This window comes from Drosophila mojavensis, unplaced genomic scaffold (assembly GCF_018153725.1).
Source record: "Drosophila mojavensis isolate 15081-1352.22 unplaced genomic scaffold, ASM1815372v1 contig_49, whole genome shotgun sequence".
NCBI lineage: Eukaryota > Metazoa > Arthropoda > Insecta > Diptera > Drosophilidae > Drosophila > Drosophila mojavensis.
In genome coordinates, this window is record NW_025318872.1 from 1,055,702 (window position 1) to 1,622,922 (window position 567,221).

Sequence of the window (567,221 nt, forward strand, 5' to 3'; positions counted from 1 at the left end):
ACAGCTCAGCCCTTCACAACTTCTCACTGGCTGTGGTTGTTTTTGTTATTGTTTTGGAATTGCCTCGACAACAACAACAACAACTACGAGCAACAATCCCACATGGCCAGTGGGCAAATGCATTAACGAAAGTGCTTGGGCGGCTGCCGGGGGAGCAAAGACGACGTAGAGGCAAAGGTGATGGCTAAGTGCAGCAGCAGCAGCAGCAGCAGCAAGAGTCCTGCCCTGGCCTTCCGTGTGGCATGGAGTTTGCCTGGTGGCCTGGTATCAGCATTAAGAGATCATAATTCATATAGCTCGGCTAATAATTCAGTTAAGTTGAAATGCGCAATACAGACGCAGCAGCAGCTTCTGCACACACATATTCATACATTCACACACACACATACACACTCTAACACACACGGCCATATAATTTGATTACCCACCCCTTAAATGCTATTGTGCTGAGGCTGCATTCTGGAACCAGGTGGAACTAGTGGCAAATTGCTGAAACCAATTAAATTAGTCAATCACAAGCCGTATATGACGTTAATATATAATAAATTAATAAAATTTATATTAAATGAATTCTTTAATAATAAAGAATTATGTTAAAAAATAAAAATAAATAAATAATGCAATGCAAAACAAATCCTAAAAAATAAAAAAATAAAATAATAATAGTATTATATAAAATTATAATATATACTTAAATAATCCTTAGCTAGAGACTAGCTAAAAAAAAGTATTATTATTATAATTTAAATTGAAGCTTAAAAAATTTAAATTTTTAAACTTACAATAACTTTAAAAATTCAAAGTTGATTTATCATTAATTATATATATAAATATTTTTACAAATTGTTAGTTTTATTGTATAAATTGTAAAACAATTGATAAAAAAAAAAAAAAAATGTAATATAATAATAATAATAATAACATTTATTTTATTATTAAGATTATTAAGATATTATAAATTATGCACTTTTTTAAACAAAATAAAATAAAAATGTAAAACAAAACGCTTTTGTATGCTGAAATTTATGAAAAATAAATTGTCCCATCTAAATAAATAAACATACAAATTAGAATCAAATTAAGTTTGTATAAAAATGTTGCTTTCTTCAAATTAATTCTTAATTGCTATTAGCTTTATACACATCAGCAAATATTTATGTTAATAGCAAAAAAATAAAAATAAACCTAATTTAATTTACTTTCTTCTAATTCATTGCTAACTAAATTTTAATTTTATTTAGTCTTTTTTTTTTTTTTAATGAACTAGTCTCAAAGCTAGTTCCAAAGAGACAGCAGAAAAAATAGAGAATAGAAAATAGTTCATTTTGGCAGGTGTCTGGCCATAGAGCTGGAGCCTGCTGTTAGTCCAGGGGGCTTAACTTCATTACCCTGCTCTCTCGCCAGAGTCGCCTCTGCCGGGTGTGCACTGTACCCTGTTGTGGCTTTGCCTGTGCTGCAGCAGTTTTAAAGGATTTTCAATGTTCTTGCAAATTAGTTTAATCCACTGTGCGTGTATGAGAGAGTATACATACATATATACATACATATGTATGTATGTATGTGTGTGTGAGTGAAAAAGTTTATTGTTTTCAGTAGCAAAAGTTGCTGCAGCTTCGGTTGATGCTGATGCTGATGCTGATGCTAATGTTGTTGTTGTTATTGTTGTTGTCTGTTGTCGGTTGCTGTTGTCTGTTGCTGTTGTTTGTTGTTTGCTGTGGCTTGAGAGCATTTGGCCAGGCTTAAGCCCATTTATGTGTGTGCATTTTAGTAGATTGCCAACATAAAAGGCACACCCACTTCTATGCAAAAAAGTTGAATTTTGAATATGTGAAGCATTTTTTGCAATTAGCTGGCATAATGAACGCTTAAAACTTGTGCGGCAAATGGCAGGAAATTTGATGGGAAATTGTCGAGGGGTCGTAAATATGCCAATACGCTCGCCTCAATGAATCAATGAATGTGTCAATGATTAGCATAGTGGACGCACACACAGGGCGCACATATACAATGACCAATGATAGCGCAAATGTAAATATTGCACTTAGGCAGACGACCTGCTGCTGCTGCTGCTGCTGCTGCATGGGCTCCCCAATGGGCCAGCAATAACAGGCTAATGCAACTGCAATGTGTGGCCAACAATGGGGCGGAGGTTAAGCTGAAGTCCTGTTGTGCTATAATCAGGCGAATGGCTGCCAATGGACGCACACACACAGAGATAGAGAGAGAGAGAGAGAGAGAGAGAGTGAGAGGGAGAGCTGACCCATTGCAGTTAATTTATTGTGACCAATATAACGCCCCAGTATCCGTGCAAGGAGCACAGAGACAATGATGCTGCTGCTGCTGCTGCCGCTGCTCCTCGGGGCTCCGCTCGGCGCATGTAAATTGAAAATTATGGCAATGCGCAACAAGATTAGCCCAGACAGAGTACAAATCCCCATCCTGCCGAAATTCCCAGCATCTGTGCACACATATCCAAAATGAATTTATTGACGCTTGCCCTCGCGAAGCACTCGCTGCGTAAACTGAATGAACGAGTGACCGCACCCCACACACCCAAAGTTATGACTTAATGTATTCAGTTATGGACAGAACAAGATATGGCACACACATAACTCTGGGTACGAGCGGGGTGCTACGAGTGACATATGAACATATGTACATATGCATGTGCATACACCAAAGTTCTTAACTAGATGAGCGCACATAAGCACACTGCCTCATAAACATATGCAAGAGCTTGATAAAATGTGAGTGAATTAATTGAATTTAAGTCACTTGAAATTTATGTGCAAGTTTTTAAATTTAAATTAAGAATATTAGAATGCAGACCTTAATTACAATACTTCTATATATAGAATAATATTTATTTAAGCTGTTAAAATAAATGTAACCAAAGAAAAAAATACTGTTAAAATAAATTTTAATTTTAAATTTCAATGTCAATTCCATACAGCCCCAGAATCCAAAGAGCATTTTGTGGGAGAATATATAAATTAGAACTTATGAAGTAGAGTTTAGAACTCATAACATTTAGCACAATTTTAGATCATAAGAGCAGTTTGAAAATGTTCTACTACTCAAAAACTAAGCATATTAAATACATATGAGAGTTTTATACCTCATGAATAAAAAACTTGCTTTGCTGTTTATAATCTCTACTTAAAATAGAGCAGCAAATAGAAGAAGACGTAGAAGCAGAAGCAGAAGCTGAAGTTGAATTTGAAGTTGAAGTCACACTTAACGTCCAAGGACAGTGAGGACTTGACTGAGCAGATGCATAGATACCTGATATGTCAGCCCCGTGTATACATATATACATAGACATATATATGTATATCTGGGCAATGTCTGTTTGTCTATCTGTCAGTTGCAGCACTCGAACACTCGAAACTTTTACCAACAGTTGCCACTCTAGAAAATTTCTCTGCGCCGTTTTGACACAGAATCCGACACTCAAATGAGGATGAGCAGAGAGCGGACAAGGATGTGGACAAGTGCTTGGTGTTCATTGGCGCAGCGCACTCATACAGAGTGAGTGAGACAGCTGCACAGAGAGGGAGAGCGGAACTCAGTGCTGAGGCAGCCAAATGCAGCCAACTTTTCAGCTTGCCTTATTATGCAAATGCCTCGACTGAACAGCCAGCTCTATCTATCTATCTATGCACTATCTATCTATATATATATCAATGCTATATACACATACACATACATATATATAGCTGCATGCGAACGTCATCGATTTATAAGTTATGCAAGCGCCGAACCCGAACCCACAATCACGCTCTAAGAATCTGTCTGTTGACTACTTTGTAAGCAATGGTTTACTGTTGTAGTTGCTGTTGTGGGTTCCAGGCATCCCCTTGGCACACCTACCGCCCTCAGCTCATCGCCCACCGCAATCAGCAATTTTTTTTTTATATTTCTTCTTCCTCGTTTTAGTTTTTTTTTTTTTCTTTTTTTTTCCAGCGAAAATCAATCTCTTGGCCCCGGCTCGCTCAGCTTCCAATTAGAATGCAGGTTTGTGCTGTGTTGCGTTGCTGTTTTTGTTGCCCCTTGCAGCTGCTGCTGATTGGTTGCACGCAAACAAAAAGAGCCAAAACTATAACAAACGAAATGCATATAACAAAAACAATAATAAAACGGCAAAAAGAATAACAACATTGTTGTACAATAGCCGTACATATACATACATACATATATATGTACATTTCTTTTTGCAATGCGATTTTTAATCAAAGTTTTTGCTATCGCGCCAGCCGCAGTTAGATAAAAAACTAACAACAAATTTAAAAGAAAACGAAAGGAAATTAACAATAGAAGCGTATTTGACTTTGGCATAGTCTGTCTATATGAAATTAATAAATATGTATTTTGAATTTTTTTATTATTTATTTTTATAAAAGTTTATGATTCAAATATTTTTAATTTCTTAAATAAGTTATGTATTTTTTTTTAAGTATTTCACATTTTTTAATAAAATAAAAATATTATACTAAAAGATATTTTTAACAAAATAAAATAAAAACATATGACATTTGTATAAAATTTGTGATAAAAATTCTAATATCAAATTAATATAAATCGTAATAAAAAGAATTACAAAGACAATCCTAAATTCTATTATATACTTCAATTTTAGAATTAATTTCGAGTGTTTTAATAAAAAATTTTTGTATGCCACTTTTTTCTTATTATATATTTCTATTTTTTCTTAATTGTATATTTATTTTAATTTTATTATTTTAATTTTTTTTGCATCATATTTATATATTTTTTATTTAAAGAGTCAAAAAGAACAAATATAAGAATTGTACTTTTCATACTTATTTTAACTATAAAAATATAACAAAAATTAATGTGAAATGATATGTTCCTAAAAATAAAATAACAATCATATTTTAAGTACTCTGTAGGCTTTAAAATATTTTTATTTATTAATTTTCTTTATTTTGTTCTTTTTTTTTATTAAAAATAAAGTGTCCCATATAAATAAATAAATAAATAAATTATACGTATGTATACTTACATAATTTTAGCATTAAATACTTCATTCATTATCTCCGCATTTCGGTCATCTGTCTCTCACTCTCTCCCTCTCTCTGTAACTTATTTTAGGCAGCATGGCAACGCTGCCCAGCTGTCTGGCAACTCTTACTCTTCCAAACCAGCGCTGAAGATCGTTGCGAAAGCTCTCCACATACAATATTGATTGCAGCAGCTCACAACTCACTCGCAAAGCTGCCAACGCTTGAAAGCTCTCGGCGAAAGCTCAAGCGCGTGTGCTTGATCATTTGATCGACTTCCAAACGACACATTGGAACTTTTCGAACTTCGAGCGACAACTTTGCTCGCGCAGCTGCTCAGTCGGTTTTAGTTCTGTTGGAGTGAAGCAGCAACGTTCGCAAGTTGAACGTCGATACAGAAAAGTAAGCACAAAGCAAACAAGTAAAGAAAAAAATTGAGAGAAAAAGAAAACAGAAAAACTAATTTAAATTCAGTTCAGTACTTCTGAGCAGTTATTGAATCATTGAAATCAGGCTGTACAATAACATTTAACTCAACTAATTATGGAAGGCGGCAAAAAAAAGTGATAAAAAATTGAGAGATACCAACATGCAATTAGCATGCGTATTAGATAATAAATGCAGCCATGCAGCCCAATCAGAAAACACTCAAAACAAAACTGCATAAAAAACAATGCAACACCTAAAGTGCGCACAAAATAATTGAATGCAAAATATTTCTATTTGCGGAGTGGAAAAATATTTGTCAAGTCAGCTGACCTTACGCCCGTGCTAGAACGGCCCCGGGGGTCTTGTGATCTAAGCGGCTTCCGATTGGAGTTGTGCTGCAGCCGCGGCGTTGCTATTCCTTCTTCGCAAAGAACGCAGGCAACTCCTATAAAAAGAAAACGAACAGAAGCAGACGGCAAAATTCAATATGGTGGCTCGACTGTAGCGCACTTGTAGAGCTCGGTCTGCATTTTTCCAGTTGTGCTGTCAGCTGACAGCATGACAGTAGTCTTGTGATCAACGTCAAAAGGCAATTGTCAAAAATTCGAACTCGAATGCGAGAGTCGACGCTGCGAGCGCGAGTGCTGTCGCTTGCGCTCGCTCTCTTCCACTCTCTCTCCCTCTCTCAGTGTAACTTCAACTCTAACTCTAACTGGTAGATAACACATCTGACCCGCATACAGTTTTTTCTCGAGTATCGTAATCGCAGCTGAGAAATACAGCCACAGCTGTATTGTTAATTTTTCGAATTAACTTTTAATTGGTTTGTCGTCTCAGCAGTTACTCGCGCTGTTCGAAAGTTACAAAGTTATCAATATCGTGGAAGTCGTTTTTCGAACTGCTGCAAAGCTTTGTCACGTGAAATGAAAGCTCTGCAAACTTTTATTCATTAGGCATTTTTTCATTATTAAACGTTGTGCTTAAAAGACCTTTAAAAAAAGATAACCATTTTTTAATCGAAAAATCCCATAAAAATATAAAAGTAAAATATTTATAGAGTATCTTAATAATGTATTTTGAGTTGGCATTAACCATATTAGTTGTGCGCCTCACATGCGCTCTATGTGTCAGCTGACAGTGATAAGAAAATTTTCAACTCCCCTTATCTTATATCTTATGCAGAAAAATAATAGTAATTCTTTTTTATTAAATTTTTTAATTTTCCTCTCCGTTTTAGTTGTAGAGTCGAAAATAAACCAAAATGTCCAACTTGAAGCGTTTCGATGACGAGGAGCAAGAGTCCAAATATGGACGCGTCTTCGCTGTCTCTGGACCTGGTAAGCATTTAAATACAAATTCTTAAAAAAAAAATTTAATCAAATTATTTAATATCTTTTTTCTCCTCCGACCTTCAGTCGTCACAGCGGAGTGCATGTCTGGCTCTGCTATGTACGAGCTGGTGCGTGTAGGCTACTATGAGCTGGTGGGTGAGATCATTCGTCTGGAGGGTGACATGGCCACCATTCAGGTGTACGAAGAAACATCCGGCGTTACAGTCGGTGATCCCGTGCTCCGCACTGGCAAACCTCTTTCCGTTGAATTGGGTCCCGGTATTATGGGCAGCATTTTTGACGGTATCCAACGTCCACTGAAGGACATCAACGAGCTCACCGAATCCATCTATATACCCAAGGGTGTGAACGTGCCTAGCTTGTCCCGCGTGGCTAGCTGGGAATTCAACCCCTTGAACGTGAAGGTCGGCTCCCACATCACCGGAGGTGATCTCTATGGTCTGGTTCACGAGAACACACTGGTCAAGCACAAGATGATTGTCAACCCACGCGCCAAGGGTACCGTGCGCTACATTGCGCCATCCGGCAACTACAAAGTCGATGATGTTGTTCTGGAAACCGAATTCGATGGTGAAATCACCAAGCACACTATGTTGCAAGTGTGGCCCGTGCGTCAGCCCCGTCCCGTCACCGAGAAGCTGCCCGCCAACCATCCCCTGTTGACCGGCCAGCGTGTGCTCGACTCGCTCTTCCCCTGCGTCCAAGGCGGTACCACAGCCATTCCCGGTGCTTTCGGTTGCGGCAAGACTGTGATCTCACAGGTAAATGAAAAGATTGCCAAAGCGTTGTAATCATTGCTCACTCACTCTTATACACTTTACAGGCTCTGTCCAAGTACTCCAACTCCGATGTCATCATCTACGTCGGTTGCGGTGAGCGTGGTAACGAGATGTCTGAGGTATTGCGTGATTTCCCCGAGCTGTCTGTTGAAATCGACGGTGTCACCGAGTCCATCATGAAGCGTACCGCTCTTGTGGCCAACACCTCCAACATGCCTGTCGCTGCTCGTGAAGCTTCTATCTATACTGGTATCACTCTATCCGAATACTTCCGTGATATGGGTTACAACGTGTCCATGATGGCTGACTCCACCTCTCGTTGGGCTGAGGCTCTGCGTGAGATCTCTGGTCGTCTGGCTGAAATGCCTGCCGATTCCGGTTACCCCGCATATTTGGGTGCCCGTCTCGCCTCCTTCTACGAACGTGCCGGTCGTGTCAAGTGCTTGGGTAATCCCGAACGTGAGGGCTCCGTGTCCATTGTCGGCGCTGTCTCGCCACCTGGTGGTGATTTCTCCGATCCCGTTACCTCCGCCACTCTGGGTATCGTACAGGTGTTCTGGGGTCTCGACAAGAAGCTGGCCCAGCGCAAACATTTCCCCTCCATCAACTGGCTCATTTCGTACTCGAAATACATGCGTGCCCTGGATGACTTCTATGACAAGAACTTCCCCGAGTTCGTGCCACTACGTACCAAGGTCAAGGAGATTCTGCAGGAGGAGGAGGATCTCTCTGAAATCGTGCAGCTGGTCGGCAAAGCATCGCTGGCCGAGACCGACAAGATCACCCTGGAAGTGGCCAAGCTGCTGAAGGACGATTTCTTGCAACAGAACTCCTACTCGTCATACGATCGCTTCTGCCCCTTCTACAAGACCGTTGGCATGCTGAAGAACATCATCGACTTCTACGATATGGCTCGTCACTCTGTGGAGTCGACAGCCCAGTCTGAGAACAAGATCACCTGGAACGTTATTCGCGAGGCTATGGGCAACATTATGTACCAATTGTCATCGATGAAATTCAAGGTTCGTACAATTAGAGTTCGATATGCTCGACCCTAAAGTAATATGCGAATCAATTCTTTGCTTTTCAGGATCCCGTCAAGGATGGTGAGGCCAAGATCAAGGCTGACTTCGATCAGCTGCATGAGGACTTGCAGCAGGCCTTCAGGAATCTGGAGGATTAAAGCGCGTTGTCCGTACTTTTACAAATCTAATCTAATATTGTTATGTTAGTTAACTTTTAAAAAAACAATTTGCGTACAGTCCGTACCGAAGTACCGTCAAAAAACAACTATTCCGTGCAACAACAAAAGATTCCAAACGTCCAAAAAAAAAAAAAAACAACTATTGTTAACATTCCTTTTTGTTAAAAAAAAAAACCCAAGAACAACAACAAAACAAATATAGCCAGCAAGATGAAAACATTCCGGCCTGCGGTTGCTTCTTCTTACCCCGCCTCTCGGCCCTCAACAACAACAGCAACAACAACTAACTAACGTCCTTCTATGTACTTCCATTACCAATACATGTAAACACGCATACACACAAGTCCATACACACACACACACGCGCACACACGTACACACGCAGATACAAATGCATGCATAGTATTATTGTTTAATGAATGGAAATTCTTTTGTTTATTTGTGAAAAAGTCATGTTTTCTCTTTGTTTGTTTGTTAAACTTATGTAAATATTAAAAGTATGAAAAATTAAATGTACGAATAAAGTGCAAACAACAAATACATTTAATGTAATTGAAAGCAGACCTATCTCTCTCTCACTCTTAATCTGCCTCTCTGTTTCACTGTTGCTTTCTCTCACTCTCGCTCGACTCGCAGATTGCGTAACGATGTCGACCAAAACAGCTGTGTGTTTGGCATTCAGTGAATAGTTAATATTGAGTATTAGCCAAATAAGACTCAGCTTAAGTTGAGTAGCATATTATACCCTGTAGACATTTATGTGGGGTATATAGGTTATAGGCGAAGGTTTGTAACTGATTAGGGTTTATTGACCTAACTCAACTTGTTTCTTGTTTATTATTATCATTAATGTGGAACTCATGCCATTAAAATTGGGTATCTAAACAAACATGAACAAATATCTCAAACATTCCAAGGTACAAAGTTTTTTATACGGTTAGGTATTATATGAATATAAATGAAGTACCAGTTAATATGCAAATTGATGGGTATTTCATGAGTCTAATTTAGGCATAGATTAAATAGTCCATATTATATTTCCTGAGATCGAAGAAACCCAGCATAAAATTTTCAGTGTAGGAATTTCGTATAACATTTCCCATTTAATATTTGCAATCCGTAAATTTTTCTCATTTATTATTACTATTAAATTTGTTCAGTGATTTAAAAAGAAATATATATATAAATAATTTAAGAAATGTATTAGTAAGGCAGCTTGGAACTTCATATTAATTGTGCCCTGATCTATGTTTCTTTGTATAGATATTCACAAATGAACTAAACATTTTCGTATTCCCAAATTAGAATATTATTAAAATAACTTTTTGAAATGCTAATTTAGTTCATGAGATTAGCATAGAGAGAAAATATTTTAAAATGCATTCACTAGAGAATAGAACTAAAATTTTTTATTTTAAATTAAGCAAAAAGTTGCAATCAATTATTATTATTTTTTGTTGTTGCTGAATTAAACCCAGCAGTCAAATATTTTTGGTGTTTTAAATTCAAAAATTGTTCAGTATTTACTCATTCCTTTATCAATTATATGCAGAAAAAGTATAAGTTCTGGTAATTCCAGTTTGTCGCATAAAATTCTCAGTTCGATTTCGTTTGATTTAGTCAATTTCTGAATACTCTACCAAAATGAGTCTTCGTAAATGTCAGTGCAAAAAGATATTCCCCATTGTTAAAACACTAGAGGAGGCGACGAATACCTCGTTCATCAGTGAACGGACTTCTTCGCCGATTGTTGCAGTCCAAGAGGACGCATCGGAACAAGAATTGAAGTCCTATCGCACGGCAGACTCTGATGACGATGCAACACCAGCGACTAGGCATGATGAGCATGTGTCGCGAAAAGGATGCGTATTTGGGGTCTCTGGTCCGGTGGTCAACGCCGAACAGATGTCCGGCTCGGCCATGTACGAGCTGGTCCGCGTGGGCCACTATCGCCTGGTGGGCGAGATCATCCGACTGGAGGGCGAAATGGCCACCATACAGGTGTACGAGGATACCTCGGGCGTCAGCGTCGGCGATCCCGTCTATCAGACCGGCAAGCCGCTCTCTGTCGAACTAGGCCCCGGCATAATGGGCGCCATTTTCGATGGCATTCAGCGACCGTTGCGCGATATTAGCGAATTGATGAAATCCATTTATGTGCCAAAAGGTGTCGATGTCAACTGCCTCTCGCGCTCCGCTGAATTCGAGTTCATTCCGTCGAAAAATATACGCATAGGCGAGCCGATCGTTAGCGGCGACATCTACGGCACCGTCCAGGAGAACAGCATGGTGGAGCATCGCCTAATGATCTCGCCACGCAAACTGGGCAACGTCACCTATATCGCTCCCGCTGGCAACTATAATATCGAGGAGACGGTCATCGAGACGGAGTTCGATGGCCAGAAGACCCAGCACTCGATGCTCCAAGTGTGGCCAGTACGCATCAGTCGGCCGGTTATCGAGAAGCTGCCGGGCAACCATCCCCTGCTAACCGGCCAACGTGTCCTCGACGCGTTCTTTCCCTGCGTCCAAGGCGGCACCACAGCCATTCCGGGCGCCTTTGGCTGCGGCAAGACTGTCATCTCACAGGTAGGTGAAGAGATTATCCAGCTAATGGACTCATTGCTCTCATACTATATTCAACGACAGGCACTGTCCAAGTACTCCAACTCCGATGTCATCATTTACGTCGGCTGCGGCGAACGAGGCAATGAAATGTCCGAGGTGTTGCGAGACTTTCCTGAGCTCAAGGTCGAGGTGAATGGTGTCAACGAATCCATAATGAAGCGCACTGCCCTGGTGGCCAACACCTCCAACATGCCCGTGGCTGCCCGGGAAGCGTCCATTTATACTGGCATCACTATATCCGAGTACTTCCGTGATATGGGCTACAATGTGGCCATGATGGCCGACTCCACGTCCCGTTGGGCCGAGGCTCTGCGTGAGATCTCAGGTCGTCTGGCTGAGATGCCTGCCGATGCGGGCTACCCAGCGTATCTGGGCGCACGTTTGGCCTCCTTCTATGAGCGAGCGGGCCGCGCTACGTGCATGGGCAGTCCGGAGCGTGAGGGTTCCGTGTCCATTGTCGGCGCTGTCTCGCCACCTGGTGGTGATTTCTCTGATCCCGTTACCTCCGCCACTCTGGGTATCGTACAGGTGTTCTGGGGTCTCGACAAGAAGCTGGCCCAGCGCAAACATTTCCCCTCCGTCAACTGGCTGCAGTCGTATTCGAAATACACGCGAGCGCTCGACCAGTACTATGAGGAGCAGAGTCCCGAGTTTGTGGAGTTGCGTGATACGGCCAAGCAAATACTGCAGGAGGAGGACGACCTGTCCGAAATAGTGCAGCTGGTGGGCAAAACCTCGCTGAACGAGTCCGACAAGATTACGCTGGAGGTGGCCAAGATGCTGAAGGATGACTTTCTGCAGCAGAACTCGTACAGCCCGTACGACTGCTACTGTCCCTTCTACAAGACCGTGGGCATGCTCAAGAATATGATCACCTTCTACAATCAGGCCATCCAGGCGGTGAAGAATACGGCTACAGAGGAAATACATGTCACCTGGGGTCACATACGGGAGCAGTGCAGCGACTTGCTCTACGAATTGGGCACCATGAAGTTCATAGATCCCAAGGAAGGCCAGCAAGCCGTCGAGGAGCAGTTGGGGAAGATCTATGAGAATACTATCAAGAGTTTGCAAGATTTGGAAAACAATGTAGGATCGCTCGCCTAGTATGAATTCCCAAAATTGAATTGAAATTTGAGGAAAAAATTGAAAGTTTTATAAGGTTATGAAATTTATTATGTATATACATATTTTATGAATTATTGTTTTCTAGAAAGTTTCAAAAGATTTCCGTATATGATTTACTATAAAAAAAATTAAAAAAAAAAAAAAACAATTTTTTATTTATATACAAAAATAAGTATATATTAGAAATATTGTAATACAATCTATTAAAAATGCTTACATAGATATAAACTTTACATATTTTTCACAAAACTTCACCTTCACCAACAAGTTTATACATTATCCATATGTTTTTTTTTTTTTTTCATATTTCTTCAAAATTAAAATTTTTTTAAAAAGCATCTTTTAATATTTATAGAGTACAGTTAACATTCAGACAGCTAATGCTTTATATAATTTTCACTTGTCGCTCCGCAAATCATTCGCCAAACTCCACTTTAGCTAATTTCAGCTTAAACCACACTTTAGCTTTTTGCATCCTGTTATTGCTCTTAGTTTTATTGTTCGCTTTTCTGCTTCCCTCTTCTTATTTTTGGCGCATAAAAGTCTGCTTCAGAGTCGGAATCAGAGTTAATCCTTTTACCCGTTTGCCATGTTCCTGTTTGGCGTTTTTGCTGGCAATGCTCGATAATTTGCACAACGGCATCCAAATGTCGACAAAATTCGTTGATTTATACGAAAAGTTTATTAATGCGCTGCAAGAACGAACGGTGGCGGCTATGCGCGCCATGCCACGCCTACCGCCCAACGCCTCCCTCTATCAGTCACCCAAAAGTCAGCACACAAAAATTGCAAAGAGAGATCGATTTCGATTCAATTAGTGAAAATTAAATGTAAGTATATATATGTATATATGTGTGCACCCACACATATGCGACTGCATGTGTGTGTGTGCGCTTGCACGTTTGACTTTTCCGATAAGACCCCTCTGGTGCTGGGGGGAGGCGTGGGTATTGGGCGCTGGGCGGTTAGGCGTGGCAGGCATTGCGATGATTACATTTCCGCATTCGGCACCGCAGCCAAGTAACCAAGTCAGCCATAAAATGAGCGCAGCAGAGAGCTAAAGAAGATGAAGAGAGAGAGAAAGAGAAAGAGAGAGAGAGACAGAGAGAGAGAGAGAGAAAAAAAAACGTCGAAGCAAGCCAAAAATCAGTTCAATTGCAAATTGAAAATCCCCTTACAACTTCCGTTTCCGCTAGGCGAGCACTGAGAGCAGGCGAACGACAGAGTGAGAGAGAGAGAGAGAGAGCATGCTAGCATGCATGTGTGGGTGTTTGTGTCTGTGTGTGAGACGAGCCGCTCGGCTGCCATGACAAACGTGGCGTATGAGCAATGCTCACTAATTGGCCGCCGTTCGTTGCCACAGTCTGTGGCAATCTAGTCCGCCTTCTGCCAACCAACGAGTGATTCCGCTGCTTCTCTTCGCCTGCTCCATCTTCTTCTTCTTCTACACCGTCGTCGTCGTCGTCGTCATCGTCGTTGCCATTTCGAGTTTAAGCTGTACGCTTGAGTTGAGCCTTAATGGACGCAGCTGCAGCATAGAGCTGGACGCGTGTACTATTTGGACTCCCGACACGAATCACGCACGACCTTAAACGATATATTTGAAAATGTGGAATCAAGTTTATTTGTTGACCAAACTCCGTAAAGGAGAATAATGATAATTAGTATTTTTATTTATAATTATTTGTAATTTTTATTATATTAGAAGCAAATTTGTATTGTTTAATTTTTTGTGATTTTTTATTGTTTTTAAAAATTTACTATTAATAAAGATAACAAAAAATTAAATTAGATTTATTTTTACATTATTATATATAAAAGCGAAAATATTTTGTAATAAGTATTATTTAACTTTTTTTAATTTTTGTTTTCCTTGAAAATGTATTCCTATTAACTATTATTAATAATAATTATTAATTTTTTTATTTTGATAATATTTTATTAAATGCAAAAGAATTACTCGTAAAAGAAAAATATGTATTATATTGTATAAATATTTTAGTTAGCGAAAACATTTTTTGTATTTATCGCAAACAAATTCAACACGCGCTCAACTCCAGCTGGGGAGCTGCGTCAGTCGGCTGCTGGAACGTTATTGCATAATTTGAAGGGGTTAAGCCATTGAGCTTTAATGCAAAATTTCAATTGAACGTCAAACAGTCAATTCGCTTTAGCGCCAATAATCGTAAAAGGATAATGGCGCTAAAAGCGCATAAAAAGGCGCCGAGCCAGCTTCAGACATCGTCGTCCCAAGGACCTGATGCGCACCCTAGTGCTGCTTGCATTTGTGTTTCTATGTGTGTGTGCGTGTGTGTGTGTAAATGGCTGTGTGTGTGTGTGCACTCAATTAAGGGATTTTTCGGGCAGAGGCTAACGGCCGTTGATGCTAGCTGTTAGATAAACCCAAAGCTGTGCACGCCCCCGACTATTTCCTTACACACACACACACACACACACATACACACACATAGCCATTTGTACAAACCTAAGCGAATGGCAAAGCAAAAAATAAGGAAAAAAGTAAAGAAATTTCATCATAATACGAAAAAGTAAACAAACCAAATCAAAAACAAGTTGTATGCTTTAGTCTAGCTGATGTCTGCTGAGTGGATCCACATGATATGTGATTTTAATTTTAAATGTATTGACTAAGCAATTAGAGCGGAGAGCTGCGTCAAGAAGGAGAAGGAGTAGAGTAGAAAGTGAATAGAAAATGCTTGATAGCAGTGAGCTAACATAATACTGTTGACGTTATGTAAGTTAACATAATAATGTTAACTGCCATATATTTTACTGATAATAAATATCTCTTCGCCTGATTCCTATAAGCCCAGTAATTGTCTTTAATATTTGCCCTCTAAAATTCTCATGTGCTAGCAGTAAAAACGAAAAGAAAAATTTAAAATATTTAAAATTATTATACAACATTGTTTACTCTATGTTCTAATAAATATATAAAATAAAGTGCGATCCAAATACAATCAAAGCGCTTTCATAAATACACGAGCAAAGTACTCTACTCTTTTCCTATGTAAACTTCGGCTTTTTATATACCCCGACATATACATACACACATGCATATGAACATGCAAATAAAAAATATAATCTAGATAGAAAACGATAATAACTATTACCGTTATTCATAGTTTACGCATGATATAAATGAAATGTTTTTTACTGCCTGCCCGAACGATTCGCTCTTTGGCTTCAGCTTGCCATTGATGTTGTTGTTGTTGTTGTTGTTGTTGTCAAATGGCCGAAAAGGAGAATATCATAAGCAGATGCCAAGTCCTTTAACCGGGGTGTTAGCGTCTTTAGCGACTGGATTTTTGGTGACGGCAACTTAATTTGCAACTTATACGCAAAATCCTTTTGATTCTGTTATTTTTTGAAACTGGCGAGAGTCCCATGTGTTGTTTGTTGTTGTTGCTGTTGTGCCTGCTGCCTTTGCATTTGTTATGCTTGATGACGATATGTCCTTTTGCGCAGATTTACAACGCCTGCAGTTATTTGCCAAAGTTAAGCGAACCTTTTTGTTTTTTTTTTCTTGTTTTTTTTTTGTGTTTCTTTTTCTTTTCGGTGTTCTTCCTCGTTTTGTTTTGGGCTTTGCTTTTGCCGCTTAGTTCTGCATGCCAAAAGGGTCCTGTCGCTCATTGTCCTTTTTAGCCGTTGCCGTTGGTGCTGCTGCTGCTGCGACTGTTGTTGTTGTTGTTGTTTGATATGCTTCTGATTAAGGGAATTTAAATTAAGCCTATGCAAATGCGCTGCTGGCGGTTTTTCAGCTGCTGTCCTTTGGTATTGTTGTTGCAGCGCGTGTATCCTATTTCGAGTACTTGCCACACACACACACACACAATTCCCTATACTCCACTCGCCCCCTCTTCTTCTACCCTGCTGTTGCAGTGCCCAAAAACTTGCCACGCCCCCTCCATATATGCCATGCAAAAGTTTAACCATAAAAATTTTGCCAACTGGCAGCCCGTAGCAGCCGTAGACAATTGGCCTATCGGTCCTTCATTCACTGAAGTTCTCGCTGACAAAGTCCTTGCCACGTAGATAATGAAATTGTTGTGCGAAGCGAATAAAAAAAATAAATAAAAAAATAAAAAAGTAAAGCCGCAACAACAACAGCCACGTAGCGGAAGAGCGAAAACTTTCGCTCTGTTCATCAGGCAAGGCAAACATTTTAAATACAAAAGGATATGCGTGGGCAGACGGCATATCCTCCATCCAGCGTTGCCACGGCTCGCTCGCTCGATCCTTGGTCTACGCCAGCCGCAGTGACATTGACGAAACGCTTGAAATTTACTGCGTTCCATTTTCACTTTACCCAGGACAAAGAGAGACTCCTGGCCCGTGTTTCGCGATTTTTCTTAAATTTTTAACATCCTTAAGGAGAGTATAATGACTTTTTTATGAAGTTTGCGGCGGTGTGGCGGAAGTAATTTTAATCTCTGATCAATTTAAGTGTACTTAAATGATTTACACTGAAAATATATAGTTATATTATGTGATATTACATTGAATATAAAAAGTCCTTATCAAAATTAGCTGAAAATATGCGCAGAAGGCAAAAAGTTTCATTGTACAATTTTCTGGTTCTTTTATGATATGAAGAGTTTTCAATATTTTACTTTTAAGTAATCTCCATATGACTATTTCAGACTGGGTATTGCAGGTACGTAAATGAATGTATATTAACATTAATCTACTATGGTTATGTTTAGACGCTAGGCAAATAATCATTCGTTTTTAGGAAAATCATCAAACATTTACTAATTTAAGGCTTCTCCCTTATCCCAATTGATCATTTCACTATCATATGACTCTCATATGAACTCATATATATTATTCTATCTCATCTTGCTGACATACTATTAAATATCATATAACTACTATTATCATCACATATTCTCTTTTATGCTCTCTTACACATACTATATTATGTAGTTACTACTTAATCTTAATTTTAAATCTATATTTTAAATTTGATTTTCCTCTAAGCTCTCCGGCTTCTCCACTCAGAATCCTTCTAAAGTGCAGATATCTCACAAAACTCTTTGAAGCTCTATTTTTAGGTATTCCTTAGTGTATTCGAGCTTCATTGTGTCGCTTGTTGTAGTATTTGTACTTTGTGGTTTGCTGCTTCCTCGACTACAGTGTCGCCCAGTCTCCTCTGACATTGTTGTGTTTACTTATCCCCGTCGAAAAATTGCCGAAAACTTGGGGCTCGGATTTTGCTGGGTGGCACTGGCAACTCGAAGCAGCAGCGGCAGCAGCAGCAGCAGCCATTGCATTTAGTCAAAAGTGATTGAAAAGGCATTTTGTTATAATGCCAACTTAATGACAACGAAATTACAGCAAAAGCCACGCCACGCCACGCCAGCCAGCATCAGCAGCACCAACAACAACAACAACAGCTGCCCACGCGACTTGCCAGCTAAATGAGTTTGAAATACTTTGAGACAAGCCAAAGTTGTTTTGAGAACGCACATCAACACAATATATAAGAGAAAATACATACATAAATATCCATACATACACATAGAGAATATATGTATGTACTTGGTGTATATAAACATATGCAAATGCGCAAACGAAAATTTCAATTCATTCTAGCTATTTTTAATTCATAAGTAACCTACTTTAAAATACGCCCACAGGCGACTTAATTGCTAAGAGCAGAGGAGAGCAACTTGTGAGAAGCAGATACAATTCGTTAAAGCAATTAGCAAAAAAAAAAAAAAAATGCTATTTAAATGTCAAAACATTTTGTAAGTCTTTAAAATAAATATAGTTGAATAAAGGGAGAGAAGCATAAAGAGAAAAGTTATTTACATAGATAAAAATCAAATAATAAACAAAAAAAAGTTATAAATATGATATAGTAGGATAAATAAACGACAAATAGACGTAAATGAAAGAATGGAGAAGGTTCCGAACGACAAGTTTATATTACGTAAGAAAGAATCTTATGAGAAGCATGCATAAATTATATATCTATGAGAGAAAGTTATGAGAAGAAAAACTAATGATAATAAGGCACAAAAAAGAGAAAAGAGAAACTTCTGAATGGCATATTCATATTAGATAGTCTTATGATAAGCACAAGAAACTTCTGATAGACATAAGAAAAGACATTTATAAGGACATAGATAAGGCCGACATTTATCAGAAATTTGTTATAGTTGAGAGCAACGTAATCGATGGGCTAGCAGAAGTAAGGGAAGAAAGGAAATTTTCATAGATTGTAAAACAGAGAATCGTAGGATAAGTCTGTGTCCATTGCAAAGAATATCTAAACTCTTACTAAAAAGGAATTAAGGCCCCAAATGCATGATATTAATTTAAGCTAAGAATAAGAAAGAATGTAATAATATAAATTTGTTGTTGATATTTAAATTGTATTTATATATTTTTTCCAAATTTTTTCGCACTTAAGCAATCAATTTAGTTTAAATAATGACTGAATTGCTGTAAAACTTTTATCTAGATTAGGGATGGCAGCTCATTTGCACACACTAAATTCGCCAACGAGCAAAGTTTGAATCGCAAAGAAGAGTTGGGTAGTAAAATAGATGAAAATTGAAATATTAAATTGCATTTAAAATTTAAATAGAAGAAGGAAAGCTAAAAGTGAATACACATAATAAATAAAATGTTATAGAAAATGTTTCAGCTTAAGACTTCAGCTATTCAAATCACATTCGCTTGGTCAGCTAAGCTCACATATACATATATTCATACATACAGCAATGTGTATATAGATATATGCTTGCACATATCTTAAATTTCTAGCAGACACCCAGTTAAATAGATATATCTTAGGCGAAGCACTGCTCGATGGTTGCTTATGCACTCAACTGCCGTGTTATGGAGCCAACTCAACTGTGCGACAGATTTTGCATTTCAAGTCCAATAATACGGCCTATGTGTCCTGCAAAATTGTTTCAATTATTTACATTAAATAAAAATGCAGCAGAGTATTTCGATGCACAGCAGCAACAAGAGCAGGAAGGAACAGGAGAGGCGAGGGGGCGGGTAGAGCAAGTGCGCTCTTTGCACGTAGCCGAAAAGTATGCTATTGAAATATTTATGCATCGCTCGTTCACTCGTTTGCTTTGTTTGCCTCAAACAGTTGCGAGTGTATGCTATGTGTGTGTGTGTGTGTGTTTGAGTGTGTGCGGCTGATTAAGCATTTGACATACATATTTCCTAACAGCGCCTGCGAGTTCAAAGCAAAAACAACTCGTGCCAACACCAGCTCGCTCTCTCTTTCTCTCTCTCTCTCTCTATCTCTGTCTCTGTCTCGCTTTGGCAATGTCTGCTCGTTGTCTGTGTCGCATTTTCCTATTAGCAGCCAGTCGAGCAACAATTCGCAACAAAATATGCAAATGCAGCCAAGCGTATGAGCTATGGCCCAAAACTCTGCTCTCTCTTTCTCTTCATCTATCTGGCTCTCTCTCTCTCTCTCTCTCACACACACACACACACACATACAGAAAGCGTGTATCAGCTCTCTTTCCATTTGCCGCATTGTTTTTCTGTCTGTTTGTTGTTGCCGCCTGAATGATTCGTAGCTGAGCATTTGCCAGCCAAATTTGCAGCACGTGCTTAAAAGTTGTTTTTTTTTCTCTCTCTCTTTGGTTTTTTGAACTAAACTCGTTTCACCCTTATCCTTGGCTTCATCCTTATCTCGCCTGGCTCAGTTCGGGCAACTAACTTTCAGCATCAAACTGACTGTCCAAGTGTGTGCCAAGTTTTTGCACCCATTCCACTCAACTAACAAGAGAAATGTTATGTTGTCTTTTAATTGAATTCTGGAGACCGCATAACTGAAATCGCAAAGCCAGCCAAATCTTGACCAAAACTCAGATCCAGACCGCAGACAATCGCCATTTGCCATTTGCCATTCGACAGCCAATAAAAATGTTGTAAAAATCGCCGAAATGTAATTTGAACGAGTTTCCAACAATTGTTTGCTGACTAGCTGAAACTTAGATACTCTATAATTTTGGTTAAGACGAGAAAAATTCATGATTGAACATGAATTCGTTCTTTTATAACTAGTTTAGGAAATAAGTAATGTTCTATCGTGAACTTAGCTTCATAGAAACTCTAAAAGAAAATTTGTAAATATTAAATAAAAAGTACTAAAAATACTTAACCCTCTTAAACTTGATGAGAAATGATTGGCCCAACTTATTCATCTAGATATTTCCAGCCATGTTCCGCCAGTAGGGGTAATTACATAAACATATTTATGGATAAAATTCATTAAGCTCAACGTATATGAATATTCAATTAATAATTGCAAACTCTGACAAACAGAATCACACATGGATTAAAAGCCAGCGTATAGAAGGAGCCTTAAGCGGATTAGGCTAGATGCGTGCATAGCCTACAGTCCACTGTCCATTGTCCGTTGTGTGTTGCAAGCCGCATGACAAAGTTATCATGCTCTATAGAGAGAGAGAGAGAGAGAGAGAGAGAGAGAGAGAGAGAGGGCAAGTAGTAGTTCGTGAGTGAGCAGCAGCAGATTACAAGCGATTGCCAGCTGACGATAAGAGGGCAGAGGGCTGAAAACAGGTCGCCAGAGCAGGTTGGTGCGCTGAACAAGGAAACCGTAGCCCGCATTCAGCTTCAGCTTCAATAGAAGCACAAGCAACAGCAACAGAAACAGCTCCAGCTCCAGCTAGAGCAACATGCCCCTTGCCCAATTAGTTAGCGCATTAAACTGGGGATCTCTGCAGCGGGCCAAGGAATTTATTGTGTTAGCCGGCCGAGTTGTGTTAGTGTTAGACGCTTATCGCTGCAGCCAGGCACAGGACTCGAGTCGACTCGGCGAGTCCGTAATTGACTTGTTGCCAAGTAATCGTTGCCTGTTAACTGCTGTTGTCAGGGGATTATCTACAGTTCAGTTGAAATCGACTTGCTTCCCTCACAGCATCTGCTGGTCGGGCTATCAGAGCTATCAGTGCGCCGCACACTCTGAAGTCGATGCCGACGTCGGCGGGAGCCGAAAGTCCAAGTTCAATGAAGTGCATGAAAAGTGAAAAACAATAAACATGCTTAGCACACATTTTTCCTCCTGCTGGGCCTTCAATTCAAGAGCTTTGTTTTTGCTATCCCAAGCCAGTTGCTTGTCGCTGCGTCGGCTGCGTCGACTGCGTCTCTTGAGCAGCCGTAGCCGGCTAATTGGTTTTTGCATGGCCCAAGTAACGTTACAGCCAATTCACCTGGCCTGGCCCCCAAGTGCTACCTGCTACCAAATGCAGCTCCCACTCACCCGCCTAGCTTCTCGCCTTCCTCTCCCATACGCTTAGTGCTGTGGCTTTGGCTCGGCGCCCGGAAGCATGCAATAAGCGGTGTCCGCAGCAATCAACGTGCTGTCCACGCCCCCTCGCACACACCCTACCCTCCCTCCCTCTTGCTCTACACTTTGCCCCTCGTGGGCTGCCCATTTTGAAGCATAGCCATAAATGTTACATTTGGCTTTTAGCGAACGTCGGATGCATGTGGATAACTGGGTGGCTGGGTGGTTGGGTGGTTAGCTGGTTGGGTGGCTGGTTGTGTTACCTGTTTTTGGGTTGCCTTGGATGAGGCGAACCGAACAATTTGGTTTGGCTTTTCTAAAAGTCAACGCCGTGGGGATTACGCAGCCGACTTATGGCAAGCCGTGTGCCTCGCCCACCGCACTCACACACATACATACGTGGGCGAGCAAGTGCACGGGTGTTCTTCTATACCCTGTAACCAAAAATAATAATCATTAGGAAAAGTATGGAAAAGCTGTGAAAATGCCAAAGGCATTGCTGGGGAATGGTTTCATGCTGTTGTGGATGGCATAATAAAAGCTTTCAATAAATACATTTTTTATCTATGCTTAGAATTCGGGTATATATTCAACTACTAGTTGAATAAATATCAAGTTTACAGTGTGTTATGTTAATGAGCTCTAACACTTATGTTTATATTATAAATAAAATCAAACATATTTTTAGCTAGTAGGTAAACCATTTAACCAACTCGCTATCAAATTTCTGCTCAATAAAATACTAAAAAATAATCAAACTTATTTAAAATTACTATCTGTTAACGTCTTATATTATACAAATAGTTATTTCAATGTCAAGCTTTCAACTTGCTAAGATAAGAAATCTTTAAATTATTATTCTAATTTGCTAAGACCTACAGAAATATTTCACTTGAAACCCATATGTGTTTACTTTACATTTACATAAGTCCTTAGTCAAACACTTGGTAAAATCAGGTTTACGTAGTCTTAAAGTCGCCTATATTTGATTTCAATTAACAGCCAACTGAATGGGCCTGTACTTTCGCCTTTGTAACTGTTGTGGTGTGGTTAGTTTGTAGTTAAAATACACCTTGACATACACCCGCACACACACACACACACACACACATACAGAGTGTGGCATGCTGACAGGCACTCGCTTTAGCATAGTCAATGCGCTTTTAAGCGCGCTAATTAAAAATGTGGCAACTGCACACGATGTGCCTTTGGTTTGCCTTGCAAGATGAAAGAACGCTGCCAGACTAACCAACACGTCCTCTCACACCGACTCTCCCTCTCACATTCTCTACTACTCTCTCAGCTCTCCTCCCACTCATTGCATGTCATTTATACATAATAGCGTTGCCATCACGTTTTCTATTGCGCTGCGTTGAGGCAGCGTAATTAACGCCATCACTTTTGGCATTGGCTGCAACTTAGACGCAGCTGGCAAGGCCTTAACGGATTCCACTTCTCGCCACTCACTCTAACGCTCACGCTCCCACTCTCTCTCTCTCTGTCTCACACACTCTGTTACTTACGCTTGGTGGCTTTGTCGCTGACTGTGCTTGAGTTGTTGAGCTTTTTTCTTTTTCCTTTTTCCTTTCCTTTTTTTTTTTTTTTTTGTTATTCGTTTTTCTTTTGCGCTTTACTTATATTTAGACTTATACTTGCCTCTGCTTCTTATCTTTTTTGCATTTTCTTTCTTATATTGCATATTTATTAAAATGCAGCTTTAGGAGAAGCTGCTGCGTCAAGAGCTAAAATGTAATAACTCTTGTTGTGGCCACGCCCAATCCGTTGATGCTACGCTTTGTGCTGCTTCCGCCTTCGCCTCTTCGTCTCTTCGCCTCATCTCATCTGCTCGTCTCCTCTCTGGCTTTGCTGGCTGCGCATTTGTTAAGCTGCTTTTGAACGCAGGTGTTGCTATTGTTGGCTTAACGCTTCAGGATGAACGTTCCGGCGCTCGCTATTGTGGCGCTGGTTTTTTCGTAGCTAAGGATTTTCAGCGAACGAGCAAGTCCGAACTGCTTATTAATTCAAAATTGAGCTCAGCTAATAAGCTTAAAGCAAAGCAAGCCGTCCCACTTATACAGCGGCCCAAAACCCAATCCCCCACCTGATGGATGTGCTAATTGTGCGCTAATTCTAATTATCAGCAACACATTCGAGAGGTGAGCTCTGGGCGCTGCTGCCGTTGCTGTTGCTGCTGCTGCTGCAGCGGATGCTAACGAGTGTTTATTAATGGCGCTAATGGCGAGCTGCGCCTTTGATGAACGCCGCTTAAGCACACTCCGATTCTGGTCATGTCCTTTACACTGGCCCGACCCGGCGTCGCTTTCAAAATGCGCGCCACGCAATTAGCGCACAAATATTTCCGCACATTCACAGACACACACACACACACACACACAGACACAGACACACACTTATATTTACGTATATATACATTCGCCCACATTTTCATTTTTTTGCCAAGCGACCATAAAAATGCTCAACCGAATTGTAGTAATTACAACAATTTGCATAGGCGGCAAGTGGGCTGGGCAGGGACAGACGGGGCGTATCGTGCCGTGGCATGGCATGGGAACGGAACGGAACGAACGGAAATCAAAAAGCGCAAAGCACAAAGTGTGCTACGCATTTTGCAATTTATTCATGCAGAGGCGGCCAAAGCGACTGCCATAAGGAGCAAAGCAAGTGCCGCAGCCAAAGATGAAGCAGAAGCAGAAGCAAAAGCGAAGCCAACCCAAATGCCGCTAATTATGTAATATGAAAATGTGACGACAACAGCAACAACAATAGCAGCAACAACAATGGCAGCAACAACAACGGCAGTAGCAAGTAGAAGGACATGAATCCCGGAAAGCGAATAAGGCCGATTTATTTGCATATGGTAAACAGGCGAAGCGGGCGCATAGCTAAGTCGGACCCTTTTTTTCAGAAATATACCCTGTGCCCGCACATCTAAAGAGCTAAGGGTGATTATGGCTTTATATTATCATATAAAAAATATAAGCATGTGTATTTAAAGATGGTTGTAAGCCACTCAAACTTACCATTTATAGGTCAAGATATATAACTTATTTTTGCCTATATATACATACAATATATAGATACTTACATACCCATTATTATAATATTAAACATCTGGTCTTCCAGCAGGGTATTAACTAGTCGCGCATGCTTACCTAATTCTTTTTCGTCGCTTGTTACTTGCTTCGCCCATTCACAAATTCAATTACCACTTTGCATTATTCAAGCGCATTCACATCTGTCCAAAATTATACCGATTATAATCGGAAAATTCAACAAACCAAAAAAAGGAGGGAACGAAATGCTCGTATCTTAATTAGAGCAATATGAAGTTTTCATCTTTTCGAATACCTAATAATTAATATTAATATTTGTTTGAAATAAAAATGGAGCTGGAGTGTTTGAAAAATGAAGTGAGTATACGTAAATTATTCAATAAATATTTATTTGTGCTAGCAAATAGAACTATTTAAATCCATCAGTGAAAAATACTTTCCCAGTGCTATACAAGTCTTATAAGTCCTGTGATTTCTGAGACAATTATAATAAGTAACAGATAATTACAGGCTTAGGATCATCATACCCTTCCAATTATAATATAGTGGATATTATAGAAGAAACTTCAGTTTAGACCAATTCGATAATTATATAGTGAAAATCGTTAACATCCCCTTAAGCTTCTTATCTGCCTTGATAATATATCAATCGGTCTTTTATAATACACTCCGTAAAATAGTGTTTTTTACTACAATTTAATACATGTTTTTAAGCCAAAACAAATAATTCCTTTATAAAAGTAAAAAATATTTAAGATCAATCAAATATGAATAATTGAAATTAATCTTATAATAGGCATGGCATTACTTTTGAAATTATTTCAGCTGCAATTTCAATTGAAACACAGCTTATTGTTGATTAAAATAAATGAAAAGTTTTCAAAAGAATTCGGAAAAGTGATAGGCGAATTATTAAAATCCATGAATGCATTTCGCATATTTATGGTAAGACTTTATTTAAAATAAATACACAATGGCCATATACTGTGTATATATAAATTTATATGAATATATGTTTATTATGTATATATGCATATATAATATTTATACCCGAATTGTGGAACTCGATTTGTGATATATTTTTTTTATTGGTTCACATTTAATGTGGATTTATCAAAACCTTTTGTTTTATTTCATTTTTAATTGTTTTATTTTAAATTTTTGTTTTCTCGTATTTTTGTTGCACACTTGTAAAACTTCATTGAGCGTCCGTGTGTCCTTTTGCCAGGATGTCAGCAAATTAAAATTTTAATATGTATAAAAGATGCCCAGCCGATCCGATAGCCCCGTCAATAATAAAAGGAAAAAACCAATTACAATTTGTTAACAATTTTTCTTTTTCACTATCTCTCTCTGTCTCTCATTCTCTCTTTTGGCTCTTTCTCTCTCAATCAAATTTATTACGTGAGTCCGGGCACATTGTAAAAAATTGAAACGAGATGAAAAGCATATGGAAAAACAAATCTGCAATCGGCGCTTATATTCTTAAAATATTATCATGTCTATAGGCTGAGTGCGAGTGAGAGTATGTGTGTGTGTGTGTGTGTGTGTTTGTGTGTGAGTGTGTCTGTGTGGGACAATTAAAACCATGCCACAATATTGCAATACACACACACACAGACAAGAGCTGGCACACAGCCACACGCACACACACACAGCTATACATGGTTGCCTTGGAGCGGCCTAGTAAATGGTAATCAACGCAAATCCTCCATAGAGCATCGCACACGGATAGGCAATCAGCAGCTGTTGATGGTCCATGGAGAATGCCGTGGCGAATAGTTTCGAGGCCGATATGGCGCACCAGAATATGGCGATGCCGCTCACAATTAGGCCGAGTGTGCCCCTGCAAAGCGCAAAGAGATTTAGATAGAGTGAGTGAGTGAGTGAGTCAGTGAGTGTAAGTGGGTGGGTGAGAGAGTGTATAAAACAGGGCAAGGCAAGAGGAGCTGGAAAATTGAGAGAAATGCAAAGAGAAACATTGGCGGTAAAATCAATAAACAATGCATATGCATGAGCAGCGGGATAGAGTATACGGCTGACTGAGTGTTTGCCATACAAAAAAGGAAAAAGAAAAAAAAAAAAATTATTCACTGCCTACGAGCGTGTGTGTGTGGGTGTGTGTGTGCGAGTGTGCAACTGTGTGTGAGTATTTTGTGAATGAATGAGCAGGGCAAACAAAGACAGCAGGCGCTGTGCAAAGGATGTGCAAACACAGTCCAACTACAAAGTCCTACGTGAAGAAAGAGAGAATGCAAATTTATATACACTTCACATCCGAGTTAAGCCCACAAGAGCTTCGAGCAGGCGACTTAGAGCGTTCATCTAGCCTAATCACAGTTAAAGGAGATCAGATTGAGGCATTAGTAAACATATTTCGTGCAATATTTCCTTAAATTGAATACTCTGATGATGCAAAATGAATGATTAAGGAGTGATTATGGTACAGTTAGCTAACAGAACTTTCATATCATTATTCTGGATACTTTTAAATAATACTTTTTATATAATGGCAGTACTAGAATATTTTGATCTGTGATTGTCATATTAAGTAATACAACATAAATTTGAATAAAATATATACATGCAGAATCATACCATAAAAACAAAATAATAACAAATCCACTTTCTAATTTCCCATTTTCAATGAGTTATAGCTAGCTGATATTTTGATAATTTTATAATATTACGGTTAAGTTAATTTGTAAATTAATAAATAGATGTGTTTGTTTTTTATTTCTAATCATTAAATACAAAGTATTTACCTTCTGTAGTAGACTTGGCTATTGATAACTAATTCCTAATCATAAGAGTATAAACTCTTATCAATTTGATACAGTTCTACGTAGTATTACGTTTCAGAAATAGTAATTACTGAATCTAGAGGTTAACATAACTAATAATGTTTTCGAGCTATTTAAGCATCATCACAGACAGATCAATCCTATATGATATACGAGGTCTGTTCAACAAGTTCAACAAGTTGCTCATTTATTTTTTTTTTTTTTATAAGAGGCAAAACAGTTTACTCAGCATTAACTAAACGCAGCATTTCTAAATTTGTCAGCATATGTGAGAGTCGCCTATGCGTAAATCGCGAAAATTGAAAATACTCGATTCTCGATACTCTTGTTAGCAGTTTTAATGACGTCAGTTGATGATAAAAGTTCACCTTCGAGTCTATGGACTTAAATGGCGGTAATAGAAGCATATTGAGGCAGGAAAACAACCCACGGCCCAAGCTGAACAACAAAAAGTTCATATTCGTTAGCCGAGTCTCAGCAGAGATTGCGGTAAGAGAAGTTTGCTGAAACGTCAAACAGCAAGCAATACTTGTAAAAATCAGCAGTAAATATAATTCCATTCCATGAAGACATCATTGAACAAGTAAGAAAGCTCTAGTCGAGACTACTCGACTACGAGATCCCCTGAACCCTTGGAGTAATAGCTATTTCAATAATTTTTCGCGTCTTTCAGCTTACACAAGAAACACGCACACACACACACACACACGCACGCACACACAGGCATACATACACACACATACATACACACATACACACACACACACACACATACACAAACAATTACATACATATACACACACAAGCATAAACACGCATGGGCGGCAGTGAGCGCTTACTATGAGAACTTAATTGCTTAATAACTTTTTTGTGGACCTACGATCTTCATGAAACTTTCAGATTATGATTATGACATGGATATGCATGTAATTTCCAAAGCACAAGTCTCTAGTATTTGAAATACGCTTTTTACAAAAGTGAGGGTGAGGGGGTAAATTTAAGGGTGGGGGGTAAATTTTAACAAAAACCGAAATTATATAAATTGCATATAAGCATACATTAAAAATTTTGAGACTCTAGCAATAAAGGTGTAGAAGATATAATTTTATAATTGGTTTTCGATAAGGTTTTTTATCGATAAAAAAAGATCGGGATGAGTTATCGATTTTTAATGATAAACTTGATATGCGCGCTGTAATTACGAACATTTTAAAAAAAATTTGAAGTCTCTAGCTCTTATATCTTCTGAAATCGACGCGTTCATACATACGGACAGACGGACAGACGGACAGACAGACGGACAGGGCCAAATCAACTCAGCTCGTCGCCCTGATCAAGAATATATGTATGTATTTGTATTTTAGAGCTAAATGCAGTTTCTAAGAATAAACAGAATTAATTCAGCACTTGATACTTTTCTTTTGGCTTGACATTTAACTAAGTTAAAAATGATTTACCTTTCAACAGCAAAATTCTTTTTTTTTTAGTTTTTTATTTCATTTTTAGCATAATCTGGCCAACAAACTGTACAATCCGCATAACAATCTATAAATAATTGTCATGCGTTCAAAAGGCCGAGTGTGTGTTGAGTGTGTGTGGGCGAGAGTGTGTTTGTGTGTGGGAAAGGTCTGACTGTTCAATTTAATGGATTGCCTTTTTATACCCTGAACCCATTGAAAAGGGGAAATCAGGGTATTACGGTTTTGTGAAAAAGTATGTAACGGGCAGAAGGAGTCATCGATCTTGATCAGGATGACGAGCTGAATCGATATAGCCCTGTCTATCTGTCCGTCCGTATGAGTGCGTCGATCTCAGAAGTTATAAGAGGTAGAGAGCTGAAATTTGGCATGCATACTCGTGAGTACCATACGCAGTACAAGTTTATCATACTTTTTCGATAACTCATCCGATAACTTTTTTATCGAGAATAATCGAAAATTTGATTTTGTTTTTTCAGCCTTTTTTGAACACTTTTAGACCTAGAGACTTCAGATTTACTGTGTATATACAGTTGATCGATACGAAGATTTTGTAATTTACAGATTTTGGATACAACGCCCCCTTCGCCCCCAATTTGTAAGCGCGTTTCATGTGCTAGAGACTTGTGCTTTGGAATGTACACACATATTCACCATATGATTACGCTCTAAAAGTTTCATTATGATTGTATGTCTACAAAAGAAATTATGCGTGTGGATGCATGTGTATGCATGTGTGCATAAAAGAAGTGCAGAATGAGTAGAATATCAGCTTAGAGGGTTCAGGGTATCTCCTAGTCGAGCAGTCTCGACTGGAGCCTTCTTACTTGTTTTCGCTTCATTTTCAGCTTCTTTTTTTTTGTATACTTGGTTTATTTTATTTATTTTTTTTTTTTTTTTTTTTTTTTTTTTTTTTTTTTGCGGTCGCTTTGTCGCCTGGGGTCACCTGGTCCCAAAAAAACTGTCGCAATTCGCTTTCATCTGACCATGTGTATATACATAACCTTAGTCACCTTAAACCCCGACCTATATATTGTTCGGTTTAAGTTCCTCTCTCTATATCTCTCCCTCTCTCTCTCTCTCTCTCTCTCTCTCTTTGTAGTTCTCTCGACAATTCTCGTTGTTGTCGATTGTGCCAAGTGATTTTTGGCTTAGCTTAAATGGATAGCACGCAGGGCCTGGCAGCTAAAACCAATCAAACCAATGCGCTGTAAGAGCAGCTACACTCACACACACACCCACACACCCTTGGCAAACACATCCAACTGCTATCTGTGTAATTTTTGTGCACTTTTGCATCACCAAACAAACTCAATTAAAAAGTCTGTCTAAAAAAATCGTAAAAATATTTACTGTAAACTTGCCGGACGTGGCGCGCGAGTAGAAGTATATGAACATCAACAACCACGCACACACCCACAAGCACACCCGCAACCCCCACACGCACACACACATGCACACAAAGTGCAGGCGTTTAAAACCAACAAATAAAAAATGCAAGCAAACGGCCAACCAAATGGCAATTGGGCAGCTACAGCAAAGAACTCACAAAAAAAGGAGCCAAAAGAGAGAAAAAATTAAAGCCCACTTCGCAAAAGGGAGGGGGCGCGAGGGGCAGCTGGGACTGGAGCTGGCAGACAAAACGCTGCTGGTGTCGAGTAAGCTTGGGCAATAGTTGTTTTTCGTGCGAGCGCCAATTGAAATTATGACGTGCCAGAGTTCTGGCCAAAGGCTCGATAGGATTGTTGGCTGTTGGTTTGGGAGGGGCGGGGCAGGGGTGTAGATAGGTTGGGACGCCGAGGGTTTTGCTGCTGCTACGGGCTTTGGCACAGCACACGCAACATTTGCGTGATGCTCTTCACAGGGGCAAAAAAAAAAAAAAAAAAAAGAGAAAAAGGAAAGCAGAGTACTAGTGCTTGTCTTGAAAATGGCTACTAGCAAATACCCTGTACATAGTAACCTTAGGACTATTGAGAGGTTAAAAAGAGATCGTACTATAGACATTGTATAACAAAATTGTAAAATGTTTATATAATATAATATTATATAATAAAATCAAATTTACTAAAACAAACTGTTCCATCTTAGCCGACAAAATTTCCTGCCCAACTAGTTCCTGAATGCTCATTCAGCTGATCAAAATTATAATAATATCTATTCTATATCTAAATATAAATACAACCCATCTTCTTCATTCTTTACAGGGTATCAAAAGGCAAATTAGCGACTACACATACACCAAGTGCTGAACACATATTTGAAAAGGAAAATACGTGGCCAGCTCTGGATATCCGGACACGGCACATCACCCGCTTACTGTGTCTTTCACGCACACACACACGCACACACCGTCAGCTCTCTTGCTTCTCTTCTACGTTTTTTGTGGCCTTCTCCAGTTGCAAAAGTGGCGCGAAAATTAAACGGCGCAAAGCTGGGCGCTCGTTTTTTTTTTTTTCGGCCCCCAAAGTGCATTAAAAGCGCAAATTAAGTTGCCTAGTTTTTTTTTCTTTTTCATGCAGCTACAGAATTAAAAACCTGTGTTCTACATACACCACGACATGCGGATAATTAAGAAAAGTCAAGGAATGTAACAATGCATGGAACTGAAGGCCATAAAATGTTGAAGTTTATTAACATGTGTAATGCAAAATTATGCATTTGATAGCTAAAATAGAGGGGACAGAGGACGGTGGACGGCGGGCGGTAGCCGGTGGGTAAATGCATAAAAAACTATGATGTAATTACATGTATGTACATAAGTGTGAGTATGCATGTTATACATGTACATATTTGCAGGTGTATGCATGGTGTGTGTGTGCATGCGTGTGTCTGGAGGGATGTGCGTGTATGCATGCAACTTCAGTTAACTATCTACATGCATATGCGTGTACATGTAAGTATATGTGTGAGAGAGTCTGTCTTTGTGTCTGTGAGTATGTATTTATGTATCAATTACATAAATACCTGTGGATGTATGTGTGTGTATATGAGGCATAAAAGCAAGTATGCATACATGTAAGCATGTACGCATGCATGCATGCATGTAAGTCGTTATGTATTTAAGCATGCATGCAGTGTACATACATATGTAACTATGTAATGTTCTCTGACCTTAAATGCAAAACAAACGGACGCGCGTTTACATGCCTTACTCTGCGATTCTCATGCATTCAAAGTAAGGTCAACAGGATTTCAATGCTTTACCTAAAACTACTTTACTTATTCAAAAGTTGTGTGGCAATTAAATTAACTTTATCTCTGCTAGAAACTATTACACTAATTAACTTTTTTTTTTTTTGCTTTCTGTCTCTCTCAGTCCAGTGCAGTTGCTTTAACTAGTTCCACTGCTTTAATTTCCATCCGCTTTCCTATATGTGACTCTTGCTGGACCAATATATGCTAAAAGGAAAAGCTCGTTTCTAATCCTCAGTATTAAATGGCATGATGAACTCTGTTGGATTCAGTGGGGAAACAATCGTTAAAGTAATCGCAATCAAACTAGGAATATTTCAAGTTTCAATAATCAAACAAGGCTAAGTAGTTGAACGTGCTGCAGTCGCAGCTGGGCTGACTTAACCAAAGTTTGTAATTACGGCCGGGAACACAATGCATTGCCAACTTTTCAATTAAAAACATAAATACAAATCGAGAAGGACCATTTGGGGGCGGAGAATGCCCCTCAATATGTCTGAATGGGCCGATGGGTGGTTGGGTGATTGTTTGGGATTGTATGGGCATGGATGGCCGTATGGCTGAAAGCCAGCCAGTTGTGTCAACAATTACTTACTGAATGGTGATTAAAATGTTGATGCCCGACAGCACGACCATGGGCAGCAGACAATAGCCCAGCACGGAGGCAACCGCCCCGAAGGTCACTTGCGACCGTGTGACCATCAGCGAGAGCAGACAGTAGAAGAATATGCAGCCCATGACGCCGATGCCATATATATAGGAGAAGGTGACTTTTCCGCTCTGAAACGAAATGGAAATGGAGGTGGAAAGGGAAACATTGGAACTATGCAATTAGAGAACTTTTGGGATTTACACACCAGCAGCAGAATGCCTCCGAGTGTCAAACAGAATACCAATGGACCAGCCATGTCCGTGTCCTGGAGTATTTGTTGATCTGTGCCGCGTAGCGGATTCAAAACGGCGAGCGTCTAAAATGAAATAAGAAGAGCGGGTTATTGTGTGATTCTAAAGCAATACTATTGAAATTAAAGCAAGTGAAGGATTTCGCAACTGAACAGCGCCGTCATCATTCACCAGCTGCGGCAGGACACGACACAATTCATTTGTTCGCACACACACACACACACAACAGCCATAAAATGGAGCCTAAGTTCCGCTTTGAACAGTTGCTCTGTGTACATGTACATAGGTACGTATGTATTTGTATATGGGTGTGTGCACTCGCACAGTGAAATTTGAAAAATGGAAATTGATGATAAATGATATTGCTGACCAGTCAGCGAACCAGAGCACCGAACGACCCTGTCAACATGTTTGACGCACGAGAATTTAGACCACGAGCCCAGAAATAAATGAAACAACAGCCAACCAAAAACAATCGTTCTCTACTAGAGACAAAAAAAATACACACACACACACACACACAAAGAGGGAGAGACACATGTGACCCCGTGGTAGGTCAGTTGACTTTAACATGAAATCCTTTAACCAATCCTCTTTCCTATCTTTTATTAGCTAATAGCTAATTTATGGGCGATAATTTGGAATTACCAATTTATAAACATACAGATACATACATACATATATTTTTATTTATATATACAAACCAAAAGTTTTTTTGTTTTTTATAATCTAAAATCCTTTGTTCAAAATATGTTGCCTAGTTTATTGGACCATGTGATAGGGCCAACCAGATTTATTAACCAAGAATATAATGAAATTATATTTTAGTTTCACATTAAAATATACCAAGCCACATCTTTCATCCTCTCAAAAAAAAAAAACGAACTTAATTACATTGAATTTTAAAAGTATTAAAAACAAATCTAATTGAATATCCAAGAGTTTGCCTTAAATTCTATTTTAATTTGTCATTTGGCCTCGTTCTGTGCTCATTTGTTGCCGCTATTTAATGCTGCTTTTTTTCATGCAATTTAATTAGTATTTCACTTAATTTTTATGATGGCAACGGACTCATTAACATTTTCATTTTTCAATTAACACAAACGTAATAAATTCCAAAGAAAATTAAAAAAAAAAAAAAAAAAAAAAAAAACTACACGACGCAAATTTTCACAAAAGGCAAAATTGTGGAGAAAAAGTTACATAGAGCAAAACGAAGGAAAAAGTTTAATTAAAAACACAAAAGTTGTTTTATTTATTTAAAACAGACAACAAAACAAAACAAAACGGCAACAGAGCAATGAAAAAATATGTCTTCATTAACGACAAAACAAAAAAAATTACAAAAAAAAAAAAAAAACAAAAACAAACCAACTAGTGCAGGGCAACAACAACACAAACGACCAAAGCGCAGAAAAACGGCATCATGCAAAAGCAGAGTGCAATAAATAAATACAAAAGCGAAATGCAAAAACATTTAAATTTCAATTAAAACTGAGCGCGAGACAGCGCGAAGTTGGTGGCGGCAGAAAAGCTGGGCCTAAAGTGGACACACACACACACTCATACTTTCTTGCTCACTCTCCTCCTTTCTACCAGGCACTCTCTTCAACTGTCTCAAGCGCCATTCCTCTGGCCGCTCTCACTCTCGCTCTGTCTGGCACACACAATTTCAACTGCACAAATTAGAAAACTGAAAACAAAAGCGGAGTGCGTAAAAGCAAAAGGAAGAATAAAGCAGTAGGTGAAGTAATTGCGCATGCAAATAAAATGAGGCAATCTGCAGCAGTACCACCAAAGGAACGACGCTCATTAAATATGCAATTTACCAAGTTTTGGAGTTGTCCTCGAATTGCTCAAAATTTTAAATGCCTAAACTTACCTTTTGAAATATATGATTCGGATTGATGCCCAGTTCTGAAATATAGAATAACTTTAGATCACATTGAACACTATGTGTTGACAGGGCTTACCTTCTAAGAGTGGCGGCTCATCCTCGAACGCGTTGCCCGAACCCACTCCGCCGGCTGCGCTAGTCTGCTTGAAGGATTTATCCTGCGCAAAGCTGGTGTCCGTGTAGGCGGTTGGATCATAAAAGCCGCCAAGACCTTGAGTAGGTGCATTGTTGTAAGCGGCATCATAGTTTGGCGGCACCGTCGGCTGTGTATTGTCGAAAGTCTGGAAATTGCTGTGATAAACCGAAAAATATCATCAGAAACAATTCTTAAGCAAATTTAAATGCGGTGGCGTGTCACATGAAACTTACAGTTCTTGGCCAAATTCTGGCATATCAAAATTGTAGCTGGCATCTGCTGATGGCCCGGAGGCGTAAAAATCATTCGGTCCACCAAACTGTGCCATATTATAAACACTAAACAATATTTAAAGTTATAGTTAATTTAGAAATACAGTGCAACACGTCACTGGGAACGGCTGATTGCCATTCACCGGTAACGTTAACATCTATGTTAACGAAACGAAAATTCTGTTACTGTTAAATGTCGGGCAGTGCTGGAAAGCAATCGAGTGGCGCGAAATTATGAAGATTGAAATACAATAATTGTAAATATTTTATGTAAATAATTTTTAATAAAAAGCCATTGTATAATTTTAACATTCATAATACATTTTTATTTGCATAGCTCCATTTGTAACATGCACGCAATTTATTCCTCAATCGGGGCTACGTAATTATTGCATTTGTAATTTATATTATTTATAATTTTCTAGTATTATAATTTCGTATTGTATTTAACTTGTTGTAACACGCAATGGCAAAAACATTAAATAAATTGTTAGTAGTTTGTAGTTACAGTTACGTAGAGAACACAGTTAGATAACTTTACGAATTTGTTTTTACTAACAATAAATAGCAGTGAATTATAATTATGTAGGTATACATATATCAACATAGATAATTTAATAAATATATATATCATATATTTAAATATATATATATGTATATGTATGTTTATGTTATTTATATGGCTGGTTTAAGTGGACAACATGCTTTCCGTTTTCCTTTTTTTTAGTTATATATTTTATTTTTGCGCTATCGGCTAATTATTGTTCGTCTTTCCTAACTCCTTCCTTCTTGTCATCTTCGTCGTCGTGTACATTGTTCATTGTTTCTTGGGTGTGCGAATCAAGTGAGACTCTACTCTACCTGACGCATTTTTTTCTAAACTGTTTAACTTAATAATTAAATTGAATTCAAATATCTTATTACGCATTATGTATATATGACTAGCTTGATGGGGGAATTCGAATAATAAACCTAAACTTTGGTTGCTTATTTCGTTTGGTTTTTCTTTCGGTATTTTTCCTTTTTGGTATTTTCATTTTCTTCTTTTGTTCTGTCTGCCTTGTTTATTTTGCAAGTACACAGTCGCCTTAAAGCGATTAGTCCTCCAAATTTCTGAAGGCCTGCTGCAGATCCTCATACAGCTGATCGTAGTCTGCCTTAATCTTTTGCTCACCATCCTTCACAGGATCCTTGAGAGAGCGAAGGAGAGAAATTTATTAGTTTAGTCTCCTCGTCTTAATCAATTTCAATTGCTCACCTTGAATTTCATTGAAGACAACTGATACATAATGCCGCCCATTGACTCCCTGATAGTGTTCCATGTAATCTTATTGTCCGACTGGGCGGTCGACTCAACTGCATGACGCGCTGTCTCGTAAAAAGCCAGAATATTCCTCAACATGCCGACAGTTTTATAGAACGGACACACTCGATCGTATGGCGAGTAGGAGTTCTGTTGCAAGAAATCGTCCTTCAGCAGCTTGGCCACCTCCAGAGTAACCTTATCGGTCTCGGCCAGCGATGCTTTGCCCACCAACTGCACGATTTCGGACAGATCTTCCTCCTCTTGCAAAATCTCCTTGACCTTGGTACGCAAGGGCACGAATTCGGGGAAGTTTTTGTCATAGTATTCGTCCAGAGCGCGCATATATTTGGAATAGGAAATGAGCCAGTTGATGGAAGGAAAATGTTTGCGCTGGGCCAGCTTCTTGTCGAGACCCCAGAACACCTGTACAATACCCAAGGTAGCCGAGGTCACGGGATCGGAGAAATCACCACCAGGTGGCGAGACAGCGCCGACAATAGACACGGAGCCCTCACGCTCGGGATTACCCAAGCACTTGACACGTCCAGCGCGTTCATAGAAGGTGGCCAAACGAGCGCCCAAATACGCGGGATAACCCGAATCGGCAGGCATCTCAGCCAGACGTCCAGATATTTCTCGCAAGGCCTCGGCCCAACGGGAGGTGGAGTCGGCCATCATGGCCACATTGTAGCCCATATCACGGAAATATTCGGAAAGCGTGATGCCAGTGTAGATGGAAGCCTCACGAGCAGCCACGGGCATGTTGGAGGTGTTGGCCACAAGAGCTGTGCGTTTCATGATGGACTCTGTGACGCCGTCAATTTCGCAAGTCAGTTCCGGGAAGTCACGCAATACCTCAGACATCTCGTTACCACGCTCACCGCAACCGACGTAGATGATGACATCGGAGTTGGAGTACTTGGACAGAGCCTGTAAAGTGTATAAGAGTGAGTGAGCAATGATTACAACGCTTTGGCAATCTCTTCCCCTACCTGCGAGATGACAGTCTTGCCACAGCCGAAGGCACCAGGAATGGCTGTGGTGCCGCCCTGGACGCAGGGGAACAACGAATCGAGTACACGCTGGCCAGTGAAGAGGGGATGATTGGCCGGCAGCTTCTCGGTGCAGGGGCGCGGCTGGCGCACAGGCCACACCTGCAGCATTGTATGTTTTGTGATCTCGCCATCAAATTCGGTCTCCAGCACAACGTCTTCCAGATTGTAGTTGCCCGCTGGTGCAATATAGCGTACTGTGCCCTTGGCACGCGGCGCCACAAGCATGCGCTGCTTGACCAATGTGTTCTCATGCACTACGCCGTACAAGTCTCCGCCCGTGATGTGGGAGCCAACGCGCACATTTAAGGGATTGAACTCCCACATTTCGCTACGCGACAAGGCGGGCGTATTCACACCCTTGGGTATATATATGGAGCTAGTCATGATACCGATGTCCCGCAGTGGACGCTGAATACCATCAAAGATGCTGCCCATGATGCCAGGGCCCAGTTCCACGGACAAGGGTTTACCCGTTCGCAGCACCGGATCACCGACTGTGACACCTGAGGTTTCCTCGTATACCTGGATGGTGGCCATGTCGCCCTCCAGGCGAATGATTTCGCCCACCAGCTCATAGTAGCCCACACGTACCAGCTCGTACATAGCAGAGCCCGACATACACTCTGCCGTAACGACTAAAAGGGGTGGTTGGGGAGGAGAAAATAATATAGATGTAGATAGGGCGGGTCAGCAGGTGAAGGACAAAGGTGACGTCTTACCCGGACCAGAGACAGCGTACACGCGACCGTATTCGGACTCGCGGTCCTCGTCTTTGAATTTCCTCAGGTTAGACATGTTTGAGGTGAGTTCGGTTCAACTGCAACGGTCGAAATTCGTTTGCTAATCATCAATGCAAAAAAAAAAAACAATAGTAAATGTATTTTTTACTTTATTTTCTTTTTTCATTATAAACAAACACACATTTTGCACGCTTGTTTTTGTGACAGAAATTATGAGGGGAAAAAAACTAGATGGCGCTGCTGTGGGCAGTTGCCAAGCAGCCCCCAGTGAAAGCTTCAAACCCCCGCAGCAGCAGCAGCAGCCAACGATCGATTTTTCCACACAAAATTTCACATTTGCCACCCACAGTTAACATGAACAGTTTTAATTTTGTAATTTAACTGTAGCTATCATCACTTCGTAAAGCCTTGCATATTTCTAGGCACTTTTAACTGTTCATTACTCCCTTTTTTAACGGAAGTTCATAAGTTTTGCTAGTTGGAAAATCGCTTTTACTCACATTTGTTTTAGCTCTTATGAAAATTCTTAGCAGACTGAGTTTCTATTTTAATCTAGATTGGCAGCGCCTCAAGTTTTCCAATAAATTAGGAAAGTTCTGATCGATTATATCATATAAATTTTAATCGATAGTCGACAGTCATGGTCAGCACTAGCACAGAATGCTAGAAGCATTCAAAATTAAAATTTATGCATTTAAAATATATTTATATTACCTTATTTTGTGTATAATCAACTTCAGTATTTGAAGAGCAAAACTATACATATTTAACTAATTCAAATATCTAACAGATAGAGCAAAATAACAATTTTAAAGTAAATTCAATTAAACTAAAGCGTTATTATGTGTAAAATCAAGTTCTTTACGAATTTTAAAATATGATACGTTAAATATACTTATAATATCTTTTCAGTTTAATATTTTTACAAAAGAATCGCGCGCCTTACACATTTTTAATACGTGCAGAAGCACCCTAAATATAAACTGCTATCGAAGCTGCGAACTATCGATATATGGACTATCGGGCATTTTTAGCTAGTTGAACAGTCATTCACATCTCTACTACCTTCTCGGCTGCAAAACAAACTTCTCGCGAAAACAGGGGGTCAAGTGAATTTCAGAACGAGATATATCTCTAAAAGTACATCCATTAAGATTGTCGCACTGCAACGCATAACACAAACATGTGAAAGTGTCGAACGCAAACTACACAATATTGCGTGACGTGCCCAGACAGATTCAGACTCCGGGCAAACAAATTATAACCTCAAAGTCTCGACTGGACGTGGGTGCACCTGCTTATTATTGCAGGCGCTTGGGGAATTCCCCAGACCCTAGAAACTATTGAACGTAAACATGTCAACATCTTCGATTGTGCAGCAGTTCGTCAACGGACTGAAGTCCCGCAACCGCAATGTCCAAAACAAGGCGGCGCAGGATCTGTTCCTGTATGTCAAAACCGAGCTGCGCGAAATGTCGCAGGAGGAGCTGGTGCAGTTCTTCGATGACTTCGACCACCACATTTTCAACATGGTCAATGCAGCGGATATCAATGAAAAGAAGGGTGGTGCCCTGGCCATGAGTGAGTAAATAATTCCTGTGGAATATTATGAGCTATGGCTTCAGCTAACGCACTCGTCTCTTTTTTTCAGAGTGCCTCATAAGTGGTGACGCTTTGATAACACGCAAAGGCATCTCACCTTACCTCAATCGTTTACGCGATCTGCTGCTTATCAACGATGTCTCAGTGATGGAAATTGCGGCTCGCTCTCTGGTAAAGCTGGCCAATATGCCAGGGTCAAAGGGCGCAGAATCATTCGATTTTGATATAAAAAAGGCGTTTGAAATGCTTAGCGGCGATCGGCAGGAGGTACGTAGCGATTAATATCTAAATATATTGCATTAACAATTTAATTGAATGTTCCTTTGTTTTTTTTACAGTATCGCCGTCACGCTGCCGTCTTCATTTTACGTGAACTGGCGATTGCGTTGCCCACGTATTTTTATCAGCAAATTCTAACGTTTTTCGATCACATTTTCAATGCCATCTTTGACCCGAAGCCGGCGATACGTGAATCTGCAGGCGAGGCATTGCGCGCCGCACTCATCGTAACTGTGCAACGTGAGAGCACAAAGCAATCGAGTGAACCGCAATGGTATAAGATCTGCTACGATGAGGCCAGCAGCAGCTTCAACACCGATGTCCTGCCGGGCAAGGAGCAAAAGGGCATGACTCGCGACGATCGCATACACGGCGGTCTCATTGTCTTCAATGAGTTATTTCGCTGCGCTAATGCGAACTGGGAACGTCGATATACAACGCTCAAGAAGCTGTTTCCCAAGTCGCATCACAATAAGTTCCTGGACACCAGCAGCTCCTCATCAGTTGGCAGCCAACTGACCACTATTGTGCCACGCCTCAAGGTGCCTTTCGTCGACAAACTGGGCAGCACCCAGATGCAAATGGATAGCGAGCAGTACAATGGCATTGGCAACAAATTGACCAGTGTAAGAAGAAGAATCCATTTCATATTAATCAAGTTGCAAGAAATCGATTGAAGAGGTGTTTTTTCGTCCCAGTCATTGATGCAGTCGTTCTGAATCTTATTTATATAGAATTAAATTTGTCTCACATCTAGTTAATAATTCCTTTTTCGCTTGCAGCACAATGTGTTGGACTCAGCCTACGCCAGCGAGATACTTAAGAAGCACTTCAAAACCATCTGCGACAATGTGTTGGAGCAACGTTCATCAAAGTCGCTGTATGTGCAACAGGGACTGCTTCAGATCCTGCCACGTTTAGCTGCTTTCAACCGCGAGGTGTTCGTGGCCCAGTACCTGGAGACCTGCATAGCTCACTTGATGGCCATATTGCGTGGCAAGGAAAAGGATCGCAATGTGGCCTACATTACAATTGGCTACATCGCCGTCGCTGTCGAGAACGATATAGAGAAGCATCTGAAGAACATTATGGCTAGCATTAAACAGGCGCTGCCCGCAAAGGATTTGACCAGCAAACGCAAATCGACTGTGGATGCAGCGGTGTTCGCTTGCATCACGCTACTGGCCCATGCGGTGAAATCGCAAATCGCAGACGATGTACGCGAAATCCTCGAGCAAATGTTTCACACGGGTCTCTCGCCAGCGCTGACTGTTTGTCTGCGCGAATTGGCCGAAAATGTGCCGCAACTGAAGGCAGCCATTACGAATGGCCTGATCGTTGTGCTCTTCCAGGTGCTGATGAACAAGTCGGCGACCATACCATATGCCACAATGCCGCCGATTACAATTGACGCCTCGCTGATGCTGCAGACCGTCGATACCGCCACAATTGTGCTGGCGCTCCGTACACTGGGCACCTTTAATTTCGAGGAGCAGAATATGCTGGACTTTGTGCAACGGTGAGTGCATCATTGAATCCTTAATGGCATGTATTAATTCATATCATTCTGTCTTAGATGTGCGGATTACTTTATAGTGCATGAACAGCAGGAAATTCGGCTCGAAGCGGTGCAAACGTGCACGCGCCTGCTCAAGCTCGCCGTACAGTCATCGGAGAGTATGGAGAACTCGAAGACGTTAAGTGACACAGTTTCGCATGTGATTGAACGACTGCTGTCTGTGGCCATCACTGACATGGATTACAATGTACGCATACGCATTCTTCGCTCGCTGGATGAGACTTTCGATGCTAAGCTGGCCCAGCCGGAATCGTTGAATGCGCTGTTCATTACACTGCACGATGAAATCTTTGAGATTCGTGAACTTGCCATGGTCACGATTGGGCGGCTGTCCTCCATGAATCCGGCTTATGTGATGCCCAAACTGCGCACCACCATGATTGAGCTGCTCACGGACTTGAAGTACTCGGGCATGAGTCGCAATAAAGAGCAAAGCGCACGTATGCTGGATCATCTAGTCATTAGCACGCCGCGTCTTATATCATCCTACATGAATCCGATTCTGAAGGCGCTAGTGCCCAAGCTGCATGAGCCAGAATCGAATCCTGGTGTAGTGCTTAATGTACTGCGCACAATCGGAGATCTGGCCGAGGTCAATGGCGGCTCCAATGAAATGGAGCTGTGGGCAGATGATCTGCTTTCCATTCTGCTCGAGATGCTGGGCGATGCGGGCAGTCCGGATAAGCGCGGCGTTGCGCTCTGGACGCTGGGGCAGCTGATAAGCGCCACGGGCCGTGTGGTCACCCCCTATCACAAATATCCGGTGTTGATTGATATCCTGATCAACTTCCTGAAGACCGAACAGCGTCGTTCCATACGTCGCGAAACGATACGTGTGTTGGGCTTGCTTGGTGCCATGGATCCGTACAAGCACAAGATGAACAAGGGCCTGATCGATAGCCAGAAGGATAACGTGCTGATTGCCTACTCGGACGGCAAGACAGACGAGAGCCAGGACATTTCCACGGCCGAGCTGCTTGTAAACATGGGCAATGCTCTTGATGAATATTATCCGGCGGTGGCCATTGCCGCACTAATGCGCATTCTGCGCGATCCCACGCTGAGCACGCGCCACACCAGTGTCGTCCAGGCCGTCACCTTCATCTTTCACACGCTGGGCATCAAGTGTGTGCCATATTTGGCACAGGTGCTGCCCAATCTGCTGGACAATGTGCGCACCGCGGACAACAATCTGCGCGAGTTCCTCTTCCAGCAACTGGCGATTCTGGTGGCCTTTGTCAAGCTGCACATCATTAGCTACATGGACGACATCTTTAAGCTGATCAAGGAATTCTGGACAATCAATACGCCGCTGCACTCCACGCTGATCAACCTAATCGAACAGATTGCCGTTGCGCTGGGCTGCGAGTTCCGTGACTACTTGGCGCAGCTCATACCGCAAATTTTGCGTGTACTGCAGCATGACAACTCCAAGGATCGAATGGTGACGCGGCGACTGCTGCAGGCGCTGCAGAAATTCGGCAGCACGCTGGGCTACTACTTGCCGCTGATTGTGCCGCCGATTGTCAAGTTCTTTGACTCGCCGTATGTGCCTCAGCAGGTGTCCCTGGCAGCGATGGAAACGATCAACAGTTTGGCCAGCCAGCTGGACTTCACGGACTTCTCCTCGCGCATCATACATCCATTGGTGCGTGTGCTGGACACAGAGCCGGAGCTGCGCGATCAGGCAATGACAACGCTGCGCTCCCTGGTCAAGCAGCTGGGCACGAAGTATCTGGTGTTTGTGCCCATGGTGCAGCGCACCATAAGTAAGCATCGCATTGTCGATCAGGAGTACGATAATCTGCTCACCCGCATTAAATCCAATAGCACTTTGGCGGACGCCTCGAGCTTTGGTAGTGATTTTGGCCAGCGCCAGGCGAAGCCCAAATACAACGAGCCCTTTGTGCTGGACAGCAACAGCAGCAGCAAGAATCTGAAGGTCTCGACGAATGCGCTTCGCACCGCTTGGCAGGTGACACGGCGCGTCTCCAAGGACGACTGGATGGAGTGGCTCAAGCGATTGTCCATAGGTCTGCTCAAGGAGTCGCCCTCGCATGCATTACGCGCCTGCTGTGTGCTGGCCCAGGATTATGATACGCTGCTTCGGGATTTGTTTAATGCGGCTTTCATATCCTGCTGGACGGAGCTGTCGCCTGAGCATCGGTACGAGCTAACCCAGTCGCTCATACAGGCGCTGCAGGTCACGGACATGCCGGAGATCACACAGACCATACTCAACCTGGCCGAGTTTATGGAGCACTGTGATCGTGCTCCCATTCCCATAGAGACGCAATTGCTGGGCACCCATGCCATGGCCTGTCGGGCGTACGCAAAGGCCTTGCGTTACAAGGAGGAGGAGTTTGTGCCGCGCCAGGAGCCGCATGTGTTCGAGTCGCTGATCCATATCAACAACAAGTTGCAGCAGCGCGAGGCAGCCGAAGGCCTCCTGACCACCTATCGCAACTCAGGCAACGAGGCCAGCGTCCATGGTCGCTGGTATGAGAAGCTGCACAACTGGGAGCAGGCATTGCATCATTACCAGCTCAATCTGCGAGCGGATACCAACGATCTGGAGGCACGTCTTGGTCACATGCGCTGCCTGGAGGCCCTGGGCGACTGGTCGCAGTTGAGCAATCGCTGCAAAGAGGAATGGCCCAACTTCAGTGCGGAGGCCAAGGCGCGTGCGAGTCCCTTGGCCGCTGTTGCCGCCTGGGGCTTGAAGGATTGGGAGGGCATGCAGGAATATGTGCGCTGCATACCCGTGGACACTCAAGACGGTAGCTTCTATCGCGCTGTGCTTGCGGTGCATCACGATGATTTCGAGACGGCACAGCGTCTGATTGATGAGACGCGTGATCTGCTGGACACCGAACTGACCTCCATGGCTGGGGAGTCCTATGAGCGGGCCTACGGTGCAATGGTCTGTGTGCAAATGCTGGCCGAGCTGGAGGAGGTGATACAATACAAACTGATACCGGAACGACGGGAACCGCTCAAGGCCATGTGGTGGAAGCGTCTGCAGGGCGGGCAGCGTTTGGTTGAGGACTGGCGTCGCATCATCCAGGTGCATTCTCTGGTTGTGAAGCCCCACGAGGATATACACACCTGGCTCAAGTATGCCAGCCTGTGTCGCAAGAGCGGCTCCTTAAATTTGTCGCACAAGACGCTAGTGATGCTGCTGGGCACTGATCCGGCACTCTCGCCCAATGACCCACTGCCGTGCAATCAGCCGCAGGTTACTTATGCCTATACCAAATATCTGGCCGCCGCCTCCTCCAAAGAGTTGGCGTACAAGAAGCTGCTCGATTTCGTCAACACGTACAGCGCCCAGTTGAACTGTGTGCCGCCGGAGGCACAGAAGCCGCAGGACCAACGTCTGATGGCGCGCTGCTATCTGCGCCTCGCCACCTGGCAGAACAAACTGCACGAGAACCGACCCAATCAAGAGGCAGTGCAAGGTGCCTTGGAGTGCTTCGAGAAGGCGACAGACTACGATCCCAATTGGTACAAGGCCTGGCATCTGTGGGCCTACATGAACTTCAAGGTGGTGCAGTCCCAGAAGCAGGCGCTGGAAAATCCACGCCAGCAATCGCCGGCGACCATGGGCCTGGGCTTGGACAGCGAACATCTGATCATTCAGCAGTATGCGGTGCCGGCGGTGCAGGGATTCTTCCGCTCCATCAGCCTCATCCGCGGGAATTCGCTGCAGGACACGCTGCGTCTGCTGACGCTGTGGTTTGATTATGGCAATCATGCTGAGGTCTATGAAGCTCTCTTCTCCGGCATGAAACTGATCGAGATCAATACTTGGCTGCAAGTGATTCCACAGCTAATTGCACGCATCGACACGCATCGCAAGCTGGTGGGTCAGCTTATCCATCAGCTGCTCATGGACATTGGCAAAAATCACCCGCAGGCGCTTGTCTATCCCCTGACCGTGGCTTCCAAGTCCGCCTCGCTGGCGCGCAAAACGGCCGCCTTCAAGATTCTCGACTCGATGCGGAAGCATTCTCCGACGCTCGTCGAGCAGGCGGTCATGTGCAGCGAGGAGCTGATTCGCGTGGCCATCCTCTGGCACGAGCAGTGGCACGAAGGATTGGAGGAAGCCAGTCGCCTGTACTTCGGGGACCGCAATGTGAAGGGCATGTTTGAGATTTTGGAGCCATTGCATGCGATGCTGGATCGCGGGCCCCAAACACTCAAGGAGACCTCCTTCTCGCAGGCCTATGGCCGTGAGCTGACCGAGGCGTATGAGTGGACACAACGCTATAAGACCTCGGCGGTGCTCATGGATTTGGATCGTGCCTGGGATATATATTATCATGTGTTCCAGAAGATTTCACGTCAGCTGCCGCAGCTGACATCGCTCGAACTGCCTTATGTGTCGCCTAAGCTGATGACCTGCAAGAACCTGGAGCTGGCTGTGCCTGGGTCCTATAATCCCGGCCAGGAGCTGATACGCATCAATCACATCAAGACCAATCTGCAGGTGATCACGTCCAAGCAGCGGCCGCGCAAGCTCTGCATACGTGGGTCCAACGGCAAGGACTACATGTATTTGCTGAAGGGTCACGAGGATCTGAGGCAGGACGAGCGTGTGATGCAGCTCTTTTCGCTGGTAAATACGCTCCTACTCGACGATCCCGACACTTTCCGTCGTAATCTGGCCATCCAGCGCTACGCCGTCATCCCGCTGAGCACAAACTCTGGATTGATCGGCTGGGTGCCGCACTGTGATACGCTACATACGCTGATTCGCGACTATCGCGACAAGAAGAAGGTGCCGCTCAACCAGGAGCATCGGACCATGCTGAACTACGCGCCCGATTACGATCATCTGACGCTGATGCAAAAGGTCGAGGTGTTCGAGTATGCCCTGAGTCAGACCCAGGGCGATGATCTCGCCAAGCTGCTGTGGCTGAAGTCGCCGTCGTCGGAGCTGTGGTTCGAGCGGCGCAACAATTACACACGCTCATTAGCCGTCATGTCCATGGTGGGCTATATACTCGGTCTGGGCGATCGTCATCCCTCCAATTTGATGTTGGATCGCATGAGTGGTAAAATATTGCACATTGATTTTGGTGATTGTTTCGAGGTGGCCATGACCCGTGAGAAGTTCCCCGAGAAAATACCCTTCCGATTGACACGGATGCTCATAAAGGCGATGGAAGTGACGGGCATTGAGGGCACCTATCGACGCACCTGCGAGAGTGTCATGTTGGTGCTGCGTCGCAACAAGGACTCGTTGATGGCTGTGCTGGAAGCGTTCGTCTACGATCCGCTACTCAACTGGCGTCTGCTCGATGTGGACAAGAAGGGCAACGACACAACAACCGCCGGCGGTGCCAGCGGCGGCAGTCCCAGTAACTCCATAGAGCAGGAGTCGCTGCTGCAGGGCAACCCAGTGGCCAAATCCAAGACGTACGAGGCACAGCAACTCCACGGTGGATACACTAACGTGGCCGATGTGACCAACAGCAAGGCCAGCATGGTCATACAGCGAGTCCATCGCAAGCTAACCGGCACAGATTTCCAAATGTCCGAAATGACCGAGCAGCAACAGGTGGAGCTGCTCATACAGCAGGCGACGAACAATGAGAACCTCTGTCAGTGCTATATTGGCTGGTGTCCCTTCTGGTAATTGACCATGTGTCCCATCCAATCAATCTCCAGGCCATGCACCCATCTGAGACTGAGCGAATAAAACAAATGTATGCAGTTACGATAATATGAACACAAACCCACACAAACCCACACACACACACTCACACACAGACACACGATTGAACATAAAACTATGTATATGTATAATTTATATTAGAAATACGCTTCATTAAAACTTTATTGTAAATTCCAGTTGCAATTAAATTCCAAATTCTGTTAAGCACGAGCTAAGCTGTGGCACCTAATCAACATTTGGGGTAGTCGCAGCTCGTACCGTACGTAAAAAGAAGAAATAAGAAAACAAAAAACAAGCCCATTTCGGTGTTCGATGAGGAAAAATCCGTCACGTTTGAATTGAAATTACAAAAAAAAAAAATATATATATATATTTATTATAATAACTGAAGTATTTGTGAACGTGAATTTTTACAGAAACAATATTTTTTTCTAAATGAAATTATACAAAAACAATCAATTAAGCAATATATAGTATGTACTTAAATAATTAAAATTATTGCATTTTTCAACATTTACAATAGTTTTGAGAAATCTGAAAATCAACAAAATAATACACCGTTTTTTTTTTCTAGTATGGTGGACTTTGAGAATCTTTAGAAACGACTGCGACTACCCCAAATGGAAACTGAAATATAAGTGGAAATTCTAGCTGCATATACATATAATAATTATAAGATAATATAAATTTTTATAGAGTTATAGGTAGACACTAAAACTGAACATTAAGCTACGTATGATTGTAGATTATCGTTTAAGATCTGGTTGCCTTAGCTATTGTTTCGCTTGCCCCGCTGCTCCTTGCGCCAGGCATCGATGCGCTGCTTCAGTTCAATATTCGGAACCAGCATATCCTCAGTAAGATGCTGTCTATTGAACGGATCCGTGCAACTGTTGAGCAGATGACGTGTGATAATTGCACGATCCATCACAGTGCCAGAGGGCAGCACAACTGGATCCGACATCAATGTGTCCATCAGTGGGTCCTTAAACTCATCGGGCGCATCGGCGCACTCATCTTCAGTCTGTTGGTTGGAAACTGTAAATAGACATGGACCAAGAAAATCCAAATAATAAAACTTAGATAAGGAAAGCGTATTTCACAACACATACCATATATTTCGTGAGCCCGCTGGGTGAGCGCTTTGAACCGTTCTACCTCCACGACGGAACGTATCCCAAGGCGTTTGATGCGTGACGCTGCCTCATTGCAAATTTGCAGATCGAATGAGCGTTCGTCGGCAGCCAATGCCTGCGCGAATCTATCACAGTCCAAGTGGAGATATATATCAAAGATTTGGGCCAACAAACTGCGCGGTTCCCAGCCATATTTGGTTGGGTTCTTCACTTTCAGATCGTTGCACTTGGGCCCAGCCAGTTGTTTCAAGTTAAAGTTTAGCATGGAGCTCAGGCGATCAACAAGCTCGGCGCGCATAAACGGCTCCTTGATATCGCTCTATAAAAATAATCAAAATTAATATCAAATTATTTATAATAGCAACATCCCAAACAACTCACGGTCAAATAATGAAATAGATCAACAGTCTCGCGAGCTAACGTTAAATAGGAACGGCATTGACGCTCATCCGTTGCCAGCTGAGTGAGGCGGCTCTGCTGCTGCTCGGCACTCATTCCGCTCCAGTTCTTCACATCAGACATTAGCTGTTGTGTTAGATGTATGCGCTTAAGATTCTCGAGGCATTCGTCCAGCAAGAATGTCGTATCGTTCATCAGCATGTTTACAAACTTCACAAACTGATTGCCCTGACGCGACTCACAGATGACAGCCTGACGATGTATGGGATTCTCCCACATGGATTTAAATAGATGGCTAATGTGGTATCTGAAAGAATGGAAGAACGACACATTTCCAGTAAAGTTCTTTATAGATCTATTCCAGCTTACCTTATAGTAAACTTATCATAAAACTCAGTGCTTTGGCCAGTGGTCTCCACATCCACATAAAATCGCATTAGCGCGCTGACCAGCGCATTCTGTGCCAGTTCATGGTTCCACATCTGTAAGAAAAGGAGCTTATTATGCATCTCCACTAACTATCTCTCTTATTTACTTACCGCTGTATTAACTGAATTGGCTGGCTTTAGGGAGAACACAAACATCACCTCAACCAGTTTGGCAGTTACATAGGGATTCTTGATGAGATGCGAGGCGCAGACGCAGGTCAGCAGCCATGTGATGATCGAATGATCGATGCCCTGTCTGATGTCCACATTGGCATGCTGCATGGCAAACAATATGAACTCGGCAATGTCATCGATGTACCACTCGGGCAGTGCGGAAAATGCGTCAGTCGGTTTTAGTTGCTGCACCGGCAGCTTCGAGATGAACGGACCCTCGATGGGACGTCCCTCGAATTGATAAAGCATAAACTCGCACACAGTCGAATAGAACTCAGTGCAGCGCTGCAGGAGCGCGGGATCGAGGAGCGTTATCTCACTGCATGTCTTGGAGCTGTACAAGAAAATGAGTTTGAACATTCATTAAAAGAAAATTAAATATGCCTTATATATTATAATATTTGCATTCCATACCGGTTAAGTTTGCGCAGTTGCTTTTCCCAACGCTCCTTGAACTGATTGTTACGATTGGCATAGCGTGAGTTCACCCAGTGGGGCTTGGTGCGATCCAGCTCGTCAATTAGCTTTTGTAGTTCCTTGATGGCGCGCACCTTTTGACGATATCGTTGAATCGCTGGCAGATAGCCGAGATGATGAGATTGCAGCGTAAGAAACCAGCATTGCGTCTGGAAATTCACATTCTCCGCTGGCGTTGAGAAATTCTTTGCCAAAAAGTTCTTATACTCCTCCTCGCTGTAACGGATTTTCGTATCCTGCTCGATGTTGACCAGCGAATTGCTGTAGTAGTGGAAATTCGGATCAATGCGATCCAATTTGATCTTGACCGACAACTGCTGCAGCACGCTCATCAGATTGATGACGAAACCATCGCGAGCGAGCAATTTTTCATCGCTGGCGAATTGCACGCGACGATCGTTGTGACGTAGAATTTGAGAAATGTACTCCAGAGTCTTGGGACGGCTGCTGGCATTGACGCACAGCGAATGGAAAACTGTATGCATGTGAGTGCGCATTGAGTGCAGTTCCTGCATGGAGAGAAATTCAGATAGAGATGAATATTATACGAGAGAAAAAATAAATATTAAGAGACATACCCAGCGTAGGCGTGATATCGAGGTTTCCTCAAGTTTGTTTTTGGTCGTGTATTCAGCAAATTTGACGTTCTCCTCGGCAAAGAGGGAGACGGATAGGAAAGGGCCCAGGAAACTGCACTTGACAATTTCACGTCCCGGTATCTTTGTGCATATGGGCGGTATATAGTTTGGTTGGCGGGCTACCAAATCGGCAATGGGTCGGACATTGCCCACCTTGATGACTACCAACTTGGAAAGCCATTCGATCTGTTGTGTATTGATCTTTGAGCTGCAAATGTTGCGTTGCATGCCACTGAACAGACCGCGCAGCAGTTGACCGAATATTTCATCGAAAATCTCGCGTTGCTGGTACGTTTCGGCCACCAGGTCAATGAGGAAGGATTCGCTTACACGGTCCATGTACATGAGCTCCAGCAAGGTTGATTGGTCCAGCTGATAGTTGAGGTTCTGCTGGATACGATCCGTTAAAACTAGCACCGATACTCGCATAATATTTGTAAATGCCATTGTCAAGGCCTTGTGCGTGCTATCGTCCATTGGTTGACCAACATCGTTGGCGCGGGACCGAGTTAGCTCGGTTTGATAGTTCTGATAGCAACGCAGCAGATGTAGCATGGCATTGTGCTTGGAGGTAGTCACTATATTAAGGGGAGGAGGCACCACACAAGTGACACCAGCATCGCTGGACGTTATCTCAGTCTGGCTGGGCGTCGCACTGGAACTGGCGCCTTGATCCTCTTCGGCGGCGCTGCTGGAGGCCACGGCATTGGCCAGTATTTCCTGGACTTCGGTGTCGTCGCTTTTGATCTTTTTGGCCGAGGAGAACTCCTTATCGTCGCCATTGGCGTCGGTCACACCGGTGGCAAGCGGCGTATCGCTATCCATCTTCATGCTATCATCCACCTCATCGTTGTAGAACTTAAATGCAGTCTCTAGCAGCACACTGGTTATAATCGGCTCAAATTCGAAACGTAGCTCAGGATATAGCTCCAGAAAGCTGGCAGTTTGCACACAAATGATGGAGCCACTGCCATATTCATTCCATGTGGCATTCAATAGCCTCGACAGCATCTGTTCGTTGCGCTCATCAGCGTTCTTAAGTAATGACGAATCATTTTTGGGCACTTTTTTCTGCGGCTTGGGCTCCGAGTTATGTTGCACGGCTTTGGGCACGCAGATGGAATGTGCACTTGTCATCTCAACGTCGTGTATGGGTGTCGATGCTACCGATTTCATTTCCACATCCGTGTCCGGTTTGTTGCCCAAGTCGGACCATGTTATGGAATCTTTGTCGCCCAATGGATTTGTTGTATCCATGCTGCTCGAGCCGGCACACACTTCGCGCACCAAACGCGATTCACTCGGAACGTTTGCTTGAATCCGTGATGGTTTCTCGGCTGCCAATGGCGCGACAACATTAGCAGCACTCAGGATGCTGCTACGCGCCGCCAAAGTGCGCAGCCGTCGAGCACGCATCTGCAAATGGAAAATAGGGCAAACATTAAGCAAACACAAACGACATTATAAGAGATTTATTGGCTTGCCTCTTCGGCGGATAGCTCCGTTACAACGTAATCTGTAGACGAATCATTTTGCGTCACCGGCATCTGCTCGTCAACATTTCCATCGCTGGCGCTGGGTGACTGTGGCGGCTCCTGCTGCTCATCCATTGGTTTCTGTGGTGGCTCCTCTTCCGGCATGTTGCTTGTTCAGTTGAGCACTTTGGCTGTGTGACCTGGCAGTTCCCGTCTGTTTGCTTGTTGCGTAGTTCTTCTGGGTTAACGAACCAAACAATGAAACGAGCCAGAAAGAGAGATAGAGAGTGAATGTGTGAGAGAGAGAGAGAGAGAGAGAGAGAATGATCGTGAGAGAGTGACTGGCGATTGAGTGAACTGCCACGCGCATTTAACAAATAAACAAAAGTCCAGCGGTCAACGTCAAGTTCACGATAAGACAATGATTCGTTGTCGTTCGTCTGCGCAGCATCCAATTGCCAAAGAGAAGAGTTCTTTGTGATATTAAGATTAACTACGCACTAGTCCATTTCTGACCTATGGCAAAAGCCCCAAAGGAAGACAACTATATTGAATATGCAGCGACTATTTATAGAATCACAGAGCTAAGTCGAACGTTATCTGAGTGTCGGGCAGCGCAGCGGCAACAACAACTGCGGCTGCTGCTACTGCAGGTGCAGTGCACGATATCAAAGCAAGTGACAGGCGAATATCGATAACACATTGATGCAGCAGCATATAGATTTTTGCTAATTCCTTTTAATATCCGAATGTAATTGAAATTGGTTAAATGTCAAGCATGTTGCGCAATTATTTTTTAAAAAGCCCAAGCAGCTGAATGTAAGTTTTTTGACAAGGGCTTTCTTGACAAAATGACATGACAAATGTCTATACTATATATGCAATTATTGAAATACCTAATTAAAAAGATACCTTAATACATAATGTTTAGTTATTATTGCGGTGAGCTTGAGGTCTCAATTTGAAAACAAATAAATAAGAGTAGAACAGTTATAAACAGCTAACAAATACCATAACCTAGCATACTGTTTTTTAAATCTCATCGAATGTTTATTAGAACTCCGTAAACAGGATGACTAATAATTCTTAGTGTCAAAAAACAAATTGAAGCATGAACAGTTACTAGTCTCATTAGATGTATTGTACCTTTATCGATAACTATGATGATTTGTATATATGCATGTACACATATCCCACGTATCCCACGCAGCCCACAGATTTCTTGCAGATTGTTTGTTTTCAATTCCTGGTACGATTATTTTATTTTTGGCAGTAAGTGCTATCTGCGCATTTTGTGGCCAGCTCGCTGACCATCAACACAAAAGATATATGTACGCCGAATATACGCACTAGATTCTGCTTACCTGGAATGGCACTTTCACCTGCCGTCACAATGAGATATTCATGAAAATTGCAAAATGCGGGCAAAGTCTATTGCATTTCGTTGGACCACTGGCAACGTTTACCGTTTGTGCCCGTTGCTGATCGCAACGCTGCTTGGCCTTTGAGAGGGGGTGGAGGATGACGGACGGTGACACGCACAAAAGTTTCTCTTTAGTTCTCGCACAATAAGTTTTCGGCCCCGCAATACCAATGCTTATACGTTTCCGTCGAATTTATCCTATTTATGGCTTAACAATCACAATGCTTTATTAGATGCCCGTGTGCTGAGATTTGCACACGTTTGCACACGTTTTTTCTTTAATTAATTCTACTTTTAATTTTTAGACACTGCGTCCGTCAAACTAGAACTAGGATTGTTGATATTGTATCGCCAGTCTAATTATCGATGGCACACAGTAGCTATCGATAGTTAATACGATATTACCTACGTTAACAGCCGAATGGCAACGGCCCAAGACGAGAAATTATTTTCACACAAGTCAAAGCCATATAGCACATGACAAGCCAATGAATAGCAACTTTTGATATTCAATGTAATGTGTCATCAAGCAAATAAAAAAGCTTAAAAACAGCTGTGCTTAAACGAAATCGATAGTGCATGACAGCTTCTATCGATATTCGCACATTCACGATGACAATTAACTCGACAGTTTCGTTCAACAAAAGAAAATCATTTACTCCATATTACAAAAATGTTACAGTTACTTGCGGAACCTAATTCGAATCCTAAAAGCTATATGTTATTATGTTACTAGAAATCCGTATATCGCTGACGCAGGCTTTGGCGCTTGGCAACATGATGCATCTGAAACATTCAAATTATTATTTATATACCTTGTTAAATAATATTTAATTAGGCTAGAGCACTTACTAGTCGTTGTTGCCTTCGTTCACGGTTCTTCTCATAGGCCTTTAATAGATTTGGACACATGCGTCGTATAAAGTCCTCTGATTCCCAAAACAGACCTCCTTGATTCTCATATCGCAACAGATACTCAACCTAAAATTGTATTTAACAATTAAAACCCGTAAATTTATATTGCTTACTAAGGGAACTTGCCTTGCCCGCCTTTGTCTCCTTGCCTAATACTCGCTCTATGCCGTTCTCCGGCTTGCATTTTTTATAGAAATCATCTTCGTTGTTCTTTTCAGCTCTCACCTCGCGCTCCACAAGCTGTGGCATATCCTCAATGTTCAGTAGGCCGTCGCGGAGTCGCTCACCATTTTGTTCGACGCGCCGCACAAACGTCAGCGGATGCTGCTTTAAGTAGTCATCCGCCTCGGCAATTGTCTTGGCCAAATTAAATTCCTCCTCTTCCTCTTCATCGTGATCCGCGTCGTCGCCACACTCATTGTCATCGTCCTCCACATCCATGCCATCACAGCTTAGATTCGCCTTATTGGCGCTGTTTTGCGCCGAGCGTCTTTTCTTTTTGACACGATTGCCGCCATCGTTTGCTTTGACGTCTGGATGGAATCGGACCTTTTTGACACGCTGCTCGCAGCTGTCTGTATTACTATGTTGGTCCACCACATCATCTATCAGCGGACCATCAGCGACGTCGTTCGACGTGTTCGTTGTTGGGGCAGAGGCCTCTGATTCCGCCAGCGTTGTCTCTTTGAGGTTTTGAGAAATGAGTTTTACTTTAGATTCAAATGCAGCACTTGTATTGCTATTGCTGCTGCTACTTTTAAACGTCGTCGAATTTTCACCAATGGTCGATTCAGCGCTGGACACATCAGTCTTTGGTTCGCCAGGTGGCGACTCTCTTAGTGCAGCGGAATCCCTGCTGCAGTTGTCTGTCTCCGCTGCGGGCTCCGTTGTTGTGGGGCTTGTCTCGACCATTACACACTTCCTTTGCATTGATTTGTCCAGGGAGTCACTGCCACCAGAGTCATCGTTGGACTTCGTATCCATGTGTGGCAGGTGTAACGCGTCCTAACAAAATTTTTTATTGCAAACAAATCTGTTGTGGAGCAAATCTGGCATTGCCATTCCGATATATATATATATCGATTAATTGTTTTAGAAAGCAAATAAGTATGTGGCGCTGCCAACTTGCTCAAATTTTTTTGGGATATTATTTAAAAAAAAAAAATCAGTTGATAAACTGATAATGTGACAGAAAGTCTTAGTATATGGGTTTATTTTAGGAAATTGAAAACCTTCCACCGAGTTCTCTACAAATTTTGGAATTTGTAATATATTTTGACAGCTATACTTACATATGTAACTTAAAATTTCGACAGCTCTTAGTTTTTTGCGGAAAATTTATAATTTTAATTTATAAAGTCATCCTCGACTTAGAAAGGGCGGGCCTTCAAACTACATTCATATACCAAGTAAAAATGACATCAACTAAAATTTTTTCTTTGTATTATATATTCTCAAAATAAAGTTATAAACATCAAATTGTGGATATTTTTACTAGAGTAACAGACGACTTGATTTTGAAGAAATGTTCTTTTTTGTTGTTGTTTCTCCATGGCGCTTCAGACCTAATTTCCTTCTAAGCCTGTTGCTAACAAGAGCCGCAACGTGGACCACCGCAGCAACCACGATACGGTGGACAGGGAGGCACGCAGCTGGTGCGACAGCAGGGCGTCGTGGGGCAACCTGTCCAATAGTTAAAACAAAAGTTTGTGCACTGAATGCCAGCGGGTATGCCGCAACAGCCGCCCGGATGCCAGCACATGTTAAAAGCTTACGGAAATAGGTGTGAAAATTTGCCAAAGAATTTCTTATTGATGTTTCCAACTTTGTGATCCGAAGTGTTGCACCAGCGTCAGAGTCGGTAACCAAAATTTGTTATGGATATCTGTTTCAAAATGAAAAAAGAGAATTATATTATGCATTTAAAGAGAAATATGTTAAACTTACTTGAATCTCAACCCAACATTGAACGAGATCCAAAAAGGTGTAAAAATATTTTTGCTGTGCACACAACGGAGTACAAAAGTGGAATGAAAATATTTCACATTTGCTCTGGCACCCAGAATGTGTTCAAAATTTCAAGTAACTATTCAGAGCCAACTTTGATTGGGATGATTTATATACAATGATAATAATAGTATTAGTATATTTAAACTAATTTAAACATGTTGTTTCTATTGATAGCCAGTGCTACCCATTTCTTTGGCTAGCGCAAGCATTTGTTCAGTGCTGCAAAATGGCAATATCACTTATCCGTTAAAGTTAGGCTCTTAAGGACTTTCTAATTGGGGTAAGTAAAAACCGTTTGATGTCTTCGAAAACAAATACGTTTATTATTGAAATACTTTTATATTCATTTAATTATTGTATTTAATTGAAAATATATTTGATCAATGCGCATGTACAGTTACTCTGAATACAGTTAATAAATTTCTATGACAACATTTTGTATGGAAATTGGTAACAGTTCAAAGATTTTCTTGGAAATAAAACTAAATAAAAGCTGTAGAATTTGTTGTAAATGCAACTTGTGTAATATTTTTATTATTTGATTTTTTTATTTATTAACAATTTTTTTTGTACATTTTCTTTGTTTAAATTTATACCATAAATGTGTGTGTGTGTGTGTCTGTGCATAGTAAACAAAAACTAAGTTATTTACATTAAACTAATTATAAGTATTTTATGTTAAAGACTATTTCCATAAAGATATAGATATATGTATATATACATATATGTATGTACATATATTAAAGGCGGTTGCGTTTATTAATTCAATTAAGTTTCTGTATAATCTGCATATTCTGTTTTGTTTTCCTTATATTTTCTTCTTTTCTTTGTTTTGTTTTGTCTAAGTGTTTCAGTTTTTTTTACCTATTTAAATATGGCCCCGCTATTCCACATGTGTTCATTTCCTTAGATATTATGATAACTGCTGCTGTTTTTTTTTTAGTGTATTTTTTGTTGTTGTTCTTTTTTTTTTTTTTTTTTTTCTTGTAGTACAGTTTACACTGCGCGACATAAACAATGCTTGTATATAGTTAAACAAAACCATTTGAAACTTTATATTTTAACTATAAATTGATAACTATAGTACTTATTGCATATGTATATAAATGTATGTGTGTGTTTGCTGCAAAAAATAAATTGTAAATTGCAAATATTGCAAATTATTTAAAGTTTATCAATTTTAATTTTTGTTTCTCATTTCTCTTAGCAGCTGTTGTAAATATTTATATATATATGTATGTATATATAATTTTTATATAGTACCATATTCATTGAATGATATTTTGTATTTTTTAAAATTAAATTTCTCCATTTTTTGTTGTTGTTTTTAATTTACAATATTCAATAATCACAGTTCCCATTCAAAAACAAATTGTTTGCAAGACGAATTTTGAATTTGTTTTTAGTTCTTGTTTTAGTTCTAGAGTTTTGTTTTCTTAATTTTTGATTTTGTCATGAATCAGTTTGGATTTCTTTGAAACGCTTTTGGATCTTGCCTTAGAGCTAGGTTTATTTATATATAATTTTTGATCATATATGAATTGGAAATTTTAATTAAATTTTGAAAAAAATACAATAAATAGCTAATATATTTAGCCACTGGTTAAATTAATATTTCTTTTGTAATTAATTGTTTAATTTTGTTTTTATAAAACAACTTACAGTTATATTTAAAGGTGCAGGAACATGTCCATCTGTGTGTGTGTGTGATTTTCCTTTTTGTTAGTAACAATTAAACAATAATTGGTGCTTAAAACAAAATTCGACAACTAATAACCCAATTAAAAACAAACAAAAACATTAACAAGCCCCAAAAAAATTAATTCCAATAATCAAAATAATAATAGTCATAATAATAATAATAATAATAATAATGATAATAATAATAATAATGATAATAATAATAATAATAATAATAATAATAATAACATAAACATTTATGCAATACATCAAATACAATAATAATAGTTTGGTCCCGGCCACGCCTACTTGCGGTACAGGACTTTGCCCGTCTTGGCATTGACCAGTATCATCTTATCCGCTCCCTCCGCGCACGGCTCTGACGCCGTTGTGGGTGTGGCAGTCGCTGCATTGCCACGTAAGCTGCGTCGCCTAAGGCGATCACTGATATTCTCCACGCGCTGCTTATCCTCCTCCATGGTGGGTGGCTTTACGCTCAGCTCGCCATCATTCTTGTAGAGAATGAGCTTAGTGCTGGGCTTTGTTTCCGGCTCGTGCTGCTGCTGCTCAGGCTGCTCGGCATCTGTCTCCTGCTGCTGCTGCTGCACATTGGCGTTGAGTACATTGTCCTGGTTGTTGTTATGCTCCGTCTGCTCTTTGTTCGCCTCCTGGGACTGTTGGGCGTCCTGCTCCACACTGATCTCCAGCTTGTCGTAGCAGGTGAAAAAGTCCACGGATTTCAGCTTCTCGCTGGCATTGAAATGCACTGCCGTGTGCTCGTCCAGCTCCGCTTCCTCCACGGCATTGTAGTCACAGTGAGCGCACTGCATCGCCTCTGCGCTGGGCTCATTGATGCAGGCATGCTTCTGCAGATGCTGCTGCAGTTCCGCGTGCTGCAGCGTCTCGAAGGGACAGTGCTGGCAGCGCAGCGGCGTCGGCGCCGACTGCGGCATGTCTAGGGAGCCAGCATCGCTGCTGGCATCAGCGGCCAGGTCACTGGTGGCCACCGAAGCGCTCGTCGAGGGCGTCGAGCTGCTGTGCCGCTCCTCATCGGCATCCTCTTCGGCCTCCTTGACCTTGGGTGGCGGCGTCAGTTCACGCACCACTGCACCGCCGCCACCGCCCGACTCCAGTTGCTTCTTTAGCAGCGAGTTTTGACCATCAAAGCTGCTGCCCATGGGGCTGGACGAGCCGAAGGCGCTCTGACGCAACAGCTGGGCGCCCAGGTCGTTGTCCACCACCCAAATGGTCTCGGGTCCGCTGATTTGCAGCAGCTTGGGAGCCGGATAGGCGACATCCTCCTTGCAGTTCCTGTAGAGCTGCTGACACTTCTCCTGGTAGTGCGACATGTGCACCGCCCTATGCAGCTGCAGCAAAGTTTCGGCGCCAGCACGATACTCACAGTACGTGCAGACGTACAACTCATCCGCGTCCTGCTCGCTGGGCGCATGCGCCGCCAAGTGCTGCTCCAGCTCCAGCTTCGCGTTGTGCTCGTCGTTGTGCTTCTGGGCGAAGCGAGCTGGACAGCGTGGACAGTAGCTGATGAGCTTATATTGATATTCCGGCGGCAGCTGCTGCGCCTGCATCTCCCCGGCAGAGCTCTCCTCCAGCTGCATTTGGCTCAGATCGATGGCCAGTGGCGCTGTGGCGGGCAGCTGCTGCACCTGCTTGGCGGCCGCCAGCTGCAGCGCCACACTGAAGTCCAGGCCAGCTCCGGTAGCGGCAGCGGCGGCAACGGCGGCGGCGCCCAGCTGCTGCTGGTGCACGCTGCGCATGTGGCTGCTGAGATGCTGCTTCTTGGCGCAGACGAAGGTGCACAGCTGGCACTCGTACTGCGTGGGCTTGTGCAGCGAGACGTGGTAGTTCATCTGGGACTTGCTCTCCGAGATGTACGGACAGACGGGGCACTTTTGTTGCTTGCTCTTCGTGTTGTTGTTGTTGTTGTTGGGCAACAAATCTTGTGCGCTGTTGATGGCAGCTGCTGAGGGCAGCCGAGTGATCTCGATTTGATCGTTCTGCTGCAACTGGACGAGCTCCTCGGCGCTGCCGGCGCTGGCCATGGCATTGGCCGCCTTATAGGCAGCGGCCCAGCAGGCGGCCGCCACCTCCAGATCCTGCTGCGTGTTGGCTGCATTCACCACGGCTGCGGTGCTGGCGGAGAGGGGCGAGTGGAGCAGCTGCTCCAGCTGCTTGCTGCTCAGCAGGCCGCTGATGCTGTTATTGTTGCTGTTGTTGTTCTGGCTAGGCTTGTTGTTGTTGTTGTTGTTGTTGCTGTTGTAGTTGAGTGCTTGAGACTCGTTGCTGGCGCCGGCGCCCTGCGGACGGTAAATGGGCGCAGCGCCGCCGCCGTTGCTGCTGCGCTCAAGGGTCTCGATCCGAATATCCCCGGAATGCTTTAAGCGACAGTGCCGCTGTAAGTGAGAAGAAGCAGAATGGGCAAAAATTGTACAAATTAGCAAATTGTTGATCTAATAAAATAAGTTGTTGCCAGCGTATTTCTATGTATGTGTGTGAGAGTTTGTGTGTATGTGTGTGTGTGTGTGAGGGTATTTGGCAGTTGAAGCAATAGGTATCACAGCTCCGTGAAACTTTTTTTTAAGCCCCTGACAGCTCCTTCCAGTTGGCATTTAATAATACTGGGAATATTGATAGGAATTTTTAAATTCCCTTCTTTTAAATTTCCAGCTGCTTAGACAGTTCAATTGACGAAATTAATTAGGTAACATTGAGGAAATTAATTTAGAAGTCTTAGAAGTCCGTGCTGAACAGAGAATAATGGGAATATTATTATTAATAAATATCCAACTTTATGTACTGGAGAAACTGGAGAAATTCTTTTGAAAACTTGTTCTTGGAGCAGAATATTTAAAAATACTGCCATTTTTTACAGAGCGTTTAAAATTCTCGAATATATTTTTAATATTGCAAAAAGAGCATAATAACTTAATTGAGGACACTCTGCCGCAGATTATTGGGAATATTCGGACTATTTTGTCAAATTTCCAGATTCGCTGCGGTAACAATAAAATAAAAAAACAAATATATAAAAATTGCTTCACTTCCAATTACCCTCTTTTAAAATATTTCTTTAAATATGTATTTTATATATATAAATATATGTGTGTGTGTATGTGTAATGTATGTATGTGTATTTTGGATGGGGAAACCCAAACGAAACACGCGCACCGTATGATTTCTTAACTAGGCCCCCTGCATTTTGGGGGGGTTAGCTTGTTGCATGATAATTTTATTTTATTTTTTTAGGAGATGGTTTGAATTGAATTGGTAAATGTAATTTACATTAGTTTCGAGAGCAAGCAAAACTATCACCAATGAGTTCTTATAAATAAACGTAAATGTACAGCTAAATCGTATATGAAAACATACAAAAAGTTAACCAAACAAAAATTATGGAAAAATATAGTAGAAGCAAAACCCAGACACCACACATTTAACATTTAGCATTAAAGATTTTTGATTTTTAATTTTTTGTATAAAGGAAAATAAAGACAAAATGAAATTTTGTTTGCATATTTACCAGCGTTACTTAGGGACTACAGACAAAGATGATCTGCTGAGCAGGGGGCGGGGAACAGATGTACAGATGTCGCTAGCTAAATTTTAAATGCGCTGCTTAAGTGACGGACAAGTTTGAACTATTTTTCTAGAATTTCTAACTCTATTTGTATAAGAATGAAAAAAAAGGGCAAAAAAAAAAAAAAAAATAAAATAAAAGAAATACATCTAATTATAAGCTGTAATAATTTTTCTTGTCATATTTTCCATTGCTAAGTCTATATAAACTTTTTAATTTTTCTGGAATATCAGTCAGACCAGTGCTGCCCATTTCTTTGAACGATAAAGTACCTGATACGGGTTTTTATTTAAATAGGCTACTGTCTAGTGTTGAAAAACTTCCGAATACATTCGATTATTTGACGGACAATTCTCTTCCTGTATCTCTCTCTTTCTCTTTCTCTCTCTCTCTCTCTCTTTCTCTTGTTGGCGAATAGCGTTTGATTATTGGGTTTTTGTTCGGTTCGGTTGGGAACTCGTTTCGTTTTGATTGGGACAAAACACAAACTGTAAAATGCATTTAAACAAATACCTGGATCACATGCTTCCAATTCGACACCTGATGGCAGTGGCCACAACGATATGGCGACGGATCGCGTCGATCCGTATCGTTCATCGTTAACAGACTGGGACTACCTGGACTATGGCTATGGAAACGTGTCCCCTGGCCGGTCATGCTCTGTGGCAAGTACGCCGATGCTGAGGATGGCGGCGGCGACGAGTGCGGCGATGACGCAACAGACGCCGGCGATGCTGATGAGGACGATGCCGATGCCGATGCCGATAGCGACGACGAGGACGACGACGACATTGACATGGCTGGGTTGGACTTGAGATTAGTAGCGTGTATGTGGTGGCCATGTTGGCCATGGGTTAGACCCGTTGCCTGTGTTGTGTAGTAACCGTCACCAGCGATGAGTGCTTGGTTATGGGCATGAGGTTGGTCAATGAGATTGGATGTGGTGCTATTATTGTGGTTAGTATTATTCAGCATATGAACCAGGGACTTGGCACCAGTTGGAAATGCAGTTGAAGTAGAAGTAGAAGTAGAAGAAGAAGACATAGGAGTAGGAGTGGTAGTTACTGGCATAGGCGATGCATTGTTCGTGGTGGTTGAGTTGGTTGTGGTGGTGGTGGGTGTATTGGATGATGCAACGTCGCTCGATGATTTCTTGTGGCCAGCCGCATCCAATCGGAATCCGATGCTGCCATTACCCATAACCAGAATTGAGTTACTGTTAGCTGAATTAGGATTAGTGGCCGTAGCAGCTGGCGAAGCACCCGCACCATAGTGTAGACCGTGTCGGGTGCGTGGTGATGTGAGCAGATCCTGCAGCGATCGCGCTGTGCTACTGCTACTGGTGATTGTGGGCGACGTCAGACTGTCGGCACTTGCCTCATTTTGACTCGCTTTCTGCTCACCGTGCTCTAATATGGAGGCGGCATTGGCTTTGGGTGTGCTCGTCTTGCCACTGGCTAGCGCCAGGGCCAGACCACTGAGCGCATTCGCACTGGGCGTGGGCGAATGCTGTGCCTTCTGTATGGCACGCTGCAGCAGTCCAGCTGAAATGAGGGAATGTTGCTGCTGCTGCTGCTGCTGCTGCTGCGACTGCGACTGCGGACCACTGCCGGCTGAGCCGTTGCCCGTCGTGGGCGACGTCTGCGATAGGCGCATGGCGGCAAATACTTTGTTCATGTAGAGCTGCTGATTGGAGCTGACGGACACCTGCAGCGGCGAGGTGCTGCTCACAGCGGCATTGGACTTGGGGTAGCTGGACTCCTGATAGTGGATCTTGACATGGGCCAGCACAGCGTCTCGATTGTGATGTCTGCAATGGAGGGAAGGAGGGAACTTGCATTAGCTTAGGCTCCATTTGAAACCAATCGAGGGTCTCACCTAAAGTTGCACTTGCGACACCTGTAGAAGGTCTTCTTCTCGCTGCCCTCTTGATGCACCTCGGTGATGAGATCATCGGTGGGCTTGCCGAGCGGCGTTTGATGTGTGCGCTTCACTGGCGATATGGTCACCGAGGGCGTTATCATGGTTGAGTGATGTTGCTGCTCCAGCTGCTGCTGCTGTTGCTCGAGCTGCTGCTGCTGATGGTGCTGCTGCGTGGCCATCGCCGCATTCATCATGGTCGCCAGCAGGGGCAGGCGTATTAGATTGTCAGCCAGGGCTGCATCGTCCAGGGCATTCGATTTATTGGCCGTCACCGGCTCCAGTGTGATGTCATGGCCAGTGCCCACGCCCACCTTCTGGTAGTCCTTGAGGAAGGCCAACGAGGCCACCTGGTTGGGCGTCATTTCGCCCGATTTCATCAGCTTGGGATCGCCATCCTCCTCGGTGACCTTCATCAAGGTGATGTACTTGTTGTACTTGGTGTAGTTGCGCCGGCCCGTCTCATCGTTCATCAGCACCTTGGCCGTCTTGTGCGAGGGATCGCGGATGGTCTTCAGCCGAATGTGCTTGGTGATGTCCCAGCGCCAGTTGGAGCGATAGGAGCAGAGCGAGCACTCGAACGGCTTCTTATTCAAGTGCCCAACGATGTGTACATGGAAACGTGACGCCGTCGATGCCCAGAAGCTGCAGTGCGGACACTTGTAGACCTTCTTCAGTGACGAGTTGGCTGCCTCCTCCTCGGGCGTCATCTTTTTGGTTACCTGCAGTGCATGAGAGAGTCAAATTTCATTTTGACGCATTTGTCGTGCGTGGGTTTGCAAAGTCTCTCTCTCTGTATGTGTGTGTGGGTGTTTGGCTGTGTGTGTATGTGTGTTGAGAATGGGAGAGTACTTACCTCGCCATAACCGGGCGCTGTCTCCACACCATAATAGCTGTTCTCCTCGTTGCTGGCCGCCTGGCTGCCCGGCGACTTGGTCAACAGATTGGCCTTGTCCTGCTGCACCACCGCAGCGGCAATTTCCTTGGCCGCCTTGTTCCAAATGCAGACGCGCTGCTGCTGCACAGCCGCCTGCTGCTGCAGGGCATGCGGATCGTTGCGACGCTCGCAGCTCTCGCCGGAATTCGAGTCGTACATCTCGTTCGCACAGCGTATGACCTCGGCGCATTGGGTCATGTGGTGCAGCAGATCGGTGGAGGACTTGCAGCGGTGGCGACAGTGCTGGCAGCGTGTCGAGCCCGAGACGCTCAAGTTGAGCGCCGAATGCGACTGACGATCATCGTCATCTTCATCGATCTCCAAGCGATCATCGGCATCGTCCTCATGCAGCGCCACATCGTCCTCGTCTATGACCACAGCCGAGGACTGGCAGCTCTTGCCGTGTATGATCGATTCGGACAGGCACTTGGCCACATGGCCACACTGACAGATCAGATTATCGTGCTGAGCACCCGTCTTCAGCTTGTCGAAGAAGGAGCCGCCGCCCTTCTTGGCCAGCAGACTGCGCGACGAGCCCATCGAGCCGATGGTCGTGGCGGGCGACAGCTGTGGCACATCCGATTTGTCCAGCATCTCGGAGATTTCCTTCTCGTTGAAGAACTTTGAGGCGATCTCGGTGAGCGAGCTGCGCGAGGCATTCGTATCCTTGGAAAGGTTAAGCACGCTACAAAGTGGGAGAATAGAGCTATTAATGGGTGAATTTAAGTCTAAGGTTATTTGAAAAAGTTTTTGTAGAAGACAAATGATTGAAAATTAAAATCTTGAGTCGAGAGTCTGTATATATCTAAAATATCTTCTATCTATATATTAAATATAATAAGTTGTTGGATGCAAATCCTTGGAAATACTTAAGATCTAGAGTATTTTTTATATCTATCTAGATTCTTTATATCATTTTATATCTGTATAAGATCTAAGTTTATCAGGTAAACTCTTTACTCAGACAGTATAGTTAAAAATCTTTAACCAGGCTAAGATCTAGGGTCTAGATATCTGCTCAGATAGCCTTTCGTCAAGCTATATATATATGTATGTAAATCCGAATCATTTGTGGAACTAGCTCAAGCCAACTCTGAGATCAAATGTGTTTATGTTTAAGTATATGTACTTACTCCTTGGGACTCTTTGTGATGGGTATTAGATTGGGCACCGGCCGCAGGGCACGCGGCGTGGCTGTGCCGACGCTGGACGTGTCCGAGGAGCAGCCACCCTTCTGGGAGAGATCGGTGGGCTCTTCGTCGTCATCGTATTTGCTGCGCTTGCCGTAGTGCTCCTCGCCGCTCAGGGCGCCGCCATCGACATCCTCCAGATCATCGTCCAGATTGTTGTTGTTGTATTGATCCTCCAGCTCGGTGGAGTCGCTGAGGAAATAGTCGCACATCTCGCTGGCGCCCACCTTGTTCTGGCGTCGTGGCCAAATGGAGCCCGCATTGCCCACGGGCGGCACATGGTGATTCATCTCGTGGACGGTCAGCGACTGCTTGATGTCGGCCGTGAAATCGCAGGCGGCGCATTTGAAGGCGCCAGCGCCGCCATGGTTCTTCATGTGCCTGTCCAGGTTCCACTTGTACGGCGTGCGGAAGTCGCACGTGACGCACTTGATCATCGGCATCGAGTGGTATTTGACGTGCTTGCTGAAGCGCGCCTTGATGTGCGTCACATAGCTGCACTTGTCGCAGCGGAAGAACTTGGTCTTGCCATGCTCGGCCAGCTCGTGGGCGCGCAGCTGGGTGCGATAGAGCGTGGTGAATTCGCAGGCGCTGCACTTGAGCAGACGATTCTGTGGCTCCTCGCCGCCGGAGGACAGCGCCGGCGGTGGCGTGGCCGAGCCGCTGGGCGAGGGCGTCGGCGGCTCCGCCGGCGATGACTGACGATCGTAGGATTCGCGCAAGTCCAGGTCGCGCAGCGTCGCCTGCAGCTGCCGCCCATAGTTGGACACCAGCTCCAGCTGCTGCTCGCGCTGCTGCTGCTCCTCGCGCTGTCGCTGCTTGTAGGCCTCGATGTCGCGCTGCAGCTTCTGCTCCTGCAGCTGCAGCTCGCGCTTCACCTGCTCCAGCGTGGGCATGTCCGGCACCGACATGGCTATCGATTGCCCGCCCATCACGCCGACGCTCTCCTCCAGCCGGCGCTTGCGCGCCTCCCGGCTCATGCCGCGCTTGCCGCGCGCCTGCCCATGGCCGCTGGGTATGCCGTCGGTGCAGCCGTGCACCATCTTCATGTGGCGCACCAGCTTCTGGAAGTGGCGGGAGGCATACAGGCAGAGCTTGCACTTGTTTATCACAATCTTCTCGCCGTGCACGTCGCGCAGATGCGTCAGATGGTAGCGCGGATTCTGCGTGAAGTAGGCGCAATGGTTGCAGCTGTAGTTGCGCTTGATCTTGCACTGGGGCAGACCCTCCTCCTTGGCATCCATGGAGAGCACGACGTGCTGCTGCTGTTGCTGTTGTTGCTGCTGTTGCTGCACGCTGTTAACAACAGCTGCCGCTGCAGCTGCTGCCTGTTGCTGCTGCTGCTGCTGCTGTTGCTGCTGCTGTTGCTGTTGTTGCTGCTGCTGCAATAGTTGCTGCAAGCGATATCTGTCCAGCTGCTGCTCCAGCGCAGTCGCCTCTGCGGGCGCTGAGTTCGTCACTGTGTCCAGTGGCGGCGTTGCATTGCTGCTGCTGTGCGAATTGGCGCTGTTGCCGCTGCCCTTGTGGCCCTGCTCCATGTACAACTGATTGCCGCTGACGACGCTGCGCACGATTAGCGTATCGCCAGAGCGCTGCACCATCGACGGCAGATCCATGCTGCTGCACTCTGTCTGAGCGGGTGTGTACTGTTTGTATGTGTGTGTATTATATACGCGTGTGTGTGTGTGTGTTGGTTTTGGATTTGAGGTCCCTTAACTTGGTCAATTAACTAATGTTTAACTGCAAGAAAAGAACAAATGAAAATGTTTATTAGTTTTTACTGCGATTATTGGGGCAGATGTTAGATTAAGTTAAGTTTCTTTCTGTTATTTTCATTTTAAAAATATTCGCCGTGTCATAAAAAACAAGTGCGAATTAAAAGAAAGCAATAAAAAAAAAAAATACATAAATTAAAAATAATATTTTTAGAATTTCATTTAATAGTTATGAAAAGAATATTCATTATATTATAAATTTTAGCAAGATTTATAATAAATAAATTTAATGGAAGATTGTATTTAATTTAAAAATGAATTATACCTAATTGTATAATTAATTTTAATTAATTTAATAGTTGTATAACTATTAATAATTATATAAAATAATTTAATAATTAAAAATAATTAATTTAATTATTAGTTATAATTATATTGTTAGTTTAATTATATTATAATAATAATTTATAATTATATTCATTAATTATCAAATATTAGTTAAGATATTCAACTCGAAAATTATTTGCAATTTTATTTTATTTTATTTTTTTTTAAATAATGTATATGATTAAAATACTATAAATAAAATTCAGATACTATAGAAATACTATTTCTGATGCTTGATTAACTCTCCCATTCAGCATTAACAGCTGTGATTAATGCCCACACAGCCCACGCACAAAGAGCTTACTTATCGTTAAACATTTTGAGCACGCACCTGAAAAGTATGCTATAAAAATGTGAGAACTTATTCCACACAAAATGGCGTCTGTGCCGAGTGCATTTGAAATGTGCCATTAAGACTTAAAGCCGTCTTAAATGCAGATTTTCGGTACACTGCAAACACTCATTAAGGACACGCACACACACATAGAGACTTGTGTGTGCGTAAGTGTGTGTGTGAGCACAGCTCATAAATATTTCAACGCTTAATGTTCCGGCACATTGGAATAACAGAAGCAACAACAGAAACAGCGACCCGCCCGAATGATCATCGTTTGGCGACGCACTGAAGCAGCAGGAGTGGGCTCTGCTGTTTCTCTCCCCCTCTCTCTCTCTCACTCATTCTCTTTCTCTGTCTCTGTGTATGTCGCATGCGCTTCCAGCGAATAAAGGATATTAAAATGAAATGTATGTGTCGCTAGCGGCCTGTGAGGCCAGCGACAACGCGACAATGGGCCGAAAGCCCGAAGCTGAAGCTAAAGCTGAATCTACTGCTGCTGAAGTTGTAACTGAATGGAATGTGGGCACAATAAATTCAGCAAGCGATGTAAATTTGAGAGCCAGCGAAGCGGGCGCCGTAAGAAGGTCCTGTTACAGCCACAAATCTCCAGGGCAAACGTATTGTAGCTGGGTTCGGGGTCCCAAATGTGTTACACAAATCCATTTAAGGGCTAATTGGAGCTGCTTGGCTGCCAGCCGGAAATGCCGATGTCTACATACAGAAAAAAAGACAGCAACAAAACAGAATAAAATTCGGATTGCGCCATTGATGTTGCGGCCTTTTAAAGTTTATGCTGAAGAAGGTCAGCGCGCCGGTTCATTCTGGTTGAGCGCACAGCTAGGCAAAATGTGCTGACAGTCAGCCGGGCAGCAAGCCACAAGCCACAAGCCACTCGCATGTCAAGTGCGCATTATCCTTTTTGAACATCCTTTTGAATAATATTTATATTATTTTCTCTCTTTACTTTTCATGTTCATATGCATATTAAATATGACATTTACTTAGTTAAGCGACTAAGTAAAGTGCTTTTTATTGAATCAATTGTACAGCGAAATGTGTGTTTCGCTTTAGACTCGAAACTCAATTAGTATTTCTCTTGGCTCTGATTATGCTCATGCTCAAGATGAGAAGCTCATTAGTGGGGGGCAGAGTGCCTGCATCAGGGATGACAAAAAAGTCACGACTAAATCATAAATTTTCCCTTTAATGGAATACTGGCTTGTTTTTGTTTTATCTTTTTTTTTTTTTAAATATATTTTATTAAGCCATATGGGGTACTCCAGTAATATAATTAGTTTAAAGTCTTATTTATAATTTATGACTCCTCATTAATAGATAATTAAAAATGATTTAAAATATACAATTACAAAACTAAATTAAATAAAAAAAATAAGTTAAAAAATAAAATTACAAAATTAATTAATTAAAAAGTAATGAAAATAAAAATTAATAAAATTAATAATTTCGAATAAAGAGAGAGATAGAGAGAGAGATAGAGAGAGAAAGAGAGAGCGAAAGAGAGAAGAGAAAGAGGAAGTTGTTTTTAAAAATAAAATTTAAAATATATGTTTTTTTTTTTTTTTTTTTTTTTTTTGTATATTTATTTTAAGCGCTGAATCTGTACAATGCTAGTTTAGTACCTTAACAACACAATTAGATTATTTATACAGAACCAGGAAAGCCAGAGGATGACCCAGAATCGTACCGCCCAATAAGTCTGCTGTCGTCACTTTCCAAAGTATGGGAGAGACTTATTGCCAATCGACTTGGCAATATCATCAGTGAACGTTAAAATATAGGTATATTAAAATGAAGCGACCAGCCAAAAGTCTTTATAAAGATTTTATGAAATATTATAAGCAATAATAAATAATATCATATAATTATATAGTAAATATATCTGAATATAAAATTTGATTGCACATTTCATTAAATGCCCCTTAATAACAAGTAAAATTCACACAAGCTGTGATCACAGTCACAATTTAGTATTAACACAATGCGTGATAAGTGCCCAGCTTGAGGCGGTGAGAGAGGGGGGTGGCGGACGCTGCAGGGGTGTCGTATCCCTTAGCATTGTTGACGCCTTGCGTTAGACTCATTTAAAATATGCTTATTATGAGTAGGCAACGACAAGGCTTCCTGCTTGTTTGCCGTTGTTTATGTTTTGTTTGTTGTTGCTGCTTTTCGTATTTCTTGCCCGAGTAAATACTTAAAACACACATACACACACACCGACACATATGTGCACGTGCACACGTGCTGGTGTAGCCGCCGCAGTTTGTGTGGCGCTTTGAAATTTTAATTTTTTCACGCGACGCCTAAAAGTATGCAAGGAAAAGAGTACGAAGCATTAACACGCACTTGGACGCGGACGTCGCAACGCGTCGCAGCGTCCGCTGCCACAGTGACTGTTTGTTTGTTTGTTTGTTTGTTCCGTGTACCCTTTACATATTAGAAATGTATTAAATGCGAGAGGGTATACTCTGTGTGGGTGTGGGCAACTGTCGTTGAGTCTATTAGAAATGCGTTGTTCGGTTCATTTGTCTGCATAAACGATTTAATGGCCGTGTCAGTGGAAGAGTAATTTGTAGTGTAAGGATCTCAAAAAGTGTGTATAATATAGATAGAGTATATGCATGTTTATATAAGTACGGTATGCTTCCTATATAATCTGTCAATAAATCAATAAATAATTCGCAGCTCAAGTTTCTTGAGCCTGATTCAATGACATTCAACTACTGCAGAAAGTGGATAGACTGGGACTTATAATAGAAAGACTAGAGTAGAGAAAGAAGGAAAATGTTCAGCAGGGTCTCAATATCTGTTTTCATACATCATTTGCTTAACTTTTCACTTTCACAGGGTATTTCATAGTCTGTCACTCATATTCACATTGTTGTCTTGCTGTTGCTTCTGACGAATTTTTTCCTGCCTGCGCAGACTTAATTAATCTTGCCGTGGGCTTAGCACGTCGTCCTGGTTGTCCTGTTCCGTTTCGTGTTACTTTCACATCTTTTTCTCCATCTTTTGCTGTATTTCGTCTTTTTTAACGTTCCATTTATCCCTTTTCCCTTTTTTTTTTTTTTTTTTAGATTTTTATTTTTCTTTCGCCGTGATGCCGTGTTGACTGTTGCCTGCTGGCTTTTAATGAGTGAGAAAACGTTTCGCATCGCTGTTAGTGTTAGCAAAACGCCCGCTTGATTGATGGGCGTAACAGCCTTTCGCTTTGTTAATTAAAATTCAATTTCTGCCCAAGTGCAAAATATATAAATATGAAATTTATGTTAATTTATCTTGACGAACAAAAAAAAAAAAAAAAGGAAAATTTTGGCCTTTAAGCCAAATTGGGCAAGCAGGATGCACACGGACAAACTGCTGTCATGTGTCCTGTGCGCCATTTCCGCGCATCCTCAATTGTTTTTTCCGTCAGTTTGCTCTGCGTGACTCTGTGGCTTTGCATCCGGCTGGCCCGTTGGCCCGTTGGCACCAAATTAAAAATGTGTTGGCTACAAATTAACAGCAATGGCTACAGCAAATGGCAAATGGCAAATGGCAAATGGCAATGGCAGTGGCAGTGGCAACTGCAATAGGAAAACTCTTTTCGATTCAGTTGTCGACCCTCGGCGAAATGAAATGTTTGAGCAGCGCCAATGCTGCTGCTACAAAATGTTTTTATTCATCATCAATTTGTTTGTTGCTCTTTGTGCCGTAAGTAGTTAGTGCAAAAAGTTGTTAAATAACTTTGCCAAACAGCCAACGGCACCAGTCAGCACCAACAGCAAGAGCTGCAACAGCAGCAGCAGTTGTTAATTGGAAAATTTAATGCGCTGCAACAAAGCAAATTGCATTTTATACTTAACTCGCGGAGCTGGATAGCATTTGAAACTTTATTAGGTTTGTTTTATTTCAAATATTTGAAAAGCTTATATATTTTATAGAAAAACCTTTTATGAATAATTAAGTTGACTACTTTAAGAGAGAGCAGAGAATTTAATTTATAAATATGTATATACAGTCGACTCTTATTTCGAACCAGTCCATACATTTTTATGCACTCAGTAATTCGAACTAAAAAATCATTGCTAAGACGCGATAATTCGTACTCATATGGTTAAACACTCGACTATTCGAATTTGTGAAGTTTCTTGGTGTGTTAGTAAGAACTTTGAATTTGAATTTTGGGACTCCCCTGAAACTAACTACATAGGCACATTTTGATACTCGCTTCCGCACGAATCGCTTCGTTAGTATACATATTAAAATTTTGTATTAACTGAGTCCTAAGAAGTATAAACGTTTGACGATTGCTGAAAAGAAGAAACTAATTGGAAAAGTAGAAGGAGGTGAGAAGAAAAGCGAAGTTGCAAAAGACTATGTTCAAGTGGAGATTTCAGGATCCCTAACCGAAGATGAAATTTTATCTGCGACAGATACTAATAAAAAGAGCATCGATGAAGATGAAGTTGATCCATCAGAGCCTTTGGCAACGGTGTCCGTTAAGGTAGCAAGAGCCTCATTGGATAACTTACAAAGCTTTTGTCTACAAAACGAAACTGATGAAACAGCATATCAGGCACTTTTTGTCTTTAAAAAAATTATTGAAAAGTCTGAGCAGAAGCAATGTGCTTCGAAGCAAACCTGTATAAATGAGTTCTTTATAAAGCTTAATTAATTTGAACATATGTACATTACGTTAAATTAAAACCCTTGATAATTCGAAGTTTCATTTATTTTCTCTTAAAATTTCGAACCATTTAATATTTCAAACATTCGATAATTCGATATATTTTAAGAGTCCCTTGAATTTCGAAATAACGACAGTCGACTGTATTTAAATTGAAATAAATTATTCATTTTTTTATAAATATACTAAAAAAAACTTCTGGTTTGCCTTAATATTAGATGAAGCTCGATAACTATTTTGTGAAATTTTATTTTTATTACGATATTTGACTTATTTATATATTAAATATATATTTTTATATGAAATTATTATCTCAAGAGTTTTGTATTATTTATTTATTTTTTTATTGCATGGCAAAGAATGTGTGAAAATAAACAAAAGCTTAAAATTCACTTTGGCTCCATAGGAGCAGCTTGTGCTTTGCTATGCTTGGAGTAGACAAAGGTTTGAATCAAAGGTTGCCCGAGGGTAATCGCCGGTAACTTGGCCCACCCACCAACAATGCCCGTCTGCGGCGTATATTTTATTGAAATTTCATAAATATTTCATATATTTATGCATACATTTTTAGCATTTTTGGTTTCAATAATAAGTTCGTTAAAGCAAAAGCAATAAATTGAAGTTACCGGATCACTTAGTAATCCTGCTTAAATTTAAAGTTTATATATAAATTAAATGATGTATTTATAAACATTATATATTTTGCAAGGATTTATCTTATGCTCGCCTCTTTCGAACAAACTTTAAGAGAAACTTTAATATTATGCCATATGACCAGTCAGTTTAGGTCAGACTACCCACAGTTAAATAAGTGAGATGAAAATGAAAAACTCATAGAGAGATACGCCCTCGCATACGTATACTTAATATGCTTCAGTGCATATTACACTCAAGTGCCTGCTGGCACAATATGCCATAGACGTCGTAGTTGCTGTGGCCCAGTAGCATAAATTTTTGTGACTTTAGCATTTCAGAGGGATGCCTAATTTTGGAAAATTTTATGTTCAGACTGTGGCATAAATTAGTCAAAGATTTACAAAACTAAATCGCTTGGCAGTCCAAACTTTTCGTTTTGCCATAGTCGTAAAACAATACAAATTCATGAAATTTTAGTTGCCCTCTTTTTCACTTTTTCAACTTTTCGACACTTGGGCAAAACTTGAGCGCTGCCAGAGTTTATCAAATTATGTGGACGGCAAAAGTCCGGAGGAGGCGGGCAGCAGGAGGCATAAGGCGGCACTGCGCTCGACTATTGCCTGCACATAAATCGCAACAAATGTCAAAGTTTATTTCCCATTTTTTGGATATTAAATAAAGATTTGTCACGTACCCATCGAAGAGGCAGACGTAAAACTTAAAGTGTGTTTTTTTTTGTTCTCTGTTGCTTTACACTTATCTCCTTTCAGCCATATGATAACTGTATTTTCTTGAACGGCAACACCCTTGACACCAACCTATTTTCAAGAAATTCAGGAATGGTTTTGGCCTACTTTGATTTTCATTCTTTTTCGTAGGCGTTTCTCTCCCCATTCGCAACATACCAGGGAAATTGACATTTTTGCGTTGAGCTGAAAAACATTTTGGCATTTGGTTTCTAATCTACGCCTCGCACCCTCAAACTGAATGGCATCACGTCTATGCTAAATAGATTTTCCCGAGTTGTTCTTGTTGCTGTTGGCATATCTTAAAAGTTGGCCGGAAGTTGTGAACACAACTTCCGCTTCTGAATTTTGCTTGGCCGAAAAAACAAAAGCGAAAAATTACTAAAAATAACGACAGACTTTGTACCCGCACATTGCAATTAGGAGAATACAGTGGCGAAATCTCCGTTACAAGCGTTTTGGCTCCCTTCTGTCCCGCACACGCAGTGCGGGCTGTCAGCATTAACATATGTTGGCATATGTTTGGCCAGGGGCTGCCAACGCAGCTCCATCCACTTGCTGTGCCATGTCCATGAATAACAATTCAAAGCCTGCCAGCCCTCAGATGTATATGTATGTCTCTCTGTGAGTGTATATGTGTGTATGTACGGCCGCCAATGTTGTCGTGGCCATTACTCATACGCCATGTTGGCAGAAGCTACAAAAAAGCGAGACAAGCTCACACACACACACACATACTTAATTACCACACATACACACACGCACACTCTCACATATATGCGAACATGCTGCGAGCATGTCAGCATACGTTGTCTGTTGTCTGGGCAGTTCGACAGTCTAGAAGCTGTTAAAAAACGTTTTGACTAACGGTTAAATCATAATAAAAAAGGGGAGAAGACGTAGCAGAAGTAGAAAACCAACATACAACCGCCAACAACAGCTCGGCAACAACAATGTCTGCACATGTCCGGTGGTAGCAGCAATTGTTGTTGCTGACGGCCACAAGGTGCAGTCAACAACGATAACAACAACAACAACAACAACAGCAGCAGCATTCTGCGCCCGCATGCATATTAACAGACTGCCCATAGGCAGAGCTACTGATGCACCGCTCATGCATTGTCTGCACTCACACACGTAAGTGCATATGGCAGCTAACAAAGCTTGCGGCAGTCACACACACACACACATGCGCGCACTCGTGCTGACTGTCGTTGCTTTTAACATCCACGAGATTTGCTTTGTTTAAATTTAAAAAAAAAAAATGAACTCATGCTAACGCTTGCCTGCTCTAGCCGCTGCTATGCACTCCGTACAGCATTGTCTCTCTTTAACGCACGCTCTCTTTGCTCTCGCTTTCCGTTCAGTTTTGGTTTTCTGTTCTATCGCTAATAGCTTTCGCCAACGAATGCTTACTGCCGTTACACAACGAAACGCTCTTGCGGTCCAACAACAACTGAGCGCAGCTGCCGCAAAGAAGTGGCCGCCATGGTGATTCTGCTATTTGTTTATCGTGCTGCTGTTAGTTGGACATCTTTGCCAGCCGTTGCTGTTGTCTTCAATTGCAGATGGCGTCTGTTATGTTAACAGTGCAGGCTCTCTTAAGAGCGTGAACGACCGACCGCCATGCAACAGTCTGTTGCTGCGGCTGCTGCGATTGGTGCTGCTGTTAACTAGCACTGTTAATTAACATTGGATGCTCAAAACAGCTGTTAAGGTTGTTAATAAACAAATTTATAGACTCTTAACTATTTAAACATTATAGCAATTTAAAACATTTTATAATTAACAATTAATTAATTAATAATAATAAAAAAACCATATATATTAAAATGCTATAAAAATATAAGCAAATTAATCAATTTAACCAGCAATTTGTATTTACTTGAATATGCATATTCAATATTATGCCATTTAGGTCTTTCTACTACTTCTATTTATTTTCAATAATTCTTTACCCATCCGATTGCGTTTCATACTTCAAAATCCCGCAGTCGTTTATGGTACTTAATTTGTTAACCAAGCAGCAAAAAAGAAAATCCACTTGATAAATGTTAAATTCAAGAACCCTTAAAAAACAGCCGCATCGAAGAGTGCGACGCAAGAAAGCGGGTATAAAGTTAAATTCGTGTCCTCTTTCAACGCAATCAACACAAATGCTACTTAAAAATTTATTTGCGACACGCACGAGACCAGCACAGCGTACGGTGTGGGCGGTTTGGGTCCTCAGAGTGTCAGAGATACCCGTATATCCGAGTATAGCCGAGACTGAGGCGTTGCAAAGCACAAACACTTAGCCAGCCTACACACGCACACAAACACATGGGGCACTGTCATAGAGGCACACTCATATAGAGGCAAAAAAAGGACAATCAACATTCAGCTGTGAAATAAGCAAGTGTGTGTGCGTGTGAGTGTATATACATATATACACGCGCATGTGTATCAGTGTGCTCTGATGGAAGGGTTAACTGAATGGCCAGCTGAAAAATGTGTTGCGGTCATGCATTTTTATACGTTTTAGTCTGGAGCATGGAGCTAAACGTGTGCGGGCAAGGATGCCGGGGCCACAGGGTCGGGCCATAGCCCAGGACCACGGACATGCCACAGGAAGCAGGCAGAAGCAGCACAGCAAGTGGCAGACAGAAGCCGACGTTGGCCTCCCATACAGACGCTTGACATGCTTCGACTCGAGAATTTTCACAAAATTGTCACACAGAGATGGCGAGAAAGCTTAGACTGTATGTGTGTGTGTGTGTTTAGCTATATGATATATTTACTTGCCTTGCAGATGTATATATGTATATATGTCTATACAAATCGAAAATCAACACGCAAATAAATGCAGACAATTTAAATGGTGCAAAAACGTGTCATTGATATAGATATGTATATATGTGTACTTATATATATTTACAGTAGTTAGTCTAGTTGGATTTTAATAGCAATTAGGCGGCACACGTGAGAGTCGGCCAGACACGTAGCTTGTACAAATATTTAGCTCTAAAAGCAAGACAAGTTTTTAGCCAAATCTTGGCTGGAACTTTTGGCGTAAATCCCAGCACCAAAAACTTTTCTAATCAGACACTTGCCCATTTGATGGCGCTGAAAACTATGCTACACTCAAGTGTGGTAGCTGTGAGTTTATGTCTGTGTGCTTGTATGTGTGTGTGTGTGTGTGCGTGTGTGTGGTTTTGTGTGGGTGCGGTGTGCATGTCCAACTACTGCCAAAGCTCAACTTGTTTGTTTGCTTGTTGCTGCGTTTGTGTAGCAGTCGCAGCTGCCTTCTCTCTCTCTCTCTCTCTCTCTCTGTCTGTCTCTTTCTCTTTCACTTGCCCTCTCTCCCTCTCTGGGGCAAATAGAGCCGCTCGATTTGGCCACAGAATACTTGCTCGAGTGCAACATGTGAGGCAACTGAGCCGGGCCACTCACACACACACCCACACACTCACACAGCAACAGGAGCTGGCCAATACTGTGTGGGAAATGTTGTTAGCCGGCACATGTAAATGATTGCAGCGTAATGAAGCTGCACAAATGCACACTAACATTTGCTGCACTTGCACCGGATTTGATTACCACAACCCGAACTGGGCTGGCCAGTGGCCATATAGATAGCCGTATTGGTTTCATAGTCAAGTGCCAAGTGGCAATTGCTTCACTGCGCGATGCATAAGATTATTATTAATTTAAAAGCAATTAATTGGGTATAGAGCGTTGCGTGCCTGCAGAGATGCATAAATTTATGATTACAAATATGCATATATGTGTGGGTATGGGTGTGTGTGTGTGTGACCTACTTTATTGATATGTTCAGTGCGTCTGAGTGTGTGTGTGCGTCGCACTTTATTTATGCTAAAACAATTTCAAATCAACATATGCTGCGCTGCCTCCGCTCTTATGCCCCGCAGAATATGCTACGCAAACAGAAACAGCTCGGAAATGTTTGATATATGCTGTTCACATTAAGTTTTAGGCAGAATGTCGACAGAGACTGCGAGAGCGTGAGCGAGAGAGAGAGAGGGAGGTTGATATAAAAATTAAATTAAGTTATGCGAGCTTAATTGAGATGGCAGCGTGGGCGGCGTTGACTTTAGCGATAGATATATGTATTACATATAAATAACATTTTTATGCTTTGCTTTTATTTATATTTTTATTATTTTTTGTTTTGCTTGTAAGCAACAGCATCTAAGCAGAAAGTACTGGAATACCTCTAGAGATGTGATTAAAATATCTTACAAGCGCTACTTAGATCTTATATTAAACAGTGACTCACATTGATATTCTACTGTTTTTCTCAACCGTAAATTCAGGCTGTGAGTCTGGCTTCTCAATTCAATATTCAGTTAACTACTCAAGAGATATGGTTATTTATTTATATATATTTACTTGTTTAGTATTGAATCCATGCCATTTTACTTGACTAGTTTGCTTATTATTATATATTACATATAATACATACAGAGAGTATATCTTTGAAACTTTGCCATCATTACTTAGATTCCCTTACAAACAGTCATCCATCTAAACTGACTGAATCACTTACTGATCCTAATAAACCTAAAGTAAACATTTGCTTTAAGCTTAAACCAACTAAATAGTCAAATCTTTTCAAATACTTCCAGGCTTTAAATGAAAGCTCAGTTGCTAAGGCCTCAATTTTCTTTTGAAATTCACACAACTCTTTATTGTCTTTTATTTTGGATACTTTAAAAGCCCTACAGTAATTTCATAAAAATTATGCGCATAAATTAAATGGATTTGCAGAAATAAATCAAATTTAATAAATGCTCTTTTGTCTTCTGCTGGCGGCAGGAGCAAAACAGCCTTGACTAGATAAATTTGATTAATTTTCTGGCTGTTGTTTCTTCTTCTTCTTCTACTTTATTTCGGCATGCAAGTTGTCAGGTAATCAACGTTTGAAATACGTCGCAGGCAAAGCCACAAAAGCCCTAAAAGACACTTCATCAGGCAAACGAGTGAACAAGTTGCTGCTGCTAGGTAACCCCTAGCTGTACACCTGCACAGCTACACAGGTGCACACCCACACGAGTGTGGCTACAGGTAAATATATATATATTGGTTTCAGCTTTGGTTGCTTCAAACATTTCGAAGGGGCGTCGGCGGCGGCCTTGTAAACACGTTCACAGTTATAAAAGCATATAAAATTTCCTATTTAACTTCCGGCATGTTTCACACAGACACACACACTCATACTCGCACATATGTAGAGTGAAAGAGAGAGAGAAGAAGCGCCTAACACACACTTAGAAAGCCCATGTCATGGGCGGCCGCTGACATGGAAACTCTAAAGAAAACATATCCGTGACAAAGTAAAGTAAACCAGCTGCAGGTGCAAGCAACAACAATAATGCCTCTGGTAGATCTTGCTCCCTCTCTAGCACTCTCTCTCTCTCTCTCTCTCTCTCTCTCTGTCATTTGCTCTCTCAGTTGCCTTGTCTATCTTGCACTTTCGCTCTGCTGCTCGCTGCTTGTCGTCCTTCGGCTGGCTTGATTCCATTTGCGACGCGCACAAAGCTAAAGCAAAGTTGGTAAGTAAGTTGCAAGCAGCGCAAAAATTGAATTCAGCTGCAGGTGGCAGCAGCAGCAGCAGCAGCAGCAGCGACGGCAACAGCAGCCGCACCTTGAGGAGCTGAGCTGGGCTGACAGGATGTGTGACAGTCTATTGAATTGAGTTTGCTGCGTGCCTTGACAGCCACAGGATTTAACGCTCCCCAGTCATATAGTTATATAGTGCTTTAATATTTAATAAGCTGACTCTGGCTACCGTCAGCGACATTCAATTTGGCTAGAAACGGCATACTATATATGTATGTGTACATATATATAAACACGAATGGACGTGTGCTGTGTGTGTCTGTGTCTGTATCAGGCGAGTCCTGCTAAGGCAACGACAGCAGCCGACAACAGCTTCTGCATAGCAAAGAGCCAACTTATATTTTATTTATGCTTCTTATAAACTGCAAATTTATCCAATTAGCAAAAAGAAAAACAAAAATCAAGGTCTACCGAATGGCACAGCTCTCAATCACAGAGAGAAATGCTTTTTGTCTTTCAAATCTGTGCTATTTGTGGCTTTTTCTTGAGGATTTTCAGTGAAGATGTGGCTGCAAAAGGTGAAACGGAAACCAAAATGGAGAATAACACGGAGACTAAGACGGCGACTGAGACGGCGACTGAGGTCATTCCTTGTGGTTTTCCATCAAAACAGTTACTGAAGCGCTGTGACTTCTTAGCTTTGACCTAAAAACTGTGCTCTTTGAAATGCTCAATTATGATGAATAAATACTTAAGCTTTGAAGCAAATTATAATAACACAGACACGCAAAATTACCGTATTTAGCATATGCTCTAGGCTCAGATTTTATTATTCAATTTTAAAATATCTCAAGAGTTTCTTATATTTTACCTAATTTAATTTTTGTTTAATTATGTTGTAGTAGTACTTAGTAAATTTAAATACTCTGCCTTGGCTCATATACATCAAATATACATAGAGCCCTAGAGTAAAATGTATACTGCGTAAATCTGCTCGTCTTGTATATAAAATTTAACCATAATTTAATTTGATTGAAGTGAATTTAAAAGCACAAAAATCCAATTTGTTTATTACTTAAATTTTTTAAAATTATATATATATATTTTTTTTGTACAGTTAGAGCTAAACTTTTACAAATATGTTTAGCTTCGATATAGGCTCAAGTGCTCTACAGCATTTAAGGGTGCAGAAATGAGCGTCTCATAACAACTCAACACCTTAAGCAATGCTCGAATGCAGACAAAAAGAAGAGCGCACAAATATCTTACTTATCTACGAGCCCATCAATATACAGATACATATGTGCATATGTATGTGAAGATATATCACATATATATTCATATATGCTCAGCACATTTTTGCTTTGTGCAATTCATCTTGAACTATTTGGCAAGATTCATTGTCGGAAGATGTCCAATGCCTGAACTCGAACAAGATGTTGCAAGGACTGCTCAGGCCCCAACCACAGGCTCAGCTGTTGTCTGCAGCTAAAGCAACAACAGCAACAAAAACTCGATGCCGACATTTGTCCAGGGCACGTTCGTTGCTCGTTTCTTTTTTTTTTTTTTTTTTTTTTTTTTTTTTTTTTTTTTGCTTTTGTCGGCTGGCTGCCAAAATTGTCGGCACATTAATCATAATTTAATGATTAGCGCAAGTTTTGTTTATTAAATATTCCAGCGGTTGAATCTGGCTGTTGTTGTTGTTGTTGTTGTTATTTACGAGTGCTGATGCCACGCGTCGATAGCTGGCAAACTTCAACGTCATAAATTGCAATTATTTCAGCAACGCAATAAACCAAATATTCAACCAATTTTTTTATGGCCAACGCCTTTGGCCAGACTCCAATTTATGGCGAAAATGCAACAACTGCGAACAGCTGTCAGCAAAAATCTGTCAGACGACAGTCTTCTAAGAAGCTACCAGAAAAAATATAATAGAAAAATATACACACACACATATATATACATATATGTTAAAGAATTTGTAGGGTGGCACGTGCCTGCCACTGATTGTGTGTCCTTTGAGCAGCGACTCCTTTGAATATTTATTTTCCCCGTTGCACAGACAGAGCAATATGAAAAGAAGGAAGCTGCACTTTGAACCAGGGAACCAGAGATATATATTTTATATATATATATATATATATATATATATATATATATATATGAATATACATACAAATACTGTAGTTGCCTGTCATCGGAAGAAATTGAATTTCTGTTATTTTTCTAGAACTGTTTAAGACTTTCTTTAAATTCAATAGTGTTCTAAATATGGTAAAAATTTAACTCTGCTCAAAAGTTGAAAATTCCCTATAAAATAGCAAAATTTAAATAAGAGAAACCATCAGTTACATAGAAGTGATATTCTTTATACAGTTTGCTCTTAGTTTGCATCATCAGAGCTCTGATGAAATACAGATTAACATTTGTTATTATTAAAGAAAAGTCTTACTCTGCATAATTTGAATACGTCATCGCTTGAATGCATCTGAGACTTTCCACAATGAGCCAGTGAATCATCAAGAGGGAATAATTGTTATTTATATAATCCAATTTCGTGTAATAAGTTCAATTATGTGGCAGAAAAAGAGTTAAGTATAACAAACGAAGCTAACTAAGGCTGATTGATAGGAAAGTATTTATAATAATTGATCTTGAGCTGCCATAGAAATGATATATACCACAATTGACCCTATGATTGGAATATATGTATGTATTTAAAACATAAATATAAAAAAAATGTATAGATATTTATTTTAAGTTCGTTTTGAAACAATTAAATACTTTAATAAATATTTTATCATTTAACTATAATTAAATATGCACGCAAATCTAATAAATAACTAAATGAGATTAATTTATCAATTAATTTATTATAATTAAAAATGTGCCTGCTGTGCAGATATATATATTATTTGTATATGTTATATGATTAAGCGCTACCCATAAAACAACTATATATAGAGTAAATGTACTACTATATGCTACATATAGAGCATATAGTATGTACGTATGTGTGTGTGTGTGTGCGATCGTTCGGCACGCAACTTGCCGCTGCAAGCAAAGCGATAAAAATCCACAGAAAGAGAATAACGGAGAGAGAGAGCGAAAGAGTATACAAAAAAGAGAACAAGAGAATTTGCTGGTTGCTCAATAGATGCAAAAGTCACGAATGTCGCATGACATAAAGCAAGCGTGTGTGTGTGTGTGTGTGCTAGTGTTTGTTTGACATTGGCTTGATTTGTCGCAATCCGGGCGCACAGTGTGTATGTATGTGTGTGTGTGACAGCAGCGCGGGGCAGCGGCGTGTGGCAGTTGAGAACGCGCATCATTCGCGATGTTTTGTCAGCGGGCAGTTAGCTAATTGATAATCAAACAGTAAGCCGAGAAGTCGACTGTACTTGAGCGAACAGACGGATAGACGGACGGACGGACGGACGGACGAGCAGACTGGCCAGGTCTAATTAGGCGCGCTTGTAAGGTCAGCGCGCAACGTTGCGTATGCGCAATGTGCAAATAAGGTAAAGTGTGAGCGCAAAATTGCGCATACGCCGCATGGCCAGCGAGTGCGACTGCAACTGCAAGCGACAAATGCAGCTGCGAGGCACAAGTTCAAGTGCATTACGCATACGCACGCACACACAGACACACATTCAACATTAATTGAGGGCAAATGTTGATCAGATCAATGTCATGGCATGGCATGGATACAGTCTATCTATATAAACTACGTATATATACGTATACGTATATAAATATATATATATATATTTATATCTTTGGCTGGCTGCTGCTGTGACCCTGGCAACATTTAACAAATTGCAATTGGTTCAAGATCAGCGACGCAACGTTTTGGCTTTTGGCTTTACGGTTTGCCTGCGATATTTCTCTGTGTCCATTGCTAACCTTGCGACAATTGATTTTTGCTGCTCGGCGAGCGCAGCGCCAAGTATCGAAGTAACACTGTGTACATGTGTGTGTGTGTGTGTGTGTGTGTGGTGTGTGTGAATTGCTGTGCGTCTTAGTCATACGCTGTTCTTGCAAGCCGTTCGGCTTATCAGGGCTGCGTAATCCGCGACTGTTGCCACTGCCCCGCATCTAAGTCATTCGAGTCGCTGCTTGGCATTGTTTTTGGAATTGTGGTTGCACTTGGCTGTTAATGTGCCGCGCAGTCACAGTCAGAGCCACGGCTCGTGGACAAGACAACAACAACAATAGTGAGCTGTCGATGCGCAGCGAGGCTGTCAAGCTGCGCTCTCTCACCCACCCACCCTCTCTATCTCACTCTCTCACTCTCTCTCTCTCTCTCTCTCTCACTCTCTCATTTACTCGATGTTTATAGCCAGCTCTTTCATTCATTGCATTTTCAGGGTCGCCACAGCGGCAATTCGCTGTGTGTTGCATCTAAATCAACAGATGTGTGCTAGACAGCTTGTTCTATACTAGAAAAACCAGACTGCTGTGCGTATAGGGTATACACACATACACATGCATACACATAGCTTATAGAGTATAGCGTATAGTATGCCGTGCACATGGCCAAATGGGGTGCTCTGCTGACTTTGAAAAACGCTTTGAGTGACAGCCGCTTTGTTTGCCTGCTATAAATATATGAATAATAACATTTTTAACTGCCTAAAGTAAGAACTTTAGCTGGAAATATATAAAAAATATATGTGTAAAAAAAATATATATATACATTTTGGTAAAATATATTGCCATGAAAATAACCAAAGGCTATTCACTCAAAAGTTAATTAAACCTATTGATTTAATGTGACAAAAGAAATGAAACAAAACAAGCCTATTAAATGAAGTTTTCATTTATTGAATTTTGTGTGAAGAATTTCTGAGAAAAAATATTTTTTTTTTTACCAATTTTAAATTTTAGCTGTTTTTAAATAAAAAAACTTCTTTATTTTATTTTTTATTTTTTTTTTTTCGCTTTAATATTTTTGCTCTCACTACTTTGATTTAGTTGGACAATTTTACGCTTGAATAATAAATGTAATTTTATAATATTTCATGAACCCGCTGGACTCAATCGAATGATAAATTGCACCGCATGTCAGGAAAAAAAGAGTAAAAATAAAGAATTTCAATTAAATGAAAATTGTTTTCTGATGCAGCTCTCAGTGCTTTTGTATGTTGCACATGCAAATTAATGGCAAAGCATAATAAATGCATATAAATAGCATTGTTTATATATGTATATATATATTATATATATTGCAGCCATCAGTGATAATCAAGTTAAACTTTTAATTCCATTTGCTGGCGCTTGATCAATGACTGAGCCGAGCAGCTCTGCCAACAGAGACATGAGTGCAGATCCATGGGTTATGGGTATATATATATATATATATATATTACAGCTCTCTAAATGGTCCCAATTGTATTCTGTTCAAACATGTTGCCTGGCTATCGAACATGTTGGCTGCCTCAACAGTCAACAGTTGTCCAGCCTGCCGCCAAGAGCTGAGCCAGCCTCAATCTGCATCATGTCCAATGCCAATCAAACATGTGCACGAACTTGACTTTCAATGTAAAGCGAACAAGGCGAAAGCGACGTCGACGTCGACGTCGAAGCCGACTTCGACTTTGCCGCTAGCTGTGATCGCTGCAGCAACCTTGACCCGGTTCTTGAAACTGCAATGGCAACAGCAGCAGCCGCAACAACAGCTGCCGTCACTTGTGCAACATTGAGAGAAGTCGAGAGAGAGAGAGAGAAAGAGCGAGAGAGGGAGGCTGCCAAACGGGTTTAGCGTAGCCGGCGAAGAGCGTGAGGACCGGCAGAGAGCGCGACAGATCGTACGACACGATGCGACGCGACTCGTCGCTGCGCATGCGCAAAATCTACAATTCGCTGTGACGATTCATGACCGCACACCCGACCGCCCTCCTGCCCCGCAGCCCCGCTGCCCCGCTGCCCCGTTGCACTTGCATGGCCAATTGGTCGCTTTAGTGAATTGGCAATTAGCGCAGCGCAGCGCGCAGTCATTTTTTATGCTCATATTTACATTGCACGCACACGCATTATTACTATTTGTTGTTGTTGTTGTTGTTGTTGCTTTTTATTATTATTATTGATGTCTTAATGTGGCTGTGCGACAATGATGGTCATCCAGTGCTGACCAGGCCCGGACGGGCAGCCATGGCTCACGGCATTGAACGTGGCTTGTTTGGCAAAAAGCTGACGCTGACGCTGACGCTGACGGTGACGGTGACGGTGACGGTGACGGTGACGGGGTCTGACGTCAGCGCGCAGTGGCCGCCTGGCCGCCTCGCTGCCTGGCCGCGAAGGTCGAGGTTAATTAAGTTGTCTTTGGCCGTGCATGGCGACCTTGTTGCCTCTCGTCTCGTTTGCTTTGCGCTGCAGTCGCTGCAATCGCTGCTGCTGCTGCTGCTGGAATCTTGACATTTTGGCTCAAGTCGCTCCTGTCTCACACACAGACGCACACACACATACACACTCTCTCTCTGCCTTAATGCTTTATTAATTGTTGCAAATGAATGCAAACTCTGCCGCTGCCAGCAAGACAAGCGCTCGCACTCACAAGTTAATTGGTTTACAATTTTATTAAAATTCAATTACACTGCGGCTCTCGGCTGGGCAAACAGGGGAGGGGCAGGTGTGTGCATAGGTTATACGTAACTGTAGCCATGCAGCCTGCACTCGACCGTGGCACCGTGGTTAAGCTGAAATGCCTGTACGTGGCAACGTTTGCCGTGTGGCGCTGTTACTCCTTACGGCCTCTGCTCCCACTGCTCGCACGGTTTGTCCTTCTCCAGCAGCTCTTCAGTTCGCCAATTCTCAATTCCCAGTTGTCACGTCGCACCGTAGCATATTCCGTATTAAATTGTTGCTGGCAACGTGAGTCAGTTTATTTGCAGCAGTTGTTGTTGCTGCTGCTGCTACTGTTGTTGTTGTTGTTGTCGTTGTTGGTTGCACGAATGACAGCTTTGCAATTTAGTTGCAAATTGGCAGTGAGCGCTGTGCCGTGTGGAAAGGCGACGGACGACAGGCGACAAGTTGCCGAAGGTAGCGCCAAAAGAAAAGAAATCAATGTGCAACAGCGAATGTGCATGAGGGGTTGTCTGCTGCACAAGTGTCTGTGTGTGTGTGTGTGTGTGTGTGTGTGTGTGTGTCTGTGAGTGGGGCATGCAACTAAGTGGAAGCCTGCAGACTTTGAGTCTGTTTGTTGTTTTGAAATGGAACTGGAAAATTGTCGGGCAAACAATATCAAAATTCTCTTGGGCCAAATACGTAAGGACCCAAGCGACTTGAACAAGGTTAAGCTGTTTAGAAAACATATTGATTACAACAACAACAACAACAAGAACAAGAAATAGAAAAAAGTCGGGGCTTAACTGAGCGAAGTATATTTCAGCTTACAGACAACCTTTGTATGTGTGTTGACCAAATTTAAGTTGACTACGATCTTTGAAGAAGTTTTATGCACTTCATTTTCACGGAAAAGCGTGAAATATAGGAGAATTTAGAGTGCAATTAATGGGGCTTTTGTCTTAATCATAGCTCAATTATGCTTCTACAAGGGGAGAGAACTTACTAGGCAAGACTTTGACTAGAATAAAATGTACCTAAAAATAAAAAAAAAAATAAATATATATATATATATATATATATATATATATGTATATTTATTTTATATAATATTATATATATATATTATTATTTTATATATATATATTTATTTTTAGGTACATTTTATTCTAGTCAATATGTATATATATATGCCTGAGTGAGACTGAAATACTAAGACAAAAATATTTTCACATTTAAAATAAAAATTCGCATAGACTTCAAATAGTTTTTCATTTAACTTATCTTTCGCTTGGCGCGCGAACAAAATTATTTCATCAAAGCAAAAGAAGAAGGGCGCCCAAATCGCCACAAAAATATGCCACAAAATGGGCAACAAAATGGGGCAACAAGTGCGAAACCCCAAAGAATAGGCATCAAAGAGCCAGCGCGTAAAAAAGTCAAACAGAAAAAGTAAAAAAGAAAAAAATTAAATAAAAAGAAAATGAAATGAAAACTAAGTGAAGCAGGCAAAAAGAAAAGAAAAGTGAAAGAAAATGCCGAGCTCAGCCGCTGCTATTTGCTTAATTAAATGCGCAATAAGTGGGCGTGGCATGGTAGGCGTAATGAAAATAATACAAAAAAAAAAAAAAAAAGAAAGAAAATTCAACGGTCAAATAGCGTGCGCTAAACAGCAAAAGACGAAGAAAAATAGAATGAAGCGAAGAAAAATTAAAATAAAAGAAAAGTTTTTGCAGCGCGTATTTGATTACAAAGCATTTATAAGCGGCGAGGATAGCGGACGGCGGACAACGGACAGCGGCGAGGATAACAGGCTGGCCGCCGTCGAGCCAACACACTCAGCGCAATGAAATCAAGAAATAATAAAACGCAAAAACTTGCAACACCAACAACAACAATAACAACAACAACAACAACAACATCTGCAGGTAAATCATTAGGGCACCGACTTAGCTATAATTAATGAGCAACTGAAGCAACATCGCTGAGCAAATTAACCTGAACTGCTTAGGGTCGAGCAGTGGGCTCCCTCGGTCTATGGCCGGGGCAGGCTGATTGTCCAACTCCGGGTGGAGTTCAAGTGCAATTAAAGCAGCGCAACATTTTGCTTGTAATCCTCTCGCTATTGCGTATCCCAACCTCAATTCATTTAGGAAACTTCATTTTGTGGCCAGCTGTCATGGGGATCTTACACTGTTGATGTCTTTATGAAGTCTTTAAGTTCGGATTGTGTCAACATGAACGAGCTTAACTTTACAGAAAGTGAAATATACACATTTTGTTCTATACATCTTATTATAATATGTTAAATAGTCTAAGATTAACATTAACATTCACGATTCCAATGACTATTTTTATATACAATTCAAAGCCTGAGATGTCATCTCTTCTTCTTCTTCTGTCATCTCTGTTTCATCTTCTGTCGTCTCGATTTCATCGTCTGTCATCTCTCCATTTACATTTATAATTTCTTACCAAACTGTTTTATGTATTATTAAGAACAGATTTTTTTGGAGCTTCCACAAAAAGACATCGCAAATGCCACCTGGAAAAGTAATCGATAAGCTGCTATCGATTAATTTAACAAACTGTTTGCCCAAACAGACCTTTATAACAGTACCTTAATATACAAGATAGTCCCCCTCTCCCATGCCAGCTCAGTGGCAAATTAAAGCTGTTCTTTGATAATGCTCATTGCAGAATCTGCCTGCCCGATAACTGAACTATTGTGAATGTGTTTATCACGTCAAGGAACCCCCTTTTGTGCTTAAACGTGCTAGGCCCTGACACTGGCTGCTGTCTGGGCTCATATTGTTATATGGTTGCCTATGGGCTCTTTTGTTGTGGTGCCAAAAACTTTTGCCAGTTAATTATTAAGTAGATACACGAATTTATTGCGACTTCAGCCGCAGGCACGCCTCCACGCCCCCACGCCCCCACGCCCCGCTCACCCGGCTGCCCCGTTTGTGTGTGTGCGTTGAGGTGTAAACGTGCGGATTAAGTGTCTTGCTGTCAGACCAAAATGAGAGAGGAAGAGAGAGAGATGTATATCAATGTATTTTGGAGGCTGGATGAAATTTACGCTTCGCTTGGAACTTGGCCAGAAAACTTGGCTAATTTTGTTGCCGTTGCTGTTGCTGCGGCTGCTGCTGCTGCTGTTGTTTGGCTCTAGCGCTCTCAGGTGAGCATTGAAAAATTGATGAGATTTTGTGAGCTTTGGTTTTTTATTTTCATAGGACTTTGCGCCCCAAATACTTGAACTTTAAAGCCAAACGAGTTGAGTGAGCCAAAGCAGACAGATATAAAACATAATTTTCGTCAAGAGTTTGCCAACTGCCAGAGGAAAAAAAGAAAAAACACCAAATGAATAGAAAATACCAAACAGCTGGCGCAACAAAAACTTACAGCCAAGAAGAAGCAGAGGAAGCGGGAGATGAAGAGGCGCATATAAAAAGTGCATACAGCCAGTGCATATGCCAGGCAAAAATAGAAAAGAAGACAAAAATGGATTCTGGGTACACACAAAAAAAGAAAGAGAGAAGGAAAGAAGGAAAGTATTGATGCCGGATATGAAACTATAACGAATCTGTTGGCCATATTGATTGTGGGGCCAGAGGAAGCGCTGCAAAGCGCAGCAAAGTATGCAATAAAAAGTATGCAAAAGAGTGCGAGAGGAAATCAAACTTGTGATTGACTTTGCCAGCTGCTGGCACTTGAGCACATTTGCCAGCTATTGCTATGGACGGAGGACACAGTGAAGGTAAGCCGATTTGTGCCCACACACATAGAGCCTCATACACATGCATTGGTAGCCCTCTCAGTATCATTTGCGATTTTTAATTGAATTTCCTGGCAGGCACACTTTTGTTGTCTAGCAACCACATTGAACGCAATTTAAGCGGCAGTCAAGTGAGGCACAAAAGGGTTAAACACACTCACAAACACACACACACACACACGTATTCGAATGAATATCAATGAACTGTCATAAAACAGGCGCCACCATATGGCATAGGGGCGTGTGGACAACAAGAGGCAACTGCCACTGACAGCAGCCTGACACGTAGGCAAACATTTAAGCGCCCAACGAACAGACAAGCACACAAACAACAAAAACAACAATAGTTCACACTTGGAACAAAGCGCTTGACATATATATACACATATACGTACACACATACACTAATGTGTATACATGCATATGTATGTAAACATTTATTGTATGAAGAGCAACATACAGTCAAAGAATCTCTCGTTAGATATGAAACATAGAAATATGGTTGAAAGTTAATTAAGTGCTGAAAGCGACATGATTTGTTGAACTTTGAAGTACATTTTAAGCAAAATTGTGTAGTCTCAAAATATTATATATTATTATATTATTAAGCAAAACATAAATTATTGATAGATTAGAACTCTTATTTGGTTTCAAATTTGAACCACACAAACATTAATGTTTGAATGTTAATGTAAATTTCAGCTAAACTTCATATTTATATTAAAAAATATATATATAATTGTAAAAATTGTATTTAAATAAAATATGCATTTAACTAATATTTTTAATTCAATAAAGTTTGCATTTAATTAAAATTTCATTTAAATTAATTTGATTATTTAAAGAAAGTATTGCCTATTTCATTTTTTAAATTCTTTTTTTAAATTTTAATGTCATTTAATTCATATTATTTTCGTTTAATATATTTTAATATTATTTTTAATTACTCATTTTCATTATTCTGCCGTCTTTTTTTTTTTTTTTTTTTTCTCTGTGTATGCATACCTATAGTCATATAGACCCTGTTTGAGTCTGGGGTCACTTGGAACTGTCAATGACATGTGATTTGAACTAATGGCAGTTTAGGCGCATGTCTCTGCTCTTAACAAGATCAACAACAGCAGCTAGCTTAACGTTCTTCAAAAAGGTCGCAAATTTAATGAAATTTCCATGTGGAGCGAACTTTATTTCAAACATATATATTTGAATATATACATACATATATATAAGCTTGTATGTCGACTGCCATGGCGTATGATTAATTTAAGAGCTTGGCTTACGCTCGGTTTCCGTGTCTAATAAACTTTATCAAATTATTACACAGACACACATACACTCATACACATACATGTACGTATTTAGCTGCTAAAGCGTTTGCCAAATTGTATTTGCTTTGACAGCGGCAAAACCTTTCAAGCTCTTTTATGTATATGTATGCATATAAATTTTCCTCATTTCCCTGCCTTGGTGTCTGTGTATGTATTTTTGATTAGCTATTTAAGAGTTTGCAACTGCCTGAGTATATACATATGTGTGTGTGAAACATTTACGTGCGTCTTTTGGCTGCCGCAAAAGTTTAAATTGTCTGGGCATATTCCACTTATAACGACTTTAGCTGTTTATTTATTTATTTATTCAATACCTATCTGCACTTACCGAAAACATAAAATGTTCGACTCTGCGCTGGCCTTGAACATGTCAGCTGTAAAGATAGTAAGCAGATATAAATTTTTACTTATTGGAAAGTTTATTGAAAATGCAAAATTCAGTTTATGAAAAATTTTGATATGAATTTATGGCAAATTTTTTATTAACACATTAATTTTGATTAAAGTTTAGAGCGAAAATGGTGAAAGGATATTAATTTAGTTTACGATATTTTTGATCAATATTTATTATTAATTGACAGTTAAAATTGGTAAGGAATAAGTATTAATACTATATTGATTTTTTAGCTCATAGCATATACGAATTTATGATTATCCTTTTATTATGCGAAAGTTTTTCCGGCTGTTTAGATTTTTCGTTTTATTTATTATGTTTATTGAATAATAAAGTCATGAGCCTATGACATAAATTTTCAGTTTGGATTTTAATTTTATTTTATTTATGTTCATTGAATACGAATGTGAAATCTTTTTAGCTTTTATCGACTTTGCTATTTTATACTAGAAAAAAAAAATTTATAGTTCTTAAAGCAGACCTTTTTATTTGTATCGATACTGCTTTAAGTAATATATTTTTTTCAGATATATTATTTCTTCATTTGATTTATATTGATTCTTTATCACAATGTTTATACAGGACAGGCATTCGAAGTGTAATCAACATGAGATCGGTGATGCAGCACTTAATTTTTGCTTGACTGATAGTTCAGATAATACTTTATAAACGTATAAATGAATGTTGTCAGCAATTTAATAAAAAAATAAAATAAAAAATGTAATATATATAAATGAATTGAAAATTACAGCCCGCCACTAACATTTCGAGTGTCCAGCCCTACGTATATATTTACTGGCGTATATCTTTCAGTCCATAACACTAGGATATGCTCGTTTGCATATTCAAGCGTTTTTATATGCATCTTTTGAATAATCAAAAAAAGGGGTGTCAAATCAATGCAAATTGACAAGCACTTAATGCCAATGGCCCAGATATGCATGTTGTCATGTATGTGAATCCTTGCTTATTGCCGCATTAAGTGCTCTGCACAGATACACAAGCACACACAGAGATATACATATTCATTTATATATATATATATATATACAGACACACACACACATTGAGAGAGAGAGAGAGAACTGTATAGACAGTCAATGCAGCGGCGCTCGCTTGACAAACTCTTTTGACCCGAATACAGCGACGGCGCAATCGTTGTATTGATTGATGATGAATAGCATCATCCAGTCGAGTCCATTAAACAGGACACAAACAGACACACACACACACACACACACAAATGTATACACATGTGTGCCTAGTGTTTTATGGCACTTTAAATGTGACTGTGAAAACTAATTGGTTGGGCAAGCGATTTGCATGGGACACAACAATAACAACAAACATCGCAATAATCGTGTTCATGTTGTTTTTTTCCTTTGGCTGGCAATAGATGCGGCAGCACATGCAGCCAAGAGCAGCAAAGTAAAGTGCTTTCGCAGCCAGCAAGTCAAGGCAAACAGCAGTGCCACGCCTTTTGTCTGACTGTAACGATAATGGATCCTGTCTTGGCAGACAATTGTCATGGGCTTTTGTTATTGTACGGCAGAGCAGCGGATGCAGAGCTCTCACAGAACCCAATTAGCTGGCGGCCACAACTCTCTCTCCCTCTCTCTCTCTCTATCTATCTCTCCCTCTCTCTCTCTTTCTCTCTTTCTCTGTGTGTGTGTGCAAATGTCTAAACATGCCGCATTAGGGATAAAGCGAAAGCGACTTGAATTTATCACGCATACGACGCGTTGCCAAAAAGCCGCTTAGATTGCCCAACAAAATGTTAAGCAGCAGCATGCCAAATGGCAGCCGCAAGACACCCACATAAAAGCGGAAACAAGCCTCAAACACAAACAAGCAGCAGTACTGAAAGAGAAAGGAAGAGCGAGACAGAGAGAGAGAGAGATTGAGAGAGAACCACAGCCAAGAACGATAACTAAAAATGTAATTTGGGCATTAAGAACGCGCTTGGCAGGCATAAAATAACCTTGATTAGAAACTCAAATGCGCGCCTGCCAAAATAGCAAGGTGGCTAACAGCGCTGGCGGTGGTGCTGTGGTGCTGTGGTGCCGTGCTGGCAGTGTGTGGTCTGCTCTGCGATGGTATCTCGCCTGTAACACGGCCAGCACGGCCTGCCACGTGGCCAACATATATCAGAGGAACCCGGCTCGAAACGACTTTGGCCCGTGCCATATATCAGTGTGCACCTGTGCCAAAAAAGGTGCCCAAACGGCTAAGGGCAGCCAAGAACGAAGGTTGCGATACAAATAAATAAATATATATATATATATATATACATATATATATTCGTGTGTGTGTGTGTGTACATTAAGGTCTGTTTAGTAATCATAAAACCCAGCAGTCAGCCACACATACACACTCACACACACACACACACACGTTCAGAATACAGTCAAAAATATGCGAAATTTGAATGCGCTTTAACTTTGATGACTTGCTCATAAAAGTTATGAACTTTACTTTACTTTATACAAAATCAAGATATAAAAGTATTCTAATTTTCACTTGAAGAGAGAATGAAAAAAATGATGTACAAAAGTTTTAGCTGCATATGTAAAATATTAATTTAACTTTTCACATTAGCAAAAACAAAATTACAAATATTTTATATATGTGTATATTTATTTCTATATATTTTATTTATCTAAAATACGTCTCTTTATTTTATGCTACGCGCTACAATTCGATAAACTAATCTTCCAGCACCAGCCACTTCTCACGCCCCTTTTAATGGTTAACACTTCTTATATCTCTATTTAACAACTTTCCATATAAAAAAAAAAAAAAAAAAAAAATGCTTGATTGATTGATAAAGAACAAGCTGTCTCTAGCATATGCAACAAGCCAGTCTCAGTTTCAGACTAACAAACATGAATTTCCGCACACAAAATGATTTGAGGCCTTTTACTTAATCGCTTTTAAATCGTTTTTTCAATATGCATGTCAAATCAATTTTTTGGCAAACTTTGTTTACGTTTATAGATTTTTCATTGTTGCACTCAAAGTAATTATCAAATATTACAAAATTAAGTGTGATAAATTGAAGAAATATTTGTATGCAGAATATACAAAATATTAAAAAAAAAAAAAAAAAAATGCTATGTATTATAAAAGTTTTGTAAAAGAACGAGGCCTGGCAAGACAGAAAGAATAGCTTCGCCATTTTTCCAGTGTACAAAAAAAAAAAAAAAAAAAAAAGGGATTTGCAAAGCGAGAAAACTTCCTAAGCGTCGTTTGCTGTAACTGTAACATGTAGTAGTGTATGTGTGTGTGTCTTTGTATCAATTATGTGTATGAGTGTGCGCGTGTGTGTGTAGGGCGTTTAGTTTTTATGTGTGGCAATAGCCAGCAGCAACACAGTTAGAGAGAAGGAGAGGAGAGGAAGGCAGAGAGGTGAGCAACCAGAGGAGTTTGGCAAGAAACGAAACGAAACGAAGCGAAATTCCCGCAGACACCGGACTAATCAACGAAATTGCTGCAGCCTTTTTGGCGCACGGTGTACATATGGCGGCTATAGCCGTAGATTGGGCTGTCCTTTTTGCATATGTTGTTGTTCGACACATTTGCTGTTTTGATTGGAACATCGAAGCGAGTGGGCAGCGGTGGGCGTGCAGCATGTTGGCCAGATGATTGATGGCAGCAACTGAATAGCCTTCGAGAGCTGATAAAACTCTCGCTCTACTCGCTGTGCTTTTTGAATACGCAACAAATGAGGCGTGTTTTTTCATTTTTTTTTCAGAGAAAAATAAGAAAATACTACGGAAAGCAAGCATGGAGCATTGAATGCCTATTCATTGAGAGCAATAAGAATATGGATAACGGGCGAATGAAATGCAAACTTTAAGCTTTAAGCTTGAGTTAAAGCCATGCCTGAACTATTTAAACAGATAATCGTAGTGCAGTAAAAGTTGTATGAAATTCAGTGCCAATTGTTGCTTTTGCCTCAAGGCATGAGACTCATTTATATCTTCTTCTTCCCCTTTTATTTTATTTAGCTGAAATGACACTTCGCGTTGACAAATAACCCCGCCAAGTATTACATTATATCACATCATAATCAAGCCCCAACTTGAGAAGTTCACCCGCACTGTCATTAGAGGGGCGTGTCTGACAATCTGAGTGCGTTTGTTGTGTACGTGTGTGTATGTGTGTGTGTGTGAATGAGTATATGAGTGTGTAAGTGGGCTGAAGCACCCTAGTCCTATATTCAAAACACGCAACACTTGTCATCAGCAGGCGCCGACAATCATTTACGCAGTAACACATACTCACACACTCGCGCATACACTCACACACACACACACACGCACACACACAACAATAAACAGCTGTCTACGAGTTTGCACTGTGCTGTGTCGCCCCCGTGAGAGATTTGTTTGCCGCTTTTATTAACTTATACCACAGTTGTTGTTGTTGTTGTTAACTTGTAATACCCTGTAATCAGCCAGTGAAAGGGTGGGCAGCGTCTGCTTGGGCGAATTGCTGCTGAAGTGGTTATTCCAATATTTGCCTAGAGCATTTCTTCTAAGCCTTATAAAATATATTTTAAATATATTTAAAAATATTTAATTATATTTAAAAATATATTTTTGACCTATTGTTTGCGCTTATTAATATTGTCTATATTACCAAATTAATAGTTTTATTATTTATATATTTTTTCGTATTTCATAAATTTCCTATTTTTTTTTTTTTTTTTTTTTTTTTTGTAAATATTATTTTTATTTAATTTTTTTTTTTCATAATTTTGTATATTTATATTTATATTTCAAATTTCATAGTTCAATTTATTATATTTATATTGACTAATTTTATATTTTATACATTTTATATTTTAATTGTTTACTACTTTATATTTAATTTATTTCGTTTCATGTTTATATATTATTCCTATTTCAAATTTCGTATTTTTATTTCCACTTCCATTTAATATCTTATGTGTAATGTAGATTTTATATATTTTATTTTATTTATATATTAATATTGTTATTTTCTAGGATATCTGTGGGTCGCGCTTTGTCAACTTGAGCATTTTTAATTGTTGTTTCACATTGTTTGTTTGTTGATATTTATTTTGTGAGAGATTTTGATTTTCCGTTGCCGTTGCCTACTTAGCTGGCATTTTGGCACGTCTTTGGCAGACTTTTATTTGCCAGACTTTTTATTGCCCTGCCGTGTCCTTGCGGCATTGCGTGCTCTGGTCTGTGCCGCAGGACAGGTGCTGCAAAACAAACGCAATGGAAGCTGAGGCAGCAAATGATTTCTCAACTGACATTAAATGTGGCGCGCGTGTATGCTGCACTTGACTTAATTGAATCCCTGATTGACTTGTCATTGTTTATTTTTATTTTTATTTTTTTTTTTGGCTGATCTCTGAGCATTTGTCATGGAAATAAACAAATGTCCAAAGCGAAACTCGAATACGGCTATGAAATGTAGAGTCCTCTTTGTTATATGCATGTATGTGTACCATATATATGTGTGAGTGTGTGTGTGTGAGTGCGCATGCAGCATTCACAACATTCATCAATTATCAAGTGAAAAGAGCCCCGAGAATAAAACGAAAAAGCAATAAATCTAAACAAGGCCCCAAGGGACTCTAGCCAGATCTACAAACAAACATGGGACTGAGCGACGTCTAGATGAATAAAGAGAAATGTGCGAGAGAGCGGGATGGAGAGATTGAGAGAAAGAGAACGAGATGAAGCTATAGATTATGCGTATATGCATGAGCATCAGCATCAAGATTCATTTCACATGGATGTTGCATAAGCACAGCTTTGGATGCCGCAGCTATACAAAATCCTTATAAGCGTTGTATGTATGTATGTATGTATGCATATATAGCCGAGGAAGTGGAAAAATAGCTCTTGAACAAGTTCGGGCAACTTGCTAAGGCCAACACAATGAAACTAAGAAATAACTAGACTTTTAACGGGCTGGCAGGCTGGATAAGTAAGTTGGGCTTATAAAATTCTACAAAATAAAGAACGATGGCCTGGCTCCGGGGGAGGGAGGGGCTAGCAGCAGTTTAGATGGAGGCGAATTGCCTGCAACACGTACGTGGCAAATACAAATTTAAGTAAAACAAGCTGGCAACAAAGTTTGCACAGTGAACATTTTTCTTTGCCTTTTAGCCAGGATGCAGGCAACACATGCATGTGTGCGTGCGTGTGTGTGTGTGTGAGTGAGTGACGTCTGTGGCAGAGACAAAGGCAACGCTGTGACTGAACAGACGAGGGGCAAGGAGAAGCCATTGATTTCCCAGAAAATGGAAGAGAATCGAGTGTAAAGCAGACCCAAAGGACTAAGAGGACTAGGGGATATGCAGCAAAGGCAACAACACAAATAAGACTGCAAGGAGGTGGAGGAGGAATCGAAGCTGAAAGGCGTTCAGCTGGCAAACATAAGTCGCACACTCAAATCAATGGCATTGACAGTCGGCTGGCAAAGTATAATGCGGGGAACGGAACAATGGCAGGGAAGGTGGTGGGCGTGGCAGAACAAATGGCATAAAGCTGTGTGAGGACAGGCAAAAACGAAGAGTGGATGAGGATGAGGGTGGATGAAGCTGGCCCCAACCCCTGCCCCTGCCCCAGCCCCATCGCTAGCATGGCAATTGTATTCATTTGACTTGGCAACCAATTGTTGCAAGTGGCAATTGTTGTAATGGAAATTCGCAGCAGGCATCTTCAAATAAAACCAGAGCAAGCGCCATCAAAAATTTAAATGGGCAACATTTTCAATTTTCAATTGGAAAATTGTCTGGCATGCTTGAAACGCAATTAAAATTCGATGTGTAAATATTTTAAATGCATATCTGGACATCAAAGGCTAACTAATAGTCTGGCAGGAGCTGCGGCTAAAATCCATACTCATTTTATATTTATTGCAGAAAATAGACAGCTAACAAAAACTCTTGGCTCGCTTTTTTTTGTGCTTAAATAATAATTTTAGTTGCATGCAATATTAATATTTGAGTTTTGGTTTAGTTTACAAAAAAAAAAAAAAAAAGATATATAAATAAATAAAAATAATTTAAAAAATAAATTAAAGTTTATAGCAAAAGTTTGTAAGTTTTAAAATTTAGAATTTTTATAGGTTTTTGAGCTTGCATATTATTTATATATTTTAAATACTTCTTTTATATTTATTTATCTTTTATTTTTATTTTTTCATTTTTTTCTAGAAAACTTTTTTTTATATTAAAGTTTTTAAATTATGTCGTACAACTTAAATAAGCTAAACTTTACTTTTCAAATTTTCAATTTATGTGTATATTAATTGTTTATTATTTATTATTATAATTTTTAATATTATTTTATTTTGTAATAAACACATTTAGAATTATGATTTTATGAATTTATTTTTAATCAATGCATATTATCAATTATCAATAAGCATATTAAATTTTATTGTTGTTATTTTAAATATATATAAATATATATAATATAAAATTCTAAATTCAATTCATTCAGCTCAAAATTCTAACCAAATTAGACTTGCTTCATGGAAACATTCATAGAAACATATATGTATGTATCACTGTTTAATAGTAACTCATATCATAGGTTTGTTTGAGAATACTCATAAAATTATCAACATCTGTATATACACACGTGTATGTATGTTTATCTAATATCATACAACAGTGAAAACTAACTATAAACAGTTGAGCATGATATCATATGTGCTGTAAAGTACACATCTTATAAGTAGATATTATTGAGCCCACAAAAGATTGCACAGACATACATGCATACATATACAATCTGTGTGTGTGTGCGAGTTTTACATATACTATATACAATTTGTATACACATCCCATTGGTGATTTTTTTTTTTTTTAAATTTCGTAAACAGAAATCGCCGAAAAAAATTGTGACTAATAGAGAAGAAACGTGCAGATAAAAGCAAAAATAACAAATAAAAACGAAAACGAAAATTAAATAAATAAATGTGAAAAAGAGCAACAACAGCAACAAAATAAAAGTTGTGAATGCTTGAGGGAATGAAGGCAAGGCAGACAGGCAGGAGAGCACGAGAGGCAGGAATACAAGGCTCTCCATCTCCCTCTCTCACTCCTGCTCTCTCCGTCTCGTTCTCTCTTAGTGCGTGTGTGTTGCAGGCGGATGAAGACGTGACAGCATAAATGGCGGTCAAACATGTGCCCATTGCCTTATTTGCGTTTGTAATTGCGTGCAGCTGTGTGTGTGTGTGTGTGTGTGTGATAACACAATTTCAAGGATTGCAATTACAACAACAATAACAAATAAGCAAGCAAGCAAGACAGCAACAACAACAACAACAATGAGCAGCGAAAAGAGTAGAAAGATAAAAACTACCTTGGCCCAGAATTGAGGCGCATAAATACAACGCACCTACATTGTCTGTCTGTGTGTGTGTGGGTGTGTCCATCTGTCTGTGCTAGTGTGTGTGTGTGTGTATTGGCAGCAGATATCGAGCGCATTGAGCTCACTGCAATAACAACAAAAACAACAACAACAGCGTCAGCAGCAGCAGCAGCAATGAGAGCCGCAATAACAAGCAACAATAAATGCCGACGACGCTGTCGCTGCAGAGGAGAGAGTGAGAGAGAGAGAGAGAGAGAGAGAGAGATAGAGTAGAGCAAGCAAGGGCGAGGAGAGAGAAGACGTTGTGCGTTGCAAGGGCAAGAGAAAAGCGCCTTCGAGTGCCCACATAGCGAACTCTGGTACAAAAATGCATTTTGCAAACAAATCTTTTTATTTTTTATGTATAAAAATCGCATATACGAAAAATTGAAAAAAAAGTATTAAATTAAATACATAATATAAATTACTAAATATAAATTATTCATTTGCATTATTATGACTTAATTTTAATGCTAAAGAGTTTTGGGTTTATTTAGTGATCATGATTTCAGTGCTTTGTTAATTCAATTATTGTTAATCTAAAAATACATCGATTTTTATTGCCAAACTAAAAATAAGAATTCTTTTTCAGATTCATTTTTAATTAGGATTATAGAGCTGTTGATATAGGAAACGTTAAATATGAATCAAATATGCATACATCAAAAACATTATGTAGAGTTATTTTTCTTTTGTTTTTATTATCGTAGTAATTATAAATACTGTTTTTTGATTATTGTTACTATAAAAAAAAAATTAAATCAAAATAATGATTCATGGCTTAATTTATTGTTGCTAATCATCATTATCATTGATTATTTATCATTATTATAATTATTATTTTAATTTTTGCTGTAAAATGATTTTTGTTATTTTTCATTTATTTTTTATTTATTTATTTAATATATTTTTATTATATATTTATTCTTAAGTTTTAATTTAATTTTAATTTGATTTATTTTGATTATTTACATATGTCTTTATATTGATTAAATTTATATTTCAGTAGTATGAATATTAAAACTGGTTAATTATTATTATTATTTATTTATACTTGAGTATATTTTTTTATAAATCAAAAATAATAAAATATTTATTATTTTTAAATTTATTGGATTTTCTTCTATCTGTGAAATTTTTTATCATTTAAATTTCTGCAGCAATAAATCCATAAATTGCAATAATTCGCATTATTTATTTGTTACTATTTGTATATTATTTATTTCACAATCGAATTAAACTGATTATGTAATCTGGCTGCACTTTGAGCTCGAGTTAAGCCTGAAAAATGTATTGACTAATATTGAATTTCCAGGTACTTCGGAAAGAAGATATATATACATACATATATGTATATATTTCTGGCTTAGTGTTAAATGCACATTTGAAATCAGAGCGCCGCTCTTAGTGAATAGTTTCGCTTAGTTTTAGTCTCCGATTCGCACGTCCCAATGCAGTGTGCAGCGGCTGCGGCTGCGGCTGCGGCTGAGGCGGCGGCAGCGGCCGTAGCAATAGCTAGGGCAGCAGCAAATGGGGGGCAAATGCAGGCGTAAAGTGCATGCTAAAGACGTGACCAAGACAGTAGAAAGCAGAAATGAAGGCGACGGTTAACGAGGCGTATGCGCAATATGCTAGCAATTGGTCAGCAACAGCGTTCATATCTCTCTATGACAGCATAACAGGTACCCGAGCAGAGACAGACAGAGGCGCGGACTTTATATGCAAGACGTGTTCGATGACTCAAACAACCTGTCCGACAAAGCGACAGCCATAGGATTGAAGACTCATCATAGCTGGCTTATCAGCGCACCGAAAAGTTTGCCCTGTAAACATGACCATAACTGGGGAGGCAATGGCAAAAGCCAAGAGAAACTGAAACTGAAACCCCAAATGGCAATTGCCAATTGGCAACTGGAGGGCTTGAGCCACGTCAGAGACCGATAACACACACACACACACACACTTATTGCTTGGGGCCCAATTGGTCGTTGAACACGTTTTTCAATTTGCAGCTAAAATAAGTATGTGTGTGTGTGTGTGTGTGTGTTTGTGTGTTAAAGTAAAACAATGAGAATTTGTTGAAATTGTTGTTGGTGGCGGTATCTTTGGCATATTCTTGACCGCCTTTTGTGCAATAAAGTGGAGCAGCAACAACAACAGCAACAAATGTGTATACAATTAAAATTATTTATTAGTGCGGCTGCTGCTGCTGCTGCTGCTGCTACTCGAGGATCCCATCTTCAAGTACAGCGGCAGCGCAATTGGCCTCAACAGTAGCCAAGACAGAAAACGAATTCAAAGATGGCAACAGCAGCAGAGGCGGCAGCAGCAGCAGCAGCAGCAGCGGCAGCGGCACATTTGGCCATGCCTTTTTGGCCATTTGCCAGCTACTTTTGGTGGCTGCCACCCAACAGCACTAGAAGAACAAGCAGCCGCAGCAGCAACGGCAGCAGCAATGGCAACGGCAACGGCAACGGCAGCGGCAGCTAAAGAATAACAACATCACGTTGTATCCATCTACAACAGCCTCGGCCAAGTTGGCTTTGGACTAAAGCTTATTTATGTGCGTTGGCTGCGAAATATGGCGCACAATTTTTGGTTTTTGCTTATTTACTGCAGTCCACTAAAAGAGCAGCCAAAAAGCTAATTGGGTGGGCGGCACAAGTGCCGGCAGCAGCAACAACAACAGCAACAACAACAACAACAGCAGCAGCAACAAGAACCTCAGTCGAAGCAGCCAAAAGATGCAATATTTTTTTTTGCATATTTAAGATAAAAATATTTATTTATGCTAACAAGCTATATTCATTCTCTCACTCTCTCTTTGACTCCTACACACGCTCTCTCTTTCGTTTCCTCATTCTTTTGTGCCATCAATTTGGGCCACATTAAAGACCACATTATATTGAAGTCCAGTTATATAAGTATGTGACTTAACATATGTTATGGCATTTGCATTGTTGAGCTTAACAACTTCTGTTATATGCAGATGATATATCGATAAATATCGAAAGTCGAAAGCCATGTGAAATATAGCACATATATGTATCGATATATTGCATGCCGATTCTCTCATTTTCTTCAAAAATGAATATCGATAACTTACATGAATGAAGCAGTGAATATTTATAATGCTTCATATAGACTGTGAATATCAATAGGTAAATTGTAAGCAATGCGTGCGATAAATATCGATTGCAAACGACAACACAACAATGACATCTTATTATGAAACATATAATTTTTTCTCGATTGCAAATCTCATGCAAATAAATAACTTTATAGAATTTAAAACACTGACGAAATTTGCAGCTTCTGACGATTCTTCCATCTGATTCTTTCATCCCATCATCTGCAGTCGCATTCCATTTCTTACAACATCTCTGATCTGTGAGTGCAACTGCACTGGCATAATATCTTATTTTCAGCGCCCGACAACCACCTGCAACTGGATTGAGCTGAATATTTACTTAGCCCGATTGACGGCAGACAAAATGGAGAGGGAAACAAATAAAAACCGAACGGGAGTGACAGAAAGAGTGAAAGAGAGAGACAGAGAGGGAGGTAGTCTTCACATTCACATTCCTGTCGCTCAACCTAACTGCCATAATAAAGATTGCAAATGTTTCAGATTTGTAAGAGGTTTTCTTTCTTATTTTCGTCTTGCGCTTATCAAAAGCTCAGCGAAGAGCGCAGCCTGAAAAGGCGAAAGAATGTTGAGCCAAATGTTTGAACACCCAGTAGAGCGCAATGATAAAGGTAAAGTCAGTGAACTCTCCACAAACACAAGCACACACGCACACAGAGAGAGAGAGAGAGAGAGAGAGAGAGAGAGAGAGAGAGAGAGATTTACTGTTTACATGCTTATCAGTAGCTTCAGCTGATAATTGCCAAAATATTTTAGCTAATTTGCTGTGGGAAAATAACTAAATTATATATGTTAAATACTTTTGTACTTTTGCACATGTCTAGGTATGTATGTCTACGCAGGGGAATGCCCCAAATGAATGTGAATAAACTGCCATAAAATTCACTTTGATGTATTACCCTTAAGAGCGAGAGAATTTTCGTACAGCTGTTGATCTGCTTATTAAATGCGTTTGGAGCGCATTTTTCCTACCGAAATTAATTAAGGAATTGTCACATCAATCAGGCGCCCACTTGCCGACTGCCATTGTGCTTGTTTCACTGTTGTTGTTGTTGTTGTTGCTCTTGTTTTCAAATAAACAAATAAAATGCAGAAAATAGATTTACGAGTGTCGCACAATTTATGACAGATGTAAAAATTGTCAGCGCTTTTTATGGCCCACGATTTTGACGCTTGACTGAAGTCTGAAGAGCCGCCCGTCCCGTTGACTGACCACCAGCTGGCCATATCCATGGCCCTGACTGACTGCCTGAATGACAGCCCAGTCAGATGGCGGGAGAGCAAGAGCGAGAGCGCGAGGGAGGGGGAGAGTGAGCTCATCCATTCCCACCCACTGCCGCGCCGTCTATCCATTCTCAAGGCAACAAAGTTTAAAACACTTGCTTCTTGATAATGAGAAAAAGTTCTTTTTATATATTTCTCATTTCGTTCATTTTTCGTTCTTCTTCTTTTTGCTTTGTGCTGCATTCGAGACAAAAGTCTTGATGATGATTACAATGATCCTTGGGCTTGTAATGAGATATGGCCAAAGCACTTTCCTAAGCAGCATTATATTTAAACACACACACAATCACACGCACACTCATGCACGCGCACATGCATGCATATACGTGTTTCTTGCAGCTTTCATTGTTACGTGCACAGGTCTGCCTTTGCCTCGTCTTCCTTTTCTTTTCTTTTATTTTCTTTCATTCAACTTTACAAACTTTTGTTATTCTAAGTTGTTCGGTGGAAAGGCTACTTCTAAGAAATACTTCTAATAATATTAATTAGTCTTGAATGCTTTTTTACAATCAAATTGGTGCGAAAAAACACACACACATATATATATATATATATATATATATATATATATATATACGGCCATGCATATATAAAAATATGCAATTAGTTTATTTGTTTGCTAAAATTCACTCCTTAACGCTGCGTATACATAATATTTCTTTGGATAATCACAATGTGTAAGTTTCCTCCACATATGCCAAAACTAAGCTTGGTTTGTTTCTAAATGATTATTAAGGACAGATTAACTACACTTAATTACTTTTTTGCCAAAATATCATTTTCCTAGAACAAATCTTTGACTAGAAAACAAAAGAAAAGTTAAAAAAAATTTTAACAATTTTTGTACTGCTAAAAAAACTAAAAATAAAAATAAAACAATAAATAAAAATAAAAAAATGAAGTCAATAACAAAGTTTGTTCAGAACAAATAAAATCTAAAGTTTAACTTAACTTTAAAGAAAATTAAATTATATATGAATATATCTATATATATATATTGTATTTATATTAGTTCTAACCTCTAATAAATAAATTTAAAATTTTACTACAATAGATATTTGGAAATTTGTAATAGCATTATTTATTATTAGTTATAATTCTAGAGAACTTCTGAGAAAAAGGCTTTTTAAATAATTGAAAAATCTCTAAATATTGAATACATTTATACTAATAAGAAGAAAAAACAAGCTTGTAATAATATTATGAATTCTAATTAAGAATTTCAAAGAAACATTTGTTTTTAAATAATTAATTGAAAAATTCCGATACATCAAATGAGTTTACAATAAAAAGAATGCAAAAGAATTTAAATAAAGCAGTTTGTGGATAAACTTGTATATTTTCTATTTATTGCAAATGACAATCGAGCAAACAATGCAGAAATTTTGCCATTGATCAAATTGCGTATACGTAATGTATTCCTTTGCTGCCACGCAGAACTTAAAATTTAAATAAATGGCACTGAGAACCATAAATTACGTACGTTCTTAAGCAGCACTAACAAAAGGTTCTTACCCTTCTTGAACTGCTACGGCAAATGTATCCAAAATATTCCGCATTACAACAAAAAGAAATAGAGGAGGAGGAAGAAGAAGAGACACAGAAACAGAAAAGTTTTTCTTTTTATGTTCGTTCGTTCGTCTATGCAAAAGAATCCGAGAAGTTGTCACACGCTGCAGTTTAATGTGAAACTAATGCAGAAAACTGTCAGCAATTGGATATACATATATATGTATATCTCTGTGTGCGTGTGTGCTTGTGTGTGTGTTATCCAAGAGTTGCCGTAAGACGAAAGGTTGCACTAAAGTAGAAGATGCAAATAAAAAGAATGTTTTCGCCTTGCAGCAGACAAATTTTTAGTTTTTTTTTTTTTTTTTTTTTTTTTTTTCAACTCAATTTGCAATTTGAAATTCGCATTTCGTTTGTTTATGTTCCTTTTATTTGTGTTAGTAAAATTTTGTGTATTGTTGATCAATTTGCATTTTGCACTTCACTTGGACACATTCAACAATTTATATTGTTGATTATTTTTAATTTTGGTGTAAAATATTTGATTTATTTACATTTATTTTTTTTTTCTTTTTTGGTCGAGTCTTTTAAAAAATTCTAGCAAAAATGTTTGCTGTGTTATTTTTAGCGTCGGGCAATGAAACTAACAAAAAATTTTCACTCACATGTGGAAAATGCCGCTGCACGCACTTTTCATTTTATTTTCCGATATGTTGTTGTTGTTGTTGCAGTTGTTGTTGTTTGTCACTTTCGAGTTTTTACCCTTTGCATTTGTGGGTATTTTAGTAGGGCGAGCGAGAGAGGCAGAGAGATAGAGCGAGTGCCCAAAGGAAAACTCGACGCGTTGCAATATTATTTCTATTATTTGTTTTTCTTGTATTTTGTTTGCTTTTATTGTGAATTTGTTATTTTTATAATTTTATTTTTCTATTTATTTTTTGTTAGGTCTGTTTTATTTTTAGCGTAAAATTTTCTGCGGTCAGCGATTTAAAAATAACAACAGCAGCTCCGCATGGATTGCACTTTACTTGGACATGGACTTTAAAGCTGATGCTGATGCTGTTGATAATTCTTGAAAACTCGCGCCACAAAATTTTTGAATCGTATTATTTGGATTTCAGGTTTATTTTGGAACTTGTAACTTGGTTCTGATTTAGCATGTGCTTGGTATTCGCATAATTTTATTTGTATTCTTTTATCAGCGTTCACTTTTTTTGTTTCTTGTTTCAGTCTGAAATTGTATTTCAGTTTTCAGTTACAGTTCAACCACATGCGATATCTTTGACGGCGGTTGACTTTAGTATTTGTTTCTCTGGTTTCTTGTCCAATTCACCGCTCCGGCGTTCTGCTCACTTCGATGAACATCTTGTAACTATTTTCAAAAAGCGCACGAACGCAGCTGCAGAGCAACAATGACGCCGACGACGGCGACGACAACGACGACGCTGCGGAGCACACAAAAATCAAACCAGCAGCAGCAGGCAGACAAACGAAACCGAAACCGAAACAGAGACCGAGACCGAGACCACCGCACAACAACAACAACAACGACAATAACAGCGCCAACTCAAGAACACACAACAGCAGCAGAAGCAGCCAACAGCACAACAGCAGCAGCAGCAGTCGTCGTCGCTGTGCTTATGTGTGAATGTGTGTGTGAATGCGAGTGTTCTGTGAGAGCGTCAGAGAGTGTAATTTAAAGTTAAAGAGCCAAAAGCCAAAGAGAGCGCACTGCTGCTGTTGCTGCTTGTGCTTTTGTAAACGCAGGCCACAAGAAAAAAACGAAGCGTAGCATCCGTGTGCTGCGCTGTTGGCTACTGAAGAACTGAAGCACTGGCTGGCCGACCAGTCGAACCAGCCGAGCCACAGCAACAGCAGCCGAAGCCGAAGTCAAATGACGGTTCGTGTGCGACAGCGACGTCGAGACAGCTTCGTGCGCTGCCAAAGAGCGAAATGATGATTACTTAAGCAGTGACTAACTAAACCAGCGTTAACAGTGTGCGAAGCGCACGAGCCAAACGAAGCGGCGTAGCAAAGCCAGAGGCTAAACCGGCGTCACAGTCACTGTTGCCGTCGCCGTCGCTAAAGCCCAGTTTCATATAACAACTAACTACACTGTATGTTTAGCTGATTCGGCTGCTGTGCGTCTGTTAGATAGCGCGGCGCTGTTAACAGCTCCTCTGTTGCTTTGCGCTAACCTTATGTTATGACCATATGAAGCGTTCATGCATTTGATTAGCTACATCGATTTTAATGTCTCATTTAATTAGCTGGAATTGTCACAGCTAATGGGCTGGCAGTTATAATTAGTTGCACTTTGTGACAACTTTATCACTGGCTTTGACGGCCGCAAGCGAATTTGCTCATTAAAGCCAGACGCTAGACGCCAGACGCAAGGGATGAGCGATGAGAGAGCGGCAACTATTGCAGCAGAGGCATAAGCGTACAACAGGAAACCAGCCGAAGCCAGTGACAGGCAACAATGGCAGATGAAGTAGAGTAAGCGCTTATTAAATGCGCTGAATGCAAATAAAACTTTTAAACTAAATAGAAAATGGCGACTGAGGACCATAAGGACGAGCATCTGGGAGCATCGAGAAACAATGGCCGGAAATTCGCGCTGCGGAAGCCAAAAACAACAATAACAGCAGCAGCAGCAGCAGCGCCACTTGGGAGCCCGTCAGTCGGCCACAAAAAGCAGCTGGGTCCCGTCCTTGCCCCACTCAAAGGATTTCGCCTGGCGCGGCACAAAACAAAGCGAGCGTATAATGTTGCGCTATAGAGCAGAATTTGGGGCAAGGGTGGCATAGTGAAAAGGGGCGGACGACAAGGCTGATTGGTTATTTCTCCCCCAGCTTTCAACTGGCTGCAAGTTTTACTCCCCCGCACCCCACAGAGAAAAGTTATGAATTGTTCAAGCTGATTTTCATATAAAATATTTTATATTTTTTCTCGGCTAATGCTGGAAAAGTTGGAGTGCATAAATCAAAAGCTCTGCATGTCCATCTACTTCAGAAACACTTGCCGTCCCTTTCATGCAGTGTCACTTGGCATATTGATTAATGAGCCATGAGCAACTGCACATAGCTTGGCACTTAGCACGTGCTGGCCGGGTCCAAAGTCAGGTACAAGGACATCAGCAACGGCAAAGGCAACGGCAACGCCAACAGCGGCTACAAATGTTATTTATGGGCGCCTCAGAATGCAATTTGTTGTGGTCAACAAATCGCCATACAAATCGCGAACGAGAGATCATTAGAGAATCAGAGACAGACAAAGTGAGAGCCAGAGGGAGCGAGAGAGAGACACGGGAAAGTGACAAAGATGGGCGAGTGGTTTGCCCAAAAAATAAGCAGGACGGTAAGCAAGTTGATTAGTCACGTCCAAGGAATGCCAAAAATAAAAGATGCTCAGCACCCAAAAGGTGAGGTTCCATCCAGAAATCAAATGCGCTAAAAGCGGCCAAGAAATCAGCTTAAGCGAAATGGCGTTAATCCATGAATTATTGCCTAAAAGCATGCCAAAGCGCATTAAGTTTTTGACTCTTCGTTCTTGCCCGAGCAGGTAAACAGGCAAACTGAAGGATGGACGGACAGACGGACGGACGGGCCGACAAACAGAGACAGACAGCCGCAGGACAACAGCGACAACAACACCTACAACAACAACAGGTAGTTGTTGCTAGCTTATTTGAAGCCGCACGAACATTTGATACCCTTGCAAAGGGTTGGGAATTATCTATTAGACTCAAGTAGCTTTAGAAATGGAGAAATGACAGAGAGAAGGAGCGAAAGAGACAGGAGATATATAGATATATATATATAGCAAAAGGAACAGAGAGATAGAGGTATAGAGATAGAGATAGAGATAGAGATAGAGATAGAGATAGAGATAGAGATAGAGATAGAGATAGAGATAGAGATAGAGATAGAGATAGAGATAGAGATAGAGATAGAGATAGAGATAGAGATAGAGATAGAGATAGAGATAGAGATAGAGATAGAGATAGAGATAGAGATAGAGATAGAGATAGAGATAGAGATAGAGATAGAGATAGAGATAGAGATAGAGATAGAGATAGAGATAGAGATAGAGATAGAGATAGAGATAGAGATAGAGATAGAGATAGATAATACATGGCCAATATTAAATTTGATCCATTGTCTTTACAAAAATAATAAAAGAATCAGAGAGATATGTGAGTGAGTACATCATCTCAGCAATATATAATATATAATCATGTAATGCAATTATATGCTGTTTATAATATATATATTAAATACATGCTCTGGGTTTTTTTAACCAACATCCGCTTATCGCAAAGAAATAAACAGTTAGAAAATCCCCCTCGCAATATTGAAAATCCCCACAAATGAAAAACAAATATTAAGACAAAGAGAGAAAGAACATTGCTCTCGCGAGCCAAAGAAATGTATTATAAATTGAAAGTCGTTTAGGCATCGTTAGATTCAATGCGATGCCTCATACATGACTTGGCTGCCTTATCAGCTTGCCCCAAATCAATATACCCTTTGTTAGGGCAACAACAAGCACGCCAAAATAGCGACAAGCAACAACAGCAACAACAGAAACAACAGAAACAACAATAATAAAGTGAAGCAAAGAAAACATTAGTAATGTCCATGAAAGTGCCAATGAATAACATGGAACATACATTTGCTTTGCATTTGTATCTGTATCTCAAACGAACCAAAAAACGGAAAAAACGGACAAAGAAAAAAAAAAACGCAAGCAAGCAAAACAAAATAAGCCCAATTTTGACCGCACCCAAGAGCCGAGAGAGATCCAGCTCTATAAGGCAGATATTTTTGCCTGTCGGTCTTCCACGCTCTGTCTGCCAGTGTGTGTGTGTGTATATGTGTGTGAGTGTCGCGAACTGTTTTTTTTTTTTACTTTTATTTTTTTATGAGTATTGACATTATAATCAACGCCGTTTTCAATTTCAACAAACCTCCTCCGAGCAACAACAACAACAACAAAAAAGGTGCATCCCAAAACAAAAGCCAAAAAAAGTTCTGTTTGCTTTTTTGTTGTTCAATTTTTTTATCTTTCTTTTTTTTTCGTTCGTTGTTCAGGCTACTTTTCAGGTCGTTGGGCAAAAAATATGTAAATTATGGCTGCAAAAAAAAAAAAAAAAAAAAAAAAAAAAAAACTCAACTATGTGTCTCTGTGTGTGTTTGTGTGTTTGGCATGCGTCAGTCACCTGCGGTATTTCATTTTTAGTCGCCCGGTCTCGTTTTTATTGCTTCGATTGGTTCTCTGCGGCTCCGTTTTTACCCATTCAATACGCTGCATAGTTTTTGAACTTGAGCTGCAGCTCCCCAAATTCCCAAAGGATTGTGGCGCCCGTTAAAAGTTATTACACGCTTTAGTTCGCAAATGGTCTGCATATTGGAGCTGCAAAATTGCTTTGGGGCGCTTGCCTTTGAGCCTGTTGCAACTGCCACTTGTGGCATTTACATACTCAACTCAAGTGCATTTTGTAAATGGAAAATTGTAATATTTAAATTATCAAGAATTTGAATAAAATTGATCATGGATTAAGACAACCCTGCCACTTAATAATCGAGGCAATGCTCAAGTATTCTTCCGAATTTATTTTGCTTTCTTGAATTAGTTTAAAAGTCATTTACAAAATTTACAATAATTTAAGAATATGAATATATATGAAATTAAAAATAAAACAGATAAAAAAAAAAACAACAACACATTTTGTATGTATGTATATACATATATCTAATAATATTTTTATATATATATTTTTAATATCTAAAAATATTTCTATATTTATTTTTTAATCCTACAAATATAAAGAAAAATTGTATTGTAATATTTATAATTTAGGTATATACTTTTATTTTCTTTTAATTTATATATATATTTTTTTTAATCAATGCAGCTTAAAAAGGCAAAATAATTTCAATATATTAATTTTTTAATATTTTAATTTTTTAATTTTTTATTTCTTGTTATATAACTCGCCTTCCAGCTCATATATACAGGCCTAACTTCTACATTTTATTAAGCTTTATTCACAAACATTTGTGTCTATATTTGCCATATGTTGAGATTTGATACACATATGATTAAATCTGGCAAACAAAAAGGTATCAATATACCTGATCTGCACTCGCCACACCTTTTGACAATTTCCAATTATTGATAGCAATACCTATATTCTATCATATATGATATCTACTAAGGCACATGATATAGCAGTCAGATGTTTATGAACATGTTTTCCTATTATGTGTAAAGCTTTTGAGTTTTAGAGCAAGGTACAATTTTAATGGAAGAGTGCTAGAGTTTCAGTGTAGGATAAAAAAATATATTTACTAAAATGTCTATATGAACACTCTTGAGCACCCTTACTGAATACTTTATATACTGTAGCTTTTGACTGATGATTGACATTTGAGATTAAATCCGAAATATCTCTTTAAATAGATGCAAGAGTCTGTGACAAGTTTTAAGAGAATTACCAGGCTGCATTGTGTTATCTATCGTTCAGTAATAAAATAGCTATACTGACCATTCTATACTATACTCTTCTATGAAAATCATGAATCAATATTCAAATAGCTTGTACAATGTTTTAAAGTCATTAGCTATTCTTGCCGTCCAAAGCTCAACACGGCGAACCGAAATAGACATTCTATGCAAATAAATGTTGCTGCATTTATTGCACACGCTTGAAGAATTCGTTGGATTGATAGTTCGTCCAGTCTTCGGTTGCCTTAATTGAATACCTATGCCAACTGCTGGCAGTCGACTCGTTTGGCTATACCGAAAGCAAAAACACAAGCCCCGTGCTCGAGTCTCCTCTGTCATTCGACAGCACTCAAATGCAGCTGTGCTGAAATGCAGAGGGAAAGAGTTGGATTACAGCAGCAGTCGTCTACAAATACGTAAACGAATACAATTACCTGTAGATAGCACACACACACACACACACACACATACCAGGTGTCGTATGTATTAGTCTGTGAGTGTGTTTTCTGCTACACTCTAGAAAACCCAACCCAACCCCAAAACACAGCCCCTTCGGTCAACGCTCATCTGTCAGCGGCAACGTTCCATTTCGAGTCAGAAGCGTCCGATTCGGATTCGGATTCCAAATTTGATTCTAAGCTTGAGCCAATGTGTGCATTAAATGTCAATAACCATAACTTAATTCATTTGGATTTGGTTTGTCTTTCACATGGCTGAACGTTCATCGCCCCACTATCGCACCCAAGCTGTTTGCATCGGCCACAAAGGTCAACTCGCTCTCTCTCTGTGTGTGTGTGTGTGTGTACTCATTCGCTTCGGCCCCCCTCTAGCCCTTCTACATCATATAGAGGTATCGTTGGCTGGCTGCTCTCCAGGCACATTGAAATTGAATAAGCACACTGCAGTGGACTAAAATATTGACTCGACTGCAGTTTTGGGGTGAGCCATAAATCACACTGATTGTCAGCACGACTGGGTTGGGGTCTGTATTTGAAGGGTGTGGGGGGAGGGGGCATCAGCCGGAACCCACAATCAGAATACTCGACTCGAGCTATTTGATAACATTTTAGGCTAATTGTGCGTTTGCCAAAAGCCAAGGATTATAAAGCAAATTCGGAACTAATTTGCGCACAATTAAAATGCATTTTGTATTGACAGAATGTTTTCAAAGTTTGAATAAACTGTGGAGAGAATGAGCAGATATGATTAAGTGTACTTAGATGTTGGAATATTAAAGTACATTTGATGTTGAGCTGGCTGAGGTCTGAGATGAGCAGCTCAACTGAATTGAACTGTGCTTTAAATACCCTATGTTAACCTTCTTTTAACCGAGCCCCTCTATGTGATTCTCAAAGAATGTTGAAATCTGCATGATTTATTCCAAGAAGTAAGTCAATTAAAGTCACTTGTTACAAAATCTCTTATTTTAACGGGTGTTTCCTCTCCGGATACTGCTAACTACTGCACTATATGTATGTAATTATGCCCATATAAATATTTCTTGCTGTTCGCTTTCGGTTTTCGGTTCTGCTATGGAATAACTCTAATAGCTGGTTGTCTGAAATTATAAGTTTGGAATCAAAACTAAGTATTCTTAGTTCGATATTTGTTATTTGCATAGTTTTAAAAATTATTCTTTTGATGGGAACCTTTTCAAATAATAACACAATGAACACGGAAGTTATGCAAGAATGAGTTTAGCATAGACTGAAGATATATGCATATGTGTGTGTTTGTGTATGCAAGTAGCTAAAAGTAAGTTGGTTGACTGGTTTATATTAATGTATTTAATGAACTATACACGAGTACAAAAACAAAATAAATAAATAAATAATAAAAACCAATAAAATAAAAAAAATAACAACAATAAAAATAATAATAATAACGATAATGATAATTTGATTAACACTAATTGTTTTTAACAAATATGTCGAAACAAAACTTAAATGTGGATAAAAATAATTTAATTAATTAATTAAATATAAAAAAATGCAAATTAGAGCATGGCTTTCATTTGCTTTTTTTTAACAAAAAAAAAAAAAAAAAAAAAACAAGAAACAAAAAAAATCATTAAAATAATAATAATAACAATAATAATAATAATAATAATAATAATAATAATAATAATAATAATAATAATAATAATAATAATAATAATAATAATAATAATAATAATAATAATAATAATAATAATAATAATAATAATAATAATAATAATAATAATAATAATAATAATAATAATAATAATAATAATAATAATAATAATAATAATAATAATAATAATAATAATAATAATAATAACAATACAAATTGTTAAATGGCTTCACAATTTTTCTTAAATGCAACAACTTGTGGCTGATTGTTTGTTATGTTGTGTTGCTTAACAATAATTGTTTGGCATTTAAGCCATCCACAATTCTCGCTCTCTCTCTCTCTCTCTCTCTCTCTTTTTATACCCTGAACCCATTGAAAATGGGAAATCAGGGTATAATGGTTTTGTGAAAAAGTATGTAACGGGCAGAAGGAGGCGTGGCAGACCCCACAAAGTATATATATTCTTGATCAGCGTGACGAGCTGAGTCGATATAGCCCTGTCCGTCTGTCCGTCCGTCCGTCCGTCCGTCCGTCCGTCCGTCCGTCCGTCCGTCCGTCCGTATGAGTGCGTCGATCTCAGAAGTTATAAGAGCTAGAGAGCTGAAATTTGGCATGCATACTCGTGAGTACCATACGCAGTACGAGTTTGCTTTATTTTTTCGATAAATCGTCCGATAACTTTTTTATCGAGAATAATCGAAAAATTTATTTTGTTTTTAAAGCCTAATCTGAACACTTTTAGACCTGGAGTCTTCAAATTTGCGTTGTATATAAAGTTAATCGATACAAAGATTTTGTAATTTACAGATTTTGGATACCACGCCCCCTTTTCCCCCAATTTGTAAAAAACGCATTTCAAATACTAGAGACTTGTGCTTTGGAATGTACACATATATTCACCATATGATTACACTCTAAAAGTTTCATTAAGATCGTATGTCTACAAAACAAATTATTCAACAAATAAATTCTCATAATATTGCCCACACTGCAGCGCAGTACAAGCGCAGTCGCTGCTTACTGCGCAGTCAGCAGAGCGCAGGCTTGTGCGTGCGTGTAGATGCATGTGTATGTATGTGTGCATAAAAGAAGTGCAGAATGATTAGAATATCAGCTTGGAGGGTTCAGGGTATCTCCTAGTCGAGCAGTCTCGACTGGAGCCTTCTTACTTGTTCTCTCTCCAGCTGTGGCCATCAAAGTACTTATTTAATTAGGCACAATTTGGCTGGAATAGCCATGGGCAGAGCCCATTGTTTCAGGTCTGTCCGCCCACCAATTGTCCAGGTTCCCATTGTTAGAACTGCTTTTGCTGTTGTTGTCGTTGTTGTTGTCGTTGCTATGTTTGTTGTTGCTTTGCCGTCTTCTGCTGTCGTTGCGGTCGCTCGTTCAGCAATTAGTCTGCGCGCATGCGTCGCTGGCTTCATTGTCAACTTCAGCTTTGTCGTCGTCGTCGCTGTGGTTGTTGCTGTTGTTGTTGTCGTTGTCGTTGTCGTTGTCGCTTTCCCATATTCAAAGTATCGGGCGTAGTAAAAAGTTAATTAAATTCAATTAAAATGCGTCGCGAGTCTTCGATAAAATGTTATTCGCGTTTCAAGGTTAATTCGACAGACGCTTTGACGCTTTGAAGAAGTGCCAACTTGTTCAAGGTTTTCTCAATGGAAATTGCGAGCAAGGGGGCGGGGGCGGAGCATGGACATGTCGATTTTTATGCGCTGCAAAGTTCATTTGTTCCGCAACATTAATGCCGCATCTAAGCCTTAGTCGGCCACAAGGTGAAGCACACAGCGAGCCGGACATTGAGCTTTAGGCTCAACCGCAGCAGCAGCAGCTGCCCCATTTTGGTTGCATGTTGCATAAATACGATATTAATACTAGACCCGAAAAATAATAATCATAAAAGCCGCTGGCAATGTAATAAAAATTATGTTGCTGCCACACAAAATGTCCCGTCAGCTGGCACTTCATTCTGTGAGGCGACACCCGCTCTGACTTCTTGCCACGCGAGTGGAGCTCATGCGGCGTCAGCTGCGATGGCTGCCGCTTAATGAGAGAATAAATGAATGGCCAGCACGTTGCACGCTTCCCCATGGCAAGGTGTCTCGTGTGTGTGTGTGTGTGTGTGTGTGTGTGTGTGTGTCTGTGTGTGTGCGGCATGGGGCCATGCGGCCATGAAGCCACTAACAAAGCATTTAATGCTTTTATTTGCGGGTGGCAGGCCTGAAACTGACGACGTGGTTAAGGCTCTTGCCGTCGCCTCGCCCTCCCCCTCGCCATGCCCGTGCAACATGTTGTTGCTCCAATTATGGCTTGACGCAGGCTCACAAAGCTGCTGGCATGTTAATAAAAAAAAATAAAAGAAAACAGAGTGAGAAAGCGAAGCAAAAGAAAACTGAAAACACCAACAACAAAATGGCAAAGAATTTAATTAAATTAAAGTTTCTCTGATTGAAAAGCTTTTACATATTAAATGGCTTCGGATTCTATGGACAGAGTCTGTATAAAGTAATTTGCTGAAGAAAATAATTAAAAATAAATATAAGAAAAATTGACAATGAATAAATGAAGAGAAATATAAATATAAAACTTATATGTATGGAAAATATATGGAAAATGAATATATATATAAAATATTTTGTTTGTTAAAACCAAATAGAGCTGAAAACACATGAATGCAACGCATATATGCAAAATTAGTAGACCTTAGAGAAAGATATAATTTTATAACTAACTTTCGATAACGGTTTTAATCGATGACAGTAAAACAAGAATACGAATCGATTTATTTAAGCAAACTTTATAGCTGCAGTTGGAAATACTAGCTATAGAGATGTAGTTGATATTACTTTACAACTGATTCATAAATACAATACAAGTAGGACTATAAAAAAATCGCAATTCTATAAAATACAAATGAATCTATATTTAACGTTGGGAGACTAGCTCTAAAGATGTGGAAGATATCATTTTATAGGTGACTTTCAATAAAGTTTTTAATTGATTAAAACAAAAATAAAATGGGAGTTGTTATCAATTTTTGAAAACTTACATGATCAACACATGGTAAATACAGACTTACAAACAACAAATTCAAGTCACTAGCTCTTACATCTACCGAGGTCGAGCGTTCAATCTCACGAATAGACATACATAGAGACAAATAAGAGCTAAACCAACTCAACTCGTCACTCTGATCAAGAACATATGCACGTTATGGGGTCTGCCACGCCTCCTTCCGCCTGTTGCATACATTGCGCAAAAACCTTTATGCCCTGCTTTCCCATTTTCAATGGTTTTAATTTCAGTAATCAGAGAGTACATCCCTACGGCATTGAATCATCGAATTATGTTAGAATTTTATTTTTCAAAACTATGGGAATTGACTAATTGAGCTTGCTGAAAAGGAAAGTCAGATAAAAAGAAAATTATATATGTATATACCAATTTGATATACATATGTATATGGTTCTAACTCAGATGTTGAATGACTCACAGCTTGAATATGCTTGAAATTAGAGAATAACTCAATAAATTCTAAATGAGTTTTGCAATGCTTCAGATATATATATATGCATAATATGCTATATAATCTGAATATGTGTACATACATATGTATGTATATATATATATATATATATATATATATATATATATCTTTGTCACATATCAGACGACTTTCAGTTCTTAGCACGCTGATCGCAGGTCGCCTGGCCACACTCAATTGTGTGTTCATTACGAGAGAGTGCATCAGCTTTATTAGTTGGCCTGCTTTCTGTGCGCGGTGGCAGAGGCTGCCACAGAGAGTGGCACGAATGGGAGGCAACAGGCGGGCGCAGCAGCAATGGGCAATCAGAAGATGCCACTCAAGAAACTACAGAAGAACACCAGATGATGATGATGATGATGATGATGATGATGATGATGATGACGATGACGACGATGATGATGATGCCACAGAAATAGAAGTTGCGACTATGGCCAGCGATGTGGGCAGCAGGGATTGAAGCACTTCAAGGCGCTGTCTGACTTGTTGGCTTTGTTTAATGTCTGCCCAACGTTTGTTTAATTTGTCTACTTTGGCTCGTTTTCTTTTTGGGTCATGCAAAAAGGCATTCTTCAGCATACACTCTGCATACTATGTAGATATATATGTATGTATATATAGTCAAGATTTTCTAGACAGTTTCATAAACGGCCGAGGCGCTACAATTTGATACAATATTTGCATTGTGTATCTGTGAGGCTGTTCTACGATAAGAAACGCTACCAGACCAGACCAGGCCAGGCCAGAGCAGAGCAGTGCAGACCTACAGCTTATCAAAGCCTCCGGTGCCGGCTGCAAATCTAAAGCCCGAAAAAGACAGCAACAGACGATGACGATAAAGGGGAAGAGGAAGAAGAAGATGAGAAAAGAAACGTAGATAGCAGCAGCCATTTGGCGCTCTTGCAGGAAGAACTCGCAGGCCCATAGGCAAAAGGGCCGTCTGCTATAAGCCATAAATTTGCTCAAATTTGCCTCAAATATAGCCCAGAACCTTGTCTATCACGAGCACCTGGAGTGCAGATAAGCTAATCAGCTAGTATAGTGGTTGCATATATAGATATATGGTTGTTAAACGAGAAGGTAAAAACTAAATAGTTTATGAAGATAATTTTCAAGATATACGGAAAGAGGGGAGTGGTATAAACTGGAGAATGTATCAATATGAATATTAAATCGAATAAATACAGAAAATAGAGTATAGTATAGTAAAAATATGAAATAACATATAATATTTAAAGTAAGTAACTTACAAATTAAACAAACGGTTTTTTTATTATTGTTAAGCACATACTTAAGATCTAGAAATATTTATTTATTTATTCATAAGAAGCACTGATAAATTGGGCCTACAGCTTAGATTTAAGAATATATCCGAGTTCAGAAAAAATGTAATAATAATGTAATAATAATAAATAAATAATAATGTAAGTATACAAAAATAAAGTAAAAAATCTGGCAGGTCAATCAAGGTCAAAAATAGCTTTCTTCAGTATCTCGAGGCAATAGAAGTTCATATATCTCATTTTCTATTATATATACCTTATAATAGGTGTATGATAAGAGATTCTGGGTTTTAGTTCGTTGCTTGAAGCTGTTGTTTTGCTTTTAGCTGACATGAACTTTTTTGGACTTAAAAAAAGATTGTACTTTCTGGTTATCTACTTTCTATCTCTACCTTATATATATTTTTTTATATTAATGTTCATTTATTTCTTTCATTTAACTTAAATATGTATAAAGTTAACCAAGAGCGCAATCCTAAATTCGACCAATTGCTTGTTATTCCAAGTCACTGCCCACTCAATGATTGGCTCGCTCTTTAGCAACTCATCGAATCAGCATTACAAACTATTATTGTGGGCAATTACAATTATTATTAACATTTGCCAAATGAAGCTTACTTGCCTTAAGAACTGCAGTGCGCAGACATACAGACAGACAGACACACTCAACTAGACTACTGAATAAAAAGGGCTTTATGGCCATTGCTATTGATTCCAGCTGCTGGAGCTGTTGGCGCCCCCAGCAACAGTGGCTGGGAGCAGTTAGTTAGCTGCCTAATGTCGCTTGAGTGCTTATGTTGCGTCTGCCGCATGCTCGTGCTCAGTCGTGGCGATGGTGCAACTTCCTTTTGGCCACACAAATCGCTGGCCATTTACAATGGCGTCCACCACTTGATGGTTACAGTTACACAATTCCTGTGCGCACTGCTTGCCCTGCCTCAGCCAGCAGAGGCAGAGGCAGCGGCAGCAGCAGAGTTACATATGTATGCCAACTAAATAAATAGTAACGAGTACGTTCTCTGTGTAAGTGAGCGAGCTTACATGTGCATGTGTGTGTGTGTGTGTGTAAGCACTCTTTACAGTGGCTGTCGGCGGCTACTTCATGTCGCGCACAATTGCCACTAATTTAACGCTGGTTTTTTCTTGCGCCTCTTTGCGCTGAGCTGCTTTCTTAAATCTCAAAGCTGACACTTTTATGCTGCTACTTACACACACATTACAGTCCACACACACACACACACAGAGATAGAGAGCAACAGAGAGACACTAATGCACACACTTAGATGGGGACTCTTGAGGGCATTACTAATCTGCGTCTTTTATAAAGCCCAAGTCAAAGCGAGGTCAGGCCATCATTGCGACTCGGACGCGGACTCGGACTCTGGAGTCGAACCGGCTTGACACTAAAGTATCTCTAATGAGACTTAAGCACTGTGCACTTCAGACTCTACCCTCTGTAGTTGGACTTCTTTTCATTTCATTTCGTTTGTTTTTTTTTTTTTGCACGATTTATAAATGTGGCCAAATCCAATGCGCCCCCTGGCGGCACGCAGCTCAAATAGAACTGTTCTTGAAAAACAATCATCGAAGCAGCAGCAGCAGCAGCAACAACAACAAACACTCTAAATGTTAAATGCTATCTCAACTATTATGAGAGAAAGAGCAAGTGTCATATATATGTATGTATGTGTGCACGTACAAGTGCTTGCTCTCTCTCTCTCTCCCATTTCCATTCCCATTCACATCCACTGTTTCGTCTATCGCACTCTCTGTTTGCATAATGCATTGTAAAGATCAAAATCAACTTGGGCCAGCCAACGATAAGAATCTCAAGTGCAAAGCAGCCAGCGAAGCGTTCGACAAAAACCAACACAAATGTATCTGTGAAATTGTTATTATTGTAATTTTTTGTTGTTGTTGTATCTGCTGCTTGTGTTGGCTCGTTTACAGCCTTCTTTGCTGCCTCAGTAGTCACTGCTGCCATTTGAATAAGTATTTTTCATTGAATTTCGTTGGCTTGTGGAAATTTTCAGCAGTCGCAAACACACAAACAGCATCGAAGAGTACGAGAGTAGGAGAGCGGGTGGAGAGCGCGTGAGAGCAGCAGTAGTGAGAGCATCAGAGGAAAGACGAACAAGAAGAAGAAGTAGCAGAAAAAAACAAAAGTAATTAAGATGCACGAGGCAAACGGCGGAAGCAAAAAGATGGCGGACTTAAATGTGGGCGGCTTGGTGCCGACTAGCCATTGAGGCGGGGCACTAGTTGTAGCCAGGGAGTGTGGGCGGGGGGCTAGTTGTTGCGGTGCGCAGAGCCATATTGTCTCATACAGTTGTTATTGTCAGATCTACCCCTGGACGCTCGCTGGAAAAGCTCGCCATGTTGTTGCTATTGCTGCTGCTGTTGCTGCCGTTTCACATGAACAATTCGTGGCGATAATTTATAAAATAAATGAAATGCACTTCATGGCGACTTGGCTGGCGACCTCCCCGGCAGATTCAAGTCGCTCCCAAAGCTGTTGCCGTAATTAATCTGTGTGCGCTGTGCGGTTTTGACGTGCTTTGAATAGTCATAGAATCAGCAGCAGCAGCAGCAGCAGCAGAACCATTGAGTGAGTGAGAGAGAAGGAGAGAGGAATATAGCGAACCGCCAACAATAATGGTTGGATGATCATCATCATCATCATCAGCGGCAGCAGCAGCCATGTCTTTGTGTGGGCTGAGAATTCTGTGTGCCCCCCGACACAAAAGGCCAAACACACAAGTGCTGCCCCCCTACTCTCTTATACAAATGATTAGCAATAACTGATGCTACCATCTCTTATACAGATTTGCTTCTTATTCTTCTTCTTTTATTCTTTTCTATTTATTTTTTTTTGACAGACAGCATAGAATGAGTGGCTCGCAGAATGCGCAGCGACAAGTCAAACAAAAGTGAAGAAAATAACATATGAGCCACAACAACAACAGCAACAACAATAACAATAACAATAACAGCAATAAAAGCAAAAGCGAAACGAGCAACTTCAAATGAAATCAAAAGTGCAAATGACAACAAAAGCCAAAGCTGCGCTCAGGTTTGCCGAATACCAAAGCCAAGCTGATGAGAGAGGGGGAGAGAGGCAGAACAAGAAGTTCATGAAGAGGCGAAGACAAGAAGCGGAATAACAAGAACAGCTATGTGAAGCACGAAATGTAAATCATTTGCACAAAAGCACCAACAGCAAAAACCAACGGCGGACAATAATCAATTGAAGTGTCTGTCTCTCTATACGCTATGCACTAACAACTGAATCGGGTAGCTTAGCATGCGCGTGCTGTTCGTAACAGTCGATGGAGAGTTAAATAGGAGAAGAACTGATAAATACGCTGGGAATGTTATATAAGTTATAGTGCTAAAATCTAAAAGTAATGAACATTATTTTTCATAGAAATTGGTATGTTATTATTTATTATTTAAGTGTGGGTGAGAGAGAGAAAGAGATAGAGAGAGAGAGAGTTAAGTCTTCGGTGTGTTAATGAAAAGTAAAACACCTTTTGCATTTTTTTTTTTCGAGCTATTCGTTCGTTGAGGAAGGGAGTATAAAGGAAAGAGTGACTGAGGTGTTTGGTTAGTTACCAGTCAATGAGGGCGGCGCCAGCGGCGTGGCAGAGGCAGCGGCAGCAGCACCGGCAGAGCCAGCGTCAGCAACGTCAACCACATAAAGTGGAAGACAAGTGGCAGCATGGACAAGTGCCATAGAAATTACGTTTGTATATCTTGCTGTGTGTTTGTATATCTATATATGTATGTGTACGTCTTTATATATATGTGAGGGTGTGCGTGAGTATTGCACAAGCAAAAATGAAAGAACGGAACGCAAAATGCAAGAGACCAAAGCAAATCGGCAGCGAAAGAAGCCACCGAAGACGGCAAAGGCATTGGCAGCGCAAAACGAAGACGAGGAAGAAGCAGAAGCAGAAGTATAAGCATGCCAAAGCGCAAAGGCAAAAAACCAAACTCAAGCACGCACTTCAGACGAAGAAGAGTCGGGACGGGCCGATAGACAGATGGACAAACCATTTTGTTGTTGCTGCCGACGCCGTTGCTGTTGTCATTGCTTTTGCTGTTGCTTCTGGCTCTGCTGCTGCTGCTGCTGTTGCTGCTGGCTGTCGTCGGCCATTGGGGGGACGTCAGGTGCGGAAATGCCATAACCATTGAGCTGATGACGTCCATTTTTTTTAGTTGTTGTGCACGTTCCGGCAGCGAGAATAACAACGGCGGCAACTGTCCAAAGTGGAGCGGCCCAAGAAGAAATAGTCGCAGTCCGTACGTCTATCTGTCTATCTGTCTGTCCAGCCGTCCGTCAGTTAGTAGTTGCCGTTGACAGTTCAAGTGTTTACCAGCAGCAGCAGCAGCAGCAGCAGCAACAGCAGCCGCAGCTGCGAGTCAATTTTAATTCAATAATAAACTACGTAATTGGGATTTTAGTTATTCAAAATGTTTGTCTAGCTCATAAGCGCAAGAGCTCAATTAAAATGGAATTTTCAATCAAACTTGAATATAATTATAGTGAATTTGATTAAATTCTATTAATTTAAAGTACTTTAAGAGCAGCAATCAGTTAATGAAGTTAATTTTGATTGGGTTAAGAGTTGTCAATAAGCTAAACTATATTGTATATTTAATCAGTATATCAATAAGTTAAAATTTATTTTATACACATATATGATAAGATAATAGGTATGTATATCTGTAAATAACTTTTTAAAGTTTTTTTATATTCCTTGTTATTTAATTTACTTTCTATTATGTTCTTTTCCTTTTCTATGTATTATTGGGTGAAGCCTTGAGTCCTAAATATTGAGGATATATCAAACTCAAATGCATGCAGCTCAGACTTTATTATTATGATAAACACAAACCACTAAGCAACCTCATACTCTATCTAAATGCTGATTAAGCAACACTTAATGCTTACACAACACTATTCACAACACTAAATATAATTCGCTCACTAATCAACAATTGAAACTCATCTAAATGTTCGACAAATTGAAATGCATTCAAATATCATTTTAATATGCAATTTAATTAAAAGCATAAATATAATAGATTTACAAATCTAGTATATTCGCATCGCATTTACAACCGGCCACGCTAATGAAGTGGCTATAATGGCGTTAATTGTGCGAGGGTATTAAAAAATTGGTTATTAAGCTGCCACTCAGATGGCAAATAAATAGCATTTGAAAAATGAACAATAAAACAATTAGCAATTGTAGTTTTTGAATATCAATAAAACATAACAGCAATTAAAATGTCACTGGCGAAAAATCACTAGACAGGCACACACACACACGCAGAGTGAGAGAGTGGCTGGAGAAAGAGAAAGAGAGATAGAGAGGGAGACACACACAGATACATTTGCTTGCACACTTCAAGATACGCATAGTAGTTGGAGATACTTATGTAGCGCACAGCGCTTGACATTGTAAAATGTGTGTGTGTGTGTGTGTGTGTGTGTGTGTGTGTGTCTGTATGTGTGTGAGAGCTTCTGTGTGCTTGTTTGTTTGCTTGTTTGCATTTGTGGCTGTGTATATGTTTAATTTAATTGCCAATGATACGCGTCATTCAAAGCGCAAAGCGATACATTACGATGCTATCTATGACGGAGTCAAAGACAGGGTATACATACATATATATATATATATGTATATATATATATACTATTTGAAGTACTTTTTGTAATACTCTATGCCTACGTTAAAGATCTTTATCACATAGTTTGGCAATGCTTGAAATAATTTAGTTAAAATACGCTAACTTTTCTCTTCTTTATTTTCATAGCCAATATATATTTATGTAGATAAATCCTGACTTTTAAAATTGTTTTAAGCATCTATATTCTATTTTATGTGCACATATATATGCATTCATTTATTTTATAATATATTTCAAGCTGTGTCAGTGCATTTGCAACTCGTCTTCATTTATTTATTTTCCTTATGCTGATTTCTCTATATAAATTTATATATTTGTTATTTTTAACGCGTTTAGCGCAAACCGATATTTCGATTGGGGGGCACTTTTGATGGACTTTCCTTGAGCGTAGAACAACGCCATGCGCTGCCTGGCTGCCTGGCTGACTGAGAGACAGAGAGGCGAATAGATGGATGGACAGACAGTCGGAATGATTAGCTGACAGAATGACTGAGTGACAGCGTAAGACTAACTACTTCCCCGACTGGCTACTGGCTTTGAGTAGCCGCTAATTGTTAATTTACAATGATTTTGAGCAGAAGATAAATTGTGAAATAATTCAAGAATTTTATAGAAAAATTTAGAGTGATGTATATTATGTGATATATATATGTAGTTATGTCAAATTTATTCACATTTAGATATTTCAAAATATTGCCAATGAATTTTAAGTTTTAGATTAACAGTTTTTAAAGAATTCATGCTAAAGAAATATATGTATATATATATGAATGGATGGTATATCTAATTTATTTATATTAAATATATTTAGGTATGTATATTTCAAAAATAATAATAATAATAAAATAAATGAACAAACGACTGAGAAGCTAAAACTTTTGTATATCACACAGTACAAGAGATTTATGTTCAGAGTATCTTATAGTCGTGCACACCCCTTTAGATCACTTATATCACTTTTATTCACTTCTATTCTCAATACTTTTACCGTTGCGCATTGTTTTTCACCTGGCGAAGTGAACAAATGAATCATTGTCTGCAGCAGAGATTGCGAAATAAGCTTTTAATGTGCGCATCTGTAGAGCCGAGCAACATTTAATTAAAGCTGCCAGCATTGGATTGGGTTTGGGATTGGGATTGGGATGCGGATTGGATAGGTAGGTAGCTAGATGGGTAGATAGATACATAGATAGATTGGTTGGCTGACTGACTGGCTCACTGGCTGGTTGCAGTGAAGCGTTAAGTTTCGCATTGTTGATTGCTGTTTTGTGTGAGCTTCACTTGCCATTAGAAATGTGTCGCCATGGAGAGGAAGCGCTGCGCTGCTCTGCTCAGCTCAGCTCTGCTCTGCTCTGCGGCGCGCTGCTCTGCTCTGTTCTGCTGCTATCGTTGCCAGCCGATCTGGTGTTAAATTTAATTTATGGCAACGCTGCATGCTCTACATATTTTGCCATAGCTTTGGCTACGTGTGTGTGTGTGTGTGTGTGTCGTCAATAGTCGAAGGTGTGCCCCCTGTTGAACGTTTGGGTCAAACTGTTGGCGTAGCTCCCAATCGCTAATTGTCATCGACACGGGCCTTTGTTGTTAACTGGAATATGGGAATGGCACTTGGAATTGTTGACTATATCTATGAGTGAGTCGAACGGGCAGCTGTTGTTGCTGTTGCCGTTGTTGCTGTTGTTGCTGTTGTTGCTGCTGCTATTGCTTCTGATCTCCAGTTGTCTGAGCTGCGTGTTTCATGCTATCTGACCAAAATTATCAGCGGCAACGGCGACGACCTCGTTTTTCACAGCTTCTTCAGCGTATTCAACTAGTCTCATCTTTGCTGCTGCTGCTGCCATTGCTGCCGCTGCTGCTGCCGTTGCTGCTGCTGTGCAGCGCGCATTTATTCAATTTATTTCTATTGCCTGGACGGTCTTCGTCTTTGGGCTTTGGCCAATTGTCATTGTACTAATTCCATTAAATGATGGCAGCGCCGACGCTTGCGTGCTTGTGTAATTGAAGAGAGGAAAGCAGCAACAGCAACAGCAACAGCAACAACAGCAGCAACAGCAGCAACAACAACAACTCGATGGACTGCTCGTTCCATGCTTCATTGAATGTACTACATAAGTACTAAGCACACACATATGTACACACACACACTTGCATACGCTCGCTTGCTTTGCGTGCTCGAGTGTCAGTTTGTCTATTGAGACATTTGACGCCTTCGCTCGCTGTTATCAGAGTATTTGAAATTCTTTGAAATTGCTACGCCTGCTACGCCTGCTGCTGCTGCTGCTGCGCTTTGCTGCCTGCCCAGCGATTGCCATACGCCGCCTAGCCTACACACACATACACGCATATAGAAATATATATGTACATATATATATTTTTCCAGTGCTTATCGTGGCGAGGGCAACTGCGAAGCAGCCGAAACGAGGTCGTCGTCGTCGTCGTCGTCGAATGCAATTTTCTAATAATTTTTTGCCATTGTATATGTGTGTGTGTATGTGTTTGTCTGTGTGCGTGTATATGTGTGTGTGTGGCACTTGTAATCACCATTAAAAACGCTTCAGAGTTCAGCTGCTTGCAGCTTCCTTTGAGTTGCACTGCTGCCCCTTGGCACCATATTCGCATTTGCCACCCTTGGCAGCCCCTTCTTGGCTCGCCTCCTGCCATCGACTTTTAATGTTTAGACACACACACATACATACACGTATATGTATGTATATGTTAAATCTGACCTAATTTGCGTGCACAAAACTGTGCGCTTAAATGAATTCGCATAATTAGATGCAGCAACATCAGCAGCAGCAGCAGCAGCAACAGCAGCAGCAACAGCAGCAGCAACAGCAGCTGCATCGAGCTCTCTTATGTAATTGCAAGTGCGTATGAAGCAGACATGAAAATTGCTCCCAAACTGTTTTCCATATGAAAAGCGTTAGCTAAACCACTTTGTTTCATACTTTTCTCATTATGATTCGAATGTTATTGGCCTTTTCTTATGGGATTATTGAATTTTATTTAGAGAGTCTTTAAAGATCTTGGATTTAAAGATGTTATTTTTCATACAAGTTAATTTCCAGCATATATACTAATATGTTTAAGTGGTAAAGGTCTGAAATATATAAAACAAAATACTTTTGTATACCGACATTTTATTAAAATTAAAAACTTCCATCTAAATACAAATACGGTAGAATCCGATTAGGACGATGCTCGAGGAACCGTCTCTAAACCCGGAAGACGTTATAACCATATAATATTGTCTGGGGACCAGAATTTTCATCGCAATAATCGTATAAACAATATAACTGTTCGATATAACCGAACTCTACTGTTTATTCATATAATATACCATGTATATTAATGCACCTATGCGTTAGTGGATTGGCTTGATCTCAGCATACTAAGATCAATTTGAACCGACTTAGTTTGTATTTCTTAGAGTCGTGATACCCAGAGCCAGGATGCATTTCCCTCACACAAGTTATTTACAATATCGTAGGCACACTTCATTCTCCCCACTAGATGGTTCTCAATCTATCTGCAAATATGGGCAGTTTGTATGGCTTCTCAAATGTCAACCACTACGAATGTCACTTCTCAGCAAAATTACAATACACCACACACAAATACAATTTAAAATATTTGTATGCAAACCAAAGTCAGTTCAGCTGCTGCTCCTCAAATAGCTGCAAATGCCTAACCCAAGTGGGGGTAAGTGATTTGACCAGAGATTAATTCGGGCTAAATTAAAAATTCATGAATTTGGCTTTCAGCTAGCTGAGGCAGAAGGCAGGAAATGTATAAAGGGAGAAGCGGAAAGTAAGCAGGAGAATGAGAGAGATAGAGGGAGAGAGGGAGAATGAGAGAATTAAAGCTTCAGTAAAGGAGATAGGAAAAGAAGGAGAGAGACAGAGAGGACGAGAGAGAGAGAAAGAGGGAAAAGTTACAGAATGAGACAAATCGGGAGATAGAGGCAGGATAGAGGAAACAGAGCAGGAGATTACCGGGATACAGAGAGAGAGAGAGAGACAGAGAGAGAGAGAGAGAGAGAGAGAGAGAGAGAGAGAGAGTAAGATAGAGAGAGAGAGACAGAGGAAAACAGAAATGAAACCATGGGAGAGAAATATATAATGAGGAAGACAGAAACAGAGAGGTAAAGGGCTTGAGAAAGAGTCAGAGTGACACAGTTGAGAATGACAAAGGGATAGCGGAAGAAAAAGAGATGCACAGCAAATGCAAAGAGAGAAACAAAGACAGATATAGAGAAACAGAGTGATATAGAGACTATAATAAAATAAGTGCAAATTTGAGATGGAAATGGAATCGAGTAATCACCCGGCATACTAATATATAATCAATATAGCATACTCGTAAATCTGCTTATGAAACGAGCTTAGGGCGAATGTTTGCCTATAAAGTATAAGCCAAAAACAGCAAATCCTCTCTCTCTCCCTCTCCCTCTGCCAGAGATTGACAACTTAAATCCAAAATAAGTGAATCCACTTACAGCTTAATGCCGTCCCCCACCTGCCGCTAATGCCAGGGCCCGATGTGTGTCCACTTGGAGCACATATCATAAATTCCACAGATGGAATGTAATACGGATAACTCGCATGCGGCATATTTGAGCAGACACCACAAAAATGGATGCCGCCGACTTGGCCGCCACAGAAATTCGAGTGGCAAATGGCTTTCGGCTGACACAAATGTCAACAACAGTGGAGCAAAGCGGCAAAGGGGAGGGAGAGGGGTTGTTCATTGTGGGGCGGTAGGGTTTTGGGTCAGAGTGACCACAAACGCGTTGACCACTTTTGTGCATTTGTGCGGCTCATTGGAGTTGGCCTTATTGGCCAGCAACGCGGCCGGTGGACGGTGGCCATGGCCCCGGCTCGTTAACAGTTCTTAAAAGTAGGGAAAACTTTGTGAAAATTGCCTGTCACGCGTTTTATTTTCACTAAGCACAAAACGACGAGCGGCCAAAGAAGTTTGCCCCCGAGCAACAAGAAAAATTAAGACACTTAACGCTTTTTTCATTACGCTATTGTCAATGGGCGAGCCCCCCTAGGCCACTCTCCCGTCCTCACACTCTACATCTCTCTGCCTCTTCCACTCTCGCGCCACAACTGTGGCAAAGACACGGCTTGTGGCAAGTATAGCTTTGTTTGTCCAGACGCTGGCGACACACGTTTCAACAAATCTTCGCTAGTTGTTGTTGTTGGCATTGTTGTGGTTTTGTGGGTTTTCCAAAAGACTTTTGGCAACTTCGCCCGCACTCAATTGGCCCGGCCTATGTGCGTGGAGATTTGATAAACTGCTTTTCGACTTTATTGCTGTTCTGGCAGAAATCTAAAGAAATGCGTCTTTTTTATTTGCTATTGCCAATTGGGGGTATTCCTTATTCGCATTTTTTATATATATATATATATTTTTATTTTATTTACTTTTATGTGTTTATTATTTGACGCTGGCTTTGCTGCTATCCCAAGCGCAAAATTGAGACATTTTCTGTTGCGAAAAGGTTTTCGATTGGGTGATGTGGGTGAGGGAGGGGGTGTGACTGGGAGGAAGCGGCTGAGGTTAGCCTTGGGGCATTTCTTTCTCGATTTTTATTTATTTATTTTTTTTTATTTCAGTTTAATTTCTTGATGTGAGTTTTTGTGGTTTTATATTTATTTATTTGTGGGTGTGTTTTCTTTTAAGTAAATCATAGTGACCAGCCCTGGGGCTGGGGGAATAGCCAAGCGACGGAAATCATTTTCATGGGAATTACGAGTAGACACGTGGATTACTTCAGCTGCTATAACATAAATATTAGCCCATATATAAAAGAAAATCATGGAAATACTAATGTGAAATGTATTTTGAAGAAATTACGGGAAATTTTTATGGAATCTGATTTAAATGCGATTTTATGCTTGGCTTTGTTCTAGGAATCTTGCTTGCGGTTCGATGTGGCTCAGGGTTATACGTTTGATCCCTGTAGGAGGTGTCTTGAGTTTTCCATTATAAACAATTGATTTTGCTGATTGATGTGTTAATTTAAGCATTAATTACATAAATCATGATTGAGTCAAAACTTTATGAGTTTAACCTGCGATCATTTTGCAATTTATCATGATTAAAAATATTTAAATATTTTCTTAATATTTTTATATACATATTATAGATATATTTAGCAATTAGTTAAACCTGATATTACATATACACATTAAAAAATAAAAAATAAATAAATATTTTTGTTATTTGTTTTATTATTATTGGCACAAATTATGATTGAAAGACTAAAAAAAAAAAAAAAAAAAAATCATCACTTTTTGTTTTTCAATTATTTCGATAACCTAAACTTAATTTAATAACTGAAGAAATATATTGAAATTTTTAACTAGAGCTCTGTGCAACCTTTCAATCATGATTGATGTCAAATCTTCTAGCAACTAGTTTATTTACTATAGTTTTGATTTATTTAAAATATTAGAATATATTTGAATCTTTTGATATTAGCTTTCAAAAAATTGAATTTGAATATAATCAAGACTAACTACCTTTATCAGACTTCATGATATTTATTATTATTATTTTATTTTTTTTAATTAATTATATTGCTTAGTTCAGTTAGCTTAGATTAAAGTTGCATCAGTCAGTGACTCGGACCTGCATTGCTTTAGAACCGCATTAAGGGCACTCCCTCTCCATATCAGCTAAAATATTTATGAATACTTTTGTAATTACTTTAATGACAGGCTCAAATAAGCTCAGGCAAACGCAAAGTCAAATCATTTTGCGGGCTTAGCGCGAATCTGTGGCAGGTACTTGGAGTGTGGCCTCAGTGCACAGCAAATGACTTCATTCACTTATTTTGTATATTTTTGTTTTTTATATTTGTATTTTATTTTTTAGGCTCTTCTGCAAGTACTTGGCTAACTTTCGGTTGCTGTTGCTGTGGCAGTTGCTGTAACAGTTACTGCCAATATTGTTGCTGTTGTTGTTGTTGCTGTTGATGTTTCGGCTTGAGACGCGCCCAGTTGTTAACAATTGGTCTGATGGTCGACGAGGAGGGGGACTGGAGCGGAGTGGCGGCATTTGTTATGCCAACAGCTGCAGTTGCAGCGGGCCACAATAATAAATAAACAGAGCCAGGCCACTTGAAATTGGATCGCCAAAAAAAGAAAAATAAACAAAGAGCAGGCGACGCGTCGCAACGCGACGCCAGCAGCTACAATAAACACACAGTTTTCACTTTTCTGACACTTGACTTGGCTGCCGGCAGGGTCCAGAAGTCAGCTACCGGACCTCAAATGGCAGGCGCAATGACGATGATGATGATGTCACACACACACACACACACACACTGAGACGAACTCAGACAGACTTGGACAATAACTCATAAATGAAAAGTGAAAAGTAGAAAGTTGCGCAAATTCTCTTTGGCCCTACGACATAACGGATTGCGAGGCATCCGAGAGTTCGCCCAATCTCGAGATACACTTAAATATTTGCTCAAGTGTCACGCTTCTTACATCATCATCATCATCATCGTCATCATCATCTCATATTATATTATCAGTCATTATCATTGTCATCGACCGTGGCGCGCGCATCCTGCGTACGTTTTTGAGGACAACTGGGTGAAATCGCAAGTATCTATTGGATGCGCACCGCTCGTTCATTGAATTTACGTGCTGTTCACGCCCAGTCGCCCGTTGCCTGTTGCCAGTTGCCAGTTGCCAGTTGCAGCTCTTAATTTGCGTGCCGCGACAATTACAAGCATCGCCTCAGATGGACCAAGACCGAGGCGATGACGACTGCAGTTGACATTGATAAAATCATTGGGCGCGTGCTGCGGCCCAGACGCTGCCAGACGAGCGGACAGATCGCGCCAGATACTTGTATCTGACAGATACGCAACGGCATGCCACACACACACACACAAACACAAATATACACATGTATGTACATATATGGATGCTTGTACGTGTATAGGGTTGCTATGTTAAGGCATGCCTTTAAACTTTTGACTTTTGCTGTTGCTGTTGCTGTTGCGGCTTCTGCTTTTGCTTTCAATTTCATTTTTATTCCTCTTCGTATACCCTTTACTAATTGGGAGTGGACATGATATAATGATATATCGAACTAATATTTGAGGCAAATTTTTAAACTGTGTAAATATTTCTTGCTGATCATCAGCAGGGCAGTATATATAGATAAAATATGTTCTGTATGTATGCGTAGTTATCTTTACTATCTGCGCGTATCTCTTTATCTTACGCCCTCTCTCTCTCGCCCTCTTTCATTTTATCTCTCCGTCTCTTTATCATTCACTTTCAAAGGCTATCTCTAGTGATCTCTTTGTGTCTTTCTCATTCTCTGTATCTTTTTTCTCTCTTACTCTATCTGTTCAGTCCCCTTTATCACTCTCTTTCTTACTCTTACCGTTTTTTTCATTCTCTGTATCTGTGTACTTCTTACTCCTTCATTCTCATTCTTTATATCTTAGTTTTTGTCATTCTCTGTATCATTCCCTTTATAATTATCTAATTTGCGCTTCCTTTCCTTGCTCAACCTGTCCATCTCATCCTATATCATCATATATTTGCATCCTTTTTTTTTCACATATATATTTGTCTTTTTTTTTTTTTTTTTTTTTTACCTTCTTAATTTCTTTTTGCCTCTTATCTCTTTACTTGATCTCTCTTACCTTCTCTCTTTCTCATTGTCACTCTCTCTTTCTCTCAATCTTACCCTCTTTGTTCCTTATGTATATTTTTAATCTTTTTTCTCTACAGCAGTCTCTCTCTCTCTCTGCTCTCTTCACTCCCACTCAATCATTATCCCTTTTTTCTCCCCATGTACATATCTCTTTCCTCTATAGTATTCTCCTATTCCCATTTTCTCTCTCTCTCTCTCTCGATATTTGCCCATTCTCACTGGCTATATTTTCCTTTGGTTTTATTAGTCTGTATATATATTAGTCTAAGTATATCTACCTCTATCTCTACCCTTTATCTCATAGCTTTAAGTTATTATTATTAACCCTAATGGTGCTACTTCTACTAGGCTCATACAGGTCAAACAAGATTTAATTACATTCACAGCCCACTCCCAGGGTATCCCCTCCGTCGCATCACACTTGAAATCACGCTTGCTGCTTCTCTGTCGTTGCTGTTATCTTCAGTGTCGACCGCCCCGGTAAGTTCTTGGAAAATTGTATCCATGCCTCGCCGCGCCGCCTCACCACCGTCCGTCCGTCTATCTATCAGCGTTTACGTTTGCGTTTGCGACGCCTTGACGGCACAACTTGTGGGCCGATTGCATTTGTTTAGCATAAATTTAGAGCCATTTCAGCTGCTGCTGCTGTTGTTACCGCTGATGTTGTCGCCGTCGCAGTAGATGGCATTCACTTTCAGTTCTTTGTAATTTATGCTGCCAGCTCTCCTGAGGTCAAAACTCAACCAGAACGAACACCGAGCCGAAGAATGCCAAAGCAGGCAAAGCTGCAGTTGAAATAATTGAGACAGCTTTTCAGTCAGAGCGAAAGAGCAACCGCAAGTCGCGGCGCGGCGCGACTTCTCTGGCATGCGCCACCGTCCGGCCAGAAGTGGAGCAAATATTTCGTGAATGCGGAAGATCAAAGTGAGCAAAGGCAAACTGAATATAGCCAAGTCTAATTGCTTGCTGCCCATATAATAGGCCCACTAAAGATGCCAGAGATCAAAATCAATAGGCTGGGGCAACTGCATAATGCTTGTTTGAAAGTTTGTTAAATTGTTGATATGATTCCTGTGATAGCTGAATGATTCTGACTTAAAGTTGACATAATTTCTGTTTACTTAAAATTGTTTACTAAAAATTGTGTGTTTTGCTTTGAGTCCGTTTAAATTTGTAGTTAGTTATTTGGTTACATGTATATATATATATATATATATATATATATATATATATGTTTTTTTTTTTTTTTTTTTTTTTTTTTTTTTATTTGTATAACTTTTAAGCAATTTATTTATATTTTGAGTATGTTTTCTAATTTCAACATTATTAACTTGATTAATACTTTAAAAAAAAACTTAATTTATTTTCCATTGTCTTTTTTTCCCCAATTTTCTTTTATCTTGGATTTATACCATAATAATATTCATATAATATGAGTAGGCAGTAAGAAATAATGGTAGTATATTTCAGCCCTCTTGTGTCTCGATGATTATTATGAAAATTATGCCTATCTTTATATTTAGTTTTAGTTTCAATTGATTTTATACATACATATATGTAAAAATATGCCTAATCTAAAATACAAATCGGTTACAAATCGCCTACAAATTCAACCAAAAGAAGAAAACAAGTAAGAAGGCTCCAGTCGAGACTGCTCGACTGGGAGATACCCTGAACCCTCCAAACTGATATTCTAATCATTCTGGACTTCTTTTATAAGCACGCGCTCTGCTAACTGCGCAGTAAGCAGCGGCTGCGCTTGAGCTGCACTGTAGTGTGGGCAATATTATGAGAATTTATTTGTTGAATAATTTCTAATTTGTAGACATACGATCTTAATGAAACTTTTAGAGCGTAATCATATGGCTAAAATGTGTGTACATTCCAAAGCACAAGTCTCTAGTACTTGAAATACGTTTTTTACAAATTGGGGGCGAAGGGGGCGTGGTATCCAAAATCTGTAAATTACAAAATCCTTGTATCTATTAACTTTATATACAACGCAAATTTAAAGTCTCCAGGTCTAAAAGTGTTCAAATTAGGCTGAAAAAACAATGTCAAATTTTCGATTATTCTCGATAAAAAAGTTATCGGACGAGTTATCGAAAAAATAAAGCAAACTTGTACTGCCTATGGTATACACGAGTATGCATGCCAAATTTCAGCTCTCTAGCTCTTATATCTTCTGAGATCCTTTTGCTCATACGGACGGACAGACGGACAGGGCTATATCGACTCAGCTCGTCGTCCTGATCAAGAATATATATACTTTATGGGGTCTGCGATGATTCCTTCTGCCTGTTACATACTTTTCACAAAACCATTATACCCTGATTTCCCATTTTCAATGGGTTCAGGGTATAAAATAAAAAAACTCTCCGAAGCGTCAGTGCTATTTATAGCTAGTTTCTTCGTTTACAAAGATAAGCAAATATTTCTTATAAATGTTTTAAATAACTTCAATTTCAAATATATTTAACTCCTTGTTGGCACAGTACAACTATAAAATATTTACTTAGACAAGAATTGAAGCTACAAGAAGTGCTCAACAACTAGTCTGCTCCTGCTGCTCCTCCTGCTGCTGTCATTGAGCATTGGGCTGGCTTTATATTTGCACCCGTTGCAGTAGGTCCAACGGCCTACATGAATTTATGGCCAACTTCATGATAAATTTACTATGCCTACTTCCTCAAGGACTATAAACCAAGGACCCCGGGCACAGAAGAGGCTGTGTCTGTTGTACCGGAGCCGGGTTTCAGGGCAGCTGAGGCAGACTTTTCGGGAGTTTTACGTGCTGCGGGTGGCATTTAAATAAACCATGTGCAGAGCTTTAAATTTATGCGCATATCAAGCTGACAAGGTTATGAAAATGCTAAAACAGGCCCAGGACTGTAGTCCTTCCTATTCGTATTTGCTGCTGTTGCTGCTTCTTCTTCTTTTACTTTGGGCCACCTCGCACCAGTTAAGACACAGCTGGCTAGACGTTACGCTTATTTTGTTTCTGCTGAAATTTTCCGACTCTCTCACACTCACACACACAGCTTGTCGTTTGTGAACTAGGCATGTGTTTGTCTTAGGCTCTAAGTTGTATATATTTTGGTAAGCATAATTGAAATGTAAATTTTGTTACGGTTTATGTTGACAAAAGGTGACGTAGCTTGAAATTAATATTTAACCATTTCTGGCTGACAAAGTAAGCAAAGAGAAATTAGATAGACCAAATTGAAGACTTGCAAATATAATTCGTTGTTGTTTTCTGTATGGATTGCCGTCTAGCCGGCAGACAGTTTATTTTCCTAAACAGTCGCATTAGAAATTCTATAAAAATAAATGTTAATTTATTGTGGCTATGATTTGACAAAGATAAAGCACAAACATTTTGCATTTGCCTATTCTAACTGGCAGAATGAAATGGAAAATTGCTGTTGAATTTGTTTCAGCTTTAACTTTGACTTTAAAGAGTTTAAAAATAAAATATAAATACAAATTTCTATAGATTTGTATATGTTTTAAATAATATATACCACACCAGAAAGAAATGGAAATGTGGTATTCATTTCAGCTATATTTTTGACATTAAAGGGTTTAATAATAATAATTTCAAAAAAAAAAAAATTGTATTTGTACGTTTTAAATAATATATACATTATCACACATTTTCGATTTTTAAATATATACATATTTTTTAAATTTAATTTTATTTATTTTACTTAAATCAGAATAGGAATCGCACTTCCATATCAACATGTGGATTGTTATATGGAAAACTAATCAAATAAATTCCAAGACCATCTCAAAGCTGTTGAATATATTTATCTTTATTGAATTAAGATTTTAAATATCTGAAAATACCTTTCCTTAGCCAAAAGAAAAGTCTAGCCAAGGCAAAAACTCTAAGCTCCTTCGTCTTTCCACTCCCTTCGGCAACTTCGCCTGACTTCGCCTCATTGACTTCAACTGGCCAAGGTTCGTATACACCGCTCATATATATTTAGAACAGCTCACACTTAAAGCTGTCCATTATCTCAGCTAATCTAGGGCTTAATTATGCTCTTAAATGTGCCATTTGGTGCGCTGCATGCTAAACAGCTAGAAGGAAAACAAAAACCAAAGCAAAATTAAAAGGTATTCATATTTACAAATGGCAGCAGCTTTATAGCCAACATTTGGCTATACACACACACACACACGCTCCCACACAAACATGTGCGTGTATTTGCAACTGTAACTATGAAACGTGACTTTTGCTGCATTTTTTTGCAACGCTCTGCAGACTGAGACGAAGCGGGGGGCAGAGCGACTGTTGTATAAGAGCTCCCCCTCATTTGGATTTCATAATTCGTAGCTGAAAAAAATAAAAAATAAAATTAAATTAAAAATAAAAGTAAAAGTCTCTTGGCCATTTTGTGGCTAGAAAATGGCCAACTAGTCGCGCATACACTGAACGAAATGAAAAGCTCTCGGCTGCATAAAGCGACGCTTATTAAATTCCGCTCAATTTTAATAAGCAACATTTAAGCAAGAAACACAGTGCGCTTTTCACAATTTTCCTTACATTTTCACACCCACAAAAAAAAAAAAAAGAAAAAGAAAAAAACACAAAGAAGATGAAATAAAATTAAAAACACAAAAAAGCACAAAAAAAAAAACATTTAAAAGGGGTCGCACTTGCGCGAACGGCGGCTTTTTAATGAATTTTTCACGCGCGCCTTTGCAAATGAAACTCATTTCGCATAGGCACGTTTTTCCAGCGACTCGCGCGTTCCGTTGATTCACGGACTCCCCATTTGCAGCTGTGGTTGTTGTTGTTGTTGTCGTTGCTGCTGCTGTTAGGCTGATTTGCGCGCTTGAAAGCGAAAACTAGCGAAACTAAAATGTTATTACGCATACGCTCAGTTAGCCCGCCCTAAGAAATTTGGGTCAATTCAGGCAGCACTTTATGCCCTGGAGAGTATGTGAATTTTCTGATGGGGTTTGTTATTATTAAGTAAAAGATGTGTAGGGACTATATGGAATTTAAATCCTGCAGTTTTTAAAGCACATAAAATATAATATTGCTGTATATATTTATGGTTTTATATAAATTTAAATTTAATATATATCTCTTACATTTTTGAATACTTTCACATGCTTTTACACATCCACACAGTTATACACACTATACACACTAAGCAATAGGATATGATATCGTCCTCTTTGTTGGGTCGTCTAAATTTTTTGGTTCCGTCCCGATCAACTAGACACTATCGTCCGCTTCATTTACCTGTGTGCACTAGGGATTATTCTTTGCACAGTGCGTTTCATGTTCTTTGTGTTAATTTTAATAAATATTATCACGTTTTTTCCTTAGAGCTCTCTCCTCCTAAAATAAAAAGTGTACTATCAGCTTATCTTAGGGAAATCACTCACAATGCCTAGGCATAAGCATTGGCATACGCTTTTGCTGCTAATGTTGTGTTAGTGATTTCTCAATTCTATTCTTATACTCTATTTTTGGCTCTTCCATTACTCTTTTCTTTTTATTATTTCTTATTCTTTTTATTAACTTTTCTTGCAACTTCTCTTATTACCGGCCATTTTCTTTTTCTATACTTTATCTCTTCTTATTTTATTCTTTTTTTTCTTTTTTTTATTATTTTTTTTTTTTTAACTCCTTTTATTTATTTATTTATTTTATTTTATTTTTTTTATTATTATTATTATTTTTTTATTTTTTATTATTATTTTAAGAATTATTTTAAGTATGCTAAATATTGTTTAATAACCTACATTTTAATATTTTATTTTTTTAAGTTTTCTTACTAACACTTTCTTTTCATAGCTTCAATAGTATCACTGACCATATTTGGCTGTGAGACGTGGGCATAGCCGGCCGGACTGGCAAATAAAATACCCCCATCGGGTTGGTGTTACTATTGAAGTTATATCGTGTACTTTGTATAGGCTTTTTTAAATTAAAATTGACTCTCATTTTTGTCAACAGCTTTAAGAAAATAAATAAATAAATATTCATGTCCTGAAAGGTAAGAAGCTTTTATACCCTTTTGGAGTGCATACGAATTTTATTGAGATATGGTTTGCAATTGCTTAGTGGAAAATAAATATTTTTTTTAGTTTATTTTTTATTTGCAATCATATAAATAGATCATATAAAATAGATCAAAATATTTTTAATTAAAAAATTGTTTATAAATATTATATACTTTAACACATTTACATCATATTAATATATAAGAACAAAGCCACGTAAATACAATAATAATAAATATAAACAATTTGTAAATATATCATATAGTCATTGTAGCAAATATAACTGCATATAGAATGTAGAAAGACTTTCTTTGCTTAGGCATCTCAGCTGTCTCAGATATATAGTTAATATAGCTCATATATCTAACATTTACCCTAGGGCATCTAACCATCGTCATCTCAAACACTTTTCCATTTTCTTGCCACTTTGGTGAAAATCTGAAGTGTTGGGCTCTTGCCTTATGCATATCTTACTTTCCTGCACATATGAAAGGTTCAACGACTTGAAGTTTGCAAAATTAAAAAACAAAAATATTAAATTTTATTTAACAAGAGAAGAAGAAGCAGCTGTTGGCTGGTTGTAAAATGTAGCTGACTGTTTTTAATTTTTTTTTTTTTTTTTGGGCAACCTGTTTCTTTTTGCGCCTAGGCCTGAGCTTGTTTGCGAAAATGAGTTCAGCAGCCTGTTCTTCTTTTAATTGTTGTACATTGTTGTTGTTGTTGCCGTTGTTGCTGTTGCTACTGTTGCTTTTTTTTTTTTTTTTTGCTTTGTTGTTTAACAAATAAAACAGAAATGAGCTGGGTTTTGTGGCCTAATTAGTTTCACCTGTGTCAATGTGCAAACAAAGCCACAGACCCAGACTGCGGCCAACAGCATTGTTAATGAAGAAGACAAAGGTATGTATGTATTTGTATCTGCAACTGTTTATGCATTTCTATATCTCACTCGCTCTCTCTTTCTGTCTCTATTCCTCTGTGTATATTAAAAAACGCATAAACAAGGCATATATCATGCAATGTATTTTCTTTACTATATAGAAAACAAAGAGTCGAGTGAAATGTGTATAAATGAAACATTTAGATAACTAGGCAAAAATTGAAGAGTTTCATGTATGTGTGAGTGCGTGTGTGTGAGCTATGTGGAAACGGGAAGTGATTCATGCATATCCAAGACTTTGCCTCACTGTTTTGTGTGTGGGCTGCGCAGTTGCATAGATGATAAGAGAGGGGCAAAGCTGCATAGTCCACTGATGATGAGTTCCACAATGGGAGAAAACACGCGAGGCAGCAAATCAGTTGCAATTTCGCAGAATGCCAAAGTGCACTAGAAGTACAATTAGAAACTTATATAAGTAAAGATAGGCTTAAGGAAGCATTTGATGTGTTTTAAATTAGTATAGATATTTGCATAAAGAAATAAGAGGAATAGAATATATATACGCTCGATCAGTAAGGGAGTGGAGTGTATTGATATGAAAAGGGCTTCATTTTAAAAATATTGAAAATTTTATTTAATTATACATAATTTATCTAAAGTAGATATATTCTGGTTAAGAAAACTGATTTTAATTATAGCGCACTTTGGCTATTTCTATCATCTACCAAAATTTTGCAAACAAAAACTAACAGCCGAAAGTACAATAATAAAATCTGACTAGCAAAAGCTCTACCCTAAGCGCTGCCCAAGCGCAGTCCGAGTGCTACCGCAGCGAAGCCCAGGCGCAGCTTACGCAGTCCATTCACTGCCCAACCACAGCCGAAACGCAGGCTCAGCTCTGCCCAAGTGCAGAGAAGACGCAACGCAGAGAAGACGCAACGCAAACAGAGCCCAAGCTAAGCCCAACCTCTGCCCAAGTGCAGCCCCAGCGCAGCCCAAGCTCTGCTGAAGCTGCCACGGTTAAACGCCGCCGCAGCGTGAGCTGCACTGTAAACAGAACTTCTGTCTACAGATCTGTGTGTGTATTTGTGTGTGTGCATGTTTTATTTGTTTGGTATGTAGAAAAGAAGAGAGGAATTATATAAATATCAGCACTGAGCAAGACGAAGAGTATATTCTAGACGAGCACTTCTAACTAGAGCAGTCTAGACTTAACTAACAAATAGTTAAGGAAAAGACTAATTAAGTGCATGAAGGCAATGAATTGACTTAGTTCTTCTGAATTCAATTCTAAAATATGAAAATATACAGTAGATTCGAGTATTATTCCAAGTAAACCGATTCAAATTGAGCTCTATATCAAATATTTATTAACAAAATGCAAACAACTCTGCACAGCAGCAGAAGCAGAAGCTCAGCTCTAAGCAAATGTGTGCACATTCACGCGCTCAGCTATAATATATGTGTGTATGTCCTTGCATATTGATTTCAAATCCAACATTGTGACTTTGCTTTCTTTGCAGTCCATAAATAATGCGTGTATTGTATCGGTGTGGCTTATCGGGAGCGCGATTTGAAAGGTTAATGCTCATCAAAATGCATTTCGCTGGCTTGCTCAGGATATATTTGCCAAAGCATATATCATGTGGTGCTCCAGACTCCACTGACACCGACCGCCAGCCCCCAATAGTCCCCGCCCGCCCATTGGAGCACATTCATCAATTTTAAAGCCAAGGAAAGAAAGCGCCGTCTGGGCATAAATAAGCAAGCCGCACAGTATCGAGACGAAATTAAATCGCGGCAACGTCGGCTCGTAAATGTAAATTTCGAGTGGGGCACGTAAAGGGAACGTTAAGTATTCGAAGCTCATGACCGAACGATGGTATTGTGTTTTATTGAAAATTCTCACATACTATTTTATTAAGCTTTTGCCATATTTGTTACGTAACAAAGTCAGCTGAAGCATGTGTCTCTGAGCGAGTGTCTGTGTGTTCGTGCACGGGGGTGGACAATGGGGATGGTGCTGCGACTGCGATACCACGACGTAAAATTGTATGCGACAGCGACAAGCAATTCTTATGATTATCATAATTTATATGGCCTTGGGGTACGACAGCTTAGCAGCAACTTTGGAATTCGTATTTGCCTGGGCTGAGCCCAAAAAGAAAATGAACTCATCTGACGCCGAATATGTAATACACTAGTGTTAAGTGGATGTAGTTGTGGGGGTGTGGAATGCAGAAGAAACTGAAGTAATTAATTTTAGCTTATTTATTATCTATTTATCTCTACAGCGCATTTAGCTCAACATCTAAACTGATTAGAATTTTAGCTTTATCTCCAAAGATTCCTATATACAAGACCAAAGCTCAGCAAGTCAACGATTTGATGCTCTCGCTGAAATAGAAGTTGAAGTGGACCTTAGCTGGACTTGGCTTGAGAATGCTTTACTGCATTTTACTGACAAAAGCTTAATCAAATTAATAATATAGTTAAAGCATTTGAATTGCTGCACTAAGTACTATGTAAGCGCATGCTGCTAGCGCACTGCCATCATACTCCCCCTGGAGTATCTATCTATCCAAGTACAGTTGCTATAATAGGTGATATAATAGATGTGACACATTTGCTTGAATGCATCCAAAAGGGCAAATGTATCATTCATTCGGGAAATTAATCTAGTCATGCAGACCTGTAATCGCTATTATAGAACTTATATGTTTATGTTATATATGTATATGATTTTATTTTATTTTTATTTTATTTAATATACAATATATAATTTACATATTATTGTGTATGCTTGTTTTGGCTTTCTATATAAAATATATAAAATTAATCTAATGTTCTCTCTTATTAATAGACGTGCTCCGCTCATCATGAGTGCCGCCTGGGCCTAATATTCGCATATTATGATCTAGAAGAAGCGGTTCGAAAAAGATGCCTCCACTTTAAACAGTTTTCAATAGCTTATCAAGTCCAGATATAAGGAAAGCATGCAATTATCTTTTCAATAAAAACCTAATATTTGTACAATAACAATTAAGAGTTCAGCCATATAAGATATATATAATATGATCTAGTCAATGCTGTTAAGGGCAATGAATTAGCTATCCTTAGCTAAGTTACATAAAGTTTCATTATATGTCAAAGCAAAAGACTTTTCTGAATAAAAACCAAAAAACTAAAAAAAAAAAAATATGAAAATCGAAATAAACTTATAACCCCTGCTCCCACTTCATTCATCAAGAAAAATATCTTTCACATTTAGACTTCATCCAAAATTCATAATACCCCTGGTCCTACGCAGGGTATCATAAAGCGAAACCAAATGAGCTTCAGAACCAGAACGCACCAAACAAAGATACAGATACAAATACAAAGCCAGAATCTAAACTTCTTTGTGCTGTTGCTGCTGCTGCTGCTGCTGGCACTGTCGTTGTTGTTGTTGTTGCTGCTGCTGCTGTTACTGTTTCTATTGCTGGTGACGTCTTCCGTGCCGCTTCGTGCTTTTCAAATGCACAGCGGAGCAGCTGGAGAGCCATCTAACTAATGCTAAATACTTTGACCTTGGTACAGCGCACGCCTCAGGGTCTTGAAAATTATATATACATATATACACGATATGTGTTATGTATGTGTGTGTGTCTGTGTGTGTTTGTGGCTAGCACCTAGAGAGAGAGAGAAGAAAAAAAACCACACACACACAGAGACAGATAGACAGCTGAAAAAGCGTTCAACAAAAACAATTTCCACTCAATGAATAGAAAAATTGCGCACAATTGTTTGGCGTTTGGAGCATTTTGTTGTTGTTGTTGTTATTGTTGTTGTTGCTGCTGCTGTCGTTTTGTGGCCGCTATTTGATGATGTTAACTAAATAATTAGCTGACATAATTTGGCTGGCTAAGAGCGGCAATCGACTTGGAACCCGGCCCGACCATTCGACACGAGTCACTCCCCTCACACAGACCCAACGCGGCCAAAAGTCAGGCCAAAAGTGTCAAATTAAATGCGCATTAGAGCGTCATTTGAAAGACGCCAGGCAGCCAGCGTACTCGAGGCATCAACGAAATGCGGCAACAAAAGCTCTTCTTTTTTTTTTACGTACATATATATATATATTAAACAATTAAATGACCAGCAACATTTAATTGCATAATTAATAAACATTAAAAGCACTTAGGTATGGCAGCAACGTTTTAATACTATACAATTTGCAGTTTGCGTTTTCTTTCTAGTCTCTTTTATTTCTTTTATTTCTCATAGACATACACACATATTTATAATTTTATTTTTTTTATATGAATCTTCATGACAAAAGACACGCATAGCAACATCAAAGACTGAAATATATACATATGTACATATAAGAAATATATTTTGGGGGGCAAGAGATTGCAAAATACTAGAAACAGTTGATGGGCTTATTTGAAAATTTTGTTTGTTATAATAATATAATACATAGAATATTGTTTGTATTACTGTATATTATAATGTTTGAAATGTCTTAGTTTGACAATAAAGTGGGCGGGTATCCACCATATATGTATAGCAAATATTACTATTCTAAATATTTAAAAAAGTTATTATTGCGGTAATTTTTAAGGGAGATCCCCTAGATGACACCTGATACTAGAATAATTATTATTTTATTCACATAAATGTACTTTAAAAACAATAACATACTCGCCAATGTAATTTATAAAAATGTAGTATTTCGATATTTTATGAAAAGCATAATATATATCATAATAGCACAAGAACATTTAAATTATATGTGCATTTAAGTTACATCAATTTTAACATGAAATATGAAATATCTGCTATTATGTGATTCAACGTATTAAAAAGAATATACAGTAAATCAAATATCATCTCTTTTCTCCATTGCTTCATTAAAAGTATTAAATCCAAAGATTACCTGTGGGCAGTCCATCTGTTTCTTAGCTATTTCAATTTCGTATTTTCTCCAACTCTTTTCGCCTGAATTTGTGCTCCGAAAGCCAAAGCTGAAAAAATAACATTTCCAAAGCAAACAGAACAAAAGCATTACTGCGACCTTCACCTACAACCGGCCCCACAGACCGCCGAAGGGGCGGCGGTGTTGGACAGTGGTTCCAGCCCCCCTCGTTCACTCTGCTCTCGGTCTACTTGGTCATGCCGGACAGCGCCTACGCAATTAGCAATGCCCCGAAGCTATAAAAATAGCAACAATTGTCGGCTTGCGTAGCGCAGGTCTATCATAGTCGCATAGAAAGTGAATGTTTTTTATTTTCGAATACCCTGTAGTTAGTGAAATAGAGGGAGAGAGAGAGAGAGAGCATGTTTTTGATAGGTTATTAATGGTGTATTGCATATCATGTTTAATGTTGCCTTCCAATGCTTTGTTTACATGTTCGATAAATATCGATAAATAAATAAATAAATTGAATACATTTATCGATAAACATCAATTTGTGGGCTAGTGAATTTTTCCTAATTTAGATCTAAATATATACTATGTATACATATCATATTATAAATGTGCACATGTACATCATCAGCATCAAAATGGGCTTGAAGTAATCGAATCGATAAATATCGATGCACGTCTACCAGCGTATTTGGGAGCTTATAGGGGTCAAAAATACATCATGGGCTGGATAAAAACTTAAAAATGGTTATTATATACTAGAAGTTATGATATGGTAAGAACTTAAATGAAAATCTGATATCGGTTTATAAATAAGAAAAATAAAAACTATTTATATATATATATATACCTATATATACTATACTATATACTAGAGTACATAGCCGATATCAGCTCCTCATTAATCTTCTAGCCATATTGAAGTGCCCTATGGTCGCATATCAGGTGCCTCAATTAGCTGCTACTTCGCGTTTACAGGGCATCTTCGAGTCGATCACGTCTCAATCTAATCACACTTGCTTTTTTTTCACTTTTTTTCATGCTCGAAATCAAAATCAGTTTCGCTGTCGCTGAAATGAAATCAAAAGTTGACGTTTCATTCTCTGGTTTCGCCCCACCGCATTTTTGACAATTTGTTTACGTTGTTGTTGTTGTTGTTGTTATTTGTGTTGTTGTTGTTGGTTATTCTATGCGTTGTTTACGTTCGCCTGTTTCACACATAAAACGTGCGACTTGAACTTAAAATTAATACGTTCGATAATTTACATATTTCTTTCTATCCACGCCCCTCGCCGCTGCCCCGCTGTCATGCCCTTGCGGCCAGCTTGCAGCTAGTTCTTGGCTTTTGCCTTCGCTGTTATTTATTTATTTATGGCAGGTTTCAATGTAGACTCAAGTTCTAAGAAACGTTTCTTGTTATGGGCTCGCTGACCAAGAACCGGTGACGATTTCCCCCAATGATGCGATGGCTTGAGCGTTTTTTTTTTTTTTTTTTTCTTTTTTGTTTCTAGGAAGCAGCAATGAAATCGAATGTTTGTGTAGTTCCCGGTTATGTGTTTGGCATTACTTATTATTGTTTTCGGGTTCTGTTTTCTGCTTTTTTTAGTCAGCACAGACTCGCTGGACACCTCTCCCTCTCCCTCTCTCATGCTGCTTCTCTTTCTGCCTCTCTGTTGACCTCATGGGGGCAATAAATGGTTTACTAATCGCTACTCAATCGCAAAGAATTTTAATTTTGTTTTCTATTTACATTCAGCGCGCTGGAAATGTCAATATTGGTGAATCATACCTAATTTGTATGTCAGTTGATCAAAGTTAACGATGAAACACGTAGCAGTGCTCTAGACGAGACTGCTCGACTAGAGAGGTTAGCAAATACCCTTAAGATACTCTCGTTACTTCATTGACATGTAAATCGTATCATGTTAATGTGAAGTTGAAGTGCTTTATCAAGGCAATTAAATCCATACTCAATTATGCTCGTTTATCGATTGAAAAAAAAGAGTATATTTCAGATTGTCTTTGCAACTGTCTGGAAGTCCGTCGGTTCGTTTCTATCTGTCTGTTTATCTGCTCTTTCACTTCATATCTGTGTTGCCCCTAGTCGTCTGAAACTAGAAACTTTAAATTTGTAATATTTTCTTGTGTTTACACTTGTCTTATACATTTGGCGATTATATAACATGTACATATGTATTTGTATTGTTATTAAAGCTCAAGACGTGTAATCTATAGTCGAATAAATCATTCAACAAAGTCGATCAGAGCAGGAAAAACACAAATAGCATACATACATATGTATCTACATATATACATCGGAATACAACACACTCACACATAGAGCTACCGTTAAGTTTGATATTTTGATAACTGTCCACCTCTCCCAAAGGTATAAATATAATTGTATGAATAAATACAAATAATGTAATAAAAATAAATTTATGTAAATTAAAATATTTGAACAGTATATTTATAAAAATAAAAATTGATAAACATATTATATATATATATCAAAAAATATAATTTATTTACAATAATATATGTATATAATTTATAAAATATCTACTTCTTTTGTATTTTAATATACATATGCATATTTTCATTTCACATAAATTTGCATGTCTTGGAGCTAAACTCTGACAAAAGAGAGATCCAATATAAAATCGTTTCTATGCCGCATTTGATTGATTTGACCATAATTTATAGCACAATCAAATATATATGTATCACATTTGAGAGTTATTACACACACATATATCATATTTATATATGTACGATATGTACACATATCTATATCTACATATTTAGATAGCATATCGAAAACAATTGTCGCTTGTCAAATTGCTGTTGCTGCTGGCAGCGAGAATTTGACAAACCATTTGATTGGAATCGTTTAAATCGCTTAACATTCAGTGCATCTGCAAGTGCCACGCCCTGTAGTGGCAATCGGGCTATACGATTTTATTTTTGTTTTTTGTTTTTGTTCTTGCTCTTGTTGTTGCTGTTGCTGTTGCTGGATCAATCAAATCGCTTGCAAATCGTTTGCTATATATAAGTACTCGCATTTTTTATTCAAAGCCCATCGGCGAACTGCAGCTTTGTGTCATGTTCAACATCGATAGCGGATGCCGATGCCGATGATGATGATGATGATTATGATGATGATGATGATTGCGATGATGATGGCGATGGCGATGATGATAATTCCGATGATGTTTGCTTGTCTGCTCTTTTTGGCGCTTTAAATTATTAAATTCAGAAGCGCTGACAGTTGACAAAACAAACGGATTGTTGGGCAAAAAAATATATATATAAAAAAAAAAAGAAAAAAATATATATATTTAAAAAAAGGCATACAATATAAATCGATATCAACGTCTGCTCTAAAATAAAATATTGCATTTCTGAAGCCGAATTTTCAGACTTTCAGCAGGTTTTCTGCTGTCAGACCACAAGCCAAACCAATGGCGAGGCCGGCGGTCGGGCAGAGGAGTGCAGCACTTTGGGATGAGGGACCACACGCTCGGCATATGAAATGATTTGTGCCCATTGTTCGATTGGCTGGACGAGTCTGCAATCGAATGTCGATGGCGCGTATTGATAATTGAAATCAGGCATGAAATCGCTGCGGCCACTTGAATTATGGCGTTTGCTGGCGCTTTTGTTCTCGCCAACGTGTGCAGGCGACTGATTGGCTTATGCCGCTCCCAGCCCACCCCGCCAGCGCACCCGCGCCCACAGTGAAGCCACAGGCTACATTCGCTACTGCGGACAGAAGCTGGCGACAGGCAGTGCAGGTGGAATTTGCATAACAATTTAAAATTCTTGTGCAGTAACGAACCAGACTCCGACTGGGACTTTGCCAATTGCCAGCTGAACATTAGCTGGCCAACAGAGCTGGAGCCCTCACCACCCTCTGCTGCCTGCGTCCCGACTGATTGATTGCACACACGCGCTGCGCTTTGATTGCTAACAAATTCTTGGTTTGGCCAACGGGTTAATTAACATTCACCTTTGTCGCTGCCCAAAACAAGAGAAGTGCCTGCAATTAAAATCAGTTGAACGCCTCGCACAAGGATCATAACAATTTATCACCTTGCCCAGCAACTGAGAATCTGCACGGAAACCAGCTGCAGCGAGTGAAGCTCTGCAGCCATAAGTTTTTAATATATATTTTTTGCAAGTAGCTTACACAGTTTTTGCGGAAGCACGAGCCATTCCTCTCAGACGAGCTGTAAAAAACTTGGCAAGCCACAGACCAACAAATAGCGCAACTTGGCCACAAAGTTTCAAAGTGGCAAAATGAAAAATGAACCCAGTCAAGGCAAAGCGGAAATACTCTGCATGAAAAGTTTATTAGAGGGCTTCCTAAACAGGCAAAGATGCAACTGAAGATGGAGATAGAGATAGAGATAGAGATAGAGATAGAGATAGAGATAGAGATAGAGATAGAGATACAGATGCAGATACAGATACAGATACAGATACAGATACAGATACAGATACAGATACAGATACAGATACAGATACAGATACAGATACAGATACAGATACAGATACAGATACAGATACAGATACAGATACAGATACAGATACAGATACAGATACAGATACAGATACAGATACAGATACAGATACAGATACAGATACAGATACAGATACAGATACAGATACAGATACAGATACAGATACAGATACAGATACAGATACAGATACAGATACAGATACAGATACAGATACAGATACAGATACAGATACAGATACAGATACAGATACAGATACAGATACAGATACAGATACAGATACAGATACAGATACAGATACAGATACAGATACAGATACAGATACAGATACAGATACAGATACAGATACAGATACAGATACAGATACAGATACAGATACAGATACAGATACAGATACAGATACAGATACAGATACAGATACAGATACAGATACAGATACAGATACAGATACAGATACAGATACAGATACAGATACAGATACAGATACAGATACAGATACAGATACAGATACAGATACAGATACAGATACAGATACAGATACAGATACAGATACAGATACAGATACAGATACAGATACACATACACATACACATACACATACACATATATTTGGATACTAAGATATCATAGTCATGATATATGAGTCTCTTATATTATTGTATCATTATTTCTAGTATTCTCTTCAGTATACCCTGCAATCATTAAGACAATGTTGGCATGGCAGAGCGTAATGATGGTCTGTTTGGCAACCCTTGTGACCACCAACGAAGCAAACAAAGGCTCCACAAGAAGCAGGAGGTGGTTGGGTGGCCGAGCTGAGGCAGCCAGTGCCGAGCGATGCCTCAGATGTGGCTGGGTCTAGTCGGGCGTGGTCTACTCTGTTGCAATTATTAGTTCTTGTGAAAATGTTGCTTTTTTTCGCTCTCGAGTGTGCCAATTAGTGCGACATATGCCAAGCAGTGGCAGTGGCACAAAGAGGGAGAGTAGGAGGCAGAGAGCGAGAGAGCGCTGCGGACGTTGCGAGAATTTAATAAACAAGCTGTCGATCGTCAATGTGGCCGAGGCTTATGAGACTTTTGACACTTGCTTAAACGCAGCTGCTTCCGCTCACGCCTCGCGCTCGCGCTCTGTCTAAGTCACAATTTGTATTCCATACACACACACACACACAGACACACATAAATAAATATCTAAATGCATATGTGTGGCGTGCATCTAGCTGAGGGGCCATAGCACAAGTGTCCATGTCCGTCTCTGTTTGCATTGCGTTGCCTTGCGCCTCGTCTATTTGTTTAGACATTGCGCTCGCATTGCATACGTGGCGTATGCGTAACCTTGACAGATGTATACACACATTTATATATGTCTACGTGTATATACATACATATATACTTGCTTGTCTTATATTGCCCGCTAACTGGAGAGCAATAGTGCAGAGTGCTGTAACCCCCCCGCCCTCACAGCAAGAGAAACGGCGCGCCGTGACACGCATCTGAGCGTAATTTGCTCGGAAAATATAACAATTACGGATAGTTAAGAGTATAGCGTGCTCGCCATGTGTTCTGACTCTAAAGATTGGCACAGCATTGTAATCAGCACTCACACAAATGCACAATATCACATATATACATATACATATTTATTTATTTATACGTATATAGCGTAAGCTTAGGCTGTTTACCAGTGGCAAGGGCATAGGCATTGCATAAGTCCAAGCACAAGAAGAAGAAGAAGAAGAATCTTATTGTATATTACTTATTAATATTTATGAGGGTACTAGAAAAAGGTTGGGAAAACACTGTATAACTAAATTATGGCTTCACAAATGCAATCTATAATAAAAGTAAAACTAGTTTTAAGAATATCCCTTTGGAAACTTGGCCAAAGCAGATGCAATTCAATATTATAAATATTATTTACCAACAGCGCGTATACATAATATTGTTTATAAGCATTATTGCGTATACGTAATCAAAATGTCATAGATCATAGCATGCTACTCCGCTTTACAATTCCAATTGGAAGTCAGCATTGCGTATACGTATTTATTGTATTTGTTCAATTACGCAGACACAATGCAATACATAGGAGATGAAGGGAAACCTTCAACTGTATCCACTTTTCCGGGTGGCACATTCACATCATATGTATTTATATGTGTGTGTGTTAGTGTTTGTGTGAGTGTATGTCCTTTGCCATGGCAATTCAAACAACAATAATAGCAACAAATTTAATGACAAAACATTTCCAATAGGAAATGCTATAAAAATCTTGGCGCAGCTGCATTAGACAAAATGCCAGCAAATACCAACAAAATTTACTAAATGCACTTGAAATTATTTCAGTTGCAACAATAGCAGCAACAACAACAATTACAATAGCAACTACAGCAGTGCCGCAACTATTTTGACAACAACAACAACAGCAATGAGAACTGTTAGGCCCATTAAAAGCCTCGACAATGAAACATCGAAAACATCGAGAACGTTGGCAATGGCGACAGCGACGCGGGCAGCGGCTGCGGACAGCGACGGCGACAGCGACAGCGCCGGTGATGGCAAATGATCACCGACAATTTTCACTGAGAAACTGCTAGCTGGAAATAACAACAACAACAACAATGGCGTCTAATATGAAAAAAAAAAAGTTTTTGCTTACGTGATCGAGGCCCGGACTATTCTCAGCGCTGTCTGGTAAAGATTTACACGCCTGACCTTGAGGCGAAAATCTCGCTGCAATCTTCAATAATAAAATTAAATATAATTGCGGGGCTGTAAAAGCAGCAACAGCAAAAGCAATAGGAATAGCAATAGCAACAGCAACAGCAAATGCAAACTGCCAATCAAATTGTCAGTCAAGTGGAAAAGAGCAAAAACTGCAGCAACAACTGGCGATGAACGAAGAAATTTTCGTAAAAACTTCTCATTGCTGTGAGAGATGATGCAGAAAACGAACGAGTGTAACAAAAACAAAACAAAAAAACTATAAAGCAACATCAGCAACAACAACTGTTGCTGCCTGCACATTGGCGAGTGCAAAACTTGGCAATAGCAAATACTGCAAAGACCTTGAAATGCTGCTGGGTTGGAAAAAACCAACAAGCGAGAATTGTGAATGCAAAATCACCCTGGAACAGCATCACGCAAACTTGGGATTGAAATTGACGAAACAAAACGAAATGAAAAAATAAATAAAACAGAAGAAATCGACAGCAGCGAACGATCTAAACGATAATTATTACGGCAACAACAACATACTGTTAAATAATAAAAATATAGGAAAAAAAATAAAATTATGTCAAGTTATATCACAGATAAAATAGGAAATCGATATAAGCTGAAAAGACAAATATCGATATCAAGGACTTAATTGCATGCGATGTGAATAAAAAATTGCCCTCTAAAGGAAATTTCCCAAATTAAATTGCCCTACAACCTTAAGGAAAGAGAGAAATAGCCTCTTTAACCTACAAATTAACTATATACTGCAAACAGAAAGGTCATATTTAATAAATAATTAATGAAGCAAAAATAAATTAAAATGTATTCAATATTTAATCAAAGATTTATTGACATAAAATCTAATCCGCTCAACATATTTTGATTTGTAAAATTCATAATTAAATTGGTTTATTTCATTAATGATCACACTAAGTAGGGTATCAGCAGCAGCGCCATTGGCCTACAAGATGCTCTGCAAGTGCAGCGAAACAATTTGCAAATAGGAGAGGGATGCGGGGAGCGCGAACTGTCAATGGCGAACTGCGGACTGTGGAACTGTTGGAACTTGTGGAACTGAGCGGCATTTTGCTGGTTGGCATCGTTTCACAGTGGGCTGGACTTGGTGCAGGGGCAGCAGCAATTCACCAGCAACAAGCACATTTCATTATCATCCTCTTCATTAGAACAGAGCACACACGCACGCATACATATGAAGGTGCGAAGAGAGAGAGAGAGCGACCAAGAGAGAGGAGAGCAAGGCAGAACAGCGCCGCGCCGTTCAGATAAGCCGAGGCTAACGCAGCAACGACGACGACGATGATGGCGTTGGCGACGGCGGCGGCAGCAGCAGCAGCAGCAGCAGCGAAGACGGCTGCTTCTCCATTACAGCGGCGCGTCTCCGTCGCGTCGTCGACGTCTTATGGCGCAGTTAAGATTTATTTTCCATAGTCGCCCGCTCGTCGTCTATTAATGTACAACAGCTTCTAATGTACGAGCATTTATTTCAGTTTCTGTTTCGTTTCGTTTTGTTTCTGTTTTGCAATAACTTATTGTTGCTGTTGTTATTGCCATTGCCTATAGCTGTTGTTGTTGTTGTTGCTGCTGCTGCGGCTGTAGCTGTTTTTGTTGTTTTTGTTCTTGCTGTGCGGAAACTTTTGCTGCCCCCATCGTCGCACTTTTGCCCATTTGACCGCAGCTAAATCATGTGACTTTTTTAGTGGTCTCCGCCAACCGTCATCGTGCAACCGCACCTCACCGCCCATCCCCTTCCACAACCATAACACAATCATCTCACTCTAAAGCCGCGCTACAGACTAAACCTTAGTTTTTTTTTTTTTTTTTTACTTTTTTGTAATTCTTTTTTTTTTTTTTTTTTTCGTTGGGACTTCTAAGTGGATTTCAGTTTTGAGTTATGCGAAATTTGGTTATTTAAGTAAAGTTCGCCAACAATGCATTTCGCTGATGCTGTCCGACTCCGTCCGTTGAGTCGCAGTTTCGAAATTGTTTTCGCCAAATGAGCGGGAAAGGGGATTTTCCTTAGCCATTGTCTAAGCTAAAATTACAATTAGACGAGAGATTTCGTGGGGCTTAGGAAGTGAATTGAGCGATTGAATGATTACTTCCAATTTTTTGTTTGTTTTTGTTTTGCGGCTAAAAAGTGAATGCAATTCACATAGAATTTGATTTTCTTAAGGTATTATTTGTTAATTACACAAGAAATTGTTGTCTGTTATATGGAAAATCTCTCTTCAATGACGACTTGAATTTTATTTGTAACATTAGATTTATTTATTGACTAAAAATATACATTTGACATATTTTGTGAACATTTTTAAATATTTCAAACATGTTTACATTTTTTATTCAATAAATAAATACTTAATATTTATTTCTTAATAATTTATACATATTTTAATAATTTATCGTATTATTAACTAAATAAGAATAACATATATATTTTTTACGTTTTTAAAATAAAAAAAATAATAATAATTATATATTGACAACTTTTATTTTATATATATTTACCTCACATATTCATTTATTTATTATTATTATTATTTTTTTATTTATTTTTTTTTTTTTATTTAAAAAATGAATTCTTTACTTAACTTTATTCTGCAATTTAAACCCAATTATTTGCAGAAGCTCTGCTTTAAGGCAAATCTAAAACTGTTTAACATAATTATCTGTAATTTGCTTTATTTGATCAAATTCATCCAATCAATCGAATTTCAACTAGAGCTCTAATAATTACCAAATCATTGCACAAATTGCTATAGCCAATATCTCAATAGACAGAGTGAGAGAGTGTGACAGAGGGTGAGAGAGGGAGAGAGAGTGAGCTTTGGTCTTACAGCTGAACGAACACAAACATTCAAAGGCACTTATTGAAATATATATGTATATATTTCAATCTTCTGTGCAGGAAGAAGCCGCAACAGTTGCCATGTTGTTAACAAGCCAAGGAGCAGGCGAAGGCGTAGAGATATGGTAATCAATGAAATTTATGAAATACGAGAAGTTGGCATTAGCAACAAAACAAATGGCACAGCAGTGGGCTTACCAATTTTCTTGTGATTCGTCGTTCGCTCTCTTATTAAGCCAAAGCTGGAGGAGATAAGCCCTCATTTGGCCATCTGTGCCAGCTGGCGACACAAAGAAAGTTATTGACCATTGAGTGGACGAGGCAAAGGACAACCGACGGAAGCCCAATGAAATATAATGCCATCGCTTGGCTTTACTCTGTGAACTGGTTGTGGGACCTTCTTGACCTTGGTCAAGCTATTTATGCTGAAAGCAGAATATCCACAAGCCACTTGACAAAACCCACAGTTCGATACTCTTTGGCCAGACTTGCATATCGCAGGCGCGTTTCTTAATTATAATACCCTAACGAGGAGTACTCACATTTTGTGAGAGAGTGTATGTTGGTAAATATAAATTAGTTCGACAAAACTCTATCACTCAGTTAATTATTCAGTCAGTCAATCATGCCAGTAGTCATTACTTGGTCCTTTATTTATGCATTTATTTATTTATTTATTCACTTATTTATTTATGAATTATAAAAAAAAATAAAAAATAATGTATGTGTCCAAGAATTTAAAAAAAAATCATTTTCAATTTCAATTTATTTCATTTAAATATTTTTATTATGATTATTATTATTTATATTACATATTTATTTTATTTTTTTATCTATTGCATTTAATATTTGAATGTATCTCATTTCGCTATGCAACTCCTAGTGTATGCAGATTGCGTTGTTGCAGAAGAAGATACAAAATAAAAATAATAAAATAAAAATAACAAAAAAAAAAAAGAAAATTAAAAAACAAAAACAACTTTCTTTATTATGAATACATATTTCAAGCTTAATCCCAAAGTGGCAAAACGAGAATGTCGCTGGCCAATGTTGCAACAGCCGCCGTAGCCGCAGCAGCAGCAGCAGCAGCAGCAAAGATGTTGAGCGACTTTTGGCAACACCACAGTTGAGGCTCTGAGCCGACACGTTAAGATGCCAACAGCCACAGTAACATCCACATAATGTATGGGAATTGCTCTGGTTTGGCCTGAGCCTTGGCGTCAACTGGTTTGGCATAGGTCCCTCTTTAATCGAGTTCATCATTGTTCATTATTGTCGCCATGGCAGCCACGATTCAAGTGTTTAATTTTATGCCGCCTGCTACTCGACTGTCAGTCCGTCCGTCCTGCTGTCCAGTCCAGTCCATATGCATGATTAAGAAGCGGCCCTCGAAGGTCAACTGGTGCCAAGGAATTGGAATTGGACGCGACTTGCCATCGCCGGCACAATCTTCGGATGGAAATTTTAATAACTGCACAAGGTCAACCAGGAAACAGACGGTTGCGGTTTGGTCAGCTTTTTGGCTTGCCTTTCGTTTCCACTCTTAAGTTGGCATTAAGACCTGGAACTGCAGCTTGGCCAACATCATCAACAAGCGTTGAGGCTAAGAAATTCTAACAAAAAGCTGCCGGACAGCGCGGCGTATGCGCAATATTTGTTTGAAACTTGAAACTGGCGCATGGGAAATTTATTTGGTGTTTGAAGAGCCACAACAACAACAACGACATTGATGATTATTACAAGGCTGGAGCTGAGCTGTGCTGAGCTGGGGCTTCAATTGGCAACCGCATGACAGTTGCTGGCAATTGCATGTCAAGTTTGTTTTTTGCTTCTCTCCCTCTCTCCCTCTCACTCTTTGCTTGCACGCGATGGCGCAAGGGGCGGCAGGTGGTGGCTGGAAGCGAGTTGGTCAAGTGGGCGGCACATTTGTGGGCGCGTCCAACGCACAGTTGACATACAAATTAGCAGGTTGAAGCTTTGATAGATATCGCCGTAGTCGCCGCCGCCGTCCTGCTGGCATTTCAAGTTCAGCTCCGGCTGTTGGCTGTTGGCATTTCCATTGTAACAAAAAAAAAAAAAAAAAAAACGCAAAAAAAAGTGCGCTGCATTGCGAGTAATTGCAGTGCGAGCCGATTTCAAGTGCATACACAAATTACCAATGCAAATACAACAACACAATGCACACAAATCGTAGGCATATTGAGTCAGCCGCACACACTCAATGCCAGCGGATACATTTACAGATGCAGATACAGATACAGATACAGATAGAGATACAAAATGCGCTCGCTCTAAACTTACAAAAATACAAAATTAAAATCGTGCAAATTGTATTTGCTTTAGACAGCTGCTGCTACACATACTAAAAGATATCAGTCAGTCCGTCAGTCAGTGAGTTACCAGTTAATAGATACAGATACACAGTCACAGCTCGAGATACAGATACAAAGTGCTTAGCCGTGATGTGCGGACAGGTTGAAAACATTTTCACACTTTGCCGTTTGTATAATTGATGGCTAATGCTGCTGCTCCGGCTGTTAATGCCGTTGTTGATCAGTTTCTCGATGCTGGATGCTCGATAATAATGGCCAAGAGCTTGGTCCATTGCTTGCGTCAGCTATGGTCTCTATGCTTAGCACATGATTTACGACGCAAACAAAGGAGTTTTGCTTGCACAGCTAGACATTAGTTCTCGAACTATGAAAGGAGCAGAGCTCTTCTCTAGAGTATAATATCGAACATTGAAAGAAAGCTGGCGCAGTGCAGAAGAAATCTTGGCAAATATGAATAAATTCATTTATTTACATGGATTTGCTCAACAAGCGAACATGGCTAAGAGGACTCCATCGAAACAAGCTGGCGCTAATGTTATTGTGCTTATGAACAAATGGTCGTCTTGTATTCTAATGCGCAAACAGCAGCAGCTACAAATGATTGACATAAATTACACAAAATGGACGCCAGTTGATGAGCTCTGAGTGACAAAACTTCGACTGGAAGTTACTCTATTAAGTGAATCAAATATATCTGTTTACTTGTAGCTAGCTATATGCGGGTCTGTGTTGTGATTAGTCAAAAACTGGATGCAGCTATGTTGGATAAAGCAAAAATCAAAGACGACCCAAAACACGTCCAAGCATTAGCTGAGCATTAAAATTGGCTGAACTTGTTGGCATAAGTGAATGACATGAGCAGCAAAATAAGGCCAACAAAATATCATGAAATCAAATATACACAGACGGAAGTAAAAAATGAAAATGTGCAAGATTTGAATAAAACTTCAAAATATATAATATATGTATATAGAAATGCATATATATTTTATATATATAAAACAACTCTTATTTGACTATAACTAGATTTGACCTAACTGGAAAACATTTATTATTAGTTATAGAAAAGAAACTTAACTTTGGCTAACTAGAAAAGATTTATAAAATTTGTATCTCTTTATCTTACTTAAAAGCATATGAAATAAGGATAAATAAAAAACACTTTCAGCCAACTTCAGCTGCTCACAATTTACCACAAATCACATATACCCCATTGGATAGCCGCGCTTACAGGGTATGCGAGACAACAAATGCAAATTGATCATTTGGCTTTCTTGCAAGACAATTTAGCATAAAGTGAGCAATAAGCTATGTCATTAAATCATTGCAGCCATGGGTCGGGCTAATAAAATTCTCAGTTAGCCAACTAGAAAATTGACTGCAAGAGCTGATCTCGTCAACTTTGGCCCAAAAGGTAGATTGATTACTCAACACGGCACGGCACGGCACGCCACTTGGCGGCGCACATGAAACGTGCCTTTAATGGCGATGCAATAATTGCCATAGATATACATTAATATATATGTATATCTATATTTATATAGTCAAATCTGTCGGATAGTTACGGACTAGCTGCAGTTCACACTTCATTTGCGACTTGCATTTGCATTTAAGTGCCTGGCATAGATCGCTGTAATTATCGTCATCGAGCAGAGTTCTAATCAATCGGCGCTGCGGGTTTCAAGTTCATGCTGAGGCTCGTGTACTATGTTGGAGCCACTAAATCTCCCACGTTCCCAATTGGTTTGAGCCAAGTTGGCTAAACGGCTAACCGAGAGCCAAGGCGGCTTCTGTGCACTGGCCCGTTAAATGGGTCATTTGCAGCGGCTCACGAAGACAAAGCTCTGCTCATTGTTGCTGTTGCTGCTGCTGCTGCTGTTGCTGCTGCTGCTGCTGCTGCTGCTGCTGGTAACGCCCCATCAAGAGAGTTAAAACACGTTGACAATGACGACAATTGTAAACAGCAGGCAGCAGACCAAACATCTAGCCAACCATCCGAGTGCCCGTCCGTCCATTCAACCAGCCAGCCAACCAACCAAGCAACCAACCAAACAACCAACCATCTCAACCATCTCAGCCATCCATCCATCCATCCATCCATCAGCGGGCAGACCAAGACCAAGACAGCGCCGCAATTTTAAATGACCAAATTCGTCTTGTGGTTTGTACTTGAAAAACCCAAAACTGGTAAACGAAATGCGATATATACACACGCACACATATTGATATATGTACATGCATACACATATATGTATATAGCACTATACGATAAATACGAGAACTTAACAGCCTGGCCAGCTGTCAAGCAACTGGCAAAATGAAATGAAAATGAAACCAATTTTTATATTTCGTTGTTGTCCGCTCTTGTATTTGGTTTTATTTATTTTATTTCGCGTATGTGTGTGTGTACCGTAAAATGTTAAATTATGTAGCCATAAAATTGGTTTTTGGGTTGGCTATATTAAATTAAGTGCAATAAATAAAAGCGTACAAAATGAATTAATCGAGCAATTGGACCAAGTACGAGCTGCAGCAGCAGCAGCTGTGCGTGCGATTCTTGAAGAATCAAAGTAGAAACTCGTAAAATCTGTATCGATGTCAGTTGACATTTGTGGTGAGAGAGGAATAAGGGAGAGAAGGAGGGTTAATGGGCAGCAGAGAAAGAAGAGTACATAGAGTTGCTCAACATAAATTTGTTAAATTCAGCAAAGAGATGAACAGTCCTTGGATGAAATGTAAATATATTTTGATCAAAGCAATTGCCTTATAATATATTTAGTATTTCAGTCTAAATAAAACTCTACTTAAATGACATTTAATATTATTGTCATTGCAGAAGAGATTTATTCATTCATTGGAATGTTGCAAAATATAAATAAATAGTTAACACATCAACAGCTAAAATAAATATTCTTTATACTTTTATGAACATAGATATTAAATATGCAATGATTACAAATACAAATTTATAAAACATATATTTTATTACAGAAAAGCTTGGTAAAAATATAGCAAACTAATAGCTAAGATTAAATATCATATAAAACTACAAATATTAATATATAGTAATGTATAGTATATCGTTTTGTAGATACATATATGTATTTGTTATGGTATTCCAAAGTGAAATTCAACAAAGAACAATCTGCGATATCCATAATATGCATATTTTATAATGAAAAACTTATCTGTATTAAACAGCGAGCATTTAGAACTCATTAAGTAGAGTAGCATCATATCAAATATTCATATTATATATTAAGCATGCGAGTATGGCAATAATATTAAAGATGTTTAACATATGTCAAATAATAATACAGATTATAGAAATGCTTGCTCAAAATGCAAAACCTAATCAAAATATATTAAGGAAAACAAAAACGTGTTCATGGAAGAGCATAAAATTTCTATAAAAATTAAATTTTATTAATTAAACATGTTTGTGTCATTTCCTATGTATAAGTATTTATTATCACCTCGCACAATCCGATCAACTAGTCTATTAACATTCTTATCACACATATGCACTCCATTATCATAGCCAGGCCTCGCTCTGGCTCCTTCTACTCTCTGCCCAATGTTAAGCTCAGCAGTTTCGCACACATCTGCATTTCTGCACGTCTTGTAATTGCTCACACATTTTCGTTGTTGGTTCTCAATTACTTAATCTCTGCCTCATCGATACGATCGCATCGATGCTCTCCGTGCCACGCCAACTTGGCTCGCCCGCCCATTTACGGCACAGGCAATGCCGACAGACCAAACTGAAAAACAGAACAAGAAAAACAAAAAACAACAACAAAAACTTGACGAAAAAATAGCAACAAGAACAAGAAATTCTTTTGCTGGCCTCGCTGTGTATTTAATTATTTATTTATTTATTTCGTATCGCTCGACTGCCGAAATAAGCACGAGATCAAGGGTAAGCGAGGTTGAGTCGCCAGCGTTGGACGTTCTTCAACCATTTCGGTTTTGGATCTTGCTTGCCCGGTTGTGCGAGAAGCTGGAAAACGTTTCTTAGCACCACGCAGTAGTTGTGAAATACCCGCCATAGCTGCATTGCAAATGGGCATATTGGTGTGCCATTTGAATTCTTGAATTCAGAAACGTGCTTGTTTGATTATAATAAATTGCTTGATTGACTTGATTTATTGCTTGCCCTATAAGGTGTGACAAATGAGATTTATCTGTAGCTAAACTACATATTGGGATTCTTTAGGCTATAATTGTTGACAGCTTATCCATTGTACTAAAGGAAATCTGATCTCATCATCAATCTTTATATGAGATCAGCCTCCTGTCGGAGCAGAGGCTGTCGTTTTAGGCGTTATTTAAATACAATGGAGTAGTAGGTAATCGTTTACAACAATTCTACTTGTCATATTTATTATAATGCCAATATTAATTAATCTTTAATCTTCAATGAAAAATAGCCTATCTTAAGATTAAACTTCACAGAGACTTTTAATCAAAAATTGTTCTATGAGCGAGTATTTCCTTCTCGTGAACACCCAACTAGATTTTTTAAGTAAAATGAATTCAGTTTCTAACATAAACTCTAATTTTCAATGCAAATGAGTTTTTCTGAATTTATTTACCCTTTCTCTTAAATGAGCGAGTAATTTGTAACACTTGGCCTAATCAAATTCATTACGTAATCTTTACAGCCCGCCTGAATAATGAAACTTTTATAAAATAATATTATATTTTAATTGAGGGATAGAGAGTCCAAACCCATTTTCAAGCGGGTATTACACAGTCATTAACAACCGATTTAATTATTAAAGGGAAATAGATCAATTTTCTGAAATAATATTCAATGAGAGTCTCTTAAGCATTCACCCCTATATTACATACATCTCTATGTTACATTCACATGTACATACATATGTAATTTCATAGGCATTAGACAGCCGTTCATACCCGATTAAGACCAGTGTGCTAAGAATATTCACTTTCTAACATAATCTTGTCCTTAATAATGAACAGAAATTAATTTCAAATTATTAATTAATTTTTCAAAGTTCACCGTAAACAGGCATTCGCCAGTCGTTGACACCCGTTCTGAGCATTACTCGTTTCTTGTGAATCTTTGTTTCGTTTAGCGCACAAGTGCAAACGATATATATGTATGTATGCATATATATTTGTATGCAAATTTTCATGCTCGTCTTAGCATCAGAAGTCTGCGGCAAAGAGTTTTCGGCTTTCATGCGAGTGTGTGCGTGAGTGTGTGTGTGTGATTTGATTTGGTTTCTGTGCAGTTGTTGCTAACAGCTACAACAATTGTCGCGCATTAGTCGCGCTAACCTCAAGGTCCAACTTTTTTGCACATTTGTGAAGTGCTGCTAGGGGTGAGCGGCAGGGAGGGGGGGAGCCAAATGGAAACTTCAGCACCTGATGGCAGAGCAGTCGCTGCTGTGGCTGCTGCTGCTGCTGCTGCTGCCAAAGTCATGTCATGTGAAATAATTGCAATTTACGCTTCGCAGCCAACGGGCAGCGCCGCAGCAGCAGTAACAACAACAACAACAACAGCAATTGTCGGCTCGTTCCACGGGGCGAATACAGAACGTAGAATTTTTGTTAGCTGCCTGATGATCTCACATGCACTCGCTGCATGATGAAAAGCAGCCATCCAATGGCTGTGCACAGAGTCGGACACTAAGCCCAGCCGCGGGCACATGTTAGCACGCCTCATCGTCAAATTATCTCTCACACACGCACACACACACGCACAGAGAGAGACTTTGTCTGTGTGTGCTCTGCTCTGCCCTGCTCTGGACCCGAATTGCATAACACGCTGCTTGTAATGAAGCGTCAATCTGCGTCGCAGCCAGGTCCACAAAGAGACCGGAATCGGCTGAGTGGAAGCGCTCGTTGTCTGAATATTTCATGGTCACCCATACCAACAAGCAGCGTGCATGTGTATGTGTGTTTGGTGAAAATATTCGCATTGTAAGCGAACTGAAAAAGCAGCTAGCAAACCAAAGGCAAACAAACATTCCAATAACAACAACAACAACAGCAACAACAACAGCTGTTCAGAGCAACAGCAGCCAAAAGGCATAGCACAAGCGATCTGTAAAAAGTTCCATTTCAATTCGTGGCCATAGCACATACATACATACGCACATACACATGTATATTCTCAGCTAAATGAAACCTTACACAAGAGAACACAAGCAGCGACTACTATTTCGTACTCACAGACGAGTGCAAACATTTGTCGAGGCCGCAAGTGGCAAATGGGAAATTAAGACAAGAATTTACATGATTAGCGTAGGGAAATTTATGTGGACACAATTAACGACCTAAATGTTATAGTAATTTATATTCAATTATTAATTATTAAAATTAATGTAATGTACATTTTTTTGCAGAGTTTTTACCTATTTTGTATATGCTTATAAAATTATTTATATTTAATTATCATAGATTACTTTTTGTTTATTTACTTTTGTTTATTTATTTTTTCTGAACTAGAAATAACTGTACTCTTTACTATATTTATTTGATTATAAATATTTGTATTTTTTGAAGTGATTTATTTTTTATTAAAATTTGTATTTTTTGATTGTTTTAATATTTTAATATTTTTGCATTATTTATTTAATTTTTTTCAGTTAATATGAGTTGTATTTTTGCTTACCCTATTTAAATTTTTTAGTCCTATTTAACTTGTTTATTTGAAATATCGTCTTTATTTCGTATGAGTGTATTTCTATAAATTTCCTTATAATATGAATATGTATATTTTTTTGTTATCATTATTCAAAGAATTTGCTTTTAGATTAATATAAAAATAAATTATTTATTATGTAATATAAAATATATGTGTATATTAGTTTATATTAGAATCGAATACACTTGGCGCTCATTACATTTCTATGAAATCTCTTCGAAAAGTAAAGCAAATTTAAATTTTGTTATTTCCGCGGGTTACGCATATTTGATTTTCGATTTGTCTGTTGCGTTATGCTGGTACTCATGTATTTCAAAAATGCCGACCAGCTCGTTCGCATTGAATATTCAGTGAATTTTGACAGCTGCCTGGCCTGCACGAGTTTTAGCTCGTCCTCGAGTTTTGCTTATTCCAAAAAAGAAAGCAAAGAAGCTGTAACAATTTCTTTGGCAACAGAATAATGGGAAATCTATGAATTTTTCTTGCAATCTTTCAATTCTTATCAAAAAGAAACCTAAATGATAAAGCTAAAGTCTTATAAATGACAAATAAATAAAATATATTGTATATATATACAATTGATATACAAGTCGGCACGAGTTGCAATATATGTAATTATTATTATTTACATATTATTTATTATCATCAATATGTGTTTCAAGAGTTTTGAGCTCACTCAACTAAAAAGCTTGGCTTTTTTTTTTTTTTTTTTTTTGTAAAGTTTGTGCACAAAGTTGAGCGAGGGCTATTTAAATACACAGAAAGACACTCACACATACACACACAAACAGACAAAGGGAGCTATGTATATGCACTGCATAAATACAATTGGCTTTTAGTCAGCATTCGTTTGTGGTTTTTCCACATTTTCCTCACTTGATTGACTCACATATATATATATATATGTGTGTGTGTGCGTGTTTCTGTTTGGCGTGTGTGTGTACGTTTTTGTGTGGCATGTTTGTTCTTTACATGGAACTTTCAAAAAAAAAAAAACTTTCTGTTGCAATTCACGGTAACTTTCAGCCAATTCGAGTTTGGCTTTCCCTACTTTCAGCAATATCAAAGCAATTGGCTAGGGATTGGAAGTATAATTGTTATCTTAATTTATTTAAAATGAGTATGCCTTTTTACTGCATAGCTTTGTGTCTCATTTTAACAAGAAACTTTATAAATATACTATAATATATATCAAAAAATATTTTATACATATTTTAAGCATTTACATATCTAGCTCTAGCTGCTTCTGCTCAGCTCGAGAGTCTCTCGTTAAGGGGAAGTAATTTTATCTAATACAGCTGCCTGTGTGGCTCAACAATTTCATGCAATTGACTTAACTTTAAATTACATTTATTGACAACATTTAAATGGAAAATAATTATTTGCCTTGAATTGTTTCAACATTCTCAGCTGTTGCATATTTTCGAGTCACTCGCTGAGTATGTGTGTGTGCGTGTGTATGTGTTGCATACAAATTAGGTTCAAATGAAGTACAATTGCGAAAAAGCTGTCCGACAATTGCCAGCAGATAACAGTTGGGCACCGAAGATACATTGCAAGCAAACAGAGCTAGAGAGACAGAGAGACAGAGAGAGAGAGAGAGGGAGAGACTGACAGAGCGACTTGTGTTCGAATAGATTTTGTCGAGCTGCTGTGCAAATAGAGCTGCTGATGACTGCCGAATTGTTGGCAAATGAATTTAAGCTGGCGGTTGAAACATGCAATACATTTAATATGAACATATATAGATATATAAATTATATATATGTTTCATGTTAGCCACAGAAACCTTTTTGACAGTTTGTAGCTGGCTGTAAGTGCAATTTCGTATACACTTTGTAAAAGTGTTTGTGTGTGTGTGTGTGAGTGTGAGTGTGACGGATAGAATGTGTATACATTTTGGTTAAATTTGTGCAGTTGTTAGTTGGAATAGAATTTGAGCAACTTTGGCCATACGGTGCGTATGAGTAATTCGAGCATTTGTTTGGTGTGAATTTCTTCTGGTTCTCGAGTTCGCTGGAACTGCAACTGAGTCATTTGGAACAGACTGGCACCAAACTGGCATAGAATATGCAGCTTCCAATTACGAGCAAACGTTTTGCCACGATTAGTCACCTGTTTACGGCTATTACACAGTTCCTGCCAGCAGCCAAACACAGACACACACACACACACGGGGCGTATACTTAGCGAACGCCTGTGCTCTAGCCGTTGGCATTTGTGTGTAGGTGTAGTCGTGAGAACCTAATGGCTCTGGCTCTGCCCAACTCATCAAGCGCAACTGGTAGATACATTTTGAAAAGCAATAATTACATCGAGAGCGGAGAGTGGAGGATGGAGAGAGAGGAAGCTCTCTCAAAATTTATTGAAAACGATGCCAGCGCTACACGTTTACAGCGAGCGACCTTGAACTTGATATTAGATGCGATCGCAATCGCATAATGCATACACATATACATACACATTTATACTACACTAATAAAGGTGGATTGGAACCGGTTTCGGTTGTCTTTGGATCAGGGCAAAGCACTGGGCTAAATGCAATGCGAGCAGTTTAGTCAAGTGCGCTCACACAAACAAATACAGATACACACAGACACACAGACACACACACACACATGTAGCACTTGGCACTCAGCTACACTTTGCTCTTCACACAGAGAGTCATCAAAATTGAATTTAAGTATATTTGAGGGTCTCTGGCCCAAACTACTGCCAGACATCGCCATCGCCATCGCCATCGCCATCTCCATCGCCTTCGCCATTTGCTGAGTCATAGCCCAAATATTTGCTGGTTCTGTGCGTTTAGCCAAAGTAAACAGTTTGCCCAGAAGCTGCTTTCGTTGACGTTTTCTCAACATAAGCCTTATGAGCAGGCTCTTCATATTTATCTCTCCCGGTCTCTCTCTCTATCTGACTGTGTCTGTCTCTTTCTCTCTGTGTGCTTGGAAATACATATGTAAATCAATATGGGTCGACAGCAATAACAAGCCTTGTCAAAAGGGACGCACAAGTTCGACTTGATGAAAGTGACTGCTACTCAAGCTCCTGCTACTGTTGCTCCTGCTCCTGCTGCTGTTGTTGATAACCCAACTCAAGTGCTGGAAAACGTTGGCAGCCCACAAATTGTAGCTCAGTCCACTAGAGTCGAAGCCTATGCCTTTGCGAGAAGCGATAATAAAAATAAACTGTCAGCTGCTCATATTTCCAAGACAACGCTGGATTTGGGTCTCTGGATCTAATAATTGCTTATCAAATTGCATTAGGCAGTGAAAGTCATGAAACGAAGTTAAATTAAATCACATTTTATTTGATGTTTACAAGTTTATATAATTTCTATACTCTAATTTAAATGAAACAGACAGCATTTAGACATTTGCCTAACTCAAGACCTATCGGAAAATGCGTGAAATAATTTGATTAGTTTTTTAATCAATTAAAACTTATAAATCATAGTTGATATAGATAAGGTGAATTGTTAAGCTAAGAGTGTTTTTGATTTATTTCAAGTCTTTATTTCAAGTCTAAGAACCAGTGCCTAAAGACGTAACTAATTGATGAGATGATGATGATTGCTGGAAAAATACAATTTTCTCATATTGACTCGATCTGGGAGAAATGCATACTTGATAATACTGTGGTCTATACTTTATGCTCATATTATGTATATTCAGGCAGATCTATTATTTTAAGAGATGATATTAAATGAATTTTAGCTCGATTAAATAATGAAATAATAATAATTATGATGAAATATTTGATATTTTAATTAAAGCTATTGGAATTTATAATATTCTAGTTAGAACTTTGAAAATATTTGAATTATTTACACACATATACCATAAAGCCGTATGGGATTCAGTTGGTAAACACGTTTCTTTACAGCTTGAAACATCGAACTCTGATATATTGGAGTTACTAACTATCAAAGTAAAGTAGATAAAATATCAAATATTTTATTTAATATCAGTTAGTGATTCATATCAACCATCTGCGAGAGTTGCTCTGATGAAATGCCATAATGAAATGACAAGTTAAAGTCAACAAAAGGAACTATGAATAGATTTTTTAAATAAAGCCAACTCAGTGATAGTCGCTCAAGCACAAACACTCTTTGCACCCTTAATGAAATATCAACTGTATAGTTATATAAAGCAATATAACTATGTATAGCTATGAGAACTCAATGCAGCCGAAAATAGCTCGACTGCTGCCCTTCAGTTTTGTTGAATGTAAAACTTGCCTGAAATGCGTGCAATTCATGCAGTTCTTAATGATATATAAACAGTAAATTCACTATATATATATGAATTTATATACATATACACGTATACATACACACATATGTCTGTATAAATTAACTTGGGGACAGTTGTTGGCGCAGCCTACAATAAATTTGTATTTAATTAAGGCTTATTGCATTATTTGGGGTGGGCGGTTGGCTTGGTCATGTCTCCAGATGGCCAACCGCCTGTTCTGACCGTCTGCGAGGTTATTGTCGCATCAACAGATGCGACTTTCAGCCGTAGAACAATGCGAAAATTAATCATTGGCGACTTAATGCAGATGCTGCATGACAAGAATCGAGATATATATGCACACACATATATAGATATAAACATATAAATCTTTATCTTAATATCAGATACTTTTGCATCTTGTTTATTGTCTGACGCAATGTATGCTGCACATCTCAATGAGCTGCAAAATTATTGCCTATAATGATAATGCTGATATACAGTCGAGTGTGCGAGACAGGCGCAAAGATATAAAATGGAAAACTCAGCGAATGGTCGCCGAGTCTGTGACATTGATGGAAAATGCAGTTCGTATGCCTTGTCACAGATCACAGATTTTCCCCTTTTGTCACTTAGAAAACGTATTTCGCTTTTTCATGTTAGCTTTTTTTTTTTCGCTGTTTTCTGTCGCGTTTATTTGATTTCCGTATCTGTTTCTTTGTGACATATAGCTCAAGTTGAGTGAACCGAAAAGGTGAAATAAATAAAGGTAAATGACAAAGTTTCTTTTTTTTTTTTTTTTTTTTTTTTTGCAGCAGAACGACAAGTTTCATCTTAACAAGCGCTGACAGTTGTCAAGTCGAGTCAAAAGTATTGAGTGCTTAATTAAACGATATTTTATGGGGTTCGACAGAGCTGTTTCAGTTTTGGACTAGAAATATGTAATTGTTCTATTGATAGGGTGATGCTTAATATAGAAGATAGGATTAAGAATTGACAGAATAGCTATTTGTAATAAAGTCTGTTATGACATTCATATAATAAACTCTTACAGATATGGAATAGATCCCATCGTGGGGCTCAGATCATCGTAAATGAAGACCAATCCAATATTGTATGCCACTTCCACAATTTCATACAATCCATGGCATCGCCAATCATCGACTTTCAGCACTTTCATTATTGGACTTATGCCTCTAATAAACAACTACCAGATCTTCTCGTAGTTGTCTACCGTTAGTAATTTCAATGGATCAATAAATAGATTCACTCAACTCTACCCTCCCATATATACATATAGCTGCTGTAAAATGCACACGATTTTTAATAATAGTCGCTGCACAGATATGTCCGCTGCCAATTGCCACAGAGTCTAGTCGGATTTTACGGACTGAGGCCAGAAAGGGAACATTCTCAATGCTGACATCCTCAAATGTATCGAATTGGCCAGTCTCGACTTTAAAGAATAAACCTATATACATTAATAAAAATAGACATAATAACCTAATTTGAAATATGAAAATCAGTGGCGTGGACATAATTTTTATTTATTTATTTATCTATCATTATTATTATTTTTTTTTTTTTAAACAATCAAAAATTAAAAAAACAATTTTTAAATATTAATTTCAAATATATATATATTTTTTTACTGAATAATTTTTACTTACTATATATATTTCCAATTATATAAAAAAATCAAATGATTATGACTCCATAAGCAAAGAGAGACGCCAGACCCAATTCAATACCGATTTTAACAAAAAAAAAAAGTGATTATTTATCAATTTTATGATATGAATTTGATCTACGAGTGCTATAAAGGAACCTACAAAAAAAGTCCCTAGTTACTATAGGTTCACACATACGGACAGACGGAGAGGGTTCAGCTCGTTGCCCTGATCAATGTATATACTTTATGGGGTCTGCCACGCCCTCTTCTCTCTCTTACATACAGTTGACAAATTTGTGATTTCCCATTTTCAATGGGTTCTGGTTATTACATACACAACAATTTTAACAGCGAACTCAAATTTTGCTGGCAGTGGAAACTTCCGTGTAAATAACATAATTAATTAAATTAGAGCAAAACAAAATCAAAACACACAAAAGTTGAACGAGTGACACATATTTCTGAGACGTTCAATTTTCGGTCAGTAAATTGTATAAATATATATGTTCATACACACATACACACATATACATATATATTTATATACGCCTTATTCAAAGTGTTCTAAACGGCGAGCGAAACAAAAATAAACAAATTCCATGACAATGACCTCCTAAACAGATAAATAAAGCTATGAGCAAATAAATGAGCAAACATTTTGAGTTGAGAGCGCAAATAGATAAAAAAATATAAATAAATTTCTATAGGCAGCTATTTAAACTGATATAAATATAAATAATTTTTGACATATATGAGTGTGTGTAAATATAAAAAAAAAAATACTATTTTCATTTTTCATTCACAATGAAATTTATTTGATTATAATTTAAAATATTTGAATTTTCAACTGTGTTCAATCTATTCAGCTGAGCCGGAGTGTGCACACACCTGTTGGCATGTATGTGTGTGTGTGTGTGTGTGTATAATCAAATAGTAGCAAGTTCACTGCACGGAAACAACAAAACAAACGAAAAACACACTCAAAACGTGGCGTGGAGAATAGAAAAGCAAAAGAAATAGAAATATAAAACAAATTAAGTATTTTAATAAAATTAAAGAAAATAAAAAAATGTGAATTGAAAACGTCATCGTTTTTGTGTGTGGGCAGCAGCTGATTAATATTAGATTGACACAAGCGAACTGAGACAGAGAAAGAAAGAGAGAGAGAAAGAGAGAGTGGAATAGCTACTCGAATAGGTTTTCGCTAAATGTGCAGCGTACGAGGCATAGGCCAGGGCAGCTGCCACTTGTTGCATTTCAGCTAAAAAAAGGAAAAAACAAAGGTAATTTGTTTTTTGCTCGATTTCTTGTTTTGAATACGTATCTTTATTCGGGGTTTTTTTACTCGTTTTTATTCTTGAATGTGAAACCTGCTGCCCACGAACCTCGCACAAGCTGCCGAAAATGTTGCGAGCTTGAAATACATTTTATGGACATCATCGTTAAAGTAATCAACAGTAAGAGCAAGAATCATCAGGAGACGGCAGCGAGGCAGCATTTAACACAAGAAGAAGACAAAATGAGAAAGAACTCAGATAAGTGACTGACTATGTAAATACCCTAGAGACAGATATATTTTCGGAATCTCTTTGTATATGAAAATCTACATATCAAATTTATTAGTTCTAGAACAGAAAAGCTTAAAGAATGGCAGTTCCATTTTTAGTTTTAGCTTTTTTTAGGCAACCAGTACCATAAGAGATAAGATGCCCAAATTATTCTCGGTTTTGGCTCATATAAAGAATGGAGAAATCAAACCAAATGAAATTGATAATAACGACTCAGCTCTAAATTCTGACTGTTAGACATATAGCCAACCTTTCTTAATGCCTCCAAGTACATTCATTCTATACATCAACATACCCTTATACAAACTACAGGGTATCTGAAAGAAGTACAAAAAATAAAGAGAGAAAAGAAAAAACGCAGCCAGCAGTCACAAGAGCCGAAAGCGAATAAAAGTTAAAAGACTTTAGCCAAATTCAAGGTCAACTTCGTTTCAATAAATTGCAAATGAAATGATGGCTCTGCCTGCCGGCCGAAGGGGATGCGACAGTCGGCAACTGCATGACGCAAATGATGCCAAAGTCAGACAGGGGCTTACCTGTAACTGAACTCGATGCGGTGTATCTCCAGCTAAAGCAGGAGCTGGAGCAGAAGTAGAAGTAGAAGCTGAAACGGGAGATGCAGCTAAAGTAAAAGTAGAAGTTGAAGCTAAAAATCTGTCACCCCAATTTGACCTTCAGAACATGCAAATTCTCGACGCGTTGATAAAGAATCTGAAATATTTTATGAATGCCTCTAATAAAGATAAATCGATAACAACAGCTCTACAACGACAGAGCAACCCAAGTAACTGTTTGAGTGGAAATTCGACTTCTTGAATTAAATTCAATCCGTGCAAATTTTTTTAAATAAACCAATTTCTATCTGTTCTATCTAACCCTAAACCGTTAGATGATAATTTGCATATATAGAATACCAAAAAAAAATATAAAATACCATAAAAAGGCTTGACAGACTACATGCTGTAGGCTTCTTAATCAGGTTCAACTAGTTGTCCGTCCATTGTCGCTGCTCTGGTATCTTCAAGGACTTGTGACTTGATCTTGTAAGAATATTTCACTGAAGCACTCACAGATCAAGTTTGTTTCATGATGCTGCCCAGAAATTGAGTATAGTACAACCATTTAATCCATGCATATAAATTAACTTTCAAGCTAAACGAATTGACGAATTGACTACACAGCTGACCTACAAACCTTGACTTTGGCATCACGTGTTATTATGCTCTTTTACTTTCCCGTTGAGCGTTGATTCCCCTTTTAGTCAGAGATAATTAATAACTCTACCCCTTGCTTCCCCTTACTCTTAAATCAATTAAGTCCGATATCAAACGTCAGCTATTTAAGTAAGCTTTCGAAGCTAACGTCTATGAATTTGGCATACTGATTCGATAACAAATATTGATTATATATTAAATGTTTGTATAACTATTATAAATATGAAGTACTCGGTATCTACTGATACCCCATTTCCTTTTAGAAAAATACTAGAAAATAAATAAATATAAATATAGAAAAATGCTACAAATCATTAATAATATAATTATTATATTTTTAATATAATTATTATAAATTTCTTTTTAAATTATATTAACTTAAGTGAAATATTGAAAAAAAATTCCGAGCGTATTTTCTATTATTTTGTATTACTAATTATAGCTGGATTATTAAAAGATTATTGCTAATTGGATCGATTGTGTTTTATAGTCATTAAGTAGATCCATAAGACAGACCCACGCGCACAACAATTAAATGAGCTGCAATAATTTGAATAAAATTTTGCTATTTGAAATTTGCATATATAATTTGTTTATGCATTATTTGTTTACTAACCTCTGCCCAACTCTTTAAATTGAGCCAACAATTTAACAAAAACAATAATATGCAAAAGGTAAATGTATGTGTGAGTGTGTATGTGTGCATTAAGCATTTATCGAACTCTGTGCTTAATTTGTTTATTTTACCTGTTAACCAAATTATTTCTGATAAATTGTTTATATGTCGTTGGCTTATACACAATTCGGTGGTACGATCTGGTCTGGTTTCTGGCTATCCTGTTGCTGCTGCTGTTGTTGTTGTTGTTGTTGTTGTTGTATTTGTATATACTTGTATATTCATTCTTTTTTTTTTTAATTTGGTAAATCAGCTTCGTGCTTTACAAGTTCAATCAACTTTGCAGCGCGGCCAAAAACACAACCGCAGCAATTGATTAATTTATAAATTATTTATTGAAAAACTTTCTGTTTATTTGCCTGAAGCATTAGTCAAAGACGCAGCAGACAACAGAAATGCAAATCGAACAAAATTTATTGAGTCGATAAAGAAATATGATGCAAAGAGAATGTAATTTGTTAATGAATTTGGGCAATGTTTCTTATATAGAATGAGATGCTAACGTTCATGAAAGTCGCCGACTGCGGCTCAAATCATTTGCAGTTTAACTGCGTCTTCCAAGACGACGTCGACAGTGTGCATGTTGATAGCAACTGCATCTGTGTGTGTTGTATATTGACTGTAACCATAGAGTATATAAAAAAAAAAATGCAAAAAGCTAAACATTTGCACTTCGTCTACTTGTTAGAAACTAAGCAAGAACGAGACTGGCGAATGAGTTGGGGACAATTCGGGGCGATGGCTGGAGGGGGGGCTGGTGGCTGGGGGCACTGGCAGCTGCATGGTTTATCGCAGCAGCCAAGCTCCTCCAATATGCACTCGAATGCCCTTCATGCCCCGCTGTTGCTGCCCCTCTTCCTGCTGCGCCGCCCTGCTGCTCTTAGCCCGTCGCTCGCTCGCTCGTTCGCTCGCTCGCCGTCTTCTCGCTTGAACTGTGTCAATGGCCTTGAAATTGTTTTTGCGCCATGCGCTGCTTAGTTAATGTTCTTGTTTTGTTGTTTTTTTTTTTTTATACTTGTTGTTGTTGCTTTGACGAGATTAGTGAAAATAGCGCGCACGCTTTGTGAGTCGCCCATAAGGAAATGCAATGCCATGTGACCCAATATAAATATAAATAATAGTAATAATAGAAATAATAATAATAGTGGCGCCGCGGTACCACGGTGCGTATGATTATGATTATGTTACCAAGTACCAAATGGCACCGCTATCTGAAAAGATCGTTTCCCCATTTCAGTTCGAGTGCACATATAGAGCATGTTGAGCGATCATTAGAGGTTCAGGAAGCATCAACAGCTTTTGTGGTTTTTTTTTTTTTACATCAATGTCATCGTGCATCTGTAGCGGGCATAGAAAATCGAAACAACAACAACAACAAAAGCAAACAAAATACACTGCACGACAAGGTCAAAGTCAGCAACAACCGCACGTATAGAGCAAATGCTGAGCACTTTTTTACCCCTTTTTTTTCTTTTTTTATTATTATTATTATTTAGTTTTTGTTCTGCTGCCGTTGTCTGTGTTATTGCAGGCCATGCACAGATGTTGCTAATGATAATGATACTCACTGCGAGATGAGCGTAGTATATAAACTAATATGTAATTTGTCCATTCTCATTCTCTTATTAAATATGTGAAATGGGTTTGTTTTTTGCTGCAACAAAGATGAAAAAAATATGAATATGATAATGGAGTATAGAATTTAAGAGTGGAAGAAGCTATGAAAATACTGAAGTAAAGCTTATGAATAGTTGAAACTATGACCTTAAATAAGTATATATAGTCGATCAATATATATTATATTAAATATAGATTTATATACTCTAGTTCTAGTTGCATTATATAACATAGTAATATGAATAATGTCTAATTATCTCAAAAATCATTAAAAGTTTTTACAGCACATATTTATGGAGAAGAAAGTATTCAAGAATATAAATTAAAATAAATTGAAATTGTAAATATTTATGATGATTTACTTTTATTTTTTTATTTCTTTTTTATATATTTTATATTTTATATATATATTTATTTATTTATTTATATACATATATTTTATTTATTTATTATTATTTTTTTTTTTTTTAGAACTCGAGCGCTGTGGGATGACATAATGCACAGCTCGCGTACAGCCGGGTGGCAATTATTTAGTGCTGTCAGTTGCATCGTCCCGTTTCGTTTCCATGGCTAACTGCAAATCGGGCGCTGCATTTAGCAGTTCAACTTTGTTGCTTAATGAATCTTTAGTTGGCAGCATCAAGTGAAACTGCATTTTCTTGCAATGTCGCGCTGGCACATTAGTTTTTCACAAACTGACGTAAGGCCAACCAGCAGCAGCAACACGTTAACACTGCGTATGAGTAACGTAATTGATGCTGGTAATTAGCAGCAGCCGGGCAGAGGCTGAGATGTCGATGTTAACGTCTCGGCTGGCTATCGCACAAATCTTGAAGGCAGCCACCACTTCGAGGTGTTGACAGGCTGAAGTTCAAGTTTTGCCTTCCATAAATTATAAGACCTTATTACGAGCCCAAAAAAACAACAAATAAAACAAAAACTGAGGCGCATGTAAGTAATATATATACATACATATATATATTTGATTCTGTTTTTTTATTTTTTTTATTTTTATATTTTTTTTGTTCATCAACATTCTCTTGTTCGCTTCTCCACTTGTTTATCGTTGGTTTTTCGCATTCGCTTGTCTCGGATTAATCTCTTAATTTTGTGGTCCGCGTTGTTGCACTTGTTATTGCTGCTCTGTTAGCAAGTACTCGAGGGTTCAAAGGTTTAACCCAGCTGCCTCGAGACTTTTTAGGGCCCCCGAGTGCTGTTCACTGTTTCGGCTGCAGCACTTTCAAAGTTTTTAATGGCGGATTTACATTGACCTTAACGCTTCAGTCAGGTGTCAGTTGGGATAAGTGCGTTTGCAAGCAACAATCAGATTTTGTAGTTCTTAAGTGACTGACAGCAGCTGATTATTGATAATTGTTGGCGATAAGAATCGATATACAATGGGGCTTTTAAAGTGAATGAACTTGCTACATTAAAGTAAATAGAGGTTACATAGTTGCAGTTGTGCTTCTTTACTCATTCATTCACATCTATTCACTTCTTCGAAATTCCCACAGTATTTCTTTGTGGCACAAAGTATTTTTCTGTTTTTAGCTAAATAGACAAATTTGTAGTTGCAAGAGGTAGAGGTAGAGGTAAACCACAAACCCGTTGTGCAACATTTGTGGCAAGCCGGCAATCAGATTTGGTGACGATGTCGATGACGCAGCCAGCCTTGACCCGGTTCTAGATGCTGCTCAATGGCGTTGGCTTAACTTGGCTCTCGTAATGCAGAGCCCGCTGGCTGACTTCTAGCCTCCATTTAAGACGCTCGCTATGGCATTGCCAGCCTCCTCCCAACTCCCCCTCCCTCTCCACCACTCGCTGCCCATTCGGTGTCGCAACTATTTCAAGGCACAGACAGATTTCAATTAGCATTTCCGCACGTTCGCCTATTTAGTGTTTGCCGTTGTGGATTTAACTTTCATTCGCAGAGCCCACTGTTGCTTCCCCCGTTTCCTTACCCAGAGCCTAATTAAAAGCGCATCTCTCTCGCCTCTGTATTGGCAGTCGCTGAGTTAACACTTTAAGCTCCAGCAGAGACGCCGACGTCAAAGCAGTTGCCGACGCTTCTAACTGTTGCGATGTTGCTGTTGCTGTGGCTGTTGCTGCTGCTCCTGCTGCTATTGCTGTTGCTGCAGCCCCGCCCCAGTGGCCCGAAAAAGTTTTCAATTAGGAAATTTTCTCATTTGCATTTCAAATGAATTTTGCGCTACTTGAGCTTCAGCTGTGCGCCGCTTAAGTGCTTCCTATTAACATCTTGGCATGGAAATTATCCTTCCAGCTAAATATGAAAAATCACTCTTCAGATGCTTCATTCGTTTGCTCAACAATTAGTTCGAGGCGATTAATGTCGTTTGAATAGCTTAAAGTATAAGAAACAAATAGTTTACAAAGAGTTGTATAGGCATAAAGAAGAATTATTTATTCAATGTGGATTTCCTTTAACCTTTCATCTATTAAATGTTCAAGCAAGCTAAAGTCACCCAAAATGTATATCTCTATTTCATTTCATACTCACACTTTTTTCATTAAATTAGTTTTTGGGTCCCAGCAGTCGCGACGACTGTCAGAAAATATCTTGAAAATCACCTAAGGGGCTCAAGACGTCTTAGCCTTGCAACGTGATGTGCGTGAAAAAGAAGAATAAATAGCATTGGGCATGCCCCCAGCCTGGACTGAAGAGACGCTGCTAACAGCAAAATATCAGCAAAAGTGGCGCCCCCTAGCGAACAAAAAAAAATAAAAAAATAAACAGTTTGCAAAAATATATGTGTCACATGTGTGAGAGTATTTCCAACTGAAAGATACCTTATAATTGAAGGCAAGAAATTGCAAAAAAAAAAAAAAAAAAAAATAGTAAAGAGATATTTTATGTTTGCTATTATACTATATAGATATAGGAATCTTATCATTTCATCTCTCCATATTCCAAATACATGTGTGAAAGATGCCTTATAGTTAAACCGAAGAAATTGCAAAAAAAATAAAATAAAATAAAATAAATAAATAAAATAAAATAAATAATAATAATAAAAAGATATTTTATGTATGACATTATTCTATTGTATATAGAACTTTTCATTTCAGCCCTCATAATTCAAAGAGACCCATGCACAACCCTTCTGAGTACACTACCATAATTTCTTCCACTTCAAATGGCTCATACCCAATGTCAGGGTATCGAAGTAGCCGAATAACAGTAATACATATAAATTATAGCAAATAAATCAACGATAAATTACAAACACAGCTGGCTACACACACAGTCTGCCATCAGCCCAGCACCTGAGCACAACAACGTCAATAGTTGAGCGCACCAATATTAACAGCTAGCCTGTCACACCTTTAGTTGGTCCAATTCGCAGGACATGTCTATGTATGTGTGTGTGTATTGGTGTTGTTGTTGTGGTGGTGTGCGTGAGTGGCGTACGTGAGCACTCACGCGTATCATTTGACAACGTGTTTATGCTGGAAGCTCAATTTCGCATTGACAGCATCTTCAATGGTGCAAACGAACGAATGGGGAAAAATAGAAAGTGGCAGCAGCTACAAGAAAAGCGCCTAACAAGCACTTTAAGCTGGCGCCCGTGACAAGCTATTCCAAGTGCTTCATTCATGCAGCCCAGCAGACCGTCTCTTTCACATCCCCTCTTTCTCTCCCTCTCTCTCACTCTCTCGTTCTCTCTGTGCCCATCATTGCCTCGTCCATAGACAGTCAGCCATCATCAACAGCAGCATTGATGTTGTCATTATACTCATCGACATCCTTGTCATTACGCGGCACATACGAAAAGAGCACGAAAACACTTGTCATTAACACAATCACACACTCAAATACATACAAGCACAAGCACAAGCACACCCACACATACCTCAGCACGCCTTTAGCGTCCGCCTAAGAAACTTGTGACACTTTTTTTTTGTCTGCTGTTGTTGCCGTTGAATACAACCCTTACAAGGATACTTGAACTATTTGACAGTGCTTGTAGCATATGAAGGGACATTTTTGTTATCCTGGCCTAAGGTGCTTGCTTAAATGCCAATACTGTGTATAATTATATATTTGTATACAACGATATTGTTACTAATCCAAACAAGTTATAAGTATATGTATACCATATTATATTTCCACACGAGTTGATTAATTGCAATGCAATAGATTGACTGAAATAACTGACAGCAAACTGGCTGCGAGTGATTACACTGATTGACTGCTTGACTGATTGATGACTGACTGATCGACTGATTGATGATTGATTATTTGATTAGCTGTTTGTCGGGTTGTTTGACTGCCAATTCGACAGACATTTACAGACTGTTAGCACATTGGCTGATTGACGATGTATTGATTGACTGACTTGATTGACTTACGGATTAAATGATTATTTGGTTGATTGTGATTGAATGCTTGGCTGCCAGGAGGGCTAACCCACTGATGATTGATGAAGTTTAACAGATTGACTGACTGACGACTGCCTGTCTGATTGTCGGAAAGACTGACTGACTGACTGACTGACTGACTAGCTTATTGATTGATTGGCTCACTGAATGTCGAACTGACGGACTAACATTATTTTATGGAAAACTGACTGATTGATCAGATTCCTAAAAACTGACTAATTATTAATTAACTAACTGACTGACTGATTGATTAGCTTATTGATTGGCTAACTTATTGAATTGCTTACTAACAACTGTCTGGCACATTAAATGACTGACTGACTTATTTACTCAACTTGCATGACTTATTGGCTCAAGGCTAATTGATTGACTGACTATCAGTCAGCCTAATTGACCCACTAACCATATTGACAATAACAGACAGATATACTGATTTAGGTACTGATTGACCAGCTGACACTGATTTGACTGACTGCTAAACTAATCGTATTTAGTTTAATTAGTTGCCTTTCTGACTTTTTAAGCTCAACTAATACGTCACAAACTTCTGATACCCCTTTGCAACACTTTTAACTCGAAGTCCATTTTCCTGTGTCTACATTCGCTGGCGGCTATATTTTTTGCTCCTTCTTATCGAGTAATTCACAATTGTACATAGCTGGCCACAATAAATCAAACATTCAACTGTTTTGTCGTCGGGGGCTAGCCAACCACACGAAAATACTAAATCACTTTTGTATGATATCCAAGCTGGTATAGCAACCACAGGAGCACGAAACAGAAGGAAAATAAAAAAAAAATAAAAATAAAAACAATTGTCGAATATATCACAAAGATAAAAATTGCAAAGCCGCACAATGAAACGGGTCAGGATATATGAATGTTGAACCTTTCTATTTCTTTTTTCACATGTCTTCTATTCAACAACAAAATTCTTTATGTTGTTGTTGTTGTCGTGGCTGCTGCCTTTGGCACACTCGTAACGTATACGCTGCGTATTACAGATGCTTGCCACAGCTGGAACATTCGAAAGAACATCAAATATCAAATAATTGTTTGCCATTTAGCAATGTGCATTTTGAATAGTTGCCAAAAAAGACTCAAAAAGAACAACAACAACAAAACACAAACAAAATAGATGCAACGGCCATTTGTTTACACAGACAGACAGACGAAGAAGCAGCAGCAAAAAGATTCCAAAGACATATGTATGCAGATGCTTGTAAACTTATACATTAAAAGTTTGTTTAGAGAAAGACAGTGGGTGTATAAGAACAACTAAATACCCTCTAGGGAATTGCAAATTTGTGATAAACATCTTCTAATATTTATTTTTTTATTATTATTATTTTATTCAGAAAAATAATTTATGAATATTTACTTTTCATTTTGTAAAATTAAATATTTATTATATATATATATTTATTTCTTTTTTTTTTTATTCTAAAAATAATTAAAAAGTAATATTTGATTGTAATATAATTTGACATAAGTGAAAATCAATTTACAATTATTTCAAATAAATGTAAATACTATGAACTATGAATAAACTTACTTTTTATGAAGTTCCTTAATCTGAACAACTCTCATAAATTTAAGAAAGTTGTACGAACTTTAAGTCTATGTAAGCACATAATAAACATTTCCTACTCAAGCAGCTCTACTGAAATCCTCCCCAATAATAAATAGCTCACCCTTGTTTACAGGGTAAAATGGAATTGCAATTGAAATAAATGAATGTTCTAATCGAGGAACAAAAGAGCTCGCCATGTGGCGAACAGAATGCAAACTGCAAATCATTTGTTTTTTTTGGCTTAATAATGGTGGAAAGACCCTTGAAATCTCTGTCACAGCGATTTCAGCACTTAGATTTAGTATGTCCAAAAACAAGATTTATAAATAGGGCAGCTGCTGCTGGCCCCAAGTCAACTTCATGGTCAATAACATCGTCATTGCGATCTGTCAACAATTCATGCAGTTTATAGCAGCCATCATTGAAATGATTGATGCGACAATGTCGTTTATAGCCATATTTTTTTCGGCCAGGTATGTACGGAAATTGCAATTGGACTAACAGCAGCAGCTGTCCATTGGGCAGCCAATTTACACGCAATTTTCACGTGCCAAAAAACACACACTCAGAAGCAAAAGAAGAAGACGAAAAACGCTACGCCAGCCCATTGCAGGCAAATGGTACTCCAGGGAAAATTAAAACTTTCTACGCAATTTGACGCACGCTAATCGGGCCGGCGTCAGCCGAGCTTAAGGTCCAGAACTGTTAACTGCGCAATGCTTTAACAGCGGCTGTTAAGCTGAGAAGAGCAGAGCAGAGCAGAGCCGAGCAGCAAGCGTAGCAAAGAGCGCAGAAAAGTGAAGAGAGTCGTGGCGTGTCGGCTGCTGTTAATCGCGCTCTCTTAATAGCTGTAGACGCTCTGTTAAAGTGCTCGGCTTTGCTTAGCAGCTGTCAGCGAATTAAGCAGCTCTTTTAGCATTGACTAAGGACGGCTGTTAGGCTCGCACGCACAACCCTAAGCACTGCCCTGAGGGGTAAATTGACTCATCTGGCAGTTACATTAAATGTGCGTTGGCCTTTTTTTTTTGTCGGCAGTAAAAACGTGGCCAATGCCAAGGAAAATTTAACAATGCGGCAAAATAAAAATAAAAGCCAAACAAATTGTGCATGAAATGATGCCAGGACGACCATTGCAGCCATCGACTTGCCTTCAGTCAGCCTATGGAAAAATATATTCGAAATTTGCACAAATGAAAATTGTGACAGAAAATTGAATTACCCCAAGCGGAGGCAACAACAACAACAATGACATGGCCGACGGCTACCGCAGTGAAAACAAAACAATAAAAGCGAGAATAAAAGTTGAAAGTGTGCCCCTGAATCGAATATGTTGACAAGGCCGGTAAAGCAAAAACCCAGAAAAATAAAAAAAAATACATACAATAAGCGCCAACAAAGTCAAATGAAAATCATCAGACCCATAGGGCAGTTCCAGCTCCACTTGCTCTGTCTCCGGCCGTTGTGCCTGCCCCTGCTCCATACCCAGCCTCAGCCCCAGTCAGTCGCTTGTTGCCACATTAGCCACGCCACGCTGTGTCCCCTAATGAGCATGCCAGACATATGCCATGGGCCATGTACTACCTACATAATCCACCCCCGCCTCCGACATGGACGCCGACACGCTCTTCTTTTATTCCTCTATCGAGGCAAAGATCTTTGGACGAACATTCTTGAAAACAGAGAGACAGAAAGAAAATAAAATCAGCCCACTTTGGGGGTTGTCTCTGCCCGAGTTGCGACGACCCATGGCATATGCTTCTTCGACAGTTGCTGCTGCGGCTGCTGCTGCTGCTGCTACTATATGAAAGTGTTTTTATTGCTGAATTCCATGAAAGGCACTAGCCATAAGAATGCGACTTTTAGCATTGCGGCAGATGGTCAGCTTAGCTAAAAACTTACTGAAATCAAGAAAAACATTTAATTGGGGCAAACTACTAGTAGAGCAAGGGGTTGAAAACGAAAGAATTAAAAGTTGTTTTGAGATGAAGCAAGAAAATATGAAAAATCAGAAGTGAATATTAAAAAAAATATATATATATATAAAATATGTATATAAATATGTATATGTATGTATAGTAGAAATATAAATTAACATAATACTATTCTAATATTTCAATCTTACAAATATAACTTTAAAAAAATTATAGTGATATATATATGCATATTTTTATTAATATATGCTATAAATTATGTATACATAATATTAAATTTAGTTATTTTTTTTGTTATATTTATTTTAAGCGTTGAATTTGTACAATGCAAGTATAGTACCTTAACAACACAGCTAGATTTTGTTATATAGTGCCTAACCTTCTGATATACTCAGGAGGACTTACAAATATATACTTACAAATATGTAATAGTAAATAAACATTAACGTGAATAGAAAAGCTGGGAGCATGTTGAGCGTGTTTCAATACTTGCTTGACACAGTGTGTGCATATAAATATTGAATGAACTTGAAAGATTACTGGCATGAACAAACTTTATGACTCACTGTAATCCATAACTTAAAAAAAACAATCAACTTGTATAACTTACATATATACAACATTTGATGTCTTCTAACTCAAAAATCTGGTCACGTCGCAACTGTATCACTAGGGAAACTTGAAGTAATCAATTCTCAGTGCACAACTAGTAGTTGCTCTCCGGAAATTTTCAGAGAATCAACGAATCCTGCTTCACAAAGACAATGCCAGCTCTCACGTATCGGCTCACACTCGAGAGTTTTCGAGCACTCAACAGATCGAACTAATGGGTCATCCGCACTACAGTTCCCATTTCTCTTTGTTCCCGAACATCAAGAATAAAATGGGAGCTCAACGGCTTTCAGCGCCTGAAAAGCTTTTAAAGTCGTTGAACAACTCGTTTTAGTGTTAGCCACTTCTGGGTACCAAAAGTGCATTGAAAAGCAGTTAAGGCAAATGCTGAAGTGTTGTGACTTCTAAGCAGAATATTTGGGTTATTTATTTTTAATTATTTATTTTATTTATTTATTTATTTATTATTTATTATTTTTTTTTATTTATTTTTTTTTTTTTTTTTTTTATTTATTTTTTTTTTTTTTTTGAAGACTGTCAGCATAAAAAGAATTTAACAAATTGCTATGAACTATTAACAAAAAATAGATATATACAAAAATATTTATATATTATTTAGATGTACCTAAATATTTTAATATTCATATATATTTATACATATATGTGTAGACATACATAATTTAGTTATGTTTCAGTTTAAATGTTTCTCCCTGACACATTTAAAATAACCATTAAACATTAGACATTCAAATGTATTTGGTACGAAATGTTTTCCGCAGAAACTGTTCCACTTGTTGATGTGAGTGCATATTACGTATACGCATTGCAAATTTTCGCATTTCGCATAATTCGAATTTATATATGCCAAAAAGAAAAAAAAAAAAATATTACAGAGGGAAAAGAAGAACAAATGGTGGGGAAAGAAGTGAAATAGAAGCAAAAACAAACTTTACGCGGAATATTTTTCACTCGCTGGGTTTCCATTTCAAGTATTCCGTCGACGTATTTCAAAAGATGTCTAAACAAAATGCTAAAGAGATTTCTTTTCGCTTTGGCTAGGATGCATGTTGAGACTGCCATACACATACAGATATAAATGCTTTTGTGCTGACGTCAGCGAGGCGCACATGAGCTATGCGAGAACGTCAGTCTGACTGACTGTCCGCCTGTCCGCCTGTCCGCCCGTCTGTCTGTCAGTCGGTTAGTCATTCGGTCGGGGAGTCAGTGAGTCAGCTTTCAGAGCAGAGAGCACGGCGCACATTAACAAAAGTTCGCATTGCATTGTGCTGAGCTACCGGACTGCAACGCGCTAGTTGCGAACTTGACGGCTGCTGTTGCAGTCTTGCTTGATTTGCACCAAATTAAGTTGGCCCCCATCCATCCGGCCAGTAGACCATGTAGACCCAATAACCAGCCGCCCGCCCCAGTTCTGTGCCGTCTGGCTGTCGGACGACCTGCACCACTGGCGGCTGCCCAAAAATGCAATAAAATTAAATGCTTTTATGTAAAAACTTTATGACTTTGTGTTTATGCTCGCTACACGCTCAACGCTCCGACGCTGTCATGGCCAGACACCGCCCTCTGCCACGCCCTGGACCCATAATGTCTTCTTCTTCTTCTTCTACAACTTTGTTGGACTTTAGCTTGGCCTGCTTTAGTTTCTCGCCTCTGACAGCCGCTGCTGCTGCTGTTATTACTGCCGCCTCGCATGTGTTGACAGTAATTAATTTAACTGGCGAAAATGAAATTTATATGGCCAACAGCACATATTGGCCCGCACTTTGTCGCTGCAATTTGTCCAAATGTTGCACAAAGTTCTAAAAATTTCTGCTGCTGCATTAAGTAGCCGTGTCACTAAGTAGGTAAGTAGCTGACAGAGCTGATGAAAATTGATGGAAATTGAGTAAACAACTGAAAGAAAAGGCGAAAATTAAATGAGCTTAAATGACATGTATAGGACAGGCAAGGATACGCTTTTCAAATTATATTAAAAATCATGAGTAATAGATACGATTTTCTTTTCTTTTATCATTCTAATTGCTTAAAGAAGAGGAGTTGATTTATTAGCCCAATATTTTCAAGTATCACAAACAAAAAGTACTTAAAAAGCCCTTTGCCACGAACATAACAATCCAGCTTAACCAACTGCTTAATACTTTTTGGCGGCTTGAAAGCCTCCATGAATTTATGCATATTCTGTAATATTAAATTTTATATAAATTTGTATTATATATATTTTATGTATATAAATATATAATTATTTTCTTATTCATATGACCTATTAATGAACTATATAATTGCTAGTTCAATTAGTTATGGTTGCCAATAGTGCTCGACTTGCAAATCTTATTCATCCCAGCTCTATAATTATGTATTATATTATAGTAATTTAGCTATTTATAAGTAGCCAAACACTCAATTAGCTATATAATTGGCTATATAATTGAAGTCTTATGAAATTAACATTTATATATTATACTTGTTCAAGTTTGCACAGGGAATTTACATATGGAAGGACACTTATGTCGCATGCTCCATTCTGAGTAGAGTATACTATAGATATTTTAGCTCAGTTCTAGCTCTAGAGTGGAGTTATTCCAAGTCCACATTACAGCAAACATTTTGCGTGGACTTTCACCATTTAATTATGAAAATTCAATACATTTTCTGTCTCTCTACTTAAATGACTTGAAATTTTGCAAAACATTCCATTCTTTCCCTTTTCCTTACGGTGTAGAATCTCAAGTATTTAATAGAAAACAACACCTCTGACCACTTGATGGTATGCCATACTTAAGAGCTTCGTCTGTCCACAAATTTGTCAAGTAAAAACAAAAAGAGGGGGAAAAATACGAAAAGCAAATAAACAAACGGCAATTAGCCTATAATATCGCTGAGAAACTTGGCAAAACAGTCGTAAAAGTGCTATGAGAAACAGTCTCGGCCAAATGAAGCTGAAAAGTGCAATAATTTGTGTCTTTTTATCTACAGCAAAGTTGGCGACCAGCATCAACAGGAAAAGTCAACAACAGTAATTATAACTTGTTTTTCGTTTTATAATAGCAAACAAATATTTAATTACCGAGCTGTCACAATCTGCAGCAGAGACAGAGTTTTGCCAATTTCAATTTAATTTCAGTTAACTGAAATTTCCCAGTCAATAAACTAGAGCAGGTCTGTAGCCCATTGAGTACTTGGCTGCAAATCATAGGGCCATCCATTTAACTGAGTGAAAAATGAAAGTGAAACTTTCGAGATTATTGAGCTTGCAGACAATATTGAATATATTAACCTCAAATATTTCGCGTGAGCTAAAAATATTTTTGAAATAAGTGTATAACCGTAGCTTCATCCTTATTAGCTCTATAGGACCTGCACATAATTTGTAATAATATGTAATATTAAAAAAAAAAAAAAAAAAAAAAAAAATGTATAAAATAAATTGTAAAGCACCGACTACATTAAAATAAAAATAAAAAATTTTAATATAGCATTGATTACAAAGACAGCTTCCTTTACCACAACGGCTCTTGAGCTTTTCTCAAAAAAATGCGTACTATAGAATGAATTTTGCCATATATAATCTAGCTGAATCGATACTTAGCGCACACAAATATTCACTTGATGACACGCTCAAAGATATATAAAGCAAAACTGGCAACGTCAGAGCGTGGAGCATGGCGCACATACCCCATGGATATTCGGCTTGTGGCATTAAATCATTTAAAGCAAAAAACACACAGGGCAGAGGACAGAGGACAAAGGACAGAGGCCTAAGGGCAATGAGTGGCGATAGGTTCACACAGCACACAGCGCACATCCGCTGCCATAGAACAGCAACAGAAACAATTACAACAACAATGACAACAACAACGAAAGGTTGTAAACAAAAAGTTTGCGCTTCATAGCACAAATTGAATAAATCATCAAATGTCGAGCGATTTGAAAGACATATATAGGGAAAGGCTACGTGCATAATTGTTGGGCGAAATTGCCTAAAGAAAAAAAGTCCAATAAAAAATGGCTGCAGACGAAAAAGCAAAAAGCAAATATATGTAATTAGCTAAAAATCTAGATACATTTTGTTGCACTAAAAGTACCGTTTAGACAGACTCGAAGACTTTAGCAGTCGGAAAATAGGCTTTTACAAATAATATTTACCTTTATTATTGAATATATGTGTGTATAATACTTTATTTATATTATATAACTAGTCTAGGTAATCATAAATAAAAACCTTTGCAGAAATTTGACACTTAGAATATGGAAGCAAATAAACATTTTTTTCATGAAGTGAGAAGAGTATATTGGGCTTGTGTAATGCCAGCCTTGCTGTCTGTCTATTTGATTATTTGTATGGACGCAAATCGTATCGCCGCTATTGAAACTAGAGAAATTTAATTGGATATTTGGTCTACTAAGGGCAAAATATTATATCAGATATAACAGAAACATTATTATAATAGTTTGTAAAGTCTATAGTGCATTGAAATATATATAGTAAGTTCATGACAAAATCTGTATAGTATAGCTTTTTGTGGTCGAGACAGTAAACATATATAAGCTGTAAGCTTTACAGCTTTGGAGCCTTTGCTTGAGCTCCAGGGCATAGTTCGAATTCCTCTAATTGATTGATAATACAGTATAGATATACTTCATCATACGTCTTGAAAAATTTTTTCTTAAGCAGCTGTAAAATTACAGCTGTAAAATTTGGCTCCCTCTTGAGGTCTACAAAAGCTAATCAAAGCTTTCATGGACCATGGACGAGTATGACGCAATTGGTGACGCCCGACTGCAACAGGCTGATATACAACTACTTTCATGGAATCGTTGCAACACGTCAACTGTTCAGTTCTAACAGAAACTTCACTCAGGCAAGATGTGGGCCTACAAAGTGTACGAAATATTTCTAATTCAGATAATCTATTTCATTTCATTTATATTTCTTACTTCGCTTGCTTAGCTACGTGGTGCTCATGGTGCTCGGTCTAGGGGTCCTAATAGTAGAAGCAGATGAGGACAGAGATATCGTAAATGCCACTCTCTTTGTGGACGAATGTCCGCACATTCAAATGGAAGAGAATGCTCCCAAGTATAGGCTGTTGGGCGTGTGGTACGCCTATGCAACAACTCCGCTGCCCTTTCAGCACTATCAGCGTAGATGTGCCTCGTACAATGTGAGGAACTCAAGTGAGTATATGGAAGCGATGAAGTGTCTGCGATCGGAAAACTTACATATGTTCTTGGTACAGCCTACTTTAAGACCAACATTCTCTATTATGAGAAAAAAAAAGCAGAGTGTGTCGTCACATATTCATGCAAATACAATCAAGCTATCAAGCAGTATGTAAGTAAGTAGTTCGACATCTATCTTTTGCTGAATCGAATAATATTGTATATTTAACTATTTTTAGGGACCCTTCGAATACTGACACGCTCGCGCACCCCTGACAGCGAACTGATTGCAGAGACCAACGAGTATTTGATGAGTCGAGGATTTAATATCAGAATACTGATATGGCTAAGAGCAAACGCGTTTTGCTTTGAATGGTATGAGCTGAAATTTGAAACGGAACGACAGCCGATGAGCTATCAGGCGCCATTCAATATGCTCGGCCCATTGGGACGCTAGAGACTCGAATTGATTGCATAAATGTTCAATTATTGTAACATAATTTGCCGTACATATGTTAGCCATTGAATCACTGATTAAAATGAGGAAATCGTATAATGGCCAAGGCCAAACTTAATTAGGATTGTCGACCACCAAAATCAATTACGTCGACAGTATCGGCCGTTGATCATGTGCTTGACGCACATATGGTTTGGCCAGGAGGCATGGTCCACATCCTGGCATCCAGGCCATGACAGGCCCGCTCCTGCTACTGCTCCGTCTCCTGTGTTCGTGTGTTTGCAGTTACGCAAAAACTTTCCATGAGCCCAAAATTATCTTTAGTTTGTGTGTTTTCTTTTTGTATTTTCCTTTTTTTTTTTTTTTTTTTTTTGTTATTGTGCGGCTTCCTTAGGCCAAATTGCTTGGCCGCACAAATTGGCTTTCGCCTCGGGCGCTGGCAATAAAATCAAGCTCACGCAGGCGTATGCGTAACGCACAATTATCCCTCATTGAGTGGGTGTGTCTGCACTCGAAGGGATAACAGTCAGAGTCCCTTAATAATTGTCATTGTCAAGTGGATTCTGTGGATTCTCTGAAGAAGTCCTCTTGGCTCCTCGTGGTCCCCAATTTCCTATCTGCTCGACTTGTCGGCTCCTCCAACAATAACATAAACTGTCCTTCAGAATCAATTTACTTTCAATTGTTGCCGAATTGTATTGCTAATTGTTGGCATTAAATTGAGCTAACTGAGTACTTTCGAATTTAAGTCACGCTCTCTATCAACAAACGATACTTCAGTCCCCTAATGGTATAATAATATGGGGATTGTCATAGGTGCAAAATAAGAAGAGAATAAATAATATATAAACAGCAATAATATATAAAGCAAGAAAGCTCTAATCGAGACTGCTCGACTACCAGATCCCCTGAACCCTTCGAACAACTGATACTTCAATAATTATTCGCATATGCACACATACACGCACACACACAGGCATACGCACGCACGCATAAACACGCATTGGCTGCAGTGTTGGCTTACTATGGGAATTTAATGACTTAAAATCTTTTCTTATGGATGGACTATATTCATGAAACTTTCAGATTATAAATTTAACATAGATATATATGTATTTGCCAAAGCACAAGTGCCTAGTATTTGAAATACGCCTTTTACAAATGTGTGGGTGAGGGGGTGAATAAGGGGTGGGTGGTAAATTTTGACAAAAACCGAAATTGTATAAAATGTATATAAGTATACATATAAAATTTGTAGACTCTACCTTTAAAGATGTAGGAGATATAAGTTTATTACTGGTTTTCGATAATGTTTTTAATCGATAACGAAATAACGGGGCAAGTTATCGATATTCAAAGCAAAATTCGATATGCGCGTGCTATACACAGACCTAGGAAAAAAATTTCAAGTCTCTAGCTTTTATATCTTCTGAGATCGACGCGTTCAAACATACGGACAGACGGACAGACGAACAAGGTTATATCGACTCAAAACAAAACCATTATACCCTGATTTCCCATTGAAAATAGGTTCAGGGTATAATAAACATCAGCTGCCTAAGTTTTCATAGAAAAATCATTCTCTGACTCTGATGGATAGGAAAATATCTTACTTGGCGAAAAAATGTATAGGAAGGCTTTAAGCTGAAAATAAAAGGTGAATAAAAGGAAGAAGAAGGGAATTTGAAACTCTTTTATCGTGAAATAAAATAGATCTATTTCAGTAAATCAGGTAGTTCAATACACAAAACATCCGCGGATTTTCATATAAAAAATTTATTTTACAAAAGCTATTAAAACTATATTCAGGTGTCAAATTGGCTTTTTCACAGAAATTTCAATATTGTAGATCTACAATTTTTGTAGTTTTGGGCTGAGATATAGATGATGTAATGCAATATGGCTACGCATTGCGGCTTCGGATTCACTCTGATATTTATTTATTTATTTCTATTTTACTGAATTGCATCATATTTTGTTAGCCTGCAAAATTGCTCATATGTTAAATTAACTTTACGCTATTTTTGTATTTAGTATTTACAATATGTTTATTACTATTACTATTATTATAATTTATTTATTTATTTTGTAGAGCTAAATGCCACGTTTAACCACAAATCAATGTAACCAGAACAACATCTGTGTGTGTTTGTGGCTAAGAACGTAATTGGTAAGCATTTTCAGACTCGTACTATATATAATGTTGTTCTCGTTGTAGTTGTTGCTGTTGCTGCTGTTGTTGTTGCTGTTGCTGTTGCTGTTCATGTCATTGTTGCTATTGCTGTTGTTACTCTTTCGGCCTGCCGCCATTCAATTTAATCTGTTTGTTTTACATTGCTTTCGCTGTTGTTGCTGTTGTTGGTGTTGCTGCTAATGTGCTGGGGTCGCCATTGTAACAATTTTATGGTTAGTACGTTTTGCTTCAAACGATTTACTTGTTAACATACGCCACAGAGTTCCGAAAGTGTATCGAATAACAAAATACCCTGACATGTTGAAAGAGCTTTATACATTTATCTATTACACTAAAATATATTATAGTGAATATATGTATAGCTATTAAAGCTTCTCTGAACTGAAAGCCTTGCATTTTTGATTGAATAAATTGCGTTCATTGAATAAGTTATATTATCGGACTTCTTCTAGTGATTGATTTCCATCCACACTATTTTTATGTTATTCTTTTTTTCAGAATTCAAATGAATTCATATGTCAGAATCGGCATTTTTATCTTATCATAAATATTATTATAATAATATTCGTCTTCAAAGAATTGTAACCAGTTTAAATGGGCTCTACATGATCAATATGAATGGTTTCTTTAAGCTATGCTATATATATATATATATATATATATATATATATTTTATTTTTTTTTCTGAAAATGTATATCGACTGTGAAGTTAGTTATTTAGCTGTAGAGACATTCACTTAATATATGTCAAAAGTAAGAAATATGAAGCGGAACAGAAATGGGCCTTGAGAGCTTGCTAAATTGATTCCACAATAAAAAATCTATTACATATAAAAAATACAAATTCAAAAATAAAAGCAATCAATTATCAAAATTTGGAAATATATACATATATTAAGCCAAAGAAAAATTAAATTTGTTTTACATATTTATTCCATTGCTATTCATAAGATAAATAATACGTATACGACCGGTCGAAATGATTTTTCCGATTAGTTTGCAGTTTTTTGGTAATAAAAGCATAAGCAGAGTATAAAGAGCTAAAAACTTCTGCGTGTACGTGTGTGTGTGTTTGTGTTGGCTAATGCTGTTTTTACTTTGTTTCAATTGCAAGATGCTCTCTGTGTTTTCAAGTTCAAATGGTTTTTTAATTTTTTTTATGTAATCACGTAATCGCACTCGTACGGCAATATCCATCAATGTTTTTGGCTACCAACGGGGAAATTGTATTTGTATTTTTTTCTTCTTTTGTCGCATCTTTTTTGTTTATTTATGTACTCATTCATGAAAGTGAAATGAGCATATGGGGTTTTTACAATGTCCGTCTTGCAACCCGTCAAGATTATTCGGATCCGTATCAAATCGGAAAATGCATTTCTACAGTTTCAGAGTAAGAAACACAAAATGAAATACTATTTTACATTTGATTTGCATATATGTATACATATACACCGATTGGGGGTACGGACGATCGGAAAATGAATCTACCAACGTTTGGAGCGTAAATGAGTATTGTGCAGTCGATAACGCCCAACTGCAACGCTCTAACTTGTTCCTCTTTTAATAGAGTTGCAATACGAAAAAGCGCGAGACGCAGTTATTAAGGTAAACATGAAAATATCTTTTATTTGCTCTGGCAACTCTTAATTAGTTCAAGAAGTTCTTTTGGTTCGACTTGGATGGCTGTTTGACTGGTTCCACCAGTTTGCGTACGTTAATGTCTCTGACGCTGTCTCCGTCGACGTAGCTGCTGAATGGCTGACTGAGAGGCTGAGAGGCTGTGAGGCTGACTGGGCTGGCTACTATGTGTCAGAGCTAGAATTTCAATTTCAATTTCGTTTTCGTTTCTTTCACGCCAAAGACACAAGCACGAAACGTACCAAAGAAGACGACAAAGCTGCGCACTCGTGAGGCAACAACAAAACTTACCATTTATTGATGTGATAATCTAAAGATCAAGGTCTTCTTTTTGCCATTTCAATAATCGTTGTCTCTGCGCTCAGTTTTTTATTTCTTTTTATTTTTATTTATTCTTTTTTTTTTCGTTTAGGAATAACGAAACTAGAATTTTAATTTGTTTTGCCAGATTTGATTTTAATGAATGATGCGGCAGCTTTTGCTAGAAAACCTTTGCAGATTAGCAGAAGTACCAAAAAGCTAAAAGCCAAAGACCAACTGAATGGCAAGTTCCCAAACAGGAAATGTTGCATATGTCGAACAAGAGTTTATCTAACACAGAAAAGAAGAGATGAGGAAAAAAAATTTTTTTTTTAAAGAAAAAAAAAACGAAAGTTAAGCACCAAATGTGGAGCAGAAGCTGGTTCTATATTGACACTGGGGATTCGGTTTCGGTATGTATGCCGTCAAAGGGAAAACACAGACGTACCTATGGTAAATCCAAGCATATGCAAGTCTAATGAGCCTGGAGGAAAGTGGAAATGCAATTGAAATGCAGCAAATACCGCCGCCACTCACTGAGGATTTGCTTTGATTGAGGTAAAATCAGCAGAAGTGGCATTAAAGAAGATGAGAGCCTGAGTTTTACATAGCAACTACGTTACACATACATGTGTATGTATGCATAGGTGTATTTATATGCATGTATTCTCACAGGATTCGAAGTTGGCTAGAATTTCCATCAAGGATTTATGCAAATGTATGCCATTACATGCAACTATAATTAGATTTTCAAAGCTTTCCAGCAACTAATTAGAAATAGTTCATGGAGAGGAAAATTATACAGGAATATATATATATTATACAATATATAAATTGAATAACCAGCTAAAAAAATTATTCTAACATAATAAATTTATTATCTGTTAAAATTATAATAAACATTTTCTAAATTTATTGTCAAAAAATAAACAAGAAACCTTATTTTATTAAACTAATTTTTTTTTAAATATAACTTACTTAAATACATATATATTATCATAAAATATTATGATTTAATTAATAATTGATTTTTTTACATAAATATAAAAAATATATATGTATATATAATTGAGTTAAAGTAATTTATTATAATTATATATATGCTAATATTAAGAGCATCACTGCTCAACATATTTTTGATTTATATGAGCACAAAGTTCTACAACTTAAGAGAGTCATCGACAGTCCCACTCAAGCTACAAGACCCAACTGCCACGCAGTCAATTGATTCAAAGCCCAAGTCCAACGACCGAGAAATTTATTTTCTGATTTATCCTAATCTGCAATCCAATATGCAACTTTGATGAAGTCAGTTTGGAAACAAAATCAATGGCTCTGGATTGAGGGATCGAACGAATGCTAGCTAAATAAATGAGGAGGAGAGTGAGCAGAAAGTTCTTTTTGGGGTTCAAATGGGTGGCCATCACACACGCAGAAAAACAAGAAAACAACAGTCAAAGAGCGCAGCAGAGCTAAATTTGGTATGCGTGCGTCTGTGTGTGTTGATAAGCAAAAGTAGCCGAAGAAAAGGGCGTCAAAGTTGACGCTTATCTGCGCCTCATTTGCCAAAACAACAAGAGCCCCATCAATTTCATAGGCTGTGCGAGGGATTGGGCAGCGGTTGACAAACAAGAAGCAGAAGACATCATCAGCTGCAGTAGCAGCAGAGGTAGAGGCAGAGGCAGAGGCAGGAGCAGCGGCACTAGAAGTCGAGCAGTGACAAAAAATCAAAGCGGCCAAAGTTCAGTCAACTTTCAACTTGTAATTTGTCATTGTGCCAGCGCCATGAAAACTGAACGCGACACCCGGCAGCTGTCGCCGGACTAGGCAAAGTGGCCGCCACAACGTCATCATTGGGGCCGGGCAAATAAATATTAAACATCATGTTGTCTGCTGTTGACCATTTAGACATACGGCTGCAACGTTGCGTATACGCAATAAAATTTATGTGCCACACAATGCCGCGCAATGCAAACGCTTTAACTGTCGCATTTTTGTGGAGAGAACGGAATGAGGCTGTGCTGCCGTCCACTCTGCGGGGGCGTCTGATTAATTTACGTATTGTTCCTTGAGTTATATATTTCGCTCGATCTTCTTTTGCCTGATTTATATATTGTACACGTTGCAAATGCGAAATCTGGGTATATTGATTTACTTCAAATGTATGTAACAGGCAGAGGCAGACGCCATAGAGCATATTTATATTTTTAGTCGAGCCGATGATCTGAGTCGAGTTAGCATTGTCCGTCAGTCTATGCATACATCTGTCCGTATGTGCGAAAAAGTCGATCTCAGGACCTATGAAAGCTCGAAACTTAAAAAAAAAGTATTAGTAATTAGCTATTATTATTAGTATCGGATCTGCACAACTTTCAGAGTATCAGCTAGTCAAGCACTCCCCACTAGAGCACTCTTATTTGTTTTTGTTTTTCTTTTTTTTATGCTCATGCACAACGTTCAACGAACGCACAGTCATCGTAGACAAAATTTTCAGCTCAACCATGAATTATGACATTATTAACATAAATGATATATTGCTTAATTTGTTAACGGCTAAAAAGCTGTCCCATTTGTTGAATTATATATTTAAATAGTATCCTAAGGGATCTTAAGCTAATTGGAAACAACTTCGATTTATTACTTTTATTTTTTATTTAGTATTTTAGAATTCAACATTTTTTACACATTTATTGAGAATTATATATTGTCATAGTAAATATCTTCAGGTATCTGTCTCTGATTGGAAAAAATTTCTATTTTAAAAATATATTTTATTATTATTATTATTTTTCTATATTATTTTTATTATATTTATTATTGTCTATTGACCAGTGTTTTATTCCAGATATGTATGTAAATTATATATTTAGGTATATATTAGCAGCAGCTTGGTTATCTAATATAATTTCTACTTACATAACTGTCAGTTGAATGTAACCAAATTGCTCAGTTGATTGCCATTGAATTATTATTATCAGCATCATCATTAGCATTATCATTATGATTGGCGAGTCATGGAATGTAAAAATGTAATTTATAAATACCAAGAACTATGGTTATCGAACCAAGTCTAATAACTGGTTTCGGTCATATAACTAGCTACATGCTTGGCAATAGCAATAAAAAAATAAAAAATAAATAAATTACAATAAATGGCCAAAGCGGAAGCAAATTCTACAAATTTCATTTACAAACAGTCCTTGACTGTGAGCGAACACGAATCATCTAAACTTCTACTGTTAATTCGAACTGCCTGGTGCCAGCTGGAAGCCACTTCGAGCTGACGAAGCAACCACCTGAACAGGTGGATCAGAAATTAGCACTTGCCACAGTGCAGGAAAACCATCTTCGATTCAGCGAGATTCTCCGCGATTCAGCGATTTGATATTAAAATGAAGAGGCGCTCGCATAAATCGCATAAATATGTTAATTTTTCACTCAAGCGACGTTTTGCGCTTTGCGGCCAGGTATTTTATATCATTTTATTTTTATTATCATTTTTTTTTCTATGTCGCATTAACTTAAAATTCAGCTTTGCACAATTAGCATAAGTTAACTGTGTGTGAGTGTGTGTGTGAGTCTTTGTGCTTATGAAATACAAGTTCTAGAGAACAAAAGTAAAAAAAAAAGTAAAAGTAATTCGCAGCTATTGGCAATAAGACTAAAACACATTTTTTATTTCACGAATTGGGTCAATGGAATGATGAATAAAATTACTGAACAGAAAGCGAAAAAGTAAGGAAAAAAAAAATTAAAACAGTAGCTAAATTGAACAAGTTTAAATTACATTTATATGCGTGCAATATCATGAAATTTAATTAGCTATAAAGCAACTGCAAATCATGCGCAAACATTAACCTTCTCAAAGTTTTTGGGGTTGATAAAGCCAACAGTGCGTATGTGTGATGTAAGTGTGCTATGTGGCTGTGTAAAATATATGCTGTGGTGTATTGAAATACATTCACAGACACACACAGAGAGGGAGACACACACATAGAATCTCTTTTCTTTCATGCCAGACAAAGGCAAAGAGCGAAGGCAAAGGCAGCCAGCGCGATAAGCAGGTTCGAAATTCGAATGAAATGAACGCTAAAGACTAAAATTATAAACTCATAGATAGACGAGTGACAAACTCTGAAGCACACAAGAATGTCACAAAGACAGAAGCTCTGTGCGTGTCAGCCGACCCAGAATAATCCAAAAATTTGAATTTGAATAGCGCAAGCACCCCATTGAGTTGGGTTGGAGGCCCGAGACGACAGATGTTGACGGCAATTGATTAAATTTATTTATTAGAACACTGAATGTGCGCTTTATGAGCTGCTCTTAAGCGCCACAATCTCTAGACTATGGAGTCGGCAGTCGGCAGTCGGCAGTCGGCAGTCGGCAGTCGTTAGAACGGCAGTTGTGTGTCCTTTTCAGTGTCCTTGATTGGTGGCAAATTGACTTTGGTCAGCAGTTTGGCCGACTGCCTTTTGTGCGGCAATTGAATTCACAGACTGTTGTTTATCTGCTTAGCGAATCGATACAGATTACCCCAACAGCTGATATATGATATTGGCCTACATATGTATATACACATATATATGTATGTGTCTCTCTATGGGCTTGTGCCAGCTGAACTGAATGTCTCCATGACAGTTTCCCTTAGCGGAAATGCAATTTCATATTCCTATTTTACATTCTATTGAAGTCTCGCCTCCGGCCACGTGCGCTCTTTAGTTTTTATACTTATTTTGTGTCTTTCTGATACCAAAAAAAAAATAATAAAATAAAATTAGCTAAGGTCTCAGAGTTTAAGTTCGTGGCTCGATTCACGTCCCGGTGCTTACACGTCGCAGCTCAACCAAGACACAGCCAAGCCAAACACAAAACACAACAAAAATCGAAATTGATTATTTTATTATACTACGAATACCCTTCTCGACTCGAGTCGTTGTTGTCGTCAATGTTGCTTATCGTCGCAGCATGAGCAGACGCTTTAATTTCATTTCAGTTCTGCATTTCTTTTGTAAATCGTGCTGCCCAGCTTAGATTCGCACATGATTCACACGGCGTGTCGATTGTAAGCAGGGCATAAATATATATATATATATATACATGCATGTTTCACTTGAAAATATACAAAAATAAGCAACATTTGCAGCAGCACTTGAGAACGGAAATCAAATTGAAGCTTTAAATTTTATCAGTTGTAATGTGAAAGTTTATATAAAGTACAAATAATTTGCTATTTAATTAGTGGTTAGAACTGAACAACGCTCTTTTGTTTGCGGCTGCAATTTGTTGGATTTGCTAAAAAAAAAAAAAAAAAAAAAAAACCCTGAAAACTGACATTTGATGCGGCTTGGGAGGGCTTTGTTAGAACTTTGGCTTGGCTGGCAGCTCAAACAATGTCCAGGAAATTCCCATTTATTTATTGTTAGACTGACAATTCAACCATGAACATCTAAAATGATCGACTAGCTGATGACCTGTGTGGCAGTGAACAACAAATAGATTTATGTACTGAGTATTAGCGACAGAGTTAATCACTCTTCATCTATTTATATATACGATTTGTATATTATGATAAGCTATGCTCTAACCGTAGCTGAAATGTTCTGCTTAGCATACAAAAAATCATTTTATTTGAATATGAAGTTTGCTTTGAATTTTTGGGATTTTTAATATTTTTATTTTGTAATTTCTGTTTCACCTCTCAATGGTGCGTCTTTATTTTCATTAATATACAATATATGTATATGATTATTACGTTGCAATTACTTTCAGAATGCAATCTGTATATCGATAAATTTTATTATCGTATTGTCTCATGTATACTACATATATCAGATTTTGAATAGAATAAATAAATAAATAATTTTGTTTAATTAAATTAGTATTTTTTAACAAATTTTTCTGCTACTTTTACTTTTTTTTACTTTTACTGCAAAGGTTATCAAGCTTAAATTATAATGAGTATAATAAAAAAAAATTATAAATAATTTTTATAATACTAATTAACTTTAAAATGCATAAATAATTTTATTTTTCTACATTTAAATTGAAGCTAATGTCTTATGCCTGGGGCCTAGAACATATGACCTATACGACTAATCATACAAACTATGCTTAGTGTTTTATGGTTAGTGTCTATACTCAAAATCATTCCATATTATCTATGATGTCATATCACATCATACAATTCCGACTCTCTATCATCACATAGAGCAGAAATTTATAGCTTTCACTTTCGACCAGCAGCCGTTTATTGCGCCTATTGTAGAGCGAATTCTAATTTACACTTAGTCTAACCTCTGCTCTCAAATAACTCGCAGATTCAGCCATTATATCATATTATATGTATGTACTCAATCCTTAAGCAGCGCTTGACCCAGCCAACCAATGGCCCGGCTCAGCTGCAGCAATGTGCGTAAGTGCATTTCCATATGCTGTGATTTGAGTGCTTGCGTGTACGTGTGCGTGTGTGAGTGTGTGTGAGTGTTGCACCACAGCAACAGCTGCAACTGCCGGCCACACAAAAATGCAATTTAACCAAATGCTTTGGTCCGACAGTGAAAAACACTCACGAAAACGCATCGTCGCGACTTGCTTGAGGGACACTTTAATAAAGCGCAGCCCAAATTGTTACTGTTGTTGTTGTTGTTGTTGTTGGTGCAGTTGCAGCCACCGTGGCGTCAATTATCGCCGCTGTACGCAAAGTGGGCCAGGCAAATAATAAACGCGCCCAGAGCCGCGTCGTCATCAGAGCCACTCCATTGTCAAATGAGCTTAAACAGGCTGCCACGCCTCAATGAAGTGCCTTTACACCTCCAGCCCCACAGTCAGCAGACCTCCCCACCCCCCAGACACTCAGTCACCCAGCCCATCTCCCTCTTCGTCTCATTCATTTATGCAGCAATCTTTGACTGCAGTTTCGTTTTCATCTCTTTAAACGCCCTAACAAAGGGTATTGCAGAAAATAGATTAATAATGCTTACATAAATATTTCAATTGACTTGATTACGTATTTCCATATATACACTTTTAGGCACATCTTGTAGCAGGAGCATGAAGAGTCGCTCAGATCTTGCCGGAACTGCTTCAGCTAAGGGTTAGGGTATTCCCATTTCGATTTGCTGCATCCATGCATTATTTTTCTTGCTCTTTTTGTTCGTTTTCTTCGCCATTTTCACGCCTCACTTAACGACTCGTTCGCTGATTGATGGCGACCTCAACTTCAACTTGGACTCCGACTCCGACTTCGACTTCAGCCGCGACGCTGACTGCGACGCGACACCTGCCCGCCGTCGCCGCCTAATTAAACGAAGGCAACGCGCACGCATGCGTAACTGAATCGGTAAATATCGCCACAAACTGCCCCGCCCCCAGCCCACTTTGGGTAAGTGTGTGCGTGTGTGTAAAATGGGTCAATATGCAATTATTGCATTTTTATTTTTATACATTTTTTGCTTTTGTTTTGTTTTTCTTTTGTTTGCGTCACTGCGTAACTTGCACCAGCGCTGGAGGGGAAAGGGGGGAAAGGGCTCGCACGCCCCATTCGATCTACTCGAGATCTTGATTTGTCAATATTTGCGCATTGCTCGCACAGTTGTGCCCAGTGTGCGAATGCAATTCACGGAACTGTATAGAACTGAAACGAAAGACAATTGCATAATTTCATTCACATTCAACTGGTAGCAATATTTACAATTAATTTTATAAATTAAGTACGAGTGCGCGACTAGATGATACCCTGAACACCCTAAACAATTGAATATTATATTATATATATCTGCATACCTATATAATATATTCGGCTTACTGCGCAATTGACGCAGCGGCTGTGATAGGCTGCTCTTATAAATATGCATTATGCCAGATCCATGGTTCAAAAACTTTTATTTTAGTCCAATTTTCTTGATCAAGAGCATAAAGTTGGTGCCATAAGTGTCATAGCTATACAAAGTGTCAGCAGTGGTCTTTGGGAGAAGCGGAAGAGATATCCAGTATCGCAATCATTCAAATTTAATGAATTCATTACATTAACATTAAAAATCAAAATGCTTTCCAAATTGAAAATTTTCGATTATCATCGAAATTGCAAAACTTATCGAAGCACTGTGTTTTACGAGACGTCTCTTTCCGTCGATACGAACATGGCTTTATCGACTCAGCTCATCAATAAGATATATACTTGATGGCATCCGCCATGCCTACTTCAACTGAAAGACCAATATACTCGAAATCGAACAATTTTCAACGTGTTTAGGGGCTAATAAATAATACACATTTAACTCTAAAGAAATCTCGTTCAAAAAAACTATTTTCTGATGTACTTCCGCATCTACGTAGTTCTTTTACGAACTATACAAATATTCCTCAAGTCAATTTCAGTTAGTAAAAAAATTGTTGGCTCAAGAACTTTGCTCATTTCCGTCAGGTTCATTTGCCAAGTTCAAGGTGACCATTTGCATAAAAGCACTGAGAGAGAGAGAGAGAGTCAGAGGGACATATAAAGAGATGGAAGCAAGGTATTCATAACCATATACGTGTAGATTATTACTCATGCATTAAGCGCTCACCTTTGACAGCGACCCCTCGCCTACCACGAAACATCATCATTCAAATAAGAGCCAAGCCAAGTGGTGTTTGGCGAAGAGTCAGCTCGCATGCTCTCTGAGCTTAACTCAGAGAAATATTCGGCTGCCTGTCGAGTGCAGTCCGAGTGTCTATGGTTCGCCCACGATCTAAGTGTGAAAATGAGAGATAGAAAATAAAAAAGTTAGAGAGAGAGAGAGAGAGCACGCTAGAAGCACGCATTACTTTGCTGATAACATTCACTGAAAAAATTTACAAAGCGAATAAAATATATACAAAATATAAATATGAAATATATGAAATGAAAATACTGATTTGTAAATTTAATTCATATATTCAAATTTCAGTAAAAACTTGGATTAATGAAAGTAGAACATACATACATATATCTCTTTATCTCTTTATCTCTATCTCTATCTCTATCTCTATCTCTATCTCTATCTCTATCTCTATCTCTATCTCTATCTCTATCTCTATCTCTATCTCTATCTCTATCTCTATCTCTATCTCTATCTCTATCTCTATCTCTATCTCTATCTCTATCTCTATCTCTATCTCTATCTCTATCTCTATCTCTATCTCTATCTCTATCTCTATCTCTATCTCTATCTCTATCTCTATCTCTATCTCTATCTCTATCTCTATCTCTATCTCTATCTCTATCTCTATCTCTATCTCTATCTCTATCTCTATCTCTATCTCTATCTCTATCTCTATCTCTATCTCTATCTCTATCTCTATCTCTATCTCTATCTCTATCTCTATCTCCATCTCTATCTCTATCTCTATCTCTATCTCTATCTCTTTCTCTATCTCTATCTCTATCTCTATCTCTATCTCTATCTCTATCTCTATCTCTATCTCTATCACTATCTCTATCTCTTCTCTATCTATTAAATTTGCATAAAATTTTTTAATATAATATAAGAAACGATTCGTGTTGGAAGTCGAAATTGTATTAAAAATCAGCGATGCGCAGACTTTGAGATAAATTGGCAATGCGACACGCGTGCAATAAAATATCAGAACAAATCGATGGGCAAGCTATATAGATGCTGACACAGTTAGTGGCTTGAAAACAAAATATACAAAAATATCAGAAAAATTAATACGCTGCGTTTACATAGGGCCATAATCGAATTGGCGCAAGTGACCTAGTTTCGCCATTTATTCTTTTTCCTAGGCAGCAGTGCGAAGCTGTTGCGCGCGGCAATTTCAGTTGGCTCGCCAAAGATTCTTATGCAACATTTGTGGATCTATTTAGCCTCGACTCGTTGCCCAGCTGCCGGACTGCCGGACTGCCCACTGTCCGTCTCGTGCAATTCTGTTCTGATCTTTACAGTATTCTTGCTAAATTAAGTAATTGGTGCAAGAAGCAACTGGGGCAGACCAGACCCCAGTGCCCATGCCCCAGCCCCTGCGCCTGCCCCTTGCCCTGTATCTGCCTCAAGCAGCCAGTCCCCACACTCAACCGACTCGAGTCTGTCAGTTATGGATTCTTGCAATTTAGATGCGTTTGTCTGCGCATTTGTATATGTATATACATGTATATATACAGACATATATGTACATACAAATATATGTATATATCTATTTGACGTATCTGCATATGTGCATCGGTGCAATTGCGAGGCGGTATCTATAAGAAGCGGGCTCTGTCCATTTAGTTCTTTTATGTATTCTGTTCTGGTTCTGTTTTCCATTTCGAATGAGCTCTGCAGATGCAGTTCACAGCCGTGGGGCAGCCATTGAATGCAGGCCACGCCAAAATGTGAGCCATATAGGAGTCAAAGGGGCTAATGGGAGTGCATAGACATATGTGACTGTGTGCGTGCCTGTGTGTGTGCTTACTTGCGCAACAGCTAAATCAAAGCAATTGTTGTTGCTACCGAACTGCAGCTGGTTGCATTTAGCAAATGCAGTGCCCCCAATTTGCAAATGGCACGGCTTTCAGCTCGACAAAAGCTAGCAAACAGCCGATAAACAGCTAGATAAACAGCTAAAAAGCGCAAGTATTTGAAGTTATTAAAAAAAAAAGATAAGCATAAAAAGAGAGTTGGAAAGGCTCATAAAAAACCAAATGTAAAACAAAAAAAAAAAAAAAAATGAAATTTCAAAGTTAGCATTTTATGATAATTAAATGGCGAGCCGCAAAATCGTATTAAAAAATAATAAATAAAGAAACCGAAGAGTCGTGGCAGCGAAAGACGGCAAAAGCGATAAAATGTAAAACTCTTAAAAGCAGACCGAAACTTAGATACACTAACTCGAAGAGGGCCTGACTTTAGTAGAGGCACAATAATGGATAGGCTAGGTAATGATAAATGGTAATAATAGAAAGATGGTCATGATGGCGTGAAGGAAATGGAGTGAAGGGAATAAGATTGTGAAAAATTAAGAAAACAAAATATAATGATTCAATATCTCTTACCGGAAATTTCTAAGGGAATGAGAGAGAGAGAGATGGCTTAGAGAATATTATGGGATGGTATAAACATGCTGACTATATAATAATATATAATATAATTTTTATGCACATAGTATAAATATAAGAAAATAATGCTCAAAGCATGGGAAAAATAATTGTGATTAGAATTCCATTCCATTTTTTTAAAATCCAATCAAAGTCGGACAGCGTGTTAAGGGATGCTATAATTATCCTGTGTCATCTTTCTACTATATACTATATATATATATATAAGGAAGAGGAGTTTGGTTTAGTGTAAAGAAAATAGAATAAAACAAAATTCCTGATATTTTGAAAAATATTTATGATTAGGTTTTTCTTATCTTACATTTCTAACAACAGACGGAAATATCATAGGAGGACTACAACCGAAACCGAAAGTTGATATATTCATAGTAATGCCATGTTAGTTACATAGTAAGATTCAAGAAATATTGATACACAATTCTGAATAATTTTTTTTTTCTGAAATTTCCACACATATACAGAATGTGCTGAAGGGATTTGCATTATAGAGATGAAACACATTATATAGTCGAAATTATCTATATAATTAAAGTACCCAACCAAAAGGGAATCAAATTCGATGTACAAACAACAGCAGCAAAATTGAAATAAAACTCCAAGGTCATCGGCAAAAGAACTTTTTTTAGCATGTATACGGAGATTTTTGGGCGCTGCACAATGGGAAATTGATTTGCACAGTGGAGGATGTTGTTGTTGTTTTCTTTGGTTCTCTCAGTTTGTTTAACAAAGAATTAGCCGGTTAATCAGCAGCGAATGTAAACTGGAATATATGTTTATATAAATCTGTGCATATATATATATATATATATATATATATAGAATACATATCCAAAAAAGATATTGCCTCTGGGAGTTTATAAACTTTTTTGGAGTCGCAGGTAAAACGGGCAAAGCAAATGACACAGCGTCGCGGTAAGAAGTTGAATTCGAGTGCTAATTAAAGTCACAGATCCAGACAGAAAGAAGCAAAACAAAAAAACAACATCAACAGAATCCAAAAGTAAATAAAAGTGAAAGAATCAGATTCGTTTGAGTAAAATACAGACAAGACTTTTTAAGCAGGCGCTGATGTGCACGGCTTTCTTTGAATTACGCAGCTCAGTCGCAAAATGGCTTTTTATTATATTTTATTGATACCCAGTTGGGTTCCCAGCCGTTGTCCACTCACCTTGACCCCAGACTGAATGCGGCGGCATCAGCGCTCCTTCTGAGAGTGCACAGAGCTGAGACACGAACGATTGTTAAGCATCAGCGAAGACTAATTGAGTTTGGCTAAAATTGGTCAAAATGCGCAGCATCCAATACAATTGAAGCCAGGTCCATGACAGAACAGATCTATCAACGGCAACAGCTCAAGCCGAGACTTTGACAACATGACATCATCATCGTCATCGGCAGCGTCATCAGCTCATTCGACAATTACCTGGTACACAGAACAGCAAATCTCAACCTGTCGCAGTCACAGCGCCAACTGTTGCTATGACAAAGCACTTTGAGCTCCAAATTCAAATGGCCAACAGCCAAGAGCCAAGAGTCACAGCAGCTGCAGCAGTTGTTGCCGTTGAAGTAGCTAACTCTGAAGATGGAAGCGCTCATACAATTTTTGCGACTAATTCCTCGAAATTTATTTATAACCAAAAATATTATTTCTTAAAAAAAAAAAATTATAAATGTACATAGATCTTAAGAATTCACAATTATTTGTTTTTGTCTTCAAATGCAATATTATAAAATATAAAAGTCATTAATTAATTTTGTATTATGCATTATAAATAGGATTGCAAAATGGGAAACTTCATCGGAGGCCAAAGCTGGACTAAACGCGGTTCATGAACTTAGTTTTGAAATTGAAATATATAATGTAATAACTTAGCATGATGTGATTAATAATTTCATATAGCTATAACTATGTAATTTGTTAATGAAAAATATACAAATCTAATTAACGCTCAAAGTTTCAATTTCTAAAAAGTAGGGGAATCACAAAAGAATATCTAGATCTATACCAGTCTTAGATTGATCAATAAAAATTACACTCTCCATAACACTTGGTTTTTATTTCCTCAGTTCTCTGTATATCTTAGCTCTTATTTAATTTTGTTTGTTGGCTTTCCGCTTCTACGCCCCGCCCCATTCGTAGCTCTTTTCTTTTTTTTACAGCTGACTTGCAACAAGGCAGCGATTATGCCGCCGTTCAAGTGGCAATTAGCGTTGACATTCATTAGAAGCAATTAAAGTGAGATCAGATTATGGCAAACGATGACGAGTCGCGCGTGAGCAGGAGCTGTCTGATTGTTGAGACGCCGACCACGCCCCGCACTGCCCACGGGAACTGTGTGTGAATCACCTGCCTGAATGCAACCGAATGGAAGTGGCTAATAAATTAGAATGGCCAAAAGTTAGCTAATTATATGACATCGAGTCGATATAGACGATGCGACAGCCAATTCATGAGCTGATTCATGCCAAAGAAAATGAATCAGGACTGAATGGGCAAATTGGGATAAAGCTTTACCTAATTGAGCTGCCACAGCTGCAAATTTTATATCACAATTTTTGACATGGTCTGAAGCAAAATAGTTTTGTTTGCCAAATTTTTAACTTTAAAAACCAAAAATTTAACATGAAGCAATATTTTCTAAACTGTCAATAATTGCCAATAATTCTATTCAATTTTTCTATTTTATTTTATTTTATTTTTATTTATTTATTTATTTTTTATTTTATTTTATTTTTTTTTTTTTTTTTTATTTATTATTATTATTATTATTTATTTATTTTTTTTTTTTTTTTTTTTTTTTGAGCCAGGCTAGCTATAATACAAAACATACTTAATCTAGTTATTAGAAGTAATCATACAGCAGAAAGGGAGATTTTAAATAATTTGTGGTGTTATTAAAAAATAAAGTGTAATATATATATTTTTTTTAATACTAAGGAAACTAAAAAGTTATTAGGAAAACCTTAAGCCTTATTTAAAACTTCAGGTCTTCAGCTATTGGTGGCCCACGAGATCTCTGCGTTCATGCAAATGAAATGGAGAGATTAGCTTGATCACTATATACTTTAAAGAATTTGCCACACCCCTTTCTGAATATTATATACATGTTTATCAATTCTCCTATTTTGCATGTGTTAAGCTTATAAAATTTACTACCAATTACGAAATCCTCATACGCTTGTCATCATATCATATCAGATCGGTTGCAAAATCTCTTCCTCTTCTAGTTAAGGGCCTAGACTCTTCCTCTATATAACAGATATCCAATGTGTTTTTTTTTTTTTTTTTTCGAGACTCAGCATTCTCATTCTCTCAGCCAGATAGCTTAATTAGCTGTTTGGCTGTCTGGGTGACACCTGAGTTCGATGATTACCTTGAACTTCTCAAGTGATCTTTGCTGAACTTGGAGCTGCTCCCTCGTTCGCTGCGTGTGGGACTTAAAATGCTTTTTCTGTTTTGTTTTTTGTCGTAATTGATGATGGCAATTGAAGCTTTTTTCCTGTGTGCAATTGCATGAAAAGCGAACGCTGTGCAGCGATGCTTGAAAATATGGAGAACAAAAATGGATGAAAACCGATGAAAAAAAAAAAAACTACGTTAACTGCTTTGCTGAATATTCAATATAAATTTGTGCGGAATGTGTGCAATTTTTGGACTTCACACTCGCTATGAAATGATGACGGTTAATTTTTCTTCATTTTTGTTTTTCGTATATTTCATTTATATTAAAAAATTTGTGTATTATTTGCTGGTCAGACCAAAAAGCAACGACGCCATCATCGGAGCAATTACGTTTGTTAAGCCGCGTGCAGGTTATGCAGGTTCAAGGCCAGAAACTCTGCATTAATTATAATTATTTTTGCATTTGTTAAACACAGGCAGCAGCATCAGCAGCAACGATAACAACAACAACAACAAACATTCCCCCAGCCACATTTGCTTGTTAATGGCCAGCGGTAAACGTAATGCAAAAGAAGACAAACAGGTAAATGCAGCCTTTGTTTTATTGCGCACATTTCAAATTCGAATTCGGAAACCCAAAAATATGGTAATTAATTGTGCCACACAATATATACACACATTCGTATATACATATATATTTGTATGTGGCTAATGCAATTGGTCGACTAATTATGATTAAAAGCCCGAACCATAAATTATTATTTAGGCTAATCAAATATGCTCATGGGAAAACCTTTATCAGGCAGCTCTATATAATGAGTGGGGTAGGCAGCAGAACAGGGCAAATTCGTTGATTAATAGAGTCAATGATTGGGATCACTCTGACCCAAAGAGCTGAAATCAGTTTTAAATCATGTAGCATATACACCAAATCTGAGTCTTCATTTCTATTACAATTGACAATTTATTTAAACCTATCAAATCAGTTAAAATTTAGTTCGCTAGCATCAAAAAAATGCTAAATACTGAAACAGAGGGATTCTAGATATGAAAATAAATTTATTTATTTTATTTTCTTTATTTTTATTTTTTTATTTCAAAACATCTACCTCTCTTCTACATCTATTATTTATTGTAAAATTTTTTATTTAATAATTTTATGATATTTACATATTAATAATTATATATTAATATATTTATATTATTGATTAGTATTAGGCAATATCGAGTTGCTTCATAGAATACCTGTATATTGTAAGAATATATTTCAATTAAACAATTTCTTGGTCATCCTCTTGAGGCACCCAAGTTCTTGAACCGGCAAATGCTCAAGGATTGGCCGTGATTATCTGGGGAGTTCCTTTAAATAACGCTTGGAATTTGACTTGCACTCAAAGTAAGTTCTCAACTGACAGTTCCGATAGGGATCAGATTAAATTCAATTAGCTAACCATCGATGCCCAGCAACAGAGACAGAACTAGATGGGGAGAGTGAGGGAGTGAGTGAGAGAGTGAGACAGGCTGAGGCTAAGCTGAGTGCTTACCTGTCCCCAAGTGTTTGGTAGGGCCATCTATTTGCGATTACGCCTAAGAGCTGCCCATTAGGCGAGTTGATAATAAATAAATTTAATCAGTTGACAAGTGCTTTGAAATCCGCTTCTAATTCTGTCAAGAGAGCTTTAAAATTTGCTTTAATATGCGTCTCTGCCGTTGCTTCAGCTTCAGCTTCAGCTTTTGCCTCTGCTTTTGTTTTTCTGTGTTTGCCATCCGCCACGGATTGGGCACAGCCTACGACTTATCTTGGATTCTTGTTCTGGTTTTATTTATTTTTGTTGTCGACTTCAAGATTTCGTTGCTGTCTATCATCTGCTTTTTTTATTGGACTGGCTGTTGCTTCAGTTCATATTTTTGCCTATTTCGACGCTGCCTCTTTTTTATGGGATGTCATTTGGTTGCTTATCGCGCTGCTGTACATTATTATTTTTTTTTTTTTCTGAATTTTCTTTATGCTTCGATTTTCGCTCAGCGGCCAGAGGGGCGTATACGTAATCACTGGCAAACTATAAGTGTCAATTTATTGCCCTTACACTTCATGGTTGATATCATATAATGTGAAGCGTATTGTAGACTCCCCTTAGTGGATATATTCTCGGTGCGTTGGTATTATTAAGCCGCAGTTCTATCATTATTTTGAGTTTGGACACAATTTCACTCCAACAAATATGCTTGTTGATATTTTAATGGCAGAGCTTAACATTATGTAAATTATGCAAATCTTGAAATATAAATTTAATATTGCTTTTTTAATTGTTCCTTTTATTTTTGCATTGTTCAATTAAAATAAATAATAATATTTAAATGCTTGTACAAATAATTGCAGTACGGTATGCATACAGAGCGACATTACAAAGAGCTCAACCCGTAATTGGATTATATTAAATATTTTAAAAAATTGCCATAGGCAATATTTTAACACAATTGCAAGCCCATTCAAAGGGAAATGCATTTTCATTTAATTTAATTTATATGTATATATATTTACGTATGCGTGTTTGATACCCTTTCAATTCAATAGTGTTGTGTTATCGGTTATGTATCAATTTAAATATTTGCTTAAAAATCAAAACTTTTAGAGGCAAATATTGCAGTTGCAAATGTATTGCAAATGATAAAAGCAATATATTATTTGTTAATCAATAACTTTTCTATATATGTAATTATGACACTGTAAGAACTATCAATAAGCATATGTATTGTAAAAGAAATTGTGGAAAACTTTAACCAACTAGTAGTAATTTGCCAAAGGCTGTTCATCGATAGGTGTCAATCGATAAATTTCTTTACAAAAGCAGAACAATGTAAAGATAAAAGTAAACACTCTGTATCTACAAGAAGTGGGTGTTTCTTCAACAATATTCACTTAAAATCAATATATCATAATCGATAATTATGGATGACAATGAACAGTATATGTTCACTCGAACTACAGTTTAAAATCGACTTCATTATCTACAGCAAATTCTGAGCAGAAGCTTAATTTTTAAATGCCCGTCACGTCTTAATTTAATGATCCGAAATAAAGCAAAATAAAAAACATTAAGAACTTTCACTTTTATCAAATGTTAGACACTTAATACTGAATGCCGTGCTTAACTAAAGAACTGGCAATCCAAACCAATTCTATGCTAATTAACGGAATCTAAAATGAGCAAAAAATAAATAAAACGAAACGAATCAAAACCAAACGAAACCTGAGCTGAGCGCCGAGAAATGTAGCGAGATCATCCAAATAGGATGGGCGGCAACAACATAAATTAGCATATTTATGCGATTTATGTCGCCGGAGCATGGTCAAATAGAGTTCTGTAGCGTGTTAATTGCGTTGACTTCTTGATACCACCAGTTTTATTTTTCTTTCCTTTTGTATACCATCCGTAGCATATTGGCTATGCTCCAAGGTCGTCACATAAAGAAATTTATTTCCGCTTCTTAGCACTTGAGAATGTGACGATGATTTAGTTTCATTTTTCGATACCCATCGATCGATCCATTAAAAATGGATATTTATGTTAATCTGATTTCCTGTAAATGTTTGTAGATGTGGGCGTGGCTGGCACAACTACTATGTAATATATATAATATTGATTTGAGAGTAAAATATTTAAGTATTTTGTTATTACGCCCCGGAATCATAGAGCATGAGAAGAGGTTCAGCTGCGTCCTAAACTGCGACCCTAAAAATATATTTATGAATATATTGTTATTAATCAGCAGCTATTCTATCGAATCAATTAGCTCGTCTCTCTTTACTCAGCAATGAAATATTGAAACTAGAAGCATGTATAATCATAGCTTATATAATTATAGTCTTTGAGCACAGCTTAAATGCAGTTTAGGTTTCACGTCTCCAAGGAATCAATTTAAATTAATTAGAGCTGGTCTGGTACGTCTTGAAAGCTAGAGTCATGAAATTTGATATATGGATTCGCTTAATTTATGTACAGATATAAATCGCTTAATTTTTATTTTATTTATTTTTTTTTTTTTATATATATATATTTTAGATAGCTTTCAATATTTGCATAGCGACAAGCAATATATTATGCAGATAGATGGATAGCTAAAATTCTTCTATTTAGTCTGCGTACATTTCTGGGGACTGTTCGGATGAGAGACAAGTTTAACTATTTGGTCAGCTCAACTGTTAGTTGTTTTCAAATACCAGCAACAAATGCAAATAATCTCAGCATGTTTCCAGTTTTATGACGATCCAAAACAAAGCCGAGCTTTTTATAGATGCACCAGCTGTGGGTAATAAAAGTAAATCTAGAAGTAAAATTTTATTGCAATTTTAATTACCGAAGAATATAGAGCATTGTAATCAATATCCATGTAACCAAACGTATTCAACAGCCTATGATTACATAACACATACGACACATTGTCGACAAAAAAAATAAAATAAAAATCAAACAGTGGCGCTAAAAGTCCGTGTACATGCACAGAATATGCAAACAAAATTATAAATAAATTCCATTAAACATATATATAAGCAATGTAAAATGTTTTTTATGTAAATTTGAAGAGTTGTATTAGTGCCCAATAAAAGTTAATGTTATTGTTAAATGGCAGTAATATTTAATTAACAAAGGCGCTTTCAATGTAATCCGCTTGGCAATTTATTAAAGTTTGTTGTCGCCGGTGTGCATACTTTATGGCGGCACTGTTTATTTGAGCCACTCTCATTGGCAGGCCATTAAAATTAAACTGTTCTAAAAACCGCAGCTACTGTTCAGCCAGGGCAACCCCTAAATCACTTGGCTACAACGTCGAACACGCGCTTCCCCGATTCCTTGCTGCCTCGTTCAACAGCCAGCCTGCCAACCCCTCTCTCTCACTCTGCCTCCATTCGGCTCTCTCTCCTGTGCGCCGCCTGGTTATTCAATTTTCCACAGCTGCAGCAATGTGCTCACAAGGCTAATGCCCTTTTATGGCTTTCGAAAGTACCGCATCAGCAAAAACCTTCGCTCCGGCTGCATCCAGCACAGAACGCCATCCACCACGCGAGCCATTAGATACAGCACCAAGCAGCAAGCACCAGGCAGCAGGCAGCAGGCAGCAGGAGCAGCCAGCAGGCATTCCCTAGCGGAGGCTGGCATCTAGCCTTCATATTGGCGCAGACGGCAGCTCATTATGCTTATGCGTTCGTCCACCCCCCACCTCCATCTATTTTTCGGATGGAAGCTGGTGACATGGCACTAAGTATGTATCCCATTTGCAGGTCGTCTGTTTCGCGTCCTTTGTCTACCTACCCCTAACAGAGAATTGCGAACTGCGAGCTAGGGGGATGGCAAGATTGGGGAGATGGAGAGACTGGCGAAATGGGAGATGCAACCTGCGAGCTGCCATAGAAATTAACTTTACTGTTACACAGATCGTTGACCAAGCAACTTTCGATTTTTATGCTTTAAGAATACCTTCAGCATGTGAATATGTGCGAATAAGCAAGACTTAAATAAAGTGTTAAGGCTTATTAATTTGGATGACCAAACAAAATGGACACGATTTCAAGCAACTGTAGTTCAGCAGATGTTTTTTAACTTTGGTGGCGAAATAATATATAAACCTTTAAAGGATATATCAATAATACTTAAAATTTTTTTTAATTAAAATAAATAATAATAAATAAATAAATAATAATAATAACAACAAACGTAATGAAATAATCCGATCTAACAATGAGTATTTATTTGTCTATATATGTATATATAAGTATATTCTTATGTCTCTCTGTATGTCTCCCTGTCTCTCTCACAGTCTGTCTCTCGGTCTGCCTGCCAAAGAAAAGCAAGAAGACCTACAGAAGATCTTTTAAGCTCTCTATGTGTATGCAGTATTCATTTGGTACTTATACTCAATTAAATCGAAACAAGAATGCGTGCAGCAGCAGAGACCCATTGGTCACTTAAAGCTCGGCTGCAACGATCCCTACCTGGCGTGGGGTTCAACATTTGAGAGCGATTCAGGCCTCGAGTTAAACTCGCCCTATATAAAGGGCAGCAGCTGCAGCATTTCTTCAGCCGCCCAAGTCTGGTGGGGGTCAGTCGTGCAGTGGAGTAAAAAGAGGTGAAGTGTGTGATCGGCCAAGCATTATAAACTTGGAGTACATACGTAGAGGAAACACGTAAAGGAAATACGTAAACGAAATACGTAGAGGAAATACGTAAACGAAATACGTAAACGGAATACGTAGAGAAATACTTGGAAGAAATATGTAAAGGAAAACGTAAAGCGTAAGTACGTAAAGGAAATACGTTGAGGAAATATTTGGAGGAAATACTTGGAAGAAATACGTAAAGGAATTACATAAAGGAAATACGTGGAGGAAATATTAGAAGGAAATAATTGGAAGAAATACGTAGAGGAAATACCTAAAGAAAATACCTAACGGAAATACTTGGAAAAAATACGTAGAAGAAATGCATGGTGGAAAGACGTTGGATGAAATACTTAGATTTGCCATAATTAGGATTAATAATAATACGTACAAGAAATACATTGAAGAAATTGTTAGACAAAAGATTTTGAAAGAGATTCTTTGTAGGAAAGGATTTGAAGGAAATACTTAAATTAATTACTTAAAAGATTGGCCCAGATTAAGATTAATAATAATAAGTTTATTACTTAGTAATATTAACAAATAAATACAGTTTTAATAAAAGTCTGTATTCAATGAAAAAATTGAATACTAAATTTGATAAATTTAAAGAGGAATGTAACATAAGCAAAAAGAAACAAAACACAGTTCAGAGCTCAATGTGGGCTGATGACAAAGAAAACTGTCAACATCACGCTGAATTAGCTCCACTTGAATCATCGACAGCTTTTCATAGTTTGTAAAAAGTAAATATAAGTTGTAAGAATATATATTCACATGATTCACTTGACTAAAATTTAAAGTACTATATGTACTATATATGCATATGTTTCTCTTTGAAAATGTTGCTACATGTACTTACAGGTGTATAGCCAACGATGACGAATTCAACAGAAAATCCAGCAAATGTCAAGGAATTTTTCTGTAGAAATAAAAAACTGAATGCTTCATATGTCTGCGCTATACAAAATGCAAATGTGGCTCGAATCGTGTTTTATTCATTTTTCTCTTCATGTTGTTGTTGTTGCTGTTGTTGTTTTTGTTTTACTTTATTTTAGTTTTAATTGCGCGCACGCAATAATTTTCTTTGATGGCACATCAGCGTCAAGGCGAATCACCCAATATGCGCCATCCATCATAAATGCCAGCTCACCCCAAAGTGGCAGCCGATACGGAATCCCACTGAGGAATCTTTGATTATGAGCGCGTGCGCACAATCAGTCAGCAGTGGCACAGTCAGTGTCAGTCAGTGGAAGACTCAGACTCTGTCTCTGCCTCGGACTCTGCCTCTGCCTCTGTCTCTGACTCGGACTCTGATACGATGTCAGTATTTCTGTGGCTCAATTATCATGCATAAAGCGCAGCGTTCATAAAACGATTCTGCGTTTCTTTCTGGCCAAATGGCGTCTTGCGCCTTGTTTTGCATGCGCTGCTCGTTAAGAACGACGCACAGAACAATGCAACAGCAGCAGCAGCAGCAGCAGCAGCAATCGCAGCAACGGCAGCAGCTACCCAACTGGTGTCCAGTAATGGGCTAAGCCCATTTTACCCAAGTCACAGTCATAGCCCATGCCAAAGCTGCTCTGGCATATAATGATGCCTCGCAAGCAAACAAAACAAAATATAGCCAGCGCTGTGGACTGCATATTGATTGGCCAACAACTTCTCCCAATGGCACGTTGCAATCAGCCAAAGAATGCGATAAGACAGCGCGCAAAGTCACAATCTCATCTTCACTGTATTATTATGAAAAAGAAGCTGGTTATACTAATGAAATTAGATTTTAGTTGTGCAAATAAATATACAACTACCTTGTTTTTAAAATACTTTTTAGATATTCTATATTTTTTTAGATATTAAATATTACATTATATTTAATTATGAGTTCCTGGCAAAAGGAAAATTAAAAGAAATTTTTTACTACATTTGAGTATGTTGCACGCCTGTATTATATACTTTCTTTAAACATATCTAAATACTAAATTTTTTAATAACTTTTGTCGCTCAACTCATAATGAATTCTATACACTTCTTTGACTATATAGGTGCAGTACAAATACTCAACTGAAAATGTTTATCCTATGTGTATAAAATTTACACTTTTAATCTGCTCAAACTTTACATTCGTCTATCTAAAACATATGTGATATATATGATATCTATATTTCAGAGAAATCTTGAAACTATCAAAACTAAATTTATTTATTATTTCATTTATAAAAATCAATCTCCTTATTCATAAACTTTCCTATCAATACTTATTTTAAATAAAATTTGATCCATGTATCAATAATGCTTAACTATTTAGTTCTTCTACATATTCTCGATATTTCTTTGTAACTCTTGCAAACTTTTTCGATCTCAGTCCGAATGGTTTGGGGCCAGTTCTTAAGCCAAGGCTGGCATGTACTCATACAGTCGTAACATAACCATTTTAATTTGTTTGTTTTACTAATCAGTGGCACGTACAAGCCCGTTTCGATGCCCTCTATCTATGTGAGTATACGTAAAATTGGGTATATTAGTTTGCATTCAGAAGTGTATTAGAAGCAGAAGAAGAGTTTGTTGATTCTTAAAATCGAAAACATATTTATTCCTCCTAAATTTGAAAAATTTGTACAATAATTTCAGTCTAACTTTGTTAAAAATATTTAAAAAGAATTTAAAAAAAAAAAATCTTATGTGAAAGATTATATGGATTAGATTAAACTAAGCTATACAAATTTTCTTTCTTGCCATACACTTTCCATAGGCTTCAGTATAGCATACGAAAACTTCACCAATTACAGGGTAGCGCCCAGTCGAGTCATGTCTATGGCACTCTTACTTTTTTTGCGTTAAAGTGTCTGTAGCTTGTGGTTCGGTTCTTTTGGGCTGTTTGCTCAAATTGTCGTTGTTGTTGTTGTTGTTGTTGATGCCGTTGATGTGCCGTTTTTGTATTGCCCGCCGTTTGGTTAAACAGCCCACGTTTAAACATGGCTAAGAGCGTGCTAATCAAGTAGCTCAAAAAAAAAAAGACAACAATAAAATGAAAATGAAAAAAAATTACGCGACCGACTGAACAAATGCTGTTGGGCCGTGTTGTTGGCCATTCTGCTTGCCTATCTGCTCGTCCGCTGTTTGGCTGTTTGGCTATTTGGCCAACCTATCTACATTTGGCTGTACGGGTTTTGGACTACTATACAGAGTTACGTTTCGGGGCTGGGCCACCGGTTCGTTTTGATGGCTTCTAGGTGAAGGTCATTGTGTGACTGAAATGTTAATTCCGTCTGTCCACCCGTCCGTTCGTCCGTCTCTCTCTGTCTGTCTGTCTGTCTGTCTGTTTGTCTGTCTATCCGTTTATAGCCAAACACTCTCTACCCAGCTACGGCATGTGGGCAACAAGAGTTTCTTTTTATGACAGTTGATATATTCTGCTTTGAGGGTGCCCAAATGCTTAATGTGGTTAGAACCCATTAAAACAAAACAAAACAAAACAAAAACTTGGCTATTTGAGGCAAGCGTTGGCATCAACTAAACTCAATTGGTGTTTGTTTCACTTGATGTGTGTTTATGTCCATCAACTTTGCTCGTTCGAATTGACTAACTGAATGATTGGCTAATTGACTAAATGCTGAGACTGCTTATCAATACACAGGTGCAAATCTAAATTATTTTTATGAATAGTAGTTACCGTTCTTTTGTGATTTATGTGAACAGCGAACTAATATTTTAAGAAAATTAATCAGTATGCTGACGTGAAGAATGCTTTGGGTTTATTTCAGTTTTTATAAAAGAAAACTTATTTTGATACAGGAAAACGTTGTATATCATTTAAATAAAAAAAAGAAAACCAAATGAGTCTAGCATTTAATATTGTATTATTTTATTTTTATTAATGCCTACATTGTCACTAACCAACTCTGAATCTGTGAAGTAAATAGAGTTTAGGACAAAAGCTGCAATAAAGAAACAAAACAAACAAAAGCAAAAATTATAATAATTATAAATTTGAATATTTATTAATTCAAATGAAGGTGTTAATTTTTAGTGATCAACAAATTAATTATATTCAACATACGCGACATTCTGACGAGGGTGTCTATATGATCCAAATAACCCACCGACTTTACTACTCATGCTAAGCTGTAGTATATAATAATAGGTATTTAAATTTTCATTATTAACACTATACATATTATACTAGCATGTTTAATTATTCGCTTCAATTCAAAATGCTCTGAGAATATATTTAGATATGAATATAAATATTTATTCTTACTCTCTCCTTATTTAAATATATATATTTATTCTTCCTCTTTCTTTATTTAAATGTTTATATATATATATATTTATTTTTTCAAAATACGCAGTTAACAAACAAATAAAAAATTCTACATAAATACAATTTAATATTACGCACCTAACTTGAACAATGTTTCACTCTAAGCTATACTTTAAAAGCATATGCAGTCCACTTTGCCCGTAAAAGTTTTTTTTTAGTTCACAAATAGTTTGAGGAGACAAAATATGTGCAACTCAACTTTCATTTAGAAATTTCGCATACATTTTCTGTGTCACGACCACGTTGCATATTCCAGCATGTTCTTTGTTGTTATTTTTATTTTTATTTTTACTTTGATGCTTTGTACTTTTGAACTTTTTGTGGCAACTAAAAGTGACCAAACAATTTGCATACTGATTGTCATAACATCAAAACTTTGTCAGTTAATAAATAAAGAGACACGCATAGGCTCCGTCCCAGTCTATGTATATGTATTTAAGTTTTCTTTATTTTTTTTTAGGGCGGTAGTTCCCATCGTGTGCTGACAAACGTGTCTATGCTGGCCCCGCAGCTTTGTCAAGGGGCTAACCCTGGCGCTTAAGAGCGACATTGTTGACATTTCGCTGAGCTATCTGGACATTTGGATCGCGATGTCTGCCCGATAGGCCAGGCAATCGGATTTCAAATGAATGTGTGAATGTGTGCGCGGATGTGTGGAGCTGTGGAGCCATGGATGGGTGTCTGCCAGATGCCTTTCAAAATTTATGGCGGCTCGCAAACAAACGCAACAAAAAGGGAGTTCTTGTTCCTGATAGAATGGAAAGGCTTCTTATTTTTTCGAGTTGCTATTGCAACAGCTCAAAGACTGCAAGGGTGATTTATTTCAGCTTATTTCACTTATTACACGAATTACATAAGAAATATAGACCGATGCATATCTGCAAAACAAATTGCAGGCCGTCAACTGAATGAATGAGCAGATGTCTGATTGCCAAAACAAAATTTTTGAGATTGTTAATCATAAAGTAGCTACGAGCTACTGCATACCCCAACTGTTGGACACTCTGCGAAATGCCAAAGAAATTCCACAACAAACATCTTCAAAGTCTGGCAAAATTATGTTTCAAAATATTTTATAAGCAAATATAGTTTAAGTGGTAAATAATGAAACAAAAGGAAGGAAAGGGAAGGGAAGGGGAATTCAATGGAATGGTGACTTTTTAGATACTCTACAAACATTTTATTGATGTACATTAGCTGAAATTAGCTTTTTTAGCAATTTAAAATTTGTTTTAAACTTACATTTTATATGAAGTAATACGACTTAAGTACAAATAAAAAGAACATCAAAAAACTGTTGTAAGCTTCACGTTTAACTAATTATGCAATATAATTAAAGCGCTACTCTATGTGAATAACAAATGGAGACTCTAAATAGCACAGTTAGATCTAAATATGTATACAGAAATATATATGTATATACAAGCTATGTGGCCTATATACATATGTATACTATACGAAGTGATTATGTTTTAGTATATATTTTTACAAACTTAAGCTGAACTTGTTAAATTTTAAATGAAAATAAATAATTCATAGAAAATCAACTGCCCAAGCGAAACTATGTTTAAGCATACGTAAAATTTGTTATAATAAAATAAAAATAAAAATAAAAATAGATAAAGGCAATTAATAAATAAATAAGCACATAAATTTTAAGTAATAAATTACATATTAAAAATAAAATAAAATATATATATGAAATTATTATATAAATAGAAAATTATTTTTATGTAAATAAAAATTAAATTAAGTGAATATACCACATTATTTTATGTATATTAATTTTATGTAAATAAATATGAATATACCACATTATTTTATTTTTATTTAGATATTATATACAAGATAATTTCTAACAATTTTCCACAATTAATTGCAGGTGAATCTTAATATTAAATTACTAAATTTAACTGCACATAACTACATAACTGAACTACCAAGCATATCTTCACTTGTGAGTCTTTGCCATTTAAAGAGTACGATTTCCAATCGATCAGTCTCTTATAGACTCTATAGCTTTCAGCTTAGATACTCTGCCACACAGCATAGCAGCAGCTTCAACGACGACAAAGGCAGCCGCAGGGCAAGCACGCGCCCGCCATATATAAACATACATACATACAAACATATTCATATACTCAATTTATGAGCTGTGCCAAGCCGAAGATCATAAAACATATACAAACACACAGCCATGCATACATGCACACATGCATACATGTATGCATGCGAGGCAAATATAGGAGATATTGAGAACTGGCCCCGTTGTGATTTACCGACTGCGCTTCAAGTAGCCGTGGCAGCTGTCAATCAATCTGGCTGCAATCGGCTTCCATATGAGATGCCTATAAAAATGTCAGTGGATGATGAAGAGTGGGGAAAAAAAGTAAAAGTGGCTTACGGTAAAACGATCTGTCGACAACACGAAGACAAAAGTGAAGAATCGCTATCTCCTCAATCCACCGAGCCACACCCCCAAAAACCCAAAATGCGTGCGCATCCGCAGTTATTAACCGACAAAACAAAAACAAAAGAAAACACAATTGCCGACCTCAAAAACGTTTAGCACTCGAAATATTTGCGATCTGCCTGACCGATATTGGCAATAAGCCAGTGCATACATCACATATGCTCGGCTGCTGCATTTAGTTAATGAGCCCTTAAACTGTGCCGTTGCGTTTTCACTTGGCCAACGATCTCATTAAGCCGCCGTGGAACGTGAGCCCAGCCTTAAAAAGGAAAAAACCTAAAGATATACATATACATATTTATTTTTTATTATTATTATTATACATTGAGCTGGGTGTGGTGGACTCTGCAGAATGGTCAAATGCGATGGTCAACACGTTAATTTCTACCTGGTCACAAAAATGTATTAAAAACACTAAATTTTTTTTTTATTATTTTGCAGACCTTCGAGACGGCCTAACGCTCAAATAAAACCCCCAACAAATTGCCGTTGTTTTACCCACCAATTCTCCGTAGCTTTTTTTTTCTTATTTAAAAAAAAGAAAAAAAAAAAAAACTTTTTCGAGTAACACGAAACGAAACTGTCAATTGATGTATTCGGCGCCAGCTTTTGGGCCAAACCAAGTCGAAGTTTTTTTTTTTTTTATTTTGTTTTTGTTATTTCCTTGGAATTATCTTAATGTGAAATCTTTAACTATGCTTGGGACATGGTCGGCAAGGGACACATACAGTAAGACAGATAGACAGCCAAACATACTAATACATTTTTCTGTGCACACACACACGCACGCATACATGCATATGTTTATTGAGTGTACCTTAAGACGGTTTTAATGGATTTCGCTTGACATGACTCGGGCTGCGCTGCCTTTGACAACGGCCAAAGACTCATTTAATTGCAAAGTTTTGTAACAACCAAATTTTATTATGAAACAAGAGACAAGATTTTGTATATCAGCTCCAGCTGTGCGTGTGTTTGTGTTATATAAGAAAATAGTTACGTCCTTTTGAAATATTTAACTCAAATTCAAAGCTTTCTTATTCAATTTACTATTAAATTTCCACTGAAATTTAAGTTGATTCTTTTTCTAGTGGCTACAAACCTTTGTGGAATTTTAAACATAGCATACAATATTTATGGTAATTGGGGTTGCCGATGTCATACAATGATAAAAAAAAAAAAAAAAAAGAGGAGGAAAAATCCGTACTGCGGACGTGTGCGGAAAAGCGAAAATCTGTTCAACATATAATAAAGGCGAAAAATATACACACACACAATAAAAAAAAAAAAAAAAAACAATCAACCCGAAAATGAAATTTACAAGAGATTATAGTTGGCTAAAAAAAAAAAAGGAATTATTATTCGTTTCGAAAAAGCTTGCATGAACTTTGTTTTAATTATAAATAGGGAAATTTTCTCATTTTTTGCGCTGCATTTAGATTAACTTTTAAATTAAATTTTCCCCTATTCATACAAAAATCCTTTAATGTTATTGCTAAATTTCCCAATGTAACGATTTTAAATGTATTAACTGATGATTAAATAGTTTCTATTAATTTTTAAAATGGAAATTTTCTTCTTTATAATCTTTCTAGTGGTAGCAGTTATTTTTCATATAGTTCTTTCAATAACAATTAAACGCGTAAACATAAGTAAGTAAATAAACAAATAAATTTGTATTTTCTCATATGGTGAAACTTTTAGCTCTGCAGCGCTACCATACTTTTTTAACAATGGTTGTCCGTATTTGTTGAATAAATACATTGCCTTCAGTTAATTGGGTATTTTCCTCTTTGGTGAATTTCTTAGTGTGGTACAAAGATTGATCTCTCCAATTAACATTTACCCATACCTAAAATGTAAATAGTCTTACCTCATTTTTTATGGGAAATTATATCTATGGTAAAGCTGCCACTTGAAGTATTGTCTTTTGACTATTTCCAAAGGGCAAATAATTCATGAGCTCAATTCTCTGTATCTCATTATGTCCCCGTTAAAAATATATAAAAGAAAAGCAAATGCCCTAAATTTAGCTGAAGACGATGCGACTTTCAAAACAGTCGGATAAGGATGTTTACGGACTCATTAGTAGGCAAAATGTGTGCTGCCCGATTCGGTAGTGGGCTAATCCAGGCCCGGTTCAAAATGCCAGGTAGAGAGCGCCTGTTGAAGTGTTTAACTTTTATCTTGGCCACATAAAACAAACTTTACAGCAGTTTTACAGTCGTAAACAGTTTATGAAATTTTAATGCCCCAGCATCAACAGCGCAAATCTGTGTGAATTTCAAGAACTTTAAGGCTATTGATTTTATACTCACTGATTTGGACAGTTTAATGCTCCGCTGTGTAGCGAGCACGTAGTGCACACTTGCTCAACGGACGGAGAGTTGCTCTGGCAGCGGATGGGGAAGAAGTCACATGTCCATGCCACGCAACAATGACTACAAATCCGCTTAGAAGGCTGTGCTCCGTTCCAGCAGCCGGCACGGTGCCCTGGCCGTGTGCCACTTCGTTGGGGTGGCAACTCTGCTCGTTGTCTAAATCTGTCTGCTAAAAATGTCAATAGCGCTTATTAGGCAAAAGTTCAATGCGCTTCAAGCGGGCATTACTCGACGCAACAGTCTAAATGGCAGCTGAGCATCTTCTACAGGCACTTGGCAAAGGTGTCATAAGTGGGCGCCCAAGTGTGTGGAAGCTCTGCCGAAGCGCTTTCAAGTCCGCTTAATGCCAGAGAAGAAGCCAGAAGACCTGCATTGGTAACTAGTCCGCTTAATGCCAGAGAAGAAGCCAGAAGACCTGCATAGGTTACTAAATGAGATGTAAGCATCACAGGTGTTGACCTGCTAAGTATTGAGACAACAGTGCGTTCATTTCGTTCATTCTGCATGTTTATTATTTATTTTAACAAATCAACGTGGGACAAATGCCTCTTAACGAGCTGCATAGACTAACCAGGTGGCAGCACTCCCAAGCCGCCACAGCTGTTGAAAAGAAACGTGCGAGCTGTGTTGGAAAGCGTACCAAAAATTGCATTAAATTTGAGAATATGCTATGTCTTTAATAAGTTTAAATATGGCTTTTTTTTTTCTCATCTTTAAAAACAAATTAATATTAAATGCAAATTCAACATGTCTGATCGCTGAAACTTATGGATTATATGGGGAAATGTTCAATTTCATCGAATTTCCTTTGGGAATTTCCACAACAAAGTTTTATCGCGCGGTATTTGGACTGATATGCATGTTACCTAAGCGAAGTAAGAAAATGAAAGAGATAGCCTTAACAAATAATAATAATTAGCGATTGCCAATTACACTAAATGATATTAATTTTAAAAAAAAATCACCGTAGCTTCGACAAATGTGCTGAGTACTGAAACAAACAATGAAGCACTTAAATTTTGTTAAATAAAGTGTTATCAGGGACATTGCTGCGGTACGTTTTATTTTTTTCGACGTTCAACGCTGCGTATGATTAATCACTTGACTAATGCACACGGTACGGCGCTTAGTGGCAGGGCTGCTGTTTGACATTAAAGCCAAAGTATCAGACGCACTTAATTTAAAATGCATGTTAAAATGTCATTAAATTGAAGCAGGAAGTCAGCTGTTTAGCTACTTACTACACACACATACACACGAGCTGCTTGAAAGCCAGAGAAGAGACTTCATAAAAGGTTTGTTTTATGCCCGAGATTCTCGCATTATTGGCTCGGGCGTTTATTGAACTCTGCCCAGCGAGGCGTAGTCGCTGTCATATTTTAGTATGAATATTACCAAAAAAAAGAAAAATATGAAACAATGCAAATTGTGGCTGATGCGAGTTACAGATAGGCTAATTACGGTGCAGGGTTCACATATGCACAAATCTGACTAATCAGACTCAGCTGACTTTAGCCACTTAAAATCTCTAAATTGAGTTTCGAGCTATTTCAAATATTACTCATGCAACCGCTGGCAGCAAACACTTGCAAATGCTTGCAACAAAGCAACACTGACACACACACACACACACACGCACGCAACATTGAGCGGTTGCAAATTGAAATCCACTGATGATCTACGCATGGCCGTCTGCGGCAGCCTTGACCTGGTTCTTGAAAACTGACAACAAGCAACAACAACGACTCCAGCCACATGCCACACAGCACACAGATTGCAGCCAAGTCTGGCAGAGACAGCGACTAGTTTGTTGCATTCAACTGCTGCAGCTGTTTGGTTAACCACCTAACCGGTTTGCCGTTGCCTGCATACCCTGTACACTTTTCGATTTTCAAACAAGGTAGTGGAGACTAAATGCATTTGCTAGCGACAGTCTAGACTGGAAATGGAGAGTCTATAAAATTAAATTAAAATGGAAATGGGCTTAACACCTTATACATACGTACAATAATACATACACACATACATAGAGGAATCTAAGAGAATCTCCGACTTTTTAGAAGCAGCTGAATTGATGAACGCATCATTTAAAGACCAAAAAAATATATATTGCATAAAATAATGCAAAATAAATTGGCGTTCAAATCAGAGGTAAAAACTTAACCAAAATTCATGAATCATACTGTATAAATGCAGTCTAATTATTACTTTAAATTGTCTATTGTCATATAATATATAAATGGTCAATTGTAAACCTCAAAATTATACAATAAAAAATAAAACTCCATAATTGAAAGCTATTTTATAATATATAACTTGTAAGCAAAATAGTCAATTGATCTAGCCAAAATATTGTTGTTTTTTTTTTTTTTTCAATCTAAAAGTCAATTTTAGCCCAAATTCACTAAACTGTCTCTTATATAATAATGCCTCTTATATATAATGCCTATTATTCATTACAGCGTATAGGCTAGTCGCGCATACTCCCCATGCTCCGCTGCAATCTCACGTATTTCACACTGTTTATGGCAATTCGTTTGATGTCGTTTACTTATGAGACGCCAGCAGCAACAGCATCGATTTGTACATTTTTGGCGGTCAAATTTGTTGGACGTGAGACCACTGGCTAAAATGGGGGCGTGGCATATAGTGATGCAGACAGAGATAATATAGAAGACAAGTAGTCAGTGTAACTGTGCCCGATCAGATAATGATTTATAAAATTAGCAACAATTTTTATTGAACTAAAATAATATGAATTGTAAATGTTCAATAAGATTTATGAAACAAATAGTGTAAACACTATTAAATTATAATGCACTCGAATGATTATTGAACATTACGGCTGAGCCCAATTGATAAACAACAAAATAAATATTTAGCCAAGCAGTGTGTGAATAGATACATAAATTTATATTTATTTATATTCAGCATAATTTGTTTTAGTTTGTTTTTTTTTTTTTTTTTTTTTTTTTTTTTTGTATAACAAATATGCTTAAGTTGTTGCTGTAATGTAATGACTGCACCTACTATATGCCGCCCCAAAATGTCGCCAAGCAAACATATTAGCTTAAAGCTTAACTTATTTGGCCATAATGCGAGCAGCTGGCATGATGTGGTCGCTGTTTCTTTGTCTGCTTATTGTGCTTTGCATACCCTTTATGGAGGTTGTTATGATTATGTCATGGCATATGCAGCTTATCGGAAGTCTTATGCGTTAAGTTTATATATTGGTGCGACAATAGAGGGTTGATTCTGATGGAATCACATCTCACTCACCACGCCCTCGCGAGTTTAGTGTATAGGAATTTAATTGCTGACTCAGAGTTTCAAATTGACTTAAGGTCAGCTATAAAATTTATACATCAAGCAACCATTTTAGATCCCTATTCATTTAAGGAAATGAGACAACCCACCCAAATATTTAAACAAACTTGGAATTCATTATCATTATTATTAGTCCCACTTTTCTTATTTAATTGTTAATTTATTTAAAAATTATACAAATTCATAAATAATGAATAAAATACTAAAAATATTATGATAATTACGAAAAAATTTCTTTAAATGTTTAGAGTAACAGCGCGAATATAGATATAAAATATATTCTACCTTAAGGGATTACGGAAGGGTGTCATCAGTACGTATATAAGTTTCTATATTTAAAAAAATATAAATATAATAAATAAAAAATATTATAATCATAAAAAAAAGTGTAAAAAATGTTTAGAGCAATAGTTTGAATATAGATATAAAAAATATTTTACATTAAGTGAGGCTATACTGATGCGTGTCATCAGTGGTTTATAACTTTCTATATATTTATGAAAAATTCTTAATTTAAATAAAAAAATGTATAAAATTTGTAAGACTCATTTTTTTCTCGTTTGCGAAAATTCCTTTCATAATTAAATTATCAATAAATTACTTTTATTAAAAAAAAAACTGAGAAATTGATTTCAACGCCTGCCAATATAGCTACAAATTCCTAACATGTTGATTAACTTTATCTATTATATTTATATATAAGCACTATAAAACATCATATTTATACTTTCCAATTGATTCAATTGAAAATCCCTAGGTTTATTCATCCCATTCAATCAGCAAAGGGCATTCACTCTTCGACTTGCCGTTGCTCACACACTTTTGCTTGTTTTACTTTTTTTCCGAAGCTTTAAAAATTAAGCAGCACAGGCTGTGTGCAGCCCACACAACCACCCGCCCACCCGACGACCCACCACAGACAGCCGCCCACAATAAAAACAAGGCTCTGTTCCGCCTGCTCTTATGGCATACTTAACGGACGTCAGATTAGCTGCGGCTGCGGCGCAACATGTTGCCGGACTCGCTCTCTCTCTCTCTCTCACACACATACACTGCATCCCCTTCTCTGTGGATGTGTGGGTGTTTGTGTGTGTATATATTTTGGTTAGCTTCTATTTGCGCTGCGGTTATGGCTGAAAAGGGTTTGGACTCGTATTTAATGCCAAACAATTAGAAATGTTCAGCCATGGAACAAGTGTTTCTCATGCTGTTGCTGTTCATAACAGTTTTTCTTTCATTTTTATACCCTGAACCCATTGAAAATGGGAAATCAGGGTATAATGGTTTTGTGAAAAGTATGTAACAGGCAGAAGGAATCATCGCAGACCCCATAAAGTATATATATTCTTGATCAGGACGACGAGCTGAGTCGATATAGCCCTGTCCGTCCGTCCGTCCGTATGAGCAAAAGAATCTCAGAAGATATAAGAGCTAGAGAGCTGAAATTTGGTATGCATACTCGTGTATACCATAGGCAGTACAAGTTTGCTTTATTTTTTCGATAACTCATCCGATAACTTTTTTTTCAGCCTAATTTTAACACTCTTCGACCTGGAGACTTCAAATTTGGGTTGTATATAAAGTTAATGGATACAAAGATTTTGTATATTACAGATTTTGGATACCACGCCCCCTTCTCCCCCAATTTGCATTTCAAGTACTAGAGACTTGTGCTTTGGAATGTACACACATTTTAACCATATGACTACGCTCTAAAAGTTTCATTAAGATCGTATGTCTACAAAAGAAATTATTCAACAAATAAATTCTCATAATATTGCCCACATTGCAGCGCAGCCCAAGCGCAGTCGCTGCTAACTGCGCAGTCAGCAGAGCGCGTGCTTATAAGTGCATGTGTATGTATGTGTGCATAAAAGAAGTCCAGATTAGAATATCAGCTTGGAGGGTTCAGGGTATCTCCTAGTCGAGCAGTCTCGACTGGAGCCTTCTTACTTGTTTATTTATTTTCTTTTTTTTGGGAGGGAGGAAGGGGCGTTCGTTTGCCCACTGTTTTTACCGACATAGAAATGTGATTTAAATTTACATTTCAAATGGAAATTTGCACACTGAGTGCCGAGGTGGGGGAATGGAGGCCCTACGGTTCATTATATACCGACTGCTCTTAATTGACGCCGCAGTTGGTGCTGGGCTCGAGTTTACCTCGTGCTTGTCACCGTTGTCTTGGCGCATTTTTTCTGCTGCCCATTAATTTTACAGTACAAAAGCCTCGGTTAGCCAGGTAACCAAGCGAGCGCGCAAGCGACCAACCGGTTTCAAGAGAGCTCATACATCTAATACCAAGTTCAAGGTCAAGATCGCAGTCGCAATCGCAGTCGCAGTCGCAATCGCAGTAACCGCAGTGTGCATCACCAGCAGCGTGAAAAAAATATATATACAGCATCACTAAGGTGTGACGATGGCGGCGTTGTCTTAAAAGATTTTTCAATCTTTGCTGAGGGCGGAGCCGTCCGAAAGGGACGGTCAGAGCAAGCGGGGGTGGGCGCAGCACGGGAGTTGTTTGTCAGCAGTGCAATGCATTGGCTGTTAATTAAATATATAATATATATTCACATACACGTACATGTATTGTGGGTAAGTCAAACAGCCATAAATACATATGTATATTTACTTTTTTTTTGCAATAGAATGCAATCAAGAGATTTTCCCACGAATTACGCCATTGCCATTGACTTTGAGACGTCAAGTGCATTCGAGCCGGCCGAGAACCGGGCACGATTTCCACTTTGAAGCGCCAAAGAATGCGCTTGAGCAACGCTCGAGAATGCATAGAACAGTGTTACACATAGATAAGTATAATTCCAGCTTGCACAAGGGAAAGTGAGTAGAATCAAAATATTATAATATAATATTATACTATATACATAATATTTTACATTCATTAAGTATAAAACAAAATTCCATTCCAAAGAAAACAACTTCAAATTTATTCCATAAATCGAAATATTAATATTAATATTAATATTGCTTTCATATTGATTTAAAATTACGTATCGAATCTCATTTAAAGGTTCTGAGAACAAGCCCATTTTTTACTAGAGCCCAACACGCCTTAATTTTTCATTTGCTTCGCTAATTAACTATAATTAAGTCAATTTTCTGCTTAAATCAAAACAATTTGTGCTTAAAAATAGATTTAGTTAATTAATTATTTATGATATTTTAATTAGTATAATCAATATGGTCTTAGAGAACTTATTTTGACGCGACTCCGCCTTAAAGCCTCACCCTCCTACATTGAGAACTTCAGAATATTTGGTATCCATATTTTAAGTACTCTAAATTATCATTTAGAAAATTTTATTAAACTTCATATTTATTTCTTATTATTTTAAGCAAATTTTGAAGAAGATTCAATAAAAATAGATGAAGATTGAAATTTACGAGTACTTTCCGTTCAGAACGTATATTCCATAGGATCGATTGTGCCTAATTATGCCGGTTATCCCATTTTCATCGCCTGCCTAATAAACTTAATGTTAAATATGTTTAAATTTAATATTACCTAGTCCTATACACCTAACATACCTATAAATCTAGGTTCCATTAACTTCTAAAAATTGTCCACTTTCGAATTTGTAATGCAGAGCAGGCTTAAAAAAGTGAAATGGAATTTGAAGAGCGGAAGACTGAATGGTCTGTGTGTGTGTGTGTGTGGCGCAAGAGCAGACACAAAAAATATTCAGTCCATACGGATATCCTGAATATCTGTCCATAGCTATGCTACTTGCCACTTTGCTCTGACAGTCATTTCCGTTTTGAGGGTTTTGCTCTGCTCTCAATGAACTTTTAGCCATTTTGTTTGTGTGTGTGCGAGTGCTCGGGCTTGTGGGACCTGTTGCACCGGCTGCGATTTATATCATCGTAAAAGCTGCCATTTGAATTTGGGAATTTAATTTTAATGCCGAGTGTGGTGGGTGGCTCGGCGGATGCTTAATAAAAGGGCTCTGATAACTGAACTGAAACTGACGCAAAGCCGTGCAGTAAACGGCCCAATATATATGTATATGTATTTAATATATATTTGTGTGCCTGTGTGTGTGTGTGAATGCCACAATGCCCAGCCGCATCCACATCGTCAACGATGGCATCGCACACGCGTCGCCCATTAGGCGAGCCTGTCATTTGCTCGTCTAACGGAAGTTGTCTGTGTTAATGGAATTACATGAATTTCAACTCTGAACCGCAGAGCAGGATGGCAAGCGACATTTCCCGTTGAAGTGTTGCCTACTTCGGCTGCTGCTGCTATTGCTGTTGCTGCTGCTGCTGTTGCTGCTACGGCCCATAAACATTGGTGGCGAAAGTTTGCTTTTTTCTTTCCATCAGCACAGCCGGAAATGGAAATAGCGAGGGACGCAAACAAACAAACAAACACTAGCGATTCGCTGAGGTCTTAACATATTAAAGTCTTATGCTTAATACAAACTAAATGCTTTTCAGCTGCCAAACTAAGAGAACGATAGCATGAACTGCAATTCCACTAGATATACAATCGAATTGATTCTATTGCTTGACTTAAATTGAATGATAAGCTCCTCCTCAATTCAATTTCATTTACAGTGCAAACGGCAATGGAAGCTTACGTTTGAATACGTTTTTCACCACTTAACCGTTTGGCGAAAACGCACAGTGCGTGGTGAATTACAACGCAATGCTTGCAAATGCATAACTTTGTGGCAACGCCAACTTTAGGTGGCAGCACTGCCCTATAAGCATGCGTGGCGCTGAAAACAACGCGGTTCTTTTTTAAATATTAACCCAAATATGAAAACAAATTGCTTAAAACGTAAATAGTAAATAAATAAATAACACTAGAAATCTGTATACGTCAATTGCTGCTGTGTGTGCGATAGAGATATCAATTGCCGGACATTGACTGAACGAAGAGTGAGAGGAGGATAACGGCTGCCAGTGTGCTCTGCTTTTCTCTTATTTATTCGCATGTTATTTTTAGGTTAAGCATAGACATAATGAAGGCGTTAATTTAGCTAATGCCAGCGCAGCTTGGCTTTTTATAAGCTGCCAGCATAATATCGACTACATATATATGTATAGATCAAACAAATAAAAACAAATTGGAAAAAAAACATGTGTAAGTAAAAAATAAAAAAATTTCATTTCTGTGACGCTAATTTTAATGGTCTCTAAACTGCCAGCTAAAGTCTTTTATATTACGAAGCAAATGGAATCCACGGTGATACCGTCATGCAACTCAATAATATCGAATGGAAGCGTTTTTAAAGTCATGGCCTATACACGCTGTGGCAGGGAACCGGTCCGCACCACAATTACCGTTAAGGAGTTGATTGGCAAGGGCACCTTCGGCCGCGTCTACAAGGCGCATCTCGACAAATCGGAGCGTCTGGTGGCTCTAAAGCAAGTCGACTTCGATCCCCACCTGATGGAACGAGAGCCGGAAATAATGAATTACCTGGAGGGGCACTGCAATATAGTACGCCTGATCATGTACTGCTATGCCCAGATAAACTGCTCCAAGCAAAACTATCTGCTCATGGCCATGGAGTACATGCCAATGACGCTCGCCGAGCTCATAATCAAGCATCGCCAGCGACCCCTGCAGATGATCTACGTGCGCATTATCTCCTATCAACTGTTCCGGGGCCTCGGTTATTTGCACTCGCACTGCATCTGCCATCGGGACATTAAGCCGGAGAATATGCTGATCGATCCGCTTACAATGAGCCTCAAATTGGCCGACTTTGGCAGCGCCAAGTTCCTGGACATCAACGAGTCGAGTGCCACGTACGTCTGCTCGCGGTTCTATCGGGCGCCCGAACTCTATGCCGGATGCCAGCGTTATAGCACCACGGTGGACGTCTGGAGCGCCGGCTGTGTGCTCGCCGAGCTGCTCAAGAGCTTCGCGCTCTTCGCCAGCAACATGCACGACGAGGCCCAGCTGCTGCACATGATTAGTGTCCTGGGCACCGACGGCTTGGAGCGTGCGCCTCATATCCTGGCAGCCAGTGGCCTGGACACCGCCACTACAATCATCCCGCGACCCAGTTGGCAAATGCTAATTGGCGTCTGGGTGCCACAGGATTTGGCAGCACTACTCGATGCTTGCCTGCAGTATGATCCCACAGCTCGCATCGCCCCGCTGCGAGCCTGTGCCCACGCCAGCTATGACGAGCTGCGCACCATGGATCCCCTCAACACCCACATGCCCAACGGAATGCGGCCGCCATCCCTATTCAACTTCAGCCAGCATGAGCTGCAGGTTGATCCCGGCCTCTGGATGCATCTATTACCTCTCCAACTTGCGGAAGTCATCGAGCAGTAGCGACTCAAGTGCAACACTAGATTTTAAGTTCATGTAGTTTATAGTCGCTCAAGGCTGTATTAGTTATATACATAGCTTTTTAAATACTAAACATGAGGTGAGTATCGAAAAAAGCAGCTCTACCTATGCACCTGATTAAATCTAACATAAATGCGGGTCATTTTAGGAGCAACTCCTGCACTATCCTTAATATCTATTAAACTATTTGTAAAGAACATTAATTTTAAGCTATTTTGCTTAAGTGTCAATTCAAATATTTATATTTATATTTATATTTATGCACATGATTTATGATTTATTTATTATCTTATATTATTCTATGTAATTTATAAAAAAATCAACTTTTCCGATTTATTCAACGCCAATTGTAATACTATTAGTTTCAATTATATATGTTTGTAATATTCTATTCTTACTCTGTACAGAAATCATTTTGCATTACTATCGACCTCGGCAGCCACAGGGGTTTTGCTAGGTCTTTCTCTATAGCGTTCGTCCGACTCTATATTTCCCACGTAGCTTGAGACTGATATGACTCGTTTATAGATGCTATAGCCCTTTGCTGACCGACCTTGTCAGGTCTTACCCTTAGTCTCTTTTGTCTCTTAGTCTTTCAAACACGCATTTCCAGCTATATTTCCTATCTATTTACTTTTATTTCTCCGTATTTTTTCACTTTAGCTAATAGGAATTTTTACTGCAGTTTAGTTTTCTCTTTTCGCAAAACCCTTCAATTTCACATCTGTAGCAATATTTCTTATAGCCCACAGACACACACACATTGTGTCCTGTCTTTTGCTGTCACTTTGAGGCTAATTTTCTTTACTTTTTTTTTTATTTATTTATTTTTTTTGTGCTCACGCACTCTGCTCTTTTGCTTGCCTAGCTTAGCTCTGCCACTGTTTCAGTCTCTTGATTTTGCCTTTTTTCTGTTTTATTTACAGAACTCAGTTGATGCCAGTCCAGATTTAGTAATATATTTACATATATACAGAGTCGTATATGAAATTTGTAGTTGATGTTGGTTAAGCCCATGAATTTGACAGGCTTTCCGATAGCACGCATGGGACTCGAGGAACCGCTTTGAATTTCGAGACCCAGTAGCCTTTGCGTAATAGAAAAAGTCGACCATCCGTTTGACGGTCTGAAAAGTGGTTTAGTTCAATCTGTTCTGTTCAATCAACTTCAAATTTATTCCATAAATCGAAATATTAATATTAATATTAATATTGCTTTCATATTGATTTAAAATTACGTATCGAATCTCATTTAAAGGTTCTGAGAACAAGCCCATTTTTTACTAGAGCCCAACACGCCTTAATTTTTCATTTGCTTCGCTAATTAACTATAATTAAGTCAATTTTCTGCTTAAATCAAAACAATTTGTGCTTAAAAATAGATTTAGTTAATTAATTATTTATGATATTTTAATTAGTATAATCAATATGGTCTTAGAGAACTTATTTTGACGCGACTCCGCCTTAAAGCCTCACCCTCCTACATTGAGAACTTCAGAATATTTGGTATCCATATTTTAAGTACTCTAAATTATCATTTAGAAAATTTTATTAAACTTCATATTTATTTCTTATTATTTTAAGCAAATTTTGAAGAAGATTCAATAAAAATAGATGAAGATTGAAATTTACGAGTACTTTCCGTTCAGAACGTATATTCCATAGGATCGATTGTGCCTAATTATGCCGGTTATCCCATTTTCATCGCCTGCCTAATAAACTTAATGTTAAATATGTTTAAATTTAATATTACCTAGTCCTATACACCTAACATACCTATAAATCTAGGTTCCATTAACTTCTAAAAATTGTCCACTTTCGAATTTGTAATGCAGAGCAGGCTTAAAAAAGTGAAATGGAATTTGAAGAGCGGAAGACTGAATGGTCTGTGTGTGTGTGTGTGTGGCGCAAGAGCAGACACAAAAAATATTCAGTCCATACGGATATCCTGAATATCTGTCCATAGCTATGCTACTTGCCACTTTGCTCTGACAGTCATTTCCGTTTTGAGGGTTTTGCTCTGCTCTCAATGAACTTTTAGCCATTTTGTTTGTGTGTGTGCGAGTGCTCGGGCTTGTGGGACCTGTTGCACCGGCTGCGATTTATATCATCGTAAAAGCTGCCATTTGAATTTGGGAATTTAATTTTAATGCCGAGTGTGGTGGGTGGCTCGGCGGATGCTTAATAAAAGGGCTCTGATAACTGAACTGAAACTGACGCAAAGCCGTGCAGTAAACGGCCCAATATATATGTATATGTATTTAATATATATTTGTGTGCCTGTGTGTGTGTGTGAATGCCACAATGCCCAGCCGCATCCACATCGTCAACGATGGCATCGCACACGCGTCGCCCATTAGGCGAGCCTGTCATTTGCTCGTCTAACGGAAGTTGTCTGTGTTAATGGAATTACATGAATTTCAACTCTGAACCGCAGAGCAGGATGGCAAGCGACATTTCCCGTTGAAGTGTTGCCTACTTCGGCTGCTGCTGCTATTGCTGTTGCTGCTGCTGCTGTTGCTGCTACGGCCCATAAACATTGGTGGCGAAAGTTTGCTTTTTCTTTCCATCAGCACAGCCGGAAATGGAAATAGCGAGGGACGCAAACAAACAAACAAACACTAGCGATTCGCTGAGGTCTTAACATATTAAAGTCTTATGCTTAATACAAACTAAATGCTTTTCAGCTGCCAAACTAAGAGAACGATAGCATGAACTGCAATTCCACTAGATATACAATCGAATTGATTCTATTGCTTGACTTAAATTGAATGATAAGCTCCTCCTCAATTCAATTTCATTTACAGTGCAAACGGCAATGGAAGCTTACGTTTGAATACGTTTTTCACCACTTAACCGTTTGGCGAAAACGCACAGTGCGTGGTGAATTACAACGCAATGCTTGCAAATGCATAACTTTGTGGCAACGCCAACTTTAGGTGGCAGCACTGCCCTATAAGCATGCGTGGCGCTGAAAACAACGCGGTTCTTTTTTTAAATATTAACCCAAATATGAAAACAAATTGCTTAAAACGTAAATAGTAAATAAATAAATAACACTAGAAATCTGTATACGTCAATTGCTGCTGTGTGTGCGATAGAGATATCAATTGCCGGACATTGACTGAACGAAGAGTGAGAGGAGGATAACGGCTGCCAGTGTGCTCTGCTTTTCTCTTATTTATTCGCATGTTATTTTTAGGTTAAGCATAGACATAATGAAGGCGTTAATTTAGCTAATGCCAGCGCAGCTTGGCTTTTTATAAGCTGCCAGCATAATATCGACTACATATATATGTATAGATCAAACAAATAAAAACAAATTGGAAAAAAAACATGTGTAAGTAAAAAATAAAAAAATTTCATTTCTGTGACGCTAATTTTAATGGTCTCTAAACTGCCAGCTAAAGTCTTTTATATTACGAAGCAAATGGAATCCACGGTGATACCGTCATGCAACTCAATAATATCGAATGGAAGCGTTTTTAAAGTCATGGCCTATACACGCTGTGGCAGGGAACCGGTCCGCACCACAATTACCGTTAAGGAGTTGATTGGCAAGGGCACCTTCGGCCGCGTCTACAAGGCGCATCTCGACAAATCGGAGCGTCTGGTGGCTCTAAAGCAAGTCGACTTCGATCCCCACCTGATGGAACGAGAGCCGGAAATAATGAATTACCTGGAGGGGCACTGCAATATAGTACGCCTGATCATGTACTGCTATGCCCAGATAAACTGCTCCAAGCAAAACTATCTGCTCATGGCCATGGAGTACATGCCAATGACGCTCGCCGAGCTCATAATCAAGCATCGCCAGCGACCCCTGCAGATGATCTACGTGCGCATTATCTCCTATCAACTGTTCCGGGGCCTCGGTTATTTGCACTCGCACTGCATCTGCCATCGGGACATTAAGCCGGAGAATATGCTGATCGATCCGCTTACAATGAGCCTCAAATTGGCCGACTTTGGCAGCGCCAAGTTCCTGGACATCAACGAGTCGAGTGCCACGTACGTCTGCTCGCGGTTCTATCGGGCGCCCGAACTCTATGCCGGATGCCAGCGTTATAGCACCACGGTGGACGTCTGGAGCGCCGGCTGTGTGCTCGCCGAGCTGCTCAAGAGCTTCGCGCTCTTCGCCAGCAACATGCACGACGAGGCCCAGCTGCTGCACATGATTAGTGTCCTGGGCACCGACGGCTTGGAGCGTGCGCCTCATATCCTGGCAGCCAGTGGCCTGGACACCGCCACTACAATCATCCCGCGACCCAGTTGGCAAATGCTAATTGGCGTCTGGGTGCCACAGGATTTGGCAGCACTACTCGATGCTTGCCTGCAGTATGATCCCACAGCTCGCATCGCCCCGCTGCGAGCCTGTGCCCACGCCAGCTATGACGAGCTGCGCACCATGGATCCCCTCAACACCCACATGCCCAACGGAATGCGGCCGCCATCCCTATTCAACTTCAGCCAGCATGAGCTGCAGGTTGATCCCGGCCTCTGGATGCATCTATTACCTCTCCAACTTGCGGAAGTCATCGAGCAGTAGCGACTCAAGTGCAACACTAGATTTTAAGTTCATGTAGTTTATAGTCGCTCAAGGCTGTATTAGTTATATACATAGCTTTTTAAATACTAAACATGAGGTGAGTATCGAAAAAAAGCAGCTCTACCTATGCACCTGATTAAATCTAACATAAATGCGGGTCATTTTAGGAGCAACTCCTGCACTATCCTTAATATCTATTAAACTATTTGTAAAGAACATTAATTTTAAGCTATTTTGCTTAAGTGTCAATTCAAATATTTATATTTATATTTATATTTATGCACATGATTTATGATTTATTTATTATCTTATATTATTCTATGTAATTTATAAAAAAATCAACTTTTCCGATTTATTCAACGCCAATTGTAATACTATTAGTTTCAATTATATATGTTTGTAATATTCTATTCTTACTCTGTACAGAAATCATTTTGCATTACTATCGACCTCGGCAGCCACAGGGTTTTGCTAGGTCTTTCTCTATAGCGTTCGTCCGACTCTATATTTCCCACGTAGCTTGAGACTGATATGACTCGTTTATAGATGCTATAGCCCTTTGCTGACCGACCTTGTCAGGTCTTACCCTTAGTCTCTTTTGTCTCTTAGTCTTTCAAACACGCATTTCCAGCTATATTTCCTATCTATTTACTTTTATTTCTCCGTATTTTTTCACTTTAGCTAATAGGAATTTTTACTGCAGTTTAGTTTTCTCTTTTCGCAAAACCCTTCAATTTCACATCTGTAGCAATATTTCTTATAGCCCACAGACACACACACATTGTGTCCTGTCTTTTGCTGTCACTTTGAGGCTAATTTTCTTTACTTTTTTTTTTATTTATTTATTTTTTTTGTGCTCACGCACTCTGCTCTTTTGCTTGCCTAGCTTAGCTCTGCCACTGTTTCAGTCTCTTGATTTTGCCTTTTTTCTGTTTTATTTACAGAACTCAGTTGATGCCAGTCCAGATTTAGTAATATATTTACATATATACAGAGTCGTATATGAAATTTGTAGTTGATGTTGGTTAAGCCCATGAATTTGACAGGCTTTCCGATAGCACGCATGGGACTCGAGGAACCGCTTTGAATTTCGAGACCCAGTAGCCTTTGCGTAATAGAAAAAGTCGACCATCCGTTTGACGGTCTGAAAAGTGGTTTAGTTCAATCTGTTCTGTCGTAGTGTGAACATCGCCAAAAAAAACCAAAAACTTAAAGTCTAAGGAAAAGCAATTGAAGGAAAAACAATAGAAAAATCTTGTGGAAAAATCGTGCAATCTGAAAAGTGAAAAACTGAAGGCAAAACTTAAACATGGAATTGCCGTCGATGGTGGAGCGTTCGGGTGGCCGTTTGGTGGTGCGCAGCCTGGTGAGTGGTGCCACAGTCTTTCAGACAGCAATGGAGGAGAGTGACGCAGCAGCGGCAGAGAGTGCCAATCCGATGGCCACGCATCCCTTGGTCAGCGCCGAGATGCTCGAGCGCCAGCTGCAGTTGCTCAACAATCAGACAGCAACTGCTCAGCCGCAGCCGCCGATGGTGCCGTCGGCCATGTCCAAGGCGGAGCAGGAGGACGGCTGCAAGGAATCGCTGACCATGCTGGAGTCGCGGGCCGAGGAGGAGCTGCCGCAGTGCAAGATCCGGCGAAACTACAGCTGCAATGCGTGCGCCTTCTTCACGCAGAATCCGCGCAGCCATTTGTCGCACCTGCGCGACGTGCACGGCGAGAAGATCGTGATAAACGAGTGCAAGCTCTGTCTGTATGCCTCGCGCCACTTCCAGAAGCTGGTGCGTCACATGAAGATGGTACACGGCTGCTCGGACGATGACAGCAACGGCTTGGCCGGCAGACGCCACTGCAATCGGGAGGCACGCAAGCGTCGCCTGGAGGAGAGCATCGAGGCGCCAACTGGGATGCCAGCCCCATTGCAGCAGAGTGCTCCTGCGCCTATAGTACCACTGCCACTGGCACTGCCACTGCCACTACCACTACCCCTTTCAGTTGCTGGCGACCAGAGTGGAGCAGCGCTGGCGGGGCCGTCGCTCAAGCAGCTGAAGAGCGAGCTGCAACTGCAGGAGCAGCAGCTACTGAGCAATGTGGAGGCGTTCAATCGCCAGCAGCAGCTGCAGCATCTGCAGCAGATGGTCTCGCGCAGCGCCAACATCTTCTCCATGGCCTTTGAGTTCCAGATGTGCATGCTGATGCCGGCATCGGCCATCCTATCGAGCGGTCAACCCGTCGAGGAGCTGGACCGTGAGCCGGAGAACAGCAGCTCGGACTCGGAGGCGTCGCCGCAGGCCGATGAGTGTGTGACACCCGAGGCGCTCGATCTGTCGGCCGGCAGCTCCTCGGTCACCCAGTATCAGTGCCAGAAATGCTCGTATAGCACACCGGTCCGGGCACGCTTCAAGAAGCACGTCAAGTATCACACGATGCCGCTGATCAAGTGCGGCTCGTGTGACTTCCATTCGCCCTACAAATGGAACCTGGACAGGCACACCAAGAACCATGGCGCCAATGGCTACTTCAAGTGCGCCGTTTGCGACTTCAGCACCAACATCAAGCAATCGCTGACCATACATGAGCTCAACCACCATGTGGCTCGACGTTCGGCCTCGCAGCAGCAACAGCAGCAACAGCAGCAGCAGCAGCAGCAGCAGCAGCATCAGCAGCAGCAGCAGCAAGTGCAGCAAGTGCAACATCAGGCAGCAAGAGCAGCTGCACTGGATTCGTCAACTGATCAGGCAGAATCGATGGACCCTGAGGTCTGTCCTAGTCCCATCGTGGAGGCAATTGGGTCTAGTTCTGGCTCGCCGCTGTCCGAGTTGCCGCCCATCAGCTGCTCACACTGCCAGCAGCGCGTGCCCAACGCCATGGAGCTGATCAGCCATCTGCAGCAGTGCGAGCCGGCGCTGCGAAACACCACGCAGCTGGCCTGCGACATGGATCTGACCGGGGAGGAGGACTTTCGCGGGGCTAGCACCGATCTGAGCTATTGTGGTGTCGAGACGGCGCCCGGCTATGGCGAGGTAGGTACTCAGGAGCAGCTTAGAAACGATTCAGCAGTAACTTCTGCCCTTTGCCAGGTCACGGAGCAACTGCAGCCGGAGGATTCGGATGCCCTCAAGAAGGTCTTCAAGTGTCCGCATTGCACATTTTGGGCAGCGACCGCCTCACGCTTCCACGTCCACATCGTGGGCCATCTGAACCGCAAGCCGTTCGAGTGTTCGCTGTGCTCGTACCGCTCCAACTGGCGCTGGGACATCACCAAGCACATTCGGTTGAAGGCCATGCGCGACAAGTCGCACACTCAGGCGCAGGTGCTGATGAACGATGAGACGGGCAGACGCAACTATGCCAAGTACAATCAATATCTGACCCTCATGAAGGTCAGCGCCGAGCAGGCGGCCGATGCCAAGACCATGCGCTGCGGCGAGATGCAGCCCAGCAATCTGGAGCAGCAGCACCAGCAACAGCTGCTCGCCGCTCTGGAGGATAATTTAGAGATTCAGGATGCACACTCAGACTCTTTGGCTGCTCTCGACTTGCGTGTATCCAGCAAATCCCATGCGGAGCCCCCAGCTCAGGCCAATGAACGCTCCATGGAACGCAGCCATTCGACACAGAAGCAAAAGCACAGCAAGACAAGCAGCAAATCCAATAAGCATTCACATAAAGGATAACTCATCATGAGCAATACTATTACACTAATTACACTAATCATATGCTTTTACTATTTATACAAACTGGCATTGCAATTATTTATACAAGAATTATTTGTTATCCGTTATATATATATATACGTAATATATAGCTTTTTATTGCACTTTTTCATATTTGAATAAAAGATTGCTTAAATTATAATCCTTGAAGGTCTTGCAGAAGAGCCATAAGGAATCGAATTTTACTGAAGGGCTTGATTATGCTGAGAGTATTGCATGAGATCATTACAAGTAAAGCTTACAATATTTATCAACAGATTCGATTTGATAAACATTTTTCTCGAATTTGTCTGCGTTTACATTCAATTTTAAAGCTATATTATTAGTTCTTCATATTCAGCTTATAGCACTTTTTCATATTGGAATAAAATATTGCTTAGAATTATATAACTGGGGAACTTCATTCTGGAGTATAAAGCATTGTATGAGATCAATAAGAGAGAGTAGTCTTAGACTGAACTAGAGATTTGTTCGATTTGTTCTACAGTTCGACATTTACATTTAAATTTGATTTGAAAGTCTTTTCTTAATTTATTTCTTCTAAAGGGGGCTATGAGATATAGGTAGTCAAAAGTACATGTTCTTTGAAATTTACATGGCAAATAATTTTGCTTTCGCGTACTTAGTTTTAGTTGCATAATGATTAGGCTTGAGTAAATAGTTTGGGTTCCTAATAACAGCATAATAACAACTACTATCCATACTTTTAGCTAAGCTAAGTCTAAGATTTTTTTTAGATTTAGAGGCTTTCTGACTAATCAAAAATTAGCCAAAATTTTGCATCACGCGCTGATCACAGCAGACATTCCTGTATGAAAAATAATACTATGCATAGTAAAACGATTAGCGGCACCAAAAAGCACAACTCGTCCACGCTAAGCGTGGGCCGCAGGTTCCAAAGATCGATGGCGAGGTAGCGCGCCTGTAACAGCCACGGATACGCCCATGCCCACCACTAAGTTGTCTGGCATTGGACGCCATTGAAATGCGCTTCATCTTCATCATCGGTGTCTGGGAGACGAGGTTGTGGCTTATAGTCTGTCATTTCCACATGCTGCGCTCCGGCCGGCGCTGTAATTTTTACACGCGGCGGCAGCACCGTCTCCAGCGTGGCCAACTGCTCTGGCGAGGCGAATCCATCGGGTGGAAAGTTCACCTTGAACTGTACAAAGAGATCACCATGATCTTCCGGTTTGGTGAACACCGGCATGCCAATCCCTTTCATCATTTTGATATTATTGTGCCGCAGCACTTCGCCCGGCTTCGTGGCCATGCACACTTGCCGTCCATTCAAGTGCTTGAAGCAATACGTATATCCACACAAAGCCTCTGTTAGATTAATCTCTAGATCGCCCATATACAGATTTGCATGGCGACGCCTGAAGAAGGGATGCTCAGCCTGCACGATAACCACAAAGAGGTCCCCATACTCTCCGTTACGCAACTGATGTCCCTCATGGGCAAAGGGCAGCTTCAACATATGTGGCACGCCGCGTTCAACCACGATATCACGATGCATTTGCTGTTCCACAAAGCCGGATCCAGTGCACTGCTTGCAGCGCATCGATTCCTTGATGGTAAAGCCACGACCATCACATGAGGAGCAAGGCTAGCAAATAGTGGACAATTAATTGATGCATTTCAGAGCTTACTTCCCACTTACCACATCGAAACTGGCCATACCCATAAATGTGAAAGCAGGTCTATGGCCCACACCTTCGCAAGTCGCGCAGGTTTCTCGGCCCTGCGGTGGGCCGCCTTCGCCATTGCACTTGTCACATAGCTTCTGTCGCTTATATTGCAACGTTTTTTTACTGCCACCCGTGTAAATCTCCTCCAGCGTCAACTCCAATTTGATCAAAACTTTACCATCGTTTATGCCGCCAAACCATTGTGTGAAAAACTCCGATGTACCCATGCCATTTTCGGCGCCTTCCTGCAGACCCCTGATTCCATAGCGATCGTAAATGCGACGTTTCGCCGGATCGGAAAGTACTTCATAGGCGAATGATATTTCCTTAAATTTATCAGCCGTATTGGGATTCTTGTCCGGATGGAATTCTTTGGCCAATTTGCGATAATTCTATGTTGGGCACGGGGATTGATTAGGTATCAGTAAATTGAATACGAGAAAAACAACCAAGAACCTTTTTAATATCATCTGCGGTCGCATTCTTCGCCACGCCAAGAATATGGTACAAATTCAGGTTGTCCATTGCGATTGCGCGCTAGCCCCTCTATTCAAAAACAATGTCCGTACATGGTAATCAATAGAAAATTTTGATAATTTATAACAATTGTGACACACTGATTTGCATTTCAAATTGTTACGATGTTCATTATGTTGTTGTTTTCATTTGATTTTTGAATTCGCTCTATTCTAAACAGCTGTGTTAACAGCTGCACAATTGGCATGCTATACGGTTCAGCTTACCGAAGTCTTTTGGAATATCAGCCTCTGTACGTTTTTGTTTTATCAATTTCGAATGATGCCCTTTAATTATTCATTTTCTAAAGGTTTTTAGGACAATTGTTCAATGAATGCAATAAATGCATTGTTAAAGGGTAACTGTAGGGATACCGAAGTAGATTTAGTGTTGTAAAGAGCACGATTGTACTACGATTTATATAAACTGGTCACCCTAAAAATGGAAAAAGTACTGCAATCATTTTAAAAATATATCTGTTCTAATAGAAACCACAAAAACATCATTCATTTTATGAATCAATAGGTATTACGTTTTCTTTCTGAGCTATTGTTCATATTTTTTGTGCGAATACCAATTATTTGCAGTGTGACCGTATGCTGTCTGCTAAAAAGCACAAACATGAGTCATCAATGCGCGTCTCCGTAGATAACACGATGGGCGTGGTGAAATTTAATTATTCATTCCAACGCTTGCTTTGGGCACACTAGGTGACTTGTACGTCACATCATCGGAAAATTTTCCAGAAATTACGTACAAATTTTACGAAAAAAATTTCATAAAAATCACTTTTAAATTATTAAAATTTTTTCTTTTAAGTTAAAAATCGGAAATAGAAGTGATTGAACTAAAAAAGTGGGATTTTTCGCCGTAAAACAGCGTTTTTACGCAAGCAAAATGGTTGCAAAGTAGAGACGTAAAAATTTTGTGTGTGTACCAACGAAAGAGAGGAGAAAACGGAACGCGAGAAAGTAAAAAGAAGAAATCGTAACTACTCGCTGGTGGTGTGCGTGAGTGCTTGGTAAGAAGCAGATAAAGCATAACACACGAAAACTGTGTTGCGCCTGGGAAAAATGATGGAAAATTTTGAGGACATGGATGTTCGACTAGGACATATTAATTTTAAAGAGATTGGGGATGTACACGAAGTCCAAGTACATGCCGAGCGCAACGAGCTACAAAGTTTTGAGCACACGCAGGCAAATTTCGATTTTGGCGCTGAAATTGTGACAACAAATGCTAAGCCAGCAACAGCAGCAACAACATTAGTAGCGACAGCAACAGCAACGACGCCAGCAACAAGCGAAACGCAACCAAAAGAAAATAGTGAAATCAAAACAAAAACATTGCCTCAAATGGGAGAACATCAAATTGGCGCCAATCGAAATGCCGAAAATCTAACCAATGCGGAGCAAAACAGCCAGCAACAAACAAACAATTTGGAAAGATCCTTCTCCGAGGCAGATGATGATGATGAAGCAGATGAGGATGAAAATGAAGATTACAAATCAAGGTATAAATAGCGCATCTGAATGGTGCTCATATAAATTAACATCATTAACCAATTACAAATTTATAAATAACAAACTAATCCTTTCTAAATTTAACTTTTTTCAACTTAGGTCTTTAACTTTTTTTTTTTTTTTTTTTTTTTTTTTTTGTACAAACAAATTTAAAATAAAATTTAAATTATTTTAATTACATTAAAAATATCTTTTATTTTTTTATATGAATTGGCAAAAAATTTCGTAAACGAAAACAAAAAAAACAAATTTCTATAAAATATTCATCTATAACTTCTTTAGCTGGGCCAACAGCGATGACGATGATGATGATGACACCTCCAGCTCGGATTGCTCATCAGTGAGCCGCAGCGACTGGAAAATGCGTTGGCTACAGCGCGAATTTTACACTGGTCGCGTACCCCGCCAGGTGATTGCCAGCATAATGCCACACTTCGCCACTGGATTGGCAGCAGACACAGAGGACTCGGTGTTGTGGGACTATCTGGCACATCTGTTGAATGAACCGAAGCGCCGCACTAAGCTGAGCAACGTTAACACCTTTGACGATGTCATTGATTTGGTTCACAAGTCGGAGCGGATTATTGTGCTCACTGGAGCCGGTGTTTCTGTTTCATGCGGCATACCAGATTTTCGCTCTACAAATGGTATCTATGCACGACTGGCGCATGATTTTCCCGACTTACCTGATCCCCAGGCCATGTTCGATATTAACTACTTCAAGCGCGATCCGCGACCCTTCTATAAATTTGCTCGCGAGATTTATCCCGGCGAGTTCAAGCCCTCTCCGTGTCATCGTTTCATCAAGATGCTGGAGACGAAGGGCAAGCTGTTGCGCAATTATACCCAGAATATAGACACATTGGAGCGTGTTGCGGGCATTCAGCGGGTGATTGAATGCCATGGCTCATTTTCGACAGCCTCGTGCACCAAATGCAAATACAAGTGCAATGCGGATGCACTACGTGCCGATATATTTGCCCAGCGCATACCCGTGTGCCCGCAATGCCAGCCGAATGTGGAGCACAGCGTTGATGCTTCCGTAGCTGTAACAGAGGAGCAGCTGAAGCAGCTGGTAGAGAATGGCATCATGAAGCCGGATATAGTCTTCTTTGGCGAAGGTACGTAGTAGATAGTAGATTGTCTTCCAAGTTCCAACCAGCTCAAAAACTAATTTTTGAATAAGGATATGGCGAATCGCCGCCAACTTCACTTTGTAAGGCGAAAAAAGTGCAGGCAACACTATAGTTTGAAATATTCAAATTATTCAACACTATTTCAAACCTTTTAAAGTGCTGAAAGATTATCGTTTTTTTTTTCCTTTATTTTTTAAATTTATAATCGATTATATAGTTATTATATAAACAATTGTTATTCTATTGTATCATAATTATAGGATTACCGGATGAGTACCACACGGTTATGGCCACAGATAAAGACAAGTGCGATTTGCTGATTGTGATCGGCTCGTCGCTCAAGGTACGCCCCGTCGCACACATTCCCAGCAGCATACCAGCTTCGGTGCCGCAAATTCTGATCAATCGCGAGCAGCTGCATCATCTGAAGTTCGATGTGGAACTTCTGGGCGATTCGGATGTTATAATTAATCAGATCTGTCAACGTCTGTCGGGTGCTGGGTCCAGCGATGACGACCATGATTGGAAGCAACTTTGCTGTGACGATCAAGTTTTGCGTGAATCGAGAGAGCTATTGCCACCGACAGAGCATCATTATCATCATCATCATTATCACCATCATCGACTTCGGAGCTCAGAGAGTGAGCAACCGTCGCAACTGGACACGGATACGCAGTCCCTAAAATCAAATGGCTCGGTTGACTATCTGCTCGGGTCATCGGCAGGCACATGCTCCGATAGCGGCTTCGAGTCTTCCACATTTACAGCGGAGCACAGCAAGCGAGATCAGCTGCAGCATCTGATGCTGCAGCAACCGCAACCAGTTGCCAGCAGCAGCCACAGCAATGCAGCCGATGCAGACCGAGAAGCCATTGAACGCATCAAGAGTGACATACTCGTCGAATTGAACGAGACGGCATTAAGTTGTGATCGTTTGGCAGCTCCAGTGGCAAATGGTGCCACCACCGCCGGCTACCGTCATCTGTCCGTTGACTCGTCAAAGGATAGTGGCATTGAGCAATGCGAGGCATCCAATCCCAGCAATATCGAAGTGTCCGCCGGCTATGCCAGCAATTTGGACCCAAACCTTTCTGCGAATATGGTTGTGGAAACTAAGACAGCGGCGCCCAGCCTAACACCGACTCCGCCGCAGCCGAGGCGACAGACCGTAGCCGAACGCCTACAGCCCGGCACCTTCTATTGCCACAGCAATAGCTGCTCGTATGTCTTTCCCGGCGCTCAAGTCTTCTGGAATAGTGACTTTAGCGAGGACGATGAGGATGAGGAGGATGGGGCAAGTGTGCACGAAGCTGATCTCTTTAGCAACGTTGTGGCCAGCGATGAGGAAGCATGCGATCTAAATGCGGTTCCCCTATCACCGCTTCTACCGCCGGCACTGGAGGCACACATTGTCACCGAAATCACCAATGGCAACGCTCTCGACGTCGACGTACTACCCGCTGCTGCCACCAGCACCTCGAGCAGCAGCAGTCCCAGCAATAAGCGGCGAAGTGCAACAGCCATGGAGCAATTGCAGTCGCCAACGTCTGCGGCCAGTCCAGCGATTGAATCTGAAACGCCGCCGCCTATTAAGAAGCGACGACCCAGTGTAGTTACAGCTACAGCAACAGCTGCAGCCACATTAACAACTGTGTAAATGTTTATATACATATATACATATATATATATATAGTTGCCGGCTAAGTTAAGTTTATTATTTATTATAATTTTCACTGCGACTTTTGCAAGTCAATTCAATTTCGACTCAAAAGCCTGAACACTATTCAATGTCTAGAGAAGCTCAACACAAAACAGTAATTGAGGCTTTTGTAAAATGTCTATTTGTCTTCTTCGAACGTAACCAGACGAGAGATCCCGGTTTCATAGCTGGTTTACGTATCCATTTTTGATATTTTTTTTGGAAACTTAGTTTACATATTTATTCATTACGCAGATATATATCGATCTATATATATGTACATGTAAAATCTTAGTATTTTTATCATGTTAAGTTGTTGCTGAGGCCTTTTAGTTAATCCACTGAAAGCTGGAGGATAAAATGCACGCAAATTTTCTAATTTGCAATTTGTTAGCGCATGTTGCCTCGATTATATTCAAAATAGGCTAAGTTCAGAAGTAAGATGAAAAACAACGTTTTTTCTAGCATTTAAGAACCGGACAAAAAAAATCTGTATATAGGTAACTTTGTAAATGTAATTTTTCTATTTCATATGATTAAAAATAATCTGTTTCCTTATTTTTAACTCTCGGTTATGGCAGTTTTATATATATATAAATGTATTGCATTCATATTTACACTTCACACACATAAACACATATTAGCTTGCAGTTTAGTGCGAGTTTGAATGAATGTTTAATCAAAAATTTAGCATAATTTTCAGATATATACATATGCATATATATATATATATATATATATATATATATATATATATATATGTTATAGCCACCAAACGTATGTGTAAATGATTCATTAAGCACTAGTTGTAATATACCAATATATAATGTATTAATATCCAAAAACAAAAAACGTAATAAACCAATTTATTCAGAGTTGTTGAGCAGCTACAAGAGCATCCTATTCATTCAATTGAATATCGGACAATGGGTATATCTTAATACTAAGTGGGAGATTCAACAGTTCTATAAGTGCAGCTGGATAAGCCTTTCATAATCATTAGTTTAAAGGAGTAGGATTCTAGATAAGCATGAAAAAACATCTCTTCACCCACACATACAGATCTATAACTGCATCTGAAGATACCATTCCTGTTCATTAACTTTAAAGAGCAGATAGATCTGTAAGTTTAAATGACTATACTGAACTGTGCAATAGATCTAAAAAGTTAACTGCATCATCAACCATTGAGCCATCAAGATGATGATTCAATTAAACATTCAAATCAAAATCGGAATTCTGGTACTCACATCAATTAAATTTTATGTATCGTTAAATGTTTCCATTGCCCAGCTTGTTAAACGAAAGAATTTAATATATGTAAACAGTATATTATATTATAGAAGTTTGATTCAACACAGAATTCAACGAAATGGGCTTTGATATTAATCCATTTCAATTTCATTTCATTATGAAATGTGTCTAATAAGTGTATCGTATATCCAATACGCACATATTCGCTTGCCCTAGATATGGGCATTGCATTAAATAGTCACTCCCAATGCAATAATAACACGTAAATCGTTTACACTTTGCAATTTTGAATTCGTTTTTTATTAATTACGATTTGTTTTTTAGACATTAGCTGATATCTTAAGCATATCTAGATACATAGTATTCTAATTTAAGGTTACCTTTTGCAGAAGTGCTCAATTAATTCATTTCATGCAATATGCTGGCTACCACAACGCAAAAAAAATATATTTATTATTAATTGGTTTTTCTGTTTTCTTGGGACTTTTTGCTTACGGACTATGAGCCATTAGCTCTGATGTTAACTGGATGCATGTGCTTACGAGATGCTGCCTGATATTTGATATTTGTCTCTTGCTTTACTTTGATACTATGTGTAGGGTTGGGTATATAGCTGCGTGATGTCGGGTTCGTGGGGTTGCAAGGCTAGAACGAAACTCAAGTTCTATTTACATCCTAGTAAACCTAACCGGTATTTGTAAACAATTTAGTATATACCCATATTCAGATTTATATATAATGTGTATGTGTATGTGTGTGTATGTACATATGTTTTATATGTGTTGTACATTAGCTTTCGATTTTCGATTATAAAAATATGCGTTTATGATAAAAATGAATTTCCCCAATTCACTTTGCTATAGAAACTCTGACTGATAATAACATGAGCGTACATTAGAGACAACTACGGGGATGCGTATGTCTTTATATTTATACATATGTGTATGTATGTTTATATCTATATCTAGAGTAGATATAAAATAACGCGCTCTGAGACTTGAGTTAGTTGTATAAACTGTATGTGGATATATAAATCCGTTATAGGCAACGTATGTGTTCGATTTCTAACAAAATACTTCAATTATATATATATATATATATATATATATATATATATATATATATATATATATATATATGTATATATAGGATATACAATATAATATTATATATGTCTATATGTAATATACACGTGTAGATGCGTGCGTTTCATCGTTTCATAAAAATGAAATACAACTACGCTTGGCTTTGTTAAACACTGTTTGGGTTTCGTTTCCGGCATTGAGATAATGTCCTGGCTGATGCCGCACTATAAGAACTGTGACTTGTTCGTCTTGTGCGATCTGGACTTGCTGGGGTTGAGTTTGCACTTTAGTTGCGCAATGAGGTCAGAGATTTTGAGCGCAGGTCCCACTTTCATGCCCAGCAACGGCATTATGTCATCCTTAGTCAGCTGTAGCAATCGCTTGCCATCGATCTTGTTGCGGCTAAACGTGTCGCAGTGTGCGGTGCAGTCGTTCACACGTAGAAACTGTGACACATCATACACGTTCCAGGTGTCCGGCATCAGCTCCAGATGCGCCTCATTCGAATCGACATCGGCCAAACGAGGAATGTACTTGCTGTTCGTAACCGCAGAGTTCTGTTTGACGGCAAAGGATATCAAGAATATTAATTTCATATTGCTTAGAGGGAAGTTAGGTTGGAGGCGTGGCTGGGCTTCGAGCTGGGTGAATTGTTGATGAAGCTATGCAAGTACCAAAATAACAGTGCGTAACATAAGTTATATACAAATTGCATTCAAGTTTTGCTGGATTTTTGATGATTGTTAACATAAATATATATATATACAACTATATATATACATGTATACTTAGGTGAGCTAGCGGGCGGGCGGGCTTTGGTTGTTTAATTGGTTCTAAAAGCTATACGCACTATTATCCTACAGTACTCACCGCAATGTAACTAGTGGCTTTGCGACCCATAATTGGTGGCGCAGGAGATTTAGTAGTAGAAGATTTCTTTACCATTGTTTTGCTGGCATTGCCATTGCCGCCGCTGGCCGTCGGCGTTACCGTGCTGGCTGGAGCTCCGCCAAGTGAAGCAAACTGATCGGAGCTCGTTGTGGTAGACTGTTCAGACATGTGGCTGGTGCTGCAATCGCCATCGGCATCGTCCTCAGCCACCCCATCCTCATCCTCATCCTCCTCGACCTGATTATTCTCATAGAAGGCAGCATTGTGATGCTCCGGCTTCAGTTCCAGCTTAATGCTCAACTTCGGCAAGTGCGGCGTAGTCTTCAAGGCGATCGTGCGCGGCTTGACTGCTGCAAAGATTATATTGAGAGTTAATAGTAATAAGTAAGCTTACATGTGGCTTAAGCGTGAACCCACCTGTCTGCGTGTTATTGTCATGTTGCGCTTGTTTGTTGGAAGCAGCGCCAGTTGGGCCATTGGCTCCCTTTTTAGTCTTACGCTTTCTTTGCACTTTGGGTTTGGGGGCTGGCTTCGGCACTTGCTGGTGGGAGACTCGCGGCGGTCCCTCCAGTTTGTGGCCAACGAGCACACACCAGCCCACAGGATATATATCCGCCGACTCGCAGTCCAACCACTGATCATACTCGTCCGTCCAGCCATCAAAGTGAACCTTGAGGAGCCGACCCACAACACGCGCCACTGTGGCCACACACACCAGACGCGGATCCATCAGATCCGCACATTCCAGACTCATGCCCGCTTCAAAGCCATGATCGGGCACAATGCGATGGAACAGATGCTGGCCGGCCGCAACGGCGCCAGTGTCGCGCAGGTAACCCTCCCAGGTGAAGGTACGCGAATCGTAGCCATTCGGCGGCGTCACAGCTATGTTATTTGAGTCACAAAAGCCAGCCGGGAAAATGCAAGGCGACTTCTCATGGTAGCAAAACCTGCAAATGCACATAAAATGGTTTGTTTTATTTAACTCTGAGCTTCCACTCGAAAATTGGCTCACCAATCAGACCCTGAGGCGTCCGGTTGATATGAATCGATGCGTATCATCATATATCCGAATTTGAGTACAGCCATCACAGTGGCGGGACAAATCGATGATAGATTGAGCGGATCGACAGCCTCCAGCTTCATGCCTTCGATAAAGCCATTGGTTTTTCCATCCAGAAAGTATTCGTCAAATGTGAAATTCATTTTGAATAGCTCAATGGTTGCATCATCCTCGTGCACTTCAATCATGGCCTCACGACCCGCTGAAAAATCTCATATGTCAAGTATGATACCACATTGAACTGTTAATGTGTTTACCCAGCATGCGTTCCAAATAGTCCTGCGGCGCGGCCAAATTGTGGCCAACTGTTGTGGCCCAACCAACTGGATGGATAATGGGCGAATCTTCGTGGCACCAGAAGCCATCGTCCGAGTCGAAGTAGCGCAAGAACAGACGTTTTCCCACAATCTTGGTCACCGTGGCCAAGCGCACCTGTGATATGCGATCCTTGTCTACGCACTCCAGATTCAGGCCGAGTCGGAAACGCGACTGCAAACTGTCGTTGACCTTGTTATAGAAATTGGAGGGCAATGTGCGTGCGCCGGACAAACGCTCCACGAGAAAGTCCTTCCAATCCTTGTACTTGTGCTCGATGGTGCGTGGCGGTATTAAGGGCTTGCCACGCGTCGCACACCATCCCACCGAATGGACTTCGGCATTGCAGAGATTCACCCAAAAGTCGTGCGAGTTGACGTCGAAGCCCTCGTAACTCATTAACGCTTTGTAGCCTTTAATCTCCAGTATGGTGGCCACCCAAAACGAGGTGGGCGTCTGTCCCGGCTGAATGACCTCAATGTTATCGCAATCGGTATTCTCCACCTCCACCTTCATGCCCACGCCCAGATTATCCCACACCTCGTAGCCGGGCGCGTGTGGAAAGCAGGTAACGGGCGCCGCATAGAAGTTCGGTTTGCCCAGCCGCGGCAGCCAGTCGTACGAGTGCATCGGATCGTACATGCGCCGTCGTATGCTGATGATCTTCTCCATTTGTGGGCATGGCGCCGGAAGACGTTCGTACTTGGGTATTTGAGGAAGATCTTCCTGCGGAAAGGCATCTCGAAACAGACGCAGTGCTTTGGGCGTTGGCGCAGCATTCACAAAAGAATTGCTGGCGGCGGCGTTCAGCTCGCTGCCGCTGGCTTCGGCCGGCGGCGCAGCAGCATCGCCAACGGCAGCTCCATTCAGTGCTGCAATTGTCTCCTCCGTGGCCATTTGCACATTATTGGCAGCTGCATCCCCGCCCAGCGACATGGGCTCCCCGAATCCGTTCAGCTGCGTTATCTTCGACTGATCCGTGATACGAAAACGATAGTTGGCATTTTTGATATGTGCCGCTTGCAGCGTTAGCTCAATGTCCGACTGCTGCTGCTGCTGTTGCTGATGATGTTGATCCTGCGCATCCGACGGCGATGCTAGATTTGTTTCCGCTGAGCCCGTTGACTCAGGCATCTCCAGTGCAGCAGCTGGCGAGCTGCTGGCATCCATCTTGCTATTGAGCACCAGCGAATAGAGCTCTCCGCGAGCACAGGCCATGCTGCAGAAACGTCGCGACTTTGTGTAGAACGTGTGCTTCACACCAATGGCACCGCAACGTTCACAGACAGCTGCGAAGCAGAGCATTATCATTGGATAGGATTAATTACAGAGTCGATAAAGTTTCGCAAATAGCTAACTAATTAAAGCAATGCTGATCTTAATTGCACTGAATTAGTTACAGGTCTAATGAAGCTTTTCAATAACATTTCAATAATTATATCTATGCTGCATTACAATTACTATAATTGAAACATTTCTAGCTTAAGAACCTAAGGACCTAAGTAGCTTTGTGCATTAGACAAATGCATAATGAAGCTCCGAGATACTAGATGGATATTGTCCTAGCGAATGCTTATAATACCTAGTTCAGGGTGAGTTCATAGGTGAGTTAGAAATTCATAACTATATGCCTAAGCTAATGTAAATATACAATTGAACCCATGTGAGGGGTATATATGACATAATTGCTGAAACTTGGCTGGGACCCATTATTTTGTTCCAGAAATTCTTGTGTTTCAACTAATTTTATTATATATAATACATAAAATAATACATAATACATAAAATAAAATTCTGTGAGCTGGATGAAATTTATTAATAAAAAAAAAATAAATAAGTAAACATTCGTAAATAAAAACCTAAATCATATATAAAATCTAATTAAAAGAAAAAATCATATAAAATGATGGTAAGTGAAAACATACCCATGCCGTCTTTCTGTATCGGTATGACCGAGGGATCAATATTGCCCTTGTAGGCAATCGGTGTCTTGAGCACGAGTCCAGGCCGGTTCACTGGCTCAATTTTGCGCGTCTTGCGCTGGGCACGCATCGAGGAGCTGGACCCAGAGCCAGACCCACTATTGCCAGCCTTACTGCTGCCGGACGCAATGCCATACGGACGCATTGCTTTTGCCGTGGGTGTGCTTGTTGCCTCCTCACCGGCAACTAGGATGTTGGCAAAGCCATTGCCACTGCCGGATGCTGCTGGCATGCCGGCAAGGGATGTGCCGGCTTGATTTATCATCGCATGCGTGGTACCCAGCAGCTTGTGATGCAGCAGGCCATCGGCTAGCGGCACAAGCATATCATGATTCGGCATGCTGGTCATGCACGACGATGATGACTGTGAGATATCCTTATCCGACGAGGTCATAAAATCGGTGCCATCATACGAATTATTATCCTCGTTCATCATTACAAAATCATCAATGTTTATGATCTCCTGCTTGGGCTCTAGATCGGACATCCCGCCACTGGCAGCGCCATCATCATATCCATCCTCCAATTGGCCATAGACCTGCTGGTCATCATCAACGGCCGCCGAGCTGACGCCCATCAGTGCCACACCGGCATTGTTGCCATCATCGCCATCCATGACTTCGGCATAGTTTTGAAAGACAGTCGCTGCGGCGGATTGCTGCAGCAACTGTTGCTGCAGTCCACCCATATGCGCAAAGCCGTACAGATTATTTGTATTTGTGGCAATTAGCGTTCCTGGCTGTACGCCCAGTGCGGCAGCGGCTGCTGCTGCCTGTCCCGTAAAATCCCCCCCAACAATACTCATCATTGGACTCATATCCTTTTTGTGGTATGGGTGAAGAGTTGGAGGTGTTTATCATGTTGTTGTTGTTGTTTGTGTTTGGGTTTGTGTTGATTTGGTTTTATTTTTTATAGGCAGTTGCATACAGTTGACAGTTGAATGGATACGGATACGGATACAACGTAACCAATACATAAATCATAGAAAAGAAAGTAGAAGGAAATAAGTAAACGAATTCCAATTTTTAACTAAAGCATAAACATATGATATTGCATATAAATATATGATGGGTGTTTCTGTGATACCTGACTTAGGCTAAATCTCATGCCTTTCCACCTGTTGAAGTCTTTAATTTCAAAAAGAATTTCAATATTCAACCTAACGAGCTAGGAAAACGTATGTATGTGCTAGGATTTAAGCTGATCAAAGCTTAATATTTCCGGAAAATTGATATAAACCTAAGCTTGAAATTACAAATTCACATAGTCGGATACAATTAATTAGGGATTACCTATCGATAATATTATGGCTTCAAGATTTTGATTACACAGCATTAAAAAGCAATAAATATGTTGATAGATCGTAAGTCTAAATATTTTATTTTTATTCAGTTAAAATATTTTCGAAACTAAGGGAACATTGGTCCCATTAGGACTTACCAAAGTGGGCTGATGTGTCATATCCTCCATAACGGATAGACCAACAGTTGAGTGACCCAGCAGAGTTGCAGCATCCTCCAATGTAATGCGCTCCGAGTTGTATTGGCTGCTCATCCACATCATCCGCAGCTCAGCCGGATTCATTGTTTATATTTTTGGTTACTGATAGTTGTTGATTTTGTTGTTGTGACTTTAGTATATTAGTTGTTTATTATTCAGACAAACTGTAGCGTCTTTTGTTGTGGCATTTGTGAAGCGGCAATTTCGGCTGCAATGGGAAATACACACTGATCACAATACACACACATACACTTTTAACAGACTCCTGCACTTGCTGACCATATGGACCGTCATCGGCGCCTGTTTTTTCGTTTTCTTCTGTTTCTATTTCTTTTTTTTTTTTTTTTTTTTAGTTCCGTTTCTGTTTGTTTCCCCTCGTTACGCTTTCTACGAAAACGAAATGCAGCTGCAAGCAAAATGCTCTAACGAATACAAATTGCAATAAAATCATCAAATAAATCACTTGTGGACAATTGCAAATGAGTTCGGTTTGCAAAAACCGAATTATTTTAGGCAGCTTTGGTCATTTTTATGCTTTACACTCGCTCGAAAAGTCAATGAAGCGCACCGTGCGACCAGACGACGAACGAACGAACACAAAAGAAAACTAACAAATCGTCCTCACGTATCAAAAAACTAACATTTTTAACATACCCAATATGCAGTTTATTTATGTGAATTCGTATGATCACATTTGTTGCTGTTTACTTAAACGCGTATATTAACTTTGTTGCAATAAACCAATTTTTGGCATTCTTTTACGCGCAAATTTAATGCTAGTTTTGCGATGATTGGTGATGCGCAAACGCAACTTAGCCGATAGTTAGTGGTGTGCTGTTAATTTGTGAATCGCGTGGATCAAGCAGTGCTCTAAAACTGGTACATTTTGTTAATAACTGAAGGCGTCGATAAATGAAATGAATGAATAAGGAAAATATGAAAATTATGTTGTTGGTGTAAACTACTAAATAATTAACTGCACTAACCAGGCAGCTGTAATATTTAAAGAATAAGTGTGGATACCCACACATCGTAAGTGCTTATAAACATAAATCTATCGATATACTAGTATAATTCGAAATTATCAAACACTACTTATAGAGAAAACAATGAAATCGCAAATAAATAAATAGCCAAACAATAACAAACATATATATAACATCTATGTAAACATAAGAAAATGCCCGAAAATGCATTGCCAGAAACGATTCGTGCCACTTTGGGTGGGTGCACTTTTGGTCAACGCAGAGAGGATATTTTTCGACGATTACAACAAACTGCGCAACAAACAAGTGATACTTACAGTGGAAAACGCGAGCTAGCTACGGAAAAGGATGATGTTGTGCTGGAATTGTGTGAGGCATTGGAGGAAACACTTTCGTATGGCCTACGACAAACCTTAAATGTTACACTGACGGCCGCGAGCATCTTTCAAAATATGCATGAGATCGTAACAGGTGGCAGTGGCAGCAGTACCACTAACAACAATGAAACGACGTTCTGGGACTTCTGTGAAACGCAGCTTACGCCACACGAAAAGCAACGTTACGAGGGACTCAAGCAGATCTGGACGAAACATGGACGTGGCCGCGCTTTCATACGCGCTACACTCAATGAAAAGCGTCTGATGAGTCATGTTCTTACTTGGCTCAATGACGAGGCGCAACTGCAGCGTTTCTATACCCCCTGGTCGTTGTTACTTAATGAGGAGGCGGCCAAAAAATTGCCCGAGATTCTAGACAGTCTCAAAGATGTGCTCTTTGCTCTGAACGTTGAAAATCCCGAACTTAATGCACCAAAACGTTTTTCCGTGCAAGCGGTTGGCATCGTCAAGGAGGAGCCAATCATCTATGCACCACAACCCGTGCCTGTGGCGGCACGCAGGAAGGGACGTTCAGCAAATGCTGTAAAGCGGCCAATTGTGTGCGCCAGCTCAACAGAGGACCTACTGGGGACACTTACTCCTCGAGAAATGCTTGAAGTTCAGCAAATAACGTCGAGAGATGCAGTTGAGCAGGAATTGAAGCAGGCAATGGCAATAGAACCCATTTGTACTACGCCCTGTGATCCAATAGAACCAGAATTGGAATTTCTGAAAACTCCTCTGCCCGATGTGCAGCCGATTGGCCAAGATGAGGAGCTTGTACAAGAATCTCAGGAGCTGTTTGAGGACCACAGTGATACTTCCTCGCAGTGGAGCAAATCCTCGTCTTCGGGCAATGGGGCTAACAGTCAGCAGACTATGCAACTGGCGGAGCAGGTAACCCAACTAACCGAACGCTGTGCACTGCTGGAAACACGTGTGGCTGAGCTGAAGTTACAAAATCGGCAACTGGTACGTCGTCTCACCAAACAGTTCAACGAAACGGGCATCGATCCCTCATCGTCGTTCTGCTCCAACTTTCTGATTACCATTCCACATGTGAAACTTGTTAAGACCCCACGCTCGGGGTCGCATTACGTTTACGAGATGCACATTACTATGCGCCAGCGGCTGGAGCACTGGACACTGTTTCGTCGTTATAGTGAATTCAACAAGCTACACAAATCGTTGCTACGCACGCATCCCAACATAATTAGCTCCATCGAGTTTCCGCCCAAAAAACATTTTGGCAACATGAATCTTGTCTTTGTTGAGGAGCGTCGACAACAGTTACAAATCTACATGTTGAATGTTATTGAGGCACTACCACAGGTGGAGGCGTGCAAGTCGAAGGCGGAATTACAAAAAGTGTTCCCATTCTTTCGCGAGCGATAGCATCAGTATCACGGCAACAGACCCGAAAACAACTTTGGACCAACAACAACTTAAAAATATATTAAAGTATTTTCTCTCGTTAAGTTAATTCTGTTATATTTATTGCAATGTTTATTTACATGTATAAAATTGGAGATGAGTTTCTGAACGATTACAAAATGATATTAAATAAAATTTTAAAAGTATATAAAAAAAAAAAAAAAAAACAGTAAATTGTTAATCCTTAAGTTTTTTAAATTAAAGATTTATCAACAAACTGTGGATACCAGTAAATTACTCGTGTATCCGATGACTTATCGATATATGTTTAAGTATTTAGAATTTCAATCGATAGAGTTTAACTAGGGCGATTACCATTTGCAGGCCCGCTTGGCACCAATAGGAACAGCTGTATTTGTTATTATCTGTTGTCATAATATTGCGTGTACATTTGTGCCCACTGTTTGCATCACTTTAGGAGAAAATGATTTTCTGACTGATGATCTTTCGCCTTTCGTGCGTTCAAACTCATACTTTAAGTCTGTGCAATCAATCCTATACATTAAGCTGGTGCCATACAAGTCTGTGCAGTTGATTTGCCTGCAATTCTAATCTAATTAGTGCAAGTGCAGCATTCAACATGTCCACGACCGCAATAGCGATCATCGGCTCAATATCTGTGGGTGCGTACCTCATGACGGTACGCATGATACCCCGTCTCCGTGAAATGTTCATCAAGGCGAATTTGTGCGGCCGAGATCTGTGCAAAAAGGACAAGCCACAGGTGTAAGTAATGCTATTACATCTGTTCATATACTCTTAATAGTACTATTTGATATTTTTCAGTCCAGAGTCCTATGGCGTAATTATTGGCTGCGTTTTCTTGATCTCAATGTTTCTTTTTATACCCATACCATTTGCATTTGACAAAGATGCCGCCACGGATGCAGTTACTGGCGGTAAGCCGGTCACGTTTCCCCACGATAAGGTGATTTGCGATGAGTCAATTCAACGAAGTAAAACAAATTACTTTATTGTTATCTTTCGGAACAGTTTGTGGAATTAATTGCCGCTTTGTTATCAATATGCTGTATGATATTTCTTGGCTTTGCCGACGATGTGCTCGACCTACGTTGGCGGCACAAGCTTCTGCTGCCTACCATAGCGACATTGCCTTTGTTGATGGTCTACTATGTCAACTATAATTCTACGACGGTCATGATGCCCAACTTTGCACGTGGACTCTTTGGTACATCAGTTAATATTGGTAAGCATTTGGTTACCCATATATGTATCTATGCGTGATTTAATAACATTTTCTTTTTATATTACAGGCATTTTTTATTACATATTCATGGGCAGTCTGGCTGTATTCTGTACGAATGCCATTAATATACTTGCTGGCATCAATGGCCTGGAGGTGGGTCAATCCATTATCATTGCCGGTTCAGTATTGGTATTCAATCTAATGGAACTTAGCCTGGGCCATCAGGTGGAATCACATCAATTTTCTCTCTACTTTATGATACCTTTTTTTGCTACATCTTTGGCTTTATGGAAATTCAATAGGTAAGCGGAAAATTGAATGGAAAAGATTATTTTAACCAATTTAAGTATACATTAGAAAATATTTTAAATATTTATTCAATCAAATTTGATTTATTTCATAAATTAGCTGAAATTAAATTTGCTTATAACATTTATCCATATATATATATATATATATATATTTATAAACAAACGAAATTTTCCATATTATGAATCCGCATACTTAAATTACATATTTTTAACTTAATTCACAACAGCAAATTCCATGAAATTTGAGAATCGTTTTTAAATTCTTTTCTAGTTTAGTTTCTTATCACAGATCTGTCTGTCTGTCGGCGCTGTCTGCCTGCTGAGATACTAAATTTTGAATCATTTTTATGAAAAATCAGACGATGTAAATATTGTATATATTTATATAATGATGGCGATATGTTTGATATGAAGAAACAAAATCATATATGTTCGGTTGATGATTGGGAAAGCAGGCACATATATATATATAGCCTATATATATATAGCCGAATAGGATAATGGATGTTTCTTAGTCTTAGTCTTCATCCTCCTGCACATCGTCCAGTGCATTCGTATCATACAAATTGACCAGCAATTGTCCAAATTGACTGCTATAAAGCAGCGCCGTCGGTGGCGCATAATATTTCTCACTCTGTTGCCGCAAACGCAGCAACATGGTGTGGCCATCCAGCAGGATGCCAGTTCCAATCAGCTTCTGTATATAGTCGGCATCGATGCGTGAACTTCTCGTTTCGTTGGGCATTCGTATATTTGGGCTATTCCCAGTTTCTTTGGCTGTCAGCATCTGAACAATCTGTTCAGGCGGCATGCATAGCTCACAGCTCCAGCCGCCAAAATGATTGAGGTCGCCCAGCGTATAGGTCGCCTGTCGCTCCAGCCTTTGCGGATCCATTTGGGCGTTGTGCAGATGCACAAGGGAACTAATAACACCATCTAAGCGTGCCAGCTGCGGATGCTGCCAGTAGAACCCGTAGACGTTGTGCTTCAGCCTAAAACGCAACGGCAGCACATCAGTTGCAAAGTATTTGAGATATTTCACGGCCGCCGGCGCATAAACAGTTTCCCCATTGCCATACAACAGCAAATCCGTGGGCTGCATTTGCAACCCGCAACGCGCCCATAGCTGGTGACGAAAGTAGCTGTAGGCCGCTGCACCGCTGCAGTTTCCAGGGTTCTGTCCCTCTTCACACTGATAAACCAGGTAACTGGGAATGGGTATCGCGTCCAATTGGCGCTCGAGCGTGCGCCGTTTCAGTCTATCCTTGCTGTCCCTGACATAATAATAGATGAGAAATGTATCCACAACCTTGATAAGTGTGCGCAGCTGCAGTTCCAGCAGTTCCATATTTATATGCTCCCAGGCACCTATGTTAAGTATATAGTAAAGGCGTTTCAATGACGTACTGCTCGCCTCATGCAGCTTCAATGGCGCCTCGTTGCCGCCTCGCCTGCTGGCCCGACTGTGCGTCATCAGTGCTCGCCATATAATCTCCGGCTGTCCGCAGTCCCGTCCATGCCAGCCGCTGGCACACAGGCACTGTGGCTGTGCCAGCAAATAATCTACGCTGTTGCGTCCCTGACGGGTTTCGTTTAGCGTGCCCTCACTGTAGCACCATAGAGTTGCAGCTAAGTCCATGTCCATGTCCATGTAAGCCGGCATAGCATAATCTGCAGAGCGGTTCATTCGATCGATTTTCATTTGAAAAAAATCCTGTTGATATCGATTAATGTTCTCGCTCCGCTGACAATGGGATGAGGCTAAAGACTTCTTTGCATGTCTGGCCTGGTGCACGAAATGCACACGCCCCATCTCTAGCTCCAATCTGTTGTTGTTACTAGTGGATTGCAGTTGGAGCTGATTGTGATTGCTCTGCAGCAGCCAAATGCAGGCAATGAAACACACCTGCACCAGCACCACAGACCATAGGACAAGCCTTTTGCTATTCGCCAGACGGCCGCCGGCTGTTAGATTTTGAGCCGCGCTCCTGGTCATTGTGTTTGATTGATACTACACACTGTACATGCTTATTCGATTTGTATTTCTGCTTGCGATTTTTGCGTTTTTGATGAATTTTTTCTTGCTTTTTTCTCGGCTAACACACCCACTTTTCACACATTGCTGCCCACCCGCACAGCTGTCGCTGGCCTTGTTCTTTTTTATTTTTTTTCAGCAATGTCTGTGTCTCTCAGCTGTTCAATATTGAGCACGAATAGAATGGAAATTTATTTCGGATTTTCTTTGTAAGCAACAATCAACAACATTTAATCATACTTTAATTTTAAACACTAGTTAGTTTTGGTATTTAAGTTCATGAGCAATTGGTATTATCTCACAATTATAATTTGTAACATTGTGACGTCACTCTATTACTCGTTATATACATGCTCGCCTTAACGATACATATAACCTTCGTTTACATATGCACTCTTGCTCATAAATAATTGTACCTAAAAGTGGATTGTTTTAGTAAAATTGTACTTTTTCATAATGGTACCAATTTTTTGTACAAAAAGGAACAAATCGAATTAAGATCTGTTTTGTTATTTGTTTAACATTTCAGTGGTTTATATTATTATTATTGCTCTTATATATTCTAGGTGGCCAGTGTGACCTTATGTTATAACTGATCGTTATATTTGAAATGTTTTCCTTTTATTTACTTGCAGATATCCATCACAGGTTTTTGTGGGCGATACTTATTGTTACTTTGCCGGCATGTCCTTCGCTGTGGTTGGCATTTTGGGTCATTTTAGCAAAACGCTCTTGCTCTTTTTTCTGCCTCAGATACTAAATTTCCTGTACTCAACCCCGCAGTTGTTTCACTTTGTACCCTGCCCGCGGCATCGACTGCCCAAATATGATGCCAAAACGGATTTGTTGCACATCAGCACAACGGAATTTCGATTGAACGAATTGGGTAGCCTGGGTCGATTGATGGTTAAAGTTCTGCACACCTTCCGTCTGATCAGCTGGCAGGAGCAGCCGGATGGACGTGTCGTCACCAACAATTTCACGCTCATCAACTTTGTGCTGTTCATCTTTGGACCGGTGCATGAACGGATTGCCACTCAAATGTTGATGTCCTTCCAGTTGTTGTGCACCTTGTTGGCCCTCTTCATACGCTATCCACTGGCCAACTATTTCTACACGCTGGAAACATAGCAAGCGTTCGCCTAGCATACATATGTATGTCGAGATATATATATTTAACTAGTTTATGTAAATATAGAACACAGTTCCCAAAACTAATTTAAGTACGATATATTTATCACATACAAAGCGAAGGAATAAATAAAATAAAATTATATTATGAGCGTTTCAGAGGGGTCTGACGAAACCGAAGTTTCCTTTCCCGATGAAGAAGATGAGGGACCAAATATCGGAGTAGGTCAATTGGGTTCCTTCGGCTCTCCGGCTCTTTTCTATCCCCATTCGTTTTCAGAAATACATAGGCGGACGCAATGCAGCTGGACAGCGTCATGGACGTGGCTGGGCTATTCTACCCAATGGCGATCAATACGATGGCAATTATCGCAAGGGTCGACGTCATGGCATTGGTCTATATGTCTTTAAGAATGGCGCGCGCTACTATGGCCAGTATCGCTGTGGCGTTCGCTGCGGCCGCGGCATATTTATTTATCCAGATGGCTCCGTCTACGAGGGCAACTGGCGCAGGAACCTGAAGCACGGCAAGGGTCGCTATAATTATGCCATTGGGGACACTTACTCGGGCGATTGGTATAAGGGCTATCGCCATGGTGTTGGCATCTACAGCTTTAAGACCGAGAAGGACAACTGCTGCATGACGGTACGCCTTAAGTCCACTTGGAACAGCAATGTCCGCATGGGACCCTTTGAGCTGTATATTGGCAACGATGATAAGTGCACCATTCTACACGGTCTCTGGGACAATCTCTATCCCAATGGACCGGCTGTGTTCAGCTTTGATAATCGTTACATGCTGCTTGGCTATTTCTTGCCGGGCGATTATAAATTCAAAGTTATTCGCTCATCCGGGGATGTAGAGGAGGACGAATACAACCAGGAGGATGAAATTGCAAATGAAGAGGACCAGCCCGAGGAAATAAAGCCTACATTGTGGTTCGCCCAGGAGATCGCTGTCTATGACTATTCTCTACTGCCGCAAGAGCCGGTGCCATTGCCTATCTCAGACTCTGAGCTGTCGGTATGCTCGATCACCTCAGAGGTGAGCACACTCAGCCAGGAGAAGTTCAGCTTTTATGGCGAGGGCGAAGAAGCCGAAGACGAAGGCGAGGAATTCGAAATGGAGTGCTTCCCATGTGAGTGTGACTATGATCTCAGTGAAGTGGAAACTGAGTCCGAACCATGCAAGATCGACGCCAATCCCTGTGCCATCGAAGTGCTCAAACAGCCCGAATGTCCCGAACCCTAGATTGAAACTCTTCCCATATTCTTGTTTGTTGAGCTTTCAAATATACTGAGTATCCGTGTAAACTATTTGAATGGATATAAATTCCATCATCAAATATATACGATCGTTTGGCATTATGCATCCCATAGAAATAGAAGTATGTGTGGGTAATTATTGGTATATAGCATGTCTGAGTTGTGCACATCAAGTTAACAGCTAATATTTTTTATTATAATAGAAATATATTTGTGTATAATTTTGTATGGTTGCTTTATTTACCATTTCAGGAATTCAATAAAATTTGTTTTTTATTTTCTTTAAAAATACGTCTGCATATATTTAAGTAGATTTAATGTGCTGTCTATAAATAAATCGTTTCATATGTTATTGATGAAATCACAAATGGGGGCTTTCCAAGTATTATTGACATTATTGATGATACCTTCGACATGAGACACATTATATATATAACATTTTTTTTCTTTTTTTTCTAATTTTTACTATTATTTAAATCGTATGACTTGTATATATATTTTTTTTTATAGTGGCTTTACTTCATTTCTTTTCAGCATTTGAATTCTTTAAGTTGCACTAATTAATTCTATACTCAATTATTGTTTGATGCCTTCATCATTAAACACATTTGAAACATTAACACTTCAGTTGAATGTACTTGCAGGGTCCAATCATTTTGTTTTTTGCTTTTTAAATTATATATTTTAAAATTAATAAAATCTCTAGTTGGTAGGAGGGGTTGAAGGGGTAGCATTTGCGGTCACATAGGATGATGGACAGCAGCTGTCCGGGCTGCTGTCGGATTCACATTGTTCTGTCGAGTCTGCCACTTTAGAATCCTTCCTTTGTTCGGTGTTCATCGGATGATGATTTGGAAATAGCTCGGCCTCGTCACAGTCCTCCTCGACGATGTTGAGCTGATCCTTTGGCAAGTGCAACATCGTCAATGACGTCTCATCGACTGGATTTAGATGAACCATTTGATGTGGCTCACCGTCTGTGGTGAGTAGCTCGTGCAGTGTGCTACCGTCTCGCTGTTTGGATACCTTATAAATAGCAGGACACGATTTGGAATTCTTAACATCACTCGCATCCTTCAGTTCACCCATCTCCACATTACTAATGCTATTCTCCTCCATCAGCTGCGCATTCTGATTGTTATCCTCAATACTGCAAGCAGCTAAGGCAAGGGCCATGGCAGCTGCCTGACTGCTGCTCGAGCCCTCCGGATAAACATTTAATTGCGATTTGCTAAAGAGCAACAGATGCGGATCCATTTTGAAGTCGTGCAAATCAAGCTTCTTCTGATCCAGATTCTCATCAATATAGTTAATGTGTATTGGTGAGGCTTGCAGATTTAGATCGGAGCTCTGGAATAATTCGTCATCTGGCGGCGTATAGTAGACGGAAGCCTTACTAGCCGAATTGTTAGCGGCTTTCAGTGATTTGATTTTCTGTATGTGCAGTTCCTTCTCCATTTGGCTCTTGAAGTAACAGTCTATGTCTGCAAATATATGTATATATTAATTATATTTTTATGTATTATTGAGTTTCTTGTCATAAATATAAATATAATATTTACCCTCGACAATGTCTTCCTCGCAGCGTCCGCGGCAGTTTTCAAAGTAAAAGCTGGGCAAGTTTTCCAATACCTTGTTCAATGACTGCTGCTGATACTTGTAGCCCTCACGTAGTCGCAGTACCTGATGAGCACTAAACTTACGGATCTTATTGCGCTGGAAGACATAGTTCTCGCGCACCCAACTCAATTGGCCAGTAGAATAGTCGCGCACCTTCTTCACCTGATCGTAATATTGATCTTTTAGTGCGGTCAAATGATTGGAGCCCATGTCACGGAACTCTTTGACGTGCTTGGCCTGTGTTGTATAGCTGCTCTGTATCCATTCCACTTGTAGTGCGCAATTCTCCCGTATGCGATGCACTTGTTGTGCATAATTCTCACGCAAACGCTCCAACTGCTGGCTCTTGTAGTTCTCAATGCTATCTAGCATGGCATAAATTTGTCGTGATCTTGGTGACCTTTTATTGCGATTCGCACAGCAGCTCAAACGTTCACAGAGTCCACAGCGCTGTAGGCAGCTGCGCAAGCCTTGCACCAAAAGTGTTAGCAACAAAAATGCCGTGGCAAGTAAAGTACCCGCCAGAAGGCTTTCAATTTTAACGCGATAAAATACAATAGGATCGATGTAGAGCCTGTGAAGTGACATAAGAATACAATTGGGTAATCGGCTATGATATGACTTGTATATTATATCAATAGACTTATACTACCTAATGCCTGCCGATGAATTCCCCATCACATTAAAGGCGTAGCAGGTGTAGAGGCCACTATCATCACGCGATATATTGTGCACGAGCAGCGAGCCGTTCTCAATGAGCACTACGCGCTGACCCACAATCGTCTTCTGTTGGCTGATGTTCATATGCAGCGATTTGGTGTTGCTGTCATCCGTCAGGGCAAACAGTTCAAACTTACTCGGCTGATGCTCTTTGTCGCTGTTAATGATGGTGGGCCGTTTGTCTGGATCGGCATGATGCCGTAGAATCTTGTGGCGTGGTGTCACCTGTAAACAGCAATCCAAAGTTGGCAATTAACATACGTTTATTATTGTTATTATTCAAGTACGCGTTACCCAAATAATATCTGGAGTAGGACTGCCATAAACCATACACTCTAGCTTGGCTGTGGCATGCAACCTGTACATCTTGGGCTCTGAAGATTGCACCACAACTGGTACGGTACAATTGAGATTGCTTAACACGCGCAGCATGTCGCCGGGATAACCGTATTGGCATTTGAGTGCATCGATCTGGTTATCAATATGCTCATACGAGTCCAGACCGCGACTGGCATTTGGTGTTGCCCGTCGCAGAGAGGTCGTCGCATTTGTTAACCAGTTGGACAGCCAGTACATGCTGCAGTCACATTGATATTCATTGCCCAAGATGTTCAAATAGTGCAGATGGTTTAACTCTTTGAGGCCTTCGGGCAGTGAGCCCAACCGATTGCCACGTACACTCAGCCGCTGCAGACGCGACAAGCTGGCAATCTGTGGGGGCAACTTGGTAAGACTATTATCGGCCAGCAGCAGTTCGCGCAGATTGCGCACGTTGCCAAACAATGTGGCTGGCAGCTGAGTGAGCTGCAGATTTTGTTGCATCGATAGGTAGCGTAGCCGTTGCAGTATTTGCCCATCTACATAGTCCTCGTCGCGCGAAATCCAATTGGGCAGATCTTCGAGCGGCGTCTCATCGATGCGCAGCAGCACCAATTTACGCTGCGCCTGAAAAAGTCCGTCAGGCAATTGCTTGAACTGATTCCGGCTTAAGTCCAGTTGCTGCAATGAGCCGAGTGGCTGGAATATGATGGAGGACAGTACGGTTAGTTCATTGCCAGATATATTAAGAGTCACCAGACGTTCCAGCGACTCGAAAGCCTTGCGATCGATGCTTCCCAGCTCATTTTGTGACAGATCCAGATGGCGCAACTGGCGTAGATTATATAGGCTGTGCTTGCCTATGGACTTCAATTGGTTTTTCTGCAGCAGGAGCTGTCGCAACTGACTATTTAGTGCAAAGAAGTTGTCCGGGAATGAGAGCAAACGATTATTGCTGAGATCCAAGTGGCGCAGTTCACGTGCCGTCTGGAAGAGCTGGAAGGGCAAAACGGTCAACTGGTTGCCCGAGAGATGCAGCGACTCCAGCTGAAGTGCACCCTCGAATGTATTGCGTGGCAGCTCGATCAATCGATTATGGCTTAGATTCAGCAGTCGGAGCTCGCTTAGGTGCTGCACGAACTGCACGGGTAAAGCGTGCAGCCCATTGCGATCCAAGTGCAGCTCCAACAGATGATTCATATGCTGCAGTTCGCTCAGACTGCAGTTGTCGGCCAAGCCATTCCCACTCAGCTTAAGTACTTTAAGACGTCGCATCGCCTGCGGCTGCGCCCAATGGATGCAGCTCAGTAAATTCTCACTAAAGTCCAGTGATTCAACCGATTCGAAGCGTTGCACATACTGCGCAAACAGCCGTTGCAGTGTATCATCGTGTAATGAACTAAACGTCCATTTAAATTTCTGTATACTCTCATATTGTTGCAATTTCATGGGCACTGCGTCAGCATGGCCCGGTACATGCATCAGCGATATCTGCTCATAGTTCGTCTGGCTATTGAGCTGCAGCTGGGCATTGATTTCAGCTACGCTGACATTTTGACAGCGCAGCTTTACGATGCTGTTGACAGGATCACCTTCCTCAGAACTCTCCTGCTCTTGCTCCTCCTGTTGAATATATAATGTCTGGGCACTGTTATCCAACAGCCAGGCATCATCGAGGCTATAGCCATCGTCCACATCCGAGTCCACAGCATGACCGACAAATGGCAAATGAAACTTGTAGCCCAGCAGCGAGAACTCATGCTCCTGCCACGTTCGTATCGGCACCAACTGCTCCGCTCCCTTTACAGCTCTTCCCGGCGACTGCAGCGTAGCGTTCCTCGAACTGTAGACGGTGCTGCAACCAGGCTTATAATTTGGCGCATCAACTGTGACAGCGGCGACGGCGACAGCATTGTAAACAAACAACGCAGCCAATATCAAGGATTTCTTGGATATTGTTTCCATTTTTCCGTGTACAATCTCAAAAACTTATATGGCATTATATGTGTCTCATCGTTCGATCGCATAGTACACCTGTGAATACAAACATCAAATAGATTCATTTGACCGCTATTTATAGCTACATTTAAAATTAGTTTACTTAACAAACCATGTAATTACCGTGAAGGCGTCTCGAATGAGTTACATCTTTTGTACTACATTTTTTAGACTTGCAAGAAAGTCGCAAAGAAAAGTTTTCACATTTTCCTGAAGGGGATTCATGTATTTTCAGAACAAAAAACAATGCACTAACCATTATCTAAGTCATAAAACCTTACTGTTTAAACAGCAATTAAAACTGCCTAAAAGTAAAGTGTTCAGAAGACTCACTGAATCAAAAAGTCTTATCTCCACAATAGCAAAAAACAAACAATAATTTTTTATCGCTCTTTTTTATAGGCTTTTGAATGGGAAAAAGATTTTGAAAATAAATAAATCAATACAAATCGTAAATATATTTCAGAATAAACTTTAGCTGATTGAAAAAATATATTATGTATATTTGTATTAATAGATTTCACATGGCTTTTGTGACAAACGCAATCGAAGGGATTTTCTTTTTTTTATAAATCCAATAGAAATTCTATTCAATATAATATATATTTGAAATATTTACGAATAAACTTTTGCTAATTAGAAATAATATATGTACCTACATACATATGTATATGCATTTACATTAATAGTTTTCCTTTTTCAGTCGCGACAGTCAAAGCATTATCATAGCCGTCTTAAACATGCATAGGGTATACATATGTATATAGAAAAACAGTAACTAAATGCGCAGCGCATGCGAAAAAAAATTGACAAAAAAGATAATAATTAAATTAGCGTAAGCAAAAACAAATTCCAATGGACGTGGCTATGTGCGCTTTCATATGCACAATAGTTAAAAACTTCTTTCTTAATTGCCTATACCTAAGGCCACTGAAATCGTTCCGATCAAACGTCACAGAAAAAAATTACAACACACAGAGTATTGATGAACTTGAGTACCAAGTATCTTTTTAAGTGGCATTTTTTACAACACACAGATATAAATCTTCATTAAAAGGTTGCATTTATTATCTAGTTAGTAGACCTGAGTCTGAGACGAAGTTATATAATAAAGAATTGAGAAAATTCATGTCTACTTATGTGTATGTATGTATGCACCTATGTATGTAAATATGTAAAACGAGCTCAAAGAGTGCAATAAACAACCGTTGAAGAGATAATTCGTATGTGTATATTTATATTGCCCGTTATGTACAAACACATACACTTGCAATTTAGCAATATGAATAGATGCCTTATTTTCTGTCTCTGTGTGTGGGTGCGTGTGTATTTTGTATATAATGACGTCCGAAATGCCGCTAATGAGCAGAGTGTACAAATAAGAAATATGTGTTTGTATTGGCACGCACACCAAGGTGAAGCAAGACACGTTAGTGACGCCAGGTGAAATGGAAAAACCATTCACAAAATTAAGCTTGCGACTTCATTTGTAACAGAAGGTACTTTTACATTTCCATAAAGTTCTGCTTCTGATTACATTATACTGTTTGTTGTTTTGTTTTCTAGTATTGTATCGACCCAGCTGTACAAAACTACAGCAGCTGGAGTCGAGAAGTGTGATTTAGTGTGAATATGTACATGTATATACACACACTTGCGCATGAATGTGCTTCGTTGTTGTTTTTTCTTCTTTTTTCACCCTCTTGTGGCAAAATCAACCGTTTTTGCAATATTTCAAACGCACACATGTATAAAACACATATCTTGAAAAATGTATAAATATTTATGTGCCAATAGATTTATTAACAGCTGCAATAAATGCAGCACACTGTTCATAATCACCAATAAATTACACATTATTAAAACCACTCACTGCTGCTTAACGCATTTTAAAAAAGTTGTATCCCCAATAGTTCCGACGCAGCAATTGATACTTGCTCAAAGAGGATTTTACGATGTATTGGTGCTGCTGTTATGTTATTCAAGTGGTTAGCCTATTCTGTTATTATGTTGGAAAGTTAAAAACTTTTATAATGTGTTATTAATTAATAGTTTTACATCGTTTATGTTTAATTATTTTATTAGAGATTTGTAATTTATCATTATTCTTTATATATTTAGAGCTGCAAATAATTATGTATTTCTTTTTTAGCTGTTAACACACTGTTATACTTAAAAATACTCAATATAGCGATTCTCCATCCCTGCTTAGTAATCGATAAAAAGTAATGCAGATTTATACTGAATTTAAATACCATCAAACAGCATGTATGTCACTGTATTTCTATTTTTGTAAGTATTTTTTATTATATCATGTATTTATATCACTAACCAGTAATTATATTTAATTTACATCCATAAAAATAATCGGTGCCGATAGGTATTTAAGTGTGGCGCCAATGTACGGATTCAAAATATTAAAATTGCTTCGAAAATGAATAGCCGGTTTGGATAGTTTGGTTTACCCTTAACTGAATTCGGCTTCTTGTCTTATAGGTATGGCGTAAATTAGCTCAAAATATATGTGCAGGTCGCAAAATAGCATTGCCATCTATGCAAATATACGCAATCGGTTTGTATAGCTGTATCAACAAACATCTAAATTGAGATGTTTTATTTATTCAACCTATTTAAGTGTTATTTATTTAATATAGTATATATATATATATATTTATTTTTTATTTTATTTTTTTTTATAGCAAAACAGCTTATGCTATATGGTCCAAGCCATTAGGGTTAACAATCTTAAAATTATAGATAATGAATTGTTGTAAATGTAGAAAATATGATGTCAGCTAAGAAAACAAATCCCCCGCTGCCTTAAATACTTTAGGACAATGTTTCGCTGCCAGCTGCATATAAGCTGCCTTTGAATCAATCTTCAAAGGCCATTTCGCGGAGAATCGATTCCATATATGAATTAGACGAGAGTTCTTAATACGTTCGAGCACTTCACTCGCACGTGTTGGGTCGAGAAACAGATCGGATTGCTTCAATGGCACCTTGTAAAATTCGCTTATGCTAAATACTCTGAAGCCCTTACAACGTTTCGGATCCCTAACCATGAGTGTAACATTTCTTGTGCTACAAACCTCTTGCAGAACCCGCAGCAAGAACTTGTGTTCAGTTGAGTCGAATGCATCTTTTACCAAGGACTTGCGGAAATCCTGCAAAAACCACTTGGCAAGCTGATGTCCAAAGCCCTTAGGTTCCAGGCCCAAAATACTATTGCTAATGCTCTGATTTGCCATTGAGCACGCATAGTTCAGGTGCAAATCCTCAAAAGTACGCAGCAGCATCACATCCATATCCAAATAGATACCTCCATAGCGATAGAGCGTTAGAAGACGCAGCAGATCGGACATGTGATGCATCAGAAAACTAAGTTGAATATAAATAAATATAGAAGATTTAGCTAGTTTATATAATATTTTCTAACCTTGAGCGATAAAAATCATTTAACTTGAGCCAGTCCGTAATGGGCGTATCTAGTATATAAGTCCCAATATTTAACTCTCGAAATTTTATATTTTTATAGCTTAATAATGCATCAATAATAGGTGCCGGCTTCTCCAGATATGTGCGACAAGCAAACAGCACAAAAACCTGAAAATTTGGATTATGCAATGCAGCCGATTCAATGGCGCAAGCTTGATGTGCCCTCATTTCTTGAATATTATAAGAAATATCTAAATATTGGCTACTTTCTGAGAAGAAAATGGTCCTTCCGGGCGTTGGCTTTGAGCTGCATAACAAAATATCCTCTATTAGAGCATGAGCTATATTAATAGGTGCGGAATTGTTAATTTTTGAGCTGAGGCTTGATGTTAAATTTGGAAATTTGTTTTGTGATTGTGTTCTGTTAAATGTCGATTCTGGAACCTTTCGCTTATTGAAACTTAAGTTTTGATGAGTTTTATTGAACGAATTTACATGCTTGTTGCCCTGAGTACTGGGTGAAAGCATATCCATTTTCTCAATTTTTACTGTTAAGTTATGTACTGGTGAATTCGTAATATTAGACCTGAGCACCTTTTTGATGTGATCTTTGTTGAAAATACTGAATGATGAAATATTCTTAAAGATATTTTCAATTTTTTCTGTTAGGTTCTGATGTTGTTTCACTGTAGGTGCTGCAATAAGTTTTGCTGATGTGAAAACTTTATGCTTAGTTAAATTTTGGTGATCTCTGTTGAAGTATTTTGCCTGTATATTTTCTTTAGTAGTAGTCGATGATAGCATTTCTTTAAATATCTTATCATCGTGAAATATAAAATTTTGTGTCTGTAACTTTGACTCATTTGAATGAATTTTTTTGGATTCATTTGGTTTCTTCTCATTCTTCGAATTATATAAATGAATAATGTTAGATTCATTTGATTTTTTCTCATTCGTAGTTAAGTTCTGACCTAGGGACTGTAATTTTGAAGAATTCATCACATTCATATTTAGGTTTCGACTTTGGGCTTGCAACTTTAAAGAATTTAAATGAATAATTTTAGATTGATGAAATTTCTTATCATTCATGATATTATGATGATTTGCCACTTGGGGTTTCGCGCTAATATGCTTAGCTAAAACTTTTGGATTTGTGTTACGAAGTTGTGGCTTAACATTCTTTAAGCTAATCATATTGGTTAAATTTGATGATTTATGTGTATTGGATAATAGCACCGCTTGCATTTTTTCAGGTGCCTTTTCCTGTTTTAAGTAATACGTAGATCCGACAAGATTTTGACGATTAGTAGTCACATTTAGATGATTTATCTTCACTTTTGGGGAAGCTTCAGGCATTTTTAGTTTTTTGAGGGTCAAATTTTGGGTTTGTTGTTGTAGATTTGTAATATTGAATGCAGATGCATTTTTATTATGAGCTGATGAGCCATTAAAGCTGTGTGAATGAATATTCTTAGGTGAATTTTTCTTAGCAAAATTTTGCGGTTCGTGATCCGCTTTATTATATCCTTTTAGGGGTTTCGTCTGAGTTCCATTTTGAGGGAGTATCATATTTGCCGTTTTTAATGGAATTGCGCAATGGGAATTGTTAAATTCTGAAACTTTACTCTTATTCACATTCCATTTGTCATTATGCTTGGTAAGCTCAATTTGATTTTCGGTCTCCTTTTTAGAGAACGGGTTGAAGGACACCATAATAAAAACGATGCCAATAATTATAGCTACAAAGAGAAGGCGACGTCCCCAGATCAGGCACGGCGTCACCATCTTTTTTATGAACATTACAATCCTGAGCAAAGGTATAAGTGAGACTAAAAATTGTAAATTAATTGTGAAGGGGATATTAAAATACAATATCAATGATAATGCTCATGTCAGATTATTCAGCTGCATTTATTTAAGCATATATCGACTTCTGTTCTATTTCTAGACGATAAAAATGTGTGTGCAAAAAATTAACGAAACTTTAGACATGCATACAAATATACAATATTTATCTAAATATTTTCATGTTGTTAACATATGTATTGTAGGATTATGAAATTACGAAGTGAATTTTTATTCCCTGAAATCAGGGTATAATGGATTTGTTAAAAGTAGGTAACAGGCAGAAGGAGGCGTGGCAGACCCCATAAAGTATATATATTTTCGATCAGGGCGACGGGCTGAGTCGATTTAGCCCTGCCCGTCTGTCTGTCCATCCGCTCGTCCGGCCGCATGTATGAACGCGTCGATCCCAGAAGATATAAGGGCTAGAGACTTGCAATGTTTTCCTAGGTCCGTGTTTATCACGCGCATATTGAGTTTCTCTCAAAAAGCCGATAACTACTCCCGATATTTTGTTATCGATCGAAACCTTATCGAAAACTAGTTCGCGTATACCTTTAGAGGTAGAGTCCGCAAATTTTAAATATAGACTCATATGTATTTTATAGAATTTCGATTTTTGTTGTAAATTGTAAATTTAATGTCAATATCTAAAATATGTAAAAAACAAGTAAGAACGTTGCAGTCGGGCGTTACCGACTGCGGAATACTCATTCACATCCCAATCAACAATTTAGTAGATAAGTTTCGCTCTAATACTGTAGAATATACAGGTTTTTCCGATTTGCCACACCCCTACTGGGCGTAGGCTCCTCATTTTTGACCAGTTCTTAGAACCAAAAACCGGTAACCTAAATGCAAATTTTGAATTCTTACGCTCAAAAAATGTGAAAATTACAGGGTATTTTTCGATATGCCACGCCCCTAAAGAGGCGTAAAAATTATTTTTTGGGGCATCGATAGAGGAGGCTACCAGTAACTCAACTATCCAAATTTAAAGCTAGTAGCTATTATACTTTAGGAGATATAAACTTTTGCGGTTTGCCACGCCCCCTGTGGGCGGAAATATATCCGACAAAACTTTTTGGTCTTGGGTGATTAGCCCGAGTATATATACAAAATTTGAGGTCTCTGGCATCAATAGTGTCCAAAATATAGCAGAATATAAAAAATCACTATATCTTCAGGTCTGATTTGCCACGCCCCTAATGGGCGTAGGCTTATAATTTTGTCTTCAGACTTTATAGAATCATAGCATTAGCTGACGTGCAAAATTTCAGCATCCTAGGTTTACAACTTTAGGAGATACAGTTTTATCCGGTTTGCCACGCCCCCAATAGGCGGAGATATATCCGCCATAGCTCGTGATCGTGGGTGGTCGATGCGGATCTATATTCCAAATTTCAGCCTTCTAGCTCTTTAACTAACATGATTTCTGGTATATCGGAAAATGCATTTTCCGATTTGCCACGCCCCTAGTAGGCGGATCGGGAAAATTTTAACACTTTATAAATCGGAGATATACACGAGTATGTGTTCCAAATTTCAAGTCTCTAGCTTCAATAGCGCCGAAATAGATTGCGTTCATAGATTGCGTTCATACGGACAGACGGACGGACGGACAGACGGACGGACAGCAAGGCGGACATTGCACAAAACCAATATACTGATTCACTTTCGTGAATGAGTATAAAAAATACAGTAAGTAAGAAATCTCTAGATATCATATTATTCAAAATACGTTTAAAATCAAATACAATTATTAAATATTAGTGATAATAAGTAAATCAGATGAGTTTTCGACAAAATATATAATAAATCAGACTGCGTATGACTTAGAGGAGTATACAGGGAAAATTTCAAATCTCTTGCTATTCTGGTGTTCATGCACATGCATGAACATAGAAATATGACAAATATGAGAACATACCCTCTACGCATTTAACGGCTAGCATACATAAAATAGATAACATGTGCGACATGTATGGACTCTCACGATAGACAGATGAACTGTGACCCTGGCAATCGTAGCAACAAGAATATGTAAGCGACGAGCGCTGAGCCCTACCAACTCAGCGATAAGATAAGAATAACTAATAGATCCACGCTGAGCCTTATAAGCTCAGCGATAAGATAAGAATATGTAATAGACCAACCAACCTTACACACTCAGCAATAGACGCACTAGATTTAAGGGTTGAAAATATGCATGAGTCTCGGTACATAAACCCAGACTCAGAAGAATAAAGATCAATTTAAAACAAGTAAGAAGACTCTAGTCGAGACTGCTCGACTAGGAGATACCCTGAACCCTCTAATCTGATATTCTAATCAGTCTGCACTTCTTTTCGACACACATACATACACACACACGTATTAGAATGCGCTCTGCTAACTGCGCTTGGGCTGCGCTGTAGTGTAGTAACATTATAAGAATTTATTTGTTGAATAATTTAATTTCTAGATGTACAATCTTAATGAAAGTTTCAGGGCGTAATTGTATGGTAAATGTATATACATTCCAAAGCACATGTCTCTAGTACTTGAAATACGCCTTTTACAAAGGTGAGGGTGAGGGGGTGGATATAGGGGTGGGGGGAAAATTACAACAAAAACCGAAATTATATAATATATATATAAGTCTACATTTAAAATTTGCAAGCTCTAGCTCTAAAGGTGTAGGAGATATAATTAAATAACTAGCTTTCGATAAGGTTTTTTATCGATAATAAAATATCGGGAGTAGTTATCGATATATAAAGAAAAACTTGATATGCGCGTGATATACACGGACCTAGGAAAAAAAATTTCAAGTCTCTAGCTCTTATATCTTCTGAAATCGACGCGTTCATACATACGGACGGACGGACGGACGGACGGACGGACGGACAGACAGACGGACAGGGCCAAATCGACTTAGCTCGTCGCCCTGATCAAGAATATATATACTTTGTGGGGTCTGCCACGCCTCCTTCTGCCTGTTACATACTTTTAACAAAACCATTATACCCTGATTTCCCATTTTCAATGGGTTCAGGGTATAAAAAACTAAACACCATCATAGTCAAGTGTATTCGTTCATCTGGTTTAAGATGTAGCTGCGTTCGTACGGGACTGGCGGACTTATGGCCATAAACATATACACGCTCATCAACATGGTTAAGAACATATGTTCTTTATATACATGTACAAGTATATACATACATTTACACAAAAATATTTTATCCAAACTATATTTATAGGCATACAATCGTCTTTTTATGTGTTACTATATGCATCGTAGAATACTGCCCGACTGTCTGGTTTCATGTTTACAAATTCAATATTTGTTCACCTACTCTTGTTCGAAAAGTAAGCAACTGGGTACAACATTAAATTTCGTAGAATAGAATTTCATGCACACTTCTATTTTTTGAATAGATTATATAGGACACGTATTTATTTTAGAAATATATTGTTTGAAACCGACATAAATAAAATACATTAAAAGTAATCACCAGCTACCGCATACGTCCTGGGACAGTACTTTTCCGCATACTTTACATAGGCAATATTGGAGGCAACTTTGATGCGCTCTCTCCTGGACGCAATGTTCCATATGTGTATCATTAATGAATCCTTAGTTCTTGCCATAGTTTCCTCCAGGTACCTGGGCTCAGTGAAATGCTTCCACTCTTGCCAAGGAATTGAATAGAATGCAGTCGTATTAAATAGTCGAAATCCCTTGCAACTCTTACGACCGCCTTCTATGGCTTTCATGAGGCTGGTGCCACAAAATTTCAACAGAACGGCTGTCACAAGAGCTGGTCCATTTTGTGCATAGTCTTTCCCATTGAAATATTTTACATATCGCTCTAAAAATAGTTCAGCAACTTCATGACCTATTCCATCGGCTGCTAAACCGATGACAGCATTGCAGAGGGAATAGTTAGATTCAGCTCCCACATAGTTCAGGGGTAATTTCTCTAAGCTCTTCAGGACAATAATATCCATGTCTAAATAGATGCCTCCAAACCGATAGAGACTTATAAGGCGGAGGAGGTCAGATGTGTGCTCCATCGGAAAGCTGTGTATTATACCAGGAGAATTACGCTACATTCTAAAAGGAAATCAACAAGAATTTAAAAATTACCTAGAGTTAAGCAATTCGCCCCTTTTTACCCAATCTTCAATAGGAGTGTTCATAGCATAGTCCCTTAAATTTAGGTGACGAAAGTTCACGTTCTCATAGCTTTCGATGGCATCGACGAGAAGTTTTTGACGACCGACGAGCGGGCGATAGGTGGGACAGGAAAACACAGTGAAGATTTGGAAGTTGGGATTATTCAGAGCAGCCGATTCTATTGAACAGGCTTGTCGAGCCGTCAGATTCATAATGTTGGATGCCGTATCTGGAGAAGTGCAGCTGGTCTCATGAAAGAAAATACTACGTCCTGGCGGAGGCTGCGAGCTCGAACATAGTATGTCCTCAATAACATACTCAATTGAAACAGATTTAGCTTTTAATGTATTGGGTAGGTCCTTGATAGTGGATAGTACGACTAGGAATATTAGAGTAACAGCCAGAACTGGTGTTACGAGACGTCGTCCCATCATGTAAACATACTTAGACTCTTTTCTTAAACATGATGAACCGATGCTGCTGGGGCTTAACCACACACTAACCAATAACCCCAATAATAAGGTTTATACATCTTGAATTTTCCTAAATTTCGATTGCCGCCATTCAGTGTAGTCAGGTGTTTAATGTTTTTTGTTTGCTTAACACATTCTGGTTTGAAAACTAGAAGAACAAAACACTCCCAAAATGCTTGAAATACATTTTAAGTTCAGTGGGTGTAGCTAGTTAGCTATGAAGATTCAGATAGGTTGATATATAATGTTAATAATTTATCATATTGTTGTTTTTAAAATGTCTTTAAATAGGGATTTCTTATCGCCAAAATACAATTATAAGGAGAAATGCTCAGCTATCGTCATTAATTGCGGAAGATGAACAATATTTATAAACATACAATCGTCACTCTATCTGTTACTCTATGTGCATAGTAGAATATTGCCTGACTGCCTGGGCTTCGTGTTTACAAATTCAATATTTGTTCACCTACTCTTGTTCGAAAAGTAAGCAACTGGGTTCAACATTAAATTTCGTAGAATAGAAATAAAATGCACGCTTCTATTGTTTGAATAGCTTACATATATAGGAAACGTATTTACTTTATTCTAGCAATAAATTATTTGAAACACACTTAAATAAAACACATTAAAAGTAATCACCAGCTGCCGCATACGTCCTGGGACACTTCTTTTCCGCATACTTTACATATGCAGCGTTGGATCCGACTTTGATACGCTCTCCCCTAGAGACCTTGTTCCACATGTGTATCATAAGTGAATCCTTAGTTCTTGCCATAGTTTCCTCCAGGTACCTGGGCTCAGTAAAATGCCTCCACTCTGGCCAAGGAATTGAATAGAATGCAGTCGTATTAAATAGTCGAAATCCCTTGCAACTCTTACGACCGCCTTCTATGGCTTTCATGAGGCTGGTGCCACAATATTTCAACAGAACGGCTGTCACAAGAGTTGGTCCATTTTGTACATAATTTTTTCCATTAAAATATTTTTGATACTGCTGTAAAAATAATTCAGCAACTTCATGACCTATTCCATCGGCTGTCAAACCAATGACACCATTGGCCAAGGTATAATTAGATTGAGCTCCCACATAGTTCAGAGGCAATTTCTCTAATCTCTTCAGGACAATAATATCCATGTCTAAATAGATGCCTCCAAACCGATAGAGACTTATAAGGCGGAGGAGGTCAGATGTGTGCTCCATCGGAAAGCTGTGTATTATACCAGGAGAATTACGCTACATTCTAAAAGGAAATCAACAAGAATTTAAAAATTACCTAGAGTTAAGCAATTCGCCCCTTTTTACCCAATCTTCAATAGGAGTGTTCATAGCATAGTCCCTTAAATTTAGGTGACGAAAGTTCACGTTCTCATAGCTTTCGATGGCATCGACGAGAAGTTTTTGACGACCGACGAGCGGGCGATAGGTGGGACAGGAAAACACAGTGAAGATTTGGAAGTTGGGATTATTCAGAGCAGCCGATTCTATTGAACAGGCTTGTCGAGCCGTCAGATTCATAATGTTGGATGCCGTATCTGGAGAAGTGCAGCTGGTCTCATGAAAGAAAATACTACGTCCTGGCGGAGGCTGCGAGCTCGAACATAGTATGTCCTCAATAACATACTCAATTGAAACAGATTTAGCTTTTAATGTATTGGGTAGGTCCTTGATAGTGGATAGTACGACTAGGAATATTAGAGTAACAGCCAGAACTGGTGTTACGAGACGTCGTCCCATCATGTAAACATACTTAGACTCTTTCTTAAACATGATGAACCGATGCTGCTGGGGCTTAACCACACACTAACCAATAACCCCAATAATAAGGTTTATACATCTTGAATTTTCCTAAATTTCGATTGCCGCCATTCAGTGTAGTCAGGTGTTTAATGTTTTTGTTTGCTTAACACATTCTGGTTTGAAAACTAGAAGAACAAAACACTCCCAAAATGCTTGAAATACATTTTAAGTTCAGTGGGTGTAGCTAGTTAGCTATGAAGATTCAGATAGGTTGATATATAATGTTAATAATTTATCATATTGTTGTTTTTAAAATGTCTTTAAATAGGGATTTCTTATCGCCAAAATACAATTATAAGGAGAAATGCTCAGCTATCGTCATTAATTGCGGAAGATGAACAATATTTATAAACATACAATCGTCACTCTATCTGTTACTCTATGTGCATAGTAGAATATTGCCTGACTGCCTGGGCTTCGTGTTTACAAATTCAATATTTGTTCACCTACTCTTGTTCGAAAAGTAAGCAACTGGGTTCAACATTAAATTTCGTAGAATAGAAATAAAATGCACGCTTCTATTGTTTGAATAGCTTACATATATAGGAAACGTATTTACTTTATTCTAGCAATAAATTATTTGAAACACACTTAAATAAAACACATTAAAAGTAATCACCAGCTGCCGCATACGTCCTGGGACACTTCTTTTCCGCATACTTTACATATGCAGCGTTGGATCCGACTTTGATACGCTCTCCCCTAGAGACCTTGTTCCACATGTGTATCATAAGTGAATCCTTAGTTCTTGCCATAGTTTCCTCCAGGTACCTGGGCTCAGTAAAATGCCTCCACTCTGGCCAAGGAATTGAATAGAATGCAGTCGTATTAAATAGTCGAAATCCCTTGCAACTCTTACGACCGCCTTCTATGGCTTTCATGAGGCTGGTGCCACAATATTTCAACAGAACGGCTGTCACAAGAGTTGGTCCATTTTGTACATAATTTTTTCCATTAAAATATTTTTGATACTGCTGTAAAAATAATTCAGCAACTTCATGACCTATTCCATCGGCTGTCAAACCAATGACACCATTGGCCAAGGTATAATTAGATTGAGCTCCCACATAGTTCAGAGGCAATTTCTCTAATCTCTTCAGGACAATAATATCCATGTCTAAATAGATGCCTCCAAACCGATAGAGACTTATAAGGCGGAGAAGGTCAGATGTGTGCTCCATCGGATAGCTGTGTATTATACCAGGAGAATTACGCTACATTCTAAAAGGAAATCAACAAGAATTTAAAACTTACCTAGAGTTAAGCAATTCGCCCCTTTTTACCCAATCTTCAATAGGAGTGCTCATAGCATAGTCCCTTAGATTTAGGTGACGAAAGTTCACGTTCTCATAGCTTTCGATGGCATCGACGAGAAGTTTTTGACGACCGACGAGCGGGCGATAGGTGGGACAGGAAAACACAGTGAAGATTTGGAAGTTGGGATTATTCAGAGCAGCCGATTCTATTGAACAGGCTTGTCGAGCCGTCAGATTCATAATGTTGGATGCCGAATCTGGAGAAGTGCAGCTGGTCTCATGAAAGAAAATGCTGCGTCCTGGCGGAGGCTGTGCGGTCGAATACAGTATGTCCTCAATAACATTCTCAGTTGAAACCAATTTCGCTTTTAATTCACGTAAGCCGTAAGTTTCATTCCAAGCATTGGATAGGTCCTTGATAGTGGATAGTACGACTAGGAATATTAGAGTAACAACTAGAACTGGTATTACGAAACGTCGTCCCATGATGTAAACGCACTTCGACTTATACCCCAACATGATAAACCAATGCTGCTGGGGCAGAACAACTAACTTTAACCACTAACTGTACAACACAAAAGTCGACCATCCCAATCGAGCGATTACGAAGGTGTCAGGGATTCCAATGCTTCGATCATTCTGCGATGAGTCCAATATCAGCTAGTTTTAATTGTTTAATAATGTTCCATTGCTATTGCTATTGAACTAAGAAAACAAGTAAGAAGGCTCCAGTCGAGAGTGCTCGACTAGGAGATACCCTGAACCCTCTAGGCTGATATTCTACTCATTTTAAACTTCTTTTATGCACACATGCATACACACGCACGAATAATCACGCACTGCGGTGAAGCCCTCACCGTGAGGGTAATAGCATGAGCATTTATTTGCTGAATAATTTCTCTTGTAGTAAGACAATCTTTATGAAACTTTCAGAATGTGATCATATGGTTAGAATGTCTGTACGTTCCAAATCACAAGTCTTTAGTACTTGAAATGCGTTTCATACAAATTGGTGGCTAAAGGAGCGTGGTATCCAAAATCTATAAAAGACAAAATCCTTGTATCCATCAACTGTAATACACAGTAAATCTGAAGTCTCCAGGTCTACAAGTGTTCAAATTAGGCTAAAAAAAAAAAAACAGAAACAAAAGTGGTATACGAGTCTACATGCAAAATTTCAGCTCTCTAGCTCTCGGACGGACAGGGCTATATCGACTCAGCTTGTTGCCCTGATCAAGAATATTTATACTTTATGGGATCTGCGATGATTCCTTCTGCCTGTTACATACTTTTCACAAAACTATTATACCCTGATTTCCCATTTTCAATGGGTTCAGGGTATAACAAAATGAAAGTCAAGATTGTGACTCATTGAATTGAGCAATTTTAAGAACAAGTTAGCCAATTAATTTATTTTCAATTCTTCTTGACGATAAAGTCGTGTAATCACGGTCGAATTTATTACACAGACATGTTCACCAAACACAAAGCAGTTTGAACAATCAAGCGGAACACAAAAAAATCGTGTCGCGATTACAGCTAGAATAAACATGTGACTATATGCGTGTGGGAATAAGTGAAATTCAAGGTGATCTGATCTGATTTGAGCAATGTTATTAATTAATATATATAGTAATATATCCACCAACAATATACACATCAGCACTTGAGGAAATCATAAAAATCACGCTCGCCCCCCATCATCTATAAACAAATCAATGGCTCCCACACGGAGCGACACAACAGATCACATTACACCCTTTTTGTGTACCCACAACCCCGCGGTAAGCATAATCCAAAGAAACCAATCAGGAGCGATTAGTGTTAACATAAACTGATCAAACCAAATACGATAAACCCTCTTAAAACTAAATCTCTTCAAGAATGAGATCCATTTTATTTGCATAAGAGCATAAAAGCTCAACAAGTCCAAAGTCCAATCAACAAAAGCGAAGACAGGCCAATAAAACATCCTCAGTTCAGTCTAGCATCGTAATTGTTCTAAGCGATTTGTATTTCCATAAAAATACATGTTTTTTTTTTAAACAATAGCGTAAAACCTATTATTTTATGTATGTATGTATATGTATGTGTCTATATTGTATGGCATGCCAGCGTAGCACCTCATCTGGTTGTGTACATTGTATGTGTTTATTTTTGATCCATATTGATTGAAGTAATACAAAGTAGTATGTAGCGCCGAATGTGCGGCTAGAGGCTCGTGTTTATATATTTTTATTGGTATTTAATATAATATAATACATATTTTAAATAAATTTATTTTATTTTTATTTATATTGGTAAAGAAAATTGGCATTTTATATATTTATGCATTAATATATATTTTTATTGTTATTTAATATACTCCACTAAAAATGTTTTTGATTGTGAAGGGGATATTAAAATACAATGTCAATGAGAAGCGTCATGTCCGCTTGTTCAGCTGAATTTGCTTAAACATATATCGACTTTTTCTCTGTTCTATTTCTAGACAATAAAAATGTGACGGCAAACAAGTAATAAAGCTCTAGTCGAGACTGCTCGGCTACGAGATCCTCTGAACCCTTCGAGCAACTGATATTTCAATAATTATTCTCACATGCATACACAAAGGCATACGCACACACGGGAACTTAATTGTTTAATAACTTTTCTTGTCGATGGACGATCTTCATGAAACTTTTAGATTAGTATTATAACATGGGTATGCATGCATTTGCCAAAGCACAAGTCTCTAGTAGTTGAAATACGCCATTTACAAAGGTGATGGTGAGGGGGTGGATATAGGGGTGGGGGATAAATTACAACAAAAATGGATATCATATAAAATACATATAAAGTTTGGAAACTGTAGCTGTAAAGGTGTAAGAGATATAATTAAGTGACTAGCTCTCGATAAGGTTTTTATTCGATAATAAAATATCGGGAGTAGTTATCGATATTTAGAAAAAAAAACTGATATGCGCGTGATATACATGGACACCGAGGAAAAACAATTTCAAGTCTCTAGCTCTTATATCTTCTGAGGACGACTTACATACATACGGACGTACGGACAGACAGACGGACAGGGCTAAATCGACTCAGCTCGTCGCCCTGATCAAGAATATATGTATATACTTTTAGCGTCTGCCACGCCTCCTTCTGCCTGTTACTTACGATTAACAAAACCATTATACCCTGATTTCCCATTTTCAATGGGTTCAGTGTATAAAAATGAACGAAATATACAAATATTCACCTAAATATTTTCGTTTTATTAAGGTTTTTGATGATAGGTAAATAAACATATTGCGATTAGTCTTAATCGACTTATGTATGAATACTTCACACAAATGCATTAGGATTGCACCTGATGAAGATACTGAAAAGTTCATATGATATAATGGGTCATTATGTATTACGAATCTTCTAAGAACCATCTGGAGAGTCACTCTGGCTCTTTAAACTGTGGATGATATTATATTTGTTCACCTATTCTTGTGTAGAAAATAATAATAGAAATAAGCAAGTGGATATAAAATTAAATTTCGTGATAGAGCATTTATATTGTTGGCATGCTTGAGCGTTATAGGAAACGTATTTACTTATTGTTTTGGCAATGAACAATTTGAAACACATTAAACGTAATCACCAGCTGCCGCATACGTCCTGGGACAGTGCTTTTCCGCATACTTTACATAGGCAATATTGGAGGCAACTTTGATGCGCTCTCTCCTGGACGCAATGTTCCATATGTGTATCATTAATGAATCCTTAGTTCTTGCCATAGTTTCCTCCAGGTACCTGGGCTCAGTGAAATGCTTCCACTCTTGCCAAGGAATTGAATAGAATGCAGTCGTATTAAATAGTCGAAATCCTTTGCAACTCTTACGACCGCCTTCTATGGCTTTCATGAGGCTGGTGCCACAATATTTCAACAGAACGGCTGTCACAAGAGTTGGTCCATTTTGTACATAATCATTCCCATTGAAATATTTTTGATACTGCTGTAAAAATAATTCAGCAACTTCATGACCTATTCCATCGGCTGTCAAACTAATGACACCATTGGCCAAGGTATAATTAGATTCAGCTCCCACATAGTTCAGGGGCAATTTCTCTAAGCTCTTCAGGACAATAATATCCATGTCTAAATAGATGCCTCCAAACCGATAGAGACTTATAAGGCGGAGAAGGTCAGATGTGTGTTGCATCGGATAGCTGTGTATTTGAGCAGGAGAATTACGCTACACTCTAAAAGGAAATCAACATGAATTTAAAACTTACCTAGAGTTAAGCAATTCGCCCCTTTTTACCCAATCTTCAATAGGAGTGTTCATAGCATAGTCCCTTAAATTTAGGTGACGAAAGTTCACGTTCTCATAGCTTTCGATGGCATCGACGAGAAGTTTTTGACGACCGACGAGAGGGCGATAGGTGGGACAGGAAAACACAGTGAAGATTTGGAAGTTGGGATTATTCAGAGCAGCCGATTCTATTGAACAGGCTTGTCGAGCCGTCAGATTCATAATGTTGGATACCGAACCTGGAGAAGTGCAGCTGGTCTCATGAAAGAAAATACTACGTCCTAGCGGAGGCTTCGAGCTCGAATATAGTATATCCTCAATAACATTCTCAGTTGAAACAGATTTAGCTTTTAATGTATTGGGTAGGTCCTTGATAGTGGATAGTACGACTAGGAATATTAGAGTAACAACTAGAACTGGTATTACGCACTTCGACTTATTCTTCAACATAATGAACCGATGCTGCTGGGGATTAATTATCATCGTGAAATATAAAATTTTGTGTCTGTAACTTTGACTCATTTGAATGAATTTTTTTGGATTCATTTGGTTTCTTCTCATTCTTCGAATTATATAAATGAATAATGTTAGATTCATTTGATTTTTTCTCATTCGTAGTTAAGTTCTGACCTAGGGACTGTAATTTTGAAGAATTCAACCCATTCATATTTAGGTTTTGACTTTGGGCTTGCAACTTTAAAGAATTTAAATGAATAATTTTAGATTGATGAAATTTCTTATCATTCATGATATTATGATGATTTGCCCCTTGGGGTTTCGCGCTAATATGCTTAGCTAAAACTTTTGGATTTGTGTTACGAAGTTGTGGCTTAACATTCTTTAAGCTAATCATATTGGTTAAATTTGATGATTTATGTGTATTGGATAATAGCACCGCTTGCATTTTTTCAGGTGCCTTTTCCTGTTTTAAGTAATACGTAGATCCGACAAGATTTTGACGATTAGTAGTCACATTTAGATGATTTATCTTCACTTTTGGGGAAGCTTCAGGCATTTTTAGTTTTTTGAGGGTCAAATTTTGGGTTTGTTGTTGTAGATTTGTAATATTGAATGCAGATGCATTTTTATTATGAGCTGATGAGCCATTAAAGCTGTGTGAATGAATATTCTTAGGTGAATTTTTCTTAGCAAAATTTTGCGTTACGTGATCCGCTTTATTATATCCTTTTAGGGGTTTCGTCTGAGTTCCATTTTGAGGGAGTATCATATTTGCCGTTTTTAATGGAATTGCGCAATGGGAATTGTTAAATTCTGAAACTTTACTCTTATTCACATTCCATTTGTCATTATGCTTGGTAAGCTCAATTTGATTTTCGGTCTCCTTTTTAGAGAACGGGTTGAAGGACACCATAATAAAAACGATGCCAATAATTATAGCTACAAAGAGAAGGCGACGTCCCCAGATCAGGCACGGCGTCACCATCTTTTTTATGAACATTACAATCCTGAGCAAAGGTATAAGTGAGACTAAAAATTGTAAATTAATTGTGAAGGGGATATTAAAATACAATATCAATGATAATGCTCATGTCAGATTATTCAGCTGCATTTATTTAAGCATATATCGACTTCTGTTCTATTTCTAGACGATAAAAATGTGTGTGCAAAAAATGAACGAAACTTTAGACATGCATACAAATATACAATATTTATCTAAATATTTTCATGTTGTTAACATATGTATTGTAGGATTATGAAATTACGAAGTGAATTTTTATTCCCTGAAATCAGGGTATAATGGATTTGTTAAAAGTAGGTAACAGGCAGAAGGAGGCGTGGCAGACCCCATAAAGTATATATATTTTCGATCAGGGCGACGAGCTGAGTCGATTTAGCCCTGCCCGTCTGTCTGTCCATCCGCTCGTCCGGCCGCATGTATGAACGCGTCGATCCCAGAAGATATAAGGGCTAGAGACTTGCAATGTTTTCCTAGGTCCGTGTTTATCACGCGCATATTGAGTTTCTCTCAAAAAGCCGATAACTACTCCCGATATTTTGTTATCGATGGAAACCTTATCGAAAACTAGTTCGCGTATACCTTTAGAGGTAGAGTCCGTAGACTCATATGTATTTTATAGAATTTCGATTTTTGTTGTAAATTGTAAATTTAATGTCAATATCTAAAATATGTAAAAAAAAAAAATACAGTAAGTAAGTCTCTAGATATCATATTATTCAAAATACGTTTAAAATCATATACAATTATTGAATATTAGTGATAATAAGTAAATCAGATGAGTTTTCTCTAGCTATTCTGGTGTTCATGCACATGCATGAACATAGAAATATGACAAATATGAGAACATACCCTCTACGCATTTAACGGCTAGCATACATAAAATAGATAACATGTGCGACATGTATGGACTCTCACGATAGACAGATGAACTGTGACCCTGGCAATCGCAGCAACAAGAATATGTCAGCGACGAGCGCTGAGCCCTACCAACTCAGCGATAAGATAAGAATAACTAATAGATCCACGCTGAGCCTTATAAGCTCAGCGATAAGATAAGAATATGTAATAGACCAACGAACCTTACACACTCAGCAATAGACGCACTAGATTTAAGGGTTGAAAATATGCATGAGTCTCGGTACATAAACCCAGACTCAGAAGAATAAAGATCAATTTAAAACTAAACACCATCATAGTCAAGTGTATTCGTTCATCTGGTTTAAGATGTAGCTGCGTTCGTAGCTGTTTGAATAGCTTATATAGGACACGTATTTATTTTAGAAATATATTGTTTGAAACCGACATAAATAAAATACATTATAAGTAATCACCAGCTACCGCATACGTCCTGGGACAGTACTTTTCCGCATACTTTACATAGGCAATATTGGAGGCAACTTTGATGCGCTCTCTCCTGGACGCAATGTTCCATATGTGTATCATTAATGAATCCTTAGTTCTTGCCATAGTTTCCTCCAGGTACCTGGGCTCAGTGAAATGCTTCCACTCTTGCCAAGGAATTGAATAGAATGCAGTCGTATTAAATAGTCGAAATCCCTTGCAACTCTTACGACCGCCTTCTATGGCTTTCATGAGGCTGGTGCCACAAAATTTCAACAGAACGGCTGTCACAAGAGCTGGTCCATTTTGTGCATAGTCTTTCCCATTGAAATATTTTACATATCGCTCTAAAAATAGTTCAGCAACTTCATGACCTATTCCATCGGCTGCTAAACCGATGACAGCATTGCAGAGGGAATAGTTAGATTCAGCTCCCACATAGTTCAGGGGTAATTTCTCTAAGCTCTTCAGGACAATAATATCCATGTCTAAATAGATGCCTCCAAACCGATAGAGACTTATAAGGCGGAGGAGGTCAGATGTGTGCTCCATCGGAAAGCTGTGTATTTGAGCAGGAGAATTACGCTACATTCTAAAAGGAAATCAACAAGAATTTAAAACTTACCTAGAGTTAAGCAATTCGCCCCTTTTTACCCAATCTTCAATAGGAGTGCTCATAGCATAGTCCCTTAAATTTAGGTGACGAAAGTTCACGTTCTCATAGCTTTCGATGGCATCGACGAGAAGTTTTTGACGACCGACGAGCGGACGATAGGTGGGACAGGAAAACACAGTAAAAATTTGTAAGTTGGGATTATTCAGAGCAGCCGATTCTATTGAACAGGCTTGTCGAGCCGTCAGATTCATGACATAGTAACGTGAATTTCTATAAGTGCAGCTGGTCTCATGAAAGAAAATGCTGCGTCCTGGCGGAGGCTGTAAGCTTGAGTGTAGAATATCCTCTGTATCACTTTGATTTGAAGCAAATTCTGTTTCGAATGACTCTAAGTCAGAAATTTTGCTTAAACTTGTATAGAGATCCTGCATTGTGGACACTATAACTAACAGCATTAGAATAGCAGCCAGAGCTGGTATTACGAGACGTCGGCTTTTCATTAGTAAAATATAAAATTGTTGCTTTAGAGCTGCGATCATGATGAACCGTGCGGACTGTGCCTAAGCGCTTTACTAATTACCATCTAAGTCAATTGCGAATCATTCCGTCCATACAGCATACTGCAGTTACAACAGTCAGTTTATTCAGCTGCTTCAATTTGTATAGAGTCTTAAGTTATAGCATTCTATGCCGCTTCTCCAATATATTAACATGTGAATTGTTAGTTTGTATTACATATTTGGAGAATTAAAATATGTTTTTATTGTCTAACCGTCAATTATTTAATTGCAAGTGTGTTAAAGTTAAATGAATGCTCTTAGAAATAGCCACCAGCTGCCTCATACGTTCTGGGACAGTTCTTTTCCGAATACTTTACATACGCAGCGTTGGATCCGACTTTGATACGCTCTCCCCTAGAGAGCTTGTTCCACATGTGTATCATTAATGAATCTTTAGTTCTTGCCATAGTTTCCTCCAGGTACCTGGGCTCAGTAAAATGCCTCCACTCTGGCCAAGGAATTGAATAAAATGCAGTCGTATTAAATAGTCGAAATCCCTTGCAACTCTTACGACCGCCTTCTATGGCTTTCATGAGGCTGGTGCCACAATATTTCAACAGAACGGCTGTCACAAGAGTTGGTCCATTTTGTACATAATCATTCCCATTGAAATATTTTTGATACTGCTGTAAAAATAATTCAGCAACTTCATGACCTATTCCATCGGCTGCTAAACCGATGACAGCATTGCAGAGGGAATAGTTAGATTCAGCTCCCACATAGTTCAGGGGCAATTTCTCTAAGCTCTTCAGGACAATAATATCCATGTCTAAATAGATGCCTCCAAACCGATAGAGACTTATAAGGCGGAGAAGGTCAGATGTGTGTTGCATCGGATAGCTGTGTATTTGAGCAGGAGAATTACGCTACACTCTAAAAGGAAATCAACATGAATTTAAAACTTACCTAGAGTTAAGCAATTCGCCCCTTTTTACCCAATCTTCAATAGGAGTGTTCATAGCATAGTCCCTTAAATTTAGGTGACGAAAGTTCACGTTCTCATAGCTTTCGATGGCATCGACGAGAAGTTTTTGACGACCGACGAGAGGGCGATAGGTGGGACAGGAAAACACAGTGAAGATTTGGAAGTTGGGATTATTCAGAGCAGCCGATTCTATTGAACAGGCTTGTCGAGCCGTCAGATTCATAATGTTGGATACCGAACCTGGAGAAGTGCAGCTGGTCTCATGAAAGAAAATACTACGTCCTAGCGGAGGCTTCGAGCTCGAATATAGTATATCCTCAATAACATTCTCAGTTGAAACAGATTTAGCTTTTAATGTATTGGATAGGTCCTTGATAGTGGATAGTACGACTAGGAATATTAGAGTAACAACTAGAACTGGTATTACGAGACGTCGTCCCATGATGTAAACGCACTTCGACTTATTCTTCAACATAATGAACCGATGCTGCTGGGGATTAATCACAAACTAACAATAACACCAATAATAAGGTTTATACATCTTGAATTTTCCTAAATTTCGATTGCCGCCATTCAGTGTAGTCAGGTGTTTAATGTTTTTGTTTGCTTAAGACATTCTGGTTTGAAAACTAGAAGAACAAAACACTCCCAAAATGCTTGAGATACATTTTAAGTTCAGTGGGTGTAGCTATGAAGATTCAGATAGGTAGATATATAATGTTAATTTTGTATCATAACGTTGTTTTAAAAATGTTTACCGCCAAATTACAATAATAGGGAGAAATGGTCAGCTATTGTGATTGATTGCGGAAAATTTAATGAGCTCACAATAGATCCGATCATTTCGCGGTGAGTCCAATATCAGATAGTTTTAATTGTTCAATAATTTTCATATTGCACTATTATTGAATTAAGGAAAACAGATGAGACTCAATTGAGCAATTATAAGAAAAGTTAGCAGTCAATTAATTTTAAATTCTTGTTGCTGCCAAGCCACTGAAATTAATCGATATTTTCAAAGCATCCACGCTATATCATTTGCCCATCTCCAGTGTAACGGCACTTGTCAAAACGTAAGCGCTAAATTAGTTCTGGCGTGCTTTCACATTTATATTTTCACGTGGAATCCTAATATCAAAGTCCCACAATTTAAGGTTGCCAAGATGCGGCGCCGTGACATTTTACGTTTGTGGGCTCAGATAGTACAACACACAGGCATAGAGAAATACACCGCTGAGGAATGGCAGGAACACTATGAGGATTTCTGGAAATGCATGCAAACGAATGAAAATCCGTATATACGTGTTGAAAGTGTAAATAAATGAGCAGCACATATGTTTTAGTATAACGATTCAAATCGAGTTTTACTTTTACCCCATAGATTGACTTAATGTTAAAGGATGATGTATCAATTAAACCAGTGCAACAAATCCAACGGACAAAAAGGAATAATGAAGCGCGGATTGATAATGACGAATTGGAGCCACAGAGTGTGTTACGAAAACGCCTTAAATTAGAGGCGGATAAAATGTTATTGATGCAGAAATCAAATGAATCAAAAGTGGCTCCTGGAATGAAGTGTACGCGAAAGAGAAATATAAATGATAAAATCGAGGATCATATTCCAAATTCACATACCATTATTGCAGACGAGCCAATGACAAGCTCAAAATTACAAGATAAGAAAACAAGGAATAGAGTATCGTTATCTAATAGGGATAATTTGCCAAAAGGTAAAGCAACAGATAGGGCAGAATCTTCAATTAAAAAATTAACGAACAACAATTGCACTCCGAATGTCCAGAGTGACTCACCTGAGAAGTGGAATCTGCCAAAAGAACAGCTATCTGATGAAGAACAAGAAACTTTAAATGAACAGAGGGAACAACTTCAATTAGAGGAGGAGATTAGCCATCTAGAAGCTGAACTGGAGCAGTTATATGAGGCGGACACACAGCCTGAGAAACCGATGATGCAAAACAAAAATTCGAATAAAGAAAAGAAAAATAAAAAACTGGTGGATGAGCTGGAGGATGAGCAAAGGAAGCAAGAAATCGTTAGGATAAAAAAACTAAAAGTACAAGATAAATTAATTGATGAGATGGAGCTGGATAATGAAAAGCAAGTAGATGAACAGGAATTTTTAAATAAGTTGGAGCATGAGATTTGGATTCCGAAAGAAGACCAAGGAAATCTAAAAATAGAGGAGAAAAAAGATAAGAATGTATCAATGCAAGATAATACAAAACAAATAAATGTAGAAAAATGCCAAGAATCAGAGCAGCAAAAGTTACAAACGCCGCAAGAAGTGGAGGAGAGTATTTCGTTTTCAAAATCTGTGAAAGAGAAAGAAAAGCAGAAGGAGCTTACTGAGCCTGAGCCCGATCCAGAGCAGATTATTACAAATATCAAGGTACGTAATACAAGTCACAAACGCATTATTTAAATAAATGCAAAATTTTTTTCATTTTAGGAAAGCAAAAAAAATTTAAAAAATTCTTTAGTAGAGCTTTCCGTGCAGAACTTGTCAAAGAAGGCTGAAGAGCAATTAGACAGTATTAATTTAAGCACCAGCGCAGAACCAGAATTAAATAAGAAGCTAACAGAAACCCGATATGGAATGCGCACACGTTCGCAATATGTAGAGAAACAAGAACCAAACAGAGCAAATCAAGAACAACAGCAAGTGAATCCGAAAAAAAGAAAACCCAGATCATCCCGTAAATCAAATGCTGTAAACTTAATTTGCGTTACCCTAGAGTTCTCGCCACCTAATCAATTTTTTTTGTTACCACAGATTAATGAACAGATGGCGCATATGCCAGAAAAAGCAATCGATATGTCTCCAACCAATCATGCAGCTTGTACTGCGGCTCCTGTAACTGAAAAAGATTCGTCATCAATTGAGCCCGAAAATCTCAGCATAACTCAGTTAAGTAACGATTTAGAAACTCCAAAAAGTGACGATTCCGTAACGTTAAACCAGACGGATTCTTTTGAATTTGGCAAACCAGATTCGACATATTCCAAAGCCAATTGTGAACTAGAAGATAAGCTCATCAAAGAAGTCATGGAACTGGCTGTACCAGGTGGCGGAAGTACGGATATAAGTCAGTTATTGACTGACGTTGGCAAATGCGAAATGTTTCAATCAGGTGTGGAAGAAATCGATCGTTGTTTGGAAGTGTTCATTAATAAGACGCCTAGTGAAATTGATCATCAGATAGCTGATACATCTGAATTTTTCGATAACTTGCCCAGTCTATCAACTTTAGTGGATAAAACGCCTTTGGAAATGGAAGTACTAATGAATGATACGCTCAATTATGATGTTGATGTCGAAGATGATGATGATGATAATGATGCCATATCGGTGACCACATCCTGGGATGGCGATGATCAATTGCCAGTGCCGAATCCCGTGTTGTCTGAGAAGGAATCAACTATTGGAGAGCAGCCTGAGATGATTAAGTCCACTGCAGAGACGGACCCTGCAATACAGAGCAGAGAATCGCTGTCCTACCGCATACTCAAAGGGACAGATACTCAGACAGAGAAGCTGCAACCACATAAAGAACAAGTACAACCGACTCAAACTGTTGTAGACCGGGAAATGATGGAGCTGCAGCAGCTAGCGCCACAACAAAAGAAGCAGACACGGCCACAGCCAAGGAATGAACAAGTTATACAGGCTGAGGCACCATTGGACGTGCAACCGAATCAAAGTGCTGTAGACCGAGACAAGATGGAGCTGCAGCAACCATCGCCAGAACAGAAGCAACTACTGCAGCAACAGCAATGTCAAGAGCGAGGGCAGCAATCGCTTCCACGGTTGCAATTTATTCCATTACATCGTACAATTAGACAGGATTCGTTACCTACAGAAGAAGCCAATAATGTCCCCCTTTTTGGGCCTCTATATCGTGTGCCTTTGGAACCAGCTTCCACCGCTCAATCCGCTATTCCAAATGAGTGCAAATATTTTATATTTGGCATTAAATGCTGGGCTTATTTGGACGGCCGCTGCCAGGACAGCAACTGCAATCACAGGCTGGCGAGCCCGTGGGAAGTGCAGCGGAAGCTGAACCAGATGACGACCGATAAATTGTGTGACACCTACAGCATGGTCTTGCGACATGGCTTGTTGTTCCGAAACTATTTTATTATTTTCGCTGAGATCTATGGCAATCGGGGCATGATGTCGTATTTAATGAAAATGGTTGAGGATTGTGGCTTATATATGGCGTATAGTGCACCCTATATCACGGAGCTCTACTCTATCTTGATGCGTTACAATCTAATGCCACAAATGGCAACCGACCACATTATGAAGCATCTATGGGGTCCAGAAATTGGTCAAATCTATCCGGAATTTGCTATGCAACTTCTCCGAATTCTTGCGTCAGCTGATTGGTTTAACTATGTGCCGCAACTGAAGCATCTCTTCGAGAATCAGAAATTTCCCATACCCGGCGAATTCATGATATGCTTGACTAATGATGCCATTGCCAAAAAGGACAACGCGCTCGTTAGGAAAGTCTGGGAGATGATGCTCTTTTGTCCCATAAACCGAAACGATGCCACATTGACTTCAGTCGTGCAAATTGTGAACGATTGGTGTTTATCAAATCCGTCGACAATGCTGCCGCAGCAACTGCAACAGCAACCAAACCACCCATCACAGGAAAAAGAACAGCCGCAAATCTTAAAGAGACGCTTCAACAATTCCGCTCAAAGAAAGAGAGGGAGGAATAATTCGGCAAATCGATGATTATGTAAGCGTCTAAAAATAATATTAATTTAATAATAATAATCCGCTTCTCTTTTCTTTTTTTTTTTTAAAGGGCTCCTGGATGACTATCGCTTTTAACTGTTGAGCAGCACTAAGTGAACGAAATTTATACTTTTATTTTTATTTTTTATTGATTCTTACACAATTGAAATGTGTATATAATTTTGTTTTATTATTAACTTAGATTTATAAACGGATTTAAATACTTAAAATCTAGTTTTTCTTTTTGCCCCGATTCCAGTTTTTTTTAGCCCCGCCACCGTCACGGCCGCCACCCGCTACTCCCTTGCCCTTTCCCATGGGTTTCATGCGCTTCCGAGCGCCTGTAAACTGCTCGGAGTCATCAATATCACCAAGAGCAGCGCGTTTATTGCCTTTGCTGCCCTTATAGCTCTTGCTATCTTCTAGATCTTTTAGCTCCAGCTTGGCCGTGCGTTGCGCTTCGGCGACGCGTTCTTGCAGCGCCATCACCTCGTCCTCCTCGCATTTGTAGAGCGGCAACTGCTTGCCTAACAATTGCTCAATGCGCTGATACAGCTCAATGTCATACTGAGTGACCATAGTGATGGCTTGACCAGACCGGCCGGCACGTGCAGTGCGCCCAACACGATGTATATAGTCCTTGCTGTGCGTGGGTATATCAAAATTGACAACCACATCGACGTGAGGAATGTCGAGACCACGCGAAGCTACATCTGTTGATATCAATATGGAGCGATTCTTCGCCTTGAATTTGTTCAGAGCAGCTAAACGTTTATTCTGAGACATCTGACCATGTAGCGGAATAGCAGCCAATCCTAGGGCGCGCAGCATTAGCGCGGTCTTAACAGTATTGTTACAGGTGCTACAGAAGATCATGAAGCTGTTGCCTGCCAATTCGTTGAGTATATGCACGAGATACACATCCTTGTATTTAACTGGTATGAAGATGTAGTACTGTTGCAGCTGATCCACTGTTTGGTATTTGTTGGATACTTCCACCTTGACGGGATCTTTAAGAGATGCGCGCTGTAGCTTTTTAACTTTCTTTGTCATAGTGGCGCTAAACAGAAACGTGCGACGCTCGCGCGGTAAAACCTTTAATATCTTGTCTAGCTCCACCTCGAAATCCATATTGAGTATGCGATCCGCCTCGTCCATGACCAAGTACTTAATAGCCTTCAAATTAAATCCCTTCAAGTTCTCCAGATGATCCACCAGACGCCCGGGCGTAGCAATTATTATGTGCGGTTTCTTTGCCAGTTGCAAGCCCTGTGCCACCATATCCATGCCACCAACTACCACACAACATTTGATGCCTATGCCGCTACCTGCGGAGAGAGATAGAGAAGAAATCAATTGAAAATGTTGCTCATTTTGGGTTAGCATACCATAGAGATAACATTTTACTCAGAGGTAGTGACGAATAAAGAAATAATAATTTCATATTTTCGTTTAAGAACAAAAAATCAAAAAGAGTTTTTACATCATTGTGGATATATATATATGAATAATATGTATTTAACTAGACTCACCCAGTGCTTCGAACTGTTCACCTATTTGAAAAGCCAATTCACGCGTGGGCGTCAACACCAGCGCAAAATAACGCTGTGGATTCTCGAGCAATGCATGTAAAATGGGCAAGGCAAATGCTCCCGTTTTGCCTGAGCCGGTTTCCGCCAGGCCAATGATGTCTTTTCCCTGCAGTGCAACAGGTATTGCCTCCTTTTGAATTTTCGAGGGCGCCTTCCATTTCAGCTCTTCGCATGCTTTACATAAAGTCTCGTTAAGTCCCTACACATTACAAACAAAAATTATTGAATGGTGTTTGATATGCTTGCTTATTCTCAAAAATTTACAAGATCTTTCCATGTCTGCAGCTGTTCGCATTTGGGAGCCTCAGTTTCTTCGGATTCATCAGGGTCACTAGTGTCTTGATCTTCAGCATTTTCACCGTCAGCTTCTGCGTCATCTTCAATTTCTTCCTCACCACTTATCTCTTCCTCGGTTGTTTCCACTTGAGCTTGTTCGTCTTCTGAAGTTTCCGACATATTGTTACATATTATTCTACACTTTAGCTCTTGCGGATATTACCAGTCGCCACACGTGCTCGTTGAGAAAAGAACGCTACGGAGTAAAATGTGGAAGGCATATGCTATCGAAATAGTATCGAGTATTATTTAAGTAAGCGGCAACCCTTATTGAATATTCTGCAATATATCATAAAACTCCAAGCTAAATTTTCCTTTCAAATTATCGCCAACGCAACAAATATATAAGCATTCAAACACTCCTTATCAGTATTTATTTAAATTTATATAGAAAAATAAATTGGACACGGTTTACAGCAGCCCTGAACTAGTGAATGAACAAACCAAATCAAAGTTAATTTTTTCGGTTCGTTCACCTGAGGGATAGTTCGTTATGCTTAGTTCGTGAACATTTAATTTGCACGACAAAACGAAGCTAAAAAATAACAGAAACGTAACTAAATTTAGTGTTCAAATGAAAAGTAAGCACTTAATCGAGCACCACACAAGGCACACAATTCCAACAATTAGAATGAAATAGAAATCAATACCAGCAATATATGGAGGTGAATTTTTCGAGCAACTAAAACGCCCACCAAATAACCGAGTGTCAATTCCGATACAACTGAAACATTTACAAACTCTAAGCTGAGGTGTTAGTTTCCTATTTGTTGTAGTTGTTGCCGTTAGATAAGATTATGATGTGTTTCTAATAATCTACAATTACATTTTAGGTAAACCATAAAAATCCATTGTGAAAAATTGTGGGGTGGTGGGAGCAAAACGGATACTCAATAGTAAAAAGAGCGTAAGCCAGCGCAAAGGAGAGTGTGTGTGTGAGTGCACAGTGGAGAGGAGCATGACATGTATTTGATGTGTACTCAGCGGCCGAAGAGAGCGCATTAAACAAGAACAAAACACACGCACGCAACTGCGAGAAAGCTTCTTGTCGTTGTGTTGTCGGTGTGGGAGAGTCAAAGTCGGTTACGAAAAATACGCGGCGTAAAGCGTGTGTGGATAGCATAAAACACACATAGATACAACCATACACACTTAATCATATATACAGAGTGTAGTATATTTTGCGAAGCTCGCACTCCAAGTAGAGGCACACAGAAAACAGGGAAACAAAATGAATCCAGCAGTGGATGCGTGGGTTATTACCCAGCGGGAGAAGCTCAAGTACCAAGAGCAGTTCAAGGCACTACAACCCCAGGGCGGCTTTGTAACCGGAGCCCAAGCAAAAGGATTTTTTTTGCAGTCCCAGCTGCCGCCGCTGATCTTGGGTCAAATATGGTGAGTAGCGGAACTGACTCATTTGTTGTTAATATGTACATATATGCACACATACGGTTATCCACTATGCAATGCTGGCAAAGATAAGATGACAATAACAACAATTTTGCCGATACTTTGTTTTGTTCTTTGTTTTCCCATTTTGTTGATATGAACTAGAGATGTGCTAATGAATTGCTGCAAACTAATTCGTAGGCACGAATCACGAAAAATATAAAACTTTTTATATATGTTTTTTGTAGAGAATTTAAATTTTCTCCTTAAGTAACTCAATTAAATATTATTATTATTAGTTTATTATGAAGTTTTATATATTGGCACTGTTCACTTATAGTTAATCATCAGTCTTCAATATAAAATGGTCAATAACACAGTGAATTTATTAGACGGTTAGAAAACCATAGCAAATTATTAGCAGTTGATCCTTTTTTGAAAACTGATATTAACTGTAAAAATATAACAATTTTTGTATTTCTTTATTTCTTTTTATATTTCATGTTTTATTTACAATAAAAATAAAGAATAACTCGATATGATCTATGATTTATGTACTAAAAATTTCCATACATGCGTACATCTCTAAAATGTTGTTTGTGTTTTGCATGTGTAGGGCACTGGCTGACACGGACTCTGATGGAAAAATGAATATTAATGAGTTCAGCATAGCTTGCAAGCTTATCAATTTGAAGCTACGCGGCTTGGAAGTGCCCAAAACTTTGCCTCCCACACTGCTCAGCTCGCTAACGGATGTTGTAGGCGGTCCGTCGCCTGCCATGACGCCCCGTGGTTCAACCAGCTCCATGAGTCCCGTGGATGCATTGAAAAACATTGCAGCTGTACCGCCGGTCGTGCCCATTGCTGTTGTTCCACCTCCAGTTGTGGCACCACCTGTGGCGATTCCACCACCAGTTGCGGTTCCTGTTGCTGCTGTGCCCGCAGCGATTGTCTCGCCTCCGCAAAGCAATCCACCTAGTCGTCATATGTCCATTTCGGAGCGTGCTCCTTCCATCGAATCGCCGTAAGTAAACCAGAGAAGAAAAGAGAGACACTCTTTTAATATATTATTTCCTCCATCTACAGTCAGGCAGAGTGGGCCGTGCAGGCGGCACAAAAACGCAAATACACGCAGGTGTTTAATGCCAATGATCGCACCCGGTCGGGCTTTTTGACGGGTGCCCAGGCCCGTAGTGTGCTTGTGCAGAGCAAATTGCCGCAGGTAACGCTGGCGCAGATTTGGACACTTGCCGATATAGATGGTGATGGCCGACTCAGTTGCGACGAGTTCATCTTGGCCATGTTTCTGTGCGAAAAGGCTATGGCTGGTGAGAAGATACCCGTTACTTTGCCACTCGATTGGGTGCCGCCCAGCCTGCGTAAGATCAAGTCGCGACCGGGTTCCGTCTCCGGTACTGTGTCTCGCCCAGGCTCGCAGCCGACGTCACGTCACACGTCGGTTTCCTCACAGGGCGCCGTCATGTCGGATGCTGATCCTACTGCCGGCTTGCCGCAAAGTAAGTAGAACATTAGATGTTCATTACCATGATAAAACCATCGATATATTTAGCTTCGTTCGAGGACAAGCGCAAGGAGAACTATGAGAAAGGCAAGGTTGAACTGGACCGCAGGCGTAAGCTAATGGAGGATCAACAACGTAAGGAGCGGGAAGAGCGCGAGCGCAAGGAACGGGAGGAAGCAGAAAAACGCGAAAAGGCGCGTCTTGAAGCTGAACGCAAACAACAGGAGGAACTGGAGCGTCAGCTTCAGCGTCAGCGTGAAATCGAGCAAGAGAAGGAAGAGCAGCGCAAACGTGAGCTGGAAGCCAAAGAGGCGGCCAGAAAGTCGGTGGACAAGCATAAAAATTCTAAGTGAATATTATTAAATAATTACAATTTCTTCTTGATAGGGAGCTGGAGAAGCAACGTCAACAAGAATGGGAACAATCACGCATTGCCGAAATGAATGCGCAAAAGCAGCGGGAGCAGGAGCGTGTACTCAAGCAGAAAGCACACAACACTCAGCTAAACGTGGAGCTCAGCACACTGAACGAAAAGGTACCTAGAGCACACATGCAAATTCAATAATAACTAAATTCGTCTCGCTTACAGATCAAGGATCTATCGCAAAAGATATGCGATACACGCGCTGGAGTTACCAATGTCAAGTCAGTGATTGATGGCATGCGCACTCAGCGCGACACTTCCATGAGCGAAATGGCGCAGTTGAAGGCGCGCATCAAGGAGCAAAACGCAAAGTTGCTGCAGCTAACACAGGAACGAGCGAAATGGGAAGCCAAGAGCAAAGTAAGCGGTGCCATACCCGGCGAGTCAGGACAGCAAGAGCAGCTAAACGCAGCGTTTGCGCACAAGCAGGTGAGGAAATCTGAACAAGATCTCAAATAAAATATACGGAATATTTAATGTTTAATGCTTATGTTCATTGTAGCTGATGATTAAGCAGATCAAAGATAAAGTGGAAAATATTAAAAAAGAAATCGAATCCAAGAAAGAAGATCTCAATTCGAACGATATAACCATGCAGGAGCTGAAGGCCGAGCTTTCTGCACTGATTACCAAATGCGAGGATCTGTACAAGGAGTACGATGTGGAGCGCACGGCGGTGCTCGAATTGAAATATAATCGCAAGAATGAGACAGCCACAATAAGCGCCACATCTGCTTGGGATACTGGCAGCGCTTGGGGCAGCACTGCCACCAGTGTGCCAGCTGCTGTCGATGCCTATAGTGGTTATGGCCTAAACAATGATACAGCCGCTGCTGAAACGGTGGCCGCTGTTGATCTGAGTGGGCCGGCGCCTGAGGGTTTCGTTAAATATCGCGCCGTTTATGAGTTCAATGCGCGCAACGCAGAGGAGATTACGTTTGTGCCAGGCGACATAATCTTGGTGCCTCTGGAGCAGAACGCTGAGCCCGGCTGGTTGGCCGGTGAAATTAATGGTCATACTGGCTGGTTTCCCGAGTCCTACGTGGAGAAGCTGGAGGACGGGTCAACAGCATTGGCAACCGGAGAGGCAGTGGCAGTGCCAAGTGTTGCTGATACTGCTGCGACCCTTACCAATAGCTACTTGGACAATAACGCCTTGGCGGCACAGTCAGCGCTGGCAGCAACTGACGCTGCTGCTGCTGTTACTGATGCTGCTTTAGGCGATGTCGAATACTATATAGCCGCATATCCTTATGAATCCGCCGAGGAAGGTGACCTGAGCTTTAGCGCTGGCGAAATGGTCATGGTCATCAAGAAGGAGGGCGAATGGTGGACGGGTACTATTGGCAATCGGACCGGCATGTTCCCATCGAACTATGTACAAAAGGCCGATGTAGGCACAGCTGCTGTCGCCAATTCAGCTGAAGCTGCAGTTGAACCTGAACCCGTCGAACAGGTGAGTCTATGTCATAATCATTTAAATCACAAAATGCAGTCAAATATAATAATACTGCAACTGCATAAAGTAACGCACGATTCGTGTTTAACCATCATGTGCTCATCTACTAATCCAATGCTTTTCATTTGCTGATCCCCAATATCATCAACACACATCACGATGCTCGCTCGTCCAGGAGGTCACACACAATGGCATTAGTGCTTCATATGCTGCTCAGCCAGAATCAGTAGAAGTAAAGCAGTCACAGACCCAGCCGGCCGAGCTGGAGGAGTCGCACACAAACGAAGATCTCGACACTGAAGTATCGCAGATAAACACGCAATCCAAAACACAGAGCGAACCGGCCGAAAGCTACAGCCGGCCCATGTCACGTACTTCTTCCATGACACCCGTAAATAGCTGACCTACATGCGCCCACACTTCCAGCTCCATAAAACTTAACTAATCCGTACTTCGTAAATTACTTTGCAGGGCATGCGCGCCAAGCGTTCGGAGATAGCACAAGTTATAGCACCATACGAGGCCACCAGCAGCGAGCAACTGTCGCTGACACGTGGCCAGCTGATCATGATACGCAAGAAGACCGACTCCGGCTGGTGGGAGGGTGAGCTGCAGGCCAAGGGCAGAAGGCGTCAAATCGGTTGGTTCCCGGCCACCTATGTCAAGGTGTTGCAGGGCGGACGCAACAGTGGACGCAATACACCCGTCTCTGGCAGCCGCATCGAAATGACCGAACAGATTTTGGGTTGGCTATAAAACTTATCCAACAGTTGAACATGTTTTTAAATATAGTTTTTTCTTCACATTCAGACAAGGTGATTGCTCTATATCCGTACAAAGCACAAAACGATGATGAGCTCTCGTTCGAGAAGGACGACATCATCAGCGTACTGGGACGCGATGAGCCGGAATGGTGGCGCGGCGAGCTGAATGGCCTGTCTGGTTTGTTTCCCAGCAATTATGTGGGACCATTTGTTACGTCCGGTAAGCCAGCGAAAGTGAATGGCACTAAAACCAAGTGAATCTCCACAACAAGCGCCAGCCACAACCATGACGATGCTTTACAAGTAGTCACACCCTCCTCACACACGCGCTCTCTTTTCTCCCACATTCCAGTTTATTTTGTGTATCTAAAGCTAAAAATTCTATTTTAATTTCTGCCTTCATATCGAATAAGTAAAGCCAATTTGTTCTCGCCACGCCTAACATCTCGGAAGCTATTTATCTAATGATTTTTAGCTTTAATTTGTTGCAATATCTACACTCATGTATGATTTACCTATATGTATATTGTTAATTGTTATTATTTAGTTGTTTAGCAATTATTTAATTTTAAGTTAAATGCCCAATCCAAACACGTTTGTATCCTTGTTAGCCAATCTTTAGCTTTAATTGATATTAATTTGCATTTACATGCATGCATATACATATACATATACATATATTTACTATACGTACATTTTGTGTATTTAGTCCATTGATTTTGTATTTATTTTGTATAATTTTTTTGTATTTTTACCTGCTATTATTTACACATTGATACAAATATGTTTATTCTGTATATAAAAAGGAAGTCCAAAATCGAAAATCTAATTGATTTTTATTTGAATCTTTAAACTCTTTGCTGATGCGCGCAGGAAACGTATAACGAGTCATCGGGTTTGGTCTTTAAACGGCGTTAGGAGTACGCCGCACACAACAACAACTACAACAACAATAAAACCAGGTCTTCACGGACCCATATATTAAGTTCATCTAAAAATTAATCAGTATCTAGTCAAAATTTAGCGAGATTTTTTTAGTTTCGTAACTTTGTTCAAACTTTTTAAAGACGTCTTATATTATCACAGACCATCCTAATTGTACCAAGAAATTTAATAAGTATTAAAAAATTATGAAGTTGTTTAAAAGTTAGGACTCTCGCTCTCTCACGTTAAGGCAGTTTATCATCTTCAGCTTTATAGTTTTAAATATATGAGATATTTTATTTGACTTTTTTTAAGATTCAAGGATCTTGTCGTAAAATCAAATGTGCAACTTTAAAGAAAACTCATAAATGTAATCAATCAAATTACCATAAAGAATACAAATCGCAATCGAAATCAAGTTAAATACAAACATATTTAATAGTATATATACACATATAATATGCATATAGAATGAGACAAAAGAAATACATAATTATATCAAGGAAAATATTTCAATTTTGTTGTATTAGATGTGTTTCACTCAATGCATATACTATAAACATTTAAAGTGTTTTTCCCCCAAATCAAATCGAAAAAAATGCAAGATATATATATATATATATATATATATATACTAACTACCTTTGAAACTACACACATATATAAAGATGGTTTTCTGTGTTTTCCAATAATATGCGCATGTGTTTGTATATAACATCTATTTAATGTTAATTGTTAACTAAATACTAAGCTCTCAGAACTATATATACAAACAAATATATATATATATATACATATAAAAAATTGGTATGGAAGAGAAGGCTTAAAAGCACACATACAACAGTATTGGTAATACGTATAACATCTTTAATCGCTTAACTATATATATGATTTTTGTTTTGTTTATAGACCTGATTTAATTGTTTAATACTTTAAGCGCTTACTTTAACTGCCATATTTCAATTAGTTTTGCAAGCAGCATTTAAAGCGGGATTAAAAGTTGATTAGAATACTGTAAAACAAAAAAAAAAAATCAGAAAAAATAAAATAAAAAAATTATTGTATAAAATTTGTGGGTAGAACGTTATACGACTTCAATACAAGTTAGCTATATATAAACATACTATGATCTAGTGCAATATATATACAGCTATATTATGATCTGTTCTGTTATGCTGTGCATCAGTTCTATGCTAGTTATGGTTAAATATATAAATATACTTGAATATTCTAATAATGCTATATCTACAATGAAACCACTCACACTCTCGATTGCCTTTCAAAACGATATTCAGTAATTAACTTGATGAAAACTAATTTAGTAACTTGTTATTGCATACCATAAACTATACATATATGCATCTATATAGGACCTATAACAAAAAAAAAAAGAAAGAAATCCAAATCGATTAACGAAAAAACAAGAAAAGCTTTTCCTAAAACTTGCCTCATTAAATTGTTTTCGTATTCTTTTTTTTTTTTTTTTTTTTTTTTGTTTTGGCAAGTTTTTAGCTTAAACTTTAAAAACATATTTACATATGTGTGTAGCTAATGTTGGATTGATTTTGAAAACAAAAACAAAATATGATATATATATATTGAGTAAATGATATAAATTTCTTTAGCAAAATGTTAAATAGCAAAAAAATAAATAAAAACTATTCATGTTTACCTTAAGTATGGAATGCACACTTCTTATAGAGCCAAACACACAACAAACACTCACACACACTTGCATACATATAATGCTCATATAGGCGTATTTGTTTTTAGTCGTTAAAGCGTTCATGAATTTAACTAAACAGTAAAAAAAATATTATAAAAAAAAAAAAATAATAAAAAAATACAAATGAATAAATGGCAATTATTTAAATATGTACGCATTAGCTAGCACACACAAACACATAAAGATACACTTTAAAAGCGAAATGATGACCATCGATATATATTTACCTACAGACTAACATACACACATACAGACATATGCCTATATATATAATTCAAAAATTGTACGCTATGCACATGGAACTTGAACTTCTTATGTAGAAGTCTTGTTTATCGGTTAGATCTGCAGAGAAACAAACATAAATACATGCATAAATACATACTAAACACAAATATATATACATACATATATATAGAACGAGTTCTTCAAGACATGCTAATATTAAAATGAGAAAATACCAATAAACATATTAAACTATATCAGTTTCAAAAAGGAATAAGATTATGAAATTAAAAAAGCAAAAAAGAAAAAAATTAATACATATTTGGTGAAATAAATGTATAAATGAAATTTCAAACAAAAACTTTGATATTTGTATAGTTCTTTGGCGGCAGATGATGTCAGAGATAAGTTTATATATAAAATATTTCAATTGATATTATATTCATACCACAAAAGTCTCTGAAATAGTTTTAAATTTATTTAGTTATTTTATTTTCAAATACAATTTATAGTATCTTTTGATTTTCAATTCTCTAGATATTCGTCTTATGTACTTACACAGTTTTCAAAACTAAAATTCAAAGCGCGCCAACGGCAAGCTCAACCGCAATCTGTGCCACAACCGTAACCGCAAGTGCCACCGCAGCCTCAACCGCAACGGCAGCCAATCAAACGGCGTTACGTCCTCTGCAGCGCTTCTGGCAACACTGGCGCTGCAAGCCAGAGCCTGAGCGCAGTGATGCCATACCAGACGAACGGTTGCGCGGCAAAATTCAATCGGTCCACATAACGAAGCGCAGAGATGGCCAGCTGATGGGCTGTGCTTACGTCACCTTTGCATGCAATGAGACGCTGGCGCGGGCAATGATGGAGGACCAAAACAATCGTCTGGTGGGTCGTGGTGTCATCATGGACTGGCAGTTGCCCAAGAAACCCAATTGCACGCAGTGGCGCTGCTGGTGCTGAGCCATATTTTTTATTTGCTTTTGAAATGATATGTAAATTGCATATTTTTGATTTTTCATTTGATTTTTATTTTTAGTAAAATTTTCTTATACAATATTTAAAATCAGTTTAACAGTTTACAAGTTTTTTTGTGTATTATTTTTGCTGTATTTAATTTCCATTTTAGGTTTGTGTTTTGCTAAATAATTAGGTGAATTTTACTCTACTTTTTTTTTACCATATTTTATAATATGCACAACTTAAGGACTACAGTATGAAAATTTGCAAACTATTTTTAAATTTCTTTCAATTTATTTGGTTTAGTTTATGCTCTCAAGGAATTTATTTGTTGAGCTGTCGTTAATTATATAAAGTTTGCATTGCATTTACATATTCTGTATATTTATACATAGAAAACGCGCTCATAAGTAACACAGCTCTGATTTTATATCATTCATGTATTTTATTTCATAATTTTTATTTATTTCTTCTTGTTTGTTTTCTTTTAAGTGAACGACAATTCACAAGAAACTCGCACATTTCTTGCAGCTGTTTATTGTCTTTCGATTAAATAATAGAAAATATGTATTTTAGTTAACCAAAGAAAATTTATTTTTTAATAGTATAATTTATATCCAATCTTAACGGAATTTTCGGTAAATTGTATTTTTATTTTATTTATTCAGCTCAAATGTGCATAGTTAGAAGGCAATTTCTTGGATAAACTTAGACAAAGAATCACGTAGGACACAAATCTAGTAAACAATTATCGGTTAAGTGCGTTGCAAGTGAAATTGTACGTTTTGAAATCAGCAAATTGATGATAGAAATGGATTCTGTTCATTGAGGGCTCTTCACTTAATTTTCCATATATTATTGGGTTTTTATCTCGATCATACAGTCATACAGTCAAAATTCACGCATACTTCTTATAAGATAAGATTTACTCTTTGGTCGTCTCGAGCGACCCTCTCGTGCTAAACTTTCACATTATTCATTTTGTGGCTCGTAAATGTTTACAAAAATAATTTATAAATTACACAACTCTTGCTAAATAGCTATGAACTAGTTAGTATTTATGTAACATACTAATTTAGTTTCACTTATGAATACGTTTTTATTTATTTATTTATTTATTGGTATTATTTCGCAACTTGACTGCTTATGGCAAAAACTTTCGGCTTACTTTATACACGCTGATTAACGAATACTTCAGTAATTAATTAGTTAGAAAGTATGACTAAAATTGAACTAAACACTGTAGCTATACCGGTTAGAAACACAGTTCAAATTACGCTCAAATATATTTATTTTGTATATATTTAATATAAATTTATCTAAACTAAAAGCAAAAACAATGTTTCGACTTAATCTGAACTTTGGCTAAATTGTTAATGATAACACAATTGTTTCTGGAACACATTTGCATTAGGCTTTTTTAAATACAATGAAATACAATAGAATATGAATATATATTTAAGTAGATACGTTTCCAATTTTTCAAAGAAGCAATCAAATTTGTGTGCTAGTTTAGGTAGGTCGGTAATATACCCTTGCAGAGAGAATTCTAGATTTGTAAAGCATAGAAGATTTGATCTCTTTATATACTTGATAGCATCCGTATTCTACATTTTAAAGCAACTCACAAAAATTTTTGATATTTTTCTTAAATTTAAATTTGAAATTTAAAATTTTGACCTTGTATATCAATTATACAAATTGTTGCTATAGAATCCCATCTGCAAGGAAATTAATCTGCGGCAAGCCGTCGGTAGCTGTTCTCCCTTGGTATATACAGATTTTTAGTTATTTAGCTATAACATGATGTTTCTTTCATTCTTTTTTACTTTTAAGCCAAAATGTATGCACATATAGAACGAACTATATATAGCTATGTTGGGGTTTTATCGTTGCTGATCTCAGTAGAACATTTCGTATTGGAAGGGACTAAATCTGGACCGGACACGGGCTGTCCAACTAGCTGGAGCAGCTGCATCTGCGCTGCTCGACACTCAAATGATGCTTTCATCGTTGTTGCGAGTCAGGCGAATGCTCGTGGTGGTGGTGCTGGTGGTTGGACCACTGCCAGATGCTCCACCACCACCAGATCCGCCGCGTCTGCCCAGCTCGTGTAGGCGTGGCGTGAGTGGGGCTGTGAATGTGGTGACCACAATATTCTCATCGTCATACAAATCGAAATCCTCGCCTTCGTCATCGTCCTCGTCCTCGGTGTCGCTGTCAGTGTCCTCATAGTCTAGCAACGCGGTGGTCACTTGATTCTTGCAGCCCGGTACGCCCACAGTAGCACCGCTCACGGCACCGGCGCTCATGTGTCGGATCTGGGCACGTGGCGTCGATGCCAAGCGGGGCAGCAAAGGCTCACGGCCCGAATGCATTACTCTCTCGCTCGCCGTGGAGGCGGAGACGGAGGCGCCGGTATTAGTAAGCGGCATCGCGTCCCAATCATCCCCATCCGCGGGTTCGCAGAGCGATTTGGAGTGGCCGTGCTGATAGGTGGATTCCTCGGGTATTGTATCACTGTGATTGTGTTGTTGTTGTTGATGTTGTTGTTGTGTGCGGTTGGGCAATGGATGTGAAGAGAGAGTCGAGAGAAAGTAAATGTCAATTTCGGTTTCAATTTTGATTGAGATGGAGCGATATTTGAGCATGGGTTACAATGAGACTAAAACAACTAATTCATTAACTAGGGGCCTCTACCGATAGATAACTAGGAAACGAATTAAATATTGTATTAATTACTCAATACTTTTAGCAAATAAGTAGTTTACATATAATTTGTTTATATTATTTTAATACTGAAATCACTACAAAGCAAGGAAATTGAATAAGCAGAGAATTAAGTGAGCTCTAGTCGAGAGTATCCGACTAGAAAAAGTCCTGAACCCAATGAATATTATTGTTTTAATTATAATCTAATGTAGACTTGTGCTTATAGCATTATTGCAATAATCGATATTATTACCATCATTATCAGACGGTAGAGCATTCTGCAAGTTCACACACAGTATCTTCGATGATCGAAAACATAATTACTGATTCGGAATTTGTTTGCATCTGGGTTGGCAGCACTACAGAACCTGGGATAACATATTTCTCCTTTCTATTTGTTAAGCACATTAATGTTCAATGGGTTCTGGGTACTCAAAGAAATAATTATATTAGAGAATAGTTTATAGTAAAAAATGAGAAGCGTAGCAAGAAAAAGTAAACTTTAAAGCAAATTTACAGAGTGAGAAGACAAGTTAAAGCTAAAGTATAATATGTTTTTTTATTTTTTTATTATTATTATCATTAATAGATAAATGGAAGCGCATATAATTTTTCAATTTTTCAAACAACTGCCAGCAGTTTGTTGGGCTATTTTCAAAGTAAAAATGATTTATGGTTGAGAATGTTGAATATTAGTATTTAATTGCGGAGATATATCAATGTAACTGATTGAACTGAACTTATGTTCAGGATTCTCTTTCTAATAGACTATATAATTGCATTTATTTATATGCGATAGACTGATGAGAAACTAGAGAGTAATACAAAAACCTCTAAGATCAGCAGAGAAAATAAATTTTTTTTCCTATAAGTCAACCTCATAAAATCTATATTTTTATGTTTTCTTTAGCTTTATAAACGTGATGCTATTGGGCTATTAACTTCTGTATTGTTTATTATTTTTTCATTCAAATCAATCCTACTATATATTGTTCTGTACTAAACTAAATATTTCTTCTATTTTCCAGCCCTTTCATAATGATACAAAATCCATCTATATTTATAAATGATTCTATTTATATATCAATTGATACAAACAAACCCAATCAATCAGTTACAGGAATACCTCTAATAACACATATAACAGTAATACTTGTTGGGGTTAGCACAGTTGTTATCTATTTGGTAATCATATAAAGCAAGCCAAAATACTTACACATATTTATGAATCATATATTTGATATATATAATTAAGAGCCAATAGCCAATAAATACTAGACTTTTACAACAGCTCGACTACTATTTTGGATATTGTGTATATAATTTGTAATTGGAAAATATTGATATATGTGTTGTGTTGTGGTGTTTACTAAGTGTGATAGAAGCATTTGGCTGTGGCATAGACAGCTGCTATACGGACTCAATTGAAACGGCGCTAAAAATACAATTCAAAATTATAAACAAAAAAGTTGAAAGCAATGAAGCAAATTTTCGATAACAGCAGCAAATTGTGCAATTTGTTTTAGTAAAATGTTAACTACATGTTAAATTACAGAGTAAGTGTTAATAATGAATCAGTTAGTCGAAAACAGAAAACTTGTTAATAAATTATATATATATACAAAAATTATAGGAAATTAGGTTAGTTGGGATAGTTACACCAATCTATTTAGTTCCTGCCTAGGCTTACGGACAACTCACACAATTATGGAGCCCAGTTCTGCATAAAATACTTGATGAGTGCGATATGAAGTAATGCCAATTGCCAGAGAGATTGAAAGTTGAAAATCAAATCATATCTAGATATATCAGTTATATATATATGTGTATAGACTACGCGAATTTTGATTTGCACTGACTTAATGAGATATGCGTGGACTGATCTCTATACAAGTTATATATATATATATATAGGACACATATATATATATAAATATAGTTTCGATCATAGGTTTTATTGTGTTAGTTTCTTTTTGTCTGGTTTACGATATAAGATTAGTTGAAATTCGACATTGGCCGGCTTTAGTTGCATTGCATTTTGATTGCCCTTTGGTGGTATTATTTTTGGGCACTCGGATTACTTTGAATAGTACGTAGCGCCGCTGCTCTCCGATGTGGGTGAGCTATAGTTGGTTGTTGAGGAGTTGCTCGGGGAATTGTAATTTCCGGCTGTTTGATTTGCTGAATTGCTACTGCTGACTGTGGCGGTTGTTGTAGTAGTACTTGTTGTTGTTGTTGGAGCTGTTGTTATTAATATTGGTTTGACATTGATAGCTGTTGTTGTTGTTGTTGTGGCTGTTGTTCTTGTAGTAGTTGTTGTTGGTGTGTTTTCTAGTAAGTTATTAGCGCCAGGGCTACAGAGCAAAATTCTACTGGGTCTGCGTCCAGTTGCTATAAGTCTGCGAAATCGTTGCCACGTCGCGCATTTCGCATTTATATATATTTTTCGAAATCAAATTGAGAGCACACAAATATTAAAGTGTTACAAAAGAAATCGTGGATAATTTAATTCGCATAAGAGAGAATATGTGTTTATATTCGAAATATAAAAACGATCAGCGAAATCAAAAGCAAATTGAGCGAACGAACTAATTTTTATGATTATTTTAATTTTCATTATTAACATTTGTAAAGAGCTTGGCTTTTTACTCAAATAAAGTAGCTCATAAATATTCTCTTTTATATATTTACATATATCATTTTACGCCATTTTATGCATGCTTAGCTTACGAAATTTTATAGCATTTGTTAGTAAAAGAAATGAATACTAGTAAAATGCAAAAATATATAAATAAGATACGATATGAGGCAGCATCCCAAAATTTGGTTTCCAATTATTTCTAACAAAATAAAGTCTTAAGTTGAGTCTGCTGTCGTTATATCTCTTTGAGCTCATACGAATTGGGGTGGAAGCTATTGATTGGCATTGAACAAAAAATTATATTCTAAATATTTTGATCCTTGTTTAATGAAGTTTATGGGATATACAATATAAACAGTCCTAGGGAAAACTAAAGAAACAAGAGACAAGCACAGAAACGACCAATAACACCCACATGCATTGCACATTCAAGCTACATAAAGACAAAACAAAACACACACACATACATATATGTGCACAATGTGTGTATGTGTGTGTGCGCGTGTGGACAACAAAGTGTGGTAGTGTGCCGCAGGTGTAACAAAGACTTACCCGCTAAGCTCCAGCATGGAGCCACGTCGCACGTTCCGGCGATGGCTGGCCGTAACCGGAAAGGGTCCGGTATGACCGTCCGGCCCCACCAGGTGAGCGCCCAACGTGCTCGACGAAATGGACTGTGAGCGGTTGTCCAGCCGTGGATTGTGCATGGACGTCGAAGCAGTTGAATTCATGGCGTTGCCTGCATTGGGCACAGCCATTAGATCCTGGCTGGCTGTGGCTGCATCCACCGCACCACTGCTGTTGCTGCCAAGGCCCAGGCTGCCGGCCTTCGAGCTGGAACTTTCGCGACGGAACAGACCTATGACGGACTTGGGCTGTTTAGGCTTGTTTATACCACCTACGTGGGCGTGAGTCGGGAGCGAGCACAGTTGGTTGCGGGCAACATCAAAATGTACACGGTATCGAGAGATAGAGAGAGACAGAGAGTGTGTGTGTGTGTGTGTTTATCGGTGTGTGGGCGTGGGCAACAGTTACCAAAGGATAAACAATGCGGCAAAGAGAAGAAAACACAAAGTTTTGGAAATTAAAGAAAATAAAATCATATAGAAAAACAACTGCATGTGATTTACGATCAATTAGAATTTTTTGGTTTGTTTCGTTTAGTATCGAGCTCAAAGCTGTGGTGCACTTAAGAAACACAAGAGAAAACTATATAGTTTACCAATTATACATATTTAGTTATATACACATGTAACTTCAGTTATTTACATATGTTTATTTTCTTTCATTGAGTTTTTTTAAGCCAATTTACATTTTAAATTTGAATAGCAGAAACAGAAATAGTTGAAGTCGTAACGGAAACGGAACCGGAATTTGTACATTCAGTGTTGGAAAACTGGCCGTTCCCGTCCGTACTTGGAGCTGGACTGGCTGCTATCTCGTCAGCAGCTTGATTAACTTTGTATCTTACCTAGAAAGGTGGCGCTGGGCGAATTGTATGCCAAATATTCCTTGTTTGAGGCCCAGGCGGGAAATTCATTTTGCTGCACTGCGTCCGTGCTTTCATCGCCCTGGCGCTTCCACGGCAGCTGCGACTCTGTGGCTGTGGGCGTGGCTACGCGACGTTCGCCATCTGAGTCGCGTGATAAATTGCGATCCTCTTCAGGTATTGGATGCTCCGCCACTATGGGATAGAAATGTTGATTGTTTTTCAGTAGATTTTCAAACTGGTTTATCTATTCTGTGGCATGCATTGCGCGTTCAACTTGGCTAGTTGGCTTAAGCTCAGTTATCGATATCTACTAAATATCGGGAGAGGAGGATATGAACAAAGTGCACTCAACTAAAATGCAAACAAAATCCGTTAGAATCGGCATACATAAATCAAAGTGAATCGAATCGAGATGGCAAAGCTGTGAAACGTGAACCGATTCGTCAGCTTAAGGGATATCGGAACTGGCGTTAGCTGGTCTGTCCATTTTCATTTCATTTTTCATTTTTATATTTACAAATTCGATAGCAGCTTGAATAGTTCGTATGAATTTTTCTTATAAACTTTTATTGCTTTAAATATAACTCATAATTTACAAATGAGTTTTAAAGAGCTTAATTATAAATTTAACGATATCTTCGATTCGACTCGACTTGATTCGACGCGTCTTTTTGTATAAAAAGAAGATAATAACCAATAACATGAACATATCTGTTGTGTCGACGCGTCTTTGAACTTAAGAGGTTGTATATGGTTCTGGGAAGGCAACAACAAATAACTTTGTCATGCACAAAAATGCCATGCTGCTTTTGCTGTTTGGTTCGCTTCAAAATGCTCGAAATGTTTTAAATGCTTTCAATTTTTGTTTTGTGATTTTAATTTCAATTGATTTGCGTAACATTATGAGTTTCTACAAATAAATACTTAATTTCGGCATTGCTTTTTTCAGATGAACGCCTATGGTAATAATCATTAGTTATGGATTTATGGAACTACAAGAACTACGAGCTTTATTGCAGAGGTGTTTTGGTTCGTTGTTTTCTTTTTTCTCTATCAATCAAGCAATTCAGCGAGAGTTAGGTACATGGATGTATATATATACATATATATATAACAATCAGTCGTTTCACAGACATCGATGACAACTATTGAGGAGAGTTAAGGAACAGAGAAGAATAAGTAAAGAATACATTGGTCCAGTAGTATCATGTTCCCATTCAAATAGACTGCATTTTTGAGCTTATATATTTGTATGTTGCCAATTCAGGAATATATAAGGATTTTGATAAATTATAATAATTATTTAATAGGAACTAAATAAAATGGGCCTCAGTAAAAATCTGTTAACACAACTAAAAAAAAAAATTGAAGATAGAACAAGTAAGAAGGCTCTAGTCGAGACTGCTCGACTAGGAGATACCCTGAACCCTCTAAGCTGATATTCTAATCATTCTGCATTTTTATGCACACATACACACACATGCATCCACACGCACGCATAAGCCTGCGCTCTGCTAACTGCGCAGTAAGCAGCGACTGCGCTTGGGCTGCGCTGCAGTGCACTATGGGGAATTTTGCCGTTTTTCGGGTATTTAGTCATTTTTGCGAAGTATGAAAATTTATAATTTTTTTATGTTAACATCTTAATAAAACTCCAAACTTTAAGGTACTGTACCCAAAATGTTGAATAACAGTCCACTGTTAAGCCTAACAGCTGTTAAAGTCAGCTGTTATCTTCGAAAAGCATTTGCCTTCAGCTTACAATTTGTGTTAGCCGATTTTCAAATCATCGTTATTCAATGACCAGACATTATTTTTGAGAAATTTAAAAAGGATATGAATTTTTAGGGCTTCTACTATGCGTTGGCTTAAAAACCAATTGATGTTTGAACTTATTTTAATCATTTATTGTATAATTAGCAAATGTTGTCAAATTTCATTTCTTGTAAATAAAATTAAACTTTGCAAAGACATATAAAACAGCCACCAGGGCGCACCAGTGTAATTCCAATTGCATGTTATAGAGTAATCAATTGGGATCTTAGTGCCTTTGTCTCAATGTGCACTTTTGCGCACAACCGGCGCAAATCAATTTTTAGCAGGTGACTATGAGCTGACCTGTGTGATATTTGGCTCAATGAAAAAGGCAACTCTAACCAAGAAATAGTAATTGTGATTTTGAAACTAAATAAGACTAATATTGATTCAACTTATAAATGATATTAAAAAAGCAAAAGCCGCTTTTTTTGCCAAAATATAAATTACAAATGGAAGAAATGCAGCAGGAACAAAAACTAGCTGACAACTATGAATGACTGCCTATGACAGCAAATGTTTATAAAAATAATTGTTCATTTGAGGCAGATTATGGAAAGTACTGTTCATCCTGTAGGCTTTTTTTGGTAAGGAAGCGTCTGATTTGCCCAACCAGGTCTATAAATCAGACAAATTTCATCACGAATGAGAGAAGGATAGCAGAATCCATCATTTCGCTGATGGTTTTTAACAGTGGATACATCTGATCAGATTATTTCTTCGGCAAATCTTTAGAAACGAGTTTAAAAGCATAAAGGTCGCTGTCTAATGAAGTTGTACGTCTTGTATTATGTAAAGTTGAAGGCACAATTAAATCAGTTGAAGAACACGAAGTTTTTTTAGCGGATCAATATTTCGGTCTGATCTGGAACTCGAAACTGAAGAAAACTCATTTCGATTTTATGAAAGCTCGATAGTTTTCAATTAAAATTATTATTTTAAAGTATTAACAAGCTAAATTCTTAAAAAAAAAAAAAAATTTTTAATACAAAATTTTAATAAATTTTTTTTGGGTGGGCGGTGACACGCCCATTTTTCTAAAATATATTTCTGATGGTATACATATTAATAATACAAAAACCGGATCAAAAAATCTGGCTTAGTTTTTAAGTTATTAATTAATACCCGATAATTTGGATTTTTCCCCATAGTGCAGTGTGGGCAATATTATGAGAATTTATTTGTTGAAAAATTTCTTTTGTAGACATAAGATCTTAATGAAACTTTCAGAGTGTAATCATATGATGAATATGTGTGTACATTCCAAAGCACAAGTCTCTAGTACTTGAAATGCAAATTTGGGGCGAAGGGGGCGTGGTATCCAAAATCTGTAAATTACAAAATCTTTGTTTCCATTAACTTAATATACAACGCAAATTTGAAGACTCCAGGTCTAAAAATGTTCAAATTAGGCTGAAAAAACAATGCCGATTTTTCGATTATTCGCGATAAAAAAGTTATCGGATGAATTATCGAAAAAATAAAGCAAACTCGTACTGCGTATGGTACACACGAGTATGCATGCCAAATTTCAGCTCTCTAGCTCTTATAACTTCTGAGATCGACGCACTCATACGGACGGACGGACGGACGGACGGACGGACAGACGGACAGGGCTATATCAACTCAGCTCGTCGCGCTGATCAAGAATATATATACTTTATGGGGTCTGCCACGCCTCCTTCTGCCCGTTACATACTTTTTCACAAAACCATTATACCCTGATTTCCCATTTTCAATGGGTTCAGGGTATAAAAATGAAGAAGCAACTAAATTAAACTCGGTATAGCTTAAACAGCAGCTTCAAATGTTTTAGCACAATTTACGTTTGTACATTCAATTTCTAAGAGATTATGAGATAGATAAACGGTTTTATGGCTTTGCTTATTCAAAGAATTTATCTTTGCCCTTGTTCAGTTTTTATGAATGACGAATGACAAAGGAGTGAATGGGAATGAGCGTCTTTGTATCATAGAGAGAAGCGCAGAAAAAAGATAAGTTTCAGTGCCAGTTATTAAGTAAACTCTAACCTCTCTCAGATATTTTAGATATACCGATTGTAAGTACTTTGGTATATAAATATGTTATAATAACTTATTTATTACGCTTCTCTCAACTGTAAATGCTGACGAAATTTTATGTTTCAATCTCTAAATATGCAAATTGAGATAGGTAATATTACTTTATCTTTGATTATTTACAAGAATAGAAATACTGGCAATATTTTGTATTTATATTTTCTCTATTGAATTTAGATGAGGTATTCGTATGTGTCTAGCCTTAGCGGATGATCTACAAATGTATATGTATATCATAAGTGTATGGATAATGGAAGATATGGAATGTTGCTAAATATGAGATTGAATATACATATTTTGTATATCCAAAGGTTCTCTTTCAGATAATTATGGATATTTTTGGTGGTTGTTGTTGTTGGTTGATTCTTGGTGATATTGTTTACCAATGCTCTGGTATGAACGATCCCGTCGCCAGGGCAGGATCAGTTCGGCCGCTGTGGGTCCAACTGGTGGATCGGGCGAGTCTAGTTCTGGCTGAGGACCGTCCTCAAGTTTGGGCGCATAGTGCTGAACGATGCGCGCTTTAGATGCATCAAAACCGGGCAGGTTTTGTATATGCGCTATCAGAGAGTTATTATTGGCGCGATCCGAGTCAGCTAATATACGGATATACGGATATATCGAGCAACATATTGGTATGTCAAATCAAATGAAATTGGATAGGCATAAAATAGGGATAAAAAAAAAATATATATAGAGATATTGTCGTTATAGCTTTTAGTTTATTTATTTTAGGTACTAGCCAAAGATTACGCGTTTAAGGGCGAATTTAGGTGTTGAAAAAAAAAAAAAAAAAAAAAAAATATATATATATACATATATCAAAAAGGTTTGTCAAAAGCTTTGGCTCTAGAGTTGATCTGTTATAATTTAAGTCGGTTCATGTGTCACTAAAGTTTGGGATAGTATAAAAAATTAGATTTTAACAGCGAAACAACATCAGCTACTAGATATAATAAACAACTAGAGCAAATTGTACAAAATGTTCATAGCCTTCCGAAACTATTTTTACTGTACTTTAAGCAGTTGTGTTGGACTGTGTAATATCATATAGTTCAAGTCTGGCGTAAGGCCCATTTCGATATAGAATCAAATGAAATACTTGATGGCATTTTTGTGTAGTCAGTTGTTCAGATTGAAAACGAAAAAACTGAGAAACATTGAAATCATAACTCTTATAAGGCAATGCAATGGCCCGGCCACCAATAACCCTATATTGCATATCGCTTACAAGAATTAGTTGACGATTAATGACATATATATGAAACATATAGAAGCAAATGGAACTTACGTGATGATTTGGCTGTAAATGTTAGACCATCGTCCCAATCGTCGCTGGGTCCAATGACATTGATCTCATTCGGATTCTGTTGGCAATCCTCGGCTGTTTCATTAAGCACATCGTTAATATAGTCTTTAGATGATATAATATCACAAGATTATATATATCATGGATGGAGTTGTTAAATACAAAATGGGTTTGTTTTTAGCGAGTGCGTATGGTCAGTGTTGTTAAATGTGCAAAACAAAGGTTTTTTTTAAACATTTTTTTTTAGTTTCGACCAATTGTTTTTTGTTGGTAGACATCGGGAAGGATAGCGTGTGTCGTAGAAGGAAGACAAAAAAAGAAGATTTTTTGGGTATTTAAAATTAGTAACCAATTGTTCTTTAACGAATTTAAAATAATATATATATTAATAACAAAACGTGATGCATTATGTAAGAAAGGGTTCGTAAAATTGATAGATGAAAAAATGTACTATAAAGTTGAAATATTTTTGCATTATATTTTACGAGCCCTCCGCATGCTTATTAGAAATGCATAAAAAACTTAAATATAATGAGGTGCAGGATATGTATAGTTAGACTTGGATAAATTGTATTTATGTTGATCAAATTATAAAAATCGAAATAAACTCTACTTAAATGTTCAGATTTATCTGGGACACAGCTACAGTCCAGATAATCAACTGATAATTTTCAATTTTGATTATAACTCTCTACAGATGCTACTATAAATTGGAGGAATTAGTTTGTTTTCATTGTTTTTTAAATATTTAATTTCTGTATTCATTTAGCGGCATTTACCTATGTCTAATCTACGATATTTGTTAAGTGAATTGTGAGTATGTCTTTTTCTGTAAGATTTTTTGCGTGAATGGTTTGAACTCGGATGCGTATTCGTACCATTGGAGAGCCGCTTCGCTGTGCCGTTCTGCTGGAAATCAGGGAAGGAGACATGATTCTGTTTAACATTCTCCTTGGTCTCCTGCAGAAATAAGTATATATTAAATTCAAATTTACAACATTAAAACAAAGATCTCTCCTTACCTTATTGCTGGCGCCACGTTTGCTGCGCTTGTGATGTTTGCGATCGTTGAACATGCGACGGAAATTCATTTGCATTTTATAATTGACCTAAAATGATATATGCATAGAAATCATATTCGTTAAATATAGATGTGAGACAGTACTCTATAGGTGCTCTCAGAGATTTGTCAAAGTGTTTTCATGAACTCACCTGTGTGGACAAATCTCTGTCATCTACTGCGTGTCGGCTATAACTAAGACGACGGTGCTGTAAGGAATATGACGAAAGCACATTTAATGCAAGATCAGACATATACGAACATGTAGTGTTCTTAAGTGATATATGTATATATATATAGAATTCGTTAAAAGGATTAACTAGCGTCGGGGCAATGCTCAACATTTATTTCACACAAAGAAAAATTTATTATTTTAATTTGCTGAGAACTAACAAAAACGGCAATTGATTACGGTGTAAAAAGGTCGCATAACATTTGTACAGATTATTTATAGAGATTATATCATCTGAATAATACATTTATATATATTTATATAGTTATCAAGGACGGTGCATTTGGGTTAACTTCGGTTCAGCCGAAACATGAATACTCTTTCCAATAATAAACGCGTACGCAGCATACATATTTTCACATATTTTTTATATAATAAAACAAATAAATATAGAATATATTATATAATATTATATATTCTTATGTCACTCAGCTATGGCGGCAAGTTTGAATATTCCATTTTTTTTATAACTTTCACGCTTGCAATTGTTTTGGCTTTGAGAACCTAACATGGGTGTAAACTTTTTGTCAAAATTAGACCCTAATAATGTCCTATATTTCGCAGGCCTTTAATGCTTTTTTCTGTTTCTAAAAAGAACCATAAAAAGGCCATAACAATTATTATACATCGATTGAAGGGGACAAAAGAGATAAATATTGAACAGACCTCATACATATTCATTTGTTTCAAGCCATAATTTATATTTTGAAAAGAGTATACAGATATATAATATTAGAAGGATATAAATTGCAACACAACAAATATGATTATATGTGAATATTTATATATATATATTACTAAACAGTGAGTGTTATAAGTATCTTGCAAAAGTGGAAGGTTAATCATATTATTTTCGTAAGTGAAAAAGTGATAAAAAAAAATAAAATAAAATACAATAAAAATGTTTGTGCCTTTACACTGAATTGAGTAAGGGGTTCGACTCCGGTGTCCAATTTATTTTAAAAGACTTTCAATTAAATAACAAATTTTGTTAACGAAATTTGAAATACTATGGTAAAAATAATCTAATAAAAAATGTTAAGTATTTGTTCTATTAAAAAAAAATTTTAAATATATATATTTTGTTTAATTTTACACATCTTCTAATTTATCAAAAATCTTTTAAAATTGTTTATAATAAGAAAATATTTAAAGATTTCTATATCTATTTTACTTAGATTCTATCAGAATCACTTTTATATTCTTTTGAGTCTATCTATATCTAACCACCTTTACTTTTAGCACGTTTCATGTACAATGAATGTAAAACTTTTATAAAATAAAAATAACACTAAAAATAAAATATCAAATTTGATTTTAGAGAATTATCAAGTTGGATTTAAGTATACATATATGTACATATGTATATTTATATAAAATGTGACAATTATTTTTGTCATTAAGAGAAAAATTGTTTATAAATACGATTATTTAAGGACTGTTTTTTGCACTTGTTTTCATATAGACACCAATTAAAATACATAAAGATAATTACTAGAAACTGTTGATTAGTTAATTAGTATAATTAATATTATTAATTATATGCATTACAAAAACGTTTTGCGGTCATTAGTACAGACTCACAAAGAGTGTAACATATACAGAAAAAAATTTGTTTTAATTGAAATTGTTATAGAAATTTGTTAAGTAAACGAAACTAAAAATGAAACATAAAACTCTTAAATCAGTTTGAACCAATTTATTCGTACCATTTGTATGGAAGCCTTTCATTGCGAAAATATTTGAATATTTTTGTACAGTTTCGTAAATAATTTTCAAAGCACACAAAAATTTGAAGTAGTTTTTGGATATATATTTTTTGTTTTTTTTGTTTTTGATTTAGTTGAATACGTGACGTTGACGAGAAGTTGAAGTCGAAGTTGAGTTCGTAACAACGGGAAGAAATCAAACAAACGATTAATTACAAATATATCTAAATATATAGATATAATCAGCATATGTAAATAGAGAGTATGTGTGAGAGATAGATAAATATAGATATTTATATATATTAAGAGAGAGAAAGAGAGCGAGAGAGAGAGATAGAGAGAAGCGTGTCTCAAAACCAAATGCCCAAAAAGGAAACTAAGGTGAAAGCATAATATACAAATACGTCTACTAGGCGTCAAGTATTTTTGGTGAGATCGATTAGAATCGTGATATATATATCATATATTGGATTAGCATTTAAGAACTTGGGCTGTGTGTGTGTGTCTATATGTGTATGTGAAAATGCTATAAGGTAGATAGTAGTAGTCGATAAAACTGGTACTGCTATATCATAGAAAACCAAACAAAAATCGATTATTATGCTGAAATGCTGAATGCTGTTCTTTCATTATCGGTATACATACCCTTCGATAGGGCTTTAGTTCTTCGGCGAGCAAGTGATGTATCTTGGCATCAGTCAAATCCTTTTTCGATGGATTATAGTCCAGTTCAGCCATGTCGAGGTTGTGGGAGCACGAGTTATCCAGATTTGTTAAGCTTGGACTGTGCGAATCAAGAGATTAGAAGGCAATAAAATAAAGTTCTTATATGTATGTACATATAACACTACCAAGTATTAACTAAAAATACAGATAAACGAATTTTAGATATGCAAAAGTAATATATAGAGAATAATCGTGTAAGAGTGAGAGAGAGAGAGAGAGAGACAGAAGTATTACTGAGTGTACAAATTAGGAGCCAATCAAATTTTTTGTGCTGTTCATGCTAAGAAAGGACTACAAAAGTTTTGTTGTTTAATTTGTTGCATACATGCATTGTACTGCTATTGTTATCGTTATCGATTATTGTTTATCGATTATCCAAAATTCGTTTACCAGGTGGTGTATATGGTTGGCGGTGCCCACCTGCCACCAATATAATTATTGGTATAATTCCTAAACAGTGCACTCATCGACTCGGTGCCCGTCATCTGGCCAATAGTCGAGGGATTGCGACGCATCACCTCCATGGCATCGCGCATGGTCAGCTTGGAGTATGTCTCAATAATCTTTGGTTCAGCGCCCTGCAGAGTAAAACAGAAAGAGAGATAGAGCGAGAGAGAGTTTAGATAAATCCAGATATAATCTGGTTAGGATTATTTTATTCGATACCTACCTTCAGATCTCTGATCAGCAGTGGGCGTATGAAGCGATTGTCGAAACGCTTGAACTTATCACGCACATTGTAGTTGCCTGTCTTGCCCACAATATCCTCAATGCCAGCCATCAAGTGGTCCATGAACTAAAGAAATAAACAAAATAATTAGTGTAGATTAGCTAGGTTTCATCAGGAGTATAAATATATATCCTTCATAAAAATAACATTTATAACTACCAGCTAAATAATTAACATGCATGTCCCACTTACACGTTCGTGTATGCGTTCGTTCATGGAGGGTTTGCGTTTGTTGGCTCGCTTCACATTTAGTATCTTGACGAGCGGCTTTATGGTGATGCCTTGCAGAAACACCGTAAAGTAGATCACAGCTATGGTTGTGGTCACAAACATATTCTTATGCTTGACCACCTTCTCATCGACGAGCAGCACGAGAGCAAAGGCAACAGCGCCACGTAGACCGCCATACGACATGACGAACTGATCCACCCGCGACAATTTGTGCAGTCGAAAACGATTGGCAATGGCCGACAGTATAATCACACCTGCGCAGGTATAGAATGATTACAGCAATGGACATTTGGAAGGGTAAATGGTTCACCCACCGATAACACGAAAAACGGAGCAGAAGGTAATGGTTAGCACCACAAACCACGTATTCCACACGTGCATATTATTGACTGTCGCCACGCCTAGGAACATAAAGATAATTGTCTCCGCCGAGCTGGATAACATTTTCAGGGCATATTTAACGGTCGTGTGCGATTTCTGAGAGATATTCGATTCCACATAGTTCTTCATTGTAATGCCACAAAAGGTAATGCTGCACAATAGAGCGAGAGAGAGAGAGAAACAGAGAGAAACAGAGAGAGGGAGAAAAAGAGAAATGCAGAAATATTGAATTATATTAATATTTATATTAGTTTTATTTAGATCACACTTACGCCAGAATACCGCTCATATGAAAGATTTCCGCATTTAGATACGCCAGATAGGCCATAACAAATATAAATATGGGCTCTATGACACGCACATGATCCGTAAATCGTGTTACCAGACCGGTTAGGAAGCCCCAAATGATGCCTGAGTAGGGAAAATAAACAAAATACAAATAGAATATGAATTGAATAAGGATATAAAAACATATTTGAATATAAATCTAGATATAACAGACATACAGTATAACTTAAAATGGGATTAAAATCCTAGAAATATCCGCAGGGCTCTAGATGTCTCCTAAGCGCACTCCTATATGTTTATTATATATATACTATACATCAATATATAATATACATCAATCTGAATATGCATTTATAATGAAATACAGCTGTGTGAATATGTCTTCATTCTATGCATACATTTATAGTATATATTCGATACTTTCAACTTATGTATATATTACCTATGGCAGTTCCTCCCAGAGCCACAACGAAAAAGGAGCCAACGCCGCTGGCAATGTCCTGCGCCATTATGTGCGGCAATCCAATTTCGTTATAGACTTCCATCATGTGGTACATGACAACCTGCAAGAGCATATCAAACGAATGTATATAGTATAGCCAGCTAGTAACAATCGGTAGTTGCATATTGAGAGGAACTGCTTCGTGGCTTAAACGATGATTTGATGGGCTTGTAAAAGCTTCAGGCGAATCACCCAATAAAAGCAACTGTACTTACCGTAACGGCATCGTTTAGCAGGGACTCGCCGAAGACAACAATGTAGAGGATCTCGTTGACGTGTATTTCCTCGAAGACGGCAAGGACGGCAACCGGATCCACGGCGGAAATAAGCGACGCAAACAGAAAGACATCCAATAGCTTGGGCGTCTCATCGCCAAAGATGCCCATCACGCCACACGCATAAAGCGAGCCACCTGCAATGCAAGGACGGGCATGAATCTCTGCACTCAGCTATTGCTATTCTCTTCTTTCTTTTATACCCTGAACCCATTGAAAATGGGAAATCAGGGTATAATGCTTTTGTGAAAAAGTATGTAACGAGCAAAAGGAGGCGTGACTGACCCCACAAAGTATTTATATTCTTGATCAGCGTGAGGAGCTGAGTCGATATAGCCCTGTCCGTCTGTCCGTCCGTTCGTCCGTAAGAGTGCGTCGATCTCAGAAGTTATAAGAACTAGAGAGCTGGCATGCATTCTCGTGTGTACCATACGCAGTACAAGTTTATCATATTTTTAAGATAACTCGTCCGATAACTTTTTTATCGAGAATAATCGAAAAATCGACATGGTTTTTTTCAGCCTAATTTAAGCGCTTTTAGACCTAGAGACTTCAGATTTACTGTCTATATACAGTTGATCGATACAAAGATTATGTAATTTACAGATTTTTGATACCACGCCCCCTTCGCCGCCAATCTGTAAAAGTTGCATTTGTAAAATTTGCATTTGAAGTACTAGAGACTTGTGCTTTGGATTAAGAATGTATGTCTACAAAAGAAATTATTCAACAAGTAAATTCTTATAATATTGCCCACACTGCAGCGCAGCCCAAGCGCAATCGCTGCTAACTGCGCAGTCGGCAGAGCGCGTGATTACACGTGTATGTGGATGCGTATGTATGCATGTGTGTTTAAAGAAGTGCAGAATGCGTAGAATATCAGCTTAGAGGGTTCAGGGTATCTCCTAGTCGAGCAGTCTCGACTAGAGCCTTCTTACTTGTTTAATTTATTGCATTGCCAGTTGCAAACGTCAGCACGTGTGCGCACACTTAATTAAACTGAGTTCTTCTAATGCAATTGAAATGGGAATACGCTGTATTAATATTGGGTTATTTGATGAGATAATGCACTGGTTTAATTTAAAGCAATCAATAATTGGAGAGCAGTATTTTGTGAAAGGGCAGGAACAGCTAGTTGCAGTTATTAATAACAAGGAGCAGGAGTAGTAATAGTAGTAATCTGGTTTTAATAAGGCAGTAGGAGGAAAAGTAAAGGATGCGTTGCGGCTCTGCAGAAAAATTAATAGCAGCATATACTTAGAAGTATATATGTATATAGCAGTAGAAATACAGACAGTTGGTGTAGAATAATACTCGAAAAAGACCGTGCAAAACAACCTCTACAAATCAGCAATGAAAATCTTAAATTTGAACTTGAGTTTCAATGTTGGTCATATCTAACATTTGTAACAATATCTAGCAGCTTTGTATATCAGTAGAAACCCTGGTAGCACCAACAGTAAAATACTTGCAAAAGTGCGCGTAATAAAATCTCAACAAGACACCAACAAAAATCTTAAATTTCAACTTACTCCAGGAAACACTACATTTAATATGAGTTTCAGTGTGGGTTTTATCTAACATTTGTCAACATTTACGTGTAACAAAGTCTCTCAGATCTGTAAATATTTGCTTATATTTTATCAAAATCACTTTGTGGGGATGTGAGCCAACCGAGCGTGCCTTCATCATTAAATCTCGTTTCCTCAAAAATTACCCTAGATACAGGCATGTATCTGTATCTGTGTACCTGTATCTGTGTATGTGTCTATCTATGTGTATATACATGCACACATTCACAACAATCACGTGCGGTGCCACATTTGGCATAAATCACGTCTAAACGGTCATCTACAACTGTTCCCACCCCCCCACAACCCCGTGCAGTCACTCTCCGTTCCATGCTCATATTGCCCTGCCCTTGGACAACAATGTTTGTTGCTCGCGTGCCATAAATTTCGATGTGTGTGTAACAAGCGTGTCGCCACTGTAATGTGTTCTAAGTAATGCTCCATATATGTATGTATCCAGTAAATTTGCTGGCTTTGTCGGCGTGTAAAAATTGCAATTGAAATATTGAAAGTTAACGCTACGCTGGCTGCACTGACATCATATTATTAATTTTATATTCTGGTTTTAGAAGCTATATAAATTAATATTGATATTTAATGAGCAAATAAAAATATGAATATCTCTCTATCATCAATAGTTAATATTTACTTGGCAACGCTCATTCACTTTGAATTTCCAAATGTCTTTTACCAAGCGAAAAGCTGAATTGATAATTTGGGAATGATTGGAAAAGTTTTCTGATTTTTAATAGTTCAAAGTTAACCTATGAGAAACTATTTAAATATGCACATATAAAGTCTCTGCTTTGCTGAGAAATGTTATAATAGTTTTATTCTGATCAATATTTTATCTATCCAACATTGTAACTATCCCAAAGTACCCCAAGATTCCTCTACTCAAACTATCTAAGTTTTTCGTTAGGCTCCAGGAGAGGGCAAATGAATTGAGCTTTCGCGCGTAATGGATGAGTGTGATCCACCATCAAGTGGCTGAACAACCACTTCAATTTCAACACACTTAACGGTCGCGTTCCACTCAATTGGCGGCACAGATGCGATAACGATGACGATGACGATGACGCAACTTCAATGGAAATCAATTCATTGGATACGCTTACCAATTGTGGCCACATTGAAGATGGTGCCGACGACGGCCATTAGCAGGATGGTGCCCAGGTTGTCGAAGAACATGCGATTCGGCATAAAGTAGCCCGCATCCAGAATTATCGGCGGCAGCATGTAGAAGAAGAACGTGTTCGGCGTGAGTGGGGAAACGGCAACATCCGTGCAAAAGTAGAGCACAACGCCTATTACCACGCCCACGACAATCAGCAGGCAGGATTCCGGAAATATCAGATGCAACTTGGGTGTCATGTGAAAACCTGAAATGGAAAGAGAGAAAACAAATATAAGTTTAAAATTCCAAAAAAAAAAAAAGAAAACTTGACATGGGCTTTACAATACTCATGAATTTGCATATGTACATATCAGAGTAGTTGGGGCGTTGACGAGGGCGTGGCTTACAAATACATTTGCTGAAGTTACACTGACTATAAAAAACGAGACAATAGCCATTTCCATTTCAACAAAGGCCCATTTAAATGGAAATTTCGCCATCAGACCCCCTTCCATATACCTCGCAAATATACACTTTGTTTATTGTAGATTTCTGTATTTGGGTCAATGGCTATACTGATGACTATACTACTATATAGTACACTCTGCTACATAAAACAAGACAAGAGTTGTAGTTTAGTAAAAAATTATTACAGACATAATTTAAAATCAAATATATTCCATTATATTTTATATATCTCAAATTATTTTCATTCTAATTAATGATTAGATTTGAATATTATTTATTATTATCAAGACGAATGCAGAATATACCCTCTATGAAAGTTTCTATTACTAGTTTTCTTTATTATAGTAAATATATATAGAGTAAATAGACCACTTTTCTGGCTGTCTATGTAGTAAAGTTTCTAATCCATAAATATCGTTCTCTCTATTAAAAATCTATGTAGAACCCGTGGATTGCAATTTCCCCAAGCATTTAATTAACTTTTACATAATTTTGGCGTCATTTTGAAAGTGTTTCTTATAAGCATTTAAGTGGCTCTGGTCACTTGTGGCACTTTCCAATGCGGAGCAGCGGGGAGTTGTCCATAAAAAGAGGCTAACAATGGGTGGGTGGGTGAGGGGTTCGGCTTTGTTGCTGCGTGTGCCTTTCGGGCGCATATTTGATGGCCTTCAGCAAATGGACTTTTGTGCAAAACCGAATAAAATATTAAAAAAAAAAAAAAAAAACAACAAAAAAAACAGTCAAGGTTTGAATCGGCTGCAAGAGCAAGCCAAGCAGATAACAAAGTCAAGAGCGCGATGGGGTCAACGGGCGGGAGGTGCGGTAGGTCGGCATCGAGATTGCAGCCAAAATGGTTTATGCAATCAGTAAATTGTTGCTCCTGGGGCAGATGCTGCGGCTACGGGTTGAGGGTTGGCGCAGGGATTGCATTACATTTTTTTTTTTGGGTTGCTTTTTAGGGGGCAGTGTCAAGGTTTTCGTTATGCTTGTTGCGCACTTGGCTGGCGCTTATGCAATGTCCTTCAGCTGGGACAGGGCTGCATACCCACACATCAATACAGGCACTCACACACACCCACACACACACAGTCTCACACACACCCACGCTTACAATTTGACGTAAATCTGCATGTCAGTGACAGCGGTAGAGCCGACGTTATATAAAACATATTGATTTTGCTGGCCTGGCAACCACTGCCTGCCTACAACCACGCCCCCACACACACAGCAACTAGAGTTACATCTTATATACATATGTATATATGGGTATATTGTAGGTACTAAGCATATATACTTACCGATTTTGGCAATGCTCGCTGACAGTATCCAAATGCCAATTATGAACGGCGTCTTGACCCGTGCAAAATCCACTTGGGAGAGCGGATAGCGTTCCGTGTGATGATGTCCCTCCTCTTCCTCATCGTCGAGCGACACATCGAACAGGTCCTTCTCGCCGTGAGCGTCTGCTTTCAGGTGTGCGGCATTGGGAAGAGGCAGAGGTGGCGGGAGCGCCGTTGACGCAGCCAACGACGACGACGTCGTTGTCGTCTGTGCCAGCTAAACGTGTTGGGGCGAAAGGATATAAGCATAAATGTAATCATTGGCCAGGGCGCCACTGTAATTGAGTCGCTTTTATCAGGTCGAATTCGATACACATGTCGGTAATTGTCCATAAATAAAGTCAAATAATGTCGAAAGGACTTTATCGAACAGCTAGACAGTTAATTGAAGGGTGGTTCATCCAACGGAAAAATTCATGAATGGAATTCTTATAAATCATTTATCATATGTCGCTTGATATTTCAGTTCACGATATATTGTAATAGGTCAGTGCCGTTATTTTCTTTTATTTTTCAGACTCAAATTTATATAAACCACTAAAGTTTCTTATATTCCATTTAATTTTTATAATTTCTGTATCACATTCTAATCCCTCTTATTTCACAACATCAAATACATTTATCTTTGTGTCACTCAACTAACTAACTTAGTGGAACAATCAGCAAAAGTAATCCCTGTCATATTACAAACTACATTTATCTCTTAAGTCTGCGACAGTCATATCTATCATAGACTATATCTTCAGTCGGTTGTCCGTCCATTCAGTCTGTCAGCAATTGACGTCAGCCGACACATTTGTTATTAACTCATGACATAAGGCATTTCCAGCGTTTTGCAATGCTTCAACTTGGCCAATTATCATAATTAAAGCAATTTTTTTTTTTTTTTTTTTTGCGCAGTTGTTGAATAGGGCAAGCCTGAGGACTTTATGCCAAAGAAATCAGCCAATGTAACTAATTAAATTTTTATTATTTAAAAAATTCAGGACAATTTCCGACGGAAATGAGAAACCTTTAACTGGCCTACTCGAAGGGAATCGAAGTTATTTAAGTAGGCCAGTTAAAGGTTTCTCATACTCCATTACATTTAATTGACAGCACTCAGAATCCTATTGAAATCAATTTAAAAGCAGTTGGAATCAAATGGCAGCTCATAAATTATAAATGACTTGATTTCATGCGGTAGGAATGAGGGAAACACCAAAGTTAAAATGAAGCAAGGTAAGTTAAACAGCAGCAATTGAATTGAAGGATATGGATGGGGATAATTGTGATTTGTAGTTAAGCTAAGAATTTTATATACACTAAAATTTATATAAAATATAAAATGATGTCTTCGACAATTATGAATTCCTAATTAAATAAAGAGCGTTTGGCGAGTCTTCGAGATTCTGATAAATGGAGAATAAATATTCTAATCACTATCAAAGTGGAAAAGTACTTGAAAAGCTTATGAGGAATCCTGCAAAGGGTCCTTAATCAGTTAAATGAAAAAATTAACAGATTAAATGGATAGTAATGTTGGCAAGCTGCTAAGCCAACAAAGGCGATAAAGGATACTCTGTTTGATCCCTAATCCTGAGAAATAAATGTGTATTGCTTTGTTTTACAATAAATATTTATTTTATTTGTGCTGTTGAAAAAAGTTTTATTTTTAACCAGAATTTAGGATCATTCAGAGTACTTTTTATTTCCTTTAATTGGAGACAATAATCTCAAGAATAATGACAGATAGTTGAACATAAAAAATTTAAAAAAAGAAAAATATACTATTTTAATTAAAAATTTATTTAAATCGGCAGTGAATCGACCAAACCTCTCTGATAATAATAACAATCCGATATTCTAGGATAACCCCAAATGTATAAAAAAAAGTATTGAAACTTACATTTAACTGTGGGAGGGAATCCGCCGGCTTCATAGTGGAGCTGGAGCTGGAACTGGAACTGGAGCTGCTGGCTGCACTCATATTGGGACGCGCCTCGATGCTGCCCAAGAGCAAACAAATGCCGCATAACAGAAGCAACAGTTGCCGCTGCCAGCTGCTGCTGTCACTGTATTTACACATTTTTGTGGCTGCTGATGGCTGCTCACTCGGTGGTGCGATTGCTGGTGGTGCAGCCAAGTGGTGCACGCTTTGATTTCGAGCCATTCGATTCACTGCCTGGCAAGCTGTTCTCTCGCGCAATTGACTTTTTATAGTACCAAGGCGATAACTGGAATTGGAATCGGCGCTGCGCGTGTGAGTGGGAGTAGGAGTGGGAGGAGCTGCTGTGCTTGTGCAGCTGCTCCAGCAGGCGCGGCGGGCGAGGTTCATTTGTTGCTGCAACGCTGGCGTCGCACTGTCGTAATCCTTTTCCGTCCGGCCACTCATGCTCCGGCCTTTTGTTGTTGATTTATGTTGTTTACGACTTGAACTCGGTATACGGCAGAGTTATTGATTTCTGCGGGCATAATATACACTATGTGTGTATGTGTGTTTACTTGGCGTGTGTGTGGGTGTGTTGTGCTTTCCTATACCGTTTCTTGCCGCCTAGTTGAACTCAATTTGGCGAGTGTCTGTAAGTAGAAGATTAAACAAAATGTCAAACGAGTTTGCTTAAGCGACTCGTGGGTCCTTCTACAAATACATATATATAATATATATGTGTATGTACATATACATTATATATTAAGGACATTATTTTGCTAAACAACGGCAGCCAGAAGTTCCTGGAATCCTTGAATTCATTCACAAATGTAACTTCACTCTATGTACATCTACAAAAATTCCTAACAGCTAAATCACTTCATTTATATTTCAAGCACGTTTCCTACCTAACCTATCCTAATCGACTTGCTTATCTATGGCAATAGCCTATCGACCGACCTGCCGCAATAACCAACTTAAACTGGTTAAATCCCAGTAAATTCACTTAGCATGAAAACTTCCACATTTAAAGCGGATCTTTTCACAGAGAACACCAAAAGGCAAACCAATCAATAAAAAAATGCCAAACAATAAGAAAATGTGCTAAAATCACGCAGAGCCAAAAGTACAACCAATTCATTCTCTCGCTCTTTGTGTACTTAAGCATATATACATATATATATAGATATATGTAGGTATGTATAAGTATATCAGATTTCAATTGTAATCAAATTTACTGTTCGTTTTCAGCTGCAAGAAATGGAAGTGAAAGCCAAGACTGAAATGACTGAGATATCGTATATCCATATATAAAGAAATACAATCTTGGGGATGGCTTATGATTTATCAGATAGAGGCTTAAATATGGATATTCCGTGCTGAGCGAATATTGGGGAAAAGTTCTAAGGAGAGGAAATACTTTTATTAAAGTACTTAAATTTTCTCTAACTTTTAAAATGAAAACTAAAAACTTTCTTTAAAACTGACATGCACTGTTTTTATGCTATTTAAAGAAATATAATTCTCATATATATGTTAAAAATAATATTTTTCTTGAATTTTTGAAAACGTGAATCTTTTTACGTATTACGATCAATGGAAAATTGATGTAAATAAAATTGATATAAAAATTTTCGAACAAATTAGGCAATAAGTATTAAAATATAGTATTGTAAAGAACATATTACAGCCCCAATGAATGATATTTCTGTTAAGTTAGTCCAAAGTTGAGTAACATTTTTTACACACCTCTAAATTTTTGAATTTCCATTGTTAATTGACAATGTGACGTTGGGCGCTAATCGTATCGCAAGTATTCCACTTGAAGATGCTGAAAATCTTATTTGCAGATGTCGAGTAAATATTTGAACTTTTAACTGGATAGATCCAGTGCACTTAGCGCCATGACAGACCATGCTAATTGCCGTTATAATACAAGTAAAAAATTAAACAAATTAAAGTCTTTTCGTTTCTCATAGATGCTGATAGCGAGAGATTTAAATTGGACGCAAAATAGCTGCTGATAGCAGACAATTACCGCTATCAACACGCGCTTCCATTACAGTCGCTTATCCATCAAGTCGCCGCCACAGACAGATAAAGCGCGAAAGATCGTATAACTAGAATACTATGTGCCACAGTAATTGATGCATCGACTGGCTGCAGTCAAGTGCAATGACGAGATGCGCTCATTTGAAGGGCAACATCGAGTGACAAAGCCTCCCGCTGTGGACCCCTTCAGCCCAACATTTATGGAATTTTTATCAATTGAAAGAGGAATTTGTTTGCAAAAATATTACAGTTGTTTACTTTTCTGAGTGTTGCTCGTCAAATATGATTTATTATTGTCGCCACAGTCAAGTGATAAGCTATAGTTTATGGGTATACGGGGGCTAATTATATCTCATAATCTTTGGACCCACATTTAATTGGCTATAAATTCATCTTAAGTATATACAAATATAGACCAAATGAATCTTTTTGATAGCTCTATCTTTTTCCAAAATGTTTATACTCAAGAAAACAAGATGGTTGCAAGCGAATACTTGGTTGGCTTGGGCCTTAAACCTGACGCTCAGGGTATCTTCCAGTCGGAAATTCCTTACTAGAACATTCTTATTGGTGTGCTAATCAAAAAGCATTTCCATAATGTAAAGCTTTAATGTTAATTATATATATCGTATATCGATATGGGTCTGCCTCTATGTTAAGTGTCAATCGATTTCATTTGAAGTCTTTATGTTAATTGCCTATCGTTTAAGTCTGACTTCAGTTGGCGGTGGATTTCTTTGAGTAAAGTAGACTTTCTTCCGGATTGAAAACAAAAAGAAGTAAAGCAAAAAGTGTTGTAACAAATTATTTTATTTTGATTCATATATCATATCAAATATAAAATATAGATTTCTAAAATATTTTCATCTCAAATGAACATTCAAACCAGAATTTGAGTCTGATTCTAGTTGTCAAAGTCTCAATTGGAGTGCTACAACGAGGTCTTTTATATCTCAATTAAGTGAAATGAAAATTTCGCTAACTCGTGGACTGTCTTTGAAACGTAGTAATCAATCCCGAAATACGATATGGAATATGAAATCAATATACGTCAAAAACTTTCCGTTTACATTGAGCAAACCTGCCCCCTCTTCAGATTATAGTTCCTGTTTCCAATTTAAACAATAGTCGCGTGCGTCACAGTGCCATCGGCGTATTCTAAATTGATTTACCCCCCAAGTCAATTCAGAACCAACTGAAAACATTTTCAAGCTCAGTGACTTCTATGCAAACGTTAACCAACCACTTAATCGCCTTAGAGCGGTAATCAAAGGCGCTAAACGGCTTATGGTTAACTTAATAATTCAACAAGAGAATTCAGTATAACATTAATTCATTTCAGATGGAACTAATTGCATTCAATTAAATAGTTTAAGAGCATAAGAGACCAGAGTAAACAATATTGTTAACTAGAATTTCAGCAATTCAAAAAGGACCTTAAATTTATTAAGTGGTCATGAGCGCATAGCAAGGATGTTTGCAAACGGAGGGAATTATGTAACACAGTGGGTAAAGGCCACACAACACACAAAAACTGTGACCTTGACAGCCAAGCGTAAGTGTATCCATGAAATGCCTACAAATTTCAACTAGAAAATTATTGTCAAGCGCTATAAAAATATTGCTTTAAAAAGTTCCAATTTATTTGCTTTAAGCTTAATCGGCTTTAATTATTAAGCACAATAGAAATACATAAATAAGAACGTTTTAGCCGGGCGCAATCGACTGCATAATACTCCAGATCCATTTTCCGATTTGCTACGCTATATATAATTAGCTAAATTTTGTAGTTTCTAGCTGTAAAATCGTACACTATACAATTTTATCCGATTTGCCATGCCTCCTTCACTATATCTCTTTGAACTTTCAGAGAAACGGGCAGCAAGACGGGCATTGCACAAACCCAATATACTCAAAGACTTTTCTGAATGAGTTTCCGAAATAATTTTCATAAAGTTAGCTTTTGGTATATAAATATTGACTGCTGTCGATAATAATTTATGGAATTATGATCTGTGATGTGGCACCTGGGGGCAGTACTTGAGCGCTAAATGGAATTGACGTATCCGTTCAACTGTTGAATATTAACTTTGACTTTTCGTTTTTGCATTCACATTTGTTTTGCTTTTTTTCAGTTTTCATATAAATTGTAAATATTTTTGAACAGAATTTAGGGGTCTGTGGCCGTTGGCCATGCGTCCAGACTGCGTCAAATTCAAGTTCAGGTTTGAAATGGCAAAAAAGAAAACATTTAAAGGTCAGGCGAGAAAGTGGGTTATATATAGTTGCTAGATACTCTGTACTGAGAGAGCGATAAGAGAGTATAATAGAAATTTGTTACTATATGATCAAGTTTTATTTCGATAAATTGAGTAATTGTGTATTGAATCTGAGACGATCTGCTCATCTTTAAGGCTAATTTTTAGACAGTGGAACAGACGTATCTGAAACTGAAAATTATACCTATACATCGAATCTATTCGTATTTCGTATAAATATTTTTTCTTGTGTCTCACTTACAAATTTTAAAATATACAATTTCTTTATCTAATCAATTTGGTAGTTATTGCCTTTCTTAGATACTTAACGGCTCTAGGGTATACAAAAAGCAATTTTAATATTCAAAACGCCATTTGTTTATGGCCAATAGACGGATTTATTTTTTGGACGCCTACCAAGAAAATGTTTGTCTTTGTGGCAGCAAAAAAAATAGATATTCAAAATGCATTTCAGAAATGCATTCGACTGCACATACTATATGCCGCAGCTGTGTGTTACTATATGAACAGATCGATAAATAAATATATGCATATGAATTAAAAGCCAAATTCAAATGAAGCACACTTTGACCTTAGGGCCAGGCCGAATCGATAGCCACACGCGCAGAGACAATTACGATGTGTTGCTCTGGCTGGGCATGCAATAGTTTTCCCCCACATTTATAATAATGGTAATAATAATAATAATAATGTGATTAATTTCCAAGCAAATCATTGTAAAGATGCAAAACTGCAACAAGCATCAGCAAATTCTCAATACATGCAGCCCCATACATATAACCGGTTGCGGGCGGATTATGAACCAGTTCAATGTAGCTCTCCAGCCAAGATGGCAAAGTTCCGCTACGGAACTTGGTCAAAATGAAGCACTGCAGCTGCCAACAAACACAAATTTTTAGTGAAATTCAATTTGAAAAACAATTTCTATATGCCTGGCGTGTTTATGTGCACTGAATTCAACCTAGAAATGCGCGGAAAGTCTAGACTGAGTGCTCGAAATTGCAATAGACATTAATATAATATTTATACATTTTTTAAACATTTTATTTTTATATTAAATAAAATATTTTAATTTAGTTCAAAACGTAACTCATGCAACATTTTCTCTCAGTGTATGTAAATATATTTTATCATTCGAAGGCATTCAGTCAAACTTCCGTTCTCCGCAACATTTGAACAACTGAACTTTCTGGCTTCAAGAAGGGATTCGTTGCCCTGGAGATGGAAAAGGTCATAAAATGACTATTCAAAGCAATTAAATTTTATTTATCCTTGACTAGGTATAAAGTGGCACGCAGCTAAGACAAAGGTTGGTTTATTTTTAATTCTAATAGATAAGAAAAAACAATTCGTTCTACGCTTGAATATATAGATCTATATATTGTAATTTGTATTTCATTTATTTATGTTTATTCTTTATTCTATTTATTTTTCTTATAATTTTTCATATACACACATTCAATTTCGTTTGTTTATCAAAAAATCTATAAACACAGTTATCGATGAGGAATTTTTTTTTAACATATCTTGATTAAATGTTTTATAGAGATGAGAGCAATTTTTTTAATACCCTTCCAGGGAAAGAAATTTGATTATGTATTCAAGTATTCAACTCTTAACCCTTTTGCCTCCTCCCAATTTTCTGAAATTTTTAAATTACTTTCCCTAATGATAATGTTCAACTGCCTTATTGATAAACTCGGTAAGTTAAAATTCCAAATTTTCTCTACCCAAAATTTTGACCTTGACGGCGGTAAAAAAAGGTGTCCAAAAGCATGTCATATAAATGACTCAAAAGACCGCAACAACAACAGCAGCAGGAGCTGCCAAAATGTGTCTCACAAATCACCGCAAAATCATTTAACGGCCCGACGACAGAGCTTCGGGTGTAGTGTAAGGACAATATCCCACAGAGTGACAAGTGAGCTAAGCCCAAGCTGGAAAAGAGAGAAAAGAAAGAAAAAAATTCTTCGACTTCCGAAATTGCCCTTTGGCTATTGAGTTGCCTCGTAATTGGTTTACTGTTAGCAAAACACGCATATTTATGGCCAAAAATTGGGCAAACAGCAAGTGGTCTTATGAGACAATATATTGATTAATACATTAAGCCAAATCGTTTACTTGGATTTGTCTATTTCCCATCTCAAAAATAAGTCAAATATATCTATATTATTCCAACTCAACCAATTTTGTGGACAATTTTCTAGTTTTTGCCAGACTATGATGAGCTCATATATTTATGATATCAAACGTGATTTAATTATGAGCTTTAAAACCAATTTGATAGCAAATTGATATTTATTTTATATCTTTTTTTGTTTTTTGTTCTTTGTTATTTTGTTTTTTTTTTTTTTTTTTTTTTTTTTTGTTTTTGGGAATACCTCAACTAAATTGAACTGCCTTAAGTATAAGTAATATAGGACTTACATATGAATAGATATTATGGGAATTACAATATTGATAGCGGGTACCAATTCATCATAAATCAAATGCTTTGTCCGACATACTTGCGTAATATAATTATGGAAAGTGTTATCGTGGCTTTTGTTATTATTTCTGATTTATTTATTTCTAGAATTTAATGTGGTCAGCATTTTACACTGAAAATGTCGCAAGAAATGTGGGGCTCAACGGGAATTACAATCGATAACAAAATACAGTGCTACACCAATTTCAAAGTAAATAATTTGTTTTTATCGAAAAACAAATTTGATTGAATGACTTTTTAATGATAAAATTAGATTTTGTGCAACGCTTTGTACTTTGACAATTGATTTTTATATCAAATGTACAAACATATGGTCCATAAAATTTGTAATTAGGTGTAAGCGAAAGCTTTAGTCCACTTTAATATTCTGCAGGTATTAATAAAAGACGTGGAAGTTGTGGTCTTCCGACTGTAAAATTCTGTAGAATATAATACCATCTCCAATAGACTTTGCTATATCACCTTCACATTTTATCTGGGAGTGAAATGGAAGAGTATTTAATTTTTATAAATTAGAAAAAAATATTATGCAAAACCCAATACACTCTTCTCTCTCTTCTCTCATGATTTATCCGAATATTTTAATTAAGAACATATTTCTATTGTATGCATTTTTTGACAAATTTGTAGGCTAAAACTGCGCCCTAGCAGGAGTCCACTGTACATGGCAACCCAAACGGAACTCAACAGCTGCAACCCCGACACGATCAGAGACCTTGCAGCAGCTAATATACCTGGAAATAGGCAGGGGAGTTTTTTTTTTCTATTTTGTATTTTGGTATAGGTCGTCTGTGAACTGTTGGCGGCGGCGCTCGGCGGCTCGGCAGCTCGGTTTCTGTTATCAGTGGGAGAACAACAATGTCGCAAAGAAATCAATGCAAATGACCGGAATAAAAATATTTTGGAATGCGAAACACAGTTTCCAGCAAAAAAAAAAAAAAAAATGAGGAACAGTGTAGCGAATTGAGAGAGAGACTGGGAGAACGACAGAGAGTAGAGAGAGAGAAACAGCAACAAGAAAGTGTGGAAAGCATAAAAAAAACAGACTATACAAATATTTAGGTGAACGAATTCATTACAGTTCGAAAAGAAAATTATGAAAAATATCTATAAATATACACAAAGAAATATGTGAGTAAATATATTTCACAAAATGTCACTAACAAATTAAAAAGTGGAAATAAAAATTGATTCTTGAACAACGCACATTTTTACTTTGTTTTTCGAACGAACCATTTTCCATTAGCAACAGACAGCTGCCCCTTGCGTAGGCTCTCGAGATTTTTGTTTGGATTTGTTGGGTTTATAAATAACATTCATTTAGTACACAGCATACAGCATATTTTTCGAAATTATAAGCCAAACTAAACTCGAACATAATCATAAAAGTCAATGTATTCATATGTAGTTGCCCGACGCGAAAATGGCGCAATTTGAGTTCTGGAAGCCTACACGTGCTGTGTGACTCAACCACAGATAACCATGAAACACAAACACTATTTCATTTTTAAGTACATGCATACATAATGTATGTATGTATATTGATATATTTATATTGTTGATAATATTGCTATAATATTGTTTTGTAATTTCTTTGCGTTCGAATTGAAAAAAACAAACTGCAGTCCGCGCTCTGAAGTCAAGAACTGAAACAGAGAAACAAACAGCAGCAGGAAAATTCAAAACACCACAGTGAACGTAAGAGAGAGTGTGAGAGAGGGAGACAGAGGGTGGGCAGAGCGAGAGAGCACGAGAAATCGAGAGAGAACGGAGAGAAAAACGCCGGCTATAGCACAGTGAGGCAACAACGAGTAATAAAATGGCAAAAATTGATCAAATTTATATGAAATAATAATAATAAAAAAGGTTTGTTTAAATATTTTAGTTAAAATAGGTTTTAAAAAAATTAAAATATATAAGAGTAAACTTCTTTATAAGAAACAAATTTAATTTATTATATACATTTATAAATATAAAGCAAATTAAAAATGAATAACTGCATGCAAAACACAAATAAAAAATCGAAATACTTGAAATGTTTACAATTCAGTGAACTCAGTGCAAATTCATTAACGATTTTTTTCCTCAATTATGTCATGTCCGTTTTGATATCTATATATATTGACAATGATTTTAATACCCTGGACTCATTAAAAATATGAGTTCAGGGTGAATTTGTTTTTGTGAGTTATAATAAAGTAGCTGACTGTCTACTTTAGTCAGTCGATAATAATCGATAATGTTATATCATAATCGATCATTTGATGTTTTGAAATTTATCTATAAAATTTAAAAGCTTAGAGTTTGGTTAATATGTTGTTTGCTATGATTAACTGAATAGACAAATTTTCCTTGTTTCTTCTATTTTATTTGGTATTTTTTATTTGCCAATAATTTTCATTGTTAATTGGAACTAGTAATTGAGTGCACAAGCGACCGCAAAAGAAATTACCATAGCCTGCAGTTTAAAATTGATTTTTGCCAAGGGTTTGCTGGGCGCGCAAGGAGAATAAACCCAGCGTAATTCGCTTGTAATTACAATGTACACAGTGCCTGTCAATGTATGCGATTCCATTTGGCTGCCATTGAAAATATGCACATACATATGTACGACTGTTTGTGTATATATATACATATTTCAATATCAGGTTCGTGGCATTTCCATATCGATTCACTGACACGAGCTACAAAAAAGGAACAACAGAAAAAAAAAGCAGAGGATTGCTTGGCCTGTTGTCAGGCAGGCTGAAGGATAACGATGGGTTTGCTGCTGGTGCCTTTAGACTGCACAACAGATATGCAAGATATGTGCAATATGCGCACAAATTATTCTGTGTGTCTGTGTGTGTGCACATTATCCTTGTACTTGAACAGCATGCACTAAGTGTACACATAATTGAAACCAAAGGACATACGCCTCTGCGTCCCCAGACTCAGTCCTGCATGAATTGCATGCCGTAACGAATTTCTCGCTCTGCATTAAGCTATCTATCGATGTGAAATTAATTGTTTATATGTTTATTCACCGATTTGAAGAGGCAATCAAATGAAATTAAAATCCACTTTAAGTTAACTGCTCTTAATTGTCTAATTGTAGTGCTTGACTCAGAATGAAATCATGAAATTTGATTGATAAGAAATTTGAAGAGCAGCACTTCGAACTAAATGCTAAGTAACGCTATCCAGCACTTAGGAACTCAATTAGTTCGATAGAAGATGGTTTCTGTAATCAAAATTGTTTGGTATCTCTCGAACTTTATTTCGTTTACAACACAGTAAGTACTAAGAAAACTAGAATATAAATTTGATTTCCAACCAAACTTCTGTTAAAAGAAAATTATTAAAGAAAATCATCATCATTATAAGAAAAATAATCATTTCAGCACTTCTGTAAAACTTTCTTAATTTCGGATTTCTTGTCAAGTATTTGGGAGCAACCCAAAGCAAGTTTAGTTTTCTTAAATACATTTTCAAATCACAAAAGACAGCCAATAAAGGCAACCGCAGGAGCAAAGCTTTTATCCCACTTTAAGGCATAAAACTTGTTGTCAAAGTTGACCCCTGTTGGGTCAACAAGAAAAATTAAAGTGAAGATGAAGACGTAGACGGCCACAATGAAGCTTGAAGTTCAATAGACTTATACTCCAAGTGTACGAAGTCAAAGCTATTACTTTTTCCTAGATATCGTTACAAATATGACGAAGAAAAAAACATATTAATCCTGCCTCACACTAAGTGGCAATGAGGCGACGCATTATGTAAGCGGCTGCCGTTGCTTCAAGGACATTCGCAGCAAGACCAAGGTCCGCAACAGACAAAAAATAACAGTCGCTCGAAGCAGAGGCCGAAACAAGTGAAATAAAAAATGAGTGACAAAAACTACGGACCTCAAATAAGATAATGATGAAGAAGAAGAAGAAGAGCCGAAGAAATTTATTACACTTTTGCAATGGTCATGTCCGAAGGACGAATAACACGCAGTACTCATCTAGTAAATCAGTGGCATAGAAAGGCAAATACTGGTTCGGGCGTGACAAAGAGACAATAGTTATTGCTTTGGCTATTGGCAAAACTATCAAAGAGGATGACTCGACTACCAGATACTCGGCGTTTGGTACTATTGCAAACATTTTGCTAAATAAAGTTTACATTTATTTTTATTTTTATTTATTTATTTATTTATTTATTTTTTTTTTTAAATATAGTTTTATTGCAGCTTTTGTCTTAAACTCTGTAGCGCATTTATACGGATACCTTAACTAATGAAGTGGCTAAATGCCTTTATTACTACGAACTACGTTTACTAATTTAGGTCACTTCTCGGATCCAGGGGGTGTAATCTTTTCAACCTTCTGTTGATGGTGTTGGTGGATAAATTGGCTGCAAGCTGGTTTGCTCTCTAAAAGGATTCGATGGAAATATGTACTGAGCTTTCCCTACCTATCCCATAGATGTATTTGCAGACATTTGAGCTACTCTTTGTTTGCTTAAAATACCTCTGGCATATACATATGTACAACGAACAAAGCAAACATATGCAAAGTAGATGTGTATATAAGCGTGTATATAAATGCATTCACAAAGCAAGTCGCATTGTCTTTAAAGGCAATACGATAATTAAAACTGATATCGATAGACACATGCCAAGCCTGACTGATCAAAGGAAACAAAACACGAAAGAAATATTTGAAAATATAAGACTTGCAGTTACAAAGAGTGTGCATGAGTGTGTGTGTGTGTCGCATGGCATTGTCCACATGACAAAACAAAGTCATTTACTCAACAGCAATACAACAACAATCCGAGCGACTGTAATGCTGCGACACACACAAATACACAACAAACACACGCACACATACAAAATGTAGCATACTTTTGAGCAGCGCTTACAGCTTCGTCTATATGTCGCCATTGTTGTTATTATGGCTGAGAGCTCGCTTGGCAGCGACAACGAATGTGACGTAAAAATAAAAGTAGGAAAACGACGGCGTTGCCGATGCTGATGCCGTTGTCGATGTGACAACTTGTTTTTGTTTAGCGTAGGTACCGTTAGCGTGGGCGCGCGCCTCACACGTGACATGCGCATTGAACGCTGCCGCCTGCAAAAACAGATGTTTGCGATTTATTGCGTGGGAGAGCCAACAAAAAAAATAAAGCCTTTTAGACCCAAAGCTAGAAAGAGACAGAACGAGAGCAAAGCGTACCAATTGTACCAAATTATTACAAACAAAAAATCACCATTTTCGATTTAACAAAACAAGAACATGTATGCAAACTACAAACAGTTACATACGATATTTAACTTAATTTCAGTTAAAGGATTTCCAATGAAATAATCTTCGTGAGAAGCAGGTACACAGTATTCAGTAGCCGAAAATTGTACCGAATTTCGAACATTTATCCTGGGCAGCCCGGCCATAGACGGCAGCTAAGTACTAGCTTCTTTTTACTGCAAAGGGACGACAAAGGACCTTTTTTCAGTTAGCTCTAAGTGAGCGAAATTAACATGCCAATTGACAAACTCGCATTATTATAATGATATCAGGCTATGTAATCAAAGGATAAGCCATGTGAAAATCATCAGTTTATTATGCAATTATTTTCATATTTAAAAGCGTTTACACAGAGTGTGCTTGCGCATAGTTTAATGTACATATTCAATTATGTAAGCTAAATTCATATATATGTAGAAATTTTCGTAAAATAATAATAATTGAGAAGACTACGTACTTTCTCCGTCTGGTTAAATTGTGCAGCAACAGCGACTTTTAAACAGACACGCCTATCGTTAGGCTGTCATTTTTGTTTGTTGTTTAATTTTCAGAAATTTCTGTAGTCATATTTGTATTGTTCATTCGGTTAAGAGGTTAAAACACTTGTTTGACTTATTGCCCGCACGACGCCAATCGCATAATAATTGATGTAATTGAAATAACACTAACAAACTTTAGCACACGCACACACTTCGCCCGTTAACTGTTACTGTCAATTGGTATTGGTGGGTGGGTGCAGGCGACGGCAGCGCCCGTCCTCCTCCACCTCCTGCTGCTTAAAGCGAACGCTTGAGTACGTTAAAGTTTTGCATTAGATTTGCCGTTTTCATGTAAACAGCAAACAATTTGATGTGATTTTTGTGAAAATTTGTGTATTTATTAAAGTAGTCTTGCCGCCGGGCCATTGCCATTGCCAATTTGTTGAAGCACGCACTGAAGACTAAAATTTTCTCGAGCTTCACCTTCACGTGTGGCCACAGGACATTTCCTAGCGATATATCCTTTGCAACAAAATGTACTAAAAATACTCATAACGGCGTTGGGTGCACTTCAGGGTTGCTGTTGCTTCAACTGGGCGAAGAAAAAGCGATAAAAAAAAAAAAAAAAATACAGATAACAAATACACATATCGTAAAATATGTATGATGTATGTAAAGTATATATGCTTCATTTGCTAAAACAGGTCTAAAAATGTTCAAATAATATTTAATTCAATTTGTAACTGATTATCGATGTGTAATTTCGATATTTATCAAATGATAGTCGAATTATCGATAGCAAACTTGAAATGCGTGGCTAAGATTATTCGAATTTAAAATTTAATTTCCGTTCTTATATGAACGAACTGTATTTAGACTGTGCACACCTTAGGCAAATTTAATAATTGCAACTATAATTATTTTTTATCTATACATTGTTTATTTTGTTTGACTTTTTTTTTAATTAGGTACTACAAAAAATTGTAAAACTTTCACAAAATTGTTTTTTGCTTTACGTTAAAAGAGTAAATAAAATTGTATGGATTTTTTATATTATTGTTAATTAGGTTTTTTATTCTTAAACCAAATGCTCTTCACAATACGGGAATTCGGCCTCATGCGTTCAATAGTTCATTCTCGAGGAACGTGTCGACTTCGAGATACTGTATTGACGATCATCACCTCGTGCACTGCCACCACCTCCACCGGCGCCACGTTCTCGATCGAATTTGTCATGTGAGCGTTCTCGGGATTTTTCCTGCAGATAACAGTAGGAAATGTTGTCGTTAGCCATCGCACTTTGCTTGCTAGCATTGAGGACTTACTCTATGGCGTTCCCGTTCGCGGATGTCGTCATCGCCGTTTTGTGCTAAAAATTATACATTCTTGAATTTCCTGCATACTGATTCACTAAATATGCCTCACCTTCACGCCGACGCTTGTGGTCGCTGGTGCTGGACTCCTCGTTGCGGTCTCGCTTCCGTCCTAGCTTGCGATCCTTGCGCGCATCACGCTCCTCATCAGACAGCTTGTCCTTGTTGCGCTCTTTGGTCTTCAGGCCGCGCGCTTTCTTCACACTATCTACGAGCTCTTCTACCTTCTGTAATGGCATTTGATTAATATGGACTGTAAAATTCGCTGAAAGCTAACAAATGGAAATAAAAAAAAACTAAAAAGTAATTATGTATTATGACCAAGCCCAACATCACATTAAAAGTACTCCCTCTCCCGTTTCCACATTACTCCTGGCCCGCCCCTAAGCTGAGTGTCCGCCCCCACAGCACGCTGATCACTTACCCGTCTGCACACAATCAAGAGCAACGAATAAACAACTAAACTGCAATCGGCTTTGTGCTGAATTGGAGAGTCGGATCAGTGTTGGACAACGCTGAGGGCTCAACCGTCCAGTGGAAAAAGTGTTCCATTATTTTGGTAGTTTGTATTATTGGTATTTTTTTTTTTTTTTTTTAGGTATTTTTTCTGGCGATTTTAAAGACGTCTCTGATGATGATTTGGTCCAATTTCACGGGAAGACATTTGTGATTTCTTTATAGTAGATTTAGTTATTCTCCAATGGCTCCTCTTTAGTGGAATGTTGTCATTGTACGGTTCTTTGGTCACTCAATAGATTTAGGTAAATCCCTCTTTGTAGAATTATCAGGAGGTCCACGTTTTCAAAAGGGTTACATCACAGGTAGATAACAAGGACTGTTTACGAAGTTATGCGAAGTCAGCGTGTTGAGTCCAGGATTCGTCTTATCGTCCATCTTTGTGTTGTTTAGCATAAATCGGCAGTGTTTTTACTGTAGATTCCAGTTTGACGACTTTTCAGTACTTTTTGTTAAATATGTAGCCGATTCATCTCGACGAAAATCAATTTGTTTAAGAAATCAGGAACAGGACTCCGTGTTGCAAATTGAGTTTTAGGTTAAATTATTTTTCTCTGGAGTGTGGATTTTTTGAATGTTTTTTTTTTTTTTTTTTGCCACAGCGTGAGATATTTTATGATTTTTGTGTAGCTCTCGTATAGACCAAGTTTTTGTCTGCTGGTTGTTCTGGTCTCCAGGATTAACAAAGTTCTGCCAGCTTCAGAGTTACTTTATTGTTTTGCAGCTCAAGGGTATCCAATGGTTTTAAATGTGAATGGCTCCGATTGATTGTCTTTGTTTCTAGATTGAATCAACCAGATTGTACTGTTTTTAGGGCGGCTATGTGTGTTGATGTGATCTGCGCTTTAGGCTTCCAGTATATGAGCATCTCATTCGAAATTTTGTCGAAGGACTCGTCTATGGCGTTGTTGGTCCAATGATGATTTAATGTTTGTTGTCTATAGTATACTGACGTACTCCTATTCCCACGTTGTTTTATTTGTTTATTTATTTGTTTTTTTTTTTTTTTTTTTTTTTTTTGTTTTTTTTTTTTTTTTTTTTTTTTTTTTTTTTTTTTTTGTGCGTTTTTGCAGCTTACACCGACTCTGCTTGGCTTCCTGAGTTCGTTTTCATCTTCATCATCTTGACTAGTCCTTCGTTGTTCTTGTTCTGGTCCATTTGTTATTAAAAACTAACTTAGCTTACCCACAAACTACATAACATTTGCATCAATATAAGACTTAAAATCGAGTGTAGAGAATTTAAAAAAAAAAAAAAAAAAATACCTACAAATTGAAATACAAATCCTACTAAAATCTCATTCACTTAACACATAAGCACATACACTCTCTCTAAACAATTGAACTGTGCGCTTAACCTAATATTTACATATACCTTAATACTATACATTTATTGCCCCCATTTGTAAACAACTTTTGTATACTTAGAGAATACACTCGTTTAACTAGGACGTGATCCAAGTGGGTCCAGAGGAGATATTGCTTGAGGTTGTTGAAATTGGTCTGAAGTCGTCTCTACCAGATGGTGGAATATGTGTGTGTTCTAAGGCGCCTCTCATGCTTTCAGTGAGTCAATTTTTTTTTTTTTTTTTGTATTTATTTAAAATTATGCCCTCCGTTGGTTGCGGTTCGGTCGGTCGTTGTCTTAGCGTACTATGTATGCAACCATATGCTACTAACCTTTGAACTGCTTGTAGATGATTCCAATTTACGACGCTTTGAATCTGCTGGCAAAACAGGAAATATATATTTAGCAAATCTCTGTGTAAGGTCTATATTGTAGAACGCATTATATTTTGATTTCATTTACCTTTATCATATTCAATAGTTTCGTGACTACGTCGATGCTGCAGCGAACCGTTGCTCTCATTGGACACCGAACTCAGATCGCGGTCCCTTTGGTAGTCATCATAGTGGCGATGATCCTGGCCGCTGTTGCCGCCGCCCGTCACCAGATCAACTGTTTCGACTCCCTCATGCCGATACTGGCTTCGCTCATCGCGTCGTGATAGCTTCTCTCGTTTCTGTGCCCGCATAGCGGCAAGTTCCAGCTCCTCAAGACGCTGTGTGCGCTCGCGTGCTCGCTGCTGCAGCTCGGCCTCGGTACGCTCCTTATTGCTGTTGCGGTTGCTCTCGCGCTGTGAACTGCGCGTGCTGCTTAAGCTGTGGCGCTCTTCACGTTCCCGATCTCTCTCCCGGCTGCGTCGTTCGTTTTGTCCGCCATTGCTGTTGCTATTGTTACTGTTGCTATTGTTGTTGTTGTGGTTAGTACTGCTGCTATTGGACTGCTGTTGCTCTTCCTTGGCATCCATGTTCCGATGAGATTGGGTTTCCCTGACCGCTGATGTTGACGCATCCCTCTTACTCTCACGCTCGCTATTGGATGGTGCTGAGACGGCCTTTGAGATGGAGACCACAGTAGATGCCGTGCCCTCTGGTTTGCTGGGCTTGGCATCGCCACGCGCTGCTTGAGCTAAATAGGAATGGGAATATATATTGATGGACAATAGGTTCAGCCTTAAGTGAATGCTACTTACCAGTCTTTGCGTCCGCCTCTTTTCCTGATGCCTTTGGATCATAGAAAGACGAACTACTGACCGTTTTTGTTGTTGGTGTGGTCGTCGTTGTGGCAGCAGATGCATTTGCTTTTTCGCCGGGCTGCACCTTGACGGCGCTACCAGGCGGTGCGGGCGCTGCTTCCTTTACCGGCCGCTCGGCGACCTGATGGAAGTCGCTCTCTTTGAACATATGAGGAGACTTTAGTTTTAACTGGCCAATATAGCTGGAGGCGATGGCAAACAAATCCGGTCGCTTGGTTTTCTCCTCCTCGCGCACTTTGTCCACCTTGCGCTCGATGATCTGCGCTAGCTTGGATAGCACCGGATAATGGGGCAAAATGCGCATCAGTATGATAAGCGCATTGCGTATTTGCATGAAGTCCTTAGAATCAAGACAGAACACAATTGCCTTTGTAATCTTGTAGTGCCACTTGTGGCATACATGGCGATAGTTTTCGTAGCCAACATGATCGTTGGCCTCCGAGAACTGATTGCTGACGCGGAATTTGGTTACAAAGCCAGGATAATTTGCACACTCCTTATTGAAAACAGCCTGATCTGCATGCCAACGCATTACCGTCTCCAGCATGGCACACAAAAAGCGACCATAACGCGTCGCCTCACCCTCCGTGCAAGATGTGACAGAGTATGTAATGTCGCAGAAGAGCTAAACAGGAATTACAAAATTAATAACTAAATTAACTAATTGGTAAGAGTACATTCATACCCGATCGTAACAGAGCAACGTGGAGAAATTCGCCGTCTTCAAATTATGTATAGTTTGAACGAACTTGGCACAGTAGAGCGCGTCCAGGGCAGTGAAGGTGCAGCGCGGAAAGAGGCATAGCTGCAGGAACTGTGTAATGGTATCATTTTTCGCTGATTTGGCGGAGCGCAACAGAAACCAGCCATCTTTTTGCTCTTGCAGACGTTGCAGAATTTTATCAACATGCTCATGTTGTTTCTTACGCTCGTCATTTAGCTTCTCCATGAGCGCAATATAGCGCTCCTGCTCCTTCTTGTTCTTGGACTGGTTCTGCAAGAATTAGATAATTAATAATTGTTACTCCAATGCCTACTTAATTGGCTTTTACCGAGTCCTTGCCATCGGCAGCTTGCTGTGCCAACTGCTTTAGCTTGCCAATCTCTCGCTGATAAATCTCATTCGGCACATGCAAATCGTACATACTTAGACTCCAGAAGGTGACCAGAAACTGAGGACTTATGTCCTCCCAGACTTTGGCGCTGTGCAACGGTCGCACCGACTCCACAATAGGATTCATGATCAACTGCGTCGCCTCCAAATACTTTTGCAGCTTTTGGGCTGTCGTCAGTTTTTTGGCATTGGGATCCGCCTTACGCAATTGATCATATTTTTGCTATATAGATATATAAATAAAATTAACTTTCGAATGAACAAAGTTAACCAAATATAAGTTCTACTTACATTAATCTGGTGCGTGAACATAGGGCGTGCCAAGAAGAAGGCCACATCGGTGTTAATGTGGTATTCACGCAACATGGTAATAATTGATGGAAGGCGTTCGACATACTCGTCCACCGAATAAGTGGAGCCCAAGAATGTGCCAAACTGCACCAGGGCATCCTGGCACTGATCATACAAGCTGCCCACAAGCTTCAAGTGACTATGCGCAGCCGTTTCGCGATATATAACGCAATGTTTCTGCTGTGCCATCAGCAGGCAAAGTGTGACGGCGAGATCATTGTTGGCTAACGCCTCCTTCAAGCGATTCGAAGACTTCTTTGTGTTGCGCACCTGGCTAAAGTAGCCCGCCTGAAAAATTATAAATTTATATTCATATCGATCTCAATTATTCATATATTCATAATATTACCTCGCCACGCAGCTGCTCACCGCCACAAAGCGCTTGCAGCTGATCGTTTGTCATCTCTTCGCACGACTCCACACCCGCCATTTTGTGGACAAGTTCGCGCAGAACTAGCAAATCCAGACTCTTCTGCGACTTCAGTTGGTTGGCTACATACTGAAGCAGGCCGCTCATTTCGATGCTGTACTTTTTGTAGATGGTGCCACAGAAGGAAGCAAGGCTCTGCAACCATAATGAGAGCGAGGTGCCGTCGTCCTTAAATCGGCCGCGACCCGTCATGGTAAGCGATTCAATGATGCAATATCCCAGGCAATCAAACGATAAAGCAGTCAAATACTTAAGCATGTCACAGACCGGGCCAATCAAATTGTCATAAATTTGGATTTGAACAAGGATCTGAAATAAAATATGCAATTTGCTTAAAATGAAATCCCCCAGAACTTAAAACAGAAATACTTACATAATCGAACAGCAGACCAGGCGTGCAGTGGCTATATTTGCCAACTAGACGCCCCAAGGGCTTCACATTCTCCTTGCTCACACGTTTCATAAGTGCCTTTATGTCCCGCTGTGCCAGACCGCAGCGACGTATCAGATTAGGGTGCATCTGATAGCTGTCATTCTTCCAGCGAGCGTACATGCTGTAGCGCAAATGATATGGAAAGAATTTAACCACAGCCCAAATCTCTTCGGACATGGAACAATTGCTATCCAAATACAGCAAAGAGGGCAATATGCTGGCATCCAAACAGGTAATGATATCGTAATAATGCTGCTCTTGCTCCGAATTCGGAGGTGGACCATTCAAGTTGTCCACGCCCATGTCCAATAATATTTTGCCCATAATTCGCACCAGTTTGTACATCAACACCGTGTCGCAGTGCATTGCTGGACCCAGAACATTGGCCATGGGCCATGTGTATTTGCGCAAGTCGGAAAAGTCCTGCGCCTGCATCTTAGCCACCAGGGCGGCATCGTCGTACAAGCGATTGCGGCTGGGCTTACGACCGGCAGGAGCTTTGAAGACTTTCTTGTAATAAATCTGCTCAACTGACAGATGCACCAACTCCACGATGGCACGTGCGATTGGATCTTGAACCACAACTGATTGATCTGGCAGTTTCTGTATGATTTTGAGTGCATTGTCCCAGTCGCCAACTTTGAGCAATGCCTCGCACAGTCCAAACTTCTGATTAGCATTGTATTTCTCCTACAAAATTGATGAGATTAGTTACCATAAGACAATATCACTGTCAATGAAACATACCTCATCAAATTTCTTAGTGGTTGGTGGTGGTGGTGGCTCTTTGTCATCCTCCTTCTTGTTAGTGGAGATCACATGAAGTTTACGTACCATTTCCCTGGCGTCGGCAAGCTCCTCCTCCCACTGTGCACGTATGCTTCCATCATTGGGCGTTAACCAGACATACACATCATTCAGTTCAATGACTCCATGCTTGAGCAGCAAAGCACAGACATGGTATAACGAACGGGGCGTGCGTGCCGCCTTAAAGTGGCAGAATTTGTAGCCAAGCACTTCGCAGATAATGGCGCCGGTGGGCATATAGCTGCGTAGCAGAGGTATAAAAAGTTTCCAGCGATCGGGGCGCGTCTCAAAGGATTCAATTATAATATCCAGTACGCGATTGGGATCAAGATTGAAGCAGCCTACAAGCAATGAATGGGTTACTCATAATCTTAAATTATGATAAGATGAGCTCACCAATTAATGATTTTATTATATCCATTATTGTGTCAGGTGTTGTGTGCTCCTCGAAATCCTGATTCATTTCCGTGATAAGCTTGACAAATCCTTCACTCTCCTCGCGAAAAAGATTAAAGCGGCGCTGTTTGTAGCTGCGCGAGTTTAAAGGATAGTTCAATTAATTGAATGTATATTGACCACTGGATACTTCAGCAGATGTATTCATAGATTTTTAGTTAGTTTGGTTTAGTTTTGAGCTGTATACATAAATAGGCGCGCTTACTAGAGCTTAGTCTTGACTTTGATGAATTTAGTGTAGAAACTTTTGTTCTTCACAATGCCCACTTCCTGCAGCGTATCTATTTCCAAGCGTTCTTTAAGCAAACTCTCCGGCAGCACCTTGTCCAGATCCTTAACAATTTGTACAAATCCATGGCGCTCCTCCTGTAAGCCCTCGGTCATCAAGGATGTCTCACTATCCAAAATGTTGACCACGTCCAATATAAGACTGGGAAACTCCTTATGCAGCGCCTAAAAATAAGAAATCAAATTATAAATATTTGGCTTTAGGTGCCCGGCATGCGCAGTACTTACCACAACATCTGTGAGCACATGCAGCACGACATCTTTCTTGAGCTTGTAACGCAATGCTTGCCAGAGCAACTCGTATATGGCGTTTGAGATCCCGCGTTTAAATGTGCCATGCCGATCGAAGACTGGACTTTCTGGGCTATCCTGCAACTGTTGCTTCAAGTACTTTAAACTAGAAAATGGAAAGTGTATACATAGAATATTAATACGCATATAATAGAAATCTTAGAAGAAGCTACATACAATTCGTTTCGGCCAGACTTATCAAAGTGTTTAAAAATATCTGTATTGAGTAGTGTTTCTTTATTCACACTGCCGCCATTTCCATTGGCATCCGTCAGGGTCGCCGCATCGGGCGCCGTTGTTGCTGTGGTCGTCGTCGGCGCTGCATCGCTTTCTTGCGTACCCGTCACGCTGTGACTCTTCGACAGTTTCTTCAAGCGACGCATACAAACTATTTATTTCTACACGCGGGCAACACGTATTTTATTTGCTTTATTTACAAATTTTACGTTATTTATTGAACAATTTGACAAATTTTCACACTTTTCTCCGCCTTTTCGAGTGTGAGAGATGTGTCTGAAAAATTTGTCTATCGATAACTGAATATCGAACTAGGGATACAGTGCACGTTTTTAACAGGGCTACCACTAGAAAGTCGAACGGTTGCTTAAGACTGGTATGCTGTTAATAAAACAATGAAATGTAAGTACTTCAGACGGCGCCAAAAGGTTTTTTTGAAATTTCTGGAGAAAAACATAAGAGATAGCATATTATTGGAATAATGCAATATAGTCAGAACGAAAACTGGAGCAAACTGTACTCAGGCAAAAGGAGAATAAACAATTTTACGACACATGAGTTTATTAAAAATTTGATATTCAGAATTGAAAGTGCTTAAGATGTGATAAATTGTTACATATTTTCTTGCTATCGACGTAGACAATGTTTGTGAGCAATTTTCGCAATACATTATTTGTATATTATTTAGTTACAGGTCCTCTAGAAACGTGGCTTGAAAGTAGCCGGAAATTGATTGAAACGCGGACGCAGTGCAGCATTGGATTTTTCGAACTTCTCGCCCGTGTGACCCAATATGATGCCGTCTGTTGCCTTTCCGCCATCCTTGTAGCTGGGTTGGGTAGAGTTGGCTTCAGCAACGTCGATAATGCGGGGATTCTTGCGATATCTGTACCACCAGTACTCAAAGACAAGCGTAATGCAGGCCATGCCAATGCCCACAAAGATGACAATAAAAACGCCACCAATATTCTGAATGGATATGCCGTCTGATTGATCCTCCGGCTTCTCACAGCTGGCCTGTGCCTCATCGTTCTTCCACCACTTTTCCTTGAGCTTCTCCAGTTGACGCTTGTTCAGCAAAGTTAAAATACTACAAAATATGCATTAGCTTAGACTTCTAAAATCATCAGACCTGACTTACGCATTATTAAATTGATCCTTGAGATGCGAGCCTTGCTGTACCGCAATGGCGTAGGGCTTGCGAGAGAACTCCTCACCAACCACCTGTAGATCACAATTGGTCAGCTGTAGATAGCGTATGTCCGTTGCATCACCCAGAAATGCAAAACCCGTTGCGCTTGAGGAGTTGCGCACACGCGCCACAGCTTCGTCCAGTGTAGCCGGCAGACCCGCCTCCTGCATAGCCTGCCACATCTTCGTATACTTATCGCTGACCGGATAATCCCAAACGGCTAGCTTAGAGCGCTCCAGCGGTGTCAACGAATCATTCAGTGACAAATCCTTCCAAATTTCATAAAACATTTGTTCGATGTTGGCCATGCGTTCGAAGTATGTCATTGCAGCGGAACCATTCAGAGGAGCATAGAGAATCTTGTACTGCTTGGCCAAATCATCCAGGGACTCAACAGGTGTGTCCAAACGGGAAACAGTCAAAAAGGCAGCCAAATTGGCCGTGTAGGAGGCAATAATGATGAAGCTAAATGACAATAGATAGCATTTATAGTTATCCAATTTATCTTCACTCCAAACTTGATACCCACCCAAAGAGCCACCATGTGGCGGCAACTAGACGACCGGATAGGTTCTTGGGCGCCTCACCGCCGCCCTGAGGTGTCAGCGAAGTCATGCAGAACCACAGGCACTCCTTCAAATTGAATTCACGCTTCTCCTCGTCGTCCTTGTATTTCTCGCGATTGTTCTGATAGCTGTACGGACTCCAGCGATCGAAGACCCACATCAGAAAGCTGGTAAAGAAATAGGCAGCCAATATGCACAGCCAGACATTTGTCTCCAGCACAGTTAGAAATTTGAACAGCGAGCTAGGCGAGCTGGGACGCTGCATCATAATGGTGATGCCCACCAGATCGTAATAGGGCACCGTAAAATCAATCACGATCTCACGCTCCGCCATCACCGACATGCTGCCTAGGCCAATGTCCGCCTGTTTGTCGATCAGCTTCTTAACAATGCCATTCCATTCGCCCTTCTCATCCATATTGCCAAATTTACCGTCCTCCACCTCTTGAATCTCATAGTCGAAGTGCACAATGGCAGCGATCTCATTGATTAGATCAATGCAATAGCCCTTATAGCCCTTGGGTGCGGTCTCATCGCGCATTATAAAGGGGGCTTGCTGCGAATATTAGATCAGGTCAATCGATCTTTAGTTAAGACTATTCATTATTAAATAGAAAGTTTTCGTAATTAATAGCTTTAGTCAAATGCTTATTAGTCACTTTCCCAGGTCTTGTCATTTGAACTTTGCGTGCTGTGTCACTCATCAATCAATCAATCAATCAGTCATAAACAATCATATATTGCTAGTCCCGCATATAACTTACCACAACGGTGTAAATGCGATAGACCGTATCTGCGGTCAGATTCTTCATTTGCTCCTCATCCTTGACGACCAGCGGCGAGTCGAGGCCAGCTGTCCAGGTGCCGATTGACTTGCTATTGACAGAGCTGCCACCACGTATCTGGAGCACATTGATATCCATTTCAAACTTCATGTAGCTGAAGCCATTAAATGTCTGGCCCGGTTGCGTGACCAGCTCGAAAGTGCCATAGGATGTGGGTTCGGTAACCTTTGAACGTGCCCAAAAACAAAAATCACACAAATTTTGTAAACAATCATTATTGTCATAATTAGCGTTGGGGAAATAGTAAACACACCTGTATAAAGTATTGCCTAAGATCAATATTACGCTCAGGTGTATTGCCGCCTTGAAAGTCATCGCACTTCAGATACTCCATGTCCTTTGGCCAGGCGCCCGAGTGCAGCATTTCCCTAGCAAGCACAAAGAAAATAAATTTACTTAGGGAATCCCCAACCATCCAGAAGTAATCAACTCTGCTTTGGCCCCAAAAATCTCAACCTTCTCTTCTTCTTCGCCTCATCACTTACTTGATGGCCAAGAAGCTGCGCAAGGCCAAATCAAAGTAGAAGGCCGATGTCAGCTTCGGCTCCTCGTTCAAGTTGAATGTGGAGTAGAGCAGGCCGAGACGATCGCGATATTGCGCATACGCCATGGGTTTCAAGAACATAATCGTTGCATTGTCACGCTTACTCCTCAGCTCACCCTCGTGCTGAGTGATCGCATGCCAGGCAAAGTTGCGTGCAAAATACGCTGGCTTCACAGACTCCAACACCATGCCAATGGACTCCAAATTGCCCAGTACAAAAAAGTTATTAATGTCCAAATTGCGCAGCTTCTCGATCTGTTCCTCGCGCTCCCGTTTCCCATCCTTGGCAATGGCCGTGATGACATGACGCGTCTGGATGTTCTGCAGCAACGATTTGTACTTGTGATCCATGACAAAGGTGTCATCGTAGAGTATAGCAGCTGAGGAGAGAGTGAAGTTAAACTGGAATATTGTGGCTTATGATTCCTATATAAATTCCGAAATTGATATTTCAGGATATGAAGGATCAGTGTTTTATGTAGTAAGAGAACTAGGCAAAACAGATTTGATACATAAGGCATCTATAAGATATAGCTTAAGCAAACGCGTATTTACATTTAGTGTATTCACTAGTCGATCATACCCCACACTTACCATTGGTTATGTTCAGCCGCTTGACAATACTTCTCACTGCTTCTGGCATAATGTCAGCCGGTGGCATTATCTGCAGCAGATACTTTTGCTTCGATTCATCCAGATCCCGCCATTGTCTCAGATCACCCTCCTGTCCATAGGAGGCGCTAATTGTGGGCAGGCCCAGGGCCTGCGTGAAACTCTTGACCGTCTCCGAGGATACGCCCGACTTGGTGGTGTCCAATATAAGATGCGGCGTTTGCTTTCGCTCAATGCTGGCCACATACTTGTTGCAAACTGTGATTTATACGATGATATATATGTATGTTGTATGTAAATACATATATGAATAGGTAGATCGAAGATAGAAACCTACTTGCTTCCAGTAAGATTTTAGCATCCGTTTTATTCGCCTCAATGGACTCAATTTGCACCGATAAACCGTAGCTGGGATTCTTTTTCAAATAGGTAAGCACCACCTCGACGGCCTTGGCCGCTGGCTCATTATCCACTTCGTTTATAAAAACTATTAGAGGACACGACATTAGTTCGCTGTTTGCATAGCCGACCCAACTCTCCCAACTCAACGCCCACTCCCACTACCACTGTCATTCTCAGACCAATTCAGCCAATCGCACACTTTCAGCTTAATTAGTTTACCTAAGAGCCCAGTGCGCTATCTATTCTTATTCCATCTATCGATTTGCCACTTACACACATTGATATTCTGCGTGTTCTGAGCTGCAATTTCCATTTGCAGCAACGTCCACGCTAACCACAGATGTTTTAAAGCCGCTATATGTCTGCCCATAACTATTTTCCGTTAGAGCAGAAGGTCTTAACATTGACCGCACTACACGAACTGCAATTGACAACTGACGACAGGGGCTGCCAGGCCAGGCAGCGATTCGAATGTGTGGACACACACGTGTCTCCTTGGTGATAATCAATTTGGTTGGCTACCCTGCTGACCGCATAATCCATTGTTTGGTGCGCTAATTGGAAACGCCCTCCACCCGATTGGAACCGGATGTGGGTCAGCAGGTGGAGTAATTGTCACAGAGAACCCTTTCACTGACAGTCTAATACGTGGCCTTGAATTTCTGAATGTCTTTGATACAATCTTTTAAAATATACAGATTTAATTTGATGTTGCGAATCAATTAAGAAATCTCAAATATATCCCATAAATAAAAAATTACAAAACAAATTAATGAAACACATTCTCAAGGCAATACATTTCTTTCATCTATATACATAAATTCATATGAAAAACTATATATTATATTAAACACAATTGATTTTAGATTTTGGAATTTACAAAAAATTTTATTACATTTAAATATGAAACGTTTGAATGCCCAGTCAGATAAAAAATACCCTTAACACCCTGCTCAGTCAATCACGCAGCAGCGGATTGGGCGCCCTAGTAGATACGAGTACATACACTATATTAGATACATAGCTCCTAGTTGTGGCAACCCACGACTAGTGTGCATTGTCATTATGCTTAAACTTAAATTTAATTTTAACATACACAGTTCGATTGCAGTACATGAATATACATTTATATACATACATATATGCTAAAGCCTATGCTTAACAAACTATATGTATATATCTCTGTGTTTGTGTGTGTGAGTGTATGTGTGTTCTTCTGTGTGTACATATATGCATAAAAATCTCACAAATTCCAGTCATCTGGACCCGACTCCTCGCGCACAACCACAGGCGTGCGGGGCGCATCGGGAACAGGTATGGGCACGAGGGGCACGTTGCTGTGCATGCCGCCAAAGAATGGAGGCGGCCTATAGCTATTTGGCGTGGCAGCACTCGAGCTATGCGTCGACGAGGCCGAAGAGTCACGCACTCGAGCTGCATCAAAGGCAGGCGGCTGAGCGTAACGATAATGCGGCTGCCCGAGCTGCGGTGTGCGGGAACGCGAATGCGAATGTTCGCGCCGCGTCTCGTGACTCCGCTGCTGCTGTAGCAAATGCTGGTGTTTCTTCTGCTTTAGCAGCAGCTCTTCGCGACGCTGTTGCTCCAGTTGCTTGCGCTGTTGAAGCAACATTCGATTAGTTTTGCTCCACGGATTGCCGCCAAAGCACAGATTTGATATGAAAACCACCGGCGAGAAGAGCCGGAGGGAAATTTCACTGAAAGCAAAAAACATTTCTGTAAGTATTTTATAGATTTCAAGGTAAAGCATGCACTTACGTCGTATCCACAATGGGCTTGGCCTCATTGCCGCTCAGTATGAAGAGCGGAAAGAAGATGGAGAAGATGCAGCTGCTGACAATCACAGAGCTAGACATATTTGTTAGCACCGTCAGCGGTATGCCAAAGCCAAAGAAATATGGCCAATTCTTTTCGATGTAGGTGAGACGCCGGTGCAACTCCCAGCCCATGTTAAACCATTTGTACTCAAAGGAATACAGCGAGTAGAGGAGGCACAAATGCAGAAAGCATAACGAAGAGCCAACATATTTGACTGGCACCAAATTCACCAGCATGCTCTGCACAAGGAACAAGATTTGCACCACCATGCTGAAGAGGAAATCGGCCACCAATTTACTTATGCCGGGTATTAATTGGGGGCGTCCTTTGCGCACGCGATACGCCGCATTCGCAATGTCTGCAAACCATAGAGAACTGACAATCTTCGAAAGCATGAATATCGGCAGCACCCACATCATGCCAAAGATCAGCGACAGGATGGGATGCAGCCAGCTCCAGACAAAAGGTAGCGTATCCGACTGCGCGCCATAGAAGATGGTGAGGCAGAATTTGAGAGTGGGTAGAAGCACATTCTCGAACAGCACAATGCTTAGCCAGGTGAATCCGCCATTAAGCAGACAGCATTTTAATAATTTCTTTGCTATTTTCTTCTCGCTGCAAATAAAACGTAATGCACATAATTAATGCGTAATGGGCAATGTTTCAGTTAGGGGAAGTTGAATAATTGTTGAGCGGGAAGTCCATGCAATGCTGTTGTATGTTAAACAGCTGTTGCATGATAACTTTTTATCGATAACAGCTTTACACATTTATGTAGCAGTATCGGGTGGAGTACCCTTTATTTTTATCTACTTACGCCTGAGGCTCTGGTTCCTCTGCGGGTTTCTTTTTGAATATCTTCTCCAAAGTACGTTCATCGGAATTGGCTTCCGCCCGTTTCTCCAACTCCTGACGTGACAATGCCGCTGCCGAGCTGGGCACTGGCGAAGGCGAACGTCGCGCCTGTTTATATTGTTCCCTGTCCATTCTGCGCAGTTGGCGCATTGTCTCCAGTTCTGCATTCTGCCTGGCCACTTCATTGTCTATATGCAGAACCAGCGTCATACCGCGTATGCTGTCCCACAGGCCATACAAAATGCCCAGCGCGATGTTCTGAGTCGCAAATATGCACACATGCACAGAATAAATAAAATAGAAACATACGTATATATGTAAATTAACAAAGCACTATTCAGAAATATTTAGCAACCCACCTTTATCGCAGCCATTTCCACCTGTCTCTTGTATGTTGGATGTTTTGGTAGCTTTAGCCAACACTAATTGCAATTGTTACGACTGTTGTGAGCATTACAAAAATAGATGCGTGTTTGTATTTACAGTATATGCAGTGTTGTTTGAAACGTTTTGTTTCCGTATGAATTTACGCTGTTGCGATGACATTATTTCATAGTAACACAGTTTGTAGTTTACACGATGAATAAAATAGAGAGTATATATTAACAATTTATATAATATTATGAATAACAAGAAATACTTGTTGTGTGGCTCACGGACTTTAATCTTTGATGCGAATTAAATACATGAACATTGTTTATCTATGCGTATGTATATATATGTATATATATATATCTAAAATTTGTGAATTTGTTGCTTGAATGTACAAACGTCGTGTATTTGCCCAGATCTAAAAACACTGTCCTATCGATATACCTCAAATGGAAACATCGATATGGTAATCGAGCAACTAATTCGAACTAGCTCCCAGGTTACTGTGCCTATGTTAAGTGGGAAATCAAAAACAGACTTGAGTTCAGTTTTTCCGCTTGCGGAAAACAGGTAAGAGGCGCAAGTCTCCGTGCTATCAGATTGGCCTGTTGTTCTCGATGGCACTTGTTGAGTATTTTCCGTACACATTGTGTATAGATACTTTTCCATTAGTGAATCAATTGCGTTTGTTTTGAATTCGAAATAATAACAATAACACAATGTTAATAGTCACAATGTTTGTTATCAGCGGGTGCTTTTGAATCATGTGGGCGCGCGCGCCTAATTATAATTTCAAAACAAACCAAATTAAAGACACTGATTAATTCTTGTCTGACGTGCGTAGTTGGCGTTGATAAAAAGGCTTTGTATCCTATATACACACACACATACATGTACATGTTTACCATATGTGCGCCTTTTACTATGTAAACATAAGTGTACTTATTACCTGGGCGGCCAATAAGCTAATAGCTGCGGTGCTTTTCGAAATTTTAAACCAAAGGTGTTACTTGCTTAATGCTTCACTTAAGCCGCTCACAATGCATGACACTTAATTGATTAGCGACGCCTTTGCACAATTGGGCCCCACAAACTGTGACCAAGATCTCTCCGTCTTGTTTGTCTAACAGTCACCCACCACCCACAGGGTGGCTCGTGTGTGTACATTCGTATAATAAATTGGAAAATTTTCTAAATCGACATTTTTACGCTGTTTTATTGCAGTTTGACGACTGAAGCGCTTAGCAACACAATTCAACCCCCACCCCAAGGGTCCCGCCTGCGCCTTGATAGTTCCTCTGCACCTGCACTGAAATAATCAATAAAGCAACAGCAGCGGCTGCAACAACAACAGATACACGATGTGGGCTAGTGATAAGCAACAACAGTAAAGGGCAGCCCCGCGGCATATACCCAGTCTCATCTCCAGACAACCCACACAGAGCTCTAAACTTCTCACCCCAAGGCATTAGCAAACAACATAAAAAGTAAAACAAAGTATAAACTATAAATCGAAAGCATTTTTGTGAAAATGTCACGGGAGGAACGTTTGCCAATTGTGGATACAGCAAGCAGCAGTGGCGAGGATGAGGCGAAGCCTGTGGTACGTAGGCGCAGCACAAGGGACACCGAATTGGCTCTGCCCAAGGAGCAAGGGTGCTGTGCTCCCACCAGCAAGCCCCATCGTTTCCTAGCATTACTATTCATGTGCCTGCTGGGATTTGGTCTGTTCACCTATATTGCTAATGATTATTAGCAATTATTAATTGCCCTTTATTGCTTACAGGTTCCTATTTTTGCTATGATAATCCTGGTGCACTGCAGGATGTATTTCAGAAGGAACTCGATCTGAATGCCACCGAATTCACTTTGATCTATTCCATCTATTCGTGGCCAAATATTGTGCTGTGCTTTGTAGGCGGCTTTCTGGTCGATCGTGTCTTTGGTATACGTTTGGGCACAATTATTTACATGCTGATTGTGTTGCTGGGTCAACTGATATTTGCCGCTGGCGGCCTGTTTGGTCACTTTTGGCTAATGATTGTGGGTCGCTTTGTGTTTGGCATCGGTGCCGAGTCCCTGGCCGTCGCCCAGAACAGCTATGCCGTGCTGTGGTTCAAGGGCAAGGAGCTGAACATGGTATTTGGCCTGCAGCTGTCAGTGGCTCGATTTGGTAGCACGGTCAACTTTTGGGTAATGCAACCGCTCTACAATTATGTCTCCGGATTCTATGCTGGGTATACGGGGTTGGGTGTTACACTTTTTCTGGCCGGGCTCACCTGTGTGATGTCGCTGCTGTGCACACTTATCTTGGGTATGTTAGGGAAATAAGATATTTATAATACATATTGTATAACGAATTCCTTTACTGCAGGCTGGATGGATAAGCGCGCCGAACGCATATTGAAGCGCAACACCAATCCAGGCGGCGATATAGCCAAGCTCAGCGATATAATGTCATTCCGACTGGACTTCTGGATGGTATCGGTCGTCTGTGTGGCATATTATGTGGCCATCTTCCCGTTCGTTGCACTCGGCCAGGCCTTTTTCGTATCCACCTTCCATCTGACGCCTGAACAGGCAAATACGGTCAATTCGATTGTGTATTTGATCTCAGCCATTGCGTCGCCTTTGTTTGGCTTTATTATAGATCGTGTGGGTCGCAATGTCAGTTGGGTGTTTGTGGCAACAGTTGCAACGATTGTCGCTCATCTGCTACTCACATTCACCCAAATGAATCCGTACATTGGCATGTCTATCATGGGTCTGTCCTATTCAATGCTGGCTGCCAGTCTCTGGCCCATGGTATCGTTGATTGTGCCCGAATATCAGCTGGGCACTGCCTATGGCTTGTAAGTGGAAATATATATCTCCATATCATCCATATTGATCAATATGTATTTAATTACAGTTGTCAATCAGTGCAAAATCTAGGACTAGCCGTGGTCACCATTGTTGCCGGAGTAATCGTGGACAGTAGTGGCGGCAGTCACTTCTGGCTGCAGCTCTTCTTCATACTGTTCCTAATGAGTGAGTGCTATAATCAAATTGATTGTCTGAGTTGATAGCTAAAGCTATACATATTTCCTAGTTTCCCTGTTGGCTACATGCGTTATCTGGACCTACGATCGCAAGCATCAGGGCAATCTGAATATGTCGCCGGCACAGCGTGCCACCTACCATACTTCCATGTACGTGAATATTGAGTCTAGTTGATCGTATTCAATCTATACATGTTGTATTGGTGTATATTGATTATATATGTATTGTGTGTGTGCATTATATAGATTGGACTTGAAACAATCATTTCACTAATCTGTACAATCTTTTTTTCAAATCGTCAACAAAAGCTTAACACAGCGTGGCACTACGGATCGACGGCCTCTATTGGCCAATTAAATACATGTATATATATTTATATATATTCATACAACATATATATAAATATATATATAAAATATAGATAAATATACCAATGTGATGTTGTTCGCTATCTATAATGTATTTAGCTCTATATGTTTGGCACAAATCCTCCAATACTAGTCGCACAAATTACTATTCGATTTACAATTTAAAACAATCCCCCCACTTTCCTAACATATCAAGAAACTATTGTTATAATTGTGATTGCGATTTTGTTGTAATTTACATATGTATAAATGTATTATGTGCCAGTTGCCAAAGATAAATTATAAATAAAAATATACACACATATCTAGCAAATGGAGCATTCCTTTTATTTGTACAGTCCTTAATTGGCTGGACTAAATTCTTTCGATCCCATGAAGTAAGTAAAAATAAATAATTAGAATTACCTTATATAAAAAATATATACAAAAACTTCACTTTGATAATTATTCAATTTATTTGTATTTGCATGTGTGAACGATTTTCATTTGTCGAAAATATATTTATAATAAATTAAATAAATTAGCTAAAACATAAACAGAAATTCCAAAAATTCATTGGCGTGTTAAATTTTAGAAACCAAAAATAAAGACATAAAAGTTTCCATAACGCATTGGACTAGAGAAAATTCAAAATACAATTCATTTAAATGATATTCATTTCGCAAAAGTGACAAAAATACAACAACAAAATTATTTATTTTTGTTTGTTTTGAGAAAATAGGATGATGATTTTATATGAAAAATGTTTGTTTTGAGAAAATAAAAATCATTAGTTTTTGTTTTGTCTCTTCACTAGTTAAATAAAAATGCATTTGCGTTGATTTTGGCCGTTAATGTTCGAACCGCTTCTCGTTATGCGAATTATGATGAAGTTTTCATCGAACGTTCCATCAATAAGCTGCATTTAATTATCATCATAGTAAGTGTATTAAATATTAGTAAATATTTATCGTTTTTCTTTTTTGTCTTAACTTAAGAGCATCGTTAGATTGAAAGTTGCTTTGATTTAACTTTTCCATTTAAGTCGTCGAAAGTAATTTGTTTTCATTTATAAAGCTCCTAATTTAAGTTAGTAATTATATAATTCATAGATATTTGTTTTTGATTTTTTTGTTTGTTTTGTTTTGTTTTTTGGTCGTTTATAATATTAAGAAATGTACGTGACACGCTAAAGCTAAAAGCAGAGTACAAAAACAGAAAGATAGTTTGTGTAGATAAGGGAAGGTCTGATATTTTATGAGGCCAAATTAAGAAAGATGTGGACTCACTCAGACTCAACTATCTACACAGAAACATTTAGCTATTGTCAAATCTCGTTGATTACATTTTATGCGTTTGTTTTTGTTTTTCTTTTTTCTTCTGTGTTATTCATCCACATTTTCCGTATCGTCGGCGGCCACAATATTTCGTTTGGTGGCACTTTGAATGCTAGCCAGATATTTCTCACCATCGAAGCGCTGGCTCTCATCCTGCAGATCCTGTTCAAAATTGAGATGAGTGATTATCAGAGCACAGATTTTAAAATTAGACATATGAAACTGAAGACATTCTGCTCTTACCTTATCAGTTTAGCAAATGTGTGGGTGTGAGTGTGTATGCGTGTGTGTTGGCGTGGCGTGCTTATGTATGTGTGTGTTTGTTATGGCAGGTGGTTGGTTATCAAATATATGTATGTACAAATAGATAAGGCCAAGCGCTGCGACTTTGCAAGTCATTTTTATTTTACATATATGCATGTATGTATATATACATATATACACATATATATAAATATGTGTATAAATTTGAAATGGGTTATGCTTTGAAAAAACGCTTAAATCTAAGTTATGTTACAGTTAAGGCTAAGTTTTGCAATTGCAGTTGTTATTAGTCTTGTTAAACATTAATTACAATGTGTATGTATATATATGTGTGTGTGTGCGCGAGTTGGTGTTAATATGGGATTGTCTCCGGGCGATACTAAGCGTTGACCGGCAACTTTAAATATATATATTGTATATATAACTCTAGCGAACACTAAATCTGTTTCACAGCCAAAACACAGATTCCTTTCAAAGTTACAAAATTAATTGTTTTTTCATTTTTAAATGTTTTTGTTTAAATAAATGTATTCAACAAAATGTGTATAGAGCCTAAGACTAGCAAATTGTTGCGTTGCTCATTAAATATAATAATACTGAGTATATATCATTGTTGTGGTTTGTTATTCGATCGTATTAAGTTCTATCTGTTCTTTTTTTTCGAGTCAAATTTTATAAGCTATTTAGCGTCTGCTGGGGTTACAAAAAAGCTATAATATAAATAGCTATGTCATGAGATTTATTTCTTTGATGCATAGAAGAGCGATTTAGATTAGCGCACGATTGTTGTTCAGCTCCTCGCTGGAGTACACATCACACATGGCTAGTGAGAACTCGTCGTTCTCGCTATAGCGCTGAAATATAGTCTTGATCTGCGAGTTCTGGTGATTTGGTTGCGGCTGTGGCTGGCTGCGACATTTGCCAGCTGTGGCAGCTGCACCCATTGTGTTCGTTATAATTTGCAATTGTTTGTTATATAATTTTCGATCTGATTCTGAGGATGGCTTGCGATTGTTGTGACTACCGTCTCGTTCGTATAATATTTGCTTGCGTTCGCTTGTGCTATCGAGCATTACAGTTAGAAGCTTTGCTTGCGTTTGCTTGTTAATTACAATGTTTTGATTGCTAGCATTTTGGTGAATATTGATGGGGTCACATTCATTAATGGATTCTTGATTGATTGCTGGCACTCCGTTACTGGCTGTTGATACTGTTGTAGTAGTAGTAGTAGTAGTAGTAGTAGTTGTTGTTAATGATGAATTATGTGCAAGAATGATATCAGCACTTGTCGCAGAAGCTTTCAAGTGCATCTCAACTGGTGGAATTACCTTATTGCGAAGTATCGACGGCACAGTTTCCATCATCTTAACCCACTCAATTGGCAAAGCCCAGGCATGGGGACTTTTCGAATAGTACATCAAATGTTCAATATCATACGAGACGCGTGCTGTAAGTAAAAACACATATAAATAATTTTTCTTTCAACAAGTAAGAAAGCTCTAGTCGAAACTGCTCAGATTATGATTATAACATGGATATGCATGCACTTGCCAAAGCACCAGTTTCTAGTATTTGAAATACGTCTTTTACAAATATGTGGGTGAGGGGGTGGATATAGGGGTGGGGGGTAAATTTTGACAAAAACCGAAATTGTATATAATGCATATAAGTACACATTTAATTTGGAGACTCTAGCTTTAAAGATGTAGGAGATAATTTTATAACTGGTTTTCGATAAGGGTTTTTTTTATCGATAACAAAATAACGGGATGAGTTATCGCGCTGTATATACGGACAATTTAAAAAAAAATTTGAAGGCTCCAGCTCTTATACCTTTTGAAATCGACGTGTTCATACATACGGACAGACGGACGGACGGACGGACAGGGCCAAATCGACTCAGCTCGTCGCCCTGATCAAGAATATATATACTTTGTGGGCTTTGCCACGCCTGTTACATACATTTCAACAAAACCATTATACCCCGATTTCCCATTGAAAATGGGTTCAGGGTATAAAAAGAGGTGCACTTAGGTGTTGCTTCTATCGGGGTATGTATCGCCGCTTCTGATTACTTACAAGTATTCGTCTTTAACCGATTGACCCCGTTGTCTTCTTCAACCTTTTCGCGTGCTGCTTTTGTTTCCGGCGTTGACTCCTTGCGTGAGAAATGACTGCGTCGCGAGCGTGCCAAACCATTCTGACTGCTGCCACCATTGGATGCAGCAGAATCTACAAATACCTCATCATCGCCATCACCATTATTGTTGCCCTGCCCAGCTGCATAGTTCAGTCCAATGCCACTATCGGCCAGCGGCAGCGCGTTGCCCAACATAAACTGCGGTGGTCCTGAGCCGGGCAAAGGAGTAGAAGGCGTTGTAACTGGACTGACCATTGAGGTGCCATCGAAAGCTGCGCCAGCCTCCATTGAGGCCAAGAACTCGGAACTGCTAAAGTAATCATCCAAGACGAGTTTGGCCACCTGTTCGATGTCAAAGATTTGTTCATTCCATCCGAGAGTTAACAAAAGGACAGAATACTTACACGCACTAACTCGCAGCAGTCGCCTGTGATCTTGATGAGATGTTGGCCCACATTGACCGTGAATTTGTATTCACCTACGGAAGCATCGTTTGTGGAATATGAATGCATTAGCAGCTGCTGATTGGGACGTATAACTTTACCGGCAGCAGCTGTTGCCGCCGCAGCCGCATTGGCAACCTGCTGCTGATGGTGGTGATGATGTTGTCCCTGATGCTGTTGTTGCTGCTGCTGATGGTGCTGCGACATTTGGTGCGCCGCAGCTGTGGCAGTCATGAAATTCTGTGCCGAATTGAAGCTCAATCGGTTGGCCAGGCTACTGCTACCGCTAGGCGTGCGCGGTTGCACGGCGACGGCATCATCCGAATTGGAAGAGTTCAACGACGAACAGGAGCCGCCTGCACCACCGGCTGATGGTGCTGGCTCTAGGCGTACCGGTGAAGCATTACGACGTATGGTATCCTCCATCAATTGCTTTGCGTAACTGAGATATGAGTAAATGTTGAGGATAAATATTTGTGAAAAATGGCAAAAATGTAAAACAGTTATTTTTGCAACAATTTAGCATTGCCACATTTTTTAATAAGAAAAAACGGTGGCAACGCCATTTGCAAGAGGAACTTTTTGTTGTTTTAAGCGATAATTTTGCCTAGTTCTTTTTATCGGTAACATCTTTTGATCATTCGATTGTTAGTAGCTGAAAGCTTTTCGATGAAATGTTAAATTGAATGAAAACTTACTTAATTTTATCTTCTGCGGGTCCGGTAATCTGCACCAATCGTTCCTTCGCGCCGGGGTTGACTGCATGAGATACATAAATATTAGTAGAAGAAAAGATAATCCTTAATTATACAATGGTAAATTATTTACATGTATGGTATTTAAATAATTAGCAGACTTTAAACTTAAAAATGAAAATAGCCGAAACTTTGAATTTAACCTAAACGTGCGGGCGATTTTGTGTGTGTGCATTAATATTGTTGATGCATGTCGTTTGTGTGAGTGTGCGTGACGGTAATTGCGTGCAAACTGTGCAGATTTTGAAGTAATAATTCAAAATGGAATTTGGTTAACGATTTTGGACTAGACATTATTAAATGCTTATTAAGCTTAGATGAGATTTTTTCGAAAGTTTTACCTCGTTGAAAAGATATTATAGTTTCGCTAAGTTCCTCGATCATGTGTACACGTCGGCCCTTAATGCCCATAACTATTTTGGGACGATTTGCAAACAGCAGATAGTCAAATATTTATATATAAATGTACTCTTTTCAATGATCAGAGCATCAGACGTAACTGATACTTACCCTTGCCCGAATCGGCGTTCCGTATGACCACCTCATCCTTGCAATAGGTTTTTCCTGGTATCTTAGTGGGCTTGGGAAATTTACCCGAATTACGTATGACTGCACCAGGTGGCAACAACAGATGCTGCTGATTGGGTGAGCCGACCGCAGCAATCGCCGCTGCCTGAGCGGCAGCAAGTGTTGCCGCATTGAAGGCCGCAGCAGCAGCCGAGTCGACGCCAACAAGTGCACCCATGCTGCTGCCGCCGCCGCCGGTGCCGCCAAATGTGGGGGAGGTGCTGAGAAAGGCTTGCTGGTTGCCTACGACGCCTGCAGCATCGTGCTGATATGTTTCAGCGGGTAACTGAAATATTGAAATTCAAAAATCTATTATTTAAAAATCGATTTTTTCTATTTTGGGTTTATTGTCCACCTCAATACTGGACACTTGCTGCTTGGACTTGTAGTAGGCAATTGTGTCTTTGTCTTCCCAGCTATTGGCGCGTAATTCAATCAGTTCGAGCAGCTTGAGCCGTGTCATTATGTTCAGACGTTCGTCCAGCGAAGCATTGCGAAACACAACGAATGCACGATCCAGCGTATCCTTGGACACGGCCTCCAGCTGCGGCCCATGGACACGCAAATTATGCAACAGCAATGTTATCGATTCGGTTGTCGCATTGCACGACTGCAGACCTACAGTAACATTGTCAATCAACTGTATCAACTCCTCAATTACAAGGTAGCTGTTCTTCAGTGATGAGCGCGATTGTGTCTTCAGCGGACGCGGCGTCTCAATGTTTTTCACCGCCCTACCCAGCTGTGTGTGCGCCATGTTGCCCCTGTTTTCACTTTTTTCTATCTTAGCCCAGTTTCGATTAGTGGCTATTATTGTTGGCTTAAAAGTTCTGTTTTCTTATCTCCGGGTCGTTGTTTTGTTTTTTTTTTTTTAAGTTCGTTCGTTTGCTTATTGTTGATGTCTGCGTGGGTTGCAAAAATTGTGTGAAAGAAGTCGTAGAAGCGTTTCCGCACCTCCCCCTGCAAAACAAGATGTAGAAACGTGAACCAAGCGTATATATTGATTAACTAAAAGGGAACAGTGGAACTATTATCCACTTTATGTTTAAATTTCATTTTTTTTATATCAAAGTTTTAAATTAAACTTATCAACAAATCGAACTTGCTTTTGTTAATATTGACTGTTACAAAAATTTGCTCCTAGCGGCTTCATTCAGAAACTGCGACGCAAGTGCGCAAATATAATTTATCTACATTCATACATATACATAATGTATGCACTGTGTATATCATTTGCAACTGTGATAAGAAACTTAAGGTTGAAACTGATAAAAAAAATTAGATTTATGATAGTTTTCAGTGCTGCTCACTGTAGCTAGCTATAATCAAGAAGAGTGCTTTAAGCATATATATTTATCGTTAGCAATGAAAGGCGCCACCATGAATCACTTACGAATTATAATTGCGCACACAAATTCCAAAAGCGTTTGCATAAAACGGGCACAATGGCCATTTGTATACTTCAGTATGAGTATGTGCATGTGTGTGCGTTCGGCATTTAAGTTTCATTAACAAAAAATACGCGGAACGCATTTACCGTTGCCGCGGCTAATTGTTCCTAAGTTGCGTTTTTATGCTGCGACGCAGATTCAAAGATTCTGGTTTTAAATAGCATTCAGAAATATTACAAGAGCTAAAAAGAAACTGTCAGTGCGCGCAGCGATCTTGCCCACTTATTGAATCATATGTCGAGAATAGCAACAACAAATATGAATGTAGCAGCGACAGCGCGACGTTGACGCTGGCAGCGCTGCTTGCGTAGCCTGGGGCGTAGGGCAAGGCGTGTGCCTTTTACGCACGATGTTAACAAGAGCACTTTGCATTCTAACTTACACACAATTTGTTTTAGTTAAGTAATTGTGCGTATTTAAAGCACATTTTCCACCGATTTTTGGTCAAAATTAAGTAATAATATGTATGTGCCAACGCTAGTCGCTGGTTGGAAACTACGCGTAGACTGCGCAGCAGTGCTTTACTTGCAGCTGCACCTTTGGGGCACTATGCCGAAGAATGATTGAACAGAAAACTGTCGCGCTAAATAAATACGAGAATTAAACTACTTTTAAGCAGTGTATATCACTCTGGTCTGATCTAATTTAATGAAATAGCTATGTGAAAGCTTACCAAAAAATCTCAGCGACTACTAGATCTGCAAAACAGTCATCGGTACTATCGATAGCGATTGCAAATTTTAGTATTTTCGCTAGGTATCAATGGAGTGGCGATTCATTGTTTAATTAAAATTTTTTATTTATTTTATAAGCATAGACATTTGCTGAAATTTTACCATATTACGTAATTTTGATTGTGCTTTTATGCTTATTTTTATTGTTGAATTGCAAAATTCCTGCAAACTTTTATATAGTTTTTATATAGAATATCGATAGCAAATAATTTTTTTACTATTCTGAAATTAGAACAGTCGATAGTACAATATAGAGCTGCCACTTTGTCGTATTTTATTTTTCAGTAGCCTTATTATAGCAGGGTGGCTCAGAAGCCCTGGCGAATCGTAGAAGTGGAATATCGGTCGTGTTCCACAAATTTTTCTGAAAACTCTCGTTTGCTCTGCTGATTTTCAGTTATTTGTTGTGTAAATATCGACACAAATAATGGCTGAAAACTCAGCCAAAGAGGATGCGACGCCGCCACAAGCGGTGAAAAATGATAGCGTCAAGGACAGTGATGCAAAACCTCTGCGAATGTCTTTTGCCGATTGGAAGAAGAGTAGAGAGCCCAAGGAGCAGCCAGGGGATGCTCAGGCAACTCGCAACAGTCGCAAGACGCATAAGATTGACAACAGACCACAGGGCAATAATCGCATTTACAATAATAATCACAACAACAATATCAATAACATCAACAATTCGTTTCCGCCTCTAAGCCGACCACCGCCTTTACCCTTTCCCTTGATGTCCATGGGTTTTGGTAACTTTGGTCACGGACACGGACCCGGTCCATGCGGGCCACCGCCAATGATGCCTTCCGGATGTAATATGGGCAACATGGGTAATATGGGAAATATGGGTCCAGGACCAGGCCCGCGCAACCATCGACCCTTACAGCCACCACCTTTTTGGGAGGACATGATGTCGCCACAACATCGACCACCACCAATACAACCACCCATGCCCAAGTGTCCCAGCTCATGGAATCTTGTGCCCAGGGATAAACAGCGGCAAAACAAACAAAACCAGAACCAAAACAGTCAGCCCAACAAGAAATACAAAGCCAACACCAACAACAAGAACAGCAACAGCAACAACAATAGCAGCAGCAGTAATAATACCAACAGTACTACAAACAATGCATTGTTAGATGCGGCATTGATGCCACCACCACCACCACCACCACCGGGAGGCAGCTGCAACAGTACTAACAGCTCCTCCAACAACTCCTCAACATCGAATAAAATTGTGAAGAAGAAAAAATGTGGCGGGACTTTTGTGCAAATTGATGGTAAATGGATACAGCGACCTGAGGCGCCTCCACCACTAGAAGAAGCGCCGCCGGGCACCAAAGAAGATCGCCAGCGTCAGTGGCGCGAATACCGACAGGCGATGAAACCATTCAAGAATCGTGAATTCCATAATTGGAAACGTACTGTGCAACGTCTCAGCAAATTGCCGCGCGATCAGCTGGACGAGAGGCAATTGGAACGGTTACAAAAGGCAGAGGAATATATTGGAGCACATAAAGCCATGCTAACCATCAAGCATGCCGAACAGTGGGTGCAGCAATCTAACCGAAAAATAGAAGCGTCCGGAGGCAATGTGCAGGCTCAGGTGTTTGTGCGAAAGCCGGTGAATCCCACATGGCAAAAGAACAATGATCAGAATACACTTCATCGGGGACCGCCGCCCGTACGAAAACAAGTCTTTGGCACTGGGCGTGCTATTAAAGGTGGCATTGGTGGCGATGTGGCAAGCGTGCCAAACAATCCAACGAGGCCCATTGTGGGCCAGTTTCCGGCGCAGTCCGGACCGCCAATTGGCGGCAACAGCGGTTACTTTGGGTACAATAGCCATCCCTATGTACAGGACACGGACAGCAACAATAGCAGTGGCATCGGCAGCGGGGTCAACAGCAGTGCCACTAGCTCCTTTTACGCTAATTACACAAACAGCTTTATCAAAGGTGGCACCCTACTGCCACCCTAGAAGGCTGCAAGAACGCTGTCGTGGAGCGAGAGATACACTTAGGTTATAATATAATTCTATTAATAATTATCATAAGCAATGTCATCACGATGTCATTTAGGAGCCTGTGCTATTCATGTAAAAAGAAATTAATAAATTATTAACTTATACCATGGCTTGCTTGACTCTACAGTTTGAGTCCTAAACAAAAATCAAGTTATCCAACTGTTTGGATACAAAGCCTGTTGGCTTTTTAAAATATTTAAGTATGTTGCAAATAGATTGGACGGATTGAAAAACGCTTCGAATTACATTTATATCATATATGCTGCCATAAATAACCATCGTTATGAAATTGACTTCATTTATACAAATCTTGTTTTTTAACACAATATGTATTATATAGATTATGTTTCAACAAGTACATATAAATGTATATCATTAGATTAGCCTGATTTGCCTTTGCTCGAGCGACTGCGACTGCTCTTGAACTGTGTCTCATCGAGCGGAGGCAGACCTAAGAGTTCTCGTCGCTTGCGTTTGCCACGCCAAATGGCCTCCTTGAATAGATTGCAGTAGAGCTCTACGGCGGCGGGTGAATCATCGTTGCCAGGCACTGGATACGTGATTAGATTGGGATTGCAATTGCTGTCCACGATGCCAATGGTGGGTATGGCCATTTTGGCTGAATCGCGCACAGCCGTATGTTGTGCCATTACATTGTTTTGTGTATTAAGGAAGATACACAGATCCGGCAGCCGAGTAACTGCATCAAACTGAACATTGGCATTTGTAAAGATTCCGCCACGCCAAAACCGCGTGTGCGAGAATTCGCCGGCCTCCATGGCCTTCTTTTCAACTAGATGGGCATTTATCGCATTGCGATTGAAGAACAATATAATACCATCTCGGAAAGCAATGTGGGCCGCGAAATTGAGTGCATCACGCAAATGGGAAGCCGTCTTGTCCAGATCGAAGATCAAGTGACCTAATCGACTGCCATATATATATGGCCGCATGCGATCGTCGAGTGAGCCCTCCTTGTGACCATAGTGCACACGCGCATTGAACAAATCCCGCACAGTAAACAAATTATTCACTTGGAAGTAATCTGGGTGTTTGAGGATGCGTTGTTCAATGACGTCAATGTCCTCTGGTTCGGCAGGTGTCGGCGCCTGGGCAGCCTGTGTGTTTTGTAGGCGTGCCGGCACCGCGTACAGCTGACTAAGGCGTGGCACTATACATACGAAGAATATGTGATTAATATTTATAAATCTTTTAATTTAGAAACTTACAGTTATTAAAAGTCTTCCGAAACATTTTTCACGCACGCCGCAGGCCGCTGTTTTCATAACATGCAACTAGTGTGACCGTAGACGTACAAACATAAAATATCCAAATATAGCAAGTTATCGATAGCAGTCAATGATTGTTGACCATAAAAGTTCCAAGATTGTCATTGCAATGTTTATGTTTAGAGTACTGCAAAACTAAAACGAAAACAATATGGAAATTGAAAAGACGCCCCCCAATGTGGCCACATCCGACACGAATTCCACATGTGAGTACATGGATGCCGAAGGTGAGCCGGAAACGGACGCGGATCTCAGCGCAAGCGATCTCTACCAGGAGGCGGTACACGGTGCCGAGGCCGAACAGCAGGGCCATAGTATTATCTCGGTGCTGCGCGATGAGCTGGTTCCTCAAACACGTAACAATTTGAGCCCAGACTCGGAAACAGCCGCAACAGCGGGACAATCAAAAGACTTGGCCGCCTCCGTAGAGTCGCTAGCGCTGAGCACCTCCACCAGTGCCAAGACCGAGGACAGCGGCAGCACGAACGCCCTTGACGACGACACATACGATTATCAGCACGACAGCGTGTGGCGTGGACAAAAGAAACACATCTTCATACTGAGCGAAGCGGGTAAGCCCATTTACTCACTTCACGGCAACGAGGATAAGCTGGCCACGCTCTTTGGCGTCATTCAAGCACTGGTCAGTTTTGTGCAGCTCGGCCAGGATGCAATTACTTCCATACATGCAGGCAGCATTAAGTTCGCCTTCATGCAGCGCAACTCCCTCATCCTAGTGGCGGCTTCCCGCACGAACATGAGCGTGCAACAGCTGCAGCTGCAACTGAGGTGGGTGTTATGCTATGATATATGGAAATAGTATTCCCTAGTCTATTACAATCGATTCCAGTTACTTGATAATAATTCATAATTCTATATTCTTGCAGCGATGTCTACTATCAAATACTCTCTACGCTTACCTATTCACACATGTCCAAGATCTTTGAGAAGCGGAAAAACTTTGATCTGCGCCGCTTACTTTCCGGCAGCGAGCGATTGATCTTCAATCTGTTGGCCAATGATAGCAGCCATGCCAAGGGTAAATTCTTAATGCAAATTTAAATTCGTTCTATATATAATTGTCATTTATTGCTTACAGTTACGAACAACATTTTTACCTTTTTGACCAATTCGATACGAGTCTTTCCGCTGCCCACAGCGGTGCGTTCCAATATTGTTAGCGCTATACAGAGCAACTGTTCCAAAATCAAGAATCTAGTGTTTGCGGTGCTCATAGCCAACAACAGGTTGATCACATTGGTGCGTTTAAAGAAATACTCTATACATCCGGCGGATCTGCGTATAATATTCAATCTGATCGAGTGCTCCGAGTCGTTTAAGAACTCTGAGAATTGGACGCCCATTTGCCTGCCTAAGTTCGATATGAATGGCTATTTACATGCGCATGTTTCGTATTTGGCTGACGATTGCCCAGCGTGCCTGTTGCTCATGTCCGTGGATCGGGATGCATTTCACACTCTATCAGAGGCCAAGGAACGCATCACAGAGAAGCTACGCCGCAGTCTGTGCCTGCAGGCAATTAACGACGAGCTAAAGCAACCCCACAATGTCAAACTGTATCAGCAGGTGCAAAGCGTACCAGAGCTGCGACATTTTCTTTACAAGCCAAAGGCAACGGCCCAGCTCCTCTGTCCCATGCTCAAGCATCCGTACAAATCGCTGGCCGAATTCGAACGTCTGGAAGCTATTTACTGTGATCTACTGCATCGCATACACAACAGCTCGCGCCCTCTGAAACTTATCTATGAGGTAAAGGAGCGTGAGGTGGTGCTCGCCTGGGTAACGGCCACATATGAACTATATGCTGTCTTCGAGTCTATTGTGGATAAGACAACGGTGATTGACTATGTGGCCAAGTTGATCAAATGGATCGAGAAAGAATACGACGTGTTTTTTATACGTAATCATCCGACATTTTAAAACTATTCTAAAAATATGTGTTAGCTACGATAAATTTCCTGCATTTTGTATAGCTATAATCATCTATGACACATTCAATTGTTTGTATAAATTTCTACATACACGTATATGTGTGTATGTAATGAATGCCTGCTTATAAGGGACGATGTTGTTGTGTTGCCGTTGCAAAGACGTCTATATACATATATACTAACTTTTATACATATATGTATGCCATTTCATAAGCATGTAAATTTGTAATTTAAAGCATTAAGTAAACTTTAAAAATGAGAAACTCTTTTCTTAATTACAAAAGATTCTGAAATCTACTTGGAACATCTCTCCTCCGTTTAGTAAATATTTTAAATATTGGCGCCCATTCAAGTCGCAAACAGTTACGGAACGGTGCTGAGGTGAAACGCCTTGAAGTTGGCTGCACGCAAAACGCGACTCCCTTAATATTGGCTGCGCCATACGTAAAGCTTTTTCATACTCGTCGTCGTTATCCTGCTCACTTAACATAAAAAAGGCTTTCTCAGTTGAGTACAGGATATAAGCGTGTGCGGTACGAAGACGCGCCAGGAAATTAAAGTGCGGTAAAGGCATTACAAAAAATATAAGAAAAATCCACCAACACACAAATACATACAAATGCAAGTTAAGCATGAAAAAAATGTGGACTAGTGCTATGCGCCTAGATAAGCGAAAAGCAAATGAAATTGCAATAAATATAATACGTGCAATAAGCAATCGTGATGAAATTATGTAGTATATATCTACTACTTTTTATGTTCTGCTCCCGCTGCCACGACTGCTGCTGCTGCTACTGCTGCGTCCCTTTTTAACATGCGCTACGCATTTTTTTGGGTGTTAAATGTTCGTGTATCTGTCGGTTTTTGCGCGCTAAGCTACGGCGGGCAGCGACGGCGACGGCGACGGCAACAGCAGCAGCGGCAGCGGCATTAATACACGTCGCCTGCTTCAACCCACACCCTCTCCCACGCACACACACACACACACACACAGTGTGGCGCCTACTGTGCACGAAAATAGGCAGAAATCAAGCAGCGAATATACTACTATTTATGTATTTATGTTCATGTCCTTTTGCTCTATGTGTGTGAGCTTGCTGGCGTGTGTTTCTGTGTGTGTATTTTATGCTGTCACTGCTGCCGCGCCGCTTCGTTAGTTTTGCGCGCGTGTTATGTATCTGTGTGCGTGAGAGTATGCATGTGTATTTGTATAAGTGTGTTTGTGTTTGGGGTTAGTGTGCAAATCATTTAATTTATTACTAAATGTATTTTTATACACATTTCTCGTGCACTTTTCCGTCCATGCGTTTCGCTTTCATTCCGTTTGCTCAGCCATTCGTCGCTAATTTGTCTTTCGCTTTTTAAGCCAAATTCGTGCTTTCATGATTATATCAACAGCCAGTCAACAGCAGTAGCAGCAACAACAAGTCTTCCTGCCAGCGAAAGTTTTACCTTTGGGCAAAGAATACGCACACACGCACAGCGCCTAATACACACACACATACATACATATATACAGCAACATGGCCACGGTGTGTCTTTTTGTGTATCCTAGAGTAATTTTTGAAAGCAGGCAGCTAAAGAAGAAGAAGTAGCGGCAGCAGTAGCAAAGCTGGTAAAACGCGCGCGTGTTTTGCTGTCAGTTTTCCTTATAAGCAAAAGCGAAAACAGAAACAGAAGTGTAGGAATATATTTTTGCGGCAAAAGTTTTCTTTTTTGCTCTCTGTTTGGCTTTTATGGCTTCGTGATGTCGTTTTTTTTTTTCTATCTCTTTGCGCGTTTGCAGTAAACTTTTTAAGTGCAGGAATATATTTGAATTTTTTAATAATTGGAAAATTTTGCGCAAACACATGCCCGTAGAGAATAAGTTATTTTAATAAAAAAAGAAAAACACAGCCCGTAAAATACTGCACAACATTTTCGATTGGGAAAAGAGAAGAAAAACATTATTTATTTTACTCGTGGCGCAAAAAAGTAGGCAACAAAAAAATGCGCCGCAAGCTTGCGGAATATAAAATGTGATGCCTACTTTTAGGATGAAATTATATTTGAAAATATCAATTGGACAGTATATTTTGAATGAATACATAAATCTTATAACAAAAAAATGAATTAATATAAATTATGTTATAATTCAAAACAAATATTTAATATTATACAAACTTTTCAACTAACTCAAACAGCAATAATGTTGCATATAATTTAAGTTGAAACTTACAATCAAAACTAAAACGCTATCTAATTGCTGCCAATCAAATTGAAACCTAAGCAAAATTACTAAATAACAAATACAAAATACCAAAAAAAAAAAACACCAATTGCAACAATATACAAAAATAAAACCAACAACTACAGTAACAGCAACAACAACAACTGCGCGTCTATCACCGACTAATACAAACGGCAATTTCGTATTAATTTCATTTGCGCACACATTTTGCCGCGTGCTCTTCAAAATTTACATAGAAACAAACGCCAAAAAAGAAAGTAAATAAGCAACAACAGCTACAACGCGAACGACAGCAACAACAACAACTGTTGAATGGCTACAAGGAGTACAAGAAGAGGTTCCTGGTTAAATGCTGACCCAGCCAGCCTACGACTTTAGGTTAGTATGTTTCTCTCATATCTACTTTTTGCCAAAAAAAAAAAAAAAAAAAAAAAAATCGATGTACTCTAGCATTAATTTGTTTTATATACTAGCTTATATTATCATCAAATTATATACATATATTAATATCATTAAACTAAACTTCATCTGGAATTTTTATTTTATTTTTTAATTTTATAATCTTAAACTAACCCCTAGCTGATAAAATATTGAATCGTGTCTACAGATCAATCAAGTCCACACTAACAATTTTTCCAGCGATTACATTAAATAGCTTGACAATTTAAATGAACGGCAAGGAGACCCTACTTTAGATTCTCTATGCGTCAAAAAGGACATAGAACAATGTGGCTTTCGTCTCTGGATTCGTTTAACATGATGGCGCGTACGGCAGCCTTTGCTGCTCTTTCGTTTATTTTTATTCGCTTCTTTATTTTCTTTTTCTTCAATATATTTTTTCCCTTCAGTTTCTTTGTTGTTTTGTGGATGTGCGCTTCATCCTTTTGCCCGGCTGCTGATCAAATAGGCATCATTTGCCTGCCAGGCAGCACACAAAAAGGTCGACAGCAATTTCAAACGACAGTTGCTTGATGACTGTGTTGACATGATATAGGGTAAGCAGGACGGGAGTGGGAGAGGTAGTGGACGGAAGGCGGAAACAGCATCTCTATAAAGTTATCTATGTGCGTGTGTGTGTGTGAGTATATTAACCCTATTGTTGACGTCAATTAATGAGTCAACATGCGGCAGAAATTTAATTTTTTCTACTCGTGCTTTGTATACTTCTATAAGCGTATGTATGTGTGTGAATGTGTACCTGTGTTGGTGTGTTTTTGTGCCATATTTCATGTGGTCGACAGCGACTTCCGGTCACATTTTCTTGGCCTTTGGCATTGCCTATTTTAGGCGCCATAAGTAATTGAAAAAAACGCACGTAAATTAAGCGTGTGTGCGTGCGTGCGCGTGTACGTGCATGTGTATGGGTGTGCGTGTGTGTGTGTACACAGCGAAAAACAAGCGCACACATTAACAAACATTAATTATATTCATGGGTTAATCATATTTAATAAAATATTATTTGATGCAATTGCTTGAAAATATTATTTTGATCATTTATTAATTATTTATATTTAGCATTAATTATACAATTTTATTTCATTCTTGTCGTGCACACGTACATGCCAGCGTCACGGCTGACTCGTGTCTGAGTCGTGGCTGGCAGCTCGTTTAACCCCACGTGCTGAACGCCATTCGTTCAGCTTATGCCCCACGCATACGCACACATACACTCACTCACACACGCACACACATCCTTAGACACGGGGCAGGCAACATTACGAGCACTGTGCGGAATTTATTGAATTTTTATTGGATTTCTCTGGCACAGCAGCAGCAGCAGCAGCAGCAGCAGCGACAGCGGCAGAGGCAGCAGCATTTCTAGCGCCAAGCTGGCTGCTCTGCTGTCTCGTTAGGCGTGGCATAATTCATTATGTTGACTCACACACTTTCCCATACTTGCATACTTGCCTCCCCCAGCTCAACGCTCGATCTATCGCTCTCGCTCTCTCTTTCTCGCTCACTCTCTGCTGGCTTGGCGTGCTTTGCATATTAATATGCATTCCTGTGGTTTCAATTTATGATTTAAAGGCATCTTTGAACACGCCTGTTGCCTAATCGCTACAACTTTTGCCCCATACGAAATACATTTTAGATTTGTTAACACATTTTCGCAGCATACTTGCGCGCAAATTGCATGTGTGTGTGTGTGACTGTGTGTATTATCCGTAATATATTCAGTTTTCTGCCAAGTTTAAAATTCTAATAGTGAATCAGAAGTACAGCTGGCTGAAGTAGAACATATATTTTATTTTTAGGCAAGCAATTCACCTGGGAAGTTGACTATATGATTCTATTATAAATATAATTTAGGAAAATTTATATGTGTATATCGATATCATATCCTTTATGTATCGATTGCTTATGCTCTAACCCCAATCGAATAGCTTCAAATACATTTTCTCGGCACTTTTCTTTATAAAAATAAAAATTTGTCTAAAATTATTAAATGTAAAATTAACTTTAATATTTTATTTAAACAAATAAATAAATTATATATAATATATTTTAAATATCTTCAACTTCTCCTCCTCCAACATTTAACTTCTCGCTTTACTTTCTCTCTAGCAATCATTCAATTTATTATTTTAATATTCAAATTACACTATGCAACACATTTGTTGTAAGGGAAACCGTTTTTCAAAATGTTATGGATCTGCCTTCTTTATTTATTTCGCAAAAGTTTTACATTAAGTTTTCCATCAAAGTTTTCAATATCATCGTTGCGGTTGCGTAAGGGATGCCATTCTCAGTCTCAGCATGGCTCCTGCTGCTGCCACGCCTCCGTTGCCGTTCCCGCCCAGTTGGCCACCATGCGAAAGCAAGCGTTTAATATTCACACTTGAGCGCACTTTTGACGGGGTAAACGGGATGGCGTGTTTCTTGCTTCAGAGAGAGAAAGAGCGAGCAATAGACAGAGAGAGAGAGAGAGAGAGACGGAACTGTGCAACGGATTGGCCTGAGCAAAATGTGTGAACTGTTTGACGCTTATCTATACTTCTGCTTTTGACCAAATTTTATTGCCTCTTTCCAGGCCAAGCGTTTCGTTCCGTTACTTTTCCATTCTATGACCCGAAAATTGTCTGTCAAGGGCTCGGCCACAGCATGCCAACGTCTGGTCATATATACATACACACATATGTAGAACAGCTGCTATATATTGAATCCAGATCGAGGCTTTGAGACGAGCCTAATTGGCATGGTCAACCCAGGTATATATATATATGTATATACTCACCTTGAACAGTTACTTTGGCTCGCATCTGTCTCTCTCAATGCAATTACTCTTATGCAACATGCTCTATTGGCAATTAGCTAGCCTGGCTGGCATTGAGTATAATCATATTAATCATACGCCATGATGTGCGCACAAGCTGACGCTAATGAAGCAGCCGTGTCAGTCCAGCTGTGCGAGCGTGTGCCCCAATGCAAAGCATTGCAAGCGCTTCAAATGCAATTCGAAATGACGCTTGTTTACATAGCCAGACAAGCGTCGTTGGGCCAATCTTGGCAATCGGGCAATCTGGCCAGTCCACAAGCCAACAATCTGACAATTGGGCTGTCCTGGCTGTCCAGGCTGTACTAGCTGTCTCTGGTTTGCTGCCTTCACGCGGCCACAGTTGCAAGTGTCTTTGCTCTGACTTGTTTCGGACGTTCTTCGGGCTCGTGATTTCAGCTGCCGGCGCTTCAAACTATCATTCAACTTTTATGCGAACATTTACACTGGGATGTGGGCGGGATGTCTGCCTTACAGCCGCCAGCTAGTCGTGTCATGAAACAAGCCAGACCACAGTGCCATAGTCAGAGCCAGAGTCAGTTCTAGTTGGGCCATCAACGGAAGTGCTCGTCGCCATTTTTAGTGCACTTCTTGAAAGTGTGCACATTTCCGTTTGGCATCAATGATTCGCCCACTGCCCGCAGGACTCAACGGCCCACGACACGCCTCGTAATACAGTGCCGGGGCTTCCTCTTTCAATGTCTCTCCCTCTCTCTCTCTTTTCTCTCTCTCTCTCTCTCTCTCTCTCTCTCTGTCCTAACTGCCCTCTCTGTGTTGTGCTTGCCATGCTTTTTTCTGCTTTCCTTATATACCCAGTATATTTTGTTGGGTATGAGGTATTTATATAGAAGTCTAGAGTGGCCAAGCTAGAGCGATACTATTTTCAAGAGCTATATATTTGTTACTTTATACACTTCCGATGACATGCAGATATTAAAAAAAGTATTATTTAATATTTATTTTAATAATAATATTTAATTTTCATTATTAATATAAGATGTGCTATATATACATTTTGAGACACAGACATCAACATCAGATTTCCTATACATTCATCTGAATCTTTTATCTATTCTTAAGATTTCACATTTATTTTAATAAAGCTTAGATCTCGGAATTCTAGAGAAATTCCAGCGAAATTCTTGCTCTTTCTGTTATATCTGCTTCCAGGATATCTGCCTCGTCAGTCATACAAGGCCTATGCCCATGCCCTCCTTTTTTTATGTGCCGCTGGCCGTTGGCTTTTTACTTTTGCTGATTTTAATTTTGGTAAAAGATGTCACATTTGATTTTAAGCAATTGTTTGGTTTTATGCGTTCGCCTTGCTCGCAGTTGTTGTCTTAACTTACTTCGCTTGGCCTTTTATCCCCGAGCTGGAGCTTGTCTTCGTTTTCGTGTTCGTTTGCATTGTCGCCTTTTATTGTCGCCTTTTTATGTGGTGCCTGGGCCAGACCCTAATGGCATTCTATATAGACTCTAGCCGAGATTGGCTGTAATAGTGGCCTCCTGCCTTGGCTTGGCCTGGCCTGTTGCTTGTGAGTAGAAAATTGCGGTTGACAGTGTGATGTAACCGGAAGAACTTTCAACTCGATTACGAATGCGTGTGTGGGAGTGTGTTGTGTGTGTGTATGTGTCTGTGCGTGAAATTGTGTAAAAAGTGTGAAAATGTTGAATCATTTGTTAGATGAGCATATATTAGATACGCAAAGCTATCTGATGTCGGAGAGAAGAAAATTCTATGATATTGAAAAATTATTTGAAGGAATGGCTTTTCAAGTAGAAATTACTACATATGATTAACAATCTGTTGAGCTTGTTCGTATTTATATATATATTCCAAACATTAAATTATCCAAAAGAAACCCAGTTTAACGCCTAATCATATATTTCTCTCTCACACACTTAATTAATTTTCCAATTACACATTGATAAGCGATATTGATAAAATAACAATCTCTAATTTGCCTACATAAGTAAATTATGTTCTCTGTGCGATTTGTACGGCTTACTTGCTTACTTGCTGCAGCAACTTCTCGCCTCGAGTCATTTGTGCTCTTCTTCTTCTCTTTATATTGCAGTGCTGATTGTTTTAGCCTCGCTTTACATTAATTAAGTGCAATTTTCGTTGTGCTCGGCTTCGGGCGGCATTGAACTAAGCCAACTTAATAAGTTATTTCTGCATAGTTAAAGCTGCTCTTAAAATGCTCGACAGAAATTTGTGTCGCACTCTGGACATTGAATGCTGCTCCTGCTCCTGCTCCTGCTGTTGCTTTGTGTTTAAAGCGTACGCAACTAAGGCTCGCTTTAAATGACATCAAATGATTATATAACCAAAATGTAGTCACCCGCCCACACCACATCTCGCTATCTCTTTCCGCCGGCAGTGCAGCCGTCTCTTTCAACGTGTAGCATTGCCGCCTGGCTGCATTTTGTACATGTACTTGGGATGCATGTTATACAGCTACGGCCAGGACGACACACTGCGAGCGCTCATGCTGTGTGACAGCGAAGGCAACATGAATACAACAAAAAAGTAAGAGATGAAATTTATATACAACTAGAAAATGATTTAAACACAATACAAGCAGCAGATTGAATACACTTACGTGTGCAGGTAACATATTCAAATTTGATTGCAATTTTCTAAACAATAAAAAGTATTTGCGAAACGATGGAATTGTGGTAGAAGAGTTGAGAGCGATGAGAGGAAAGAATATAATATATTCAAAATGTATTTTGATGCTCTAAGTTGAGGTAGCCAGCTACAAAGGTTAACTTTAAATCCACTTTAAAAAAAATATATATCTTATTTGCAAATAATAAAAAACTACAAATATTTAAAGCTAAAGTTAGTGAGTGAGCAAGAAATAAAAATATTTATCATAAAAATATTTTATCACTGATTTTAAATTCAAAAAAGTCAATAAAAAATCATCTTAATTTTGGGGAAAAAAAGTTCTACAAATATTTTCAGCTAAAATTTGACAAAATATCTTAATTTGTATTAAGTATTAAAATTAGATAAAAATATTGCATTGCAATATTTAAACCTGGGCAATTGCATTTTCACTTTCCCATATTTAATTTCAATTTAAAAAAAAAAAAATGTACACAACAATGTAAGCCGAAATTTAACAAAAAATTTTAATCTTATATTAAAAATTCATAACGAATAAAACCAATTCCGTTTGCAAGTCTTAAAGGTAGGGCATTAAATCGGGCTGAAAGTGAAATTTCAGCTTTATTTGAAAAGTGAAATATGTCGCAAATTTTGTTGCTGTTGTTGTTTTTTATTTTTATTTTTTGCAGTCAGCAAATGAAATTGGAGCGACATTTTTACGCGCTTTCAAGCGAAATAAACACGAAAATGTTTGTGACTATTTTATGTGATATATATTTATGTGCCTAAGCGCACATATACACATATGTACACATACATACATACATGTATGTGTACATATGTATGTGCGACAGCGCCGTCAACAAAGCCAATAAAATGTTGTAACCTCGAAAAGTTCAATTTTGTTTGTTGTTGTTGATGCTGATGTTGTTGTTATTGTTGTTGTTGTCTACATTAACATTGAGATGTGCTTGACAATTTTTCAGTTCAGTTCAGTTCAGGCGCACAAATTATGCCGTAGCACAACATTGGGCGCGCCCACACAAGCTCCGCTGCTTTTTCAAGGATGTTTATCCCTGGCCGTCCACACCCGCCTCCGCCTTCTGCCCATCGTGCGAGCGGCTGCCTCTAATGCGTGCCGGTGCCGCCTAGCCAGCGACTTTTATCTAAAAGCGCACTTAGCCCAAGTAGGCCAAGTAGATTACAGCCAAAGAGCTGCTCCTGTTTACCCCACACACACACACATACACCCACATATAAATATAAGTATCTATATATATGTACATATACATTTATATATATACTTTGTGTGTACATTGATATGTATTTGTGATGTGTGCGATGAGCATTCATATGGGTAGGGTATATTATTAGAAACCTTAATTGGGTTGAATTATGATTTTATTTAAGTCAGGCACAATTTGTAATTGATCGATAGTTGAAGGAATATTTTAATATTCGGTTTGAAGAGGAAATAAGACAACATATACATATATATAAAAAAAGCGAGATTTAAAAAGAAAGAGAAAAATCGATATATGGAGAGAGAATGAGATATTGATATAGATCCAACAGAGATAAATTGAGCAAGAGTGATAGAGCGAGATTTATAGTTACAGAAGAGATAGAGCTAGAGAGAAATCAAGAGAGGTAAGATACTATCAATATAGATATTATAGACAAAGAGAGAGAAAGGGAAAAAGAGAGATATGGAGAGGTGGAGATAGGCAGAGAGAGTGAGAGATAAATCGAGAGAGAGAGAGATATGGAGAGGGGGAGATAGGCAGAGAGAGTGAGAGAGAAATCGAGAGAGAGAGAGAGATATGTAAAAAGGCCAGAAAGAGAAAGAGAAAGAAGGGAATTAAATAAGAAAAGGGAGAGCCGAATGATGGAATATGAAGAAAGCGAATAATAATATGATTTCTTATATACGCATTCGAACGTAATAATACAGTGGAGCTTAGATTATTTGCATCTTTGTAAATGGTATATTTATCAAAATAAATGTGACTCCTAAGTTTAGCCTTGGATTCGTTATCTTCAATATTTCCCACTAAAGGTCTTGAGCAAGATCAACATTTCTATATAGAAAGATGTAATCCTAATATTCCAAAACATGAATAATACAATGGAAGTCGACCATATTACCTTTTAAAATATAACTCTTATAAAATTTAGTAAATAGAATGTTCTATCGTGTAATAAAATCTAGTAAAATCCCTTACCCCAAAATCAACTTCGAATGCCATGAAAACTAATTGCATATCCTTAATTAAACACATCGACCGAAAGGAACTTTTAATTGTGACCTCTGCAAAATCTCTTCAATTTGTATATTGTTGAATAGATTACCTTTTCCAGGGGCTCTTAAGTGTATTTGAGTTGTTAATCTATAGTCTATTAGACCCTTATTGTTGACAAACATTATAGACAATGCAGCTCGTGCAATGCTCTAATGATATAAACAGCAAACACTTGAGCAAATTGCGCATGTAAACAGCCCAAGGGAGCGCTTCCAAGTGGGTTAGGCAACAACAACAACAACAACAACGACAACAACAAGAAAGGGTATGCCGGGTGCTAGACCCTGAAAAGTGATTAAAAAACAAGAAGAGAAACTTGTTGTAGAAACGACAGCAGCAGCAGCAGCAGCAGCGGAAGCCGAGACAGCAGCGGCGTTGACAGCGTTTCGTCCTTGAGAAAAGGTTTTAAGCATAGCAGAGCCGAAAATGGGATGGGCGGTGCACGGTGCGCGGCCCGAGCCGAAAAAAGCCTTTTTGGCGCAATAACAGTACAAGCGTTACAGTTTTTCATTATAGAAACCGTAATTGGAAAAGTGTTTTGGGGCTGGCACTCGATGCTTTTAGCTCAAATGTCAGACAATGCAGAGAGCTCGAGCCCTGTGAGGGCTGGGGAGGCGGCAGATGCGCGAGTGGGCGAGTGGGGGGCACAGACGTTGGCAGGAGCAGGATGCTAGGCAATGTGTTGTCCGATTTGTTGGCTTTTGTGGGTCGTCGTCAGGGAGCCCTGGTAGGTTTTGCCTGTCGCCGAGGTCTGGGGCCTGAGAGCTTAGCTGGCAAAGGATTGGGTTCTGGTCGGCTGCTTGCTGAAGCGCAGCTGCTTGAGCTTATTTAAGCACAAAGGACGCGCCGCAGGACAAAGGCGAGGAGCAGCAGCCGGGAGCAGCCGGCGCACAATTTGTCCTTAACGTTGCAATCGCTTTGCTAGTTGCTTGTTTGCCATTGTCTAATTGTTAACCATTTTTTCTCTCACTCGCACTCAGTGTGTGTGTGTGTGTTTCTATATATTTTGTTGCATTGTTTGATTGTCACACGCTTCAGCATTGTCCATGTATGTGTGTGTGTGCAATCAGGCCAAATAACATTTGTCTAATGAAAGGCGTCAGGGCTCATGGCAACTCTGCCTTGTTCTATGTCGCTCCCTGTTCCTCTCTCTCTCTCTCTCTCGCTCTCACTCCTGGTCTGCCTAGCCTCGCTGCAAGCTCCTTTCACGCTTGACTATTTTAAGCACATTACATATTATTCATTATTATTATTATTGTTATTATGATTGCCATTGCCGGACAGGCACTCCAATCAGAACCATCCATCAAAATGTTTGCCAGGCCACAAAAACAATTCCATAATAGACTGAGCAAAACCAATTACAAAATGCAACAGCTGTCGACCAGACGACGAATGGGATACCCAAACAAGGGAAGCATTGTATGCACTCATCTATTTGTGAAGCTCTATCCTTATTCTATATCCATATTTAGTTTAACAGAGAATCTTCAATCTAATGGACTATTTAGCCACTTCCTTTTCCGAAACAGCATTGCCACTTGTTTTCTCCTTCAAGTTGTAAGCTCTTGACAGCTTTTAGATCGTTGATATCTATCCTTGTGCTGTCCTCCGCTATTTCATAATGCCTAAGTGCATTGCTCAATGATTGCTGCGTAGTTTCAATCGAGTTTGCGGTTAATTATAACATGGAGCATAATTTGCAAACGACGTAATTTCTCGAGCAACAGCAACGGTTGCAGGTGAATTGGCAAATGTTGCATGCAACAGACTGATGCAAATTGCAAGTTTGAAGCAAGCAGAAAACGATTTGTGATTTACTCGTTCGTCTAGCCACAAAAATTCCAATTACCAGGGGAGAACGTCAAGTTGTTGGGACTCAAAACTGTGCAAGAGACAGGCATACACACATACATCTGCACTATATGATATAACCAACAACAATGTGGTTTCAATGTGTGTGTGTGCTTGTGTGCGAGTGTGGCAAGGCAGCGCAGAAAAGTATGCTACAACAGTTTCGCACGGCACTGTTAATTGGAAACTGTGTGTGCGAAACTGTAAAACCAATACACACACACAAAAACATATACATACACACATATATATTTATGTATAAAGAGAGGGAGAGCGAGAGTGCAGCTCGCATTAGCTGCAGTTGAGCGAGTGTCAAGGTGAGGCCAGGTGCGACGCAGCCAGGCAGAAAACAAGCAACAACTAGCTAGCAAACAGCAACAGCAATAACAGCAGAAACAGCAACAGCAACAGCAGAAACATTAGCAACAACAACAACAGCAACAGCTGGCTAAGCTGCTGCACTATTTTCGTTTTTTTTTTTGGGAGGCTCCATATCTAGATTTGGCATCTGGCCAAATCACATAATCGGCGACTTGTTTATGGCGCATGTGCCAAAAGGGTGTGGGCCCAATATACTCTGAATTGTGTCGAAAACACACGATAAAAACGTGTGCCTATCGAAAGTGTTCGACTAACAAATACCCAATTCATTAATGTCAATGAAGCAAAAAGTTTTTGATTGAGACTCTTCGAGCTACATAAATGTGTGGTTTGGCATGAGCGGGTATATTTCTATAGAAATGATCAAAAGCCGGTATATATCGGTTAGCAACTGTTGTAATTTTTATACGCCTTAAAATTTCATCTTATAGCAAAAAATATATAAATATAAGAAAAGCACAAACTTCGCCTAAGAACCTATTTCAAATCGATATTTATCGATTAGTTTTAGTTGCATGCAATATTAAAATTAAAGGTTAGAGCTCATTTTATTGCCGTTATCAACTGTTGCCTGTTACATTATCAGTATCAAAAGCAATAATACCCTTTATTTGCCATTTGCCCAATGGGCATAGGGTATAATTAATTTCAATTAGCGTCAATTTGTTGAATGTCCCATTTGCTCCACACGGAAATTTGCAAGGCTATTAAAAATAAGTACAAATAAAAATGATTCATAAATTACATTTTATTCGATTTAATTGGAATTGAAATTCTTTAAAAAAAATATGGAGAAAACCAAAAACCGAGTTCAATTTAAATTTTTGTTTTTGGTTATTTAAACGTTGTTGCACTTGCCACAGTGTAAAGATTATAGTAGCCACAGTGGCACTTGAAAAGCGCTTTGCAGCATATGCCACGCGCCCTAGAGGCGGCGCTCAGGGTTGAGTTTCGGGTTTATCCGCAACCAGCTACTGCGTCCACTGGGGAATCCTTATATTCTGCGCGCATTCGTTTGCTTTTGTCTTTTACAGTTTTTACGCTTTGTATTATTATTTTGCTTTTTGTATTCTTTCACCATCTGAGCATGTGCCACTTGTTTGAGGGCGTGGCAGTCCCCAGTGCATAGCACCAACCATAAATGACAATATGAACAATCCGGTTAATTAACCAAAGACTATTTTATATAGAGATTATGGGAGTGCTCGAAATTGATTGTCAAACAGGTCGAGAGAAACTTAGCCAGAAATGGTTTATTAAATATTATTAAGGCAAAATATTAGCTGGCTTCAATTTAACTCTATCCCGCTTTAAATTATGCTATAAGTATGTATATATAAACAGCAAAAATAATTTATAAGTTGACTTTATATACATATAACAATTTATTTTTAATTTATATAAAAAAATTATATTCCATCTTAAATCTATTTTCTGTGAAAGCTCAAAAATCGCAATGTAGAGAGAGAGAGAGCATTAGATAGTTTGTATGCAGAATACTATTCGGAGCTTAACTATGTTTATAGCTGCTTTTATTGCCAGCGGAGCACTTTCAATTAAATTGCAATTTGCGTTGATATAAAATTGCAATTGACGTAATTGGAACTGTGTGTCAGTGTGTATGTGTGTAAGTGTGTTTGTGTGTTTTTAGCGTATACATAGTAGATGCATGTATGAGTGTGTGTGTGTGTTTGTGTGTGTGTCTATTGGGTGATACTTCTGACATTTTTAAATGCACTCAAATGGTGACTGCACATCAAACGGCAATCAGCATAATTTTAACGATGAATGCAGTTAAAGTTAATTGCATGTAAAAAGTGAGCGCGTGGTGACAGACCTCCATAGTTAATTACATCCCTATCTAGACACGTGCATGTGTCGCATATCTATCCATATGGGGGAGGGAGGGAGGCGCGCACAGATAATGTATATATGTATGTTAATAAACAATTACAGCCGAATAGCCGCAATGTGTCAGCCAAAGTTGTTGAGCTGTTAAAGTGGCAATAATTTTTAGGAAACTATTTGATGGAAATATAAATATTAATTACTGAATAATATGCGAAAAATATTTTTAAAATGCGGCTTAGGCTTGGGAAATGTAGAAGGTAACCACACGAACTAGTTTATTTTTATGTTTATTACAAAATGTCAAAAAACAACCACAACAAACTGGTTCATGCTTATGTTTATTGCGATATGACAAGCCACATGAACTAGTTCATTTTTGTTATTGATATAGCGTAGAAAATATGTAGTGGAACAGTTCAGCTGGGTTTTGATATGTGGCTTAATGGTAGAAGGATTTTTTGTGATTTGATAAGTGTTTTAAATTCATCACATATTATAAACATATGAACCGGTTCATTGTTAAGCTCATATTTAGGGCTATAGACTTAAGATAAGATTTTGTAAATATTCTCATGATATTCGTAATACTATTTAATATATATATATATACTAGCAGTCCCAGCAAGCGTTGCATTGCCCTACCCTTATTTCTAGGTAAAAAATGATTAAAAGGTATGTTGTTCAGGTTGGGATACACTCTAATTAATTTATTAATCAGATTTTCATTCAAGCACCTTGCCAAAACATCAGCGGGTATTGTAAAGCGTCATATGAACGGTGCGTTTCAGATATTCTTTGTAGTTACGCAGCACTGCGTCGTGTAAGCACAATATCGCGTGCTTCCAAGCTTTCACCAACAATCAGGATTGCCACTTCATCGATTGTTGGAGCATTAAATGTGCGTTCATGTGTTCCAGCTGGTCTTTTATCTGCTCTGATTACTATTTTATAGTCATCTCTTGGCATGCGCTCTAAAGCGGTCTTGAACAACTTGACCAATGCATGATGTTCATGAAGCATTTGCTGCAAATCTTGGAGAATTGCTCTTTTCATCGCAGTGTTGATTTCTTGGCGCCGATCAAGTTGCTCTTCCATATTGCCCATGAAGTATATTTGCAAGAATTTGTGCTGTTCATCTTCAATAGGTTGCAGTGATCCAATGCGATGGCAAATCTGGCCTTGAATCTTTACATTCAAAGCCATAGTTATAGTTAGATTTACAAACACTTTTTACAGAAATCTAACCAACTACATTATCCCAAATAAGAAAATAAAATTTTTAACGTAAATTACCTTAAATGTCGGATTATATCCGTGTTCTTCAATAATTTCCGCCCCAAATGAAGTCATTTGGAAACAGGCATTGTATTTTTGAGTGTTCGCTAGAAAATGTCGTGATTCTAGTGTTTCGCCATAAAGCAGGGAACGCAATGGCTCTGGTGGCGAGACCACTAATGGCAATGTCACTTTACCACTAAGGCAGCACAAACCGGGCGTTTCACCAGCAAACTTCAATGCGCCACAATGCTGGCAAACAACGTCCATTGGACCAATGCAAACTAAACGATTCAAGCTGTAGTCAATGGTACAATCATATCGAAACGCTGCTCGATTCAAATCAATCCTTGAACCATTTCTTATTGCCGTTTCACGGGCTGCCTCTCTTTGAGAAGCACGAATTAAGGCCCTTCTTTGCTGGGTACTAACGCGGCGCCTTTCTCGTTCTTCGTCAGATAATTGACTCGCGGTATTCCGTAGCCTAATTGCATTATGGGTCCGCTGGGAAAGATTAGATCTTCTAGGACGCGGCATTTTCATTAATAGTAATACTGAATATGCACAATCGCACAAAACCACATAAAATATCGAGAAATCGAGAAATATAAATAAAAATTATTTACAAAAATAATGTCGAGAAATACAAATATAAATTATTTACAAAAATAATGTCTGAGAAAAACAAATTCAACAATACCTACCTGAACTTTCGAGATATTTTGCTTTTGTCCGTATGCGTATTGTTTTTCAAAATTTTTTTTTTTAACAAATGTGCTTTTTTATGAATAGTCAGGTTCGCCTGAGGCTGTGCCGTAGACTGACTGACTACATTTGTTTATTTACTTCTACACTATTGTCAAAACTGTCACTGTTACCAAGCCTACTGGGTATAAAAATTTTTTCAGTATTTTTAAGACCCTATACTAAACTCGTTGCGGAGACAAATCCAACAAATCAAAAACCATGAAAATTGGTTCAGCCCAAATCAAGTTATAAGCAGTCTTCACTTTTACACAACTTTCTTTTATATATATAGATATATATTTTTTTCTTTTTTTTTAGAATTCATTTAAGCCATTGGTTAGTGCTTAAGCTCAATTAAGATTCACGAATTGAAAAAAAAAACTGGTTCATTTGCGCTTATTATTATTGTACATACTCTACTACTATTTTAAAGATATTTAATAAGTGCTCTAGTGATAGATCTCTAAAGTGTGTGAAATGCGCAAGTGGATACAAATGAACCAGTTCATTTGAGACTAAGTTTACTTACAATAAAAAAAAACAAGTAAGAAAGCTCTAGTCGAGACTACTCGACTACAAGATCCCCTGAACCCTTGGAGTAATAGCTATTTCAATAATTTTTCGCGTCTTTCAGCGTGCACACACAGTGTGTGCACACACACACACACACACACACACACACACACACACACACACACACACACACACACATACACAACAATTACATACATATACACACACAAGCAAAAACACGCATGGGCGGCAGTGACCGCTTACTATGAGAACTTAATTGCTTAATAACTTTTTTTGTGGACATACGATCTTCATGAAACGTTCAGATTATGATTATAACATGGATATGCATGTAATTGCCAAAGCACAGTCTCTAGTATTTGAAATACGCTTTTTACAAAAGTGAGGGTGAGGGGGTGAATTTAAGGGTGAGGGGTAAATTTTAACAAAAACCGAAATTGTATAAATTGCATATAAGAATACATTAAAAATTTGAAGACTCTAGCAATAAAGGTGTAGAAGATATAATTTTATAACTGGTTTTCGATATGGGTTTTTATCGATAAAAAAATATCGGGATGAGTTATCGATTTTTAATGATAAACTTGATATGCGCGTTGTAATTACGGATATTATAAAAAATCTGAAATCGACGCGTTCATACATACGGACAGACGGACGGACAGACGGACAGACAGACGGACAGGGCCAAATCAACTCAGCTCGTCGCCCTGATCAAGAATATATATACTTTGTGGGGTCTGCCACGCCTCCTTCTGCCTGTTACATACATTTCAACAAAACCATTATACCCTGATTACCCATTGAAAATGGGTTCAGGGTATAAAAATACGGATATTTTTTTTATGGAAAAAGGTCCTAGTTTCGATCACGTTTACTTTTCGTTTTATAAACTTTGGAGCCAAAATTTATTAAAATATTTATTTTTTTCGGTGTTTGAAATTTCCATAAATATCGCATTCATCTAAGATGCTGCTGGGTGTGAAGTTTGCAAATCTTATCATGCGCGCTGCTTGCTCAAAAGCGCCCAAACCTGAAAGGTGTCCGGAAATCAAGCACACAGGCATTTTTATAAATAATGAATGGAAAAACAGCACTTCGGGTGAAAAGTTTGACACTATAAATCCAGCCACGGAGGATACGATTGCCTCCATTGAAAAAGGCGGCACAGAGGACATAGATCTGGCTGTGAACGCGGCGCAAGAGGCGTTCCAGTTGGGCTCGCCCTGGCGTCGCATGGACGCCTCGGACAGAGGTCGCCTGATGAACCGACTGGCCGATCTCATCGAGCGTGACAGCCTCTATCTGGCGAGCCTGGAGACAATCGATAATGGCAAACCCTTCGCAATATCCTACGCAGTGGATTTGCAACTGACCATTAAGAATCTGCGCTACTTTGCCGGTTGGGCGGACAAGAATCAGGGCAAAACTATTGCCGCAGATGGTGACTTCTTTTGCTATACACGGCACGAGCCGGTCGGCGTGTGTGGCCAGATTATACCCTGGAATTTTCCCATTCTGATGCTCGCCTGGAAGCTGGGGCCCGCTCTGGCGACGGGCAACACCATTATATTGAAACCCGCCGAGCAGACCCCGCTCACGGCTCTGTACGTGGCCCAACTGATAAAGGAGGCAGGCTTTCCGCCAGGCGTGGTCAACATTGTGCCTGGCTACGGGGACATTGGCGCCCATCTGGCCAAACACCCGGGCATTGATAAAGTCGCCTTCACTGGCTCCACGGCGGTGGGCAAACAGATTCAAGCGTCTGCGGGTGCCGGCAACCTGAAGCGAGTGACGCTCGAGCTGGGTGGCAAATCGCCAAACATTGTGCTGGAGGACGCCGACATGGAGCACGCTGTGGAGACGTCCCACTTCGGGCTCTTCTTCAACATGGGCCAGTGCTGCTGTGCCGCCTCGCGCACCTATGTGCAGGATAAGATCTACGACGAGTTCGTGAATCGCAGCGCAAAGCGGGCCAAGAAACGCAAACTGGGTGATCCTTTCGATGAGCAGACAGAACAGGGCCCACAGATCAGCGCAAAGCAGATGGAGAAGATCTTGGAGCTAATCAAATCGGGCGAAAAGGAGGGAGCTAAGATGTTAACGGGAGGAAAGCGAGCCAGTCAACCGGGCTACTTTGTGGAGCCCACAGTGTTCGCCAATGTCAAGGACGACATGACTATTGCCAAAGAGGAGATCTTCGGGCCTGTGCAACAGATCTTGCGCTTTAGCGACCTCGAGGAGGTTATCGAACGGGCCAATGACTCTAGCTACGGCCTGGCCGCATCCATTTTCACCAAAGATCTGGACAAGGCCAACTTTCTGATCAACGCTTTGCGCGCTGGCACCGTTTGGATCAACACGTACAACATTTTGGGTGCTCACACGCCCTTCGGCGGCTATAAAAATTCCGGGAAGGGGCGCGAGAACAGCGAATATGCTTTAACTAATTATACAGAAATCAAGAGCGTTATTGTCAAGGTGACAGAGAAGAACTCCTGAGTATGATGCACAGCTACAAACGATAGCACGTGTCACATTTTAATAGTTAAGCAGATTGCGATATTTATGATTGTGTACGATTTACAGCAATTAAATAAATTATGTGGTTACACAATTAAAACAGTGAATACGTTTTGGATTTGTAAAGGAAATACATTGCAGATACATATATGTATATGTATATATAACTTCCCCGTAAATCTGTGTAATAGAATCATAGACTGACTCAAATATCATCTCTGCTCAAGCTTCCGGGTATCTGCTAGTTGGGCGACATATTGGAGACATATTATTCAGTGGAAGCAATTTATAATAAACTAGTTGTCCCGGCGAACTTCGTACCGCCTAACGGTCTCTATATATATAAAACAAAGTAGAGTTTGTTACAAAACTTATAATTCGAGATCTGCTGCACCAATTTTCATGGTTTTTGATTTGTTGGATTTGTCTCTGCCCCGAATTGGAAACAGGCATTGTATTTTTGAGTGCTCGCTAGAAAAGTAGGGAACGCAATGGCTCTGGTGGCGGGACCACTAATGGCAATGTCACTTTACCACTAAGGCAGCACAAACCGGGCGTTTCACCAGCAAACTTCAATGCGCCACAATGCTGGCAAACAAGGTCCATTGGACCAATGCAAACTAAACGATTCAAGCTATAGTCAATGGTGCAATCATATCGAAACGCTTCTCGATTCAAATCAATCCTTGAACCATTTCTTATTGCCATTTCACGGGCTGCCTCTCTTTGAGAAGCACGAATTAAGGCCCTTCTTTGCTGGGTACTAACGCGGCGCCTTATGATTATAACATGGATATGCATGTAATTGCCAAAGCACAAGTCTCTAGTATTTGAAATACGCTTTTTACAAAAGTGAGGGTGAGGGGGTGAATTTATGGGTGAGGGGTAAATTTTAACAAAAACCGAAATTGTATAAATTGCATATAAGCATACATTAAAAATTTGAAGACTCTAGCAATAAAGATGTAGAAGATATAATTTTATAACTGGTTTTCGATATGGGTTTTTATCGATAAAAAAAGATCGGGATGAGTTATCGATTTTTAATGATAAACTTGATATGCGCGCTGTAATTACGGACATTATAAAAAAATTTGAAGTCTCTAGCTCTTATATCTTCTGAAATCGACGCGTTCATACATACGGACAGACGGACAGACGGACGGACGGACAGACGGACAGACAGACGGACAGGGCCAAATCAACTCAGCTCGTCGCCCTGATCAAGAATATATATACTTTGTGGGGTCTGCCACGCCTCCTTCTGCCTGTTACATACATTTCAACAAAACCATTATACCCTGATTTCCCATTGAAAATGGGTTCAGGGTATAAAAATACGGATATTTCTTTTATGGAAAAAGGTCCTAGTTTCGATCACGTTTACTTTTCGTTTTATAAACTTTGAGCCAAAATATATTAAAATATTTTTTTTTTTTTCGGTGTTTCAAAATTCCAAAAATGTTGCTTTTATCTAAGAGGCTGCTGGGTGTGAAGTTTGCAAATCTTATCATGCGCGCTGCTTGCTCAAAAGCGCCCAAACCTGAAAGGCGTCCGGAAATCAAGCACACAGGCATTTTTATAAATAATGAGTGGAAAAACAGCACTTCGGGTGAAAAGTTTGACACTATAAATCCAGCCACGGAGGATACGATTGCCTCCATTGAAAAAGGCGGCACAGAGGACATAGATCTGGCTGTGAACGCGGCGCAAGAGGCGTTCCTGTTGGGCTCGCCCTGGCGTCGCATGGATGCCTCGGACAGAGGTCGCCTGATGAACCGACTGGCCGATCTCATCGAGCGTGACAGCCTCTATCTGGCGAGCCTGGAGACAATCGATAATGGCAAACCCTTCGCAATATCCTACGCAGTGGATTTGCAACTGACCATTAAGCATCTGCGCTACTTTGCCGGTTGGGCGGACAAGATTCAGGGCAAAACTATTGCCGCAGATGGTGACTTCTTTTGCTATACACGGCACGAGCCGGTCGGCGTGTGTGGCCAGATTATACCCTGGAATTTTCCCATTCTGATGCTCGCCTGGAAGCTGGGGCCCGCTCTGGCGACGGGCAACACCATTATATTGAAACCCGCCGAGCAGACCCCGCTCACGGCTCTGTACGTGGCCCAACTGATAAAGGAGGCAGGCTTTCCCCCAGGCGTGGTCAACATTGTGCCTGGCTACGGGGACATTGGCGCCCATCTGGCCAAACACCCGGGCATTGATAAAGTCGCCTTCACTGGCTCCACGGCGGTGGGCAAACAGATTCAAGCGTCTGCGGGTGCCGGCAACCTGAAGCGAGTGACGCTCGAGCTGGGTGGCAAATCGCCAAACATTGTGCTGGAGGACGCCGACATGGAATACGCTGTGGAGACGTCCCACTTCGGGCTCTTCTTCAACATGGGCCAGTGCTGCTGTGCCGCCTCGCGCACCTTTGTGCAGGATAAGATCTACGACGAGTTCGTGGATCGCAGCGCAGAGCGGGCCAAGAAACGCAAACTGGGTGATCCTTTCGATGAGCAGACAGAACAGGGCCCACAGATCAGCGCAAAGCAGATGGAGAAGATCTTGGAGCTAATCAAATCGGGCGAAAAGGAGGGAGCTAAGATGTTAACGGGAGGAAAGCGAGCCAGTCAACCGGGCTACTTTGTGGAGCCCACAGTGTTCGCCAATGTCAAGGACGACATGACTATTGCCAAAGAGGAGATCTTCGGGCCTGTGCAACAGATCTTGCGCTTTAGCGACCTCGAGGAGGTTATCGAACGGGCCAATGACTCTAGCTACGGCCTGGCCGCATCCATTTTCACCAAAGATCTGGACAAGGCCAACTTTCTGATCAACGCTTTGCGCGCTGGCACCGTTTGGATCAACACGTACAACATTTTGGGTGCTCACACGCCCTTCGGCGGCTATAAAAATTCCGGGAAGGGGCGCGAGAACAGCGAATATGCTTTAACTAATTATACAGAAATCAAGAGCGTTATTGTCAAGGTGACAGAGAAGAACTCCTGAGTATGATGCACAGCCAGAAACGATAGCACGTGTCGTATTTTAATAGTTAAGCAGATTGCGATATTTATTATTGTGTAAGATTTACAGCAATTAAATAAATTATGTGGTTACACAATTAAAACAGTGAATACGTTTTGGATTTGTAAAGGAAATACATTGCAGATACATATATGTATATGTATATATAATTTCCCCGTAGATCAGTGTAATAGAATCATAGACTGACTCAAATATCATCTCTGCTCAAGCTTCCGGGTATCTGCTAGTTGGGCGACTCTGCGTGGGCTTGCTGACTCACAGCCTTCCATGAAGACATATTATTCAGTGGAAGCAATTTATAATAAATTTCCCTTTATTAAAATTTACTGAGCTATGCATATCTATAAAAAAGTTCCTTAGCTATTATTAGCAAAAAACAAAAAATCGAAAAAATAGAAAAAAGTTGATGCTTAAATGTTGTTTAAAGTTTTCCATCTATTTTCATAAACTATGTGCACTTTTTCTTTTTTTTTCCTGAAATTATGTTATGTAATTCAACGCTGCAGAGGAGGACAAAAACTTGGTCCGTCTTTGGGCCACTCGACAGGGCTCGTAGTTTTATTAATTATGAAATTGCTTCCATCCATCTATGTATATATATTTGTATATAGGTATATATGTATGTGTAGGCGAGAAGTTGGCAACTTTTGCTACTTGAAGTTTGCAGCGCTTGAGCCAAAATTTGAATATTTGCCTTTTTTAATGCTCAGCTCGTATTTGGGGTGGATTAGTTAGGTCTAGATGTTTGAGACTGTAAGAGCTATATAATGCTTAAAAAACTAATGATTTTCTTGGTTTCACATATCTATGATTCATGATCTTTGATTCTTCTCATATACGTACTCTGAAAGAAGAGAAAGATAAGAGCAGTAGCAGTAGCATTCTGGTTTCACAAGCTTAAGCTTTAAGAATCTTCAGTCTCTTCTCTAAAATATAATATATCATTAATTTGTACAGAGTTTGATTAATTCCCATTTCCAACACTCTCACTGAAATGCCTGCCGGGTATCTCGTAGTCGGTCATGCTCGTTTCGAGCACTTTTGCTTTATTATCTTTGCTGCATTTTTGACTACAAGAAACAAACTTTTCTCATTTGCAGATGTGCGCGCTGTGCCACACGTGGAATAACAAATTGAAGCTGCCCAGCACGTCACGCCCACAACGATTACAAGTGCTGCAACTAGAAGATAGAGAAGGCGAACCAGAAGAAGAAGGAGAAGTAAGAGGAGTGAAAGAGCAACAGCAGCACAAATTTTTATACAAAATACCCCGAACAACTCTAGTGATATGGAACTGTGCATAGCAACAAAGTCAAAAGCTCAAAGTTCAATGCATGAAATCAACTATCAAAATATTAATAATATTAATAAGAATCATAGTAAACGTGAATGCAGCAAAAGCAACAAAATATGCCACCAAAATCAAATGAATACTCTAACGAATACTCAACTATTCAGCCACAAATGCCACACGAAACACAGAGATCGAGACCACCTGAAAAAGCAACAACAAAACCAACGAGCAACTGCACAAAATAGCAACAAACACAACAGCAACAATAACAACATTTGCTATCTGCCATGCCACAGACTTCATCAACTGCTGCCACTGCTGCTGCTGCTGTTAGCCTTGCTGCCACATGCGACAGCATCGCCCGGCAGCAGTCGACGCGATGCTCTGCTCGCCTACTATAAACGCGCTCAGGTGCGCGAGAGCGTGCCGGAATACCAGCTGCACGAGGTAAATGGCTTTGATTTCGATGAGGTGCTGCCCGTAGGCAGTGTGGTGTCCGCGCTGACTAATGCGGAACGCTTGCGCAAACGCAGCGCCACAACGACTACAACCACAGCCGAAGGCACACCACCAACAACGGCAGCAACAACAACAACAACAACACCAGCTGCGGCACAAACAACAACAAGTTCGGCTACAGCCACTGGCAGTAGCAGCAAAAAATCAGAGAAATGTGAACCAAAAGTCCTAGAGACGCTGCCCGATGAGCCGGTAAGTTTTGAATGAAATTTGATAATACCTTGACTAATACTCCTTAGTGATAAATACAAGTTATTTGTGAACAAGTTATTTGTGTTGGCATCTCAGCAGTTAACATTTCGTTTATTAGATCTAAACAGCTTTGGCATACGTTGCGCGGTTATGCAAGCCTATTCGCAGTCTGTTAACAACTTGAATGTTTTTACATAAATTTAGGCAAGCCTAACTCTTTTCTTAAAAGCTAGTGCTTAAGCCTAGCTTTAGCATTTTTGCCGTAAGTTGTACTGTTATGGAACCCAATTATCAGTCTGTCAACGCCTTGAAGCCATACCTCAAAAATCACTGTTGACCGTTTCTCGACATCTTCTTTTATTCACTCTGGGAATAAAATTAGAGAGCAACCGATTGCTTAGGTTCTTTTACAAACTCATTCGGGAAGGGCTGAAAACGGTTTTCTTTTTATACCCTGAACCCATTGAAAACGGGAAATCAGGGTATAATGGTTTTGTGAAAAGTATGTAACAGGCAGAAGGAATCTTCGCAGACCCCATAAAGTATATATATTCTTGATCAGGACGACGAGCTGAGTCGATATAGCCCTGTCCGTCTGTCCGTCCGTCCGTCCGTATGAGCAAAAGGATCTCAGAAGATATAAGAGCTAGAGAGCTGAAATTTGGCATGCATACTCGTGTATACCATAGGCAGTACAAGTTTATCATATTTTTTCGATAACTCATCCGATAACTTTTTATAAAGAATAATCGAAAAATCGACTTGGTTTTTTCAGCCTAATTTGAGCACTTTTAGACCTGGAGACTTCAAATTTGCGTTGTATATAAAGTTAATGTATACAAAGATTTTGAAATTTACAGATTTTGGATACCACGCCCCCTTCGCCCCCAATTTGTAGAAAACGCATTTCAAGTACTAGAGACTTTGGAATTTACATACATTTTAACCATATGATTACGCTCTGAAAGTTTCATTAAGATTGTATATCTACAAAAGAAATTATTCAACAAATAAATTCTCATAATATAGCCCACATTGCAGCGCAGCCCAAGCGCAGCCGCTGCTAACTGCGTAGTCAGCAGAACGCGTGCTTATAAGTGCATGTGTATGTATGTGTGCATAAAAGAAGTCCAGAATAATTAGAATATCAGCTTGGAGGGTTCAGGGTATTTCCTAGTCGAGCAGTCTCGACTGGAGCCTTCTTACTTGTTTTCATATACTTCGCTGCTGTATTGTGTTCCCTACCCTGAACGAAAATCGTCTCTCCTTCTCCTTCATCATCTGCTGCTAGCTCTAAGCTATGCTTGAAAGTAATTACAAGAAAAAGCTTAACTCTTACTTTAACAGCATAGACATGTGACTGTTATTAACATTTCAGCTGTAAGTTTTGCTGTTAACGCATTGAAAATTTTATAAGACAAGCTTATTACGATTGGATTGGCTTCTTTATTAGAGTGTTGTTAACATTTGTACTCGTTGCAGATCTGCAATGAGAGCTGCTTAACAGACACATGATTCTAAATGTTTTTCTTAGCTTATTAAAGTACGAGTCCAAAAATTAAAAATAATTAATAATTAATAAAAAATATCTGTTAAAAAAAATCAGATACTAATACTGAAAGAAATCAATTTTGCTATCCTATATATGACTTGAAAGAGTTGTTTTACAATATGCTCTTAAGGTCACAATCTCAAACTAGTAGCATATGACCTTCGGGGACATCCTAGAAGAACACCTTAAAGTGCACCATAACTAATTGGGTAATCCATTAACTATCTCAATTTCGTAAGCTATTTCTGTCATCCTCTTGGGTCGTTTGGGGGACAATTGTTTTGGCTATGGGAAAAATTGCAGCTTGCAATCGACCCAAAGCGGGCAATTAGCATGAATATTTAAAACTGCTAGCTTGGCAGTTGATAAAATGCTACTCGGTTGAAAATGTCACAAGCAGAAGCGGCAGCCGCTGAAGCAGCAGCATGGGGGATGGGCGTATTCATTTTTTTCGGTGTCTAATCAATAAAATTGCTGAGGCAGCAACCCCACTTGACACCCTTGGTCTCCCACTGACGTGGCTTCTCGAGCATAAGTTGAATCAGACTTTCGCATTTTCATGCTGACAAAAATCTTTTTGCGCGCACGAAATTCGAACGAAAAACCCAGGCAAAAGCCCGTCCCGCCTCGCCATGTTGTTGACGGTCGTAAAAAATATTTCGCATACGCCATGTCTGACGCACATTCTATCTAGCCACAAGCCGAAGGAGAACAGCGCAGCAGAGGGTGTGGCAGGGTTACAGGTATTACATGGGATTTGCAAGCAGACAGCAGGCAGCGGGCAGCGGGGAGTGGGTGGCAAGCGTCAAGCAGTGGGTGGCAGGCCGTAGGAAAGCAGCTCGTCGACTGCTTGACGGCATGTCACGCGTTTTGCTCTCGCAAGTTAATTAAAAGATACTAAAGAAGTCACAGCCAAGGGCTCTGGGCCGTATCTTAGCCTGTATCTGGTTGCCAGTAACTGGTGTGCGGTCTATCAACGATATTTTAATTGAATTTGCATGACAATTCCAACGAGAACTTGCAATTTGAAGATAGCGACACTCTCAACCACAAGCTCATCCGCCAAACAGCTAGTCAGGGATGAGCTCGTGAGTGTTGTTAGATATGCTAGTTATACAAATGCAAAATGTCATTATCGATAATTTGGTAAATCTATTTAAAGTCTTATCGAGTTGAACAGCTCAATTATTTAGTTACATCGACAGACACTGTTAATCGTGCTTGTCCAACTTGAAATTCTGCCTTAAGTTACTTTTGCAGCTATTTTTAGCCAGCTGCGCGATTCGTATAAATATTCAATGGGACAACGTGTAAACAATGTGCCACGTAACAGCTATTCCACTTCCTGCCTTGTTCGCCCACTCACACAGACACACACTCACACACAGGCAAGCACACTGAGAGCATGAGCGATCGATGAGGCAAAGTGAGTGGCTTACTGGCTGGATGCTGGGACTTGACGCAATTGCCAAGCAGCTGAGAGCCATAATTAAAAGATACAATTTCAATTGCTCTGAACAAAATGGCAAGCAAATTTGTAAACTGCCATTAGGTTGCTCTTGGTGTGTAAGTGTGTGTGTGTGTGTGTGAGTGTATGTGCCTGTATGAGTGTGCGATTTGGATCTATACACTTGAGTGTGTCATACTTAGCCACGTAGGTCGCCCACTTGTGTATGTAAAAACGTTGTACAGCATAATGAATAAAGTGGCGCACATTGTAGCACAGCTAAGCTTGGCGTGGGAATAAAAACAAGATAACTAAAAAAAAAGAGCAGCTTTTGGACACACCGAAGCTAAAATACACTAACAAATGTTAAAGAGCAATAATTACAAAGCATTTTTCGTATAGAAACTTGTTGATATAGCTTTTGATAGATATAACGATTTGTTTTTTTTTTTTTTTTTTTTTGCTTCTCAATTATATGGGAAAGTTTGCTGTGAAATTTTCCGTTTAAACTCGAAACTTGTAAGTTACAAAGTTACATAGCTTATAGCATACTTATAATACTTTTTTTGGTGTATATTGGAACGTATTTGGGAGCCTGTCCCGGCTGGTTGTCTTTTGTTTGGCTCTGCGGCTTTGGTCAACAGCGAACGCGTTGTCCACTGCCTGTCAAGCGTTATTGTTGTTGCTTGTTCTTACTGTTATTGTTATTGTTGCTGCTGTTGCTACTGCTGCTGCTGGTTCTGCTCCTCAGTCAGTGTGTGCTTTTGTTACACTCCAACAACAGGCTCGTAAATTTATTTGTATGCCATGCCGCTGCCTATTTGTTTGCCTTTGTTTCAATAACAACGACAGCAAGCACAGCACAGCGAGAACCACAGTGAAGCAACAAAATAACTAACAGCAACGTCAAAATTGTTTAACTAATTTCACCGCACAGATTTGGCTCAGGCCTTGCATCGAAGTCATACTTTATATAAAAATAGGTTTTCAATAGATTGCCTTCACGATTTATAAGCCCAAGCCTATTTAAACAATTGGTTTTCGCATTTTTATTTAGAAAATAATTGATATATAAATAGCTATAATAAATATGCTGAAAATCTTTATTTATTTGCAAATTGAAGACCTGCTGTTTTTCCTATATGAATAAAATATATAAATATTGCTAATTAAGAGTTTCAACAGTAAATGCAAGTAAATTATACCAATCATATTACCACACAGTGTTAAGTTAACAGCTTTTATGACAGCCGAGGCATAAATATTCAATTGAAAAAGTGTTGCATACGCGATAGGCGCAAACCGGAAATGCTGACTATTTATACTTTATCAATTGTGTTGATAAGATAATAAATTTTAATGTCATGGATTTAAAGCAATATAAAGATAAAAAGTAAAAATAAAAAAATGCTCACAGCTATTATAAATTGTATATACAATAAATTCAATAAATTATCATTATTTTTATATTTTTATTATTCAACACAATCTGTCACATTAAATTTGTAGAATAAGTGAAATAAAATACAAATTCAAACCATTCCACAAACATTAATATGAACTGTAAAGCTATTCTCTGGCATCAGCTAAATATTCATACAAAAAAGGGTTGCATAAGCCGCTTAAGAAGGGCCCAGTCGCCTACAGCTTGACTTGGTGCATGCTTAAATGCTTCGTTTTTGAATTACACTTCTTTAGCACATTCAAAAACTTGAAGCGTGATCCACAATTTGCGTGCGCCGCTTGAATAAGCGAACGTTTTGCTAAATTGCAATGCGGCAGAGACTTGAAAAAACACTCAAGCAGGTCGCCCCACGGGCAGTCAGGCAGTTGCTCTGCATAATGAAGATGTGCGCCGGGTAGTGCATACTTCTAAGCTGCCCAGATGAGATTTGTAAGTGTCAACAGCAGCAAAACACAACACAAAAAAAAAATAACAAAAAATAACAGAAGACGAAGAAAAAAAAAAACAACAACAACAACAACACGAAGAATAAACGCAAAGCAAAGCAAAGCAAAGCAGCTGACATATTTTATTCATTAAGCACAAAGCGAATAACACGATGGCAAAACATGCAAATGACAACAACAGCAACGACCAAATGCCATATGGGCATGTAAATATTTTTATGGTCATAAGTAAGAATTTTGTATAAGCATGCACTGAGAGAAATAGTTGCAGAATTGGGTTTAATGCAATTAAAATTAATAAGATTAAGATTAAAAACATAATATATAAAAAAAAAAAAAAGAACTCAACAGAATTGAAATATATTTGACTAGCACGTGCTACCTCTCTCATTTTGCTCCCTTTATTTATTTATTTCTTTGAGTGTACCAAAACATGTGTATGTGTGTTATTACATATATACATACACATATATGGCAAATGCCGGCATATCCGAGTGCGCGACGAGATGTCGAGGCAGGAGACATTAAAAAGCCAGTAAAACGCGCTTTACGGATTTCATTTCAACTGCTTATGGCTTGTGCAAGTGTGTATGAGTGACTGTATGTGTGTGTGTGTGTGTGTGTGTGTGGCACGACACTTGGCATAGTTGCTGGCTATATTTACATGTGTATAAGCAGTTATGCGTGTGTGTGTGTGTGTGTGCCTGCAAATATATGCATGTTTTATTGCACACTCGCTTCTGTTTTGTGGCTTTTGCTATTTACAAGTGTTTCGCATTTGTTGTTGTTGTCGTTTTTGTTTGTTTCTTTCTTTCTTTGACGGAGACCGCAACACGCCTGAATGGATCGACCCTCTCCATATGAGTGTGTGACTGTGTGTGTGTGTGTGTGTGTTAGTTATTTGTGTACAAATATGTTTGTTTCTTGTTAATAATTCATTTGGCTTTTCATCTGCCACACATAACGTATACGCAATGTGGTCGCTCCAACGCGTCGAGCATTGCTAATGGGAAATATTTGTTTGAAAAGCCAAAGGTGACTCACCCACACACATACACGCACACAACCACAGCCTGCCCTCCACTCAGCTTAATCCCCTTCTTTCTCTACGCTGCTGCTGTTACCTTTTGTTACCAAAAGGCATAATGATGTCATCAGAGTTGTCCTTTCCAGCGACGCATCTGTGCCCACTAGAACAGAGCGCAGCTCTCTCTCTCTCTCTCTTTCTCTCTCTCGCGCGCGCGCGCTTTTTATATATATAGCATTAGTATCATTTTGCTACGCTGCCTTGCCTGGACATTAAATCGTATTATTTGCCAACAACTTTTTGCATGCCAGTACGCAGCAAACCAACCCAAAGGTGTTGAACCGGGCAAAAGCATGCGTCATGTGAATAATTAATAGCCAACACACACCACACATATACAACGAGGAGTCGCTTTCTGCTGGGGTCATCTTATTTACGTATGCTTAATTTTCTTCGCGTTCACACCAATTATATCACCCACTTAAGGTTAGCACGCATTTTCCGACCCCCTTCATTTGATATTCGGGCTAAGGTGTGCTTTAGTCTAGGGCAAACATAGCCTAACAGCCCTTGAGACTCATGTGTGCAGCACAGCTTATCATATAACTAGCTCGGATTACATCTCCTCTTACGCTTAGCTTTGCTTTGCTGTTTACAAATTTTCAATGCTTTCCATTTGGGTTTACTCTGCGGTATACATATAAGTGTATATGAATATATACAAAGTTACGCTCTTAAAATAACTTTGTCTTCTGGGTGTTGTCCACTTTTGTATTCTTCTGTGTGCTGTATTCGTAAACGTTGCATAAGCAGTGCTACTTGAAATAGAGCGATAAGGTTATGGAAAATTTACTGAGAAATTATAAAAGTTGGCCAAGGAATCGAACATCCAAAGCATAAATAATTGATATGATATTGATTTATATAAATATATGTATATATAACTTTCTACTTTCTATTGAATTTTCAGTTTTACACCTTCGCCGAAATAGCCGAGGACGCAGCACGAAAATTCACGGAATTCCTATCGAATAAATTTCCAAATGCCAACATGCCCATCGCCATAGATGAGCAGACGCGAGCGGAGGTTAGCCATCGGGCGAACGCCATTGCCAGCCACGCCCTCAACGAGGATGACAATCTGCTGGCATTTGCCATCGCGGCGCCCAGCATACACACAGTCGTTGTCAAATTCAGGGACAATGTGACGGTCAGTCTCTGAGCCAGCGACAATGAAAGCAAATGGCATTTAGCTTACATAGCGCTTAACTGATTTATGCTCTTTGCTCTTCATTCATTCATTCTTACATTTTATTCGTCTCCCATTTCACTTTCAGATACCACCGAATGAGGTGCATAATAAGGCGTACTTGGGTTCCTATTGGCGAGAATTGGGGTGAGTTGTAGCATAAACGAAAAGTTCTATACAAATTAAAAACTTAAAATTCATAAATAAATTGGTATAATATTTAAATATTATATTTTCAAAAATATACATTACTTAAATATTTATATTATTTTTATTACTGCTTTATATATTTTCAATTTTCTATTTATGTTTGCGTATTTAAGAAATTTGTATTTGTTGACAAATTCTTATTTCGTTTTATTAAATGATTTAAATGTTGTATGTCCCTAATGGATCAAAACAAAGCACATATAATATAATACTATTAACTAACTATAGCCCACGCTTGCGTGCAGTTGACAGTTCACTAATTGCTTTGATCCTATTGAAAATACTTATAGTGCCGCCTGGAATAGCAGCGATGGCACCCAGGAGTGGGGAGCGCCCTTTCGTGACTGCAACCTGTTGACGGGGCGCTGGCTGTGGCCATTTCGCATATCATTCACCGACCACCGAATCAAGTGAGTTGCCAATGATAATTAGATATATACATATGTATGTATGTATAGTTTATGATTGACAGATTGACGATCGATACACGGATATAAATGTTCAAGAGTTAGCAAGGCTTAATAATTATTTGATAAGAAATCAATTTAAATGTTTAATCCATACTTTACTTTAAGATAAATGCCCTGCTTAAATTTTAAAAATTTAACTTAGTTATTTTACATAAAAAGAGTGGACGGATAATTCTTTAATATCTATTAAAACATTAAAAGAATCAAAGCAAAGCTGTTTAAATTAAGCTTTCAATTCATTACATCATATGCTTTAATGAACTTTTTGTTGCTTGCCCGTTCCAGTAGCTGTTAGCATAGATGTTAACCAAAAATGTTAGAAACAAAGCTAACACCGTTTGTTTACATTTACACTTTTGCAGAATTGTTGCTGCTGCATTCGTAGCCGCTGATGAGGACGTTTGCAACGATGGCCTGGAGGAGGTTTTTGGCAGGCGTCACGGGTAATACAAGCCACAACACAATCCTATATATATCTATATCTAAAACTGCTTTACATTCTTCAGCTGCGATCGCAATACCACATTTTGCCTGCTGGTGGAGAATAAGCCGGCGGCCAGCCGTGATGTCTACACGTGTTTGTGCCGCGAATCGTATTACCTGCCCAATTCAACGTTGCAGGGCTTTCGCGGTGATCTGGTGGAGCTGTCCGAGGGCTTCGACAACTACTCGTGCATACCCTGTCCGGGTGGCTGCAGTCACTGTGATCAGCATGGCGTTTGCCTCAACTTTCAGGAGGAGGACACACTCAACTTGGATGCCTGTCTGCGCCTGCTGGTCGCCATTGTGCTGGGCGCCTGCATTCTCTGCTGCGTGGTGCTCAGCGTGATTGTGTTTAGGCAACGCAAGTGCAAGGTGAATGCGGCAAGCAGACATCCCTTAGCGACAACCCAACACTCTTCAACACTCTTCCATTTCAGGCCATTGCATCGGGCATGTGGACTGTGCTGGAGACCATACTGCTGGGCATTGTATTACTTTATGCATCGGTTCGTTAGTTTGTCAACCTGTCAAATTGTCTGTATGGTAATGAAATCTCGTGTTAGGTTGCCGTCCATTTCTTTCCCGCCTCCACGGAGCGCTGCTTGCTGGAGCCCTGGCTGCGCGAGATTGGCTTTATCACGTGCTATGGTGCGATTATCTTGAAACTATATCGCCATCTGGTGGACTTTCGCACACGCAAAGCGCATCGTTGGGTGCTCCGCGATGTGGATTTACTCAAATATCTGGGCACCATGGTCTTTGCCGTTATCTGTTATATGTCCGCGTTCACGGCCTCGTCGCTCGATCTGCTGGAGAGCGCCCAGTTGGAAAGTCTGCGAGAGGTCAGCACCAACACCTGCCATCCTCTCAAATGGGAACTGGTGACGCAGACCAGCGAGATGCTCATCCTCTGCTTTGGCCTACATTTGGCCATTGCCAGTCGCAATGCCAATACACAGTTTCGGGTGAGCAAACGACATTAATTTGATGTCCTTCTAAATGAAGCTTATCTCTATTCAGTTAAAATCGATTAAAAACAAAAAACAAATTTCACATCTTGTTTTTATACCCTGAACCCATTAAGAGATCATTGACATATCTCGAATATACACGAAAGAGTTTAAAAATAAAGTGTACAAGTTCATAGAGATACATTTTTTTTTTTTTTTTATATTGAAAATATATTCAGATAAAAAGTCGATAAATATCGATAATTGAAACCTTTATCATTTAAAGCGAATGTAAGCAATAAAAAAGAATAATAAAATTATTAATATTAGCTCATTAGCTCTACTTTGATCTCTGTTAGAAATTTGAAAATTTATTAATTTGAATTTATATCTAAGGCTCATAGATATAAATTCAAATTAATAAATTTTAAAATTTCTAACAGAGATCAAACTAGAGCTAATGAAAATCGTTATATGTATCTTTAGTATAAGGAAAACAACAAAATTTTGTTTCCTAATTATATTTTATCTATAATAAGATTTAATTTCCTAACAATCTCTCTCTCTCTCTATCTCTCTCTCTGTTTTCGTCTTCACACAAAACAAAATTTTCTTGATAATATTCTTCTTAAATTTGACTTCTTTATTTTTACCACTCTTACATTTTGCAGGAGCGTCAATTTCTGGTGACAACATTAACGCTGGAGTTCCTTGTGTCGTCCAGTTTCTATTTTCTGCGCTTTTTCTATTTGCCGGAAATGAGTCCCAGCGCCATTTTGCTGGCGCTGTTTGTGCGCTCGCAGCTGACGAATAGCTTCGCCTTGGGTTTGATATTTGTGCCAAAATTGTGGTATCAGCACAAGCAGGTAACACAATTTGTTGACAATTTTATTTACGTCGCTTAAGTTTTTCATATGATTTACAATTAACATTTGGTTTAACATTGAGATTTATTTCTTGCTAACAAAAGAAAAAAAAAAAAAAAAAGAATTTAATTGGAAAAAGTGCGTTCAAAGTTTGTTCGAGTTAAATACATATACCATATACAATATTACATATTTATATATATGTATGTATATATACATATATATAACCTAGAAAGTTGAGATATTCCCGCCGTAGGCTCAGTTTGTGATCATTTGTCCGCAGTCGCTTGTCTCGTCTCGTCTTGTATTGGTCCAAATATATCGTAAATCGTAAATCGTACTCGTTCTTGTATTTGGTATTAACATTTGGTTGAGGAAACGATTTTTGTAAAAAAAATTTAAATAAATAAATAAATAAAATAAACATCAAACTGTAATTTGAAAACGCCGAAGAAAGCTTTTTGCTAAATACAAAATTAATTTCATAGAATTAACAAACAAAAAAAAATAAATTATAATTTGTCGAGTTGAATTCATTATGGTTTCTATTCATTTTTTGGAGTTACAAAATACAATTTTAGTATTAAGCTAACATTTTCATGAATTTTAGTCAAGCTATGAAGTTGCTGCAAGTGTCATTTTTGTACCCGAATGTTTACTGTATGTATTTATCGAAGTTCTTGATTTCATCTCGTGTTGCGTTTTATTTCGTTCTAACTGCACCCGAGCTCTTAAGTTCGCACAACTGTATTCGCTTTTCTTTAATTAAGACGTTAACCAACACTATGGCTGCATGCGTGCGATTGTGTGTGAGTGCATGCATTTACTTAACACATTACAGCTAAGACAACCATACAATTTATAATGACAAAAATCGGTTTCCTTTAATACCCAACATGTATACCAAAACTATAGAGTATTCTCTTCTTCTTCCACATTATAATCTATAACTCTGTGTCTCTCACTTGCGCTCTCTCTCTCTCTATCGCTCTGCCTCTCTCTCTGTAATTCTTTGTTAACCCATGCTACTCACCGTCTATCTCTCTAACCTAAAGTAGTTCTCTTAGCCAAAGTCCAAAGTAACGTTTAGTCTCGTCGCTATTTAAGTTTAGATTTTGACCTATGTTTATCTCATTTACAGCACCACAAGAGACATAACCACGCCCACGCCCCAACAGACACACATTTATAAAATCACACTAATAAGCCATACAAAAGCTCAGAGAAAAAAACTACCTCAAAATTTAAAATCTAAAAGTTATAAGCTGAAAAGCAAATCTCTTAACTTAAGTTCAACAAAAAACTCTATTAAACTTTCAATAAGAAAACTATCAAGTTTACAAACTAAATTTCTAAGTATATACTTTTTCAAGTCACTCACACTAAAAATTACAAGATTTTTATATACATTTTCTCTGAGAGTAATCATACAAATTCCATACACAATTACACATTCCACAATTTGACACAAAGCGCACTAAAAATTTCTTCTATACTTTTACCAATTCTCAATATTTATAAATTTTGTTTTTCTATACGTTAACCCTTGATGTTCAGTTAAAATTTCCGTTTCCTTAACCATTTCCGTTTCAACTGTTTCAAACGTTAAGCGTTAGCTTTTCCGTTTTTGTTTCGGTTTCCGTTTTCATTTCCGTTCCGTTCCGTTCCGTTTTCGTACGGTACGCTGAGTGTGTGGTTTGCGGTGTTTGTTGCATCTTCATAGCTTGCAGGTTCGTTCGCTTGCGTATGATCTATCAATGCGTTTACCTGTGGATGCTTTCAAGGGTACGTCACACGATGCCGGCCAGCGTTTGGGCGGCGGCTATGCGGGCCTGTGCCTGGGCGATCCCGACATTGGTGAGCTGACCATATCCGAAATGAGTCCCGAGGATATACGTGCCGAACTCAAAAGGTGAGCGCCATTAACCGTACCGATTACGTTCACGTTTCATTGCCATTCCGTTCCGCTCGACTGTAGACTGTACACACAACTGGAGATACTGAAGAACAAGACACTGCGCCAGGATAATCCGCACATTAGCAAAAGGCGCGGCGGTCGCAAGGCGGGTCACCGCCGCTTCTCATTGCAAGTAAGTGACTGAAGATCAACTGGCCGTCAAGTCAGCGTCTTCACTGTAAAATACATTTACATCAAGGCCCAGTCCAGCCAGTGAAATGAACAAAGCTCTTACTTGCAAAGCAAAGCCAAAAGTTGTCTCGATGTTTTTAAAACGCAAAAACCAAGTTTCCCCAGCCCGAGCCCCCTATCAAAGCCCAAGCTCTCCCACTTTCTATCTATATATCTCTTTTTTTCTCTCTTTATCTTAAACTCCATTTTCACTTGTAAAATATTTCTGTGTCAATATATATGAATATTAATTGAAATATCTATATACATATATCATTGTTCTTGTCATGACTTGTACTATATAATGAAACAAACAAAACAAAAACTCAAACCCACCAACAAAAACCAAAAAATAAACTATATGTAGAAAAAGGGCAGCAAAGATAAGGTAAGCAACGTCAGTCTCTCTCTCTCTCTGTCTGTCTCTCTCACTGTTTAATACACGTAAAGCTAACCTAAAGAAAATTCTATCTAAATCATAACCTAACTATGTGTTGTGCCTAACCTAAAAAAAAAAAAAAAATAATAATAATAATTAATTAAAGTATAAATTGGGCACGTTTGTCTATAGCGCCTAACTCAACGTAACATATCGTTAAGTCTTCAACTACCACTGAGCATGCAGGCCTAATCTACCAAAAACCCACTAAAAAATAAAATAGCTGATTGTACCTTTGTGTCCTCTGAGTCTCTGTCTACAGTGTCCCCTAAACATGCATGCACACCCAATAGCACTTCATACATACTCGTATCTAAACTAAATCTAAAATAAAAGAAATATATTCAACAAAAGAACTAACAAATGCACTCAACAAAATTATATTGCTGAATCGAGAAACTGCCCTATATAATATGTAGAAAAACCTTTCGCAGGCTTTAAGTGCCAAACATCGCAGCAATAAGCATCATCAGGATATTGAGATAACCGAAGCGGAGCCATCACGCACGCCCGAGGACTCAGTTTGCAGTGGTGAGGGGCCGACAGATACCTATGCCGAAATATCGGGCATATCGCATTCAATGCTATCCCATTCAATGGTATCGCATTCCGTTGTCTCGCACTCCAAATAAACCTTGAACGATGCGCCCCAAATACTTGTAAATAACTCAAAGGAAGATAGAAACACAAAAGAAAAACTAGGTATATATTAATGCTATATACACATACATATATAGTATATAGTATATATATATATATATATATATATATATATATATATATATATATATATATATATATGTGAATGTATGTAACTGAGAATTAGGTGCAGCATTATAACAAATAGCGCAACAACACAAACAATAAAAGAAATTACTTTAATTTTTTGCAATGAGAATGAGCAAATGTTAAAAAATATATACTAAAAATATAATATATTAAAGAAAAAAATATACAAACAATAAAAAACATTACTTTATTTTAACAAAGAAAAAGAAGACGAAGAAGAGTGTGCCATGGAGCAGTGTTGAATAACAACAAAATAAAATGTGAAAATGAATTTTTGTACAATTTTGATAAATTTTTAAGAGCTGTTTTTGTGCGTGTGGTTTGTTTGTTTGTTTTTCATTTATTCAAATGTGACAAGAGCAAGACGATGATCAAATTGAAATAGAAGAGTTGAAAACAGAGCCCACCTGTGTAGGTAAACGTTAAACTGTTGCAGCAATATAAGTTTTCTTACACTGCTTGTTTTACTCTCTGTTATTTGAAATAATTTCAACTGAGTTCCTTGAAAGTAACTAAAGAAAATATATGTTTCATAATTTACCTTTCATTTGTCAACCGCAATAAAAATATCTAATGAAAAACTCAAAAGACAATTCCTAATGGTCGTAAATCAGTTGTAAATTTGAGCTTATAGGCAATACTTACTTATACACATACTAGAAATTCCTAAACCTCAACCCCCCCCACACTCCTTCCCCCATTAACTAAACAACTTACACAATCGACGCCTAGACTTTAAAATATGTATGTACTTTATATAATTATATATATATATATAAATATACTGAAAGATATATTGTAAAACCACAGCAACTAATCAGCGTATAGCGAATATTTGTATATACTATACCAATACATGCATATACATATATATGCAGATGCATAATGATTTATGCGCATATCTGAAGTATGCGAAATTGAAAAAAAAAAAAAAAACAAAAACAAAAAACTTATAATAATAACAAAAAAATACTAGATCAAAGCGAGGCACTTGTTAACTTTCTGACAGAGCGAACAAAAAATTGAAAAAAAAATAAATAAATTATTAAATTGTTGTATAATTTTACAGTTTAAAACTATGGGGGGCGGGGCAGGTTTAACGATCGTTCTGAATGTTAATAATAGTCTAGTAGCTAAAAGAAAAATAAAAAATAAAGGAAAACATTTGTCCAAAATGAACATTTTATTTCAACAAATTATTATTATTTTTTGCTAATAAAGTAACGAAATACATTTGAAATGTATTTTGAAATTGTATTACTCCGATAGCCACATAAGACATTTAAATCGAAAATAATTCAGAATAGATAAGTCCAAATAAATGAGAACAAGGAAGATTTCAAAATCCATCAAAAAATATACAGTATACAGTACACAGGCATTTATATGAGGTATATATGTATATATATATATAAGCCTAAAAGATTGGAAAATATTTGGAAGTTAGATAAAAACAAACACAGACACACACTCACAGACAAACATGCATGCAACAAGTTGAGCATTTAAAAAAATAAATAAAAATTTAAAACAACTTTTTGATTGCGTTTGATCAAAGAGCTATGTGTATAAAATATTGATATATTGAACTAAATGGCATATATACATAAATATATAAATTATATAGGAATGTATGTAATTGAAAATAATGTATGTGTGTGTATCAGCATTACAATAAAAAACAAACAAATTTAAGAAATAGTAATAAAAAATAAATATGAAATAATACCAAATAAAAATAGATGGCATACTAAAATTTAGTTGCTCATTGCAAAAGAATATTTCTCAAAAATTCAAAAAGAAAAAAACAAATTTTGCAAGTGTGATAGTGTTCATAATATTCGTTCATTGTAATTAAATGTAATAAAAGAAGCAGAAAAAAAAATCCAATCACGCGATAATTACAAACTGTAATCCTTTGTCTACATGTATTCCCCTTTAAGACAAAAGCAGGGCAAAGAAAAAATGAAATCTAACATTAAAAAAATTGTAACACAAATTATTTTCAAAAATGAATTACAATAGAAAAGAAAAAGAACAAAACCCAAAAGAGCGACAACAAAAAATGATACTAATAAACATAAATAATGATTAAATCAAATATTTGCCGTTATCTGTTATATGTCCGCGTTCACGGCCTCGTCGCTCGATCTGCTGGAGAGCGCCCAGTTGGAAAGTCTGCGAGAGGTCAGCACCAACACCTGCCATCCTCTCAAATGGGAACTGGTGACGCAGACCAGCGAGATGCTCATCCTCTGCTTTGGCCTACATTTGGCCATTGCCAGTCGCAATGCCAATACACAGTTTCGGGTGAGCAAACGACATTAATTTGATGTCCTTCTAAATGAAGCTTATCTCTATTCAGTTAAAATCGATTAAAAACAAAAAACAAATTTCACATCTTGTTTTTATACCCTGAACCCATTAAGAGATCATTGACATATCTCGAATATACACGAAAGAGTTTAAAAATAAAGTGTACAAGTTCATAGAGATACATTTTTTTTTTTTTTTATATTGAAAATATATTCAGATAAAAAGTCGATAAATATCGATAATTGAAACCTTTATCATTTAAAGCGAATGTAAGCAATAAAAAAGAATAATAAAATTATTAATATTAGCTCATTAGCTCTACTTTGATCTCTGTTAGAAATTTGAAAATTTATTAATTTGAATTTATATCTAAGGCTCATAGATATAAATTCAAATTAATAAATTTTAAAATTTCTAACAGAGATCAAACTAGAGCTAATGAAAATCGTTATATGTATCTTTAGTATAAGGAAAACAACAAAATTTTGTTTCCTAATTATATTTTATCTATAATAAGATTTAATTTCCTAACAATCTCTCTCTCTCTCTATCTCTCTCTCTGTTTTCGTCTTCACACAAAACAAAATTTTCTTGATAATATTCTTCTTAAATTTGACTTCTTTATTTTTACCACTCTTACATTTTGCAGGAGCGTCAATTTCTGGTGACAACATTAACGCTGGAGTTCCTTGTGTCGTCCAGTTTCTATTTTCTGCGCTTTTTCTATTTGCCGGAAATGAGTCCCAGCGCCATTTTGCTGGCGCTGTTTGTGCGCTCGCAGCTGACGAATAGCTTCGCCTTGGGTTTGATATTTGTGCCAAAATTGTGGTATCAGCACAAGCAGGTAACACAATTTGTTGACAATTTTATTTACGTCGCTTAAGTTTTTCATATGATTTACAATTAACATTTGGTTTAACATTGAGATTTATTTCTTGCTAACAAAAGAACAAAAAAAAAAAAAAAAAGAATTTAATTGGAAAAAGTGCGTTCAAAGTTTGTTCGAGTTAAATACATATACCATATACAATATTACATATTTATATATATGTATGTATATATACATATATATAACCTAGAAAGTTGAGATATTCCCGCCGTAGGCTCAGTTTGTGATCATTTGTCCGCAGTCGCTTGTCTCGTCTCGTCTTGTATTGGTCCAAATATATCGTAAATCGTAAATCGTACTCGTTCTTGTATTTGGTATTAACATTTGGTTGAGGAAACGATTTTTGTAAAAAAAATTTAAATAAATAAATAAATAAAATAAACATCAAACTGTAATTTGAAAACGCCGAAGAAAGCTTTTTGCTAAATACAAAATTAATTTCATAGAATTAACAAACAAAAAAAAATAAATTATAATTTGTCGAGTTGAATTCATTATGGTTTCTATTCATTTTTTGGAGTTACAAAATACAATTTTAGTATTAAGCTAACATTTTCATGAATTTTAGTCAAGCTATGAAGTTGCTGCAAGTGTCATTTTTGTACCCGAATGTTTACTGTATGTATTTATCGAAGTTCTTGATTTCATCTCGTGTTGCGTTTTATTTCGTTCTAACTGCACCCGAGCTCTTAAGTTCGCACAACTGTATTCGCTTTTCTTTAATTAAGACGTTAACCAACACTATGGCTGCATGCGTGCGATTGTGTGTGAGTGCATGCATTTACTTAACACATTACAGCTAAGACAACCATACAATTTATAATGACAAAAATCGGTTTCCTTTAATACCCAACATGTATACCAAAACTATAGAGTATTCTCTTCTTCTTCCACATTATAATCTATAACTCTGTGTCTCTCACTTGCGCTCTCTCTCTCTCTATCGCTCTGCCTCTCTCTCTGTAATTCTTTGTTAACCCATGCTACTCACCGTCTATCTCTCTAACCTAAAGTAGTTCTCTTAGCCAAAGTCCAAAGTAACGTTTAGTCTCGTCGCTATTTAAGTTTAGATTTTGACCTATGTTTATCTCATTTACAGCACCACAAGAGACATAACCACGCCCACGCCCCAACAGACACACATTTATAAAATCACACTAATAAGCCATACAAAAGCTCAGAGAAAAAAACTACCTCAAAATTTAAAATCTAAAAGTTATAAGCTGAAAAGCAAATCTCTTAACTTAAGTTCAACAAAAAACTCTATTAAACTTTCAATAAGAAAACTATCAAGTTTACAAACTAAATTTCTAAGTATATACTTTTTCAAGTCACTCACACTAAAAATTACAAGATTTTTATATACATTTTCTCTGAGAGTAATCATACAAATTCCATACACAATTACACATTCCACAATTTGACACAAAGCGCACTAAAAATTTCTTCTATACTTTTACCAATTCTCAATATTTATAAATTTTGTTTTTCTATACGTTAACCCTTGATGTTCAGTTAAAATTTCCGTTTCCTTAACCATTTCCGTTTCAACTGTTTCAAACGTTAAGCGTTAGCTTTTCCGTTTTTGTTTCGGTTTCCGTTTTCATTTCCGTTCCGTTCCGTTCCGTTTTCGTACGGTACGCTGAGTGTGTGGTTTGCGGTGTTTGTTGCATCTTCATAGCTTGCAGGTTCGTTCGCTTGCGTATGATCTATCAATGCGTTTACCTGTGGATGCTTTCAAGGGTACGTCACACGATGCCGGCCAGCGTTTGGGCGGCGGCTATGCGGGCCTGTGCCTGGGCGATCCCGACATTGGTGAGCTGACCATATCCGAAATGAGTCCCGAGGATATACGTGCCGAACTCAAAAGGTGAGCGCCATTAACCGTACCGATTACGTTCACGTTTCATTGCCATTCCGTTCCGCTCGACTGTAGACTGTACACACAACTGGAGATACTGAAGAACAAGACACTGCGCCAGGATAATCCGCACATTAGCAAAAGGCGCGGCGGTCGCAAGGCGGGTCACCGCCGCTTCTCATTGCAAGTAAGTGACTGAAGATCAACTGGCCGTCAAGTCAGCGTCTTCACTGTAAAATACATTTACATCAAGGCCCAGTCCAGCCAGTGAAATGAACAAAGCTCTTACTTGCAAAGCAAAGCCAAAAGTTGTCTCGATGTTTTTAAAACGCAAAAACCAAGTTTCCCCAGCCCGAGCCCCCTATCAAAGCCCAAGCTCTCCCACTTTCTATCTATATATCTCTTTTTTCTCTCTTTATCTTAAACTCCATTTTCACTTGTAAAATATTTCTGTGTCAATATATATGAATATTAATTGAAATATCTATATACATATATCATTGTTCTTGTCATGACTTGTACTATATAATGAAACAAACAAAACAAAAACTCAAACCCACCAACAAAAACCAAAAAATAAACTATATGTAGAAAAAGGGCAGCAAAGATAAGGTAAGCAACGTCAGTCTCTCTCTCTCTCTGTCTGTCTCTCTCACTGTTTAATACACGTAAAGCTAACCTAAAGAAAATTCTATCTAAATCATAACCTAACTATGTGTTGTGCCTAACCTAAAAAAAAAAAAAAAATAATAATAATAATTAATTAAAGTATAAATTGGGCACGTTTGTCTATAGCGCCTAACTCAACGTAACATATCGTTAAGTCTTCAACTACCACTGAGCATGCAGGCCTAATCTACCAAAAAACCCACTAAAAAATAAAATAGCTGATTGTACCTTTGTGTCCTCTGAGTCTCTGTCTACAGTGTCCCCTAAACATGCATGCACACCCAATAGCACTTCATACATACTCGTATCTAAACTAAATCTAAAATAAAAGAAATATATTCAACAAAAGAACTAACAAATGCACTCAACAAAATTATATTGCTGAATCGAGAAACTGCCCTATATAATATGTAGAAAAACCTTTCGCAGGCTTTAAGTGCCAAACATCGCAGCAATAAGCATCATCAGGATATTGAGATAACCGAAGCGGAGCCATCACGCACGCCCGAGGACTCAGTTTGCAGTGGTGAGGGGCCGACAGATACCTATGCCGAAATATCGGGCATATCGCATTCAATGCTATCCCATTCAATGGTATCGCATTCCGTTGTCTCGCACTCCAAATAAACCTTGAACGATGCGCCCCAAATACTTGTAAATAACTCAAAGGAAGATAGAAACACAAAAGAAAAACTAGGTATATATTAATGCTATATACACATACATATATAGTATATATATATATATATATATATATATATATATATATATATATATATATATATATATATATATATATATATATATATATGTGAATGTATGTAACTGAGAATTAGGTGCAGCATTATAACAAATAGCGCAACAACACAAACAATAAAAGAAATTACTTTAATTTTTTGCAATGAGAATGAGCAAATGTTAAAAAAATATATACTAAAAATATAATATATTAAAGAAAAAAATATACAAACAATAAAAAACATTACTTTATTTTAACAAAGAAAAAGAAGACGAAGAAGAGTGTGCCATGGAGCAGTGTTGAATAACAACAAAATAAAATGTGAAAATGAATTTTTGTACAATTTTGATAAATTTTTAAGAGCTGTTTTTGTGCGTGTGGTTTGTTTGTTTGTTTTTCATTTATTCAAATGTGACAAGAGCAAGACGATGATCAAATTGAAATAGAAGAGTTGAAAACAGAGCCCACCTGTGTAGGTAAACGTTAAACTGTTGCAGCAATATAAGTTTTCTTACACTGCTTGTTTTACTCTCTGTTATTTGAAATAATTTCAACTGAGTTCCTTGAAAGTAACTAAAGAAAATATATGTTTCATAATTTACCTTTCATTTGTCAACCGCAATAAAAATATCTAATGAAAAACTCAAAAGACAATTCCTAATGGTCGTAAATCAGTTGTAAATTTGAGCTTATAGGCAATACTTACTTATACACATACTAGAAATTCCTAAACCTCAACCCCCCCCCCACACTCCTTCCCCCATTAACTAAACAACTTACACAATCGACGCCTAGACTTTAAAATATGTATGTACTTTATATAATTATATATATATATATAAATATACTGAAAGATATATTGTAAAACCACAGCAACTAATCAGCGTATAGCGAATATTTGTATATACTATACCAATACATGCATATACATATATATGCAGATGCATAATGATTTATGCGCATATCTGAAGTATGCGAAATTGAAAAAAAAAAAAAAAAAACAAAAAACTTATAATAATAACAAAAAAATACTAGATCAAAGCGAGGCACTTGTTAACTTTCTGACAGAGCGAACAAAAAATTGAAAAAAAATAAATAAATTATTAAATTGTTGTATAATTTTACAGTTTAAAACTATGGGGGGCGGGGCAGGTTTAACGATCGTTCTGAATGTTAATAATAGTCTAGTAGCTAAAAGAAAAATAAAAAATAAAGGAAAACATTTGTCCAAAATGAACATTTTATTTCAACAAATTATTATTATTTTTTGCTAATAAAGTAACGAAATACATTTGAAATGTATTTTGAAATTGTATTACTCCGATAGCCACATAAGACATTTAAATCGAAAATAATTCAGAATAGATAAGTCCAAATAAATGAGAACAAGGAAGATTTCAAAATCCATCAAAAAATATACAGTATACAGTACACAGGCATTTATATGAGGTATATATGTATATATATATATAAGCCTAAAAGATTGGAAAATATTTGGAAGTTAGATAAAAACAAACACAGACACACACTCACAGACAAACATGCATGCAACAAGTTGAGCATTTAAAAAAATAAATAAAAATTTAAAACAACTTTTTGATTGCGTTTGATCAAAGAGCTATGTGTATAAAATATTGATATATTGAACTAAATGGCATATATACATAAATATATAAATTATATAGGAATGTATGTAATTGAAAATAATGTATGTGTGTGTATCAGCATTACAATAAAAAAACAAACAAATTTAAGAAATAGTAATAAAAAATAAATATGAAATAATACCAAATAAAAATAGATGGCATACTAAAATTTAGTTGCTCATTGCAAAAGAATATTTCTCAAAAATTCAAAAAGAAAAAAACAAATTTTGCAAGTGTGATAGTGTTCATAATATTCGTTCATTGTAATTAAATGTAATAAAAGAAGCAGAAAAAAAAATCCAATCACGCGATAATTACAAACTGTAATCCTTTGTCTACATGTATTCCCCTTTAAGACAAAAGCAGGGCAAAGAAAAAATGAAATCTAACATTAAAAAAATTGTAACACAAATTATTTTCAAAAATGAATTACAATAGAAAAGAAAAAGAACAAAACCCAAAAGAGCGACAACAAAAAATGATACTAATAAACATAAATAATGATTAAATCAAATATTTAAACTGTGTATTCTATTTAAAAGTAGAAGAGAGAAGTGAAAAGAGTTGCAAAAAGATATTTTAAGGGGAAAGTGGAAATCATTGCAAAAATGTAACTTTCGTGCTCTTCATAGAGAACTTCTCTTTGAGTGTCTTCTTCTAGGAGAGCTATATATACCACATTTATGACATAACTGACAAGATCTAATATATATTTGGGTACTTTTATCAGAAGGTAATTTGCCAGACTACAGTATACATATGGCTAAGAGGTCATAAAGAACTAACCAGGTATACTCTATTATATACACTAGGAGACCTATAGTATTCTAATACTCATATATGATATACAGTAGTAAACATAGCATATACAAAAAGTTATTATACCAGCAAATATATAACATATATAAGATGAATCTGTACAATTAGGTACACACGCAGCTTATACATAGAAACAGGCAGTGATAGTGTTCCTTTTTCTCAACTTTTCGCTTGTACTTTGTACATCTTCTTCGTACAACTTTGAATAGAAAACTTGGATGGCTTCAAAGAGAATTGACAGCTATACTAGAATACTAGAATCTAATCATACTTGCGAAATATCGTCTATTATCTACATACATCATCTCACTTATATCATCGATCCTATCGAAGCTAGTTTCAACGTAAGTATATTCCTATATACAAAACCCAGTCAATATATCCGAAGACAATCTGATACAAACGCTGCTCTTATAATATTTCTACAATTCGGACCTTTATTCGTTTATAGTATACTATATATGTATATAGATCTCTTCAATTAATTTCCTTATTTTTTAAATTTAATTGAAATATTGCTTGAACATGATTTCAAGAGTTTTGTTTTTTGTCATTTGTCTTCTTCAGTTTTTCGTTTTGTTAGATTGCAAATTGCATACAAATTATGAATTAATTTTATTTAAATTTAATTATAACTTTAATTACAATTTTTAAGACTATTTACTCACTTTGCTTGCTTTGTTCGCCATCATTTCGTAGTTAGTTAATTAGTTAGTTTAACTTAGTTAGGATCTAGCAGTTATTATTTGCATTTAGTACGTATCGATTTTTTTTCTTTTCGTTTCTCACTTTAGCTTTTATTATTTCTATTTATTTTTCTTTTGTTTTTTGTTTTCTTTGTTTTTGAGAGAAGCGAGCTTTGCGTTTGGTTTTGTTTTTTTGGTTGCTTTTGATCGTCAACTTGGTTTATTAAAACTTAAATAAAAATTACAATAATTAGTTAATTACTTAGAATTTATTTTGGTTTTACATGCGCTGCGCATTTGTTTTTGTTGCTGTGCCTATATGTGTGTATGTGAGTGTGTGTAGGTAGACTTTTTGTTTGAGTGTATTAATAATAATATATAGTTATAATATTAGATGTACATTATACATTTATATAACACTATATCTGCTTTGTAAAAATTTACAATTGGTTTTGGTTGCGTTTTGTTTTTATGTTTTCCATTTGCTACAGTTTAGTTAAATTAGTAATTAGTTTTTAGTACATACAACTTGCAAGTAAATTGATTGATTAAAAATCTTTTAAATCTTGTTCAAAAAAACTATTAATTATTATCATATATTACAAAAACAATTATTATATATATATTTGTTTATATATGTATATAAGCTTGTTACGTTACGACTGTTTTAGTTGTGTTTTGTTTTTTAAAAGCTTAGTTTATCAAAAATTGTTAATAGATTTATGTGTATATATATTGTTGTTGTTTTTTTTTAAACTAGTTTGGCGCGTAAAGCTGTGTTGCGTTTTGCATAGATTTCATTTTCGTTCTATATAAAATTTGCTCTTAAATACTTTTTGTCTTGCGTTTCGAAATGCGCTTAAAAAAGAACTTAAATAATTTATAACAAACAAATCGGGTTATCATTTAGAATGTACAAAACCAGTTAAGCAGATCAATTGATAAAAAAAAAAAGAAAAGAAAAAAGTAAAAAACAAACAATATTAAATAAATCACTAAGCAATATTAATTATAATTTTAATTACTTTATAAACAATTTTCATAATTTATAATTCGTAAATAATTTTAAAGCCAAACAAACGAGATCCTGCTCGTATGCAAATGAAGCAAAAAGCGTTTCTTTTCATTCCTTTTTATGTAAGGATTTTTTTAGTAAAAATTTTGAAAAATGTATCATATTTTTCAAGTATGAGAATAAATAACTTGAGAGTTTGTTGTTTTTTTTTTTTTTTTTTTTCTTCTTTTTTGATCGAATTTAGTGTGCAAAATGTTTATAAAACAAATTAATTTAAGTTTTGCGCGTAGGTAAAAATATCGTCAACATGAGTTTTAGCTTGAAACAAGTTTAAAAAATATAAGAATAATTGATAGAAAAATATATACTTCTCTTAATAATGTATAAATAATATATATATGCGGGTCTAGGTGTAATTGTAGTTTTAGGTGTAGGTGTAGGTTTGGGGCTGTGTGAGTGCGCAGGTGTGAGTGTGCGCTATAAAAAAAGGATTAACAAGTACGATACAAAATAATATGCATTAAAATCTCAGAGAATAACAAAATTATGACTTATAAGACATGACATGACAAAGTTTATATATATAAATATATATATAATATAAAAATAAAAGGAAAATCAAATATCGTTTTGAATGAACTTAACAATAGAAAACGCCATTGTAGTACAATTTGTTACTATAAGTATTGTTTTTTTTTTTTTTTTTTTTTTCATTTCCGGCTTGATAGTAAAAATTCTAATTTAGAGTCTAGCAGCACTTCGAAGATTTGCCAGTCGTTGGTTGCTTGTGATCCATCCATCCGTACATCCATCTATCCGCCCCATCATTGTTGTCGTCTTTAGAAAGGTCTTTCATTACAGTTGCTCCACTTGCTCCAATTATTAAATCGTCGCAATCCAGTTCGTTTCAGTTTCAGTTTTTTTTATCTTTTTGCTTTTATGTTTTAGGCCACATTCTCATCTTGTGTGGGTTTCTTTGGGTCAACTATGGTCCGGCCACCGCTGGGCCTATCCTAGAGCGGATGCAGCTTTGTCGTGTGCACGGTGAGTGCGCTGCGTTGCGTGAATCGCTTGTCACAGTACGGACAGGTGTACGGCTTTTCGCCGGTGTGTGTGCGTATGTGTTTCGTAAGATAGTCCTTCACACTGAAGGACTTCTCACAGTAGCCACAATGAAACGGTTTTTCACCTGCAATTACGAACAATACACAATTCTATGGATTAGCATTTATCAAACGGCTGCACCGCACACTTTTATGCCTTTCTTTTGTTTTTGGTTTTTTTGATGCCGTGCAGTTCCAACAAAAACTTTCGTTTCGTTTGATAGATTTTGGTACAGAGTAAATATATATAATATATATATTATATAGATATATATACATATATATTGATTTGCACGTAATCATCAAACTAATATATATATATATATATAGTTATGCATGATATATGTTGTGTACATAATATATATATTTTGTTGGATTTGGGTGTTAAAATGCATTTTATAGACATATTATTACGTAATGAGATGAGGCGGGGCGATACGTTGTTTTTGGAATTATTCTGGTATTACTTTTACTCGCTTTTTATCATTTGGTTATTCATTATGTACTTGCAGAAAAACTTAATACTATGTATGTATAAAATGGTATAAAAACTTAAATGATTTCATCTTGACAGATCTATAAACATATAAATAGTCGACTAGATCAAGTCTTACTATAGATTTATATAACTTTTTGTATAAGATATATAGAATATCTCCAACTCTGAAAGCTTTATATTAATTGCATTATCACATTTAATGATCTGTTTAATTTTATACCTTTCATACAAACATAATTTCTAATTCTGCTGCAAGTAGCTAAAGCATCGTATTTTTGTACTTTTATTTATTATTTCAATTTTTGAAATTTTGCATTTGTGCGCTGACTAATCGAAGATTATGGCAAATGCGAACCAGGTTTAATCAAAATTCTTCAAACAATTTATGACAGCACAACTTTAGCACCAACCGATCGCAACTGTACTTTTTGTGGATCATGTGGACTCTGTGTGGTCTACGCTTTGCCATGCTCTTCGGCGTCACTGTGTGTGTGTATGCGTGTGATTGTGTGTGCGTGTCTGCTTGTGTTTGTGAGCGAGAGCGAGAGCGAGAAAGTATCGAGTACTGAGTATATATTGAATATTGAGTATTTGGTATGACAAATGGGTATGAAGGCAATTTGCATAAGAGTTTACTTTTTATTTAAGTATATTTTTTTTTAATTGAAGATTGTTTTTATTTAATTTTTTTTTTTTTTTTTTTTTTTTTTTTTGTATTGGTGTATTTGCACTTTGAACGAGTCGAGTTGAGTTGAGATTGATTGATTGATTGACTGAGTTGATTTGAGAGTCGATTGATTGATTGATTGACTGACTGAATTGATTTGATTTGAAAATATATTGCTTCTCACCCGTGTGAGTCGTTAAATGTTTGTTCAGGTAATCCTTAACAGTGAACGCCCTGCCACAAAAGCCACATCTAAATGGTTTCTCACCTGTATGTATGCGAGTGTGCTGTTTTAGTGTATTCGATTGAGTGAAGGACTTGCCGCAGTAGGAGCACGTGTAGGGGCGTTCTTTGGGCGTGGCGCTGTTTTTTTTTTTTTTTTTTTACAATATTTTTAGAGTATTTGCAGTGCAGGGTAAAAAAAAAAACAGAAAAAAAGAACAAGAGAGAGAAAAAGATGAGAATAATTTGATTAGTAACATTCATTATCTGAGTAATAATTCATTGGACACTTAAACAAAGAGAAAGAGAAAGAGAGAGAGAGAAATATATATATATAGAGAGAAAACACAATAACAACGTTTGGAGCGCATGGGCCACGTCCCATGGCACTTGAAGAACGCGCCCATGCGCTCAGCCTCGGGATTGATCTTAAGGAAAACAAACAAAAATATATATGTATATATATAGTAAATAAATGGCAAATTGGTTAAACAATAATATCAAGCAAGATGCTGCCAACAACCGTTCAACAGTTAAGCCCAAGAGCTGAGCGGAGCTGAGCAAATAATCAAGAATTCGGATCAAGATCTCTGCTCTCGCTCTCGCTCTCAATTTCTTTGACTACTGCGAGAGTCTGCTTGCAGCATATGCATCTTTGTGTTGTTTTCTTTCAATAGATTAGCGTATAAATGTGGAATTTACTCTGCTTCGCCCGTGTGTATTTTGCGGTGCATGTTCAGCGTGCCGGGCGTCTTAAATGTTTTGGGGCAATCGGGACACTTGTGCCGGATCTTATGCGCCAGATCCGCGGGCACCGACTGCGTGCTAACCAGGACGCTGGTGGCGGCGCCAGTTGTGCCCGCCGGCTGGACACCAGGATTCGCTTGTATGGCATAGACAGGCACTGAATTGACCACATCGCCGCTATCGCTCAAACTAAGTGGTTCCTCCTTAATGATGACCTGCAATCAAGTGAAGTAGATGTATTTAAAATGGATATTTTACACTTATATACTAAAGTCAAAAGAGACTAGAAGAAATGGTACAATAAACTAGCTAATATAATAATGATAGCGATGGTATACCATGAGCAAATCGTACCTGCGGATGTGCTACTGTTGCTCCAGTGCCGTTCTTTAGCAGTTTCACTGTCAGAGGCGGCACTTTCTGCGTTGACGGATCGCTCAGGTCCTCCTGATGCTGTTGCTCCTGGAGTTCACGTTGTCGCTGTTGCTCCTGCTGCTGTTGCTGTTGCTGTTGTTCGAGTTGCTGGTGATGGTGATCCTGCTGATGGTGTTGCACTTGCTGCTGTTGTTGTTGTTGTTGCTGCTGTTGTTGTTGCTGTTGTTGTTGCTGCTGCTGTTGTTGTTGCTGCTGGTGCTGCTGCTCTTCGGGCGTCAGTCTCATATCACGTGGCGCTATAGCTGGCATTTCATCCGGCGTCACCGGTGCCTCCTGATGATCCATAAACGCCTGCTGTCCAGTTGCCAACATCGCCGCATTGAACACGTTGCCACAGTGCGCGCATTTATATTCGTTGGGATTCTGCGTCACAGAATTGACACCATAAACGCTACACACAATGCAGCGCGCTAAAAATGCCGTCTGATGCGTCAGCCGATGGTGTTCATCCACCTCCAGCGCGCTAGCAAACTTATCATCACAGTTGGGACACGCATAGCTAAGCGGCTTCAGTTGCTGCTGCTGCTGCTGTTGCTGTTGTTGTTGCTGCTGCTGCTGCTGTTGATGCTGCTGCTGCTGCTGTTCGATGAGAGCGCTCTGGGCATTGAGTGAGATGCCATGGCAGAGCTGCATATGCTCGGCCGCATGCTGGATGCGCTCGAACTGCTGATGGCACATGGGGCAGTAGTGCGGACTAATGACATTCGGATCCATACTCAGATTGGGAAGAAATGTTGTCTTAAGCGTGTCCATGCTGTGGCTGGTGGGGACTACTGCTGATCCTCCTCCTCCTGCTGCTGCTGCGGCTGCTGCTGCGGCGGCGGCTGCGGCTGCTGCAGACGTTATATTGTTGGCTATCACGGCGGCAACTTGATGCGTCGGCTGTCCCTGCTGCGTGTGCGGATGCGGCTGATGGTGTTCCTCGGGGCGTGGCAGACGCAATTCCTGTGGGTTTGTGCTAGACTTTAACATTTCTCTCTTCAAGCTGTGGCAGTCAGGCAGGCAGACAAGCAGTCAGGCAGGCTTAATATATCTTATTGCTGAGTAGTTTTTTTTTACTTTTAGTTTAGTTTAGTAAGCGGCTTAGGTATGCGCGTGTATTTCCTGCGGCACCAGTTCTGTAATGATGCATTTTTCAGGCAAAAACTCAGCATTTCATATTAATTAGTTCGTTAAGCGTAGCCCAACTAAGAAAATTCGCATTCAAATGTTTCTTCTGTGTTACATGTTCACATGCTCAACATGCTAGCAATACCTGAGAAGTAACATCCGAGTAATGATTAATTTCAGGTATAATTCTTTGAAGTCATGACTATACATATAAAACTCTATATAAGAAATCATTTCATTGATTGTTTTGCTTTTAATAGAATTCCAACCGTTCTTTATGATGTATGCGTTTTCAATTACTTCGCAAATAATAACATTTAAAAATTAGATTATTTATGATCTTTTTAAAAAATTAATTTCGAATAAATATATATTAAAGTCGATCATTATTGTAAAATAAATCATCAATAAAACTTATTTTTCTTCAATATATTTTAAACCAAATTTCTAAATTGATCAAAATGAACATAATTTAACATTTTTTAACATAATCTAATCACTTTTAAAGTTTGATAAAAGTTAATCAGTTTTATGTCCAAATCCAAAAATGATCAAATACTGGACGATAGGAATAATTTTCAAGTAAAATTTGAAAAACAACATAACATAACCTAAATTTAGATATTTTTATTTAATATTATGCGAGTTGATTTTCAAAGATTTCAAACATCTTACACGGTCGGGTGTACGACTTTTCAATACATATAGCAATGGCATGCAAAGCTAACTTCCTTTTTCATGCACTTAGCGGCTACGTGCATAAAAAAAAAAGTATTTCGCCAAGCGAGGCGAAGAAAGCTGCGTTACGGCGAGATAACGAAAGCTGTGACTGTAGCTGCGCTCACGCTCACACACACAAGCAAGAAGAATGGAAAAAAAAGCGGGCTGTCCTGTTGCAGCAAGTGAGAAGCAAAAAAGACATAATAATAGTAGAAAATACACGAACACACACTCAGAAGAGAGCAAATAGCAAAAGGCGGCGCAAATTAAGCGTAAATTAGCACAGAAAATCAGAAATTTGACGAGTCTAGTGACGGTGGAGGTGGTGGTGGCGGTGTTGGTGGCAGCGGCAGCGGTAGCGACGACTGTGGTGGCGGCAACGGCGACTCTCGTCTCGCGCGCAAAACGAAACGAAATCGGAAATCAGTTGGCGCTGTCGCTGCTGCGGCTGCTGCTTCTACCGATCTCTGTGTTTCTGTATTTCGCTGCTTCTGGTTCTGTTCCCCCAAGTTTGACCCCCAAGTCTCCCCCCTCGACACACACACACACAGAGAGACACATGTACAGAGTGAAACACACACACACGTTTGGGGACAGGCAATGCGTTCAAATCGAAAATTTTTTCGGTCCGTCACTGTCATATTCTAAATTCGGAATTCTATTTTGATTTTTTTCTTTTTTTGTGCTGCGTTTGCTACGCGTTTTTATTCCAAGCCCTTACCAGCGTTTCCACGTATTGCACTTCTATTTTATTACGGCCGTTTTATGGCAAATTTGCCAATCAATTCAACAACATTTTCTATGTATTTGTACAACAAAAATACATTAACTTTTCACTTTTATTATTATTTTTGGCGAAAAATGTACAAGTACAACAAAAAGTATCGAAGACATCGATACTTTTGCGTATTCCACTTTGTATTGCAATTCCGACATCGATTACATATCGATATTTGTGACTGTGCTGCCAGATGGTTAATATAAACTTCTTAACAACAATAGTCGTGGTGACCACATTTATTTATGACATCAGTTCTGTAATTTTCATAATGATTCTAAATAACATTAACTCATAGTAACCATACACAATACTTTGCACAATAGAGGCATCAGTTTAATTATATGGGAAGAGCATTAGGTTTACAAAACTCTTAGATATGATAAGAACGTTCTCATCTCGAACACCGATGCCAACCTTTTTTGTAAGCGCACCTTATAAATTGCTTCTACCATGCTCCTCGCCTAATATAATCACTCCACAGCATAACAGAGCTCTTGGGAGTATGTAATGTGCTTTTAATTTCACAATATAGAGAAACACAAAAAGTTGGAACCAAAAGTGATTGAAGAGAATTTCAATAGTGTTGTCAATATAATAAAACAAAAAGGCCTAGCAGGCAACTTGGTCAGATTGTAATACAATAACAGTAAACAGGGGACCAAGGATAAAAGTCGAACGAACCTGAGAAAAAGTTTGTCTTTTTCAAAATTCCTGTGAATTGTAAATAATAATATTCGATTTGTATGTTCAATAGAATGTCATCGCCTTGGTCCAAGGTTAGCAATGAGCCCGTGCAGACAATCAGCTTGGCGGACATTATGTCCGAACAGTATGCGCATCGGCTGCACGACCAGGAGCTGAAGCAACAGCAAAAGAGGCAGCAACAAAACGAGACACTTCCCACTGCCACGCCCACAAATGCTGAGAGTTACTCAAATGTAGCCAGCACATCTGCTAAAGCCAGCCAGAAGCCGACGCTCAACAGCGATGCAGGCGAATGGGAGGATTATTCGATGCTGCTCAATGACGAGGGTAAAGAGCAGGCCGAACCGTTGCCGGCGAGCCTTTTGAGCCTGCTGGAAGATGAAGCCGAGTCGGATGCAGTCATAGCTCAGATGTTGCAGTCTCAGTTCGATCACGAGTACAACGAGGAGCTGCGACGCATCGAACGGCAACAGAATAAACAATCCAAGGTCACGGTGACGCTCAATAAATTTCTGCGCAGCGGAGATGCTGAGTTTCTGCACGATACCGAAGCGGGTGCAGACGACGAAGATGATGAGCTGACTTGCCTCAAGCAGGACTGGGATTGCTTTGAGACGAACGAAAAGATGCTAGACGCCATACCAAAGTGTGGCTTCAAACTGGACAAAGAGGGCGAAATGATAACCAAGCACGATCCACAGCTGTGCGGCGTACGAAATGCACAGCGTGTGATGTCCTTTCCGCCAGAGTTTCCCACGGGTGATGGCGCCTGCTTCGACATGAAGCTATCCAATAAAGTAGATACAACTCTCTTTTGTATTTATACACATATTCATTTATTTAACTGTATTTAATCCAACTTCACCAACAGGTCTTCAATCAGCTGAAAGCTTATTCGCGTCGTGGTCGTGCGGATCGCAAGGAAAAGGTAGCCACAGCTGAAATGGGCGTGGATGCAGCCACACGTCTGCTGCTCTACAAGTTAATAAACAATCAGATATTGGAGCAAATCAATGGCATCATATCCACCGGCAAGGAGGCAGTTATTCTGCACGCCAACTCTGATGCCAGCTACACGGGCACAAACGAGCACGGCCATGGCAATGGAGTGCTGATGCCAGCTGAACTGCTGCCCAAGGAATGTGCCATCAAGGTGTTCAAGACCACGCTGAATGAGTTCAAACAGCGGGATCGCTATATCAAGGACGACTATCGCTTCAAGGATCGCTTCAGCAAGCAGAATCATCGCGTCATCATTAACATGTGGGCAGAGAAGGAAATGCACAATCTGATGCGCATGCAGAGCATTGGCCTGAATGTGCCCGATGTGGTGGTGCTGAAGAAACATGTCCTGGTCATGCGGTTCATCGGCGACAATCACAATGCCGCGCCCAAGCTGAAAGATGCGCGCCTGAGCGCCGCTGAGCTAAGCTGTGCCTACGAGGAAATCGTGGCGGCCATGCATAAGCTGTACAATGAAGCGAAGCTGGTGCATGCCGATCTCAGTGAATACAATATACTCTGGTACGAGGGTAAGTGCTGGTTCATCGATGTGGCCCAGAGCGTCGAACCGGAACATCCCAGCGGCTTAGAGTTTCTGATGCGTGACTGCGACAACATTATCAGCTTCTTCGAGCGCCGCGGCCTGCCCAACATCTACACCAAGGAGCAGCTGTTCGAGTTTATTACCGCGCTGAATGCGGAAACACATAATGCGGCCATGCTGGAGCGCATTCATACGCGTGGCGCCTCCATCAATCAGGCAACGGTGCCCAATCAAACAGAATGCCCGGATGAGCTGAAGCCGCTCGAATATCCTTTCGAGCTGGCCTGGGAAAAGTCGCTGCTGGAGCGACAAATGCGACAAGCAGAGGCTGAACGTGGCCAGGAGGCGAAGGAGAAGGTGGGAGAGGACATTGATCAAAGCGAAACGAAGCTAAGCAACGACTCTGACAACGCCAACAACACTGCCAAATGTCCTTAAAATGTTTCATGCGTGTTTGTACTTGATTTGAATTTATAAAATTCATGCAACAATGGAAAATGTATTTACTTTACTGTGCAGCTCGAACTTGAATCTAGATACTGTATTAAGTTTTTATAATTTTCTTAAGCAATAGTTAAATAGATGTTAATTTCGAATTCGAAACCTACAAGGTCATATTAATCGGCAGTTTTACAAGACAAGAGTTTCCCTATATGTTGAGAATAAAAATTGTAAATTGCAAATTGTGTAAGTTTTTGTTTTAAATTATCCTAAGCAATTGTTTAAACTCAAGGTCATAGTATACATAGTTCTACAGGCAACAATATCCCTACATGTTTATATACTATATATAGGGTATATAGGTTTGCTTGATTACTCTGCCTTAATAGCTTTGAACTTGAATGCAAATTGTTGTTAATTAATTAATGCAAAACTGTTGAAACTCTTGGCGGCAAGTGGCACACGCGGCACATCCTCATCCGGGGGTTGTCTAATGGCTGCACGGCCACGCCCCCTCTTGTCGCCACACGCCCATTGGGAGCAATTGAACTCATTTGAGCTGCGCATTTTGCCATTAATTGAGCGATTTCTCTGCCAGGCAAAAATCATTCAATTGATTAAATCATTTCCATGCGCATTTGAATTGCAGTCGATTGGATCAGCAGCAACAGCCGCAACGACAACATTGAACTGTGGTTTGTCGCATACAAAGTGACGATCAGCAGTTGTTATACCCTGTGCGAGTTGGGAAAACAGGGCGTATGGAGCCTATGGTAGGTATGTGAAATAGGACATTTTTGGAAATCTTCTAGGGGCAGACTGTTAGCGGGATAGAAATATTGAAAGACGTTTTTAATACAGGCTCTCGACTACTCTTTGAACTTCTATGAAATCTGACATTTGAGAATTTTAGGTAAAAATCTTAAAAATGATTCTAAATTAAGGCATAATACGAAATGTGACAAATAGTAAAACAATTTTGATCAGATTCTAAAAATATATTGGAAAATGTTTTAAAATATGTGCATAAACTCTAAGGACTAGGAATACAAAACGAAAAAAGGTAATGGTAAAAAAAAAAAAAATCGTTAAGTTTCGACAGTTTTTCCAAATATAATAAAATATTTGCCTTAACTCTGTGGACTAGAACTACAAAATGAAATATTTTAAAATATATTTCACAATATTTTAATTATATATTTTTAATCTCTTTTTCTCTGCTGTGAGTTTTTATACACTTGACTTGAAAATGGACTTTCCACTCTAATATGCCGTACAGCCAATTTTCTAGTGAGCCTACTAGTCATTTCCTCTTTTGTTAATTAAGTTTGCTCCCAGTTCGACGTAAAGCCACGTAGAAATGAGCTGGACTTTAATATAATAAATAGAGCGCTTGGTACGTCAGCAATCACTAGAGTAATACATATGTATGTATAAATATATATAGAGACTATATAGCCATCGAATAAACAAATCTAGAATTTTTACTCAGTGCAATTTGAGTGGAAATGCTTCACATGCGTTTTGCATACACTCTATAAAGACGTAATAAGCTTGACGTTCAGTCAACTGCAAATCGAGCTACATATATATGTGTATATAGTATATAAATTGATTTTCCTGATTTGTTGAAATGCGTTAAATGGTAATCGAAATCGATGTAATATAATAGTTCTTAATCATTATATTTGATTGCACATTCTGTGGGAAGCTCGTGAATCAGATTACTATATTAAATAACCATTGGAAACAATTTAATATTATGGGTTATATGGTTCATAAAATATAAACAAAAATATATTATTTAGTTTATTATTTTCAATGCATATTCTAAGACAATTATATTTAGGTCATTTAAATTAGCTTAAATCCTTTTAAACACTTTTTTATACATATTTGTTAAATTTTTAGAATATCTTTGTACAGATCAATATTTTTTATGTATTGTATTTTAGTTTGAATTTGTAAACATTTTTATTAACGCTTTGGTTGATATTTTAAGCTACGAGAATATCTATTATAATTATCTTTAAATAACATCGATTTCTCAGTTGATCTGATCTAGTGATCGATTTCGAAATTCTTAAATTTCTATTGAAATTCTAAAATCTGTACTATCTTAAGCTTAGATGGCTTTTCGAATCACTTAAATTTGAAGCGTCCGAGATTCTTCACACTTCTACAGTTAACTATTTGATGAACTCTTGTTCAATGTCAGGATTCGACTTCTCTTCCAGAAGGGTATTTAGCCTTCGACTATAGCTCTTCTGTATGTATGACGTTGACGTTCGATCAAGTTCTTTGTTATGACATACATGTATATATGTATGTATTTTGTTAATTTTATTTTGTAACAAGACATCAATCAAAATTGAACTCTCAGCAATCAGCAGACGCTCGAACTGCGAATATTATGGATGGATTTTAAATATGGCTTGTGATTCGAACTTCCCTTTTCTTCTTGTTGTTTCGCTTAATGATCTGTTTCAAATAAGTTATATTGGCTTTAATATATGTATTTATTTTTAATTTTTATTTCCATTTTGACGTTGGCAACAACAACAAGTTGACGTCTTTTGAAATTGTGAAATACATGTATGTGTATGTGCGTACATATATTATTTATATACTAGATAGGCCTCATTAGGGGGCCCGACTGCTGCTGTTGACGCACAACAAAGCAAACAATAAAGAAAGAAATAGAAAAAGTGCAAACAAGTCGCATGTATTTCAGACGTAACAAAAATAGACAGATCAGAACATATGTAAGCTGTGTGTATTTGTCAAATATAAATGATATACTTATGTACGTAAATCTAATATGCAAATAGAATTAGGCAAAAATAGAAAAAAAAATATATATATGTAAAAAAAAACAATACTAAAAAAAAGAAACAAATGAAATATTCTCATTTGTTCTGGAATGAAATATGTACATATACGAGGAATGTTCAAAAAAAAATCTCGTATAAAATTACTCAAATATTATTTTAAAATATATATTTAAAAATTGCACGATAATTATTATAATTAATATAAAATTATAGTTGTGGCTGGACAGTGATAAAAAATCGCTTAATCAAAGAAAAACAATTTAAATGAAAGAATAAATAATAATATTTTTCGTCCATGATGAGGTCAACTCAATGAGACAATCGTTTATGAGGTTTAACACTGACTCTTGCTAAGAACAATCAATTATAAAAAAATAAAAAAATGTATTTTATAACATATTAATATTTCTTTTTCAATTTATTTTGACCTATTCTCTTCCATCCAATATAACAGTAAATTCTCATAAAGTTGCTATAACAGTTAAGGCATGAAATTTGTCTTTTATTAATTAAGCGAAACAAGCTGGTAGCAATAATCATAAGAAAACCATAAAAAGTAGCCGAAAGAAATTAAGGTGTTCAAACGTGTAATCAAGCCACCCTCGCTGTCGCGACCTCTCATTGTCCAATGTCTGCTCACGACTGAACCAACTTTTTTTCCTGAGTGTATACAACATGCTCACGCGCATAGCCAGGAGAAATAATAATAAAGAAACGCATGAGGATAGAGCATAAAATGTCCGCGAAAGCCAGATGTTTAAACGTGTAAGCAAAGCACCCCTTGCACCTTTTGGTGATTCAATGTAAATAGCAAAGACAACTAGCAGACAGATCACCTCTCCTTGTCTCCCTCTCGATTCGCCGGCACTTAGGCTTTATTTCTCTCAGCTTACCTAATTTTTTCTCTTGAGTGTACTCCACAAGAAATCATTTCCCACACACACATGCGCTTGCACAGTTGAGAGCGCACCACAAAGGAGGCTCGTCTCATGTCAGAGCCGCGACTGCGCAGTTTGCACAAAAAAGAGAGAAGACACAAAGTTGAACTTCTGCACGCGTCGCTGCATCTCTTTCTGCCTAGCCAAAAGCTTTGCTGCCGAAAAACAGTTTCAACTTTTTAGCTTCCAGTATGACCACAAAAGAGACAACAAGAAATGTGCCATATATTCACAAACACGCTTACACATTAGCTTGTGATAGCCACTTGACGCAGTGCGCAGCGAAGGAGGCTCGTCGCTTGATGGCGCTGCGCTGCGACTGCTCAGTCAGCTTAATGCTGACCAAACAATGTGAAATCGTGACTGAAGTGGCCTCCTCGAGTGGCGGACGTTGCCGTCAGCGCCGCTGTTGCTGTGGACCGTTGAGCAAGCAGAGATACGCACCCGCAGCATACACGCACACATGTGTATGTGGAGTTTTGCGCGTTTATCGTTAACAATTTATTTGCATTTTTAATTTTCATGTTCTTGTGCATGCATATGCATGCATGCGTGCATGTGCATATGTGTGTGCTTCACAGATTCAGATTCCGCATGTGTCCACTTCGCTTCTATTTTAGGTCTAACTTGTTGCATGGTCAGTTGGCCAGTTGACCACCAGCAGCTGCATCAGCAGCACTCGGCATTGCAACGTTGTAATTCAAGTTAGCTACAAAAATAGAATCTTAATTTATTGTTGCTGCCGCTTGTTGCTGCGCTCCATACATGGACATATCGTTTTCATTTTTCATGCTGGCGTCGCTGTCGTTCTCTATAGTTAAAACCGTCCCCAGTCCCAATGTCCATATCCATCCGAGCGGCTATCAAAAACGCTTACAAGCCCCCCTTTTAAATGAAAGTGAAATGTGTTTGTAGTTGATGCTGTTGTTGTTGGTTTATTTTGTTGCGGCATTCTAGTCTAGTTGGTAGTTAAGTACAGTAGACATTCGTTAATGTGTGCTGCAATTAGCTACTTCCCAATAATACAGAACAAATTAATTACTCTATACGTGGAGTTATCGCAAATTAAATATTAAATTAGCATATACATATGTAGATACATATGTATGTATCTACATGCATATATGTATGTATCATGAAACAGTTTGACACGAAACTGTTTTCACATGGGAAAAAATTATATTTTTGTTCTTTGACATTAAAAAAAGCTACTAAATGTGATATTTAAAACCTTTTAAAAATTACATTATGTATTTCAATTTGTTGTCTTACATGTATATATGTATATACATACATATTTAAAATAAGTCTAGGTTCAATAATAAGGTTGAGTTTAGAGAGTAAGCTTTTTCACACAATTCTTTCGTAACAAATAAAAAGAGCTTCAAAGTAAAGTTTTAAATCTATAATTTTGTAAAATTAAAAAATAAATTAATGCTTTAAAAAATAAAACTTCTCATGTTTCATACGCTTAAAATCAAGTATTGATTATTTTGGTTACAGATGAAAAACTTACAAATTAAGCTAATTTTAAATATGTTAAATATATCAAATCTTAAGAATTGTGTACAACAATGCGAGTGCTGACTGTTTGTCGTTTAGCTCTATATATAGAAACTGTAGTTATGTGCCATAATTGTTTGCGCTGTCTCGAAATGGAGCTGCGACGCCAGCGACAACGGCGACTGCAACTTCAACGGCGACTGCGATAGCAACGCCGACTGTAACTGTAACGGCGACAGCGACACCGACAGAGACAGCGACTGCGACGCTTGTTAATTATGGAGCCGCTGTCTGCTGTTAGTTTTGGTATGCAGCATGATTCATGTAATTTATAAGTCTAACTGAAAAAGATGATGCGCCACCCCTAAAGCTAATTGCTGCTGGAATTTTGTAATTAGCATACATATATGTACATATGTAAATACAGACGTACATGTGTACATACATACATGTGTTAAACTATTCAACAATAATACAATAGTTTAAAAATTTGTAGCATTGACGAATTTGTTGAATTTGGTTCGGCTTGAGTTTCAGGTGAAACTGTTGCAAATAATTTACGGCCGTATGCTAATGAGCAGACATAACAAATTTATTTAACTGAAGTGCTTTATTATAGCGCGAAAAAGTCTGAAAGCAAATCAAATACTAAAGCAATATGTAAATAAAAACGTGTTTTTATAAAAATTAAAAAAAAAATCAAGTAAAAATACCCCCGCAAGTTGAACGTCACGTGAATCGCCGGGGAACGAGACACGGGCACGAGGCGGGGTTGTTGTTGTCTTGGCTGGTGAATCACCAAGGCAGTTGCCCCAAAGCGATTTCATTTCAAAGTGCGAAGTCTCGCAGATAACGCAAACAGCAAATGCCACAATAACAAATGTGACAACAGGTTGGATTTACAGGTCGCAAATTGAATTCTCTTCACGAGAACAGAAACCAGAACATAAAGATGCTATATAGAACTGACTGTTCCCAGAAACTAATAAGTGAAGTTAGTTTAGCATTTGGTAAAGATGATAAATGATAGCATTTAGTTTTGAGAAACATTATATTAGGCTGTCTTGGAATTGATAAGAATAGAGTAGTAAAGATACTAGAGAAAGTCAATTTTCCAGAATAAAAGTCTAGACACTAGTTCTAAAATTTATAAGAACTTTTAATCTGATAAAATGCTTAAACTTATCAAAAAAGTTTGTTTCTTTATTTAAATAGGTATTAAAGAACTCATTCTTAGGAACATATACAGCAATTACGAGACATGCAAAAATCTTAGGAATTGATGATCAAATTAGGTTCCTGCTCTTATGATCTTAATATACTCGGCTACTCTTGCATTAAAAGACACATATTTGATATCAAGCACATGATACCCTCAGAGAGAGTATTAAAAACAACATGCGGGTTTGTGGAAGCCGATGCCCTTGACCATGTTTTGACAGCCAATCAGGGAACTGCGAAAAACAAAATTCGAACCGATCAGGCCAGGCTACCTGGCCAATAGTTTGAGTCTTCTAGTCCTCTTGTTGTTGTTGTTGAGTGCAAGCAGTCACAACTGAGCAGATGTTTTCGAACAGCATTATAGAGGGGTTTAGCCTGGGAATATGATATGGCTTTGAGCTAAACCGAGCTGTACACATTTACCTGGCACGGCCTAGATCTCACGAGCTTGAGGCGGTTTTCTGTTGGTATTCCGAAACTGCGTAATTGAAAACGGAATTCGAAAATAGATTAAGATTGATGATAGTGAGAGATGAGTTATAGTAGATTTTATTTAGTTATATATTGAACGATTTTTGGAATGCAATTTTGTATACCTTATTTGCTTATAGCTTGAAAGATAATTTAAATTTTTAAGAAAAAACCCTAAATAGAACGTCTATCTCTCATCCCATATCATAAACGACTATTTCAAGTATTTTAAAAATTTATCGAAATTCGAGTAAATTGTAGCAGTAAGCCAAACTTAATATGTTAGTTGTACCGGTTTTTTGTTTGTTTTGTGTGTTTTATTTCGGACACTTTCAGTTATTCACACAGTGTTTGTTAGTCCTTTCTTGTTGATAAACCAAAACACGCATACACCCAAATACACATAATATGGTCTATCTATATGGAATATCGGATACCAAGTATCGAAGAGGGAAGCTTAAATGGAATGAGAAACGCCAGGGATTAAGAAAGGAATACAAATATCGAACAAATTCCTTACTTGCGAAACATGTGGACTTCGATCATCATGCCCATCCAATTCAATTTCGCGTTCAAGCCACATCCCTAGTCGAACTAGCCGCCATTGCTGTGGATAAACTGCCCTTGCCATCGGTCTTCAAGTGGACTTACGCTGACGTTAAGAGATGGATTCGTAGATATGGCTATCCCCAGTATATGGTGAGTTAGACGGTCCTGATTTTTTAGAGTACAAGATGTAAAAATAAAGATAAATATAAAATATAAATACTTCAAAATTGTATAAAAATCTAAATCCCTCTGCGAGGGATTATGATATTTCCTATTTCTCTTCTTTCCTTCTTAGAGTTCTCTTACTAGAAGCGCATTACTCTAATTTTGGAAATTAACTTTGATTCTCTTGATAGAATACTTTTGAAGTGAACAAGATCTGGGGCAGGAAGCTGTTGCTGGTGGACGCCGCCGCCTTGTCGGCGATGAATATCAAGGACTTTGAGCACATTAAGCACATTGCGTATGGCATACGAATGCTCTTCCATTTCGAGCTGACCAAATTCTCGAGCAAAGTGTCGCTCCCTGATGAGCGGCCCAACGAGCTGTACCTGCTGTGGCACACGCAAACGGGCATCAACTATGATGAAGTGCGTCGATCGGATTTGTACAGGCGTATGCAGATCATCAGGGAGCGTTTGCCCGATCTGGAGCATTGGGATCTGCTGACGCTGTGGCTAGCACGGGAACGACAGCGGAAATTCAAGGAATTGCAGCCTTCACGCCCAGTGCCGGCAACGAAACCGCCCGCAGTGGAGTGGGCAAGAGAGTTGCACTCCATACATGACGAAATGTGCCTAGATTGCATGCCGCCCTGTGATTGCTGTTGGAATGCAAATGATGTCCGTTTGCCGTGGATTCTGAGCGTTCTACCCCATTCCGTTATGAACTCGTCCCAGCTCAGGTGGTCAGCCACCGAGAAAAGCTGCGTTAAGTGCTTACCGCCCTGCGAGTGCCGCTGGCTGTCCCGTTACTATCTGACCGGCACAGTGATGAGCTGCCTGCAGCGAACCTTCCCCGAAAAGTTCTCACCCATTTTTGATGTTGCTCACAACACGGTAGTGCGCGAAAGTATAATAGATCGCTGGATCCGATTCTCCATATAGTATAGCTCACAAACATACAACGCCCACACATAAAACCCGACTACATTCGATTGTTGTTTTTAATATAGTATGCGGAAGATCTTTCCCTAAAAACGTTTTTTTATTTAATTTTTTTTTTTATTTATTTAGAATCGATTTAAATTGCATCGATTGTATCTGGATAATTGTTGATTACAGCTCGAATTGATATCGCTGATGCTCTACACGTGAGCCCAGCTATGTAGGTTGCAAAGGCATAAACATAGTTGAGCATTCAACGACTGTAATATACCCTGTAACTAGGAATATCTTTTAACAACTTGGTCTTTTACATAATATTCCTTTGGTATATCATTTTTTACTGTAACTCATTTGTCTTTTTATGTATAGGTCTATTTCAGAAACTATAGCTTTTTATATTTTGTTTGAAGATTTTAGAATATGAGTTTTAAAACTTAATAAATAACCCAAAAAGCATCGTGTTTTTCGTTGTTTATTATATTTAAAAGATTTTTGAGTATAAATTTTAATCGCATTCTATACAAAATATGTATAGCTAAATCTTTCTACAAAATCCATTCTACCAATCGTTTAGCAATCTCACAAACCCATCATACCCGTTATTTCCCGCCTCGAATTCAGGGCAACTGAAAAGGTACAGTACAAAAATAACACAAGCAGCACGAAAAATTTGAATTTTGCATCCCACGACGACGACGACAACAACAACGACAGCACATCAGCAGCGGCAGCGACGGCGACGGCGACAACACAAGCAACACCAATACACACATTCATTCGCGATCCATTGTAAAAGCAGAACCATTGAACCGAACGCCAATGCTGTGAGCGTCAACGTCTGCGTCAGCGCCAGCATCGACGTCAACAGCGCTGGCGCGTCGCATGCTCGCAGCAAAGAAAAAGCGGCTGTCGCGCAGGCAACATTTTCAGTTTAGTTCCAACAATCGGAGTGTCAAGCAGCTGTTGGCAGGAGGCGCAGGCAAAGACGAGCGACAAAATCAAAAATACCCAAACATAATTAAGCAGGCAGCAAGGCAAAGAGCCAGAGGCGCAGCAACTCACCGCCGCCAACTGTCTGAAATTGTATATATTTCTTTTGCTTAATTCGCATTTAGAAATATAGTTGAAAACTACAATTTTTGCCTGCGCATGCGCTGCGCTCAATGTGCCTATTTAAATAAAACAAACAGCTGCCGCTGCGAATTTTCAAAATAAAGCATAGACACACTCAAAAACTAAAATTTAAGAAGAGACGCAAAGTGGAGACACAAAAATAAACAGCTAAAACTACTGTTATGTACATTTAAATACTGCAACGCGTGTGTTTGAGTGCGTGCGGGCGTGCATTGGTGTATTAGAACGTATGCACAGCTGTGTATGTACATATGTGTGTGTGACAGTGACATCGAAATACAAAAACAAATCCTTTTTTTTGTAATCATTCACAAACGAAAAACCACAAAGCAAAAACAAAAACAAAATCACAATAGACGCGCGTGCATTAAGTTTGACGCGCGTTTTGTTTTACGCTTTGTTTAATATCTGGAAATTACTAGTAGTAAATACATTGGGCAAACTGCTAATTGGAGCGTGCTGTGCTAATTACATAATTAACTGTAAATAATTTACGTTTTTAGACATCTTTAAGTTCAAGGTGAGTTCCGCAATAAAAAAATGGGCATACAAAATCTCATGGCTTCCAGGAAACAAATTTTGAATAGGAGCATTTGCTCAAAAAACATACAAAACAATGAAATTCTTTGAAATCTAAAGTCAAGTTTAAGCAATTATCTTTTATGAATTGTGCTAAATTTAGTTTGTAAGAGTAGATTATAAACAAAAAATTAAATGAAGTTGTTGCAATAGAACATTATGTGTTATTAAATAATGTTACTACATTTTTAGAAGCAAATTTAACGTTGTTATACTCATTCATTAAATTAAAATGAGTATATTTATTTTGGAAAGTGTCCTTTTGTCGGTATTAGCGCAAACCATTCGGAACTGGCAGCGTTTGGGCTCGAATGAGTATTAAAACTTAAAATAACGCATAGGCATTGAAACGTATATTTTTTATACTCATTCATTTTTAATTATAGAAAACATTTATAAATCAATAAATATATTTTAAAAATATATAAATACATATATATTTTTATATAAAAATATATATAAATTGTTCGGTTTAAACGTGCTGCAAAGTGATGACAATCTTTAAACTTAAAAAATAAAATATTGAAGTTTTTCGAAATAAAAAAAATTTATAGATTGAAGTCATAATTGACATTTTTAATATTTCTATGAAAATTGGATTTTAAAGTTTTAAATTTGGAAAACATTTTGAAATTTTTAAAAAGTCTTCTAAATCACACTAATGACAATATTGTTAAAAGTAATGCATAAAGTACTTTTTAAAACTTTTTCGATAAGATAAAGTTTGCAGAAAACCAATTATAATAAAGAAAATTATCTTGAAAGTGCAATTTGTAGGCTGATTTTATAAAAAAAGAAACAAAATAAATATATTTACTCAAATTCCGATTAGCCTACAATAGCTCTAAATAAAATTGTTTCAAAACCAACATGTATATTACTTATTTATTTATGTGGGACACTTTATTTTTAATCAATTTACTGTATACAAAGTGTTGTGTTTAACATTTTTTAAATTTAAGAGTACAGGACACATTGTCCTTTTCTACTTAAATATAATTATATTTTTATAATATGGAAATTCATTCAAATGTCGTACGATTAAGCAATGAGCAAGTAGGGTATGCCTCAATCGTCTTATATATGTATATACAAAGGCATATGTCGTATATAGCCAATGCCCAACTCATACAATTCGGAAAACACACACACATATACACATATAGCTAATTATATGAGAGACGCCACATTTAATGCGGCAAATAACATGGCAACACGAAGAGGACTCGAGTCGTTATAAAGAGGGACAACAGCACATACAGTTACATTTACATATGGATATATAGTATATATATATATATATATATATATATATATATATATATATATATATATATATATATATATAGGGGTTCCGCATCAACCCTCACACATGGGCAATTTGACTGGGTTTTTTTTTTTTTTTGCCAAATATTTGCACTCTATTCAAATTAACTTAACTTGTGTTCTTATTTTAATAGCTTGTTTTTGCTTTCAGAGTACATATGTTGATTGAATGGGCTAGATTGGTCGGGCAGGGTTGGGCTTATATTGTTGCTAGGGCTCAGAACTTGACACTGATTATTATGCAGTCTGCTGTTAAGCATGTGCAGTCCATTATTTGCATACATGTGCACTGAGCGAAAATAAATGTCAAGAATATTTATTTTCAATATATATTTCTTAAGTTATTCCCCCTAAATATATAAATGTATCTTGCACTTGGTAATGATTCAGCACTATTTGTTGCACCTATAATGTCTGCAGGTGTGATTTATCAATGGCGCCAATAAATCTTATGCAGATAACAATTATATTAATGGCTTTATGGTCTATACGGGTGTACGTTTAGTGCCTGATTTTTATTTTAGGTCGCAATTTTTAAAGTAATAGAAAATCCATTCAAGATAAGCATTCCTCGGAATTAGACTTTAGACCAGAGTTTTGAGTACTAATTTTATGAATGAGCCAAGCGGCCTGGTACTGCTATCTTTGTCCATCATGTGCTTCCATATTATCTACAAATTCGCAGTTGAGGCTGATTCATGGGCACCTACTTTATGCCTCTTTTTATCAACTTGCACTGAAGACGCACATTATCGATAGTAATATCATATCATTCACGAAAAATGCGCACGTTTTCGCTTCTTGCTTTGCATACACGAGACAGTTTGAACAGAGATAAGATAAGATAAGATAAGATATAATATCATATAATTATAGGAAAAAAACCTTTTCATTATTCTAAAGATGATCAGTAATAACACTTACCGACTCGTCTCTATATCACACGCACTTGCATATCACATGATACTCCCCATGCCCATCGATCATCAATATAAACTATCTTTCAATTAAAAATTCATTTTCCTCTTTCGTTCATTACAGTTCACACTATCGCCATGTCGAACACAGAGAAACGAGGTCTGCACCGAGTGCAAAGTAAGTAGAATTAACGACAATTTATTTGACCGTACCGCTGTGACAACAAGTCGAGCCCCTTTTCTGATAAGAGAGAGAAAACAAACTACAGTCAATTGAAACAACAAATAACACGCATTGAAAATTCAGTTATAAACAAATTGATTGAATAGGGGACCGGCCCTCACTCAATATAGGCATACATATATGAGCTATATATCGATTTTTTTTTTTTTTTGCAACTGTTGACAATTCTCGATTGGTGTCAAATGGAGCAAGTTTAATTGAGGTTACAAATCAATTGAGTGTTGCGCTTGAATAGACACAAATTGAACTCTTTTTGAAGGGTATTCGCTTAGTTTAATTTCGATACAGCTTTTGTTCTCAATTTCCGTTTCTAGTTTCGATTTCAAATTAGCTTATTTATGTGCTAAATAATTAAAAATGTTAAATTGTTATAAAGTATAATGTTAAAATTTTATTAATTAATTATTATTAATTTAATTTCCTATTTGTTATAAAGGAAATTAAAATTAACTATAAAATATGTCAAAAAATATTTGTTATTTATTAAATTATTTTGTATAATTTCTATTATATAAAATATATATATTTAAAAAATTGTAAATAATTAATATAATTTTTTTATTGTAAATATAATAAATTTAAAATGTATAAGTATTTGATAAAAGAGAATCATAGCTGTCATTTAAGCGCTGCTCAAACCTGTAAACAATATATTTCAACACGCAGTTTATGCATTATTTTCTTATCATAATTAGTTTAATGTATGAATTTTATAATTCTAAAAAAAAATAATAATTCATGGGCTGTCAAGTTTTGATTATGCGTCCAGTCGCTGCTTGCGTCAATCTTAGACAAATATTAAATATTAGCTTTGCCATCATCAGCTTTATATCACTAGCTTGGGCGTTGTCACAATAAACCTTATAACATCATCAGCTCTGTGTATTCTCGTGTTGTTCTGTTCTGAGCTAGCCCTTATGACGCCATTGTTGTGACATTGCGAGGATTTGTCATAAACAGGCAACAACAACAACAACAATGTTAGCAAATTGTCAGAGGAGTCACGGCTGAGTTGGGCTGGGCCAGTGCAGGCCACTCAAGTTCTACAATAGTGTCAATGCCACAGTGAAGCCGGCAACAATAACAATCAAACTAAGAGTTATACGAAAATGCGACTTTGACACCACTGTGCAGCAGTGTTGTCATTAAAGTTTTTGTTGCTGTTTCTTATTGTTGCTTCAGTTTGTCATCAAATTGCGCGTCGGAAAAAAATGAGAGAAGTAAACAATACCATAATAATAAAACGCTAATAGCCGAATCAGCGTTGGCCATTTGAATTTAGCATTTTAGCACTTTGTGGCGACTCAGCGAGCAGATTGGGGCTGGAGGCTGGAGGGGCATCAAAGACAATGGTCAATGGTTGAGCGAGCGCACATGATATGATGGTTGGATATAGGTCGTACCCATTAGATAAGCGGAATGTGTTAATCAAATATGAAATTTGCTCAATTAGCATGGCTAAAAATAATGCCAAATAGCAGGTGTGAAAACAGGTGATAAAGGGGGACAGGAGGGCGGCTGCACGCCTCAAGTCACACGAGTTGTTGATGGCACAATTAACATATTGTCCTTCAATGAATGATTAATAAAAGCGAATGGCATTTTATTATGCTAATTGCCTTATACTCTTTCTAGTTTTCCATGAATAATCACAAAGAACTAAAAGCAGAATATTAAATACTCTATATAATATTAAGATTGTAGATAAACTGAATGACCGAACTAAGGTTATAGGCTATAGGCTATAGAATCGGATTAAATACTCTCCATAGTATTAATCATAGTTTAAGGATGGATGAATGATTAATTTCTATTTTGTTTAAGGCTTGCCTATAGAGATTGTTGTTTATATGGCTTTATTTTTGGGCATATCTCCTGATATATTTAAAATACTCTCTGGTAGAGTGTGTAAACAAGTTTATGGTAAATGCAGCTTGTTTTTTCATAACATGCAGCTAACGCCCGCCCACGTCAATCAAATTGCGATTCAATCAGAAATGCGCAGCATAAGCACTTGATTATTCCGTGTCCCTGCACTTGAGGAGCCAGCCTGAAGGCAGAAACAAATAAGTAATAATAATAATATGTGTAATGCCCATCATATCATACTAAATATGTACATTAATCATTGCCAATGCATTTTTAATAATCGAAGGTCATTCGACTGAAATAATGTATAAATATATTCAACTAACAAGATATAGATAAAGACTATAGCGAAGCAATAAAAATTATATTTTTAATATTTTTTTTTTAAGATTATCAGATATATAGAATATATAGAAATTATAATATTTATACAATTATTTATAAAAAATAATTATATTAAGAAAAGTATTAAGTCATGAAAATATCTATGTATATACCATAAATATACAAATATGTATAAATAGTTGGATATATTTTTGGAATTTTTAATTAATTTTATATTCATTTTTCAGTTGAATGATATATAGTAAATAAAAATATTTTTGTAAAAAATATATAAAATATATATAAGGCATACACATTTTTTATAAATGTATATAAAATATATATTTTTTATTCTAATTATATTAAATAACAAATTTCATTTATATATTTTAATTATATATTATTTCTTTTTGAATTCCATTTTCATTTTGCTGCTCATTACGTATGAAAATATTATTTAAATTTTATTCAAAATTAGACTTTAGCTATTGGCAAATAATATTTATTTTCAATAAATAATTGAATTGGCTCTAAACAAGTATTGATCCGCTTTCAATGTAAATGAAATGCCACGTTCTGTGCGCCACTAACACAAGTCAACTTTGCGATCCCTGATAAGGTTCGATCTTAGCAACAGTCACAGCGGGTAAAACACACTGAACAGAACGACTCACGTCGAAGCTATGCTTGAAATTACAATTGCTATATTCACATATGTAACTACATATATACCATATATATACATATATATATGTATTTGACATGAATCAAATTTAGCTACGCTCGCGCAATGACTAAGAAATTGAATTGACTCAGAAATTGAAGATCCCTTTACAGTATTATTAATGGCATTATAAATACGTTTCTTTTTATTGTTGCCAGGCAATTGTAATTTTATTTTAAAGTAGCTTTTGTTTTTGCTTCTTTTACGATAATTTATTTTCATATGCCTTAATTAAGTGGATTCGAGCTTTTTGTGTGCTGCATGAGAAATGGGAAACAATTTTTTGTTGCCTTAAATTGTCGTTAATTAGTTTCTTGGAACTTGGAATTTGTTGTTTAGCCAATTGTGCGCGCGTTCGCTATTGTCTCAGCGTTATATAGTAATTACGTTTTCTTGTTTTGCTGAACTTTACAATTGTTTTACAATGCGAATCGATAGCTAGTAAAACCTGTCAACTGGTTGCCTCTGTTTCCAATCGCGACACTACATAATTTCATGCTAGTTATTTCCGCTCCGTGGCACACTTTTGGCGCTATTAAACGTCGCACACGGATCGAATTGATCCGTAAGTTCAAGACTGCCGTCCGGTCACTGATCGTATAATTTAATCAAATCTAATGAGCGAATAAAATAAATATCAAATCAAATGCCGCACATGCAACAGGCATGCCGACTTTGAACCTATTCCGATGTCTCTGCCTCTGTTGTCTGTTGTCTTTCGGTCTACGGCTCTGGCCCTGCTCCGGCGTACACAAGTCTGACTTGTCCGATAAGCCTAGTCTATGTGGGTTTTTGTTTATGTCAATAATTGTAAATAGATTTCATCTGGCAGGCCCCCGTGTCTGGCTCTAGCAAGCAGCATACCCTGTAATGTAGCCAGAGAGATAGAGAGTATGAGAGACAGAGCGAGAGCTTTCGATATTATGAATAAAAAAAAAAAAAACATATTCATTAATATATAAATAATATTTATAATAAATGAGAAAATATAATTAGTGAGTCTAGGGTATTTTTATGTGTTGAGTTTCAATTTAAATTTCATTTATATAAAAAAGTACTTCAATTAAGAACTTTATCAAAACAAAACTTTATCAAAAAAGTTCGACCTCTTTTTTTCCTGACTATATTTTTTTACTTTCATGAATAAAATATTTTCTCCATTTTTGCAGAGCTTAATGGTATAACATATATAATTAATATTTTAATGAAATATAGGGTATCTCAAGGGCAACCATTTTATTAAAAAATTTATAAAAAGTGTAGTTTTAAGACATAGAAAATATTTTCGTAAAGAACTTTATAATGAAGCTTCGATTTTTATTGACTACGGGGTATCATATAGTTCAGATTACTTATAAACTAAGTTGTATTTTATTTATTTTTTAGTACTCAAGTTTACATTACATAAAAGCTTATTAAGTTGATTTCGTTTTGTCTACAGGGTATCTAAAGGTCAATATTTGTCTTTCGCTGTCTCCCTCTCTCTTTCTCTGGTTGATCTCATTTTTCATTCAACAGCATTTCGTACTTGTTACCAAGTGAAGTGCCATAAAATTGGCAATGGCCCACAAATGCCATTCATTAATTAGTTTATATACAGATGTACATACATATAATACGTAGAAAATTCATTCTATATGTATATTTATAAAAACAAATTCTTATTTCGCTGTGGAAAAATCTCAAATTACCAAAATAAATTTCAGCGCTCCTAATCGCAAATTGTGTTTGGACTTAGACATAATAAGATTGCTGTTTTTTTTTTTTCGCTGGCTGTAATAATTGCGTTAGGCTAACGGAGACGAGCCCCCATTTTGTGAGAGCTTGTATAATAAACACAAACAAATGACGAGTTGAAAAATAATATATGTACATATATGTATGTATATAAATAGATGCTGAAAGTTGTTGCTGTTGCTGTAGATGCAAATCGTGAACTAACTCAACAACAGCAAAACAGATAGCAATTTAAGTAATTTGTTTATAAATGTAAATGTTTATGATTCAATTACGTTAAAGCAATTAAAACTTAGCTTAAATTGAGAATATAATTATAATTATATTGAGAATATAAATTTACTTATAAAGCAATTAATTCATGGGCATATTAGAGATTAGCGTAACATATAAAAAATTTCAAATGTATTTAGAAGAGTTTTGTAAATATTATATGAAACATTTAAGGCAGCTTAAGTTTTATGAAACTTGCTAGAAATTTGAGCTATTATCTTTAATGTTTAATTATGCTTTAGTATACAAATATCTAGAAATTCTATGCTCTATATATATCGCTCACATTTTGCGGTTAGAATGGGCGTGGCATTTGCATTTTGTATTTGTTATCTAGTGCGGAAATTGATGAATAAATATACCCTATATCTAATTGCAAAGGTCATTCACTGACAATCGCTGATACTTTATAAAGAGATTATTTACATATTTCCTTATATTGTAGCACATCGAATTTGAACATTATTTACATATTTCCTTATACAACAAATTTTTAAGTTAATTAACATACAGGGACATAATATTCAGCTGATTTGAGCACTGCATTTGATTGTAAAGTGCTCAGGCCTTATCAGCAGCTCGTCTTAATTGCGTTCATAAATCAGATACGATTTGTACATTGTTGCCCTGGCGTGCCATGCCGGCTGTCATCGGCTGAGATTTTCCCTATTGCACTTTGTACTAAAGCGCGACAAGTGCAATATTCAGCCAATATACAACAATATACAACAATATACAAAATAGCAACAACAAGCAGCAATTCCGAATCCAATCTTTCACGAGTAGATTTCCATGTTCGTCATGGAATTTACCCGCAGGAATGAAACTAGGACAATGCTAGAAGGCATTAAGAGGCATCTGTCACCCTGTCTGCACAATTGTTATACAATTAAGCTTGGCATTGTGCATATGTAAATATAAAGCCACAATCAATGCAAGTTGAATTCTTGATAAGAGCTAAAGAAAAGGTCTTTAATTAATATTGAAATTCCTGCTTATATTTAACAATTGTCTGCGAATTGAAATAAATTTAATGCATTCTTAAAGTCAAACTCTTTAAATGGTAAAGCCACTGGGACAGCTAACAATTGGTGTGTGGGCGATACAGTCCGGATCAGACTGATACCCTGTAGACAATAAATATCGAAAGTAAATTGAATATGTAAACATTCCAAAATATATAAGTCGTTGTTAACTCAGAACTTGAAATGATAGAAGATATGCTTTATAAACACTAATAACAAAAATCGATATATATCGATTTTATAATATTTATAGATGTCAGGCGAAAATAAATCTCAGGCAAGAAATAGTTTAAAATCTCACCATGGATATTTAAATTTTAAATTTAGTGAAAAAACAACAAGAAACTTTGTCTATCGATTAAACGACCTATCGATGAAAATAAAGATATAAAGGAAAATCTATACAAATTTGGTATGCCATTAAAGAAAATTGTTTGGGTTCTTCGCGGAAAATCGCCAATAGCGGCAACAATTTCATAGCGACGCTTTAGGCCAATTTGTAATTGGTCTATGAAAATTCGTAAAAAACAATGTGCCAAGCAAGGCCAGTTCCGTGAAATTGTTCATTGGAAATCAGTTAGCAGCGAAACATTGCAAACGGAAGTGTATCTACAGGTTAACCGAGCTGACAAGCTATTAATTGTAGCTGGAAGGCGAGTCAACAACGGCGCCAACAATTGACAGAGACAGAGAGACAAGACGACGGACAGACTCTCAGTTAGACAGACTCAACAGTTAGAAATGGGAGTGGAAACAAAGCCACATTTATAGCAGAGCAAACTGAAATGTTATATATAACGTAGCTATACTGTACTATATAGCTGGAAAAGTGAATTCGTGATTTGGCCGCGCCTTCATAAAATTGGCTATCTATACAAATACTTATCTAGCTATCTATATAGCTATACAGTTATAAATGTATATATATTTATATTGTATGTATGTAGCTTGCCAATATATGTCTATTGGCAAGCTGACAAAAGTATAGCTAAGCGTCTGACGTTTGATTTGAGTTGGAAAAACATAAGATCACATGGGTCTTTGGATTAATGCCACACGTTTTTATATACCACTAAATTATTATAACAGTCAGTCGAGTCCGCATTTCTATGTTTTTTAATAGATATACAAATATATACCGAAAAATTTTATCCTGTATATATAAGTATATGTAATTTTGAAGGTCAAGAAACAACGCACTCAAAATCAAAGCAAAAGAACAATTGTGGCGTATAGAGACACGAATGTATAGCTACAGAGATATAGAAATATGTATGCGGAAAGAGAGAAAGGGATAGGAGTAAAGCACATGCACCCATTGACCGGCATTTTCATTCTTATTCTATTTTCTTGTTTTTGAGCTTTAGGAAGTGAATAATATAGATCTTAAAAATAGACGGACAAATATTTAAAAGCGGAATACATCCAAGAAATTATTGTTGACGTTGCCGATATACCCTTGCGGGGTCATAGGGAATATTAGAAATATTAAAATAAGACAACTACAAAAAAAAAATGCTTATGTATTCATAGCTTTCTATGATATGACACAGTGATACCGATTAGTCTATTCCCAAGCGTATGGTGGAGAAATAGAAGGAGTGCAAAGAGTACTTCATACTAATATCCACATGCCACATAAATACTCATTGGTGTATAATAATGATAATATATATTAAATATAAACTATTTATTATATATTTTATATAAATATAACTCGATTCTCTTTTACACTTTTCATACAAGATTCAGAATACCCTCTCGACGCTTGTTGTTTAAATTTTGCAAACGAATTCAATTTATTCTCAAATACAACATATATTATGAAAAGCCGGAAATGCAAATTGACTGAAAAATTATTGACAAACATTTGTGCGGCCGGTCAAAAACATTGCGATCTTTTAATTAAATTTTGCATTTACGAATGTAAATTTTTTTTTTTTTAATTTTGTTACTCGTTTTGAATGAGTCAAAATTTTAGCTTAAAGCTAAAGATTCACATGCTGCGACTGAAAATTAGCATAAAAATAAATTTTTAGTATCACGTTTGCCCTCAAAACTTCTTCGAACTTTTTGATGTTTTCTTAATGAACTTTGTTTTTAGTGGGCTATTCTTAAACCGTTTCTTATGCTCGAGTCATTTCAGATTAAAAACTTGTTTATTTTTTTTCGCTCAGGTAAATTTTTTAGTCTGCCTTAAAAACGAAAGCTAATAACAAAAAAGAATTTCAATACATTTTATTTTTTTTTTTTTTGTTTGATTTTTAATATCTACTGTTCTCTTTGTCCTTGGCTCAAATTCTTTGATAATTAATAAGAAATTTTTAATTTTTATTTATTTTTTATTTTTATTTTTTATTTTTTGTTTGTTTTATGTTAAAGCCGGTTTTTATTGTTATTGTTTGTAAAAGACAAAGTGGAACCTTTATTTAATTTATTTGCACATGATAAATATTTAGTTCTGACCGGATCTTGTTTTCTGCCGAATACAACAAAAGCATGCAAAACGTTTAAAACGACAATTAATCAAAAATAACAAAATTACTTATGTAAAAGAGTTAAAAACAAAAACTGGCTGAAAGGCAGACAACATCGAGAATTCTTGGAAGGCGTTAAGGCGTTTTTGTGTCCGATGAGGTTAAAAGTGGTTAACACAAGCAAGAATTTATATACTATAAAGACTGAGACTGGAATTTAAAATGTTGAGATTTTTGAAAGGTTTTGATTACATTTTAAGAGAAGAGAAAATATACATATAAACACCTTCCAGATTGTGTAGTTCCTTTGAGAAATCCTCGCACTCGTCCATAGTTCATGGTCTCATTTCATATCTTAGCTATTGTCTTAAAGAGGCTTTAGAGACTCTGATTCTGATACTGTCCTTAGCTTAACTCAATATTTTTTCTTGCAACACTTTAATCAAATTATTTGATTGCTATTCCTATTTCCGGTCTAGACTAATGCAATCTGTATAAGTATATACATATACTCGTCTACCAATATTATTTATAGCCATTGTAAATCCGCGCTCGGATTAAAACGGTATAAATACGTATATATAGACTAATTTTTGCCGTGAATTCGTGTTCTTATCAGAGTCTATTAAAGCGATTCGATGAGGCACGCTCACTTAGCATTGATTTAAAGTGTCATGATTTCTATAGAAGAAATTGCAAATACTATAATTTATATTGTTTTATGTCGTGCCATTCATCCAAAGTTTTCCATGACGTTAAGCCTCCAAATCGAAAGATCATGAGCATGCTAAGCCAATTAAAGCTTAAGATCAGCTTTACGAATTTGAAAATTTTTATTGTTTCTATATTTCTCTACACTTCTCGAGATAATCCAAAATCCAAGTAAATACAAAATTGAAGAGCATTGTGAAGGTCGTTGTGGATGCTCCACTGCGGAAAGAATTCATAAAAACTGGTATAAGAGCATTATCGTTTGACATTTTACAGTTAAGCATATTCAGCTAATTATATTTGTATGTATCTTCTTCTTTTTAATTAAATGAAACAAAAATATCCGGTAGACATCTTACAGACTTTTGAAATATGTTGAACAAGTTTTGTTTTTATATCTCTCGATAAGATACAGGTCTGTGCACATTCAATAAAATTCGTCAGGTGGGCGTGGCCGGGCTAGACAGGTGCTAGACATGTCATGCGATAAGTTAAGCGGTGAGGTGCGGAACCGGCGCATGCTTCCCATTGATAACGTTGACTGTTGAACGTTTTTTTTTTTTTTTCATTATTATTATTGTTTTATTATAAGTAAACAGCTTTCTCGGCCCGTTTTGACTGAGCTCACTGCAGTTTAAAGCGGCTTTTGTTGCCTGACAGCAGCTTTTACAAAAAATAAAGTAAAAAAGAAAAAAATTTATGCACACGCGCAAATGTTGGAAATTAAAGTTGGACGCCTCTGCGACCCGGAGTTCAATGGCACTCCATATGAATGCAGTTTATTATTAATATAGTGTAAGCCAGTTGTAAGGCGAGTGTTGCGTTGCCTCAGAACTATAAGCAACGAGCTAGAATTTAAGGGATTTGAATGCAAAGCGTAAAGCAATAGGGCAATATGATTCTGAAAGAATTTTTATAGATTTTTGTATATTTCGAATGTAAAGTTTGACAAAATCGAGATAATTAGGAAGATTTCACGCATGTGTTATTTTTCATATTTAACACAAATAATCCAGAATGAATATATACCATGGCTTCTGAGATACCGGAATATGTTTTTCCTGATGGATATTGTTAGAGCGAGGATTCTTCAATATTTCATTCTAAACATTCTAAAAGTACTCTCTGCTCTCTAACATATAATATGCATATTTAAACTCATATATATATATATATATTACAGGGTATTCAAACTTCGTTCAATTCAAATTTCATTTATCTTGCACCTTCCGCCTTTTCCTTGCGGCTCAATGCACTTTGGTTATATTTCATTTTGCTCATAACTAACGAGCTGGGGGAAATGTGCGAACCGCTTTGCAATTGACAATGATAATCATGATGTTAAATGAGTTTATCAGCATGTTAAGTGTGTTTGACATCATGATAAAGTGGACGACGGCTGAACCAGCTAAAAGGAAAAATGTGTGTAATAGCCTTAATTTGTTTCTTTTTACGGGCGGAGCACCCAATCGGTACCTGTTGTCTGTCCAAATCAAATTGATGTGCCATTTTGTATGGTTATTAACGTTGTATTGAGGTCAAATACTGACAGTTAGATTGCAAATGAGTTTTATCGCATCATTAATTCAAGTTAATAAATGCGCTTATCTGTAAAGCAACGCCGAAGCCTCGAGACATGTAATGAAAACAATGTATTACATCAGTTTGGTAAACAACGTACGATAGTTCCAGGTTAACTTATCTAAAGGCTTTTAAGAAATGTATAAATATATACAAAATAGTAATAAAATCATTCAGAAACCTGTTCCATTGAATTGTAAACCGGTTCACACCAGCTCTCCTGATGTGCTTGACAGAACGAACTTCCGATCCTCGATTTGTTTTGATAGCTCCCCAGCATTTCTTATCATCTTTTAACAATTTTTTTTCAGAGCTCTAGGAACTTTTCCATACACGCGCTGTCAGGTCAAATATATAACATCTAAATTTGTTGTATATACGCATTATATGTACATATATTTTGATAATATTCTGACCACCCGAAAGTCAGCTGAGATTTATTGTTGAAGAGGCTTTTGCAAATGACCTTCACATTTGGCAGACTTTGAAATTATCTCAAAATTCAAAGTTGTAGAATATTATTTATTCATATATATTTTTTTATTTATTTATTTATATATTTTTTTTTGTATTCGCTTATATTTGTTAATTAAGATTTAATTAACTTAAACTTTTTTTTAAGTTTAATATTTAAATATAATTTTTAGCTTAGCAACAGTGCTGCCCAATTAGTTTTCTGTTTCCAATCATAGTCAAAGTGCTGCCCATTTCCTTCTGGCTTAACAAACTGTGAACTATAGTGCAGTTTTGTTTGAGCCAGTTCCGGAAGTAATAAAGAAATGTTTATTAATTGTAAATTGACATTTTTTAATTAAATATGCTATTTTTTACCATATATTTTTACATCGATCACTAATTTTTTGTTTTTTTTTTAAATATGTTTGCTCTCTTGCAGATATGCTATCATGCCGTCAAGTCCTGAATCTGCTGACAATGCTCGGCTTTATGCTGAACTATGCGCTGCGAGGTAAGTCTCCCATCTACATATATCTATTTCCCATTGCATACTAATTACATGAATCTTTCCCTAACCTTAGTCAACCTAACCATTGCCATAGTGGATATGGTTATGCCAAATATCACATCACACATGGCAGGCAATTCCAGCCTAGCAGATAACACTACTCTGACTGGGAGTATCAGCAGCAGCAGCAGCAGCAGCAGCAGTGGGGGCATCCTCAGCAACGCCACCACCAGCGATGGCGTTGCTGTCATCGAGGAGCGCTTTCCCTGGGACACATACCAAACCAACTTTGTGCTTGGCTGCTTCTTCTGGGGCTATGTCCTCACCGAGCTGCCCGGCGGTCGTCTGGCTGAACTGATTGGCGGTCGTCGCGTTTTTGGCCATTCCATGCTCTGGGCCAGTCTGTTGACCCTGATAACGCCGCTGGCGGCGCATTTGAGCTACGTTATGTTGATTGTGGTACGTGTGGCACTTGGCTTCATGCTGGGCGCCTCCTGGCCGGCCATACATCCTGTGGCCGCTGTCTGGATTCCACCCATGGATCGCTCCAAGTTCATGTCCAACATGATGGGTGAGTAGAGGCAAAAGATTTATCTCGTTTATTTTCTGATGTTCTGTATGTTAAACCTTTTCTTTACCGTTACAGCCTCTTCGCTTGGCGCTGCCATTACGATGCCCATCTGTGGCTATTTGATCTCGGTCTGCGGCTGGGCCAGTGTCTTCTATTTGACGGGCGCTGTGGGTCTGCTGTGGTCTGTGTGCTGGTTCACATTTGTCTATGAGACTCCCGCCACACATCCGCGCATCTCGGCCGAGGAGCGACGCGAAATCGAGGATGCCATCGGCACATCCACATCCAAGAAGCGGCCCAGCTATGTGCCCTGGGGTCAGCTCCTCTGCTCGCCTGCTGTTTGGGCTATTATTATAACCCACGGTCTGTCCGTGTTCGGTTTCTTCACGGTCATCAATCAGCTGCCTACATTTATGTCCAAGATTCTGCACTTTGACATCAAGAAGGTGAGTCCTTAAAGGCTGACTTTATATTGTTTGGATTTGATGCCAATATAATTTTTCTTTGTCTTGCAGAATGGTTTGTTCTCCTCACTGCCCTATCTAGGCAAATATGTGATGGCTGTGGCCTCCTCCTATCTGGCCGACTATCTGCGTCAGAAGGGCACCTTGAGCACGACTGCGACACGCAAGATTTTCACGACTTTCGGTAGGTTTATTATTGCAGCCTTAATGAAACAGTTTTGATAATATTTCCCTTATATACAATATTAAAACATATTTATTTGTATAATACTTTACAGCTCTTGTTACACCTGGTCTGCTGATGACGGCTCAGGTTTTCCTGGGCATGGATGCTGCCTGGTCGGTGGCCATCTTTACACTCGCCCTGTTCGCCCATGGCGCTGTCACCGCTGGCTATTTGGGTAACGGTCTGGACATTGCACCCAACTTTAGTGGCACCATTTTTGGCATGGCCAATTCCTTGTCCTCCTTTGGCGGCTTCTTGTCCACTTGGATGGTCGGCGCGCTGACCTTTGAAAATGTAAGTCAATTATAATAATTTAATATGAATATAATCTAATTATATTAACTTATTTCTTGCCATTCTTAGCCCTCGTTCCATCAATGGCAAATTGTATTCTGGATTTTGGCCGGCACCTACATCTCGGCCGCTGTTGTCTTTGTCATCCTGGGCACTGGTGAGCTGCAGTCCTGGAATAATCCACCAGAGCGCAAAAAGATTGGCGATGTGGCCCAAGAGGAAGGCATGCCGCTCAAAAACGAAAAATAATCAAATGAGATCATTCGAGTTGAGCTAAGAGAAAACCCACCACATCCGCACAAGTTATAGTAGTTTCTACCGCACAAGATTGAGATTTACAGTCACATACAGAATTTCCACTTTAAAAAGATTGTATACTAAAGAAAAATTGGAAGACATTAGTTTGTAGCCAAGCTGTAAAGTTTCTATGCACAGAATTATATACGAAAAATGGCCAGAACAAGTAATATTTACTTAAGACTTAAATGTTTAGAGCTCACATGCATTAATTTGTAGGCGTGGCCTTTTAGCAAATTTTTTATTGCTCTTAAGCCGCAAAATTATTCTAATTACACTTATGTATATATTTAATTGATTGTGTGTATGTTTGTGGCGTGCACAGAAATTCCAAAGTGTACAAAAGTAAAATGGTAGAAAACGAATTGGAATTTCGGTGCACAACATTTTCTATTAAATTATTTAAGTAGACTTTTTGCATACCTATGTACTCGTATTAGCTAATTATATTATATGCACACTTAAGCTAAGTCTATTATTTCATGTATACTTCTATTATTTATGCAATTTATTTATAGACTATTTTCTATATTCATAATAAAGAGTATCACAGTCAAGAAGAGCAGTTTTAATATTTGAATTCCGATTTTCGCGTCTCAGGGAATGACAAAATATCGATATAATGCTTAAAGCTGCACTCAGAAAGAAACTATCGATATCTCTTCGTCAGAAACTTAAAACATTTAATGTTCTTTTAGGTAAATAATGGCAAAATAATGACCGACAGGTTTTTTTTTTAATTTCAATGACTATTTAATTTTTAACTTCTTTAAGTAAAGTACACTCCAAAATAAATCAATCAAAATTTTAATTAATTGTGAACAGCTGTTCAATTCTTATCTATAAAATATGCCGACAGTATACAACTAGCCAAAATTCAGCATTAGAGGTAATCGCTACTGTGTTATCGACCGCAATTGCGTTTTTGGAATTAAAATGTTGTTTAAATTCATCTATAAAAAAAACTGTAAATATTGCAAAGATCGCAAAAGAATATTATGTTAATTTTTTACTGGAGACAAACCATCCAAATGAACTAAATATTTAAAAAAAAGTTTTTTGTTTATATATAGCTAGCTAAATTTTCCATTTTACTTCTTCATTGATATTTCGATTTAAATTTAATTTATATTGTTAAATGCTAAGCGTCAAAAAGCTCAGTGCTATAAGTCCATGATACGTGATCAAGCTCCGTGTATTTTTCACCAGCAGGGTCACTTATGACGTCATAAACTACACTCGCGTTTCTTGTTGCCTCTTCCATTGTCGCTCAGCTGGTTTGACAGCCCCCACTCTCGTGCTCACCCACTCACTCTCCGATACCGCACTCTTGCTTTTCGTTTTGGACAAAACGTTCATATCAGACCACGAACTGAAGTCAATTGAAAAGCAAATCACCAACGCAGCCGATAGCTTCAACATTTACGATGAAGGGATGACGTGCAGCGAAACTAAGCAACTTGGGCAGGTAAGTAAGTAGGTGGGGTACTGTATACAATGTGCCGTTTTATAGTGAAATATAATAGAAAGCCACGCTGTCTGTGCTGTGCTTGTGTGTGTGTACGAGTGTAGATGTGTATGGAGGGTGCGCGTCGCGACTTGACATTGAAAAGTTAATTGCTTTAGATGTCTAGAGAAATGTTTATTGGGTTGCCTTTTTTGCAAGCCACGCACAAACATACAATAGACCGAGAGCGAGAGAGAGAAAACGAAGAGAGCGCACCACCAGCATCCCAGGCCTGAGCGTTGGGGATTTTGTAGTTGGCGTAAAAGCGCTTACAATAGCAACAATTTCGCAAGCACACAGGCTCACATACATATGCATATGTATATATACATACATGCATAAATAAGTAGCCTTGTATGCACGTTGGCACGTTCTCTCATTGCTCAACCTCACATTCTCTCAGTGTCTTTCACTCTCTCTCTCTCTATTGCTTGCGCTTGTTTTGTCAATTCTCCAAAAACGCGTCGCGTGCTCTAACAAACACCTACCACCCCAACCAGCGCGACGCGCCTGTCGCGGCTGGTGCTGCCGCAGCCGTAGCCGCTGCTGCCGTCGCTGTTGAATTGTAGTACACAGCAGCAGCCCCATTCATCGTTCGACACTCGCTGCTGCTGCTGTTTTGTTGTCCAGAGTCCGGATCATAGTTTTTGATTCGCATTTCGCAAGCTTCTTCTCGCAGGAGCATTCCACACACCCACTCAAATCAACCCACCTACCCACGCATCAGGGAAATTAACAACAAGAAGCTCAAATTTCAAATTTCGCATAATTTCGTGGAAAAAGCAACTCAAGTAAGTTGGGAAATTTTGATATATTTGCCAAACGGTTTTCGCGTGCAGCACGCATTGCGGTTCGTGCATGAGTGCTAGAGTGCTTGCATGTGCGTGTGTGTATGTATGTGTGTATGGAAAAAGTGTAAAGAAATCCTTGCGAAGTTGCAAGCCAAATGCTAAATTTAGATCTGAAGCCAACAAGGCTGCACCACGCAGTCGCTGCTACTGCTGCTGGTGCTGGTGTTGCCTGGCGGCCCCCCACAGCCAAAACACCCACACCACAAACCGTATGCATATATTCATACGTCAGACTCCGTCGCTCTCGCTCGCTCACTGCGTGAGGCGCTGTGCATAAGTGCATGCGTGTGCGTGCATGGATGTGTGTGTGTACAGTATGAATGGAACAAAAGTACTTGGCGACGCAACACCAACAACAGCAACATCAATGCGGAATCGATAGTCAGACGACGACGTGGTCGAGCAGTAGGAGGTAAGCGAAGCTCTGCTCCGGATAAAACGACGGCTGCAAAGACGTTTACGTTTAACTGTCGGTCGCTCTCCTCCACTGCACTTGTCAGTGTGCCTCTGAGTGAGCAATTGTGTAAGTGTGTTTGTGTGTCTGTGCTCGTGGGGCACGTAGACATCATCGTAGTATTTTCCGCGTAAATTGCAAGCAAATTGAATGTGATTGAAACGTGTATCGCGTTCAACTAACAACGAAAGCCAATCGAACATGTCATCCATATTTGTGTCCATCTCTCTTTTCATGTCATGTTTCCACATTTTTATCGCAAATAATTTTTTGTTTTTTTTTTATCAACATTTGCACGCTTTGGTATTTTTCCTTGCTGCTAGTGTTTTTTTGTTGCATTGCTCCTCGCTGACTGCCATTACTACTGCTGCCGCGGCTTCCTCTTCTTCTGCCCATAAATACTATGTACTACGAGCATGCTGCTGAACTCGCTGCATTTCCACAACCGAAGCTCCGTCGAAGGCGCACGAAGTGGCACGAGTTGTGCGCGCATGTTTGGCCCCTAGTCTACACCCCGCAGACCTATTCACACACTCGCACACTATACATAGCAACTCAGCCAGTCAACCAGTGCAAAAAGCTTACACACACAGACACAAGTACACAAGCGCACACACACATAGGCGTACAGAAATTGCAAGTGAGAGCGCAGCGACAGCAGCCTCAGTCGGTGGAGCAGAGCTCCAGCGCCAGCGCAGAGATTTTTTGGCCATAATTTTTCAGTTTGAGCACAGCGCTAGCCGGTGACGGGTGATGATAGTAATACGTAGTAATAAGTCGGCGATCCGAAAAGTCTGCCATAGAGAGAATTGCAGCAACTAAAAAAAATGCAACTGCTTGCAAATGTTGTGCAAAGCAAGTGACCAAACAGCTATGTAAAAAAAGTGAATCAATACGTATAAGTGTAAACTAAGTCAGCAGCCATATTATTATTCTACTACTAGCCAGAACTCTGTTCCTGCTTTTTTGTTGTGTTTTTTTTCCTTGACACTGCTGCCGACTACTGTCTGGTCGTGGGATCCTGTTGAAGAACTTTTGCTTCCGCAAATACGAGACCGAAAATCGATAATTTCGTGCTGTATAAGTTACGGCGAAAGGTGCTCGGCTCGGCTTGGTTCGGTTCGGTTCGGCTCAGCTCGGCTCTTGGCACGAATAAACATATGTATATGTAAAGAGGCAATCTTCTTCTTCTTGCTTTTGTTGCCGTTGTTGTTGCTGTGGGTGGTGCAAAAGCAGTGTAGATTACAACAAAACGCCGCGCATGAAACGTGATTGAAATTATTGCACAAAAAGGAAACGGCGCTTACACGCGCCAAACAGGCGCGCGTAGGCGGCAACAGTGAAAGAACGAGAAAGAGACGTCGAGAAAGAACGAGAGTCAGAGAGGTAGAGAGAAAGAGTAAGGGTTAGCGTAAGCGAGTGAGTGAGCGCGCAATCGAGCTGTCGCGTAAATCAGGAAGCAAAGTAAAGAAAAAAATAACAAACAAAAATACATATACTAATGGCGAATAAATAGAAACCGAAAACGAGTGTAAAACGTAACAGCACAAAAAGTACTAGCATGTAGTAATAGTAGTAGGAATTAGAGTGAGAGGACCCCACGGACACCCTGTACACACACATTCAGAAACGTACAAAAGGTGTTGGAAAGGGGGCGTCGCAGTCGCAGTCGCAGCTGACGCCGACGTTATCGTAGTAGTAAGTTTTTCTGTGTTGCGGGTGCAGCGTCGCGTAAACACGAACGTGTGTGTGCGCTCTAGTGCGCGAGTGTGCGAGTGCGTGTGGAATGTGTAATAAATGAAACAAAGCACACAGCAAAAAATCATGATAAAGTTTGTCAGGCACAAAAATCGCGAGAATTCATTAAAGGCATCGAAAAATTTTCTGCGTAAAAAGGTGGGCGCTAAACGCACAAATAAATACATATATACATGTGTATACAAAAATAGTAATGAAAGTACAATGCATAATATTAATTAGTAATTAACTAACAAATAAAATAAGACATGTTTAATAATTTATTTAATGTGCTTACAGCGTGAATCGAATGATTCTGGCACCGAATCTGATGGTGAACTCCTCGATGTGGAAAACAAACGTCACTTAGACGTGGATATGGAAACTAGTAAGTAACTGAATTGAGATAAACGAAATAAATGAGGATAAAAATGCCTTTTCGAAAATTATAACTATAATCTTATTGATATTAATATCAGTATCGACTGGCATTTGATTATGTTTCAAAGACTTCAGAGACAATAAGAACTCGATTTTTTGTTGACACTTGATTACTCATTAAAGAGAGGAAACAATAATCACGTGTAGAAAAATCTTAGCAAACTTACATACATACATACATATGTATATGTTTTCTTGAATATGAATGATAGAAATAATCTATTTTGGCTAATATTAGAATTCTGAATCTACAATTCGTTTTGGAATTGATTGATGTCGAGGATTTTGTAGCCAATTGCTTTTTGTCAAAAAGAACTTCGTGAATAATTGTTAAAGCTATGATTGATATCGATATTTTGTTCCATCTGCATAGACTGTTAAATTGTATCATCATTTGAAATTGTGCTTTGTCAACATTCAACAGGCTTGAGTTCCTGTACGGATGCTAACTCACCTACTACCGATACTGCATGCTCATCCGAGTCGTCTGCGATCGCTGCTGCTGCCATGATGTGTCACCATCAGACATCGTCGTCGTCATCCTGCGCCCATTTCATGTACGATCAGCATAGTTCGGAGGAGGAGCTGGAGGTGATCAATGGGCCGTCAGCGGTAGCCGCTGCCGAGGCAGCTGCAGCGGCAGCGGCGGCGCTAACAGCAACAAATGCCGGCGGCGGTCCAGGGGCATCGTCGTCCAGCGTATCGCGTCTATCAAATCGAGGCTGCAGTTCGTCCCTGGACACGGAGGCGCCATACGATGAGCGAGCCACGACATCCAATTCGAAGCGTTCCAGCTCGACGCTAATGGTTGAGAATCGCAAGCGTTCGCTGGCCCATAGCTCCGACGATGAGGTATGTAAAGAGTAGAGAGAGAGAGAGATAAGTATAAAATGAAGATTAATGAGTGTAAAGTGACGGGTGTTAAATGAAATTAGTGATTCAAAAGTAACAATTTCATTCTTACAGTTGCGCAACTCGCTGGAGCCAATATTGACGCCCGTGAATTTTCGCACATCGCCGCCATTGGAGGCATTTAAGCCAAATCGTAGCCATATGATGTTCCGCTCCACAACGCCACTGATATTATCGGAGGCCAGATGTGGCATCGAAAATATTAAATTATGTGATAATAGTGTAAATGAGGAGAACGGCGACGGTAACAACAGCAACACCAACAACAATAGCAACAGCAGCAAATGCGCCAAATTTGGAGTTGGCTCTGGAGCTGGAGCCGGCAACGAGGGCAACGAGAACGAACCGAGCGCTATAAAGGCGTGCAGCAGCTCATTGAAGATGAGCAACAGTTCGCATCATATTTACCAGCCGCAGCCCAAATATAGTTTCCATTATAATAGCTCGAGAAGCAGTCCGGCCTCCACAACCGGCTTGGATATGGAGGTGCGCTCGGTTAGTCCGCCCGCGAAATTATTTCATTGCGCCATTTCGCCGCATCGTCGTCCCAGCAATAATGTTGCCAGCACCGGCACAGCAGTAGCAACAGTTGGTGCTGCTGGTGGTGGGGATGCTGGCGTTACTGTTGCTGCCGCCACACAGAGACTGCAGCGACCCCATAGGCCGTGTTTAGATTTTGATAAGATGCAGCAGGTGAGTCTCTAATGCAGAGCGCGCTAACAGCGAATTAAAAGGAAAAGGCAAATCAAAGACTTTTTATACAAACAACAACAACCCATTCACAACAACAACAACTGCAAACTGTAAAAACGTACCTATGCAGCCAGTGTTGATTAACGCTCACTGGCCCCACAATTAGGCGCACAGAACCCGATCAAACCGGCCTGCGACACAGGCAGGCAGCCAGCAGACATACAATAAACAAAAGGCAAAACAACAAACAACAACAACAAACAGCAGCAACAACAAACAAATATCATCAAATCAAATTATGTAAAGCTAAAAGTAATTCAAGTTTTAAAACAAACACAAAAAATATGCTAAAAGAAAATTAATAACTAAACAATAGAAGCAGCTATTTTTTCACAATTTTAAAACAACAAATAATAATAAAAAATAAAATAAATAGAGCAGCAGTAAAACAAAATCCTGGTAAAGTTGGCAAAGTTTAGATATATATATATATATATATATATATATATATATATATATATATATATGTGTTTGTAGTTGCTACAGAACTGTAAATATTGTATTTGTGTGCAGCAAATAGAAGGCGAGAAGAGCAAGAAGCAGAAGAGGTGAAGAAATCATTTTGAAATTTGGCTAAAGCTACATTTATTAGCAAGTATTTTAATATTTTTAAATGTGTTTGTCAGTCAGCCAAACTAAAAGAAAACAACAAAAAATAAATATTAAAATAAAAAAAAAAAAAAGAAATTGTGGTGTGATTGTAGAACGAAGACTCAAAACAAAAACAAAAATATTAAAAAACTGAAAAAATTATATTTCTATAAAAATTGTGTAAAATGCAAAGCAAAAAAAAAAAAAAAAAAAAAAAAAAAAGAGAACAACTTAAGAAGCAGTAAGTGTGAGGATAGCGGGCAATGAGAAAATAGCGTAGCAAACACTGGGGACAAACAGAAAACAGCAACAGGCAACAATAGCAAAAGAAAACAACAAAAATGAAAATATTATAAAATAAAAACAAAAACAATAAACATTTTTGTATTCAAAACATTCAAACCACAAACTCAGTTGAGCAGTTAATAAAACGAAATACAGTTGAATGTGTTGAGTGTACAAGATTAAATAGCAAGCTATTTTATAAAAAATAATAAGAGAGAAAAAAAATTAATACACAAAACAAAAGATATATGTAATACCAAAAAGCTGCCAACACAAGAAAAAAAAACAATACGATTTTTGGTTGATTGATTGATTAATTGATTGAGCTAAGCGCAACAAAATAGTCAAAGAAGAAGAACAAGTAATCAATAATTAATAATTGGCGAACAAGAGCAAATAAAACATTAAGTGTATTAGTAAAGCAGCATTAACTTTTCTTTAACAATTTATGTAAGCAAAACAAAAATGGTAAAAAAAAAAAAACGAAAATCCAAGATACCCAAAAAACAAAAAAATAATAAAAAAAAATAAACCCAATATTAAATTTAAAAGCAACATAACAGTAAATTTTTGTGTGCAACCATAGCAAAGATGCAGCAGCTGCAGGACATACATTTTTAAGTACAGCATATAAAATATTGTAAAAACTAAAAGAAAACGAAAATATTCAAAGCAAAAGTAAAACTAATTTAAAATCATATTCAGCAGCGAGCAGCAAGCAAAATATTTCCGTTTCAAATCGAAAAAGTAGTTACAATAATCACATATACCCTACAATTTCCAACTCACACACACACACAGAGAGATAAGAGAGAGGAACAGAGAAACCTACCAGAAACGCATAATCCACACCACCAAACAAACTATAATGAATCCATCAAAGATCGAGCAAGATTAGAGTCAAGTGAGGTACTAGGAAAGCAGTTTTCATCATTTTTTTTTAAATTTACCATTTGTGAAATAAAAGAGAAAAACGAAACCCAAGAAATTATATTATATATAGTACATATATATGTATACATCTATATATATATATATGGAGGATGGAAGATATCATGGACTGAGCGTATGTTAGAAAGAGAGAGTAAAGTGAAGCAACCGATACTAGGTTCTAGTTTTTAAGTTTAAAGTGAAAGGCAAATTGTGAAAGGAAAACAAAAGATACAAGCACACAAATCAAGGAGAACAAGAAGAAGACGAAAACGCAGAAGAGTTGAGTTAGGCAGGTTATGTTGATAATTTTTGAAACACAAATGAAAAACGAGTTAAGTTGTAAACAAAATACAAAGATTTCATTGTGGCCGGTGGGGCACTAAAATGGCCCCACCGCACTTGTGTTGTACATAGTTACATTAATAATTACGATAATTATACATATATATATATATATATGTATATGTATATATACAGACATATATATATATATATAAAGATATATATGTGTGTATAAAATTACTCATTAAACAAGATGAATGGTAAAAACAAAAATCTTAAGAATTAAGTCGATGAACGGTACAAGTGCAAAAAGAGAAGAGAAGGAAGATGAAGAAGAAATTATTGAAAAAGAAAAAAAAAAAAAAAAAAAAAAACGAAGATAATGAAAAATAATAAAGAAATGCTCTGCAATAGTAAGCGAAAATTAAAAAAAAAAATTGTAAAACGAGTTTTTTTCAAGCTTTTTGAGCGGTATTTTTAAACGTAATTAAATTTGTTATCGATTAATCGTATCATTATTTATGCTCACAAAACAATTCCAACTTTTTTGATTTTCCATTTATATAGAAATTTTCTTTTAACATTTTATTTTGGTCTCTCTTTTTCGGTTTTATCATTTATAACCTCTATGAATTAATCTAAGGCTACTTATTAGCTCTACTTCTTTCAATTACATTCATTGTTCTTTTTCCATTTTCTTAACTATATACATTCTACAGAGACGTTGCCGTCTTTGTGTTTGTCATGCTAATACTATTTGCGTAGAAACCTTTTGGCATTGGGCTATAAGCCCAAGATTTCCTGTTCAGCATCGCCGCACAGGGCTTCAGACTTGTTTTTGATGATCGCATCGACATCCTCGTCCTCGATTTGCTTAAGTTTGTTGTTGCGTTTCTTTGTCGCCGACTCCGATGTGGTTTGACCCAACCGTGCAGGATCGTGTATGCGTGTGTGACGCTTCAGATCGCCGGATACGCGAAACTTTTTATCGCAGATGCTGCACGAGTACGGCTTTTCGCCCGTATGCACTTTGGTGTGGGCCAACAAATAGGAGCTGGCCCGAAACGTTTTCGTACAGTATTGGCAAGCATAGTTCCGTTCGCTGGTGTGGATGCGCCGATGCAGCACTAGAGAGTACTTCCGGGAGAAACTCTTGCCGCAGTACTCGCACATGTGCGCCTTCACTTCGCTGTGCCGTGAGATGATGTGGTAATTGAGATCGCCCCACTGCCGGAACTTGAAATCGCATTTCTCACACTTGTACGGCTTGACGCCGGAATCTGAAATATGTTGAAGAATATTAAAAATATAAGACCTATAAGATCTGTTCTGCACAAGACTAACGTGTTCGTTCATGTGCCTTGAGTGCGCTCTGCGTGTAGAAGGATCGCTCGCAGGCGTTGCACGGATAGGCTCGCTCCTTGGTGTGCGTATACTGATGATACTTGAGAGCATTGTATGAATTAAAATCTCGAGCGCAAATATCGCAGTGAAACTTTCGCTTGGTATCGCTTGGCTCATCCACCGGCGGCTTGTCCGATTCCATGAGATAGCTGTCCGCATTGTCGTCGATGATGTCGGTCGCCGCTGGCGATGAATTGGCGCTGCCTGTGGGCGGTGCGCTCTCTACATCCTCCAGCTTCAAGGATTCACTGAGTATTAGAGGCGAACGCTGCAGCTGCTCGGGGGTGGAGCCATCGTTGGGCGTGGGCGTGCGTGCTGGCGGCGATATTGAGGTTGCGGTTGAGTTTGTCATGGCAGCCGCTGCTGCTGCCGCCGCTTCAGCTGCAGCAATTGCCTCAATGTAGCTCTTCTTGTGACCCATCTCCAGTTTGGGCTGTGTGGATTGCTTTAGGAAATTCAGCGTCAGCTGCTCATCCTGCGGATGCTCATCCATGTGATTTGACGGCTTGAGTAGTGTCGTTGCGGGTGGAGAATGCGCTGGTGGAGGTGGCGCCGGCGGCGGTTCGCCCGGTAGCAGCAGACCCGAGAAGGCAATGTCACTGAAATTGTTATTAAACCAGGGCGCATCGCAGGTATCCTCCACGGACACCTTGTCCACCACATTGCGTATGCCCTCCAGCATATCTTCGGTATCGCTGAACTCCACATCATCCACAACGGCCACAGCATTCGTTGCAGTTGCATTCGCAGCTCCAACAGGCGTCAGTTTGCCATCGGCTTTGTGCAGCGACATGGCATCCGCGTGTATGACCATATTGACGCCCACATCGTCCACTACATCGTCGTTCACATGGCTAATGTTGTGGAAGTTCTCAAAGTTCAGCTGCACATCCTGAAACACTTGATCCAGTTTGGCTTGCTCTTGCTGCAGCTACAAAGGAGATTGAGATGTTTATTAGTCTAGATTGTGGCTAATTGGATAAGGTATAAAGTGTTAGATACATTTCAGCTTCTTCACCTTCTTAATCATTCCGGCTGATCAATAGATGCAGACCTTCCAGTCGAGACTTCATCTCGCTTACCTTATCCTGCGCGGACAAGCCGCACATGTCCAGCGGCTCCTTTTGTTGTTGTTGCTGCTGCTGTTGGACCTGCTGCTGCTGCTGCTGCACTTGTTGTTGCTGCTGCACCTGCTGCTGCTGCTGTTGTGGTACATCTAGACGCTGCTGCAGACTGCCCGGATCGTAGTGCTCCTTTAGGTGGGCATAAAATTCGATTTGTGTGTTCACTGCATAGCCGCATATTTCGCAGCTATAGTTGGCCACTGTAGACACGACATGCTGATGCTTGTGCTGCTCCAGCTCAGCCTCCATAAGGCCACAGACAGAACCCTTGAGCTTTCGTGAAATGCGTTTCTTATGGGGCAGCACCTTCCGTGCGTTCGTTACGGATGCATTGTGGGCATAGAGCAGATCGTCGCCATGTAGCGCTGCATTGACATCAATGGGCACTGTTGGCTCAATGGCCAAGGCGGGAAAAGTGTTCTGTGGCACCTGCTGCCCCACCACGTTCTCGTTGCCACCAGCTGTTGCAGTTGCAGCAGCATCAGCACGATCTAAGAAACTGCTGTTGAGCGTGAGAAACTCCACGTCCGTATCTTTGACATAGTTGTTTGGTGTGTGTTCTGGTGAAGCGGGCACCTCGTCTGTCCTCGCTCCATTCGGCTCTTCGACAACATGTTTGTTGACGAACTGGAAGATCGTATTATGAAAATTGAGCTCCGGCGGTGTTAGCGTATGTTTTTCCACATAGCCGCCGCCATTGTTGGTGCTGTGGTGTGCCGTGGTGCTAAGATTGGTGGGTCCTTCTGTTTTCGGAAATACACCCGTGTGGTCCATGAGATCCATCATAAAGTTGTTTTGCATCAGCTCCGTTGCCAGCAGCGTCTGCATGTTGCAATTGTTCGAAACATATGTTAATGCGCTCATTGCTAATTGTGACAGGGGCTTACGTGGTCGATGAACTGTTGTGTGTCCACTTCTTTGCGCTCCATTTTGTACGTTTCACACACAAATGCATTAAAATTAAGAAACAACTTTTGAACTAGGCAAGAAAAATCTAAATTGCAAAAACGGAACAGCTGTTCTACGACTATCGGTTAGAGTTGATCGCGTGTCGCGAGTCGATATGTTATGGGTGTTATCGGAAGGCAGTATCGAAAATATTCAGCTGGATTCAGCAGTATTTTTTGAGCGCATATTAAATGGGACTAAAAACAGTGTTGTTAGGAAATGGGCAGCACTCTTTAGAGGCGCGAAAATTGAATGTAGTCCAATTAAAATAGAAGTACTGAAAATGTTTTTGGGGGTTAACTTAATTATGCAAATTAATAATTTATTGAATTAATCATATATGTATTAATAAAATTCACTATTAAAATAATAAAAGTATTAATGTATTATTGTATTATTAAAGACATCAAAATTTTTTATTGAAAATCTAAAAACATATAAATTTAGCAATTACTATATTCAGTTTATATGGCTGGCTTTCTTGATAAAAGAGAATGACCATGTTTCGTTTTCAAGAAATTTTGCTAGTTTCTCACACCTTATCGAATGGTTCTAATGTAAAAGTCATTTCTCATTCTGCGACGGCATCAACTTAATGCAGATCAAAGCGCATTATGCCGACCCACATATACACAATCTTCACTTGAAATTGTTGCCCGGAATTGCATGTCAAACAGTTTCGATGATGATGGATTTGGATCTGTTATTGTTATGATTCGAATGAATTCGAATGCGTAATTGCCTGGCACAATACCTAAACAAGCGGACCGTGTTTTATTTATTATTATTAAGCGCCCAACTGGATGTGGTAGATCTGTATGAGCAGATCAAAAGATTTACAGCACATTTACAATAAATTGTTTAATAATTGTTTATTAAACATTAATAGACTTAGCCCAAATATTAAACAGCCGCTGCCAATGCATAAAGTCTCAAAAATAAAGTACATAAAATTTTATTCGTTTCCCCAACAGGCGAGCAGACGCTAGTGCTAGAGCTACAGTGAAACCATATGGTGAACAACCACCGGCTGACTCTGAACGACGATGCGCTTAGCCCTCTGATCCATTTACCATAAATATGTTGATATATCACAGCGCAGGATTAGCTTCCTGTTCGCGACCATATGGAGCCGAATCGGGGCAATCGCCGAGCAGCGTACCGAGTCTCTCTATCTGTAGTCTCGGCTCCCGCTTGACACTTCAACATTTCAAATATATGAAGTGTTAATTTGTAAATGAAATTGGAATGTTTATTGTTATGTTTATGCTTTGTCTTCTTGTGTTTTATGTGGATTCCAATTGGTTTTTGTGGTCGGTTAATCCCCACTGAGTGGGCTGCTCTAAGGGAGGGAGAGTGATATCTATAATGAATATACCCTATATATATATCTCTATAGAGCATAGGAATAATTGAAAGTCCTTTCATTTGGATATTAGAGTAATATATATATACCCCGATCCGAAATCAATGTCTCATTCAATTTCCTTACCAAAAATCTCTGCACCTTTCCGTAATGTTTATTTCTGTTACTCTGCCATGCCTAAAACTTTAATCCAATAATTCGCAGATGTTGTTCCTCGTCTTCTTCTCCATTGTTTATTGTTTTTATTAGTTTTCGCCTTTATATTATTTCGATATTTTGTAGCGCATCAATATTATCTTTTCATTAGAGAAATGCAAATAGTAGATTTCCAAAATTTTGGTGAACGCCCACAGCTGCACCGATTCGCTACCTGATCCAGCCACAAGTATGTATAGATATTTATACGTATATATATATATATATATATAGAGTTTTTCATTTCTGTTTATTTTCGCTTGGTTTCGGACATTCGCTTTTTTCTTTTGGATTTTCGGTTTTTGTTTTGCGGCTGCGGCAAAAGGTGTGTTTGCTTGCAGTTGAGTTTGTTTTTGGTTTGACTGAATGCCATTCAATCTAAATAAATAATATGCAGACAAATATTTTCTACAAATATGCAAAGTCAATATTTATTATAGAGCTTCCTTTTACGGACTGAACAAATCCGAGGAAGGTAAATAGCCTGCGTGTATAATTAAAAAAAAAATGAAACAAATTGTTAAAAACCATGTTCAGTTTTTGTTTGTATTTATGTTTTTATTTTTATTTTTTAATTTTTTTTTTTGTGTATTGAAATTGTATTTGAAGATATTTTGTGTGGAAATGTCTGAGCTTTCTCATAGAGATTTGCAAACAAATATGTTGGTCCAGCAATTTGTATTGAGGAAAGGGAAAATCGTGTGTTTACTTAATCTATTATCCAATAGATATGATTAATATTTTATATGGATTTATAAATTTTATTTATATTAAAAGTAAGATTTGATCAGGAACAACTTTCAAGTAAATGTCCGCAATATTTTCATTTCTAGGTCTGTATCTTTATTAATATATTTTTTTAAAGAATATTTATCAGAATTATCTCAAAAATGATTTTAAATATATATCTCTCCTATCCAACTATTTATTAATATTTATTTATATTAAAAAATGATTTTGAATATATTTCCCTGCTATTCAAATACTGATATATTACCTGTTATAAACAGTTGACCCAAATAATTAAAATTTTTGATTTTCGTTGGTTTACTTCAGCTTGCGCTCCAAATTTTCAACTAATGAGCATTTTCTCTTATTATACACAACAAAAAATCTATTCAATTTTTTGTTCGCATGCACCAAATTTGCTGCTACAATTTTTGTCAGCTCGTTAGAAAGTTTGCGCAATACAAAAAACAACTTTGGAAAAAGGGAAATACTTCTTTCTTTCTTTTTTTCCACACTAGACAATACATAATGACATTATTATTATAAGCGTGCTTTTTTGTGGATACAACAAGAGCAGCATACAAGAAAAGAAACAAAAAATATAAAGCGAGCACATGACACAGGGCGGGAGGAGAGGGACTTGGCCTGGGCTGGACTGGAGGACTTGGACCGCCAAAGGAGCGTGGCGCAGGAAGCACGAAAGTGTCGCAAGTGCCTTCTTTTGTTCTTCGTCACGTTCTGCGGTACACTCGCCAGCAAAGTAAAGTAAGCAACGCAATGGCACAAAACCACCTAACAGCAACATATATAGAGAAACAAGTGGGCTGGGGAAGGAGGTGATAGACTATGGCATACCCTGGAGGGTGGGTTGGGAGAGGAAGTTTAAATGGGAATTATGATATATATTTAGATAAAAATTATATACAAAATATCTTTACGGATCTCCAAAAGTCTTTAGAACTTTATAGATTGCAAAAGATATAATATAGATAATGAATAGATCAGGTGAAGAACTGAAAAAAAAAAAATAAAAGAGACTATAGCAGAGCTGGATAGTACCTTGAAGTGGATCGAGAATATATTCCTATGATTGGAAATCTATTTCATTACCTATTAAATACAGCTTATATTAATCTGTGCCTTACAAAAACTTGGTCATATTTCAAATCTCAACTAAATAATAAAAAATTTAATAACAAGTATAAAAGTATTGGCTCATTTATTTTAAAATTATTTATTTATTATTATTTTTAAAATATTTTAAACTAATTAACAGCTACTAAGTCAATAATATACTATCTATATTACCCGCTCTATATACCTACCCCAGCTGCTTGCAGGGTATAACAATCTATCGAAGCGTTGCTTCAAAGAGGAAGCGGAAACAGCCACAATAACAACAACAGCAACAACAACAGGCGTGGGAGGGGGAATATGGAGCATGTCTCTCTCTCTCTCTGTGTGTTCGATCCTTGAAGAGTTTATTCAAAAAATGTGTTTTTGCTGTTGCCCTCACGAGTTGGTTGGTTTGTTGCTTGCGGGCACAAATTACAAAACAAAAGCTGTAAAATGTAACAAAAATGCAAAAACAAACAGCAACAGCAAGTAGATGGGGTGCAAGACGGGGACTGGGAAGAGGGAATGGGGATGGAGTGTGGGGTTAGTCGCTGGGCTGTTGGTGCTGCTGCTGCATAAATATTGTCAACAACAACAAGAGAAGCAGCAGCCACGCCGCTGCCCCAACCGCTGCTCAGCTGCTGCTGCGGCCGTTACTGCTGCTGCTGCTGCTGCTGCCTCGGGCTCTTGCTGCAGCTTTTTGTGGCACACGTTTCAATGCACTAACAGCGAGCATTATGAACTTGCTATGGAGATATGACGTGTCTTACATGATATAAGCCTTGCTTGGCAATTTATATTTATATTTGCTATAAAAACTTTATAAAGTTGAGGAACCAAAATTGCACATTACACATCACAGTTCTAAAATTCTACTCAAATTATACATAGATTTTATTACGTTTATTTTTCAACTTGTTTGCCAATAAAGGCAAATGTGAACAAAATCAAATACGATGAGTCTTTCAACTCTTTAAGTAAAATTAAGCTAAGCTGTGAATCTCTAAGCCAAATTCACACAAATTCAACGAATATATAGTAGAATATTTATTAATTTAATTTAAATTCAGATATTTTAAGATATATTATATATTTATTTGGTAATAGTATTTTTATGGAAATTATTATAAAAGTATTTTTAAGCTAATCAAAACTTTCTTCAGAAAAAAAAAAAATTTAATTCTAAGGCAATTCTTCTCTGTCATTTGAACTATACAAAATTTATTGAAAGAGTATTAAATCATCGTATTTTCTTCAAAACTTATCCTGCCTGTTATTTTTTACGTTTTGTGTTTTGTAATTTTGTGCGCATCTCAGCGAAAAATCTGTTGACGCAATTGTCACGTGCTGTGTTGTTATTTTTTTTTGTTGTTGTTTTTTTTTTTTTTTTTTTATAGTAGTAGTAGTACTACGTTCGTGTCCTGGGCAAAGGATATGCCAGCGGGTAAGGCACGCGCATAGTTTCTCTCATATATGTCCTGCCCACATACCCCTACACACCGCCAACTCTACCGGCAACGTCATGTCTCGTGCCACATTCTCTCAAGTGCATTGCGACAGCCAGCGAAGTGGACCGACTATATTATGTTTAATCAGATCTAAATATGAAGAAGAAGTTGGGGCATAGAAAAGCGCATTGTGCGGAGATTATTGAGTAGGTACTTGAGAAACTGAATATACTTGGGTAGAGTTTTAGAGATCGTAGGCGAAAAAATTAAGAAAAAGACAAGTTTTTGATATTTTTACAGGATTAGATTGAATATTTTATATTTTTTTGTATGTAAGAGAATTTATATATACGAATGAGAGAATGTTCTATTACCATAATTGAAACTTTTATTGATTTTGTAAATTTTGTTGCACAAATATTTTTAAAGATTTGTGATTAAATAATTAATAGAAACTAGAAAAACACTTTTTTCACACATCACAGTTCAACCTTAATATTGACGCATGAAAAGCTATTTTCAAATCTCTTAAATTGGAAATCCAAATAAAATAAAAAAATTTGTTCTTTTCAATCACAGTTGAGCCTTTATATTGATTTGAGTATAAAATATTTTCTATACACACTAATTGCAGTCAAACACTTGGCAAATTCCACGCTCCATAGAGCCCTATATTTTGGGATCATTAAACCCTGGCTGGTCCGCTCAGCCAGCACACGCACACGCCCCGCTCTACCTTTTTGCCAATCCATCGATATGAAAATATTTCAACATTTGTTGACGCACGCAAAACACCCCGAAAACCATCAAAGGCCAAATATGCCTATTTATACAAATACAAATATATATATATATATACATATACATATATATATATTTAGTCTGCTGATTCCAGTTGCCGATTTTGATATAACTGATTTGCTAGCGATAGTTTTCACATGTTTTTGTTCGAGCATTAATTCCGTTTAAATGATTTCCACTTTATTTGCGGCATGGATGCGGTGCACACATTTGAGCATTGCGCGTAATCAAGTGGAAATGAATTTGACCAACACAAGAGGTTTTTTATTTCCTTTCGTATTTACTGTTGATACCCTGTAGAGGTAAGTGGGATTGACTTACGGGCGGGCTTGATAAGCCTGTGAAAGGTTCACAAATTTATAGCACACGAGCTGTTGTAGATGATAATAGAAATGTTGTGCTCTAATATATTTTTACTAGTATTTTATTCTAATTCTTATACATATATCTAAAAAGCTGTATATATATGAGCTTAATTTATATAAGAACTTAACATGAATAAATATTGTGAATGAAAATTTAAATATAAATAAATTAAAATAAAATAAAATATTTTGGTATTTATATATTGTTTTCCACAGCCTTTTAACTCTGGGTTTTCAATTAAATAACTATAGATCTCTGGATCTATACGATTTAATGCACTTAAATTTGGCATGTGAATTATTTTGCGCCATATTAATTTATTATTAAATCAATATTTGATTAAAATTAGAATTTAAGAAGGAAATCCAATTTTCTATACATTTTTTGGCCCAAAATATAAAAATTTTAATAAAATGCTGGATCTTAGGGTATGCCTATAATAGTATCAAAAAATTGTACAATTTTGAGATTATTTGTCTTTCGAGTGCCAAGAGAAGTATATTTGCTATGAAGCATGATATATGGGCTCCCTATATATATATATATATATCTATCCCATAGCTTATATCTATCTATATCCATAACCTCTATATATACATACCTATACTTATCTGTACCTATCTATAGATATATCTATATCTATATATATATATCAAATACAGGATATATGTTAGTCTAACATCATTCGAATTTGATTGATATTTTGTTCAATATTTGCCTGGTTCTTTATGCAGAGTGCGATTATTATTGTGATTATTTGTGGTGCCCCATTAACATGATTTTTTTATGCTGTTGCCAGGGCCACTGAGCTGTGAAAACCAAAAGGAAAAATATATATAAAATATATAAATTGCATTTATATATGTGTGCAGGCAAGCATTTCAGTTGATCAGCCAAAAACTGTGACCAAACAACACGGCAGGATCCGCAGCGTGCAACTTTGGTGCAAGGCCAAATGCTGGCCACAAGAGCGCGGAGCTCGAGCTGCGTTTCAATGCCAAATGGCTAAAGCTGGGCGCTTGGGTGTAAATTGATGTGTGTGCTATACGGTTAACCCACATAGGCCAAAATATGCCATTTACATTGGCCACACCAAGGACACTACTTGACACCGGCCAGCCAAGGCGATGCTCAAGGACGACGCACAGTTTGCAGGCAGCTGAGATTTCTCAATTCATTGGCCTGCGCTGCTGACAGCCCGTCCACAGCGGGCGCAATGTCCTTTCACGACTCATCAGCGTCCTGTTGCGCTAGCACGTTTCAACGTTTCAGTGTGGATCGCACTCCGAGCACTACTACTGTCCATCCGCCTGTCCGGCTGTTGTCCTGGCAGCTGGCCTCCCTCTGGTGCGCTGCTGGTGCAAATCGTTGGCATTTAGCAGAGTCAACCTCTTGCTGCTCCTCCTGCTGTTGTCCTCTCCGCTGTCTTTCAGCCAGCAGCAACAATTGCCAACTCTGATTTCTAATTCAAATAGTTTTTGCTCAAAGGCGAATGCGAATGCGAAGGTGAAAATAACACCTGAGGCTGCAACATACGATGTATCCCTTTTCCTTTTGCAACTCAATTTGAGGCAATCTACGGAGCGTGCAACAAGTTTCTCAACAAGTTTCTCCACAATTTCTCCACATTTCGGCTTTGATCTATTGTCGGCATATGTAATTTGAGTGTTTGGTCGTGTCTCAAGTGTTTCGGGGTTTTGTAATTAACCGACATTCGAACACATCGTCACAACTTCAGGTTGCATTGCTCCTCCACGCCCTCCGCCTCTGCCGCCACTTTAGTTCAGTTTAGTTCAGTTCAGTTCAGTTTTGGGCGCATGTGTTTCGTCTCGTTCGACCGCTGGTGTCGGATTTCCACATTAGCTGCAGGCGGCGCCCACTGCTCCACGTTTAGCACAATCACACACAGTCACACACAGTCACACACACACAATCATAGTCAGTGCCTCCTCTTTCGCGTTAATGAGAAAGTGTCACTGATTTGACGTCTGTCGTCAGCGCCTGCGCCGGCAAAAGACCAAACGATTCGTCAACTCGGCTGTCACACATCGAGGTGTGAATCCAATTCTATAAAAGGATTGCACTTGCCAGCAGGAAGCTGTCTGTTTTTAGAAGTTTCATCGATTGTTGGCAGCGCCAAAGTTCAGCTAGTTGACACAGTTTTTCATGAACTGAGATGAGTGTAAATAAATTAGAGTTTAAATAATAAATTTGAATTTTTTCATTTTCTTATGTGCTTTATAAATATTAACTGAAGCATGTATAGTTGATTGTCTCAGTTTGAATAAGACTTTAGTTAGATTGAGACAAACATTGACGAAAATAAACAGATCCGTTCAGTGCAATAAATACCTAAATTATAAAGGCATAAACACTCAATAATTAGGTCATCTAATGAAAACTATTTTTGGTAACATTCGAGGTCCTACAGAAAATAACAACTAAAATGGTTGTTAGAATTCTAATAAATTTTTTTATTAATATCTCCATGAGTTAATTCTGGCTTTTGAGCAAAACTCATTGAAAACAAAACCAATATACCTTGATTTCCCATTTTCAATGGGTTCAGGGTATAATGAAGATTTTAAACGAAAGCTAGTTTTTGCTAGAAGTAAAACCCGTAAGTCTTCAATTCATATGTGGAATTTAGTTAATGGGATACTTCTGTAATGCAGATAAATCTATTATATACTAACATGTACTGGCACTCTGATGTCGATTTCGATGTTACTGATAATTTGATATAGATGATATGTAGATCAGGCTCATATACCCTGAAATTTGATGGATGATCAAATATGTATGTTTGAAGGCAATCCAAAACTGTAGTCGACTGCTATAAGTAAGAGCTGTCTGTGATATATATGTATATATAGTTCTGTATTTCTGATCCTATCAAATAGTCCTTATGCTACCTCAAAGGAATGTATCTTGATCCATCTATCTTTCTCAGCTTAACTTGAATCAATGTCAAGATCTGCGCCTTGTTTTTTTTTCTGATAAGACTGCTTACTGTATAATTTTGGGTTTCATTTTCCAAACCTTTTTGTTGCAAGTGTAAAAACTCCAACTCCTTGCCATATTGATGACAAAATGTTCACTAACAACTCCACGAATTAGAGCCTCAGCGAACAAGTAATTCTAACACCTTAAGCTTTAGGGAAAACCAAAGAGCTCATAGCATTTTATCTGTGATGTCGCGTGATTTTGTGCTAATCTTGTGATTTGTTGAGAGATTGACAACATTATCAGGCATTAAAGGGAGGGCGGCAAAAGATGACAACGGCCGCACAGTGGGATGAGCTGAACATAAAAGGACAACGAACACGAGGTAGTTGCATTGTTGCCAACGTGCCGAAAGACGAGACAAAGCTGTTAGCGCAATAAAAGCCGAAAATGTCACCTGAAGCAAATGCAGCCGTTCCCAAAATGCAGAACAAAACAAAACAAAAAAAAAACTAGAAGAAAAAGGGAAGAAACTCCCGTGTAAAGGTGCAAAATGTGAACCTCAGTATCGTAGCCACATAGCCGGATCGGTTGACTTTGATGCTTTGTTTTAGGGACACGTTATCACATTGTCAGCGGCGGCAACAAGAAAGCGGCCGCAAGTCCTAGATCTCAATTAAAAGGAGAGAAGACGAGCATCCTTAAAGTCCCCCTCGCCCTCGTCGCAGTCGTCGTCCAATCTGCTGTCTATTGAGACATCAAGCGTGTTGAGCATTGGACGATGACTAAACCAAATGAAAGCCGAATTGTGCACGTTGCGCCGCAGCGGGTGTCCTTGATTTATGCGACGCTGATCCTTGATCCTAGCGCGCTGAGCACACGCAATCAAAGAGAGCGAGAGACAGCTCTAAATAAATATATATATATATATATATATATATATATATATGTATTCGATCAATACAGCGCGTGCAAAATGTTAGCGCACAGCTTCACAGGCTGGAGGCAGGCGGGGCTCTGGCTGGATCGTTAAGCCAACAACAAACGAGCTCCGCCACAATTATAACAAAAAAAAAAAAAAAAAAAACAACAACAAAAACTGAATTTTGGAAGAAGCAGATACAGCATATGAAAAGGGCATCCATAAGCGGATTGTTAGCAACGTTTTCGGATTGTTTTCGTTTTTAATAGTCTTAAAGAATTTTTGTTGTTGGGTATTTTTTGTTGATCTTATTGAAATGAGCAGCGTGGCTTATTGCTGTGTGAGTGTGTGTCTGTGTGTGGACGTGTTAACACAGCAATTAACTTTAACAGTCGATTTATGCATCAACAGGATATGACAGGACGAACAGCTGGCCAGCTGGCTGTGTGTAAAGCCATCAGCAGGTTTTATGAAGATTTACTGAGCCGTAAACCAGGTCAAGGCCGAACTGTGTTCGATAGTGTTTAGCAATACAAATAGAAATATTTGCATAGCGATAATATAAATCAAAAATAGGTTTTGTTTTGCTTTTTTTTTTTGTTATTTATAGAAATAAGCAGAGGAAGTAGCTGTCAAATTAGTTGAATACATTTGACATTATTGATTTATTAGTGGGGATAGATTTATTCGATCTTAGATGAATATGACTCAAGAAAAATTAAAAATATTAAATATATAAATCATATAAAATATATTTATAATATTTAAGGCATATAAAATATTTAAAATGTAGAATATTAAAAATATATGTAAATATATAATTTATAAAATATGTAAAACACTCATAGCTATACAAAATAAAATATAAAAATAAATTGCATAAAGTTTCCTCAAATTGTAATCTATATAAAAGGTCATAAATTTATTTTGGAATTAAAATTTTTATTTTTTGTGAATTTTGTAAAAAATATATGAATCAATTCACTTAAACTCTATGAGAAGTTATTTTGCCTTATTTGTGGTCTGTAGACTTTCAAGAAACGAATTATAAAATTTATGATTAGAAACGAATATTTTCTAAGAAAATTTCCTAGTTTCTGCTTATAAACTGTACTTCAAGTTTTCCAATATACACGCATATATAGACATAATCACATTCCTATCATATGTTACATGTACACGCACACAGGCTAGTTGCATGCTCTACTTAGGGACAGCTGCCTACCATGTCTAACTAGATCCTAACTATGCTCCATAAAACGCTCTCGACTAAACGCTTTATGGCTGCGGCTGCAACAATGCTGGCTAACAACCGCATTAGGGTGGCCCATAAAATGCGACACAGTGCATAATAGATTCGACTTGTAACAATTGCGAACACGAACGCTAACGCTGCTTGCCATAAAACTGACAACACCCACTGTAACTGATCAGTTCCACAAAAAAAAAAAATATATATAGGAATTGAAGTCAGGAAAAACTTATTGATTAAGTTGTAGAGAACTGAAACTGAGGCTGGGACTGGGACTGGAACTGGGACTGAGACGCCGAGTGTAACATATGCTAGACAGGATACATGCCAGGACAACCATAACGATCTGATCGAATTATAAAGGCAACTGGTTGCAGTTAGGGAATATCTATGTGTATATGTATATACATATATGTGCAACTGTCTGACTATCGCAGTTAAATTGATTCGTCACACAGATTTCGATACATTAAATGCAATCATTTGACAACAGGACGAAAATATTTTCATCCATTGTGTCCCAACAATACAACTACAACAACTAACAAATGTCTGCAACTCTGTTCAGTTGGATTTCTTGTTGTTCGGCTGTTCGATTGTTGCGACTCCCCCCAAAGCGTAACAAATTATCCTGATGAGGATACATATGAACATGCTGACTCCTTATCCCAGCCAGACTCTCTCTCTCTTTTTCTGTGTGCGTGTGTGTATGTGTAGGCATTGTCTGTGGGTGACTTCGTGTGCATGGTCTAACGCCTGGGAGCCGGCGATAATTGCTCGTTAGTAGCAAACATTTTCATTCCATTACGATTTGACCTGCCTCAAATAAGATGTCTGCCATCAGAGCAGCTGATGAAAGGATCTACGTCGAGGCGAACGTACGAAATAATATCATTATAGTATATACAGATGTGGTTTGTGGGCATCATTAAGGTGATATATATATGTATTTACCTATAAAAGTCAATTGGATTGAGAATAGCCAGAATAGGTAGGGAACTACATATAATGTATAATATTGAAAAATTTATTAATATTTAATATTGATACATATGATGGATATGATGATATATTTTATCATCTCTACCAATAAATATATATATCTAAAACCGATTATTTAAAAAAGGTTTATCCAGTTTTTTATTATATGTAGAAAATGGTCTTTTATAGAGTTTCAATATTAAAAAAAAAAAAAATACTCTATATATAGTTTCCATATTCACAATTTCTATAAAATACTGGATTATCTGTGAGTGGATTTACCTCATATATCTTGGAACGTATCGTTTAAATATTAATGAAATTTATTTATCAAAAATATTTGTATATTTTATTTATATTTAGGTACTAAAAACATTTAAAAATTTGTAAAAGATATACTTTAAAAGAATTTAGTCTTTCAAAAGATGTATTTATATTTCTGTACTATAAAATATTTTTTAATTTTTGAAAGATAAACTTTGAAAGGATTTACTACTTCAGAAATATATATTAAAGAAATTACACCTTCAAACTGTCCAACCTGCAATAAACAACCTGCAACCTCTATTAACATAAACTAAATAATTATCAAATACATGATATTTCCATCTCTTAATCATATTTACTTAATTTCATATGTTCATATGAGAGTTACAGAGAGGGAGAGAGTTTCTGTAGCGATCTGAACTGCTCAACATATGCAGGTCATATGTACGATCGGAGCCGTACTTTTCAAAGAGATCAAACGAAGCGAGAAACTACCAAAAAACAACAAAAACAATAGTAATATATGAAAACAACAATGAAAACAGTAAAACTCATGTACAAGTGGCCTTTGTTTTGAGCACTTGCTCGACAAATCAAAATTGAGTATGGAAGTACATCTCTATATGCTATAGGGCATATATGTATATGGGCCATAGATATCGTGTCTATATGTGGCATGTTTTTGCTAGAACAATTGAGAAAATAAATCGACCGAAAGTCAAGTAGAGACAATGAAGACGTCAGCGCTGTGGGTTATTAGAGGATGTCTTGGCGGAACGCTTTGATATCTAAGACAACTTGACAAAACAATCAAAGCAACGCCAGCACGCACAGCCAACAACCAACAACAACAAGAGCCAGGGAACAACAACACATGTTTAAATGACTGTCTATTAATTTGCGCCATAGTTGACTACTGTTGTTGTAGTTGTAGTTGTAGTTGATGTTGTTTTTTTTTTTGCCCAAAATATTTTGTACGTGTGCAACAACAATAGATCAGGGTGTACGAAAAACTAAACAAGAGACAGGCACAGAGAGTAGAAAGCCGAACATTATATACTCTAGCAGGCTGAGGTGGAATATAATAAGCAGAGAATATACACAACTATATATATACATATAGATACAAATAACTGCATGTATGTGTATATAAAATATATAAGAGTAGAGATATATTGATATGATATGAAATCGATATAAAGACCTACAAAAAGGTTTATCAATTGATTTGGATTAGATGTTTGGATCCATACAAAAAATTGTTATTAAATAAATAAAAATTGTTATTATATATATAAATATATATATTAAATGTTGATTGCCAAAGAGTCTATGATAACTACATTATATAGTGTAATGTATAGTATACATATCATAGAGAGCATAGGATATGACTTCAAATACAATATTATATAAATATTTATTTAAGACTGTATATATTAATATTATTCAAACAGTTAAGCGTACAGTATATTTATTATATAGTATTATGATCTAACTAAATCAGATATGAAACTGCTATCGGAACTCACTCCAGCTCTAGTTTGACACATTTCATGCCAAATAGTTGAAGTGCCTCCGCAAGTGTATTAAAAAAGGCAAAAAACAAAATAAAACACACACACACTCAGACAAAAAAGTAGGCAGCGCACTTTGACGCAGTAGTCCAATTGCCGTTGATAATGATGCACTCAGGCGGCAAAGTTGAAAGGTTGCCAGTGAAAGAAACCAAAACCAGAAAAAAAAACTAAATAATATAATATAAGTGAGAGAGAGGGAGAGAGAGAGACCCTGCGCCCGTCTCTGCCGGCCCCGCCTGATTCGTAGCCAAAGACTGAGGATAAATGTAGATTTGAACGCCTCGAATTTTCATTTCTCTTTTGTGGCCAAGTGCGGCAGCTCTTTTCATATTTTTATGTGCATCTTCCTTTTTTTTCTTTTTGTGTGCGTGGGCAGAGTTCAACTAATTGAGTTGGAAATTTTTGCAAATGCCATGACCAGCGGTTGGCCGACTGCTTCAAAGGCAACGCCGACTCCAGCGAGCAGCAGCAGCAGCAGCAACTGCAATTGCAACTGCAACGGCAGCTAAGCATGTTGCAAGCATGACTTTTCGACTTTTACCTAGTTGTAGTTGTAGTTGTATGGGTGTGTATGCCTCTCTCTCTGTGTGTGCGTGTGCATCCTGATCCTGGCGCATTTTGACAGCCGCGACAAAACTAATTGATTTCAAAACGGCTCTAAAGCCGACAGATCCTCAAAATGCTCGCCCACACAGGCTCACATCAGCTGCTGCTAAAAAGATGATGTCCGATATGGATTTTAAAAAAATATATATATTTATTTAGTATATTAGTAATAATTTTTAATTATTTTTACAGTTTGTTACTTAAATATGTATATGTATTTGCCTCGTTAATTATAATATATATTATATATTCATGTAAAGATCTTCTTTAATAAATGTACTCCTTCAATCAATTTGATTGACATCTGAAAAAATGTATATATTCAATTTTTAACATTTTATTAAATAATTCATTAAATTCATTTATATTTATTTATAAATTTTTAGTTTTTTTTGTTATATATATATTTTTAAATTTATTTTCAATATAGAAACAATTATTAACAATTATTTTTTATTTAGTAAACTTTTTTTATTTTGATTGTGGTTTAATTATATACAGTTATGCAATATATATGTTACATTTTTTTTTATTATTAAAAAATCTTCGTTTTCTTTCGAATACATAAATTTTAAGCTTAAGATTATATTGGAAATGGGACCTATAATAATAAATTTTAATAAAGTTGATCTTATTAGTACATGCTATTATTTTTTATACTATACAGTATATATATATATATATATATATATATATATATATATAGTATTATGTATAGTATTATGTATGCACATTCTATATAGTATACCAAGTACAGTTAATATCTCTAAATTTTATAAACATATAGTCAACTCTCTAATCATAGTTAACCTTGCACTCAAACCCTAGAATTCCCAGAAAGCCTGTCGAAATGATTAGCTGCTCAGTTAGGAGTACTAAAGTGTTTTATATGCCTCACCATGAAAACGCTTGAAAATCAATTTAATTTCCATAATCAGCAGCTAAGCTATGCCTATTCGAAAAAAGCAAATGCGTGAAAAAGTAGAGGGTTTTGCATGGTTGGTTAGGCTGTGGAATCGACTTTTGGTTGCGCACTGCGGAGTCAGTCGTGTCACAGTTGATGATTGGTGATCAGCGCTTGGACGCTGGAAGACGCTGGAAGGCCATGGTGTGGCCGCCTGTTGGTTGACATTATGGTTTCATTGCCAGACCACACTTAGGCAAGCTTCACGCTCATCCTGCCACGCCTGGCGTATTACAGGAAAACGAAAGAAATAGCAAAGACATTGGCGAAATTCTACGTAGCTGCCGCAAAACAATGTCCATGTAATTTTGAATTAACGCCACAAGATGCGGCCAGGGGGAAAGTTTGCTGGACTCGGACTCGGGCTCGGGCCCCCTTGATTCGCTACGCCCCTGGAGTGCATTGAGGCTCATAATTGATCGTAATGTGCATAGGGCCTGTCAACAGTCCTGGCAACTGCCAACTGACAACTGTCCTGTCAACAGCAGGACACTTTTGGACCGTTGATAAGGCATTCTGAACATTCTGCACAATTCGCTTTTGCATTTGTCGCGCTCCGGCCTCAAACTCGCACTTCGTTTGCATTGTGTCCGAGTTTCGAGTCCGACGACGATTTCATGGCCGTACAATGCACATGATCGATGTGCTAGTGTGTGGGCCGCTTCTCAATTTACCTCTCTCTCTCTCTTGCTCTCTCTCTTTGCCTGCTTTCCAACTCGATTTGATATGCATCGAGTGCGGCCTGTGAACGAGATTTTCACTCAGGCCAAGGATTCGATGTTTGGATGGATCAAACCATTTTGCTCCCGTGCCCCGCAAATCTTTGCTTTATTGATAAATCGCTAGATTTGAATGAATCCTCCTAGTCTTAACTTCTAGGTATATATCTCTTGCTTTATGGCTGGCTTTATGACATGGATTTATAGCACGAGTTTATAGCAGGCAAAGAACAGGTAGGTAGCGCAATAGAAAGAGTTTCCTGTTCAAGTAAAGTTCTATTTCGTTAAAATTAATTTCGAGTATTAATATGAAGAATATGTATATTTTTCATACAATTTTAAAATTATTAAATGATTAAAATTAAAAAAAAAACTTTTTGTATTCAACAATTTGCTCTTAATTTGCTTTCTAAAGTCGAATTTTCCTCTTTTCAAATCTTGTTGATATACAGTTATATAAAATATACTCCATGTATTTTATATAACAATCAAGACCTTTCGTACAGCTTATTTAAATCAAGAGTAAGTTAGTTCATATATTATCTTTCCTTACTCCCATTTCTAATGAGAATATAAAGTAAACTAATCAAATATTTATCTTATAAGATTTATAGAATTTTTTATTGTAGCTAACATCGTATTATAGTTTTCAAAATATATTTCTGAGCTCGAATCCTTTTGCAAATCTTTTACAAAGTCAGTAACTAGAGCTTTGCCTTTAAGTCTGTGCATCTGTCAAATATTTACTTGGATCCATTTGCCATAACCATATCAAATTCAACGCTTTTCCAAACACACACATAGTTCTCGAGAAGCGCGATTTTATAATCTTCTGCGAAAGTAGAACAAATCCTGGCAGACGATGCTTGGCCCATGCTTAACCCTTTACTTGGGCAAGGGGATTACCTGCCACTTGAGCTCCATTGAGCTGTTGCAAATCAGCGCAAATCGGCCAAAATGTTAAGCCAATGTGGGATTGTCAAGTAATCCCGCGGACAAGGACAAAGCGAGAAATATAGAGCGAGTGCGATAGAGCGAAAATCCAGCAACTCAAACTGAACTAATTCTCTCAACTGGATTAAGAGAATATTCCACGAATTTATTTTTTGATTAAAACGCAACTTTGAGGCTTTTTCTGCTGTTGCTGCGGCTGCTGTAGTATTTATTATTTTTATTTTATAGCAATTAACTGTGCTATATGCCAAATCAAAACAAGGGGCTGCAGTTAGAAAGAGAGAGTGAGATGGAGGGAGAGAGCTAGCGATAGCCATACGCCTACAAGAAGAGAGCGGTGTGCAACCCCTGTTTGGATTGGATGTAATGGATATTTTGACGCCGAGCCAAGCAAAGGGCTGCAAATAAACATCCACAAGTTCCAAAACAAACGGCAACAGCAACAAAAACAAACAGCGAAGCAGAGGCATGCGCATGTGTGTGTGCCAGTGTTTGTGTGTGGATGGCAAGTGGAACAAAATGGTCAGCCAAACCGGTTTGAGCGAGAGGCGGAGTCTATGCTCGCCGTCTACCTAACACAGCGCGCTCTCTGAGCGCATGCGTTCGTGTGCGTGTGTGTGTGTGGTTGCGTGCGTGTGGATTTTCGTGAGAGGCGTTCGGTATAAATAGTGGGCTGCGCAGCTGTGAAGAGTCAGTATTGAGCTACGCATCGCAACGTTCACAACGAAACAGTTACTGCAAAACTCGTGTGTTCCGTTTGAGAAAAATATCAAAGCAATTTGAACAGCAAATATTTGTAAAGACTTACAAGAAACAGAAAAGAAATGGTGAAAAGTGTCTGCGAAATGGAATTCAAAAGCAATTTCTCCATCGATGCCATCTTGGCTAAGAAACCCACAGCTCCAGTGATCAAGCACGAGCCCATGCCACATCACCAGCAGACGTATCATCCATATGCCAACTCGGATGGTGAGCTATCAGCATCCGAAGATTTCGACAGCCCCTCTCGCACCAGCACGCCCATGAGCAGCGCTGCCGAATCGCTGTCATCGCAGCATAATGATAAACTGGATGTGGAGGAATTCGATGATGAGGACATCGAGCTGGACGGAGAGGAAAGTGATGGCAGCAGCGAACTGGCCGGCAATCCCAGCAAAAAGCAAAAGACCAGCACTGGCAGCAATGACAACAAGAAGCCGCCCTACAGCTACAATGCGCTCATCATGATGGCCATCCAGGACAGTCCCGAGCAGCGTCTGACCCTCAATGGCATCTATCAGTACCTGATCAATCGCTTCCCCTACTTCAAGGCCAACAAGCGCGGCTGGCAGAACTCCATTCGCCACAATTTGAGCTTGAATAAATGCTTCACCAAGATCCCGCGCAGCTACGATGATCCCGGCAAGGGCAACTACTGGATTCTGGACCCATCTGCCGAGGAGGTGTTCATTGGTGAGACCACGGGCAAGCTGCGCCGCAAGAATCCGGGCGCCAGCCGCACCCGCCTCGCCGCCTACCGCCAGGCCATCTTCTCGCCCATGCTAGCCGGCGGCTATGGTGCACCAGCTGGCTACGGCTATCCGGGCATGCCCTTTGCCGGCGCTGCTGCTGCTGCTGCCGCCGCTGCTTTGTATCAACGCATGAATCCGGCTGCCTATCAGGCGGCTGCTGCTGCTGCGGCAATGGCTGGCTATGGCCAGCCCCAGATGCAATATCAACCGGCTGCTGCACCACCGCCACAGCACAGCGCACCCGCTGCCGCCCATCCGCAGCTGCAGGGCTACCCGGGCGCACACATGAATGCCGAGCTCTTTCAACGCATGCAGTTCTTTGGAAAGTTTCCGGCCAGCTAAGGCGTTCACGGCTGTTTGCCACGCCCAGCGTTTTGGTTTAATGGGACAAGGCTTTGATAAAGCCGCCGTCGCCGCCGTCACCATCGTCGTCGTCGTCGTCATCGTTGTCAACAGCAAGGAGCCGCGCACAAAATCCCCTTTGACGTCTAAATGATGCATTTAGCAAAAAAATCAAATAATTTTTTGTGACCAGCGCCGGCCTGGACAGCCGGTTAGCTATTTGGCTAGCAATTGAGTAGCAGCGCCCCAGGCAGAGAAAACAATTCAGCTACAGCTGCCACGCCGTCTTGGCGGCTTGTGGTTTGACTACATTAGAAATAAGCCCTAAGCAATATATATTCTTAAAACAAATAAAAAAGCATATAAAATTAAAAAAATACTATGAATTTTAATACAATATATTTCAATTTCTTTAAATTTCAGTTTTCCTAGCTACTTTAAGCTGCTTCTAGCTACTTTTAGATCTTTTTAGCTACTGCTATTATGAACTTAATTCATTTTTAGCTACTCCAGTTTAGATCTAGCTTTTATTTGCAGACCTGTAGTGTGCTTAACCATTTCCAAGCTATTTTTAGCTTTTTATCTAACTGTTTTCCCTATATGATTTAGCCGCTTTGCTCATCTATTAGCTGCCTTTAGCTGTCTGATGACTTAATTAGGCGGCAAACATGAGATTTGTTTGAAGCTTCTCGCTGCGAGAGAAAAGGGGCGATCATCTTTGTTGTTGTTGTCGTTGTTGTTGCTGCTGTTGTTATCGATGTTGTCGTTGTTGTTGCTGTGTTGTTGTCTCAATTTCTTGGCTCTTTACATGCCCAGTGACAACTCCAGCTGTGCCCCGCACCGCAGGTAATCCAACTATGAACCTTTGCTCGTAGGACTCCGCGCCGGGGTCCAGTTCCAGCCAGGCCATTGTCTAAGGCAGCACACGTCTATTTGCCTACACACACACATGTCAGTGTATGTGTGTATGTGTGTAAATACAGCAATTTTTCTTAACTTTTGTTATACAATTTTTCAACTAATATGCCTGGGTAAAAGTGAAAGATGAGAACCCTAGCAAAAAGGGCACCGACAATGCCAACCAGGGGCCACTTTTTTCTTATATCTTCGACTGCTTCTCCTTCTTCTTCTTCTTCTTCTGGATCTTCTACAAGGCGAAGGCGTTGTTCAAAATTTCTCAAACTGTTTTTGTTCTCTTACCCAAATGTTGATGTCTTCATTTTCAAATATTCCAAAATTTTTCAAGCGGCAAACGCGCTTTGATCACTTGCCATAGATGCAGCTGTATGTGTGTTTGTGTGTGTGTGTTAAGTGCGCATCTGAGTGAAACATGTGAGAAAAGCGGAGCATCAACATTATCTGAATAAACATCATCATCATCATTATCAGGCTCGGCCAGAGCCATCGATGGCATCAACAAGTTCTTGATCTAACAAGACCTGCTCATATCATAAATACTGCGCTTTTCTTACTCTCTCCCTCTCTCTCTCTCTCTCTCTCTCTGTCTGGCTAGATTTGTTTAGGAAAATGATAATTAATAACATCGTTAGTCAGTTCAGTTGGGGAACATTGTGTGAGTGAGCGACGGCTGCAGTAGCAATTATCATACTCGTATTTTCATCTTATATTTTCCTTCTCTTTTCTTCTCCACTCTCTTCGCTCTTCGCTCTCATTTTATTCCATTTTCAATAATTGTAAATTATTGTCCGGTCTTTGTGTCTGTTTTGGGTTTGTTTGTTGGTAAATCATGTTATTGAAACGATTAGCTGGCAGTTTTATAGGGTGCCAAGCCAAAGACTGGGGGAGTGGGGGAACACTCGTTTGTACCATGCGGGGGCTACAGTGTGAACAGTTGTTGTAAGTCGAAAATTAGCCTGACAGTTGCTGCCATATGAACATTAGGTGAAGGCTTAGCTGAGATGGATATATTCAAATCTATAGATATCAGAATTTTAAGCCCTATGAAGCCCTTGGAATAGGGAATATTTCTTTGTTGATAATACTTTTAGCTGAAACGCCAGCGAATACATACTTAATGAATTTTTCATAAGTCTCAAGAGTCAGTCTGCAATTAGTTCTCTATATAAATTTTCCCTTTTCGATTTACCAATCGCCTAAGAGATGTATATGTCTATATATGATCTTAGGCAAATCAATATTTTTGCTGTCTCTGAAAGGATGAAAGTTACCACGCCCCTGATGGGCACAAATATATAGCTACTATATAAGTTTTTCTTTAAATTAAAAATGTATATTAAATAGAACCGAAAACTCTGTCGGATTTCTAATAATAGCATTATTAGGTGGAAGCAAAATATTTAAAAACTGTATTTCTCTTTAAATAATTTCTACATCCTTACGAATTATATTTTTAAATATTAATCTATCAACTATTTCTTTTCACTATTTTTCCAAATCTCATTTTCTGCTTTAATATCTTGCATAATAAATAATTAAAATTCGAGTTGTTTTTCTCTATCCAAGCCAGCTTTGCGCATTTCGGTTTAGTTTATTTGCTGTTTAACATATTTGGGGCTTATGCACGGCTTAGCGGCATGGAAGAGTTAAATCGGTTTGCGGGCCCACAGATAAAACCCATATGCCATCCAATATTTTGCATATAAAAGCCAAGCTTAGCCAGCGACTTAGCCCATGAAACTTTGTGTACGATTAGAACACACAAAAGAAGAGGAAACCTATATAGCTGGGATAGGTTAGGCTAGGATAGGAGACGGTGTCTGGCATGGTAGAGCACATTGTTTGATTGGGTATATCTGGGCCTGGGCTTAAGTAGCTGCTTGTTATTGAAATAGTTTGGATGAGCGCATTATATACTTAACACATTTCTGCAATTTGCGCTCTATGGCTGCTCGGGATTTGCTGAATTGGATTCGAAATGAATCCACTTACCTAAGCCACAGCCAGGACACGGACTGATTGTCCGACTCAGCCTCAGCCTCTGCCTCGGCCTCGGCCTCGGAGTTCGTCTAAGTCGCTAAAGCAGTTTGCGGACTAAGACGGGGTTGCGGCTTGATTGTGTTGATTGTATTGGCTTGTCTCGGGGCCTGGAATTATTGGTCCATAGCTGCCGGGGATTTTGCTTAACTGTATCACAGACACAACGTCTTAGCAGCGCATTCGCATTGTGAGGTCGCACTGTAGTAGCACGCGTTCAAGCTACGCTTAACCAGTTTCGAGTTGAGTTGAGTTTGAGTTTGAGTTTGAGAATTGGCTTAAGTGCTCGACATGCAATTTACAAAGATAACAAGCAGAAGCAGCCGAAAAACGGATCTGCCTTACTTTATCTTATTACCCGGGTTAAGTGCAGGGATTACGATGTCGAAAGAGCAGCAGCAGCAACATCAGTACAAAAGCCAGTCTCCGGGCTAGTCCAGATGCCCAAGCTGATTACCTTTAGGGTGTCTCCTATTCTTCCAGCAGCGCAGCGTGCAACGAGCTGCGTGTGCCGCTTGTTACACTTTTTGTGCATTTAGTCTGTGCCCCAGGATGAGGCAGACGGTGCAGTAACTCATCTCCTGCTTGGTAATCCAAGCCCAGTTTCATTAATGATTCAAGCCCATCTTTCTCTCCCCATCTCTTTCTATCTCTCTTTGCAAACCTCTCCTTTTTTGTGTGGCATAAATATTTTATATATATTGTATATAGTTCAGCTAGTTGGGCGCTTTGTTTGCCTTGAGGTTTAACCCAACGCGTTTCGGGTTTAGTCGCTTTGTTTCGCTAGGATTGAGCTCTTGAGGTGCTGTAGAGAAAATTGTTAAGAGATTAGATAGATACATCGATAGATAGACCAGAGGCTAAAGAACTTCGCTAAGGATGTGTGTATGGAGAGAGAGAGAGAGAGAAAGAGAGGGAGAGAAGGGTAGGTGTTGGCTTTTTAGAGGGTAGATGTAGGAAATGTAAATTGCAATAATCAGTTATCAAGATTGAAGATATGGAATAGATAGAAAAGTAAGAAGAATATGCAAAGCAAGAATTGAAATGATATATTTTTAGAAATAGGTAGAATATTTACAAATTCAATACAAATATTTCTAGCTTAAAAAGTTATAAAAATTATTTTAGTACTTATAACAAAAGGAAATTTCTCTAAATATTTTGAAAAGTATTGAATGAAATATATATATTATTTTTTAATTAAATAAATATTTAAGAAGAATATATTAATGAATATATAATTCCTATTTATCAAATGCTCAAGAAATACATTTAAAAATAGTTAAAATTAATTAGTAGCAATAAAATGAAATTCTAAAAATGATAGAAAGTAAATGAATTATACATATATTAATTATTTAAAAATTATAAATAATTATTGCAAAAACTCTTTCAAAAGTTTATAAATTATATGCAAATTTAAATGAGCCTCTGTTAGATAACATATTTTTTTGTTGCTTTGCTTAGTTATTAATAAATAAATAAGAAGTCTTGGTCTAATTTAATTCTTTGCATGCTTTTCATATGGCGATCACCTTCCTTGGGGCATCGCGTGCGACATCTGATTGTTGACTGTTGCAGCTGGAGGCATCTGCAAGCGTCTGACATCAGAGTTCATATGGCAAGTTGTCATGCCCATATTGTGTGTTGTCAACCCGACTGAACTCACTTCCGTTCTGGGCTCTAGCATCAGGGGAAGAGTTGGGCACCCAATCAAGTGTGACGAGCGGGCCCAGTCATTGGACTGAGACAGCAACCTCAAGTGCATTCATTATTCATACTCATTCATAATTTCTTTTAATTGTACGCGTATTTCGCTGCTCTTCTTCTTTACTCTTTTTGTTGTTGATCTAAAGTATTTTTTACGCTAACAATTGGCCAGCAGCTGGTGCTGCTACTATTCATTCATATAGTACATTTATTTATTGTGCTGAATTGGTTCCGTTCCGCGCGAGGTTCACAGTGTCAGAGCGTCGGAGCATCAGAGTCAGAGTCCGAGCTCGAGTCCGAGTCCGAGTGCGCATCTGATTCTGATGCATGGCCCCTGATGCTGCCCCCGATGTGCCCCCGATGGCGCGTAAATTAACTTAATTGAAATTCGGGTCAACAGAGAGGCCAAGATAATGAAAGAAAGACTAATTAGAGAGCAACTCTCGTCACTCGCCTAGACTACTATATGCCAATACCCTCCGCAACCCAACCAATCTACCCACATGCTGGCGGTCTGAGTGCCTTTGTGTCTCTGTGTGTGTGTTTGTGAGTGTGTCGTCTACAAATATTTTTCAAATATTTTCATCGCTGGGCAGCAACAATTTCATTCATTATTTGATTAGTGTTTGTGCCATGGGTTAACAATTATTTTATTAATAAATATTTGAATGTGTGCTCTGCCCCCATCTGTGGCCACTCTGACCACCGCACATTGCATTCAATTAAAAACACATTTTGTGGTCACTCGCTGTCACACAGTGCGAGGGAGACAGGGAGGCAGCGAGGGAGGGGGAGGCAGCTTTATATAGGTGACACGCCCGACCAAGACTTGCAAGGCTTCCATCTATATATGTATATACACTCTTGAGCTGCTCTCAGTTCTCAATTGCCGATCGATAAGTGTCGCACACAATTTAAATACGTAACTCAACTACTTAGTGCCAGTTTGTGGGTCGCCAGCAATGAGTCGAAGACATAAATCATTGATTATAAATTGACATCTGACTACCGTTTGCTAGCCTATCGTATATAGCCTTGAGTGCACTAGTGCTATAGATTAAATGTGGCAAATCATAAATATCTCAAATACTTGTCTATTTCAATAAGCCTTTCAATAGTCTTTGCAATCGACTATCCACTTTTCTAGAGAGCTGTAGTTGTATATAAAATGAATTCAAATGTTGTGTATATTTATATTTATTTTAAAAATTTGTTATAAATCTAAAAATTAAAGTTTTCTATAAAACTTTTATATTATATGTATTTTATATCAAGAGACTCAAATTATCAATATATATAAATTATTTATTGTTTTTACTATTATAAATATATTAAATATATATATATATATATATATAATATTATTGTTATTATAATGATAATATATTATTTTTTTGTATATATCCACAATTGGTTTGTTTCTTTCTTCTCTCAAGTAACTTCCTGCTAATTGTCTGTTCACGCTGCTTGTCATCCTTTCAATTGCACTTGGTAACCCCCAACTTCCTTTTGGCAGATCTTAGAGATAGAGAACCCATGTCGGTTGACAGATTTCACACTGATACAGTGGGCGCTCAGCAGGGGCGACCATTGACTGCCAACACATTGGACAAATGAAGCCAGGCCAAAGGCGGCCAGCGCGCTGGACCTCAATTAAATTGATTTGGATCAGCGGCTAGTGGAAACCAAGTGACCGACCAGGCGACCGGCAACTGGCAACAGGCGTCAGCCACCAGCATAATCAATGTTAGCGCTTGATCTAGCGAATACCCTGCACAATGAGTGCGAAGCGGCTATGATCAGCCTTAATGTGAAATGTAATTGTTTGCTAATAAAATTTATGGACTTTCAGCTTCGTTGGTTGCTTTTCATTTCTAAGAAATTGCAGGGTATGTTCTAGTCGCGCGTCTCACCATTTACAGCTTCTTGCTGCTGTCCGATTATGCAGCAATAAATCCGCAAATGAACCCGCAGCAGCAGCAGTCGCTTCTCAGTTTAAGTTGTGGATTCGGTATGGGCAATGGCAATGGCACTGGGAATGGGAATGGGAAAGGGACTGGGCATTGGGTCTGGACAGTGGGAAGAGGGCATCGTAATGGGAATCGTGTGCGTGGCCACTGACTTTTAAGCTGAGCTGCAGCCACCGCAGTCGCAGCACCCTTCTGCTGCTTGTTGCTGTTGTTGCGCTTTATTTGTGCTCGTTGTTGCTGTTAATTGTTACGCAGTTCATTAACGCACACAAACAACAACAACAACCACAGTAGCGGCAGCGGCAGCTCAGTACACACAAATCGTGTTTGCCCCTTTAAGTTGCCACCCTCGCGTGGCACACGCGACCAGTTGCCCTGCCCCCACACCCCTCCGTCGTTTGCCCATTTCAATTTCCCTGCGCCAGCAGCAACATCAGCTAACGATGACATCTAAGCGGTTGCCCGTCGACGCTAACGATGTTCGTCATCTTGTTGTTGTTGTTGTTGTTGTTGTTGTCGGTTGTTGTTGCTGTCGGCTGTTGGTGTTGGCGCTGCGTGAGTTTTGGCAGTGTTTCTTTTCGTTAAATGCGTGTAAATCAGTTTATAACACATTGTCAACAATTATCAAGTGTTAGTCTATAAAAAAAGCAAGAATGAGGGGCTGCTCACACAGCTGTAAGAGACGCGGGCGGAGGCAGAGGCAAAGTTTGCGTTTAGAAAACACAGCAGATTTGGTATTTTGCTTTTTTACATAGCATATTTTGAGTGACTGGGCTATGTGACTAGGAATGTCGTCCTTAGGTCGGTCAAAAATGAAATAGCAGATTGGGTTCAAATATCAGGAGAAATCTTGTAGAGTAGAGAAAACAAGAAATTTTTGTAGATTTAATACAAGTCAAAGGATATTAATATAAAACAATTGAGATAATCAGCGTCTCATATATAATAATATGTATGTCTGTATATATAACTTACGTTTGAGAAGACTAGACATTCAAGGGGAGAACCCAACTTATATGGCTTAGTTCATATTCGAACGAGAAATAGTTTAGACATATTGTTACTAAATTATATCAAATATATTACTTTATTGAACACAAAGTTATTTATAGTCCCGAGAGCCTTACTCAGCGCCCATATTCATTAGTACTCTAATATGGGAGCGCTTAACTTATATAATAATTATAATTACGGTTTAAGACATATTTTACAAATGTTTTAAGGCAACTAGTTTTTAACTACACAGAGAGCAAAATATTTATAAATAAATTAAATTTGTTTATACCTATACATATATACAATTTATAAACAATTTCTTACCATACTAGCTTTTATATCTTAGAGTATTCAACAGGCATGTAGATGAATAACTGAGCAAAACTTAATTTCCTCATTTCATTTCCTAGAGTAATCAATAGTCGATCAGCTATACATTCTTTTTCTTTGCTTACTCTAAGCTCAAATCTCGATGCTGGTGCTGCTGTTGGTGTTAACCACCCGTCGTTAACCATACGCTGTTTCTTGCACCCCCTTTAGCATCCGCCCCTTGGCCCGTGCAGCCCTGCACCCTTGCGCCCTTGGGCTTTCACACTTGTAACACACTCGTTTGGCTGTTTATTTGCACAACGAAGCACACGATAATAACAACAATAACAGAGAAAGAGAGAGGCAAAGTGAGAGCGAGCGAGAGTGAGAGAGAGAGAGAGAGAGAGAGAGAGAGAGAGAGAGATGGCAATGTCCAAAACTGTCCGTTGTCCTGTGAAAGGAACCCGTTGAGCGGAAAAGCTGTTCTGTGCATGATTTTCACAAAATTTGGCCAATTTGCCAGAAAAGCGGGGCAGAGTCCCATAGCAACCCACCGCCCCCATAACCAGGCGCCTAACAAAAAGCCAGGGTATATTGCAGCAGAGTAAGTGTAACAGTTCAACTGGACCAGAGCATCAGAATGCGCCTTAAACGAAATCAGATGTCAGTCGGGGCCAAAACATAAGGGTTTTAGCCGTAACCCTCAGCCCTTAGTCCTTAACTGTTAACCCTTTGCTGGCTTTAATCGAGACAAATCCCGCGCACTGATGTTGGAAAATATTTGCATGGCTAAGCGACGGCGATTAGGCTGAAAAATAGTCCAATGTCCAGCGTCGGCGTGGAAGTCCACGAATATCAGATTAATACGCGCTAAGCTAAGTCCAGCCAAATCCAAGCCCACAAGGACATGCTAAATCCTTTGCTTAACTCTTTCGGCACGGCACGGCACGGCACAGCCACAAGCGAAGCGACTCCTGGGCGTGGCTAAGACCAATTTGCAACTCAAATTTTTGGCTACTGTTCAGGCAACGCTCGGCTGCATGTAAACAGACAATGTAAACAACGGAAGCCGATGTCCTGAGAGCGCTGCTTAACCCGTTAACCCCGACCAATTCGTTCGGTTGCCTGCTGCAATGCTGGCCTGACTGCCCATTACCTGGCCAGTCGATCCGCCCGCTTAGGTAGCCGCCTCTGTTTGCATGCATCGCGTTGATCCGTTGAGCAAACAAGCTAATCCTGCGGTTAAACTGCCATTGAGTTTATCAAAATAAAGCGGGCATCGCCGCTACCCGGAAGGACATCGCGATCCGTGCGGGCGGACCGTGGGCGCGGCAACTTTGACCAGCCTCGTCGCGAACGGGCTGAGAGCTAAAGGGTTGAGTAAAGGGCCAAGTGATGCTCAGGGATTTACTTGCCCCTCTGGACAAATATCAAAGGTGCGCGTCTCTGCGCTAACAAAACGAACAAAACTAAATGCCGTCTATAAATCTGGCTGATTAGTAAAGTACTCTCGCCCCCGTAAATACCCGCTGCCCGATAACTGTTTCTCGAATGCTCTATGACCGGCCTCAGCTCATATGGGTATATTGATTTATTCATGTTTGATTTGCGGCTCTCGACGGTAGCCGCTTTTTAAACAACTCTTTTATTGACTTTGCCACTGTTTTTATCAATGAAGGTTTTTAGGGAACGATGCGGAAGGAAGCAACGTAGGCTTAGGCTCCGGATTTCCGGTCTACCAGTGGGTTTAATGCAATGTCGATCTATGATATCTGAGGATGAGGATCTTGAAAAATATATCTATATAATGTACAGAAAATGGGAAGCTGGCGAATGGGTATAATATGTACTGATAAATATATGTAAACTGTACTCAAATTTAAAAACTCATAGCTTCCACAAGTTACACACAAATTAAAAAAAAATCATTGGAAACCGATATACTCTCATTCGGTACGTGAATCGTGTGCATAACAAAACTGTTATGCAAGTAACCAAAACAATAAACAACAATAAAACACTAATATGTACACACCCAATTGAAAACGCGTACGCAGCTGAAGATCCATTGAAATATGTATATTGAAGCCAGCAATTAAAATGCCGTTGCGAGCGCCATTTTGTTTTGACCTGCGAGCCCCCATTAAGCTAACAAATGTACATATACATATGTACATGGCATGAGAGAGGGAGAGGGCCTACGTGTATGTGTGGTATGTGTGAGCGCATGCATGGTAGGAGAGTGAGTAAAAAGTTTTGCGCGCATGTCTCCACTCTACACGCAAGCCGAACGTCCAATAATTTTTAGCCATGCACATACACATATCCATATTCTCACACACATACATTTATTTTGATATACATAAAGCCGACCACATTCCGTAGTGGGATGCGCAAAAACAACAACAGCAACAGCAAGAGCAAACGCAAGAGCAAGAGCCAGAGTCAGAGCTACAATCCACAAAGTACAACAATTGGCCAACATGGCGTCTGATGTTTTTATTTATGCAATTGTTGTTGGTGTTTCTGTAGTTTCTGTTGCTCCTGCTGCATTTTTTCTATGGGGTTTATTTAGTCGATTTTCGCAGGTAAAACATGTTATACCTTTGTAACTGTCTGTGTCTTGGCTCCAATCAGAGCGCGCTGTCCTCCTTTTGTGTTCCACACACACACATACACAATCAGAGCACAGCTGTGTACACGCCCACTATAAGCGAAAACAATTATTATGATTACAAAATGATTGCGCTCTTCACTTAGAAATAGTAAATTATTTGTTCTTTGTGGCATGCCCCATGCGAATAGCAACAGCTGCTGCCTTCTTGAAGATTCTACGAATTTTATGATTGCTGCAAATTGCTATTCGCTGTTATTATTTTATACGGCTCGATTTAACCGATTTAAAAAATAATTGATTTTTCATTGAGACCTCAATTATTGTGATTTGTTTTTCATATAAATGTAATAATTTAATTTTACTTGTTTGTTATGCAGCTTCAACAATTTAAAATTTGTTCAATAGTGTCATATGCTTCCATTGTTTTATAAACATGCTATAAATTATTCGCAATTTATTTAAAAAAATCGTGCAAATTAAAGGGGGCAATAGCTCAAATACAGAGAAATATTAAACACAAAAACGACAATAGGCACCGTGTTAGTGTGTATGTGTGTGTGAAAGCGAAAAATACATTAAAAGGGACCTTCATGGCAATAACAACAACAACAACAGTTGGCGTAACTGTAACAAAAGCGACAGCTGCTGCAAAAAGAGCACAGCAAACTAGAGACCTGGCGTATCAAAATGCAACCCACAACCCGGGCATTGCGTTCCCCACCCCATGCTAAACGATAAAAACCAAAAACAAAGACCAGTCGGCGGCGTTCGTGTCATGTCAGCACAGCAATTAGCGGCGAATGGTAAAAATCTCTACAAACACACACACATGGACACAGGCGCGCACACGAGCACGTCAAGCGCAGAGCAAGCGCAAGCGAGCGAGCTACTGCTGCACCCTGGGAGAACGATAGAGTGAGAGAGAAAGGGAGCATGCACGACACGAACACAATCCACAGCTGCCATTGGCTGTTGTGGCAGTGGGAATAGCAGCAATAGCCGCCAGGCGCAGCAACTGGATTGAGATTTGGGAATTCTTGTTAGTCTACACAAAACGCCACAGCGCAGCAGACGTGTGAACGAACAGAACGTGCTGAACGGTAAACGGCAAACGGTAAACGGCCCACGGCGAATGGCAAATGTAATCCAATCGTAAACGAATACGCGTGTGGGAGGCATTCAAATATTTATTGCTGTTGTGATATAAATATTATACAAGCCTTAAATTAATAAAATGCTTGGTTAGCAACAAATAGAAAACAAATTTTGAAAAAAAAAACAACAATAAATTATACAACAATCTGTAGTGCAAAATGGTGAAAATCGTTGACGAGCTCAACGCACATCATCATCATCATCCACATAATCACGCGCAGCACACACATCATCCACAGCCAAATACGCATCCGCTTTCGCATTCGCATCCGCATCTTAATACCGTCGGCGCATTGAATCTGAATTTGAATCTGACGCCGGCTACGCTGCTCATGAAAATGGCTCGCACGCCGCATCTGAAGTCCAGTTTCTCCATCAATTCCATATTGCCGGAGACGGTGGAGCAGGATGAGCAGCGCGACGAGGAGGAGGACCAGCAGCGACATCAGGCGGAACAAAAGTTCAACAATAATAACAACAACAACAACAACAACAACAACAATAACAATAGCTCACCTCTGGGTTCAGAACCAGAGAGCGATGTGGAATCGGATCTGGATGTGACCTCCATGTCGCCAGCACCGCCCGTTGATGTAGACGAACCCGATGATGAAGATGCGGATGCAGAGGGCGATGGAGATGCAGAAGGAGATGAGGATGTGGAATGTGATAACGATGGCGATTCAGAGACCAAATCAACAGATGGCAAACCCATCAAGGACAAGAAGGGCAACGAGAAGCCGCCATACAGCTACAATGCGCTCATCATGATGGCCATCCGGCAGAGTCAGGAGAAGCGTCTGACATTGAATGGCATCTACGAGTACATCATGACCAATCATCCGTATTATCGGGACAACAAACAAGGCTGGCAGAACTCCATCAGGCACAATCTCAGCCTGAACAAATGCTTTGTGAAGGTGCCGCGGCATTACGATGATCCCGGCAAGGGTAACTACTGGATGCTCGATCCCTCGGCGGAGGATGTATTCATTGGTGGCTCCACCGGCAAACTGAGACGTCGCACCACCGCCGCCAGTCGCTCCCGCCTGGCCGCCTTCAAGCGCTCGCTGATCGGACCGATGTTTCCCGGTTTGGCGGCGTATCCGCAGTTCGGACAGTTCCTCACCTATCCACAGGCGGCGCCCAGCCTGCTGGCTAGCATGTATCAGCGCTACAATCCCTTCGCGCCAAAGAGTCCAGCCGCGGCGGCGGGTCTGCTGCCACCCGGCCTGGTGGGCCACCCGGGTGGAGCGGCGCCACCGCAACCGCCCCCGCCGCCCTTCGTTAGCCCCGCCAGCAGCCAGGAGCTGTACCAGCGACTGCAGTACCAGCAGCTGCTGCATCAGCATGCCGCCGCCGCCGCTCTGGCGGCACATCAAAGGCAGCTCAGCGCAGCGATGCCCACTGCGCCGGCGCCACAGCCACACATGACACATCTCGGCCAGCCGCCTTCATCGCCCAGCCTGCTGCAGCAGCAGCAACAGCAGCTTCTTCAGCAACAGGCCAACGGCGACGCCAACTCCCGTTCTCCTGGTCCAGCTCCACAGCCGCAGCCGCTGCCGCTGCCGCAACCGCAGCAACCGTTGCTCAAGCCAGTCACAGTTGTCACACGCAATAGCTGAAGCAGCTGCTGGGCCGGCATGTAGTGTATAAGTATTCGTTGTACATAAAAAAAAAAATTAACAAAAATTAGCCGCGACTGAGGCGCTAGACGCTTGTAAATAGAGAGAGAGAGATAGAGAAAGAAGTGTAAGAAAATGGCATAACTTCGGCTAGTCGAAGCTTAAATACCCTTGCAGAGTAAAGATATTTAGCGTATATATAGATATATAGGGAATCAAATTAAATAAAAATATATTTATTTAGCTGAAGGGAATTATGTAACTTTACCTTACAGAGAAAATCATGAAAATTTCTTGAATATGTTTGAGTTTTATACTAAATAAAATCCAAAAAGTATTTTTTGAAACTTAAAAATCCAGATATTTCCTTTTACTTGTATTAATGATCAGCTATTAATACAAAATTGTTTGATATTAAAAGTTTGTCTAAAAAAAATAATAAAGTTGCTCTATTATACAAACATAGGGAAAATTCAAGATTTTTTCAAATTAAACTTACAGATCAACATTTCAAAAGTTTAAATCTGTAAAATAATTTAATTATGGCCAATCATCCTTTTCCGGCTTTATCCATATGATACAAAGTAAAATATTACAAAATAACGATCCACAGAGCCTGGATAATTGTAATATTGTTGAAAAAGGCTTAAAAAACTTTTCTAACTAAAGCTTATGTTGCTTAAAAGCTTTTAAAAATAGTTTGCTGAAATTCTATTTCTTGAGGAACAAATTTTAATATTATTAAATTTTAATATTATTCCAAATTCACCCAACTTAACTTTAAATAATACTTTGTAAATGTTACAATTTTTCAAATTTCTCGCAAGGGTATTTTAACGATATAAAAAGAACAGCAAGTTCTATTTGTTTCGATAGCGATAACGATAACGATACTTAAGCGCAGCAGGCATTTGAAATTAAGCACTAATTAATTTATATTATGATTACAATTATTATTAAAACGATTATTATTATTATTGTGTACTTTAGAAGGCAGACATTAAATAAAATTGAAATTCTATTGAAATAAAAGAAATGCAAAGAAACTGCAAAATCAAATTGAAATTTGAAAATGTCTTTTAATTCGATTCGACTGTACCAAATGGCGATCTAAATTGAACTGCAGTGCGTTAAATTAATCTGTTGTCGCGACAAAAGATGCTGATGGCCAACAGGAAGTCCTTAATAAGTCGCATACACGCACACAAACACACACACGCACACACAGACAGACGAATCGCGTCGCTAACAGGCACTGCTAAGTGTCAAATCAAATAAAATTTTAGCGCATGTCCCACACACGCCAACAAAATGAGGGGCGAGGCGGGGGCAGGGGCGAGGAAAGGAGAGGAGAGCGGCAAGTGGAGCGTGCGGAACTCGGCAGCTGATGAAATTGTTTTTACCGACTTGCTAGTCATTATGTTGTTCTCGCTGTTGTTGTTGTTGTTGTGGTTGCACGTCCAATATGTTGTCGGGTGTATGTTTGTGTGAGCGTGTGTGCATGTGTATGGGAATTGGATTTCGTTAGCACAGAGAAATGCGGGCCGTGCCGCAGACTACGCTCGGCCGTAGGCGTTGGCGTTGATCTGTAAAGATGCAGCCACATGGAATGAAGTGCGCTCAAGACATTCGATAACGCTCAAATAGCTGAACCAGAGTTAAACATGAGAAAGGCCAAACAACTTACGCTAAAAGAGCGTATCTTATAGAGAGTATTTTTTAGAGATATATAACATACGTACATATGTGTTGTACTTTACAGATATACCAAATGCTCGAGTATCTCTATAAGATACTCTCCTTTAGAGTTCATTTATATATATATAGATTTAGACGTAGATAAGTTCACCTAAAAAGCATATTTGTCAACATATTTAATCCCTTATCTTATCCCCCCTTATCTTTCCCCAATCTGAATAACTTCATACTTCCCAGTATACCACACTATACCACGCTCTGCATAGCCCCTACTCTTCTTCTTCTTCTTCTTCCCATGTTGCTCTCATCTCATCTCAACTCTCAATCTCATCCACTTGCTCAAATGCATGAATCACTCGCGCTAAGTTACTCTGCCCTGCGCTCTGTTGCAGGTTAATAAACTGCAGAGACTCAAGATTCAATCTGTGATCTGCAGCTTACTTTAGGGACCGCAGATGATGCTGGCAACGGGGCGTATGTGGAATATCGCATCCATCTAGTTGACAATTGTCGCCTGACATTTCACAGTTGCACATTTCAATTTAACAAAATCTTAGACAACAATTGGCGACAATGCGACGCCAGTAGCGAGCTTAAACATTCTTCGCATACCCTGTAATAGTAGTTATATGAGGGTATATTAGCTAGAATTCTGCTTAAACTTGAGATATTGATATTGGAAAAATCAAAAGGTTTTCTTAACAAATATATGTTAGTAATGCTAATCAAGCTTACTTTAGTTTTAGTTCTTTATCATAAAGTGAGCTATACAAACTTCTAGATTTTAGAGGCTATTACAGCTAGAGTTCGATATATGGAAATATATGGAAAATATTACCAAAATTATATATTTCTTGCAGTGTAAATCTGAAGAAAAATAGATAAAATGATTGATAGACAGTCTCAGAAACTACTTAACTTTGGTCCATGATATTTGGTATATTAAATCTAACTCAAATATTCATATATACATATATTCACTATTCACTATATAGTCAATCAATCAATATCAACTAACTTACAAGGTATTTACAGGTCTTGCATGCTCCACTCAGCTTGCAATTTCGTTGCTGTTTCTCAGCTCAAGTCTCGAAATCAGAATGAGATTATCCAATTCAGTTAGTTAAGGCCCGCGTTTGCATAGAAATATCTCTGTCTATATGCTATATGCACAAATATATCTAATATATGTTCATCTACGATGCGTCTTATCTTGCTGCAGCATCGGGGCTATGCTTCAGTCTGTTGCTACATTTCTCAATTGAGTTTTGCAGCATCTGTTTTGCCTGCTACTCAATTCCATTCAAGTTGCCAATTATGGAACCATTATTCAATCAAAGTAAATTTATTTGTTTGTCTCATTTCCACGTAAAAACTGACGAGGCTCTGGCCGAGGCTACCCGCCTCCCTCGTCTCGCCTTCGCCTCCATTGCACTGCACCACATCTAGCCGAAACATTTCTTTCAATTTATTCGCCTTGCGCGACGGATTACGGTCTGTATAAACATTTCGAGTGAATTATCCTTATATATGATGTCACTTCTAGTTGCCTCAATTGCCAGTTAAGCTGAATGCGTTCACATCGCTGACGAAGATCCGCATGTAAGTTCAAGAAACTTTTCTCCCTCTTTACTCTCTCCCCCTTTCTCTCTCTCTCTCTCTCACTCTTGATGTGTGTGTGCTCAGATCTACATATGTAGTTTTATAGTTGGCGCCAGTTTTTCTGGTTCTTGCTGTTATGATTTATAATCAACTGCTGCCGCTGTAATGAAGATCCATCGTCTGACTGGAAATGGTGTGGAAATGAACTGATTAACTTGCTTTGACTTATGTGGGTTATTCGATCATCAATTTCGCCTTTGCTCGACCATAATTATCTACCGAACTATTTTATGTGTTAAAGCTTTCATCAATTTCTCATATTATGTTGTACCTTGTATCAATAGAGCTCCGAACTGAGATTATTTGATTGATGATTCAGTGGCGCTGACAGCTTGTTAACATTACATTAGAATATGAATTGAGACGGTTTCAGCTGGGCTCTTCCAACTGCCAAATACAATACTTGTTTCTGATAAGGAACACAGCTAATTTGATTCAAATGTCAATATTTTCGTATTTCCCACGCCCATTTATTTGTCGACCCATCTATAAATGTTAAGGTGTCTCGCGACCACCTGGGGTTCTAGCTATAAAACTCTGGTATATGCATAGCATAATCATCTACACTTAAAATATCTTAAAAAAAAAAAAAAAAAAAAACACAAGTAAGAATGCTCCAGTCGAGACTGCTCGACTAGGAGATACCCTGAACCCTCCAAGCTGATATTCTAATCATTCTGGACTTCTTTTAAGTACACGTACATACACATGCACTTACAAGCACGCGCTCTGCTAACTGCGCAGTAAGCAGCGGCTGTGCTTGGGCTGCGCTGCAACGTGGGCAATAATTTGAGAATTTATTTGTTCAATAATTTCTTTTATAGGCATACAATCCTAATGAAACTTTCATAGCGTAACCATATGGTTAAAATGTGTGTACATTCCAAAGTAGAATTCTCTAGTACTTGAAATGCGTTTTTTTACAAATTGGGGGCGAATGGGGCGTGGTATCCAAAACCTGTAAAATACAAAATCTTTGTATCGATTAACTTTATATACAACGCAAATTTGAAGTCTCCAGGTATAAAAGTGTTCAAATTAGGCTGAAAAAACAATGTCGATTTTTCGATTATTCTCGATAAAAAAAGTTATCGGATGAGTTATCGAAAAAATATGATAAATTTGTACTGCCTATGGTATACACGAGTATGCATGCCAGATTTCAGCTCTCTAGCTCTTATATCTTCTGAGATCCTTTTGCTCATACGGACGGAGGGACGGACGGACGGACGGACGGACGGACGGACAGGGCTATATCGACTCAGATCGTCGTCCTGATCAAGAATATATATACTTTATGGGGTCTGCGAGATTCCTTCTGCCTGTTACATATTTTTCACAAAACCATTATACCCTGATTTTCCATTTTCAATGGGTTCAGGGTATAAAAAACACAGACACCCACACCATATATTAATTCAGCAAACAATGGATAAAAGTTATTAAGTCCACTTTATAATTTCATTTTCATTGCATTTTAATTTAAAACAAAAAAGAAAAATAATAAATAAAACTAAGATATTTTTGCCCCTATGTGAATTATAAATATTAAATTAAATAAATAAATATCATCAAATAGGTGTATTTCATTTAGAAGTAAAAAAAAAAAAAAAAAAAAAAAAAAAACATATACCCCAAGGCTCTCATGATATTGCAACTTGTGTGTAAATAGATTGTATCTAGAGCTAAGCTACTGCAATTAGGCGAAAAAAATTGAAAGATAAAAAAAGAGCAAAGTTGATGTGGAATGTTTTTGCTGAAAAAGCTGCACGCTTAACAACCGAGTCACGCCCTCTGCCAGGGGCACACCCACAGCAAATTGTTCGTCATCGTCGTCGTCGTCGGTTGCAAGTTTCTGTTGGGGTTTGGACCTTCGGTTTGAAAACTCGTCATGGAACCACATGAAAAGGCAGCGCTCGTTGCTGTCATGAATTACAATGTTGAAAATCGCTCATTAGGAGCGAAATTTTGTAAACTGAACGCGATAAAGATCGACGGACGGCACCAAACTTGCCCCTTTGCCCCATTCCCCGTCCCCCCTCCCAAGAGATGTAATCAAAATGGCGTCCCGCTCCCTGCTTGAAGGCGGCAGACCAATGGCCAAAGCGCAAGCGGAACAATGAAGTCGCAAGAGCGTGTGGAAATAATTTGGTTACAATTAAGTAACAAAAGAATTTGTTTGGCAACTCTTGTGCGCATTTTGGCCAACAACTGACTGTTGGCCGTAAGGCAGGCGGGGCGGACAGGTGGCAGCTGGTAACAGCAATGACGGCGGCATTACAAAGCACATGCCCCACCATATCCCGTATCCCGTGACCATTGTCGTCTATTGTCGGCTTGTCCATTGTCCATTGTCCAGCTGCCGCGCTCCAGATTAAGTTCGCGGCGTTTATAATTAAGCAGCGGTCAGCGGCTAAAAAATGACTGAAAAACTGTCTGTTTACCATAACAATAAGGGCGCGGCAGGGAAAACACCTTTTCAGTGCAGCTACCTCTGCTCCAGCCCTATACCCCTCCCCTACTCTATTCCATCCGCTGCGGATCAGGTGTTAATGTCTGTGTTTATGGCCTAAGTGAATAGCCAGACAGACAGGCCCGAAAAGCATTGCCGACTTATATGAGGTGCGCAATTATCGTCATTAGTCGACGTCCACGTCTACGTCTACCTAAGCGTATGCCCTAGTCTTGCACCCCTGCCCCGGCCAGCCCCGCATCCCCCTCTGCGTCCACGTCGCTGTTCCATTGTTCGCTTTAGTTGCGGCTTGTTGTGTATCGATGTGCATGCTATAATTTGAAAAAATGATTTCTTCATGCTCAGTCACAGTTACAGTCGCAGTCAGAGTCACAGTCACAGTCAGAGCGTCGCGTCACACTCAACTCATAATACATAATCCTCATTATCGCCATTATATCAATGCTCGCCTCGTCTCGGCTCTGTCTCATCCAATTATTACAGTTTAGCCCTGCCACACAAGTCAAACAAAAGATAACCCCCACAAGCCCCACACCCCTCACGTGAGGCACCCGCTGCCTGTTTTCCGTTTGTCTTCGTGCCGTTTTTGATTCCCTATTTAATGTTGGAGCGGCTTTTAATTATATTATGTAGATCCATGTTTGTGAAATGCAATTACTTAATGCGAGATTTGTCATGCACACAGACAAATTTATAATGATATAAGAGATTATTATGTGTATATCAAGGCCTCAGTTGGCACTGCTTAATTCTTAAGATATTCTTAATTTTATATTAATTATATTTTTTAATAAATATCTGTATTATATATAAATATATGTATTATATACAATTTGGGTATATATAAATAACTTGTAAACTTTTCTTTAGAATATTTATAAACGAAGAATTTTTTTTTGAATCTGAAATGTTTTTGATCTGGAGTGGAATCTTCTAAAACAAAGTTTTTCTTTATGTCACATTAATCATCACTCTCAAATGTCATTCAAAAAATTAAAATTTTATCAAATTTAAATATTTTGCATCGTTTATGCATCATATATAAATTATAATCAAAACTTTGTATATTGTTTAAATATCCATAAATATCATTCAATCAAATTTGGTATAATTTTTGAATTGCAAAAATATATATATATTGAAAGCGTTTATAAAGAGAGCTGCCTGATGGTTTAGTATTATTCAGATGCCACGATTGCACTGTAATCTTTTAATTTGATAGGACTATTAGTTATATAGATTAATAAACGAATTTCCGAAATATAATCAACTCTACCCTGTTCAAATTGTTAGTTTTTTCCTAATTATAAACCTCCCAGTCTTCATCTGATACTAATCTCAGGATTTATACAAATTTGTACGAATTTAATTATTTATTTTAAAATCCCACAATCGATTGTAATAAATACTTTTAGTATGCCTTTAGAAAGGCTCAACATACATTCAGCTCGCTCTTTTAACCATGTGTTAAATATCAGCTAATGCTAAACAACTTCTAAATACTCCAAATTTGATCTTGTGGTCTGATTTGAAGATATGAAATCCCTTTGTTAAAAATGTCTATCCTTTGTTTCCGCACAAAGTGCTATATCATTTATCGTATACATTTCAATGAACTGCTCAGACATAGAGAGAGAGAGAGAGAATGTGGGAGCAGCAGCATCCTTTACCACAAAAAGAAACCCATTAAAGGATAAATCACTCCTCGCTGCCCACAACTGGCCAACAGATTAGGCCCATACCGAACTGAAAATGGCAACAAACAAGAAAATTGCACAAATTTCAACTTTCTTTTCTTTCACTTTTGGCATTGCCCAATATTATCCAAACATGGTAACAACAAAAGGTCAAAGGATCTGCAACTGGATATAGCTGAAAGCGGCTTAAGATTGTCTTACACCAGCAGAGGCAGAGGCAGAGGCAGCTGTAGCCAAAGTCCATTCCGGGTAATATGAGCAATAATATTTTCTTAGTTTCAATTGGCTTAAGATTGTAATATTTTTTCCTTCTCATTCTGATTCTGATTCTCATTGATTCTTGTGGGGTTGAGTTGCAGTCTGGGAATCGTTTTGGTGGCATGCAGCACTTGCAGCTGTTTGGTGGCAACAGATTGTAATTTCCTGGGAAAGCTTTTCGAATTGCAAGCCAAAACACTTGAGCACTTAAAAAGGCGCATGAATATGAGCCAGGCCAAGCCGAGCCACGCCGGGCCACGCCGGGCCACGCCAGTCCAGAGTCCTTGCTCGCAGGACATCCCTTCCACTTCCTCGCTGAGCCCCGGCTCTTGCGGCTTGATGTGTGCGGCAAACAAACTGATTGTTTCAATACGCTGCACGGTCGTTTTGTATTGTTGGGAAACAGTCGAAATGGACTCATTGATTCCAACTGACTGATTTCCATTGCAGTTAAGTGTCCGACGCTGCCAAATGCCGCGCGTCCGTCCGTCGAGCCTCGAACGTCGCTGCCTTGTTGACTTTTCTTCTTTTTTTTTTTTTTTTTTTTTTTTTTGACTGGGCGGCGCTGGCAGCTGAGCCAACGTTGAATCGAGTGCTCTACAATACACTTACACAGGGTATTCGAATTTATTTAGGGAAAAGGTAACGTTTTGTTTGATTGAAATGAAATATACCTCATTTTGGGATGAGTTTTGTTTGAGTTAAAATCTAAGAGATGTGAGTCTGAAACGTAGCTGATTTATGGGTTTTGCAGAAAGCGAAGCTTAACATATATTCTTGACCAATGATTTTTTATGATATCTAGTTCGGAGATTATTTCATCGCGAGTATATGTGTAACTAATTCTTATGAAACTTGAATTTCTTAGTTCAACAATTCCAACAGCCTTTGTTGCTACTTCGTTTTCAACAAGTCTCTTTAGTAGTAGAGAATCTTACATATATATTTCTTATAAATGCATTAATACATTTAGTAAATTATATAAAACTTAAGCTTGGAATTCTTGTAAGTTTTATGCTTGTGAAGAACGTCTATAAAAATAATTTATTTCAGAAATTAGATTTATAGATGTAGCTTTAAAAATTGTAAACATACTTGAATAAATGAGAAATATTTTTGTTAACTTTGAGTTAACAATTTTTATTGGAGTGCTTAAAATTTGTATGAAACTAAGTGGGCTTCATTTAATGAACAACTTTTTTGAAAATCTTATTTAATCTTTTAGTTACTCAAAGTTCAGTCTATTAAAAAGTGTATTCAATTATTCGGCAATTCTCAGGTCAAGCTCAATTTTTTTTACTGCATCAACTTGGGGGTGACTGCTGACTGCTGGCTGTCGTATGGGTTGAAGTTTTCGAGTGGCCCGCTAGCTGCCTGGCGAATGTGCCACACAAGTGGCTCACATCAGCGGGGGCAAGAACAGTGGTCGCCTTCCCAAGAAGTCGCTGTGCCGAACGAAGCAGCTAGCCCAAGTCCAAGTGCAGTCAAAGTTCAAAGATGCTGACGTACCGCTTCCGTTCAATTGACAATTGAACTTCTGGAAGCTGATGGAGCTGATGCTCAAAATGTAGCTGAAGCCCGGCCCCAAGTCGTGTACTTAATTTCCCGTTTAAAACGCCATTCATTCAATTAAGCCAATGAATTTGAGGCACGACTCAAGAGAGCGAGAGCGAGAGAGAGAGAATGGGAGAGAGAGTGAGCGAGGGAGAGGGGGGAGGTGGATGCTCGACAGATCTTCAAGTTGTCGTGCTCTCCACTTTTACTAATCAGACGCGGGTCAAAATATTTACCACTTGACCCTATTGATTTAATTAAATAGTTGCAAGACATTCAACCATTTGTTGTCGCACAATCCCCAAAACTCAATGTGGAATATGCTGTGAGAGATAAATACGAGAATTCTCGTTCTGTTGCGCGCTGTTCACGATCTTTGGCAAGATCTTCGTCATCGGCTGTCAACACAGATTTCGCTTTGCTGCCCAACTAAAGACGTGTTAATTAACGAGAGTTAACTAATTGTTGTTAGCAAAATATTTTCGTAATTTGATACTAAATTAATGCTACGCTCAACTGGCTCGTTCTGCGCTTTTGTGTCGTACCAGTTCACCACACGCACAGTGGCACCAGACTACTGCAAAATATAAGCCGATTTTAATTAAGTAAAACAAAAGATGACTAATGATGGTTTGCTAAGAACTAGTGTTCATTATAGGCCATACTGTTCTTGTTTATATTAGTAATGAAGAAGTTTTAAATTATATTTTGTTCTTTTTTTAAATCAATAGTATGTATTTATGACAATATTTATATGCAAATAAATTATCTTAATATTTATCAAATATCGAAAAATCGATAACGCTTCCTGTGCTAGTGTTATCGATCAAAGATGATATCGAAATTCATATGTTCAATTCAATCTCGCACAGCCTAGCTACTTCCATTGCTTGACGTATGCCTTTCATGATGTCACCATATAATCCACAATGACATCGGGTAAATTACATTAACAGGGAGGCATAGAGATAATTATAAGTAGTAATAAAATGGAATAAAAATGAGAATATAATATGTAACTTGTTGCATTTTCATTGCTCTTGTCCCACTGTGCCTCCAAAGAGCCGCCTCCAATGCCGCCAACAGGTAACGTGGTTGTCAGTTTTGTTGTTGCTGTTGGCGCTGCGCATGTCTTGGACGTGGGGAATTGGATACCTGAGTGCTGGCCAATGGCCACAGAAATGTTTGTGTTCGCAATTCGCGCGCGCCTGCCTCATGGCCTCAACCACGCTGTCCGTCCGTCCGTTTGTTTGTCTGTTTGTCTTTGGGGAAAGCGGCTCCATGAAGTGAGCCACATGCTGAAAGTGGTGAGCAAAGCAATGAGCAGAGCGCAGGAATCGACCGGGCAACGCCTTAAACGTTTTATTGTTTTAGCGGTTCGCGCAACGACGAGCGCCGCCTGCAGCAGGCATTGGTCTCGATCTGGAGAGATCTGCACAGGACATGAGTTTGGGACATGAGTTCCATAAATCAAATGCATTAAATGTTTAAATATTCATGAGCAACGTGTGAACAACGGGCGAGAGGACGGCTCGCAAGGCATCGGCGTAATGTATTAATTTCATTTATTGCCATATTTATTCACATGACAAGCGGAGAGAAAAAAAAAGAGAGAGAGAGAGAGAGAGAGAGTGAGAGGAGGGAGGAGAGAGGAGAGAGGGGCAGGGGCTGAGGAAGCAGCGCGCGCAATTTAACGGCATGGCTGGCAAAAACGGGAGCAGACATTGCGACATATAAATGACAAGGACACACCCATATTTAGCACATTTAAACATTCACGCACAATGGCAACTGTGGCCAGGATATACGGTGGTGCTCGGCCCGGTGCTGTTGGTGCTGATGGTGCTGATGGTGGTGGTGGTTCATCCTGTGGCACCCTAAGTTTCGACAATCACAGCGCGGGTTAAATGAAATGGAGAATGCCATTCCTAATTATGTGTTCCTGCCTGCCCAACTCCCTATCTCACATGCCCTCTCTCGCTCTCCCTCTCACTCTCTCGCTCTCTAAGTCGCTTCTACTCGATCTATCTCTTTCGCGCTGGCACCGTTGTCCTGCACCCTTTTGTTGCCGCTCGGGCTGTCGTCGCAGCCATTGTTGCTGGCAGCCGCAGGATGAAGGAAATTTCTGTTTCAGTTGTTGCCTTCGCGCATCCTGCTGCCGCTGCCGTCGCAGGATTCGTTTTGTCCGCCAGCCGCTTTTATTTATTTGTGTTTATAATACAACAAAATCAGCTACGCTTGCACCCTGCCATTGCCCATTACCAATCCCCGACATGGCCGCTCTCTGCCTCAACATTAAACTGGTTGCCACAGACTCTGCTCCTGCCTCTGCCCCGTCCCCTGTCCCTGGCACTGCCACTGCCACTGCCTGCACCCCAGTCCAGCTCAACTTCCCAACATTCAGCTTTCAGCTTCGTCTCGCTTGTTCGACTGTTGTTGGTTTTGACTGCAATCGTCGACGTGATGTTTACATTTATGGATTATTGTTTCCGTATGTCCTGGGTCCTTGTTTTACGCCGTCGCACCATCGCCTGCCGCCTCATAAGTTCCGCACAATCATGCTCATCAGCATTTTTTGTTTCCTCCTTTCCTCCTCTTGATTTGCGTGCCATGCTTCACTTGAAACCACAGCTGCACAGTGGTCGCAATTGATTAAATTTCTGAGACCATTTCGAGTGCTGTTAAAATTTTTTAAAATCAAAAATCTTAGAGTTAGAGTTTCTAACTTCAACCAGGGTATTTATTTCTGCCCAAAATGCTATGATTTTGGAGTTTACTAAAAAAAATAAAAAATATACATTTAAAAAAATGTTTAATTAAGTATATTTTTTCTGCTTTTATTGGCAACTCAATCTAGTTTTACGTATTATGGAAAAAAAAAAGTTACTCACACTCTTATAGCCTTTTCTGCTATAGCACCTCTCTCAGCGCTTCTCATGTATGTAAATACTAAAGCAGCTTAATTCTCAAATCCCATGAAATCTATATATCATTTCAAGTTTTGTGGAACGCATTCCTCACACTCACATGCGTTCCACACATATTTTATCCCAGTTTTGTACCACTGTGCGCTCTGCAATTGCCAACATCAACGCTTCTTCTTGAGCTGCTCTACCTTTTGGCTTTGCGTTTTCCACTTGAATTGCATTTGATTTGCTTGCGACGGCTGCTTCTAAAGTTTTCTTTGATATTCCACACACACACACACACATATATGTATATATATATATATATACGCACACTTTTGTTTCATTTGTTGGGGTCGCATTGAGATTCAAATAAATAAAATAATATTTGGAATTTCGCACCCTAAATACCGAGGCGAGTGAGGCCTGTTACCCCTACCCCTACCGCTACCCCCGCCCCTCTCCCATGGACGCGTTAAGCGCTGCCAACTGCTTTGCTCCGGCATTAGTTCGGCTTTATAACTGTTAAAGAGACGCTGACGTTGAGGTAGTTGTTAATATTTCTTTATTTTCGTATTTTTTTATGATTGTTGTTGCTGTTGTGATTCGCTACGACATACAACTATGTCCGAGTGTGTGTGTGTGAGTGGATTTCTATATGACATTCAGGGCCCGCTGCGCTGAGGTCTTAATCTAACCAAAAGTGTAAACCAGCCAACCAACCCCGAGGGGGTTTCTGCTTTCGAGGCATATGCAGAGGTCCCAGAGCAGCGCATATGCTACGTTACGCTAAACCTTCTCTCCCCGTCTCTTTCTTTGTCTCTCTCTCTCTATTCATCGTATTACAGGGATTTATATTACGCTCTATTGACTTTTGTCTAGCTGCTGCCAAGTGGCCTTTGGTTAACGAGTGGGCTTAGTTGGGAATTTGGGATCAGGACTGCGATTCGAATTTGCTATTGGCATTACCTTGCATTACTCTCATTCTCTCTCTCTCTCTCTCCCTCTTTGCCTCTCTCTCTTTCTATCCATTTATTGGGGTGTTTGCCATAAATGCAGATTAAGACATTAATTTAATTGCCTGACATTGCGAGGTGCGAATTCTGTTTTGCAAAAGTTGGCAACAAATTTTGGTTGTTGTTGGCTTGTTGTTTGCGCATTTGATTAGCAGCTCCTGTCACACTGTCAGCCCGGAAAATGGCTGTTGATTTATGTACTGTTAGTAAATGTTGATTTTTCCCATGGCCATCAAGCTGCACTACATTAGCTCATCGCAATTACCAACTGGTTTTCGACTGTGAAAGTGGGGAAGTTTGACGAGCTTGGCGATGTGGAGAGAGGAGTGTATGTGATGTAAGAGAAAAGTTCTATAAAATATCGTATTCCTCTCACTCTCTCTCTTTTTGTTTTATTATTCATATACCTTTTTGTTTATGATTCCACTCCAAATGATTCAAGTATTATGTAAAGGAAATATTTTCTGGAAATTGCTTCAATTTTAATGATTGAGCTCACTTTACGATCGTTATCTTATCGATCATTCAGGGATACGCATAATCAATTAATCCGCTTGACGCTCGTTGATGCAAAAAGCGTTGACTCATGCGGCTTTTACGAGCTCTTGAACTGCTGCCTTAGTATCAATCTTCTCTCTCTCTCTCTCTCTCTCTCTCTCTCTCTCGCTCCTCGTTTTTTTACTTTCAACTCTCTGTTTCTCTTAGCTATTTTTCTGTGACTCTCTTATGATACCTCAAAATAAGCTTAAAAAGACATTTGAAAAAGTTTAAGGATTTGCCTCTCTCCTTATACCATTTCTTGAAGCTTTGGCCTACATAAAGATAGCTAATAGGATTTGTTATTATAAGTAAGCTTGTAAAATATCGGTAAAGCCATCTGAACAGCTACAAGTCACACCGAACAATCTCGAATGATCTTGATAGTCTCATGCTAAGACACTCTGAAATGGAATTTATATTTAGATTGCAACTATTTATAGTTAACACCTAATGCAAAGACTTCATCTATTTGACTCTATCTAAACTGCTCTTACATCAATCTATTTTCGAATCAGGCTTTAAAGCTCTCGTCTAACAGCTGAACTGCTACTGATTCTTGAGCTGCCTTTCGGCCACATGTGTGAGTGTGTGTGTGTGTTAAGAGTCAACAAATTGAGACATTTGCTTGGCACTTGGCTTAAATGCCAAAGCGGCTCGTACCTGTTCGCAATATCTCAGCGGCCGGCACTCGGGGATCAGTTAAGTGCCTGGCAACGAAAATATTATCAATAATAATTTTCACATTTTCAACTGCAAATTTCACACAGCGCCTCAGCTCGAGCCGTACGGCTGGCTGTCTGCAGTTGGCTAAGCAGCCGGATTGGCCAACTGGCCAACTGTTGGCCGAGTGGTTTGCAACTGCAACTGCTTCTCGTAAATCGCGCTGTGAAGCCAACAACAGCAACAAAATTAACAACAACAACAATAACAGCACCAGCAGAAGCAACAACAGCAACAACAACACGATACGAACCTCAACTGGCAAATGCTGTGGCTGGCTGGGCAAAAAATGTTAATTAACTTTTCAATCCTTAAATAATGAATGATCAACGCATCCGCGGCGACACGCTGAGTTCCTTTTTATCACTGAGCCTCAGCGAGTGTCTCCGCCCGAGCCTGACCGAGCCAACTAAATGAGCTGCCGCCAACAAGGATGACGTTAATATGGAAACACGATTGCCGTATGCCCTTCATATCAATGCATTTATTTATTTAGAAGTACTCGCATTATTTTCTATAAGAATTTATAAGTATCCAAGTGCTTTAGCTCTTGCATTTTGATTGACATCATTATTTATGATAATTATGTACATGGAATGGGCAAACTGAGATAAAACTTAGTGGATCATTGGATAAAATTATGATTGCGTCAGTTGTTAAATTAGTTCTCTCTCTGTCACTCAAAGTCACACCCTATATATAGTTCATAGATATAGCATGGTCGGCATATTAATTGTCCTATTAAAAATACCGTCAGATTGAGAAATGGGAGCTAAAAAAATACATTTGCTTATCTTTGAATATTCAGTGCTTCTACTTTGCATGTTTCTATAACACACAAAATATGCATAGACATAACGATTTAACGTCTACATAAAGAATCGATAAAGATAAACACCTATGTTATGTTTAGATAAGCTAAAGTTAAATATAAAGATAAATGAGTAAGGAGAAATCTACATTATTTTTAACTCTTAAAAATGCAAAAATTTATGTTAACAATTTTAAAAATATTTTATCAACAAAAATATACAAATATTGAATTGTTCTTGATTTTTTTTTTCAACATGACATATAGAAACAAATATTATATACCACAAAATCAATAAAAAATTTAAAATATTTGTTGCATTTAATTCATTAAAAGTGAAACTTATTAAAAAATTAAATATTAATGTTTCAAATAAAATCAAAAAGTGTTTCAAAAATAAGAACAATATATGTATATAAATAAATAACTATATAAATATTTATTCATTTTTATTTATTTATTTTTTATGTTTTCCCTAAACATAAAATACCAGATCCTCTATAAAAATGCGTTAAAGCTTTGAGCCTGCAAACTTGTAAGATCTGTGCTAAGAGTATTACCAAAGTGTGTGAGTGTATGTGTATGCGTGTGTTGTTGTTATTGTTGTTGCTCTGGTGATCTGCTGATATTGCCTTATATATAATTTATATGCAATACGATAAATTTATGCGCTGTGCGCGCGCATGCGCCTGCAACAGCGACTACCGGGTCAGAGAAGCAGGAGAAGCAGGAGTAAGTGGAGCAGGAAGGGGGCGAGCAGGAGTTTGAATTTGGAGTCCGAGTTGGAGTAGCTGCTGCTGCGGCTGCTGCCGCTGCCGTCTAGTTGCCGGCACGAATCGCATTCAAATGCGAAAGGGAACGTCTCTACTATGGCCAAATGTCAGCGGGTGAGCCGAGTGTTTACACGCAAATTTACACTCTCATTTGTTGCCAGCGAAATTGTGTTGTTGCACATCCGCAAATCGGTGGCTGCCGCTGCCGGTGCTGCTGTTGCAAGTTGCCTCAGCCACCGCTTGTCATAAATAAAGTTTTGTATTATGCGCACTCGCATTTGGCAGCGCATCCCACAACAGCAGCGCTTGCACCACTTGGCACCGCTTGGCACCATCGCACCACAAGTAGTTTCGGCTACATGGCAATTATCGCTCACTGTGCTGAGAAATTGGTTTTTGCCACTTCGCACTTTCATGATTTTCAATCAAGTTCAATTTTAATTGAAAATATTTTCAAACGCTGAGCAAAAAAGAAAAAGAAAAAAATAAAAAAATAATAATAATTCTAAATAAAAAAAGATGAAAAAGAAAACCTAATCATAACTAGAATAAATGATTTGCAACATTGTAAGCTGGCAAGCACTTTGCTGCAGTTAGAGCATGCAGTTAGAGCTACTGTAGCAAGCACTACCTGGAGGAGTGCTTCTAGAAAAAGTTAACTGGCAATAGTAATGAAAGTAGTTATTAAGCTGAAAAGTATTATAATTTTTAATTGCTAACAAATTTATTTTGTATATATAATACTAAGTAATTTTAAAAGGTGAGGCGTAGGAAAGGTGATCAAATATGGAAATCTAGAGATCTTCCTCACTCGAAGTTTAGTTAACATCAGAATATTTTTCTTAAATTAAATAAATATTATTTTATATAAATATTCTATATAAACATATAAACTTACATATATACCTTATATATATTTATTTTGATTATCTAACTGTTTTGCAACAAAAGATCTCATTTTTTGTACGATTTTCTTTAAAAAATGTTGTGAGCTAAAATTTGACTAGAAATTCTTTAATATCGATATTTTATTAGCTTTTCGAGAATTTTTAGCACATCTATTTTGCATATTTATCAGAACACAACAATTTAACAGCAATTTATAGTTTGTTTTCAGCTGATTAACATTTCATTTGCATACGCTCTAAGCAGTTTTTTTTATCGCTCAGCACTAATGCTATCTCAGTCACTCCCTCTAATCTTCGTCTGTCTCCCCGCTCTCTCGCTCTTCCTTGTATTAATTTGCATAGTTTTGCCTACAGCAATTAAATAGCTGACCACATTTACCCGGCACGCCTTGTCATAGAGCATAATGGGCGATATCATGGCTGTTCTACTAAGTATTTCAGTAGTTCCGGAGTTCGCCGACTCACTCACACCCCATCTCCGTCCTCTCTATCTCTCTCTCACTCTCAGCCAAATAATTGCATAGACGATTATAAAGCATAATACGTATTCGGAAACGAAGCCTTGCACCTTTTGCCCGCTCGTGCTACCCTCTTGGGCTGGCATGCTCTTGGCCCGGTTAGTTGCATAACGTGTATGTAAAATGTATCGAGTTACGATCGTAGCCGATAAGCAGTCGAGCAAATACATATATAATATTTATACGCAAACTTGTTCAAACAACAAACGGACAAACAGACAAATGTGAGCTGCGTGCGCTGATAAAAGCAATAAAACAAATACGCACAATTAGAGATGAGCGCGTGACATAGAGCATAGGCCGTGACACGACATATGTATATTAAATGCAGCTAGAGCTGACAAGCTTAAAAACTGTATATTAAAATTGAGAGTTTTACTGAATATTTTTAGTTATTTAAAATTGGTTTTATTTTTCAATAATATTTATATTAATACTTTTATTTTTGTGGCCATCTCTAATGCAATATATCGGTATATTGGTATGGGAAATCGGTAAATTTGTAACGATTTTCTAATATTCAACAAACAACCCTCCCCTTCTTGATTGGCACAAACAAAACTGATGATGATGTAGTTGATGTTGTTGTTGTTGTTGTACCTGAACGATATCTGTTGAAAATCAGCACAACAAACACAGCAGCAGCAGCAGCAGCAGAGGCAGCAACAATGAAACTAGAGAAATGTAACAAAATGCGGATTACTTTTGTCTGATTGCCTAGCAAGCGAATGCCCTATACCATCATCATAATCATCATCGTAATCATCATCATCATCATGATCATCTAACGTGTCCGAGTCGTTGCCGCTGTGTACACATTAATGAGAATATTGTTAAATTAGTAGGCTTTGAAATGTGATATGCCCAACCACAGGCAGAGCTAAGCCCGAGGGTCCTGCGTCGCGTCGCCTGCTTGACTCTTACGAAACGAGCAGCTGTGCTCAAAGGACCGAAAGGCCGAGCGGACAGGGGAAAGTTGTATAAGAAGTATATACATAGATAGACATACATTTCATTCGCATTCGTAATGTTTGTAAATGTCATAAAAATGGGTTATTTCTATAGCTTCCCAATGCGCACACGATGCCTCGTAATCTTTGCTGGAAGCTTCACGAGCTGCTCTTGGCCTAAAGCTCCCTTAATAGGCTTATGATAAACATGACACTTGACTTTTGTGTGCTGCCCAAATTGCCAGTTGACACTCAATTTGACACATGAGACCCGCAAAATGCCTTGACTAAAGCCGCGTCCTGCCACGGAGCACAATAAATTGTGCCGCATGTGGCACAACCTCAAGTGTGCTCCATGGTTACACGGCTCGGCTAATGATGTGTCCCGTTTTGCCTAGCTAGCCGGGCTGGGCTACAAGGCTTTTGCTTTCGATTACGCTTACGGCTACAATTTCCAGCCCAGACATTTGTATGGCCAGGCATTCGTCATTATGGCACCAGCCCAGCCAGTCAACCGACTCAACAGCAGTTACAATTACAATTGCAACAACGTGTTGCAACTGGGGGGGATTTGTGTCGAGTTGTCTTAAAGTTTTGCACGAGAAGTGCCTGGCTGAGCACACTTCAACTAGTGAGAAGTAATAGAGCGGCCAGACAGGTTGACATATGGATGAAAGTGTTTAGGAATTCCAAAATAGATAGAAATGGGAAAAACTGTTAAATGTAATTCTTGAATAATATAATGAACTTATAATATAATGAACTTGAACTTACAAAAAATGTCTCAAAAATGAAAATAAATAAAAAAAAAAATGAAATAAAAGTAGTTAGATGAAAAGAAACCGTAATTTTTTATTTCTAACGAAATTTTATTGCGAATTTCAGAAATGTTTGAAATTAATATACATATAATACATACATAAGAAATATACATGTAAAAAAATTAAAATATTTTAAATATTTGGTAATAAGGAGCTACCCTGACATAATGCAAATACCATAAATTATATTATAATAACTAAACAATCAAATTCGAATACATGTGTGTTTTCCCTTTCGATTTCTTCTTCCCCTTCCTTGCCCTATCATCCTATCCATACCCCTTTTTTTAGTAAACCAAACAAAAAGGGAAGTATATCATTTGAGTATTATTACTAGGCAGCTTCATTGCGTGTATTGTTAAACATTAAGCCCAATGGAGCTGTCGACACCGTCAACCAAATCGCTGGAAAATCGCTCCAAATAGATCCAAATCGAAACACTTTGGGCATTGGGCAACGAACTAAGCGGCACCTCATCAACACATCAGCATTATCATCAGCATCGGCATCGACATTGGCATCGGCCAGGCATCGTCCGGGCCCCCCGCCTCCTTAGCATAATGATAGCAATAATAATAATAAAATGGGGAACCTTTGACTTTCTGTGGCATTTAGGTACAAAAATATTTATGATTATGAGAAATACACGGCAGGCTTATTATAAAATCTACAACAACTTTTCCGAAATCAAAAGAAAAATCTGGCAAAGCCGACGCACAATAACCGATCCGAGTTTATTTAAATATGTGTCCCAGCTCGCTTAAGTAGCCTCCAAACGGTTCGCTCACTCTGTCCGCCGTTTGGCTATATCGACAGGTAGCCCAAATATTTATAGTGTTCAATAATTGAGATACACATTAATGAGTCTGGACCTCGGAGCTGGAGTTGGAGTTGGAGTTGGAGTCACAGTTGGAGTTGGGGTGAGGGTTTGCTTTTTGAGTTTGAGTCAGAATAGTAGTAGCGCCCATTATTTCATATTGAATAGAGCTGACTTCACCCTATGAATGGGCTAGTGTGAAGTTGGGTATTATAGTATTTTCATGCATTTGGTGACGCGCTAAACCATATGATGTAACCAAACTAAATGTAAATATACTGTAGATAAATCATCTGTATCTGTAAATGTCAAATGTTTTTTAAAAACTCTTCTCTGCGATTCTCATTATACACTTGGTTATATATGTACAAGATATTGAACTGAAATATAATGGATCAGAAAGATACAAAATATTGGTAAAATAGATCTCTTCTTTGCGATCCTCATATGTACATAAGCTATGTTTAGAAGTGAACATATCTTAATTATGGCTTATATAATAATAGTTAGTCCACGATAATATTTAAGCTTTAATATTAAGCTTTTTAAGAGAGTGCCAGAGTTACAAGAGATAGACTCTTGTGACTCTGGCACTCTCTTCTGTTCTCTATATCCAATATATAATATCTTCAAAATATTTTTTGGATAGAATAAAATTTCCATTGATAGGGTATATTAACATCGTTGCTCCAGTTATATCCTTGTTTCTCATCTTGTTTTCGGTTCGATTTCGGTTGTCTGTTGTTGTCATTGTCATTGTTAATTTAAATAATAATTTAGTTGTATATATTTTATACGGACTCGACTCTTTTTGGCTGGCATTTCTCACTTTGGACCAAAACGTGGGCAGCTGCTGCGCCGTATCTTTGTATCTTTCGGCCTGTGTATCTGTGTAACTGCAGCGCGGTGCCTTTTGTCGGCTCGTAGACGCTTTGATTGCGCTGCAACTTATTAGTTGTTGTTATTTGTTTGACTAGACAGAGTCATATATATGGCAGCAGTAGTCGTAGTAGTATTAGCAGTATCTCAACGATTCCGTTGGGGAAGCATTATTATAATGTTGTCGAATCGCCCCGGGGCAACAGTTGCTAGTTGCCAGTTGCCAGTTGCCAGTTGGAAGCTGCTGCTGTCTGTGGTGATAATGGGACAAATGTCGAGAGAAGAAATAACCAGGCTTAATCTTCCAGCTATCCCTCTCTCTCTCCCGTACTCTCTGCCTATCTTATTTGTGCCCTTTTCTTTGGCGTTGTCAACATATCTGGCTTATATGTGAGTCAGAATTATGTGACGATCGTTCGCTCTCAGTCGTCGGCCTTTTTGAGGTCCCTGCGAGTGACTGCGGCCTGGCCACATGTTGTTGCAGCTTTAATAAAGACATCAGCTGCGTATAATTATGGATTTGTAGTAGCTGTCCCAGTGCCCAATGCCCAGCTCTCAGTTCTCCATTCTCCATTCGCTGTTCTCAGCTCTCAGTTCCCCATTTACCAGTTGCAGTCTCTGATTCTGGACCCGGCCACAAATGCAATTCGTTCAGCTTCGTTTTTCAGTGCTTCATAAGTCGTAGATTGGCATTATTGTCATGAGTTTGGCTCTGGATGTTGTGTCTGGGCCGCGTTCAGCTACCCCCGGCTACCGGCCCAGTTATCACTTAATTCTATTGCATTCCATTTCCATTTGCAGTTGCCGTCTCTGTCGATTTCTCCTCTCCTCTTCCTCTTCTCTTCTCGCTTTTCACTCTCCGATTGGAAACGATCCGATGCAAATGAGCTCTATTAAGTTTATATCAAAAATACATATAGAGATGCCCACATCTGGCTACTGCGTGACTCTTTCGAGAACCTGACTAAGTGCAGTTAGTCTTTAGCTTTTAAAATCTAATAAAAGTTTTGTTTTCGGTTACTGTTATGGCTGACAAAGAAGATTTTCCAATGCGACTTCTTGTTTACTGCTTGAGTCGCTGCGATAAGAAAGTGAATTTGTGACTAGTTTATGTTAAAAGGCGGATGGGTTTTAATATGTAACTTGGCATGTTGATTGTGGCACAAGTTATAATTAGAGGAAATGTCATAAAATAAAAATCATGGAATTTAAATTTAAAGCACTTGTATGAAGGTTTCATATTTAAGGCGAACTTGAAATATTTTTTAAAACATACAAATGAAAACTGAAAGTGAGAAATATAAATATATAAATTTATTTATATACAAAAATGTATTTGTATTTTATTGAAAGATATCATTATACAATGATTTGAATCGAAAACTGGAACAGCTCAAATATAAATTTGATTTTACAATGATTTAAGTATGAATCTTGAACACGAGCTTGAATTGCTTCACCTAACGGCCTTAGTAATTAGTGCTGCTTAGATTTGGTTCTTATATTCTGTAACTAAAGTATTTTAAATTTTTAATATTTGTGAGCTATTTCATATATTTGTGAGATATAAGTAACTTAGGCATATCTACAATCTAGGGAAACCGCAGCCAAGGTAGGAAGTAATTAGTGGAGGAAGAATACCATTTCCATAGTATTGTGTGCATAAATTCTAAGTAGGCAGCATTCCAATACTTTTTTCACATACTTCACCTGAAATCTAGGCTATTCACAAACATTAATTCATGCATAAACGAACCGAAAAGTAGTCTCAGTCCCCCATTGATCTAAGTGCAGCTTGAAAGCTCGATCGCAGTTCATCAGCTTCACATGAGTCTCTCACATCGTTTGCCAACGTTTGTCGATTGTCGCTGGTCGTTTGCTCGATCTTCCCATGAATTTTGCCATCCAGCTGTTTGGGAACTCGCACTCGGCTCTAATAATCCCCATGGCCGTTGACAAGCTGCCGTTGATATGGCTGTCATAAATACATAGACGATAGACGATGGAAGCTGCGAGGCTCTAATCCGGCATCTAATAGCCGACACATAAGCAGCAAACACCTCTTATCTGTGGCATGCTGAGGTGACACCCCCGTCGCTGGGGACAGCTGGGGGCTGAGGATCGGGGATTGGGGACTGGGGACACAGTTTGTGCAACGATGTTGAAACCGATTCAAATTAACAAATGTGTTTTAATCTCCGACAACAAATTTGAATTGTATTTTGCTGGAATGTGTTCTTTATTTACATATATGCAGACATATATATGTATGTGTATATATTTTAGGTGAAATTCGTTTGTCTCGGAACACCCGCTGCTCGTCAGGTAAGGCTGGGAATCAGGGACCTGGCAGCCGGGACGTGAAAAGAGAGAACTTCCTCCTGTGCGCTGCCCGGTTAAATGCTGACCCGCTATGCCAGTTGTTGTTGTTGTTGCTGTTGTTGTTGCTGTTGCTGTTGCTGTTGTTGCTGTTGCATTGTTGAACAGGTCGATCGATCTATGACAGATGAGATCATGTTGACTTTGCACAAAAGCAGTTCCAACAGTTCCAACAGTTCCAACAGCAGCAATTCAGTCTCTGAGCTGCTGGCTGCTGGCGTTTCGGCGAGTCCTGTTGCTTTCGATGATGTATCGCTTGGTAGCTGGGCCCACTCTCTGGGCACGGTCCTCTGGCATCAGCCATTTGGCCATTTGGCTTCACGCCATGCTGCGCTCCTCGTCAGCCAAACAAACTCACATTCGAAGTGACATTTATGCCATGCTCTACACATTCCGGGCGATATGATTTGACGGACTGCGCAGCTCAAGCCCCGGCCTTTAGCAGGCATGCAAACATTTCACTATCCCTCTACACACACAGACACACACATACGCATGCATACACAATAGCTGTTTATTGTTGTTGATTTGCGCCTTATTGTTGACAGTTTATTTGGCTTATCAATTGCACTGAGCCGTTTTGTTCAGCCTCTTCAGGCAAAATTTGGGCATTAGGCCTACTTTCCATAAATAGCACTGAGCGAAATTTTATGTCTAGTAGAAATTATATTCTGAAATGAATAACATAATAATACGCATGGAAATAATATCAATCGGTTTTATAAAAAATATATTGATTTACAGATAGATATTTTTATAAGGAATTATTCTCGCTACATATTAATTGAAGATTGATGTTATTTGAAAACCTATTGAATTTTCGACTTGTGTAAAAAGAGAGAGCTGAGAAGCAGCATTTGGGCTTTACATCCAACCATCTAAATCTAGTTAATATTCATTTTCATATCCAAAAAATTTTTAAAGAAAAAGTTTTTCTTATTAACTTTTGCCCTACTTAACTGCAAATTCTCTCAGTGCACTACGGAACAATTTGCATGTGCATCTTTTGCAGTTTTACCAATTGCCAATTCACACACCTATACGCACACAAGCACACATGCAATTACATTCACACAAACGCAGCAAATCGAGTTCAAAGTGTGGACATTTCTCGTGCTGTGTTTAGTGGACATTGCCTCTGTCACTCATGGTTGCTTCCGTAGCAGCAGCAACAACAACAACGAGAAACTGGACCTCGCTTTTCTGGGCCTGGTTCATGTGGCATGTCCAGCTGACATTTTTGTTTGTCTCCTTACATATCAGCAGCTCCGCCTGTTTTCTGCGAGCTGCTTCCAGCTACATTTTGGACGGTTTTCTCTTATTTTGTATACCCTATAAGTGATGAAGAATAGGGTTTATTTTTTTTACGTGGGCATGGCAGGATAATAAGAAGAAAGATTTAAAAATATATAATTTATGCCCAATACGTATTTCGTGCATTTGGTTTATGCTTTTACGTAATACACGACACGATTCCTGTGGTACGCTTTAGGCTGCATGATTTACGTATACGTTTTATGTAACACGCCTTACATAACACGCTTTACGTCATGCGCTTTACGTCATACGCTTTACGTAATACGCTTTACGTCATACGCCTTACGTCATGCGCTTTACGTCATACGCTTTACGTCATGCGCTTTACGTCATGCGCTTTACGTCATGCGCTTTACGTCATACGCTTTACGTCATACGCTTTATGTAATACGCTTTACGTCATACGCTCTACGTATTGCGTTATACGTAATACGCTCTACGTATTGCGTTATACGTAATACGCTCTACGTATTGCGTTATACGTAATACGCTCTACGTATTGCGTTATACGTAATACGCTCTACGTATTGCGTTATACGTAATACGCTCTACGTATTGCGTTATACGTAATACGCTCTACGTATTGCGTTATACGTAATACGCTCTACGTATTGCGTTATACGTAATACGCTCTACGTATTGCGTTATACGTAATATGCTCTACATTTTGCGTTATATGTTATATTTATACAGTCTGCTTAGGGTATCACAGCGTCTGGCAATCCTCTCCTCTCGGACGAGCTCAGACTTGTTTCTTCCTTTATTTGCAACTGTGTTCTGAGCAATGGGCAATGGGCATTGGCTGTGCAATTGTGGGCCAGTTTGACGTATGCGCATTTCTTGTGTTCTGTTTGTTTTCCAAATCGTGTTGACAGGCCATAGAAATAGCAGCAGGAACAACAGGAGAAGCAGTTGCATACGCCATTGCAGCAGTTGCTCTTGCAGTTCCAGTTGCAGTTGCAGTTGCAGCAATCAATCAAGCTGGCTGGACGAAAGAAAAAGGCAAACGTTCTCTGTTCCACATAACTGAGATGGGATGGCATGGGATGGGATTATTGTAAAGGCCCCATGGGGAATTCGACAGAGGCGTGCAGTTTTCATCCTCTATTTGTTGTGTGTTTGGTTTCAGTCATCTGGTTTAACCGCATTCGGCGTAATCAATTGTTGCTACCATAATTCCATAGGGGCACGCGTGGCAACAATAGTGATTCTAACGGTTAACAGCTGCCGATGATGCTATTGCTGTTGTTGTTGTTGTTATGGCTTGTGGCTGGTCAAGCGCAGGCCGTGAGTGCCCCCCAGCCCCACTCAAAGGGTCTCCACAGCGCCATGAGTAATTACAATTCAATACTGTAGTATGAAAAAGACAATTCAGCTGCAGCAACAACAAGTTTAACGCACAAAAGTACAACTCATACTCACACTCATACAGTCACAGTCATAGTCATACTCAGACTTTATTCATACACTCATTCGAGTATCATTTGGCGCGCCAAGCCGCTTTGATCACAACAACAATGCTTGCCACAACAAAACAACTTCTTTGGCTTTGTGTTGCCCCTTGGCGGAGCAGTTGAGACAGACAGAGAGAGAGAGAGAGTGCGCGAAAGAATGATAGAGAAAGAGAGCGAAGAGATAGAGAGGTAGGGCGGGGGTCTAAGGGTAGGGCAGCAGTTGAAAAGAAATCCATCTTCGCGAGCGTTTCACACTGATCACACCACAAGCCCAATCACTGCATCGATGTGTGTGTATGTGTGTGTGTTTGTAGCTCCATTTAGTCACACAATGGCCGCCGCCGCCGCCGCCGCTGCTGCTTTGGCCAGCCGCAGTTATACCCTGCAACCGTAAAAGAGCTGGGTATGATATACTCAATAGCTGTGCATAACTAATTATGGACTCACTCCCAAGATATGTTTGAGTGATCTTTCAGATTATATAGTCATAATACATTATCTTAAATATTATGCCTCTAAATATCGTATAAATTGCAAATTCACATAATATTCGTAAACTATGCAAAATATTATTTTATTCACCCTTTTCTATGCTAAGATCAAGCTCAATATTGAAAGGTCTATCTACAGGGTATCGCATACTCAATCAATTTATTCTTTAATGCTCATTTTGTTGTTTTTGGTAGTAGCCCGCGCCGAGTGGTAAAACATTTCGTACTACTTGAATCATGCATTTGTAAACAAATACGGCCAAGCGGGAGAGGCTCTACCCCTCTACCGCTCGTCCCCGCTTCCTCCCCCCAGCTGCCACTGCCACTGCCACTGCCCCGTTCCTTTGGTTTACAACTACAATAAGAGCAGATCACAGCAGAGCTGTATTCGTATTGTGCCGCAAGTGTGTGGCGTTTCAGGCAGCGCAATGATAATGGATGGCACATTCATAGCACATACCATGCATACCCCGCACAGTGGGATGAGTGTGCAAGAACTGTAAATTCAATGTAAACATGTGTAAATTGAAAATAATATTAAATTGCATTGTCTATTTTACACTCATAAAAACCTTTATCAGTGTATATATGAAAAGGTAGACAAATGCAACTAAAATAATTTTTTGTGCTGTTTATAAATAATAAAAAATATATATACATATACATAATTATTAAAATTATACAAGAAATTTTATTACTTTATTTTATTTTTTTTATATTTTATATTTTTTACTATTTTAATTGTATGCAAGTTTCTTACGATCTCCAAAGTTAGAGTTAAGTTTTCACACAAATCAAGACCCTATGATAGACAATTCTTACAATTAATAGAGCATTCCACCCCTTTCCGAATCAACTCAATTTACCTTTTTTATTCACATACATTCTATATTCTATTTGATTTTCAACCACCAAAAATGAGCTTAGATTTTCTTCGTGCTGGTCCCACTGTGCCGCAAGCATAGTTTCCAAGTGCTTTGGCCCAAACAATTCAATAATACAATAACAACAATCATAATAATAACACAAAACACCAACAGCAACGGCGGCCACAATGAGCGAGTATTACAACAACTGAATAACCAAACAACAAACACGAGAGTTAAAAAGCACAACCACATCAATACACCCCCCCACACACACACACTCACACACACACATACCGGGGGGATTGTGGGGCAGGGATAGTAGATATAAACATACATCATAACGCACCGACAGCGACGACTGACGAACGACGCGACGCTCAGCCCGAAACGACCTTATTCCACTCACAATCAGTCAAAATTGAAAATTTATTGAATAACTGAAAATACTAAAAAGCAAAAAACGTTTTAACCGGGTATATACGACTGCAAAATGTCCTGTTTAAAGAGAGTTGATAATGAGCAATTGTGGACTGAGGCTCTACAATAAATTTGTCTGATGCTAAAAAGACTACAAGAGTGGGCGTGGCATGCTCTCTTAACCAGTAATGAGTAAAGCTTAAAAATGCTGCGATCTATAATAATAGAAAATTTTCATAATTCGGCCGTTAAAACTAATTTCTGCTAAGTTCATATTCAAAGACTTTAATCGATACCTTAAACTTGGAGCCCTTATCAGCAAATAATGCAAAATATGTATCTATATGGTATATATTCACAATCTTAAAGAACGAACTTCAAGTCTTTAAATAAGCTCCATATGGACTCTTCTCATTAAAAACAGGGTATATAAAATAAACTCCAAACGCCGTGATCTCGCTCTCTGTGAGCCTGTGTCTGTGTGTGCGTGTGTGTGTGCGCGTATCTCTGTTTGTTAAGATCAACAAAGGATTTCTTACCAAAATAGCTCGTGTCAAAAGACTTTGATCCATTAATCAATATGCCGCAGCCGCCGCGTGCGAAGGTTTTGGCCAGGTTGCCCGGTTGCCAGATCTGCCCCAGCCCCCTCCTCAGTGCCGATAGTGTGTTTGTTGTAAGTTTGTTTGATGATGAGTCCCCGAGACAGACCCCCAGACTATGTGCGGCATTCGCTCGACAGTTCAGATACAAAAGCCCAGCTGTACGCGAGTATTTACCTTCTTTATATTTTGGATACTTTTCTCTCTTTGCTTACTGCCCGGTCAAGATCATGATGAGGCTGTTATTTGCTGTACTCGTATTTTGGCTGCCCAAGTCACGGTAGGTATTCACAATGAGCATGAGTGCGAGTGTGTGTGTTACTTGGTCCCCCATTGGCATCGCCTGACGCCCATTGTTGTCGTAATGCTCGACAAACCATGTGACATGTGTAAGTGATAGCGTTAATGCCGCTCTTAAGTAGTAATTACTACTACAATTGGGCTCTAGAGTTGAGTTTTGAGTTGGGTCTGTCGCTCTCAAAGAAAACTGTAGAAAAGCTGCTATCTAGGTTAATTACAGCCAGGAATTGCATAGCTTAAGTGGATTACAAATATTTTCAAATAAGCAATACAATAGTTGTGGAGAAACTAACTGCTACAAGATTATATACATAATGATACTATATATAGAGAGACAGCTGAATCGAATTACTTTGTACTGTTAACGATCCTTTTCCCTCTTCTTATGCGTCTGGTACTTCACCAAAATATGCGTGAGAGTTTCAGATTTACCAGGCGAGCAGTAGAGTGAAAAATTTTAGTTTATAGTAAAGTAACAGCGCGACGTATTTAATTTTCAGAGTGTTAACATAATCATGTTAATACTACTATGTTAATTCACTATTTTCTACAAATTTTCACCGTACAGCTCATTTCTGACCGTCTGGTACATCATCCAAATATTTGCTCTCAGCGACCGCAACTGCCGATCGTGAGGTTCCAGCTAAATATAAGACTGAGCAAACTATGCTGGCCTCATATCTTATACATGTACATATATATAAAACCATTATGAAGCATTATCATATTTAATTCACCACTTTTCATGTAGTACTCCAACTTCATGTTTTTAATCAAACTCTCAAACAAATTTTTTATTAATGCTCAATGCTCTTCAGATCTAGAAAACTAAAATTCTTAGTAAGGATATTCTATACCGGCGCTTAGTGGGCAATTCGAGCTTAATGTTATGGTTTTTGTTGCCGTTGTTGTTGTTGTTGTGTCTGTTGCTGCTGCTCAGTCAAAATTGAAAACCAAAACAGAGCCACAACAAAGCCCAAAGCCCAAAGACCAAATGCTCAAGTTCGTGTGAAGCAATAATTGCCCCCTAATCTCTGTGAGGCGAGTTTCTACGACGAGTTCCAATGCGCCTTTTGTTTTTATCAGCTAAATTAAGCTTTTTTATTGTTGTTGTTGTTGTTGTAGTTGCTTTTATTGTTGTCATAATTATTGTTTAGTGGCGCAGGATGCGCTTGTGTCCTGGCCGGATGCCCTCGTTCCCCTGCCCTCTGCCCTCTCCCTGCGCTTCGACTTCTTCATCAACTGCTGCCTGCTAAAATACAAATGTTGTACATAAATCGCGCGCACAAACGAATGGCCGTAGCGATTGGGTCTGCGGGATTAAAGAGCAAAAGATATCGAATTACACACCTGACGACGCGGCCGACAACGCAGTCCCGAAATCGGGGCGGGATTGGCTGCAGGGGACAGAAGAGGTGGATAGCAGAGAGCAGACAAAAGCTAAGCCAACGTATTTTATGTTGAACTTTCATTCGGCAGATTTTGCGTTGCGTTGCAGCTCCAGAACGCAGCTCCAACATTTGCCAAGTGTCAAAGTCAGCTGGCTAGCTGGCTTGGCCGGCTGGCTTGGCTGGAGCTAATAACCACAACGATGCACTGCATCCAGCTCGGCATACTTTATGGGCATTAAAAATTCAAGTGGCAGCAATTTTTTTTGCCGTTTGGCTACATCAAAAAAGCGAATGCCGCTGCCGCTGCTGCTGCCGCTGCGGGCAGTGGAGCGGGGCCAACTGGGGGCACCCAATTTAATGTGTCGGCGTGTTTATCGGCTAATGAAGTTGACAACACGCGGATTAGCGCATTTAGTTGCCAACTGCTGCGACTCCAGGCTCCAGTTGCCACGACTACCGAACCTCGACGCTCGACGGACGACGGGCGACTCTGGTCTCTCCTTTCTCAACTCTCGACGCTCCAGTCTTTGGCCAGCTTTTGGCATTAGCACAAACAACATAAGTTAATAACGATAACGATGAATATTATTTTTATGCACAAATTGCGGTACCTGGTCCTGGTCGGAATGGTCGAAACCAGAGCCTCACTGCAATCATCTGCCATCCTGTCGCCCTCTCTCTCTCTCTCTCTCTCTATATATATATATATATATATTATATATATATATTCGACCTCTCTCTTTCTTGTGCCTTCTCTATTTTAGCGGTATTTTAAATAAATAGCTGCTGTGGGAGCTTAGGCCAACTACAAGCAGCATGTGGCTCAGACTTTAGCTCTTAATACCCTATACATTTTTATAAATTAGTAAGGGGTTGATATATATGCAGTCAAGTCGAGAATAAAATTTCCCATATAAATAAATAAAATAAATTTCTATATTATGTATTTATAACATCTATATTATCATCTATAATAGAATCTACATCATATAAATTATCATCTATCATTTATCATCGAGTATCATTAATTCATTGTTTCTTCTATATATATTATCTCCCCACGTTTACCTCATTTATTCATCTATGAATGTTCTCTCTTCTCTTCTCTTCCATATAAGATTAGCTAAAAATGTTTATTCAACTTAAATTCTCTAAACTACAACTAAGTTTCTCTATATTACAGGGTAAGCCATAGTCGATCAGTTGCGTTCCTAGCCTAGCCGGCTTACCTATATTTGCTATTCATGGCAAATGTAAATTGTTGTCGTGTCTTTTATGTTGTTGCCCGGCTCCATTTCGATTGCATCTGGTTTCTGGCCTGTGGTGACATCGCAAGTTATACGATGTGATAAGACAATAAATATTTTTACCATTTACAGTTCAATTATGAATTCGTTTGCCATATAAGCCATATAAATTTGTCATAGCAACGGCTGTTGAACCACGTCGTCTCTGAACAGCGGGGAAGACTGGGGATCGATCGATAACTGAGGCAGCTGAGGCTAGTTTCTGTCTCTCGATACAACCAGTTTGAGAAGCTGTGCAAGGTCTATAGAGTTTAGTCAAAGAATTTCATATAAATAATTATGTTCTAAATATTTAAAACTTTTACAAAAAAAAAAAAAAAAATATACAAAAATTAATACTAATTTGTTAAAATATAACGACAAACTCTTTTTTAGCATTGATTAAAATAGAAGCTTTGTATTATTTTGATCAGAGGTAATAATATTCTTTGTTTATACTGTTTATAAATTACATATTTAAAATGTATAAATACAAATCCTCAAATAAAACGAATCGCAAAAAATTTCAAGATAATTTTATAATAAAATATAATTTAAACATTTGCGTAAGCATTAAGAATGAAAAATATATTAAACATATCAAATATTTTGTATTTTATTTATGTAAATTTATTGCGCTAAGAAAGTTAAGTTAAATAAGTCAATAAATATAAATGTATTCACATTAAAAATATGAACTATGTTAATATTTATGTACATATATAAAAACTAATAAATGAAAATATTTGAGAAAATCAATAAAAAAAAATAAGCCTTAGACTTTCTACGATGTGTTCCTATGATGTAATATCTGTTCCTCCACAATATATGTATATCCAATATATGTTCTTCAATAATACATTGATTACTTCAAAGTCGTAAAAGTTTGCATTCCGATTTATACACAGCGACAGCTGCAAACGACCTCGAATTTTCCACATGTGGAAAAGCTTCGTTTGCTAGCAAATATTTATAATAATTATATACAACAAATTGTGGCGCATCGGGAATATGACAAATGAAATCATTTTGGGAGACATTGGAGGACACCGAAGAGCATGGAAATACGCGCAATTTGTGTACAAACATGCGACAATGAAAGCCAACTTTGTGGAAAACAAATCGTGCATGCAAGACCCGTAATTACTGCCCAGCTCTAATGAAGGATGCGTTAAAGAGGCTACCCGGCAGGTGTGGGGCAGGGCGGCTCGGAGGGGAGGCAGTTGAACGCGTGCTTCATAATTCATGCCTTCGAAGCCTAAAATTAAGTTAAATTGCTCGGGAACCGCACAAGCGGCCAGCCCCACTTGCTGAGGCGGTGCGTACTGTCGGCTGGGTGGTTGGGTGGTTCGGGTTGGGGGTGTTGAGTGCCATGTAATTTGAGCCAAGTTTTAAATTGTTAACTACCTCGACCGAGCTGTGCGTGTGAATGTGTGTGTAATAGAGCGTCACCAGCGAGCGTCAGCAGCTGCTGCGTTCGCAGGTGCACTTCCTATTCATTGCTTACTTACATCATTTGTTTGGCCCAAGCAGAGCCCAAAGCCCAAAGCCCAACCCCAATCACCGAACCCTTAACTAAAATCACAGCCCACTCTCTCAGTGTCACGTGGCGGCAGTTGGCCTGACATCGATTGGCTTTGGGCGCATCATCTGGCTGCAAATTAATTCCATCTTCTATAACTCGGCACAAAACGCTGTCAAAATATTGAATATCTTTATGTATATGTACATATATAGACAGATATATTTATGTATACATATATTTCTGCATATATATTTTTGCTAAATTATCAACGTCAAGCAAACAGTAGAAAAGGTAGAATCTTTTTTTTAGCATAGTGCAGACGATTTAATACCCTTACAAATCCCCAGCTCAAGTTTTGTGCAAATATTAAATAAATATTATTGAATTATTTTTGTATAATTATTAAATTAATTTTATTCAATAAATAATTTAGATTTATTAAAAATTCATTTATTTTAATCTGCATAAAAAGATACTTACAATTTATTTATTTTTTGTTTGCTATTATTATATTATATATTATACAATAATAATATCATATATTCAATTTAACTTATAAAATAATACCTTTATAAAAATAATAAAAAAAAATAACTATAACATTATAAACAAATTAGTTAACAATTAATAATTACATTAAATTTTTTAATAAGTTTTACAAAATTCTTAAATGACTTATTTAACAAAAGAATAAAAGGGATATTCACAATTGATCAGAAAATCTAAAAAAAACAAGCATGAATAGATTAACTAAAATACCCTCCGAAAGAGCATTAGCAAAAATCCGACATAAAATTCGCATTCGCGAAGTCGTGAACAGCCGCAGCATCAACTGGGAGCGTTTAAAATTTCCGCAGAAGCCAAAGGTAGCCCGAGCCGAGACAGCCCCTTTGGTAGCAGAACCCGATCCAAAGCCCAACACAAGCTCAGACTCAGATTCAAATTCAGCTCAACACAAAGAGCGGGTGCGAGGGAGAGAGAGAGAGAGTCCGAGTGAGAGAGCTGAATGCATAACGACTATAAATTTCCAATTTTATTTTAGCTGTTGCCGTCACAGTGAAATGGCAGCGAGAGAGGTAAGGCTTATGGGCATTTTTTTTTTTTTTTTAGATTTTTTTATTTTTTTATTCAAGATGAGACAGCATGAAAACAAAATAAGCTATAAAATTAATCGTCGACTTAGCTGCCGATTAAGTTTATACGACCATCGTAGATAGCATCCATTTTGTGTTGTGTTGTTTTCGCTGCTTTGGCAACTCAACAGCGAACCGAACCATGAATTTTGATGGCCTCCACCATAAATGGGCAGTCGAATGAGTTTTGGGCGTCTATTGAAATGAATTGGAAATCATCAACGAATTTGTCACAATTTGTATTTGATGCTATAGAAATTTGGGCAATTATAAAAATCATATTGTTGGCCGATAGAATTCTTTATAAAAGAGCTAATGATTGGAGCGATTATATGGTGTTAAGTTGAGTTAATGGAAATACAATATAAAATATAGTACTTACTACGTTTGCTTATAATTGGAATTAGGAATTTCAATTTCAGGTTTTACTTTCGAATAATTAAAATTTTTTATCTTGATAATGGCAATACATGAATTCGTCTTCCAATAATATTATTTATTTACCTAGTACTTAGTACTCATCACTTATAAATACATATGTATATACATCGATATCATCCTCACTATAGATCATCTTGAAGGATTCAGTATATCAGGCACTCTCGCTGTTAACATCTGTTTTTCTTTCGCTGAACAATTGAATTAGGTAAGAGATACACCCAGCTTTACACCTTTTGGCACTCATTATTCGAGTGGACATTGTTCGCAAAATGCCGACGTCTTAACCAGCTGAAATGGATCTGATTGAATAGAATAGATGTGGGCTCAGGTGAGGGCATTTGCTGATGTAACACGCATGCGATTAGATCGAAAACCATATGAGGGAAGCACAAATCAGCCATATATGTATACATAATCATCTATATAGATCTGCAGCGAAGGGAGGGGGAACCCTTTGTAATTGAATAAAAAGTGAGGTAGCTCAGTTTCGTCTTATGCACACCTTGAACACTGTAAACTGAGCTCTAATCAATGTGCGAGCATCGAAATCCTTTTCAAGGCGGCTCAGGTTTATCAAAAAGGTGCCGATAATAGGCAAAAGGCTTGCCCGAGAGAGAGGGAGTAGTAGAGTTAGGAGAGGGTAATGTACCCACAGAAAGGACCCAAAGCACACACATGTCATCAGTCATTGAATAGACCCAAATTGGTTGGATCTATGCGAAGTGCATTGTGCAAATTAATTGCATTTTCGAATTCGAAATTCGATATTCTTCAGAGAATACCGCCTACACAATTCCCGATGTGAAACTCTAAACTTGAGCAGCGAAACAGACTTGCGGAACGCCCTCGCCCCATAATGAAGAATGGAATCAATGGAATTAATTTTATTTAATTAACAATTATACGGATTATTAATTATATTGAAATAAAAAGTTAGAGTAATGGTTAAAGTAAATGGAATAAATAGAAAAGTATAAAAAATTTAAATATATTCAGATTTAGAATATAGAATCACTTTATCAAGTTCATTTACATTGTTTGCTCGCATCTCTATCTTCTAGCAAAAGCTGAGAAGAAACTAATTGCTGGCTATGTATGTAAATTTTAGCAAAATATTCAAAATAATTATATATAATGTATAATATACAAATATTTATTATAATATAATTACATTAAAATGAAACCTTTCCCAAGGCTTTCCGTCAGCTCATTGTTAGATTGATTAAAGCTGAATTATTTACCTCTGTTAATTAACAATATTTATTGATCTGTGTTAATTAATAATATTTAATAAACACGTAGCGCGATTATCGCACAAAGAAATGAAGAGTAAAATGAAAATGCGAGTGACTAACTATGAGGTAGGCTGAGCCCACACACAAGCTGGAGCGGAGGCTGATTCGGTGGCGGTGGCTGGGCCCGGGGCACATGTCCATATCTACATCTGCCATCCTGCAGCCACTGCACCGCAATATGTCTGAGAGACAGACGCACGCACGCACACACACACACACACACACACACAGAGGAACACGTTAAACAATTTTAGAGATGAAGATAAGTTCATCATCAGCCAAACGGGCCAGTTGGACGAGCCGTGTCTGGTCTTTGGTCTCGGGTGTTGACGTTTTGTAGGCGGTGCCTCGAGTGCCGTTTAAACGCTCATAATGCCGCCACAACTTATCGACAGATTTATATCGTCTCTATGTGTGTGTGTGTCTTTGTGTGTGTTTGCCGCACAGACAGATTCTTATGGTCTGCTCTGTTGCAGGGCTTTTGAGTTTTGACCGTTTTGCTGCAGGATCGGCGATAAATCACTTTGTACATCAGAATCAATAAAAAATTAAGAAATCATGAAAAACGATTAAATGACTGACCAGCAACTACCCTGCAAGCAACGCGGCATATAGACAATTTGTTTCCTGGAAAATTATTATTTGCAATATTAGGGCAGTAAATTCAATCAGTAATATTCATGTACATACATACATACATACATAGTACATATATAACATATGGACAGGTTGCACCCAGTTTATGGTGATGGTAATCAAATTATAATGCATTGATGAATCCAATTATTTTCATTAAGTTTATAATACATATCAAATTTATTACATACATATATTATCTATTGATGAAATGATGTGCGATTATCTATTATCGAATATAATGATTAGGAACATAAGAGTCGTGCCAGATCGCCATAGACCTATATATGGTAATTTAAGGCTCTATATATGCAACATATGTTATATATGACATCATCGACTACATTTACTATCTTAACTGTAGAGCTATACTGTAAAGCTTTGCTGTAGAGTCTTGATTTACAAAGCGATAAAGCGAATCTCATAATTTTCGCGACTATCGATTATCGATGTAAATTCAATTTGACAACTAAGCGATATAGGGCTCTTAGCTCATCTTTGAGAAAATTAGTCTAAAATTGCATTTCATTTGATTTGTAAAAAGAAAACATAAGAATTTAGTTGCATAAGCCAATATATCCCACCGTCAATAGTTACGTGGTATTAAAAGAAACAAGCGGCAGAAGGTGTTTAAATTGAAATGTTGATGTCTTCATCATGAGCGGCGTTTGATCTGAGAATTCGTTCCACTCATGTAGGTCGATTCCAGCTACTTTTATGTGTTTGTGTCCATTGTGTGTGCATTACAGGTAGGCGCTGACATTAAACCTGACTGATTTACGTGTTTGCAAGTTGCAGCCGAAAGGAATTTATGACCCATTAAATTAACATATACTCAACATAATTATGCTATAATACTTTGCTGTTTATTTAAGTTGTTATACCACTCAAGAGGTTTGTTTAGTAAAATTTCCCCAAGCATGGCATAAAATTTATATTTAAATGGGCGCCAACGTATGTAAAATATTGTTCTACAGCACTGGTTGCTTGGCCACACTTTGCGTTGGGCTACATTGCTTTCAAGCATCACCGTTAGTATTTTATGTATTTTGGTATTATTATAGTTTAGGCTGCTCGGTCACTTCGTTTCAGCTTGTTGTTGTCTTAAGTCGTCCGGCTTTATGTTTGAAAATAAATAAAAATTCGTATTTTCGATCTAGTAATCTAATTAATAAAACGCAAGCATATTTTCGGTTTGCTTGCTCGACTATACTAACAAAATTAATTGTGCGCGTGTAAATGTAAAAGGTGAGTGTGACAAGATATCACAAGATATTCACAAAAACAGCGCCACGCCGGCTGCTCAAAAACCAACAACAACAACAACAGTTAAAAATATAGAAGCAAAAACAACAACAGCAGGAAGAAATTGCGCGCGCTTTGAATTTGCATTTTGAAAGGCGCGCTAGAGTCAATTGTTGCGTTAATTGTGTATTAGTTTCTCTCTTATTATTTGATTTGGCCAGCGCCCAGCGATCTTGATTCCATTGATACGCGTCTAATTAAATAGTCTATAAACGAGACCAGCGAACGCAACCATAGCGGACTATGCGACGCGTCGGGGCGTCTGTCGATTGATCTTGGTGCTGTGCCATATCGAAAATAGCAGCCATTGACAACGTGCCGCGGCAGCAGCAGCATCACACACAATCAGTTAGCTGAAGTAATGGCGCTCATCACATAATGCAAACAGAGATTTGCAAAGTTTCTGCTATTTGGAGATATGTATTTATTTTGGCTTTCCCACTTGCAGTTATCCAAAATTTTCTGTGAAAAACCTATGGCACAGATCACAACTGATAAAAGGTCAACGCCGACGATGCGTCCACATACAACATCAGGTAATGTTGCATCGGCCACTGCCTCTGCCACAAAGGAGAACACGGCCAGACATCATACATCACAGACCCGTGGCAAGGGCATTGAAATTTTAGATTTCCATGAATCCTGGCTAGAAGAGGTCGAACTCTACAAGGACAAGCTGGTGATGTGCAAGCAGCTGTCTCAACACAATCACCAATCATCCGCACATCAATCGTCACACCAATCATCGCATCAATCCCACAACTATAGCCCCTTTAATCCAACCCGACTGTCCCCACACACGCGGAGTGTGGCTGGCCATTCCTCGCCCGTGGCCAGTGCCACCCATGCGGCCGCCGCAGCAGCAGCCGTAACAACCGCCGCTACGGCATCAACTGCCGCTGCCGCTACCAAGTTGATTAAGGGACAAATACAGAAGACGTCGCATCTGGCCCACAGACGATCAAAGTTGTCGGATGCTTCAAATGCAGCCATTGCCAGCTCAGCTCAGCCCGTCAAGTCAATGACGACCCGCATCCTGCCGAAGTTGAACTCTGTGCCAGCTCCTGTTGTTGGTGTCCTTCAATCAGAGCCGTATAAGAAAGTCCAGGTGCGTAGACTAAATCTAAAGCGAAATGTAATTTCCTTTGATATATATGTAATCGCCATTTATATATATATTTATGTATCTGTATTTTGTCTTACTAAATCCAAAAGATCTATGCCATATATTTAACTAGTTACGCTGCAATACTACTGCTTTATAATATAAATAATATCATATTATAATCCCTCCTTTCATGTGTTACTATATCATAAGATATTATAATCGAAACCATCCAAAACCGTCATACTACACTAACAAAGATCTTACCCGAAGGTCATTGCTAAAGCTAACGTTTAATGATCTGTTGTATATCTCTCTAAGTCCGAATGTCTTATAGTTCATACTAAATGAACTGTCAAAGAAAATATTATATTATATACTAATCCTATGTGAGCTTTATGGATCAATATTCTCACCCTTCCATAGATCTACAAAGATCTATATGATCTTAATACCTTTCATAGATCGCCGCAGTTAGACTAACAATTCATCCACTATATCCTTGATTTATATATATACTCGTGAATGCATTCAACTATGTTCGGCTTGCTGAATATATTTTTATCTGTTTTGATCATTCAACATGCTGCCTGCTTACCTTTCCCCCCTTGTCTGTTGCCTGTTTCCTGTGCGTGTGCTCCCCCCGCTGTGCTTTTTCGGCTGCCAAATGCTAACACACAGATGCTCTTGAAGCGTGCTCGAGAGGATGCGCTTGCCAAGAATTCAACGAACAGCAGTGCCAACAACAGCAACAACAGCAAGCGCTCCAATAACACGGGCTGTCCAAGTCCACCTCGGGGAGGAATGGCCCACAGCTCGAGTGCCACGACAATTAAGGCGGCCAGCAAGATTGTTGTGAATACGTTCCATGGCAGCAGCATGCTGAATGGACAGCAGCATGACGAGAAGAGTAAAATACTTACCCAAAACGGCCTGACCAAATCGGCTGCCTCGGCCCTGGAAACGTCGCTCTATGCATCGCTCTATGCTCAGCCATCACAGATGCCATTCCAATGCCTGAACTCACGGATCGCATCCGGTGAGCATTCGAGCAACTACATGGGCGTCTCCTTGAACAAATGCGTTAGCATCAACCATGAAGGACGGCAAAACGATGATGATCCCTGCGGTGGTAAGAGCGACAAATCTATATAGATATATATCCATATTTGAATGGAATATTTTATGATTAACCAATTGTGCTCTTTGCAGCAATTGACGAAATTACTAGCTATGACGATTCGGATTCGGATGAGGACTATGTGGGCACACCGTTTTATCTGGAGGATGATAACGATGAGACTAGCCAAAGCCGTCATATACGACTTAAACTGGAAAAGGGACCATCCAAGACATCGGTGGCAACGACAACCACCACAGACTCCGAAGTATCTGTATACTTCAAGCCGGATTCTATATTATCGCCGAGTCTATTCCCAAATGTGCCTCCCTATTTAAATTTCACATCACATGCCGATAAGGGCCCACCCATGCCGGCTGCACTGCATCGTGTGCTCAAATGGAAACTCAGTCCGGTCATGCCAAAGATTGTGAAGCGCGTGGTACTGAATTCTGGCTTTCGCATTATCAAAAGTAAGTAGATCCGTTAGAGGTACTCTAAATGGCCAGACTTAATGAATAGTACAAAATAGATTACAAAATTTAACATTTATTCATCAAATATAAATATTCTTGAACAGATACCACAGACTGGATGGCCGTGTGGGAGAAGCATATGAAGAGTCCAGGCTTCCGTACGATACGTTCGCATCAGAAATATAACCATATGCCCGGCTCATTTCGTATTGGTCGTAAGGATACAATGTGGCGCAGCATTGCAAACAATATGAAGAAATTCGGTAAAAAGGAATTTGGAATCATGCAAAAGTAAGTAAATTAAATAGAAGACTAAGAAATCCAAGCTAATAAGGCTATGTTCTACCTCGACAGATCGTATATAATGCCTGATGATTTGGAACATCTGCGTCAAGTGTGGCCAAAGAACGCTTCAAAGCTGACCAAATGGATTGTGAAGCCACCGGCGAGTGCGCGCGGCACTGGCATACGCATTGTGAACAAGTGGAGTCAATTCCCCAAGGATCGCCCATTGGTGGTGCAGAAGTATATTGAACGACCGTTGCTAATCAATGACAACAAGTTTGACATGCGACTGTATGTGGTGCTGACCTCCATTAACCCGCTGCGCATCTATATGTTCAAGGATGGCTTAGCGAGATTCGCCTCCGTCAAATACAGCTCGGAGTTGGGCAATCTGGATGAGCGCTGTATGCATCTGACGAACTATAGTATAAATAAGTTTTCACAAAATTATACTAAGAACGAGGATTTCAATGCGTGTCAAGGACACAAATGGACACTGCAATCTCTGTGGTCCTGCCTAGAGAATCGTGGTGTCAATACGAAACGCTTATGGGCAACACTACGTAATCTGGTTATCCGCGGCATAGTCAGCGGCGAATCGGGCTTGAATCGTATGTATCGGCAAAACGTGAATTTCCGTTACAACTGTTATGAGCTGTTCGGATTCGATGTGTTGCTCGATGAAAACTTGGTGCCTTGGTTGCTCGAGATTAACATATCACCATCACTGCACTCGGAGCTGCCGCTCGATTTGCACGTGAAGGGACCGTTAATCCAGGCCGTATTGAATACGGCTCTATATCAAGTGCCGCCCAAGCTGAACGAACGCCAGCAGCAGGAGATACTGGAGGAGCTGCAGATGCAGGGACCGCTGGTCCACGACAAACGAATCTTTACCACCTGCCTAACAGCCGAAGAGGTGCGTAAGCATAACCACTTCACCAGTCGTGCCATTGAGTTTCGTGAGGAATATGTGGATACCATATTGGACAATCTGCTGCCAGATGATGTTCGATGCCTTATTATTGCCGAAGATGAGCTGGCTCGGTGTAAGCCACTGGAGCGCGTCTTTCCAACGCTGGGCACACACGTTTTTCTACCTTATTTTGAAAATGCGCGCTACTATAACCGCTTACTAGATGCTTGGGAGACCAAGTACGCCAAGAATCGTGAACAGGGCATTGCATTATTGTCGCGCTTCTGCAAGGATAAATATCATTTGCAGGTCTCCGAAGCAGCGATGGAGAAGGTAAGTGTTGCGATTGTTATGAAATAATTTAGATTATTATTTTCTATTGCAATGTCTTAGGAACCAAATGTAGCTCTCACTGAGATCGATATGCTGCATGTGAAAAAGGATGAAATTCTGGATAACCCGACCAATTTGCCGCTCATTAAGGCAGCTGAGAGTAGTCATGCAGCTTTGCAAGCAGCCATGGCCTTTAAAGCATCACATCATTGACACCGGAAGGCTGACCATAAGTTCAATCAGCGACTCTGCGCCAAGAATCCATTGTCTATTTGTTAATTCGTATTGGTGCACATGATAACAGTAACTATACTAACTCCAGTCTTTTAAACACACGTTGAATTCTACAAAATCAAAGTAAAATCTTTACCGGTTAATATATTTTCTACACAACACAAAACACAATTGGTTTTTTCTGTACCTAACATTTGAATTTAACTGCAGTTTAACGTATTCTGCTTGCTATCGTTATCGATTATTGAGTTGGTGTATCTAACTTAGAGTTCGTGTATTTAAGCTGTTAAAAATAAAGAAGGCATCGCAATAAATATTAAATTTTATTATAATATTAAATATATAATATGAGTTCACATAAGTATACACATAAATGTATTTTTCTATGTTTCAATGTCTAAGTAAAATAATAAATATACATATTATGATTTGATTCTTAATCTATGCAGCAAATCATTTGCAAAAAAGTTTTTTATTGCAGTATATTTGAAATTTTTCAAAACGAAAAATTCCGATAACGAAATTAAAACTAGATAATTGACCGAATTTTCACACTGATTTGAAGATGCTGTTCCGAGAAAAACTTATCGATATATCGTCTAACATTATAATACACGCACGCGACGGACCCATCGATGCATAGCCAGTCGAGGAAGATGCGACAACCCTAAATTATCGGCAAGGCAAACAATGAATGCACGACGTACGACGACGGTTCGTTGTAGAACGAAAACGCAAAATTGTTATTAAAAATTGAGCAAGCGTTTAGATACGCGAAATCGCCCGGCCACCAATACAAATGCAAGTGCAAGTGAGCGACAAACAACAGCAACAAATTGCTCGTGAGTTTTAGATAGCTTCCTGAGCAGCGTCACGTAGACGGCAAGCTACTTGCAAATCGATATTCACACTAACTCATATACACAACACACACGCACACATATACACAAACCAACACGAACACCCACCAGTACAAACAGTATGGAAAACACATTAGAAGGCGGCGGCGCTGATGGCGAAAATAATATTATGCCGCTACCCGCCATGTGCCAGGACACCGCCCGCGCCACAACAAATGTCGTAGCAGTAGCCGAGACAGCGGTAAGTGTCGAATGTTCTTGTAAACATCGTTGAATACAACGACGTCATATATCGTAATCTGCAGCCCGAAATTTTGCGCCTAATACTTTTCTTATCCATTCCACCTTTACACACACACACACACATACATGTGCATATGCATATATATATATATATATATGCACACACACAGACATTGATAAGCAGCGCAACAGCAGCAGTTGCTGCGGCGTCATCGACAATAGCAAACAACTACAACAAGTCGCAATTGGAGAACGAGGAAGGGGCCACAATGGTGAGCGCCGAGCACCACCACATGAACAACAACAATAATAACAACAACAACAACGAGAGCAGTGCTAAAACTAAACAACAAAAAGAGCAGCTGTCAGGCGATGGCAATGCAAATACCACAACAACAACAGCAACAAAAACTACAACAGAAACAACAGCAGCAGCAGTAGCAACAACAAATGAAATAACAACGAACTGTGTCAAAGTTACGGCAGCAGCGACGCCGGCAGCGACAGCCGCCGAATCGGACAGCAATAAAACGGGTAGGCAGAGCTGCCAAGAGCTTTTCTTTCGCCTCCCTCGCCGCCTTTACTGATGTACTCTTTTTTCTGTCTTTCAGCTGAGCGCAATCACAAGAAGAAGAAAAAAGATAAGGAACGTGAGCGAGATGAAGATAAGCGACACACAACCAGCAGCAACGGCAGTGGCAGCACCTCCAAGGATCGTGAAAGCCAAAGCCTAAAGAGCAGCAGTGGTATCAGCAGCAGCAGCAGCAGCAGCAACAGCAATAGCAAATCCTATTCAAATCGACACAACAGCGACTACAAGTCAAGTTCCAGTTCCTCCTCCTCCACCGCCTCGCGCAGCAAAGACAAGAAGCAACATAGAAGCGATCGGGACAGAGAGCGGGATCGCGAGAGGGAGAAGGTAATTGGAATCAAACTATCTAAAGTTAAGAAATTCGTAAGGGAACTTGAAATAATCAACTATTGTTGGCAAATCCTATTGCTGCATTTATAATGATGTGCAAAAGATAGTTACTCATAATGAACTACAACTGTTTTAGAATACAGTAAATAATAATAACAATTCTTACTAACAGATACCATCGTCATCGTCCAGTTGCTCATCGACCTCGCACTCGGATCGTCGCCGTAGCTCGGACAGCAGTCGCAGCAGCAGCAACAACAGTTCCAGCAAGTTTGTGGTCATTAAAGAGGAAAAGAAGGATAAGGAGAAAGAGCGAGAAGCGGAACAGGAGAAGAAATCTGTTGTGGTACCCAGTATAATAGAGACACAAATCAAAATAGAGGAGCCGCAGAAAGAGTCTGCCGCTTTGACGGTACTTAACCACTGTAAGGCTATCAAAATTGAAAACGAAATCAAAAAGGAATCAGTGGAAACGAAGCCATTGCTAAATGGCGATGTGATCAAACAGTTGAAGACACGCGACGAGGTCACGCGACAGTTGAGCTTCAGCTCCGATGGTAGCAAGCCCAAGGAGAACAATTGCAACAGCAGCTACAGTAATTCAGCGTCATCACTATTAATGCCATCGCCGGCTCCAAAAACTACCAACAGCAGCAACAGTGGCAGCAGTAGCAGCGCCAATCATCATTCCTCCTCGAATTGTAGCGCGCGTAAATCATCCTCCTCGTCGTCCAGTAATTCGACGAGCAGTCATCACAAGACTTCATCTTCCTCGTCCTCCTCCTCGTCATCATCACGGCATTCGTCATCGTTCTCGTCGCGGGACTGCTCCAAATGCTACAAACGCTCCAAGATTCGTCGCAGTAGCGTCGGCGTTCAATGCATTCAGCACCCGCCTGCTGCTGGCCCCTGGCAAACGAATTGCCTGCCCACGCCGACGGGCAACCGCAAAGCGCCCGCCGGTCTTGAAAATCTCAAATACGGTCATTACTTTCAAGTGGAACAGTATCCGAATGGCGGTGCATCGGTGGTGCATCTCTACCAGCACGAAATCGATGCACTGTCGCCGGATGAAATGGAACAGCTGGTGGATGAGTTCTTCAGCGTATGCTTTGCCGAGGACGAGCAGGGCTACGCGTACCATGTGATGGGCATTGTACACGATGCCGCTCGCTATATACCCGATCTACTGGAGCATATGGCCGAGAATTATTCAACGTTAACGGTAAAGGCGGGCGTGCTTGGCCGCAACTCGGACATTGAGACATGTACCATGGCCCAGTACAATGAACAGGTGACGGCGACACTGACCAACAGCTAATGGAATTATTTATTATTAATTTCATTTGATTGCAGGTAGTGCGCAACTATTGCCAGGGCACGTTTCGCTATGGACCACTGCATCAGATCTCATTAGTGGGCAAGGTGCACGAGGAGGTGGGCGGCTACTTCCCGGATCTGCTGGGACGCATCGAACAGAATCCATTTTTGCGCAAGGTAAATACTAAATAAATGCCTAACTGGCGTACATCAACTGATTCATGTACTATATATTTCAGACAATGCCCTGGGGTGTGAATTCTATACTCCAAACGGATCCGCGTCAATCAAACGATGGACCCATTTTATGGATTCGTGCGGGCGAGCAACTTGTGCCCACGGCGGAGCTGAATAGTAAGACCCCCCTCAAGCGACAGCGGTAAGCTTTTACATTTGTTTCTATACATATATTTATTTAATTCACCAATTAACCCCACTAAAATCTAAAAATATTTGGTTCGAAAGCTAAATTGCATTTCTTTATATATTTATATTTAATTTTTTATTTAACTCACCAACTAACCCAACTAAACGCTTAAAAGTGTTTCTAATAAAAACCCATTATTGTTCCCCTTCATTTGTAATAATAAACATATTAATTATACAATAAATACTACTATATTTGATAAAAAAAAATTGCACATATTAGTTTTAATTTTCTTATAGTAAATAAAATAAATACAATTACATTTATTTATATATTAGTATAGTCACATTTGTATATTAATATTTATTACTAAAAACTAATCCCATCTCGGCGATATTTTGTTTAGATTACTCTTATTTTATAATTGATAATTAATATTGCAATTTCTTGCTGCAGCACGCGAATTAATGAGCTGCGCAATTTGCAGTATCTGCCGCGTTTATCTGAGGCACGCGAGACCATGATTGAGGATCGAACTAAGGCGCACGCGGATCATGTCGGCCACGGACACGAGCGCATCACTACCGCCGCAGTTGGTGAGCTATATATAAAGAAAATGTTTTTCTCCAGAACCCTTCCTTTCCCTTCTCTGCTTCAACAATTCGAATTCAATCTGAATTCCCGAATCTATTTCAGGCATTCTCAAGGCTGTGCACTGTGGACAATCTTATAGCCAGAATCGCATCACCAAAGATGTGGTTGCCTTTGCCGCTCAGGACTTTAATACGCTGGTGGAGATGCTACAGCTGGATCTCCACGAGCCACCCATATCGCAGTGCGTGCAATGGATCGAGGATGCCAAACTGAATCAGCTACGTCGAGATGGCATTCGCTATGCGCGCATCCAGCTCTGTGACAATGATATCTACTTTCTGCCACGCAACATTATACACCAGTTCCGCACCGTGACGGCTGTGACAAGCATAGGTAATTCATCCTTAACTATTTAATTAATTCAATTTAATTAATTCGCTCCTCCATCGTAGCTTGGCATCTGCGTTTGCGACAGTATTATCCCGGCCAGGAGGTAATCAATGAGAAGAACAATCCAGTGCTGGCCGAGACGCCGCATTATAAGGAGAAACAAACCATATTGCCCCATCCCGTTGGCCACGATGAGCCTGGCAAGAAGACGCCCTCGAAGCGTACTCACGACGGCAAAGCCAAGCGTAAGGTTATTGACATGGATGGCAGAGATCGCCGTTCCAGCGAAAGCAGCCAAGATGATCATGTTTCGTCGGCGAGTGCCTCGCCCACGCGTCAGACTAACAACAGTAACAATAATAGCAGCAGCAGCACCAACAACAACAACAACAACAGCACACCCAAAAAGAGGGCGAACAAGGATGACTCCAAGATAGATATGCGCAAAATGGTGCTGGAGCACACATATAAGCAGACCAAAGCGGCGGCCACGTCACTCGATAAGGATCGTAAGCCTTGCAGCAAGGATCGGGAGAAGTCTAATCGTGATAAAGACAAAGACAAAGACAAGGATAAAGATAAAGATAAAGAGAAAGCTATGGATAAGGATAAGGACAAGGACAAGAACAAGGACAAGGACAAGGATAAGGATAAGGCGCGTAACAAAAAGGTGGAGCATAAACCAGAGCTGGCATCGCCTTCAGCTACGCCAGCTAAAGTGCCGCGTCTAGAAAACGAGACAGCCGTATCAATATTGGCAAGTGGCACGTCCGTTACTGCTCCCAGTGCAGCTCCCCCAGTTCCTCCAGTTCATGCTCCCCCAGCCCTAACGCCAGCCTTGCTGCCGCCGCTGCCTCCTGTGCCTCCGACGCCGTTCACGCACCGTGAAGCTTATGTAAATAGTTTAAATCAAAAGGAGCCCGAAATCAAAATACAGCTCAAAATGGTATCCGATAAGCCCACTACAACGACAACGGCAAGCGTCAGCAAACCTGAAATCCCCAACTGCATAGCGCCAGCCTCGCCGGCGCCCAACCCGGTCGAAGATGTGGGCAGTGAGCTCATTGTGGAGAGCACGCCTCAACTGGTGGTGGATCACGAGGAGGAGGTAACTGAAATGTGTGAGGAAGTAATTCCATTGGAAACAGCTCCAACAGTGACAACAGCTCCTGCACCTACACCGACACCCACGGCCGCACCTCTGCCGCCGTCCACATTACCAGTTGTGCGTCTAACGCCGCCACCAGTGCCCACGGCCCCAATCGGAGCAGCGTCATCACAAGTTGTTAAGGTGATGCTGCCCGCTGCATCGCTGACGCCGCTAGTGGGTCGCCTATCGGCGGTGGTTTTAACACCACCTCTCCCTCCTACGCCATTGCCACCACCTCCGCCGCCGCCACCACCACCAGCCAAAGGCCAAATCAGTCAGAAGGCAACAACTGCGACCAGCAACAACAGCAACAGCAGCAATAGCACCACCTCCAGCACCACCCCCAGTAGCACCACCACCACCTACAAAACGTTCACCTTGCCCTCGCACAAGATTATATTGGCCGGTAGCAGAGGTTCAGCCAAGACCAAAAGCGTGTCGCCAGTTGATCTGCTTGGCTCCATAATGGCCAGCATGGACAATAAGCCCAGTATCACGAACTCCACAAGCTCAAGCAGCGGCTCCACATCAGCAGCAGTAGCGACTGCATCCACGGCAGGCGCCTCAGCTGCCGCCAGTAGCACGGCAGGCACAGCGAAGCCTTCACTATCTTCCTATGCCAACTCCAATAACAGCTACTGAAAGTGCGTTGCCTGTTGCCCAGAGGCTTCTCCAGGCGATGTGTTCCCCAGCATCGCCAATCTAATTATTGCAGCTATATAACGAAGAAGACAAAATTGTTGGAAATTGTTTTTTTTTTTTTTAATTGTTTGGATAAGGCCACGTTTTTGGCGTCTAACGCAAGCGCGAGCTTTAAAAGTTGGCCCGAATATCGTTTTTTGTATATAGCAAAACTGGGGCTAAGGTTCGTTCGTATAAGCCGAACATCAACTTGCCTGCACATATTATTATATTTGGTAACTGTAGTTAATTAAGCTCATAAAAATGCTAAAAATACTTTTTAGATACGTAGATTTTTAATTTATTTTCGCAGGCACTATAAGGTACACACACATTGGCAACAGTTAGAGAACTTGATATATATAATAGAATAAGCAGATCCACATATATATCTATATATACATATATTTATATACATATATAGATTTGTATATTAGCATAGATTGCGCGCACATTGGCCGTGTATTTTTACAAGTCAATCTAAAGTGCAAAAAGCGCCCAGTTGTTTTAAATTTTGTGTTTTTCCTAACGACATTTTTGAAACGTGTTTTGCAAGCACATTCACACACACACACACATATATATATCGATAATTATGATATATATATATATATATATATATATATATATATATACCACACATATAAATGTAGTTTTTAAAACCAATGCACGTTGAAGAAACAATAAAGATTCGGATCGTACAAAAAATCAACACAAACTGTTTTTATTTTTTGTATAGTATAAAATTTAATAGACAAATTGTGATGATCTATCCGAGAAGCAATAACAGTTATTTATGGGATATACAAATTCTTAAAAACATTTTGTATCATTGATCTATATCCTTTTCACTTACTATTACATATTTTAAGACGAGTATAAGATATCAATGACATTTTAAAAACAATATCAAAATGAAATATAATTGCTACAAATAATACATCAGTATCAAAAATGAATAATATTTATATATGTATATAATCCCTTTTAAAAAAGCCCACCTAAAATTAATTGCAAATATCAATGGAATTCTTAAAGCTTGGAGCGCAGCTCCTGGATGCGACCCTGCGCTGAGCGTTGCAAGTCCAACAACTTCATGGCGAAGCCCATGTTGCCCTGAATCTTGATCTTGCCCTGGAAGAAGGCCTTCTGTGGTGGCAGTTTGCCCAATAACAGCTCGTACACATCATCGTCGCTGATTATAAAGGTAACATCGCATTTTTCTGCAATTATAATTCATTAACTCAATTAGCTATTCGGATTTCTTAGTATGTATTGACTTACGCGTTCCGTTGAAGATAACCTTGCCCTTGCCTTGCTTAGCATCAATTACCCAGAAACCGGTCTGACCTTGGGGTCCATTGTTCACCCTGAAGCCATACACAGCACGCACCTTTTCAATTAGATTGTCTTGGTCTTCTTGCATGGCCTGTTCGAGCAGCTTAAGCAGCGGCGACACTTTGAAGCCCTCCTCGCTGGTTGCGTTCTTTGCGCCAGCTGTCTTGTTCTGCTTCACACCACCGGCACCCGGGAAACCCAAGCGATAAAGGGCCACCACAACGGCACCACCCAGACCCAGATTATGTTGCAGGGCCAACTTGACATTAGGCACCTGCCGCTTCTCGGCCAAACCACGCAGCTGCCAGCACAGCTCGGCGCACTGAGCCAAGCCTGTGGCGCCCAAGGGATGTCCCTTGGAGATGAGTCCTCCACTGGGATTGATCACAAATTTTCCGCCATACGTGTTGTCTCCATTATCGATAAACTCGCCAGCCTTGCCCTCACCACACAGACCCAAGGCCTCATAGGTGATCAGCTCATTGGCCGAGAAGCAATCATGCAGCTCCACAACCTGCACATCCTGTGGCTTGAAACCGCTCTTGGCGAAAAGGCGTTGAGCGGCAAGGCGAGTCATGTCATAGCCGGCAATCTTCATGAGGCTCTTGTCAGCAAAGGTCGACTCGGGATCGCTGGCCATCTCCATGCCCACAATCTCGACAGCTTGCTTTTCCAGACCATGGCGACGCACGAATTGCTCGGAGGCCAGAATTGCAGCACCCGAGCCATCCGAAGTGGGACAGCACTGCAGCTTGGTGAGCACACCTTCCACCACCTGCGGAGACTTCATAATCTGCTCTAGGGTGTATTCGTCGCGGAATTGTGAGTATCTAATCATAAGAAAGATTAGATGAGTATATGCAACACATTAAACTTTAAAACGCCTCATATCAATTGAACAAGGGCACTTACGGATTATTAACCGAGTGCTTGTGATTCTTCCAGGCAATCTTTCCGAAGTGTTCCGGCTTGGTGCCGTACTTCTTCATGTGCTCCTTGCCAGCATTGCCAAAGATCTGGGCAGCCATTGGTCCAGGTCCGATCTCTGTTAGTTCTCCCATTTCGGTAATGTGACGCTCCATGGGATTGGCACGATCAAAGTACTATAAAAAACAATAATGTTATGAAAGATATAAAGGATTAAAACATCACTTTAGCTACCTTTGACGCCAACGAGCCACGCTCCATTTTCTCAAATCCCAGGGCCAGGACACAGTCTGCGTTGCCCGACTCGATGATCTGCTTGCCCAGATACAGGGCACTCGAGCCCGTGGAGCAGTTGTTGTTCACATTGTAGACGGGAATGCCAGTCATGCCCACCTCATAGACCGCACGCTGACCGCAGGTGGAGTCGCCGTAGACATAGCCCACAACAGCCTGTTGCACATCCGTATACTGGAGCTTGGCATCCTGGAGAGCTTTAGTGACAGCCTCTTTGGCAAAGTCCGGGTAGCAAATATCGGTGCGGCGACCAGGTTTCTCGAACTGTTGAAAGAGTCAAAAGCTTTTATTTATAGACGAACAACCTTTAATCCGAATATTTTAGATAGTAATAACAAAACATGGAAATTAGATTGCGCAGCAACAAGATTTCGATTTCTTTAATGATCGAAGTGCACTGTAGTTCAAAGTCCGAGTGCGATAATTACAATTGGGAAAGGGGGAGGAGCATGGAGCAACTGGTTGTGGCAGCTTCTTTGAGATCATCTTTTCTTTGTTGCACCTGTTTTTACATACATATGTAGGTAGTAATACTACATAATGATATTTACCTTGGTCATGCCAACACCAACTACATACACTCGGGTCTGGGTCATTGTGAGTTCAAGTATTATTCTTTAGATGGACTACAAGCTAAACCGCTACGACTCGGCTTTAATCAATTACTAAACATTAGCTGAAGACCACAAAACAAGTTCGCTGGTAAGCTAAACAAAACTATCGATGACAATATCGATATGTTTAGGTATTTACAAAATGTTTGCACTGCTTATCGCAACTTGCGTAACGAAATAAAATATATTAACAAAGTATCGATTTAGAATAAATTAAAGTTCCGATATATAGCTGCAATAATTAAGATTACCTTGCGACCCAGTTAATTTTTTATACATTTAAACTTGAAGATTGGTTAAACTAGTTATTCTGGCGTGAGCAACTTAGCTTCAGCCATAAATTTCGTAAATAATAATTAAATACTAAATTCGAAAGGAATCACATTCCACACTAAATAACTTTAAAATTGAACTTGTTAAAAATTATGGAGCAACTCAATTGAACTGATTCCATGTACACTGAAGTGAATTCGCGCCCAACTGAAAATGTGTCGAACAGTTTCTTCGCGGACGCCTACCACAATAGAAGCGCATCAAAATGACTAAGACAAGAGTTTATGTTATCGGCGTTGGCATGACCAAGGTTCGTATCAGGGAAGTGACCTTTGTCTCCAATTGTAACCGACTTTCGACTGTTAGTTCGAGAAACCAGGTCGCCGCGCTGATGTTTGCTACCCCGACTTTGCCAAGGAAGCAGTTACCAAGGCTCTCCAGGATGCCAACATTAAGTACGAAGAGGTGCAACAGGCTGTTGTGGGCTATGTCTACGGCGACTCCACCTGCGGTCAGCGTGCGGTCTATGAGGTGGGCATGACTGGCATTCCCGTCTACAATGTGAACAACAACTGCTCCACGGGCTCGAGTGCCCTGTATCTGGGCAAGCAGATCATCGAGTCGGGCAACGCGGACTGTGTCCTAGCTCTGGGATTTGAGAAAATGGAGCGTGGCTCGTTGGCGTCAAAGGTAGCTAGAGGAAACTTTCATCCCCATACAATGTCATCCATAACATTATCTTTATTGCTAGTACTTTGATCGTGCCAATCCCATGGAGCGTCACATTACCGAAATGGGAGAACTAACAGAGATCGGACCTGGACCAATGGCTGCCCAGATCTTTGGCAATGCTGGCAAGGAGCACATGAAGAAGTACGGCACCAAGCCGGAACACTTCGGAAAGATTGCCTGGAAGAATCATAAGCATTCGGTTAATAATCCGTAAGTTCTATATGAATTGATTAACGCTCAGTCGAAAGTTCAATGCCATAATAGACGAAGGCGCTTATCTTATCTGGTATCGCTTATCGTGGGGCCATCCTCACACTGAACATTGGCCATCCATTTGATAGACGAGTGGTGCAGTCAGTCTTATCTTAATCTGTCGCCTCTCTCCTCCTGTTGTTGTAGATACTCCCAGTTCCGCGATGAATACAGCCTGGAGCAGATTATGAAGTCGCCTCAGGTGGTTGAGGGTGTGCTCACCAAGCTGCAGTGCTGTCCAACTTCGGATGGCTCGGGTGCTGCAATTCTGGCCTCCGAGCAATTCGTGCGTCGTCATGGTCTGGAAAAGCAAGCCGTCGAGATTGTGGGCATGGAGATGGCCAGCGATCCCGAGTCGACCTTTGCTGACAAGAGCCTCATGAAGATTGCCGGCTATGACATGACTCGCCTTGCCGCTCAACGCCTTTTCGCCAAGAGCGGTTTCAAGCCACAGGATGTGCAGGTCGTGGAGCTGCATGATTGCTTCTCGGCCAATGAGCTGATCACCTATGAGGCCTTGGGTCTGTGTGGTGAGGGCAAGGCTGGCGAGTTTATCGATAATGGAGACAACACGTATGGCGGAAAATTTGTGATCAATCCCAGTGGAGGACTTATCTCCAAGGGACATCCCTTGGGCGCCACAGGCTTGGCTCAGTGCGCCGAGCTGTGCTGGCAGCTGCGTGGTTTGGCCGAGAAGCGGCAGGTGCCTAATGTCAAGTTGGCCCTGCAACATAATCTGGGGCTGGGTGGTGCCGTTGTGGTAACTCTATATCGTCTGGGCTTCCCTGGTGCGTCCAAAGCAAAGTTGTAAATAATGTATTTGTTGCTTATGTAAATATGTATATGAATTTGTATTTTTTATTTTGAAACAACTTTGAGCTTTAAAATATTCGGCTATAATTATTGAATATTTTGAGCTGTTCTTTATTAAATACGTATTTTGTATATAAATTTAAGTTTGAAATCGAAGTTCAAGTAGCTTTGATAATTTAAAAGGTATAGAAAGTGCCAAAGGGAAAAAATACTTAAATATTCATAAGCAAAATACCAAGCGATAATCGTACGCACTCGTAAAACTTTTGAACTGCTTGTCAAGCAGTACTTAATGTAAATAATCGATTAGTATTTGTGAAATTGTTCTATTGAACTATCCACAGATTTGAAATCGCCCGCACTTTTATCGATGAAATGAAGTACAGTTCATGCTGAGATATTAACGGTTTCTTAGTTCGTTGAGCTTCATAGAGTATTAAGTGATTTTTCTTCTTTTAACTAACTGCGCTTAGCTTTCGACAGTTGCCGCTTCCGTCCGCAGCATATACGCCAGATTTTAAGAGCGACGACCAGGAGCAATAACAGAGCAGCCCCAATTGTCACATAGACATCCAGCGAATAGTAGACAAAGCGATTGAGCTTAGCAGCACTGGACCGCAGCAGTGGAGCACCGCGTGTCTCAGCCACATGGTGTACCCACCAGAGAGCGTTATCCATCGCCAATTGCGGACGTTCGTTGTAGGCAGCGGCAACCTTTTTGGCCTGCTGCTTGTAGCTAGGATCCAGGGCCTGGGTGAGTGCGTCAAATACGGTCTGTTCGCTGAACTGCCTGAGGTCCACACGCACAGCCATGCCGCGTTGCACAAGAGCCGCCACATTCAAGTACTGATCACCATAGACTGGCATGCCCACCACAGGCACGCCGCTGGCGACGGCCTCCGTGAGACCCATCAGGCCGCCATGGCTGAAGAATACGCGCAAATTGGGATGCGCTAAGATATCGCGCTGGGGAAGCCACTTCATGATGTGCACGTTGGCTGGTTGATTGGGCAGCGTGTCGTTCTCCCACTTCCAGATAATCTGCTGCGGCAGACGGGCCAAGGCGCGAAGGAGACTCTCACGCTTAGCGCTGGACAGCGAGTTGGCTCTTAGCTGGGAGCCCCAGCTGATGAGTATAACGCCATGCTCAGCGCTGTCCAGCAGCTGCTGCAGTGCAGCGTCCAAGGGCTTCGCTGCTCTTAGATGCAGTCCGCCCACTTCAATGACGTTCGGTGGCAGAGGCTTGGCGCCGCTGAAGGAGAAATGCTGATTGATAAGCATCAGGGAGGTGTTCTTCACCAGCTCGCCAGTGCTCGGGATGCCGGGTCCAAATCTCTCACGCAGCAACGCATCAGCAGCGGGCACATTAAACAAGCTGCAAGCAGAAAGTGAATCTATATCCGTTATCTGATCCATAATCAACTGCTGCTCACCTATAAAGCCAATTGAGCGTGTGCGTGGTCAGCCAGTTGCCAAGGCGACCTGAGAAGGACATATTCTCGGACTGGCCCAGAAACAGAGCCGAGATATAGGATGGTTTTATCGGAGTGCCCATGCGTTCGTAATGCCACGGCATTAGGGCGCAACTGCTCATGGCGATGACGGGCGTCTGCAGCTGATAAGCCACGCCCATCATGCAATCCGTATTAAATTGTTCCATGATGATGACGTCATAATAGCCAGCCGGATGTTGGAGCACCTGGGCTAGTGCCTCGCTATGAAGCGTTGCATTGCACGCATCCCTGCCATAGGCGTACAGAATGAAGAACTCGCCGAAGGGCAATAGAGATGGCATAGGAATATCTTCAAACATCTGCGGAAAGAATTGATGGACTGATTGACTGACTGATGCATTGATTGATTACAGTTAAACAGACTGCAAATTATTAAGGCATGCTGATTGAACATTTGAGTCACTGTCTGGTCAGACTTATTGATTGACTGATTGTCTAATATATTGACTAGTCGGTTAATTGACAAATAGTCTGAATGACTGGTTGATTGATTGGCCAGCTGATTGAGTAACAGATTGATTGAGTTAGTGACGGCTATTAAATGAGACACTGATAAGCTGCCTATCGGTGTTACAATTGGTCTCCTATGAATATAAAATAAATCGAGATATAGACGGCCTTAAGTTAATCGTATAGAACTCGCCTAATAAATCAGTATTATATATGCAAATGTATGCATGTGTATAATATATTCAACAACTCACATCGAAACCTAGCTGATTGCTCAAATTGACGCTGGGCAGGGTATAGTCCGTATAGCCCTTTGGGGGCTGTGCATCGCGAAATGGGCTGACGACATCCACGTTGTGACCGATCTCGGCCAACCGGCGCAAAAGTGGCTGAAAGAACTGAAAATGGCTGATGGCCGGATGGATGAAGAGACCCAAGATGTTGAGAGCGCCCACTGGGCTGCTTCCAGCAATCAGCGAAGACAGCAGCAAACATTTCCAAATAGAATTTGCTTGCATTTTTTTCAACTTCAATTTCGCAATATATATTCTACATAAATAAAAAATTATATGAATTATATATTATATATATAATATATATAAATCTAAGCACGTAAAACGCACGCAGACGTTCGCTAGGGTCGAAAACTATTTAACAACTGAATGCGAATACTCAAAATTATTTTGAGCACACATAAAAATAAAATTTGAGAGGAGAGAAATCTACCAGATGAGAGATAAGAAAAAAAAAAGAAAATAAAATAAAATAAATACAGTGAAGTGAACTCTATAATAATTCTCTTATATAAATAGTTCTCTCATATAAATAGATTTCAACATTTTAACTTAGTAGGATTTCTATAAACCAATATAAGAGAAGGCTAGTTTTTTAATAGATGTATATTTGAAATATACCTTTGCTGACATTTTTACTCCTCAGCAAATGGGGAAACTTAAAACATTGCGTTACATATTATAATATTCCAAAAATTTCCAAAATGTACATACATATATATATGATATTTTGATAATTTATAATATGGTTTTAGACTTTTAATTTACATTCCATATACATATATACAATTTGGGTCAAGATATATAAACTACAAAACGAATAGCTGGAAGCAGGAGTTACTACACTAGTTATAATAGAACCACAACAGACGTTCACATACAAAATATCACATAGACTTAGCCAGGGATCGAATCGATTTAATCCCTTTTGTTCTTTTTATTGGATTGCTTGCCGCAACAGAGTCGTATGAGTGCGATCCAACTGCCAACTACCATGGCCAGAATGAGGCCAACGACAGCATAACAGTCCAGTGAATAGTACACAAAGCGGGACAGTTCAACAGCACTGGATTTCAATAGAGGATCACCGCCAGTGTGAGCCACATGCTCCACCCACCAGATGGCCAGCTGCAGTGCCTGTTGCGGTCTATATTTGAACGAGTGCGAGACGAGCTTGGCAGCATCCACGTGTCTGCAAGCAAGGAAAGCATATATGAATGATAGTCATAGTGATCTCAAGGCATCTCAACTCACTTCTTATCTAGCGCTCGCTTCAATGCACGCATGACCGTATTCTCGCCAATGTCCTCGTAGTGCAGCAGCACGCCCATGTCACGCTGTACCAGGGCAGCCGCATTCAGAAACTGATCTCCGTACATGGGCGTGGCCACGACGGGCACGCCACAGTAGGCCGCCTCGGAGCTGCCCATGAGGCCGGCATGGGTCATGAAGACCTTCACATTGGGATGGCAGAGAATGTCGCGCTGTGGCAGCCATTTCATGATGTGTAGATTGGGCGGCTTATTCTCGAGCGTCTCGTTCTCCCACTTCCAGATGACCTGCTGCTTGAGACGGGCCACGGCACGCACAATGCCATCGCGCTTCTCCGGCGACAATGAATTGGCGCGTATCATGGAGCCCCAACTGATGAGTATCACCCCGTGCTCGGCATTGTCCAGCAGGCGTTGCAGATCAGCGCTCAATGGATTTGCCTTTTGGATGTGAATGCCGCCCAGCTCGATGACGTTGGGCGGCAGCGGCTTTGGACCGCTCAGCGAGTAGTGTGTGTTCACAAACAAAACGGAGGTGTTCTTCGCCAGCTCACCCACCGAGGGCATATTGTGGCCAAACTTGTACTGAACCATTGCATCAGCAGCGGGCACCGATAAGAGCCTAAAAATGTAAAGGAAACAGGCTAATGAGATTTGCTGGCAACACTCACTTATGGGGCCACCTACTTGTACATCCAGTTGAGCGTATGGAAGGTAAACCAGTTGGCCAATCGTTCGCCAAAGTTCATGTCCTGCGATTGACCCAAAAATAAGACCGGAATATGCGATGGGATTATCGGAGCGCCCATGCGCTCGAAATGCCACGGCAGCAGGGAGCAACTGCTTAGGGCAACAACTGGTGCTTGCAGCTGATGTGCCACGCCCATCATGCAATCAGTGTTGAACTGCTCCAAAATAATGACGTCATAGTAGCCAGCCTTGCGCTTCATGACCGTCTGCAAAGCCTCCGATCGTAAGGTCGAATTGCAAGCCTCCTTGCCCCATTCGTAGAGTAGAAAGAACTCGATGAAGTGCTTATAGAAGGGACGCTTGTCGAAGAACTGAAAGAGATCAACAGAGTGAGCGAACGTGAGAGGTAAAAAGACAGTGGGAACGAAAGAGGGAGAGAGATAGAGGAAATGTTTTCAGCTGAAGTTAAGATTTCAGGTTTTTCATGATGAATTTGCAATTAAATCTCAAGAGTAAAATGAAAAAGAAATTATAATAAAAATGTTTTGGGTGTGAATTGGAGATACCCCGTAGACATACATTTTTACAATATATAATCTGTGTATGCTATGGATGGAGACTTCGTTTTGGTCATTATTCAAGCTGATATGGATTATATATATGATAATTGATATGATCCAAAATTCACATAAGTTTACTTTAATTTTGTACAGGGTATGTAAATAAATCTCAGCACATAAAGCAATCAAAGGTGGCAGAAATTAAATACGATCTACTACACCCATTAGCCTATTTTCATTTCGTACAGGGTATACATCGCAAAAACGAAAGTGAATTCCAGCGCATACACCAATTGTTTTTAAACGTAGCTGGCGGCAATCCTTGAGCTTTATGCCGGCAACGCACCTCAAATACAATAGTTGTGCGTGGAATTTAAAAAAAAAAAAAAAAAAAAAAAAAATCAAAATTAACTAGCTTACCTTCAAGTCGACGCTGTTTGTCAGCTTCTCTATGCCTGTTAGCGGGAAGTCCTTGTAGCGTGCAGTTGGAATTTTAGCCGGAAAATGGCTAACGACGCTGACTTCATGCCCTGCCTCGGCCAGACCTTGCATGATGGGTTGAAAGAAGTGAAAGTGACTGACGCCGGGGTGGGGGAACAAGCCCAGAATTTTTAGCGGTCGACCGGCATCCACAGAAACGTGCTCCTGCAGCAATAGCAGCAGCGGCAGCAGCGCTCCCAGCGAACGCAACTGCAGCATTATTTTATATGTGTTTTGCTTCTGTTGGCATGCGTGATAAATTTAAAATTAGAACAAAAAACGTAAAAGAAAAAAAAAAAATTAGCGAACGAATGAACTAATCAAAGAAAATTGCAAAATAACACTTGTTGCATTTAATTGTTGCAAATTCTTAACCTTCGATGCAATTTGCACTGCGCATGCCTCAAAATTATGTAAATAATTGCAGTGTGAAATTACATGGAAAGTCCCTAAATTGCTATTAACTTACAACGTATCAACCGAAACTGTGACGAAATTGCGCTAATTGAGTTTGTGAATGAAGCGTCACTCGAGAAATCAATCAAATGCGGAGCTTTATTGAGAACACAATTATTAAAACACCAAACGAACTACGAGCCTCTTGTACGCTTCGCAATCGACAAACGACTG

General features: G+C 38.8%; 57 protein-coding genes and 4 long non-coding RNA genes across 137 annotated transcripts in view; 32 read left to right on the forward strand and 29 right to left on the reverse strand.

Moving 5' to 3' along the window:
* The first annotated feature begins 5,319 nt into the window (after positions 1 to 5,319).
* On the forward strand, positions 5,320 to 9,085 carry LOC6577840 (V-type proton ATPase catalytic subunit A). Its single transcript, XM_002003736.4, has 5 exons — positions 5,320 to 5,426; positions 6,691 to 6,790; positions 6,869 to 7,566; positions 7,629 to 8,606; positions 8,675 to 9,085. The coding sequence occupies exons 2-5, from the start codon at positions 6,715 to 6,717 to the stop codon at positions 8,765 to 8,767; spliced, it is 1,845 nt and encodes a 614-aa protein (XP_002003772.1). The 5' UTR covers positions 5,320 to 5,426; positions 6,691 to 6,714; the 3' UTR covers positions 8,768 to 9,085.
* Positions 9,086 to 10,238: 1,153 nt separating this feature from the next.
* Positions 10,239 to 12,596, forward strand: LOC6577841 (V-type proton ATPase catalytic subunit A). Its single transcript, XM_002003737.4, has 2 exons — positions 10,239 to 11,377; positions 11,438 to 12,596. The coding sequence occupies exons 1-2, from the start codon at positions 10,433 to 10,435 to the stop codon at positions 12,521 to 12,523; spliced, it is 2,031 nt and encodes a 676-aa protein (XP_002003773.1). The 5' UTR covers positions 10,239 to 10,432; the 3' UTR covers positions 12,524 to 12,596.
* A 1,423-nt stretch (positions 12,597 to 14,019) lies between these two features.
* On the reverse strand, positions 14,020 to 35,760 carry LOC6577842 (protein YIPF5). Of its 2 annotated transcripts, none has more exons than XM_044009239.1 (6): positions 35,578 to 35,760; positions 35,285 to 35,499; positions 35,194 to 35,228; positions 33,266 to 33,376; positions 33,004 to 33,188; positions 14,020 to 14,131 (listed from the first exon to the last, which is right to left on the reverse strand). In XM_044009239.1, the coding sequence occupies exons 1-6, from the start codon at positions 35,670 to 35,672 to the stop codon at positions 14,035 to 14,037; spliced, it is 738 nt and encodes a 245-aa protein (XP_043865174.1). In that variant the 5' UTR covers positions 35,673 to 35,760; the 3' UTR covers positions 14,020 to 14,034. The 2 variants fall into 2 exon arrangements, with proteins under 2 accessions (XP_043865174.1, XP_002003774.1); XM_002003738.4 differs by lacking the exon at positions 14,020 to 14,131 and adding an exon at positions 26,312 to 26,780 and having other exon boundaries at positions 35,578 to 35,759.
* Positions 31,012 to 33,783, forward strand: LOC122757345. The gene is made up of 3 exons (XR_006357350.1): positions 31,012 to 31,953; positions 32,013 to 32,109; positions 32,533 to 33,783. It is a non-coding gene; the product is annotated as an uncharacterized LOC122757345 (long non-coding RNA).
* A 156-nt stretch (positions 35,761 to 35,916) lies between the features above and the next one.
* LOC6577843 (V-type proton ATPase catalytic subunit A) lies at positions 35,917 to 39,313 on the reverse strand. Of its 2 annotated transcripts, none has more exons than XM_015165835.3 (5): positions 39,218 to 39,313; positions 38,697 to 38,817; positions 37,915 to 38,612; positions 36,875 to 37,852; positions 35,917 to 36,806 (listed from the first exon to the last, which is right to left on the reverse strand). In XM_015165835.3, the coding sequence occupies exons 2-5, from the start codon at positions 38,770 to 38,772 to the stop codon at positions 36,714 to 36,716; spliced, it is 1,845 nt and encodes a 614-aa protein (XP_015021321.1). In that variant the 5' UTR covers positions 38,773 to 38,817; positions 39,218 to 39,313; the 3' UTR covers positions 35,917 to 36,713. The 2 variants fall into 2 exon arrangements, with proteins under 2 accessions (XP_015021321.1, XP_002003775.1); XM_002003739.4 differs by having other exon boundaries at positions 38,697 to 38,794; positions 39,218 to 39,295.
* Positions 39,314 to 39,755: 442 nt separating this feature from the next.
* On the forward strand, positions 39,756 to 48,036 carry LOC6577844 (serine/threonine-protein kinase Tor). The gene is made up of 5 exons (XM_002003740.4): positions 39,756 to 40,298; positions 40,369 to 40,586; positions 40,658 to 41,224; positions 41,381 to 42,117; positions 42,175 to 48,036. Exons 1-5 carry the CDS (start codon positions 40,073 to 40,075, stop codon positions 47,819 to 47,821), a joined length of 7,395 nt encoding a protein of 2,464 aa, XP_002003776.4. The 5' UTR covers positions 39,756 to 40,072; the 3' UTR covers positions 47,822 to 48,036.
* LOC6577846 (ubiquitin conjugation factor E4 B) lies at positions 47,987 to 54,363 on the reverse strand. 4 transcript variants are annotated; one of them, XM_044009238.1, is made up of 10 exons: positions 53,952 to 54,363; positions 52,597 to 52,825; positions 51,053 to 52,528; positions 50,412 to 50,983; positions 49,935 to 50,331; positions 49,765 to 49,877; positions 49,378 to 49,702; positions 48,973 to 49,315; positions 48,598 to 48,898; positions 47,987 to 48,562 (listed from the first exon to the last, which is right to left on the reverse strand). In XM_044009238.1, exons 2-9 carry the CDS (start codon positions 52,750 to 52,752, stop codon positions 48,630 to 48,632), a joined length of 3,651 nt encoding a protein of 1,216 aa, XP_043865173.1. In that variant the 5' UTR covers positions 52,753 to 52,825; positions 53,952 to 54,363; the 3' UTR covers positions 47,987 to 48,562; positions 48,598 to 48,629. The 4 variants fall into 4 exon arrangements, with proteins under 4 accessions (XP_043865173.1, XP_043865172.1, XP_002003778.1 ...); XM_044009237.1 differs by having other exon boundaries at positions 47,987 to 48,559; positions 48,595 to 48,898; XM_002003742.4 differs by having other exon boundaries at positions 47,987 to 48,898; positions 52,597 to 52,822.
* Positions 54,364 to 54,641: 278 nt separating this feature from the next.
* On the reverse strand, positions 54,642 to 56,309 carry LOC6577847. Its single transcript, XM_015165839.3, has 4 exons — positions 56,218 to 56,309; positions 55,052 to 55,930; positions 54,863 to 54,991; positions 54,642 to 54,796 (listed from the first exon to the last, which is right to left on the reverse strand). The coding sequence occupies exons 2-4, from the start codon at positions 55,907 to 55,909 to the stop codon at positions 54,743 to 54,745; spliced, it is 1,041 nt and encodes a 346-aa protein (XP_015021325.1). The 5' UTR covers positions 55,910 to 55,930; positions 56,218 to 56,309; the 3' UTR covers positions 54,642 to 54,742.
* A 42-nt stretch (positions 56,310 to 56,351) lies between these two features.
* Positions 56,352 to 56,982, reverse strand: LOC26527770. The gene is made up of 2 exons (XM_015165840.3): positions 56,873 to 56,982; positions 56,352 to 56,810 (listed from the first exon to the last, which is right to left on the reverse strand). The coding sequence occupies exon 2, from the start codon at positions 56,685 to 56,687 to the stop codon at positions 56,514 to 56,516; it is 174 nt and encodes a 57-aa protein (XP_015021326.1). The 5' UTR covers positions 56,688 to 56,810; positions 56,873 to 56,982; the 3' UTR covers positions 56,352 to 56,513.
* A 1,869-nt stretch (positions 56,983 to 58,851) lies between these two features.
* LOC6577848 lies at positions 58,852 to 108,280 on the reverse strand. Of its 7 annotated transcripts, none has more exons than XM_015165841.3 (7): positions 107,409 to 108,279; positions 92,329 to 92,374; positions 66,201 to 67,997; positions 64,987 to 65,752; positions 64,089 to 64,840; positions 62,724 to 64,020; positions 58,852 to 61,026 (listed from the first exon to the last, which is right to left on the reverse strand). In XM_015165841.3, exons 3-7 carry the CDS (start codon positions 67,871 to 67,873, stop codon positions 58,921 to 58,923), a joined length of 6,594 nt encoding a protein of 2,197 aa, XP_015021327.1. In that variant the 5' UTR covers positions 67,874 to 67,997; positions 92,329 to 92,374; positions 107,409 to 108,279; the 3' UTR covers positions 58,852 to 58,920. The 7 variants fall into 7 exon arrangements, with proteins under 7 accessions (XP_015021327.1, XP_015021332.1, XP_015021331.1 ...); XM_015165846.3 differs by having other exon boundaries at positions 63,276 to 64,020; positions 107,409 to 108,278; XM_015165845.3 differs by having other exon boundaries at positions 63,588 to 64,020; positions 64,089 to 64,852; positions 107,409 to 108,278.
* Positions 108,281 to 183,468: 75,188 nt separating this feature from the next.
* Positions 183,469 to 190,772, forward strand: LOC6577849. 2 transcript variants are annotated; one of them, XM_015165849.3, is made up of 5 exons: positions 183,469 to 183,818; positions 189,724 to 189,918; positions 189,986 to 190,212; positions 190,275 to 190,369; positions 190,437 to 190,554. In XM_015165849.3, exons 2-5 carry the CDS (start codon positions 189,902 to 189,904, stop codon positions 190,452 to 190,454), a joined length of 357 nt encoding a protein of 118 aa, XP_015021335.1. In that variant the 5' UTR covers positions 183,469 to 183,818; positions 189,724 to 189,901; the 3' UTR covers positions 190,455 to 190,554. The 2 variants fall into 2 exon arrangements, with proteins under 2 accessions (XP_015021335.1, XP_015021334.1); XM_015165848.3 differs by lacking the exon at positions 183,469 to 183,818 and having other exon boundaries at positions 189,743 to 189,918; positions 190,275 to 190,373; positions 190,437 to 190,772.
* A 41,989-nt stretch (positions 190,773 to 232,761) lies between these two features.
* On the forward strand, positions 232,762 to 235,430 carry LOC6577850 (glycogen synthase kinase-3 beta). 3 transcript variants are annotated; one of them, XM_044009258.1, is made up of 3 exons: positions 232,762 to 232,833; positions 232,901 to 233,038; positions 233,103 to 234,656. In XM_044009258.1, exons 2-3 carry the CDS (start codon positions 233,035 to 233,037, stop codon positions 234,245 to 234,247), a joined length of 1,149 nt encoding a protein of 382 aa, XP_043865193.1. In that variant the 5' UTR covers positions 232,762 to 232,833; positions 232,901 to 233,034; the 3' UTR covers positions 234,248 to 234,656. The 3 variants fall into 3 exon arrangements, 1 of the variants encoding a protein (XP_043865193.1); XR_006357358.1 differs by adding an exon at positions 235,192 to 235,430 and having other exon boundaries at positions 232,815 to 233,038; positions 233,103 to 234,344; XR_001449471.3 differs by having other exon boundaries at positions 232,815 to 233,038; positions 233,103 to 234,344; positions 234,414 to 234,656.
* Positions 235,431 to 237,757: 2,327 nt separating this feature from the next.
* On the forward strand, positions 237,758 to 238,813 carry LOC122757348 (glycogen synthase kinase-3 beta-like). The gene has a single exon (XM_044009249.1). The coding sequence runs from the start codon at positions 237,758 to 237,760 to the stop codon at positions 238,811 to 238,813; it is 1,056 nt and encodes a 351-aa protein (XP_043865184.1).
* A 5-nt stretch (positions 238,814 to 238,818) lies between these two features.
* On the forward strand, positions 238,819 to 242,702 carry LOC6577851 (zinc finger protein 142). Its single transcript, XM_002003747.4, has 3 exons — positions 238,819 to 238,910; positions 239,758 to 241,838; positions 241,896 to 242,702. Exons 2-3 carry the CDS (start codon positions 240,123 to 240,125, stop codon positions 242,490 to 242,492), a joined length of 2,313 nt encoding a protein of 770 aa, XP_002003783.1. The 5' UTR covers positions 238,819 to 238,910; positions 239,758 to 240,122; the 3' UTR covers positions 242,493 to 242,702.
* Positions 242,703 to 243,037: 335 nt separating this feature from the next.
* LOC6577852 (dnaJ homolog subfamily A member 2) lies at positions 243,038 to 245,146 on the reverse strand. Its single transcript, XM_032729133.2, has 3 exons — positions 244,679 to 245,146; positions 244,195 to 244,614; positions 243,038 to 244,140 (listed from the first exon to the last, which is right to left on the reverse strand). The coding sequence occupies exons 1-3, from the start codon at positions 244,745 to 244,747 to the stop codon at positions 243,487 to 243,489; spliced, it is 1,143 nt and encodes a 380-aa protein (XP_032585024.1). The 5' UTR covers positions 244,748 to 245,146; the 3' UTR covers positions 243,038 to 243,486.
* A 272-nt stretch (positions 245,147 to 245,418) lies between these two features.
* LOC6577853 (NAD-dependent histone deacetylase sirtuin-1) lies at positions 245,419 to 249,986 on the forward strand. Its single transcript, XM_002003749.4, has 3 exons — positions 245,419 to 246,251; positions 246,544 to 247,382; positions 247,658 to 249,986. The coding sequence occupies exons 1-3, from the start codon at positions 245,812 to 245,814 to the stop codon at positions 249,052 to 249,054; spliced, it is 2,676 nt and encodes an 891-aa protein (XP_002003785.1). The 5' UTR covers positions 245,419 to 245,811; the 3' UTR covers positions 249,055 to 249,986.
* A 634-nt stretch (positions 249,987 to 250,620) lies between these two features.
* LOC6577854 (polycomb protein Sfmbt) lies at positions 250,621 to 258,000 on the reverse strand. Of its 6 annotated transcripts, none has more exons than XM_015165850.3 (8): positions 257,841 to 258,000; positions 257,127 to 257,394; positions 255,630 to 256,506; positions 253,647 to 254,993; positions 253,342 to 253,591; positions 252,744 to 253,276; positions 252,306 to 252,676; positions 250,621 to 251,992 (listed from the first exon to the last, which is right to left on the reverse strand). In XM_015165850.3, the coding sequence occupies exons 2-8, from the start codon at positions 257,268 to 257,270 to the stop codon at positions 251,660 to 251,662; spliced, it is 3,855 nt and encodes a 1,284-aa protein (XP_015021336.1). In that variant the 5' UTR covers positions 257,271 to 257,394; positions 257,841 to 258,000; the 3' UTR covers positions 250,621 to 251,659. The 6 variants fall into 6 exon arrangements, with proteins under 6 accessions (XP_015021336.1, XP_032585023.1, XP_015021338.1 ...); XM_032729132.2 differs by having other exon boundaries at positions 257,828 to 258,000; XM_015165852.3 differs by lacking the exon at positions 257,841 to 258,000 and having other exon boundaries at positions 252,306 to 252,673; positions 257,127 to 257,508.
* Positions 258,001 to 258,096: 96 nt separating this feature from the next.
* On the forward strand, positions 258,097 to 260,027 carry LOC6577855 (sorting nexin-29). The gene has a single exon (XM_002003751.4). It carries the CDS (start codon positions 258,367 to 258,369, stop codon positions 259,942 to 259,944), a length of 1,578 nt encoding a protein of 525 aa, XP_002003787.1. The 5' UTR covers positions 258,097 to 258,366; the 3' UTR covers positions 259,945 to 260,027.
* A 263-nt stretch (positions 260,028 to 260,290) lies between these two features.
* LOC6577856 (UDP-N-acetylglucosamine--dolichyl-phosphate N-acetylglucosaminephosphotransferase) lies at positions 260,291 to 264,810 on the forward strand. Its single transcript, XM_002003752.4, has 5 exons — positions 260,291 to 260,709; positions 260,770 to 260,911; positions 260,977 to 261,190; positions 261,258 to 261,492; positions 264,172 to 264,810. Exons 1-5 carry the CDS (start codon positions 260,564 to 260,566, stop codon positions 264,665 to 264,667), a joined length of 1,233 nt encoding a protein of 410 aa, XP_002003788.1. The 5' UTR covers positions 260,291 to 260,563; the 3' UTR covers positions 264,668 to 264,810.
* Positions 261,652 to 263,875, reverse strand: LOC6577857. Its single transcript, XM_002003753.4, has one exon. It carries the CDS (start codon positions 263,495 to 263,497, stop codon positions 262,019 to 262,021), a length of 1,479 nt encoding a protein of 492 aa, XP_002003789.1. The 5' UTR covers positions 263,498 to 263,875; the 3' UTR covers positions 261,652 to 262,018.
* LOC6577858 (radial spoke head 1 homolog) lies at positions 264,797 to 266,055 on the forward strand. The gene is made up of 2 exons (XM_002003754.4): positions 264,797 to 264,889; positions 264,948 to 266,055. Exons 1-2 carry the CDS (start codon positions 264,815 to 264,817, stop codon positions 265,917 to 265,919), a joined length of 1,047 nt encoding a protein of 348 aa, XP_002003790.1. The 5' UTR covers positions 264,797 to 264,814; the 3' UTR covers positions 265,920 to 266,055.
* A 14-nt stretch (positions 266,056 to 266,069) lies between these two features.
* LOC6577859 lies at positions 266,070 to 275,870 on the reverse strand. 2 transcript variants are annotated; one of them, XM_015165854.3, is made up of 5 exons: positions 272,463 to 272,657; positions 268,568 to 270,625; positions 268,206 to 268,498; positions 267,496 to 268,127; positions 266,070 to 267,417 (listed from the first exon to the last, which is right to left on the reverse strand). In XM_015165854.3, exons 2-5 carry the CDS (start codon positions 270,554 to 270,556, stop codon positions 266,636 to 266,638), a joined length of 3,696 nt encoding a protein of 1,231 aa, XP_015021340.1. In that variant the 5' UTR covers positions 270,557 to 270,625; positions 272,463 to 272,657; the 3' UTR covers positions 266,070 to 266,635. The 2 variants fall into 2 exon arrangements, 1 of the variants encoding a protein (XP_015021340.1); XR_006357382.1 differs by lacking the exons at positions 266,070 to 267,417; positions 267,496 to 268,127; positions 268,206 to 268,498; positions 272,463 to 272,657 and adding exons at positions 272,922 to 273,970; positions 274,029 to 275,870 and having other exon boundaries at positions 270,545 to 270,625.
* Positions 275,871 to 279,278: 3,408 nt separating this feature from the next.
* Positions 279,279 to 280,500, reverse strand: LOC116803842 (lactosylceramide 4-alpha-galactosyltransferase-like). Its single transcript, XM_032728607.2, has 2 exons — positions 280,005 to 280,500; positions 279,279 to 279,938 (listed from the first exon to the last, which is right to left on the reverse strand). Exons 1-2 carry the CDS (start codon positions 280,466 to 280,468, stop codon positions 279,356 to 279,358), a joined length of 1,047 nt encoding a protein of 348 aa, XP_032584498.2. The 5' UTR covers positions 280,469 to 280,500; the 3' UTR covers positions 279,279 to 279,355.
* Positions 280,501 to 281,069: 569 nt separating this feature from the next.
* On the reverse strand, positions 281,070 to 282,322 carry LOC116803843 (lactosylceramide 4-alpha-galactosyltransferase-like). Its single transcript, XM_032728608.2, has 2 exons — positions 281,785 to 282,322; positions 281,070 to 281,718 (listed from the first exon to the last, which is right to left on the reverse strand). Exons 1-2 carry the CDS (start codon positions 282,276 to 282,278, stop codon positions 281,136 to 281,138), a joined length of 1,077 nt encoding a protein of 358 aa, XP_032584499.2. The 5' UTR covers positions 282,279 to 282,322; the 3' UTR covers positions 281,070 to 281,135.
* Positions 282,323 to 282,847: 525 nt separating this feature from the next.
* Positions 282,848 to 284,204, reverse strand: LOC116803901 (lactosylceramide 4-alpha-galactosyltransferase-like). Its single transcript, XM_032729052.2, has 2 exons — positions 283,563 to 284,204; positions 282,848 to 283,496 (listed from the first exon to the last, which is right to left on the reverse strand). Exons 1-2 carry the CDS (start codon positions 284,081 to 284,083, stop codon positions 282,914 to 282,916), a joined length of 1,104 nt encoding a protein of 367 aa, XP_032584943.2. The 5' UTR covers positions 284,084 to 284,204; the 3' UTR covers positions 282,848 to 282,913.
* Positions 284,205 to 286,800: 2,596 nt separating this feature from the next.
* Positions 286,801 to 288,303, reverse strand: LOC122756700 (lactosylceramide 4-alpha-galactosyltransferase-like). Its single transcript, XM_032729223.2, has 2 exons — positions 287,834 to 288,303; positions 286,801 to 287,767 (listed from the first exon to the last, which is right to left on the reverse strand). Exons 1-2 carry the CDS (start codon positions 288,301 to 288,303, stop codon positions 287,185 to 287,187), a joined length of 1,053 nt encoding a protein of 350 aa, XP_032585114.2. The 3' UTR covers positions 286,801 to 287,184.
* A 2,285-nt stretch (positions 288,304 to 290,588) lies between these two features.
* Positions 290,589 to 293,296, reverse strand: LOC6577865 (lactosylceramide 4-alpha-galactosyltransferase). Of its 4 annotated transcripts, XM_044009304.1 has the most exons (3): positions 293,016 to 293,107; positions 292,757 to 292,855; positions 292,029 to 292,690 (listed from the first exon to the last, which is right to left on the reverse strand). In XM_044009304.1, exons 2-3 carry the CDS (start codon positions 292,807 to 292,809, stop codon positions 292,108 to 292,110), a joined length of 636 nt encoding a protein of 211 aa, XP_043865239.1. In that variant the 5' UTR covers positions 292,810 to 292,855; positions 293,016 to 293,107; the 3' UTR covers positions 292,029 to 292,107. The 4 variants fall into 4 exon arrangements, with proteins under 4 accessions (XP_002003797.2, XP_032585117.1, XP_043865239.1 ...); XM_002003761.4 differs by lacking the exons at positions 292,757 to 292,855; positions 293,016 to 293,107 and adding an exon at positions 290,589 to 291,233 and having other exon boundaries at positions 291,300 to 292,091; XM_032729226.2 differs by lacking the exon at positions 292,029 to 292,690 and adding an exon at positions 290,592 to 291,233 and having other exon boundaries at positions 292,757 to 293,296.
* A 524-nt stretch (positions 293,297 to 293,820) lies between these two features.
* On the forward strand, positions 293,821 to 297,695 carry LOC6577867 (protein deadlock). 2 transcript variants are annotated; one of them, XM_032729135.2, is made up of 5 exons: positions 293,821 to 294,088; positions 294,157 to 295,188; positions 295,249 to 295,509; positions 295,573 to 297,550; positions 297,620 to 297,695. In XM_032729135.2, exons 1-4 carry the CDS (start codon positions 293,939 to 293,941, stop codon positions 297,544 to 297,546), a joined length of 3,417 nt encoding a protein of 1,138 aa, XP_032585026.2. In that variant the 5' UTR covers positions 293,821 to 293,938; the 3' UTR covers positions 297,547 to 297,550; positions 297,620 to 297,695. The 2 variants fall into 2 exon arrangements, with proteins under 2 accessions (XP_032585026.2, XP_032585025.2); XM_032729134.2 differs by having other exon boundaries at positions 295,249 to 297,550.
* Positions 297,696 to 297,750: 55 nt separating this feature from the next.
* LOC6577868 (probable ATP-dependent RNA helicase DDX47) lies at positions 297,751 to 299,698 on the reverse strand. Of its 2 annotated transcripts, XM_002003764.4 has the most exons (3): positions 299,406 to 299,698; positions 299,082 to 299,340; positions 297,754 to 298,877 (listed from the first exon to the last, which is right to left on the reverse strand). In XM_002003764.4, the coding sequence occupies exons 1-3, from the start codon at positions 299,595 to 299,597 to the stop codon at positions 297,781 to 297,783; spliced, it is 1,548 nt and encodes a 515-aa protein (XP_002003800.1). In that variant the 5' UTR covers positions 299,598 to 299,698; the 3' UTR covers positions 297,754 to 297,780. The 2 variants fall into 2 exon arrangements, with proteins under 2 accessions (XP_043865238.1, XP_002003800.1); XM_044009303.1 differs by lacking the exons at positions 299,082 to 299,340; positions 299,406 to 299,698 and adding an exon at positions 298,938 to 299,014 and having other exon boundaries at positions 297,751 to 298,877.
* Positions 299,699 to 299,937: 239 nt separating this feature from the next.
* Positions 299,938 to 308,888, forward strand: LOC6577870 (intersectin-2). Of its 7 annotated transcripts, none has more exons than XM_032728357.2 (12): positions 299,940 to 300,058; positions 300,311 to 300,872; positions 301,483 to 301,890; positions 301,953 to 302,383; positions 302,437 to 302,710; positions 302,776 to 302,923; positions 302,978 to 303,241; positions 303,315 to 304,268; positions 304,447 to 304,662; positions 304,743 to 305,016; positions 305,082 to 305,255; positions 308,470 to 308,888. In XM_032728357.2, exons 2-12 carry the CDS (start codon positions 300,709 to 300,711, stop codon positions 308,871 to 308,873), a joined length of 3,711 nt encoding a protein of 1,236 aa, XP_032584248.1. In that variant the 5' UTR covers positions 299,940 to 300,058; positions 300,311 to 300,708; the 3' UTR covers positions 308,874 to 308,888. The 7 variants fall into 7 exon arrangements, with proteins under 7 accessions (XP_015021343.2, XP_032584248.1, XP_015021344.1 ...); XM_015165858.3 differs by having other exon boundaries at positions 299,942 to 300,058; positions 308,445 to 308,534; XM_002003765.4 differs by lacking the exon at positions 308,470 to 308,888 and adding an exon at positions 305,909 to 307,358 and having other exon boundaries at positions 299,943 to 300,058.
* Positions 308,889 to 309,733: 845 nt separating this feature from the next.
* LOC6577872 (sodium/hydrogen exchanger 3) lies at positions 309,734 to 341,815 on the reverse strand. 24 transcript variants are annotated; one of them, XM_044009306.1, is made up of 22 exons: positions 341,509 to 341,815; positions 333,436 to 334,106; positions 331,506 to 331,764; positions 329,741 to 330,004; positions 326,992 to 327,188; positions 326,717 to 326,837; positions 326,259 to 326,397; positions 325,920 to 326,137; positions 325,567 to 325,859; positions 325,315 to 325,440; positions 325,035 to 325,222; positions 324,564 to 324,702; positions 323,919 to 323,933; positions 322,130 to 322,186; positions 321,940 to 322,026; positions 321,697 to 321,877; positions 320,900 to 321,022; positions 319,992 to 320,204; positions 315,695 to 315,907; positions 314,776 to 315,121; positions 313,664 to 313,981; positions 309,734 to 311,390 (listed from the first exon to the last, which is right to left on the reverse strand). In XM_044009306.1, the coding sequence occupies exons 2-22, from the start codon at positions 333,919 to 333,921 to the stop codon at positions 310,865 to 310,867; spliced, it is 4,509 nt and encodes a 1,502-aa protein (XP_043865241.1). In that variant the 5' UTR covers positions 333,922 to 334,106; positions 341,509 to 341,815; the 3' UTR covers positions 309,734 to 310,864. The 24 variants fall into 24 exon arrangements, with proteins under 24 accessions (XP_043865241.1, XP_043865240.1, XP_043865244.1 ...); XM_044009305.1 differs by having other exon boundaries at positions 341,483 to 341,815; XM_044009309.1 differs by lacking the exon at positions 341,509 to 341,815 and having other exon boundaries at positions 325,065 to 325,222; positions 333,436 to 334,021.
* Positions 335,344 to 341,224, forward strand: LOC116803997. 2 transcript variants are annotated; one of them, XR_006357383.1, is made up of 3 exons: positions 335,344 to 336,287; positions 338,928 to 339,096; positions 340,906 to 341,224. It is a non-coding gene; the product is annotated as an uncharacterized LOC116803997 (long non-coding RNA). The 2 variants fall into 2 exon arrangements; XR_004364043.2 differs by lacking the exon at positions 335,344 to 336,287 and adding an exon at positions 336,300 to 337,063 and having other exon boundaries at positions 337,379 to 339,096.
* A 4,312-nt stretch (positions 341,816 to 346,127) lies between the features above and the next one.
* LOC116803996 lies at positions 346,128 to 346,551 on the reverse strand. The gene has a single exon (XM_032729466.2). The coding sequence runs from the start codon at positions 346,457 to 346,459 to the stop codon at positions 346,325 to 346,327; it is 135 nt and encodes a 44-aa protein (XP_032585357.1). The 5' UTR covers positions 346,460 to 346,551; the 3' UTR covers positions 346,128 to 346,324.
* A 520-nt stretch (positions 346,552 to 347,071) lies between these two features.
* LOC6577873 (THO complex subunit 2) lies at positions 347,072 to 355,215 on the reverse strand. Of its 2 annotated transcripts, none has more exons than XM_032728411.2 (16): positions 354,863 to 355,215; positions 354,623 to 354,791; positions 354,312 to 354,559; positions 354,047 to 354,180; positions 353,591 to 353,991; positions 352,784 to 353,533; positions 352,330 to 352,719; positions 351,921 to 352,268; positions 351,568 to 351,852; positions 351,201 to 351,509; positions 350,453 to 351,140; positions 349,726 to 350,388; positions 349,596 to 349,639; positions 347,453 to 347,627; positions 347,353 to 347,396; positions 347,072 to 347,285 (listed from the first exon to the last, which is right to left on the reverse strand). In XM_032728411.2, exons 1-16 carry the CDS (start codon positions 355,066 to 355,068, stop codon positions 347,151 to 347,153), a joined length of 4,989 nt encoding a protein of 1,662 aa, XP_032584302.2. In that variant the 5' UTR covers positions 355,069 to 355,215; the 3' UTR covers positions 347,072 to 347,150. The 2 variants fall into 2 exon arrangements, with proteins under 2 accessions (XP_032584302.2, XP_043865213.1); XM_044009278.1 differs by having other exon boundaries at positions 349,596 to 349,642.
* Positions 355,216 to 355,463: 248 nt separating this feature from the next.
* Positions 355,464 to 359,785, reverse strand: LOC6577874 (ionotropic receptor 25a). Its single transcript, XM_002003769.4, has 9 exons — positions 359,357 to 359,785; positions 359,019 to 359,168; positions 358,664 to 358,939; positions 358,011 to 358,449; positions 357,779 to 357,893; positions 357,445 to 357,690; positions 356,644 to 357,236; positions 356,064 to 356,579; positions 355,464 to 356,012 (listed from the first exon to the last, which is right to left on the reverse strand). Exons 1-9 carry the CDS (start codon positions 359,451 to 359,453, stop codon positions 355,622 to 355,624), a joined length of 2,823 nt encoding a protein of 940 aa, XP_002003805.2. The 5' UTR covers positions 359,454 to 359,785; the 3' UTR covers positions 355,464 to 355,621.
* Positions 359,786 to 359,943: 158 nt separating this feature from the next.
* On the reverse strand, positions 359,944 to 362,575 carry LOC6577875 (etoposide-induced protein 2.4). The gene is made up of 4 exons (XM_002003770.4): positions 362,134 to 362,575; positions 361,737 to 362,032; positions 360,860 to 361,534; positions 359,944 to 360,798 (listed from the first exon to the last, which is right to left on the reverse strand). Exons 1-4 carry the CDS (start codon positions 362,146 to 362,148, stop codon positions 360,327 to 360,329), a joined length of 1,458 nt encoding a protein of 485 aa, XP_002003806.1. The 5' UTR covers positions 362,149 to 362,575; the 3' UTR covers positions 359,944 to 360,326.
* Positions 362,576 to 362,624: 49 nt separating this feature from the next.
* Positions 362,625 to 365,841, forward strand: LOC6577876 (major facilitator superfamily domain-containing protein 1). Of its 3 annotated transcripts, none has more exons than XM_015165876.3 (7): positions 362,625 to 362,716; positions 363,371 to 363,870; positions 363,933 to 364,460; positions 364,521 to 364,998; positions 365,058 to 365,176; positions 365,238 to 365,337; positions 365,497 to 365,841. In XM_015165876.3, the coding sequence occupies exons 2-7, from the start codon at positions 363,678 to 363,680 to the stop codon at positions 365,543 to 365,545; spliced, it is 1,467 nt and encodes a 488-aa protein (XP_015021362.1). In that variant the 5' UTR covers positions 362,625 to 362,716; positions 363,371 to 363,677; the 3' UTR covers positions 365,546 to 365,841. The 3 variants fall into 3 exon arrangements, with proteins under 3 accessions (XP_015021362.1, XP_032584604.1, XP_043865214.1); XM_044009279.1 differs by lacking the exon at positions 362,625 to 362,716 and adding an exon at positions 363,016 to 363,149; XM_032728713.2 differs by lacking the exon at positions 365,497 to 365,841 and having other exon boundaries at positions 365,238 to 365,461.
* Positions 365,842 to 366,331: 490 nt separating this feature from the next.
* Positions 366,332 to 373,247, reverse strand: LOC6577877 (eukaryotic translation initiation factor 4E-binding protein Mextli). 4 transcript variants are annotated; one of them, XM_015165880.3, is made up of 9 exons: positions 373,166 to 373,247; positions 371,397 to 372,001; positions 370,985 to 371,327; positions 370,816 to 370,887; positions 370,418 to 370,478; positions 369,681 to 370,161; positions 369,216 to 369,618; positions 368,465 to 368,583; positions 366,332 to 367,034 (listed from the first exon to the last, which is right to left on the reverse strand). In XM_015165880.3, exons 2-9 carry the CDS (start codon positions 371,796 to 371,798, stop codon positions 366,921 to 366,923), a joined length of 1,995 nt encoding a protein of 664 aa, XP_015021366.1. In that variant the 5' UTR covers positions 371,799 to 372,001; positions 373,166 to 373,247; the 3' UTR covers positions 366,332 to 366,920. The 4 variants fall into 4 exon arrangements, with proteins under 4 accessions (XP_015021366.1, XP_015021367.1, XP_015021368.1 ...); XM_015165881.3 differs by lacking the exon at positions 373,166 to 373,247 and adding an exon at positions 372,875 to 372,976; XM_015165879.3 differs by lacking the exon at positions 366,332 to 367,034 and adding an exon at positions 367,237 to 368,346.
* A 264-nt stretch (positions 373,248 to 373,511) lies between these two features.
* On the forward strand, positions 373,512 to 375,350 carry LOC6577878 (myb-like protein AA). Its single transcript, XM_002003773.4, has one exon. The coding sequence runs from the start codon at positions 373,654 to 373,656 to the stop codon at positions 375,199 to 375,201; it is 1,548 nt and encodes a 515-aa protein (XP_002003809.2). The 5' UTR covers positions 373,512 to 373,653; the 3' UTR covers positions 375,202 to 375,350.
* Positions 375,351 to 375,556: 206 nt separating this feature from the next.
* LOC6577879 (28S ribosomal protein S2, mitochondrial) lies at positions 375,557 to 376,584 on the reverse strand. The gene is made up of 2 exons (XM_002003774.4): positions 376,476 to 376,584; positions 375,557 to 376,417 (listed from the first exon to the last, which is right to left on the reverse strand). Exons 1-2 carry the CDS (start codon positions 376,498 to 376,500, stop codon positions 375,627 to 375,629), a joined length of 816 nt encoding a protein of 271 aa, XP_002003810.1. The 5' UTR covers positions 376,501 to 376,584; the 3' UTR covers positions 375,557 to 375,626.
* Positions 376,585 to 376,594: 10 nt separating this feature from the next.
* On the forward strand, positions 376,595 to 378,750 carry LOC6577880 (vacuolar fusion protein MON1 homolog A). The gene is made up of 3 exons (XM_002003775.4): positions 376,595 to 377,324; positions 377,423 to 377,574; positions 377,635 to 378,750. The coding sequence occupies exons 1-3, from the start codon at positions 376,687 to 376,689 to the stop codon at positions 378,474 to 378,476; spliced, it is 1,632 nt and encodes a 543-aa protein (XP_002003811.2). The 5' UTR covers positions 376,595 to 376,686; the 3' UTR covers positions 378,477 to 378,750.
* Positions 378,751 to 378,947: 197 nt separating this feature from the next.
* LOC6577883 (probable G-protein coupled receptor 158) lies at positions 378,948 to 416,776 on the forward strand. Of its 6 annotated transcripts, none has more exons than XM_015165888.3 (15): positions 378,949 to 379,051; positions 380,671 to 381,095; positions 402,231 to 403,135; positions 410,043 to 410,282; positions 410,410 to 410,468; positions 410,822 to 410,941; positions 411,364 to 411,444; positions 411,508 to 411,856; positions 411,922 to 411,990; positions 412,048 to 412,449; positions 413,106 to 413,300; positions 415,031 to 415,212; positions 415,279 to 415,390; positions 415,796 to 415,816; positions 416,302 to 416,776. In XM_015165888.3, the coding sequence occupies exons 3-15, from the start codon at positions 402,419 to 402,421 to the stop codon at positions 416,497 to 416,499; spliced, it is 2,745 nt and encodes a 914-aa protein (XP_015021374.1). In that variant the 5' UTR covers positions 378,949 to 379,051; positions 380,671 to 381,095; positions 402,231 to 402,418; the 3' UTR covers positions 416,500 to 416,776. The 6 variants fall into 6 exon arrangements, with proteins under 6 accessions (XP_043865191.1, XP_015021374.1, XP_015021373.1 ...); XM_015165887.3 differs by having other exon boundaries at positions 415,085 to 415,212; XM_015165886.3 differs by having other exon boundaries at positions 378,957 to 379,051; positions 380,695 to 381,095.
* On the forward strand, positions 396,414 to 398,186 carry LOC6577881 (aldehyde dehydrogenase, mitochondrial). The gene has a single exon (XM_002003776.4). It carries the CDS (start codon positions 396,526 to 396,528, stop codon positions 398,056 to 398,058), a length of 1,533 nt encoding a protein of 510 aa, XP_002003812.1. The 5' UTR covers positions 396,414 to 396,525; the 3' UTR covers positions 398,059 to 398,186.
* LOC6577882 (aldehyde dehydrogenase, mitochondrial) lies at positions 399,467 to 401,219 on the forward strand. The gene has a single exon (XM_002003777.4). It carries the CDS (start codon positions 399,541 to 399,543, stop codon positions 401,089 to 401,091), a length of 1,551 nt encoding a protein of 516 aa, XP_002003813.2. The 5' UTR covers positions 399,467 to 399,540; the 3' UTR covers positions 401,092 to 401,219.
* Positions 416,777 to 418,762: 1,986 nt separating the features above from the next.
* Positions 418,763 to 423,054, forward strand: LOC122757349 (probable G-protein coupled receptor 158). The gene is made up of 6 exons (XM_044009257.1): positions 418,763 to 418,966; positions 419,622 to 419,816; positions 421,550 to 421,731; positions 421,798 to 421,909; positions 422,314 to 422,334; positions 422,821 to 423,054. The coding sequence occupies exons 1-6, from the start codon at positions 418,778 to 418,780 to the stop codon at positions 423,016 to 423,018; spliced, it is 897 nt and encodes a 298-aa protein (XP_043865192.1). The 5' UTR covers positions 418,763 to 418,777; the 3' UTR covers positions 423,019 to 423,054.
* Positions 423,055 to 426,464: 3,410 nt separating this feature from the next.
* Positions 426,465 to 433,710, reverse strand: LOC6577884 (chorion transcription factor Cf2). 5 transcript variants are annotated; one of them, XM_032728796.2, is made up of 5 exons: positions 433,521 to 433,710; positions 430,889 to 432,087; positions 430,490 to 430,749; positions 429,750 to 429,928; positions 426,465 to 428,485 (listed from the first exon to the last, which is right to left on the reverse strand). In XM_032728796.2, the coding sequence occupies exons 2-5, from the start codon at positions 431,939 to 431,941 to the stop codon at positions 428,310 to 428,312; spliced, it is 1,668 nt and encodes a 555-aa protein (XP_032584687.1). In that variant the 5' UTR covers positions 431,942 to 432,087; positions 433,521 to 433,710; the 3' UTR covers positions 426,465 to 428,309. The 5 variants fall into 5 exon arrangements, with proteins under 5 accessions (XP_032584687.1, XP_032584686.1, XP_032584689.1 ...); XM_032728795.2 differs by having other exon boundaries at positions 430,889 to 432,224; XM_032728798.2 differs by having other exon boundaries at positions 429,834 to 429,928; positions 430,889 to 432,224; positions 433,521 to 433,709.
* Positions 433,711 to 434,044: 334 nt separating this feature from the next.
* LOC6577885 (serine/threonine-protein kinase RIO3) lies at positions 434,045 to 436,514 on the forward strand. The gene is made up of 3 exons (XM_002003780.4): positions 434,045 to 434,271; positions 434,335 to 435,082; positions 435,157 to 436,514. The coding sequence occupies exons 2-3, from the start codon at positions 434,336 to 434,338 to the stop codon at positions 436,267 to 436,269; spliced, it is 1,860 nt and encodes a 619-aa protein (XP_002003816.1). The 5' UTR covers positions 434,045 to 434,271; position 434,335; the 3' UTR covers positions 436,270 to 436,514.
* Positions 436,515 to 438,328: 1,814 nt separating this feature from the next.
* LOC122757350 lies at positions 438,329 to 438,807 on the forward strand. The gene is made up of 2 exons (XR_006357357.1): positions 438,329 to 438,597; positions 438,656 to 438,807. It is a non-coding gene; the product is annotated as an uncharacterized LOC122757350 (long non-coding RNA).
* Positions 438,808 to 443,497: 4,690 nt separating this feature from the next.
* Positions 443,498 to 444,991, forward strand: LOC6577886. Of its 2 annotated transcripts, none has more exons than XM_002003781.4 (2): positions 443,498 to 443,938; positions 444,145 to 444,991. In XM_002003781.4, the coding sequence occupies exons 1-2, from the start codon at positions 443,648 to 443,650 to the stop codon at positions 444,892 to 444,894; spliced, it is 1,041 nt and encodes a 346-aa protein (XP_002003817.1). In that variant the 5' UTR covers positions 443,498 to 443,647; the 3' UTR covers positions 444,895 to 444,991. The 2 variants fall into 2 exon arrangements, with proteins under 2 accessions (XP_002003817.1, XP_015021376.1); XM_015165890.3 differs by having other exon boundaries at positions 443,846 to 443,938; positions 444,084 to 444,991.
* An 838-nt stretch (positions 444,992 to 445,829) lies between these two features.
* LOC6577887 (sialin) lies at positions 445,830 to 463,193 on the forward strand. 2 transcript variants are annotated; one of them, XM_002003782.4, is made up of 8 exons: positions 445,830 to 446,548; positions 448,975 to 449,028; positions 460,711 to 460,782; positions 460,853 to 461,350; positions 461,426 to 461,796; positions 461,866 to 461,998; positions 462,093 to 462,334; positions 462,404 to 463,193. In XM_002003782.4, exons 2-8 carry the CDS (start codon positions 448,989 to 448,991, stop codon positions 462,581 to 462,583), a joined length of 1,536 nt encoding a protein of 511 aa, XP_002003818.1. In that variant the 5' UTR covers positions 445,830 to 446,548; positions 448,975 to 448,988; the 3' UTR covers positions 462,584 to 463,193. The 2 variants fall into 2 exon arrangements, with proteins under 2 accessions (XP_002003818.1, XP_043865215.1); XM_044009280.1 differs by lacking the exons at positions 445,830 to 446,548; positions 448,975 to 449,028 and adding an exon at positions 460,580 to 460,607.
* On the reverse strand, positions 459,181 to 460,258 carry LOC122757355. The gene is made up of 3 exons (XR_006357367.1): positions 459,997 to 460,258; positions 459,711 to 459,943; positions 459,181 to 459,642 (listed from the first exon to the last, which is right to left on the reverse strand). It is a non-coding gene; the product is annotated as an uncharacterized LOC122757355 (long non-coding RNA).
* A 717-nt stretch (positions 463,194 to 463,910) lies between the features above and the next one.
* Positions 463,911 to 470,783, forward strand: LOC6577888 (cell wall protein IFF7). Of its 4 annotated transcripts, none has more exons than XM_015165892.3 (4): positions 463,911 to 464,099; positions 467,481 to 467,568; positions 468,046 to 468,473; positions 468,588 to 470,783. In XM_015165892.3, the coding sequence occupies exons 1-4, from the start codon at positions 464,067 to 464,069 to the stop codon at positions 469,236 to 469,238; spliced, it is 1,200 nt and encodes a 399-aa protein (XP_015021378.1). In that variant the 5' UTR covers positions 463,911 to 464,066; the 3' UTR covers positions 469,239 to 470,783. The 4 variants fall into 4 exon arrangements, with proteins under 4 accessions (XP_015021378.1, XP_015021379.1, XP_043865216.1 ...); XM_015165893.3 differs by lacking the exon at positions 463,911 to 464,099 and adding an exon at positions 464,729 to 464,929; XM_044009281.1 differs by lacking the exon at positions 463,911 to 464,099 and adding an exon at positions 465,508 to 465,512.
* Positions 470,784 to 471,953: 1,170 nt separating this feature from the next.
* LOC6577889 (B-cell lymphoma 6 protein homolog) lies at positions 471,954 to 474,941 on the reverse strand. Its single transcript, XM_002003784.4, has 4 exons — positions 474,793 to 474,941; positions 473,864 to 474,727; positions 472,722 to 473,712; positions 471,954 to 472,657 (listed from the first exon to the last, which is right to left on the reverse strand). Exons 1-4 carry the CDS (start codon positions 474,832 to 474,834, stop codon positions 472,161 to 472,163), a joined length of 2,394 nt encoding a protein of 797 aa, XP_002003820.1. The 5' UTR covers positions 474,835 to 474,941; the 3' UTR covers positions 471,954 to 472,160.
* Positions 474,942 to 492,746: 17,805 nt separating this feature from the next.
* Positions 492,747 to 494,178, forward strand: LOC6577890 (fork head domain transcription factor slp1). The gene has a single exon (XM_002003785.4). The coding sequence runs from the start codon at positions 492,890 to 492,892 to the stop codon at positions 493,916 to 493,918; it is 1,029 nt and encodes a 342-aa protein (XP_002003821.1). The 5' UTR covers positions 492,747 to 492,889; the 3' UTR covers positions 493,919 to 494,178.
* Positions 494,179 to 505,510: 11,332 nt separating this feature from the next.
* Positions 505,511 to 508,036, forward strand: LOC6577891 (fork head domain transcription factor slp2). The gene has a single exon (XM_002003786.4). It carries the CDS (start codon positions 505,789 to 505,791, stop codon positions 507,253 to 507,255), a length of 1,467 nt encoding a protein of 488 aa, XP_002003822.1. The 5' UTR covers positions 505,511 to 505,788; the 3' UTR covers positions 507,256 to 508,036.
* A 36,838-nt stretch (positions 508,037 to 544,874) lies between these two features.
* LOC6577892 (tubulin polyglutamylase TTLL4) lies at positions 544,875 to 549,729 on the forward strand. Its single transcript, XM_002003787.4, has 7 exons — positions 544,875 to 545,037; positions 545,543 to 546,202; positions 546,881 to 547,331; positions 547,412 to 547,792; positions 547,900 to 548,086; positions 548,150 to 549,329; positions 549,390 to 549,729. Exons 2-7 carry the CDS (start codon positions 545,570 to 545,572, stop codon positions 549,540 to 549,542), a joined length of 2,985 nt encoding a protein of 994 aa, XP_002003823.1. The 5' UTR covers positions 544,875 to 545,037; positions 545,543 to 545,569; the 3' UTR covers positions 549,543 to 549,729.
* A 489-nt stretch (positions 549,730 to 550,218) lies between these two features.
* Positions 550,219 to 556,802, forward strand: LOC6577893. Of its 2 annotated transcripts, XM_044009274.1 has the most exons (10): positions 550,219 to 550,405; positions 550,535 to 550,664; positions 550,837 to 551,200; positions 551,278 to 551,585; positions 551,761 to 552,882; positions 552,945 to 553,085; positions 553,148 to 553,287; positions 553,732 to 553,871; positions 553,972 to 554,262; positions 554,322 to 556,802. In XM_044009274.1, exons 2-10 carry the CDS (start codon positions 550,545 to 550,547, stop codon positions 556,049 to 556,051), a joined length of 4,356 nt encoding a protein of 1,451 aa, XP_043865209.1. In that variant the 5' UTR covers positions 550,219 to 550,405; positions 550,535 to 550,544; the 3' UTR covers positions 556,052 to 556,802. The 2 variants fall into 2 exon arrangements, with proteins under 2 accessions (XP_043865209.1, XP_032584973.2); XM_032729082.2 differs by having other exon boundaries at positions 550,219 to 550,664.
* On the reverse strand, positions 556,790 to 559,351 carry LOC6577894 (sterol carrier protein 2). Its single transcript, XM_002003789.4, has 5 exons — positions 559,201 to 559,351; positions 558,590 to 558,913; positions 558,341 to 558,531; positions 557,375 to 558,258; positions 556,790 to 557,313 (listed from the first exon to the last, which is right to left on the reverse strand). The coding sequence occupies exons 1-5, from the start codon at positions 559,243 to 559,245 to the stop codon at positions 557,123 to 557,125; spliced, it is 1,635 nt and encodes a 544-aa protein (XP_002003825.1). The 5' UTR covers positions 559,246 to 559,351; the 3' UTR covers positions 556,790 to 557,122.
* A 385-nt stretch (positions 559,352 to 559,736) lies between these two features.
* Positions 559,737 to 561,362, forward strand: LOC6577895 (sterol carrier protein 2). Its single transcript, XM_002003790.4, has 4 exons — positions 559,737 to 559,846; positions 559,903 to 560,226; positions 560,288 to 560,478; positions 560,668 to 561,362. The coding sequence occupies exons 1-4, from the start codon at positions 559,802 to 559,804 to the stop codon at positions 561,329 to 561,331; spliced, it is 1,224 nt and encodes a 407-aa protein (XP_002003826.1). The 5' UTR covers positions 559,737 to 559,801; the 3' UTR covers positions 561,332 to 561,362.
* Positions 561,363 to 561,726: 364 nt separating this feature from the next.
* Positions 561,727 to 563,985, reverse strand: LOC116803908 (UDP-glycosyltransferase UGT5-like). The gene is made up of 3 exons (XM_032729083.2): positions 563,552 to 563,985; positions 562,767 to 563,146; positions 561,727 to 562,708 (listed from the first exon to the last, which is right to left on the reverse strand). The coding sequence occupies exons 1-3, from the start codon at positions 563,813 to 563,815 to the stop codon at positions 561,793 to 561,795; spliced, it is 1,560 nt and encodes a 519-aa protein (XP_032584974.1). The 5' UTR covers positions 563,816 to 563,985; the 3' UTR covers positions 561,727 to 561,792.
* A 193-nt stretch (positions 563,986 to 564,178) lies between these two features.
* LOC122757353 (UDP-glucosyltransferase 2) overlaps positions 564,179 to 567,221 on the reverse strand; it is a 3,047-nt gene continuing 4 nt past the window's right edge. Inside the window, exons 1-5 of the mRNA XM_044009275.1 lie at positions 567,061 to 567,221; positions 566,532 to 566,831; positions 565,549 to 565,922; positions 564,845 to 565,483; positions 564,179 to 564,782 (exon numbers count right to left, since the gene is read on the reverse strand). The exon at positions 567,061 to 567,221 is cut by the window's right edge and continues 4 nt beyond it. Coding sequence (XP_043865210.1) covers positions 564,509 to 564,782; positions 564,845 to 565,483; positions 565,549 to 565,922; positions 566,532 to 566,810 — 1,566 coding nt within the window. The 5' untranslated portion in view covers positions 566,811 to 566,831; positions 567,061 to 567,221 and the 3' untranslated portion in view covers positions 564,179 to 564,508. The remainder of the gene's footprint in view (positions 564,783 to 564,844; positions 565,484 to 565,548; positions 565,923 to 566,531; positions 566,832 to 567,060) is intronic.

What these genes read in the sequence shown, in the direction of transcription:
- LOC122757349 (XM_044009257.1), top strand. Translation starts at nt 418,778, where the DNA reads ATGTCCGCGTTCACGGCCTCGTCGCTCGATCTGCTGGAGAGCGCCCAG. An exon ending in TGTGGTATCAGCACAAGCAG is followed by an intron (nt 419,817 to 421,549) that starts GTAACACAATTT and finishes CATAGCTTGCAG; the next exon opens with GTTCGTTCGCTTGCGTATGA. An exon ending in ATACGTGCCGAACTCAAAAG is followed by an intron (nt 421,732 to 421,797) that starts GTGAGCGCCATT and finishes GCTCGACTGTAG; the next exon opens with ACTGTACACACAACTGGAGA.
- LOC6577857 (XM_002003753.4), bottom strand. Translation starts at nt 263,497, where the DNA reads ATGACCAGGAGCGCGGCTCAAAATCTAACAGCCGGCGGCCGTCTGGCG.
- LOC6577895 (XM_002003790.4), top strand. Translation starts at nt 559,802, where the DNA reads ATGACTAAGACAAGAGTTTATGTTATCGGCGTTGGCATGACCAAG. An exon ending in TCGGCGTTGGCATGACCAAG is followed by an intron (nt 559,847 to 559,902) that starts GTTCGTATCAGG and finishes TTCGACTGTTAG; the next exon opens with TTCGAGAAACCAGGTCGCCG. An exon ending in AAGCATTCGGTTAATAATCC is followed by an intron (nt 560,479 to 560,667) that starts GTAAGTTCTATA and finishes CTGTTGTTGTAG; the next exon opens with ATACTCCCAGTTCCGCGATG.
- LOC6577853 (XM_002003749.4), top strand. Translation starts at nt 245,812, where the DNA reads ATGATGGAAAATTTTGAGGACATGGATGTTCGACTAGGACATATTAAT. An exon ending in AATGAAGATTACAAATCAAG is followed by an intron (nt 246,252 to 246,543) that starts GTATAAATAGCG and finishes TAACTTCTTTAG; the next exon opens with CTGGGCCAACAGCGATGACG. An exon ending in TATAGTCTTCTTTGGCGAAG is followed by an intron (nt 247,383 to 247,657) that starts GTACGTAGTAGA and finishes TCATAATTATAG; the next exon opens with GATTACCGGATGAGTACCAC.
- LOC6577880 (XM_002003775.4), top strand. Translation starts at nt 376,687, where the DNA reads ATGGAAATTGAAAAGACGCCCCCCAATGTGGCCACATCCGACACGAAT. An exon ending in CAGCTGCAGCTGCAACTGAG is followed by an intron (nt 377,325 to 377,422) that starts GTGGGTGTTATG and finishes ATATTCTTGCAG; the next exon opens with CGATGTCTACTATCAAATAC. An exon ending in TGATAGCAGCCATGCCAAGG is followed by an intron (nt 377,575 to 377,634) that starts GTAAATTCTTAA and finishes TATTGCTTACAG; the next exon opens with TTACGAACAACATTTTTACC.
- LOC6577843 (XM_015165835.3), bottom strand. Translation starts at nt 38,772, where the DNA reads ATGTCTAACCTGAGGAAATTCAAAGACGAGGACCGCGAGTCCGAATAC. An exon ending in GCAAGACTGTCATCTCGCAG is followed by an intron (nt 37,853 to 37,914) that starts GTAGGGGAAGAG and finishes TACACTTTACAG; the next exon opens with GCTCTGTCCAAGTACTCCAA. An exon ending in TGTCTTCAATGAAATTCAAG is followed by an intron (nt 36,807 to 36,874) that starts GTGAGCAATTGA and finishes CGCTCTCTCAAG; the next exon opens with GATCCTGTGAAGGATGGTGA.
- LOC6577881 (XM_002003776.4), top strand. Translation starts at nt 396,526, where the DNA reads ATGCTGCTGGGTGTGAAGTTTGCAAATCTTATCATGCGCGCTGCTTGC.
- LOC6577884 (XM_032728796.2), bottom strand. Translation starts at nt 431,941, where the DNA reads ATGTTAAAGTCTAGCACAAACCCACAGGAATTGCGTCTGCCACGCCCC. An exon ending in ATACACACGGGCGAAGCAGA is followed by an intron (nt 429,929 to 430,489) that starts GTAAATTCCACA and finishes AAAAAAAAACAG; the next exon opens with CGCCACGCCCAAAGAACGCC. An exon ending in ACATTTAACGACTCACACGG is followed by an intron (nt 428,486 to 429,749) that starts GTGAGAAGCAAT and finishes TCGTAATTGCAG; the next exon opens with GTGAAAAACCGTTTCATTGT.
- LOC6577890 (XM_002003785.4), top strand. Translation starts at nt 492,890, where the DNA reads ATGGTGAAAAGTGTCTGCGAAATGGAATTCAAAAGCAATTTCTCCATC.
- LOC6577894 (XM_002003789.4), bottom strand. Translation starts at nt 559,245, where the DNA reads ATGACCCAGACCCGAGTGTATGTAGTTGGTGTTGGCATGACCAAG. An exon ending in AAGCACTCGGTTAATAATCC is followed by an intron (nt 558,259 to 558,340) that starts GTAAGTGCCCTT and finishes TCTTATGATTAG; the next exon opens with ATACTCACAATTCCGCGACG. An exon ending in GGTTATCTTCAACGGAACGC is followed by an intron (nt 557,314 to 557,374) that starts GTAAGTCAATAC and finishes TTATAATTGCAG; the next exon opens with AAAAATGCGATGTTACCTTT.
- LOC6577851 (XM_002003747.4), top strand. Translation starts at nt 240,123, where the DNA reads ATGGAATTGCCGTCGATGGTGGAGCGTTCGGGTGGCCGTTTGGTGGTG. An exon ending in CGGCGCCCGGCTATGGCGAG is followed by an intron (nt 241,839 to 241,895) that starts GTAGGTACTCAG and finishes GCCCTTTGCCAG; the next exon opens with GTCACGGAGCAACTGCAGCC.
- LOC6577840 (XM_002003736.4), top strand. Translation starts at nt 6,715, where the DNA reads ATGTCCAACTTGAAGCGTTTCGATGACGAGGAGCAAGAGTCCAAATAT. An exon ending in CTTCGCTGTCTCTGGACCTG is followed by an intron (nt 6,791 to 6,868) that starts GTAAGCATTTAA and finishes TCCGACCTTCAG; the next exon opens with TCGTCACAGCGGAGTGCATG. An exon ending in TGTCATCGATGAAATTCAAG is followed by an intron (nt 8,607 to 8,674) that starts GTTCGTACAATT and finishes TTTGCTTTTCAG; the next exon opens with GATCCCGTCAAGGATGGTGA.
- LOC116803996 (XM_032729466.2), bottom strand. Translation starts at nt 346,459, where the DNA reads ATGGCAATGGCCCGGCGGCAAGACTACTTTAATAAATACACAAATTTT.
- LOC6577847 (XM_015165839.3), bottom strand. Translation starts at nt 55,909, where the DNA reads ATGGATACGAAGTCCAACGATGACTCTGGTGGCAGTGACTCCCTGGAC. An exon ending in AGGAGACAAAGGCGGGCAAG is followed by an intron (nt 54,992 to 55,051) that starts GCAAGTTCCCTT and finishes ATACAATTTTAG; the next exon opens with GTTGAGTATCTGTTGCGATA. An exon ending in AACGAAGGCAACAACGACTA is followed by an intron (nt 54,797 to 54,862) that starts GTAAGTGCTCTA and finishes TGAATGTTTCAG; the next exon opens with ATGCATCATGTTGCCAAGCG.
- LOC6577844 (XM_002003740.4), top strand. Translation starts at nt 40,073, where the DNA reads ATGTCAACATCTTCGATTGTGCAGCAGTTCGTCAACGGACTGAAGTCC. An exon ending in GGGTGGTGCCCTGGCCATGA is followed by an intron (nt 40,299 to 40,368) that starts GTGAGTAAATAA and finishes TCTTTTTTTCAG; the next exon opens with AGTGCCTCATAAGTGGTGAC. An exon ending in TTAGCGGCGATCGGCAGGAG is followed by an intron (nt 40,587 to 40,657) that starts GTACGTAGCGAT and finishes TTTTTTTTACAG; the next exon opens with TATCGCCGTCACGCTGCCGT.
- LOC6577875 (XM_002003770.4), bottom strand. An exon ending in GAGGAACCAGAGCCTCAGGC is followed by an intron (nt 361,535 to 361,736) that starts GTAAGTAGATAA and finishes TTTTATTTGCAG; the next exon opens with CGAGAAGAAAATAGCAAAGA. An exon ending in AAGCCCATTGTGGATACGAC is followed by an intron (nt 360,799 to 360,859) that starts GTAAGTGCATGC and finishes TTTTGCTTTCAG; the next exon opens with TGAAATTTCCCTCCGGCTCT.
- LOC6577888 (XM_002003783.4), top strand. Translation starts at nt 467,241, where the DNA reads ATGAAACAAAGCACACAGCAAAAAATCATGATAAAGTTTGTCAGGCAC. An exon ending in AAAATTTTCTGCGTAAAAAG is followed by an intron (nt 467,340 to 467,480) that starts GTGGGCGCTAAA and finishes ATGTGCTTACAG; the next exon opens with CGTGAATCGAATGATTCTGG. An exon ending in CCCATAGCTCCGACGATGAG is followed by an intron (nt 468,474 to 468,587) that starts GTATGTAAAGAG and finishes TCATTCTTACAG; the next exon opens with TTGCGCAACTCGCTGGAGCC.
- LOC6577873 (XM_044009278.1), bottom strand. Translation starts at nt 355,068, where the DNA reads ATGCGTCGCTTGAAGAAACTGTCGAAGAGTCACAGCGTGACGGGTACG. An exon ending in CTGGTCTGCTGTTCGATTAT is followed by an intron (nt 352,720 to 352,783) that starts GTAAGTATTTCT and finishes ATTTTATTTCAG; the next exon opens with ATCCTTGTTCAAATCCAAAT. An exon ending in GCGAACGGGAACGCCATAGA is followed by an intron (nt 347,286 to 347,352) that starts GTAAGTCCTCAA and finishes TGTTATCTGCAG; the next exon opens with GAAAAATCCCGAGAACGCTC.
- LOC6577854 (XM_015165850.3), bottom strand. Translation starts at nt 257,270, where the DNA reads ATGAATCCGGCTGAGCTGCGGATGATGTGGATGAGCAGCCAATACAAC. An exon ending in GATACAGAAAGACGGCATGG is followed by an intron (nt 254,994 to 255,629) that starts GTATGTTTTCAC and finishes TCTGCTTCGCAG; the next exon opens with CTGTCTGTGAACGTTGCGGT. An exon ending in CTATTTGGAACGCATGCTGG is followed by an intron (nt 253,592 to 253,646) that starts GTAAACACATTA and finishes GAGATTTTTCAG; the next exon opens with CGGGTCGTGAGGCCATGATT.
- LOC122757348 (XM_044009249.1), top strand. Translation starts at nt 237,758, where the DNA reads ATGGCCTATACACGCTGTGGCAGGGAACCGGTCCGCACCACAATTACC.
- LOC6577887 (XM_002003782.4), top strand. Translation starts at nt 448,989, where the DNA reads ATGTCGAACACAGAGAAACGAGGTCTGCACCGAGTGCAAA. An exon ending in AGGTCTGCACCGAGTGCAAA is followed by an intron (nt 449,029 to 460,710) that starts GTAAGTAGAATT and finishes GCTCTCTTGCAG; the next exon opens with ATATGCTATCATGCCGTCAA. An exon ending in GCTGAACTATGCGCTGCGAG is followed by an intron (nt 460,783 to 460,852) that starts GTAAGTCTCCCA and finishes CCCTAACCTTAG; the next exon opens with TCAACCTAACCATTGCCATA.
- LOC6577874 (XM_002003769.4), bottom strand. Translation starts at nt 359,453, where the DNA reads ATGGGCAGACATATAGCGGCTTTAAAACATCTGTGGTTAGCGTGGACG. An exon ending in CGCAGCTTCTTGGCCATCAA is followed by an intron (nt 357,894 to 358,010) that starts GTAAGTGATGAG and finishes TGTGCTTGCTAG; the next exon opens with GGAAATGCTGCACTCGGGCG. An exon ending in GCCACATGGTGGCTCTTTGG is followed by an intron (nt 356,580 to 356,643) that starts GTGGGTATCAAG and finishes ATTGTCATTTAG; the next exon opens with CTTCATCATTATTGCCTCCT.
- LOC6577892 (XM_002003787.4), top strand. Translation starts at nt 545,570, where the DNA reads ATGGCACAGATCACAACTGATAAAAGGTCAACGCCGACGATGCGTCCA. An exon ending in AGCCGTATAAGAAAGTCCAG is followed by an intron (nt 546,203 to 546,880) that starts GTGCGTAGACTA and finishes GCTAACACACAG; the next exon opens with ATGCTCTTGAAGCGTGCTCG. An exon ending in CCGAAGCAGCGATGGAGAAG is followed by an intron (nt 549,330 to 549,389) that starts GTAAGTGTTGCG and finishes GCAATGTCTTAG; the next exon opens with GAACCAAATGTAGCTCTCAC.
- LOC6577868 (XM_002003764.4), bottom strand. Translation starts at nt 299,597, where the DNA reads ATGTCGGAAACTTCAGAAGACGAACAAGCTCAAGTGGAAACAACCGAG. An exon ending in TGCAGACATGGAAAGATCTT is followed by an intron (nt 299,341 to 299,405) that starts GTAAATTTTTGA and finishes TGTAATGTGTAG; the next exon opens with GGACTTAACGAGACTTTATG. An exon ending in TGAACAGTTCGAAGCACTGG is followed by an intron (nt 298,878 to 299,081) that starts GTGAGTCTAGTT and finishes CTCTCTCCGCAG; the next exon opens with GTAGCGGCATAGGCATCAAA.
- LOC6577893 (XM_032729082.2), top strand. Translation starts at nt 550,545, where the DNA reads ATGGAAAACACATTAGAAGGCGGCGGCGCTGATGGCGAAAATAATATT. An exon ending in TAGCAGTAGCCGAGACAGCG is followed by an intron (nt 550,665 to 550,836) that starts GTAAGTGTCGAA and finishes GCACACACACAG; the next exon opens with ACATTGATAAGCAGCGCAAC. An exon ending in CATCACTACCGCCGCAGTTG is followed by an intron (nt 553,872 to 553,971) that starts GTGAGCTATATA and finishes AATCTATTTCAG; the next exon opens with GCATTCTCAAGGCTGTGCAC.
- LOC6577872 (XM_044009306.1), bottom strand. Translation starts at nt 333,921, where the DNA reads ATGAGTGGCCGGACGGAAAAGGATTACGACAGTGCGACGCCAGCGTTG. An exon ending in ATTCCCTCCCACAGTTAAAT is followed by an intron (nt 331,765 to 333,435) that starts GTAAGTTTCAAT and finishes CAACACGTTTAG; the next exon opens with CTGGCACAGACGACAACGAC. An exon ending in ACGAACGCATACACGAACGT is followed by an intron (nt 325,441 to 325,566) that starts GTAAGTGGGACA and finishes TTATTTCTTTAG; the next exon opens with TTCATGGACCACTTGATGGC.
- LOC6577865 (XM_002003761.4), bottom strand. Translation starts at nt 291,829, where the DNA reads ATGATCGCAGCTCTAAAGCAACAATTTTATATTTTACTAATGAAAAGC. An exon ending in GGCGAATTGCTTAACTCTAG is followed by an intron (nt 291,234 to 291,299) that starts GTAAGTTTTAAA and finishes TCAAATACACAG; the next exon opens with CTTTCCGATGGAGCACACAT.
- LOC6577878 (XM_002003773.4), top strand. Translation starts at nt 373,654, where the DNA reads ATGGCTGAAAACTCAGCCAAAGAGGATGCGACGCCGCCACAAGCGGTG.
- LOC26527770 (XM_015165840.3), bottom strand. Translation starts at nt 56,687, where the DNA reads ATGTGCTGGCATCCGGGCGGCTGTTGCGGCATACCCGCTGGCATTCAG.
- LOC116803842 (XM_032728607.2), bottom strand. Translation starts at nt 280,468, where the DNA reads ATGATGGGACGACGTCTCGTAACACCAGTTCTGGCTGTTACTCTAATA. An exon ending in GGCGAATTGCTTAACTCTAG is followed by an intron (nt 279,939 to 280,004) that starts GTAATTTTTAAA and finishes TATAATACACAG; the next exon opens with CTTTCCGATGGAGCACACAT.
- LOC6577841 (XM_002003737.4), top strand. Translation starts at nt 10,433, where the DNA reads ATGAGTCTTCGTAAATGTCAGTGCAAAAAGATATTCCCCATTGTTAAA. An exon ending in GCAAGACTGTCATCTCACAG is followed by an intron (nt 11,378 to 11,437) that starts GTAGGTGAAGAG and finishes ATTCAACGACAG; the next exon opens with GCACTGTCCAAGTACTCCAA.
- LOC6577886 (XM_002003781.4), top strand. Translation starts at nt 443,648, where the DNA reads ATGGTCTATCTATATGGAATATCGGATACCAAGTATCGAAGAGGGAAG. An exon ending in ATGGCTATCCCCAGTATATG is followed by an intron (nt 443,939 to 444,144) that starts GTGAGTTAGACG and finishes TTCTCTTGATAG; the next exon opens with AATACTTTTGAAGTGAACAA.
- LOC6577891 (XM_002003786.4), top strand. Translation starts at nt 505,789, where the DNA reads ATGGTGAAAATCGTTGACGAGCTCAACGCACATCATCATCATCATCCA.
- LOC6577883 (XM_015165888.3), top strand. Translation starts at nt 402,419, where the DNA reads ATGGAACTGTGCATAGCAACAAAGTCAAAAGCTCAAAGTTCAATGCAT. An exon ending in TTCACCGACCACCGAATCAA is followed by an intron (nt 410,942 to 411,363) that starts GTGAGTTGCCAA and finishes ACACTTTTGCAG; the next exon opens with AATTGTTGCTGCTGCATTCG. An exon ending in AAAAGGGCAGCAAAGATAAG is followed by an intron (nt 415,817 to 416,301) that starts GTAAGCAACGTC and finishes AACCTTTCGCAG; the next exon opens with GCTTTAAGTGCCAAACATCG.
- LOC6577889 (XM_002003784.4), bottom strand. Translation starts at nt 474,834, where the DNA reads ATGGAGCGCAAAGAAGTGGACACACAACAGTTCATCGACCAC. An exon ending in CACAACAGTTCATCGACCAC is followed by an intron (nt 474,728 to 474,792) that starts GTAAGCCCCTGT and finishes TGCAACATGCAG; the next exon opens with ACGCTGCTGGCAACGGAGCT. An exon ending in GCTTGTCCGCGCAGGATAAG is followed by an intron (nt 473,713 to 473,863) that starts GTAAGCGAGATG and finishes TCTCCTTTGTAG; the next exon opens with CTGCAGCAAGAGCAAGCCAA.
- LOC6577879 (XM_002003774.4), bottom strand. Translation starts at nt 376,500, where the DNA reads ATGTTTCGGAAGACTTTTAATAACT. An exon ending in TCGGAAGACTTTTAATAACT is followed by an intron (nt 376,418 to 376,475) that starts GTAAGTTTCTAA and finishes TCGTATGTATAG; the next exon opens with TGCCACGCCTTAGTCAGCTG.
- LOC6577870 (XM_032728357.2), top strand. Translation starts at nt 300,709, where the DNA reads ATGAATCCAGCAGTGGATGCGTGGGTTATTACCCAGCGGGAGAAGCTC. An exon ending in GCCAAAGAGGCGGCCAGAAA is followed by an intron (nt 302,711 to 302,775) that starts GTCGGTGGACAA and finishes TCTTCTTGATAG; the next exon opens with GGAGCTGGAGAAGCAACGTC. An exon ending in AACCTGAACCCGTCGAACAG is followed by an intron (nt 304,269 to 304,446) that starts GTGAGTCTATGT and finishes TCGCTCGTCCAG; the next exon opens with GAGGTCACACACAATGGCAT.
- LOC116803908 (XM_032729083.2), bottom strand. Translation starts at nt 563,815, where the DNA reads ATGCAAGCAAATTCTATTTGGAAATGTTTGCTGCTGTCTTCGCTGATT. An exon ending in GCAATCAGCTAGGTTTCGAT is followed by an intron (nt 563,147 to 563,551) that starts GTGAGTTGTTGA and finishes TTCTTTCCGCAG; the next exon opens with ATGTTTGAAGATATTCCTAT. An exon ending in ACGCTCAATTGGCTTTATAG is followed by an intron (nt 562,709 to 562,766) that starts GTGAGCAGCAGT and finishes TTCTGCTTGCAG; the next exon opens with CTTGTTTAATGTGCCCGCTG.
- LOC116803901 (XM_032729052.2), bottom strand. Translation starts at nt 284,083, where the DNA reads ATGTTGGGGTATAAGTCGAAGTGCGTTTACATCATGGGACGACGTTTC. An exon ending in GGCGAATTGCTTAACTCTAG is followed by an intron (nt 283,497 to 283,562) that starts GTAAGTTTTAAA and finishes TATAATACACAG; the next exon opens with CTATCCGATGGAGCACACAT.
- LOC6577846 (XM_002003742.4), bottom strand. Translation starts at nt 52,752, where the DNA reads ATGCCGGAAGAGGAGCCACCACAGAAACCAATGGATGAGCAGCAGGAG. An exon ending in CAACTGCGCAAACTTAACCG is followed by an intron (nt 50,332 to 50,411) that starts GTATGGAATGCA and finishes TTTCTTGTACAG; the next exon opens with CTCCAAGACATGCAGTGAGA. An exon ending in GCGGGCTCACGAAATATATG is followed by an intron (nt 48,899 to 48,972) that starts GTATGTGTTGTG and finishes GTCTATTTACAG; the next exon opens with TTTCCAACCAACAGACTGAA.
- LOC6577859 (XM_015165854.3), bottom strand. Translation starts at nt 270,556, where the DNA reads ATGGAAACAATATCCAAGAAATCCTTGATATTGGCTGCGTTGTTTGTT. An exon ending in AATTCATCGGCAGGCATTAG is followed by an intron (nt 268,128 to 268,205) that starts GTAGTATAAGTC and finishes GTCACTTCACAG; the next exon opens with GCTCTACATCGATCCTATTG. An exon ending in CGAGGAAGACATTGTCGAGG is followed by an intron (nt 267,418 to 267,495) that starts GTAAATATTATA and finishes ATATATTTGCAG; the next exon opens with ACATAGACTGTTACTTCAAG.
- LOC6577885 (XM_002003780.4), top strand. Translation starts at nt 434,336, where the DNA reads ATGTCATCGCCTTGGTCCAAGGTTAGCAATGAGCCCGTGCAGACAATC. An exon ending in ACATGAAGCTATCCAATAAA is followed by an intron (nt 435,083 to 435,156) that starts GTAGATACAACT and finishes CTTCACCAACAG; the next exon opens with GTCTTCAATCAGCTGAAAGC.
- LOC6577858 (XM_002003754.4), top strand. Translation starts at nt 264,815, where the DNA reads ATGAGCGTTTCAGAGGGGTCTGACGAAACCGAAGTTTCCTTTCCCGAT. An exon ending in ATGAGGGACCAAATATCGGA is followed by an intron (nt 264,890 to 264,947) that starts GTAGGTCAATTG and finishes ATTCGTTTTCAG; the next exon opens with AAATACATAGGCGGACGCAA.
- LOC6577876 (XM_015165876.3), top strand. Translation starts at nt 363,678, where the DNA reads ATGTCACGGGAGGAACGTTTGCCAATTGTGGATACAGCAAGCAGCAGT. An exon ending in CATGTGCCTGCTGGGATTTG is followed by an intron (nt 363,871 to 363,932) that starts GTCTGTTCACCT and finishes TATTGCTTACAG; the next exon opens with GTTCCTATTTTTGCTATGAT. An exon ending in CTGGGCACTGCCTATGGCTT is followed by an intron (nt 364,999 to 365,057) that starts GTAAGTGGAAAT and finishes ATTTAATTACAG; the next exon opens with TTGTCAATCAGTGCAAAATC.
- LOC122756700 (XM_032729223.2), bottom strand. Translation starts at nt 288,303, where the DNA reads ATGTTGAAGAATAAGTCGAAGTGCGTAATACCAGTTCTAGTTGTTACT. An exon ending in GGCGAATTGCTTAACTCTAG is followed by an intron (nt 287,768 to 287,833) that starts GTAAGTTTTAAA and finishes TCAAATACACAG; the next exon opens with CTATCCGATGCAACACACAT.
- LOC6577882 (XM_002003777.4), top strand. Translation starts at nt 399,541, where the DNA reads ATGTTGCTTTTATCTAAGAGGCTGCTGGGTGTGAAGTTTGCAAATCTT.
- LOC6577848 (XM_002003744.4), bottom strand. Translation starts at nt 67,873, where the DNA reads ATGGATCTGCCGTCGATGGTGCAGCGCTCTGGCGATACGCTAATCGTG. An exon ending in ATCACAAAGAGTCCCAAGGA is followed by an intron (nt 65,753 to 66,200) that starts GTAAGTACATAT and finishes CCCACTTTGTAG; the next exon opens with CGTGCTTAACCTTTCCAAGG. An exon ending in TGTCGCAAGTGCAACTTTAG is followed by an intron (nt 64,021 to 64,088) that starts GTGAGACCCTCG and finishes CCTCCATTGCAG; the next exon opens with ACATCACAATCGAGACGCTG.
- LOC6577842 (XM_002003738.4), bottom strand. Translation starts at nt 35,672, where the DNA reads ATGGCACAGTTTGGTGGACCGAATGATTTTTACGCCTCCGGGCCATCA. An exon ending in TCGGAGGCATTCTGCTGCTG is followed by an intron (nt 33,189 to 33,265) that starts GTGTGTAAATCC and finishes ATTTCGTTTCAG; the next exon opens with AGCGGAAAAGTCACCTTCTC. An exon ending in AACATTTTAATCACCATTCA is followed by an intron (nt 26,781 to 33,003) that starts GTAAGTAATTGT and finishes TGCGCTTTGCAG; the next exon opens with GGGCACACTCGGCCTAATTG.
- LOC116803843 (XM_032728608.2), bottom strand. Translation starts at nt 282,278, where the DNA reads ATGTTTAAGAAAGAGTCTAAGTATGTTTACATGATGGGACGACGTCTC. An exon ending in GGCGAATTGCTTAACTCTAG is followed by an intron (nt 281,719 to 281,784) that starts GTAATTTTTAAA and finishes TATAATACACAG; the next exon opens with CTTTCCGATGGAGCACACAT.
- LOC6577852 (XM_032729133.2), bottom strand. Translation starts at nt 244,747, where the DNA reads ATGGACAACCTGAATTTGTACCATATTCTTGGCGTGGCGAAGAATGCG. An exon ending in CCGCAGATGATATTAAAAAG is followed by an intron (nt 244,615 to 244,678) that starts GTTCTTGGTTGT and finishes TGCCCAACATAG; the next exon opens with AATTATCGCAAATTGGCCAA. An exon ending in GTATGGCCAGTTTCGATGTG is followed by an intron (nt 244,141 to 244,194) that starts GTAAGTGGGAAG and finishes ACTATTTGCTAG; the next exon opens with CCTTGCTCCTCATGTGATGG.
- LOC6577849 (XM_015165848.3), top strand. An exon ending in GTACAATGTGAGGAACTCAA is followed by an intron (nt 190,213 to 190,274) that starts GTGAGTATATGG and finishes TTCTTGGTACAG; the next exon opens with CCTACTTTAAGACCAACATT. An exon ending in AGCTATCAAGCAGTATGTAA is followed by an intron (nt 190,374 to 190,436) that starts GTAAGTAGTTCG and finishes AACTATTTTTAG; the next exon opens with GGACCCTTCGAATACTGACA.
- LOC6577856 (XM_002003752.4), top strand. Translation starts at nt 260,564, where the DNA reads ATGTCCACGACCGCAATAGCGATCATCGGCTCAATATCTGTGGGTGCG. An exon ending in AAAAAGGACAAGCCACAGGT is followed by an intron (nt 260,710 to 260,769) that starts GTAAGTAATGCT and finishes GATATTTTTCAG; the next exon opens with TCCAGAGTCCTATGGCGTAA. An exon ending in GCTTTATGGAAATTCAATAG is followed by an intron (nt 261,493 to 264,171) that starts GTAAGCGGAAAA and finishes ATTTACTTGCAG; the next exon opens with ATATCCATCACAGGTTTTTG.
- LOC6577867 (XM_032729134.2), top strand. Translation starts at nt 293,939, where the DNA reads ATGCGGCGCCGTGACATTTTACGTTTGTGGGCTCAGATAGTACAACAC. An exon ending in CGTATATACGTGTTGAAAGT is followed by an intron (nt 294,089 to 294,156) that starts GTAAATAAATGA and finishes TTTACCCCATAG; the next exon opens with ATTGACTTAATGTTAAAGGA. An exon ending in AGATTATTACAAATATCAAG is followed by an intron (nt 295,189 to 295,248) that starts GTACGTAATACA and finishes TTTTCATTTTAG; the next exon opens with GAAAGCAAAAAAAATTTAAA.
- LOC6577877 (XM_015165880.3), bottom strand. Translation starts at nt 371,798, where the DNA reads ATGGCGCACACACAGCTGGGTAGGGCGGTGAAAAACATTGAGACGCCG. An exon ending in TATAATATCTTTTCAACGAG is followed by an intron (nt 370,479 to 370,815) that starts GTAAAACTTTCG and finishes TATCTCATGCAG; the next exon opens with TCAACCCCGGCGCGAAGGAA. An exon ending in ACTGCTGCGAGTTAGTGCGT is followed by an intron (nt 369,619 to 369,680) that starts GTAAGTATTCTG and finishes GACATCGAACAG; the next exon opens with GTGGCCAAACTCGTCTTGGA.
- LOC6577855 (XM_002003751.4), top strand. Translation starts at nt 258,367, where the DNA reads ATGCCCGAAAATGCATTGCCAGAAACGATTCGTGCCACTTTGGGTGGG.